Genomic DNA, 543,824 nt, shown 5'->3' with positions numbered 1-543,824 from the left:
AACTGTGACCACCTGAAGCCAGCAGAGAGGCATGAAACAGAATCTTCTTCACAGACCTCAAAAGGAACCAACCCTACCAACACCTTGATTTTGGACATCTAGGCTCCAGACTGTGAGACAATAAATTTCTGTTAAGTCCCCCAGTTGATGGTACTTTACTACAGTGGATGTAGCAAACTCATACAAGGACTTTCATCTCCTTTGCTCCCAGAGGCTGACGCTCTGCTCTGTTCGGAGAATCTGCCATGGTGCAAATCTTGCTGGGAAGCAGAGCCACCCTGCACCTCGCTATAAAAGCTGAAAGCCAAGATTTCCCTCTCCCCAACCCCTGGCAGATGATGCTCCGTTCCAGGGCACTGGGGCTAGAGCACTGGGCAGTTTAGAATGGATTCTTTCGTTGCCTGCAGTGGTGGCTCCTAACCTCCAGTTGTAATGATGCCAGGATGCCACCCAGCATTTGCCAGAAACCTGACCTTGGCCGTACGTCCAGCCATTTGGTTTCACTTGGTTCCTTCCCCTTTTCCAAGCCCAATCCTGCAGACTTCCCATGGATTCTGTAAGCACCTCAGCAAACGAGGACGTCAGTGCAGATCAATAAAAAGCCGAGCATCCCACACACCTTGTCTGGCATTTTCCACCCCCTGCTTGACCATGGCCTGTAAGACATCCTAATCTCAGTGCAAACAAAGGCAAACTCCCCACATTTACCCTCCATCTTTTCTCCAGTAGCCACCAAACTACCTCTGTTCACGGCACCCCTGTGCTCCCCTGACCACCATGAGATAGGTCCCATACAACACACGCTTCCCCTTTTTCCCAGGCTCCCAGCAGCCACCCTCATGTCAGGTCCTCCCACCTGAAACACCACCCCAGCCCACACACTGGTCTGAGCCATTGTCTGCGTCTCAGATTCCCATGCATGCTGGTGGGGGCAGTGAGTCCTGGAGAGAGAGAAAGATCTGATCCTACCCCCAGCATGCATTTCCCCTGCTATTGCTCGTGGCCTCCTCATCTGCTCACCTGCACTCCACTGGAGTCCAGCCCTCCTTCAAAGCCCATCTCTAATACGGATAAAGAGTTTTATATTTTTTCTTCTTGAAACAAGATCTGGCCCTGTCACCCAGGCTGGAGTACAGTGTCACAATCTCGGCTCACTCCAGCCTCAACCTCCTGGGCTCAACCGATCCTCCCACTTCAGCCTCCCAAGCAGCTGAGACCACAGGTGAAGGCCACCGTGTTCTGCTAATCTTTGTATTTTTTTGTAGAGATGGGGTTTTGCCATGTTTCCCAGGCTGGTCTCAAACTCTTGGGCTCAAGCAATCCACCTGCCTTGGCCTCCCAAGGTGCTGGGATTACAGGTGTGAGCTACTATGCCTGGCCAGTTTTATGATCCTTATCAGCCAGAGGTGCTCCTTCCCACCTTCAAATCCCCTTTACGTTCTTGGATGCAACTCAGTGTCTTCCACGTTGCGTTACAGTCATCTACATGCTCATCTGGTTCCTGCTATTCAATTGCCACTATCTATGGGACAGGATTTGCCCTGGACTCCTCTCCAGCTCCACTACCACCACCGTCACTTCTCAGTGATGATCACTCACAGCCCCCTAGCTGATCGTTCAGTAGAAAAGCCCCAGTCAAAAGACTAGACGTGATCCAACCTCCATGACCTCCCTGCCCAGAAGGCCTCCTCCTTGCTCCATCCTTCCCTACTCTCCAGCTTCACTGCTTCCTCCCTATTCGCTGAACACACCGGGCACACTCCTGCCTCAGGGCCTTTGCACAGGGTAAGTCCCTCAGCTTCTTTAAGTTTTTGCCCAAATGTCACCTTCTTGAGGAGGTCAGCCCTGACCTCCTTATTTATAATCTTGCAACCCACCCCACCTCCACCCAGTACCCTTAGTCCTGTTGCCCTGCTTTCTTTCTCTCTGTAGCAAAGATCACCTCCTAGAATAATGAATAATTTTTTATTATGTTTATTGATCATTGTCTGCCTCCCCATCCCCACCTGCCACAAAGTGAGCCCCTCAAGAACAGGAATCTTGATCTGTTATGCTCGCTGTTGTATCCTGGGTGCCTGGTACATGGGAGAGACCCAATAAATATTTGTTACATAAACAAATCTCTGAATTCTGCATACTCCTGACTATGACAGTCACTAGGTTCCCAAATCATGCTACTTTTCTTTTTAAGCCTAGCTGCCTGTTTGCTTGGCTGCTCTTCCCTGGGCTGCCATGGAAACCAACAGCCTCGGGACAGGTTGCTTTTCATGAAGTCAGGCAATATGCATCACACCCCGCAGAACACACGGACCTGCACCATGTCCTCCACAGCCAGAGGACAGGATGCTCCGGCCAGTCAGCTGGACGTGTAGGGGTGCAAATGGCCCTGGGGCCAGCACCACCCCAGCTCAGGCAGTCTCGGGTCCCCATGCAGTGAGCAGTGGAGGCTTCCCAGGAGGACTCACCCCTGACTGATGGATGCCCACACAGACCACACATTCTGTTCTCAGGAGAGGCTCAAGTCAGAATGTTCCCATTGCCACCCACAGGCACTTTCTTTCTATCCCCAATAATAGCAGGTATTTATGGGGCACCTACTATGGATGAGGCACTTTGCATATATTACCTCCAATCCTGGTGGCACTGACAATTCATAGTTATTATGACTTTCACACTTGAGGGAATTGAGGCTCAGGGAGACTAATCAGCTTTGCCTTGGGTCACAGCAAGTCAGTGAAGGAGGTAGATTGGAATCCAGGCACCGAAATGTGTAGCCTCTTCCCACACCATGAGCTCCCACCTGCGCTGCTGTCTGCAGGCTCCTCTGCTGTGATTGTCTCAGACCCTGTGCCTGAAGAAGGGCGGATAGAGAGCAAGTGGTGGGGGCAGAAATCACTGTAGAAACCCAGCGTGTACACATGACATGCATGCACACACACACACACATGCACACACACAGATCAATGACATGGCCCCAGCAACATTGTAACGCCAGAGTAGGTTTCTGAAGGAGGGGGAGCTCTAAGCTCTCTCTGGAGGCCTTTAAAAAATAACAACAAATAAAAGATAATTCCATCTCATTGGAATGACGTAGGTGTGGTCCTGTCTAAAAGCAGAGATCAGCTGACCCCAACAGTCAGCTTTATGACTATGATAAACCATTACTGAGCAGGCAGACTAACTACTCGGAGCATTGCTAAATCTGTTTTTAATAATGTCACCATCCCAGGACCAAACCCTGCCCTGTCGCTGCAATAAAGGTTCATCATTGCTGGAGAAAGAGCACTGGGTCACAGAGGGCAGAGGCGGGGAAGAGGAGACAGCCTGTTTGTTCTCAAGCATGGGGCTTCATGAGTCATAGGCTCGCTCAGGCGGTGGGGGAAGAGCTTGAAGATTTATCTCAGCTGAGGTCTGAAGAATAAAGATGAAAACAATAGCAAGGAGACCATGTCAGAGCAGCAAGGACAACAGCCCTGCTTGAAAACTGCTCAGCAAAGGGACATGGGGGCTTTGTCGGTGTTGGCATGCACACAACTGTGTAACGTGCACACTGCAAACACAGGAAGACACCCCTCAAAGGTGTCTAAGATTGTCACGCAACGTTTGTCTCAGGCTGTCTCCAGAAGTGGACAAGCACCTACTACGTGACTCAGGTGGTGAACATTACATTGAAGTGACATCAAAGGCAAAAACTCTGGTCAGCGCTGGAGAAGCAGAAGGGGCCTGCAGAGGAGAAGAGGGCCTGGCAGCCACCCGCAAGAGTTGCCAAACCAAACGTGGTGACATGAGAAGTGACCAGAGGAGATGAGTGTGAAGGGATCTCAGAAAGCAGTGACACCAGTGTCCAAATGTGAGCATCCTAGGCATTTGGCCACCTGGCCCGGGTCCACAGATCCTACTAGTGTTGACAGCTCTCATCACCTTCTGCACCCACCAGAATCCAGGCCTTTCTGTATCACATGAGAAGGGTGGAGTTCATGCTGGGCAAAAGAATAGTGAGAATGAGCAGGGGACGCCCTGGCTTCTGTGCCTGCATGGGCTCACAGGTAGATAAGAGCCATATCCAGGGGTGCTTCTTGGTGGAAAGATGGGGTTAGCCGGGTCCCACAGCAGTGTCCATGGGCACAGAGGTGACACAGGTGTCCCAGAGATGGGGGGAGATGGTCTCTTTGCTGCCCCTGCACAGAGTCTACACTTTGCCAGCTCCCTGGGAGAAGGCGACTTAGGAGCACCCACATGGGTGCTTCCACAAGGGGCTTCAGCAGCGAGGCCCTGGTAAGGCTGCTCCATATGGCTCTCAGAGAATGGATGTCAGGGATTAGAGAGGCCCAACCTGGCACACCTGCACATCTGAATGCCCACACACTTGCATATCTGCTACCTGCAACCCTTGCCAAGGGCCTACTGTATAAATACACCTGAGACTCCATGGGCAGGGGAAGGGTGGAAGGCCCTGCATGAGCAGATGGGAACTGGAACTTTAGGTCCCTGTCTGCATCTAACAGGAGACATCAGGGTAAACGAGACACAGGCAGAATGTGCTCTGCCACAAAACACTGCTGCCAAGATTCTACATGGCTCCCAGCTCACTGCGAGTAAATGCCCACGTACCACATCTTACCCCCCACCCCGTGACCCCAGCCCCTGCTACTCTGGCACTTGCTCACAGGGCTCCAGCCACAGAGGCCTTTCACCAGCTCTGGAAAACTTCTGGGTGCTCCCACCGCAGGGCTTCTGCATGAACTGCTCCTCTGCCTGGATTCCCTCAGGAATCACAGGACTTTCAGGCCTCACCTCGGTCAGCCTGTCCTCAATGTCACCTGCTCAAAGAGGACTTCCCGGCTCACTCACTAACACGGCAGCCACCCCCTGACACTTGCTCTCCACCTTCTCCTCTTTATTTTTCTTCACAGTATGCTTTGCCAGCAAATATTCAACTTGAGTATATTTTACTTATTTTTTTGTCTATTGTAAGTTCCCCAAGGGCAGAAATTATTAGCTGTTGCTGTCTCTCCAGTGTTTATCATTGTGCCTGATAGCTAGTACTTGCATGCACATTGTTGAATGAATGAATGAATGAATGAATGAACAGGTGGACAAACGAGTGAACGAATGAGAGAAAGGAAGACACACACAGTGCCTGCCCTCAAGGCCTTTGCTCTCTGGTTGAGTATGTCTTTTTGCTTAGAATAACTTAGGAGCAAAATAAGTTCATTGGTCATATAAGATTTAAAAATTTTTTCAGCATTTTCAGCTCTTCTTCCCTCCAGATTCTAGCAGGAAATTATATACCTAACCTGGTTCTTTTTTTTTTTTTTTTTTTTTCCCCCAAAACAATCATGGAAACTGTGACTGAGAATCTGAAGGGTTTCGGGAGGAAACTCATCTGTAGCTTTGTGGTCCTCACCCAAACCAGCCTGGCCTGGGGGCTAGGAAGAATGTTGACAGCAAGCAGAGCCAACCATGCTGACAGTGCCAAGTGCTGGGGCAGGGCCTGAGGAATACAGGCACAGGCAGTGGGGAGCAATGCCAAGGCTGCCGAAGCAGGGGGCAGGCAGGGGGGCACCAACACAGCGCACATACAGCAGCAAGATGACTGTAGCCCACTCTCAGACCACACAGCCCCTGCCTTACTCTGGAAGTGGGCAGTTCGATTCTGGGAGGAGTCTTTATATCTGAAATTCTACTATTGGAGTTCCTGTCTGTCTTAGCTAATGTTGCATGACAAATCACACCAATATTCAGAGATTTACACAATAACTACTGATGATCTCTCATGATTTCTGTAGGTCAGGAATTCAGGGACAGCTTGGCTGGGCAGTTCTAGCTCAAAGTCACTCATTAAGTTGTAGTTGGATGTCAGTTGAGGTTGCAGTCATCTGAAGGCTGGACCGGGACTGGAGGTTCCCCTTCCAAGGTGGCTCACTCATGGCTGGCAGATTGGTGCCTGCTGTTGATCCATGCCTGGTGTCCCTGAGGCCCCTCCACAGGGCTACTTGAGCATCCTCATGGGATGGCAGCTGGCTTCCTGCAGAGCAGCTGATCCAAGGGCCATGTCAGAAGCTGCAATGCCTTTTTGACTTCGCCTTGGAGGTCACCACTTTCACTTCCATCATATTCTATTCATCACACAGGCCAGCCCAGATTCCGTGTGGAAAGGGGCTACACGGGGTGTGAATCCCCAGAAGTGAGGATCACTGGGAAATGTGTGTATGGGGGCCCATTACCACACACTGTCTTTTGTGACATAAAGTCACTGACACAGTTGGGGTGCAAGGGCCTCTAGGAGACGTAGCTGCTAAATCTTATCAATCCAATTCACATCTTATTAGGACTGACTTCATGACACCATCCTTTCCAACTAGGTTTAGCCTCCCTTCCCCCATCCCACTCCAGCCCCCCACCCCTTACCCCGACCCCCACCCCCACCACAGGCAGCAGAGGAAATCAAAGAGGAGAGTGAAATGACATAGCAGTGAGAGTGAGGTGGGGGCTGGGAAGGGAAGTGAGAGGAAAAGCCAAACGAAGGTCTTCTTCCCTCCACACTCAGGACCCCCTGTTGAATTCACCTATTGAATAAATATTAATTGCATCAACAATGTGCTGGGGACCCAGTAGTAACCCAGACCTCCCGCCCAAAATTGATTCTGTATGGCATACGTCCTCATGGAGGTATGTTCTAAGGTCCACCAGGAGCACAGAGGAAGAAGCGCATGAAGTCTATGCTGGGGAAGATTGGGAGGGCTTCACAGAGGAGGTGTCACTCCACACACCCATGAAGTAAAGCTTCCCAGCCCTTGTACAGTCAGAGAGACAGAAAGAGGCTGAATATCTTATTCCTTGTCACAGATAGGAGCATCACAGCCTGATCTTCTGCCCTCAGCGCCCAAACAGCACATCCCACAGACTATCATGTTCGACACAGCTCTCATGCTGTGGCAAGGAGACTGCGTGTGGCAAGGTTGGAGCTGCGTGGCCACCACCGCCATTTACCAACATTAGGCCCAGGACTACGGGCTGGCGGCTTTCTATCCTATCACAAAAATAACCAGGGAGAGAAACCCTGGCAGTATGCTCACCCAACTTCGTCTAGGCAAGCAGCCCTCGCTCACAGGAAATCCTCCCAAAGGCTCAAGTCCAGTCTGTCTGGCTAGATGTTCAAGGCGGTTCCTCTTACCATGAGAATTCTAAGAGTTGTTACACAGTGTTTGTCTTTTTGACCGGCTTATTTCATCTTGACTTACATCCCCCAGGTTCATGCATGTGGCAGCAGGCATTAGAATACCCTTTCTTTTTAAAGCCAAGTAATATTCTATTACATGTATATACCACGTTTTGCTTCTCCATCAATCTGTCAGATGGACACGTGAGTTATTTCACCTGTTGGCTATTGAAAATAATACTGTGAGCATGGGTATACAAATACCTCTTTGAGACTCTGCTTCCAATTCTTTTGAGGGTATACCCAGAAATGGAATTGCTGGATCGGATGATAATTCTGTCTCTACTTTTTTGAAGGACCACCATACTGTTTTCTGTAATCATTATTATATAATAGTTATTAATATTTTAATGATTAGTGAACAGTAGCCATCCTGCAAAGCCCTGTCACTCATTCCAGGTCTTTCTCATCCAATCTCATTGTCTAAGGCAATACCCCAACAGACAGTCTTCATTTGCTGGCACTCAGCGTTGCCATTAACCTTCCCAAATTACGCATATTTCACAGATGAAAATCCTGAGTTGCACTGATGAAAGGGAACTTGCCAAGGGCAACAGAGTGAAATGTCAGAACTCCAGACTTGAATTCAAGCAGCCAAGCTTCTCATCTCCCCCCAGGAGGCGTGTTTCAAAGCCTGGGATGGAACTGGGGCTTGCAGGCCAGGTGTGGTGGCGCAGGCCAGGTGTGGTGGCTCACGCCTGTAATCCCAACACTTTAGGAGGCCGAGGCGGGCGGATCACCTGAAGTCAGGAGCTCAAGACCAGCCTGGCCAACATGGTGAAACCCCATCCCTACTAAAAATACAAAATTACCCAGGCATGGTGGTGGGTGCCTGTAGTCTCAGCTACTTGGGAGGCTGAGGCAGGAGAATTGCCTGAACCTGGGAGGTAGAGGTGGCAGTGAGCCAAGATCATGCCACTGCACTCCAGCCTGGGTGACAGAGCAAGACTCCATCTCAAAAAAAAAAAAAAAAAAAGAATTGTGACTTGGATACCTGTGTCACCTATATCATGTGACTTAAACTCCCTTTGCCTCAGTTTCTTATCTTGAATATGGGTCTAACGATGATGATCTGGAAGTCATTTAAGGATTGAGTTAGGTAACTGCCAGTCGGCCTGGGATGCCATAATTAAATACCACAGGCTGGGTGGCTTAAACAAAAGAAATTTATTTCTCACAGCTCTGGAGGCTGAGAAGTCCAAGATTAAGATCAAGGTGTCGGCAAGGTAGGTTTCATTCTGAGGCCTCTTCCCTTGGCTTGCAGGAGGCCACCATCTGGCTATGTGCTCTCATGACCTTTTCTTTGTGCTTACATTGGGGGTGGGTGACACAGCAAGCTCTCTGGTGTCTTTTCTTATAAAGGCACTAATCCCATCATGAGGGCCCCACCCTCATGATATCATCTAACCCTACTGCCCTCCCAAAGGCCCTACCTCCAAATACAAATACCATCACATTGGGAGCTGGGCTTCCTATGAATTCTTGGGGGCATACTGAGTCTGCAACAGTCCATAACTTACCAGAGGAGTCTCCATGTGCCAGACTATGCTAACTGCTTTACCCCTAGCCCAGGCTCACAGGGCAGCGTTAAGGAGCAGAGCTTTGAGGCTAACAGCACAGGCTCAGAAACCAACTGCCTGACATATGGTAAGTGCTTAACGAACAGTTGCTATTACTTGCTCCACTCTGCACATGAAGAAACTGAGCTTTAAAAACATCAAGAAACTTGCTGGAGGGGTAAGCTGGGCTCCCTGATTCTCGGCTACCTTGGGAGAGCCTTTGGCACAGTTCCTCACACAAGGTAGACACTCTGAGGGGTAAAGCTGGCTGCTGCTGACAGTCATGATGTTTCCTTCTCATTCAAGCAGCTGCCCCTGCTGCTGCTGCCTGGATTCCAAGGGAAGACCCCAGAGGGATAAACCCCTTTCCCCATCTCTCCCCCCCGCAGCCACGCCCACCACCCCTCTTAAATTCTTGTCTCAGCTTCTGATCCTTCCTCGCTCCAGTCAGCCATGGCCCCACTACAAGATGCAGCTTCCTAAACAGCTGATGTGGGGGCTTCTGATGGTACAGGGGACGTCGAATGTCATGGCAGGCAGAGCCGCCAAGGTGTGGCTCCAGCCTCCCTCCCAACCTTTTCACTGACTTCCGGAGTCCGCTGCACCCTGCAGCACTCCCTGGACAACTCCTGGATGCCTTCATGTATGTTCTTCTCAGGTCCAGAGGAGTAAATCCTACCCACTTTCCAAGACCTCCTTTGGAGACTCCTGAATCACTCCCCATTAACTCCACACACCCCGCCGCCCCCCCTCGCCCCGCCCATCTCTGCAGAATTCCCCACTTTCTTCTGGCTTACAGATATTAAAGCACATGTGTTCTCTCTCTTGCCAAACCGCAAGCTCCCTGCAGGCAGAAACTACAAGAACATTGGGGGCTGAGCACCCAGAGAGGTACCAGGCCCACAGGAGTCACTCCATGAATATTGATCAAATTGGGTTGAACTGTTGAAGTGAAATCCAAAACTCCCAGGGAAGCTCATTCTCCCTGAGCAGGACCAGAAATGCCCCAGCAAAAGAATGCCTTTGTCCCCCACACTCACTCTAGATCTCCTGGAGAGAGAGAACGCAAGATCGATCAATGCCAGGGGCTGCCAATCTTTGCTGTTTTTCCCCTTCTTTAAGTCATGTTTATTGATATAATTGGTCCAAATATTTTAATTCCCACACAAATGTGTCACCTCCAGTCTCCACAATGTCAAAATGTCATCAAGTAACCTCCCCAAAGTCGCGTTTAACCTCTGTGGCGGCATCAACACCCACACAGCTGCGGTGCCACAAAGCAGCGGTGAGGCAGTGGGTGTATCATCCCCTCTGCCTGCCTCTCTTGTTTCTATATATATATGCAAAATAGTTATAAGAAATAAAACAATTGTCTCTGGCTCTCAAGCTAAATCTTGCAAAGATTATGTCTCGCTGCTCTCTATGTGAACCGCCCAAGAACTGCTTGCCTCCAGAACTCTATTATCCTCAAAAACAGAGAGAATATTATCATCTCTTCTTTGTTGCCATTGCTTTTGCCTGCTGTTCTTTAAGTTTTCTCCCAAAACATCTTTTTTTTTCAGTCCTAAGCATACAACTTTGCCAATAATGGTGAAAAAAAATCTTCTTTAAGAAATGCAGCCCTTCTCACATGGGGATTATTTTGCATGTGCTTTTTGTTGGACACATCATGTTCTGCAGGCTCCATGTGTCTATGTAGGTCACTGTAATATTTATTACATGTGTTCGGGCATGATTGATAGGTATGTACCCTTGTGTATGCATATGTATGTGGATATGTGTGCATTTGTGGATACGGGCACATATGCACAGGTGTGTGTGGCTTCGTGGCAGAGTTGGATGGCGCCCACCCACTATGCCTGTGCTTCTTATGTTTCTCAGCCCCTCTGGTCTTTATACTGGGGCAGTATGGCTAGTTTTGGCCAATGAATTGTGAACAGAAGTGACTTCTGGCCAGGGCAACTTAGTGCCCACATGCCCTTGTAGTGACAGCTGTCATGAACTAAATGTTTGTGTCCCCTAAGATTCACACACTGAAGCCCTGACCTGCAATGTGATGGTATTTGGAGGTGGGGCCTTTGGAAGGTAATTAGGTGTAGATGAGGTCATGAGGGTAGGGCCCCATGATGAGATTAGTGGGTAGGGCCCATGACGGGATTAGTGCCCTTGTAAGACGAGAAAGAAAGACCAGAGTTTTCTCTCATTCAGTCATGTGAGGACACATGCAACCCAGGAAGAGGGCCCTCACTAGGAATTAAATTTACTGGCACCTTGATCTTGGACTTCTCAGCCTCCAGAACTATGAGAAATAAATGTCTGTTGTTTAAGCCACCCAGTCCATAGTATTTTGTTATAGCAGCTCAAGCGGACTAAACCAGGAGCCTTGGAGACATGCATGCTAGATGAATTAGCATGAAGATGGAAGAAGGTGCCCAACTCACGCAGGCTGTGATGTGAGATAGAACCTCTGAGTGTGTTAAGCCATTGAGATTTCAGGCTTTCTCTTTTGCAGCAACTAGCATTGCCTCATCTATAAAATAATGCAGATAATCTTCCAGGATTACAAAAATAATAATAATAATGTAGACAATACCAAGTACATAGGGTTTTTGTTAGAACTGAATTAGCTAATAACTTAAAAATCATGTGTGCATTCTCCAAGTAGTGTGGGGTAACTGCAGTAAACAACAATGTATTCTATATTTATTTCAAAAGAGCTAGAAGTAAGGACTTGAAATGTTCTCAACACATTGAAATGATAAATACTCGAGGTGATGGATAGCCCAGATACCCCGACTTGATCATTACACATTCTATGCATGTAGCAAAATAGCATATGCATCCCATAAATATGCAAAAATACTATTTATCAATTTTTAAAATTGGACAAGTGCCTAATAAGCACGCTCTACTAGCCTGGCCCTGTGCCAGGTGCTGGGGATACAAGCCCAGGGACCCTGTCCTCATGGACATTTTATTCTTGCAGGGCAGATGTGGAAACTGACCTACATGGTAAATGCACAATTCCGGGAGCAGGAGCATATACAACACCAAGGAGGCAGCGGTTCATTCCGAAGGATTCAGGAAACGCAACACTATAAAAGGGTGGGATGAGCAGCATTTTGAGGAAGAAGTAGAGCTTGCCAGGTTGAATGAGCCAGGGTGCCCCAGGGGAGATGCGGGGAATTGGTTATGAATGGTGGGATGTGTGTAGCAGGGCCCTTTGCTGGTTTTTAGAACCTTCAAGGAAGGCCTGGGATTCTCAGATGCCACATTCTGTTGAGGCTGGGTCACTCCGAGTGGCTCCAGGGATAGGGTGAGGGTCTGGGAAAGTGTGAAGGTGTCATTTACTCTCGGTACAGAAAATGCGAGCTTTCTTTTCTTTTTTAAGGCTATGGCAAAATGCCCTGCTTTCTTCATATTCATCTAGAAGGGAGCGTGTGTGGGGGCGTCTGCCACCGTCCCCCAGGCGAATGTGCGCTCCCAGAGGCAGAAACAGACCTGGTCATGTAGCCCCCTGGGTTTCCTGAGCCGAGGGCCTGGGCTGCGCCTGGAGCCCCTACAAACGCCTGTTGGATGGAAAGGAACACAGGTCTCATGCTGGGCTGCAGTTTGGAACAAACAGAACTGAATGCCCACCCCAGGGTGGCATCCACGTCAGCCCCAGGGCTGCACGGAGGTTTCTCTCCCGGGAAGTCTGCAAGCGCCGGCGCCGGCGCACCGCGCCACCCCGCGGTCACACCTGGGAACTGCACCTTCCCGGACTACACCGGGGAGCCCCGCTCTCCCGCCATTGTCACCCCTTCTGGGGCTGGCATCCTCAGCCGACCTCCTTCCCTCTATAAAGTCTCCGACAATGTCCAGGCACTGCTTCACCACGGTTATTGGGGTCCTGACATCCTAAGCCCCGCTTGTCAGATTATGAGTGGGAGGTGACAATGAGAATTCAAGGCACATGTGAGAGAAAGGGACAAAGACAGGACGTGGTAATCCCTTACTGAAGGGCATGCTGGTAAAGAATGCTGGCAGAGAGGGGTTTGAGCCCAACCCAACCACTCCCTAGCTCGGACCCTGCAGAGCTACTTCACCTCGCCGGGCCTCAGTCTCCCTCTCTATAAAATGGGGATGATAGAACACAGAATCGCTGTATTAAAAGACACAATTCATATAAAATAAGCTAAGGCTCCATGGCTGGCACATAGCAAGTGTTCAACAAATACAAATTCAAAGCACCTATGCTTCTGTTACTCCATCAGAGCCTTGCTTCAGGTTAGTGAGGTGAACATTAATATTTCCATTTTATTGACAAGTACACTGAGGCTCAGAGAGTGGAAGGGACTGGCCCGAGGTCTTTCAGCCAGGGAATGATAGGCTTGAAGCCGTGCCTTTTTGTGCTTGCCAACATTCCAGGAGCCCCCTGAAAGAAGATGCAGAGGGCAGAATGCTGAAGGAAAGCTGGGAAGGTCAAAAGAGAAAAGAGAGAGGAGACACAGTGTTAAGTCCAAGACAGCAAACTGCTCTTTTCCCTTATGGATGTTAGACCCTCTTTCTGGAGGGAAAAAAATGCTTTATTCAAAAAGTTCAGCCAGGCATAGTGGGAGGCTGAGGGCGGGAGAATCCCTTGAGCCCCAGGAGTTGGTGACCAGCCTGGACAACATAGCAAGACCCCCATCTCTACAAACAACAAAAAAAAACTAAAAAACATGGTGAAACCCCATCTCCACTAAAAATACAAAAATTAGCTGAGTGTGGTGGCGCTAGCCTGTAATCCTAGCTATTTGGGAGGCTGAGACATGAGAATTGCATGAACCCAGGAGATAGAGGTTGCAGTGAGCCAAGACTGTGCCACTCCCCTCCAGCTTGGGCAACAGAGTAAGACTCTGTGTCAAGAAAACAAACAAACAAACAACAACAACAAAAAAAACTAAAAAGACAAAAAGTTTGTCCTGAGAAGCACCCAGCACTGTTAGGAGGCCTGGGCTCTGGTCCTGGCCCTGCTACTAAGCAGTGGTGTGACTGGGTGACTTTGGACACATGATACCCCCTCTCTGCGGCTCAGTTTCCTCCTTGACAAAACGACAGAGAGGGTGGGTCAAGACGCCTGCTCCGGGGCCTTTCAGCCACACACTGGTCCCTCCCCATGCTTTTCAGTTGCCCTGTGGGGAAGCTGCCCACTGCCACTCTGTGGACGTCCATGGCCAAGGGGTGTCACCATTTGCCCTCAGAGACCTCCGAGGAGGAAGAAAGGACCCAGAACTGTGCCCCAGGGCGTGACAGATGGAAAGAATAACTCTTAACTCGATCCTATGAACAGGAGATTAGCATTAATCCCCAGTGGGGACTGAATCACTGTGCCCAAAATGCTGCACGCAGGGCCAGGAGCTCGGCAGGCGCAGAGCACGGCGGGCGGGGAGCCCGGCCGTTCACTAGCCAGATTAAAAGAATTCAACCTGCAGAGGCTCCAAAGGCCAACCCAGGGCAGAGCGGGAGGAGAGGTCACTGCTCCCTGCCACCTCTCAGCTGAGAGGAGATCGCCGTGTGGTGTACCCACGCCTTTCTGGGTGCGGGACGGCTGTGTGCCTATGTTTCATTGTTTTGCTTTTGGCTGATGTTTCAGACAACAGCGGGCCAATTGGTAGACGTAAACATGGGCCTTTCATAGCTGCCTAACTAGGCAAAGATGAATGGCTTGGGTGGTGCTCTAGTCGAAAATAACAGCAGCATATCAGGGCAGAATTAAAGAGAGAGAAAAACAAACGAAATAAATCTATCAGGACTCCAGGGCCATCTTTCTGAGGAAAACGTCAGGATGAGAAAGACCGGATTCCTGTGCCAGACCAGGGGTCAAAATCCTTGACACTCTACACATGGCCCTGAAGCAGGGAGTTGTTGCTGTCCTCGAGCTGCCTAAGGACAAGTCGGAGCCTGTGTAGGGAAGACTCAGTCAGCGTCCCTGTCTTCTATTCCTAATGACTGATTAAAGCCGTTGAAAATGTTAAAAGCCATTCCAAATGCCACGCTGGTGGAACAACTGTGTTTTCTTCACACTCAGGGAGATGGAGGCTGAGGAAGCACTGGTGACTATGAGGAAGGGGGTCTCATGCTGGCGTTTGGGGAACCCTAGCTGTCCCTATTCCCAGCTTGACTCTGTGGTCACCACAGTAGGGACAGACACTCCCCTCCAACCACTCCCCAATGCCCTCCAGACTTAGGGGAGGGTCCGCAGATTCTGCTTGGGAGCGCAGTGGAGGCCCAGACCACAGCCACCCCTGCCCCTGGCCTCGGGGTGGAGGGGCAGAGCCAGGCAGCTCTGTGAGTGATGTTGGCCCCATGCTGAAGGCCAGCTTCCCCTTGCCTGCCACTTGCTTTGCCTTGGAGGGTGCCCCTGAGCCAGTGACAAGTGTTTGCGGGAGCCACGCTCTGCCCTGGGTAAGAAGAAATTTCTACCTTTTCTCCCTGCTCCACAAAGAGAGCTCTACAGCCCCTCACAGGCAGAGAACAATTAGCGACTCAAAAAGGAAATGTATGGGATGAGACACTTACTTAGGCTTTGCAGGGGACCCTCCGCTTCAGGAGGACCTTCTAAGGAAGGCTTTCTATTGGTTTGGAGCCTCCGATACGTTCTAACATCTCAGCTTGGTGGGGGTGCCCTTGAGGTCTTCATCCTCTCTCTGCTCACCTGGAAGTGCCCTGTGCTTCCTGGGGCCAGTTAGTGCCCCATCCGGCAGGTTTTTCTCCTCTCATGATGCCCAGCCATGGGACAGGGGGGTGCCTCCAGATGCCCCAGCCAAGGCTTTCAGGGCAAAGGATCAAGGTTACTTTCTCAAAGGTCACTCAGGCTTGTGTGGGGTGACACAGCGGGACAGGAATGACTCCAAGATGCCAAGACCGGAAGAAAACACACTCTGTCCGCCCTCTGCAGTTCCCCCAGGCCTCATCTCTCAACAGCCACACAGAGTCAGGACAGGGTGTCTCAGAAACATCCCCTCCAGTGTCTAGCAGCTGAACGAGGGCGGCAAAATGCCATCCCAGGCTCCACCAGAACTTATATGTCCCTGCAGAAGTGTGATGCCGTGGGAGCCTACAGGGCATGGTGAAATACCCAGAAGTCACGTAAAGGGGCAGCTGCTAGATGTTAGAAGGACAGGTTCCTGGCCAGAATATTCAATCTTCAGCAACCAGAAGCTAGGCCTCACTGTTTAAAAAAAAATAAAAGGAAAGGAAAGAAAGAGAGAAAGGAGGAAAAGGCCTACAATGATCCAGATCTCAATGTTAAAAAAAAAAAAAATTTTTAACTTTTGTGCCCTAATTCATAACACCCAAAAAGAGTGACATTCAAATTTCTGAACAGTCAATTCTAGCAAAAATATCAGAATCTTACAAGTGGAAAAAAAATTCAAAAGATTATCTTTCCTGGTGATTCTCAAACATGATCCCATGAAATCACATTGGGAGCCTAATAAAAATCACAGGTTTCAGGGCCACCCTACAGACCTAGTCGGGCTGGAATCTCTCGGGACTGATGCCAAGATATTCGTGAGTTTAGCAAGCTCCCCAGGTGCTCTGATGATAAAGAGGTTTGGAAACCACTGGTGGCCCACTGCTCCTGAACCTTTCCTGTGCATGCGAACCACCTGGTGATCTTGTTCAAATGCAGATTCTATTCCAGGTCTGAGTGGAGCCTGGGATTCTGCATTTCTGCTGCTGATGCTGCTGGTCCTAAAGCCATACTTGAAGTATCCGGACTGTTCTCCAACCTCCCTCACTTGACTGAGAAACAGATAAACTGAGTAGCAGATATAAGGGAAGCCGAGAGGAGAATTGCTGAGTTAAAAGAGAAAAAAAATGACCTGGGTGGGAGGTGAGCGAAGAGAAAAGAATGACGTGGGTGGGAGCTGAGCCGAAAGGAAGCTGCAAGCTAATTGATCAAGAATGATAGTAATCTCAGCACTTTGGAGGGAGGCCAAGGCAAGAGGATTACTTGAGTTAGGAGTTTGAGACTAGCCTGGGCAACATGGCAAAACCCTGTCTCTACAAAAAATAAAAAAATTAGCCAGGCATAGTGGCTCACGCCTATGGTCCCAGCCACTTGGGAGGCTGACACAGGAAAACTCCTTGAGCCCAGGAGGCGGAGGTTGCAGTAAGCCAAGATTGTGCCACTGCTGCAGCCTGGGTGACAGAGCAAGACCCTCCCCCCAACCCAAAAAAAAAAAAAAAAAGAATGATGGTAAAGCTGGTTTCAAAGCCAGCCCCAGAATCTCCACTTGGGCATTTTCTTACCAGACAACAGTCTTGGGGCTTGTTTCCTAGTGATCATTGCAGGTGTACAATGGGAACTAGAACTCTGCACGGGCCCCTGGGACTGAGAGCTTGCTCTGCAGCTGAACCATAACTGCCCCACTCTTTGGCAAGATCAACTTTAGAGTCTACATGCCAACCTCTGGCATGTGTTCCAGGGTGCTCATCAGGCACTCCCTGACACCCTACCACCCTGTGTATACAAGTGTGCACGTGCACACACACACAGAAATGTGGCTCCAGACACCCCTCCACCCGGTGTATACAGTGTGCACGTGCACATGCTTCAGAAGTTACAACAGGAAATAATCACCCTGTCTTCTGAGGGCCCTGTGCTGGACAGCTATCCCGTCTCTCATTCCCTTGACCCACTTTGTGCTCAGCCCTTGCTGCAGCAACTGGCTGGGCACAGGTGTAGGCCAAGGGCACCTTGCCTTAGCCACCCCTAGTCTTCTGCCCCTGGGGCTTCTTGGCCTGCCTTCCGTGAGATGCTCACTGAGCAGGCCAAGCCATTCTAGCACCTGTGCAAACCTGGCAGAAATGAACAGTCCCTGGAGGAACTGTTCATTTAGGCAATAGGAATGGGAGCTGGTAAATAAAGATTTTCCTCTCCCGGGCCTCATGTAGACAAAGCATTCCGTTCATCAGACTGTCCCCAGAGGGATGGAGCCCCAGTTGCCTCCAACGGTAACCAGCTCACAATGCACACTTGGATTGGCTTTCCTCCTTTCCTGGTTCAATTTTCCAGCCTCCCTAAAATAAACTCCCTACATGAAAGCCATGCCAGGCTCTGTTTTAGAGAAAAACCTGACTAACCCATGCCCTCCAGTGGTAGTGGCTAAATCCTGCAGAACAAGGAAGGAGGAGGCTGCAGACTTCAGAGAGGGCTGGCCCACGGTGACCCAGAACACCAGAGGCTCTCCCTAAAGCCACAGCCCCTGCCTGAGGCTCACTGCAGCTGTGCAGGTTTCTGAGAACAAATTATGTTGAGTCCAAAAAATAATTTAAGGTCCTCTGTGCGACGTTGGAAACAAAAGAAGGAAAGCTAAAGAAACAAGGCTTGTTTAGCCTGGAGAAAAGGTTAAAAACCAACTTCATAAAAATAAATGGGTGCTTCTCAATGTTAGCTGATGTAAGAATGCAGGGAGATAGGACTGACCTGGAGCTGAAGGGCCATTTCACCCGTCGGTATGCTGCCAAAGTGGAGATGGCATCTCCTGGTGAAGTAATGAGCTCCCCATCATTGGAGGCATTCCACTTGTGATGCAGAGGGGTAGACTTACTGGGGATAATGTGGATGGGATTCATTCTTTGGATAAAGCTTTCAAAGTTATTCCTTTTTTTTTTTTTTTTTTTTTTTAAGATGGAGCCTCACTCTGTCACCCAGGCTGGAGTGCAGTGGCACGATCTTGGCTCACTGCAACCTCCGCTTCCCAGGTTCAAGCGATTCTCTTGCCTCAGCCTCCTGAGTAGCAGGGATTACAGGTGTGAGCCACCACGCCCAGCCTAAAGTTATTCCTTTTCTAGGCACCTCTTTAAAAATCACGGATCCTTTTCAAACTAGGATTCTGTTAGTATGAGTCTGCCCCAAAAAGGGGGAATGTCGATTGATAAGTGACCTCACAAACTCCCCCAGTCCAAGGACATTGAATTGTGCTTTTCCGCTGTTTTTTCCTGAGTAGGCTGTTTACTCATGAGGTCTTGGCACCACCTAGTGGGCTCTTTTGTTCATTACAACATGTGCCTGGCCAACGAGTATTAACTGTAAAGTTTAATACATACACCCTTTTTGATTAAAGCATCAATTCAACAAAAATGTATTAAATACAAGTTATGGGTTAAGCATTGTGCTATCACCTGGGGTGCAACATTAATCAAACAAGACATGGTCTCACCTTCATGAGGCTCATATTCTAATGGACTAGACAATAAACATGTAAACAACAAAAGAATTAATTGCTATACATTGTGATGTCAGGAAATAAGCCCATTGTGTGATATAGAGTAATGTAAGCAGGAAGAGGCTATTTTAAGTAGGATTGGCAAGGCCAGTGCGGTGGCTCACATCTATAATCCCAACCCTTTGGGAGCCCCAGGTGGGTGAATTACTTGAGGTCAGGAGTTCAAGACCAGCCCGGGCAACACAGTGAGATGCCTGTCTCTACAAAAAATATAAAAATTAGCAAAGTATGGTGGCGCCTGCCTGTAATTCCAGCTACTCAGGAGGCTGAGGTGGGAGGATCACTTGAACCCGGGAGGTGGAGGCTGCAGTGAGCCAAGATCATGCCACTGCACTCTAGCCTGGGCAACAGAGCGAGACTGTCTCAAAAAAAAAAAAAAATTAGCTGGGTGTAGTGGCATGCATGTGTGGCTCCCAGATACTTAGGAGGCTGAGGCAGGAGGATCACTTGAGCCTGGGAGGTCAAGGCGACAGTAAGCCATGTTCACGCCACTGCACTCCAGCCTGGGAGACCTAGCAAGACACTGTCTCAAAAAACAAAAAATAAAATAAAATAAATGGTGGGCAGAGAAAGCCTCTCCACGTGGACAATCGTGGAGGAGCCAAGAGTTTGGCCATTCAAGGAGCTGAGGCCAGCATGTTCAGAGCCCAGTGGGTTAGCCCAGAGGGGCGCAGTGGGACTGGAGAGAGAAACGAGGGGAGTTCCATGTTTGTAAACATTTCCTCAAGTGAAAGCACACAAATGGTTAGGGTGGGCTCCTCCAGAACAATATCTAATTAAATTTAAATTTTCAAAACATGGGGAGAGGGAAAATGCCTTGACATGAACTTGGCCACGTGCCCAAGTCCAGAGGCCCCTACCAGGGCCATGGGTCACAGCTGTGTGCCCCACTCAAGACAGCTGCATCTGCTCCCCACACCCTGCTTCAGGGTCCCCATTACTGATAAGCTGCATCTTTGATGATTTATTTTGGAACCTCATTCTTAAAGTCTGGAAGAGTGGTTCTCAACCTTGGCTGCAAATCACTTGGGAGCTGTTAAAACCCCCAAAGTCTAGCTCACACCCTTGACCAGTTAAAGCTTCATCCCAGGAGGGTAGGCCCTGGGCACCAGTGCTTTGAAAGCCTGCAGGTGATTCCCATGTGCAGCCAAGGCTGAGAACAGCTGGTCTGGAAGTATACTCACCAAAAGAAAAACAAGAGACCTCATTTGATATTCTCAAGTAGAGAAGGCTACAGAAGTAATGAGGCTGTTTTCTTTTTTCACTACCAGGCCTCTTCCCCAGGTGGAAGCCCTGACTCTGGGCCACCCAGCCCTCGACACTACGCTCTCATTACGTTCCCACCTGGACGCTTCACCATGCAGTCAACAGACCGTGTGAGCTGACTTTGCAGACGTGTACTTTTTCGTAATGGCAAGCAGGCCTGCTACAGGCACAGGAGTTCTTGGGTTTCCATGGCCTTGTTACTCAGTCACACTTCCCCAAGGTGCAGAGGGTCCAAGAGCCAGACCTCCGAAAGCGGCGATTCTCCGCTGAGCGGCACATCACAACGGCCTGGGGAGCTCATAAATACTGATCCTTGGGCCCAACCCAAGATTGATTTCTGGGCTGCGGCTTGGGCTATTGGGTAATTCTAAAATGCAGCCAAAGGCCAGGCACAATGGCTCACACTTGAAACTCAGCACTTTGGGAGGCCGAGGTGGACAGATCACTTGAGGTCAAGAGTTCGAGACCAGCCTGACCAACGTAGTGAAACCCCGTCTCTACTAAAAAATACAAAAGTTAGCCGGGTATGGTGGCGTGTACCTGTAATCCCAGTTACTCGGGAGGCTGAGGCAGAAGAATCGCATGAACCCGGGAGGCAGAGGTTGCAGTGAGCCAAGATCATGACACTGCACTCCAGACTGGGCAGACAGAGTAAGACTGTAGGAGAGAAGAGGAGGGGAGAGGAGGGGAGGGGAGAGGAGAGGAGGGGAGGGGAGGGGAGGGGAGGGGAGGGGAGGGGAGGGGAGGGGAGGGGAGGGGAGGGGAGGGGAGGAGAGGAGAGGGGAAGGGGAGGAGAGGAAAGGAGAGGGGAGGGGAAGGGGAGGAACGGAAAGGAAAGGGGAGGGGAAGGGGAGGAACGGAAAGGAAAGGGGAGGGGAAGGGGAGGAACGGAAAGGAAAGGGGAGGGGAAGGGGAGGGGAAGGGGAGGGAGCCAAGACTGGAAGCTGCTGTTGCCAAAGAAAAGGCAGCGCCTGTATTCCTCTGTGTCCTCAGGAGGCCTATAATAACCAGAACCGCTGTGAAACTGGGGTTGATGCTTGAGTGGCCCACAGTTGCTACAGGCTATGTATTCTCTGCTAAACAGCTCAATCCTGGACCTATCTCTGTGCTTCCCAGGCCTCAGATCAGCTGGCTACGAGTAGGCCAGTTAAGACTATGAGGGAGTCCATATAGCTTGTCAACTCCCGCCCCTCACCTCCCACTGGTTGGGAAGAAAGAGCTCACGCAAGGCATGTGGCCGCCAAGACGGCAATGCTACATTTAGTACATGATGGGTGGTTACATACTAACTTCCCATTTAAGGAAAAAAAAAAAAGGAGTATTATCCTTAAAGCTCTTGCCAGTCAAGCACCAACAAAAAAATTGGCAACGTGCACTTTGCTGCACTTGCATGGTATAGCTCTTTATATAAGCAATGGCTTATGTTATTAACAGAAAACTACCCACATACATCTTAACGTCTAGGATACATAACAGAAGGTAACTAGTTATATTGCATGGTGAAAATCCAGGTGATTTAAATTTTGTTATTGTTGCTCATCTTCATTTTCTAATTGTTTTATGATGAATATGGATGACTGATATGAACAATATTACTAGAGCATAAACACCAAAAGGAATCCATTGTTTCTTACAGAACTCAAGTGCATAGCTGGTCTGTAAGTGTTCAGCTCACAACTCTGCCTTTTTTCTTTTTTTTTTTTTTTTTTTGGAATGGCTCTTGTTACCCAGGCTGGTGTGCAATGGTGCAATCTCGGCTCATTGCAACCTCCGCCTCCCGGGTTCAAGCAATTCTCCTGCCTCAGCCTCTCAAGCAGCTGGGATGGCAGGCATGCGCCACCATGCCTGGCTAAGTTTGTATATTTGGTAGAGACAGGGTTTCACCATGTTGGTCAGGATGCTTCAAGAACCCTAAAAGCATTGCTCCCTCAACAAGAGGACAAGGGCCACATTGCACTTATTTGGTAGCTATGTAGCTCTAGTACAGCATGGCAGGCACTTGGAAGGATCAAGATCAACACGCTAATCAATTCAACTGCCAGAAAGTAAGCCATTCCCCTATCAGTCTTTTTCATAAGGAACATGGATTCTTTACTGCCTCTGCAGAGTCTGTTAGTTTTTCAACGTATCTTCTGTGAAACTAGTGTTCTCTGGACAATAGGTATGCAAAAACCAAAAGTACGTGTGTGGGAGTCTGAAAGACAGATTTCTTTCCTAAAGAGCTTTGCAGAGCTTTGACTCTGCAATTATTCATTGTGAATCACAATAGGAGGATACCATATATAGCTTTTCCCATATTTATTTAGCCATAGAACACTTTTCTCCAGGAACAGCTGCAGGGACTAGTACTCCCAGGAATACATTTTGGGAAATGCTAATCTATCTTTCTGGTGCGCAGCTCTTTGACCTACCACCCACAAGGCAGAGTGGCTGCAAACGTGCCCTGTCCCCTATAATGAGGGCAGGGCAGCAGGCCCTAGGCAGGGCTGTACAGAATGAGGTTAGGTGACCACGCAGCACACTCAGACTTCTGTCATCGAGTGAGCTCAGCCACAAATGAGGTGACTGAGAGCCCAGAAAACAAATAAGGAATGGTCCAATAAATATTCACAACTGAACATCAGGTGACATTTTCATTTATTCTGTTTACAGATGCCACTTAGTTACACTGTTTTTTTTTTTTTTTCAGTCTCATCTGGGTTGGATCCAAAGACATTCAGAGGCATGGTGAGAGGCAAAGCATCAGACATCTCATTGGTGGCAGGTACTTCCTGACTACTGTACCACCTGCCGTATCCTTCCCCACCTCATCACCCCCAAAGCCATTTACTGCCAAACGCTACAGTAAAAACCCAATGCATTTACATAAAATAATGCCTAACTGCATATTTACATTTTTTAGGAAAAAAAATCCCATTTAAGCTCTTCTAGAAAGTTATGGCAGGAAAGGTAAGGACCAAGGCTATGAGCAAGCCATATGTGGAAACTTAAAGTAGATGAGCACTGAGTTTCTCCATACGTGGAAAAAAGCCACACTGAGCCCACTCTTCCTGTGAGGCAAGATGAGACCTTCCTTTTATACCCTGTTGAGAATCTCAGGTGGACAACGTGACTGCATGACTGTTGAAAGGCAGCTTGCCGGCTTAGTTATCACCTTGCAGAGGTAGCTATGCACTACACAGCCACACTGCCCAAAGCGCGCTCCTAAGAACACTGGTCCTACAAAGGGCTCCTTGTAAGAGAACTTTAGGAATCACAAGTATTTAGAAAATACTATACACTATCATTTCCTTCCTAGAGATCCGCAATGCACATTATCACATGGAAGTTTCCAGAAGTTCTTTCATTAAGAAATGCTTAACTTTATTTAACCTAGAGTTTCCATATCAACCTGACCTTGGAATCTCTTATTTTTTTAGGTGACACATATCATAGAACGTACTCTGAGAAATGCTCCTCTATGGCTTTGAGAAAATCTTTGCAGAAACAAAATAATAATAATTTTTTACTTAAAAAAATTAAGTAACTAGTAGGATCAAGTGTTGGTCAACAACAAAGAGATCAAAGAGTCAGGAAGTCCACGTTATAGACCCCCCCTTTCTAATTCCAGCCTAGCACTGACGCCATAAACTGTGCCTGCCTGAAAACAGGCAGAAATCAGTTGTCCATGATTTCTCTCTTTAAGGCTTGAGTTGTTCGGCATGGAAATCACAGTACAGAATTGAATGAGGTCCATCAGGAGCCTATATTTCATGTACAGAGGCCAAGCGTCTTGTCTTGTCTTCTGCTATAACAGTGAAATCATTAAACATCTATTGTTGCTTATCACATAACTATGAGGTTTTTCAAATAGACCTGACAAGCCCTTTGTTTCTAACAAAAACAGGGGATGATAACTCGTAGAGCTTCTCATTATTTTCAGCCACAACTACACAGACCAAGAGATCATAATACAAAGCTTTTGGCCAAATAATTTAAAAGTATTACAGCAAGGACAGGGAAAGATGAAAATCAATGACATTACTGGAATGATGTAAACATTTCATCATCTGCATAATACATAATTTTTTATTCTTGTTTCCAGGGAGTTTCACATGATATTTTAAAGCAGAAGCAGATTCTCCACATGTAGAACTTGGCAGACAATAATAACGTATTATCTATGCCCTGCTGGGATACAAGCACGCATTCACACCTCAATAGCAATCCTCGCAAATCGATACTGGAGAGAGGCGGGAGGCCTCAGTAGCACTAAGCCCCTCTGCGCTGCAGGCTGGCTGGACAGCATATCCAGCAAGCCTGTCAAGCTAACAAACCCCAGGGCTTCTCCACAGCCAACAGCCATGGAAAAATCTCCCTGAGTCACAAAGCCTAGGAGAGTTCTGGAGCAGTGCAACGTCACACGCGGCAGAGGGCCTGACCACAGCCCTAGAGTCAGAGCTTCCTGCCCAGCCACGGGCTCTTCTCCCGCCGGGCCATCAGAAGAGGCACGTCCTGGCTTCTGCCTCTTCTCCCTTTTCTTCTTCTCTTTCTGTTTCAGGATCTTGCTCCTGAATGGGTCACTGTGTTTGGATTCCTGGGGCCCACAGTAATGCCAGTCCTCATGGAGCTGGAGGAAGTCCTCCTTGGCTGGAACACAGATCATGGTGTGAGGCTCGGGGCTGCCCTTGCTGAGCAGGGACAGGCTGACCCAAACCAGGGCCCTGGGGAAGTGGCCCAAGATGGACAGGCAGGCCTCTCTGGTCAATCCTTGCTGGCCTCTGCCAGGAGCTCGCCGGGCTCCTCGACTATCCTCAGGACTGGGCCCACACCAGGCTGACAGTTGCTTCAGTAATTTTCTACTCCTACATGAAGTTGGAGACATACGTTTGAGGATATTTTGTTCCAGAAAAAAATATGCAATCAGAAGATTAGACACTGCTAGACTTAATTTGATTCTTTTATACTATATAAGAATCAAAACTACAATTTTTTAAAAATTAGAAATACACTGTAGTACATTTTAGTACTTATATTTTTCTTTTTATGTGTTTGCCATTCTGAAACTCAGGGACTAAAGATTTAAGAAGCTGAAGGCAGGGAAAACAAGACAGTGAGAGAGAATCTAGGATTGTAATCACAGTGAGGGTGAAAATAAAGAGCCACTAAGATTTCAATGAGTAAAGGAACTGTAAGGGACTGTTACATGTAAAGTAAGAAAGAATGATAGGAAATTATGAGGCTACTATACGGAAAAGTAAGCACAAGGCTAGAGGGATAAGCACTTTTTAAAAATCAAAGCACAGGCCGGGCGCAGTGGCTCACACCTGTAATCCTAGCACTTTGGGAGGCTGAGGTGGGTGGGTCACCTGAGGTCAGGAGTTCGAGACCAGCCTGGCCAACATGGTGAAAATTAGCCAGGCGTGGTGGCATGTACCTGTAGTCCCAGCTACTTGGGAGGCTGAGGCAGGAGAATCACTTGAACCCAGGAGGTAGAGGTTGCAGTGAGCCAAGATCACACCTCTGCACTCCCGCCTGGGCAACAGAGCAAGACTCCATCTCAAAAAAAAAAAAAAAAAAAAAAAATCAGAGCAAAGCACAGAATGCAGGGTCACTGATAAGCAGAACCTGGCCCACACCAATACTGAGAGGAGAACATAGTGTATCCAGTAGCCTCTCTGGCTAGGACTATATTACATCTAATGGGTTGCTGCTCTAACACAAATCCATATAATTCAAAAGGAACTAGAAGAAATCTAATTTGGTGATTTAAAGCAAAGAATCCTTGCTCAAACTGCATAAAATATGTCAGAAAAAAACTGCCTTGGCTTAGATCTATTGATGACAATCTTGTAAATCATTTCATCAATTAGCATCATGCCTTACATCAAATATTATTAAGCTGTTTCCCTGAGCCCTCTATGAAATATAAAAGACTGGCTTTCCCTTCCAGAAAGTCTATAAATTCACTTGGATTTTGCATAAAGAAACAGTGATAACGCTTACATCCTGTAGCCTCTTCAATATTAAAATAAATAATCCAAAATGTACCCAGAAGTCACCGACACTAACCTGAGAACGCAGAGGTGACTCCCTGTGGCAGCAACATGGTTTTCACTGGCCTCCTGGTCTGCGATCCTCTCAGGCCCTGCCGATTCTTGACACCCTGCATCCATTACCTCCTCTGCCTCCCTGGGGTGCTCTATGGATGTGCCCACTTCATCAGATGGCTGATGAGTTTTTTTAGGCATGGGAGCACAAGGCACCTCAGATCTTCTTAGGTCACTCTCCTTACCATTTGGAGATGAAGCTACAGAAGGTTCTTCGTGGGCCTGGCCTCTTGACTCCCAGTCTTGAGTTAACTGCTCCCAGGGACAGCAGAAAGGTGCCAGAGTGCCAAGCTTAACGTAGTTGGGCCGTTTTGCAGGAGGGCGTCTAAGGAAAAACATACAGGAGAACCAATGTTGAACAATTTAGGATTGGAAAACTAAAATAATTATAACCATTATAATGCATCTCTATTTTAAAACACACACACACACACACAAAAGCTTTCCAAGAAACATATGATAAAGAATAATAGGCTGGGCTCAGTGGCTCATGCCTGTAATCCCAGCACTTTAGGAGGCCAAGGCAGGTGATCACCTGAGGTCAGGAGTTCGAGACCAGCCTGGCCAACATGGTGAAAGCTCCACTAAAAATACAAAAATTAGCCAGGCATGGTGGAGGGTGCCTATAATCCCAGCTACTGGGAGACTGAGGCAGACGAATCGCTTAAACCCAGGAGGCAGAGGTTGCAGTGAGCTGAGATCGCACCATTGCACTCCAGCCTGGGCAACAGAGTGAGACTCCGTCTCAGAAAATAATAATAATAGGCCAGGCATGGTGGCTCATGCTTGTAATCCCAGCACTTTGGGAGGCCCAGGCGGATGGATCACGTCACGTCAGGAGTTCGACACCAGCCTGGCCAACATGGTGAAACCCTGTCTCTACTAAAAATACAAAAAAATTAGCTGGGTGTGGTGGCATGTGCCTGTAATCCCAGCTACTAGGGAGGCTGAGGCAGAAGAATCGCTTGAACCCAGGAGGCAGAGGTTGCAGTGAGCCAAGATCATGCCACTGCACTCTATCCTGACAAGAGCGAAACTCCATCTCCAAAAAATAAAAAATAAAATAATAATAATAACCAATTCTACTGGCCAAGCTTTTTTGTTTTCTTTGGTCTTCAATAAACAATGTAGCCCCATGTGGCCACTGAACCACACCAGGGGGTCCATTCCTGAAAGCTACAAGGAACTGGTGCCCCTAGAGTTGTGCCACGATTTTCCTGTACACTTACGAGGTTCTAAGCTCAAGGCTACATGAAGTTTCTGTCTTACTCTTGACCTCTAGTGACCCAGCTATCCTCCACAAAGGTAATAAATATCATTATCAGTTTCTTACATAGCCTTCCAGAAACATTTTATGTACACACAAGCAGATATTACATATTTCTTTATTTTTATTTATTTTTATACAAATAGCAGCATACTAGGTACAGTACTTTTTGCTTAACTTCACTTTTTTCATTTAACAAAATATCTTGATTACTTTATACCAGTACTGAAAGCTCCCTCATTCTTTCTTTTTAATAGGCTGTGTATCTTGTATCTTACTCTACTGAATGAATATGCCCTAATTGATTTAGACAGTCCTCTATTAAAGGACGTTTTGATTGTCTTTAAGCTATTGTTCCTCCAAACAAGGCTGCAATTAATGATCTTGACGGTCACGCTGCCTTCCCCTGCGCCACCATGACTCTTGTCACTCCCAGTGGCTTCAGCATCTGCCTAAGTCATCCTTCCAATAACCCACCAGTCACCTTCCCGCCCTCACTTTGCATGTCTTACTTCACCCCACCTCAAGCACCCACTCCCTGCTCATACCTTAGGTGTGGTCACTGCCAACACCTGCTCCAGCTTCAAACTGCGATGTCAGTATCCTGCTCTCAGAGCCATGCCTCCTGTTTTCCACCCACTTACCCTCCCACAACAATGCCCCAACCATCCTTTTACACTAGCACCTCCCTGCGGCTCGCAGCAGCCGCCTCGCTCTTCATCAGCCTAGATGGCTCACACCACCGTCCCTCCCCTACAAACACCCCCACTCCCTCCACTGGAAAGCTGACCTGGGCGCAGCCAACTCTCCAATGACCCCATGCCAGCCCGAGTGGCAGAGCACAGCAGAGGAAGAACTCATGATGGTTCTTAACGGTCTTCCTTTATAAACACAAATCTCAAGTAGGCGCCCTCTACATCTTACAGATCCCATGTTTCTCCTCTCAGTTCCGTCTTCCACTCTCCCAGAAACTGCTTACAATTCCTCTCTCCTCAAATCTCCAACAGCCTCTCTCCCCTTCTTACTGCTGGCTGATAGCTGTGCCTCTTTTTTCATGAAGACAGTCACAATCAGGAGTGTGCTACTTAATCCCCCCACTGCAGAATCTAACCTAGCTAAATAAATCCATGTTCAGATGTCGGTGGCAGTCTAACAGCCTTATATTAATTTTTCTGAGGAAGGAGAACTAGCCAACTTAAGAATTACAGAAAGAAAGTGGTTTGGAAAATAGGATTAAGAGCCAGGGCGGGGCGCGGTGACTCACACCTCTAATCCCAGCACTTTGGGAGGCCGAGACAGGCAGATCACAAGGTCAAGAGATCGAGACCATCCTGGCCAACATGGTGAAACCTGATTTCTACTAAAAATACAAAAATTAGCTGGGCATGGTGGCGGGCACCTGTAATCCTAGCTACTCAGCAGGCTGAAGCAAAACAATCGCTTGAACCTGGGAGGTGGAGGTTGCAATGAGCCGAGATCACGCCACTGCACTCCAGCCTGGCGACAGAGCAAGACTCTGTCTCAAAAAAAAAAAAAAAAAAGAGTCAGAACTGTGTGTAAATCTAGTTGGAAGATAGCCAAAGAAATAAAAGATTAAACTGTATCAGTGGCAGTCTAACAGTCTTATATTCAGAAGAACTGAACTCAATCCCAACAGATGCTGCCTCCTCCACGTGCGCCCTGAATCCCACCCCTTCTTCCTTGTCCAAGGACTTCGCTCTTACATTTTAGCTTCCCTCCCCTCTCCTGGGTACCCCCAACCAGCCTAGAAACTTGTGCCTCCATCAAGAACATAAGCTACATGGCCAGGTATAGTGGCTCATTCCTGTAATCCCAGCATTTTGGGAGGCTGGGATGGGAGGACTGCTTGAGGCCAGGAGTTCAAGACCAGCCTGGGCAACAAAGCGAGACGCTGTCTCTACAAAAAATTTAAAAATTAGCTAGGAGTTGTGGTGCACACCTACAGTCCCAGCTACTCAGGAAGCTGAGATGGGAGGATTGCTTGAGCCCAGGAGTTGGAGGCTGCAGTAAGCTATGATCGCACCACTGCACTCCAGCCTGGGTGACAGAGCGAGACCCTGTCTCAAAAAATAAAAGAAGAATATAAGCTCCATGAAGGCAGAGACAGACTTGTCTGCCTTGTCCCTGCTGTCACCCCACTGCCTACAATGGTGTTTGACACACAGTAGGCTCTAAAGAAATGTATGTTAAATGAAGGAATAAATGAGACAAATATATAAAGATGCACACAGGAAGATGTTCACAGAAACACACAGCAAAAAGTCAGAAATAACCTCAAAAGCCACTGATAAATTACAGGACATCCACACTGCAATTGCATGTGACCATTCAAAGTGACATTTTGAACAAAGCTGGCAGGCTGACTCACAAGCCAAATGTGGCCTGCTGTCTGTTTTTGTATGACCCATGAGCTAAGAATGGTTTCTACGTTTTTAAATGGTTGAAAAAGCAAAAGAATAATATTTCATGACACATGAAAATTATAGGAAATTCAAATCCGAGTGTCCATATATAAAGCACGATTGGAACACAGCCGTGCTCGTTCTCTTACGTGTCATCTGCAGCTGCTTTGGAGCCACAGTGGCAGAGTCGAGTAGTTGCCATGGAGACCGAGGGCTCCATAAAGTCAAAAATATTTATCATCTGGCCCTCTACCAAAAAAGTTTGTCAATACTTGGTTTACAGTCATATTTTTTGATATGGTAAAACCATACATATCATATTGTTAAACGAAAAAGACAGGTTTCAAAATAATGTATGTAATACCATTCTTTAAAAAAAATGTATATCTATGGAAAATTTGCATGCATAAAAAGCTCTGAAGAGTAAGAAATAAGTATTATTTTTAATTATTATTTAATAAACAGATAGAAGCCTCTCAACTACATACTATGGGAGGCACAAGGATGTATAACCTGTGATTGCTGCCCTCAAAGAGCTGGTAAGCTAGCAATCCAGGAATACATCACTAGTCACTCATTCATCCACCACTCAGCAAATAGTTTGAAATGCAGGCACAGGCCAGGCAGGGTGGCTCACACCTGTAACCCTAGCACTTTGGGAGGCCAAAGGAGGTGGATCACTTGAGCCCAGGAATTCAAGAACACCCTGGGCAACATGGCAAAACCTCATCTCTACAAAAATTAGCCAGGCGTGGTGGCAGGTGCCTATAGTCCCAGCTACTCAGGAGGCTGAGGTGTGAGGATCACCTGGGTCCGGGAGGTGGAGGCTGTGGTCAGCCATGATCATGCCACTGTACTCCAGCCTGGATGACAGAGTGAGATCCTGCCTCAAAAAAAAAAAAAAAAAAAAAAAGCAAGCTAGGCAGACTGCCTGTCTCTACAGTTATGGTTGCAGCAATGAACAAGAAATCACAATTCTGCCCTCATGAAGCTCACCATCAAGGAACTACAATATTCAACCAGTCATTCATCAGACAACAAATAAAGGTTATTAAGACCTACTGTGCACCAGGCACTGGCTAGACACTGCAAATGCCACAATAAAGAGAGACAGCTTCTGTGCTTCTGGGAGCCTACAATTTAGGGGGCAACAAATTCCCAATGTTAGAATATACTTTGCAATATAAAGGAAATCATGACCCTCATCGGCCACACTTCCAGTGAAAAAAGAAAAGTCTAAATGGATAGGTACTAAGATATAAAAACAGTGCTTGGCCAGGCGCAGTGGCTCACACCTATAATCCTGGCACTTTGGGAGGCCAAGGCCGGTGGATCTATGGAAAATTGGTATCGAGACCAGCCTGGGCAACATGGTGAAACCACGTCTCTACAGAAAATACAGAAGTTAGCCAGGCACAATGGCACATGCCTTTACTCTCAGCTACACGGGTGAGGTGAAAGAATCGCTTGAGCCCAGGAGGCAGAGGTTTCAGTGAGCCAAGATCATGCCACTGAACTACAGCCTGGGCAACAGAGCAAGAACACCATCTCAAAAAACAAACAAACAGTACTTATCTCTCTGGATGGCAGGACTATACCAATTTATCTTTTTATATATTTTCATAGTTTAATTAAATTTTGATAACTATATATTACTTCTATAATAAGTTTTAAAAACACAATTTCCATTTTGGAGGGAGAGACGGGTTGGTAGTAGAAATCTATTAACAAGTGTCTGAGACTCATGTCCAAGTTTAAGTGTACATCATTATTGATAGAAATAAATAACAAACAGAAGGATTTATAACCAAAATGGGCCTACAAAAGCCAAATAGATATAAGACAATCTCCTCACTTAAGTAATATCTTCTTAATTATTTCTCAGTAATGTTGAACTCACTGAAAAGTCTATGAAATTACCAAAGCCATCCTAATGTTTGGGATACCAATATAAGCAGGCACTTCTCTTTTCCTTAATACATTATCAAACTAGAGAAGCCAGTTTCTTACCTTTTGTACTTTTCAAGAAGATTCTTAGCTTGCTCTTCTGCAAACAGCATCCCGGCAGGGCAGTCTGGAAAATCGCCTGGGACATTAGGCGACCTCTTATACTGAGAATGCACTGCAGACTCTTTCAACCCTCCGACTCTCACACCTCGATAAATCTAAAAGAAATGTCAAAAAGATACTGTCAGTCTACCAACTTAAAGTGAATTGCTTAATGTTTATATGGGGGAAAATGGGAACAACCTAAATGCCCCTCAAAAGGAGAATGGATAGAAATACACACAATGGATTACCATGCAATAGTAAAAATGAATGAAATCGAGCTTCGTCATGCTTCATTAACCAATATGGAAAAGAATCTCAATGCCAAGTGAATACAGCAAGTTGCAAAATCATATATACGGTAAGGTATATACTTTAAAAACATGTCAAGTCTAAATAGTTATTTTATTGTGGGATACAAACATACTTTAATAAAGCTATAAAAACATGCATGGTAGTAGCAAACACTGAAATCAGCAGTGATTATTTTAAAAGGAGGGAGGGAAATGAAACTGGAGAGAGGTACACAGAGTGCATCAATGCATCTGTAATGTTATATTTCTTAAGCCGGATGGCGGGTAAATGGCACACAGGCATTCAGTATATCAGCATCTATTCTTTTTTGTATGCTTGAAAGCACCTCATAGTAAAAAATTAAGTAGGATTATTTTTAAATATTCCTACTCCTGAATGATTAACTGGATGTCCCTTGCACTAGGCATGCTAAAAATTAATTACCGGCATCAATCTAAAAGTCTCACATGCCTTTTACACTCTCTAGAATCGAAGTAATATTTATTTATTTATTTACTTATTTATTTTATTTATTTTTTTTTATTTATTTTTTTTTTTTGAGACAGAGTCTCGCTCTGTCGCCCAGGCTGGAGTGCAGTGGTATGATCTCAGCTCACTGAAATTCCGCCTCCCAGGTTCAAGGGATTCTTATGCCTCAGCCTCCCAAGGAATTGGGATTACAGGTACACACCACCACACCCAGCTAGTTTTTGTATTTTTAGTAGAGATGGGGTTTCACCATGTTGGCCAAGCTGGCCTCAAACTTCTGACCTTAAGTGATCTGCCCACCTCAGCCTCCCAAAGTGCTGGGATTATAGGAGTGAGCCACCACACCCAGCCTTCAAAGTAATATTTGAAATAACCAGGGAAAAAAAGACACATTCAATTCTAATAAAATTTTTAGCTGCAGTTGATAAATAGGAGTATATGGTTAGAGTTAACATTTCAAAAACAAAAAAAAAGTATTCTATCCATCTGTAAAAGTTAAGTCCTTTGCTTTTAAACTTATAACAAATTTCTTCAAATCAAATACCTCAACATTTTTGTTGCCACTACTATTCGAATATCAGGCCACTTTAAAAACCTCAACAACTGACGGTATGTCAGCACAGGTCTTATAATGAGAACCTGGCTCCAGGGACTATATGTATGAAGTATCTTGTATCCAGGACTACAGCTCTAAGGGCAGAAATATACCACTCAATTCCTCCTAAGTTGTACATAAAGTCTGGAACATTTTGAGTACTTAGCATTTATTAGGAATGTATTTTAAATATTGCAACTGTTAGAATCAAAAAGTAACTTACAAATGGAATCCAGAATGCCATGCCCCAGCCCTTTGGGAGTAGGACATCCCAGCCACTTCCCCAGCCTAGTCGATCTTCACCAGTCACTTTTCCTGGCTGCTGAATCAAAAGTATAGGTATCTTGGATTCATGGGGACCTAAAATAAGCTGTGACCCAGGCACCAGCAATTCACTCCTCATCCGGTTTAAATCCTAAAGTGGAAGAAAATAATTCAAGACAAATAGCCCTAGTCTTCTGGGAGATCCTCCTGGGTCTCCCTATAAGCAGCTTTAGAAAGTTTAATGCTCTTTTAAAAAAGCAAGAGAAAAACGTTCTAAATAAATAAATGTGAGCCATTTTAAGTATAAGGTATTCCTCCTACAGATATTTTCCTCTATACAAGTGCTTAGGCAGAAATGCGAAATTATCTTATATCATTCATTATCAGTATTCATTCTGCTGATCTCTTATATCAAGATTAATCTTGTATGTTGATATTCTGTCCTTACATTGATTTTGATTAAGATTTGGTGTCATGAAGTAAAAAAGATATAAACAATTAAGTGACACCTTCTCAAGGATGGGCAACTAGAGAAATGCACTGGCTCTTGAGAAAATTGCTCATCAGATCTTAAAGAATTAAATAGAAGATGTTTAAAATTATTGTTAAGGGGAATGTAGGGGGTGGATAACATCCTTTCAGACTTTTCTTGGAGCTGTAAAAAGAGATTAACAGGTAGGTAAGAGGGCTATCACTGTTTAGAAAAACTATGCAAGAGACTGCCTCCAGGCCATAGTCTAACTGCTACCTCATGAACGCTCTTCAAGCCAGGTCCAATCCTGATTCTTCTTTTCCACTTTCGGAGTTTCCACTACCATCTATGTGTTAGTAATTCCAAACTATATCTCTTTAGCCCCGACTTTTCCTCCCGGGATCAAAACCTGTCTCCTGGACCTCTGCTCTTGGGAAGTCCCACAACCCCTCAAGCTCAAGATTGAACTCATCACCCTTCCCACTGTATTTGCTCTCTTCCTATATTCCTCACCTAGCTGAATGACACCACAATTCACACACTCCATTCATTCAGCCATTCAAATATTTACTGAGCACTTCTATGTGCCACACACTTTTCTAGAACCTGGAAATACATCACTGAGCAAGTAAGACATGGTTCTGGCTCTCTTTTAGCTGAAATTCTAAATCCAAGCTAGAATATCAGGACCTAATCGACACACCTCCTCCTTTCTTACCTCCTATCTTCCAACCAGCCACCAAGCCTTGTCAATTTCACCTTCCAGGAATATGCGTTAAACATCACCCTCTCCACTCTAGCCACACTGCCACAATTCAGGCCCCCATTATGTCATACCTAGAATATTTCAAGGGTTTTTTTAAGGCCATCCAACCCACAGTCTCTCTCCAGCTTCCTCACCCCACATCTCCAACCCCACACTGCTGCCAGAGTGAAATCTCATCATGTCACAGCCAACCTTAAAACCTTCAAGGGTGTCCCACATCTCCAGTCCAAATCCTGAAAAGGCTTCAAGGTCTTTCATGCTGTAGCCCCATTTGTGTCTTCAGCTTCCTCTCTCACCCCATTCCTGATTCCTAGCTCCTGATCCACTTGTAGAGTCTTCCTGGTTTTTGCCTGGGCTCCTGCACATGCTTTTCTTACTTCCTGCAATCTTATCTTCACTGAAACCTTGACCCTGCCCCCAAGAAGTCTGGTGACTTCTGGCTCCCATCTGAGAGTCAGTTCAAATGCCTGCTCTTCCATCAGGAGGCTGGCCTCATTTTTCTCATCTGAGCTCAGTACCCCTTCTAGAGGTTTCCTGAGTGCCCTGTACTTCTTTGACCACATCTAAGTCATCTATCCCAGCATCTTACACAATGTCTGGCCCTGGAAGGTCCCCAGTCATAGTAAAATTAAAGACAGAGAACATCTAAGGGAAAAGAAAACAATAAAAGAAAAACATATTTCAACCATGAGATCATCATTTCAAGAAAAAGTCCTTGTATTAACATTTTCTAGAGATTATTCTTACTTTATCTCTAAGAACAGAAAAAAATCACAGTATGTATCTTTATTCTTAGATTCTTATCCTTGGATAATAGACAAGATCCTTATCTTATTCTTAGATCCCTATCCTTATGCTTAGATTATCCCTAAGAACAGAAGAAAATCACAGTACATATCATGAGTCAGGGATCAACAACTTGTTTGAAAACAAAAGAAAGTCTATGGAATTCTATGAAGTATGAATAACTTTTTATGGTCTCTAGAATGATATATTTAACCTGTCATTCATGACTTTACCAATAACCCTTACACTATTAGTTACCTGATCCGAGATTTTATTCTCTGTGACACTCTTACAGATATCTTGGTTCCAGATAAAGCTATGCGTACATTCCACAGGCACACCCTCCAGAAGCAGCTGTCTAACTTTCTCATTATCTAAGAGGGAAAAGAAATAGCCTTCAAACCACATCCTTCAGATCAATGAAGTCAAACTCCAAACATTGGCAATAGGCCTTTTGTTACAAAACAATATTTCACAGGCATTTACTTAACTTAGAAGAATTTACTTGACAAGAAATTAAGTTATTCTTATAGTCGGTTTTACAGTCTATGACATAGCAAAGGGTCCCAAGCAGTTTTCTTTGGTATTGATTTTTCAGTATAAGATGCAAATATCACAATATTAAATTGCCTCCAAATAACTGTCTAATTCCACATGCAAGATAATCAAATTCTAGGAGCCACGGCAAAGGCAAATAATACGGCACATTAAGCCAGGCATGGTGGTGCACACCTGTAATTCCAGCCACTTGGGAGGCTAAGGGGGGAGGGTGACTTAAGCCCAGGAGTTTAAGTCCAGCCTGGGCAACATAGCAAGACCCCATCTCTAAATAATAATATGCCATATTATAAATACATGTCATATTTCAACTACTGGCTTCAGGGCTTTGTGTATCATTCCTCATCCAATGGTGGTGAGCCAACAGATATCATCATCTTCTCTTCTGTCCATTATTTTAAGTCTCTGATAACCTACTTATATTGAACTATTTATTCGTTTCTGTAAAATGTATTTTTTCATCCTTTTTTTTTCTTTGAGACAGAGTCTTGCTCTGTCGCCCAGGCTGGAGTGCAGTGGCGCAATCTTGGTTCACTGCAACCTTCGCCTCCCAGGTTCATGTAATTCTCCTGCCTCAGCCTCCCAAGTAGCTGGGATTACAGATGCATGCCACCATGCCTGGCTAATTTTGGTATTTTTAGTAGAGACAGTATTTCACCGTGTTGGCTAGGCTGGTCTTAAACTCGTGACCTCAAGTGATCCACCTGCCTCGGCCTCCCAAAGTGCTGGGATTATAGGTGTGAGCCACCGTGCCCAGCCTCATCCCTTTAAAATAAACATATTTTCAGTGATACATAGTGTTTTATCCCTTTAAATAAGCTGTACCGTGCTAGAAAGTACTCAAGCAGGAAGGGGAACAAACTTTATCAGTGACAAACTTCTATATTGATAGAAGGAACTTCCTACATGCAGTCATTTAATCCCCAGGGAAAAACATCTCCCAAATCTTATTTTGTTGAACTGAAGAATTTTCATTAGAAAAAAAGACAATTTGTGAGTTTGCGTTATGGTTCTAAACTGTCCACACAGAAACATCACTCAAAGGCACATACCTGCCTGCTGGGTCTGATGGCTAGGAAAGAATAAGTTGGAAGCAATTGGGCCATAGTGTGACAGATTTTAGGGGAGAACGAAGTTAGAAAAAATTAAGTTGATGAAAAGATCTGAGATTAAAACTGTTTAAAAGCCACAACAGGCCAGGTGCAACGGCTCATGTCTATAATCCTGGGACTTTGGGAAGCCAAGGCAGGCAGATTGCTTCAGCTCAGGAGTTCAAGACCAGCCTGGGCAACATGGCGAAACCCTGTCTCTACAGGAAAATACAAAAATTAGCTGGGTGTGGTGGTGTGTGCCTGTCGTCCCAGCTACTTGAGAGGCTGAGGTAGGAGGATGGCTTGAGCCCAGGAGGTGGAAGCTGCAGTGAGCTGAGATCGCGCCACTCCACTCCAGCCTGGGTGACAGAGCCAGACCCTGTCTCAAAAAAATAAAGTAAAATAAAAAATTTTTAAAAGCCACAGCAGCTTCATTACACTGCTCTTCCTCACAGAGATAACCACCATCAGATCCTCAAGCCACAGTGCTGTGTGCTGCAAGTTCACATGGCCTGTCTAGGGGCAGTCAAGCTCCACTTCCAACAGCCTGGGTACCCAGAGCGCTTTCCTGTGGAGCACTGCCACGGATTTCGGGAACATGATTGGGATTTTAGTCAGACTAAGCTGCAGACAAAAGAGATAGTTGATACTTACAGTGTAAAGATACAGGAAAGTACTACCTCATCTTCAAATATTCTAAAAGATAATAATAGATAGGTCTGGCAAAAGTGGCTCATGCCTGTAATCCTAGCACTTTGGGAGGCTGAGATGGGCGGATCACTTGAGCCTAGGAGTTTGAGACCAGCCTAGGCAATTTAGTGAGACCCTGTCTCTACAAAAAGTTAAAAATTAGCCAGGCATAGTGGTATGTGCCTGTAATCCCAGCTATATGGGGGGCTGCGGTGGGAGGATCGCTTGAGCCCGGGAGTTCAAGGCTGCAGTGAGCCATGATTGCGCCACTGCACTCGGGTCTGGGCAACAGAGTGAGACTCTGTCTCAAAAATAAATAAAATAATATTAATAATAATAGATAAAACAAAGTAGACAGTATGTCCAAAGGAGTATTATTGAGCTAAAAAGAAATGTGCTATTGAGCCATGAGAAGACACAGAGGAAATTTTTGGTTTTTTTTTAGATGGAGTCTTGCTCAACTGTTGCCCAGACTGGAGTGTGGTGGTGCAATCTCAGCTCAATGCAGCCTCTGCCTCCCAGGTTCAAGCTATTCTCCTGCCTTGGCCTCCCGAGTAGCTGGGATTATAGGCACCCACCACCATGCCAAGCTAATTTTTTTTTTTTTTTTAGTAGAGACAGGGTTTCACCCTGTTAGCCAAGCTGGTCTCGAACTCCTGACCACAGGTGATCTGCCCACCTTGGCCTCCCAAAGTGCTGGGATTACAGGCGTGAGCCACCATGCCTGGCCTACATAGAGGAAATTTAAGTGCATATTACTAAGTGAAAGAAGCCTATCTGAAAAGGCTATGTATTGTATGATTCCAATTATATAATATTCTAAAAAACACAAAACTATGGAGGTAGTAAAAAGATCAATGGTTATCGGAAGTTAGGGGGAAAAGCGGGATGAATAGGCAGAGCACAGAGGATTTGGGGGGCAGTGAATCTATTCTGTATGATGCTATTATGGTGAGTATGTCATTACACCTTTGCCAAAATCGATAAGAATATATATACCACCAAGAGTGGACCCTAATACAAACTTAGAGTATATATACCACCAAGAGTGAACCCTAATACAAACTAAGGACTTCAGGTGATAATGATGTGTTAATGTCGGTTCATGGACTGTAACAAACGTACCACTCTAGTAAGGACATAGACTGTGTGGTGGCGGTGCATGGAAGGGGATGGAGGTTCATGGGATCTCGGTACTTTATGCTCAATTTTGCTGTGAATCTAAAGCTGCGCTAAAAAATAATAAAGTCTATTTACAACAAAGTGGAGTACGTCTGAAGGCTAAGGGGAAGGCCCTTTTAGGTCAATAGTCTTTACTGGGAAGAGAAAAAGAATATCCCCAGCTGAGTCAGCACACACATCAGTGTGCCTAGAATGACTGCCACTTCTGAATGTAATTCTAAGTCCTTCCCCCAGACTCAAAGCATGTTTTCTTTCATACACAGACAAAAGTTCTTGAATTGATTATATTAACTCCAGAATGTGACTTGAAGACTGAAGGGAGGAGCTTGCTTTCTCCTTTCTTAAATGTATTTAAAGATCACCAAATGTTAAATTAAACTTTCTTTTAATGAGTTTTACTCAGAGAAGCAAAGGTAACCAGTAAAAGGCTTTCTCATTTGGAAATCAAATAAAACCAAAGTTACAGCCTTCAGATTAAACTATTTTAAATAAAATATGTAAAACAGTTCAAAGGGCCCAGGGGAAGCAGAGAACATGGCTGCTAACTGGGCACTGCTCAAGTCCGCTGCAGATCAGTGCTCTCAAAGTGCTTGCAAGAGCTATAAAATATAAAGGGATGACCTCTACCTATCACTCTAAAGGCAGCTGTCCTCCTTCCATGTTTTGGGTAGTATGGGAAAGTCATACTACCAAAGAGTGTTTAAAGGGAAAGATCATAAGCCCACGAGCACAATGTAAATTCAGTATTTCCTAAAGGAAATTGATCTCTCACAGATAAGAACTAATCAAAATAATCCATCAAAGCAAATTGGCAAATACTAAGGATAGCAAATAAAACAGCTAGTACGGCGGAAACTATATTTTTAAACCTCATCTAGAAAGCCAGTTACCTATATAGTGAAATACTGTGTTAATAAAGTTGAAAAGATTTGCAAAAACACATTATTAATATTTAATTCAAATTCTAGAACCAGCTATCAAGCAAACTTTTTCAAAGCATCTAAGAATATGCATTATCACTTCAGGTTCTTCATGTACCTTCCCTTTTAAAAGCTCTCTAGCTGGGAATGGTGGCTCACACCTGTAATCCCAGCACTTTGGGAGGCCGAGGCAGAAGGATTGCTTGACTTCAGGTGTCAAATTAAATCACGTTTTTCAAGATAGACTTTAATTTTCCTTGAGCTGATTCATATTAAAACAAAAGCCTTAGAGAGGATTTAATAATCACCTCATTCCAAAAAAGGATTTGAGGTAGCAAGAGAAACTAAGTAGAGTTTATAGCTTCAAGGCAATTATAATAGTCAACATTTAATGGTGTAGTAAATGCTGCAACTTTTACGTTGCACCAGACCACATTCGTAGTAAAAAAGAAAAGAAAGAGGTAATGACTCATTGAGTAAAGTCTTAGGCTTCATAATTAACTAACTTACCTATATATCTTCAAACTCCTCTCTCATCCAATCCACCTTTTATGTGAAGTTCTGACAGAGTAATTTATTGCCCCCTCAATAAGCTATCTAACTACATTAAAAAAAAAATTCTGGGCCAGGCGTGGTGGTTCATGCCTGTAATCCCAGCACTTTGGGAGGCTGAAGTGGGTGGATCACCTGAGGTCAGGAGTTTGAGATCAGCCTGGCCAACATGGTGAAACCCCATCTCTACCAAAAATACAAAAAAAAAAAAAAAAATTAGCCAGGCGTTGTGGTGGATGCCTGTAATTTCAGCTACTCAGGAGGCTGAGGCAGGCAAATCACTTGAACCCAGGAGGTGGAGGTTGCAGTGATGACGCCGTTGCACTCCAGCCTGGGTGACAAAAGCGAGACTCCATCTCAAAAAAAAAAAAATTCTGAAGTCGTTACAACACAAACCTGTACTTTATCTCCAAAGACTCACATGGTAATTTTAATTATTCTTCCAATTAATCATGTTTAAATGATAGTAAATACAATGAGACATTATCAAAATTGCTGCCAATCTCATATCAGAACAAAATTTTAGCCAGCCCCTTACCCACCTCCTGTGCCACCCCAGCCAAACAACTTTCTCAGGCCTCTAGCACTACTTAGTCTAAACCAAGACATCTTATACTTCAGCACCTGGGATGGCCTTGCCAGGATTCGAACCTGGATCATCTGTATGGTCAGACAGAGGCTTCCACTGAGCACAAGACCAGCTTCGGGTGCAGATCCCTTCCTCACAATTAAAATTCTGAAACGCCAGACATTTTCAGAGAACGTAGTTTGCAGAGAGACAGGTTTTACTAGATACTAAAAAAAGAGAACTCGGAAAATAAAATGAACATAAGTATCAGGCTACGTGTTTTACTGCTAAAAGACACTTCCACACATACCATTTCCTTAGATCATAATCAGTTTGTAAAGTGGGCAGGTAAGGAGACTGCCCTAATTTTTTACAGATGAAGTTACTGGAGAGGTGTCAGAGAAAGAACTCTTCTTCTAATAACACTGCACTGCTTGAAATAGTAAGGAAAACCTGGGATGTTTTTAGAACTTTACCTTGGCATTTTTCTGGATTGGGCAAAGCTTTGGACTTCTTTTGGGGCAAATTTATTCGAGGATCCCCAACTGTCAGTCCCAGAATAGTACCTGCCGGAATTTCTGCTGGTGATGTTATTCCTTTAACAACAACAAAAAGAAGTTTACAGAAAGTCATTCATAATACATCTGTATTTGCTTGTATTTTTAAATCTTTCAGATTTCCTAATGAAACGTTTTTCTTGGACTAATAACTTAAAAACATGTATTCCCTCTCTTCCCATTGATACTTTTAGAGAATAAGTTAACATTCATAAAGAATGAGGTTTCTTGCAAAAAACATGAGGCCAACATAAAAAAAGGTTCTTTTATGAAATGAACACATATGCTTCTATCAGTGATAACTACAGCAGCTATGAGCAAAAATGCAGTTGTGTGCAGGTAAGCATAGAGTTTAGGTCAGTACCTGGTGTATGCATTTATCTCCACTATCAGAATGCCAGTTACTTAGAATATGAACATATCATTTGTTTGTTGTTTCATAACCAGGCATGAATATAGTGTTTATTCACTGAGTTCAGTCCCTCTCTTACTTGGTTCTCTTGCTGTGTCACAATAGCAGCAGGTGAAAAAGCAATACTACATGTTGGAGGCCCAACTGCAAAAGGCTCTTTTGGCCCCCTTCCCTCCCCAACACAACCCAGTCTTCCCTTTGTATACCTCCCAACAACTCGAAAATGGCTTCTTGTCTGCAATGAAGGGAAACGCTGTCAGGTTTCTTACAGGTTTCTATCCACCAGCGGTGAGGTGTCTCCTCTGTGTCCTCTCCCACCTGAAAAATAACAACTACTATTCACTGGACGAACAATGAATCTACCTTCATAATTTTGTCATGGTTGTGATATCAGCCCCCACTCTTTCTTCTTCTATGTGTGGAAATGTATGTGTTATGGGGTGAACCAGGGAAGTTGCCACTATACTTAACATAGTAATTAATACTAGACTAACTACTCTTTGAATTAGCAGCAAGGATATAGTATTACACTTCTCTCAAGATTTCACATATGAGGAAAATCATCTATGGTTTTCATAGACTAACTCACTAAGATACTTCACACTCAAAGTCTCTCCAGAGCGCAGTACCAACAAAGGAGGCCTCGCTCCTCTCTTTTTTTTTTGACACAGTCTCACTGTCACTGAGGCTGGAGTGCAATGGCCCGTCATGGCTCACTGCAGCCTCAATCCCCCAGGCTCAAGTGATCCTCCCACTTCAGCCTCTCAAGTGGCTGGGAGATGGAACTACAGTCACACGCCACCATGCCCAGCTAATTTTTTTTAACTTATTTTTTGTAGATATATGGTCTCACTATGGTGCCCAGGCTGGTCTTGAATTCCTGGGCTGAAGCAATCAACCCACCTCAGCCTCCCAAAGAGCTGGGATTTCAGGTGTGAGCCACCACGCCTGGTCCTCTTCCACTAGCGCTAACTTCATCATCTCCAATGTAAGCAATAAAATGTTCCTCACCAAAGGAAAATCAAACCAGTACCTTTTGAAGAACTTTCCAGATAAAAGATATACTACTACTACAGTATTCCTAGAAATGTATATTTTTTCACGTGGAACTAGGAATCGAGGAAGATTTCAAAAAGCCCTTCAAGTATCACATGCATGGCAAGAAGGGAATCTATAGCCACAACTCATGCTGAAGTTCATTGAAGTAGGATGTGCACTTACGGATCCTAAAGAAGCAATCATGGCCGGGTGCAGTGGCTCACGCCTGTAATGCCAGCATTTTGGTAGGCCGAGGCAGGCGGGTCACTTGAGGCCAGGAGTTCGAGACAAGCCTGGCCAACATGGTGAAACCGCTACTAAAAATACAAAAAACATTAGCTGGGTGTGTTGGCTGGCACCTGTAATTCCAGCTACTCAGGAGGCTGAGGTATGAGAATTGCTTGAACCTGAGAGGTGGAGGTTGCAGTGAGCTGAGATTGTGCCACTGCACTCCGGCCTGGGTGACAGAGTGAGGCTCTGTCTCAAACAAACAAACAAAAAAAAAGCAATCATAACAAAGGTACCATTTACTCACAGAAACTCAGGTAGCACAGCTTAGTGGTTTACAGTACAGGCTCTGGAACCAAACTTCATAGGTTCAAATCTTTGCTCCACAACTTATTAGCTACTACAGGGCACCCTCTCTGTGCCAGACATTGTGCTAAGCACTGGGGAGAGAGTAAAAAACAGGACCAACTCTATCCTCACCCTTATGAAGCTCACAGTCTCATGAGAGACATGGACATTACATAAATACACAAATCTATATATATAAATTGAGGAAATTTGCAAGATGCTGTCTCTGAAAACAACAGGAGGGATCTAGTTTAACTTGGGGGATCAGGAAAGGATGCTAGAGGGAAATGCTAGAGACTGAAATCTGAAGAATGAGGAAGGTTCAGCAAAGTAAAGAGTGGTGGAGGCAGAATGCTCAGTAGTTGGAAGGAAAAAACAGGTGCAAAGGCTCTAAGGGAGACAAGAACTGACATTCCAGAACCTGAAAGAAGGTCAGGGTGGCTGAAGTGTAGAAGGTGAGGAGAAATGAGGCCTCAGAGTCAAGAAGGCACAAGATTACATGGGTCACATTGAGCACTTTGGATTTTATCTTAATTACAATGAGAAGCTATTCAAAAACTTTTCATCAGGAAGCAACAAGAGGTGAATAAATTATCAAAAAATCACTCTGCCTCTTGTGTGGAGAATGGGCTGAAAAGGAGGAAGGATGGAGGAAACTTAAGGTTCCCTCTAGAATCCTTTCCTGATCCCCCAATTGTTCAGGCAAGAGACAACACTGGTTGAGAGTAGAGCAGAAGCAGTGAAGATGGAGAAAAGTAGCTTTTGTATTTTAAAGCATCTTTCTTCTAAAAACTCAGAATCTGTTCAGCTCTATCATTATATTTGACCACGTCAAGTCAGTGAGAGGCACAGGTATTGAAAAGTTAATTGCACTAAGACCAGAAAACGAACAGGATCTGAACCCAGGGTGCAGATTCCTAATCTAGTCTCTATGCTAGCCACTTGCCAATAGAGCTACTCAAATTTAATTTTTAGTTAATTAAAGTTAAGTAAAGGTACAAATTCAGTTCCTCAGTCACTCTAGCCACAATTCAAGTATTCAACTGCCACATGTGGCTAATGGCTGTTGTATTGGACAGCACAAAGGAACATCATCCTCACAGAAAGCTCTACTGGAAGTGCTGCCCTAGACATACTGCTCTTAACCTTTTTAGGGATTCTAGACCCCTAAAACTAGCCCCAGAAAACCAGCCAGGTGCGGTGACTCATGTCTGCAATCCTAGCATTTTGGGAGGCCAAGGTGGGCGGATCACCTGAGGTCAGGAGTTCGAGACCAGCCTGTCCAACATGGTGAAACCCTGTCTCTACTAGCTGGGCCTGGTGGTGTGCACCTATAGTCTCAGCTACTCGGGGGGCTGAGGCAGGAGAATCGCTTGAACCCAGGAGGCAGAGGGTGCAGTGAACCAAGATCGCACCACTGCACTCCAGCCTGGGCGACAGAATGAGACTCCATCTCAGAAAAAAAAAAAAGAAAAGAAAACCTACATGGCACAAGCACACATCACAAAATCTGGCACACAATTTCAGGGATTTTAGAGACTCCCTACCTATGAAGCAGAAGTGAAGACCCTCTACAAGACTCACAGAGGCAAGAGCAGTCTGTATTTAAGTAAGAACAGTCAGTTTACTGATCATATCCACTTAGTTGTGGTCTTCTAGGAGAAGTGAAAGATAAAATCTTTGATAATAAGCATAATAAGTAGGGAAATAAACATCTAAAAGCCATGGCCCAAAATGTTACCAAATTATATATTAGGTTTCACAAATTTGACAGGAAAAACATGATTACAATAAAACACTACAGTCACTTTTACTCTTACAGTGTGGACAGAAGCAGCTTTTATTGCTTCAGTTAGGATGGAGTGGGAAAGTGGCCCAATCAGCCGGAATCTGTTCATCTCCATCGTCAAATCGCTGAAAAAGAAAGAACATCTTAAAACGGAAACTTTCATCACACAACATCTGTGCCACTGACAAAAACGGAGCAGGTCTTCACTGAAAATATTCAGTAGGTTCAAAGCAAATTCAACTCATACCTGATTATAATGCCTGTGGTTGGAGAGATCCAAGAGTATGGTAGACATGGATCTCTAGTTCCATCACCGATAATTTTTTTAATTGGTTTAGCATTTTCTCCATCGTCTTTCCTTTTTCTTTTCTTGCCAATTTTCTCGTCAGGCAATTCAGTTTGGCTTTTTTCTTGGGATGGTGTTGGAAGTGGGTCAGCGATGCAGACAGCTGATTTGATGGGTTCCACACACTGGCACGCTGCTTTTATTTCCTCTAAGATATCCTAAAAATATATTTAAACATTCACTTTAAAATCTTGAAATTTAAATATACTATGACAAATTTAGTTGGGTTATTGTTTTTTTTAATCTCTTTAAAAATTAACATTTTTGGCCAGGCACGGTGGCTCATACCTGTAATCCCAGCACTTTGGGAGGCCGAGGTGGGCAGATCACCTGAGATCAGGAGTTCGAGACCAGCCTGACCAACCGGCAAAACTCCATCTCTACTAAAAAATACAAAAAATAGTTGGGTGGCAGTCACCTGTAATCTCAGCTACTCAGGAGGCTAAGGCAGGAGAATCACTTGAACCTGGGAGGCAGAGGCTGTAGTGAGCTGAGATCGTGCCATCACACTCCAGCCCAGGCAACAGAGCAAGACTCCGTCTCAAAAAAAAAAAAAAAAAAAAAAAAATTCACATTTTTATCCCCTCACAAATTAACTTAAATTAAATTTATCATCAAAAAGCTTTTTACGGCCAGGTGTGGTGGCTCACGTCTGTAATCTCAGCACTTTGGGAAGCTGAGGCAGGAGGATGGCTTCAGCCCAGGAGTTTGAGACCACCCTGGGCAACATAGGGAGATCTTGTTCCTACACAAAATAAAAAAATTACTAGCTGGACATGGTGGCGCACCCCTGTAGTCTAAGCTACTCGGGAGGCTGAGGTAGGAGGATCATTTGAGCCTGGGAAGTAGAGGCTGCAGTGGGCTATGACTGCACCACTGCACTCAAGTCTCAATGACAGAGCAAAACCCTCTCGAAAAAAAAAGTTTTTTTAATTTAATTTTAATCTTTGAAAAAAGCTTTTTTGGGTGTTCTGAGTAGTGTATGCCACTTTAAACAAAAAAAAAATTTTGAAATTGAAAATTTCAAATGGGTTAATTAGGGCTGGGGTTAGGGGTAGGGTTAGTCAAATATTATGAAAACAACATGATCACTCTGACTACATTTTTTTTAAGTAGTGAGTATGCTAAAGAAGGGAAGCTAAGCTAAATTCAGTGTGAAAAATCATTAGAATTACTCAAAAATAGCTTTTCATTATCGAATAGCACCTAGATACTAGTGAACCACTTCAGTCATGGCAGAAACATTAGTTCAAATTCAACATTTCAAATAATTAGCATAAGGCTGGTTTTTATCTCTACTTCTGCTTATGACTTACTAAAAATATGAGATGTCAAGATTAGTTTTTTTTTTTTCGAGACAGGGTCTCACTGTCACCCAGGCTGGAGTGCAATAGCATGATTTCATCTCACTGCAACTCTGCCTCCTGGGCTCAAAGTGATCCTCCCGCCTCAGCCTCCCAAGTAGCTGAGACTACAGGCGCATGCCACCAATCCTAGCTAATTTTTGTCTTTTTTGCAGAGACGGGGTTTCACCATGTTGCTCAGCCTAGTCTCAAACTCTTGGATTCAAGCGATCCAATTGCTTCAGCCTCCCAAAGTGGTGGGATTACAGGCATGAGAAACCATGCCCCACCCTGACTTCATTACATTTGATAAACAAGTTCCAGGGATATAATGCACAGCATGGGTGGTGATGGATGTGTTATTTGATTGTGGTATACAACATGCATATCAAATCATCATATTATATACTTTGAATATATTTGCTTTTTGTCAATTAGACATTTTTAAATACAAATTTTTAAAGTTTTTTAAAAATTCACTTCATTCAATATTCATAGAGCCCCCCTATATACAAATATCAGACTATCAGACAAACCTTTACACTATTTACATTTCTACAGTATTGACTTCCAGCAGTAATTAAAAACGCAGTTTCAGAATGACGGGAGATAACCTGAAGGATTATACCTGTTTAAGGGTTGGATGCAGCCAGATCCACAGCTGCCTGCTCTCAGAAGGGTCACCGGGGGTCCTCTGGGACTTCCAGATAAACGTAACAGGCCCAAGCATTTCTCTGGGATATTTATTCACCCGATAAAGCACAAGGCTCCCTTGGCGCTTTCCAGACAAGCAGTGAACTGCTGCAAATGTCAGCCCTGACATCAACAAAAGCAAAATTCCATAATTCTGGGTATTGAGACTGCAGTCCTATTTCCTGATAACCACACTGTCATTTACTGTCTGCCTCCATGAGAGGTGAAGTTTTGGTTGTGAGGATTGCTCAGATCAAAGCCTGGCACACAATAAGTTCTCAACAAATATGTGTTAAATGAATAATGAGAGCTTCAAGTTTCTTTCTGTCAAGTTCACTCCACCAGAAAAATGACTCTATCACTTTACACTTGATAATGTTAGAAATTATTTAAAAGCCAACCCAACTGTTTTTAAGTTAATATTTTCAGTGGGAATGATTAGTGTCTCACACACTTTTCTATATGTTTGAATTCCAAAATGCTTACAGTAGACACTTCTTTATGAAATGAATAAATATACATAGACTAAAACAGAACTCAGCTTTAAAACAAGTTTACCTGTGTCTATGCTACACATTCCAGAAAGCGCCTTTAGTATTTCTTCCTCCTTGCCTTTCAACTCCAAACAACAGTAATAGGATAAATCCTGCACAAAGCGGGAGACACAATTAAGTACTTAGGAATTTACACAGGCAAAACTGCTAAGAAGCCAAAAGCCATTGCACAAAACCTTTAGAGGCCTAAGACACAAAACAAATTGCTAAAGCTATATTCTCATAAGTCAAAATCTAAACCTTCTCCTGCCCGATGGTTTAGGGGAAAAAATATCTAAACCTGTCCATTCCTGTTACCTTAACAAATATTTTTAAACCAATCAGAACCAAAATAAAAATGAATCTCCATTTAAAATGTAAGTTACGGTATCCTACTTTTTAGACAATCTATGTTTTATCCCATATTCATAGACAGGTTCTACGGAGGGTACATAACTGTTGCCTCTAAGTAAAGAACCATTCACCCCCAAAGTCTACCTAAGGTAAGAAACCAGAGTAAAATAACCAAAACAGTAATGAATTCTGCAAAATTATGCTCAGGTTGCTCAATTTGGTTAGCTAATTCAGGACCTCAAGATTACTTAACACCTAGAGATACAATACTGCAATTAATCCATCCCATATTTCTCCCATACTCAGTCTTCACCATGATATGCAACTTTAAGCACAGTACAAAGAAAGTAAAAGTAATAACATACAATTTCAAGTAAGATGAAGAGAGATCAGACTAAGCTAATGAAATCAATGTTAAAAGTTTCAATAGTTATAGTATCCATAATAATAATTATAATAATAGTTCTAACAGTTTGTTTTGTTTTTGAGACAGGGTCTCACTCTGTTGCCAATGCTAGAGTACAGAGGCGCAATCACAGCTCACAGAAGTCTCAACTTCCTGGGCTCAAGCAATCCTCCTGCCTCAGCCTCCCAAGTAGCTGGGACTACAGGCACGAGCCACCACACCCAGCTTTTTTTTTTTTTTTTTGCAGAGACAGAGTCTCACTATGTTGCCCAAACTGGTCTTGAACCCCAGGGCTCAAGCAATCCTCCTGCCTCAGCCTCCCAAGTAGCTGGGACTACAGGCAAGAGCCACCACACCCAGCCTTTTTTTTTTTTTTTTTTGCAGAGACAGAGTCTCACTATGTTGCCCAGACTGGTCTTGAACCCCAGGGCTCAAGCAATCCTCCTGCCTCAGCCTCCCAAAGTGCTGTGATTCTAAGCATGAGCTGCCATGCCTGGCCTATAATAGTTAATAGTCATTGAAGGGTTACTGAGTGCCAGCAATGAGTTAACTCCTTACATGAACAGTCATTTAGTCTTCCTGACAACTGGATGTACCCAGTATGGTTATCTTATCTGACAGACAAGGACACTGTGACACGGAGATTGTTACTCGAACAAAGACACAGTCATTAAGTGGAGAAGCCAGCATTCTAATCAGGTTCGGTGACCCACCAAACCAACCCTTCTGCTATAGCATCTTTAAGCAATTTCAGTGCACTCAGTAACTAGAACTAAAAGGGAAATTATAGCTATGATTCTGACAACACATGTCAATCAATATGATCACTCACACAAAGAAATCTTCCCATCCAGTGACTAGCTCTCAGCTGTCAGTGGCCAGAGGAACCTCACCCAAACAAGTGACAGCAGAGAATAATGGTTCAGAGTGTGGAACCCTGGAGTCAGGCAACTGGGCTCAAATCTGAACCTCAACACTCATTGGCCATACGATCATGGGTAAACTACCTAACCTCTCTGTACCTCAGTTTCCCCGTCTGTAAAATGGAAATAATGGTAACTCCTTACCTCATACTATTCTGAGGATTAAACGAGTAAACACATGCAAACCATTTAAAACAGGGTAGGGCATATATTAAGCACTCACTAATATTTGTTATTATTAGCTATTAGTTTTATTACTTAGGGCTGATCAAATTTTAGAGAAAATATCTGATAACTTCAGCAAAAATTATGCCCAAAATGAAAAGTAACTCGTTGGCAGAGGACAGTGGAAAATGCACAAGCCAGGGGAATCAGCCACCCAAGTGCTATGTAGGCCACCAACAAGTTGTGTGAGCCCGGGCAAGTCACTTCATCTCTCCAGAACCCAGCTTCCTCAATGTGAATGAGGAACTTGACTATTATCTATGATTTCTGCTGCTGAGTTCTCAAATCAAAGACTCCTAAAAGGTCCTCTTATTCACTTCACACTCATTAGAATGACTGTGATCAAATAAATAAATAAAGTAACAAGTACTGAAAAGGATGAGGAGAAATTGGAACCCTTGTGTATTGCTGGTGGGAATGTAAAATGATACAGTTGCTATGGAAAACGGTAAGGCAGCACTTCAAAAAATTAAACATAAAATTAACATAGAATCATCATATGATCCAGCAATTACACTTCTGGGGATATATTCAAAACGACTGAAAGCAGGGACTGTAACCATATTTGCATATCCATGTTCACAGCAGCATTATTTACAATAGCCAAAAGGTGGAAGTAAGCCAAATGTCCACTGACAGACAAATGAATAATCAAGATACGGTATATACCTACAATGGAATATATCTTCAGCCTTAAAAGGGAAGGGAATTCTGACACATGCTACAACACGGATGAATTTTAAGACATTATGCTAAATGAAATAAGCCAGTCACAAAAAGACAAATATTGTATGATTTCACCCCTATGAAGCACCTATAGGATCAAATTATTGGATAGACAATAGAATGGTGGCTGCCAGGGGCTGAAGGAATGGGGAGTTAGTGTTTAATGAGTCGAGAGTTTCAGTTTGGAAGGATAAAAAAGTTCTGGAGATGGATGGTGGTACTGATTACACAATGTAAACGTACTTAATGCCAAAGAACTATACACTTAAAATGGTCAAATGGTTTTGCTATGTATATTTGACCACAATTTTTTTAAAAGATTCTTGTATTGCTTATTCTACCACATTACTCTCAAGGACACCAATAGTAATGGCTTTCAAAATTTGGCCAAGGCCATTCTGCCACTGAAAGATAGGCCCTTCTGCAAAGAACAAATGTCTAAGTACATATTGGAAGAAATAGAAAGCAACTGAATTAGCTTCTGAGAGGAGGGAGCAATCAGATAAAGACTATTAAGAGGCTCTAACATAATCTGTCCTCTCAAAGCGTTTAAAATTTAAAACATCCTTCCCAGCATCCCACTGACCCATAAACACCTAGACCAGCATTCTGAACCCTGTTCAGGGTACACAGTTGATTCTCAAATATCTGTTATTGATGAATGACTGTTAGATTAGTCTATAGTGAATAAAACTTGACATGATCAACAAGACCTGCACGACCTGGTTCCTACTCTTTTCTCTAGGCTAACCTTGCCCTGCTGTTGCCTTGTTCTCCTTCTCTTCTTCTCTGTCACACACAATTGATTCCAGTTCTTCACTCTCACCTGGCTTCCTTCTGCCTTCCCCCTCTCCCATCTTATCTCTTATCCTGAGAGCTCAGCTCAAACAGCACTTCTGGGGGATGCCTTCCAGTCAGGTTAGAAATGCTCATCATACTGTATGCTTTTCCCTTACAACCACATATCTGGTAAATCGTTTGATTAATGTCAGTCACCCCCCTAACTTTAGGCTGCCTGATCTCCAGCATCTGGCAAAGGACCCGGGCTTCATGCTCAGGAATCATTTTTAAAATGAATAACCACATAAACGGGGCTTGGCACACCATAAACTATTCTAAAGGCCTCCATGGAAAAGGATCAAACAAAAATAACAAAAAAGTCCACTGGAAAAGCTCACCTGCAGGAGGCACCGGTTCGTCATGGCTCGATAGCAGGCTCTGTGGCTCTTGACTGTTGGCCTCTCCCCAAGGCAGTAGCCCCACTTCTTGACCATATGAAACCGCTTGGCGTGCCAGATGTGAGTTTCTAACCAAATGTTCTTCTTTTGTCTACGGTTAAATTCTAGCGTCCGGTTCATGTGACATCTTCGAGCTTTATGGCATTTATTTTTTGAATGTTCTTTTTTCTGATGTACGGCTTTCTCCGCCTATAGTTTCAGGTAGAGGGACATATCCCAGTTTGTAAGAATCTCAAAACAGAGTTAACGGTCAGGAATGCAAACAAATAACTTTAGATTAAGTGGAATATTTTATAGGTCCCATTAGTTTGCTTAAATTGTTAACTTAGTTTCTTCAATATAAGTAGAGAAGGAAGACAATGGAAAGAGTGAATGTTTTAGAGCTAGGAGACCTAGGAAGGAGGCACAGTTCCATCACTCACTAACTAGGCAAGTTTCATGGAATATGAAGATCAGAATACTTATAAAATGTTCAACACAGTAACACAAGCTTAATATGGCTATTAGTATTAGAGGGCAAGAAAGAAGAAATCAAATGCTAGCTTCTTGTTGTCATTTTAACCTGTAGAATTGTAACTAAAACCAAAAACTTAAGACCAAAAATAATACAAGTGAGGAAAACCCATACATTTCATCTCAGTTAAGCTACAGACATACACATGCTGAATGCTATCACTGGGAAACAGATTTTATATTAAATCTAGAAAGTATAAAATTCCTTGTTAGTTTTCCCTCTTGAACTCAAACCCCACCACCAGCATAGCAATGGTACATAGAAGGCTGCTCAATAAATAGGTTTTAAACCAATTAATAAAGACATGGGCTTAATCTTAGAATGTTCAAGTCTAGAATTCTGGTGAAGCCAAAACACAATTAGACTTGTACAAAAATTAAAACCCAGTTCAAGTTTTCAACTTCGAAAAAGTCAGAAAGCAAATGCTAAGCATTGACATTGCTTTTTTTTAACCTTCCTACCCCAAGCTGGCCACACCCCAGAAACACAGATCCAAAACCACTTGGTAAGAGGGTCAGAGTTTTCTTTTAACATCTGGGAAGCGAACATCAACTATTCAACACCCTTACAAGAGAGGAGTATCAAATGCTATATTTCAAAGCACCCATAATAGCCAAATGCCTGTGAATTTGGCTTGGAGGGAAGAAGTTTGGATAATGATTAAATCAAATATATGCAAAACAAAAACAAAAACCATAAGGGTGTTGTTTTCTGAGTTTTTTTTTTCTTTTTAGACAAGGTCTCACTGTCGCCCAGGCTGGAGTACAGTAGCGTAATCACAGCTCATTGCAGCCTCAACCTCCCCTGGCTCAGGGGACCCTCCCATCTCAGTTTCCAAGTAGCTGGGACTACAGGCACACATGTACCACCACGCCCAGCTAATTTGGGGATTTTTTTGTAGAGACAAGGTTTCGCCATATTGCCCAGGCTGGTCTTGAACTCCTGGGCTCAAGCAATCTGACCACCTCAGCCTCTCAAAGTGCTGGGATTACAGGCGTGAGCCACCATGCCCAGCCTTGGTTTTCATTTTTAATAAATTCTATTAGGTCAATACTTCTCAATTTCTTCTAGGAGCTACTAATCTAAACATTTACACTAAGTGGAACTCCTACCTCTTTCTGGGCAATCTCCTGTAACCGTCTGGGAAGGCGTTTGACGTTGTGGCTCATGGCTCTTCGTCGCATGTGCCGTGGCAGAGTCTGAAAAACCAGTGAATTCGAAGACTTCTGGGTCACAGCTTTTAACATAGCACTGATTTCAGCAGCTCGTGCTTGAGCAAAAGTAGAAGCTGTTGAAGGAGATGACAAAGTCATTAAACACCAATCTTGAATTAACATTGGAGAATAAACAGGCTGCTGGGGAAACTTAACTGAATTCCTCCACCAAGAAGGCGTAAAGAGAGACCAGAAAGCATATCTAAGGTATAGGTACAAGGTACAAGGAATACAGGGTTTAATTGTGGTAGTGTGGATGGGGATCATAGGGTGAAGAACAGAAGAGGCTGGAAAGGGCCTGGAGACAGGCCCTTTAAATAAAGGTTTGGTTGCCATTTGTGTGTACTCAATTTTCCATCCTTGGAGAATGCTGTGCTGAGTGTGGATGGCATATTTAAAACAAGAGGGGCACGGGGGCTAAGACAAAGAGGAATAGTTCACAAAGACTTGTAAGAAGACGAGGAAGAGACAGGGAGAGAAACTGAAGAAGGGAGAGCCATCAAGCCCAAGGAAGCTCTGGCCAAAGTCCAGGCTAGAGGCGAGAAGGGTCTAAAGTAGGAGGAGAGGAGAGGTAGGGGAGGCAGAGCCAGGACCACAAGGAGGGCAGTTTGTTGCTGCACTAGACACGAGAGTTCAAAATACAAGCAAACTGCACCTCTTTATGAGTACCCACCAGTTATATACTTGGGGATCTCCTGAGACGTGCCCTCAGGACCTGCTTTCCATCCTCCCTTTTTTCTAAACATCCCTTTGGAGGAAGACTGCTCATTCACTTCAGGGTCAGGCACAGAATGGGGGTTGACTCTGGTTGGCCGCTGTCGTGAAGTTCCAGGATGAGGCTCTAGTATATTTTCAAAAAGAAACATGTCACCTTTATCAGAGATAAAAATTATAGTGGAGAACTAATATTTGTTGGGTGGCAACATTGACCATGTTTTTAATCCTATAGTCACCCTGTAAGGTGCCTATTACTACTTATTTTTAAAGAGGAATCTTATATAGGAAGGTGAATTAACTTGCTCAAGGTCACAAAGCTAGTAGGTAGCACACAAGGTAATCATGTCAGGATGACATATAAAGGACCTTGGATATAACAGATACAGGTGAAATTTTCTCCTATAAACAGTGCAACATGAATTTCAAATCTAAGCTCCCTGCTATGGTCTGAATGCTTATGTCCCCCAAAATTCCAGTGTTGAAATCCTAACCCCCGAGGTGATGGTATTAGGAGGTGGGGCCTTTAGGAGGCGATTAGGTCATGAGGGTAGAGTCTTCATGAATGAGATTGGTATCCTTATAAAGGAGTGCTCACAGAGACCCTCGCTCCTTCCACCATGTGAGAACCAGTAAAAAGGTGCTGTATATGAACCAGAAGGCAGGCCCACACCAGTCACCAAACCTGCCCGCTCCTTCATCTTGGACTTTTCAGCCCCCAGAACTGTGAGAAATACATTTGTTATTTATAAGCTACCCGGTAAGATACAGGTTGTGTATCCCTCATCTGAAATAACTGGGACCAGAACTGTATCAAATTCCAATTTTTTTGGATGTTGGAATATTCGTATATATATAAAATGAGGTATCTTGAGGATAGAACACAAATCTAAAGACAAAATTCAATTACGTTTCTTTCACCTTATCATACACAGCCTGAAGGTAATTTTATACAATATTTTTAATAATTTGTGCATGAAACTTTTTGCACATTGTATACTTGAACCATCAGAAAGCAAAGGTGCCACTATCTCAGCCACCCTGTGGACAATCTGTGGTTGGCTGGCATCAGCATCCTTCCTGACTCTGAATCTATATGCTACTGATAAGCAATCACTTTCCTAAACTTACTCACATGTAAGTATTTAACAGTAAAAATTACATGTATTTTATTTGTCTTTGTGGGTGTGCTTACGTGGTGAAATCTGGGAGTGCTTGGAAATATTTATATCACAGCTGAAGGGGGCTGGGAACATCTTTTTTCCCATGGGAATGCTGAATAAACTGTGTGTTATATGCCTTCATTCTGACTGTGACCCATCACATGAGGTCGGATGTGCAATTTTCCACCTGTCATGTCATGTCAGCACTCAAAAAGTTTTGGATTTTGGAGCATTTTAGACTTCAGATTTTTGGATTAGGAATGCTCAACCTGTATTTTGTTACAGCAGCCCAAACGACACTCCCTTAATACTATAATCCACATGATTGTGTACAGTCTTTTATCCTAATTCTCTGCCACACTCAAATTGAGAGCCACTATACTAAATAAATAACTAAAAGCAAAGTTCCAGGATGGATGTGGTGGCTCACACCTCTAATTCCAGAACTTTGAGAGGCCAAGGTGGGCGGATCACTTGAGTCCAGGAGTTTGAGACTAACTGGTCAACGTGGCAAAACCCTGTCTCTACCAAAAAAAAAAAAAAATTTGCTGGGCATAATGGCACATGCTTGTAGCCCCAGTTACTCAGGAAGCTGAGGTGGGAGGATCACCTGAGCCCAGGAGGTCAAGGTTGAAGTGAGCCACGATTGTGCCATTACCCTTCAGCATGGGTGACAGAGTGGGACCCTGTCTTAAAAATTTAAAAAGCAAAATTTCCAGCCAGGCACAGTAGCTCACATCTGTAATCCCAGCACTTTGGGAGGCCAAGGTGGGTGGATTGCCTGAGCTCAGGAGTTCAAGACCAGCCTGGGCAACATGGTAAAACCCCATCTCTACTAAATACAAAAAATTAGCTGGGTGTGGCAGCATGTGACTGTAGTCCCAGCTACTCGGGAGGCTGAGGCAGGATAATTGCTTGAACCCGGGAGGCAGAGGTTGCAGTGGGCCAAGATCGCACCACTGCACTCCAGCCCAGGCAACAGAGCAAGACTCCGTCTCCAAAAAAAAGGCAACATTTCCATACAAGTGTCTGGGCATTATGACTATAAGACAACATTAAATATCTGTCTGTGGCAGGGTACAGTGGCTCACGCCTGTAATCCCAGCACTTTGGGAGGCCGAAGCAGGTGGATCACTTGAGGTTAGGAGTTTGACACCAGCCTGGCCAATATGGTGAAACCCTGTCTCTACTAAAAATACAAAAATTAGCCAAGAGTGGCGGCACACGCCTGTAGTCTCAGCTACTCAGGAGGCTGAGGCAGGAGAATCGCTTGAACCCAGGAGGTGGAGGTTGCAGTGAGCCGAGATCGCACCATTGCACTCCAGCCTGGGTGACAGAGCAAGACTCTGCCTCAAAAAAAAAAAAAAAAAAAAAAAAAAAAACTGTCTGTAAATTAAGGGAGAGATCAGTAAAGAATTTTATAGTGTTTCTGCTTATTTCAATTGTGGTGTTAATTATTAAGCCACTATAAATCTTAGAACATTGTGAGGCTTAAATGAGATAAAAAAATGTGAAAGCCTTATCATATGGCATGGTAGGCATCAACTGTAGGATCTGAATCTAGACCTTATGAACTTGACTCTAAAATTTACTTAATCAGACCCAATGCAGTTTTTTAAAGCATTCCAAACAAGTTCTTGGACACTTGCTTTTGCTGTCTTCCCAAATTAGCACTTTCTACCGCTGCCCTAATGAACAACTGTGATCTTCCTATCACTTCATAAGGTTCTAAAATCAGCACACCAGTGAAATACAGATATGATGACTATACTGCACTTCTCTTAGGAAACACAGAAGTATAATAATCATTGATGTTAAGGTAGAAATAAAATATACCAGCTCTAAAATATGCATAGCCAATTTTCATTATTTATAGTAGTCATGTTTCACACATCCCTGAATTATGTCAATGAATTAGTGAATACTGAACCATTCCTCCTAGTGGGGATACATATATATCTTCATCTCACATAGATTATAATCTTTTTTTTTTTCCTTTTTTTCTGGGACAGTCTGTCACCCAGGCTGGAGTGCAGTGGCACGATCTTGGCTCACTGCAACCTCCACCTCCCGGTTCAAGCAATTCTCCTGCCTCAGCCTCCCAAGTGGCAGGGACTACAGGCACGCACCACCATGTCTGGCTAATTTTTGTATTTCTAGTAGAGACGGAGTTTCGCCATGTTGGCCACTCTGGTCTCGAACTCCTGACTTCAGGTGATCCGCCCGCCTCAGCCTCTGAAAGTGCTGGGATTACAGGTGTGAGCCACCGCCCCTGGCCATATTATAATCTTAAATCCAAAAAACAACTCCTCCTGGTAGAGTCTATTTCCTTTATTTTACAAAAGAGAAAATGAAGTCTAGAAATGCTAAGTGACCTGCATGAGGCTGCCCCAGGGCTGAGATTCAAACCCCAGTAGAGCTGGAGCTTCCTGCACTGTACTGCCCTGCCCTTATACTGCCTCCATCCTCTGCCCATTTCTGCGTAAAAGCTGGGAAGCTCGGCTGGGAACGTAAACACAGGGCAACTCAAATTTTTCCTGCTCTATGTATGTCCACAAATGATAGCCAAAGCTTCATGGGTATTAATATTGGGGTTACAAATAAGCTTTGGCAAGTAGGCAAACTTGCAAATAGGAAATTCAAAAATAATAAGGGTCTACTGTATCTGTTTTTAATTCAGCTCATTTACTATTTAGATAATGACTATCAAAAGAGCTGACAAAAGCAATTTGATCAAAATGGGAGTGGAGAGAGCATCATGTGTATCTTTTTTTTTTTTTTGAGACACAGTCTCACTCTGTCTTCAGGCTGGAGTGCAGTGTCATGATCTCAGCTCACTGTAACCTCCACCTCCCAGGTTCAAGCGATTCTCCTGCCTCAGCCTCCCAAGTAGCTGGGACTACAGGCACGCGCCACCACACCCAGTTAATTTTTGTATTTTTAGTAGAGATGGGGTTTCACCATGTTGGCCAGGATGGTCTTGATCTCTTGACCTCATGAACCGCCTGCTTCAGCCTCCCAAAGTGCTGGGATTACAGGCGTGAGCCACCATGCCTGGTCTCTTATGTGTATTTTACCTTGTTTTTGAGCTTGGAAAGGTTTTTCACCTCCACTGTGGTGCTTTACACCTCTGTCAGCCACAAAGCCAGAGGACAGAGTCACATTGGTGGGCTGGTTTCTCATTTTCTTGGCGTGTTTTCTTTCTTTTGCATTTGACATTTCTGGAAAGGAAGTAATACATTTAATACAGGGAAAGGAAACTTCCACTCAAAAATAAAAATAAATTTAATGAGTAAATATTCATGTGATTCAAAATAAGTCTATTGATGGAAGAGACCCTATTAGTACACTGCAGTTTGCACTGTCAAATAATTAAATCATATACAACTGCTGATACCACATAAAGTCTGTTAGAAGAATGAAAAATGAGATAAGATTGCTACGGATGATAAAAAAATTAATTAGTTCAAATACTTTATCTTGATTCTTAGATGAAATAAGAGCCACCTGAATCAATGAAATACAGAACACCCTATTCCAAAAGGAGAAACTCTATTAAAAACAACACAAATTACTGACGCTTTCATTTCTGCTACTCAGATGATGCCAGCTATATATTTAATTTATAATAGCAATAGATAATAATTTCAATTTGAAGCAAGATAAAGGACAAAAACAGTGGGACCCCGACTGATTTACCAGTCAGTAGTTCCCAGCTCTCAAACTCAACATCCCCTATTTTTACTGATTCAGTTTGAAGCAGCTGTTCTCTATTTTTAAATGAAATGAATGTTATAACCTATTAGACACATATCAAGACATACTCTACAATAGATGCCCTAAATGTAACATAAAGGAGACCTAAGAAGTAATTTTAATAAAATAATATGTATTTCTGTATGTAACTATTTCACCACAACTACACTAGATGATATTATGAATAGATTTTGAATCCAGGGAATAATAACATCCACAAAGGCACCAGCACAGGCATTGGCACAATCCATAAAGCTGGATGGTCCTGGAAGCCCTTCAACCCCAAGGTACCAGTGATTAACTCTTTCATTGCTAACTGCAGGAAATCCGAAGGGCCCTATACATGGACACACTAGGAAGTAGGGCAGCTCAGAGCAGCTGGTATTTACCAAGCTGTTCTCAAAGCAGTTCAGTATTTTAATACCAGTCTTAACTTCTACCTATACATAAAATTACCATGAATTCAACAGCTACGAAGGCAAAGCAGCACAGGTGTGTTGTACCAGTGCCTCGAAGAGAAGGTAGCAATGCCACTAATGACGTAATTTTCCAAATTGGTCAACACTCCTTAGTAAACTACCCCACCCCCGCCACCCTGCCAAAAAAAGTACAAACTTGCTTTGATTTACTGCATTACTGGAAAATGCAGTGCATATTAAAACTGTGTAACCAGGCCAGGTGCGGTGGCTCATGCCTATAATCCCAGGAGTTAGGGAGGCTGAGGCAGGCAGATCACTTGAGGTCAGGAGTCTGAAACCAACCTGGCCACCATGGCGAAACCCCACCTCTACTAGAAATACAAAAATTAGTTGGGTGGGCCGGGTGTGGTGGCTCACGCCTGTAATCCCAGCGCTTTGGGAGGCTGAGGTGGGCGGATCATGAGGTCAGGAGATCGAGACCATCTTGGCTAACATGGTGAAACCCCATCTCTACTAAAAAAATACAAAAAAATTAGCCAGGCATGGTGGTGGGCGCCTGTAGTCCCAGCTACTCAGGAGGCTGAGGCAGGAGAATGGTGTGAACCCAGGAGGTGGAGCTTACAGTGAGCCCAGATCGTGCCACTGCACTCCAGCCTGGGCAACAGAGCAAGACTCCATCTCAAAAAAAAAAAAAAAAAAAATTAGTTGGGTGCAGTGGCGCGCACCTGTAGTCCCAGCTACTCGGGAGGCTGCGACAGAAGAATCGCTTGAACCCAGGAGGTGGAGGTTGCACTGAGCCGAGATGATCACACCACTGCACTCCAAGTTGGGCAATAGAGCGAGTCTCCATCTCAAAAAAAAAAAAAAAAAAAACCCGTGTAACCAATAATTTTATATAAATTAGGTACTGGGCTACTGTGGGGCTTTTCTGCACATAGCAGGCTAACATCCCTGGTCCCTGCCCAATAAATGCCAGCAATGTTAGCCCAATTATGCCAACCAAAACACCTGCACAAACTTCCAAAATGCCAGCCACATCAGAATTTGCCCACTTCCACTGAGAGCCACTAAATTACCCCCCATTCACTTACTTCCTTTTCCAATGCAAGACCTCACACAAAATTAAGACTTGCCTATATGGTATAGTGTTTAAGGGCTTTCACTATGGAGTTTGAAAGATGTGGGTTCAAATTCCTTCTTTACACTTTTTAGTTACATAATCTTAGGAAAATTACTTTCTCACTTTCAGCCTCAGCCTCTTCCTCTACAAGTTGCTGTGAGAATTAAACATTATATACAGGCCAGGTGGGATGGCTTATGCCTGTAATCCCAGCACTATGGGAGGCCAAGGCGAGTGGATCACTTGAGGCCAGGAGTTCAAGACCAGCCTGGCAAACATGGTGAAATCCCATCTCTACTAAAAAATACAAAAATGAGGCCGGGCGCGGTGGCTCACGCCTCTAATCCCAGCACTTTGGAAGGCCGAGGCGGGAGGATCACAAGGTCAGGAGATCAAGACCATCCTGGCTAACACAGTGAAACCCCGTCTCTACTAAAAATACAAAAAATTAGCCGGGCGTGATGGCAGGCGCCTGTAGTCCCAGCTACTCGGGAGGCTGAGGCAGGAGAATGGCGTGAACCCGGGAGGCGGAGCTTGCAGTGATCCGAGATCGCGCCACTGCACTCCAGCCTGGGCGACGGAGCAAGACTCCGTCTCAAAAAAAAAAAAAATACAAAAATGAGCCACGTGTGATGGCATGCGCTTGTAATCCCAGCTGCTCGGGAGGCTGAGGCACGAGAATCCTTTGAACCCAGGAGGCGGAGGTTGTGGTGAGCCGAGATCACGCCACTGCACTCCAGCCTGGGCGACAGTGAGACTCTGTCTCAAAATAAAAAAATGAACAAACATATACATACTGGATATGGTTTTGGCTTTGCAACATGCATATACACAACTCACTTAGCATGGGGCTTTATGCTAACTAAATGCTCAGTTTATGGTAGCTATTATTCTTAAATAATAAATGAAATAGCAGGGATTGATGCCATTTCACTGTCTCACTCCACTAATTTCAACTAAATGAAAGACAGCTATATCTACACGCAAAAACATTTTTCAAATTAAACAGTATGAAGGAAGTAAATGGAGTTCTGCAGAACTGGCTGGCTAGTGAAGCACATGATTCAGATCGGTCTGCATTAAAAGCCATTCCAAATATTTTACAAAACAACTTAGTTAACCTACTGTTAGCTGCTTGAATCAGAACTCACCAGCAAGACTAGACAAGAACACCATAGGAATTCTAGCTCCCCTCAGTATTAGAATGGTCCAAGAAAAGGTTGGTGCTGGAGGATTAGGATAACCTTGGGAACATCCCTGAGCTTTGGGTCCAGACTAAAATATGAGGAAATCAAACTGGCAGTGGTCCTCTAACAGCAGAAGGGAATGAATATACGATGCATCTTTATGAAGTCTGAGGATTTAATTTAAAAGTTTCCAGAGGCCTGGTGTGGTGGTTCACACCTATAATCCCAGCACTTTGGGAGGCCAAGGCGGGAGGATTGCTTGAGCTCAGGAGAAACCAACCTGAGCAACATAGTGAGAACTCATCCCTACCAAGAAATCAAAAAATAAGCTAGGCATAGTTATGAGCTTGTGGTCCCACCTACTCGGGAGGCTGAAGTGGGAAGATCGCTTGAGACAGGGAGGTCAAGGCTGCAGTGAGTGAGCCTTGATCACATTACTGCACTCCAGCCTGGGTGACAGAGCAAGACCCTGTCTCAAAAAAAAAAAGTTTCCAGAAGGAATCTTAACTCTTACCTTCACCTTCAAGTCAGTTTTGTCAAACTTTAATAAGCACTAAATATGTGCTGCCTTTATAAAAATATTTCCCCCAAATCTTCAAATAAAATGGATACGTTATGTTTTCTGATACAGCTTAGTATCCTCTGGGCAGACACAACCTTTGGTGTTAGTTAGTTCCCAGTATGAGAACCTGGGAACTAACTAGATGATGTCTATTTTCTTCCAGATCTAAAAAGTTGCTGATTCAGACTTAATATAAAATCTGCCTTAAGAATAAAGGTACCTTGTTTCACAAGAAACATTTTACACAAGTTGAATCATTTGTAATGCTCCAAGATAGCTTCTTATTTAAAAACTTAAATGGTGAATTATTTTGTAAATAAAAATATGTCTTAATTATCTAGTTTAATCAGATTTAATAAACTTTTGGGCACCTACTATGTGCCCAATAGTTTCAGGCTGTGTATAATTCCAAAGTAGAATAAGAATTTTGTCATCTTAGGCAGCATTGAGAACTTGATGTGGCAGGCACTATTCTACATGACTTATTCATTTAATTCTCACTACTCTGTGGTCACTAGTATTATTCTCATCTTATAAATGAAGAAATCGAAGCACAGAGATTTTATATACCAGTCCAAGGCTACTAAGCTTGTGATTGTGCTGAGATTCAAACCAGGCAGTCTGACTCTATCCACTATTCTTTTTTTTTTTTCCGCCCCTTCCCTCTCCAATCCACTATTCTTGAAACACACAACGATTAGAAAATAGGACCTCATATAATAAAATACTAAATTATGCGGTACAGCACAATAGGAAACAGGACAAGGGAAAGAAAAAAAAATGAGGCCAGGTATGATGGTTACACCTGTAATCCCTGCACTTTGGGAGGCTGAGGTGGGAGAATTGCTTGAGCCCAGGAGTTGGAGACCAGCCTGGCCAATATGAAAAAGCCCCGTCTCCACAGAAAATACAAAAATTAGCCGGGCGTGCTTGTGTGCACCTGTAATCCCAACTACTTGAGATGCTCAGGCTGGAGGATTGCTTCAGCCCAGGAGGTCAAGGTTTCAGTGAGCCAAGATCATGCCACTGTATTCCAGCCGGGGTGACACAGTGAGATCCTGTCTTGAAAGAAAGAAAACAAAGAAAAAGAAAAGGAAAGGAAGGAAGGAAGAAAAAGAAAAAAATGTGAATTGGTAGGAAAAGTCAAAGAGAAAACAGAATTTCAGTTAGCTGGAATTTGCACAGATAAGGAAGAAAGAGTATTCAGGAATCTACAGTGTGAATACAGGAGGACTCTAGTGGGAAAAGGGAGTAGATGACAATGAAACTTGAATAGGCAAGGGGAGGCCAGACTGAAAGGTCTTTTATTCCAGGCCCCAAACCAATGAAAAAGATCAGAAGGTTCCTGAGCCGGAAGTAGGAAGGCCAAAACCTTAGCAGTATGTAGGACAAAATGAGAGGGAATAAAGCAGATTTTCTTGCATTATCTTTAGGAAGCAGGGAAAGCAGAGATTTTATTATTTTTTTTTTAACTGTTGCATTCCTCCTAGCATCTAGCAGAGTGCCTTACACAAAGTAGGGACTCATATATCTGTGAGTGCCCGCATAAATGAAGAAACGAAGCGTACTTACAATGCAAATATTAACAGGATAAGAAATATTTAGCCAAGTACCATCCCTTCTGACACAGCAGAATACTTACAAGGGATCTGGGCCATTCCAGATCACTATCTTTCTTTCTGAAATGATAGGGCTCTGTTCAGACAGTGACCTTGTAAAGCCCGAGGAGCACCCTAGAGAAGGGAACACAGGAGGAGCAGGAAAGGGAACACGGGAGGACCAACGCCCAGATCTCAGCGTGGTCGCCAGAATGACCCATATTAGTCCTTTGGGGTTGCAGAAGAGGGGATGCAAGCCCATTCCCAGGACGGCCTCCACCCGGCGGGGCAATGAAGGGAAATGACTGACGTAGGGGGCTCCAGCGCAGGGGCCGAAGGAGATGCGACACCAGGGAGAGGGGCCCCGGGCACAGGCAGCAAGGAAAGAGGTCAGCGGAGTCTGAGAGAGAAAAGATGAAGACGGGAGACGGGCGCCGGGAGGGGGGGCCGCCGCATACAGTCCCCCCGACACTCGCAGCCTGGAAGGCACCAGCCCCTCACGACCAACCTGCCAGACGCTGTGAGGAATCCCCGGATCAGAATGACAAGCCTCCGCGACAGTACCCACCGAGCCAAAGCGCCCGGAGAGCGTGCTGGAGAGCGCATGCGCCAGACCGGGCGCTTCCTCCACGTGGCCTGGAGCGTCGCCGAAACTACAGTCCCCAGAATGCCGCGCGAGCCCGCCCCCAGCGGGAGCTGTGGGGCAGAGGCGCTGCTGTGGTTGGTCAGTCCAGTAAGAAGCCAGCAGGGCTGGTGCTGGGGCTTCTTCTCCTGAAGGGACTGCAAGAGGGAAGGCTTAGCCATGTCGTCCTTGATCAGAAGGGTGATCAGCACCGCGAAAGCCCCAGGGGCCATTGGACCCTACAGGTAACGTGGCTGGTGGAAGCTGTGTCGGACCCAGGGCGTGCGGGTTCGGGGATTCGGGGTTGGGGCCACTCCGGGCCGGAGCCCCAGCTAACACGCAAGGAAATTGAGCCTGGAAAGTGAGCAACGCGCCCGAAGACCCACAGAGAGGTGGGAGCCACGATGGGACCAGGAACCTGCACTCCATGGGACTTTGCTCGTTCTGGGGCTGCCTCGCTGCGGAGCACAGCCTGCCAGAAAGCTCTCCCCAGTTAGAAGCCTTCAGACCCTGTGTTTTGTTTTGGGGGAGGGGGTCGTTTTTGTTTTCTTGGTAACAGCTTTATTGAGATATAATTCACGTACCGTAAGATTCACCCCCTTTAACATGTACAATTCAGTGGTTTTGACCATACTCACAGAGTTGTGCAGCCATCACCACTTTCTTCAGAACATTTTCATCACCCCAAAAATAAATCCCATCCCCATTAGCATTCACTCCCCATTCTCCTCTCCCCCGGCCCCTGACAATCTACTTGCATCTTCATGGATTTGCTTGTTGTGGACATTTCCTATAAATTGAATCATAAAACATGCAGTCCTTTATGACCAACTTCTTTCATTAGCTTCATACTTGGTCTGCCTCTCTCTCAGCTGAAAAGAGCCCCATCAGCAGCTCCCTCCTTTAAACCTACTGCTGTGAGAAAACGCACTGAGATGTGGCAGAACAGGAATTATTATAGAAAACTTGGAAATAAATAAAATGCAGTAGAAGTGAGAGGGCAAGTGGGGTAGGGAGTAAAGGAGAAAAAAGACAAATTGATTTTAACTTGGGGTGGAAGAGGAAAAAGAAGATTTAGGAAGGTTCCGTGTGAGAGGTAGTCCTTTGGTTTTGAAGGTTGGTTTTGTCATTTATAGTAGTGTTGTAAAGTTTGATTTTTAAATTAATTTATTAAGGATTTCAACAGGAAGTCATTGAGTGAAGGGCATGGAGGTAGAAGTCAGGTAGAGGGAATGGCTTGAGTGAGGGCATGGAGGTAGAAGAATGCATTGTATAAAGATTTTGGGGAGAAAGTTTTCATAATTCAAGTGCTACTTCTATCTTTTTTGTTTGTTTGCCAAATCTGTATATCACTTATAACTTACTTAACCTATTTCTTTGAGATGGGTCACTTCATTTTATTTAACAAGTTAATTGAAAAAGGAAACTTTACAACAGTACACTAAATAGAAAACAATTCAATAGAAAGTAATAGTAAAAAATAAACTCAATTAAAAAAGGTATTATTAAATTTTAGCTAGATATTGCAGTTGGCTCAAAACCTGAGGCCTGCTCTCTCTTTGTTAAGAGTGATGTTTCTTTAGCCGGATACTGTGGTTCACGCCTGTAATCCCAGCACTGTGGGAGGCCAAGGTAAGAGGATTGCTTGAGGTCAGGAGTTCAAGACCAGCCTGGGCAACATAGTGAGACCCCCATCTCTATTTAAAAAAAAAAAGTTTAATTAAAAACTTTCAAGTGATGTTTTAATTTGTTTTCTAAAGATGATTTTTTTTCTCCTTAATGTAATCAAACGGGGTAGAGTCATCATTGCTAACATTTACTGATGCTTACTCAGCAGCATCGGGCACTATCCTTTTTTTTTTTTTTTTGGAGGCAGAGTCTCACTCTGTTGCCCAGGCTAGAGTGCAGTGGTGCAATCTTAGCTCACTGCAACCTCCACCCCACAGATTCAAGTGATTCTCATGTCTCAGCCTCCCAAGTAGCTGGGATTACAGGCAGGTGCCACCACACCTGGCTAATTTTTGTATTTTTAGTAAAGACAGGGTTTCACTGTGTTGGTCAGGCTGGTATTGAACTCCTGACCTAAAGCGATCCACCTACCTCGGCTTCCCAAAGTACTCGGATTACAGGTGTCAGCCACCACGCCTGGCCAGCACCAGGCACTGTTCTAAGTTATTTATGTGCATGGTTATATTATAGTCCCTATTTTTCAGATGAAGAAACTGATGTGTGCAAAATTAAATAATTTGCCAAAAGTTACACCACTAAAAAGTGATGTAACAAAATTTGAATTTAGGAAATGGGTACTAGAGCCTAGTCTTAATCATTTACTTTGTTGTCCCTGGTGTAGATTGAAAAAAAAAATTGGAAAAGGAATCATTTTCTTACTATGTTTTACTGTGTATGACTGACTCCTTTGAGAAATACTGATTAAGAGTTGGACTTTGGATTTGAATTTTTGTTTTGCCTCTTTTTAATTATGTGATCTTGCAGAGTGACTTAACCTCTCTTAGTTTGCTTCTTTGTCTTCTCAATGGGCATAAATAATACCACTTGATAAGATTATTATGGGAATTAAATAAAAGTGACCAATAAAAATTAGATTTTGGCCAGGCACAGTGGTTCACACCTGTAATCCCAGCACTTTGGGAGGCCGAGGCAGGTGGATCACAAGCTCAGGAGTTCAAGACCAGCCTGGCCAAGATGGTGAAACCCCGTCTCTACTAAAAATAACAAAAAAAAAAAAAAAATTAGCTGGGCATAGTGGCGTATGCCTGTAATCTCAGCTACTCGGGAGGCTGAGGCAGTGAATTGCTTGAACCTGGAAGGCAGAGGTTGCGGTGAGCCAAGATCGCACCACTGCACTCCAGCCTGGGCTAGAGAGCGAGACTCTCAAAAAAAAAAAAAAAAGATTTTAGCAGAGTACAGGTTGTGGTGGTTTCCAATACTAAATGGAAGAATATAAACTTTATTTTGTATATAATAAGGAACAATCGAATGTGGTTTTTTTCTTGTGGTTGTTGTGGTTGTGTGTTTGTATGTGTGTATATTGAGACAGTGTTTCACTGTGTCACCCAGGCTGGAGCCGGGATCACAGCTTACTGCCGCCTCAACCTCCCGGGCTCAAGCCATCCTCCCACCTCAGCTTCCCAAGTAGCTGGGGCTACAGGCTCAGGCCACCATGCCCAGATAATTTTTGTATTTTTTATAGAGCTGGGGTTTTACCATGTTGCCCAGGCTAAATGTTTTTAAGCAGGGTGGAACATGATCAGATCTTTTAAAAAGAATTCTGATAGAAATTTGGAGGTAAAGAAAGTGAGAATAGTTAGGGGATATTATAAGTAAAAATTTGTGATTTTTTTTCTCCTTCTGCCCTAATGTCTTCCTCTCAATCACACAGTGGTAGCATTTAGAAAAACACCTTTACCTCCAAACAAGAGGGACACAACCAAATCAAAGTGATTATTAGAGACACTTTGTCCTGGAGCCTGCTAAAGAGCATACCCCTTCCTTGACCTATTTAGAGATACTCTGTGGACTTTGTTCAAGAAAGAAAGCATAACAGTAATGTTCCTGGTTGACTTGAAGGTAGGTGGGAGTCAACTGTCTTTATAAAGCTGAAAGCTAAAAAGAGGGGAATCATCATATGAATATGCCAGTATGACAAGAAAAAAAAGCCACCAGCCAGCTTCATGGTGTGGAGACTTCCAGGACATTGTGCCTCTTGTGCACTAGGTGACTAGAAATGGTGCTTATTTTCAATAGTTAATGTTTAAGGAAAAAAACAGACTGCAACTAACTACTTATATTCTGATAAAGTTAATTGGACATGTTTTAGGAACCTTTTGGGAACAAGAGTTTTTGTGCGTGGAGTGTGTAGTGAGTACAGTTTTTGAAAATCCTGGGTCCTCTCCAGGAAGAATTCAAATGTGTTGAACTTTCAGTCCCTGGCATTGGGATGGATGGGGTGTTGTCACTAATTAGCCAATCAGCTCAGCACATTTCAGGAATACTTCCAGACAGAACCTTGAAAGAGTTCAACATTGCATTGCTTTGCATTGCGCGTTTTGCACACCGTCCTCATAATTATAAATTTTTGAAGCGGTAGCCCGTGTGGTATAGACTATGATGTGAGAATTATTAGAATGCTTTTGAAAGTGTGATTACCCTTTAACCTGGTAGTAGAACAGTGCACTTTTAAATTTTCTGAAGTCCAACCACTTGTCTTTGGATAATAGGATTCTTATGCTCAGAAAGTGTCAACTAGCCAATTCTTATGAACAAACCTCTTTAGATCTATAAGAGATAACTCACATAGCTCAGATGGTCTCAGCTCCAGTGCTTGCTTTTTATATTTTGAAAATAAAAGAGTTTCTTTTTACTATCATGAAGTTTCTGATAAATAATAATGCATATGGTCTTAAAGTGTGTTTCAGATATGGGGAAATCTGAAGGCACTTTGCACAGGACCTAGGGCAGACGGCCTAATTCTACACAGGACAGTTAATAAAAAACAGTGTTACTGATGGTATTATTTAACCTGAGAAAAGATTACAAATTAACAAACTCAGTAGTTATCTATTTGTGGGCCAGTATGAAAGCCAGATAGTTGAGAAGACTTTCTAGACTTTCTGAATCATGTTACCAAGTTTAAACATACCTCCTTAGCTCTCTCCAAAGCATTTGCTATAAGTTGACAGGTCCTGCTAAAAAGAGATTCACTGACAACCAAAATTGTTTATGCTACTAAGTGGTTAAAGAGCAAAACATCAGCAAGTAGTTATAGTGTGCCTACTGTATGCAAGGAATCACCTACACCCTACACAGCTACAGAGACATGGTAAGACATTACCCCGACCTCAAGGAGTTTAGAGTCTAAGATACCTTTGGAGACAGGATAATAACATGATGAGTTACAACACAAGGCAGGATCCTGTACATAGTATAAGGAAGATACAACCAAAGCACTCCTGGGATCCAGGGGAAAGAAACGCTTAGTTACTTAGAGAAAGAGTGTGTGTGTGTGTGTGTGTGTGTGTGTGTGTGTGTGTGTGTGTGTGTGTGTGTATGTGTTTAGTGTAGTTTTATTTATGATAACAAAATATCGGAAGCCATGGTGACTCATTAAATAAAGTACATCCATATTGTAAAACATATGTAGCTGTTAAAAAAAATGAGGAAGCACTCTACATATACTTATGGAAAGATCTTCATGATACTCTGTTGAGTGAAAAAAACAAAGTATACAAGAATGTTTAATATACCATATTTTATGTAAAAGAAGAGAGAAAATATATATTTGTTTTGGTTATCTGTTCATTAAAGAAACTGGATGAATACATAAAGAAGAACAATGGTTCTGGGCTGGGAACTGAGCAAATAGGGAACAAGAATGGAAGAAAGACTTTTCGCTGCAATTCTTTGTATATTTTCTGGATTTTTGAACCATATGAACTCCTATTCAAAAATAAATTATAAAGGAAAAAAAAAGATGTAGTCCAGAAGACCAGGAAAACTTCATGAAATAAAAGAGGAAAGTTTGGAGCATGTTGGAAAATGGAAGAATAGGGAACTAAAAGAAGATGATTAAAATGAGACTATCTTAAATTTATAAATAAGCATAGAAATTTTAAAACAAATTTCACTTTTTTTTTTTTTTTTGACACAGAGTCTTGCCCTGTTGCCCAGGCTGGAGTACAGTAACGTGATCTTGGCTTACTACAACCTCCACCTCCCAGGTTCAAGTGATTCTCATGCCTCAGCCTCCCAAGTAGCTAGAATTACAGGTGTGCGCCACCACTGGCTAATTTTTGTGGTTTTTAGTAGAGACGGGATTTCCCCATGTTGGCAAGGCTGGCCTTGAACTCCTGGCCTCAAGTGATCTGCCCGCCTCAGCCTCCCAAAGTGCTGGGATTATAGGCATGAGCCGCCATGCCCTGCCACATTTCACTTCTAAATTAAAATTAAAGGCTTCTTTCTTCAACATCTTAAAAAAACAGATAGGCTTTCTTCATCCCAAAATTAATATCATTCCTATAAAAAGTAGACTTGTTTGGCTTTTTTTCTGGTATCAATGTATTGTATTCTTTTTCCTGTGATTTTATCCTACTTCTGAAATTTAGCATCCTCATAACAGAAAAAGTCAGTTACAGAAGTAAGCACTTTGCAGAAATGAAGTTGTATTAGTTCGTTTCCACACTGCTATAAAGATACAACCCAAGTATTTATAAAGAAAAGAGGCTTAATTGACTCACTGTTCCGCATGGCTGGGGAGGCCTCAAGAAACTTACAATAATGGCGGAAGGGGAAGAGGCACATCGTATATGATGGCAAGCAAGAGAGAGTGTGCATGTGTAGGAGGAACTGTCAGACACTTATAAAACTGTTAGATCGTGTGAGAACTCACTATCACGAGAACAGCATGGGGGCAGCTGCCCCCATGGTCCAGTCACCTCCCACCAGGTCCTACTCTCAACATGTGGGGATTATGGGCATTACAATTCCAGATGAGGTTTGGGCAAGGACACAGCCAAGCCATATCAGAAGTGGACCCTCAAAAGTATATCCTTAATTGATCCTCCAGTAAGCAGTGACTAATCTTGTCTGAGGATGACTACTTATGTTTTTAAAAGTGCTCTTGAAATTGCATTTTTTTGCTTTACAGCTATATTGAGGTATTAGTTACTTATAAAAGTTACCCATTTTAATGGCTGGGTGTGGTGGCCCACGACTGTAATCCCAGCACTTTGGGAAGCCGAGGCAGGCGGATCATCTGAGGTCAGGAGTTCAAGACCAGCCTGGCCAACATGGCAAAACCCCATCTCTACTAAAAATGCAAAAATTAGCTGGGCGTGGTGGCTCACACCTGTAATCCCAGCTACTTGGGAGGCTGAGGCAGGAGAATTGTTTGAACCCGGGAGGTGGAGGTTGCAGTGAGCCAAGATTGTGCCACTGCACTCCAGCCTGGGTGACAGAGTGAGACTCCATCTCAAAAAAACAAGTTACCCATTTTAATTAAGTGTAGTGTTCCATGAGTTTTAGTAAATGTATAGAATCATGCATCCACTATAATAGTCAAATTTTAGAATATTTCTATCACTCCCAAAAAATTCCCTTGCACCCATTTATGATCACCCCTGGCCCTAGACAACAATTAATCATCTGCTGCTGCTATTGTCTTTTCTAAGGTTTCATTTAAGTGAAATAAGACAATATATAGTCCTTTGTTGGATCTATCAGTGGGTGCATGTGTGTGCGTCTTGCTTTTTTGCTATAAATAATGCTATTCTGAACATTCACGTAAAGTCTTTGGACATATGTTTTCATTTCTCTTGGATAGTTGCCTAGGAAAGAAATTGCTGAGTTGAGGCTCAAGCCTGTAATCCCAGCACTTTGGGAGGCCAAGGCAAGAGGATCACTTGAGTCCAGGAGTTTGAGACCAGCCTAGGCAACATAGCAAGACCTCATCTCTACAAAAAATAAAAATAAGTAAATAATAAAATAAAAAATTAGCCAGGCATGGTGGTGCACACCTTTAGTCCCAGCTACTTAGGAGGCTGAGATGGGAGGATCACTTGGGCCTGGGAGGTCAAGGCTTCAGTGAGCCAACATCCTACCACTGCACTTCAGCCTGGGTGACAGAGCAAGACCCTGTCTCTAAAAGAAGAGTTTGCTGGGTTGTATGTTAAATATATGTTTAAATTTTTTAATAAACTGCCAAACTATTTTCTAAAGTGGCTGTACCATTTTGCATTACTACCGACAATGTATGAGGGTTGCTCCCCATCATTGCCAATGCTTGCTTTATCAGTGATGTCTTCGTGTGTGGTTTTGCTTTGCATTTCTCTAATGACTACTAATGTTGAGCAAATTTAATGTACTCTAACTCTTTGTATATTTTCTTTTGTGAAGTATCATTTGCTCATATTTTATTGGGTTTGTCTTCACATTATTGACTTTTAAGAGTTCTTCTTATATTCTGGATATAGGTACTTTATTAGGTATATGTTTTGCAAATATTTTTCTCCCAATCTATGACTTGCCTTTTCTTCCCCCGACCCCTTTTTTTATTTTGGGTCTCTGTTACCCAGTGCCACTGAGGCTGGAGCGCAGTGGTATACTCATGGCTCACTTCAGCCTTCAACTCCTGGGCTCAAGCAATTCAATCACCCTAGCCTCCTGAGTAGCTGGGACTACGGGTGTGCGTCACCATACTTGGCTGTTTTTTATTGTTTTTAGTAGAGACTGAGTGGTTGCCCAGGCTGATCTCAAACTCCTGGTCCCAAGCGATCCTTCTGCTTCACCCTCCCAAAGCACTAGGATTACAGCACCCAGCCCCTTTTCATTTTCTTAAAGATATCTTTGATAAACAAAAGTTTTCAATTTTCATGAAGTCCAATGTATCTTTTTTTTTTACAATTTATACTTCTCTGTCCTATCAAAAAAGTCTTCTAGCATTGAATTTTATGTTTTATACTTACATAAATACACTAGCTTTCTGTTTATTGCAGTCAAGCTGTATTAGTCGACAGGACCATTTACATTTCAGGACAGATAGGCATGGACCCTTCAAGTGGACAGCTTGTGTCAGGAGGGGTAGCAGAAGAAGCTAAACAAGTAAGTTATTTTCCACATTTGAGGTTCCCTTTTCTACTACCTTTTTAATGTTGAAGAGTATTAAGAATCCACTTGCCTGATTTGTTTTATAGAGATTAACAGATAAATGTTTTTTAAACTACTTACTGCTTGATTTAACATAGTTTTTGATCTAAGAGTTGGAAATTTGATGGATCATGAATCATCTAACAACCAAAAGAGAGTCCACCTCCTTAACACTAAGGTGACCTTAAACCTGAATCATTGACGTCAGATGACATGTTGCCACTTCCACATGGATTGGGAAATTTTCTTCTCAGGGCCACTGACCTGCCCCTCTTCAAAAAAAAAAAAAAAAATTACCACCACAGAAGTAAAAAGTCAACATTTTTAAAAATAAGAATGGGGAATATAATTTTAATCCAATAAATATAATTAAACCATAATTTAGGCCAGGCACGATGTGGCTCACACCTGTAATCCTAGCACTTTGGGAGGCCGAGGCTGGCAGATCACTTGAGGTCAGGAGTTCAAGACTAGCCTGGACAACATGGTGAAACCCCATCTCTACTAAAAATACAAAAATTAGTCGGGGGAGGCGAGGCACAATGGCTCACACCTGTAATCCCAGCACTTTGGGAGGCCGAGGCGGGCAGATCACCTGAGGTCAGGAATTCAAGACCAGCCTGGCCAACATGGTGAAACCCCGTCTCTACTGAAAATACAAAAATTAGCCAGGTGTGGTGGCATGTGCCTGTAGTCCCAGCTACTCAGGAAGCTAAGGCATGAGAATCGTTTGAACCCGGAAGGCGGAGGTTGCAGTGAGCTGAGATCGTGCTACTCCACTCTAGCCTGGGCGACAGAGTGAGACCCTGTCTCAAAAAAAAATAGAAAATAAAAAGTAACCCAGTCAGGTGGCACATGCCTGTAGTCCCAGTTACTCAGGAGGCTGATGCAGAAGAATCGCTTAAACCTGGGAGGTGGAAGTTGCAGGAAGCCAAGATCGCGCCACTGCACTCCAGCCTGGGACACAGAGCAAGACACTGTCTCAAAAAATAAAATAAAATAAAACAATAAACTATAATTTACTGCATTTACTGAGTCATATAATGCTGAAAGTTTGTTTTGTTTTGTTTTGTTTCTTGAGACAGCCTTGCTCTGTCGCCCAGGCTGGAGTGCAATGTCGTGATCTCAGCTCACTGCAACCTCGGTCTTCCGGGTTCAAGCAATTCTCTTGCCTCAGCCTCCCAAGTAACTGGGACTACAGGCACGTGCCACCACACGTGGCTTATTTTTTGTATTTTTAGTAGAGACGGGGTTTTACCGTGTTAGCCAGGATGGTCTCGATCTCCTGACCTCATGATCCACCCACCTCAGCCTCCCAAAGTGCTAAGATTACAGGCATGAGCCTCCACACCCGGCCTAGCTGAAAGATTTTTAAAAACCTAAATATCCACTCATAAAGAACTGGTTGAATAAATTATGCTAGATCAATACAACTAAAGTAATGTGGAAAGATCTCCGAGGTAAATTGTTCCATGGTAATAAAACCAAGATGCAGAACAACATGCACAGTATGCTACCATGTGTGCTTGTGTGTTTAAAAATATGTAACATAAGCATTGACTGTACCTAGAAGGATATACAATAAATTAGGAACAGTGGTTACCTCTGAGGAGGGAAACTTGGGAGAGGGAGAGAGGGTGAGAGATATCTTTACACAGTATATGCTTTTTTAATAGCTTTTGAGTTTTTTGTTGTTGTTGTTGCCATATCCATGTATTACCTATTTAGAAGATTATTTTAAAAGACACAAGAATATAATGAAATATTACATTGTGACCAGCAAAGTGGGAAGAGTGAATCCAAAAAAAGATAAATGTTTTTCCAGAAGCCAGTGTCTCCAACTGTTACATAATTTACTAATGTTTTTTGAGAAAAAGGAAAAAGAACCCTTTGAAGTCAAATATTGCTTTAAAAGAAAACATGTTTTAATGCTTACTAGCTCGTCCTTATCCTTGACATGATATCGAATGAAGAACACCAGAAATTATTTCTGTGGACATTGGCTGAACAATTAACACATTTTAGCACTGAAGAAGGAACTTCAACCTAGTCTTTTTACGCACAAAAGGAGACAACCTTTTCACCATATTTCAGAAAGACTCATTCTATTAAAGGAAAGCCAAGAAACACACTTGTAAGCGAGTAGGGCGGATTTTTCTGCAACATAAGCTATTTAAGGAGGTATTAGTAAAAGATGATTAATTGAATTTAATTAAAGCTTTAAATCTAACATCAGTGACTTAGGCCTTTCTTGGCTTGGTTCACAGGCTCTTAAAAACATGGGTGAAATTCTGAAAGCTGCAGGCTGTGACTTCACTAACGGTGAGCAATTTGATATTATTTCACATTTCTTTTTGATATTTCTTTGGTCTTTTTGAAAAATATATGGCATCCAGTAAGATACCATGCCGTATCTTTGTTGCTATTTAAAAGTTGTTTTAAATAGCAACTGTTGTACTTCACTTCTTTGGTCCCATTTCAGTCCCATTTTAATCAAGACAGTCTCAGATTCATACACTCTTTTTCTAAGTAATGTTTTGGGTCAGACCAAATAACTAAACCTAATGACAATGTTTATATCTTCTAGTGGTGAAAACAACTGTTCTTCTGGCTGACATAAATGACTTCAATACTGTCAATGAAATCTACAAACAGTGTAAGTAATTTGGCTTTATTCCTATTTTCCATTTTTAAAAAGAAATAAATCTGGTCACATTAATGAATGTGCATTATGAATTAAGAGTGGTAGGAGATGCTAAAAAAATGGTCATAGATCTTAAAAGAATTAATAATCTGATTGGAAATATGTTGTATACCCCCCATGAAAAAGTTCTAAGACATTTCTATTGCATTCCCTAAAACAATATACTGAAACCCTACATATCCATTTTTCAAAAGCTTAATTTCATTAAATCCTTCTCAGGCTTTTTAAACTCTCCTAAAAAGTTTTTTATGCATAGATTTTATTTACTGTTGCTGTATGGTGCAGCCACCATCTTTATCCTGGCTCTCTCAGACTCATTAGTTAGTTACTTAATATTTCTATGCCTTGGTTTTTCTCATATGCAAAATGGAGATAATATACTCCTACCTTATAGGGTTGTTGGAATGATTAAGTGAGTCAGTACAACATGTAAAGCACTTAGATGCTGGTGTGTTATAAGCACTGAGTAAATGTTAGCTATTATTAACATTGATGTCATAGTAGGGAAAATTGGTGTCCCCAACACCTAGTGGGATGAGGCAAAGGTATAACTTGGAAAAAGCATCGTTACTTATTCTCTCCTGAAGAAATTACTAGAAAAGACCAAAGTTGGCAGAGGAAGTACTTGCCAAAATTTCTGGAGATGGGCACTTGTTCCCTATTTAGATAAATAGTTTATAAATATCACTTTAAAAAAAAACTCCATTCACATTAAACAAGATCAAAATGTTAGGGTATGTATTTCTTTTCTTTTCTTTTTTTTTTTTTTTTTTTTTTTTTGCCAGAAAGCTAAGAGATTTTAAAAAGTATTAACTATCATAGGAATCATCTGGCAAAATATTTTATCAAACAAATCTGATAGTGAGCCTCTTTTTTTTTTTTTTTTTTTTTTGAGGCGGAGTCTCGCTCTGTCGCCCAGGCTGGAGTGCAGTGGCGCGATCTCGGCTCACTGCAAGCTCCGCCTCCTGGGTTCACGCCATTCTCGTGCCTCAGCCTCCCGAGTAGCTGGGACTACAGGCACCCACCACCACGCCCGGCTAATTTTTAGTATTTTTAGTAGAGACGGGGTTTCACCGTGTTAGCCAGGATGGTCTCGATCTCCTGACCTCGTGATCCACCCGCCTCGGCCTCCCAAAGTGCTGGGATTACAGGCGTGAGCCACCGCGCCCGGCCTGAGCCTCTTTTTTAAAATATTGCTTAAGGCCAGGAGCAGTGGCTCACACCTATAATCCCAGCACTTTGAGAGGCTGAGGTGGGTGGATCACTTGACATTAGGAGTTTGAGACCAGTCTGGCCAACATGGTGAAGCCCCGTCTCTACTAAAAATACGAAAATGAGCCGGGCATGGTGGTGCACGCCTGTAATCCCAGCTACTCGGGAGGCTGAGGCAGGAGAATCTCTAAAACATGGGAGACAGAGGTTGCAGTAAGCTGAGATCGCACCACTTCACTCCAGCCTTGGGCGATAGAGCGAGACTCTGTTTCAAAAAAATAAAAATAAATGTTGCTTATATCTAAGAACTGACTAGTATATGAAATATTTGCCAGATTATTAATTGTAGATATTGAATAACAATAGAATATCTGAAAACTAAAATAAAAATTTTCACTTGATCTTTATTTTTTCAACTCTTCTCTATTAAAAAAAATGAAATTCTTTTAAATTCAGATTTCAAGAGTAATTTTCCTGCTAGAGCTGCTTACCAAGTTGCTGCTTTACCCAAAGTAAGTACACTTTAAATGACTAATGTACACAGTTTTCAGTTTCTACATTGTTTTCCTTCTATAAGTAAACTAAGCACTGTGAAAGGAAGCTTAAAAGAAGTAGCCTGGGCAGGGTGGCTTACCCCTGTAATCCCAGTGCTTTGAGAGGCCAACACAGGAGGATCGCTTGAGGCCAGGAGTTCTAGACCAGCCTGGGCAACATAGCAAGACAGCCATCCCTACAAAAACAATTTAAAATTAGCCATGCATGGTGGTGGTGCACACCTATAGTCCCAGCTACTTGGTAGGCTGAGGTGGGAGGAACACTTGAACCCAGGAGTTCAAGGCTGCAGTGAGCTATAATCAAACCACTGTGCTGCAGCCTGGGTAACAGTGTGACCTTGTCTCTAAAAAAAAAAAAAATAGAAAAGAAATAGACCCTGCTTCCCCAGGGACTTAAAGTCTGAAAGGAAATGTCCCGTATTACATGCATGAAAAAAAAATTAAGAAACCTTTTAAGACAGCACATGAACATAGAATCAGAATCAAAATACTTAAATTGTGAGAAAAGGCCAGGCGCGGTGGCTCACGCCTGTAATCCCAGCGCTTTCGGAGGCCGAGGCGGGCGGATCACGAGGTCAGAAGATCGAGACCATCCTGGCTCACATGGTGAAACCCCGTCTCTACTAAAAATACAAAAAAAAATTAGCCGGGTGTGGTGGCGGACGCCTGTAGTCCCAGCTACTCGGGAGGCTGAGGCAGGAGAATGGCATGAACCCGGGAGGCAGAGCTTGCAGTGAGCCGAAATCACGCCACTGCACTCCAGCCTGGGCGACAGAGCGAGACTCCATCACAAAAAAAAAAAAAAAAATTGTGAGAAAAAATAAAATAGCAGCTGTACTGTTGTAGTGTTACTTAGGGGACTATAAATTTGAGCCAGGTTTGTTTGTGAGTTCTGCAGTAAAAATTTCACCTGGATATTGTACAATTAAAAATCTAAGCCTTCCACTAGAAAAATAATCTCTAAACCAGGGGCACACATATTTCTCACCATTTTGATTTTGCTACTTTTAACTCAAAGCTTAGCAGCACAATATTCCTGCCTATAAAAAAGCAGCTCTTACTGACTTCCACTTGCAGTTTCTACTAAAGAAAATTTATGTTTTAAGAGTGTCATTTGTATTGCTTTAATTAGTTGTTACTTGGAATGATCATTATCAAACCTATTAAGGTACTGGGTGTAGTAGAAAGAGCTCTGAACTTGGAATCACGAGACAAGGGTTCAGCCTCTGCTATCTAGCTTGTGACTTGGGATGACTTAATTACTCCTTCTACACTTCAGCATATCATTCTGTGAATTGAGGGGAAAATACGTCTCTAATAGGGCTTCTGTGAGAATCACATAAGCTAATATAGTATATGAATATACCTAGCATGGTAACCTGGTCTGTTATAGGTTCTTGGTGAATATTTCCTTCTCCTTTCCTTCCTTGAGAAGTTTAATGTTAAAAATGTTACATTGCTGTTGGTTGCATGTTTTTAGTAGGTATTATAGAGTTTGCAATTTGTACAAAATGATTACAACAAATTCTTTCATTTTCCTAACAGGGCAGCCGAATTGAAATTGAAGCAGTAGCTGTCCAAGGACCACTGACAACAGCATCACTATAAGTGGGCCCAGTGCTGTGTAGTCTGGAATTGTTAACATTTTAATTTTTACAACTGATGTAACATCTTAATTAACCTTTTAATTTTCACAATTGATGACAATGTGAGTTTGATGAAAATATCTGAAGCTATTATGGAAATACCATGTAATAGGGAGAGTTGAACATGAAGAGTAGAGAAGGAATCCAGTTACTTTTTTAAATTACACCTGTGTGCACCTGTATTACTGAATATAGGAAAGAGATACCCATTACATAGTTACTCAGTAAATAAAAGAGAAATACCAGGTAGGAAAGAAGAGTTATTATTCCTGAGAAATAATCAAGAACATATTTAATTCAAACTAATGATGTGAACTATTTAGTTTTGATGTCAGTTATGTGATTCTGCTTTTACTTGAGTAAAATTAAAGTGTTTAAATTTGAGGTCAAGGAGAAGATAGTGGAACAAAATGTTATATAGATAATATTTTTCTAATGGAAATAAAATAGGCAGATTTCCTTTGGTGTGATTTTGTTCACTTATTTCTTAACAGTTTATACATTAAAATGTATTGCCTAGTGGGGGCAGGTAAAGTTAAAATCTCCAACTATTTCATTTTTCAAAGCCTACTTCTGACTTCATACACTTTTTTTTGTTTTTGAGACAGAGTCTCGCTGTGTCTCCCAGGCTGGAGTGCAGTGGCGCGATCTCGGCTCACTGCATGCTCCGCCTCCCGGGTTCACGCCATTCTCCTGCCTCAACCTCCTGAGTAGCTGGGACTACAGGCGCCCGCCACCACGCCCGGCTAATTTTTTTTATATATTTTTAGTAGAGACAGAGTTTCACCGAGTTAGCCAGAACGGTCTCGATCTCCTGACCTCATGATCCGCCTGCCTTGGCCTCCCAAAGTGCTGGGATTACAGCTGTGAGCCACCGTGCCCAGCTGACTTCATACACTTTTATACAGTTTATTTTTTTCAACAGTTTTGGCCAGCTGTTACATGAAACCTCATTTAAACTTTCTAGTCTTCAGCAGTTTTGGCCATTTACAGTGTTGCAGAATTTGCATGTAAATTTTCACATTTGTAGACATCTTTTTAATCTCTGCTATATCTGTCCCCCCTTTTCATCAATGATATGATTTATTTGGGCTTCTTTTTTTTTTCTTTATCTGTCTTTGCCAGAAGTTTATTAATTTTATTAATCTTTTTAAAGAACCACTTTTTGGCTTTGTTGATCCTTTCTATTACATCTTTCTTTTCTTTATCATTATTTCTGTTCTTATATTTATTATTTTCTCCAGCTCATTGATAAGTCATTTTTTTCTACTTTTAATATTAAGAGTCTTTTATTAGTAAGTTACAGAAACCCAACTCAAACTAGTATTAAGTGGAGAAAAGAGATAAATGCATAGGCTTAGGTCACAGAGGCCAGAGTACAGCTGGCTTTAGGCACATGTAGCCCAGAAACCTCATGGCTCCATCTGTCTCTTGGGGGAAGATGCTGCAGACCCCAGATACAGGCTATGAGTGCACTAACCCCAGCAGAAAGATAACCATTTCCTGATCCCTCTGGCAGAAGAATCTCAGGGAAGCCTCTGGTCCAGCTCAGCTTAAGTTCCCGTTCCTAAGCCAAAGCCAGGAAACTAGACACCCTGGCCAGGTTGGGTCTAGGGGGAATACTTGTATATACATCATGACTTCAAAATCAAACTCTAGAATGAAAGAGCTGGAAATAAGATGCTGGTACCCACGTTAATTAATTTGTTAGTGGCTGGGTCTTTGGCTTGGAGTCTTTTTTTCCACACTGAAGGAGAATCACTAGAATTTGTTAAATTTTTGTGGGGGAGTGGGGAACATTGCATGTTGGTCTTTTTATTTTTTTTATTTTCTGAGATGCTCTCACTCTGTCACCCAGGCTGGAGTGCAGTAGCACAATGATGTCTCATGGTAGCCTCAATCTCCTGGCTGAAGCATTCCTCCCACTTCAGCCTCCTGAGTAGCTGGGATTACAGACACATACCACCACACCTGACTAATATTTTTATGTTTTTGTAAAGACAGGGTCTCATTATATTGCCCAGGTTAGTCTTGAACTCCTGGCCTCAAGCAGTCCTCCCACCTCAGCCTCCCAAGATTAATTTAAAGTCTGCTTTTTTTTCTGAAGAACACAACAAATCAAATGAAATGGTTTCTGTAAAACAATTCAGATAAAAAATACAGCCAGATAAACTTTTTAACACTTTATTAGTTCTAATAACATATTTATTCAATCAAAATTATAAATGTTGACCCAGCAGTATGAATAATTTCATTAAAATTTTGGCCATAATTTCCCATAAAGCCAATTATTTTTAGTTATAAGGAAATTGTCATGATTACATAAGAAAAAAGAGCATTTGTTACCAACAAATACTTATAGAATGACAAACTTGTACTAGACTTAGGGGAGGAGAATGAAGTGTGAACTAACTTTCCTATCCTCAGAAGAGCTTACAATTTTTCTCACTTCTGCCATGTGTTTAGCAATTGGAAAGCATGAAAAATAACTCCCAATAAAGGATTCCATTTCAGTGAATTATTCATCTGGCATAAATCATAAATTGTGGTCAGCTAAGTGCTAATGTACTTAGGCAGAGTTGCTTACTCTGCAGCACTAATCAATGTTTATGAATATAGCAAGAATTACTGGAACATTCTCTATGACCTATTATCTCCAATGGATTAAGTGCTGACTCACTGACTCAACGGACTCAAAATTCTATTGATAGTTGTGCTTTGACTAACTTGTTATTGCAACAAGTTTTGCAATTAAAAAAATAATCCCTCATGTACATCAACATACTAACAGTGATCATCTTTGATGAATTATGGGTAATATTTCATCTTTTAAAGTTTATATTTTCTGAAGTTTCTACAGTGAACATGTATTGTTTTATACTAAGAAAAAAGTAATTATTTTAATAACATCCTTCTTTTGTAATTATTGCCTAAAATAGTCATTCTGTTACATATAAGTACCTAGGCAGAAAGTGTTATTTCTATCCCCGCCAAGAACACCAAAAAAATGTTGTTTAGAAACTCTTATATCCAGAAACTTGAAGATAATCTATACTGATCCACTAAATAACTGCTATCTGAAATCACTATTACTTTGTTCTCCACTGAACTGCTAAGGGTGTGGTGGTGGTTGGAAAAGTCACTATTGGGCCTTGTGACTTCCTAGTGAGGTGCTGGGCCCCAAACCCTCTCTCCAACCCAAAGCTACTCTACAACAGTACAGCTGCCATGGAAAGCCTCTTCTCTTGTCATTGAACGACTCTTTTTTTTTTTTTGAAATGGAGTCTCACCCTGTCGCCCAGGCTGGAGTGCAGTGGCGCATCTCAGCTCACTCCAACCTCCGCCTCCTGGGTTCAAACGATTCTCCTGCCTCAGCCTCCCGATACAGGTGCCCGACATCACACCCAGCTAATTTTTGTATTTTTAGTAGAGACGGGGTTTCACCATGTTAGCCAGGCTGGTCTGGAACTCCCGACCTCGTGATCTGCCTGCCTCAGCCTCCCAAAGTGCTGGGATTACAGGCATGAGCCACCGCGCCCAGCCAAAATGACTCTTTTAAAAGTGTTTAGAGGCTGTAATCCCAGCTACTCAGGAGGCTGAGGCAGGAGAATCGCTTGAACCCGGGAGGCGGAGGTTGCAGTGAGCTGAGATCGCACCACTGCACTCCAGCCTAGGTGACAAGGGTGAAACTCCATCTCAAAAAAAGAATCAGAGCTGGGTGTGGTGGCTCATGCCTGTAATCCCAGCACTTTGGGAGGCCAAGGCGGGCGGATCACCTGAAGTTGGGAGTCCGAGACTAGCCTGGCCAACTTGGTGAGACCCCGTCTCTACTAAAAATACAAAAATTAGGTGGGTGTAGTGGCGTGCACCTGTAGTCCCAGCTACTCAGGAGGCTGAGGCAGGAGAATGACTTGAACCCAGGCGGCAGAAGTTGCAGCGAGCCGAGATCACGCCACGGCACTCCAGCCTGGGTGACAGAGTGGGACTCTGTCTAAAAAAAAAAAAAAAGTGTTTAGAATCACACAAATCAATTCAATATAACATGCATCATTTTAAATTTATGTGATAGTATGAATCGCCATACTTACTTTTATTAAGAAATTTTAAGGCCAGGCATGGTGTCTTATGCCCTGTAACCCTGGCACTTTGGGAGGCTGAGGCAGGCAGATCACTCGAGCTCAGGATTTCGAGACCAGCCTGGCCAACATGGTGAAACCCCTCTCTACTAAAAATACAAAAATTAATCGGGCCTGGTGGTACATGCCTGTAGTCCCAGCTACTTGGGAGGCTGAGGCAGGAGAATGGCTTGAACTCACTGAGTGAAGGTTGCAGTGAGCCGAGATCATGCCATTGCACTCCAGCCTGGGAGATAGAGCAAGACTCTGTCTCAAAAAAAAAAAAAAAAAAAAAAGAAATTTTAGAAATGTCTATATTCTATGAGAAAACAAAATGAGGCAGATCTCAAAACAAAATTGGTATCCCCAGTTGGTTTCTCAGAAATCTTTTTCTGGAAATTAGTGAGGTTTGCAGACCTCTGTCCGCAGTGGTGGATGGAAGTAGCATGTTTATTAATTTCAGTGGCACATTATTAAACTGAAGGAGTATTTTAGAATAATATAGGTTGGCCTTTCTTCTACCTTTGGGAGTTATTAAACCCTGGCTTTGATGTCCAGAGACCTCTTTCATTAGGCACAAGAATAATGATATGGTTGTTAACTTTTAACAACTCAAATGTTCCCCAATAAATGTGCTGAGTGGTGGTACTGACCAGTAAAGGAAAAAGCCTGCAATTTGCCTGTACATGGATTACTAATGCCAACTTTTGTTGATACTAAAAGGAACTGGAAGAGAAATTCCATACTTGTCAGCTGCTCTCTGAAATTACACCGATTCTGCGTAGGCAATTAAAGCCTTGAGATTATAACCAAACACTCATAAGTTTATAAACTCTGGACAGGTGAAAAGCTGACGTAGTTTTAGATGTAATGACATCTTATAAGCAAATGCTTTCAACATTTCAAACATGGCATGCCTTGCTATCTGGTGTGGGAAGAAAGAAGAAGGGAAGGGTCATTCTCCTTTTACCTTACAAATGTGTGTGGGCAAATGAATGGCTTTATGATGTCCACATCGCTGGCCTTTGTGAAAGAGAATTCGGAATTGGATCACCAAACTATCTTCATAAAAATAGGATACTCAGCCGGGTGCAGGGGTTCAGCCTGTAATCCCAGCACTTTGGGAGGCCAAGGCAGGAGAATTGCTTAAGCTCAGGAGTTCAAGACCAGCCTGGCCAACATAGTAAGACCCTGTCTCTACTAAAAATGCAAACATTAGCCAGGCATGGTGGCGCCTGCCTGTAATCCCAGCTACTCAGGAGGCTGAAGCAGGAGAATCACTTGAAACTGGGAGGCAGAGGTTGCAGTGACCAGAGCACACCACCGCACTCCAGCCTGGATGGCCAAAAAAAAAAAAAAAAGATATTTGCCATCTCTAACAAGCTATTGTATTTGCCAAAAGAGTACAATGTAAACCCTACTAGGATTATTTGACCATGACCATCCAACATTCTTTGATTAGTTAAATGTGGAAAGAAACATTTTCTTAATTAAGCAATTCTTAATTCAAGGCCCAATGTGGAATAAACCATTTGTTCAGAGTGGTGTGGGTGTTTTGACTGCTCAAAATATGGTAAGAGCTTTTACTCCACAGTCTAAATGGAAAAAGCAGTAAGGTAATATAACAGGTTGACCGCACATTTCTTCTTTTAAAAAAATAAATAAATAAAATAATTTATTTATTTATTTATTTAGAGACAGGGTCTCCCTATATTGCCCAGGCTGGTCCCGAACCCATGGGCTCAAGTGATTTTCCTGACTTGGCATCCCAAAGGGCTGGGATTACAGCTATGGGCCACCACACCCAGCCATTGACTACACATTTCTACCCTGTGGGTGCGTCAGGGGGTTGGCAGTTCTGGCCAAGAATTTGAGTCTGGTCTGGGTATTTTCTAGATTTGCAAACTGGCACCCACTGCTGGTAAATGCAAATGTTCACTCCCAAGAATGAGAGTTGGGAAATTTGTTCATTTCCATCCCAGTTAGGTACATCAGGTACAGAAATAATGAAGTTATCTTAATTAAAAGAACACAACTGGACTACAAAGTGGTTGCACAGCACCCCAGGGATAGAAAAATCCAGCCCTGCTGGCAGTTTCTCTATGAACAACTCAAGCCTTTTGTCCATCTTGTGCATTTTGAATCCGAGGGCAAAACCGGTAATCTTTCATGGTCTGGGGACCTATGATCAGAATACATTTTGCTCTGTTAAGACTCAGTCTTAGGCAAAAGGAAAAATTTCTAACATAGGAAAGGATAAAGCAGTGGTTTTACATGCAGTCTTCACAGTACAGGGGCTATGTAAATTGTCATTTGTGTTTTAAAATGTGGATATGTAGACTGAGCGTGGTGGCTCATGCCTGTAATTCTAACACTTTGGGAGACCCAGGCAGAAGGATCATATGAGGCCAAGAATTTGAGACCAGCATAGACAACATAGCAAGACCCCATCTATAAAAAAGTCAAAATGTAGATATGTAAATATACACTTATATTTTAGCGTATACATATAGCCTGGTATATACATATACCTTTTTTTCTGGAAGTATACACAAGAAATATTATTTTTTCATGGAAGGACTAAAGGATACGGGAAGGAAACTTCACTACCTATTTTATACCCTTCTATATTTCACTTTTACCATAGATATTTATTACTTTTTAAAATTAACAGGTTATTTTGATGGAATATTTAAATTTTGGAATGTTCAGATATTGTGAAATATTTAAATTTTCCTTATAGGTTTTTAATGTTAAAACTGAATATTATCTAAAAGAATAAAAAAAGTTTCCAAACGTGTTTTAGTTACCACATTAAAGGATAAAGACAAAAGTAGAGAAAGTACCAGAAATTTTTACAAATTTCCAAAATTTTATGAAAATAAAAGATTTGAGTCTCAGCCTCCTGAGTAGCTGGGACTACAGGCACATGCCATCATGCCCAGCTAATTTTTTATATTTTTTGTAGAGATGGGGTCTCACCATGTTGCCCAGGCTGGTCTTGAACTCCTGGACTCAAGAGATCCACTGCCTTGGCCTCCCAAAGTGCTGGGATTACAGGCGTGAGCCACCATGCCCAGCCAAATTTATATTTTATATGTATTATTTTTTAATGAATTAAGTATAAATGGGACTCCTTGGTATTTGTTATTCATTTACTGATTCAACAAATATTTATCAAGTACGTACCACATTCCATTAAAGGAGCTAAATGCCTGAATTCAAAAATACATAAAACACAGTGCTTGCCTTCAATGCAATCACAATCCAGTGCCTTTACTTTGCAGAAAGGATGATGTCCTCTCCTCAGGGAACTCCTTTTATTGTCTTCCTCGGCACTTTACAGTCAGAACATAAATTAATATTAAAATCAGAATCAAGAGAATATGTTTTTCCCTGTATCCTATATTCTTATAATTAATTATAGGCCATCCTAGTAGTTATTTTAATGTAGAAGCTAAAGTAAGAGACTAGTTAGGCCAGGTGGCTCACGCCTGTAGTCCCAGCACTTTGGGAGACTGAGACAGGTGAATTGCTTGAGCTCAAGAGTTCGAGACCAGCCTGGGCAACATGGTGAAACCCTGTCTCTACTAAAAATACAAAAATTAGCCCGGCATGGTGGCACATGCCTGTAGTCCCAGCTACTCAGGAGAGGTGAGGTGGGAGGATTGCTTGAGCCCAGGAAGTCAAGTTTGCAGTCAGCCATGATCACACCACTACACTGCAGCCTGGGCGACAACGCAAGACCCTGTCTCAAAAAATAAAAAATAAAAATAAAGAGACTAGTTAATTCATCTGAGCAGTTACCTTAAAAATACATATTTACTTAGGAAATAGTAGAAATTTTTTTAAAAAAGAAAAATACCTATTTACAAACAAGATAAATAAACAAAATGTTTCCAGAATTCTATTCTGATACTCAAACACACAAGGCACTCACTGGTAGGCAAGTTAGCTATTATTTTTATTATTCACATACAATCATTTGCCAAAATCCCTTGCCAACTTCAGAAGAATTCTCAAAAACTGACTCTGTGGTGCATCACTAAAGAAATGTCATAAATGCTTCTAAAATCTTGATTTCTTAGCCTTTTTCCATCACTAAAGCCTACCATTAAATTGCAGTCATCTAAAAAAGAATAGAGTGGCCAGGTGCAATGGCTCACACCTGTAATCCCAGCACTTTGGGAGACGGATCACAAGGTCAGGAGTTCAAGACCTGCCTGGCCAGCATAGTGAATTCCCATCTGTACTAAAAATACAAAAATTATCTGGGCATGGTAGTGAGCACCTGTAATCCTAGCTACTCGGGAGGCTAAGGCAGGAGAATTGTTTGATCCCAGGAGGCAGAGGTTGCAGTGAGCCGAGATCGCACCACTGCACGCTAGCCTAGGTGACAAAGCAAGACTCCATGTCCAAAAAAAAAAGAAAAAAAGAGTAGAGCCCAGGAATAGACTCTACATAAGCAACAATCTAGGTTTTAATCCTTGCTGTTTATTGTCTCCAAAATACATTTAAAAGTGAATTAATTAAAAATACTTTTAATGTTATTCAAAAGGATAACACCAATTGAAAAACCTCATGTGAGTATAAAATCAACAGCTGATTTGAAATGGCACATGGAAAATGTGTAGCCTTTCATCATGAAAAATGTCTAACCTTGTGATAGCACCAGAGTTGCAATCCTTTGCAAAGGATTCTGTTAACGTATTTAATATTCCATGATAAATAAGGATCTGTGGTAGTTGACAAGCTTAAAGGAGAGCAAGTGTGTAGATGACATACTTCCTAAGGTTCTTATCAGCTCTGAATTCTATAACAAGACAGAAATATTTAGTATAGTTCATCCTATTATTTTTGCTGTTGTTCATTCTCATTCCATCATGATTATAATTGTGTGACTTTATTATTGTGAGTTCTCTAAAATTTGCTAACTCCTTTCTCTAGCCACTTGTACCTAAAGGTTTACACTTTCTTTTTAGGGTCTCATTTTCTATACTGAATGGCCCCATGGCCACAATGAAGAAAGTCACCCTCACACTCTTAAATAATCACATCATTTTTATTGGTTTGGTTTTTATACTTTTAAATGTATAACCATTCTAAGTAGCTAAGAAAACTGTTCATGGCTTAGCAGTTTTGCAGAACAATATAATCAAGAACACAGAAACATCCTTCTCATGGTTCCAACAGTCTCTCTGTAACCACACTCCTTACAGAAAACATGTAAATGTAGAAAGATAAGATACATAACCACAAGCTTCACTACCATTTTTGTCTCCTCTATGATAACACACTGTGTCGGTTCACTCTTCTATCTATGTGGCTGCTGAAAGGTCCACCACTTCTCCTGTTTCTTCTTCTTTGGTTTCAGCCCCTTCACTCACTTTCTCATTCTCCATCTCTGTTTCCACCTTTTCCCCTGTCTCACCTGGAAAAGTAACCAAAGGAGATACTAAGAAACATTTATTTAGAATTAACATAAATTATCCCACAGTTTGTCTCCAATGGGGGCAGTTCTTGATCTTCAGGTCTAAGTAGTAAGTTTCTCTGGGGGTATCAAGAAAAGTAATCATCTCAGCTGGGCACAGTGGCTCACACCTGTAATCCAACACATTGGGAGGCCAAGGAAGGCAGATTGCCTGAGGTCAGGAGTTCAGGAGCCTAGCCCAAAGTAATGAAACCCCGTCTCCACTAAAAATACAAAAATCAGCTAGGCATGGTGACACAAGCCTGTAATCCCAGCTACTCGGGAGGCTGAGGCAAGAGAATCACTTGAAGCCGGGAGGCAGAAGTTGCAGTGAGCTGAGATCACGCCACTGCACTCCAGTCTGGGCGACAGAACGAGACTCTGTCTCAAAAAAAAAAAAAAAAAAAAAAAGGAAAAGAAAAGTAATCATCTCGATTCTTTCAGAGCCTCTGAATGGCTGAAATGTCGAGTCAATTAACATCTCGAGTCTTGGCATACTCTTATGAAAGAAATGCTCTCTATAAAATCAGGATGCAAAATTACCAAAGAAATGGTGGTAGAACAGATTATAATAGAAAGTTCACGGCCAGGTGTGATGGTTCCCACCTGTAATCCCAATGCTTTGGCAAGCTGAGGCAAGAGGATCACTTGAGGCCAGGAGTTCAAGACCAGCCTGGGCAACAAGACCTCCTGTCTTTATAAAATATTTTTCAAAAATTAGCTGGACAGCTGGGCGTGGTGGCTCACGCCTATAATCCCAGCAATTTGGAAAGCTGAGGCAGGCAGATTGCTTGAGCCTAGGGTCTGAGACCAGCCTGGCCAACATGGTAAAACCTTGTTTCTACAAAAAATACAAAAATTAACCAGGGATGGTGGCGCCCAGCTACTCAGGAGGCCGAGGAGGGAGAATGGATTGAGCTGGGAGGCAGAAGTTACAATGAGCTAAGAATACCACTGCACTCCAGCCTGAGTAACAGAGCAAGACTCTGTCTCAAAAGTAATAATTTTTTAAAAGAAAAAAAAATTAGCCAGGCATGGTGGCACATTCCTGTAGTCCTAGCTACTTGAGAGCTGGGGCAAGAGGATCCCTTCAGTCCAGGAGTTGGAGATTATAGTGAGCTGTGATTGCATCACTGCACTCCAGCTTGAAGATCTTGTCTCGAAAGGAAGGAAGGAAGGAATGAAGGAAGGAAGGAAGGAAGGAAGGAAGGGGAGAGAGAGAGAGAAGAAAAAGAAAGAAAAAAGAAAGAAAGAAAGAAGAAAGAAAGAAAGGAAGAAAGAAGAAAGAAAGAAGAAAGAAAGAAAGAAAGAAAGAAAGAAAGAAAGAAAGAAAGAAAGAAAGAAAGAAAGAAAGAAAGGAAAGAAAGAAAGAAAGAAAGAAAAAGTCTAATTTGTATCTAAATCAAAGGGTGGTCCAGGGGTGCCCCTAAACATGTCTGGCTTGGCCATTATGTGTTTAAAAACAATCGTTAAACATTTACAGACAGCCAACACTAACAAGTCTGGACATTGCAGACACAACCCTGTTTCCCTGAGAAGTTGGCTTTGGCAACATTGGCCCTAGTTCCATGGCTGGAGCTGTGCACAGCTTCCTCTTTTGACAAGGCTGTGCTCTCCTGTTTGCCAAGGTCCCCTGGGCTCCCACAGTATGACATGTGTCCTTCACCTCACTCATTTTCAGTATCCTAGGCCTAAAGACTTTTGAGTTTGCCAATCCTGATGTAAAAACTACCTGCTTTTATTTGCCTCTCCCAAGTTTTTCCCAGGGCCCTTCTTATACATTCTTAGGAAAGCAGTTCCCACAACAGACTATGGTGATGCACGCACATCCTGCCTTCCCACACTAGACAGTGAGCCCCTTGAGGACAGAGACTATCTCTTCCTCAGTCTGCATCTCAGCACCTAGCATATGTTTAGGCATGCCAAAAAATGCTGAGTTAATAAATGAAAGAATTGGCCAGACGTGGTGGCTCATGCCTGTAATCCCGGCACTTTGGGAGGCCGAGGCGGGTGGATCATGAGGTCAGGAGCTGGAGACCAGCCTGGCCAATGTGGTGAAACCCTATCTCTACTAAAAATACAAAAACTAGCCGGGCATGGTGGTGTGCGCCTGTAGTCCCAGCTACTCGGGAGGCTGAGGCGGGAGAATCGCTTGAACGCAGAAGGTGGAGGTTGCAGTGAGCCGAGATCACGCCACTGCACTCCAGCCTGGGCGACAGAGCAAGACTCCACCTCAAAAAATAAATAAATAAATAAAATAAAATAAATGAAAGAATTTAAAAAAACCAGATGAATGATTATAATGAATGCTTCACTTAAGTATACTGAACTGTGAAGCTAAAATTTACCAAAATGTAAATCATACCCCAGAAGAAAATATTTTTTTAAATTATAACACCAATAAAGAACACTGTAAACATCATTTGTTTTATGCTGGTAAAATACATTTAAAATTTTAAAACACCATATGCTAAGACATAGTACATTTTCTCTGGTCTTCTCATACAGATTTTAAAACTGCAGAAGAACAAGAGCAGACTGACAGTCATTTTCTTTTTCCTTTTTTCTTTCTTTTTTTTTTTTTTTTTTTCTGGAGAACGAGGTCTCACTATGTTGCCCAGGCAGGTCATGAACTGCTGGGCTCAAGCTACCCTCCCACCTCTGCCTCCTGAAGTGCTGGGATTACAGGTGTGAGCCACTGCACCCTGTCCTGACAGTCATTTTCTAAGATAAGCTTCACAAAGATGAAAATAACATTCTAAGATCCATTATGTATATATCATTTCATTGGAAGGTGAATTCCTCCAGTAATCATCTATTCACCTTTACTTTGGATCCTGATTTCATACATGGAGCCTGATGAAGTGTCAACTTGGAAAAATTCAGAAAGTTTCACATGTTGCCTTCAATGTTAGATACTATTTAAACACTAGGTTAAAATTTTGGACAGAGATGATGTTTCGGAAAAGTTTTGCTGACAAACTGAGCATTAATAGAATGCCTCTTTCCCAGGCATAGAAGCCTTTTTGGTTTGGTCAAACGAACTTCAACCACCTGAAAGTGACTTCAGGGACTGTGTGTCAGTCACCCCATCCCACTCCCCAGAGCTGGTCTCCTATGGAGCACATCTAAACATCCAGGTTTGCCAGCATAACTTTTACCTTCAATGCGTTGGTCCTCTTCATTAGTATGGATGTTCCTGATCATTTCCACATATGCTCCTGCCTCTACATTTCGTGCTGGATGCTCCATGCTTGCAACTATTCCTTCAGGTTGAATCTGCTCCATGTTTCCTGGACCTTTAGGAGTTTTATGGAGTAGATCATTCATAACAGGGTTTTCCACAAGCTGACTTCTGTCCAATACTTCTGGTGTTACATTCTCTTTGGGAATTCTTTCTAGAAGCTGGGGCTGCTCCTCTTTTCCCAATGTTGCCTGAAGTTGCTGCTCTTCAGCTGTTTCCACAAACTGACTTCCTTCCAATATTTCTGGAGATTCATTCTCTTTGGAAATTGTTTCTAGAAGCGGGGCCTGCTCATCCTTTTCCACTGTGCCCTGAGGTTGTAGCTCTCCAGCTGTTTGCAGAGTCAGAACGTTCTCAGTTGTTCCTAGAGGCTTCATCTCTGTAGCAGTTTGTGGATTCTCAGTGACCTCCACTGCTCTGAGAGAGTCCTTCTCTACTGCTGCCTGCAAAGGCTGACCCTTGGCTTCCGGTCCTAAAGGCTGAGCTTCAGCATTTCCTTTTAGAGACTCGGCCTCTGTCCCTGCTCCTGCATCTTTCTTCTTTCCTTCTGCTGCTGGGGCATCCTCTTTGCCACCTGGTTGAGGCGGCCCAGATTCCTCCAGTCCCTCTCCAGGCTGAGTCTTTTCTGTGGACCCTGATTGGTCTGTGGCATCCCTTCCAGGGGCTACGTCCTTGGCCAGGGGCTGTTCTTGGAGGGGTTTAACACCATTAGCTGTAGGCTCTGCTGAAACCTTGAGCTTTTGTAAGGGAGGACGGCTTTCCCTTTGTACATTGCCATCAACAGTAGATTCTCTTCCCAGTGCATGTGGCTTTGGTTGGGCAAAGCAGGACTCACTTTCTTCTGCAGTTGAAAAATGCTCATTTGAAGTTACTTTTGGTTATTCATTTGAAAAATAAAAAGAAAAGAGAAAACACAAATTATTGTTTAGTTTTATCTTGAAAAGTGAATTGACATCACAAAGTAGATTTAACAGTTCAAGACAGTTCCAAATATATCTGAGTACAGAAAGGCCATACCATGACCCTAACACTCTCCAAGTCAAATCCCTTTATTGTCTTCAGCTCAAACATTTCATCTTAAGCGCTGAAGTCCTCCAAAACCACAGTTTTCTCCTGTTTGCTCCTCGTGCATCTTTTCATGGCTCCTGTCCCAGATACTAACTGAGCTTACTCTGTTTCTCTCTTCTTTTCCTTGTCTCACACTTTCTCCTCTTGAGACTTAGAAGGTTTCCTTTTTAAAAAAATTTTTTCCATTTTTGTTTTGGCAGGGAGGGCAATAGAAGATTCCCAAACTTAGAAGGTTTCATGATGCGAGGTCCTTGGGCTGCTAGAGAGGTCTTACTTTCCTTCTAACACAGAAAAGCCCCCAGCAAATGGAAAAGGGACTGTGGCAGAGAAGCCCTAATAGATAAAGGCTAAGATGTCTGGGAAGGGAAGTAGCAGAGACAGTTCAGCCTGAGTTTCATGTCATTTGGGGGGCACAGTGGGAAAAGAAATCAACAGAAAGCAGGGAAACATGCATTTTACTTCTGGCCATTGTTCCAACTGTATGAGCTTGGAAACTTAGCTCCCAATGATCTTGTCTCTAAAACAGCAGTGAATCTCTCTTCTCTCCTTCATATTGATCTCAGAGTTGCATGAGGCATGATAGTTTAAAAGATGCAAAAGTGCTTTGGATAGTTTAAGATAAGCAATATGTTTAAGATTGGCAATATGTTAATACTCTTTGACCCAGCAGTTCTACTTCTGGAAATTTTTGTTGTTGTTGTTTTACTTCCTGAAAATTTATTCTAAAAGCATAAACCTTATGAAGATGCTTTGGGAGAGAATATATATATATATAATCCCAATATTCTTCCATTTTTTTTATTTTTGTTTTACTTTTCTATTTAGAGACAGGATCTCACTATGTTGCCCAGGCTGATCTTGAACTCCTGGGCTCAAGTGATCCTCCTGCTGCAGCTTCCGAAAGTCCTAGGATTTATAGGCATGAGCCACCACACCCACACCACATTGTTCTTTATAGCAGCAAAAGCTAGAAAACAACTTAAAAGTCTAATAAGTTCAAGAACACATAAATATTCCATGGTATGGAATATTATTATACCATGAAAAAGATGATTATGAAGACCATATGCTAAAATAAGAAAATAATTATCATACAATAAGTTTAGAAATCACTCATGATTAGGTTGATCAAATAAAGTAATGCATATAAAGTACTTATTAACCCAAAGTCTACTGTGTGATTAAGTGCTCAACAAGTTAGCTATCAATTTTATATAAAGTATGATTATGGCAATATTGAAAGAAAGGCAGGGAGGGGAGGGAGGGCAAAAGGGGGAAAACAAATCACAAATGATGGGGGAGGAAAACTGGAAGAAAATAAGTCAAAAGTTAAAGTGGGTCTCTAGGGGATCTTTTTCTTCTTTTTTCCCCCAAAGATTGTTTTTCTTCTTTTCTTTTTTCCCAAAGATTGTTTTTCTTCTTTTCTTTTTTCCCACTAAGTTACCATCCACCTCAGTCATATGTGCATGCAGTTTAAAGAGTTATCTGCTTATCTAGTGTAAGCTAAAAACAAGTAATACTCAGGTCTCCTCTCCCATTTTGCCTTCTAAAAAAGAAATATTTGCCTATAGAAGCAAATATTTTAATTCTTTTAGCTGTTTTGGAGGAATTTTTTTTTCTATGTTGCTAAATGAATTGTGCTTCAGGATTTTTCAGTGTGGACCTTTCAATTAACTTTTTTTATTTTTTAAATAGAGATGTGGTCCCATGTGGTTCGAGTTGCCCAGGCTGATCTCAAACTCCTGGGCTCAAGTGATCCACCTGCCTTGACTTCCCAGAGTGCTGGGATTATAGGCGTTAAGCCACCACTCCCGTCTCAATTAACTTTTACTATGGAAGATAAAAACTTAGCTCTTTTCCTATTCTCCTTGACCACCAGCCACTCTCTCCAATTACACATTCACATTTCCTTTTTTTTTTTTTTTTGAGACGGAGTCTTGCTCTGTCGCCCAGGTTGGAGTGTAGTGGCGCGATCTCGGCTCACTGCAAGCTCCGCCACCCGGGTTCACACCATTCTCCTGCCTCAGCCTCCCGAGTAGCTGGGACTACAGGCACCCACCACCACGCCCGGCTAATTTCTTTGTATTTTTAGTAGAGATGGGGTTTCACCATGTTAGCCAGGATGGTCTCGATCTCATGACCTCGTGATCCACCTGCCTCGGCCTCCCAAAGTGCTGGGATTACAGGCGTGAGCCACCGCACCCGGCCCACATTTCCTTTCAGTTCAGTGATTATATATTAATTATTTAAAATACTAATGTTGTAATTTGGATTATATCAATATCCAAATGTATGTCTGTATAATGACTGTGTCTCTATGAAGAACTGAGCCATATATTAAGCTATTACAATTTTTTATTTTTCCCTGAGTTAATAATTATCATACTTTTTCATTTCCTAGGAGTTCACGTATTATCATTTATTCAACTCACTGCCATTTTTCTCTCTTTTGAACACACATATTCATATCAAACAGCCTATCAATTTAATCTTCATGAAGATGAAGGACTTACTGAGGTACCAAGCCACCAGCTCCAGAGCATTTTAAGGATCCTGCGGTATCAGGGGTGGTTCTCAGTTTTCTCTACTGCTAATCAAATTAAGCTTTCCTTGGTATGTTAAGTGAGTTATCACATGCCTGTCTGCTTCCTAAACTCCAATATTGTTCTATTATTGTCTTTTTTTCTGTTCTTCCTATCTCTGTGTGTTTAAACTATTTTTAAAATCTCTTTACTGTCATTTTAGTGGTTTTTCAGGAAGGCACAAAATTAGATCCATATCTTCAATCTACCACCTTCACCAACACCTCCGAAGATGCTTTAATGATTATTTATAATGAAAAAAAGAAAACTTTCCAAATGAAAACATGGGTTGTACAAAAGCAGTTTACGTACAAAGATGAAAACTACAGGCTCTGCTCTCTGGTACCACAGGTGAAGCCATCAGAAGCAGTAATCTAACAAAAACAATCCCATGCGATAAACGCTGTGTGACCCCTGTGTGCACAGAGTGGCAAGAAGTCACACATGAGTTGAGTGTGCTGAGATAGTTTGCGAGCCCCAGGAGAATACACGGGGAAGCCTGGAGGACTCAGAAAAGGATAGTGCGGCTGGAGGCTGGCGCAGAAGCCAGGTCATGGAGGGCCCTGCAGGTGGTGCTAAAGAGTTTAGATTTTATCTTCGAAGCACGAAGAACAAGAATTTCTAGCAGGACTTTTTTAAAAAGTTAAATAAATATACATGCACCATATAGCTCAGCCATTTAACTTATAGGTATTTTCCCAAGAGAAAAGAAACCACATGTCCATACATTTATACACAAATGTTCATAGCATCTTTATTTGTAACAGCCCAAACCCGGAAACAACCCAAGTGTCCATCAACAGGTGAATAGGTCAAAAAATCTGTGGAACGGCCGGGAGCGGTGGCTCACGCCTGTAATCCCAGCACTTTGGGAGGCCGAAGTGGGCGGATCACGAGGTCGGGAGATCGAGACCATCCTGGCTAACACGGTGAAACCCCGTTCTCTACTAAAAATACAAAAAAAAATTAGCAGGGCGTGGTGGTGGGCGCCTGTAGTCCCAGCTACTCGGGAGGCTGAGGCAGGAGAACGGGGTGAAACTGGGAGGCGGAGCTTGCAGTGAGCCGAGATCGCGTCACTGCACTCCAGCCTGGGCGACAGAGTAAGACTCCGTCTCAAAAAAAAAAAAAAAAAAAAGGCTGTGGAACGTTCACACCAGGGAATACGACCCAGTAATAAAAAAGAAATGAACAATTGATAAGTGCAACAACATGGATGATTTTCAGAATAATTATGCTGAGTAAAAGAAGACAAAAAGATTACATAGCATATGATTCCATTTATATAAACTCTAGAAAATACCAACTTATCTACAGTGACAGAAAGCAGAACGGTGGCTCTGTGGAGACTGGGATTGGGTAGACAGGAGGGAGATTTCAAAGGGGCACAATCTTGATTGTGCTGATGCTCCTATGGTGTACAGATAAACCAGAGTTTACTAAAATGTACACTATAAATATGTACAGTTTATTGTATGTGAATTATACCTCCAAAAAACTGATCATTTTTGAAATATAAAAATAAAAGATAACTAAAAAAAAGAATTGTGAGCAGAGAAATGAATCAATCCAATCTGGATTTTAAAAACCTCCCAGCTGGGTGCGGTGGCTCACGCCTGTAATCCCAGCACTTTGGGAGGCTGAGGCGGGTGAATCACCTGAGGTCCGGAGTTCGAGACCAGCCTGGCCAACATGGTGAAACCCAGTCTCTACTAAAAATACAAAAATTAGCCGGGCGTGGTTGCATGCACCTGTAATCCCAGCTACTTGGGAGGCTGAGGCAGGAGAAAATTGAACCCGGGCGGCAGAAGTTGCAGCGAGCCAAGATCGCGCCATTGCACTCCAGCCTGGGGGACAAGAGCGAGACTTCGACTCAAAAACAAACAAACAAACAAAATACTCCCGCTGCAGAATGAATTAGAGGCAGGCAACACAGAAGTCAATGTGTCCAGTGACACAGGGCAAATAGGACTCAGAAATGAGAAGTAAAAATGACTGGACATAATGACAGTTCAGGGGCTGAAAAGAGGGACAGGGAGGGTCTAGAGAAACACTGGTTCATAGCTCTGATGCTGGAGATAGAAAATATAAGATAGGCTGGGCACAGCATGCCTGTAATTCCAGCACTTTGGGAGGCTAAGGCAGGAGGATCACTTGAGGCCAGGAGTTCAAGACCACCCTAGGAAATATAGCAAGACCTGATCTCTACAAAAAAAAAAAAAAAAAATTAAAATTAGCTGAACATGGTGGTGTGAACCTGTAATACCAGTTACTTAGAAGGCTGATGGGGGAGGATCACTTGAGCCCAGGAGTTTGAGGCTGCAGTGAGCTGTGATCGTGCCACTGCACTCAGCCTGGGCAAGGGAGTGAGACCCTGTCTCTAAAAATATGTGTTCTAGGGATGGGGAGAGGGATAGATGGATTTAGGGCAGTGAGAGACACATGAATTGCTCAGGCTGGGGCATGGTATCTTGGAGATGGTTGTAGATTGTACATCCTGGTGGCAAATCCGGGAGGCTGTTGGACGTATAAATCTCGGCTGGAAATATATGTAACAGCCTGGAGCTGACCTCTCTATCTTATTAACAAATTTGCGTTTTGAGAAAGGGGTAGTTTTACATAGAGGTTCCTGTGAGGAAGGGAAATGAGGAGGGTAGTGGTGTGTGTGTGTGTGTGTGTGTGTGCATGTGTGTCAATATCTGCATCCCCACCCTGCCTCAGAGACTAGGTGTGAATCCTCCCGCAGAGAGGGAATAGAACTGGAAGTAGAGAAGCAGAACTCAAGAAAAACCTGATGAGACTTAGGGCTCAATTAGAATTGAGGGGAGGGCTATTTTTCACCTCCCCCTCCTGCCTCATCATGAATGAAGCCTTCAAATTAATTGCAAGTAAGGCGGCTTAATCAAGGTGATTTTTCAGGTCTAAAAAGAAATTCATCCTGAGAAAACAATGCATTTAGATATCACACAAATGATGGTCTGGTGATAATTGCCTTAGGGAATAAACCAGGAAATGTGTTAATGTACCAATCACAGATGTCTGCCAAATTATATTTTCTGGTAAAATAGTTATTACAGTGATTAGTATTGTCGGTTAAATGAGACAAACCATTTTCATCCACCTGTGCCAATCATGAGGACATTCGAAAGGCATCATTCTCCTAGAGCAAAAATTGTGCAGAAAAAAAATGTGCCGACACACCCAAAACACAGTCACACAATTTTACATTCTGAAAAACATATTATGCTATCAGTCTAAGTTTTCTCCCACAATAAAAAGCTTTGCGAAAGTTTGAGAAAATTGATTTCTCCACAAATGGTGTCATAAGTGTCCAAGTGATCCGTCAATTTTTGCCATAGCTATAATATTTATACCCATGATCACAATATCCATTCACTTTCATTCTTTTATTGTTGTTGTTGAGACGGGGTCTCAAACCGTCACCAAGGCTGGACTGCAATGGCATGACCATAGCTTACTGCAGCCTCAACCTCTCAGGTTCAAGTGATCCTGCCACCTTAGCTTCCCAAGTAGCTGGGACTACAGACATGTGCCACCACGCCAGGCTAAGTGTTAAATATTTTTAGAAACAGGGTCTCTCTATGTTGCCCAGGCCGATCCATTTTCATTCTTTTTTTTTTTTTTTTTTTTTTTTTTTTGAGATGGAGTTTTGCTCTTACTGCCCAGGCTGGAGTGCAATGGTGTGATCTTGGCTCACTGCAATCTCTGCCTCCCAGGTTCAAGCGATTCCCCTGCCTCAGCCTCCTGAGTAGCTGGGACTATAGGCATGCGCCACCACACCCGGCTAATTTTGTATTTTTAGGAGAGATGGGGTTTCTCCATGTTGGTCAGGCTGGTCTCGAACTCCCGACCTCAGGTGATCCACCCACCTCCACCTCCTGAAGTGTTGGGATTACAGGCATGAGCCACCGCGCCCGGCCAGTTCTTATATGACTTTCCCAATTTTACTGGTACACTGGAAGTAGGCAAGTGTCCACAGCGTATACTTTTATAAAACACAACCTGAAAATAGTCAACCAAGTTGGGCAACTTTACAAAAGAATGTCATTGTCTTTTAATATTTTTTTTGTGGTAGCCCAAAGGACATATAATACCTTTAAAATGACCATACACACACAAAATAGGAAAATGCTAGAAGGGCAGGGCCACATTTACTTTGTAATTTATATTGATTAATTGCACTCTAAATTTTGAAATGGCTGTATTTCAGAGGCAGTAGCTCTCAAGGAATAGCTCAGAAGTTCTTTTTCCTATGTGATAGAAGAGACAAATCTGCTCTAAGAGGACAGACACCTTATGACCTTGAAAAGGACACCTATAGACCTATAGTACAGTGGAATTTTTTTTTTTTTTTTAGATGAAGTTTCATTCTTGTTGCCCAGGCTGGAGTGCAATGGTGCAATCTCAGCTCACTGCAACCTCCGCCTCCTGGGTACAAGCAATTCTCCTGCCTCAGCCTCCTGAGTAGCTGGGATTACAGGCATGCACCACCACGCCTGGCTAATTTTGTATTTTTCGTAGAGATGGGGTTTCTCCACGTTGGTCAGGCTGGTCTCGAGCTCCCGACCTCACGTGATCTGCTCGCCTCGGCCTCCCAAAGTGCTGGGATTACAGGCGTAAGCCACAGCGCCCGGCCAGTGTAGTGGATTATAACTCCAGTTCCTGCACTTACTAGCCTCTCTCTGCCTCAGTTTCATCACCTGTAAAGTGGGAATAGTGTTATTACTGAACCAGGGAACTGACATGAGGATTACATGAGATAATACTCAGGAAGAACTAGTACAGAGACTAACACCCACTAATCTTGTCAATCTTAGCATCACTATTGTTATACCTCCCATAGTGGCCCAAACAAGGGTGAAATTAGGTGCACAGTGTCTGGGTGTGGTGGCTCACATTTGTAATCCCAGCACTGTGGGAGGCCAAGGCAGGTGGATCACTTGAGCCCAGAAATTCAAGACCTGCCTGGACAACATGGCGAAACCTGTCTCTACCAAAAAATTTAAAAATTAGCTGGGTATGGTGGTGCAGGCCTGTAGTTCCAGCTACTCAGGAGGCCGAGATGGGAGGATAGCTTGAGCCCAGGATCACAGTGAGCCATGATTGTGCCACTGCACTCCAGCCTGGGAGACAGAGCAAGACCCTGTTTCAAGAAAAAAGAAAAAAAAAAGAGAGAGAGAGAGAGAAAGAAATTATGATGTACAAACAGAAAAGTAAGGTGATTTCATTCATTCCAATATTGGTACATTTCTGTGATAGAAGAAAGATTAGGCTGGGCACAGTGGCTCACGCCTGTAATCCCAGCACTTTGGGAGGCCGAGGCGGGCAAATCACTTGAAGTCAGGAATTCGACCAGCCTGGCCAACATGGTGAAACCCCATCTCTTCTAAAAAAATTAAAAAATTAGCTGGCCATGGTGGCGAGTGCCTGTAATCTCAGCTACTCGGAAGACTGAGGCTAGAGAATTGCCTAAACCTGGGAGGCAGAAGTTGTAGTGAGCCAAGATCATGCCAGTGCACTCCAGCCTGGGCAACAGAGGAAGAAGGAGAAGGAGAGGGAGGGGGAGGGGGGACGGGAGGGGGAGAAGAAGAAGAAGAAGGAGAAGGAGAAGAAGGTGAAGGAGAAGAAGGAGAAGGAGAAGAAGAAATGAAAGATTGGAAAACAAATAGTTGTTTTGAACCATCTCTCAGAGAACACAATAAAGTCTACAATTACCACTCAAACTTCCTTTCTGGCTCCAGATAACATAACCCTCAGCTTATTCTTACTCTTGCGCTGCTGAAGGAAGTTCATTTTTCTCCCTCCCTTCCCTCTAGCCTAAAGCAGAGCATGGAGACTGTTCTAGCACTGGGTGTGAATCTTGACTCCGCCATTTACTTACCTGTGCAATCTGGACAAGTTAGTTCCTAACCTCTCTGGATCTCAGTTTCCTTATCTGTAACATGTGGGTATTGTTTGCCTTTCAGGCTTGTTAGAATTGACAGAGTGGATAATGTGTGTAATTTGCCCAGCAAGGTATCTGACATGAAAAGGTAGCCACACTAAACAGGGACACAGCGCACAGCTGTACAAGCTTCTCACTGCACGGGGCAGAACTGCAGCCTTGGTGCATCTGCAAGGGTGCATGTGTTGTTGGTGGGGAAGGCCTCTTTGTAATTGTACAAAGTTCCCTTGAGTACCAGGAGTGACCTGTCAATAAACTATAGCTAAATTAGCAACAGAAAAGCTAACTTGCAACATTAAAGGGCTTAGATACACAGTCTCCTAAACACTATGAAGTTGTCAGTGTTGACCTACAAAGTTGTATTGTTATCATGGTACAGTTTAAAACATGATTATTGATAAATAATGGAAAAGTAGGCCGGGCACGGTGGCTCACCGGGTAATCCCAGCACTTTGGGAGGCTAAGGCAGGTGGATCACCCGAGGTCAGGAGTTCGAGACCAGACTGGCCAACATGGTGAAACCCCGTCTCTACTAAAAATACAAAAAATTAGCTGGGCTGGTGGTGGATGCTTGTAATCCCAGCTACTCGGGAGGCCGAGGCAGGAGAATCACTTGAACCCAGGAGGCGGAGGTTGCAGTGAGCCAAGATTGCGCCACTGCACTCCAGCCTGAGCAACAAGAGCGAGACTTCATCTCAAAATAAATAAATACATAAATAAAAGTACTTATAATGTTATCAATGATTTAACTAAACTTGATTGGTGTTAATAAAGGCCATTCATAAATTATATATAAATAAATGTTTCATTCTGTTTGCTGGCTTTGATTTCACTCATTCATCACATTTTCATCAAGTGCATACTACAGGCAAGATCTGGGTGGGCACAGGGGTTCTAGCAGGTAACAAGATTTGGATTAGCTGGGCATGGTAGCATGCACCTGTAGTCCCTGCTACTCAGGAGGCTGACGCGGGAGGATTGCTTAAGCCCCAGAGGTCAAGGATGCAGTGAGCCATGATTGCGCCACCGCATTCCAGCCTGGGCAACAGACAGCGACCCTGTCTCAAAAAAAAAAAAAAAAAAAAGGGAAAAAAAAAAGAGGAAAATGTGGTCCCTGGTATCCTAGGGTTTACTGTCTTCGGGGAAATTCAAATAGCTACTCCCTTCATTAAGCACAACTTGGTGGCTACACATTACCTCTTACCCAAGTATTTCTATACACTCTGTCCGTATGATTTTGTGAATCCTCACCATACTTCTCAAAGTAGAAAAAGGTACTACATCATTTCTTCTAGCAGGCTAACTTGAAAAGCAATGAGATATATTTTTGTCCACAAACAGGAGACATTCTATGCCTAATCTACGTTATTATATGATAAATATTGTAGACAGATGCGTTGTTTTCACATCTGAATTTGTTTAAAGATGTGTCTGTTTTCTGAACTCCACATTTCATCAAATCATACACTGCTCTGAGCCTAATCCTTTGGTGCTCATTATCTCCCTTGATTCTGTTGTAAATTGATCCATGCACAAATTCATTGTGACAGCTGAACTAACAGAACCCTTGTTGCAAGCACCGTTGTGATAGGCACACAAAGAAACTAAATACCAGGCAACATTACAGAAGGGATTAGAACTAGAGCTAACATACCTGAAATTCACATTATGGTGGAAGCTTTTCAACTCAGTTCATTACCCTAATCGGAAATGAAAAGTTTCTACCCAATAAAAAGAAAATCTTGTCAATATTTCCTATGACTATGCCATATCAGACATCCTAAAGACTTCACTGGCCTGTCTGCTGGGTTTTTGAGTGAATTTGTAAGGAAGGGGGTCCTGGTGTTTTTCCTTGCTGTCATCATTTCTAGGTTCCTGGAGCTTTTGAGGTTTTGGAACCAAGAATGTAGCACGAGTCAACCCCAGAGGAGTAGTCCACTCATCTTCCTTCTCATTTTCTTACTTTGCTTTTGCCTTAATTCCATTCTATCCTTCATCCATCCATCCAATCAACATTTGTGGAGCAGCATTATTCTAGATGTTTTTTCCCTTTTCCCACATCAAAGCATGTATGAACACTCTTCTGTGCCACAGCACAAATGCTAATCCCAAAGTGTGCATTCCATCAGCTGGTAGATGCTAACAGGGCACTCATTTTGAAGAAAGGTGAACTTAGGCTATATTCCATGTAACTGACATATAAAATTATCAACCAAAAAATTATTTGAGGGTAAATAAGAATCAGTCAGACCACTTTTCTTTTTTAAGAAAAGCACCTGAATTTACATATCTAGAATTTGTTTTGATCATCACAAAGTAAATGCGATGAAGTTGGATGATAAACTTAATGTTGAAATTTAAATATAGAGAAACAAGAATAGGCTAGGTATGGTGACTCACGCCTGTAATCCCAATACTTTGGCAGGCTGAGGTGGGAGGATTGCTTGAGCCCAGGAGTTTGAGATGAGCCTGGGCAACATAGTGAGACCTCATCTCTACAGAAAGAAAAAGAGACAGAGAGAGAGAAAGAGAAACAAGAACATAATTAGTAATTAGAAAGGTACTCTTGGAACAATTGTTGAACTCACATGGAGATGTGGACGCCTGCCTAGGGGAGAGGCTGAACTTTAAGAGCTACAGAGGCAAGTCTGTCATCAAACCATGACAAAGAGTTGTTTCCTTCAGATATACTTTTCCAATTTTATTTTCTTTAATTTCTTTTAGATTCCTATAAGATAAACTCTTATTTCAAAAACATGATAGCACAAAACATCACTTTAGAAATTATTGACAGCATTCATCACTGAAAAAAGAGAGTTTCATTGATGGATGGTCATTATTAGCACAAGGGAATCCAACATTTGCATAGAAATCCAGTCTATAAAATCAAAGCCATCTCACTGAACAAGGAAAGGAGACAGGAAGGAAGATGATGTCTGTCTCTGTATATATAATGACATTTCACCAACCCAAACAGGACTTGCCACCATGCTTCTCTGGGAAGGGGAACAGTGGTTGACATTCACTGAGGCACTGAGCCTGGAGCTTTGTGTGGATTATCTCATTCAATCTTTCCAACAACTCCGTAAGATAGGACTATTGTTATCCCCATTATATAGTTGAGGAAGTTATAGCATCTTTTTTTTTTTTTGATAGAGACAGGGCCTCGCTATGTAGCCCAGGCTGGTCTCAAACTCCTGGCCTCAAGCGATCGTCCTGCATTGGCCTTTTAAAGTGCTGGGATTACAGGCATGAGCCACCATACCTGGGCATTATAGCATCTTTATCTAAGAGGGGCACACAGCTAGTGAGTGGCACAGCTTAGGCTTAACCCCAAGGAAGTTTGATTCCACTTTGAAGATTCAGCTGCTTTTAAAAGCAAATTGCGGTCCCAGAGCCTGCACCATCAGCATGACCTGGGAATTTTTTTTTTTTTCAATGCTGAATCTTGGGCTCCACCCCAGAATCTTAACCAGATTCTTCTGTATTTTAACAAGATCCCCAGATGATTAGGTTACCTATGGAGTCACCAGGGAAGGCATACAGGAGCTACTTGGAGAGACTGAACTGGATTGAACAATCCTATATGAATATACAGGATTGCTGGATGGGGATGTCCTTCATTCTCCACAGAGGTTGCTGCCTATCTTAATGTGGTCTCTGTCCTCACACTAACATGCCATCGTCAGCATAAGAGATAATATAAGGATATTGATTTAGCCATGAATCAAAGGCCTGAGCTGGTTTAAGTGAGCTCCATGCTGGGGAGTGAGATTTTTTCCCAAGCTTCCTTCACTTCACAGAATTAGCTGGGTTTGCTAAGCCTCTGCCTTGGCTAGATCATGAGGAAAAAAAAAAAAGGCCTTCTAATTTCTCTTCTGAAATTAAGGTTAATACGGCTGGGCACGGTGGCTCATGCCTGTAATCCCAGCACTTTGGGAGGCCAAGGTGGGCGAATCACTTGAGGTCAGAAGTTCGAGACCAGCCTGGCCAACATAGTGAAATCCCGTCTGTACAAAAAATACAAAAATTATCTGAGCATGGTGGCAGGTGCCTGAAATCCCAGCTACTCAGGAGGCTGAGGCAGGAGAATCACTTGAACTCAGGAGGCAGAAGCTGCAGTGAGCTGAGATCGCGCTATTGCACTCCAGCCTGGGTGACAGAGAGAGAGACTCCATCTCACAAAAAGGGTTAATGCTTGCTCTGCTTTGCACTCTAAGAGGGGCGGATAGACCCACCTCACTAATGTGATGTGGCTGCTTGCCAGGTTCGGTCACTGTGTCTATGTTTCACTCTGTCTGAGTACAGAGTACAAAGGCCCATGGTCAAAAGCAGGTGTCTGTGGCCAGGCACGGTGGCTCACATCTGTAATCCAAGCACTTTGGATGGGTGAATACCTTGAGCCCAGGAGACAAGCCTGGGCAACATAGCAACACCCTGTCTCAAAAAAAAAAAAAAAAAAAAAAAAGGCAGGTGTGCTTGAGATGGCAGTTAGCAGTTAGCAACTGTGTGGCAGGGATGGAAGACTGAAATTTTACAACAGAGCAGTCCTATTCACACCAGACATTTGGGCCTCAAGCGTGGGGGCTCTGTGCACCCTGAAAGCCACTGGCACCAGAGACAGCACTGGGGAGACCCAGGAGGAGAAAGATCTAAGGTCTTTCCGCTGACTGATTGCTGCCGCCACTCTCTCGGGTTAGGCACCTACATGCAATTCAGATGACTTCAGTTCCATGCTTAGGAAACATAATAGATCACATTAAGCAAAGGGGGGATTTTCTTTTCCAGAATGAAAAGCCACTTGTAACAAAGCACAGGTTGTCCACTCACAACCTGATACACCTTTGAGGCCACCATTAAGCCTCCTGGTGTAAACATTTGAAAACTGAATTGAACGAGCTTCTTCATAAAGCAAAGCATAAGAAAAAGCTGCAACTTAGGAAGTAGGTTTGACCAAGAATCATGAACATAATTAAACTGGAAGATTTCAATAAGATTAGAACAGAAAATAAAAATCTGCCTTTTCGCCCATCATCAAACTTCAGAGTCTCCAGGAGGAATATTAGAGAAGTTTAGGGGGCAGTGAGAAGTCAAGTCAACCACATGTACCTTTGAGATGATGTGATGAGAAGGGCAATTTATCTCGTGGTCTTCCTCCCAAAAACCCATAACTCCAGTGTCATCATGAGAAAAATACCAGACAAATTCCAGTTGAGGAATCTTCCACAAAATACCTAACCAGTGCTCCTCAAAACTGTCAGAGTCATCAAAAACAAGGACAATCTGAGAAACTCTTAGCCAAGGGGAGCTGAAGGAGGCATGATGACTACATGCAATGTGGGATTCTGGATGAGACGCTGGAAGTGAAACAGGACATTAGAGAAAAACTAAGAACGTCTGACTAAAGCATGGACTTCAGTTAGTAATCATGTAACAGATTTGGTTCATTAATTGTGACAAACATATCCTACTAACATAAGATGTTAAAAAAGAGGAAAGTGAGTGTGCAATATGTGAGAACTCTCTGTACCAACTTCATAATTTTTCTGTAAATCTAAAACTATTCTAAAATAAAATTTATTTTTAAAAATTATAGCAGGGAGGCCAAGGCAGGAGGATCACTTGAGGCCAGCAGTTTGAGACCAGCCTGGGTAACATAGTGAGACCTTGTCTTTACGAAAAATAAAAATATTAGCTGGGTATGGTGGTGCACAGCTGTAGTCTCAGCTACTCAGGAGGCAGAGGCAGGAGGATCACTTGAATCCAGGAGGTTGAGGCTGTACTCAGCCTGGGTGACAGAGTGAGACCCTGTCTCAAAAAAAAAAATAAAAAAGTAAATTAAAATAAAAAATAGAAAAATTATAGCAGCAAAAATATAAGAGCAAGTAATCTAGCTAAATAAGAAGACCTGGTAGCCTTAGAAAAACTGTCTCATAAACTGTAGCCATTCGCATACCACTTTTATGATTTTTGAATATTTCTTTACCATTTGTGCTATTATTGACTTAATATTTTTGTCACCATTTTTCTTTAAATAAATTTACTTTTTTAAAAAGTGAGGAAGGCCAGGTGAGGTGGCTCACACCTATAATCCCAGCACTTTGGGAGGCTGAGGCAGGCGGATACCTTGAGTCCAGGAATTAGGGACCAGGTTGGGCAACATGGCAAAATGTCAACTCTCCAAAAAACAAAAAAAAATTAGCCAGGTGTGGTGGTGCATGCCTATAGTCCCAGCTGCTGGGCTAAGGTGGGAGGTCAAGGCTGCAGTGAGTTGTGATGGCGCCACTGCATTCCAGCCTGGGTGACAGAGTGAGACCCTGTCGCTTAAAAAAAAAAAAAAAAGAAAAAGAGAGAAAAATTTAAAAAGTGAGGAAATCAACAAACTCAGGGATCTAGAACTTGATTTTAAACAAACACAAAAAGCTGGGTGCAGTGGCTCACACTTGTAATCCCAACACTTTGGGAGGCCGAGGTGGATGGATCACCTGAGGTCAGGAGTTCGAGGCCAGCCTGACCAACATGGTAAAACCCTGTCTCTACTAAGTATACAAAAATTAGCCGGGCGTGGTGGCACACGTCTGTAATCCCAGCTACTCCGGACGGTGATGCAGGAGAATCACTTGAACCCGGGAGAAGGAGGTTGCAGTAAGCCAAGATCACAGCACTGCACTCCAGCCTGGGCGACACAGCAAAACTCTGCCTCAAAAAAAAAAAAAAAAATTATATATATATATATATAGAGAGGGGGGGGGGGGGTCTCACTATGTTGGTTAGGCTGGTCTTGAACTCCTGGCCTAAAGAGCAAGCTTCCTGCCTCAGTCTCCCAAAGTGCTGAGATTACAGGCATGAGTCACTGTTCCTGGCCTAGACTATATTCTCAGTGCATTATATGTATTAACTTATTTATTCCTCAGCTCTATGAAGTACTATTGTTGATCCTATTTTGTAGATGAAGCAGCATGGAGAGGGTCAGTACCTGGCTCAAAGTCACACAACTAATAACTGATCCTGAACGACAATTTGAACCCAGTCTAACTCCAGGCCCACATTCTTAATCAGCACTCTATACTGTCTTTCGGTTGAAATGAAATGTTGAACTTCATACCCATACATTAATGCAAGGTGTACAGGTAACCAGAACCTCCCATAACATCTAGTCTACAGGTGCTATACCTTTAGATTAAGTACTAAGTAAAGGAAATTAGCAAAAAAGAAACTCTGTGGTTTATATCAGAGTCTTGAGAAAATGGGAAGAGGCAGAAACAGGCACACACACAAAAATCACCTTACAGAAAAAAAATAAAAGACAAAAGGTTCATTATAATTATCATTAACAGTGAGGAAAAGAAATAAGCAAAGAGAATGTTTTAGGGAGAACATTTCAACAAAAGTCCTTGCTGGGGTGGCTGAAGGCAGATGTTATCTCTAAGCAAAAGAAACTACTAGTGAAAATGACAGAGTAGCTGGAATGCACATCCCAACACTTCCTTTTTAATTTTAATTTTAATTTAATTTTTTTTTTAGATGGAGTGTCACTCTGTCACCCAGGCTGCAGTGCAGTGGCACAACCTCGGTTCACTGCAACCTCTACCTCCCAGGTTCAAGTGATTCTCCTGCCTCAGCCCCTGAGTAGCTGGGACAACAAGCGCACGCCACCATGCCCAGCTAATTTATTTTGTATTTTTAGTAGAGATGGGGTTTCACCATGTTGGCCAAGCTGGTCTCCAACTCCTGACCTCAGGTGATCCTCCTGCCTTGGCCTCCCAAAGTGCTGTGATCACAGGCATGAGCCACTGCACCCAGCCACCAACACTTCCTGATCCTTTTCAATGTCATGACATACATAGAATATGATATTTGTGCATCACACTTCAACAAATGGAGGAAGCTGCTTCCAGATGGCTCAGGCTGTCAGGATCCCACCTGGCTGCCCTAAAGGCTAGGAGAAATGCTGGCATGGCTATAAACCATTCTCACAGGCTGGGAAACTCTGATATAAACAACTTAGGAAGTACTAAATCATGCACACCAGCATTGACTGTCTTATTTCACCCACCTTCATAACGTTTAATTCCTAGGGGGTTTTAGCTGCTAAAAACCATGTGGGGCTGGGCACGGTAGTTCATGCCTGTAATCCCAGCACTTTGGGAGGCTGACTGAGGTATTAGGGTTGCTTGAAGCCCGGAGTTTGAGACCAGCTTGGGCAGCATAGTGAGAACCAGTCTCTACCAAAAAAAATAAAATAAAACTTAAAAAATAAAAACAATGCGGATTGTTGTTTTTTTCAATCTTCATCCTTAAAGGACAAAGCTCAGACACCCTTGATTATATACAATGAATGAACTTGAGAGCCCGAAGGCAATTCCCAAGAAGTGGTTCAAGGACTGTGAAAAACAGCAATAGCCCTGAGATGGGTGAAGAAGCTTCTGAAGTCATTACAGGACTTTCAAGACATAAACACACCTGGAGAGCTATAGTCTGGCATTTTGCTTTAAAAAAAAATTACAGTGGGGCACAGTGGGTCATGCCTGTAATCCCAGCACCTTAGGAGGCTGAGGTGGAAGGATAATTTGGGTCCAGGAGTCCAAGCTGCCGTGAGCTATGATTGCACCATTGCACTCCAGCCTGGGCAACAGAGCAAGACACTGTCTCTAAAAAAGAAAAAAAAATTACCTAGTACTACTCACACACACTCTAGGATTAGAAGCCTCGTCAAGTTTTTATCAGCTTTGGTGAGACTTTCATTAACCCCCACACGTATTCAGGGTTTCTTTCAACTTGATATTGTAAAACATTAACATAGAAGGGAAACTGTACACATGAGCTGGTTGTGGGGCCACCTTACAGAAGCATGATTTTTTCTTTTTTTTTGAGAGGGAGTTTTGCTCTTGTCACCCAAGCTGGAGTGCAATGGCGTGATCTCTGCCCACTGCAACCTCCGCCTCCCAGGTTCAAGAAATTTGCCTGCTTCAGCTTCCCGAGTAGCTGGGATTACAGGTCCTAGCTACCACCAGCTGCCACCACGTCCAGCAAATTTTTGTATTTTTAGTAGAGACGGGGTTTCACCATGTTGGCCAGGCTGGTCTTGAACTCCTGACCTCAGGTGATCCACCCGCCTCGGCCTCCCAAAGTGCTGGGATTACAGGCGTGAGCCACTGCACTCAGCCCAGAAGCATGATTTAATGGTAGACAATCAAGCGTTGTTTTACAGTGCTAACCTTTTCCTGCATAGCTAGGAGGCTCTATACACAACCCGACACTCTCTTTCCAAGCCCATCTTGGCCAATATTACCTTTCAGTTTCTGGTATTCATTAGGTTCTGATTCCTCCTCTGCTTTTCTGAGTAATACTCTTACCTCCCTGAATCCCCGTCTCTGTCAATCACCCATTCACCCATCCATCTACTCAACAGTTATTGCTTGCCTTTTTTCTTTTCTTTCGTTCTCTTTTCTTTTTCTTTTCTTTTTTTTTTTTTTTTGAGATGGAGTTTCGCTCTTGTTGCCCAGGCTGGAGCGTGCAATGGCGCGATCTTGGCTCACTGTAACCTCCACCTCCCGGGTTCAAGTGATTCTCCTGCCTCAGCCTCCAGAGTAGCTGGGATTACAGGCATGAGCGTACCTGTAAAAAATTAGCCACCACACCTGGCTAATTTTTTGTATTTTTAGTAGAGATGGGGTTTCTCCATGTTGGTCAGGCTGGTCTCGAACTCCCGACCTCAGGTGATCTGCCCACCTTAGCCTCCCAAAGTGCTGGGATTACAGGTGTAAGCCACTGTGCCCGGCCTCTTTTTTCTTTTCTTCAGAGAGAAGTCTCACTGTGTTGCCCAGGCTGGAGTACAGTGGTGCTTGACCTCCTGATTCTCCCACTTCAGCCTCCCAAGTAGCTGGGATTACAGGCTCGAGCGTCCACACTCAGCTGATTGCATATGTTCTATGTGTAAGGCCACACTACAAGTTTCTTGCAGAACTAGGACCAGATCCCAGATGGAACTGGAAGTTGTGAAAGAACAGGGGCTTTGGAGTCACACACATTAGCCATGTGCCCCAGGTCCATCCACCCATCTAGTAAGTAGGCTTACTAGACCTACTAGCTCTGAGACCAGGGCAAGTGACTTATCTGTATTAAGCTTCGTTTTCTAGCTGTATTTGGTGCAATTAATGTTTGTGTTTTAAGGCTATTGTGAGGATTAAATAAGATCACAAACTAAAGCACCTGAAACCAAGTGCATGCTCCCTCCTTATCTCCTGACTTCTGTCCCATGTGTATGTTTCGATGTGGCTGCACAAATGTCTGAAAGTTTTCCATTTTAGAAAAAGATTTACTTTATTGTTAATGACAGTGTAAACTGCTTCAAGTCTTACAGAACACATTTAGGCAGTTATCTATCAAAATTTTCAGTGCGTACACCCTTTGACCTAGTAATGCCACTCCTGGGAAACTGTCCTACAGATATACTTGCACACATTCAAAATGATGTAGGCACAAAGGAATTCATGGCAGTCTTGTCTGCAACAGGAAAAGACTGTAAACAAATTAAATGTCCCTCAATAGGGGGACTGGTTAAATAAATCAAGGAACAGATTATTATGCAGGTATAAAAAAGGAGAAAGAAGTTCTCTGCATATAAATGTGGAAAAATCTCCATAGTGTTAGGTGAAAAAAACAAAGTGAGGAACAGTGGGTATAGTACACTACATTTTATAAATAAAGATGAGAGAAGGAAATAATATTTGCAATGCATAAATGAACTTCGAAAGAACATATAAAAAAAACCCCTAAAATAATAAGTGTGTATTCACAGGTGTGATTCAAACTAAATAGATGATGAGGATGGGGTGGAAGGTATACTTTTCAGACCTGCCTTTTCCAAATATTCTCACATTTTTGAACCATGTATGTAGTTTTTTTATTCCATTTCAATTAGCCATATGCAATCGCCAGGCCTATCACAAAGACATACCAAATGCTATTTAAGTGCCAGGCTCCAGAAATGACACAAAGGCACACATTTGAAAGAAAAAAAAATCCCATTTATATAATTTCTATATGCAAGAAAAGCCTATACAAATTAATGTTAATGATGTTTGTTCTTCAATTCAAAAGGAAAACTTTTGTCTAGTTAGGACCAGATGACCTAACTAGATGTCACAGTGTGAAATATTGGGTGAAAACTGAAGGTATGACTGCAGTACAAAGAACAATTCACATAACTGTGAAATTCAAGCTTCATCTGATTGCCTAGGCCGCATGGACAGCAAGCAGCTAGTGAAAGTTCAGGTTAGAACAAACAAATGATTATAGCTGTCAGTGGAAATGTACACATTAACCTAGCAATGAACTTGTCAATAATTACCACCTATTTACTTTGTCCATGTTTGGTGCTTGGGCTGTAACACATTGGAAAGAAGTCTGCCAAAACAGATCCCATTTATATTAGGAAAGATTCGAGCAGTGATTATCCATGTTAGCAGAGGGCTAGGAACACTGGGAGGAGGGTTTGGATGTGAACGTCTAGACACCTTCAGGCACATTAAGGTCTGTGGAGTCAATAAAACCTTTGTGTTCAGATTGCATCAGATCCTCAGGACACTCAAAACAACAGAAATTGTCCTAATATTTTAAACTTGCTTCCAAAAACACAAGAAATTCCAAACTCTATCTGTCTAATTATCCTTTGGAAATAAAAGTCTCTTTCCTCACACATTTCAGGGCACGTCATAAAAATCGATGTGTGACTACCACATATTAGGCACTGTTCTACGCTGTGAGGAGCACTGAATAATTGTTAACAATCAGAGTCTTCACCTCTGTTCTCCCAAACACACACACCTATCTGGTCAGTCATCTTGGGAGGTGATAGGAAGCAGCTCTGTGAGATTCAGTGTCTAATGGGTCAGGGCAAATGTCCCCACATAATCAGTAGAATAGATTATTCCTGTGCAACCTAATGTCTACCTACTAGTAGCTGCTGTCTGATATAAATTTATAACATAGGCTGGGCACAGTGGCTCATACCTGTAATCCCAACACTTTGGGAGGCCGAGGTGGGAGGATCACTTGAGCTTGGAAGTTCAAGACCAGCCTGGGCAACATAGCAAGACCCTGTCTCAATTTTTTAAATAAAAAATAAAATAAATATATAATATTTGTATAACACATTATACTATATAACTTATTTAGGGATTAGACTAATATTTAGAATCATAATAAGGGATTATTCTATCCCTAAATAATATATATAGTATAGGCCATGTGTGGTGGCTCACGCCTATAATCCCAGTACTTTGGGAGGCTGAGGCCGGTGGATCATCTGAGGGCGGGAGTTCGACCAACATGGAGAAACCCTGTCTCTACTAAAAATACAAAATTAGCTGAGTGTGGTGGCGCATGCCTGTAATCCCAGCTACTCGGGAGGCTGAGGCAGTAGAATCACTTGAACCCGGGAGGCCGAGGTTGCAGTGAGCCGAGATCATGCCATTGCACTCCAGCCTGGGCAACAAGAGCGAAACGCCGTCTCAAAAAAAAAAAGATACATAGTATAATTTGTTGATTGGATTGTATTGATTTCATTGTTTTTAGATAGTGGGTGACCACACACCTAATGGGCATCCAGAGTGATCTGAGGCAAAAAGAGATTTAAATCTAGTTAGCAGAAGCTGGTTTAAACATATAGTTTCTTTTTTTTTTTTAATTGAGTCTCACTCTGTTGCCCAGACTGAAGTGCAATGGCTCAATCATACTTCACTGCAGCCTTGAACTCCTGGGCTCAAGCAATCCTCTCACCTCAGCCTCCTGAGTAGCTGGGACTACTGGCCTGTACCACCAAGAGTTACATTCCCTGAAATACATGTTTTAATTTTTTTACAAAAATTTTTAGATACAGGGTCTTACTATGTTTCCCAGGCTGGCCTTGAACTCCTGGCCTCAAGCAATCCTCTCACATCAGCCTCCAGAGCCATTGGGATTATAAGCATGAGCCACTGTGCCCAACAAAGCATATGAGTTCAAAGCCCAGCTCTGATTCTTAGAAGCTCTGTGACCTTGGATAAATTATTTACTCTTATCTGTAAAAAACAGGACAACCATAATATTTAGTCATAACATTGTTATAAGGATTAAATGAAGTAATTCATTCAACAAATAATTACTGAGGACCTATTATATGCCAAGCGTTGTTAGGCACTGAGAGTACAGTGAATAAATGCATGTACCAGACATGTAATAAACTTGAACTGTTTTTGTCTAAAAGTATGAACACACAAGCTTGGGGTTGTATATAGGATTTAAAGAAGTTGCAAGCTGCAGAAACAGGAATGAATTATTTATCAGGCCTAAGATCATGAAGCTGAAATGTTGATGAACACAGAATAGTATCTAATTACAAGAGAGTATTGTTTGATCGAGGGTTAGAAGCAAATTGACCTGTTGATTGATTCAATGTGTGTGTTGAGCAATTTATGCCGCATATTAGGTTAATTTTCTAAGGGCTAGAACTGGTTGTCAGGCATTTTAACATCTCTTCCATAACAACACCTATGAAAACTCAGAACAGCAATGAAAGCAAGAATAAAAAATGGAAGAGTGTAACTCACTTGGAATAGTTATTAATATTGATGATAAAATATTTTTAAGGATAAAGTTATTCATTATTTTCTGAGAGGATTAAAAACTGCATTCCACCTATTGAATACTTTTGCCCCAAAGTTACATTCCCTGAAATACATGTTTTAATCAGTTTAAAACTATGTAATGGCGACTCAGAACTCTGCTTGTTAAACCAGGATGCTACTCCTAGGATAACTGAAGCACAGCATGGGGTAGAGAAGTCAGAATAATAAAATGTACCTTCCTGAAGCATCTGTTTTTCCTCGGCTTTTCATATTGAAACCCACAAAAATCTATCATAGAACAGAATGTGAAACTCTACTTAATTTCATAACATAAAACATGAAACATCGAAACATCGGAGAAACTCCTTGCTCTGTCCTCTTGTTGCAGGTATGGAAGCTCTGGGTTCTTCAGGAGAAAAGTTAGTGAGCATTGTGCATTAGAAATGAATTTTTCCATCTTTTCACATTGTTGTCAGTGAGAAGGGGTTTACTTTTATAATGCTTTTAATTTTTTGTTTACTTCCTGACTTGTCATTGCTTTCCGTTATCTATGGAAACTAGAAATAAATTCTCATACATCACAACAATAACAGCAACACAACATATTTCTGACTAGGACACAGCGGCTGAGCTTTGAAAAGCATTCCTCACCATCTGGTGCGCTCTACCAACAACATCAGAGGAAGACATTTCTGTTACTGCAATAACACAAGGTGCTAAGAGAAAATCTGTGAAAACGAATTCACTCCAGTACAAAATCCCCGCTAAAGTTCGCCTTGCAGAAGACTGTAAACTAGCTTGACGGAGTTTGCTTAACCTCCATAGCATTGTCCAAAATGTTAGCCATTCAAAATCTAAGAAAAGTGAGTCGGCTGTAAAACCGTGTCATTCTCTAATTCATGTAACTGGGTTTATACTTTTCACAGTACTTATCACTGTCAGAAACGATCTTAGCCAATTGTTTCACGTATTTCTTTTCTGTCTCCTCTACCCTCAATCTCTACAAACAGGGTCACTTGTGTCTCCAGCATCTAGCCAAGCACTGGGGTATTATATAGCAGATGCTCAAAATGTCCTTGTTGAGTTTCTTCAGCAAGAGTCAGTGATGACCACTTTTGATCACACATACTTCTCAACTGATACTTAAGCCAAAGATAGGGGAAAGTGTGTCTGACCTATTCAGAGTGCAGGGACCCATTTGATGGAGTGAATGCTCCTCTGGATTCTCCGCATCTTTTGCCATCTTTGATGCTGAAACGCTAATGGGACGGTAAATGGGGAAAAGTCTTTTTTGTTGTTGTTTTAGTAGAGACGGGGGAGCGGAAGATCTCGCTTTGTTACTCAGGTTTTTCTCGAACTTCTGGTCTCAAGAGATCGTCCCGCCTCAGTCTCCCAAAGTGCTGAGATTGCAGTCGTCAGCCACTGCCCCCAGCCTTGGGAGAAGGCCTTGATAGGACATTTCTCCTGTGTTTAAGGCAATGCCGAGGCTAACCGCCTTAGGGCTTCAACACCAACTCCCCGAGATCCCATCAGCGGACAGGGTGAGTCCAGCGCCCGGCCTCGGGCCCCGCGCTTCTCGCAGCGAGCGCCGCGGAGCGCACCAGGGCCGCCGCACCCGCGGTCACAGCAGCGCCGCTCCAGATTTGGGAGGAAATCGCGCTTTGTCCCGGGTTCTGCTCGCATCCTCCGGGACGAGGCCCGGCTCCTGCCAGGCGGAGTGGCCACGGGACACACCCTTTGGACCTCCCGGGGAGTTAGCCCACCCGAGTCCCCAGCCCGGGCGCTGGCGGCGCCGGTACCCTGCTCACCGCTGGGGAACCTGCTGCTGTCGCCGGCCTTGTTGAGGGCGCTGCTGGAGCAGCCCATTGCGGGGAGCGCAGACACCTGTCTCAGCCCTGCGCGGGTGTCGGCCCGGAACCGGGATCCGAAGGCAACCGCACCAGTAGCCGCGGAAGTTTCTCCAGCTCTGCAGCCCGGCTCCCTTGGGCGTAGAGCGCAAGCGCGCAGCGGGACTAATGGTAGGGGGTGCGCACCTGGAGGAGGAAGGGAGCTGGCAGGAGGTGGAAGGAGCCTGGGAGCGCAAAGCGGAAGAGAGCGGGAGGGCCAGGAGGCAGAGGAGGGCAGGGAAGAGTAGAGCCCAGGAGACAGGAGGGGAGACGGTGGAGGGTATGGCACAGTAAGAGAGGAAAAGCCCCTAAAGCAGGGATAGGGAGGATGTCAGGGGGCGAGGGCGAAGCGCTGGGAGGTATCATCTGACTCATCACTAAATAGCCAGGGAGGCGAGGCGGCCTTGGGACTAGGGGCTATTGATTGGTAGACTAGATGTGCGATGACAGTCGTATTTTCTTACATAACTACAATTACCACAAGGAAGTTTAACTTTGATACAGTACGATTTAATCCACCCTCCATGTTCCGTTTTTGCCAATTGTCCAATCCAGGACTGCAGGTTGCATTTAATTGTGTCTCTCTTTAGTTTGCTTTAATCTGAAGTAGTTCCTCCAGTCTTGCTTTGTCGTTATGACTTTGACATTTATTAAGAGAATAGATCTTTTTTTTTTTTTGGAAACCGAGTCTCTCTCTGTTGCCCAGGCTGGAGTGCAGTGGCGCAATCTCGGCTCACTGCAACCTCTGCCTCCCAGGTTCAAGCGATTCTCCAGCCTCAGCCTCCGGAGCAGCTGGGATTACAGGCGCCTGCCACCGTGCCCAGCTAATTTTTGTAATTTTAGTAGAGACGGGGTTTCACCATATTGGTCAGGCTGGTTTCGAACTCCTGACCTCAGGTGATCCACCCGCTTCGGCCTCTCAAAGTGCTGGGATTACAGGCATGAGCCACTGCGCTCGGCCTTTTTTTTTTTTTTTTTTTTTTTTTTTTCCGGAGATAGAGTCTCACTGTGTCACCAAGACTGGAGTGTAGTGGCGAGATCTCAGCTCACTGCAACCTCCACCTCCCTGGTTCAAGAAACTCTCCCTGCTTCAGCCTCCTGAGTAGCTGGGATTACAGGCATGCGCCACCACGTCTGGCTATTTTTTGTATTTTTTAGTAGAGATGGCGTTTCACCATGTTGGCCAGGCTGGTCTTGAACTCCTGATCTCAGGTGATCCGCCCGTGTGGGACTCCCAAAGTGCTGGGATTACACGTGTCAGCCACCGCACCCGGTGAGAACAGGCTTTTTTTTATTATTATTATTTGAGACACGGTTTCACTCTTGTTGCCCAGGCTGGAGTGCAATGGCACAATCTCAGCTCACCACAACCTTCGCCTCCTGGGTTCAAGCAATTCTCCTGCCTCAGCCTCCTGAGTAGCTGGGATTACATGCATGCGCCACCACACCCTGCTAATCTTGTATTTTTAGTAGAAATAGGGTTTCTCCATGTTGGTAACGCTGGTCTCGAACTCCCGACCTCAGGTGATCCGCCTGCGTCAGCCTCCCAAAGTGCTGGGATTACAGGCATGAGCCATCGCGCCTGGCCAGTCCTTTTTTTAGAGAGAAAGAGGCCGGGCGCGGTGGCTCATGCCTGTAATTCCAGCACTTTGGGAGGCTGAGGCAGGAGAATCTCTTGAACCCGGGAGGTGCAGTTTGCAGTGAGCCGAGCCTGCCCTCCAGCCTGGGTGACAGAGCAAGATTCCATCCAAAAAAATTTTTTTTATAGAGACAGGAGTGTTGCCATGTTGCCCAGGCTGGTCTTGAACTCCTTACCTCAGGGGATCCTCTTCCCTTTGCCTCCCCAAAGTGCTGGGATTACAGGCATGAGACACTGTGCCTGTGATTTTCTAATTACATTATTCCTTCTATATTGATTAGCTGCCATTCTACTACGAAGTAAGGAAGTGCTTTTCCTTCCCCCCATTTATTCACTTACATCAGTGAGCACTCATGAAGTCTCACACTATCCAATGTAGTATGTTACCATCTGTGAGAGTTTGCTAGGGGTGCTGTAACAAAGTACCACAGACTGGATGGCTTGAAGTACAGACATGTATTTCCTCATAGTTCTTGAGATTAGAAGTCAAAGATCAAGATGTCAGCAGAACTGGTTTCTTCTGAGGGCTTGTCTTCTTGGCTGGTAGATGGCCATCTTCTCCATGTCTTCACTTGATCTCCCCCTTGTGCTTGTCTGTGTCCTAATCTCCCCCTCTTATAAGAACACCAGTCATATTGGATTAGGGCCCATATAACCTCATTTTACCTTAATTACCCATTTAAAGGCTATATTTCCAAATACTGTACAGTCACATTCGTAGGTTCTGGGGGTTAGGATTTCAGCATATAAGTGTCCAAGAAGACAATTCAGCCCATAATAACATCATTTTAAAATATTTCAGACAGAGTCTCACTCTGTCACCCAGGCTGGGGTGCAGTGGTGCAATCATAGCTCACAGCAGCCGTAAGCTCCTGAGCTCAAGCAATCCTCCAGCCTCAGCCTCCTGAGTAGCTAGGATTGTAGGCATGTGCCACCATGCCTGGGTAATTAAAAAAAATTTTTTTAAATAAAGATGGGGTCTTGCTATGTTGTCCAGGCTGGTCTCAAATTCTTGGACTCAAGTGATTCTCCTGCCTTGACCTCTAAAAGCTGGGATTACAACACCATAATTATTTACTTTGATGCTCAAATTGCCTAAAATTTGCCATATTTGTCTATACGGCTCATTAGATACACAGCCCTGGGCTTTACTATATGTTTAGAGGTCCCTCCCTTCCTTCTTTTTTTTCTTCCCTTCCTCCCTCTCTCCTTCTTTCTCCTCCTGTTCCTCTCCTTTTTTTACTTTTTCTGTCTTCCTCTCCCTCTCTCCCCTATAATTCAGGCCTGAAAAATCTTGGCCATCCAGCAATTGAATCACTAATCCCTTTGAATGCAGGGAGACTGGGTACCTTTGAAGAAGTGTCCTTCATAACAATACCAATATGTACAGTGATTCTACCTTCTAGCCTTCCACCAAGGGTTATTGTGCCTCAAGGAAAGAGAAATATGTTGAAAGTGGCTAATGATTTGGCCATATGGTTACAGACGTGGAAGGAACAAGATTACAGGATTGGCACAAGGAGTTTAGGGGAAAGGAATTAGATGGACCGTTCAGAATGAGTCTAGATTTGGGGAGTATTTGTGTCTTATGTAAATGCTTACAAAAGGCCCTGTATTAGTCAGCTTGGACTTCCATAACTAAATTCCATAGACTGGGTGGCTTAAACAACAGAAGTTTATTTCTCACAGTTCTGGAGGCTGGGAAGTCCAAGATCAAGATGGGGGTCAGTTCAGTTCCTGATGAGGCCCCTTCTCCTGGCTTTGCAGACAGCCACCTTCTGGCTCTGTTCTCACATGGAAGATCTCTTTTTTTTTTTTTTTTTTTTTTTTTTTTTTTTGAGACAGAGCCTCCCTCTGTTACCCAGGCTGGAGTGCAGTGGCACGATCTCGGCTCACTGCAATCTTCACCTCCAGGGTTCAAGTGATTCTCTTGCCTCAGCTTCCCGAGTGGCTGGGATTACAGGTGTGGGCCACCATGTCCAGCTAATTTTTGTATTTTAGTAGAGACAGGGTTTCACCATGTTGGCCAGGCTGGTCTTGAACTCCTGGCCTCAGGTGATCTACCTGCCTCAGCCTCCCAAAGTGCTGGGATTACAAACATGAGCCACCACGCCTGGCCTCTCTCTCTCTTTCTTATACTTATTCTCTTACACTTATTAGGCCACAGTCCTATTGACTTAGGGTCGGACCCTTATGACCTCATTTAACCTTAGTTACCTCCTAAAAACCCAGTCACATTGGGGTTAGGACTCCAATATATGAATTCGGGTTGCGGGCGGGGGGACACAATTCAGTTCACGGCAGGCTTCTACTTCTGATGGCGCATTTTAAAATTAAAATCACATTTCATTTTATTAGATAGTGAAATTTCTAAAAACTCCATTCTTCCCAAAAGAGAAATGCAATAACCTCACAGATTAAATATCAATATGTAATTTAAAATTCTCTGAATCTTAATACTTTCATGTTAAACCAGGGCTTATTGAGCCCAGTTAAGTTCCCCACTTTTCCCCGTCAATTATCTTTTAGGAGTTCCCTGGGATCTCTCACTTTTCCTTAAGGGTAATTTGTCAGCCAAGCCATGGTATCTTCTATTTTCTTCAGAAGAAGCATTTTATAATTAGGCGAACAACCATCATTCTGGGCTCAACACCATGCTCTTCCTCTTACCAAGGTTTACCTGGCTAAGTGCCTAATTTGCCAGCAGCAGCAAGAAGCTAAAATGGTACCATACTTTGAGAGGACAGCAGATGATCTTTACTGTAATGGACACTGCATTAGATTTGCTTTTCCTGCCTATCATGCCTCTGCCAGCGTCACCCAATATTGTGCATACCACCAAGATGGTACATTCAGTACAGTTGTCCCTTCATATTTGCAGGCTCCACATCTACCGATTCAACCAACTGCGGATCAAAATAATTCAGAAAAAAAAAATGAAAATAACAATACAACAATAAAAAATACAAATAAAAAATACAGTATAACAACCATTTGGATAGCATTTACATTATATTAGGTATTATAAGTAATCTAGAGATGATTTAAAGTACACAGGAGAGTGTGCATAAAATATATACAAATACCACACCATTTTACGTAAGGGACTTGTGCATTCATGGATTTTGGTATCCTAGGGGAGGGGGCCTTGGAACCAATCCCCCACAGATACTGATGGACAACCGTACTGTATCTTATCAAGGAACTCATTTTATTGTGAGTAAGGTATTGTGAGACAAGTAAGGCAATAGGTTAATTTCTGTGTGATTTACTGGTCTTTCCATTTACTTCATCACCCAGAAGCAGCCAAACATATACAATGGTGGAATAGCACATTGAACATTTGGCCAGGGCCGGGCGCGGTGGCTCACGCCTGTAATCCCAGCACTTTGGGAGGCAGAGGCGGGCGGATCACCGGAGGTCAGAAGTTGGAGACCAGCCTGCCTAACATGGTGAAACCCTGTCTCTACTAAAAATACAAAAAATTAGCTGAGCGTGGTGCTGCACACCTGTAATCCCAGCTACTCAGGAGGCTGAGGCAGGATAATCGCTTGAACCCGGAAGGTGGAGGTTGCAGTGAGCCAAGATCGCGCCATTGCACTCCAGCCTGGGTAATAAGAGTGAAACTCCATCTCAAAAAAAAAAAAAAAAAATTGGCCAAGTGTGGTGGCTCATGACTGTAATCCCAGTACTTTGGGAGGTTGAGGCAGACAGATCACTTGAGGCCAGGAGTTCGAGACCACCCTGGCCAACATGGCGAGACCCCATCTCTACTAAAAATACAAAAATTAGCCAGGAGTGGTGGTACATGTCTGTAATCCCAGCTACTCAGAAGGCTGAGGCAGTAGAATCGCTTGAACCTGGGAGGCAGAGGTTGCAGTGAGCCGAGATCACGCCACTGCACTCCAGCCTGGGTGACATAGCGAGACTCTGTCAAAAAAACAACACTCAATTATAGTACCAGACAAGGTAAGACTGAGGTGCCACCCTGCAGTTTGCATGGTGTGCTCTGAATCAGTGACTAATAACTTGTGCTGCTTCTCTCATGACCTGTATATGCAGATCTGGCTTCTTGTTCATTTGTGTTTTTGTTTGTTTGTTTGTTTTGGTTTTGGTTTTGTCTGTTTTTGTTTTTGAAACAGGATCTGGCTCTGTTACCCAGGCTGGAGCACAGTGGCGCAATCTCGGCTGACTCAACCTCCACCTCCCGGGCTCAAGCCATCCTCCCACTTCAGCCTCCCAAGTAGCTAAGACTACAGGCATGCCATCATGCCTGGCTAACTTTTGTATTTTTTTTTTGTAGAGACGAGGTTTCACCATGTTGCCCAGGCTGGTCTCAAACTACTCCTGAGCTCACGTGATCCTCCATCCTAGGCCTCTCAAAGTGCTAGGATTACAGGCATGAGCCACTGTGCCTGTTGAACTACAAAGTAAATTTCCTTTCTGCTTAGTTGAGCTACTTTGTTTCTGCTGCTTACAAGTCTCCAAACTAATACACACACTTATACCACCTCTCCTTTTCCTGACTGCTTTCTCAACAATTACCTGTCCTGTCTTATTCCTTTAGTCTTATTTGATGACTAGCTTAATACCAGGTCATAACTGATACTGTGATTAAAATTTGGCCAGGCACGGTGGCTCACGCCTGTAATCCCAGTACTTTGGGAGGCTGAGGCAGGTGGGTCACGAGGTCAGGAGATCGAGACCATCCTGGATAACACGGTGAAACCCCGTCTGTACTAAAAATACAAAAAAAATCAGCCGGGCATGGTGGCGGATGCCTGTAGTCCCAGCTACTTGGGAGGATGAGGCAGGAGAATGGCGTGAACCCAGGAGGCGGAGCTTGTAATGAGCCGAGATCACGCCACTGCACTCTAGCCTGGGCAACAGAGTGAGACTCCGTCTCAAAAAAAAAAAAATTATTATTATTATTATTTTTGAGACAGGGTCTCACTCCTGTTGCCCAGGCTGGAGTGCAGTGGCATGATCACAGCTCACCTCAGCCTCGACTTCCCGGGCTCAGGTGATTCTCCCACCTCAGCATCCTGAGTAGCTGGGACTACAAGCACAGGCCACCTCACCTGGCTAAGTTTTTGTATTTTTAATAGAGATGGAGTTTTGCCATCTTGCCCAGGCTAGTTTTGAACTCCTGGGCTCAAGTGATCCATCTGCCCTGGCCTCCCAAAGTGCTGGGATTACAGGCGTGAGCCACCTAGCCTGGCCTGATACTGTGATTTTTATAGCTGAAAATATCTCAGACAGTAATTCATAAATCTTTTCAGCTCCAAGAACTCCTTTTATCATTTTTCTTCCACATACTTATGTTTTCATTTTATCACAAAATTGCATTTATATTTCTCCATTAAGTAATCAGTGATATTTTCTGATCAGCATGACATGCAGTGTTACATTAATATTATTCTGATTAAAAGAAAAAAACATGTGATGTCTTAGCTTGTGCTTCCTGGCTTTATTAAGGACAAAAGTACATTGTAGACTTTTCAAATCATTGCAAATGATACGTAAAACTTCAAACTTTTGTGGACGGAGACACACAGGAATATCAGTTATATTAAAATTTCAAAAACTGACTCTAAGAAATGTAAATCAACCAAAAGACCAGCCTTTTTAGATACCATTTTACTTTCCAGAAGTGTCACTTCTCCACAGTAAAATAGTGAATAAAGTACTGTGAGCTCTCTGTACCCCAGAATATAAAAAGCATATGCTTCCTTGGATTAAAAAACATTTTAGAAAAAAATGGGAGAAAGCATTATCTGGCCTATTTTTAACCAAGTCCAGCAGGATATGTAGAGTGTGAAGGCCAGAAAACAAAACTGTTAAGAGTCTAGAGCACTCCTAGTCTGAACAGAAAGAAATATTGAAGAAATATTTCAGATTCCGTATTATTGTGGAGGCAGAAATGGTAGAGATGAATAGGTAACCTTCATTCCCTCTTGTCCCCTATTCAGAATTCTGAATAGGTGTATATATGTTTTAATGTTTTGTGGGTTTTGTTTGTTTGTTTTTGAGATAGGGTCTTGCTTTGTTGCCTAGGCTGCAGTGCAGTGGCACGATCATGGCTCACTGCAGCCTTGACCTCCCGTGCTCAAGCGATCCTCCCACCTCAGCCTTCAGCATAGCTGAGACCACAGGCACATGCCAGCCACCATGCCTGGGTAATTAAAAAGAATTTTTTTTTTTTAATAGAGACGGAGTCTCACTACGTTGCCTAAGCTGGTCTCAAAATCCTAGGCTCAAGTGATCCTCCCACTTTGGCCTCCCAAAGTGCTAGGATTACAGGCATGAGCCACCGTGCCCAGCCTATGTATGTTTTAGTTAGCTGTAAGGCCAAGAGCTTTCACTGAGTTTACAAGGTCCTCTCACTTGGATTCATTGTCCTTCCCTCTCTTGATCTTTGAGAGCATGTTTAATATCCAGGATGACTGGTAAGAATATGAAGGTTGAGTTAGGCAAATTAAGTTCCAAATCACTAATAGGCTGCTTCCTAATCTGAACACTAAATATTAGATGACAGTGAATATGATAGTTTTCACTGCTTGACAATAAGTAGATGGGCCAATACAAATCAGATGAACTTGTTAGCACTTGCTCCAAGAGCAAATGCAGCCTTGTCACTTTTAATTCTCCTAGCAAGTAAAAGCCAGAAGCACAATAATTTCAGGTGCATACAGAGTTCTCAGAAACTTGGAGCAGCCATTTTGGTGAAGGAAAACCAAAGGAGGGCCTTGTGTTAATTCTGTCCAACATTTGCCTGTTGGTATTCTTTCAAAGTCATTCTGAAATGCTAGACTAGCATCAGAAAAAATAACATCTGGATGGCAAAGTCCTTTCTTAAAACATACACATTTCCCAACTTTTTGGTATGAAGGTTTTTAAATTTACAAAAAGTTGAACAGTAAAATGAGCACTCATATTCCCTCCACCTAAATTCAACAATTAACATTTTGCTGCATTTGTTCTACCTGCCTATCTACATAAATTTTTATTTGAACTGCTTGAAAATAAATGGAAGAAATCATGATATTTCACCCAAATATGTCAATGTACATCTCTTTAGAATAAGGGTATTCTCTATATGACTTAAAAGTAGTTATGTTTTATAATAGTAATCTTCTTATAGTCTGCACGCCAGATTCAGCCGCTGCCTGATTTTGTGAATAAAGTTTTATTGGAACACATTCGTGCCCATTCCTTTACATATTGTCTATGGCTGCTTTTGTGCTACAGCTGCAGAACTGAGTAGTCACAGAGACCATATGGACCTAAAGACCTAAAATATTTACTATTTTGTTCTCAACAAAAAGTTTGCCAGCCCCTGCTCTAATAAGTATGTATGTGGAAATATTTACAAAATATTCATGAACCAAAGAAATTTGGCTGTCTTTTTTGCATTGCAAGTGTTTCTCCCTCTAGAGTATAGGTTTTGTTCTGTTGTGATTAACTGCAGAAGGTATGTGTGGGTTGCGGTGGTGTGGTGGTAGGAGTGAGATTGAGGAATATCCACTGCCTGGTTTTCCTGTACAGGGCCCTGTGATCGGCGCTATAATATTTACTGTGATCCTCACAACAATACTATGAGGTACACATCTTTCTTTTATCCAGTTTTTTTGTTTGCTTTTGAGACAGAGTCTCACTCTGTTGCCCAGGCTGGAGTGCAGTGGCACGATCTCAGCTCACTACAGTCTCTGCTTCCTGGGTTCAAGCGATTCTCCTGCCTCAGCCTCCTGAGTAGCTGGGATTACAGGCGCATGCCAGCATGCCCGGCTAATATTTGTATTTTTAGTAGAGATGGGGGTTTCACCATGTTGGTCAGGCTGGTCTCGAACTCCTGATTTCAAGTGATCCACCCACCTCTGCCTCCCAAAGAGCTGGGATTACAGGCATGAGCGACTGCACCTGGCCTATCCTATTTTATCCAGTTTTATTGATGAAGACACTGGGGCTTACAGAGATTCTTTTTTTTTTTTTTTTTTTGAGATAGAGTCTCACTCTGTCACCCAGGATGGAGTGCAGCAGCATGATCTCACCTCACTGCAACCTCCGTCTCCCGGGTTTGAGCAATTCTCCTGCCTCAGACTCCCAAGTAGCTGGGATTACAAGCGTGCACAACCATGCCCGGCTAATTTTTGTGTTTTTGGTAGAGACTGGGTTTCACCATGCTGGCCAAGCTGGTCTTGAACTCTTGACCTTAGGTGATCCACCAACCTCGGCCTCCCAAAGCGCTGGGATTACAGGTGTGAGCCACCGCACCTGGCAGCAGAGATTTTAAAAATTGCTCAAAGCCATGCAGGTATGAAAGAGAAATGTTAACCAGGCACAGTGGGTCACGCTTGTAATCCCAGAACTGTGGGAGGCTGAGGCAGGAGGACTGCTTCAGGAAGAGTTCAAAACCAGCCTGGGCAACAAAATAAGAACTCCATCTTTAAAAAAAAAAAAAAAAAAAAGAGAGAGAGAGAGACAGAAAGAGAAACCAAGGCCCCAAGTCTGTCTCCAAAGAGAGGTAGAGTGGATTCAGTTAAGATTCCCTAGGAGGCATTCCCATTTTGTGGTCATGATTCAGACACAAAATGAGTGCTTTGGGCTTCACTGGTTTCCAGTACAAAATCATGGTAAGATCCTTGGGAGAAAGCAACTAAGTCCTTTCTTTAAAGTATAATGAGGACACATAGTATCTTAGTCTTTTCCTGCTGCTTTAACAGAACACTTGAGACTGGTTAATTTATAAACAGAAATTTATTGGCTCACAGTTCTGGAGGCTGGGAAGCTCAATATCCAGGTGCCAGCAGGTTTGGTGATTCTTATTCTAAGATGGTGCCTGGAATGCGGCATCCTCTGCAGGTATGAATACTTCATCTTCACAAGGCAGAAGGGCAAAAGAGACAATGAACCTTCTCATGGCCCTTTTTATGGCATTAATCCATTCATCAGGGCTCTGCCCTCATGACTTAATTATCTCTTAAAGGCTCCACCTGCTAACACTCGCATTGGGGGATTAGGTTTCAACCTATAAATTTTGGAAGGAACACAAATATTCAAACCATAGCACATAATTGGGGCGGGATACTTGGTATCATATAAAGAAAAGTGCCTCAGAAAAGTCACCTCATGTACTTTAATCATTTATTCTCTAAAACAGGGACAGCAACTATCCTGATTACTTTGGAGGAAAGTGAATATTTAAAAGCTTTGTGGCCAGTCACAGTGGCTGACACCTGTAATCCCAGCACTTTGGGAGGCCAAGGCAGGCAGATCACTTGAAGTCAGGAGTTTGACAGCAGCCTAACCAACATGGTGAAACCCCAACTCCGCCAAAAAATACAAAAATTAGCCGGGCATGGTGTCGGGTGCTTGTAGTCTCAGCTACTAGGGAGGCTGAGGTGGGAGAATCACTTGAACCCGGGAGGCGGAGGCTGCAGTGAGTGAAGATCACTGCCACTGTACTCCAGCCTGGGTGACAGAGCAAGGCCCTGTCTCAAAAAAGAAAAAAAAAAAAAAAAAAAAAAAAGCTTTGTGCTCCTTTCTCTCCTCTCCTTCTATCTCCTCCCCTAAATTAATAAATAAAAACTTTGGCACAGCAGCTCACATCTATAACCCTAGTACTTTGGGAGGTTTAAGCAGGAGGTTCAATTGGGGCCAGGAGTTCAAGACCAGCCTGGGCAATATGGTGAGCTCTCATCTCTAGAAATAATTTAAAAGTTAACTGGGCATGGTGGCATGTACTTGTGGTCCCAGCTACTCTGGAGACTGATGCAGGAGAATTGCTTGAGCCTAGGAGGTCAGGGTTGCTGTGACTGTGCCACTGCACTCCAGCCTGGATGACAGTGAGACTTGGTCTCAAAAAATAAATAAAACAAATGCTTTGAGGCAAGTTCTTGTAATCCCAGCAGTTTGGGAGGCCAAGATGGGAAGATCGCTTGAGCCTGGGAGTTCAAGACCAGCTTGGGCAATATGGTGAAACCTGTCTCTATAATAAATAAATATATATGAGAGATAAATATATATATAAGCTAGGCATGACAGCACACACCTGTAGTCCCAGCTACTCAGAACCTGAGGTGGGAAGATCCCTTGAGCCAGGGAGGTTGTTGCAGTGAACCGTGACTGTGCCACTGTACTCCAGCCTGGGTGACAGAGCAAGACCCTGTCTCAAAAAAAAAAAAAAAATAGAAAAAAAGGGGAAAAAAAAAAAAGGCTGGGCGTGGTGGCTCACGCCTGTAATCCCAGCACTTTGGGAGGCTGAGGCGGGTGGATCACGCGGTCAGGAGCTCGAGGCCAGCCTGGCCAACATGGCAAAAAATTGTCTCTATTAAAAATACAAAAAATTAGCTGGGCGTGGTGGCGGGTGCCTGTAATCCCAGCTACTTGGGAGGCTGAGGCAAGAGAATTGCTTGAACCCGGGAGGTGGAGGTTGCAGTGAGCCAAGATTGCACCATTGTACTCCAGCCTGGGTGACAGAGCAAGACTGTCTCAAAAAAAAAAAGCTTTGAAGGTAGAACACCCCTCCCCCTCTCCGTCTCCCACTTTCCACGGTCTCCCTCTGATGCCGAGCGGAGGCTGGTCTGTACTGCCGCCATCTCGGCTCACTGCAACCTCCCTGCCTGATTCTCCTGCCTCAGTCTGCGGAGTGCCTGGGATTGCAGGCGCGCGCCTCCACGCCTGACTGGTTTTTGTATTTGTTGGTGGAGACGGGGTTTCGCCGTGTTGGCCGGGCTGGTCTCCAGCTCCTGACCGCGAGTGATCTGCCCGCCTAGGCCTCCCAAGGTGCCAGGATTGCAGACGGAGTCTTGCTCACTCAGTGCTCAATGTTGCCCAGGCTGGAGTGCAGTGGCGTGATCTTGGCTCGCTACAACCTCCACCTCCCAGCCACCTGGCTTGGCCTCCCAAAGTGCCGAGACTGCAGCCTCTGCCCGGCCGCCACCCCATCTAGGAAGTGAGGAGCGTCTCTGCCTGGCCGCCCATTGTCTGGGATGTGGGGAGCGCCTCTGCCCCGCTGCCCCGTCTGGGATGTGAGGAGCGCCTCTGCCTGGCCGCGACCCCATCTGGGAACTGAGGAGCGTCTCTGCCCGGCCGCCACCCCGTCTGGGAGGTGAGGAGCGTCTCTGCCCGGCCGCCCGTCTGAGAAGTGAGGAGCTCCTCCGCCCGGCAGCCGCCCCGTCCGGGAGGTGCGGGGCAGCCCCCGCCTGGCCAGCCCCCCCGACCGGGAGGTGGGGGGCAGCCCCCGCCCGGCAGCCGCCCTGTCCGGGAGGTGGGGGGCGCCTCTGCCTGGCCGCCCCATCAGGGAAGTGAGGAGCCCCTCTGCCCAGCTGCTACCCCGTCTGGGAGGTGTACCCAACAGCTCATTGAGAACGGGCCATGGTGATGACGGCGGTTTTGTCAAATAGAAAAGGGGAAAATGTGGGGAAAAGAAAGAGAGATCAGATTGTTACTGTGTCTGTGTAGAAAGAAGTAGACATAGGAGACTCCATTTTGTTCTGTACTAAGAAAAATTCTTCTGCCTTGGGATGCTGTTAATCTATAACCTTACCCCCAACCCCGAGCTCTCTGAAACATGTGCTGTGTTCACTCAGGGTTAAATGGATTAAGGGCGGTGCAAGATGTGCTTTGTTAAACAGATGCTTGAAGGCAGCATACTCGTTAAGAGTCATCACCACTCCCTAATCTCAAGTACCCAGGGACACAAATACTGCGGAAGGTGGCAGGGTCCTCTGCCTAGGAAAACCAGGGACCTTTGTTCACATGTTTATCTGCTGACCTTCCCTCCGCTGTTGTCCTATGACCCTGCCAAGTCCCCCTCTCCAAGAAACACCCAAGAATGATCAATAAATACTAAAAAAAAATTTAAAAAATTAAAAAAAAAAGAAAGTAGAACACTCAATACAACGGATCATTACTGTTTATACCTCTATCTAAGCAGGCATGTCTCAGAACCAATTTGGCTATCTCATTCTTTAGGTCTCTAATTCTCAAATTTTAGTAATTATAATAATCATCTAGGATGACTGTTAAACTCAGATTCCCAGGACCCACACCCAGAGATTTCTTCCATAGGCCTAGGTGGGGTCCAGGAGTTTGAATCATTGATTTTGATGCAGGTGATCTGAGAGCCAGACTTTGAGAAGTACTACATTGAGGTGTAATTGATGTTTCATGAGACATTTATTGTAAAAGAACACTTTATTATTAATATTAAAAAGGAAGTTTTTATGTAACAATAATTAATGCTTACTGTAAAATAATTCAAGCAGTACTAAATAAACCTAAAGAAAAAGTAAAGGTCCCTTCCTCATCGCTCACTCTTCTCATCTCTCTCTGTTTTGATATCTGACTTTTCCAGACTTTTTTCTATGCCTATACAAATATATAGTTTTCTAGACTTTTTTCTATGCCTATACAAATATATAGTCATTCATCACTTAATGACAAGGATTCATTCTGAAAACTACATTGTTAGGCAATTTCATTGTTGTTTGAACATCAGAGTGTACTTGCACAAACCTAGATGGTATAGCCTACTACACACCTAGGCTATATGGTATAGCCTGTTGCTCCTAGGCTACAAATCTGTACAGCATGTTACTGTGCCTGTAGACAACAGTAACACAGTGGTATTTGTGTATCTAAACACAGAAGAGGTACAGTAAAAATAATGTATTATAATCTTATGGGACCACTGTTGTATATGTGGTCCATGACTGACCAAAACATTATGCAGTGCATGACTGTATATTAAGAATGATGAGCATTTGATGTTTCTAATTTTTTGCTGTTATAAATAATGCTGCCCAGGCACGGTGGCTCACGCCTGTAATCCCAGCAGTTTGGGAGGCCAAGGCGGGTGGATTGCTTGGGCCCAGGAGTTTGAGACCAGCCTGGCCAACATGGCGAAACCCTGTCTCTACTAAAAATGCAAAAATTAGCTGGGCAGGAGAATCACTTGAACCCAGGAAGCGGAGGTTGCAGTGAGCCGAGATCATGCCACACCACTCCAGCCTGGGCAACAGGGGGAGATTAGATCTCAAAAAATGAATAAATAAAGCTGAAATAAATACTCTTGTTCCCATGTCTTTCAGCAACTCTGTGACTGCTTCTGTAGGATAAATTCCTAAAAGTTGAATCACTGGGCCAAAAGACTCAAATAGCACAGAAGGGAATATAATTAAAAAGTGCTTCTCTACCTCCTTCCAACCTCCAATCCCATTTTCCTGAGGAAGCCACTGTCATCTTGTATATCCTCATACGAAATGCTTATATAGGTATGTTCTTTCTGTTTTGACACACTGTCAATCTGTCCTTCAAGAGCGCCTTTTTCTTAACCTATTTTATACCTAACTTTAATTTTCCTGGTGGCTATTTAATTTTTTTTTTTTTTGAGATGGAGTCTTGCTCTGTTGCCCAGGCTGGAGTGCAAGTGGTGCGATCTCGGCTCAATGAGAGATCCGCCTCCCGGGTTCACACCATTCTCCTGCCTCAGCCTCCCAAGTTGCTGGGACTACAGGCGCCCGCCAACACGCCTGGCAAATTTTTTTGTATTTTTAGTAGAGACGGGGTTTCACCATGTTAGCCAGGATGGTCTTGATCTCCTGGCCTCGTGATCTGCCTGTCTCATCCTCCCAAAGTGCTGGGATTACAGGCGTGAGCCACCGTGCCTGGCCGTGGTGGCTATTTAATTTTAGAGCCTTCACTGTTTTCAGGTCCCAATGGCATCACTGATCAACATACCTCTTCCGTTCAGAGAGCTTCTCCCAAAGGCTATTCAGTAATGGACAAGGAATCTCCAGGGATTTAAATAAATTTCTGGGAAAAGGTTAGAAAAGGCAGCAAAATTTGAGCATAAAATTTCTTATAATTCCACTCTAAAGCAAACTTACACTTGTAACATTTAAAGCTTTAATGTTCCACTTTTCTTTTGTATTCTTTTTTTCTCCTTCCGTCTCATGAATGCTACATTCCAGCCAAATTGTAACCACTCTTGTCTCCTTTTAGCTTTTTTTTTTTTTTTTTTTTTTCATGAATTTGTGTGTCATCACTGCACGGGGTCATGCTAACTTCTCTGCATCGTTCTAATTTTCAGTATATGTGCTGCTGAAGCGAGCACCTTTTAGCTTTGCTTCTGCTCTTCTGACTAGAATGCATCCCCTCCTTGATTTCAGTTAATCCTGCAAAGTGCTTGACTTCAAATCTCAGCTTACCTGTCTAACCTTTACTAAATAATTTAACAACTTTTGTCTCTAATCTTAGCCCTTGTAAAATAAGGATAACAATGCCTATGAGGTTATTGTAACCATGAGTTAAGGTTTGTGAAAAGTACATGAAAGTCTATACAAAACTAATTATTCCTATATTAGTCTCCTTTAAGGCCTAGCTAGATAGTAGGCTCTTTAAGAACAGTCACCATGGCTTTGTATATTCTTAGTGCCTGGAGTGAGGATGAATTCATCATATATATTTGTTAAATAAACACATTATGCTATTTGCTTATACCTTCCTTCAGACAATAGACAGCAAGGTTTCTGAAGGAATCTTATATGACCAGGGGCTTAAGACACGTGATGGCACATGGTACTGTTTGTGGAATGAATGAACATTTAACATCTGTTAACGACGACTTCATATGGCAGTTAGAGTTGTACTAATTGTCTTTATAGGTCTTGCCTTCTCAACGTGACTATTAGCCTCCTGAAGGTAGGGCGTAGTTCTTTGCATATCAAATGTCTAAGAAAAATGTTTGATGACAAAGGAAAAAAAAGATTCATGTCTGAATGTCTAATGTGAATGGCAGACTCTAAACATTTCCAAATGGTACGTGGGGTGAATTGTAATAGAAAATGCTCTTGAGGATTCAACTTTTTTTTTTTTTGAAACAGAGTCTCGCTCTGTCACCCAGGTTGGAGGCAGTGGCGCGATCTCGGCTCATTGCAAGCTCCGGGCCCAGGTTCACGCCATTCTCTCGCCTCAGCCTCCCGAGTAGCTGGGACTACAGCCGCCCGCCACCATGCCCAGCTAATTTTTTTGTATTTTTAGTGGAGATGGGGTTTCACCGTGTTAGCCAGGATGGTCTCGATCTCCTGACCTCGCGATCCGCCCGCCTCGGCCTCCCAAAGTGCTGGGATTACAGGCGTGAGCCACCGCGCCCGGCCTGAGGATTCAACTTTTATAATAGGATGACAACCACAAATGAAATGTGGATCAGGAAAAAAAAATAACACAGGATTAAAAGGCTGACTGGTGTTTCAACCTTTACTCTATCAGGTAGCAGCACCACAACTTCTCCAGGTCTCAGTTTCTTGAAGTCAGAGAACTAGTTATCTGTTAGTTCTAAAATTAGTAAAAAACAAAAAGAGTTTGTTTATACAACTAGAGTAATAGAGGAAGGCAGATATCTGGATTTGCAGTGTTAAGTAATTTATGACTAAATATTAAAGCAAGTACTATGATAATCTAATTCAACTTGGTTAATTTCTCATCAAAGAGGGGCACACACTTGAATGTTATTTTTATTTTATTATTATTTTAAAATATATTTTATTTCATTATTAATTATAATAATTAATAGTATAATAATTAAAGTATAATAGTAATTATACTATTTTTTGAGACGGAGTCTCACTCTGTCACCAGGCTGGAGTGCAGTGACGTGATCTCTGCTCACTGCAACCTCCACCTCCTGGGTTCAAGTGATTCTCCTGCCTCACCCTCCCAAGTAGCTGGGACTACAGGCACGTGCCACCAAGCCCAGCTAATTTTTGTATTTTTAATAGACACAGGGTTTCACCATGTTGGCCAAGATGGTCTCGATCTTTTGACCTCGTGATACTCCCGCCTCGGCCTCCCAAAGTGTTGGGATTACAGGCGTGCGCCACCGCGCCCGGCCTTATTACTTTTTTTGAGAGGGAGTCTAGCTTTGTCGCCCAGGCTGGAGTGCAGTGGCCCGATCTCAGCTCACTGCTACCTTTGCCTCCCAGGTTCAAGCGATTCTCCTGCTTCAGCCTCCCAAGTAGTTGGGATTGCAGGCAGGAGCCACCACACCTGGCTACTTTTTGTATTTTCAGTAGAGGCGGGGTTTTAGTTGGGATTGCAGGCAGGAGCCACCACACCTGGCTACTTTTTGTATTTTTAGTAGAGGCGGGGTTTCACCATGTTGACCAGACTGGTCTCGAACTCCTGACTTCAGGTGATCCGCTCACCTCGGACTTCCAAAATGTTGGGACTACAGGCGTGAGCCACCGCATTCGGCCTGAATCAACTTTAATTGTGAAGAGACCTAAGTTACCTGGGCTCTGGTCCTAGCTCTGACAATAGCCCTAGATATGTAAAATGGACAATAAAAAGGTTACTATCTCATGGGACTTTTGTGAGTATTAAATAAATATATGTAAATGATTCCTGGTACAGCACACGTTTTTTGGTGAGGCTTAATTAAGGAGGGGAAGAGGTTTCCCTCATATAGCTTACCCACTGGTCTGATTGATTAGGTGGGGATTTTCAGCGCCTAATATCTAAAGTGGTCTGTCTCTGGACATTTATACCAAGATCCAACGTTAACAGCAAAAATACTTTTAAAAAATTAGACCTGTTTATCGCGCTCTCAGTGCAAACTCGGCTCACAAGTTCACGCTAACACAGTCACAAAAGGCCAGTTTTGGGAAACTCGAGCAGGGCGCCACCGTTCTCCAGGGGACAGGTAACTTGGGTGACCGCAGGGGTGAGGACACAGATGCTTCTACCAAGCGGAGAGTAAATGCGGGTGCTGCGGCGCATCGGAGTCACCCACAAGGCTCTCCAAGAGCCGCGCCTCAGGGCAAAGATGAATTCAGCGCCATTGAGACCGTGGTCGCAGCCGCCGCAGCCTCTTCTCATCGACCCTCCCACCTCACCTTCAGTCGGCTTTTCGAACTCCCTCCGGGTTCTAAGCGCCTCGATTAGTTAGATCGCAGCTCGCAGCAGAACAGCAACACACCGCCGCGAGGCTTAAAGGCCCGCAGAGGGGGAAGCGAACACCCCCGCCGTCATTCTTTTTTTTCCTTCTTTGAGACAGAGTCTCACTCGGTCGCCCAGGCTGAGTGCAGTGGCGCGATCATGGCTCACTGCAGCCTCGACCTACCGAGCTCAAGCGACTCTCCCGCCTCAGCCTCAGGCGTAGCTGGGAGTAGCTAGGACTACTGGAGCGCGCCACCACGCCCGGCTAATTTCTTTTTTATTTCTTTTTTATTTTTTTGTAGAGACAGGGGTGGTCTATGTTGTCCAGGCTGGCCTTGAGCTGGACGCAACAGATCTTCCCGCCTCAACCTCCGAAAGTGCTGGGATTAAAGGTATGAGCAGCCGCGTACGGCCCCCGCAGCCATTCTAGCTAGCTGTACCAATAGCAACCGGCAGCTGCTCTCCGCTTTCGCTCCGCCCCTTCTGCTAGCGATCTGTTTCCACTTCCGGTCCCGCAGTTCCGGCTCTGCCGTGAAGAGCTTTGCATTGTGGGAAGTCTTTCCTTTCTCGTTCCCCGGCCATCTTAGCGGCTGCTGTTGGTGAGTGGGCTCCTACCGACCGAGGTTTAGGCAGCGCGGGGAGCTTTGCGGGTTGCCATTTGTAACTCCGGATCCTAAACTTCCTGTCCTGTTCTCTGTCTCTTCTAGGTTGGGGGCCGTCCCGCACCTAAGGCAGGAAGATGGTGGCCGCAAAGAAGACGGTGAGTGAGGCGGGCCAGGCCCGGAAGACGATTCACGTGGAGAGATGTCTCGGCCAGGGCGGGCAGATGTGAGCCCACGGGGGTGACAGCATGCCTGCTGGCATTTGGAGGGCCCCAGAAGGAATCCCAGTGGCCTTGGGGTCCTCGACTTTGGAAGTTTAAGGGGCTCGGCTTCAAAAAGCTGGGTCCAGTTTTGAGGCGGTTGCAGGCGAGGCCCTTAGGTCCGTATTTAATGTTTGCTTTGTAGAAAAAGTCGCTGGAGTCGATCAACTCTAGGCTCCAACTCGTTATGAAAAGTGGGAAGTACGTCCTGGGGTACAAGCAGACTCTGAAGATGATCAGACAAGGCAAAGCGAAATTGGTCATTCTTGCTAACAACTGCCCAGCTTTGAGGTAATCGAAGAAACTGAACGGGCTTCGCCTACCGCGAATTCATCGTGAACGAATATACAGGAGTGTAAACTTGTAATCTGAGTACCATGAACTCGAACACTTGCAGGATAATTACGGTAGCGATTGTGGTGTTTGGCCCTTCATTCCCTTCTCCCCCACCCACCCCCGAATCATGTGCTCCCCTTCTGTGAGCTTATTTTTGGAGGAGAAATGTGTGTGTGGCAGGAGTGAAAACAGAACATCGAGGTTTAATGGAAACACAGACACATTATTTGTTTTTTCCATGTATTTTGTGTCCTGCTTTTTTGGTTCTTTTAGCTTTGAGGTGCTTTAATGATGCTTCATTGTGTGAACTTGTTTTAGTGTCAAAAAAACTAGGTAAAAGTTGAGGCTGGGCTATGGAGTTGCAGGCTATCATAGAATCACCTAGTTTAGCCCACTAAATCAGTTCTGAGTCAAGATTTATGCTTGACTCACTGTTTTGAAATTGAACTTAGGGGGTGTTGTAAATAAGCCAAACAAACTTGGACCTTGCAGAGTATAAGCTATGTGAGCAAATTTTCTGTGGTGATGCATAAGCTGCTTACAGCATTTTATATAGGGTGTCTATAGTTACTGTCAAAGCCTGGAGGGCCCTTTCTGTCTCGTCCCATGGGTTGGGCTTTTCTCTAACCATTCTTTGAAACTTTCTTTAAAGCCTGTCTTCTATAGTAGTGCTTCTGAAACATGACTGTGCAAAGGAGTCACATGGGTGATGTTAAAATGCAAGTTCTGATTTCATTGGATTTGGGATGGGGCCCGAGGCGCCGTTTATTATTTTATTTTATTTTTTTTAAGACAGAGTTTTGCTCTTGTCACCCTGGCTGGAGTGCAATGGCACAATCTAAGCTCACTGCAACCTCCGCCTCCCAGGTTCAAGCAATTCTGCCTCACCCTCCCGAGTAGCTGGGATTACAGGCACCTGCCACCATGCCTGGCTAATTTTTGTATTTTTAGTAGAGATGGGGTTTCGCCATGCTGGCCAGGCTGGTCTCGGACTCCTGACCTTAGGTGATCCACCCACCTCGGCCTCCCAAACTGCTGAGATTACAGGTGTGAGCTACCCTGCCCGGCTTGAGGTGATTTTTAAATAATACATTGTAGCACTACTGCTGGTATGTGGATCCACATAATTGAGTGGCAAGATAGTATAGGACTCCTTTCCGATTCGTAAAACCATCAGTATCTACTAAATTGACGCTGAAATTTTGTATTTTTAGTAGAGACAAGGTTTCACCATGTTGGCCAGGCTGGTCTGACGCTCCTGACTTCAAGTGATCCGGCCTCCCCAAGTGCTGGGATTACACGCCTGAGGCCAGAAATTTTAACTCTAAAACGGTATCACTTCCCATCTGGAATTCTGGGCACTGAGGGGATAGTGATAGAAATGGCTTATCTTTTAAAGGTTTAGATTCTGGATCCTCCACTTACTATTCTGTGGCTCAGTTTCATTAGATTAAAAAAAAAAAAAAAAGAATAGGGCTGTGTGCCGTGGCTCACACCTGTAATCCCAGCACTTTGGGAAGCTGAGGCGGGCGGATCCCTTCAGGTCAGGAGTTCGAGACCAGCCTGGCCAACATGGTGAAACCCCGTCTACCAAAAATATAAAAAATTAGCTGGGTGTGGTGGTGCACGCCTGTAATCCCAGCTACTTGAGAGGCTGAGGCAGGAGAATCACTTGAACTCGGGAGGTGGAAGTTGCAGTGAGCTGAGATCGTGCCACTGCACGATCTGCCTGAGCGACAGAATGAGATTCCATCTCAAAAAAAAAAAAAGAGTACATAATACCTACTTTAGAGATTGTCATGGAAATATAAAGTATGTGGTCCTTACTAATGCTAAATAATGCTTTGCTTTCGTTTATTTGCATCTTACCCTCTTCCGTGAGTATTGATACTGTCTTAAACATAGTAGGGGTTGAGTAGATATTTGCTGGTTGCGCCTTCACTTGCAAGGGATACATACAAATGTTGGTTTGTATTGGATAATGAATATGATGTTTTTAAGAGTAATATGTGATTTTGTTACTTTTTGAAGGCCTTAACAACATTAACACTAGTAAAAGAAGTAGTAACATTTAGTCTGTCAGTCACTTGGTATCGCATTTATTTATTTGCCCTTTTTGGTTCCCAAAGGAAATCTGAAATAGAGTACTATGCTATGTTGGCTAAAACTGGTGTCCATCACTACAGTGGCAATAATATTGAACTGGGCACAGCATGCGGAAAATACTACAGAGTGTGCACACTGGCTATCATTGATCCAGGTATGCTTTTTAAATCATAAAGTCTTTTTTTTTTTTTTTTGCCTTTCTAATGTAATGCCTGGACAAGTATTTCTTACTACGCAAATGTCTTTGGTTCCTAAATTCAGATAGAATATGGATCTAGCAAGGCATATCGTGTAGTTGTATTTTGTAGATAATTGGTAATGAATGCCAATACATTATAATTGGCTTTATTATAAGTTAAAATTTTTACTGTCAGATAATGAATTTCATTTGATGAAGTACCTATGAAATAATGACATAGATTTGGTAAAAGGTGAAATTATAAGGAGAGAATAATCTGGCAAAACAGAAGAAAGTAATTCTTGCTTCTTGAGAACAGACATGTAAAATTAGCTTGAGTAAAAAAAAAAGTGCCGAAAAATCTACATCATTCTGTTTTCCAATTGTGAATCTTTGATTCATAGAATACTGCGAATATTCTCGCTGTTCTGATTTTGTAATAGTCAGGACAGGCTAAACATTCGCTATATTAAGACCATGCATGTGTCCCCAAACCTAGTTCTTTCCCTAGGTCTGGTTTTATAAATGCTGGTGATAAACCAATTTTATTATATGATCATTTTATGTGATTATATAATGGCTGCGATTCTAGGTTATCTTTGGTCAACCTTAAGAAAAATGACAGTACAGCTAATGTGATAACTTTTGCAAAAAGTCACTGCTAATTTGGAGACCATTGTCTACAGAAGGGATAACCAAAGGTAGAGAAATTTTATGGTACCAGTTGCTATTAAATGAATTGTAAAATTACTGTTTTTTTTTTTTATTTTTTAGGTGACTCTGACATCATTAGAAGCATGCCAGAACAGACTGGTGAAAAGTAAACCTTTTCACCTACAAAATTTCACCTGCAAACCTTAAACCTGCAAAATTTTCCTGTAATAAAATTTCCTTGTTTTAAAAATATTGTATCTATTTCAGTATTTTTCTCTATTTTTGTTTCAATACAATTTCCTGAAGGTTGGATTAGACAGGATGAGGCAGATGTGGTGGCAAGACTTTTCAGTAAAGAGTTACACATCCTGGGCCGGGCGTGGTGGCCCACGCCTGTGATTCCAGCCCTTTGGGAGGCCGAGGCGGGCAGATCATGAGGTCGGGAGATCGAGACCATCCTGGCTAACGCAGTGAAACCCCATCTCTACTAAAAGTACAAAAAAAATTAGCCGGGCGTGGTGGCGGGCGCTTGTAGTCCCAGCTACAGAGCTTGCAATGAGCCGAGATCGTGCCACTGCACTCCAGCCTGGGCGACAGAGCAAGACTCCATCTCAGAAAAAAAAAAAAAAAAAAGAGTTACACATCCTGATTTCTGTTCTCCAGGGTTTTTTTTTGTTGTTGTTCTTTTTTTTGGAGACAGTCTTGCTCTGTCGCCCAGCTTGGAGTGCAGTGGTGCAATCTTGGCTCACTGTAGCCTCCGCCTCCCCGGTTCAAGCGATTCTCCTGCCTCAGCCTCCTGAGTAACAGAGACTACAGGTGCGCACCACCATGCCTGGCTAATTTTTTTTTTTTTTTTTTGTATTTTTAGTAGAGACGGAGTTTCACCATGTTGGCCAGGATGGTCACGATCTCCTGATCTCGTGATCCCCTGGCCTCAGCCTCTCAAAGTGCTGGGGTTACAGGCGTGAGCCACTGCTCCTGGCCCAGTTTTTGTAAAGGGAGTGCACTGGGTTCCTTTCTAGTACTAGATGTTTAGAAAGCTCAAGTTTTGTAATTCCATTCTCAGGACATTGTTTGCATTTTATATTCTAGTATGCTTAGGAGGCAACAAGGTTAAATACCCAGAATTGCAATTTACCAAATCTGAGTAGCTAAAAAAGATTAACTGAAATGTTTCCCCATCCAAAATGCTGTCATAGGTTAAGAAAAGTTTTACTTTAATGAATAATCTTTCCTAAGTTAAGTGGTTGGTGCACTTGGACGATTTCTGAGTAATCCCAGATCATCAATAGTTAAGTCCATGTTTGCCCAAGTATGTTTTATATCATACACCTAAAAGATGTACTGTGAAGTACGTTAAGTATTCACATTTCTGGAAACTACTGCATCCCCCAAGAGTATGTCCCAGGGAATCCTCCATATGTTCATATCTTTTGGAACATTTGAAAGAATTAATTTGAGGGGAAATAATGATTTAGTTAGATACTAATTTACAGAGTTGAATGGTGCTAGTAAGGTATGCCCTATGTAGTCAGCTGGGCTTTGAGGGAGGGAGGCCACAGAAGTGTCAGAAAAGACAATGTCTTGGATTTTAGACTCAATCTCCTTGCTCCTTTTCTCCCTCCCCTCTTTCAGGCAAGTTTTGATGGTAGATGAGTGAGACAGTAAATGAGGATGCCTTCTAAATAGTATGCAGAAAATCAAGCATTTACTGCACTTGGAGTCGGAGGACCCCAGCTCTTAATAGCTATATAACAGCCCTGGGTGGGTCATGTTCCCAATTTGATAGTCGGGGGTTAGGAGTTTTTTTCAAGGGAATAGCTCATGATTTTAGTTTGTGTCCGAAGTTAATCTGAGGTTGTGGATATATTAATACTTTGGAGAGTCTGGTTTTTAATGGTTTTACCAGTTCATTTACTCAGTATTTCTCAATTTGGGAGCACTACTGACATTGTGTAATGGGACAGTTCTTTGTTGTGGAGGGCTGTGGATTCTGAAGGTATTTTTCATTCTTGGTTTTCCTTCCATGTCATTGTAATCACCCCCAAATGTCACCACATTTTTAAACTAGCTTCTCTCCTGGTTAAGAGTCACTGAATATATGAAAGATTTTAAGTGTTCTAAGGTGTTCATGTTTACATATCCAGAGACCCGTGTGGCCAAAGTGATATAAAATATTTGAATCTTTGATAAGAATTACTTGGTCTGACTACTGGTCTCTAATAGTGTTAGTTTGTTTCCATAGTTCAAAATGTTTCAATCTCATGGTTAAGGTAGTTTGTGTGCTTATCTACTTGGTCAGTTTTTCCCACAAGTCCCAAATAGTGACTTTTCACACTATTTGGGTTAGTTTTTCCTCCAGGTTGACTAGCTCGAATTTAATTTCTCAGGGGGTGGTGACCTAAAGAATACAATATTGCAGATGTTGGTGTACCCTTTCTTTGCGTGGTTTCTGTTGTGGTTTTTTGGCTGCAGGCATTTTGGTATGATGGTTTTTTAGAAAATTTATGATTTCTAGGGCCGTCTATGTAGTTGATGATATGCTATATTTGGTTTTTGCCTTTTCATTATATGTTCTTTTTGTGCAGTCACAACTATCTTTCAGCAAGAAAGTTCAGAGAGACAAAAAGTTTAAAGCTAGTAGACAGGAAACATTCCTTACTCATTCTGGCCTATGTTACCTTTGATTAAGTGCTGTTAAACTGCTGTCAGAGAGAAAGTGACACTGGCCAGGAAGATCTGGGAAAGTGTAAGGTGACATTTAAAATGTTCTTTTCTGATTATAATGAAAGCAGTGTGTTTGGGTAGCTCTAATATTCAGGGGATTGTAGGAAATTGCAGCCAATTGGATTTACTCCATACCTCTACTGAACTCTTAGATATGGAAATAGAAATCTCAAAGAAGAGGTTGGATATTGTAGAGTGTGTTAAGAATTGCGGTTGGTATGGGATGGTGGCAGGAGCAAAAGGAATGTAGAGAAGAAACCAAATTTTAGGCTGATTATGAATATAACTATTAATAGTTGGGTCGTCTGGAAGATAATATTATAATCTGTGTCATGGAAAAGTTTTCCATCCCCTGTCTTCCAACTACCAACTACTCCTTAGACTTGCTGCTCCCTTCACCTGCAGTGGAATCTGGTTTCCTTCCCCTGCTCCTCCCTTTTCTGGGCTTACTTGTGCTTGTTCTGAGGGTAAGCCTAGCACCCAGTCTAAAACAGGTGCTTCTGAGTTACCTTAGAACCTTTTTTTATGGCATTGATTACCTCTCTCTAAGGTGCTACAGGACAGGGACTCAAGGTATTCAACTTTGTGTCACTTATCAAAAATTAGAGTGGATAATGACTACTAGGGCTTAAACATTTACTTAATTCTCTTATTGATACACTTGGGACTTTCTAGTTCAGAATTTTGTTAATAGTAGTTCTTAAATTTCTTATGCATTTACCATTATTTAATTTACTACTGCGTGTTTGCTTCAAAAGATAGTTTAGGGGTGGGAATCTACCAGATTACTTTTCTCAGGTCAGCAAAGAATTTATTCTGTCTTTTCATTTGCTCAACATACACTTAGCTCAGCACCATCTTTGTGTCCAATACTCTTGGCTGCTAAAGAGTAAAAATATAATAGTTAATACTGAGCATTTAAAATGTTTTAGGGTCCAGCACTGTGGTTTATGCCTGTAATCTCAGCACTTCTGGAGGCTGAGGCAGGAGGATCACTTAAGGCCAGGAGTTTGAGACCAGCCTGGGCAACGTAATGAGACCCCATCTCTACAAAAAAAGTTAAAAACATTAGCCCGTTGTGGTGGCACAGGCCTATGGTGCCAGCTACTCAGGTGGCTGAGGCAGGAGGATTGCTTGAACCCAAGAGGTTGAGGTTACAGTGAGCTATCGTGGTGCCACTGCACTCTAGCCTGGATGACAGAGCAAGACCCTGTCTCTAAAAATAAATTGGGAGGCTGAGGCTGACTGAGCACCTGAGGTCAGGAGTTCAAGACCAGCCTGACCACATGGTGAAGCCCCTCCTCTACTAAAAATGCAAAAGTTAGCCGGGCGTGGTGGCAGTTGCCTGTAATCCCAGCTACTTGGAGGCTGAGGCAGGAGAATTGCTTGAACCCAGGAGGCGGAGGTTGCAGTGAGCCAAGGTCATGCCACTGCACTCTAGCCTGGGTGAAAGAGCGAGACTCCATCTCAAAAAATAAATAATAAAAGTTTTAGGTACCTTACAAAATAGTGTATATGTTAACTCGTTTAATCCTCTGACCACTCAATATTATTATTAGCCTTATTTTGCAGATTAAATCCAATAAGTGATGAAAATGGAATGCAGAACTCTTACACTGAGATTTACCAGTGGCAAAAACAAGCAAAATGGAGAAATAATATTTTAGACAATCTTCAAGTTAAATATCTTGGATTAATCTGTAGATTGTAATGCATTGGTTGGAGGCTTTTTTTTTTTTGCCATGAGGTTTTTCTTCCCCCAGGAGAAATGTGTTTAATAGCTAAAAATATATATATATATATATTCTCATGGCAGAGAGATAAAATGTTAGGTTGAAAGGTATTTAATTGCTAAAAAGGAGGAGGCAGTCTTTTGAGCCGCTAGGTGGAGCCTGAACACAACAGAGAGTAAAGTAGAATTGAGCCACCTTGGCAGCAATGCCAGAACTGATAGTTATGCACCTCATAATGACGTTTGGTCAGTGATGGACTGCATATACAACAGTGATCCCATAAGATTATAATAAGGCTGAAAAATTCCTTTTCTGTGTTTAGATACAACACTTACCGTTGTTTTACAGTTGTCTACCGTATTCAGTAACATGATGTACAGGTTTGTAGTCTAGGGGCAATGGGGTATATAACAGCCTCGGTGTGTAGTGGGGTACCCATTTAGGTTTTTCTTTTATTTATTTATTTATTTATTTATTTATTTTTTGAGATGGAGTCTCACTCTGTCCCCAGGCTGGAGTGCAGTGGCCCGATCTTGGCTCACTGCAAGCTCTGCCTCCCGGGTTCATGCCATTCTCCTGCCTCAACCTCCCGAGTAACTAGGACTACAGGTGCCCGCCACCACACCCGGCTAATTTTTTTGTATTTTTAGTAGAGACGGGGTTTCACCGTGACATTTTTTATTTTGTTTTTTTAATTTTCAGGAATGGTATGCTAAACATTTTGTCATCCTTTTTAAAGTCATCTTTGTTTTGAGTTTGACCATTTATTTGTATAGATGTAGCACATTCCTGTACATGCGGTGTTGTATTTCTGTGGTATGGATTACACCAGAGTTTATCAGTTCCCCTTCTGATGATGTTTAAGTTGTTCCTTATTTTTTGCTTTTACAAAGTCTAGTAACATTTTTATGCAGGTCTCTTTGTATGTATGGGCTGAAATCAACTGAGTCCAGTTGCTAGATTTACAGGGTTGTGTGCATTTTCAGTTTTATGAGATGTCAACAGACTTACTCTACAAAGAGTGCCATTTGCATTCTTACTACAAGAACCTCACATTTCCACATCCTTACCAACACTTGTTAAAAAATATACTCATTTTTGCTAAGCTGATAGGTGAAAAATGGTATTGTTTTAACCTGCATTTTCCTGATTACTAATGAGATTCAGCATTTTTTTCATAGGCATATTGGCCATTTCTCATACATACATATCTTCCATTTAAAGTTAAACTAAGAATTTTTGCACTGAATACCATTCTCTGAAGTGGTGAATTTTAATATTGTATAAAAAATCCAACTTGTTCCACAAGTACATATGTCCTATGATTTTATGCATACATCCATATACATATATCAAGGTAAAGTCCAATACAAAAAAACAGCATTTCCTATGGCCAGTGTTCTACAGAAGTATGACTGTGCAAACTTTATCGTATAGTCAAATGAGATTGCACACTAAGGCAGGATGAGGCAGAAGCAAGTTGTGTCCACAGTATATTACAAAATACCTTGCATAGCTTATTCATTCTCACCTGGTAAATTCATCTTAGAATTCTGAAGGATTTTTTTCCTAGATAAATTTATACAAGTTAGTGTATACTTCTTGTCTTTGTTCTGTGGCAAACCAGCTTTCTCAGTACTGATTGTTTTACTTCACAACATTATTGATTTAACAATAGCCTGAGCTTTGGGGCTCTGCACTGTGTTCATTGTAATCCTTGATACAATGACTACAAATGTGTCACGATTTCTAATCTTCATCTGTATCTCAGGCGATTTTCCAGGGCTTCCATTCTCTGTGTCATTTCTTCTAGTAAATCTCAAATTAAGGAAGATGAAGAATTATCTATTTTTATTTACATTTAAATAAACTTGATTTATCCACGTAAAATTTTGGCTTCTGAAATATAAAAGGTTTTGGGTTTTTTTCCCATTTCTGTCAAGTATGTTAAAACCCTGACTTGTAAATTTGTAGAACTCATTTAACATATTCTGTCAAGACAAATATTTTGGGTTTTTTTTTTTTTTTAACATCATCAAAGCCAGATGGCTCAGTGTGAATTTGTCTTTTTAATTTTAATTTTATTTATTTTTGTTTTTTTTCTCTTTTTTTGAGACAGAGTTTCTCTCTTGTTGCCCAGGTTGGAGTGCAATGGCGCGATCTTGGCTCACTGCAATCTCCGCCTCCTGGGTTCAAGCGATTCTCCTGCCTCAGCCTCCCGAGTAGCTGGGATTACAGGCATGCGCCACCACGCCCGGCTAATTTTGTATTTTTAGTAGAGGTGGGGTTTCTCCATGTTGGCCAGGCTGGTCTCGAACTCCCCACCTCAGGTGATCTGCCTGCCTCGGCCTCCCAAAGTGCTGGGATTACAGACGTGAGCCACCGTGCCCGGCCTTATTTTATTTATTATTTTTTAAGAGACAAGGCCTCACTATGTTGCCCAGGCTGATCTCGAACTCCTGAGCTCAAGCAAGGCCACCTCGGCCTCCCAAAGTGCTAGGATTACAGGTGTGAGCCACAGCACCCAGCTGCAGTCTTTTTTTTTTTTTTAATTGTGATTCCACTTCCACCCTTAATGCTTGTAAATTAGTTTGCCATAGCACACTTCTAGGAGCCAGAATTGATAATGTTGGGAATCTGGTGAAGAGAAGACAATGAAAGAATTCGGCCTTGGAAAGTAAGATATGAAGTCAGAAGCAAAGGGCGATAGGGAGTTTTCACCATGATGCTACTACATAAGGCCACAGTTTTGAGGAATTCTGACCTATGTAAAAATATGTCTTCTTTAGTCTCTTGTGAGTAGAACTTTGGGGTGGGACAGGCAAGCGAGAGGAAAAGGGCATTAGAATAGGTATTGGTCTTCCCTGTAAGCTCCTCAGTACCCTCTATCTGCCCTCTTGAGGGCAGAATGAGAGCCCATATTCGTCAATTAACTACTCAGAAAGATTATTTCATTTTACTTAAGGGAGCGTATTTCCAGCTTTCAGAAATGGAATTGCCCTATGCTGTTGTTCCTTATTACATAAGCCCATTGGCACAGAGATAGTTCAGAATTAAGCCATTTCCCTATAGACTAGTTGATGCACTTGAGATATCAGCCAGCTTTAGTACGCTTACTGTAATTTTAAGTTTAGAGCACTTGGCAGGGTGTTCAATATGTAAAAGCACTGAATCCTCTTTTCTTTATTACCCCCAAGCATTCCTTTTATTTGTAATATTGTTTGAATGAATCACTGGATCCTGCTGTTCCCTTGGTGGAGTGTTTGATTTTTTAGAGTGCCGATAGAGAAGATCTCTGCTGCCAAGGGAAAAAAAAGAAAAAACCACCCCTGTCCTCCAGAAACTAAACACACTGAATCTATATGTGGCTGTGGTGTTCCTTGGGGCTAAAGGAAAAGTTTGGAGTACTGAGTTTGAAACCTCTTCATTCTACAACATTCTTTGTCTATTCTTACCGTACCTTTGATGCACTTCAGACCTCATCGTGTCCTACACACCTTCCTAGCAGAGAGGGAGTTAGGCCAGTGTCTCTTTTTTCCTTACTTTGTATGCTGACCGACAGGCCTTATTGCTAAGCCCCCGAGAACAGCCAATGGCAACTAAGTGCTTGACTGCTGCTAATAAGCTTGGCTTGCCCTTGCCTCTCAAACACCTGTGAGGCTGCTTTTTAAAGCAAAAAGCCTTTCCTGGAGTTCACTGTTCTTTGTGACTTCATGGGATTGACTTCAGTTGATAAAACCTACATGGAGTGTGTGAAGTTTTGATAATATTCTTTGCATTCCATACAGAAGCATAATACAAGAAAAGGATATAGCGCTGTGTTAATTTTCTTACTTCTTCGTTTGCAAGGTTCTGGAACATTATAAGGTTTTCACATTTGCATTGATCGTGTTTTTCTTCCAAAGGGCTTCCTGAGAAAGCAGATGGAAAGTGTTCACCTCTAGAATCCACCAGACTTCCCAGACGCATAATAATAGGAATGAATCAGCATATGGAGGAAACCATAATGAAAGACATGTTCCACTTTTTCCATGCAGCCAGATCCAGTAAATACCAGGAAAGCGCTGTATATGCTTCCAACACTGGAAGTGGCCCTTACTGTGGATTACTGAGGAACACTACTTGAGTTTCTTTTAGTTTATGTTTTAGTTCTCATTTTACTTAAATTCTTTCTTCTCTTTTCCTCTATACTATTTCCTACTTCCTTCTTTCCTTTCCTCCTTAAAGCTAAGGTTGTTGGCAAGCTGAAAGGCTGAGATCAAGTTATCTTATAGTAATATTTTACTTGGAATTACCTGAAGGTTTTGTTGAATGGGAAAGCTTTTGTGTAGACCGTAAAAGATTGTCTTCTTCAAACAGATATCTGTGTTGCACTGCAAAATTAGAACAGGAAAGTAGGTCTTGGATATTTATGGTGACTGGCTCAGATTCTGTAAAGAGAAAGAAAACTGCAATCAAACCTGCTTAACGCTTTTGGTTATAAAACAGCCATCAGCAGAGTAAGGTACTTGGTATTCCTAGCACTTGGTACAGAGCTTTACTTTGGGACATACTGAAGCAAAAAGACTGTTACCTTCAGTGGAGTAAACATCTTTGTTAAAAAAACAAAAAACAAACAACAACAAAAAAAAAAAAACAAAAACAGCCTGGCACAGTGGCTCATGTCTGTAATCCCAGCACTTTGGGAGGCCAAGTTGGGTGGATCACTTGAGGTCAGGAGTTCAAGACCAGCCTGGCCAACATGGTAAAACCCCGTCTCTACTAAAAATACAAAAATTAGCTGGGCATGGCGGTGGGTGCCTGTAATTCCAGCTACTCGGGAGGCTGGGGCAGAGGAATCACTTGAGCCCAGGAGGTGGAGGTTGCAGTGAGCTGAAATCGTACCACTGCACTCCAGCCTGGGCAACAGAATGAAACTGTCTCAAAAAACAACAACAACAAAAACAAAAACAAAAAAACACTGTCACCTGAAACGATGCTAGTTACCAAATATGGCTTAATGTAAGAGTAAATGTTAACTATCTTTTTGAGGGGAAAAAAGGCCTTCATTATCATAATTTGAACATACTTACATTCACTTCTTTACAACTTTTATCTGGAGGGAAACCATGGTTCCCTCCACCAAAATTTCTAAAAACACTGCCTTAAAAACTGTACCTGTTGGCTGTTGGACCCTTTTTGGCAGTTCCCCTGCTGGAGAGTCCTGTCTTCCATCGGAGTCTTCTAGAGCTGAGCAGAAAAAGATGACCAAAAGAAGTGATGGTTGTCCACAGGCATGTGTGTGTTCTTCAGGAAGCTGGTCCCAGACCACCTCCTTACCTACCTGCCATAACCTAAGGTTTTTTAGTTTTCTTTGGTAACACCAAAGATTCAAAAAAGCAGTTGGTTACCATGATACTTATGACCACTCTAGGGCAATTCTCTCTCGTAAGAGAAGCTTGGACCCCTTAAGTACATCTTAAGAATGCTCCCAAAAATGTCATGTCTAGAAAGTAGGGCAGAAAAAAAGGTGAAGTTGTTGAGGGATTTTAGTTGCAGTGGCAGCAGCTCCACTTGAGGCATTTTAACTTGCATGAAACAATCAAGAGGCAAAACATTCTCTACTCACAGAAATCTGAAAGGCCTTCCCTCCCTGTTACCCCTCATCTCAAGAGTTCTTTCCCTAGAGGGGTAAGACACAGCACTTAGACAGGGATCTAACTGGTGAACCGGGGACATGAGTACACGGAAAAATAGGCAGAACTGCTATCTGTAAGCATATCTGGCACAGTTAGTAAACTTGAGAAAAGTATGCGTAACAAAATCTGAAGTCTAAAGGGCAGTCTGATATTCTGTAAACTAGTAGTCCATGCAGAAAGGCATTAATTTTAACAGTGGGCTTGGAAGAACTAGGTACGTCCCTTTCCACTCCAATTATAGGTATATTCTGAAATTGTACTTCAGCTCTCCTGATTTATATAATGATTGATTTTTAGTTAAATGATCATTTCTCTAGGGTGTTTGTGAGGATGAAGCATGCTGGTGTGTCAAAACACTTATTATACTGCTTGGCACAGAGCAAGGGCTCAAACAATGGTAGCTATTTTTTCTTTCCCACCTCCCCTGTTTCCCCCACCTTTTTTTTTTTTTTCTTTTTTTGAGACAGGGTCTTGCTTTGTCACCCAGGTTGGAGTGCAGTGGCGCAATCATGGCTCACTGAAGCCGTGACCTCCAGGGCTCAAACGATCCTCCCCCCTCAGTCTCCCAAGTAGCTGAGACTACAGGTGTGTGCCATCATGCCTAGCTAATTGTTAAATTTTTTTTCAGAGACAGGGTTTCACTTTGTTGCCCAAACTGGTCTCGAACTCCTGGGCTCGAGCAATCCTCCCACCGCAGCCTCCCAAAATGGTTGGGTTACAGGTGGGAACCATGGTGCCCAGCCCTTCTTTTTGTACTGTTTCTAGGCATTGCTGGCCCTGCCCATGAAGGAGACACTTTTTTTTGGTTGAGAATTTATCACTAAAGGTTCATGTTGGCCGGACACGGTGGCTCACGCCTGTAATCCCAGCACTTTGGGAGGCTATGGTGGCTGGATCACTTGAGGTCAGGAGTTCGAGACCAGCCTGGCCAACATGGTGAAACCTCATCTCTACTAAAAATCCAAAAATTAGCTGGGTGTGGTGGTGGGTGCCTGTAATCCCAGCTTCTCGGGAGGCTGAAGCATGAGAATCACTTGAACCCAGGAGGCGGAGGTTGTAGTGAGCTGAGATTGTGCCACTGCACTCCACAGCCTGGATGACAGAGTGAGACTCCATCTCAAAAAACAAACAAAAAAAAGAGTTCATGCTGCCTTGTTTGCTAAGGTCTTCGGCGTAAGCTATAGTACCTTCACAGATGCCTTTCTTGAGTTTTTCACTTATCTCATCCATTGTGCTGAAGTCTTCGGCATAGAAGAGATGCTTGTTTGTGGGCTCAGAGGCAATCTCTTGTAGTTCCTCCTCAATGGCTTTTCCTACCCCAACGGCATACATAGTGATACCTAGGGTGCAGGAAAAATTAAGAGCAAGTTAGTTAGAGTTGTGTCCCCAGGGGCTGGAAGTTGTGTGTACTGCACCCAAAGCCAGTTAGATGTTAAGTGGTATGATTTGAAGGGTCCATGCCAACCTTCCTTTTTATTTTTCTACCATTTTTATTTTGGTCCTATGAACAAAAGGGAGGGATCCAAGAGAGAAGTGAGGCATCTGGGAGATGCTGGGGAACTAAACTACTAACCTGTTGCTCAGCCCTGGGCTGGGCCATTTAACAAATCTGCAACTTCCCCCTGAATTAGCCTTCTGGATTCATAGAAATGAGCCCTATTTTATGGCTTGCTAAATGGGAATCTCTTCTGGAAGAATTCTAAGAATCAAGTCAATTTATGACCTAATAACCTAGTTTCTACTCAAAGCTACAGGGTAGGAAACGTAAGTGACCTGAGGCCAAGTGAATCTGCTTTTTGCCCACTTCTGTTAAGATGACACAACTTTGTGAGGAAGTGCTAAGCTGAAAAGGATAATCTGCAGACCACTGGAAACCCCTAAAGTCAGGAAAAAGAACAAACCCAAGATCAGCCTTAAATTTCAACAGGGATATGTGTTTGCTTTAAAAGCTTTTCTTACGTCAATCCTTAGACTCCCTTCCCCTATATACTCTTCATTTGAAAGTAAAACACAATAAGAATATGTTCTGCTGGAGTCCAAACATTTTTCAGCACTGATAACTTATTCTAGCTAATTTATTAGACTAGATTCTTAAAAATGTACTTAAAAATGGCTCTTCAAGACAAAGGGCAAGAGTTATGATGCCTTGTTCTGAGTCTGTGTAAGGTCACTAACCAAGTTCAGCATATTTGTCCGGGAGCCCAGTGATTTTATGCACGACTTCCTAAAAAGGATAACTACTATTTTAAGATTCTGTTTGCTATACATAAGACTAGTTAAATTCATAAGAGGATGTCACCTCATATAAATCTTGTTGATTCAAGAATCAAATAAACATCAGTTTCTGCTACCACCTGTCTTTGTGTGATGTGTAGAGACATTTGAGTGGAGCAAAGGGTAAGGTAGATTAGTCTCAGTGAGATGAAAGGGCTAACCACTGTCTCTGGAGACCAAGATGCTTCCCCTAATTCTTTTTAAGAATGCAGACTAGGGGGCCTATGAGTTTGACATGAGCTCTAGCAGTCTAGGCTAGCGTGAACAGCCAGTTTTACAATCTATCCAGATGATTCAGGACAGGACACTTTGTGGCTACCACTCTTGGGCTAGAAAAAGAGGAAGGTATGCAGTATCAGTAAAATGACCTCCTTCACAAAGACAGCGAGTGAATGTCGATGTGAACCAGCCTTTCTGTGAGGAGGAATGGAGTTCACCAATGGGACTGCCAGTACTCTCACTTCTTTCTTCATTCACTCAGCAAGTAGTTGTCACACATCTACTGTGTGCCAGGCCTGATCTAGGCACTGGGTCCATAAAGTCTTAGATGAGGCCTTGATCTGTGCATACCTTGTTTCCTCTTACAGGACTTGCTAAAGCAGTGTGTCCTCAACAAGTACTTTAAGAAGGCAGTTTTCAGCTGGGCACAGTGGCTCACGCCTATAATCCTAGCACTTTGGGAGGCTGAGGTGGGCGGATCATGAGGTCAGGAGATCGAGACCATCCTGGCTAACACGGTGAAACCCCATCTCCACTAAAAATACAAAAAAATTAGCTGGGTGTGGTAGCGGGCGCCTGTAGTCCCCACTACTCAGGAGGCTGAGGCAGGAGAATAGCGTGAACCTGGGAGGCGGAGCTTGCAGTGAGCTGAGATCGCGCCACTGCACTCCAGCCTAGGTGACAGACAAGCCTCCATCTCAAAAAAAAAAAAAAAAGCAGTTTTCAAGCAAACTACTTCACAACCTCAAGTTTTCTTATCTCCCTCAAAGAATCTAGAAACTTCACCATAAACTGTCTCTACCAATTATCCTAGCTTTTGGGTTTCCTTTAGCCAAGGGTCATACTCCTCGAGCACGCTTCACATCTGTACAACTGAAGTAACCCTCAGGTCAGGAAAACCTCAGAGAAGAGGCTGGGCTTTACTGAGCAACAAGAGCTTAGAGTCATAATCTGTTCCATCATTTGATTTTCGGAAAAGCTAACTTTGCCTCCTGGAAACACAAGAGTATTATCCACCCTAGGGGCTATTGCATTTTCAGAATGTTCGCTTGAAGTATCGGTTAAAAAATACAAGAATAAATATACACAGTAAAAGTTCCCATCAGAAACAATTTAACAAAGTCTTCAGTTGATTCTAGAGCAAGCCGACCAGTGTTTCGGAACTATTGTGTATATCTAGGTGATTCTTACACTGGAGATCACACACTGGCTAGTAAATCACAGTGAGAGGATACCTGCCTGTGGTCAGCTTAGCCTAACCTTCTAGTAGCCAGACTCCTTCCTGAGCACTTTATTTAACTCCTGTGGGGTCCTGTTAAGGCTTCTAGGTGGCAGGGTAGTAAAGATGTATAATGGCAGTTGCCAGGAGGCCTTTCTGTACACTCAAAGAAGCTTACCCTTATGGCCAGCTGAGACCACTGAGTGAGTTTAAGAAACCTGAACCTTGAGTGGTGTAAACCGCACCTCCACCCCATATTACCATTGGCCTTGGCTTTACTGGCCCACTCGGAGACGTCATCCTGAGCCCGTCCGTCGGTGAACACAATGGCTGCTCTGGGCACCCTTGTGGAAAGGGGCCTGGCCCCTTCTCCTTGGGTAAAACTTCTCTCAAACATGTGTTTCAGGGCCAGCCCAGTCATAGAGCCCTTTCCCATGTATTTCATGTGGGCCACGGCTTTTTTCATGTCTTTGGCTGAGTTGAAGTTTCTCAGGGTGAACTCTGTGCGGACCTGTGTGGAATACTGGAGCAGCCCCACTCGAGCGGCTTTGGGGGAAATTGTCAAGGAATCTATAATTCCAGTGACAAACTGCTTCACGACCTCAAAATTCTCTTCTCCAAGACTCTTGGATCCATCGATCACAAAGACCAGGTCAATTGGGCCTTCAGTGCATTCTATAAGAACAAAAGGAAAGTTGACATAGTTGAATAAAAAATCATTTATGCACAAGAGTAGAATAAAATGATGCTTCAATTGGAGGCATAACCACTTTGGGGAACCAGTTTTGTTCTTTAGATAATACACAGGACAGATGAGTTGTTGGGAGGGCCACAAGCAACAATAATTTTCACATATACTTTTATGGTTGGCTTGTCATATTGATAAAAATAGTATTTTTCACAAGCAAAATGGCAGATATACAATTGTCTAGGAAACCAAGTCTACATTGTACCCTGGAACACTGACAGGTCTGGGAGGAGCTGGGTGTAGAGTACACTGAAGGGTCTAACAATACCCAAAAGGCTCCTAGAATTTTACTCTAGGAGGGTGACATCACCCTAGTGCTGGCATTCTGACAGTCAATGGAGAAAGAGATTTCTTCAGCTCAGCCATCACCTCTGCCGGGGAGCCTTCCTAGTAACTCAGCTTGTATTGCTTTCTATATACCCCTAACACTACTAATTTATTCAACCAAAAATTTATTGAGGACCTGCTTTGTACAAGGCCATGGGCATAGCAGGATTGCAATAGTGACCAAGACACAATCCCTAACACCAAGTTGCATACAATCTAATGTACTCTATATAGTGTTCCACATTGTACAATAATTATTTAATGATGTGTTTCCTCCTCCAGTCTGTGAGTTCCTCCTCAGCAGGGACTGTGTTTCATTCATTTTTGTGCCCCACCCCCCAATACTTGGCACAAAAAAAGTGTTCAGTAAATGTGTGGTGACAAAGTGAATGAGGTGATGTTCATTGGGTAGCACACCTGTAAGTACCCTACTGACCTATTAAAGCTTACAAAATAATTAGCCTTAGTGCAGTGGCTCACACCTATAATCCCCAGTGCTTTGGGAGGCTGAGGCAGGAGGATGGCTTGAGCACAGAAGTTCAAGAACACCCTGGGTGACAGAGTGACTGTCTTTCTTAAAAAAGGAAAAATTAGCTGGGCATGGTAGTGCATGCCTGTAGCCCTAGCTACTTGGGAGGCTGAGGCAGAAGGATTACCGGAGCCCAAGAATTATAGGTTGCAGTGAGCTATGATTGTGCCGCTGCACTCCAGTCTGGGTGACAGAGCAAGACCCTGCATCTCTCCGTAAAAAAAAAACAAAATTAAAAAAATAATTATCACCATAAATTCTTTACATGGAAGCTTTTCAGGCATTTTTTTTTTTTTTTTTTTTTGAGATTGAGTCTTGCTCTGTCACCCAGGCTGAAGTGCAATGGTGTGATCTTGGCTCACTGCAACCTCCACTTCCTGGGTTCAAGTGATTCTCCTGCCTCAGCCTCCCAAGTAGCCGGGATTACAGGCACACGCTACCATGCCTGGCTAGTTTTTTGTATTTTTAGTAGAGACGGGGTTTTGCCATGTTGGCTAGGCTGGTCTTGAACTCCTGACCTCAGGCGATTCACCCACCTTGGCCTCCCAAAGTGCTGGGATTACAGGCATGAGCCACTGTACCTGGTCTCAGGCAACTATTAATAGATGGTCGATAGTAAGCAGAAATAAAAGCTTTATGTTAAGCAATTTGGGTGTGGAGAGGCTTTTTGTTATTTAGGACTGCAAAAGAAAAATGGACAGATCCAAAATGGATTATCTCACTTCTTCTTCTTTTTTGAGACAGAGTCTTGCTGTGTCGCCCAGGCTGGAGTACAATGGCGTGATCTTTGGCTTACTGCAACTTCTGCCTCCCAGGTTCAAGCGATTCTCCTGCCTCAGCCTCCCAAGTAGCTGGGATTACAGGCACATGCCACCATGCCTGGCTAATTTTTGTATTTTTAGTAGAGACGGGGTTTCACCATCTTGGCCAAGCTGATTTCGAACTCCTGACCTTGTGATCCACCCACCTCGGCCTCCAAAATGTTGGAATTACAGGCGTGAGCCACCGCGCTGGGCCAGATGATTTCATTTCAAACAATCCACAATCTGTGATAAACATTCTGTTTTATATATCAAGCAGCTGTCTAATCTTTCAAAGGCACAACAATATAAGCATGTAGAGACACACACATGCAAAACTATTTCTATGCCTGGCCAGTATAACATGCTTAACGTCATAGTGTGTGTGTGGTGTGTGTGTGTGTGTGTGCGCGCGCGCGCACGCTTGAGTGCGCACATGTTGGGGGATTGGGTTCTTCTGTTTCTCCATTAAGTGCTTTTCCTCATCACTCAACCTATCGATCTTTTATTAGTGAAAGAGGAAAAGGCCAACTCAAAGCTTCATTTACATTCATAGTCTGTTCCTGAGTGAACCAAAAAAAGACGCAGGCAGCATGCATGTGGCTCTTCAGCAGATTTCAAAAATACTGAAATAATTTTCCAGCAGTGAGTCTGTTTTCTCCTCCTTTCTGTACACATTTTTCTTACAGAACAAAACGAGCACTTGCAACCCCCACACACAGAATGGCGTCCAGAAGGCTTCTCCAGGAAACACAAAACAAGGTAGAGTGGAAGAGCATCAGGGAGAGCAGGGCCCAGGTATTTGCTTTCAGACACAGGAAGGACAGCCCCACTTGTTAGCTATTTTTTTGCCAGAGGTTAATCCCCACTTTTCTTGGGCATTTTCTTTTTGGTAGTTAAGTTGATAAGACTGGAATGGAGCTGTGACTTGCTTTCAGAACGTAATTTTCAGAAAGTTCTAGAACTTCAGGCATGGATAAGCCCTTTAAAGATCATCTACTCCAGGCCTGCTGTTGCTTACATCCTCTTTACAGCATCCTCACCCAGTGACCATTCGGCCTGGGCCTCAATGCCTCTCCTGATGAGGAATTTGTCACCTTACCACGAAAGCCCCATCTTTGGACACCTCTGCTGTTGATGATTACAATAGTGATCATTTTGTTTGTTTGTTGTTGTTGTTGTTGTTTGAGATGGCATCTCGCTCTCTCGCCCAGGCTGGAGTGCAGTGGTGCGATCTTGGCTCACTGCTGCCTCCACCTCCTGGGTTCAAGTGATTCTCCTGCCTCAGCCTCCCAAGTAGCTAGAGCCACAGGCACAGGCTACCATACCTGGCCACTTTTTGTATTTTTAGTAGAGACAGGGTTTCTCCATGTTGGCCAGGCTCGTCTTGAACTCCTGACCTCAGGTGATCCGCCCGCTTCGGCCTCTCAAGGTGCTGGGATTAAAGGCATGAGCCACCGCACCTGGCCTGTCTGTTGTTTTTTAAATTTAATTTTATTTTAAGTTCTAGGATACATCTGCAGGACGTGCAGGTTTGTTACATAGGCAAATGTGTGCCATGGTGGTTTGCCGCACCTATCAGCCCATCACTTAGGTATTAAGCCCAGCATGCATTAGCTTTTTATCTTGATGTTCTCACTCCCCTGACTACCCCCAACAGGCCCCAGTGTGTGTTGTTCCCCTCCCTGTGTCCATGTGTTCTCATTGTTCAGCTCCCACTTATAACTAAGAACATGCAGTGTTTGGTTTTCTGTTTCTGTGTTAGTTTGCTGAGGATAATGGTTTCCAGTTCCATCCATGTCCCTGCAAAGGACATGACCTCATTTCTTTTTACGGCTGCATAGTATTCCATGGTGTATATATATCACATTTTCTTTATCCAGTCTATCATTGATGGGCATTTTGGGTTGATTCCATGTCTTTGCTATTGTGAATCGTAATAGTGATCATTTTTTGAGCACTTAGTGTGTGTGAGCACTGGGCTCAACACCTTTATTTATTTTTTATTAAAAAAATTTTTTTTGAGACAGGGTCTTGCTGTGTCACCCAGGCTAGAGTGAAGTGGCACAATCACAACTCACTGTAGCCTCAACCTCCTGCACTCAGGTGATCCTCCCACCTCAGCCTCCCTAGTAGCTGGGACCACAGCCGCGTACCACCACAACCAGCTAATTTTTCTAATTTTTGTAGAGACAGGGTTTCACCATGTTGCCCAGGCTGGTCTTGAACTCCTGAGCTCAAGCAGTCCTCCCACCACAGCTTCCCAAGGTGCTGGGATTACAGGTGTGAGCCACAACACCCGGCTGTTCAGCACCTTTGGATACACGATCTAATGTATTCCTTGTGATGGCTTTGTGAGTTATTATCCTTATTTTATAGATGGGGAAACTGGGACTCAAAGAGTTTATATAATTTTTGTTTGTTTATTTGTTTTTTTGAGACAGAGCCTTGTTCTGTCACCCTGGCTGGAGTGCAGTGGCACGATCTCGGCCCACTGCAACTTCCATCTCCTGGCCTCAGCCTCTCAAGTAGCTGGGATTATAGGTGCATGCCACCACACCCAGCTAATTTTTGTATTTTATTTATTTTATTTATTTATTTTTTTTGAGACGGAGTCTTCCTCTGTTGCCCAGGCTGGAGAGCAGTGGAGAAATCTCAGCTCACTGCAACCTCCGCCTCCCAGGTTCAAGCAATTCTCCTGCCTCAGCCTCTTGAGTAGCTGGGATTATAGATGCGTGCCACCACGCCTGGCTAATTTTTATATTTTTAGTAGAGACAGAGTTTTGTCATGTTGGCCAGGCTGGTCTCGAACTCCTGATCTCAGGTGATCTGCCCGTCTTGGCCTCCCAAAGTGCTGGGATTACAGGCGTTAGCCACAGTGCCCGGCCGAGGTTAAATAATTTGACCAAGGTCACACGGGTAGTATGAATCAGGGTTCAAATCCAGATCTGTCTGAGCTGAAGCTTATGCTCTGAACTAATTAGGCATGCAGCTTCCCTGGTAGAAAGCTGCTTTGTCCTTGTGCTAAGCTGTAGCTTCTCCAAGTGTCCTTTCTTTCCAGGGGAGGGTGGGGTGGGGTGGGGGTATCATACAAATCATGAGTGAGATTACAGTCACATTGGTATTTGGTACCTCAAAATTTTTTTCTACAAAGATCCCCAGTTTCCTAATTTTTTTCTGCTAACATAATACTGAACTTCCTCACAAGATCATGCTGCTTAATTCTTTCTAAATCGTGTTTATCTTATTTTTTTCTAAAAAATAATACATGCATTTGGAACAAAACTTAAATATTAGAAAAAGGGTGTGTGTATGTGTGTGTGTGTGTGTATAAGGGTATACACATTAGATATGTATATAATGGTACACACACACACACATATATAGAGAAAGAGAGACTGTATGTTAGAGTGTTTTACAAAATATATCGATGGTAACATACTATAAAAAACATTCAGCACCATGCTTTTTTCTCTTAAAATATCTTGGGGATACATCCAGAGCTACTTGTTGTTTTAACAGCTGCATCATGTTTTATTACATAGATGTGCCTTAATTTATTCAGCCAGGCTCATGGGTGATCATTTAGCTTGTTTCCAGTTTTTTGCTGCTACAAATAGTGCTGTATAAAATATCCTTGTATACATGGCTTTGTAAACATGCATGTATCTGTAAGATAAACTTCTAGAACTGGATTGATAACATTGCCAAATTGCCCTCTGAAAGGTTGTACCAATTCAGACACCCACTGATCCATTTATAATTCCCTACTACAATATACCTTTGCCAACATAAGGAATCAAACTTTTTGATCTCTGGTAACTAATAGGTTAACTAATAGGTTAAAAAAAGGTATCACAGCTTTACTCTCTTACTAGATATTTTCCTTTGTTTTTCTTTTATGGCTTTTAAATTTCATGTCATGTTTAGAAAGATCTTCTCTACTCTCAGATTAAAAAATAATTCTCTCAAGACTCCTTTTGCTCTTTTGTGGTTTTTTTTTTTTTATGTTTAAACTGTTGATCCATCTCTTTTTTCCTAAAGTACCATGCCCAGAACTGAATGTAATTCTCCAGCACAGAGCAGAGCACAGCTCTCTCCACCTCCCTCATGCAGACATTGCTGTTCAGCCTACCATCACCCTAGCCTCTTGGCTGATAATGAATTTACTGTCAATTAAAACTGAAAGTGTTTTCACAGGTGCTGCAGTTAAGCCCTCTCTTCCCCATTCTGTATTTGTGCATATGCATTTATATTTATGGGAGAAGCAGAGGTGAGGGATTTGTTGCCTGAAAATACTCCAAAAAGCAGTTGCTCCAAAACAAAATTAAAGCAGAGAGCCAAGTTCAGATCACTTACTCTTGCACCGTCTTCCGTCCTCAGCTAGAACAAATCCCTCTGAGCATTTGCAGATGTAGGAATTCCCATTATTAACACAAATGTGTTCGCAGCCATGGTGGGTTGATTTGCAGACATCCTTCCCTGAGGAAAATGTAGGGAGTTGAACAATCCCATCAGTGTAGAAATGAGGTGAATTGAATAGTCATGTGAGTAGAGATTGTGGAAGTAATCTCTTTTAAAGAAAATACACCTCTCTTCAAACCTCCTTCATAATGTCTTTTGCAGTCTCATACTCAGGATAGGGAAAAAGCTCCTCTCAGAAAGCTCCAGCTCCCATGAGTCTGAATGGTACGATGGGTGATTAGGTGTCCTTGACTTACTATCCTATTATTAGATGTACTTTAGCTTCTAATTTCTTTTGCCACAGACATCCCAAACACTCCAGTTCAGATTATCTAATGAACATTTCTCATGTGTGAGGTAATTTAAACTCTTCGAAGTACTTACAGCCCTTTAACCCTCACAACACCCTGTGAGACAAGGAAGACAGGGATAATTATTCTCAAGGTATCAATGAAGAATTAGATCCTCAGAGAGCTTCACTGCTGCCCACGGTCATCTGGCAGGTTGATAAGACAGCTGTCTCCCGAGTGCTCCTCCATAGCATGAGAGCCTATGGCTCTTTCCTGTCATTACCCCTTAAAAGGAGAGGCTTCACACGAAATTGGAATCAGTGAGAACACATCCCTCTAGGAAGCAGGAATGGTGAAATCTGATTTAGGATCAAATTCCAGAGGTAGAAGTTGTACCTTGTGTACAATTTACTGAGCAATAAATGTGTTGAGTGAATAAACAGTATGTGTGTGAGTGTGCAGATGTTTGCAGAAAGAAAAGCATGAGGGCTGGGCATGGTGGTTCACACCTGTAATCTCAACACTTTGGGAGGCCGAGGCAGGCAGATCTCTTGAGCTCAGGTGTTCAAGACCAGCCTGGGCAACATGGTGAAACCATGTCTCTACAAAAAATACAAAAATTAACCGGGTGTGGTGGTGCACGCTTGTAGTCCCAGCTACTCAGGAGGCTGAGGTGGGAAGATTGCTTGAGCCCAGGTGGTAGAGATTACAGTGAGCTAAGATAGTGCCACTGCACTCCAGCCTGGGTGACAGAGTGAGACCCTGTCTCAAAACAAAAACAAACAAAAAGAAAAGCATGAACAAGCAGTGCAGACAGGCACAATGGGCAGAATTATAGACAAAATCTCCGCAAGAGGGCCACTGCAGTGTGAAGCTGAACATGCAGTTGTGAGGGGAATCCCTGCAGAGTTAGGCCAGGGTACCACAGGCATCCTAGGCGTCAGTCGTTCACACAGAACTTCTTGCTAAAGGTAGGAGTCCCTCTTCCTGGAGGAAGAAGCGAGGTATTGAGATCCCTCCAACCCAGCCTTGTTGGCTTGTGGAATATCCCCAGTTATCTCAAAGGAGTCTGTGAGGAAATTCCCAAAAATCAACCTCAAAGCAACTGAACTTATTTTGACTTAATTGAAAAAGGGTTATTTTGCCCACTGGGGCAAAGTGTCACAAAAGCAAGTAGACTTTGTCAACCACCCCTCCCCCCAAAATAGGGAATTACCAGCTCAGAATCTCATGGTGGGGAAAAATCCCTGCTCTGTACTCTCCTAATGCTCACCTCACTGAGCTCGTGTGACATCCCTCTGTTCCTTTGGGTACTGTGAAGGTTAATTTGATGTGTCACTTTGGCTAGGCTATAGTGTCCAGTTGTTTGGTCAAACACCAGTCTAAATGATGCTGTGAGCTAATTTTTGATGCAATTAACATTTAATCAGTAGACTTTGAGTGAAGCAGATCAGATCACCCTCTATAATGTAGATGGGCCTCATCCAATCACTTGAAGGCCTAAAGAGAAAAAGACTGAGGTCCTCAGAGGAAAAGGGAATTCTGCATCCAGACTGCCTTCAGACTTGGGCTGCAGCATCATCTCTTGCCTGGGTCTCCAGGCTGCCCTACAGATTTAGAACTTGCCAGCCCCTGACAATTGTGTGAGCCAATCCCTTAAAATCAACCAATCTTTTCCTCTCTCACCATATGTGTGTGTGTGTGTGTGTATATGTCCATTTTTCCTGTGGAGATGATATATTAATAGAAGATAGAAACAGACCATAGTATACATATATACATCACACACATATATATGTGTGTATATATATATATATCTTCTATGATATATATAAATAGAAGATAGAACAGACCATAGAAGACATATATATATATTATATATATATGTCTTCTATTATATTTATATATAATAGAAGATGAAGATATACATAGAAAAGGTCTGTTTCTCTGGAGAACTCTGGGGAATACACCTTCTAACGAAACTCTCAGAGCCTGTTCTGGGTGACCTATAGAAGCAAATGATAAAAATAATAGAAAAAACCCACAGGAAATCCCTCTGATATGGTTTGGCTGTGTCCCACCCAAATGTCATCTTGAATTGTAGTTCCCACAATTCCCACGTTTTGTGGGAGGCACCTGGTGGGAGGTAATTGAATCATGGGGACGGGGCTTTCCTGTGCTATTCTGATTGTGAATAAGTCTTCACAAGATCTGATGGTTTTATAAAGGGGGTTTCCCTGCACAAGTTCTCTTCTCTTGTCTGCCACCATGTGAGACGTGCCCGTCACCTTCTGCCATGATTGTGAGGCCTCTCCAGCCAAGTGGAACTGTGAGTCCATCAAACCTCTTTCTTTTGTAAATTGCCCAGTCTCGAGTATGTCTTTATCGGCAGTGTGAAAATGGACGAATACACCCTTTCACCCTTTGCCCTTACTTTTACGGTCTGCCAAGAGGAGAAAGCTCTGTAATTAACCTTCAATCCTTGTAGTGATTGCTGGCAGAGGTTCTAATTCAGTCCAGTGACTAGCACTGTGTGAGTTTCTGGGCACCCACACAGCTACTGTGGAAAGGGCTGACGGCTGGCAGAAAATGAAGAGAAGCAAAGAACCCAAAACTCAGGCCTTGACTGAGAAATTCCCGAAAAAGCAAGGGGCTACTGAACTGATCTCTAGCTAAACACTTTCAGAGCACCCAAGGCAGGAACTGACACTTGTGACAGTGGTAATAAAGGAGGACTTTAAGGATTAAATGAACTTCTCTAACTGTCTGAGTCCACAGAGGGAAAAGTTCTTCTCCACCTCGAGGCTACTTACTTCGGCAGCGTTTCCCATCCTCAGCGAGCCGGAATCCCTCCAAGCACTCGCACGTGTATGAGTCGTCACTGTTCACACAGATGTGTTCACAGCCATGGTCTATAGCTTGGCAGACATCTTTCCCTGAAGACAGGAGAGCAAGTTACAACAATTTCAACAACATACATTTCACATGGACTTCACCTTGGAGGACCCATCCACTGGAGTCAGCTACTGGATTCTATCTGCCACCTGAGCTCAGTGGTCCATGGGGCAGGAAGTTACAATTGAAAACAAAGTTTAGCGGCTCTAATTTGGGCTAACCCTTCAAACTGTTTCACTGTCTTCACCATCATCGTTCACCAGCACTACTTTAGTGTTAAAATGCAGTCCATCATCAACTTTCTGTAGACATAGTTTCTAATATCAGAATGGAAACACTGTTGATATGATTCCTTAGGAGATTAAACCTCAATTTAGATTAGCAGCACTGAAATCTAACTTTGGCTTTGTGCCTAACATAGTGTATGACTTAGGAGAATCACTTAACTTCTTGGAGTCTTAGCTGTGCTGTCCAAAAAATGAGAGAGTAATTATTCCAGTTACCCATCTTTTCTTCCAAAAGTGTCAACATGAGTTGCTCTTTATAAAGTGCTTTGAGATGTTGAGAAAAAGATAACTGATACGGATGGAAACCAGGGTCACACACTCCCCTTTGATTATTCAGAGATGTGTCTTGAGATTTACACCAGCAATTCACTCTAAGGCTGCTTGTCCTGGGCTGGCTGGCTGCAGCCCCATCTAAGAGGCTTTGCCTTCTGAAAGGCAAAACTAGCTTCATCACAAGGTGCCCTTTGGGAGGGATTTGTGCTACCAGAAATAACAACAACAACATTATTAAAGATAAATAAGCAGAGAGGCTTAGAGAAGTTAGGCAACTTTCCCAGCTAATAAATGGCAGAGACAGAAGTTGACTGAATCTTGGATTTCTGACTGTCCATCTTTCCACTAGAGTATACTGCCAAACCACTGTTTCTTGCCACAGAGCATATAAATGAAGAACTTCAGTAGTAGCTCTGGCATTGACTTTTTTTGTTTGTCCATTTTTTAATAGACTTTATTATTTAGGACAGTTTTAGATTTACACAAAAATTGAGAAGATAGCGCAAAGATTGCAATATACCCCACACCTAGTTTTCCCTATTATTAACAACTCACATGAGTATGGTCCATTTGTTATTATTGATAAACCCATACTGATACATGATTATTAACTAAAGTCTATATTTTATTGACATTTACTTATTTTTTCCCTAATGTCCATTTTCTCTTTCAGGGTCCTATCCAGGACACTACATTACATTTTGCTGTGTGGCACTGACTTCTGAGAGGAACTGATATATACAGAGATAAGGATAGTGATTTCACACAGTGGTCTGGCATAGTAGTAGGAGCCAGCTCCAGTACAAACTTACTTCTGCAGGTTTTTCCATCTTCACGGAGTATATAACCTTCAAAGCACTGGCACACAAACGAATCTTCACTGCTTACACATGAATGTTCACAACCGTGGTCCCCCAGAGCACACGAGTCCAATTCTGAGAATCAAATGGGAATTAGAGAAACAGAAGAAGAAAATGACTCATATATTAGTGGCTTATTAAATCATAAAAGACATTTCAGACACTTTGAATTAAAACAGTGCCTTATCCTACAGTACACATTTCAGAATATAAAGCATGTCTATGAGCAAAAATTCTTTTTTGAGAAAGGGTCTCACTCTGTCATCCAGGCTGGAGTGTGGTGGCGTGATCTCAACTCACTGCAGCCTCTGCCTCCTTGGCTCAAGTGATCCTCCCATCTCAGCCTCCCAGATAGCTGGGACTATAAGCGTGCACCACCACACCAGGCTAATTTTTTGTGGAGACGGGATTTCACCATGTTGCCCAGGCTGGTCTCGAATTCCTGGGCTCAAGCAATCCACCGACCTCGGACTCCCAAAGTGAGCAAAAATTCTTAATATATACATGGCACATAAAAATCAAACAATATAAATCATCTCCACAAGAAAAATGAACAAAAAACATGAGAATACAAGTTACAGAATGAGAGATAAATTACTTATAAATATTAGAAAATAAGATTAACCTAATTGGCTATTATGTAACTATAATATCAACTTATTTACATATCTACTTATGTACGTATGTATACATCACACTTAGGTAACCAATTCATTCATGTATTCAGTCAGTTCACAAATATTTTGTGAGTCCCTGTAATGAGCCAGGCACTGTTTTAGACTCTGGGGATATAGCAATGAACGAAACAAAGTTTCTGCTTTTGTGAAGCTTACATTTGGCAGCAGGTGTCAGGAGAAGAGGGATTCGTGGAAAACAGACAAATATGTGATATGTCATGTGGGAAAAAGTGCTATGGAGGAAGAGCAGGATAGAAGGATGGAGAGTAACTACTGGGCTGGAGAGTAGGGAGGGCTTGTTATATTATATGGTGTGTCAGATACGGTGACACTGAGCAAGAGCCCTGCAGAAAGACAGGAAGTGAGTGGTGGTGTCTGGGAAAGAGCATTATCAGCAAGAAAGAACAGCATTTGCAAACTGCAGCAACGGGAGCTGCTTGGTTGGTGTGTTTCAGGAAAGGCAAGGAGACCACTGTGACTGGAGCATCCGGGAGCCTGGCAGGGGATGAGGCCAGCAAGGTTGGCTGGGGCAGACCATGTGGGGTTCACAGTGGGGGTCAGATCTGAAAGAGAAGGGCAGTCACTGCAGTGTTTTGAGCAGTGGAGTGGCATGATATGGGTTTGTTTTTAAAGGATCGCTCTGCACAGAATGGAGCTTGGACACCTGGGAGCAGCCCTGTGCAAAGATCTTGGTGGCCCAGACCAGGCTGGTGAGAAGTGGTCAGACTGGCTGTATTTTAAGGTAGAATCTATAAAATTTGCTCATGGATTAATACAAAGAGCCCATATGGATAGGACAGAAGAGTCAAGGAAGACTCCCAGGTTGCTGGACTGAGCAACTGAAGGATGGCATTGCCATCTTACAGGGCTGGGTGGCTTCTGGGGGACTAGAAGGTTTGTGAACCTGTGAAAGCCAGGCTGTTACTTTAAAAGCTTAATACTGAGGATAGGTGAGTGGTGACTTTTTATAAGAACCATACATATTTCTGAAAGTTAACTCAATCCTTTCAGATTGAGTAGAATTTCTAAAATGGACATGAATCGGAATTATTAAATAAAGGCCCCAAAGCACATAATGACCTTTATAATCAGGCACAAACCACACACTTTTTTTGGTAAAGCATCTTTGCAGTATCTCTCTGGAGAGGACTTCTCAGAACCACCTTTGGGTTAGTTAAGGCAGCTGTTGTTATTCTCACTCACCAGCTAGGGAAACTAAGGGTTGGGAAGGCTAATGGCTTGTCAAGACCAATTGTTAACAAGAAAAAGAACCAGACAAAAATTGTAATCTTATAAATAAATCCCCGTATTTTCTGACTATACTACATTGCTATATTCTACAGCAAGCTTTCAAATGTGAAGGGAATTTCTTTGGGGAGAAGCACTGCCAAAATCTTTGAAGAATGGGAAAAGGTTGATAACTGCAATTACAGCTGCAGAGGAGGCTCAAAGCCGAGTTGGACCCTCCTGTTTGCCCTGAGCATGACTTGCTTTTCTCGGCAAATTCTAGACTCACTATTAATGCAGAACATTTCCTGATGGTTTGGGATAGTTCCTCACGTGGTGTAAGAGTGGAAAGTAGAGTTGAGTGATCCATAATATAGACAATTGGATGGCCATGGAGGTGAGGTGTTTTTTCCCCCTACCGTGAATTTATAATAATACTACTACTCCATTTTCCATGGTAATAAAATAGCTATAGATCTTTCATGTCAACCTTGTCAAGCCATAATCCAGACAGACCCCTAAGTCCTTCCTTCCTGGAGCTTCCCTTGTGCCCAGTCCTGTCCTCCTAGCTTCAGCTAAGGCTCTTTTTTTTCTTTTCTTGAGACACAGGCTTGCTCTGTCGCCCAGGCTGGAGTGCAGTGGTGTCATCGCAGTTCACTGCAGCCTTGGCTCTTGGGCTCATGTGATCCTCCCACCTTAGCCTCCTGAGTAGCTGGGACTACAGGTGCATGCCACCATGCTTAGCTAATTTTCATATTTTTTGTTGAGATGGGGTCCCACTATGTTGCCCAGGCTGGTCTTAAATTTCTGGCCTCAAGTGATCCTCCCGCTTCAGACTCCCAAAGTGCTGGGATTACAGGCATGAGCCACCACACCTTATCTGCAATGGATATTCTTGTGCATGTAGTTTTATGTACAATGTGAAGGCATACCTGAAAGTTACACATCCAGAAGCAGAATTGCCTAGGTAAAGGGTATGAATACTTAAAGGCGGATAAATATTTCCAAGTCATCCTCCAAAGAGATTATTTCAATCTCTACTCTCACCAACAATGTAAGACAGTCTCTGTTTCTATTTCTGATTCAGGGTTTCTGGGATGCTGCCTGGGCCTTTAGACTTTTTCCAAGCCCCATAGATGATTTCAACGAATCATCAGAGGTGAGATGTTGGCAGTGGCCATAATGCCTGGCACCTAACAGATCCCTAGGAAAGACCTGTTGAACAAAAGGAAACATTTCCTCAGTTTGCTATTCTGAAAATTGAGGGTAATTAGATCCACCTCACAGGGGTTTTGTGCAGATGTTTTAAATAAGAACCCCATGGGATGTGTGGATGTTTGTGGCCAGCTAGGCTTCCCACTCTCTCCCACACACCCACCTTGCAAAATGCACGATTCACATTTGTTCAGCAAAATGTCCAGTTTCTGCCCTTCAGGGATGTTCTGGGCCACTTATAAATTCAAAGAACCATGGATGGGAAATTAGAGAATGCCAAAGGTGGATGATAGTTAACCTCCTGACCATAGGCGCTAGCTTTCTATCCACCAAATCTGGAAACCAACTTGGAGTCAGTTTCTACCCAGGGCAAAGATACTCCCCTATAGGAAAATGCTTCAGTGGTCCCCTAACAGGCAAAGAGAGCCACCACCCCTGACTCAGTACCACTGGATGTCTTCAGCCTGGGAGACTATGGTGGGCACCACAGTAAGTCCATTCATTCAGCAAGTGTTTACGGAGCACTTATCTGAGCCAGGCAATATCCTTGTTTGGGGGCTGGAAGTTCAACTCATTGGATATGAACTAGTCCAACCCCTTCATTAAAGACGAGAAAACTGATGGTCAGAGGGGAAGTGACTTTCCCAATGTCCCTGAACCTTCAGAGGTGACTGGTCTTAGCTGTCCTGGGGGCAGAGATGGGACTATATTCAAATAGACCTCCGTGTCCCTGGTCCAGCTGCACATCCACGGATCATCCTAGCTTAAGAGAGTGTGCTGAGGCAGCCTGGCAGATTCTCAGAAGACAAACTAGACAAAAATCATTTTCTCAAGAGAGGCCGGCCAGGAAGTCTCTGAAGGCTATAGGTGGGTGATGTGTCCCACTGGCGTCCCCAGGCTCGTCTCTCACCCACCGCCTCCCTCTCGCATTCAGTACCCCGTACTCAGAGCACAGAACTTCCTGCAGTTCGCTCTCTGGCCCCTAGGGAAGCATTTCCCCTCCATCTCTGGCTGGCTCACTGTACTCGCTCTCTGGGTGTGGGATTAAACATCTTTCTCTAGACTAGGGGAGGCTCCCACGGCCCCCTCCTCTGGGTGTTGGATTAAACTTCTCTTTCTCTAGACTAGGGGGTGCTCCCACGGCTCCATCCTTCTCACATCACCACTCTCACCATATGGAATGGACGCTGTCTCTGCTATCCTTCTTCCCCGAGAAGCTTTAAACACTGTCAGGGCACAAACCGAATCTGCATCAACCCCAGAGATCCCCAGCACCCCGCACAATGCAGGTACACAGTAAATATTTGTAGAGAACGAGGGTAAAGGAACCAAGCGCTTAAGGAAGTACCTAGATTCAAACCCAGAGAGGAGAGTAAAGACAGACTCCATTAGGAGCCATCACTTAAGTGAAATAGGTGGGAGGATGTAAGAAATCTCAAGAGGGAGAAAGAAAACATTTTTCCTCTCAAAGAAGGAGTCTCCTCCTTTTACACATAAGGACCCGGGCCTACGTGTTTAATTAAACCCTCATCGTGAATGGATTCTGCAGCGTGTGCTCAGGATGATTAGAAGTTTTAGGATGTAGCACGGGTCTTTAGGGTCCCTGTCTAGCAGCCCTGCACGCTGACACAGGTGAGTCACGTAAGTCTGTGGCGCAGCAACTGTGGGGCAATGTGTTCTGTGGACTTGCACCTCTGCCGTGATGACGGACAGCAATCCTGCATCTGGGGCTCCACATAAGACGTTGTTAAAACCAACCCCAACCCCAGGGAGAGAAAGCCACAGTGGCCATCTGCCAAGACAGTAACCAGAAGCCGACAGATAGAATTACACTGCTTCCTGGCTTTTCTCGTAATAAAACTAGCAGCAGCCAATCCTTTGCTAACTTAATATAGGCTTTTTCTCAGACAAACCAAGAAGCAGCTGAACTGAGATGTGCTTTTCCAGGGCATCTCACACTGGGCAAAAGATCCTAAAATCAGGGGACTCGGCTCTGGTCCTGGCTCTGCCACTGACTCCCCGACCAGGGCCAGCTTGGAGGCATCACTTTCCTCCATGTGTCCATTTCCCACAAAATAAGGGAAAATCTCTACCTCCCTTCTGTTGCATCAAGCCTGTAATGTGAATACATGAGAGTGAGGGTGGTCTCCTCCTCCTACTCCCTGCTACAGACTGTTTCCCCCAAAATTCACATCTGAATCCCTAACCCTGATGTGAGGGTATTCAGAGGTGGAGTCTTTGGGAGGTAATTAGGTTTAGATGGGGTTGTGAGGGCAGGATCCTGACCTGATAGGATTAGTGTTCTTATAAGAAGAGACACCAGAGAACTTGCCTGCACTCTTTTGCTCTCTCACCCCCTACAACCCATGCAATATGAGGACACAGCTGGGTGCTGGCTGTCTGCAAACCAAGAAGAGGGCCCTCACCAGAACCCCGCCATGCCAGCACCTGGATCCTGGACTTCCAGCCTCCAGAACTGTGAGAAATAAATTTCTGTGGTTAAGAAACAACATTCAGTCTATGGTATTTTGTGATGGGAGCCCGAGTAGACTAAGACACTCCCCTAGCCTTGCCTAGGCCTGCCTCAGCCCTGGAAGGCCAAGCTCAGGGCCTCAGGCAGCCTAACAGGCCCTCACAGATCTGCCTGTGGTAGTTGGACTGGGAGTATCACCAGCAGAGATCCCCCAGTGCCCTAGGATGACGGCTCTGATCCCCGTTGGTGTCCTCCGCTTGCAGAAGGGAGGGTCCCTCATAGGACAGCCCTTGGACTCCTGAGTCCAGCCCCCTTCCAGAGTTGTGCATCTCTGGGGCCCCTCCAAGGAGAGCAGGCCTGGCCCTGGGAGATGGGTTTCCAGGCAGCAATACCAGGAGCTACCTTCTGAGTCTCCTCAGTGCAGGGGGTTCTGATGCTGGGAGGGGAGAGAGGAAGAGGAATCCCTTAGGGATCACGGCAGTCCACAAGTTCACATAGCACTGCAACAGCAGTCTCCCTGAACCACACAGTGGCCTTGAAAGGCAGCAACGACCATTCTCAGTTTAGAGATGAGCAGTCAGACCCCAAGAGGGCCAATTCCCTTGCCTAGGGTAGAAGCGACACGATTTAAACCCAGTCTTTGGGCTTCCAGTTCAGTACTCTTTCTGCTCTGCCACACTGTTTCTCAGACATGTGCACAGAGAGCCCCAGGGTGAGGCTGGGCAGGAGAGCTCTGCAGAGAGGCCCCAGCAGAGCCTGGGGTGGGAGGAGGAGAGGAGGTTACCCATGGGGGTGACATTGGGATGGGCTGGAAGGCACCAGGCCTGTTCAGAGAATAGGGAACTTGCCACTTTGGCTAAAGAACAGGAGGCGGCTTCAGGGAGGGCCTGGGGTGAGGCTAAAGAAGTGGAAGAGGGGGTTCTGCACTCTGCCAAATCAAGGAGTGCAATGGAAATTTATTCTGGGAGACAGTGGAGAGCCACTGAAGGTTATCAAGTGGGGAGCGGACCCTGTGCCAGGGGCCGTGGGGCAAAAAGACAGGTGGCCTCTGTCCATTCACGCTCCCAGTCATTTCATGTTGGCCTCTGACCTCCAACCTCCAGGAGCTTGCAGGCCAGTGGGCAGTGTGGTCCATGCACATCAGGCCTATAGAGTCTTTCTTGGTGCTGGGATGCCCTTGCACAAGGTCAATCTCAGGGAAACGTCTAGAGAGGGAAGGAGTCTGCTCAGCTGCAGCTGGTAAAACAGATCGTCCCATCCCCTCCCCGACCCCCCACACCCTGAGTCTGTGCATCTAACTGCCCGAGGCAAAAAGGCCTCTGGGGAAAATCTGGGAAAGCAGAGCTTGGGGTCAGGGGGCTGGAGGAAGGGAGGGGACATCGCTCCAGAGGCCAGAGAACCCAAGGTGCCTGAAGAGGTAGGGGCACAGCAGTGCCCATTTCATCCCAGGGCCCCTGGAACCCCTCCACGCTTTAGAGAACTTTCCAGAAGGTGAGTGACACATTCTTAAGACCACTTGCTATCAAAGCTCTAAGTGGAGGCTGCCTCTATAAAGAGCCAAGGACACTCTTATCTGCTGAGCCAGGCCTGACTGCCCCCCAAAAGGCTTTACCAAATAGGTGCAGTCATGTCGTCTGGCCCTTTGTCATCGGGAATAGAGCTGGGGAACATACATCCCAACCCCCAGTTAGCTGTGGCCACACTGAAAACCTAGCCCATTATTACAGGACAGGACAGTCAGAATGAATCATTCTGGGACAGGCAGAAAGTCTTCAATTAGGGGAATAGCTCAATGCATATGTATCAGCTGGTGGGTGAAATGCCTCTCTACTATACGGTTCCTGAGGACAATTCTCACTTATCTGACTATCTCACAAGTTCTCATCTAGACACAACCACATATAAATAACAAAATTCACTATTCATTGCATTGTTGGACATTTACTCATGTAGATGGTTCCACTGTGCCATTGGTTAGAAACCCACTTTAAATGAGAAAATGGGCAACACTTAAAAGTGGCCAGGTCAAAATCCAGATGTGGACCTGGGCAGGGGAGAGGAAGGGGCACCTGATTCAAAGGAGATGGAGCTGCATTTATTTAGAAGGGCTCATGAGAATTTCGTAGGGTCCTACAACCATCTTGTAGTCAGTTCTTGATTATTACAGGAACGAGGTGGACAGAAGAATGACTCCTCTTATTCTCAGAATAATCTAAAATGATGGAGAATTAAACAAACCAACAAACCCCTTACATCTGGCTTTGGCATGCTGTCAATGTCGATGCAATTCAACACACCCACCCTCTTTCTGCATCCCCTGTGCCCAATCCCTCCCTGAGCTGGCTGCAGCAGCAGTCTGGGAGGCAGCTGGGCAGGGAGCCACCGAAAGCTATAACATGGATAACCCATTTGCTGAGATCCAAGGATCTGTCCCAAACTGGAAATATTTTCTCACAGGCAGCATAGAGAGGCACGCCCAGCTGTGCAGCCAGCTCATCTGCCTAGATGAATAGATGATATAAAAAGTGGATAAATTAGGTTGTGCCTACAATTATACCAGTGGTCAGGGAACTTGGCCCTATAACCAGAAAGACCAGCAGGCTGGGGAAGATAAATTGTGGTCCTTTTCTTTCATTTCTGATCCCTTCTCTCAAAATGACTATATTTCAATTCTTTATCTTGGTCCACTTCGAAGCAGGATTGCAGGGCAACAAACACACCAGCATTCTTCAGTAAAGGAGAGAAGGAGGTCTGGGAGCAATTTTTTTTTTTTAATTGAGACAGGATTTGGGACCAGCTGCAAGGAAATATGTACCCAGGACACATCACTGCCAGCCTCACCATGTGCTGTGAGATCACCGGGATCAGAAAGCAGGGCAAAGCGTTTCTCAGGAACATCCTCTTCTCCCAGGACTGACTTTGGAATCACAGCCAGCAGAGTTTGAACCCACCACTTACTAGCTGGTGACCTTAGGCTCTTTACTTAATCTGAGCTACAGTTTTTCCTCATCTGTCCCCTGAATGCAACAGCATGTGTGCTTTGCACAGTGCCCAGCATGCAGCCAGCAGTCAGTGAGGGGTCCACATTATTATTACTCATGTGCCACACTAGCTGGCTGGGGGTAGAGCAGAGAGAGCTGAGGACTAGGGCTCTGTCCAGCTTCAGAATGACAGGGAGGTGGAAACAGCAAAAAGCCACTTCAGGGCACGGGGGAAGGAAGATTGAGGGGAGTTGGTGAAGCAGCCACCGAGGCTCAATGGCTAAGAGATGCTGTCACACACATTCATGCAGGCCCAGCAAAGCCTGGAGACAGGACACACAGGCACATATACATGTCGGCAGCGCACCCACACCAGCACCCACGGAACGCCTGTGCAGGTCCTGCTTGTCCTTCAGACACTTACTTGCACACGTCTTCCCATCGCTGCGGAGCACATGTCCCTCAGGACACAGACAGGCAAAGGATCTGTCCATGTTGACGCAGGAGTATTCACAACCATGGTCACTCAGCAGGCAGTAATCCACCCCTGCAAAACCAAAAGCCAGGCAGCCCTTTATCAGTGAGACCTCTGGGCGACAGTGATTGGATCAAGTGACCGTCATGCTCACCCCGCCCTCCCTCGAAGGCATGCAGTCCCAGTGGACATCCTCACTATCTCCTGGAGCAGAGCAAGGGGCAGGGGAGGGGTGCCCAAGTATGACCTCTGCCCTCTGCAGTCACATAGGTTTCACTCCTGGTGCAAACCTTCCCCTACGAGAGGAGCGCGGAGGGACTCACGGGAGCAGGTCTTGAGGTCCTCATTGATGAGGAAGCCTTCTGAGCACTGGCAGACGAAGGAATCCTCCGTGTTCAGACACAGCTGCTCACAGCCATGGTCCTGCTGTGCACAGTGGTCCACTCCTGCATTTTCACACACGCGAAAGCATAGAGGAGCCGAGGAGGCAATACCCCACCAGCAACCAAGATTCAAAAACAAAACCGGAGGCATAACAAGCCACAGGGAAGGTGTCATTCTACCCCACACCACTGATCCCTCTAGAAAAACAGCCTGGCTTGTTGGTTTTCTTTCCCTTTTCACCCAGGCTGGAGTGCAGTGGCGAGATCTCGGCTCACTGCAACCTCCACCTCCTGGATTCAAGCGATTCTCCTGCCCCAGCCTCCAGAGTAGCTAGCTGGGGTTACAGGTGCCTGACACCATGCCCAGCCTTCTTTCCCATTTCTTTCTTTGAAGAGTAAAGCATACAACCCCAATGGCTGGGGAATGCTGTCCCTGGTGTTGACGACAGCAGCACTCTGCCAGGGCCATGGCGCACAGAATCCACAGTCTCAGGGCACCTCTGAGAGCAGGTGCAATTCCCATTTCACAGAGAGGAAAGTGAGGCTCAGGAAGGTCAAGATCAAAGCCACACAGCTAATAGAGTAGTGCTTAGAATGCAGGTTCTGGCATCAAACTACCTGGGTTCAAATCACACCTCTGCCACTTCCTAGCTATGGATGCTGGGCAGTCCCACGGCCTCTTTGCCATCGTTTCCTGACTTGTGAATGTGGATGTTGATGGTTGCTTTCTTATAGGAATAGGGTGAGAATAAGAGGGGTTGATTATGTAAAGCGCTCAGAACAGTAGCTAGCATACAGCAACCACTTAATGAACACATTATTATTATCAAGTAGTGCTGAGTAAGAATTAGTCATATAGTTTCATTTCTAATTGAAAATGAAAAAGAGTTGTCATTCTCAATGAAATCAGTTTCTATTTTTTTTACCCCCATTATCAGGACATCCAGATTAAAAAACAAACCAAAGCCTGGGACTGCATGTGTGGCCTATCCTGGCATCCGAATGCTGCACAGCTGGTCCTCCGGGCAGCAAGTGCCGAAGGCTAATGAACACACAGCTGTGGTGAACAGCTCCCACTAACAGCCCTGCAGGCTGCTTCCCAGGTTTCCCTTATGGAGAAAATGCACCTCCAGAGACTGGACAGACACTGGAGGCCTGGTGCAGGTCTGCCAAGTGGGCCTCTTGACTCCCGCAGAGCCTGGGACCAGTGCCTTCCAGAACATTCCACTGGTGGATGCATCTCCTGCGAACACTTGCTGGATCTTGGGAGCTACATGCCTGTGTTCACATCCTAGTGTTGCCATTTGTTAGTCACAGGACCCCAGGACAGTGACTTAATCCCTTTGTGTCACAGTTTGCCCTTGTTTAAATAGCGACAAGAATGTGGGTGCCCAGTAGGGCGGCTGTGAGGATGCATGGAGTTTATGCATGGGAAGTGCTCAGGGCATTGCCTGCACAGAGTGAGCACCTCAGAATTGCTTGCTGTCTTTATGGCCTGGGCTCCCTGATTCCTCTGAGAAAGCAGAAGCCTGTGGCTTTCTCTAAGGACTGCGAGACAGAAACAGCTTGGTTTGTATTTCTTAGAGTTGACTAGATCCCAGAGAGAAGGGAGGGTCCCGATCTCTTGTGGTCCGTTCTTAGAGCTCTTCTGGTCCCCGGAGGCATGCTGGGAGGGGCAGTCAAGCCATGTCCCTGGTGATCTGCATGGGCTCAGCCAGGTCAGGACCACCTGCCCTGGGAAAATTGCCAGGGCCATCAGCTGGCAGACCTGACACTCCAGGAAACAGGCAGGATACACACAGATCCATGGTCACCAGGGCATCTCCTGTTGAATGGGAGACCCGCTCCCCGCTGGCCTCTCAAAAGGACTCAGAGACATGCAGAGGCAACGTATAGCAGGCACTGACTTTGGCACCACTTTCCAGTTCAAAAGCCCTTTGGCCTCTGAGATCAGTCCTTAGAAAGCCTTTACCGAGGCACTTTGTTCTCTCTGGACACTAGAGGAGCCACGCTTTCCTGAGGACTGCCCTGGACCTCTTATTTCATCTGGGAAACTTCCCTGCTGGCAGTGTGGAGCCCAGGGCTCAACAGCTGCACTGTCCTCACTCACAATCTATCTCTATCTCCAAAGGGGAGCAGATGTGGGGCTTGCTGAGTGGAAAGGCACATAAAGGGCCCCTTCTGCATAGGCCATGTCATGGAGATGGGCCCCCTCTCCCGCATGCCAAGGGCATAGGGTCCATCACCACACTCAGGCGCTCCTATCCTGCTGGCCAGGACCCGTGGAGATGGTGCCTCATAAAAAACCATGGAGCCGCCCAGCTGGCAGAGCCTGCAAGTTCCCATACATTTACATCACCCAGTGGAGCTTTGTTGTGGCTCTGACACAAGAAAATTAAGACAAGCCTTCTCAGAAAATCCCATGTTTCTTGATTCTGCCCTCAGATCAGCCTCTGCAGCCCATTGCTTTCCAAGGTCTGTCCCCTCCGGCCTCTTGTCCCAGTCTGGCGCCAGGCACTGGCCCCTCTCACAGGCTCCATGATAGGAACTGTTCTCCTTGATTGGAAGTTTACCCTGTGCCAGGCACCAGGCTAACATATCAAAATGGCTATTTCTCCCTATAAAAACCCTGTGGGAATAATATGACTATTAGTTTTGCTTTTTGTCATAGATGGGAAATCAAAGCATGGAGAAGTTAAATAACTTGCCCAAGTTCACACACATCTAGTAGGTGGGAGAGGTTGGATTTGAAATTAGGCCTGTCTGACCTAGTAAATACGCTCAACAGCAAATACTAATATTAGTTAACATTTATTGAGTGTTTATGCCTAGCAGCGCTGTTCTAAGTATTTTACTCCTATTCTTTTTTTTTTTTTTTTGAGATGAAGTTTTGCTTTGTTGCCCAGGTTGGAGTGCAATGGCGCAATCTCGGCTCACTGCACCTCTGCCTCCTAGGTTCGAGTAATTCTCCTGCTTCAGCCTCCCGAGTAGCTGGGATTACAGGCACCCACCACCACACCCAGCTAATTTTTTGTATTTCTAGTAGAGATAGGGTTTCACCATGTTGGCCAGGCTGGTCTTGAACTCCTGACCTCAGGTGATCTGCCCGCCTTGGCCTCCCTGTGCTGGGATTACAGGCGTGAGCCACCGCGCCCGGCCTATTCCTATTAATTCTTTTAATCCTTGCAACCCAAGTTGGCTAGGCCGATAGTATTAATAGTCACATTCTATGGGTGATGAAACTGAGGATAAGGAAGGATACACCGGACAGACCATCAGGAAACCCGGTGGGCTCCAGAAATAACTGGTTGCTAGTGAACCCGCCCATGCCCGTGAGTGGACCCCATTCTCCATCAGCACCCCACCCCTAGGGTACACTCACGGCTGCAGGTTTTGCCATTGGGGTCCAGAGTGTAGCCACGGTGGCAGCGGCAGTAGTAGCTCTCCTCCGTGTTGACGCACTCATGCTCACAGCCCGGTTTGTTCAGTGCACAGTAGTTGATCCCTGAGGGGAAGAAAGGCAGACCTTCCTTCAGACTCTGGACCTCTCCCAGGGCTGATGGCAGCCCCTCGGGGCTCCCATGAGCCCCCATGGAGAGGGCTGGTGGGTGCTGCCTGCTGAGGCAAGCTGGGACAGATCATTCATTCGTTTGTCTGCCAGCCAAGTGCCAGGCCTTGAGCTAGATTCAGAGATTTAATGACGACTGAGATGGAGGCCCTGCCTCAATGGGTTCAGGCTCTGGTGAGGAGTCAGACAAGGACAGCAACTAAAAGACAATGCAGAGCACAGAGCAGGGGCCTCACTGAGTCCTGGGGTGAGAGGGTCTTCCAAGAAGAGATAAGGCCAACAGGAGGCCCCAGGGAGGAGGAGGAGTTCCATAGGTAAGGGAGCTCAACAGGAAGGAGAACATGAGGACTCGAGGACAGCAAACACAAACACCTGAGGGTGAGGAGACAAAAAACACAAGTGCTTGGGGATGAGGGAACAGTGAACACAAATGCCCGGGGATGAGGGGACAGTGAACACAAACGCCCGGGGATGAGGCGACAGTGAACACAAACGCCCCGGGATGAGGGGACAGTGAACACAAACGCCCAGGGATGAGGCGACAGTGAACACAAACGCCCCGGGATGAGGGGACAGTGAACACAAACGCCCCGGGATGAGGGGACAGTGAACACAAACACCCGGGGATGAGGCGACAGTGAACACAAACGCCCCGGGATGAGGGGACAGTGAACACAAACGCCCCGGGATGAGGGGACAGTGAACACAAACGCCCAGGGATGAGAGGACAGTGAACACAAATGCCCGGGGATGAGGGGACAGTGAACACAAACGCCCAGGGATGAGGGGACAGTGAACACAAATGCCTGGGGATGAGGGCGAGGGGCATGCCTGGGGAGCTGTGAGGAGCTGAGTATGGCTGGAGTGTGAGGAGAGAGATGAGGCTGGGAGGCAGAGGGAGCTGGCCCACCTGAGCACGACTGGTCGTGCGGGCTTTGCAAGCCCCAGGATGGATCAGTGAAGGCTCTAAACAGGTGACTAGAGGTGAGAATGTTGGTGGAGGTGACAAGGCCAGGGTTATGTCTTGAAGAAGACTTTGCAGTAGAGGTGGAAAGGCAGGCAAACTTCACTAAATCTTCAGGAAACCAGGTGAGCTACAGGACACAGAGAAAATAGCTCCTGCTCTCCAAGAGCTTGTTTAAAAGAGGGCCTGGCACCTGAAGTATACCTGTGGATTCTCCAGCATTTTCCCTCTTTGATGGCCAAAGAGCAAGCCAAGGCTCAGTTGAGCTGAGCTGAACTGAGTCAGTGGCCAAAGAGCTGAGAGCTGGGGTGAGAGCCACACTCCCCAGCCTACCTCCTTCCAAGAAAGATGGAAAAGCTAAGAAAATCCAGTATCTCTCTCAGGTTAACCTGATCACCTGGGCTCAAAGCATGTAGAGAGCTTCTGTCTACAGTGACATCTGACAGTGACATTGGATGGCACAAGGCAGAATAAACAAAAGGTGATCTTGCAAAATATCCAGCTGTTTAGGGACGCAGGGGTTGGCAGTTTCATGAAGAAGGATCTAAATGCTTCGCCTTGCTCTGTTGAGACCACGCTGGCATAGTATCATGGGACTGGAGGAGGCGTATCTCTGATGCTGCCCCAGGCTACTGCAATTCTGTCCTATGGTAAGGTCACTCTATCCATGCTGTGTTTCTGCCAGCAGATGGAAACTGTGTCATAACCAGGAGCCAATAAGCAATTCCTTTCCTGGTAGAAAATGCTAAAGCCATAAGACCCCACACATAGCAGGCTCCAGGGGAGATAGAGAACTGGAAAAGGACACAAAATGAGCTTGTGGAGAGGCTTTATGAGACTGGTGTTGCGGGAAAAGGTCACCACCGACCTCACTGGCTGGGCTGGATCAGTTTAACTGCACAGCATTGTTCTTTTTCTGGGGATGTGGCAGACACTGTTGGTTGTCTTGCCAATAACCATTACCCCATGACCCCCAAGCATGAGTCATGGCTGGTCTAAGCCAGCGTGGCAACCATGTTCTTCTTTGTCAGTCATTGGTCAAGGGGTGGGAATATGCCCTAGTTCTGACCAATGAAACATAAGAAGCTTACTGGGGGCCCTCAAGAAAGATTTTTCTTCCTGAAAAGACAAAGGTGGCCAGGCACAGTGGCTCATGCCTGTAATCCCAGCACTTTGGAAGGCCAAGGTGGGCAGATCACTTGAGGCCAGGAGTTCAAGACCAGCCTGGCTAACATGGTGAAACCCCACCTCTGCTAAAAACAAACAAACAAAAAAACAAAATTAGCTGGGCATGGTGGCATGCGTCTGCAACCCCAGCTACTTGGGAGCCTGAGGCATGAGAATCGCTTGAACCCAGGAGGCAGAGGTTGCAGTGAGCTGAGATTGTGCCACTGCACTCCAGCCTGGGCAACAGAGTGAGACTCTGTCTCAAAAAAAAAGAAAGACAAAGGTGTATAAAGAGAAATGCTTTTCTCTGCTCTCTGTCCTTTCTGCCTTTGAGTCTTGTAGTGTAAGGATATGATGCTGGGAGCTGCAGCAACCATCCTGTAACCAAGAGGTGACAAGGATGAAAATGTAAATGCAACATACTTTGCCAGAATAGAAAGACAGAAAGAGTCTGGGTTCTTGATAATATCACTGAGTCACTGAGCCATCCATAGGACCAACCACCTTTGGACTTATTGGGTAAAAAATAAAAGTCCTTCTGACTTAAAACACCATTAATTGGATTTCCTGTTTTGTGTGAACAAAAAGCACCATAACTGATACAGGGGAAATGATCTGAAATCATAAAGTAATGAATAGATTTTATTTTTACCATGTATCTGCCCAAAAGTTATTTGACGAAGCTCACATCCACAAATCACTTAAAGATATGACACATCACCCTCTTGTCTCAGTAGCTCCTTGCTGCACTGGCTAACCTCTATCTTCCTTCACGGTCAGCTCAACGTCATTTTGTCACCTTTTGTGACCTCCCAGATGAAGTCAGTTCTTTCTACAGGACCTCTCTTTCGTAGCATTCATCACAATGGTTATGTAGTATGTTTTGTATCTGTGATGCTTCAAAGTCTGTTTCTTTCTCTAGACTGAGTTCCACGAGCAGGGACCATGCCATCTTTATTTTTCTCACTATTAGTGGCAGTCTGATAGTAACATTAGTGATGATAATCATAGCATCATAGCTGCTGCCATTTCTTAAATACCTGGTAAATGCCAGATGCTGTGCCAACCACTTTACAAACATAACTTCATTTGACCCTGCAAGATATGTGTGATTGTTAACCGTATTTCTTTTTTTTTTTTTTTTGAGACAGAGTCTCGCTCTGTCACCCAGGCTGGAGTGCAGTGGCGTGATCTTGGCTCACTGCAAGCTCCGCCTCCCAGGTTCACGCCATTATCCTGCCTCAGCCTCCTGAGTAGTTGGGACTACAGGCGCCCGCCACCAAGCCCGGCTAATTTTTTAATATTTTTTAGTAGAGACGGGGTTTCACCATGTTAGCCAGGATGGTCTCGATCTCCTGACCTCGTGATCCGCCCGCCTCAGCCTCCCAAAGTGCTGGGATTACAGGCGTGAGCTACCACGCCCAGGAAGATTTTTTTTTAAAGAATGATTTACACATGAGATAATTCAACTGAAAACCATTTAGATTCTTAAAGAGGTTATCACCCAGCAATCTGGCAGGCAGCTATTCAAATACCACCCTTTTCGGCTGGGCGTGGTGGCTCATGCCTGTAATCCCAGCACTTTGGGAGACTGAGGAGGGAGAATCACTTGAGTCCAGGAGTTTGAGACCAGCCTGGACAACATGGTGAAACCCCGTCTCTACTAAAAATACAAAAACTAGTCAGGCATGATGGTGCACGCCTGTAGTCCCAGCTACTAGGGAGGCCGAAGTGAGACAATCACCTGAGCCTGGGAGACAGAGGTTGTAGTGAGCCAAGATTGCTCCACTGCACTCCAGCCTGAGCAATAGAATGAGATTCTGTCTGAAAAAAAAAAAAGCAAAAAAAAAAACCTTCTCCAAATGGTTCTTTTTAGCAGATGTTTAACGGTGGCTCTTTGCCTTCTCACCACCCTTTTGTCATATTTCCTCATGTGTGTGCTTCTTAGATATTCACTCACTCACTTATTCATTCACTAAATATTTATTGAGGACCTACTGTGCATCCTATATCTGGTACCATGATAGGTGCTCTGACATGGCACCCACAGGATGGACACAACTTAATCTGGTAAGGCCCAGAGTGTCCACTAAAGCTCTGTGAGGTCAGATGACAGGACTGTCAGAAAACAAATCAAACGATCTTTCTGAGTGCTAACTTGTGAAAGAGTTGGAGCCCTGAGGAGGTAAGACTGAAACCATGAAAGATCAGCGACCCCAGGTAGTACATTTTGATACCAGCTGAGTGCACAGATAGTAAGTTTCAAAAAAACTGGAGAGGCAACAGGGTGTTAAGGCAGGAAGTCCTGTTCCTACAGTTTAGGAAATCCAGGTCCTGAGAAGTAGAAAGTAGCTGCTCAGGGTCACATAACCAACATGAGTGACATTGCCAAGCCTGGACGTCACGTCTCTTGGCTCAGTCGAACCCGTGGGCTTCACACCAATTTTTGAGAGCACTCATCATGGTACCAGAATCAGGGATCCTGGAGCTCAGCACAGGGGATGAACCCACATCTGATTTGGCCCTAGGGCTCTTCCTGGGCAGGCAGGGCAGTCGCAGTTTCTGTGCTTTGCACTACTGCCTTAATAATTCATGCCTTAAACTGATGATAGCACTCTCCATGAGGAGAAATTGTGCCCAGATGAGGAGCAAGAACAAATCCTGGCCAAGAATCTTTTCTTCAGTAGGATTCTGCCTTGATCTTTTTTCCCCCAGTTTAATTTCGATGACATCAAATTCCTTTAAAAATAGATTTCATATTAGATTTGAAAATTACCCACATCCATCAACCTCCTATTAAACATAAATGGCTGTATCCTGGGCTGAAGATTTGTAATGCTCAGATCACTCAAGAGACCTCAGGCTTCTAATAACGGACTCCAGATTTTTAAACCCAATTTCTTGGCTTCCCTCATCCACATAATGCTCCAGAGAGACAGTGAGCACTCGCTTCCGTTTACAGCTGTCTGCCCTAATGGACTGAGTGCAAGCATGAAGTCAGGGGCCGCTCCTGCAGGCGACCTCAGGAGTCAGGGTTGGGTTCACAGCAAAGACAATGGAAAATGTAACGATGAGGCGGGACGTTGGGCGAGGGCTGATGAGGACACTGGCCTTTAGGAACAAATTTCATTTTTCTTGGATGAAAAAGTAAGGAGCCTGGCTAAAGAGGTGCTATACCCACTGAATATACATGGATGAGCATTAGGGACTCTGGTCGGGGCCACAGATTGCTTGCAAACAGGCCCACCTGGGGACCAATCTGTAGCGCTCAGACCACTCCAAAATGGTCACTCCGTCTCTACTCCCTCTTCCATTCTCAGTCTTCTCCTTCCCATGATAATGATGCCTGCATTGCTTTGGACCTTCTCTTATTCCAAGTGCCTCTCCAGGAAGGGTGTGGAGGAAGTAGCAGAAATTAAGGGACTCAGATGGTTGGTAAGAGATGCAGAACGTCAAGAAAATGTCCTCCGCCCATGGCCCCAAGCCTAACTTGTTTCCTTTTCCCCCTCCATTAGTAACACATGAGGAAGCTTGCAATGAGCATCTGAGCTGAACCAGATCTAATCACCGCCCACTGAAGAGCTTTGGGTCTGCAAATATGAGTCCACCTGGGAGTGATTTCCCCTGGGTGCAGCCAGTCCCTCACACACCCACTCCTAGCAAAAGGTGTAAATAGCACAGAGGAGTGGCCAGACCAGAAAAGTTGGCCCTCTGACCTATTGCAGGCATGTGTGGTCTTATGAAAAATAGCTTATCTAATTGTTTTCACGTTCTGAATGCTCTCCATTAAAATTTTCATTTAATGCTTGAATGTGTCCAGGGTTTGTACCCTCACAAGGCAGTGGGAATAGTTTTATAAGAGAGGCTCCGTTTCAAAATCCGGGATTTGCAACCATCTGCCACTATACACAGTTTAACACTTGCTAGAATGAGTATGAAAGTTAATTTGTGCTATGAGCAGAATGTGACTCATCTGGATTCAGTTAAATAGCTCATGGTGCTTTTCAAAAAAGATATATGTGAAACCTTTCAAAACGCAGTCTTGCCAGGCAGAACACTGCTGTACACACCATCAGGAAGAAATGGGTGAAGGAGCATACAGAAAATTACATCCCTCAATGGAAGCTCCAGAGAGTTCTACGAATGACATTGTCAGCAGACCCCAAACAATTCAGTGTGCATAAGTGTGGACTAACTAGGGAAAGACTTTCTGAAAAAAAATTCACAACTTGCATGCCTAAAAAAGGCTATCTTTCTAACAAGATTGAAGAATTAAAAAAAAAATAGCCTCAATTTCTCCAGGATGATACATTGTAGAAAGATTCACTTACTCATTCCCATTCAGCAAACATTGTGCACATCTATGAGTACCAAGCACTCTTTGAGCTTTTGAGAATTCAGCAGCGAGAAAAAGATAATCGTCTCTGTCCTTGTGGGCCGTCCATTCTAGCAGTCTCTCAGGAATGGTTTGTCTTAAACAGGTGCCCTCTGGAGCCCGTGCTCAGATCCCCAATCATGCCCCTTGATGTGCTAGATGACAGGCATTTGAGGCACTCAGCACATCCACAATATCATCCCGCTGACACCCTGTACCCCTTGAATATTGCTGGGATGTCCTAGAGTCTCATTTTTCTTCTTCTTTCCTATCAAAGGGAATAAAGCTGCAATGTCCTCCCTCTTAGCATCCATCAAGTGTCTTATCTTGTAGGAGTAGAAGAAACCAACTCCTTCTACCTCTCATCTCTGGGCCCATTCTTTTCTTTTTCCAAGACCCCAATGCTATGGGAATAAGGGGGAGGGAGACTGCACCTGCATTTCACACAGGTGGGAGCTTCAGCTTGGGTCCACTTGGCTAATTGAATCTAATGGCCAGACCTATTCAATATCTAAAAATCATCCACATAATAGGATCTAGTGAGCCAAAAAGTAAAATAAAGGGGAGAATAATGTTAATAGACACAATGCTGAATACAAGCACATCTTGCTTAAGATTTGCACGGAAAGGAAAACTAACTAGAGGAGCATTTAGCAGAACAAGCCCTTCTCCAACTCCCACTGTAACTTACTTCTGCAGGTTTTCTTATCTGGATTCAGGGTAAAGCCTTTCAGGCAGTGGCAGGAATAGGAATCATCTGTGTTAACACACTCGTGCTGACATCCGTGATTAGATGAGGCACAGTAGTCTATCTCTGGCAAGAAGGAAAAATCACAAGAATGGCAAACCAATCAATAAAGCTAGCATAGGAAAACCAGGGATTTCCAGTCTTCATTTTCCCAAACAGGTAAAATCCCACACCTCAAAGAGTCACACAATGAAGGGGTCTCCCAATAAAGCTACTTCCATGTTTAGAGATATGGCCTCTCCTAAGAGAAACTTCTTCTCCTTCTTTCCTTCTCCTTCTTCCTTCCTCTTCCCTCTTTCCCCTCCTCCCCCTTCTCCTTCCTCTTTCCCTTCCCCCTCTTCCCTCTTCCCCTCTTCCTCCCTCCTCCTCTTCTTTCCCTCTTTCTTTTCTTTTCTTTCTTTCTTTCCTTCCTTCCTCTCTCTCCCTTCCTTCCTTCCTTTCTTCCTTTCTTCCTTCCTTCCTTCCTTTCTGTCTTTCTTTCTTTCTTTTCTTTCTTTCTTCCTTTCCTTCTTCTTCTTCTATTATTATTATTATTATACCTAGACTCTTCTGCTAGGCAAAGACAAACTTCCTGACATATTACGAAATGTTTATGCAACAAACAAATTTGTGAACATGCTTTCCTTGTCTTGATTCATGTAAGAGCCACTAAAATGAAGATGGGGTATTTGCCAGACTGCAGGCTGAGAATGGTTTAGCTGAGTGTTTTATCGAATTTAAGCAATTAAAACAATTAAACGTTCCCAAAGCCAAACTCCAAACCACTTAAACCCATCAAACAATGAGCCAAACAATAAGACACAAAATCATAACCTGGGAAAAATAAGGCCTAGGAGTGAAAGGCATAAATACTCTGAGTTCAAAACACCTCCTGGTTACCTCATTGGGCTCAGCTGCACATAAATAGGATTTTTTACCTCAAGATTCACAGAGAATGTGATCTCTAGGGATACACTAATTTAAACCAAAATATTTTTTTTAAAAGTATTTCATGAAATTTGTCATAATGAAATTTTACTTGTGTATTTTTATTTTTGTTTTTCTGTTTTTGTTCTTTATTTTTTCTTTTTTTTTGTATTTTTTGTATAAGTATTTTTAAATATGGAAAGAAACTTTTATTGCAGAATCTGAGCAAAATATTTTCCCATAGTGGAACTTGGACACATTGTTTAAAATTGCTTGAAATAAATGACCACTGATGGAATCTTAAAAGGAGTCTTTGTTTTGATGAGGGTTTTTATTATTTTAAGGAACATTTGAACTGCATAAATAATCTTCCTAATAAATAATTTGGTATAAATGAGAGTTCCCAGTCCATACCAGAGGAAACAAACTGAGTAAGGGAAAGATATACAATATTTTCGAAAGGAAAAAATGTTGAGTAAGATGCCAATATTTCCCAATTTAAACTTACGGAAATGTTAAGCAAAATATACAATAATGTCCAATTTCAAAAATGGACTGAGTAGTATAATAAATCCATGTACATATCACCCAGCTTCAGGAGAATCAATCTATGGCTGCTTGGCTTTCAGCAATGTCCCCACTCTCTATAGGAAGATCCCACATTACTTTGAAGCAAACCCCAGACATTGTATTGTTATTATTATTATTATTATTATTATTGTCTGTTTTGAGACAGAGTCTCGCTCCATTGCCCAGGCTGAAGCGCAATGTCGCAATCTAGGCTCACTGCAACCTCCACCTCCCAGGTTCAAGCAATTCTCCTGCTTCAGCCTCCTGAGTAGCTGGAATTACCGGTGCATGCCACCATGCCTGAGTAATTTTTTTTTTTTTTTTTTGAGATGGAATCTCACTCTAACACCCAGGCTGGAGTGCAGTGGCGCAATCTTGGCTCACTGCAACCTCTGCCGCCCAGGTCCAGGCAATCCTCCTGCCTCAGCCTCCCAAGTAGTTGGGATTACAGGTGCCTGCCACCATGCCCGGCTAATTTTTGTATTTTTAGTGGAGATGGGGTTTCACCATCTTGGCCAGGCTGGTCTTGAACTCCTGATCTCGTGATCCACCTGCCTCGGCCTTCCGAAGTGCTGGGATTACAGGAGTGAGCCACCACACCTGGCCCAGACATTGTATTATTTTGTCCATAAATGCTTCATAATGTAGCTTTAAAACACTGGGAGTCTTTATAAACAATATAACTGTAATACCATAGTCATATATAAAGGCATTTAAAAAATCTTTTTCTTTGAAAACAATTTCAAGCTTACAAAAAGTTACAAACATAAAAATAAAACAAGAAACACTTAAATACTCTTTACCCAGATTCACCTTTGTTAACATTTTACCCCATTCCTGTGATTACTTGGTCATCTCTCTGACCTATGTGAGGGTACATTACATACATTCTGGTCCTTTCCCTTAAAAACAGTCTGTGTTTCCTAAGAGGAGGGATATTCTCTTACATAACTGCAGTATGGTTATAAATTTCATAAGTTTACATTGATACAATACTTATATTTAATCTACCATCCATATTCTAATTTTGTCAGTTGACTTAATTATGTTCTTCATAGCATTTTTCACCTTCCAGTACAGGATCTAGCCTAGGGTCAGAGATTGTATTTCATTTTCATATCTGCTTAGTCTCCCTTAATCTAGAACCATGCTGCCTAATATGTCTATTTAAATTAAAATTGATTAAAATGAAATAACAATAAAAATTCAGCCAGGGGTGGTGGCTCATGCTTGTAATCCCAATGCTTTGTGAAGCTGAGGCTGGAGGATTGCTTGAACCCAGAAATTTGAGACCAGCCTGAGCAACATAGCAAGACCCCATTTCTGAAAAAAGAAGTTTTTTTTTTTTTTGAGATGGAGTCTCGCTCTGCTGCCCAGGGTGGAGTGCAGTGGCACGATCTCAGCTCACTGCAATCTCCGCCTCCCGGGTTCAAGCAATTCTCCTGCCTCAGCCTCCCAAGTAGCTGGAACTATAGGCGCACACCACCACACACAGCTAATTTTTTATAATTTAGTAGAGACGGGGTTTCACCGTGTTGCCCAGGCTGTTCTCGAACTCCTGAACTCAGGCAATCCACCCGCCTCGGCCTCCCAAAGTGCTAGGATTACAGGCGTGAGCCACTGCGCTCAGCAGAAAAAGAATTTTTTTAAGTTAGCTGAGCAAGGTGGCACCTGCCTGTAGTCCCAGCTACTAGGGAGGCTGAGGCCAGGAGATCTCATGAGCCCAGGAGTTGGTGATTGCAGTGAGCTATGAGCTATGACTGTACCACTGCAGTCCAGCCTGGGCAACAAAGCAAGAGCCTGTCTCTAACAAACAAAACAAAACGAAACAAAAATTCAGTTACTGGGTTGCATTGGCTGTATCTCAAGTGCTCAGTGGCCACGTGTGGCTCCTGACTACTGTATTGTATGATGCAAACAGAGAATTTCCATCAACCAGAGTGTCCCATAGGATAGTGATGGGCCAGAACATTTCCACAGCCTCTCTTGGTGTTTTATGACATAGAAATTTTGGAATAATACAGTCTCTTCTACTTGTTTTTAGTTTTTTTGGGGTATAATTGACAAAAACCAAACTGCACATACTCAAGAAAAACAATCTGATGCATTTTGCATATGTATCCTGCCATGAAACCATCGCCACAATCAAAATAATGAGCATACGCATTACTCTCAAAACTTTCCTGTCTCTTGCTAATTCATTCTTCCCCACTCTCTCCAGTCCCAAATAACCATTTACCTTCTATCCAGATAAATCAGTTTGCATTTTCTAGAATTTTATTTTTTATCTTCTTTTTTTATCTCCCCAGGGAACTTTAAATAAACGTAATCATATAGTATGTATTCTTTTTTGTCTGGTTTCTTTCATTCAGCATAATTATTTTGAGATTCATCCATATTCATATGTGTGTCAATAGTTTGTTCCTTTTTATTGCAGAGTAGTATTTCACTATGTGATTATACCACAATTTGTTTATCCATTCACTTGCTGAAGGGCTGGTTACCTGTTTCCAGTTTGGGGCTATCACAAATAAAGCAGCTATGAACACTAATGCACAAGTTTTTGTGTGGACATATGCTTTCATTCCTTTTGCATAATGGATGAGTCATATGGGACATGTATGCTTAACTGCTTAAACATTCCCACCAGCAATTTATGAGAGTTCCAGTTGCTCCATATCCTCATCATCACTTGGTAATTTTAGTCATTCTAGTGGGTATGATTATCTCAATATGACTTCACTTTGTATCTACCTAATGACTAATGTTGTTGAATATATTTTCATATGCTTCTTCGCCATCTCCATATATTCTTTGGCTTATTGAGTGACTTGTCTTTTTTTTTTTTTTTTTTTTTTTTTTTTTTGACAGAGTCTTGCTCTGTCACCCAGGCTGGAATGCAGTGGTGCAATCTCAGCTCACTGAAACCTCTGCCTCCTGGGTTCAAGCAATTCCCCTGCCTCAGCTTCCCAAGTAGCTGGGATTACAGGCACCTGCCACCATGCCTGGCTAATGTTCATATTTTTAGTAGAGACAAGCTTTCACCATGTTGGCCAGGCTTGTCTCAAACTCCTGACCTCAAGTGATCCACCTGCTTTGGTCTCCCATTGTGCTGGGATTACAAGCATGAGCCACCGTGCCCAGCCTGAAAAGGTATTTTTTAAATTTCATATTTTGATGGTCCATTGTAAGTATATAAAACTAACTTATTTTTGTATATTGATCTTGTGTCCTGCAACCTTGATAAAGTCACTTGCTATTAATAGTTCTAGTAGCTTTTTTATAGATTCCTTTGGATTTTCTACACAGGTGATCATGTTATCTGTTAATAAAGATGGTGTTTTTTTTAACAATCTAGGTACCATTTATTGATCTTTCTCTGTCTTATTGCACTGGCTAGAACTTCCAGTACAATATTAAATAGAAGTGGTGTGAGTGGACATTCTGTTTTATTCCTGATCTGATAAAGAAAGCATTGTCTTTCACTATTAAGTATGATGTTAGCTGATAGTTTTTTCACTGATGCACTTTATCAGATTGAGGCAGTTACCTTCATTCCGTTGTTTTTTTTTTTTTGTTTTTTGGTTTTTTTTTTTTTTTTGAGATGGAGTCTTGCTCTGTTGCCCAGGCTGGAGTGCAGTGGCACGATCTTGGCTCACTGCAAGCTCTGCCTCCCAGGTTCACGCCATTCTCCTGCCTCAGCCTCCCGAGTAGCTGGGACTACAGGTGCCTGCCACCATGCCCAGCTAATTTTTTCTATTTTTAGGAGAGACGGGGTTTCACCGTGTTAGCCAGGATGGTCTCAATCTCCTGACCTCACGATCCGCCCGCCTCGGCCTCCCAAAGTACTGGGATTACAGGCGTGAGCCATCACGCCTGGCCACCTTCATTCCTAATTTGCTGAAAGTTTATTTAAAGAAAAAATGAATGTCAGATCTTATCCAATGCTTTTTCTGCATCTATTGAGATGGCTCATATGGTTTTGACTTTTTAATATGTTAACATTATGAATTACATTGATTGAGTTTTGAATGTTAAGCCAACTTTGAATTCCTGGAATAAATCCCACTTGGTCGTGATGTATTGTACTTTTTAATATATTGTTAAATTTGATTGCTAGAAACTGTTTAAATAACTTTTGCAGGTATTTCATGAGAAATATTTGTGTATAGTTTTCTTTTTTTATGTCTTTCTTTTCTGGTTTGGGTATCAGGGTACTGATAGCCTCATAGGATGAGTTGAAAATTGTTCTTTCTTCTTCAATCTTTTGGAATAATTTGTGTAGAATTAGTATTAGTTTTTCCTCAAATTTTTGGTAGAATTCACCAGTTAAGCCAACTAGGTTTGAAGTCTTCTCTGTGGGAAGGTTTTAAAGTGCAAATTCCATTTCTTTTAATAGATAGAGATCTATTCAGACTATATTCTTTTGTCTTTGGTCGGTGGGGGGAGAGAGTCTCACTCTGTTGCCCAGGTTGGAGTGCAGTGGTGTGATCATGGCTTACTGAAGCCTCAACCTCCTGGGCTGCTCAAGCAACCCTCCTGCCTCAGCCTTTCGAGTAGCTGGGACTACAGGCACTTGCCACCATGCCCAGTTAATTTATTTTTTGTAGAGATGGGGTCTTGCTATGTTACTCAGGCTGATCTAGAACTCCTGGCCTCAAGCAATCCTCCCACCTAAGCCTCCCAAAGTTCTGGAATTACAGGTATGAGCCACCATGCCCAGCCTCTATTTATTCTTGGGTAAACTTTAGTAGTTTGTGTCTTTCAAGGAATTTGTCCATTTCATCTAAGTTGTCATAGTTATTGGCATAAACTTGTTTATGATTTTTCTGTATATATATATATGTATGTGTGTATACATATGTGTGTGTGTGTGTATATACATATATATATATATATATATATTTTTTTTTTTTTTTTTTTGGTGGAGATGGGCTCTATGCTGCCCAGGCTGGTCTTTAACTCCTTGCCTCAAGTGATCCTCCTGCTTTGGCCTCCCACAGTGTTCAGATTACAGGCATGATCCACCATGCTTGGTCTGTATTATCCTTCAAAGTTTGTAGGATATGTATTGATGTCCACTTTCTCATTCCTGATATTAGTAATTTGTGTCTTCTCTCTTTTTTCTTCCTTGACTAGTCTGGTTAGACATTTATCAATTTTATTAATCTTCTAAAAAAAACACATTTTGGTTTTTACCAATTATCTCTATTGATTTATGTCTTCTATTCCTTTTATTTTAGCTCAGATCCTTATTATTCCCTCTCTCTTGAATGTCTAATATACGAAGACATGTTAACTTCCGTGTTCATTCATTCATTCAGTAAATATTCTCTGAGCATTTACCATGGGGCAGGCACTAGGATCAGTGTTGAACAAAGAGGCACAGTCCCTTGCTTCATGAAATTTGTAAGAGTCCCTTACAATCACTTATACTGGAAAATATTCGTTAATCAAATAATAACACCAATAAACATACATTTATAAATTAGATATATATAATTGGATAATTTTATGAAGAACAGGTATTAAAGACATGATAAAAAAGCAAGAAGAAGAAATTTTCTCCTAGAAAATCAGCAACATTTTTAAAAATTGCTCCCTTAAGAAACACTTTTTTTTCCTTCAACTTTTATTTTAAGTTCTAGGGTATATGTGCAGGATGTGCAGGTTTGTTAGGTAAATGTGTGCCATGTTGGTTTGCTGCACAGATCAGCGCATCACCCAGGTATTAAGCCCAGCATCCATTAGCTATTCTTCTGGATGCTTTCCCTCTCCCCACTCCTGGCTACAGGCCCCGGTGTGTTGTTCCCTATCATGTGTCCATGTGTTAAGATGAAATGGACAAATTCCTTTTACACTGCTGGTGGGAATGTAAACTAGTACAACAACTATGGAAAGCAATGTAGAGATTCCTTAAAGAACTAAAAGTAGGCCAGGCGCAGTGGCTCACGCCTGTAATCCCAGCACTTTGAGAGGCCGAGGCAGGCGGATCACAAGTTCAGGAGATCGAGACCATCCTGGCTAACACGATGAAACCCTGTCTCTACTAAAAATACCAAAAAAAAAAAAAAAAAAAAATTAGCCGGGCGTGGTGGCGGGCGCCTGTAGTCCCAGCCACTCGGGAGGCTGAGGCAGGAGAATGGCGTGAACCCTGGAGGTGGAGCTTGCAGTGAGCCGAGATCGCGCCACTGCACTCCAGCCTGGGCGGCAGAGCGGGACTTCGCCTCAAAAAAAAAAACTAAAAGTAGACCTACTATTTGATCCAGCAATCCCACTACTGAGTATCTACCCAGAGGAAATTAAGTCATTATATGAAAAAGATACTTGCACACGCATGTTTATAGCAATACAATTTGCAATTGCAAAAATATGGAACCAGTCCCAATGCCCATCAATCAACAAGTGGATAAAGAAAATACAGTGTCTATATACACCATGGAATACTACTCAGCCATAAAAAGGAACAAAAGAATGGCATTTGCAGCAACCTAGATGGAGTTGGAGACCATTATTCTAAGTGAAGTAACTCAGGAATGGAAAACCAAATATCCCACTTCTCACTTTTAAATGGGAGCTAAGCTATGAGGATGCAAAGGCATAAGAATGATACAATGGACTTGGGGTGGGAGGGTGGTGAGGGATAAAAGACTACACACTGGGTACTATGTATCCTGCTCAGGTGATGGTTGCACCAAAAATCTCAGAATCACCACTAAAGAACTTGTCCATGTAACCAAACACCACCTGTTCCCCAAAAACCTATTGAAATCATAAATAATTTAATTTAATTTAAAAATAAAAAATGCCCCCTTAAACACTGATGGTAAAGTATAAATCAGTAAAATGTTTTTGGAAAATAATTTTGAATATGTATCAAAAGACTTAAAATGTTAATTGCCTTTGACTCAATAAATTTCCTTTTTTGTTGTGTTCCTAAGAAAATGATCAGAAAAAAAGATTCAAGCATAAGAATGTTTATCACAATATTATCTGAGCAGCCAAAAAAACCTGAACACATTCTGACATATACATATAATAGAATTTTACACAGACATTAAAATGTTTTTGATAACGTTTAAGTGACATGTCAAAATGCTTATGATTTATTATTATACTGCATGATCTCAACTCTATAAAAATAAATCCATACACATACATTAAAAAAAGACTGGAGAGAAATGTTCCAAATTGGCATAAACAATGTTTACCAGCTAGGTGCAGTAGTGTGCGCCTATAATCTCAACACTTGGGAGACCAAGGCAGAAGGACTGTTCGAGCTCAGGAGATCAAGACCAGCCTGGGCAACATGGTGAGAAACCCATCTCAAAAAGCAAAACACACACAAAAACAGTGGTTTTCTCTGGGCGGTAGTATCACAGATCATTTTATTTCATAGAATTTCACTTCTATAGGAACCAGTTTCCCTCAATGAACCTGTATTACTTTTGTAATCAGAAAAATACTAAAAATAAATGTACACATTTGTACTTTGTGAAACTAGTTGCCATGGAAAACGGCCCAAATAATATACAAAAAAGAACAATGTGGGAAGTGTCCTGTGATTTGGAGAAGAACATAATCAGGGAACATTGCTAAAAACAATATATATATATAGCTTCAGGTGTGCATATCTGCTACAGTTTGGATGTTTGCTCCCATAAACTTCATGTTAAAATTTAATCTACAGTGTTGGAGGTGGGGCTTAATGGGAGGTGTTTGGGTCATGGTGGGGAATCCCTAATGAATAGCTTGGTGCTGTCCTCACAGTAATGAGTACGTTTGCTCTGTTAGTTCTCATGAGAGCTGGTTGTTAAAAAGAGCCTGGCACCGCCTCATCCTTTCTCTCTTGCTTCCTCTCTCACCATGTGATCTCTGCACAGGTCGGCTCCACATCACCTCCCGCTGTGAGTGGAAGCAGCCTTAGGCTTTCACTAGATGCCCAATCTTCCCGCCAGCAGAATCATGAGCCAAATAAACCTTATTTTCTTTATAAATTACCCAGTCTCAGGTGTTCCTTTATAGCAACACAAATGGACTGAAACATATCCATTTTGTACTGGTGTTGTGTGATAGTATCACAGATCACTTTATTTCACAGAATTTCATTTCTACCTCTGCCTCAAAGGTTTCCTCCTTCTCTCACTGCCTTCAAATCTTTAATCAAAGACTAGTATTACTTTGCTGTTGAGACCTGTAGTATTCTCTTATCCTGCTCCAATAGAATGTAGGCTCCATAAGGACAGATATTGGTGGGGGTTTTTTTGGTCTGTTTAATATATTACTGCATGCCCAGTGTCTACAATCATATCTGACACATAGTAGATACTCAACAAATATTTGTGGAATGAATAAAAGGTTATTGGTATTACTCTTACTGGAGTGTGTTTTTGAGAGTTTAGATACATACACATTGCACACCATGAAGAAACACGGGGACACTATGAATGGAAGATAGCTCTCATCCCTCCATAAGGCTTCTTCCCAGCAAGCTGTTTAAAAACCTCCTTCTAGGAGGATCTCAGTTCAACAATTAGCATCCTGTGGTTACAGACATTTGGCCAGTTACAAACCAACCAATCATTCATTGAGCACAAATTCCTCCACACACAAATTGGTCAAATGCCTATTAAAATTTAGATGGTCACTACTACATTTTCCATGCCTGGCTAGTCTACTAAATGAAATAAAGTTACTCTGATATGACTCATTCTTAGTGGCCACAAAGAATGCAAGTAGCCAAATTTGTTTTGTTCATTTCTAAGAGCAAGGAAATAGATATCAGCTCAGTCTAGGGAATCACTTTCTAAGAGTCAGAGCTATACAAAGTGGAATGAACTACCATGGGGTATAGTGAATATCCTGTCAGTGGGGGTATTCAAATGCAGGTTGGATGATGGCACAGTGAGAATATTGTAGGATGGATAGTTGGGCAAGAACTAGGTTGAACTTTAAAGCCTCTTCCAGCTGAAAGTGTTTGATTTATGCACATAGGGAGTCACAAAAGTGGCATATTACAGGCTGTAGGAAGGTAGTGGCACTCAGTATGTTAACTATGCCCTGGCCAAGAAACCTGACAACTGATACTTTGTAGTTCTTCTATTGCTGATTCAGTATAAAATTATTTCCGGAATGGTGGCTCATCCTGTAATCTCAGCACTTTGGGAGGCCAAGCTGGGAGAATCACTTGAGGTCAGGAGGTCTAGTCCAACCTGAGCAACACAGCAGACCCCATCTCTACTTTAAAAAGTTTACTTCCTTCTGTGTTTTGTTTTTAGTGCAAACACAAAAATATTCATTCAGTGCCTTACTCTGTGCAAAGCATTCTTATTTGAAAAATAAGGATGGAAATGTCAACCAAGTTATTACTGGAGACTGAAAAACAATGAGTATAATGACCTCCAAGCACAAAAATAATAAATGGCAACATGCAAAAGATGGTGTCCACAATTGCCTTTATTCATCATTACAGGCATTAGATGATTAAGCATTAGACTCAAAGCCCACAGTCTCCTTGCTACCAAAGACATGAATCCCTGTCCAGCAGACTGAAGTCCTCTATAGATCTTTCTGGTGAAAAGACCCTGGATATCTGAGAGTGTTCTTTCTCATGCTTGGCTCAAGAATAAGGGTTTCAATCTAGATCTCAAAAAGTCTTGCTACCATAGGACCAGCAATTCCACTTCTGGGTATAAAAACCCAGAAGAACTGAAAGCAAGGACTTGAACACTCATGTTTATAGTAGCTTTATTCACAATAGGCAAAAGGTGGAAGGAGCCCAAATGTCCATCAACAGATGGATAAACAAAATGGGGTATATACATATAATTGAATATTATGCAGTCTTAAAAAGGAAGGAAATTCTGATATATACTACAACACAGATAAACCTTGAGGACATTATGCTAAGTGAAATATGTTAGGCAGCAAAGGACAAATACCATATAATCCCACTTACATGAAATGCCGAGAGTGGTGAAATTCACAGACAGAAGGTAGAATGGTGGTTGACAGGGCAGGCAATGGGGAGTTATTGTTCAATGGGCACAGCGTTTCAGTTTGGGATGATGAAATGTTCTGGAGATGGATGGTGAGGATAGTTACAGCTGGGTGGAAATCAGGTGACCCCAGCCAGGGGGTGTGGTCTGGAGAGGCAGGAAGGAGACAGGCCAGGATATGCGTTTTTCACAATGTGAGTGTATTTAATGCCACTGAATGGGTACAGTGGTAAATTTTCTATTATGTATGTTTTATAACAATACCAGAAAAAGAAAAGTCTTGCTAACGTTTTGCAAACTGATGGTACCTGTGTGTTTCCACCTTTCTCCCGTCTAGATTTGGATGGGCTGCTCTAGGGTAAGAAATTGATATAAAGGTGGTGCTTTTTTGAACACCACTCACATATTTCAAATTATAGTACTGGCTCATGAACATAAAGCCCTATTATGTACATTTTTGCTTAATCATAAATTAACCATGCTTGGTTTATTACATTGACTAGTCTACCTTTTTTAGATAATAGTTGCACACTTACTAATTGTATTCGCTTTCAAATATACTTTTGGTTAAAAATATAGGCTGAAATTTGAGAAACTGAGTTTCTTTTATTTTTTGCAAGTTTATAAGAAGTAGAATTTAAAAAAAAAAAAATCTTTCAACATCACAGCAGTAACCAGGCCGACTTGGCTGGAAGCTGGGGGGGAGGCCTTGGTACTCACTAACAGGGTGGCTGCTTCAGTTCTGAGCTTCTGCCTCTATCCTGTTTCTGTAATTTTAACTGGTCTCTATTTCTCAGTTCTTGTCCCCGCCACAGATCTGGAGCACTCCTGAGTGTTTCATTCTTACGACTGGGCTTTTGCCTTATTTTCTACTCTTAGCTTTCCAAGTACTCTGTCTCCTTTCTTCCTCTTGTCTCCCTCCTCGCGGGTCTGGCTCTTGCCCACCCCAAGCATGGTGGGAAGAGGGCTCTTCTAAGGGATGTACTGCCCTGAGGCTGCCTGCACGAACCCTCCAGTCTCCCAGCACTCTTCCCTGCCCACGCATTGGGGCGGCCCACTTCTGGATCTTGATTCTGACAACTGCACTGCTGGGCTCGCTGCCTAGCTGGTGAGACCTCACAGCTGGATCAGCCCCTCCCGTGGCTCCTAGCCAAACCTCCCCTCCCAGTCCCACTATGCTGCGGTATCTACTTCCAGGGTCTGATTCCAGGGCTCCAACACCCTCCTTGCCTGCACCACCCTGGGCTGGGGATCTGGGACAGGAGGCATGCTGAGCCACAGGGTGGGGAAGATGGTGCCACTCTGGGAACTAGGGCTGGTGCTGGGGTAGAAATCAGGTGACCCCAGACAGTGTGTGCAGTCTGGAGAGGCAGGTAGGAGACTGGCTAGGATATGTGTTTTTCTCCAGTCCTTACCCCTGCAAGGCAGCATCTCACCTGTTCTGGTCTAACTGGTCTCCTTCCTCTAACTCCTGCTGTGGTCCTGGCTGCATCACACTGTAGGCCCTTGGTCACATAACTCCTGGCACCATGACTCAGCTACTCAGTGTGGCTATGGCTAAGGTCCCTCACCAGCTTGCAGTGGAAATCTTGAATGTTTTTTGCACCTTTAAATGTAGCCCAGGCACGTGGTATATGCACAGTAAATACTCATTTTTTTTAGAGTTTTGGAGGCCAGGTGTGGTGGCTCATGATGACCATAATCCCAGCACTTTGGGAGGCTGAGGTGGGAGGATTGCTTGAGCCCAGGAGTTGGAAGCTGCAATGAGCTGGGATTGCACCACTGCATTCCAGCATGGGTGACAGAGCAAGATCCTATTTCTAAAAAACATAATGAGAATAAATAAAGTCTTTGAAACCCACACCATCCCTTTTTAGCCTTTTTCTTTTTTTTTTAAGACAAGGTCTTACTGTGTCATCCAGGCTGGAGTGCAGTGGTGCCATCATGACTCACTACAGCCCCAACCTCCCAGACCCAACTAGTGATCTTCCCACCTGAGCCTCCCAAGTAGCTGGGAGTACAGACACTTGTCACCATACCTGGCTAATTAAAAAAAAAAAAGTTTTCGTAGAAATAGGGTCCCTCCATATTACCAGGGCTGGTCTCAAACTCCTGGGCTCAAGTAATCCTCCTGCTTCTCTTCCCAAAGTGCTGGGATTACAGGCGTGAGCCACTGTGCCCAGCCTCATTTAGTCTTCAAGATTATGCTATGGCCGGGTGCTGTGGCTCATGCCTGTATTCCCAGCACTTTGGGAGGCTGAGGTGGGTGGATCACTTGAGGTCAGGGATTCGACACCAGCCTGGCTAATATGGTGAAACACCACTGCTATCAAAAAATACCAAAAAAACTAGCTGGGTGTGGTGGTGCGAGCCTGTAGTCTCAGCCACTTGGGAGGCTGAGGTGGGGGAATCACTTGAACCCGGGAGGTGGAGGTTGCAGTGAGCCGAGATCACATCACTGCTCTCCAGCCTGGGTGACAGAGTAAGACCCAGTGTCAAAAAAAAAAAAAAAAAAAAAAAAAAAGGAAAGGATAATGCTATGCAGTAGGCAGTATTATCATCCTGTACTGTAACTGAGGAAACTGAGGCATAAGTAACTTGCCCAAGATCACCAAGAGAAAAAGCAGAGAAGCTGGGATTAGAACCAAGGCCGGCTGCTGGCAGCCCACGGCCTCCTCTTTGATGAGGAACACTGACTCATCAGCCCAACAACCACAACTCCCCAACCACGACGACAGCACAGGCTGCTATTTTACAGTTCAGAATATTCAGAAGGGAAGGGAGACCACGAACACAGCAGCCCACTCATTCATTTACTTACTCTTTCAATAAACAAAACAAATAAACCACTGTATATGCCAGTCATGCACGGGGCATGGAGAGTACAGTTCTCTGCCTGGTTCACATCTTCAACTTCTTTCCTTCTCCTGGAACCCCCACCTCACCCTTTTCTGCCTAGTGAATGACAGCTCCACCTCCAAGACTCAGCCACAGTTATCTTCTCCATTAAGGACCTTGCCGTACTCATTTCTATTGGCACATGGTTGGGGCTCCAGAAATGTATGCTTTTGACCTAATGTGTCCCTTATAGTTCCATACATCACCCACACCTCCAGCTCTGGTGTTTGTAAGCTGCTGATATTTAGGTATTGAAGAGTAGGAAGTAAGTTTATGTTGAAAAAGGTTTTGTGCAGATGTATCCTGTTTTACATAGTGAATACATTTTAGAAAGGTTGTAGGTACATGAACTTTTTATGAATTAAAATCCTGTTTTCTCACTGATGCATGTCTCTGAGGTGCCTTACCCTATTCTAGATTGTTATTAAAGTCCACTTTTTATAAATGCTTGGCCCTAATACTTAACAAGCAAGCTTTTCTCAAGTGATCCTCCCTATAGAAGGATAATAATCCACACACAATCCCTTAAGTCTCCTGATGTACCTTTATATTTAATAGAACACTTTTGGAATCTTTTTGCAACTAGTTATTATCTTTTTTGCAAAACTAATGATCATCTTTATCAAATTTTATGTTCAAATTTTGGGAGCTGAAATTAATTCTGATTTTTATGTATATAGTTAAAATCAAATTGAACTAAATAGCTCAAACAAAACATGAGCAGTTCTTTGCAAACTGCGGTCCACCAGAAGAAATCACTTATGATTCTTTTTGGCTCAGCGATTTTCTTGTGTGGAGTCAGAGCTAAAGCCCACAAGCCACAAAGCTTCAGTGAAAACATCTCAAGCCCTGTTAGTGCTGATGGGCACAGTCAGGCTGAGTTAGCAGGAAGTAAGTTGCTCGGATTGTCAGCATGCTCAGCAGATGCTGAAGGAACAGTCCTACACATGGTGCCTTCATCATATTCCTTGAATAGTGATGTTGAGATACAGTGGTCTATGGTCTTAAGCCAAGTCATGAAAGTCCTGACAGAGGAGGAATGGGGCAAAAGGTATTAGACCCCCATGACATAATTATATTGCTAATCTATACTTGAGAGAGTTCCATGGTCACAGTCACCACAGCAATAACAGCAAATGTTTCTCTGTGTGTGCATGTGTGTGTAACTTACTTGTGCACGTTTTTTTATCTGGGTTAAGAGCAAATCCTTCATGGCACTGGCAAAGGTAGGAGCCATCAGCATTTACACACTCATGTTCACATCCGTGGTTTTCTGAGGCACAGTAGTCCACAGCTGGAGAGAATAAAACACATTCAGAATTAGAAATGCAAACAGAGGAAAAGGGAATGGTAGGATGAGGGCATACTGATAACAGATATTAATTAGGTTTAATATTATTGCCCCCAAAAAGAGTAGGATAAACAGTTATGAACCCAAGGTCTCTGCCCCCTTCAAAAAAAATCAGGAGTCTATATCAGGCAATTCATATAGGAAGATATAGGAAGTAAACTAAAGAACATGTGAACAAGGCCGGGCGCGGTGGCTCACGCCTGTAATCCCAGCACTTTGGGAGGCCGAGGCGGGTGGATCACGAGGTCAGGAGATCGAGACCATCCTGGCTAACACGGTGAAACCCCGTCTCTACTAAAAAATACAAAAAATTAGCCGGGCGTGGTGGCGGGCGCCTGTAGTCCCAGCTACGCGGGAGGCTGAGGCAGGAGAATGGCGTGAACCCGGGAGGCGGAGCTTGCAGTGAGCCGAGATCGCGCCACTGCACTCCAGCCTGGGCGACAGAGCGAGACTCCGTCTCAAAAAAAAAAAAAAAAAAAAAAAAAAAAAGAACATGTGAACAATTGTATTTAAAAGTTAAAGAATTGCAAATCAAAATCATCACAAGGTGCACTTACACCTAGTAAACTGGCAAAAATAAGATGAGATAAAACCCAGTGGTAGAAAGGCAGCAGCGTTATTAATGGTAGGGGCATTATAAATTGAGAAAGATCCTTTTGGAAGGCAATTTGACAATGTTCACCCTGGACATGAAACCCAAAGAAATAGCTAGGAAAAGGGTGAAATTATATACAATAAACTATTAATAGCATTGTTTACAACAACAACAAAAAATCCTAGAAAATAAGATGAACATTGAATAAGGGTAAATGGTTTAACAATGTATGAGAAAATACACTGGCTGATTTTTCATTAGTTCCACAAATATGTGTTCCTGTGTTCCACAAATATTTCATTTGTTTCATTAGTTCCACAAATATGTGTTCATTACACAAATATGTGTAATGAACAAAAATGTATTCATTAGTTCCTGAGTACCTACTATGGGCCAGGTCCTGTTTTAGGAGCTAGGGATAGAACAAGTAAGAAAATAATCCAAAATTCCAGCCCCCAAGGAGCGTATATTTGGATAATGATGCTGGGAGTGGGGAACAGATAAGAAGTAAAATAAGTAAATAGCATAGTCTATTAGGAGATAAAGAAAATTCTGGAGAAAAACAAAACAATGAATAGGAGTAGGGTCAGTGGGGGAGTGGGTAGCAGGTGGGATGTAATAGAGGTGGTCAGGAAAGGCCTCTCTGAGAAGGTGGGTGGTTAGGAAGAGTGTTGACTAAAATACAAGCCATGAGGATATCTGGGAGAGGGTATCTTGGGCAAAACAAACAGCAAGTGCGAAGGCCAGGAGGTGGGACTCTGCCTGGTGGGCTGGAGGATCAGCAAAGAGGCCAGGGTGGCTGGAGGAGGGAGAGAGGTGGGAGATGAGAAGGGGGCAGTCAGGAGGGACCCATGGGCCATGCAAGGACCTCAGCTTTTAGTCTGAATGAGTTGGGAGTCACTGCAGGGTTCTGGACCCATGAGTCAAGAATAGACTGACAGGGCAAATCTGAGAGTAGAAAACCAGTAAGAAGGTGACTCCAGTAATCCCAGGGAGGAAGGGTGGAGGCTTAAACCAGGATGTCGCAGGGGATGAGGGGGAGTGGTGTTCTGGAAGTTATGGGTTGAATTATGTCCCCTAAAAAGACATGTTGGAGTCCTAAACCCTGGTACCTACGAATGTGGCCTTATTTGGAAATAGGGTCTTTGCAGAAGTAACCAAGTTAAAATGTGCTTATTGGGGTAGTGTGCTCTGATTCAATATGACTGGTGTTCTTATAAGAATAGATCTGTCCCTACAACCCAAACACTTTCCAGCAGGTCCCACCTCCAACACTGGGAATCAAATTTCTTGTCTTTTTTTTTTTTTTTTTTTTTGAGACAGGGTCTCACTTTGTCACCCAGGCTGGAGTGCAGTGGCACCACCTCTGCTCACTGCAGCCTCAACCTCCTGGGTTCAAGTGATCCTCCTGCCTCAGCCATCCAAGTAGCTGGGACTACAGGTGCGCGCCACCACATCTGGCTAATTTTTATATTTTTAGTAGGAATGGGGTTTCACCATGTGGGCCAGGCTGGCCTCAACCTTCTGAGCTCAAGAGATCCACCCGCCTCAGCCTCCTCCCAAAGTGCTGGGATTACAGGCATGAGCCACCGCGCCTGGCCACAGAGGTCAAATTTCAACACGAGACTTGGTGAAGCCAAACAAACCATATCCAAACCACAGCATAGCTCTAGCAAACTAATACACCTGGTAAATACTGAAGGTGGGGCTAACAGGATTCCTGTTGGATTAGAGGTGAAATGAGAAAAAGAGAGTGCACCTAGGGTCAACTCTGGGGTTGACAGAGCAAGACCCTGTCTCAAAAAAAAAAAAGTTTTTGGAAATCCCAGCTACTTGGGAGACTGAGGCAGGGCAATCATTTGAGCTCAGGAGCTTAAGACCAGTCCCTTTTCAAAAAAAAGTACTCCCTACAATGTTTTAGGATTATATTAATATCAAAAGTGTGTAAATAATAACAAGGAAATAGAATCTACAAAAGTAATACATATGTAAAATTTTAAAAAGCAAAACCATGCATGGAGAAGATAATGACATATTTAGCATAGCAATAAAAAGATGCAAAGGGACACTGAAGATTTGTAAAGGGTAATAACCCGTGTTACGTTTATTCTTTTGCTTCAAAGCTTCACTAAGTTTCAGTCTAGACCAGGCATGGTGGCTCACGCCTGTAATCCCAGCACTTTGGGAGGCTGAGGAGGGTGGATCACCGGAGGTCAGGAGTTCGAGACCAGCCTCGCCAACATGGCGAAACCCTGTCTCTACTAAAAATACAAAAAATAGCTGGGCATGGTGGCAGGTGCCTGTAATCCCAGCTACTCGGAAGGCTGAGGCAGGGAGAACTGCTTGAACCTGGGAGCCGAGATTGCACCACTACACTCCAGCCCAGGCAACAGAGCAAGACTCTGTCTCAAAAAAAAAAAAAAAAAAAAAAAAGTTTCAGTCTAAATATTGTTTTTGTAACTTCAGCTCCCTAAAGAGTTCTAGTAGAACCTAGTATTTGCAGGTTTAATTCACAAGCCATTATGTTGGGGATAGGGCATTCACGTCATCTCAGGATCTCAACGTCATTGGATATCAGCTGGTTGCTAGAGTTGAGTCATAACATAAAGACTGAGCTAGCACCACATCCTTCTAATAGTTCATTTCTCATTTCTCAAGAACCAAGGGATCATTAAAAGAATCAATGGTGACACTGGGAACATTGAGATTGAGGAAGGCTAAACCCTGGCACATGGTCCAGTCTGTTTGTCACAGGAGTTGGCCATGCCAGAGCCTTCATGGGCCCGTTTTAGCAGTCAACAATCCCCAGCTTCAACTTCCTCATGCTGGGCTTGATTCACCATGATGAAAATCTCCCAATCCTGGATATGGGTGCCTGCCATCAGTCAGCCAGTCCTATCTATGGCCACCCACTTCTTAGTATCCCCTACAAAGAGAGGAGCTGCTGATCTGACTTCCAACTTGCAGGACATTGATGGTGCTGCAACAATGAGTGGTCAGGTGTCTATACCTAAAAGTCAGAAACTCACACTCTACCTTTTCTCTTGAATGTCCTCTCTTACACCATGGGGTATAATCTGAGCCCGGCCATTTCTGCCCCTCAGAGGCATATCCCATAATTATGCTGGCCCTGTAATTTAGACTAATGTAATAATTTAGAGAGGTATTGAAGGCTTGGCTTAGGCTTTGAATCTAAGCCACATACTCCAAACTTTCCCCTTTTCCAGAATGTTATAGAATAGAGTATCCAAATTGGCTCGGGTGTTTTAAGAAAAAAGTTGTACTAAGATGCTCTTTTAACTGATCACTCCTTAAGCAACTCCTGATCAAGCAATGCTTTCATTCCCTCTGACCATATGAATCCTGATAACCCAGGGCATGCTACACACTCAAGGCAGTTAGAACACCTGTGTTTTAAAACACCTGTACACGCCTCACATTGGCTGGGTTGTATGCTGATAAAGCAGCCTTGGTGGAACACATGGGCTCTAGGACCCCTGTGTACTTCTTCCATTGACTGAGATGTATTCTTATAAACATTGGTTCTCAAAGTGTGGTCTGTGAACCAACTGCATCAACCATCACTTGAGAACTTGTCAGTAATGCCCATTCTCAGGCTCTATCCCAGACCTACTGATCAGAAGTTCTGGGAGTGGGACCCAGGAATATGTGTTTTAGCAAGCCCTCCAGGTGATTCTGAGGCATGCTAAAACTTGAGAGCCATTGTTAGAGTCAAGGTTGCTTTTGTTTCCAAACCTGTATATGTCATTTGTACATGTTATTGTAAGTAATTCAAATATTATAAAAACTGGGTTGGGGCCGGACGCAGTGGCTCAAGCCTCTAATCCCAGCACTTTGGGAGGCCAAGGCAGGCGGATCACAAGGTCAGGAGTTCAAGACCAGCCTGGCCAACATGGTGAAACCCCATCTGTACTAAAAATATAAAAAGTAGCTGGGCGTGGTGGCAGGCACCTGTAATCTCAATTACTCAGGAGACTGAAGCAGGAGAATCATTTGAATCTGGGAGGTGGAGGTTGCAGTGAGCCAATTTCGTGCCACTGCATTCCAGCCTGGGCGACAGTGCGAGACTACATCTCAAAAACAAAACAAAACAAAAAAACAAACAAAAAAAAAACCGTGGCTCACATCTGTAATCCCAGTGCTTTGGGAGGCCAAGGTGGGTGGATCACTTGAGTCTAAGAGCTCAAGACCAGCCTGGCCAACATGGTGAAACCCCATCTCTACTAAAAATACAAAAATTAGCCAGGTATGATGGTGGGCACCTGTTGTCGCATTTACTCTGGAGGCTGAGGTCGGAGGATTGCTTGAGCCCAGGAGGTGGAGGTTGCAGTGAGCTGAGATTGTGCCACTGCACTCCAGCCTGGGCAACAAGCGAAATTCTGTCTCAAAATAAATAAATAAATAAAATAAAAACCAACAAAATATAAGCACTAAAAGAAACTGAGTTTTTAAAAATAAAAATTTTGTTGAAAGCTTTGGAAAAAATTAAAGCAATTTGCTAACCAAAATTGCTATAGAACCAGGCATGGATGAAACAAATGTAAAACATTGGGAAATTTCCCATTAAAATTTACAAGAGTTCTGCTATTAGACTGCTTTACAGATGTCTTGAAATCCTTGTTCCAATTTAAAGAAACAAAAACTAAAAAATCATAGACAACACATTATGGGTATGGTTTATGCAAAAAAGATTTTTATATAATCCCAGCACTTTGGGAGGCCGAGGCAGGCAGACTGCTTGAGCCCAGGGGTTCGAGACCAGCCTGGGATACATAGCAAGACCCCATCTCTACAAAAAATACAAAAATAAGCTGGGCATGGTGGCATGCACCTGTGGTCCAAGCTACTCAGGAGGCTGAGGTGGGAGGATTGCTTGAGTTTGGGAGATTGAGGCTGCAGTGAACCAAGATCATGCCACCGCACTCCAATCTGGGCAACAGAATTATACCGTCTCAAAAAAAAAAAAAAAAAAAAAAGATTTGTAAATATCATACTTTTTTCTTCAACTTAAAATTAGTATTTTTTAAAAGCATAAAAGTGATTTTTACTAAGTATGCATTTATGTGTTTTAAATAAAAGTAAAATGACTAAGGTGGGTTTGCATATGTAGTTTTTTAGGATTCCCCTCTCTGAATGATGTTTTCCATTTATCAGCTAACCACAGGCCCAATTCATGGGATAAGAGAGCTTCTCTGGATCTTGACTCTCATAATGTTTTTGTTCTTTGTGTACACAGCTCTCTGGGGAACTAAGGGGGAGGATGTGATTGGCAAGGCAGGATTCACGCATTCCTAGGTCCCAAGTCTCCAGTCTGTAAAACTCCAAGGTGTCAAATCCCATCTCAATTTGAAATCCACCCACTGACACACTGCTAGGCTTCTGGAGATGGCAGATGAGGCCATCAGTGCAGTGGTTAAACATGGAAGAACCCACTGCCAGGCATGTGAATCTAACAGTTTTTTAAGGCCAAGAGAGTTCTAGGGCGTTCAGCTCTAATGTTATTTGCCAAGTGGTTTGGGTTGTTTGCGTAACTTTCTTGGTTGCAAAATTGTACTCATAAAAAGAGAGGTCAAGATTAGGGAGGCAGATGTATGGAGGTGACCTCTTGTATAACTCAATGATGGCTCTATTGTTCCAAGTTCTCATCTACTTCAACAAAATCTGTTCTCAGTCATTTATGCCTAAAATGTCTACATTCTTGTTTACAAATGGAAAGAGTAATTCCCCAGCTGTAGCTCTTTAGCCCTCCAGATCACAAGTGCTAAGATCCCAGAGTCAGAAGTCAGTCTTGCCACATTCATTCTCTGCCCAACATGTGAGAAATCACTCCACTGTCTCTAAGAATAAATGATACCTTGCTGCAGGTAATAAAACCCTAAAATCAATGATTTCCGTTTTATAACCTGGTCCAATTCTAACGTTTTCTCAGCAGGACTCCATCTGCAAAGGAATGGCATTAGCAGAAATAGTATATTTTAGAGAGGAGCATTTGGAGTTTAAAGTTTGCTGATAACAAAGTAAGAAAAACCAAATTTGTCATTTAGAGAAATGGTAGAACCAATTTACTTGCTGAGCATACATTAGACACACACACACAGAGTCAGACTCACAAAACCTCTCTTCTCCAAGGCATAACTGGAATTCCAAATGCAGGACTTAAAACCCAGAGAAAATTTCTTTTCTTTTCTTTTCTTTTTTTTTTTGAGACAGGGTCTCATTCTGTCGCCCAGGCTCTAATGCAGTGGCACGATCACGGCTCACTGCAACCTCAGCCCTCCCAGACTCAAGCCATCCTCCCACCTCAGCCTCCCAAGTAGCTGGGACTACATGCACGTGCCACCATGCCTGGCTAATTTCTTTATATATTTTTGGTAGAGACGGGGTTGGTCCATTAGCTGGGGGTGGTGGCACATACCTCCTTGGGCTCAATCAATTCTCCCACCTCAGCCTCCTGAATAGCTGGGACTACATGTGTGTGCTACCACCCCCAGCTAATTTTTGTTATTTTTGTAGCGACAGGTTTTCACCATGTTGACCAGGCTGGTCTCGAACTCCTGAGCTCAGGAGATCTGCCCGCCTCGGCCTCTCGAAGTGCTGGGATTACAGGCTTGAGCCACCATGCCTGGCCTGACTTTTTTTTTTAATAAGCAAAAATGACTTTATAATTTAAAAACCAGTCAATGGGGAAAATATTTTTTACAAAACATGAATGCATGAGATTGCAATCAACCTCAGTCAGTGCTTCAAGAAAATGTATTTCAAGTCCACTCTGTGAAAGATGAAAAGTGCAAGTGGTTTTGCCCTCAAGGGTTTACAATCTGCCTGGGTAGATAAGATGCAAACAGGACCAAAGTTACCCCAAAATAAAAGACAGTTTGTAAACACCAGGTGAGTAAGTACAGCAGAAAATTCATGTTCAGAAATCTAGATAAATGGTCTTTGAAAAGTAGTTTTGGATGGCAATGAACATGACTTTAGTGGCAGCTGATGGATTATAAATTCAGGGACTCCACTAAAGCAGACGAGGTTCTTAGTCAGCAATCCACCATTGAATATGGAATAAATTCAGGACTCTCAATGATGAAATGAGCTGTCAGGGAGTTGGAACTCTGGTGCTGGAATTGAACGTTCCACTTACTCAAATGTGTGGAAATCTATAAAAAATGCTGAGTCCATGACTAAGAACTGAACTTTCATGCAGGTCACAGTAATAATTCAGGGATGAATCAAAGTGAAACCGGCCCAGTTGTCCCACAGAACTGATGTTTATGGTTTATTTTGAATAAACATAGAAATTTACCTTTCCAGTCTTGAAACTTGAGAAAGTTACATTTGTTTTATCTGAGAACCCTTCTCAAGAACCAAACCATCAGGCCTCTCTGACAGTATCAAGGGGCTGAAACTTACCAGATCACTGCATCTGCACAATGACATGCCAGACCCCTCCCCATTTATGACTGCCTAACCAACCACCTGCTGAGTGTTGACCAACTCCTCTTCCATACTCCTCCCTAATTCCTGTTTTCCCCCATATGTTTACATTTATTCCCTGCTATATAAACCCCTAATTTTTATTTTATTTATTTTATTTTATTCTGAGGCAGGGTCTCACTCTGTCACCCAGGCTGGAATGCAGTAGTGCAATCATGGCTCACTGCAGCCTCAACCTCCCAGACTCAAGCAATCTTCCCTCCTGAGTAGCTGGGACTACAGGTGTTGGCCACCACACCCAGCTGATTTTTTTTTATTCTTTGTAGAGACAGGAGTCTTACTATGTTGTCTAGGCTGGTCTCAAACTCCTGGTCTCAAGTGATCCTCCCACCTTGGCCTCTCAAAGTGCTGGGATTACATGCATAAGCCACCACATCCAGCCTAAATCCCTAATTTTAGTCAGTCAGGGAGATGGATTTGAGACTGATCTCCCATCTTCTTGGCTATAGCACCTGACTGAAGCCTTCTTTCCTGGCAATACTTGTTGTCTCAGTGATTGGTTTTCTGTGCAACAAGCAATAGGACCTAGACTGAACCCCTAATGTTTTGGTAACAAAAGAAGTACTTTTCATAGCAGTGGCTATGAAAGTGTTGAAACTGAAAACCTACTGCAGAAATTCACTAGTAGCTGTGAGGTAGGAGGCAGGACTTGACTCCAGAGGCGGGGCTGAGACATCGGACCTGATTGAGAACTAGCTAAAACAGGGCTGGGGTGAAAGCAGCCTTCAATCAGACTTCAATCAGTATACCATGTCAATTTACTGTTGCTATGGCAACACCTGGGAGTTACCATCCCTTACTATCATTGGGCAATGACCCAACGATTACTACCCCTTCTCTAGAAATTTCTGCATAAACCTCCCCTTAACGTGCATGCAATTGAAAGTGGGTATAAATATGACTGCAAAACTGCCTAAGCTGCTATTCTCTGCCTACAGGGTAGCCCTGCTCTGCAAGAGCAGTCATGGAGCTATAACACTGCCTCTTCAATAAAGCTGTTTTGTTCTACCTCTGGCTTGCCCTTGAATTCTTCCCTGGGCAAAGCCAAGAACCCAGGTAGGCTAAGCTCCACTTTGGGATTTGCCTGCCCTGCATCAGCTGGACATGCTTAACTTCTACCAAATTTCTTTAAATAAATAGTTTGAACCTGCTGCCCACACTTTCTTGTCACCCACTCCCTGCCTCTTGAAATCTGCCCTTTACCCATGCCCCCTTTGCCATTATCAATGGCCTCCTGGTCTCCTTTGTGCTCCTCAAGCCTAGCAAAGTCCCTGGCAGAGTTCTGAAATGTTTGCAGAGGTGAATCTGTGACTCAAGTTGATGGCTTTTTCTCTAAGTCCTGTTACCTTTGGCCATGCTGAAGCATGACATTAATATTGACCTGGCCAAGAAATTATCTTCCTATCATGTTCCATGATTCTTCTCTCTCTCCCCCAGCCTTAAGCTACTTCTTCATGAATATTTTTCCTGCCCCTACTTCCTGCTCCCTACATGTGGCTGCAATCCAAGGCTCAGTCCTTCACTCTCTTCTCACTCCATACTTCACTATATACAGGAAATTATGATAATAGTAGGTGTTGTAATAATAATGCTAAGTTCTTAGAGTATATTGGGAATGTCACTCACTATCTTATTTAATCCCATAAAACCTTACAATGTATATATTATTATTCTACATTATGGGTGAGGAAAATAAGCTCAGAAATTAGACTTAAAGATATGTGCTTAGTGATATGGTCTGGATGTTTGTGCCCTCCAAATCTCACACTGAAATGTGATCCCCATGTTACAGGTGGACCCTGGTTGGAAGTATTGGATCACAGGGACAGATCCCCCATAAATGGCTTAGCACCACCCCCTAGGTGATCAGTGAGTTCTTGCTCAGTTAGTTCACATGAGACCTGGTTGTTTAAAAGTGTGGCACCTCCCCACCTCCCAACTCTCACTCTTGTCCTTGTCATGTGACACACTTGCTCCCCCTTTGGCTTTTGCCTTGATTGTAAACTTTCTGAGGCCCTCACCAGAAGCAGAGGCCAATGCCATGCTTCTTGTACAGCCTGCAGAACTGTGAGCCAATTAAACTCTTTCTTTTTAAAATAAATTACCCAGTCTCAGGTACTCCTTTAGAGCAATGCAAGCAGCCTAACACAGAAAACTGGTACTGAGAGTGGGGTGTTGCTATTAACACACTTGAAAGTATGGAAGCAGCTTTGGAACTGGGCAATGGGCAGAGGTCAGATGAGTTTGGAGGGCTTAGAAGAAGACAGGAAGATGAGGGAAAGTTTGGAACTTCTTAGAGACTTGTTAAGTGGTTGTGACCAAAATGCTAATAGATATGGACAGCAAAGGCCAGGCTGATGAGATCTCAGATAGAAATGAAGAATTTATTGGGAACTGGAGTAAAGGTCACCAATTCTATGCCTTAGCAAAGATCTTAGCTGGGTTGTGCTCATGCCCTAGGGATCTGTGGAAGTTTGAATTTAAGAGTGATGACCTAAGGTAGCTATCTGATGGAAGAAATTTCTAAACAGCAAAGCATTCAAGCCTATGATCAGATACTGGAGCAAAGAAATAAAGTTGGAACTTATATGTAAAAGGGAAGCAGAATGTACAAGTTTGGAAAATTTGCAGCCTAGCCATGTGGCAGAGAAAGAAAAAGCATTTTCAGGACAGGAATACAAGCAGGCTGTGGAGCAACCACTTGCTAGAGAGATTAGCGTAACTAAAAGGGAGCCAAGTGCAAATCTCCAAGACATGGGAAAAAGGCCTCAAAGGCATTTCAGAGATCTTCTAGGCAGCACCCCCTCCCCATCAAAGGCCCAGAGGCCTAGGGGAAAAAAATGATTTGGGGGGCCAGGTCCAGGGCACTACTGCCCTGTGTAGCCTCAGCACACTGCTCCTCACATCCAGGCTGCTCCAGCTCCAGCCATGGCTCACAGGGCCACAGGTACAGCTTGGGCTGCTGCTCCAGAGAGTACAAGCCACCATAAACCTTAGTGGCTACGATGTGGTGTTAAGTCTGCAGGCACACAGAATGCAGGCATGAAAGAGGCTTGGCAGCTTCTCCCTAGACTTCAGAGTATGTCTTGGAAAGCCTGGACGTCCAGGCAGAAGCCTGCTGCAGGGGCGAAGCCTCATAGAGAGACTCTACTAGGTCAGTGCCAAAGGGAAATGTAGGGTTGGAACTCTCATACAGAGTCCCTACTGGGGCACTGCCTAGTGGAGCTGTGGGAAGGGGGCCACCACCCTCCAGACCTGAGAATGGTAGAGCCACTGGCAGTTTGCAAACTTAGCATGCAAAAGCCATGGGCACCCAACAACCTGTGAGGACAGCCTTGGGGGCTATACCCTGCAACCACAGGGGCGGAGCCAACCAAGACCTTGGGGGCCCACCCCTTGCACCTGTGTGCCTTGGATGCAGGACATGGAGTCAAAGGAGATTGTTTTGGAGTTTTAAAATGTAATGGCTGCCCTGCTGGGTTTCAAAGTCGTATGGTCCTATTGCCCTTTGTTTTGGCCAATTTCTCCCTTTTGAAATGAGAATATTTACCCAGTGCCTATAACACCTTGTACCTTGGAAGTAAAAACTTTTTCTTTTTTTTTTTTTAAATCTCACAGGCTCATAGGTGGAAGGAACTCATCTCCAGATGAGACTTCAGACTTTGGAGTTTGAGACTTTTGAGTTAAGCCTGGAACAAGTTAAGACTTTGGGGAACTATTGCAAAGGCACGATTGTATTTTGAAATGTGAGAAGGACATGAAATATGGGGGGCCAGGAGTGGAATAATATGGTTTGGATGCTTATTGCCTCCAAATCTGATGTTGAAAAGTGATTCCCAATGTTGGAGGTGGGGCTTAGTGGGAGGTATTGCATCATAGCTGTGGATCTCTCATTAATGGCTTAGTGTTATCATCTTGGTGATGAGTGATTTCTCGCTCAGTTAGTTCATGTGAGATTTGGTTGGTCTTAAAAGAGTGTGTCACCTCCCCCTACCTCTTGCTCCTGCTCTCACCATGTGACATGCCTGCTCCCCCTTCACCTTCTACCATGACTGGAAGTTTCCTGAGGCCCTCACCAGAAGCAGATGGTGGTGTCATGCTTCCTATACAGCCTGCAGAATCATGAGCCAATTAAACCTTTTCTTTTAGCTAATCTCAGGTATTCCTTTATAGCAACGCAAATGGCCTAACACACCTAGCAAGTAGCAGAGTTGGGATTTCAGCTCAGGTAGCACTGTTTTAAAGGTCTAGATGCCCTCAAAACAAATCAACTGACACATAAATATTTAAAATAGAAAATAACTGGAAGTTAAGAAATAAACTATGCTGCTTCCTGACTACAGCATTGATTCTACTCTCTCTGTCATGTTAATGCTGAGTTTTCTGCTTCCTCTTGACGTGTCCTTGTGGTGTCTAACCTGAATTCAAAATTCACCTTGTCAGTGACTACTAATTATCACCCCAACATTTTTTTTTTTTTTGAGACAAGGTCTTACTCTGTTGCCCAGGCTAGAGTGCAGCGGCACTATCATGGCTCACTATAGTCTCAACATCCTGGGCTCAAGCAATCCTCCCACCCCTCCCACCTCAGCCTCTGGAGTAGCTGGGACTTCAGGTGTGCACCACCATATCCAGCTAATTTCTTAATTTTTTTGTAGATATAGGGTCTCGCTTTGTTGCCCAGGCCTGTCTAGAACTCCTGGTCTCAAGCAATCCTCCCACCTTGGCCTCACAAAGTCCTAGGTTTACAGGCATGAGCCACCACGCTTGGCCTTATCTTTTTGAAAATCGATTCCATCACTCTTCCATCACTGTTGCCATCACTCTCACAGCCATGGAAGCTCAAGATCATGGAGTCTTTTTAAATTTTATTCATTTATTTTTTTTTTTGAGACAAGGTCTTGCTGTGTCGCCCAGGCTGGAGTACAGTGGTGTGAACATGACTCTCTGCAGCCTTGAATGATCTCCTGGGCTCAAGCAATCCTCCCACCTCAGCCTCCCAAGTAGCTGTGACCACCAGCATGTGTACCAACATGCTTGGCTAATATTTTTGTTTTGTTTTTGAGACAGAGTTTTGCTCTTGTTGCCCAGGCTGGAGTGCAATGGTGCGATCTCAGCTCACTGCAACCTCTGCCTCCCAGGTTCAAGCGATTCTCCTGCCTCAGCCTCTGGAGTAGCTGGGACTACAGGTGACTGCCACCACGCCCGACTAATTTTGTATTTTTTTTTAGTAGAGACGGAGTTTCATCATGTTGGCCAGGCTGGTCACAAACTCCTGACCTCGGGTGATCTGCCTGCCTCAGCCTCCCAAAGTGCTGGGATGACAGGCATGAGCCACCACATCCGGCCATGTCCAACTAATTTTTTTATTTTTTGGTAGAGATGGGGGTCTCACTATGTTGCCCAGGTTAGTCTTGAACACCTGGGCTCAAGCAATCCTCCTACTTTGGCCTCCCAAAGTACTAGGATTATAGACATGAGCCACAGTACCTGGCCTAGAGTCACTGTTGGCTTCTCCTTGTTCCCTTTATGTACAGCACCTTCTTTCATTCCTTACTGTCTCCCTCTCCTTTCCTACAGTTGCACCTCAAATCCTGGCTGGTTCCTGTCCTCTCTCACCTGATAACTGCTACAATCTCCTATCTGGTCTTCCCACTTCTTGCCATCCTTCTCCTGGAATACACCCTGCAGTTCCCCATGAGGTTGAGTTTCCTAAAAATGAAGCTTTGCATTTGTCACCCAAATATAAACCCTTCGGTGGCTCTTTTTCAGAGATAAAATCTAGGCTTTACGTCTGATTTTCAAAGCCCTGAACAATCCAGTTCCTTCTGCTGTCTTCAACTTCATCTCCTACTTCATGTATACAGGAATTCTCTGCTGAACTTAACAGTTTAAGTCAAATTGGACAGCCTTAATTAGGGTGATTATGTAATTTATCATCCAAACTGGAACCCCTTTCAAAGTGAAAGGATGTGCCATCAAGAAATGAAGCCAGCTGGGTAAGAAATGGGGTCGGTCGGGCACAGTGGCTCATGTCTATAATCCCTGCACTTTAGGAGGCCGAGGCAGGTAGACTACTTGAGCTCAGGAGTTCAATATCTGCCTGGGCAACATAGCAAGACCCAATCTCTACCAAAAATACAAAAAATTAGCCAGACGTGTGGTATGCACCTGTGGTCCCAGCTACTTGGGAGTCTGAGGTGGGAGGATCATGTGAGCCTGGGGGACAGAGGTTGCAGTGAGCCGAGGTCGCGCCACTGTACTCCAGTCTGGGTGACAGAGTGAGACCCTGTCTAAAAATAAAAAGAAATGGCATCAGGCGAGGTGGCTCATACCTGTACTCCCAACACTTTGGGAGGCGAAGGCAGGAGGATCACTTGAGCCCGAGAGATTGAGACCAGCCTAGACAATGTACAGAGACCCTGTCTCTACAAAAAATAAATTAGCTGGACACAGTGGTGCACACACGTGGTCCCAGCTACTCAGGAGGCTGAGGTGGGAGTATCGCTTGAGCCCAGGAGGTCGAGGCTGCAAAGCTGTGATCATGGCCTGGGCAACAGAGCAAGACTCAATCTCAAAAAAAAGAAAAAAAAAAAAAGAATTGGGCCAACAGGGCATAAACTGGGATTGTCCTGTATTAACTGGGAGGCATGATCACTCTGTTCTTAATGTTCCCTGGCCATCTACACACAGGCCACCCCAGATCAGCTACTAATGGAGTATGTCCAGAGTTCTCACCAGCCTCTCCTCTAAATTTCCTGCTCTAAGTCTGGTACCTGGAGTCTCCATCTTTGATAAGCGCCTTCTGGCCCTCAGGTTAGGCCACCTGGTTAGCTTTCAGTTTGGCCTTTTCACTGTAACAGTCTCTCTCTGACCTACCAGCTCCCAGGAGCTGGCCCTGCCACTCCTAGGCCAGACTTAGCCCTAATGCTTGAAGAGCATTGCCACCTCCACAGTCACTGCCCTTCATCTCTCCCCCTGCCTTGGACATTTGTCCAATTGCCACCCTTCCTTCCACACTCAGATCTTCCAGCCTAGCCATTAGGATGTCTCTCTCTGACCTTCTGTGGCCAATATTTTCTCTATCATTTGCGTTGTACTCACCATAGCCCTATTGAGCAGCAACTAACCTTGTAGGATTTTGTTTGGAGTCCCTAAGAAAGGCTACTGGCAACAAAAGTACTGCCTGCTTAATCATCTCACTCCCAGCCTCTAACAGATCGAGTGCTTAGTGAACCGCTGTAAAGGGCATTGGGGAAAAGGTGGTAAGGCTGGTGATGCTAGGATCACCTGACGGAGGAGACCTGGGTTGCAATGGGATGCAGTCTCTCCCATTTTCCCACTCTTTGGATTGGATCCCCACTGAGTAAATGCAGACATTCTTATATGCAATCAAGCAGCCGCAGAGAAACGCCCATCTCCGATAAACAGCACGCCAAAGCTCTCTGGCAATGACAGCATCTACCCTCTCACGCTTGTAGCTCTTCAATAAATGTCAAATCCCAAAAGTTACAGCAAAATCCTCAGAGATACAAAGGTTCTCTACTACACACGGACAAGCAGGTAATTATTTGGAAACACTCAGAGAAATGGGTTTTTCAGTGGCCTCCAGTTTCCCATGGGCCAAGGTGGGCTTCCTGCCCCATCTACTCCCTGTGACCAATGCAAGCCCTGTGTTCTACTGTCCCTCCCCTTATCCTAATCAACCAATTACCCTCATCCTGTTTCCTGAAGCTCCTCCACCAGCCTAACTCACAATGGCTTGATTTCCTCCTGACCAAACAGCACTCAGAGTTTCTACCCATTTAACAAATAGTAGAGGGGAAAAAGCAGGTTATAAAACAAAATAGACAGTGTGACCTCATTTTGTTAAATCTTTACAAAATGTTTTTTGTTTATTTGTTTGTTTGTTTGAGATGAGTCTCGCTCTGTCACCCAGGCTGGAGTGCAGTGGCAAAATCTCGGCTCACTGCAAAATCCGCCTCCCAGGTTCAAGTGATTCTTCTTCCTCACCCTCCCAACTAGCTGAAGATACAGGGGCACACTATCAGGCCCAGCTAATTTTTGTATTTTTAGTAGAGACCGGGTTTCGCCATATTGGCCAGGTTGGTCTCAAACTCCTGACCTCAAGTGATCTGCCCGCCTCGGCCTCCCATAGTGCTGGGATTACAGACGTGAGCCATCGCACCTGTCCAACAAAATGTTTTAAAGTAGATATTTATATGGAGAAAGTCTGGTAGAAAATACAATAACCTATTAATAGTGATTTTTCTCATCTGTTTAAGTTTCTCTATGAATGGGTATTACTTGCATAATAAAAATTAATGAAGCAAAAATAACCATGGGTATATATGCTGGCTTCTTTTTTGCTAGTGGTAGTGGGTGTGGAACCCTGCCACTCTATCATGGCCACTACCAGCAGATTAAGAAGAAAAACAACCCTAAGGCCCAGGAGACCAGCTGCATTTGTGGCCCTTTGATGAAAGTCAGAGGCAGAGGTTGCCTTCATTCCTATCAGTGTGTAAAAACAAACCCACGATACTCTCATCACTCACCTGCCAATTGCAGGCTACCACCTAACTTTTGTTTTGTTGTTGTTTTGTTTTGTTTTGTTTTGCCTTCCATATCCCTAGCTAAGAATTAAGGTGTGCTGGAAAATGCAAATTCTATGTGCAAAAATATAAGCATACCCTGTTTGTGAGAAGCAAAATAAAATAGGGTCCTGAAAACAATAGAACACGGAAGACAAAATGCAGGATTTAGCAGAAAATTCACATTCCAGTTTTGATGTCAGTCAAGTTCTTTTCCTTCTAGATTTTCTGCCTCATAAGTATTCAGTTCAGTTTATGAAACACCTACTATCCACCAGGCACTGTTTGTTGGTATAAGGAGGAATGAGACCATGTTAAGTTGCAAAGGCTTTGCAGATAAACAGGGGGGATGTCTGCAGCATCAAGCACTGCCCTTGAGCCTTATTACCTGGGCTTGTGTTTGAGGGTTTGAGGCTACTGCTAGTTTCCTCTGACCACGCCGTCTAATTACGCTGAGCCCATATGGCTGGGCTCTTCCACCTGGCAGTCACTTTGGCCTGTCACTGAGCTATAGGTGACATTAGGGAGGAAGGCTGCCCGTTGTCTTTGAGGTGTCACTCAGCAACCCACCCAAGTAAATTTCATGTATAACACCTGAGCTATGTATAAGTCAGGCCATTCCAAACATATCCTCCAAAGTTGAAGAAAATCCACCCGATCCTTTTCAAGAGATGCAGTAACACACAGTTATATTTGCATGGATTATCATAAGTGTTCCTTTTACTGGAGACCCAGAATGAGAAAACGCTGACCTCAGCCATAAATGAAGCCTTTAAAGTTCAAATTCTGCCTAACAACTACACCAAACAACTGAGCACTTTGTGGAAACCCAAAGGTGAGGAAACAAATATGTGGGAGGTACATGTGAGTCTCCCCTCCTCCTCACCATGCTTAACTTGTCCTTCCCTACCAAGCCCAGCTGGAGGGATACTCACCCACACACCTCTTCCCATCCTCAGCCAGGGCGTAGCCACTGTAGCACTGGCAGACGAAGGAGCCCGGCACATTCACACAGAGCTGCTCACAGTTGTGGTCCTCCATGGCACACAGATCCTGGACTGAGGCAAAGTCACAACGTTAGAACACAACGTCAGGCACACCTGAGAATGCTCCCAGCCCAGGGTGAGGCAACAAGGAACTCCAGAGCCCTCACCAAAGTAACTTTTAAAAACATTGTAAGGTTTGATACGTGATCATAGTAGAAAATTTGGAAAACATAAAAAAATAGATAAAAGAAAATTCACCTGTAATCCCCCCATCTGTAATCCTACTACCCAGAGGCAACCACTGTTAACATTTTGGTGAGTTTTCTTTCCAGGTGAGTTTCTGCATGTATATAAAAACACATTTTTCAGCCATGCGCGGTGGCTCACGCCTGTAATCCCAGCACTATGGGAGGCCGAGGTGGGCGGATCACTTGAGGTCAGGAGTTGGAGACCAGCCTGGCCAACATGGTGAAACCTCATCTCTACTAAAAATATAAAAATTAGCTGAGTGTGGTGGTGTGTGCTTGTAATCCCAGCTACTCAGGAGGCTGAGGCAGGAGAATCGCTTGAACTCAGGAGGCGGAGGTTGCAGTGAGCCAAGATCGTGCCCTTGCACTCCAGCCTGGACGACAGAGCGAGTCTCTGTCTCAAAATAAATAAATAACATAAAAAAACACATTTTTCAAAGTTGGAATTACTTTGAAATACATTAAATAATTTTTTTGAGACAGAATCTCGCTCTGTTGCTGGTATAAGAAGGAATGAGACAAAGCTCTTTGAAAACCCTCTTTGTGCTCTATGTATTCATTCTAATAACAAACGAGGAAAATGGAGAAGCCAAAAGAGGTTAGGTAGAGGTAACAAACATTGCCAGGGAGAAATAGATACATGACTATTCGTGGTCTTATTTTGGTCAAATATTTATTACATGTCCACTAAGTGCTAAGCTCTGGCTGTTTATTCACATGCAATGTAGGAATGGACTTGCAGTATGCATCTACTGCAACAGAACTAAGAATATGTTGGTGGATGAAAAGATTAAAGGCATCTTCCATCCATCACTGACTCAGTCTCTAACACTATTTCCCAGCAAGGAGAACAGCTTGGATACCATGAAACAGCTAGCTGTACCACTGATTTTACCATTAAAACTGGAGATAATCAGAGAGCATTAAAGGGGTTGAACATACTAAAGAGAATTTTCTCTGGTTAAAAGCTATCACTGGCCGGGCGCGGTAGTTCACACCTGTAATCCCAACACTTTGGGAGGCCAAGGCGGGCGGATCATCTAAGGTCAGAAGTTCGAGACCAGCCTGACCAACATGGTGAAACCCCGTCTCTACTAAAAATACAAAAATTAGCTTGGCGTGGTGGCACGCGCCTGTAATCCCAGCTACTCACAAGATGGGAGGCTGAGGCAGGAGAATGGCTTGAACCCGGGAGGTGGAGGTTGCAGTGAGCCGAGATCGCACCATTGCACTCCAGCCTGGGCAACAGAACAAGACTGTCTCAAACAAAAAAAAAGCTATCACTACAACAGGTATGATTTAAAAAAACTTAATTACCTAGAAAGCTTGATTAATTCCTGAATCCAATGGCTACATTTTCATATCATCTTCTAGATCTTTGAGTTTCATAGTTTATTATGCTTTTACATAAATATAAAATATCAAATTGATTTTTAAAAAGATAAAAGCTGATTTGATTCAACATCTCTATTAAATGCATTAAACAATTTTAAACATTAAAACTTACATCGTCGCATTTTAAAAACGCTTAGGTCTAAGAGTCTACAAATAAGAATTCTGGTTTTAAACTCCTAAAAGAAGTTTCACTCCCAAATCAATAAAGTAGATGGAAAAAAAAGCCTTATAGACACAGATTCTTTTACCTCTCACCAGTAAGTTTATATCTCACATTTCCAATTGGGAACTCCAACCAGAAATTCCAATGTAGATTTCCAGTGGATTCAGATGTAAGGAAAACACCCATAACCGGAAGAAAACTTCAGCTAATACAAAAATCGTAGTGAGTAATCAAAGAATGACAAAACCTAAATGAGCTAGGCCAGAGATATAAGAAATGTCTGAATCATACGATATTCATTCATCTACTCAATAAATACGGTTTGAGCGCATACTATGTCCTGAGCATTGGGGATATCATGGTGAACAAAACAGACAAGGGGTTTCTGCTGTCACACAGCTTGTATTCTACTAGGAGTTAATAACATGAACCTTTAGGAAGAGTATTTTCAGCCAAAAGAACAGTGAATGCAAAGGTCCTGAAGAACAAACTGATCCTATTTGAGGGACAGAAAGGCCAGAGTGGTTGTTAGATGCCACCTAAATAACTAACATGCAAGGTAGGACATGATAAGAATCCCTAAGAGAAGTGCCAAGAAAACTATGGCAGTTCAGAATTGGGACAGATTACTGCAAGTCTAGCAAGGACTGGGAAAGGCTGGCAGGTATGGAGAAAGAGAAACAGCACTCCAGGCTTGGGACACGTGAGTAAACAGAAGAGGGAAGCAGGAGAGGCGTGGCAGCTGAATTCTGCTCTGGAAATTCCAGGGGAAGTAGCAGAAGAGAGGATGGGAAAGACCATTGACACCAGAGGCAGAGGGATCTCTGCACACAGGCTGCATAGGCTGAACTCCAATCAGCGGGCAATGGGGACCACTCAAGGGAAAAACTTTAAAAAGGGAGACCAGCAATTTCACCCAAGTTGTGCTTCGGAAGGATAAGTCTGGCGGCACCACAGATCCTCTCAGGTCTGGGAAAATTCAAGCACCTCTAGCAAAGTTCAGTGAAAAGCATTGCTTTCTTGGGAACAGCAGTAGGTTTCTGAGTTCCGGGCTGAAGTAGCTTTGGGTTGCCTGAATGGTGATGAGAAAATTAACCTCTTGCTATGAGGACCTTTAAACATTGTTTACACTTTTGGCCTCACCCATTGGCTGTCAGCCCACCCCTGCACTTTTCACTCCTGGCATGAATCATAATGTTAACTACGTATGTGTTTATAGAGCGATGGATGTACTGTGTCTCTCTTACTAGACTCTAAGCTCCCTAAGTGGGTGGGCAGTGTCCCTGCATGAAGTCCTGATGGCTGGGAGGTGACGCTCCAGCATGCTGGAACCAGCTCTGGAAGGGTGGCAGCAGCTTCTCCACCTGGGTCCTCCCAATCTCTACTGCAGATGCTGCCTTGCCCCTATCAGGGGTCTGGCAGGAACCCTACCTACCATGGTTACCAAGTAGTGGTGTGAATACAGGTGATTTTTCATTCTTTTATTTATAATTGTCTGATTTCAAATTTTCTAACAGGAACTTTTATAATAATGGAGGAAGACAAAAAAATCAACCTGTTACAAAAGAACCCTTTTGAAAGTACCATTTCAAAAGCAATGAACCAGGACCTTGAAGGAACAATCTTTTTTTCTAAAAGGCTTCCCTGCACAGGGTAGATAGAGAAAGGCAAGGATATGCTTGTTCCTTTCAGGACAGACTGGGATATCCGCAGAAGAGTCTGTGAGTAACTGCAAGCTCCCATCTACAGAAGCAGCAGGGACCTTTGAAAATCTTGATGCCAAGGTACTCCCCACCACAATTAAATCAGACTGGCAGGGGGTGGGATTTGGGCAGTGGTGTTTGTCAAAGCTCCCAGGTAGCCCCAGTGTGCAGCCAGGCTGAATGTCATTGAACCTAACAGGTAAAAAGTCCCCACAATCCTCCCTGGGGAAGGTGCCCAGATCCAGGAGTCAGTCTCCCCCTTTAATGATGAGACCCTACGGTTCAGCTTTCCTCTTCTAAACAAATCTGAGTGATTGTTGTCCTTGCTCCCCTCTCCAAGAGGCTAAAAGAACCCCAAACACCTATGTGCGGGTGCAAGATTACTGCTTGCATCCCAGAACTGTCCCACAAACAGCAAGCTTGCCAGTTGGCTTCATGCAGATTGTCCTTTCTTACTGTTTTTAGAATTGTTGGGGATTTATGGCCACGAGCGATTTGTACCGACCCAAGGGAAACCATTCAGGGATTAATCTAATTAAACAAAGACAAAGGAATAAATACAGACTGGGTTCTGACAAAACAACTTTGCTGTTTTTCTGGCAGTGGCCGTTTCCTTTTGAAACAAATACAGATGTTTTTGGATGATTCCTTATGCTTTTGAAAAACAGCCCTTCTTTCTCTCTGAGGCCAGGAGGATTTCACTGAAGGATGAGAAGCACTGTGTCCAGAGCTCCCACTGCCCCGGCACAGCCTTCCACCTTCTCCACCTGGTGACCCCCATGAATGGCTCGCGACCCCAGTCAAATGTCACCTCCTGTGGGAAGCCTCCTTCAAGTTGGCTGGACTTAAGGCTTCTTCCCCTGGGCCCCCACAGCACTATAGACATGGCTCCGCTCTAGCATTTTGGCACTGATCCCATGGTATTGGAAGGACTTGATCACGGCTGTCTGCCCCATTATAAGCGGGTCAGTTTTGACTCTCCAGAGTCTAGCACAGTGTCCTAGCACATGTATTTGGTCTCCATAAGAGTTCATTTGCTGAATGAACAATGAAAAAGGCCCAGATGCCCTGCCTCCCAGGAGGAATGGCCCTAAAGTCCTAAGAATACCCTCCTCCATTAGATGTGGGGTCCTCAGAAGATGACTGAGATGGGAAGAAAATTCTCTCCAAGTCTCTCTGCCTCTCCTCATCCCCAGCAAGAGGTATTCACACACCAGAAGAGGGCTCAGAGTGAGGTAGGAGGCAGGACTCAACTCCAGAGGCAGGGCTTAACTCCAGAGGCAGGGCTTGGACACAGGATCAAATTGAGGGCTGGGGCAGAAGCAGCTTTCCATAAGGCACGCCCACCAGTGTGACATGTCAGTTTACCATTGCCATGGCAACACCTGGGAGTTACCACCCCCTCCGTGTCAATGACCTGACAAACCAAGAGCTACTATCCCTTCCCTAGAAATTCCTGCATAAACTGCCTCTTAATCTGCATGCAGTTAAAAGTGGGTATAGGCCACTGGGATCACACCTGTAATCCCAGCATTTTCGGAGACCGAGGCAGGTGGATCATGTGAGGTCAAGAGTTCAAGACCAGCCTGGCCAACATGGTGAAACCCCATCTCTATTAAAAATACAAAATTAGCCAGATGTGGTGGCAGGTGCCTGTAATCCCAGTTACTTGGGAGGCTGAGGCAGGAGAATCACTTGAACCTAGGAGGCAGATGTTGCAGTGAGCTGAGATCGCGCCACTGCACTCCAGCCTGGGAAACTCCATCTCAAAAAAAAAAAGTGGGTATAAATATGACTGTAAAACTGCCCTGAGCTACTACCTACTCTCTGCCTATAAGGATAGCCCTGCTCTGCAGGAGCAGTCACGGAGGCGTAACACTGCCGGGGCTGTAACACCGTCTCTTCAATAAAGCTGTTTACTTCTACCTCTGCTTGCCCTTGAATTCTCTCCTGGATAAAGCCAAGAACCCTCATGGGCTAAGCCCCACTTTGGGGCTCACTTGTCCTGCATCAAGAACACAATGACATCTCAGAGCCAGCCCCCAGCTATGGACACCAGAAAAGCTGTCATGACAGTTAGGGAACCTGTGTGCCCTGCTATCCACTGCGTCCCGGTATCTAGCACAGTGCCTGGCACTTTGTCCTTGCTCAACAAGTACTTGTTGAATGGATGAATGAACTCATGCTCATGTGACACAAGCACAGGGTTGTCAGGTGTTCCTAACTCATCTCTCTTACCTACTCTTGTAAGCTCTGTGAAGGACAGAGCCATCTCTCTAAGTCTTGGTGTTCCTTATGGTGCCTGTATAATGCCATGCACTTCACACAGTGGGTGCTTAGTAGCCATCTATTGTTGACTTGACAGCCTCCCTTGCTGGGCAGCCTAGAGCACTGTCTCAATTAATAAATGTCACTGGGCAGAAATGGGACAGCTGGGGATGATTCTGAAGTATTCTTTAATTTGTCTTTAGCAAAGATGAATTTTTAGAATAGCTAACTTTTACCCTGGGGTCGAAGATGGGAACAGAAACTTGAAAGTCATGGGATTCCTCCCTCTCCTGTACCCCTCAGACCCAGTCAATCCTGGATTTACTTCTCTTCATCTCCCCTGCCACCATGGAGCCACTATCATCTCTTGGCTGAACAGCCATGGCAACCTCTTAACTGGTTTTCCTGTATTCATCCCAGCCTAGCATTCTCCTGTAGCCAGAGTAATCTGCTCCTGCCTCTCTTCTGCTTAAAACCCTTAATGGCTTATCACTGCTTTAGGATGGAGTCCAAAAACTCTAATGTGATGGTCAAGGGGGCTACAAGACCCACCCCTTCACCTCTCCAGTCTTATCTCAAGCCTCCTCTTATTTTCTCTGCTCCATTTACATGGCCCTCTCCATTTTCAAATCAAGCTTCTTCGTGTCTTGGGACCTTTGCAAAGGTCATTCCTTCTGCCTAGAATGCTCAAGCCTCTTCCTGACCTCCTTTTCCCCTACCTAACTCTCATACCTCCTTTAGTACTCACCTGAAAGTCTGCTTTCTCAGGAAGCTCTGACCTACCACTAGGGGTGAAGTCCTCCCTCAGAGTTTCCATTTGTAATCCTCATCACAATTATAATTTAATGCTTAATTTGCAACTAATTATTTCATGTCTATTTCACCTGCCACATAGGGCAGCCACAGTGCTTGTCTTGCTCAGCATGCTAGTTCAAATATCTAGCATCTGCCATGTGGCTGATTTGTGGATGACTGAATTAATAAATCTATTCAACGATGAAATGGTTCAGAGTGCTGGGAAAACAACAGCGAATCAGTGGACAATAACAGAAAAATTCCTACCCTTATAGAGCTGATGGTCCAGTGAGGGGCCAGTCATGTGCTAGAGGCAGCTCGTACTGACTCACACAATGATGTGCATCTCTTCCCACAGCTGCATTCAAAGAGGCCAAGTTGGTAGCTTGAAATGTCCATGGTGGGAGTATTTACACCATGGAAATAGGCAAATCTACAAATCAGAGCTTTTGTCTCCTGGAGACCTGATTGTTAAACATTTAGCAGCACATCCCTGATAGAAGATTGACAGTAAACAAAGCAAATAGGTAAAAATCTGTGATACGTTATAAGCAGGAAAGGGGAGTTGAGAGTCGTGAGAGAGCAGGCTTCCATTTTTAACAGTGTGAACTGGTGAACTGAAAAGATAATTTTGACCTTCTCCAAATTTTTATTTGGACCTGAAAGAGGTGACATGAAAAATGAGGAAGGGAGCCACCACTTGGGGAGGACAGGATGTCAGTTATGTCTCATCAGAAAGGGTAGGGGTGAGGCAGGCAGGTGAAAAGAATATCAACTTTGGAGCCAGACTTGGCCCCAGCTGGGTAACGACTTCAAGTAAGGGACTTTTGAGAGATTCAATTTTCATAAAAAGGTTAAATATCTTATTTGTAGGGTTGAGTGAGATAATCTAGATGGGCAAAGCACCTGTCTCACAGAAGATATTTTTATTTTATTTATTTATTTTTAATCTTTTTGAGACAAGGTCTGGCTCTGTCACCCAGGCTAGAGTGCAATGGCACAATCTAGGCTCACTGCAACCTCTGCTTCCTGAGTTCAAGCAATCCTTCCACCTCAGCCTCCTGAGTAGCTGGGACTAAAGGTACGCACCACCATACCCAGCTAACTTTTTTTTTTTTTTTTTTTTTTTTTGGTGAGATGGAGATTTACTCTTGTTGCCCAGGCTGGAGTGCAATGGTGCTATCTTGGCTCACCGCATCCTCCGCCTCCTAGGTTCAAGCGATTCTCATGCCTCAGTACTCATGCCGAGTAGCTGGGATTACAGGCATGTGCCACCATGCCCGGCTAATTTTGTATTTTAAGTAGAGACAGGGTTTCACCGTGTTGCCCAGGCTGATCTCGAACTCCTGACCTCAGGTGATCTGCCCGCCTCGGCCTCCCAAAGTGCTGGGATTACAGGCGTGAGCCACCGCGCCCAGCAAAATACCAGCTAACTTTTGTATTATTTGTAGAGACAGGGTTTCACCATGTTGGACAGGCTGGTCTTGAACTCATGAGCTCAAGCGATCTACCCGCCTTGGCCTCCCAAAGTGCAGGGCTGACAGTAAGTATTCAACAAATGTTAGCATCCTTCTCCTTTCCTAAATCAAGGGGGAAAAGAAAAGTGTTAGTGGCGCATACCTATTTAAGCATGGGAGAGAGTTGAACTTCAACCAAATTTTGCTTACATCCCAATTCTAATAGTTTCACTTTATTGGGTACCTATAAAAGCTGCAAACATGGGCCGGCACAATGGGTCACACCTATACTCCCAGCACTTTGGGAGGCCAACGCAGGAGGATCAAGACCAGCCTGGGCAACAGAACGACATCTTGTCTCTACAGAAAATTAAAAAATTAGCCAGGCACAGTGGCACACGCCTGTAGTCCCAGCTACTAGGGAGGCTGAGGTAGGAAGATCATTTCAGCCAGGGAGTTCCAGGTCGCAGTAAGCTATGATTGCGCCACTGCACTCCAGCCTGGGAGAGAGAGCGAGATCCTGTCTCAAAAAAAAAAAAACAAAACAAAACCCTACAAACATGAATATTAGATCCTAACGTTCTAAAATTTATCTCTGGCCAAGTTTGGTTTTTGAGTTCTATGCTAAATTGAAGTGACACAGCAAAGTAGGTAATTTGGAATTTCATAACAAAAAGACCTGGCCAAATTTGAGATACACCTTGCCAGGGGGCAACCATTAGCATGTATCTGACAGTCAGCAAAATCTGCTCGCTTCTTTCAGTGCCTGGAGAATTTTAAGAGGGATAACTCAGTCTTCCCAGGTGAAACTAATTAGTGAAGATTTGCTGCCAAGAGCCCCAAAGCTGTGCTCAAACCCAACCACAGTTTCCCCAGAGGCTCCCATGCACCCTAGATGTAAGTGCCTTCCTTTAGAAACCCTGGCGCCTGCATCTCAGTCCAGAGAACTTGGAAACTTTCATCTGCTTACACCGGAAGGAGGCAGAACTGAGGGGGGAGCACGGAACATGGGGCAAAGGCTATGGCCATCATCCAGGGCTACATCAACGAAAGGGTTTCACCAACGTTTCAGAATTTTAGACTAGCTGCACTGCACGCTGTTGACACCCATGACAGTTTAATCTCGTCTTTGGAGTTAAAGTAAATGAACACCTTTAGAAGACACCCTCTACTTTTTATAGCTCTTGCTGTTATTTAACCTGAGATGCAGAAATCAGAAATTGTTTATCACAGCAAGAGAGAAGGAGAAATGGGTTATTAGGGCTGCCATTTCACTCAACTGGGTAAACGATGGGGTCTCTGCCCACTCCCACAGGAAAGCTTGCTATGAGTTAGGGCTCCACAAATGCAGGCAAAACCCAAGCTTGCATTTTCGAGACCATGCCCTCTCTTTCATCATGTCTGAAAGCACTCATCTTATTTTGACAACTGCAGTTTGGATTTGAAGTCTTCCAATGGTAAATGAGTCATCAGCCTCGTGCTTCTACACTGAAAGAAACAAAACGAACCCAGTGTCACTGAGAAAATTATCCTTTCAGGCAAACTCCAGCTGTGCCTAGTCTCCTCCTTTCCCACAGCAGTTGAATTTTTTTTCAATCAATTCTCCTGTTCACTAACAAGATTTTGGTTTTCCTCGGGGAAGGGAAAAGGAGGAAGGGGGGAATCTCTTGAAACAAAGTTTTAAAATACAGTGAAATCTGAGTGAATGAGGTTGACAAAAATAATAAATAAACAAACAAGAATAATGTCCTACTCCTGTAGAGTGCTTTTCAATTTCCAAACCATTGTCACATTATGTTCTTAATATAAACCCCCTTTTGAGTGAGTGGATGCTCCCCGGGAGAGATCTTATTTAAAACATCTAAGTCAGTAGTCCTTAAACTGCAGCGTACATCGACATTCCCTGGAGGGCTTGGGAAAACCGACACTCCTGGGCCCCAGTTCCAGAGGTCCTGATTCAGTGGGTCTAGGGTAAGCCTGGGAACCCGCATTTCTAGTAAGTTCCGGGCAAAGCTGATATTGTTTTCCGGGGGGACCACACTTTGAGAACCACTTGCCTGGGTCCTCATAAAAACAGCCAAGCGGAGGAAAAGCTGTGCAAGGTTCAAGCTCATGTTCCCCTGATATGTACATTTTTTTCATAATTGGCATTTCTCCACTCACATTTAGTCAGCTCAGTTCTCCCATGGGGCTCTACTCACCCCAGATTCCTTCTTTTGTAGAAAATCCTGTGCCCTGGCACAGCCAGAGGGTGAGCAAACTGCACAAAATGATCCCTAAGCTCCCAGACCCAGGCCTGACAGCCAGGGTCAAGGGGAAGCTGGATGACGGCATTTAGCAAGCCCACTGCTTCGGCTCACAGCAGCTCAGCCACAGCTCAGGTGGCTGCTATTGATTGTCAGTGAAGGCAGCTGCTTTGCGTGTGTGTGCGTGCGTGCGGCCTGCTCACCCTTCTAGCTTTGACCCACGCTCTGACTGTGGGCTGCCCCAAAGCTCACATCCTGACCTTCACTTTCCACACCCGCTTTCTCCCTCCAAGATTTCATCTATTTTCAGGGTCAATGACCACCACCAAACACATACTGCCCAGGCCTTTTCCTTGAACTGGAATTCTCCATCTCCAGCTGCATCCAACCACGTGTGTGGGCTCTCTCTTGGATGCATCCGTTTGCCCTGAAAACTAGATTTCCTCTCTGCAGTTATCCATCAGTCTTAATTACTCTGAACCCACCAGCCATCACCTATCTGATGTCATAAACTCCTCCCTGGGGCTGGGATGGTTGCCGTGGTCTCCTACTTAATTCTGCGGGCATAAGAAACATACACTGAATTCACTGGACTGATTAGAATTGTTCTCTGATTCCATCTTTTATATTCTGCTCTCTGTGTGGGGGGTAAAAGGGAAGCCAAGATCTGAATGTTTCTTGGGTTCCTAATATGTAAGAAAAATACGCCATAAGAGTATCAGGCCCATAGAGGGGAATCCACAGGTATTGAATGAATGAGCGGATGAGTGAAGGCATCCCTGCCCCACTCTCTACCTCTAATCCAGCACATACATTATTGCCAGCCCCAATTTACTAAAATGACCTGGTTTTGCCCTTGACACCCTGTGTTCAATTCCCCTACTCAACAAAGGACACTGTTGGAACTTAGCTTGAGAATAAAATTGCTCCATACTTTATCCCTGCTTACATTCCTTCTCTCATCCTCCACTGATGCCACAAACAAACTATTCCAGAAAGGCAGTCTGGTCCAGCACCACTACTTACTTCCGAAACCTTATTCTGATTAATGAATGTCAGCTTTATTGAGTGACAACTGGCATACAATAAACTGTACATACTTCAAGTGTACAGTTTGATAAATCGGGCTTATCAATATATCATCACCACAATCAAGATAATGAGCATAGTCATCACCCCCCCCCAAGTTTCCTGATGCTGCTTTGTAATCCCTCTCCCTGCTGCTCCCCACTCCTTGGCCCCAAGCACCCACTAATCTGCTCTCTGTCATTACTGAGTAGGCACCATTTCCAAAAATTTTATACAAATGGAACCACGTGGTATGTTCTGTTTTTTTGGGGTCTGGTTTCTTTCATTCAGCATAGTGATTTGGAGATGCATCCAGGCTACTGCATGTGTCAATAGTGCATTCTTTTCACTGCAGAGGAGTATTATACAGGATGCGTGTATTGCAATGTATCACCCATTCATCTGTTAATCAACATGTGAGTTGTTTTCAGTTTGGGGCTATTACAAGTAAAGCTGATGTGAACATTTGTGTTCAAATCTTTTTTTAGACATAAACTTTTATTTCTTTTGAGTAAACACTTAAAAGTGGAACGGCTGGGTCACATGATAGGTAAATATCTGACTTTGTAAGAAACCACTAAGCTGTTTTCCAGAGTGGCTGAACCATTTTACATGACCACTGGTGATGTATGAGCATTCCAGTTCCCAATTTTGCGAACACATGGTATAGTCAATCTTTTAAAATTTATCCACTCTGGTCAGGCACAGTGGCTCAAGACTGTAATCCCAGCACTTTGGGAGGCTGAGGTGGGCAGATGATCTGAGTTCAGGAGTTCAAGACCAGCCTGGTCAGCATGGTGAAACCCCATCTCTACTAGTAAATACAAAAAAAAAATTAGCCAGGCTTGGTGGTGCGTGCCTATAGATCCAGCTACTTGGAGGTTGAGGCAGAGGAATTGCTTGACCCAGGAAGCAGAGGTTGCAGTGAGCTGAGATCACGCCACTGCACTCCAGCCTGGGCGACAGAGCAAGACTCTGTCTCAAAAAAAAAAAAAAAAAAAATCCATTCTAGTGGAGGTATAGTGATATCTCCTGTCTGATAACATTGAGCATCTCTTCATGTGCTTCTTCACTACCCATATGTCTTCCATGGTTTAGTGTCTGTTCAAATATTTTGCCCATTTTTATGGTGGTGTTTGTCTTCTTGGTACTGAATACTTGGTACTTGGTACTGAGCTAAGAATTCCTTATATTCTAAAGTCCTTTGTTGGACATATGTTTTGCAAATGTTTTATTCCAATCTGTGGCTTGCCTTTTCATTTTAGTAGCAGAGTACTGAAGAGCAAATGTTTTCATTGTGATTAAATATATTGATTTTTTTCTTTTATGTTTTGTAGCTTTTTTGTGTACTATTTAAGAAATCTTTGCCAACCTGAGGTCATCAAGATTTTTCTTCTACCATTTCATCATGGTATTTAATAGTGTCTGCTCTTGCATTTAGGCTTAGAATACATTTTCAATTAATTTTTATACATGTTATGAGGTAAAGACAAGATCTATGTTCCTTTTGTTTGTTTGCTTGCTTTTTTGCACATGGCAATTCAATTGCTGCAACACCATTTGTTGAAGACATTATTGTTTCCTCATTGAATTGCCTTCCCACTCCGTCAAAAAATCATTTCACCACATACATATGGGTTATTTCTCGATTCTGTTCTGTTCCATTGCTCTATATGTTCATCTTTATACCAATGCCACACTGTCTTGATTACTGTTGTTTTATACTTAGTCTTGAAATCAGGTAGTTTAAACAAAATTTAAAGACGAACTTTATTTTTTTCAAAGCTTTGTTTAATGTGCATGATTCACAGATTCCATATTTGTGAATCTGCCTACTTGCTAAAATTTGCTTGTAACCCCAAGTCAATACCCATGACACTTTCTCAGCCATTCATGGACATACACAGAGTGGCAAAAAATTTGAGTCACCCAGGACACATATTCCCAGGTAAGGTCAAACAAGGCAATGTTCTGTCTTCTTATTTCAGCTCTCATCCCATAAACAAGCATCCTTTCTGTGGTCTATGCAGTGCCACATTTTTTGCCTTTTTGTACTTCTTGTTGGTGATTTTGCTGTTGAAAATGGCCCCCAAGAGTAATGCTGATCTGCTGTCTATTGTTCCTAAGTACTTCGTTCAAAATATGAACAATAGCTTTCAATGTTAATGAATTAACAGTATATACTCAAAAACGTGTGTTTAAACAGAACATCAAACAAGTTTATGTATTGATTCATGAATGTTGTGATTGGAAGCTCTCAGGAACCCAACTCTGTATTTCATCTAGGAGCAATGATTCAGAATTTGCAATTTAGTGTTTATGGATATTTTATAGATCATAACTACTGGGAATAATGAGAACTGACTGGGTTTGACTATTCTAGTTTTTTTGCATGTTCATATATATTTTAAAATCAGTCATCGATTTCTAAAAAAATAGGTCTGCTAGGATTTTGAAGGGGATTGCTTTGAATCTATGGATCAATTTGGAAAGAAATGACATCTTGGCCATATTAAGTCTTCCAATCCATGATAGGGTATATCTCTCCATTTATTTAGGTTTTTTTTAATTAATCTCAGAAATCTTTTATATTTTTCAATGTGTAAATCATACACATCTTTAAAATTTATCCCTAATTTACATATTTTTGATGCCATTATACCTGGTATTTTAAAATCTCAATTTCTGACTTTTGTTGCCAGTGTACAGAAATACAATGAAGTAATTTTTTAAGTATATTGACTTTTTATCTTGCAACATTGCTAAACTCATTTATTAGTTTTAGTGGCTTTTTGTTGTTGTTGTTGTTTTGAGACGGAGTCTCGCTCTGTTGCTGGAGTGCAGTGGTGCAATCTTGGCTCACAACCTACACCTCTCAGGTTCAAGTGATTCTCCTGCCTCAGCCTCCTGAGTAATTGGGACTACAGGCATGCACCACCACACCAGGGTAATTTTTGTATTTTTAGTAGAGACAGGGTTTTGCCATGTTAGGTAGGTTGGTCTCAAACTCCTGACCTCAGGTGATACGCCCAACTCAGCCTCCCAAAGTGCTAGGATTGCAGGCATGAGCCACCACACCTCGCCACTATGATTAATTATATTGATTGATTTTTGAATGTTAAACCAAACTTGCATTCTTGGAATAAACTCCATTTGGTCTTGATGTATTGTTCTTTCTATATATTGTTGAATTCTATTTGCTAAATTTTTAAGAATTTTCACATCTAAATTCACAAAGAATGTTGGTTATAGTTATCTCTCTCTAATAATTCAGTGGTTTTTCTGGGTCATGCTCCTTGTTTAAACTCTAACATAAATCTATTAAATCACTTATGTAGCTTGGGAAAAATAATGTTGGGAACATTTCCAAAGAATGAAAGCAGTAAAATGCATTTGGTATCGTTCTTGAGAGAAGAAAAAAAAATTTAAGCTGGATAAGAAAGTCTACATTTTCTGCCAAATGGAGTTTTCTAAATGCTGCATTATCATCAGCTTCCAGATAGATTAAATGTTCCAGAAGAAAGGGAAAATTCCTTATTTTGAAAGTATATCAAGAAAAAGAAACAAGATAAAGTTCTTTCTTAGTAGGACAGGAATTCTGGGAAGGGGAAGGATAAGGGGAAATAGCATGTGAAGACGGGCACACTTCATGAGGTTTTCTTTCCCCCCATTTTTTTTAAATGGGAAAAGGAAGGAACATAAAATTCCATTGTTCTAGTATTATGCTGATGCTCTTGCATATATCTCATATAATGGCATTTGATAGGGAAGACTTTTTGAAAGGCAGAAGGAATCCACAATGTTGAGGTTCAGTATGTTCAAAATTGCCCATATAGACACAACTTGGAAGATAAAATTCTACATCTTGATCTTAGCCAAAAGGCCAAGAAGTGATGGAAGCTAAAATTCTTTAATGCATTTGATCTAGTCTTCGAATGGAAAGGCCCTTTTTAGACAACTAATATCCACCCAGAAGAGGGTTACCTGGATAGTGAAGAGACCCAAAACTAGGTCATCAAAAGATGTGTTTTTCCCCTGAAGAAGAGAAAATTGATAGGAATGGGGTCAGTGTGTGGGAATAACACTCTACAATAATTGAAGGGCTTTCTCTATTTATTTGGATAAGGAAATAACTTTTTGGTATATGGCTTCAGATACCAGAAATAGGATAAAAGTGGAAATTATAGACAAGTAGGATTTCAGCTCAACCGCTGATCTAAGCTGTCTGAATATGGGATTCGGGTATTTTGTAATAACCTGATTCTGTAAGAACCATCACCCCTCTGGGACACTGGGAGGGGACAGAATTCTGAAGTTCCATAAGAGAGGAAGCCAGAAGTCTAATAGCCAAGGTCCATCACCATTCAAAGAATGTGTGGATCAACTGTGTCTGCTTTCCCTCTCCACACAAATTACAAATATACAATGGTGGGGAGATATATATATATATATATTTTTTTTTCTATAGTGTGTATGTGTGTGTGTATTTGAAGGCGGTTGCTGAAGAGGCCCTCCCACTATTATTTTGTGTGATGACAGTACCACAGCAATTAGCAGTGGACTTGGGGAAGTAACAATCTGTTGAATGTTAGTGCTGAATTAGTTCTAAGTCTCCCCTGGATTAGTGGGCTGAGGAACCTATCTGTCTTCCCGGCTTGGAGAAGGTTTTCTGATTGAAGGGTTGTCCTACTGCCATGTGGGGGTCCTCTAGGGTCATGGGACAGTCTCAAATGATGGCCAAGAGCGAGGACATAACAGGATTTGGATTCTGGTTTGATCACATTGCTAGCCATGTGAGCTTGGGTAAATCGTCTAAACTTTTTGTTCCTTATTTTGCTTATCTGTAAAATGAGAGTGATAAAACCCACTTTAAGAGCTCATTGTGAGAATTAAATGAGACAGCAGATATAAAACACTCAGGAAAGCTCCTGGCACATGGTAAACACCTAACAAGTGGCTATAGTTAGGCTTGACCTCATGTGTTGCACACTGAGGTGGACGTGGATTGCAGTCACTTTTGGTTGCAATTACCCTGGTTGTTTATTTGATTCACTCCCATGCAAAAATGTGAGCTCCAAAAAAGAAAGAATATTGCTGTGTTATTCACTATTTTATTTTCAGTACTTTGCATGCTGTCTGGCACATTTTTATGCTCAAAAACAATTGTTAAATGAAAAAATAAATGAACCAATCAATGATTGTATGGAAGAATGAATGGCAAGCACTTCTTAGAGAGTAAGAGGTGCTTTGGGGAGGAGGTGTCACCCACATGGCTTTTCATCTGGGAGATTATCCAGCTACGCCCAGGACACGGAAATTAAGTGGAAACAGCTTCCAGAAGTGGAGTACATGCCTCCTCTCCAGGCCCATTGTGAGTTTCTCTCAGTGTTGGCAGGCACAGGTCCCTGCTCATCAGCAGGGGTCAGTAGATGGCACAGCCTTCACTTGGCACAGCTTTTAACTGTCCCCTAGACCAAAAACAGGGCCTAACAAGGACATAATCAGTGAGACAGGTATTGATTTGTTACCACCTGTCCCATCTTATGGGTGAGGAAACTGAGAGTCAAGGAGTTTAAATAACCAGCTCAGAGTGAGACAGCCATAGTTGGTAAGTGATAAGGTCGGGTTCAAGCCCAGATCTGCAGACAGTGAAGGCCTTGTTCTTCCACCAAGGCCCCTGGTACACCAATTTGGGGAAAGCAAAAGAGTTATTAGTATTATCCCCTTCTGAAAGAGAGACAGCTATTCTTTATCACTGCACATTTATTAAGCTAAGTCTGGCTGAAGGTTAAGATGGTTTAACTGCTTCAGGGTGACTGCAGAGCTGGGTCAGACGGGACAGCAGAGCTCTGCTAAGCCCTTCCCTGGGACCCCTCACTGCCTGAGGCCAGTGAATCTCAAAGTGTGGCAGTCATTTGTCGGTTCATTGAAAATCCAGACCTGTTAACTCTGCATCTCTGCGGGTGAGCCCAGGAGTCAGTTTCCTGGCTCATTCTTAGTCACTGAAGTTTGAGAAACCCTGCCCTGAGCTCCTAGCCCTCCTCCGCCTGGGCCTCCCTGCCCCTCCCTCTGGTCAGTCTGTCTGAAGTCCAGGCAGGGTCTGCTTCATATTCTCCTGTGGCACATCCCTAGGCAGGAGGAATCCAAGGCCAGAGCAGTACTTGAGATCTGGGGGACATCAGGGCCTGTGGCAGGACCAGGCAGGGGTCTGGCAAACCCTGCTGTGTGGGGGAAGGCCTTGCTCATAAAATTAGGGAAAGAACACTTTATTTTTTATTTGCTGGTGTCAGAATTCCTCTGGCTTGGCTAGGCCAGCCCACGGAAAATAAATATCAGCAGATTCCCAGATCCCAGTCACTCAGTGGGACATGAGACAAGGAGAGGAATTCCTTGTGCTCCTAAGAACAGAAGGGCGCCAGGCACAGTGGCTCACTCCTGTAAATCTCAGCACTTCAGGGGTTGAGGCAGATGGAGCACTTGAGCTCAGGAGTTCGAGAGCAGCCTGGGCAACCTCATCTCTACAAAAATTAGCCAGGCATGGTGGCATGCAGCTGTGGTCCCTGATACTCAGGAGGCTGAGGTGGGAGGACTGCTTGAACCTGGAAGGTTGAGGCTACAGTGAGGCATAATTGTGCCACTGCACTACAGCCTGGGCGACAGAGCAAGACCCTGTCTTAAAAAAACAAAGGAAAAGAAGAAGAAGGAGGAGGAGGAGGAGGAGAAGGAGAAGGAGAAGGAGACAGAGAAGGAGAAGGAGAAAGGGCAGGAAGGGAGTGGGCAAGATGGTGGGAGGCTGAGATGGGCCAGAGAAGCATCCGGGCCAGAGGGGAGGATGCCTGAAGAGGAGGAAGGGTGCCTCCAGAGGGTGGTTGTGGGGAGCTAGAACACCTGAAGAGGTGGAGGTGTCTAGAGGGGGGTGTCTAAAGAGATCTCTAGGTTGTTTGCCGAGCAGTGTGTGAGATGACCTTTCTTTCCCGGCTCCCCCAGTTCTTTAGGAAACTCTATGAAACCCATGAGTATTTGGTGGGAGTGAGTTTTTGTTATGGATTTTGAGGAAGCATCAGATCTTCAACTGGAAGATAAGGATGATTCAGGCTGCACTCAACTTGGGATCCTGGGGTCTGAGAGGAGCCTAAGAACACATACCGCCCACCCCACCCCTGCGATTCAGAGTCCAGAGGGCTTTGGGTTTCCACAGGCCACACAGAACCGGAGGGTCAAGTAGATGTTACCTAATCTTGAGGGGCAGGGAGAACTCCAGCCAACCACTCAACCCCAAAACTGAAAAACGGTGAGAAGAAACATGAAAAAGGTGGTTGGCCTCTATAAATGTGACACTAATTACAGCCATTTGTGCAAACTGCTTTCCATTAATGCTTAATTGCTTGCCATGAGGTATAACAACAATTATACATTGCAGCAATGACACATTGCAACAATTACACATGGCAACAGTTATGCACTGCACGAACTAAGTGTCAGATTAGCTGAGTTTTATTTGCTTCCATGTGGGCTGGTCTTCCTCATGACTTGTTTTTGGTAGCCTGGTCATCTGTAGGTTAACTCAGTGGCTTTATCCATAACTTTAAAAAGTAAGGACACGGTACTCAGTGTACGAGTAATTCTGTCCTTTAAGGGGTAGACTACCTCGTGCTGGCTCAAATATCAGTATACTGTCTAGTCTTTGGCACTTAGCCAAAAAAGAGAATGCGAGTTCTAATATCTTACATCTGTTTACCCCCTTTTTAAAATCTAGGACACCTATAAAGTGTCCCACACCAAAGCAACTGGGTCCCTGCACCCCTCTAAAACAGAACTTGAATAATCACTCCCAGCCGAGGTTAACAACTCTTCCTAAATCCACACTTTATAGAAGATAATAAAATATGGAAACAGTTCCTTAGGGTACAGTTAATAAAGACAGTGGATGAAAAGGCTCTTCAGTAGTCCCTGCTAAAGAACAAGCTTGGAAGTAAAGGAGACCAGTTCATACATCCAAAGAGGCTATTTCTGAGATGGTGCTTCTACCTATCTTTCCAACTCTTCCTGATGGCCTACTGTGTGCCCAGCTCTGGACTAGGCACTGTGATGGGGTCAACAGAAAATACCAAACTTTATTTCTGTCCCCAAGGGATAATAACTGGGGTGGGTGAGGCATCACAGATGAATAAAATGAGCCCAGATAAAAGAAGGGAGAGGATAAGGGGAGAGGATGAGGGAATAGGAAGAAACCACAAATACATCAGCAAAGCAATCTTACTTCTGCAAGTCGTCTGATCCGAGTTGAGAATGTAGCCTTGTTTGCACCTGCAGACGTATGAGCCAGGGATGTTGATGCAGAAGTGGGCACAGTTATGCTCCAGGGTGCTGCACATGTGGGCCGCTGAAAGGGAAGACACAGGAAGGTAAGTCAACAGTGACGCCCTTTCTCACTCCATTCCAGCCAGCAAGCATTTATTCAGTGCCTACTCTCTCCTCTGGGCAGGACTCAGAGAAATAAGCTGCAGTCCCTACCCTCAAGGGGGCTCACAGTCCAAGGTGGACAAGACAGGGCCAGATAAAGGGCCATGGAAAATCAAAGAGAAACAGTGTTAGGCTGAACTATATGAAATTGCTGATACTTGATTGGTTTTGATCTACAAAAAAAAGCAAGAAATTTCCAATTCAACTTAATAATACCCATGTGGTGGGCTGGGGAATCAGAAAAGTTTGCCAGCATCAGAGGGGACTTTGACTTAAGTGTGGATTTTTAGGAAGCAGCAATGGGGCTGGAGGAAAAGCTATTAAATACGCAAGAATGTGTTAAAGAACCAACAGTTTCTCAAAATCATGTTTCAAGAGTAACGTAAATTTTTAATAGGCAAAAGTATACACACAATTTTGGAGTAAAAAATGCACTCACACGTTTCATGTTTCTGTAATCTTTATGTCTCAATTTAAGATACCTATTTAGCATCTTTTCTTTTCTTTCTTTTTTTTTTTTTTTTTTTTTTTGAGACAAGGTCTTGCTCTGTCTCCCAGGCTGGAGAGCAGTGGCACAATCATGGCTCACTGCAGCCTCAAACTCCTGGGCTCAAGCCATCCTCCCACCTCAGCTTCCTGAGTAGCTGGGACTACGGGCGTGTGCCACCATGCCCGGCTAATTTTTAAAATTTTTTTTGTAGAGACAGGGTTTCACTATGTTGCCCAGGCTGGTCTCAAACTCCTGGGCTCAAGCAATCCTCCCAATTTGGCCTCCCAAAGTGCTGGGATTACAGGCATAAGCCACCACGCCTGCCCTCTGCATTTAGTTCCTGAAGTACCTCAGCTTTCTGGTACATTGGTTCCTGCATAAGTCTGTCTGTAGCTCATAAAAATTCTCTTTTTTTAATGTCCTAATTTATGACTTTACTCAATGTAACTTGATTGTATTTAAAATTAACAAGCAACAGTACAAACATAACAAGTTACACAAGTGTTCTCATAAACAAAAAAGATATCTATATGTAGAAATATATTTTTATGAAGCTAAAATAAAAGGAGCTCTCAAAAGCTTAGAACAATTCCATTAATCCAGCGCTTATGAAAACTCAGCTGTGATTAAATCCATCTGAAGTTTATGTCTCTTTACATTGGAGTAAGAAATATGGTGGGCAATAAATGAACTAGGGAAGTAAAGCTGTTTCATTTCACAACAATACAATTTAGAATGTACTGTTCTGAGTTTGATTGTCTGTGTTTTGGTTCCTGTTAGGATACAAATAACACTAGGAAGGTTTGTAGATCCAATCAGTCATTTTTACTTCAGGGTGAAATAAACAGCTTTTTTTGTGACCTTGTACAAGTTTCTTTTATTGTTATCATTATTTTTAAATAAAATAGAAGTTTTCTCATTTTTAAAAATAGAGATGATGTCTTACTATGTTGCCCAGGCTGGTCTCAAACTCCTGAGCTGAAGCGATTCTCCTACATCAGCCTCCCAAAGTGTTAGGATCACAGACATGAGCCACCACACCCAGCCCTTTGTGCAATTTTCTTAACTTCTTTATAAGACATGAGGATAAAAATAGCACCTACCTCATAAGAACCTCAAAAAGGTTAAATTAATGGAGATGGTAGAGTGTTGAGAATAGTGCCTGGGGAATGCTGAAGATACCTGCTAACCATTTTATAGCAAAGGAGAATTATGGTGGCATTTCGTCTTATTTTACATCTGTAGGTTCATCCTATATATACTGACCTTCATCTCAGTTTTCACTCAACGTTAATCACAGATTCTATCAATGTTGATACATGTACTGTATTTCATGGAATCTAAAATGCACCCCAGTTTCAGAGATGTCAAACTGTGAAGACATGTTCAGTTGATCCTCATTCTTCACAGATTCCATATTTGTGAATTTGCCTACTCACTAAAATGTATTTGTAAGCCCAAACCAATACTCACAGCGTTTTCACGGTCACTAGTGGACATGCTCAGAGTGCATGAGCACTCAATTTAAAATATCTCTAAATTTAGTTTATTTTGTGAGACAGGTTCTTGCTCTGTCACCTAGGCTGGAGTACAGTGGCACAGTCACAGCTTGCTGCAGCCTCAATCTCCGGGGCTCAAGTGATCCTCCTGCCTCAGCCTCCGCCTCCCAAGTAGCTGAGACTACAAAAAAATGTGTTGCCTGGTGCAGATGTTCTCAGCTGAGGTTGAACAAGGAGCCACTCTGCCTTCTTTTTCAGCTTTCATTCTGTGAACAAGTATCCTTTTCACAGTCTACTTAGCACCATGGTTTTTTTGTTTGTTTGTTTTTTCATTTCTGTGCTTTCTGTAAGTGATTTTGCTGTTTAAAATGGTGATGCGCTGGCTAGTGTTCCTCAGTGCAGAAAGGCTGCGATGTGCCTTACAGGGAAAATATGTGTTAGGTAAGTTTCATTCAGTCAGGAGTTACCGTTGGCTGTGGGTCTGATGTTAATGAATCAATGGTATATATCAAATAAGATGTTTTCGGCCAGGCATGGTGGCTCACACCTGTAATCTCAGCACTTTGGGAGGCCAAGGTGGGTGGATCACGTGAGGTCAGGAGTTTAAGACCAGCCTGGCCAACATGGTGAAACCCTGTCTCTACTAAAAAAAAATACAAAAAGCAGTCAGGAATGGTGGTAGGTGCCTGTAATCCCAGCTACTCGGGAGGCTGAGGCAGGAGAATTGCTTGAAACCGGGAGGCAGAGGTTGCAGTGAGCTGAGATTGTGCCACTGCAGACACAGCGAGACTCTGTCTCAAAAAATAAACAAACAAAAAAAATAAGATGTTTTTAAACAGAAACACACATAAAACAAGGCTATGTATTGATTAGTTGACAAAAAATATTGTCACCAGAGGATTGCAGGAACCTAACCCTATATTCCATCAGGAATATATGGAGCAATGGTTTAGTATTCTCTAACTCAGTGTTTGCAGTGACTTTATAAAACATAATTATTGTGAATAATGAAAACTAGCTGTATTTTAGATTTAAAGATTTAATCAAAACCTTAGATCTAGTTTATCCCTCCCAATTGATTTATCCATTGGTCATATGACTTTCCTCATTTTATTTGGCCATTTCCCCATTGGTCAGCATTTGGATGGTTTCCAAGTTTTCACTTTCACAGTGTTGTGATGAACATTCCTGAACATGTCTCCTTGAATTCATGTACGATGGTTTCTGTAGGACTGGGTCTCACTTTAAACAGATATGGCCTGATTGCCTTCCAAGACAGCTCATGTCAGCAACGATGGTCCTAACGATTCCCATCCCCTCAAAACTTCAGTACTTGGTGTTATCAAACTTCAAGTTTTGACAATCGTATGGTGAGGGGTAATCATTATCCCACTTTTAATTTGCATTTGCTTTGCATCCTGAAAGACTCTCTTCTTTTCCTGGACTGCTGGAGTCAAATTACCCACGGGCAGAGGACATTTCTAAGGCACTCACAGCATGTCACTGTCTCTCTCCATAATTAAGGAAGTGTAGTGTGTAGGCAACCAACTACACGGCAGTCACCCACTGCCATGAGTGGGAGGCCCAAGTGATGTACCTGGTGCCTGTCTTCTTGGTGAGACCCTAACAGACAAAATAAGAAGACAGGAGATGTGAGGCAGAGAAAATATCTGGCGGGCAGCAGGCAGCATCGTGGGGAGAGGATGACTACTGGAAATAGACCGCCTGAAGGCTCAGCTTCGCCACTCCCTATGACCTTGTGCAAATGACTTGGTTTCTCTGAACTCCACTTTCTTCACCTATCAAATGCGGAAATTAGGCCAGGCATGGTGGCTCATGCCTGTAATACCAGCACTTTGGGAGGCTGAGGTGAGCAGATCACTTGAGTCCAGGAGTTTGAGACCAGCCTGGCCAACATGGCAAAATCCCATCTCTACTAAAAACATAAAAATAAGCTAGGCATGGTGGTGGGCTCAGCTACTTGGGAGGCTGAGGCAGGAGAATTGCTTGAAACCGGGAGGCAGAGGTTGCAGTGAGCTGAGGTCGCGCCACTGCACTCCAGCCTGGGTGACAGAGAGTGACTCCATCTCAAAAAAAAAAAAAAAAAAAAAAGTTAGTGGGGAGGGGGAATTAAAAGAACTATTGCATTGGGTTTCAGAGTGACAGCTTGTTACTAAGGCTTATTTTGGCCATGTGCCATAAGAGAAACTGGAACTAAAAGATTATAACTTGGTGTAATGGAAAAGGCACTGGATTGGGAGCTAGAAGACTGTGCTCTAGTTCCCCTCTACCTCGAACAAGTGAGGGAAGTTCTGGGAAATCAGGTAGCTCTTGTAGGCTATTTCTTTACCTGTAGAGTAAAGGCATGGACAGCCTCTAGGGACCTCAGTACAGACACCTATTATTTAATCTGGTACCTGGTTTTTCTAGAAACTGCCCTTCCTTCTCACTCCAGACACCTTGCATCGGGGAGCTGCCGTGGTGGTCTGAGGTAGTCCCACTCCTGGCCACTGTTGGTTGGTACAGGGTTTGACAATCAGAGTCCTTTACTGGCATTTAGGAACCAGAACTGAATAAAAGGAGGCTCAAACTGAGAACAAGTGAGCCTCAGGGGCTGGTGGGGCCATGCTTCCTGACTGTGGACTGGAGAAGGAGAGGAGTGGAGGGGAGATGCAGTGAAAGCAGGACCCTCACAACTGCCATCCTTATTTCCATGGATAATATAATGCACTCCCCCAACTTTTAGAAAAAAATGGAATTCCTGACACTTTCAACCAAAAGAATCTCAAACACCTTCACTAAACTAGAATAAAACTTTCCCATCTGTAGAATGCTGTGGGTGAGTGCTGAGTGACTTTCAGAGCATCCAGGCCTCATGCCTTGCCCTCTGTGGGATGGGCCTTTGCGGTGAGAGCCAAGGGGAGACCACAGCCTTGCCTCCTCCACTGGCCTGCTGGAAACAGTCCTATGAGCCTCATTTATCAGAAGGCCCTCTGGGTTTACACTCAGCCAAGGCCTTGTGTTCAGCGGGGAGGAATAACTAATCAGCAGCCTAAGTCATTGGTGGGATTGGATTTGTTGACTAGGAAATAAGAACAGTCTTTTTTTAATGATTGTATGAATGACTAAAGGAGTGGTCAGTGTAGGGAGGTGGGCTGGAGGTCTTGTATTACTGGGCACAGTAGACTCAACGTTTGTGAAGTCAGTCCAGCCTCCCCACTTCACATCAGGACCTCAAAGGGGTGCCATCAGTGTAGACTGCCCAGGCCAGTTCGTGAAGGGTGTGTCCTAGGAATACTATTAGGGCCTTAAATTGTGCCTGGCCTGGGTGGGGTGGGGCTATTAGGGTAGGAACAGCCTGGCTCCCTGCTCCAAAATACCAGATGAGGCTGATAAAGTCAGCACCTAGAGGTTAATTAAAAGCAGTCTCGCCCAGGTGGCAAGAATCACCAGAACACTCGGGACAGCGTTTTCAGCCCATAGATTCCATGTTTTCTCTTACTGGGTGGCAAAAATGGCAGACTCCAGGATGTGTGGGTTTTGGTCATCTTGTAGACAGGACCTCAATTCACAGGGCACCTGGCCTCTCCCTGGTGGTCTCAAGGGTGGCCTGAGAATGCAACCTCAGGATTCCCCTTGCTGTGGCTGGTATGGGAAGTCCCTGCCTGCAAGTATAAAGCCTCCACTGTGCTCAAGATTGTACAGCCAGACAGCCAAAGAGAAAAAGCCAGGACTCTCACCCAGCGAGGTCTGGCTCCAGAGTCTAATCAATTCCTCACTGTATGATAAAGGTCCTGCCTGGATCATACCCAGACACCACCCGTCCCAATCTGCAGATGCAGCACTGATTTTCAGTTCTGCCTGCAGAATGCCTAGGCTCACGTCTCAACTCTACCACTTACAGGCCAGGCACAGTGGCTCATGTCTGTAGTCCCAGCACTTTGGGAGGCAGAGGCAGGAGAGCTGCTTGAGCCCAGGAGTTCAAGACCAGCCTAGGCAACATAGTAAGACATTGTTTCTTTTTAAAAAAATAAAAAAATAAAAATTATTCAGTCATGGTGGCGCACACCTGTAGTCCAAGCTGGGATGGAACTTTGAGGCGGCAGTGAGCTATGATGTCCAGCCATCATCATCATGATGAAGCTATGACATCATGCCACTGCACTCTAGCCTGGGTGACAGAGTGAGACCCTATCTCAAAAAACAAAATAGAACAAACAAATAAAAACAAAAAAACAAGCTCCAGCACTTACAGGTTTGTGACCTTGGACAAGTTATTTAACCTCTTTGGTTCTCAATTTCCTCTTCCATAAAATGGGAACTATAAGAGCATCTACTTGACAGGTTTGTTGTGTGAATAAAGTGAGTTAACATACACTAATAGCCTGAAACAACACATGCATACATTAATATCAAGAAATGTTAGTGATTATTAGTATCACCTCATCTTTAAAGCTCTCCTGGAGCCCCCAGGCAGACCCTGACAATTTCCAGTTCTGTAAAATAGGGATAATAGAGCCAGGTATAGTGACATGTAGTCCCAGCTACTTGGGAGGCTGATGTGAGAGGGTTGCTTGAGCCCAGGAGTTCGAGGCCAGCCTGGACAACATAGTGAGACCTTATCTCTTAGAAAGAAAAAAAAAAAAGATAATGATAGTACCTATCTCAAACGGCTATTTTAAGTATTAAATGGAATACTGTATTTGAAAGTACCTAGCACAGGACAAGATTAGCTATTATTGGGGTACAGTTTGTGAAAGGAAAATAAAATCTCAGGATCCCAAATCACTATGCCAAAAGGAAAAAAATTAAGCTAAAAGCTGAGTAATGCAAGAAACTGCCTTTGCTTTTGTTCCTAAGCAGATAGCTACAGATAAAAGGTTAAATATCTGCATAAGTAGCTACTCTATGTTCACCTTATCTTATGTAAAGTGTTGATTTACTGAGCACTAGAGGAATACATAATTGACTGTTCCCCTACCTGCTCCTTTTCTCTTGCAACATGTGGATTCAGTAACGTGACCATGCCCTCCCTCTCTCCCTTTTAAATACTGAAGCCCTCAAAATCATCTTTGGAAAAAGGCACAGACCAGAGATTGTTCCTGTGATTTTGTGTTCCTTTTCTCCAGGCATGTCCTTAACCTTGGCAAAATAAACTTTTACATTGATTGGGACTTGTCTCAGATACTTTTTGGTTTACAGGTTCAACGAATGTTTAAGGAACAAATGAGACTTCCCAAACCTCAGAGATGTCATCTGCAACTTGGAAAATGCTCACCATTTTTGTCTGATCATTTGAGTGCAGATCAAAACTGAGGCCGTCTGCCTAGCCCATCGGTCCTCAGTGTATTTGATTGTAATAATACATAACACAGTGCACACTGAATAGGGCTCTACCATTTACAACACCTGTTCACTCATCTACTTTCTGCGTATAAAATCCCCATTTTACAGATGAGGCAACTGAGGCTCAGAGAGCACAAAGGATTTGCTCAAGTTTGTACAACTAGAGTCAGCTCCTCTTCCTCCTACGAAGGCTGCCTTCAGAGTTTCACCTATTTTAGGTGAATGCCAATTGCAAAGTAGGTTTACCTGGCCAGGCTGGACTGTGGAGGTGGCCACCAGAAAATGGTTTACCTTAAAAGAGGAATTTGTAATTCCCAACATGCAGAGGAGTGAAATGAGCAAGAGGTTTGGAATTAGCATCCAACTATCTCTTGGCTATTTGTTTTTCAGGTGATTCACTTAGCAAGTTCCTTAACCTGTAAAAAGAGAGTGGCAAGAGTGTGCTGCCTGCCTCCTGGGGCTTTCTGCGATAACATAAGGGAAAGTGCTTTATAAATGTTAGTTACTACAGTCTTTACCGTGCAGTTGATAAAGAGGCCCTGGGGCCTCTTCAACCTTTCAAGACGGCTGCTGAGTCTGCTGAGCAAAGCCGGGCAGTGCAGTGCAGTGAGAGACAGCAGCCCTGTCTCCTGCAGAGTGGATGGGGGGACTCACAGGGGATTCATTTCTCAGGCACAGGAACAAGTGGGATAACGCTAATGTTTTCTTAGAGCTTCCAGATTATAACAAAGAAGATGAAGGGAGGAAAAGTCCAAACTGCCTTTTCATTTTGCTGCCTTGCCATAAAGCACACAGAGATGGTTTTTCCACAGACAAGTCCACATTGGTATATCCTATTCGACACCAGGATTGCGGGGGCAGGGGGAGGGGGGCGGTCAGTCCCATTGTGTAGCTCCTCAGCCTTATCATGTTATCTTTCCATTTTCTGATAAATACAGAAGGCTTATAAAAAGAACCCCTCCATTAAAATTTTCCAACACAAATGAATAAACTGTCAAAATGGTTACAGAACCAATTTCCCTTTTAATATTTTCAGGAAAGGGGAAACATAAATTCTGCAGAAGTCATTTAAAGTCATAAACCTTGAAAATGTTTGCAGTGTGTTCTGCTGATTGAAGTGTTCCAGCTGACTTAGACCACAACACACCACAACAACACAGCCTCTGCAGTGCCAGGGAAATGGCACTTCTGAACACTTTCCAGGTGGCATTGCAAGGAAAAAGGTTCTTTTTTTCTTCATGGCATTCATTTCTTAAGTAAATCTTTTGATTCTGGAGTCAAGAACAAATGAGATCTCTGTGCTTTTTGAAGTTAGTTCTCAGCAGGGGATTTTGTTTAATACACATCAAAAGCACATTGTTCTTCCCTGGGGCCTATATCTTAGAGGTCTAGAATATGTCACATTCTGAGAACCCCCTCCTGGGTGCCCTCTCCTGGGGAGTTGGTGCTGAGTCTGGCTCTAAAGCTCATTCTCCACTCTGCTCTAGGAAAAGATATTTTACATTTTACAAATAGATATTTACATATAGATAATTTACAAATAGATATTTAAAAATAGATTATTTCCTTTTATTTCCCCACCAAAGATTCATGGTAGCTGGAGGGGACAGGGACCACTGGGAATGGACAAGTCAGGGTGGGACATTGTTTACCAAATCAGGATGCGAGTTTCCTGGATTGGGCGGCTGGCCCCCTGCCCACCCGGAGGAGGAAGGAACAAAAAGGCAGCCGCCGAGGCAGGAAACTGGGGAGAATGCAGGCTGACCTGCTGAGAAGAGTGGGGGCAGCAGCAGGAGTAGAGATAACTGGAAAGTGCGTGGGAAGGAAGGGAGAGAGAAGCCCTGTGGAAAAGAGGGTTAGAAAGCAAAAGAGGGAAGAAAGCTTCCAACACAGAAGAATGCAGCTCAGGGGCTCCGAGAGGCATCTTCCTGCAGAAAGAGTTGGCAGGTGAGGAGTGGCCCCTACAATCTTACCAGGTGGGGAGCTGCCAGGACCCCTTTGTATACGCTGGACCTCTTTGTCAGCTGAGAAAACATCCCCTGCCAGCACCACCATGGGGCAAAAATGCCTTGGTATTCCACACCATCCAAGGAGAGATTATGTTACTTTTTCTGCCCTTCCATTCCTATCCATACTCCAACTCATGAATTCCAACTTAGGGAATTCCAGGGCAGCTCCATGTGCTGAAGAAAAACTCTGTCTATCTACTCTTCCTCATTCTGTGGTTTGGGCTTACGTGTCCCTTCCCCAGGGCAATCTCCCTGAGCATCCAGGCCTAGATAAGGTCCTGGGGTTGCACACTCCTTCATGTCCTAAATTCTTCCTCCATTACACTGTGACAACTATAGTTACTTATTTGTATAATTATATATTTAATGTCTGTCTTAGCTGGGTGCTCATGCCTGTAATCCCAGCACTTTGGGAGGTTGAGGCAGGAGGATCGCTTGAAGCCAGGAGTTTCAGATCAGCCTGGGCAACATGGCGAAACCTTGTCTCTACAAATAGTTAAAAAATAAGCCAGGCATGGTGGTACACACCTGTAGTCCCAGCTACTCATGAGGCTAAGGCAAGAGGATCACCTAAGCCCAGGAGTTTGAGGTTACAGTGAGCTGTGATCATGCCACTGCACTACAGCCTGGGTGACAGAGCATGACCCTGTCTCTAAAAGATAAACAAATAAAAATATGTGTCCCTTGGCCAAAGTGTAAGCCCCTGGAGCACGTTGTGTTTATCTTGGCCTTTGCTGAAAACCTATTGCCAGCACAGTACCTGGGACATAGTAACACAGAATGAACACTTGAAGATGAATGAATGAATTCTAGTGGTTCCTCTAGAAGAGTGACAAAGGAGCAGGACTTACTGCACAGCTTCTTCTGGAACACGGAGGTCAGCGTCTCAATCTGGCTGAAATTGGCCACAAGGAAGACATGGTCCTCATGGGGCTCACTCCCAATGGACTTCAAGGTGTTGAAGTCTACCTGGCCCACACCAATGGCAAAGATTAGGATGCCCGTGTCCCGTGCCTTAGCAGCCACCTCGGCCACGGAGTCCTGAGGTCTCCCATCCGTCACGATCATTATGACCCGTGGCACATTCTCCCTCAGGGGCCGGGCCCCCTCTGCTTCTGAGAATGCGATGTTCAGGGCATACTGGATGGCCAGCCCCGTCATGGTGCCCGTGGACAGATGCCGCATCCTCTTGACAGCACGCTCCACCTCGGACTTCCTCTTGAAGGTCTTGAGGGAGAACTCATTCTTGACAGTGCTGCCATATTGGAGCAGGCCCACTCGGGTGACATCAGGACCAATGTCCAAGAATTGCAAGATGTCCACGATGAACTCCTTGACCTTTGCATAGTCATGGGTGTTGACACTGCGGGAGCTGTCAATGATGAAAACCAGGTCTGCCCGCTTGTTCTCACAGGAACTCTCTGGGGAAAGAGGAGAGGTCAAATACATTAGAAGAGAGGCCAGGTGTGGTGGCTCACACCTGTAATCCCAGCACTTTGGAAGGTGGGTGGATCACCTGAGGTCAGGAATTCAAGACCAGCCTGGTCAACACTGTAAAACCCTGTCTCTACTAAAAATACAAAAATTAGCCGGGTGTGGTGGCGGCACCTGTATTCCCAGCTACTCGAGAGGCTGAGGCAGGAGAATCACTTGAACCCAGCAAGCACAGGTTGCAGTGAGCCAAGAGAGTGCCATTGAACTCCAGCCTGGGCAGCAAGAGTGAGACTGCATTAAAAAAATAAAAATAAGAATAAAAACATGAAAAGAGAGTTAAGGACCCAGGGCAGACTGGCTATTGTTGGAAATCCTGGGGCTGATGATCACCTTTGAAACCTCCTTCATCAATTTTCCTCCCCGCTCATGAAAGTTATAAGGGTATATTTGTGCATGGCTGGAAGATCATGACTACTGGCTATAATCAGATAGCAATCCTTTTTACAAGATAAATGAATATATTAGTTTCTAGAAAGTTGCCAATGCAGTTTTTATGTAACCAAACACCTGATCAGGGTCAAAATTATTTTATTCTTTACTGCATGACACATAAGCTTGGCTGGGCACTGCAGAGAATATAACAGAAGCTTAGGACAAGGTCCAAAGTTAAGGAGCTTCCAATCTACCTGGGGAGAATTAACTAATAAAACCATGAAAGAATAACTGGCGTGAAAACTGTGTCGTCCTGACAATAGCTGCTAAGAGAATAGGGATATGAATGGGCTGGGGTCAAGGAGATGAGACGTGAGCTGACCTTATAGATGCATGGTGTTTAGATTAGAGAGAAGGAGCACATGGAGTGGATCACATGAACCAAAGCCCAAGACGGAATGAATGTGGTGGGTAACAGAATAAGTGATGAGACCTTGTAGTAGAGGGTATACTAGGAGTTGCAGGCAGGAATTAGTTGGACAGATGGCCTGAAGCCAGTTTAAAAAGACCTTTCCTTTCAGACTGAGAAATATGTACATGATGCCACCAGTGTGGGGCATCTTAGCATCATATTATGTAACTCACCTCTCCCATAGGGAAGTTACATAATGAAAAGTCAACAGAGTCTGGCAGTGGTTTGCAAGATGGATGGTATACACAATTTCCGGACTAATCTCATTGAGAAGGTGACTCAGATCTAATCCTAGGACAGTAGTGGAAATGGAGAAAAGGGGACCTGACTAAGAAATATTTCAACAAAGGACACAGTTAAATTGGAAAAAGGCAAATGTTAAGTCCCTTACCACCATGACTACCATAATTATACCTTAAGCTTCTAAGCAAGAAGACTGTAAAGGTTTGAGTCCATAGACAAACTCATCCCTTTTGTGTTTCTAGTACGAGGATGATATTGGATGAGATGAGAGGCCTCCAGCTTCAGTGGGTGGAGGCTGGGCATTCCTGTTGGGAGTTTCTCGGATATTCTGAGCTACTGCCTTTCACCAGGGTGAGTCCCTCCTCCCCCATTCTCTACTCCCTTCCCGGACTTTGCAGCTGAATCAGGATTTGAAAGGGATTAGAAAAGGGATCCCAAATGCTTGCCCTAAATCCTAATCACCACAGCTGCAAGAAAGAGAGAGAAAGCCAAAATGAAACAGTAAAGCTAGTCATAAAAATGAGAAGTGGGAAAGGCCCGTGAAGTCATCCTGTCCAGGCCAGCTTGCCAGGCTGTGACTCGTCCCTGAGTGCCTGCACACACACCTCATCCTTGCCGCCTCACAAGTCTAATGATTTTAGGGGAGGAGGCACCCACAAACACCAGTAGCCTGGCAAGAAACCAACCTTCTGACATACCCATGCATAACCCTGAGGGCTGGGTGAGTCCGGGGTGAGTGTCTCAAAACAGAGGCCCCAGAAAGTGAGCCTTTGAGGGTTCAGCGATAAGATCTATATGAAACCTAACATTTCCAGAGCACTTTGTCACTTGGTGTGATTTGATTTTCAGAACAAGTTTTTGAGAAAGGATCAAGAAGCATCATACCCATTGCATAGATGAGAACATGGGAGCACTGAGAGTTTGAAATCTTTCATAATTTAGAAAAAGAAAAAAATATACAGAGGTGCAACCAATATCCACCTCGTTGGGCAGCTGTAAGAATTTAAGGAAATGATATAATGAAGGATCCAGCACTTGGGAACTCCCGACGTGTGCCGGCTGCATGTACAGGCTCTCCCCACCCCTCCATCAGCCCTCACTCGTGTCCAGCCCCAGGCTGGGTAGGGGCAGGGTTACAGCTATGGCTGTGTGGTTGGTGCTGCACACAGGCACCTGCTCAAGGAGGTGAGAGGAACTGAAATCCAGCCAAGCCCTGAGCCCCAGGGGCTGAGTCCACCCTAAGAGGCACCTTAAGGGGGGTGCTTTTCAGCCAGGTGCAGTGGCTCACGCCTGTAATCCCAGCACTTTGGGAGGCCGAGGCGGGAGGATCACAAGGTCAGGAGATTGAGACCATCTTGGCTAACATGGTGAAGCCCCATCTCTACTAAAAATACAAAAAAATTAGTCAGGCATGGTGGCACGCACCTGTAGTCCCAGCTACTTGGGAGGCTGAGGCGGGAGAATCACTTGAACCCAGGAGGCGGAGGTTGCAGTGAGCTGAGATGGCGCCACTGCACTCCAGCCCAGGTGACAGTGCAAGACTCCATCTCAGAAAAAAAAAAAAAAAGGCAGGAGTGCTTTTCTAATTTTCATGAAGGCTCCTGTGGTTTAGCATACAGCCCTGGGTTGGGCCAGTAGATGATGGATCTGCAGATCCCAGGAAGGAGGACAAGGGGGAGCATTCCCAAGACTCAGGCAGGCCCTCTCCAAGAGCCACACCTGCCCGACCCTTCATGTCTGAACTTACTGCAGGGAGAATGTGACCCAATAATCTTTACCTGCTGAGAAGAGGGGCCAGGCTTAGACCCTGCCATGGAGGAGGATATTAATTAAGGCACCTTTGAAGGGAGGGAAATTCACACAAGACTCGCACTCTGAGAACTCTCTTCCTTTGGAGATCTTTGGAAGTAGCAGAGCCTCCTTGGATTGGGCCTTTATTATGGGTCTTAGTCATGGTGTCAATATCTATCCAAGCATCACAATCAATTTAAAGGGAAGCCTGGAAGTTCCATGGAGAATTGTGTGCTAAACTGGATTCTTTCCCTTCAAAACAAATGGGTAGTTTCCACAACACCTGCACATGTACAAAAACACCACAAAGGTTCAAAATGTTGTTGGAGGTTCCAAGAAAGCTGTAATTCTGAGTTGAAAACACCAAGTCCTGGCAGCCCAAGTAACTGAATTTTCTTCAAAATGTGTCCTTGGGTCCCTTGAGGGCTCAGAACCACAGTCTCATAGCTTGTCCCTGAAAGGGCTAGTTCAATGGTTCTCAAACTCAAGTGTGCATCTCAACTCTGTAGAGGACTTGTTAAAAACTAAGACCAGGCCAAACGCACAGTGGCTCATGCCTGTAATCCCAGCACTTTGGGAGGCCGAGGCAGGCGGATCACCTGAGGTTGTGAGTTCAAGACCAGCCTGACCAACATGGAGAAACCCCATCTCTACTAAAAAAAAAAAATAATAATAATAATACAAAATTAGCTGGGTGTGGTGGTGCATGCCCATAATCCCAGCTATTCAGGAGGCTGAGGCAGGAGAATCGCTTGAACCTGGGAGCTGGAGGTTGCTGTGAGCCAAGATCATGCCATTGCGCTCCATCCAGCCTGGGCAACAAGAGTGGAACTCCATCTCAAAAACAAAAACAAAAACAAAACAAAACAGAACAAAACTAAGACCAGTGCACCACAACCCCAGAGCTTCTGATTCTGTAGGTTTCCATTTCTAACAAGTTCCCTGGTGAAGTCAATATTACTGGTCTAGGGACACACACAGGTCAAAGAAATAGAGAGCTCTCTGGAGAAAAGAAGTTCTATAAAGTCTTGACCTTGCTATCTCACTGGGAATTCCCCAAGGTTAGGAAACTAGTCTCATTTATCTTTGTAGGCATGCAGTTGGAAACACAGAAAGTCTTCATTCAACATCTGTGGAATTAAATGGAATTCTGGTGGAAGCAAGTCTTCAGGTGAAAGAGATTGAATCAGCGCAGTTAGTACAAAAAGATGATGACAAGCACGAAGCCAAAATGTTCTAGAGGAGATGTGGTCCTGCTAATGGAGTCATAGATTCTAGGACCCAAATCTTTGCCATTTTATGAGGGACCATAACCACTTCTGAAGTTTGATTCATGGAATCACAGACTAGTAGAATCTTAGAGGCCGAGGGGTCCCAACAGAGTCCAAGTCACTCATTTTACAGTAAGGAAAACTGAGGCCCAGAGAGTTGACTCTATCTCTGCAAGGCCCTCATGGCTCACCATGGTCAGATCTGATGCCCTTTCCATCGTCTCATGGCAGGCACCCTTAGGAAATTATCAGTACAGCCTGCATTATGATAGGAGCTTTGCAAATACCTGGGAACACTCTAAAACATTTGCTGTGAAAAGCTTCACAGTTTCTCCACATGGGAACTGTTGAGAGATGTTTCCAGGAAATGGATTTCCTTGGTGTGTGTTCTTCTTATGCTGACAACTGGTTCTGATGAAGGACATCCTGTCTCCTTGGCCTGGGAGAAGAACATACAATGATCTTCCTTCTGGCCTCTCATGACAGGGTTTTCAGCCACAGTTGGAGGACAGTTTGTGGGCCCATAATAAAACGTCATCCCTCTAACCATAAAGTGATGATCTGGACTCTGTTAACAGCTCTTCCAGTACTGTCAGCTTGACTCCAAAGTCCATGTATTGGGCAAATGAGTGTCTTTTACTCTTCCAGAGAAAGGGAACTGAGCCAGGACAATTTTAAGCAACATTCCTACTCCAGCAGAATGACAATGTGCAATGTCAGAACTACTTCCTCCTCTCAAGATTGCAGCCTTGTCACTAATCAGCCTCTCTCCCGTTCTGGCTAAATTCAATCATGGCCGTGTAATCATACTGTAAATATTTGGTGCCATCTGCATGGGGAAGTTAGGACACATTTGGAGAAGGAATGAATATGAATCTCCATGACAAGGGTAAAATCATTTCATCTGGAGACCAAAGGGGGCTCTGAAATCCTAAGTGAAACAGTATTAGAGTCCTATGATCCCATGCAAGCCCAGCCTCTGCCACTTTCTGTCCAAATGATCTTGAGCTTCTCCTTAACCTGTGTGACCCTCAGTCTCTTCCTCTGCAAAATAGGGATAATAATACCTTACAATACTGTTGTGAGACTCAAAAGAGAAAATAATCGTAATTTATAGCTAATATTTACTGAGCACTTAATTAGTGCCAGGCCTTGTTCTGAATGGTTTACAGGTGTTGGCTTGTTTATTCTTCACACACACCTTAGAAAGTAGGAAAGAACACACCTTAGAAAGTAGGTGTTGTTACTGTTCTTTAATAGATGAGGACAGTGAGTCTAGAGAGGTTAGATAACTTGCTTGAGTTCTCCTATCTAGTATAAAAGTGAACTAAATATGGCCTGAGAATGACTCCATGCTTCTATATTTCAGTCTTTGTGGAAAAACTGCAACCAAGCTTAATAAGTAGACAAGATTGAAAACCTAACTTAGGAGTATGCACCTGTAACAATAGCTGAGTCTTGGCCAATCCCAGCAGCCGTACTTCAACCATTCATACACTACTGAGTGTTCAAACTGTGTTCAAATAAGACAAATGCCAGCCTGTAGCCAATCCACCCGCTGTGTACCTCACTTTTGATTTCTGTACATCATTTCCCTTTTTTTGTCTAAAAATCTTCCACCACGTGGCTGTACTGGAGTCTCTGTGAATCTGCTGTGATTCTGGGTGCTGCCCGATTCACAAATTGTTCATTGCTCAGTTAAACTTCTTTAAATTTAATTTGGTTGAGTTTTTTCTTTTATCACTAGGAAGTAGAGGAGCTGGGATCTGAACCCATCGTGATGGCTCCGTAGTCTGCACTCTTAACCACCAAGCTATACTCATGATGAATATGAAATGATTTTGTCCTTTTAGATCTGCCATTTCCAGAATACTCAAGATGCACCAGGGCTGGATTGGCTCTCTGGGGTCAGTTCTTTCCTTGCCTGGACTCAGGGCCTGAAAGCTATGGCCCAAACTTGCCTACCTCCTGCGAAGTGCTGAAAAAAAAAAAAACACTTAAAAATATGATGAAAACAGATGCTTGCCTCCCTGGATAGCAGCAGCCCAGTAAGTCAAGCCACTGATGGTTCCCATTCTTACTCCTCGACAAGCGCTTACGGAGAGTTCAGTACGGTCAAGGGCCGGGGGAGAATGAAGGATGGGACAGGTGTGACAGAAAGAGAGAGGTCACCGATCTTTGAGGGGCTGTGGGGAATAGAAGGACTACAGTCTGGACAGTAGTCAAATACCCAGGAAAATTGATTTCAGAAAATGTGATGCTCCATATCAATTCCCAGCAAAGTTCCCACGAGCAGATGGTTTGTGGGCACTTAACAAGAGAACCGTGAAAAATGTAATAATACAAGTGAAAAAAAAGCTGTAACAGTTTCTAGGACAGTGGAAGAGTGAAGGGATTAGGGAACTACAGTATGATTTCCAGGCCACATTAAAGGCCTACTTAAAGGCTGCAATTATGAAATTTACATGAGACCAATCCAGGTGGTTGCATGTTTTGCTACAGCCACATTCAGCTACACAGATATGGGGGGAAGGCTGGTAAAAGTTGAATTTAACAAGGGTTATCATGTAGCCAAACGAGAATGATGAATCAGGAAAGGTGCAAAGGTAGTTGACAGTGACTATAGTGATTCCCTATGGAATTAAAGCTGGGGAAGCAGGAAATAGAGGAATTGAGGTGAAAGACAGTGAAAAAATAGCAGGATCAATTAACTGGAAGTCCAGATAAGGTCACAGAATTGTTGGAGTTGGAATACTAGTACAGGTAAGCTGGGAAGATAGGACGTTTAAACTGAGATTATGGCAGGATTAAAGTTACTGTAATTATAGGGTCAAGATAAGAGAAGAAGGTGGCTGAAATCTAGCTGGGAGCAGTAGCTCATGCCTGTAATCCCCGCACTTTGGGAGGCCAAGGCGGTTGGATCACTTGAGGTTAGGAGTTTGAGATCAGCCTGGCCAATATGGTGAAACTCCGTCTCTACTAAAAATACAAATATTAGCCAGGCGTGGTGGCAGGCGCCTGTTATCCCAGCTACTTGGGAGGCTGAGGCCGGAGAATCGCTTGAACCTGGGAGGCTAGACGTAGCAGTGAGCCGAGATTGTGCCACTATACTCCAATCTGGGCAACAAAGCAAGGCTCCGTCTCAAAAAAAAGAGAGACAGAGAGAGAGAGAGAGAGAGAGAGAAGTGAGTGGCTGAGATCTGGTGGAAGACAAGAATATTGGAGAAAAGAATCTCAAAGCTATTAAAGGATGATTCATGATTCATGTGGATCTTGAAATCACCAACAATTATGACAAAGGTAATGCTGGACAGAGTAGCAGTAAGCCAAGAGCTAAAATTGTTCTTAGAACTAGGAATAACCAGAGGATTTTAAAAATTACCTAAGGGTGACCCAAAACACTATGAAGCATGATTAAAAACATGATCAAAATTTCCTAAAGGGACAGAGAAAAAACTAGCTCACCAAGAGTTTCAAAGGGACACTGGGGAGAAAAATTAAAGCTGTTTTATGATGAGAGAAGAACAGAGAGAGAGACAGCAAGCCATGATCATAATGAGCTAGCAGGAGTTTAAGAAAGAAAAAAAAAAGGGCATGCAAAATGTACGTTTTATTGCTAGATGGAACAGACCAAGAGGATCCACGGAACTCTGTAGTATGGATCTCAGCAAGGCAAATGACTGACCCTAATAAGGTAGATTCCCTGTATGCAGAACAATTAGGTAGAACTCCTAGGTTGTGAGCCAGTCATTCAACATACCTATTGTATGCCAGGGCCTGGGAATACAAAGGAAGGAAAAGACTCCTGACTGTGAAAAGGACACAAATAATAATGGGATACAATGAAGCAGGCAGACCAAAAAGATACAGTGTGCTGTTGTTGATAAATATAAACAGATCAAGCCAGTCTGGAAGGAGGTCTCTAATGATACGTGCTGAGAGAGAGAAAGACAGTGAGGGAGTGGTTGACTACCTTTTGGTAGAGGAGAGAGGGAATGGTTGACTGTCTCAGGCTCTAAGGCAAGCTTAACAATGCCATTTTTTTCAGTCCCTGGCAGACATTGTTAATCAATTCTGGCCCTGTCCCCCTCAGCCTGGATCCTTTCAACATGGCACTTTGAGTACCAATAAACAATCTGTCAGAACTGGCACATGAAATAGAATCCTTCTACCAACCTGGTCTTAGAGCCTGGTGCTCTGCAACAAAGATTGAAGTACTCAATTTTACCCATGTCTGAAAAAATGAATAAAGGTAAACTAGCTAATCATATGAGACACCGTCTGACTATAAAGGCTAACATTCTTTTTCAGTGAGAAATAAGGGCAGGCAGACAAGGCTGGCTAGTGAAGGGTCAGCACATGAGCTTCCAGGTAAAACCGCATTCATGACGGAGGGCTGCCAGGTGGGCATGGGGTCAGAGCAAAACAAATAGAAAGATTGTAAGAGATATTTCTCATAAAACCGTGAAAGCGGTATGGATCCTCCACTATAAGAATATAAAACTAGCACATCAGAATACGAGGAAATTGCATCCGATAAGCCAGCAGTCCCCAACCTTTTTGGTACCAGGGACTGGTTTAATGGAAGACAAATGTTCCAGGGATAGAGTGGGGAAGAGGGGGACTGTTTCACCTCAGATCATCAGGCATTAGTTAGATTTTCATAAGGAGTGTGCAACCTAGATCCCTTGCATGCACAATTCACAATAGGGTTTGCGCTTGTGTGAGAACGGAATGTCGCCACTCATCTCACAGGAGGTGGAGCTCAGGTGGTAATGCTCACCTGCCATTCATTTCCTGCTGTGCGGCCTGGTTCCTAACAGGCCACGGACTGAGATCGGTCCACAGCATGGGGCTTGGGAACCCCGGCTGTACGCATTTTATTTATGAGACTTGAACTACATGGGCTTGTCAAAGAGAGACAGAGAGACAGATGGACTGAGAGCAAAGACGACCGTGCGACACAGCACTGGGATCCCACCCACCACTGTGCTCCCTCAGGGGCATGTCCACAGACACCTGAGATGCGGCCCCTGAGCCTCCTCAGGTGCTTCTGTCCCTGTGTGCCTCCAGACTGTGACCAGCTCTCAGTGCTTAAGGGTAATTGAAAGGCTACTTCAGATGTAATTTAGACTATATTTGTTTTTTTTACCACAGTGCAACTTCCCCTGCAGTCCCCTGCATTTAGGGCACTTGATTAAGGCACCATGGTCCTTGTCCAGGAAATAATCAATTCTCCCCTCTCCAATTCCCTTATTAGTCAGTCGCCAGCTGCGGCATCACATGAGGCCTGACACTGTAGAATGCAGTTGATGAGCTAGGGCTTTCTTTGACTCAGTCGTGCTCTATTCACATTTTCTGAAAAAACCGCTGGGGAATATTCTGAAAACTTGCTTCTACTATATTAGGGAGACACCCTGGATTACTTAATGGGTCTAAGACATATTGTGAACTCATTAGCAAATCATTTCCCACTTGGTAACATTTTCCAAACATTTTTGCAAATTCTGGAGGCATTTATGGTTCTCCCTACACCACTGCATACGATGCTGGGAGGAACTGTTAATAAGCTGAGTAACACAGACAGGCCCAGAAAGGGTTTCTGAGGGATGGAATAATGAGTAGAAACTAGTAAGATGAAGTGTAGTTGGTAAAAATGTCAAGCCCTGCACGTAGGGCTCGAAATCAACTGCATAAACCAAAGGAAGGGAGACAGCTGGTCCCATGATAAAATATGGAGCCAGGATGGCAAGTCCAAGCCTTGCATGTCACCCCCATGTCCCCAGCCCTGGCATCTGTGACCGACACCCCTAATCAGTCCTGGTCTCAGAATCAAAGTCCAACCACAGGATTCCTCTTGACACAGCACCCCAATTTCCCATCACCCATAGACTGGAGGGAGCTTATGAAAATAAACTGATTTGTCTTCCAGATGTCACTTTCCAATTACTCCCAATCACTCCGCCTCCCAGGCTCAAGTGATCCTCCCAACTTAGCCTCCGGAGTAGCTGGGACTACAGGCACACACCACCACACCACCTTATGCCCCAGTCATCTCATCAATGGCTTTCCCAGAGAGAGACTCTCCTGACAAAAATGGACCTTAATCTTCCCCTTTCTACCAGAACTTTCCCATGAATGAATATTTTAGTGAGTTTCATTGATCTGAGTCCCAAGAACCAGAAATGACAGCTTTAAACTCCTAGTATCGGGCTGGGTGCAGTGGCTCATGCCTGTGATCTCAGCACTTTGGGAGGCTGAGGTGGGCAGATCACCTGAGGTCAGGAGTTCAAGACCAGCCTGGCCAATATGGCAAAACCCCATCTCTACTAAAAATGCAAAAATTAGCCAGGCATGGTGGCGTGCCCCTCTAATCCCAGCTACTCAGGAGGCTGAGGCAGGAGAATTGCTTGAACATGGAAAGCAGAGGTTGCAGTGAGTCGAGATCACGCCACTGCACTACAGCCTGGGCAACAGAGCAAAACTCTGTCTCATAAATACATACATACATACATACATAAACTCCCAGTCTCCATGAGTCTTGGGGAGCTACTCCATCAAAGCAATTTCTTCAAAAGCCACCATCCCAAGGGTCACTAATAGCAAGGTTGCTGATGTTCAGGGGAGAATGAACTCATGAACTCAGCCTTCTCCACCAGCCACCACTCCCTGCCCTATACCTTATACCCCAACAATGTCACACTGCCTGTCTGTAGTCCCTACACAGCGCCCTCTCTGCTAGGCATGCCCTCTGCTCCCTGTTCAGCTTAAGACTCAGCCCTGTGGTCGCCTACTTTGAAAACCTTTCCTTAATGGGCCATTCTCCACTGGCCTCAATGGCCTTCCTCTGAGCCCCAACACTCCCTGCTTACCTCTGAGCGTCTTCCACCAGTATCTCACACATGCAGCTACCTGGCCACAAGCAGTATCTTCTATGAATCCCTAGTACCTGGCCTAGTGCCAGGCACCTGGCTGCCTGTCTGGGTCCTTGCTTATTCCCTTTGGTGTGTACATGAGCTTCCAGGTAAAGCTTGTGGGTGGGGGGTTGGGAGGGCAGGGAAGAGAAAGATTGCAGATACCCGGCCATGAGCTGGAATGGGCTGGGAATGCTGGTCAGCAGAGACACAATAAAGAACAGGTTGCAGCTGGGATCCTCGACAGCTCGATAACATCAGAAAGAGGTGGGGACAGCTGGGCATCGTGGCTCATGCCTGTAATCCCAGCACTTTGGGAGGCCGAGGTGGGTGGATCACTTGAGGTCAAGAGTTCGAGACCAGCCTGGCCAACATAGTGAAACCCTGCCTCTACTAAAAACACAAAAATTAGCAGGCATGGTGGCGGGCGCCTGTAATCCCAGCTACTCGGGAGGCTGAGGCAGGAGAATCGCTTGAACTTGAGAGGCAGAGGCTGCAGCGAGCTGCGATCGCACCACTGCACTCCAGCTGTACCCTAGACCCAGGGAATCAGAATCTCTGGGATTAAGGCCCAGGAATCTGCATTTGTAATTGCTACAAGTGATTCTTAAGCACAACAAATCTGAGAACTCTGCCTCTAGGGATATGTGAGCCTGAGAGACCATCTGCCAAGGGTCTAGAAAAGAAGATAGTGGCAGGGCACCCCATTCTGATGTCCTGCCATCTTCTTCCCCCAAACCAGGAGTGGCCTTGAAAATATGGCAATCATACAGCCTGGAGTCTCTTTTGTCTCCTGATGCAAATATTCTGTTCCATTGTCAGATCATGCGCATGACAGATCATGTGCATTCAATTAGGTTCAGAAAATAAAGAAGATAGGCACTGTTACCCTCCACTTGTAGATGAGGAAGCTGAGGCTCAGAGAGGTTAAGTGACAAGTGCACAGTCAGGGGATTAATGAGTGGTGGCAGAAGAGGGATTTAAACCCCAAGTTGGTCTGACTCTAATACCTGCATTTTTAGCCACTGCTCCCAGTAGGTGGCCAAGAGTGAAGAGCCCTCTTACCCTCCCCATCACCAGATAACACATTGACTGGCAGCTGAGCCTCGAATGTGACCCAGGAGATAAAGCTCAACTCAAGACACAGTCGCCTAAGTGCAAATCTCCCCACTTCACCCTCTGCCCAGGCCAGTGCCCTGGGAGGCATCGCTCAGGCCCCAGTGATTCATCTGCTGCACCTACCGGAGTTCAAATGTGCCTTCTCAGCACCAGGTCGTGATGACAGTAAGCCCAATGAGTAACTTAATGTGCAGTGATGTCGCCCCACAAATACTTATGGTATTTACTGGCCTGCAAGTCCCATCAATCTATAAGCCACCTTTGAGGTCATAACTTGGACTTATTCATCTTTCATCAACGCCTGGCTCAGGGCTGGCACATAGAAGGCACTGTACTGAAGGCACCACAGGCAAAATACAATGGTTAGTGCTGTATCGTCAGGCCCTGGCCTCAAGAAGCTCACAGTGCAGGGGTCATTGAGACAAGTATAGAGGCGACTGTAGAGCTAGGCAGGGTAAGAGAAATTATTATTCGATAGGCACAATCTATGTTTAACCAGAACAGCCTAACTCCAGATCACACTGAACGGTCGCTAGAGATTCTTCTTTTTTAAAAATTAGTATTTTTAAAACTTTCTAAAAACTTTTTCCTTTTTTTGAGACTGGGTCTCAAAAAAAGCCTCACCCAGGCTAGAGTGCAGTGGCGCAGTCTCAGCTCACTACAACCTCCGCCTCCCAGGCTCAAGTGATCCTCCCAACTTAGCCTCCAGAGTAGCTGAGACTACAGGCACACACCACCACACCCGACTAATTTTTTGTATTTTTGAAAGAGACAGGGTTTCGCCATGTTGCCCAGGCTGGTCTCAAACTCCTGAGCTCAGATAATCCACCAGCTTCAGTCTCCCAAAGTGCTGGGATTACAGGTGTGAGCCACCATGCCCGGCCTAGAGATTCTACTTCTGAATAAGTGGGGATGAACCCAATAAAGATATATAGAGAATACACTCTACTCCTTGACCAACTACTGAGGATAAAAGTAACAATGTACACCCAGATGGAGGTGATTTCCAGGGTCTTCCCCCACATACACCCTGCTTTGAATGCCTGGTTGCAGAAGAAGAAAAGTAGCAGATGGCTTGGGAAAAGGAAGTTGGGGTAGCCAGGCTCCCTGTCCTGCCGGAGTGGGCGCAGTCTTATCCCTGCTCTGTATATTTTCTCTCATGGACCCACTTGTCCCAAAGAACTGGGTAGCAAGCAGCTGATGCCATTCAAGATGCCAGGCACTGTGTGCTTCTCCCAAGAATGCTCGACATACAGGCTGAATGTCAACCTTCATTCTGACAAGTTCTTCCCGAGCAGAGCCGAAGTTCACAAACAAAAGCTGAAATTTCAGAATTGCCAAATTTGCTCTGCGTACCCTTGAACAAGCTACTACCAAGAAGGGCATTTGCAGAGCAGAGACAGGTGAGTGTGCGGGCAGAGAAAGATGCTTTCGGGATGGATTCCATCTGCCCATGGAGATAGAATCCATCCTGGGAAGTTTGTATGCAAAATATGCTTGGCAATGCCATGGTAAGATTTTGTTGTTGTTTTATGAAGGTGCTGGGGAATGGGTGTGCATCTTTGGGTAGCAATGATGCTCCCTAAAGCATCATTGGGTAGCAATGATGCTCCCTAAAGCATCATTGGGTAGCAATGATGCTCCCTAAAGCATCATTGGGTAGCAATGATGCTCCCTAAAGAGACTCCAGCCAGTAGGGCCCTGAGGGATTATGGGTTCACACCAGCTCAAATTTCAGTTGTCCCTGCTGACTGTCATAAATTCCTCTAGGAACACAGCCCTCTCAGGCCCTCAGGAAGTGTGCACCAACGAGCCAGCAAAATGGAAAGGAAAAAAAAGGAAAGGAAAAACACGCCACATCACACCAGTCTCCTCTAGTAAATGTTGCATGAGCTGAAAGAAAAGAGACGTCATATGAGGTTCAACAACTGTGGTTTCCAGACCCTGGACAATTTTCTTTGTGAGGGAGCCAAAATGAAAGCTGCCCCAGTTTAGTCCTGGAGGAAGAAGTTTCCAATGAATTGAATTTCCTTGCAACGTAAAGTAGTTTGCTCAAGTCTCACCAAAAAATGCCCCTCACGTCCTCTCTCGGAGTTTGCTATACAAACAGTCTTTTTCTTAATTGATAAAGAGAAGTACAAATAAGCTGTGAAATAGTGGTTTTTATAAGTGGGAGCTAAATGACAGGAACACACGGACACATAGAGGGGAACAACACACACTGGGGCCCATCAGAGGGTGGGAGGAGGGAGAGGATCAGGAAAAATAACTAATGGGTAATAGATTTAATACCTGGGTGATGAAATGATCTGTACAACCAGCCCCTGTGACACCTGAGTTTACCTACATAACAAACCTGCACATGTACCCCTGAACTTAAAATTAAAGTTAAAATTAAAAACAATAGTCAGGTCAGGCACAGTGGCTCATGCCTATAATCTCAGCACTTTGGGAGACCAAGGTGGGCAGATCACGTGAGGCCAGGAGTTCGAGACCAGCCTGGCCAACATGGCGAAACCCCGTCTCTACTAAAAATACAAAAATCAGCCAGGTGTTGTAGCGCGTGCCTGCAATTCCAGCTACTTGGGACGCTGAGGCATGAGAATTGCTTAAACCCAGGAGGTGGAGGTTGCAGTGAGCCGAGATTGCGCCACTACACTCCAGCCTGGGTAACTGAGTGAGACTCTGTCTCAAAAAATAAAATAAAATAAAATAAAATAAAAACCATAGCCAGTGATATTAAAACATTTTCTTTTAAAAAATGAGCTGACTGAATACATACAAAATAATTTTGATATTCTCTATCAAACCCCCCACTATCTTTCTTCCTTTCTCAAATTGAGAAATGACATGTATCTTAAAGTTGTAATACACACACACACACACACACACACAGACACACAACCATCCCTCAATACAAGAGAGTGCAGAAAGCACCAGGAAACAAAACAGGTAATTTCTGCTCTCTGCAAAGTAAAAAGCAGCATAGGAAGGTTTTAAAAAGCAAGCTGGCATTTGACCCACAGGGGTACTTTAAATGAATAAATTGTTTCATCTGCTTTCTGAGAATTCAGCAAGTGAAAGCCAGAGCAGAGCAGAGACCTGTGAATAAATAGCAACACAGGGCTGGGCTGCAAGAGAGGAGAGGAAGGAGGTGGAGGCCCCAAAACACAGCGCCTCAGGGCCTTTCCCTGGAAGGAGGAGGGGAGGAGGTGTAGGTACACAAGGAGGAAGGGGCCAGTTAGATAACAGGGCACAAGGTTCCACATCCCTGTGCCAGCAAAGGCAAAGTTTGTCTTCGGAGACAATTCTATCATCATTTTGGTTTGGTTGAATTGTACAAACATTGCAGGAATCCCCTCTTTGTGCTAGGTGCTAGGGATAGACTATGAGAACCAGTCTCAGCCTGGGAGGAGCTTACAACCTTGTAGAGAAGACAGATTCATTAAGATTCATAAAAAACATGAGCAGGCCAGGCATGATGGCTCACACCTATAGTCCCAGCACTTTGGGTGGCTAAGGCAGGAGGACTGCCTGAGCCCAGCAGTTAGAGACCAGCCTGGGCAACACGGTGATACATCACTACAAAAAAAGAGTTTTTTAATAAGCCAAGCATGATGGTGTGTGCCTGTAGTCCCAGTTACTTGGGAGGCTGAGGCGGGAGGATCGCTTGAGCCCAAGAGGTCAAGGTTGCCGTGAGCTATGATTACACCACTGCACTTTATCCTGGGCAACAGAGAGAGATTCTGTCTCTAAAAACAAAAAACAAAACAACAACAAAAAAGGACGAGTGACTAGATCCTGGAGTAGATCACCAGTCCCAAGATAGGGGGTGGGGGAAGATCCCTGGACAAGGTGATGAGTATTATAATAGGATGATGTTATTATAAGGTGAGCAGGTGTTGACCAGGCAACAAGTTGGGGTGTGCATTTAGGTAAAAGGGCAGCGTATGCAAAAGCTGGAGGCCAGAACAGAGTGGGATGCACATGCACCCAGGTAACCACAGGTGATGTGGCAAGGCTGGGTCCTAAAGGACAAGTTGGGGAAGACAGGGCCATGTGGGTGGACGGCATGTGCCTCCTGCATAAGAAGTCTGGACTTCAGGCAGGGCACAGTGGCTCACACATGTAATCTCAGCACTTTGGGAGGCTGAGGCAAGAGGATCACTTGAGCTCAGGAGTTTGAGACCCCGTCTCTACAATAGATCAAAAAAAAAAAAAGTAGCCGGGTGTAATGGTGCAGGCCTGTAGTCCTCGCTACATGGGAGGCTGAAGCAGAAGGACTGCTTGAGCCCTGGAGGGTGAGGATGCAGTAAGCCATTATTGTGCCACTGCTCTCCAGCTTGGGCCACAGAGCAAGACCCTGTTCCCAAAAAAAAAAAAAAAAAGGTCTGGATTTCATTAGGACAAAAGAGGAGCACTGAAGGGTTTTAGATGTGCCCTTCCTATTTTAGGCTTATTCTAAGGGTTCCTGACAGCCCAGACTTCAGTCTTCTCCATCTATGGCCCAGCCCAAAGCCAATCTCTCCAGGCCTGCCCCCCAACCCTGCTTCCCCTCCCATCCAAGCTCCCAGCCTACTCTTGGGTGTAAATTAATGTTTCCTTATGTATATACTAATAGAGAAGGCACCAGAGAGAATGTTAAGGCCACTCCTTTGTCTCTGGGAGTTGAGTTTCTGCTCCTCTGTTATCTAACCCTGGACTTAATCCCAAAGGACTTTCAGGTGGTGGAGCAAATAGTTTAGGTCAACGATGGGCCCTTTCAACTCATCTCTATTTGGTGTTCAACTCCTCTACCTATTTAATCCAAATTTCAAATGAAATAAATATCAGGCTGAGCAAGGTGGCCCATGCCTGTAATCCCAGCACTTTAGAAGGCCAAGGCGGGCGGATCAGCTGAGGTCAGGAGTTCAAGGCCAGCCTGGCCAACGTGGCAAAACCCCATCTCTACTAAAAATACAAACATCAGCCGGGCGTGGTGGCACGTGCCTGTAGTTCCAGCTACTTGGTAGACTAAGGCAGGAGAATTGCTTGAACCCGGGAGGCAGAGGTTGCAGTGAGCCAAGATTGTACCACTGCAATCCAGCCTGGGTGACACAGCGAGACTCCATCTCAAAAAAAAAAAAAACAAAATGGCAGGGTGCAGTGGCATATACCTGTAATCCTAGCACTCTGAGAGGCCGAGGAAGGCAGATCACCTGAGGTCAGGAGTTCAAGACCAGCCTGGCCAACATGGCGAAACCCCGTCTCTACTAAAAATACAAAATTTAGCTGGGTGTGGTGGTGTGCACCTGTAATCCCAGCTACTTGGGAGGCTGAGGCAAGAGAATCACTTGAACCCGGGAGGCAGAGGCTGCAGTGAGCCAAGATCATGCCACTGCACTCCAACCTAGGCAACAAAGCAAGACTCCACCTCAAAAAAAAAAAAATCGATTGCTTTCCATGTCCATTGGCACTTGGCATGAACTCCCACCTCTCCCCATGAGTCTTCCAGTGTTGCAGAAGCTAAAAGGACAAAACAAATATTTCCCAGACTATCTTTCAGGCAGCTAGGGTTCTGGGTAAGAATTGGGGAACCCCAATTCAATATATTCACAAAGGATGAAGTGGGGTGGATGGTGGCTCTGCCAGCAAGCAAGGTTTTAGAAAGCCAGTTAGTTGCGGCAGCCAGGCTTCATGTTCTGGTGTCTGCTCAGCAGCTGTACAGATGTCAGTTCTGGTGGCAGCAGCATCCTGATCCCAGTGAGGTGCTCTTGCGTGGTGGTCCCTGGGCTCCCACTCCTCCAGCCCTTCCAACAACTATATAACCGAATTCCCTGTGTTATATCTTTTTCTTCCTGAAACACCTAGAGAGCTCTGTTTCCTGCACTGGCCCTGGTGGCTCCGTCAGCCTTAGCATATCTGCCTCTGTCACCCTCAGCATCTTGGCCTCTTTGATGCCTCACTCACGTATCACCCCCACTCTCTACTGAGGTCGGCAAACAGGGTGGAACAGAAAAGGCAACCAGGCATGCTCAGTCCTCCTCACAAAGCTGACCCGAAGGCCTAGTCACCCAAGGTTGGGGAAAGCAGAGCTGCCCCTCCTCCCCACCCCTACGTCTCTGCAGGCCCACCCTCATCTTCTGCAGAGACTCCCCTAGACACAGACTTGTACTCATCCTCCAATTTGCTTGGAAACTCTGTACACTTTCATACAATGCTTCATTTCCTCCATTCTTACTTGGCAGAAGTCGTAACTCCCTAAACACACTGGGACAGTATATTACACAAAAGGAAAACTATTGAGCCAACGATTTGTTTCCTCAGCGCTCTCAGCGCTTCAATGCCCGGCTCCAGCTGCTCTTGCTGACTCCGTTAAGCTTAACGCCCTATGTTAGGGTTGCTATGGAAGCCAGAAATAACATTTCAGGAATCTCTCACAGGCTTGGTGACTTGGTTTCTAGGCTCTTCTGCAAATAGTCTTTCTTGTAGATGATCATTAAGATGAAGACAAGTTAAAAAGACAGCAGTTTTAATGAAGTGGAATGGTATTTATTCAAGACCCGATAATAGAAAAGCATTTAGGGTCTGCAAATTTGAAGGTTGAAAAAGGACTTGAAAGACTGGATTCAATTTCCCTGTTACATAAAGGGAGAAGCAGGTCGTGCAGTGTAACGGGGCAGCAGCCTCCTGCACATGTCTCCCACACCACACTCATTCTCCACCCTGGGCAAGTGGCTTTATCCCTCTCTCCTTCAGTTTCCTCTTCTGCAAGATGGGGACAATAATTGTACCTGCCTCATAGGGTTGTCATGAGGATAAAATGAGCAAATATGTGTACTTAGAATAGTGCCTGGCGCAAAGTAAGAGTCAAATAAGCCTTTATTGTTGTTATTATTATTCCCACCTAGTGCTGCACTAAGGGTTATATGGAAGCAATGTGGCATAGCAGAGAAAGCACCAGACTGGGAGTCCAGAGACCTGTGTTCCAGTCCCCACTCTGCTACCAGCTAGGTGACACTGGCCGCATAACTTTATTTTTTATTTTATTTTATTTTATTTTTTTGAGACGGAGTCTCACTCTGTCACCAGGCTGGAGTACAGTGGTGTGATCTCGGCTCACTATAACCTCCGCCTCCCAAGTTCAAGAGATTCTCCTTCCTCAGCCTCCCGAGTAGCTGGGACTACAGGCACACGCTACCATGCCCAGCTATTTTTTGCATTTTTAGTAGAGACGGGGCTTCACCATGTTGGCCAGGATGGTCTCGATATCTTGACCTCGTGATCCACCTGCCTCGGCCTCCCAAAGTGCTGGGATTACAGGTGTGAGCCACGGCACCCGGACCATAACTTTATTTTATTTTATTTTGGCTATGGAATTTTCTATCTCTAGTTTTTATTCTCCCCTGTAAAATGAGAGGGTTGGACTAAATGAAGTGTCTTAGTTCTTTTTCAGCCCCAGTGTGCTATGGCTCTAAATAAACTAAGTTAATTAGTTCACACATGTAATCCCAGCACTTTGGAGGCTGAGGCGGGCAGATCACTGGAGGTCAGGAGTTCGAGAGCAGCCTGGCCAATATGGTGAGACCCCGTCTCTACCAAAAATACAAAAAAAAATTAGCTGGGCCTGGTGGCGCATGCCTGTAATACCAGCTACTCTGGAGGCTGAGGCAGGAGAATTGCTTGAAGGCGGGAGGTGGAGGTTGCAGTGAGCCAAGGTCACTCCCTTGCACTCCAGCATGGGCAACAGAGCTAGACTCCATCTCAAAAAATAAAAAATAAATAAATTAATTAAGTTAAATAGAGATGTTCCTTGACCTTTACAAATGGTTATATCCATATCCATAATGATAGCTACTATTTTATTGAGCCGTGGTTATATATCAATATAATGCTAAATGTTGTACACACACTAACTCATTACTCCTCATAGCAACCCACTGTCCCCATTTTACTAGAGGGAAAACTGAGGCTCAGAGAAGTTAGGGTAATTTATTTGCCCAAGGTCACACAGTTAGTAACTGGTGGAGCCATTATTTGAATCTAGGGACTCTAACTCTAGAATTCATACTCTTCATGATTTTGCTACAGGAAACAACCAATGTACACACAACTATACAAGAGTACAACCTGCATGCCTTTATATTACGTGAAAGTTCCCTTGCTAAAACTGTAGGGTGCTCTGTAAGCTGTCTCTATACATTGCCAGCAACCTGGTACTGTTCAAGAAAGCTTTAGGACATTTGCCACAAAATAAAATAATCCTTAGTGTTTGTTACACTCCAGAGATTACTCAACCCTACCACCATCCCTCCCCTGGATGATCGCATTAGCCTCCTAAGCACTGCTTGCCTTTGCCTCTCTGCAGACTATTCCCAATCCAGCAGAAGTGATTCTTTAAAAACCAAATCAGCCGGGCATGGTGGCTCACACCTGTAATCCCAGCACTCTGGGGGGCCAAGGCAGGTGGATCACCTGAGGTCAGGAGTTCGAGACCAGCCAACATGGCAAAACCCCGTCTCTACCAAAAAATACAAAAATTAGCCGGGTGTGGTGGCACGCCCCTGTAGTCCCAGCTACTGGGGAGGCTGAGGTGGGAAAATCGCTTGAACCTGGGAGGCGGAGGTTGCAGTGAGCTGAGATTGCACCACTGCACTCCAGCCTGGGCAACAGAGCAAGACCCCATCTCAAAAAAAAAAATAGTCGCCTGTAATCCCAGCACTTTGGGAGGCCGAGGTGGGCAGATCACGAGGTCAGGAGATCAAGACTGTCCTGGCTAACACGGTGAAACCCCATCTCTACTAAAAATACAAAAAATTAGCCAGGCATGGTTGCAGGCACCTGTAGTCCCAGCTACTCAGGAGGCTGAGGCAGGAGAATGGCCTGAACCCAGGAGGCGGAGCTTGCAGTGAGCCGAGATCGCACCACTGCACTCCAGCCTGGGTGACAGAGCGAGACTTCGTCTCAAAAAAAAAAAAAAAAAAAGTGAAATCATGTAATTCCCTTACCAGTGGCTCCCATCTCTCTCAGAGAAAATCCTAAGCTGTTTCAATGGCCCCACTAAAGGCCCCCTTGTTACTTCTCTGATCTCATCTCCTACCGTGGTCCCCTCACTCACTCGGCAAGAGCCACACTGGCCTCCCTGCTGTACTGAACAATTCATGCATACTCCTGCCTGCTGTTCTCTCTGCCTGCAACATTATTCTGGTGCCTCATCCTGTCACTGCCTTCAGGTATGTGAAGAAGAGTCACCTTCTCATTGAGGCCTTCCCCTGACTCATCTAAAGATTCCCCAGCCCCATCCTTTGAGCTGGAGCAGGGAAAAAGAAAAGAAAAATAAAACAAAAGAAAAAACGTCCCTGGCCCCATGGTATGCTAAATGAAAGAAACCAGGCACAGAATGACAAATATTGCATGACCTCACTTATATGTGGAATCTAAAAAAGCCAAACTCATAGAAAGAGAGAGCAGACTGGCTCATATGACAAATTCTACAGAGAATTGATTCTAAGACTGATACTTTATTTAAAGTTGAAAGAGGCTGGGCATGGTGCCTCACACCTATAATCCCAGCAATTTGGGAGGCCAAGGTAGGTGGATTGCTTGAGTTGAGGAGTTTGAGACCAGCCTGGGCAACCCCATCTCTACCACAAGAAATACAAAAAATTAGCTGGGCATGGTGGTGCACACCTGTGGCCCCAGCTACTTGGGAGACTGAGATGGGAGGATCACTTGAGCATGGGAGGCAGAGGCTGCAGTAAGCCAAGATCAGGGCACTGCCCTCCAGCCTGGGCAACAGAGTGAGACCCTGTCTCAAAAAAAAAAAGGGGGGTGGGGAGGGGCTGGTGCAGGCATGGTGGCTTACACCTGTAATCCCAACACTTTGGGAGGCCAAGGCCGGTGGATCACCTGAGGTCAGGAGTTCAAGACTGGCCTGGCCAACATGGCAAAACCCTGTCTCTACTAAAAACACAAAATTAGCCAGGCACGGTGGTGCACCTATAGTCCCAGCTACTTGGGAGACTGGGGCAGGAAAATCACTTGAAACCAGGAGGCGGAGGTTGCAGTGAGCCAAGATTGCACCACCACACTCCAGTCTGGGTGGCAGAGTGAAACTCTGCCTCAAAAAAAAAGGTTGAAAGAGAAAAACTGCTATTTTATCTTTAAGTCAGTACAGTAGATGGTCAAATAGGTAAATAAAAGATAAAAGTTAATAAAACTGTTAGTAAATGTCATCTCACTCATTCATTCAGTATACAGTTCCTGAGAAGCTACTCCACCAGATATTTTAGGCCCAGAGATGAGAAGCTCTGATTCCTAGGTTTTCTTTGGTTTTCTTTGAGATGGGCTCTCACCATGTTGCCCAGGCTGGTCTGGAACTCCTGGGCTCAAGCAATCCTCCCACTTCAGCCTCCCAAAGTTCTGGGATTACAGGCATGGGCCATCGTAACTGGCTTAATTCCTAGTTGTAAAGATCTCATAGTAGAGTCATACTTTGCAACTTACAAAGTGACTTTTTTTTTTTTTTGAGGTAGAGTTTCGCTCTTGTTGCCCAGGCTGGAATGCAACGGCACAATCTTGGCTTGCTGCAACCTCCACCTCCCGGGTTCAAGAGATTCTCCTGCCTCAGCCAACTACCCAATTATCTATGAACTTAGCCATAGCAATCCCCCTGTGAGCAGGCACAGTGATTACAGGCTTTCGCTTTAAAACCAAAAACTCCTTGGCCCATCTTTTACCACAAGGTACCTCCCGAGTAGCTGGGGTTACAGGCACCTGCCACCATGCCCAGCTAATTTTTTGTATTTTTAGTAGAGACAAGGTTTCACCAGATTGGTCAGGCTGGTCTCAAACTCCTCGCCTCAGGTGATCCACCTGCCTCAGCCTCCCCAAGTGCTGGGATTATAGGCGTCAAAGTGACTTTTAATAATGAATTTTAAAATCAACAATAACAGCACTAATGAAATGCTTCCTCTGTGCCAGGCTCTGTGCCAAGCCCTCTATGTGTATTGTCTTATTCCATCCTCATAACCACTCTATGAGGGAGGTATCATTATTATCCTCATTTCACAAACAAGACAACTGAACTTCAGGGTGGTTAAGTTACTTATTCACGGTTGCACAGTGGAGAGCTAGAATTAAAAATCATTAAAAGTCAGCTATAGGCTGGGCACCATGGCTCACGCCTGTAATCCCAGCACTTTGGGAGGCCGAGGCGGGTGGATCACGAGGTCAGGAGATCGAGACCATCCTGGCTAACACAGTGAAACCCCATCTCTACTAAAAATACAAAAAAAAAAAAAAAAAAAAAATTAGCCAGCTGTGGTGGCAGGCGCCTGTAGTCCCAGCTACTTGGGAGGCTGAGGCAGGAGAATGGCATGAACCTGGGAAGTGGAGCTTGCAGTGAGCCGAGATTGCGCCACTGCACTCCAGCCTGGAGGAAAGAGCGAGATTCCGTCTCAAAAAAAAAAAAAAAAAAAAGTGAGCTATGACGACTGGGCATGGTGGCTCACTTCTGTAATCCCAGCAGTTTAAGGGGCCGAGGCAGGCAGATCACCTAAGGTCAGGAGATCGAGATCAGCCTGGCCAATATGGTGAAACCCCGTCTCTACCAAAAATACAAAAATTAGTTGGGCGTGGTGGCAGGCTCCTATTATCCCAGCTACTCGGGAGGCTGAGGCAAGAGAATCACTTGAACCCAGGAGATGGAGGTTGCAGTGAGCCGAGATTGCACCACTGCACTCCAGCCTGGGCGACAGAGCAAGACTCTGTCTCAAAAAAAAAAAAAGTCAGCTATGGTTATTTTAAAAACCAAGCTGACAAGTGTGGAAAGGTTCAGGAGCCAAGGCTGACGGAGCTCAGTAAGAAAATGGGCAATGAGACTCAAGAGGCTATCTGAACCTGCCTCTGCAGAAATAGAGGGTCCCCACAAAGAAACGAGAGATCAAGACACCTATTCTGTAATTAAATGAAACATACACAGGGTTATTTCTCCCTCCTGAACTTTATACCTATAAACCAAATTGTCCGTTGATGTCCCCGTAAGTGTCCCCCAAACACTCCAACTGAATATGGAGTTTGATCTGCACACAGGCATTCAGTGAATGTTTGTAGGCTGGATAAGGATTTAGCAGCTGTGGTGGTGCATGGTAGTTCTACATTGCAGTGATTCGCAAACAGGGATTAATTATGTCTATCTAGTCTGTGTCTGGTGCTGGCCTCAGCTTCAGTAGCTGGTTGGTCAATGGCTTAGCTCCAGCTCTGACTCAGTTCTGACCACTGGCTAGGGTGGATCATGTACATGAGAACAGACCATCTGGTAGGAGGGAAAAGGGCTCCTTTGAGACCCAGGAAACTTAGTTCTAATGCCTGGGCTGCTGCTAGTCCATCACCTCACCTTGGACATGTGACAATATCTCTGAGCTCTTGAGTTCCCTCATCCTAGCTTCCTACCCTTTATTTGTATCAGGGACCCCCATGGCAGTCTGGAGAAGCCCATGAGTCCTTCTCAGAAAAAAGTTTTTACATGCCTAAAATAAAATGCAACACCCACTAGGATGGTAATTAATATTTTTTTGATGAAAATAACAAGTATTGGTGAGGATGTGGAGAAATTGGAACCCTCGTGTACTGCTGGTGGGAATGTAACATGCTGCAGCCACTGTTAAACACAGTTTAGCAGTTCCTAGAAAGTTAAACATAGAATTACCATATTTCCCAGCAATTCTACTCCTTAGTATATATCCAAAATAATTGAAAGCAGGAACTCAAGAAGATACTTGTGTGCTAATGTTCATAGCAGCCTTATTCACAATAGCTCAAAGGTGGCCAGGCACAGTGGCTCACGCCTATAATCCCAGCATTTTGAGAGGCCATGGCAGGTGGATTGCTTGAGCCCAGGAGTTCAAGACCAGCCTGGGCAACATGATGAAACCCTGTCTCTACTTAAAATACAAAAAATTAGCCAGGCATGGTGTGTGCCTGTAGTCTCAACTACTTGGGAGGCTGAGGTGGAAAGATCACCTGAGCCAGGGAAGTCGAGGTTGCAGTGAGCCCAGATCACACCACTGCTCTGCAGCCTGGGTGATAGGAATGAGACCCTGTCTCAAAAAAACAAAACAAAACAAAAAAACCCACAGTAGTCCAAAGGTGAAAACAACCTGTGGCCGTTGACAGGTGAATGGAGTAAAATGTAGTGTATTTTTGAACCACAAAAAGAATGAAGTTCTGATACATGCTACAACATGGATGAACCTTGAAAACACTAAGCTAAATGAAAAAAGCTAACAACCAAAGGATAAATATGATAGAATTTCATTTGTATGAGGTATTTAGGCAAATTCATAGAGAAAAAAGTAGAATAGAAGTTACTGGGGGGTGGAGAAGGGAAGAATGAGGAGTTATTGCTTAATTAGGTACAGAGTTTCTATTTGGGATGATGAAAAGCTCTGGAAATAGTGGTGATGGTTACACAACATTGTAAATTTTCTCAATACCATCAAACATGTACTATAAACGGTTAAAATAGTCAATTTTATCTTATGTATATTTTATCACAATAAACAAGTAAATGAATGCAAAGGATTAGAAAGGAGGCCAATTATTTGAACTGCAGTTATCAAAATATTTTAAAAAACAAATTTGGTATACAGTAACATGTACTTTTAAAAACAACATGTCAAGATCAAGAGGCAGGTCTAATAACTAGTGTAATTTTGAAGTAGTGATGAGTGTAAACAATATTTTGAGTTATCTCTGACGGCTACAATGTGCCGTGAAAATATCTGTGATTGCTACTGGAGACACAGTACTGCTACTACTCTGGTGTTTGTTGCTTGCAACCATAATAGAAGGAAATGCTAAATTGCACTTAGAGTTTAGTGAAAAATAATGTAATTTTGTTCTCATCCAAATTATGGAGCCACTGAAGTCTACCCAAGAGCACTTTGAGGGTCCATGGATCCCAGGTTAAGAATTTCTCAATGAGATGATCTCTAAACTCTCTTCTAATTAAAATGGTGTGATCTAGGAGTGGCTTCTGATTTCATCTATATTATAGATAAACTGGTATGTCTGATTGGCCTTTCCTTATCTATAAATTGAGACTCATTATAAAATCTACATTTCAAGGACTTTGAGAAGACAAAAGAGATAAGGCAAGCAATAGGTGTGTTGAAAAACTGTAAGGCTTTTTTACATATGAGAGATATTATCAGAGAAACTCAAGAGTCAATCCAGACTCCTCTCCCTGCAGCACACACACCCATCCCCCAGGTCTCAATGTTTCTTTAGAATTTTTCCTAAGAACTTTGTGACCTACAGAAACAAAGCACTGGGCACCTTTGATTAAAGAATCACATGTCCCCTATTAAAACACAGCTCAGTATTATGAACTGTCATCTATGCCAACAGATTTGAAAATGTAGACAAATGGCTAACATTCAAGGAAAATATCAATTACTAAAATAGACTCAAAAGAAATAGAAAAGTCAAATAGACTAATGGCTTTTAAAGAAATTAAATTAGTTTCAAACATATTTCCCCTACAGAAGGGATTCAACCCAGATGGTGTTATGAGCAAATTTGCCAGCTCTTTAAGGAATAGCTAATACCTACTTTACAAAAACAACTTATTTTCATGAAGCTAACTTAACTTTGATACCAAAACCAGAGAGTGCAAAAAATGAAAATTAGAGGGAATACCTGCCAGTTTAATTTACGAATCTAAATACAAAAACAGATTAGCAAAATAATTCTAGTAAGGTATTAAAAAGTACATTATGATCAAGTAAAGTTTACCTCAATAATGCAAGGATTGGTTCAACATTAGAAAATCTATCCATATAATCCATTGCATTATCAAACCAAAGTAGGAAGAGTTCATTATCATGCTACTACATGAAGGGAAAACATTTGATAAGACATAGCTCTGAACCTACAAGGATGGATCAAGTGGTCCTATCTCCATCCCCTTGGGTTTCACTTACTCTTTGGAGCCTCCTAGTCAACCACACTCTGAAGCCTGAGGGTACAGGGTACCTCCTCTAATATTCTGACCCCAAAATAGACCCAAAACCCCTCTTTTGCTAGCTGACACAGGCTGGATGTTTTTCCAATCTTTGCTCCAGTGACTCTCTACACAGCAGCATCTGCCAACTTCCCAGTTCCCGCCTAGGATATTTGGCATCTACAGGGCAAAGACCAGGAGAGGAAGAGTCCTTCCTACACTCACCTAGGCATCTCCATTTCATTCCAGTTTCCATTTGTCCACCCATCCAGCAAATATTTGCTAAGCATTTATCATGTGCAGACAAAAACAAAAACAAAAAAAAACAAAAAAACCCTGCCTTCCTAGAGCTTAGATTCTACTGGTACCCTTCCAATATCTGTGAGGAAGAGCCCTTCCACGTGGAACTGACACAAAATATGATCTTGTCATTCAGGTACTCCACAGAGAAACTTATCTTTACCCTGGCATTATAACCACACCCAAGTGCAATAGATATAGTGTTCCTATGCCACGAATTCCAAAGGTACAGGAAAGGGTGGGTGAAGGCGTGCATGTGTGTGTTCCATGGAGCACCACCTGCACCCCTCAGAGCAGATGCAAGTCTATGTTGATTACTGTACATGGTGCAATAAGCAGGGTTGTCAGAAAATGGCTGGACAGCAAGCTTGCTGGCATCTGAGGCTTTCCTTTCTCCCAGCAGGACTGACTACCCTAAACTCAACTTCTCATGGGCCGTGTCTTCCCTCTGCTAGCATGGGGACTATAACATCCCAGGAGTCTCACAGTCCCTGGGTACTGACGTTCCTAGACAACTCCTGCAAACAGCTGGGTCCCCAAACCCAGCATCTGCACCAAGAAGGCTGGGCATTCCTCCACAGACAAGACTGCTTTCTTAAGCTGCCTAAAAACAGGAGACTCCTGTGTTGAGGGGAGTGGGTAACGAGCCTTTTACTGCAATGTAGACCCACACCATGGGCCCAGCAGTGCCCTGGCCCTGGCACTTCTGAGAAGTTGGAGGCATCAGGCAGACAAGGGAGACAGGAGAGGTAAGGCAAGGGATGGGTGCTTTGAAAAACTGTGAAGATCTTCTACAAAAGCCAGGTGTTATTGGAGAAACCCAAGAGGCAATAGAGACTCCTCTCCCGGCAACACACACCCATCCCCCAGGTCTCAGTGTTTCTTCAGAATTTTTGCTAAGAGCTTTGTGATCTATGAGAATAAAACACTGGGAACTTTTTGCTTTTTTTCTTTGTTGTTGTTTTTTTTCTTTTTTTTTTTTTTTTTGAGACGGAGTTTCATTCTTGTTGCCTGGGCTGGAGTGCAATGGTGCAATCTCGGCTCACTGCAACCTCCACCTCCTGGGTTCAAGCGATTCTCCTGCCTCAGCCTCCCAAGTAGCTGGGATTACAGGTGCCCGCCACCACACCCAGCTAATTTTTTGTATTTTTAGTAGAGACGGGGTTTCACCACGTTGGCCAGACTGGTCTCAGACTCCTGACCTCAAGTGATCTGCCCACCACGGCCTCCCAAAGTGCTGGGATTACAGGTGTGAGCCACCACACCCAGCCTAACACTGGGTACTTTTTGTTAAAAAAAAAAAAAAAAACAAATACATGTCCCCTGGCCAGGCACAGTGGCTCATATCTGTAATCCCAGCACTTTGGGAGGCTGAGGCAGGAGGATTGCTTGAGCCCAGGAGTTCGAGACCAGCCTGGGCAACATAGTGGGACCCTATTTTTTATAAACATGTATTTATAAAATACATTTTCCCTATTAAAACGTAACTCAGTATTATGAGCTGTAATTTATAACAACAGATTTGAAAATGTAGACAAATGAGAAAACTTTTCAGAAAGATATCAATGACCAAAATAGACTTAAGAAGAAATGAAAAACCTGAATGCACAAATGGATTTTGAAGATATTTAATTTGTTGTCAAATATATCCCCTCTACAAAAGGCATCAAGCCCAGATGGTTTTATGAGTGAGTTTTCCATCTCTTTAAGGACTTATTTTGCTGATCCTATGCACCCATGGTGCCTGAGGCCATGGAATTTGTACCAAACCCTAAAGCCTGACTGGTGGTGAGCCAGATGTGACCCTGGCCTGACCCTGCAGTATCCTTGGCACCCAAAGCAAAGCCTTGTACACTGTAGCTTCTTAATACATATTTGTTGAATGGATGAATCAATGATTACCCAAGCAAATTATGAAACAAAATAGTATATCAGGGCCGGGTGCAGTGGCTCACGCCTGTAATCACAGCACTTTGGGAGGTCAAGGTGGGTGGATCACCTGAGTTCAGGAGTTCAAGACCAGCCTGGCCAATATGGCGAAACCCCATCTCTACTAAACATACAAAAAGTAGCCTGGTGTGGTGGTGCGTGCCTGTAATCCCAGCTATTCAGCAGGCTGAGGCAGCAGAATCGCTGGAACCCAAAAGGCGGAGGTTACAGTGAACCCAGAACACACCACTGCACTCCAGCCCAGGCAACAGAGCAAGACTCCATCTCAAAAAGAAAAAAAAAAGTGTATCAGAATCAAACCATTTTGGCATAGTTAAAAAGCTCCATAAAATTGATGGTTTTCCTATTCTTCTTCACTTTGGAGACAAATTCAGCTTTAACTGGAAGAGGAGAATGGAGAGGCCTGCTTCGGTCAGTGGTGGGACAATCACATGGAACAGGCCACATCTGGGTGCAAACAGATGAACGGTACCTAGGAGAGGAGGATGCTTCCCCAGTGACCCCACCAAGTCCCAAAGATTTAAGGATTCCTCATCTTTCACTGGGCCTGGCACAGACCTTGGAATAAAAGGGTTCTCAGTATATCTTTTTTTTGGGGGGCAGGGACAGAGTCTCGCTCTGTTGCCCAGGCTGGAGTGCAGTGGCGCTATCTCGGCTCACTGCAAGCTCCACCTTCTGGGTTCACGCCATTCTCCTGCCTCAGCCTCCAGAGTAGGTGGGACTACAGGTGTCCGCCACCACACCCGTCTAATTTTTTGTATTTTTAGTAGAGACGGAGTTTCACCGTGTTAGCCAGGACGGTCTCAATCTCCTGACCTCGTGATCCGCCCACCTCGGCCTCCCAAAGTGCTGGGATTACAGGCGTGAGTCACCACGCCCGGCTGGTTCTCAGTATATCTTTATTCAATAAATGGATCAAGTAGGCTGGAACAAGTGAGCCCCAGTGTCAGGGCTGGAGGATTAAGAGCTGGAGATGGAAAGCAGCCCTTCCCAGCCTTTGCTAAGTCTGAGCCCTCCTGGAAGAAATTCCTCTGCAGTTTACTTAATGGTCCACCCTGACTTTAAGGGCCTCTGGGGCTCATCCCCCACGGGACTTCTCATGGCGCAATGACCCACAGTATACATAATCCATCATGCCTTTCTAAAGGCCCCTCCGGGCTCTGAACTCAGGTTGTCCGAAGCATCCATTCATCTTGTTTCTCCCGAAGACCCTGCCTGTGCCCCAGCTCTTGGTCCATCTGGCCAACCAGCCTTCCTCTTTGATGTTCTTACTCATTGGCTGGCTGTATAATAACTTCCTCCTCCCCCATGTCTAGCCCCATGGTCTTCTGAGCAGCCAAAATATACACATTGTCCTCCTTTCATCTTTCCCTATAAATCAGCCTCCCCTGGATATACTGAAACAGGACTGAGTTAGTCGTTCTAATTCTTGGCTTTTGAAAAACCTTACTTGGACTTGGTTTCACATCCTGGTTAGATTGCACTCCTGTCCCATCTTCAGCCCTAGGATTCCAGCTGCACAGCCCACTGCGCTTGCTGGAGCTGCTTTAATGACTCTGAAATATGCCATGATAAAGTAATAAGTGACCCACTGCTCAAGTCTTTGAACATGCTTCCCCAGCGTTTCTCATATCACCCTGAAGTGGGAACATAAAGTGAATCAGAAAGGAAAAAGAGGCTATTTAGAAACATGTTGAAAGATGACACACTGTCCTCCACAAACTGGGAAAGTGAAAAGCAAAGCAGCTTGTCATGGGCTGACTTCTGTCCCTCTCCCTGCCCGCGATTCATATGTTGAAGTCCTCACCCCCAGGCCTTCAGGAGGTAACCGGATTTGGAGTTAGGGTCTTCAAAGATGTGATTAAGTTAAAATGAGGTTATTAGGGCGAGTCTAATTCAATGTGACTGGTGTCCTTATAAGAAGAGGAAGTCTGGACACTCACAGGTACAGAGGGAAAAGACCACGTGGAGACACAGGGAGAAGACAGCCACCTATGAGCCAAGGAGAGAGGGCTCAGAAGAAACCAACACAGCCGACACCTTGAGCTCAGACGTCTAGCTCCAGAACTGTGAGACAATACATTTCTGTTGTTTAACCACCCAGTTTGTGGTATATTGTTATAGCAGCCCTAGGAAACTAATATACAACTCAAATTTCTAGAACATATATATATTTATTGAGGAAGAGTCCGTTAATTTACTTTTCCTATAGGCATTTATGGAATACCTGCTGTGTACCAGGCACCTTGCTCAGCTGTGCTGGTACAATGACGAACTACACAGACAATTAAGCAGGCAATTGCTGTACAGGCTAAGTGCAGTTTTGGGGACATACAGCACTCCATGGGAATGCAATAGTTGGGGTATTAAATCCCAACCTAGAAGATTAGAAGCGCTTCCACTGAGACCTGAAAGATGAGTCCAATTCAATTGGATAAAACAGAGTGGGTGGGGTTATAGAAAAGAGTTCAAGAAGGCGGGGTGTGGTGGTTTATGCCTGTAATCCTAACACTTTGGGAGGCCACAGCAGGAGGATCGCTTGAGCTCAGAAGTTCGAGAACAGCCTGGCCAACATGGTGAAACCCTGTCTTTACAAAAAAATATGAAAAAAAAAAAATTGCTGGATATGGTGGTGCGTGCTTGTAATCCCAGCTACTTGGGAGGTTGAGATAGGAGGATCACCTGGGCCTGGAGGTCGAGGCTGCAGTGAGCCATGATCGCACCACTGCACTGCAGCCTGGGTGATAAAAGAGTTTAAGTAGAGAAAACAGCAAGTTCGCTTCTTGAATTCTACCTCTGGCTGCTCAGTGTTGAATGACCTTGTATGAGACATTTAAGGGATAATAGTACATGCAGAGGGAAGTGTGAGCTGCCTACCACAGTGCCTGGCACATGGTGGCTTGTCATCACTACTATTTTTTTTTTTTTTTTTTTTGAGAAGGAGTTTCACTCTTGTTGCCCAGGCTGGAGTGTAGTGGTGTGATCTCAGCTCACTGCAACCTCCGCCTCCCAGGTTCAAGTAATTTTCCTGCCTCGGCCTCCCGAGTAGCTGGGATTACAGGTGCCCACCACCACACCTGGCTAATTTTTTGTATTTTTAGTAGACACAGGGTTTCACCATGTTGGCCAGGCTGGTCTCGAACTCCTGACCTCAGGTGTGTCACCCACCTTGGCCTCCCCAAGTGCTGGGATTACAGGCATGAGCCACCACACCCGGCCGTCATCACGACTATTGTTATCATTATTAGCATTAGATAGAGAGACAAAGGACAGGACTGGCTCCCTAGGGGTAAGGTGGTACACCTTGTCTCCTAAAAGCACCAGCCAGCAAAGAAAAGAAAGGTGACGGTCACTCACGGAAGGGATAATCCCTCACCTCTACTCCCTGACACACACATGAGTTGCAGGTGCAAAATACATGGGCAAGCTGAGGAGAGAACATCCTGGAACTGAAGAAGGGAATGAGGAAGGGGGGTACTGGACAGGGAAAGATCAAGGAAGTTTATAGAAAAGGAAAGCGATAAAGAAAGAGTTTCACACAAAGGAGAAAGGGAGAAAGAAGGGGAGAGAGAGGATCTGTAGGAGAAAAAAATCAGGTTATATATTCATTGCCTAGAAAAGCTTTTAACTTTATGGCTTATTGGAGGTCAGACGCTGTGCTTTTTGGATTCTTCCAGCGTTAATCACAAGATAGGAATGAAGAATTTTACTTCATACAGTTTATAAAAATCTATATTAAACAGAGCATAGGCACAGAGGATGAATTTGATAGGGAACAGCAGGTCTGTGCTGAGGGCGGCCATGACAGCACCTCCATGGGGTCCATGTTTCCAGCTGTCATTGTACTGCCCAAGATGCACTGCAGCTGAGCACTGAAAAAGAGGCAGTTTTACTTCAAAGGTTTAAAAAAAAAAAACCTTTGCTATATTTAAAACAATTTGATAAGCTCAATGCATCAACCTTCATTTGTATAATCTATTCTGATGATAAAGACACATGCCAGCTACTTAGTTCTTTAGATGTGTATTGCTAACTGCTGTGCTGTAAGAGGCTGGCTCCCATGTAGGCTTGAAACCCACCTTTTGCCAATTCCCTATAAGGCTGGACAATGCTAGCAGCTTATTTGTAAAGCTTCAGAAGGGCTGGACCTAGATTACAGTTAGTTTATACTCTGCAGCTGCAATTCTCTGCAGATGTTACTCATCTTGTATTGTCTTTCCGGCTCATGCCCCACAGCATCTTCTTCTAGTATCTTTTCCTCCTGCCCATTCCCACCCAACCTTGTAGGTTTCTCTACAGTAATAGTTCTCAAACTGAGGTTTCCAGGAATACCACTTATCAGGCTCCAACCCAGACCTACTGAATCAGACACTTTGAGCACAGGGCCCAGTAATCTGTGTTCTAACAAGCCTTCCAGGAGCTTTTGATGCACAATGAAGTTTAAGAACCCCTGCTTCACTGCCTAATCCCACTGCCCAGCCCTGCCATATTGCCTGATCCCACTGCCTAGCCCTGTTGTGTTGCCTGATCACACTGCCCAGCCCTGTCGTGTTGCCAGATCCCACTGCCCAGCCCTACTGTGTTGCCTGATCCCACTGCCCAGCCCTGTCATGTTGCCAGATCCCACTGCCCAGCCCTACTGTGTTGCCTGATCCCACTGCCCAGCCTTGCTGTGTTACCTGATCCCACTGCCCAGCCCTACTGTGTTGCCTGATCCCACTGCCCAGCCTTGCTGTGTTACCTGATCCCTCTGCCCAGCCCTGTTATGTTGCCTGATCCCACTGCCCAGCCCTGCTGTGTTACCTGATCCCACTGCCTAGCCCTGTTGTGTTGCCTGATCCCACTGCCTAGCCCTGCATTATCTGATCCCACTGCCTAACCTTGCTGTGTTGCCTGATCCCCTGCCCAGCCCACTGTTCTGCCTGAACCCACTGCCCAGCCCTGCTGTGTTACCTGATCCCACAGCCCCATCCCTGTTGTCCTGTCTGATCCTACTGACCACCCTGTGTCTCAAAACTTCTCCTTCCTTGGCTTCCAGAATATGGTTCCTCCTTGGCTTTCCTACCTGGACAAGTGAGGGAAAGCTGCGGATTTCATCAGGGTTCCCACATAGAAGGGATGTCAGGGGAATTGGTGACATCACCACATCTTAGATGAGACCTGAGAGATCATTGACTTCACCTTCCTTCTTTTAGAGATGAATGAACTGAGGTCCAGGAGAAGAAAATAACCTCCTGCTAAGAAGGTTAATCAAGATTGAAATCATTCAAATAAGGATGAAATCAGCCTTCTGCATGTCTAATTCACTTACTTGTTCAATACACACTGAGCCCTGGGCAGGACCACAGCCAGGGCTGGAGGTCAGTACAACCCAGGTGTGACCGGCTGCAGCAGCACCTCCAAATACAGATGGGCAGGGCATTCTATGGTCTACACAAAAACTCTGGGTCAAGGAGCAAGCAGGGGCTAAAATAGTACATTCAAGAGTACCCGTGTCTTTCTCTTTGCTCCAACGCATATCTGCCCCTAAGCCATGCATCCTTTCCATAAAGGGGCTGGGGGTTGAGCACCTTTTCTGTCTAGGTTTGCAGAAGTCTTGACAAATTTGCCAAAACTGCTTAACCTAGCTGAGCCTCAGCTTCCTTGTCTGAAAATAGAATATAACAATAATTACCCTACAGTGTTTGCTCCTGCTATGGATTAGGTGAGATAACATGTCCCAACCCACAGCAGGGGCTCAGTAAATGAGAGTTGCCTTTCATAGGTGCTATGAGAAATGAAAAATATTCAGTCCCTATCTTGAAGAGACAGTCTAGTAGTAAAATGAGACAAGTGCAAAAATAGCTAAAATGTGAATCCCTCTGAGGTAATTATCACTATTACCCCTTGGAATGTAAGGCAGAGAGGGTTGGCACTTTGGCAGAGGACCTGCAATGTGTGTGGTCCCTCAATGGAGGTCTTGCCTGGAGAGGGAGGAGGCGGCATTTGACCTGGCCCTGGATGAGAATGGGTCTTGTCTGGGGAAGGATATTCCAGGTAGAAGGAAGAGAATGGACAAAGCTCTGGAAAGCTCAGGGAAGGAGACAAAAGTTTTAATCATGGCAAAATGGCTTCAGGAAAGTTAAGACTAGTGGCTTCCACGGGTTGGTCGGAGAGCCAGAGCCTCTCATGGCTTCTGGCATCTGCTTTCCGTCCTTCACAGAGGAGGCCAATAAAAGTCAATTAAAGGTATTATTTTGGGATGTAGAAATCCATTGAGTGGCAGCTAAGCCTTAAAAATGTAGGTTGGAGCCAGACACGGTGGCTCACGCCTGTAATTCCAGCATTTTGTGAGGCCTAGGTGGGCAGATCACATGAGGTCAGGAATTTGAGACCAACCTGGCCAACATGGTGAAACCCCGTCTCTACTAAAAATACAAAAATTAGCCGGGCGTGGTGGCGGGCGCCTGCAATCTCAGGTACTCGGGAGGCCAAGGCAGAAGAATTGCTTGAACCCGGGAGGCAGAGGTTGCAGTGAGCCAAGATCACGCCACTGCACTCCAGCCTGGGTGACAGAGCAAGACTCTGTCTCAAAAAAAAAAGGGGGGGTTAATAAATATCAACCTAGGTAAAAATTTCCATTAGCAACACAGAGCAGGCCATGCTTACATTTAATTCTCCAGGCAGCCAACAACTTCACATTGCTCACTTAGGAGGTTTCAGCTCATTATATGAAATGTATTGCAATTTTATGAATATTTTGATGTCAGGTTTAGAGATACATGCAAAAATGAAAATAAGTGTCTCTTAATACACTGTGATTCCCCAAGAGCAGAATTTGGGGCTGTGTAAGGTGAATTCTGCCAGGAGGAATGGTTCACACTTATAATCCCAACACTTTGGGAGGCCAAGGCAGGAGGATTGCATAAGGCCAAGAATTTGAAACCAGTCTGTGCAACATAGTAAGACCCTGTCTCTGCAAAAAAATTAAACAATTAGCTGGGCGTGGTAGTGCATGACTGTAGTCCCAGTTAGTTGGGAAGCTGACTTGGGAGGATCGCTTGAGCTCAGGCTGCAGTGAGCTATGATAGTGCCACTGCACTCCAGCCTGGGCAACAGAATAAGATCCTGTCTAAAAAAAAAAAAAAAAAAAAAAAGATCAATTCTTAGATTTTCTTCATTAGTTTTTAAGTAGTAAATTAACTGTTATGAGTAAACTTTACTAAATGCTGTGGTGTCTACCCTGGAACACCTCTGGAATTCTTCCAGCAGTGTGTGTGGTGGGGTGTGGGGTGGGAGGGAGCTCAGGCCCTACCATCCCCTGACCAGACTGCAGGGCCAACTTCCTTTTAAATCTTTGTCTCCCACTTCTAGAATTGATGCCATATTGCCACAAAATTCTCTCTTAAAACACAAACATAACTTCTGAGTGTGTAGTATTGATCCAAAGGAGAGTCTATAATAGGAAAAGAAAAGGCTTTCAAGTTTAGTTAGCAGAAATAAAATGAGCCAGTTTGGTAAATTTAGAAAAGAATGCATATGTCAACAAGACCTCATAAGACAGACCACCACCAGAGACCGCAAGCTGGCTGACTGTAGAGTAGCTTGTGGAGTGGAGGGAATCAAGAATACACTGGGGGCCGGGTGCGGCGGCTCACGCCAGTAATCCCAGTACTTTGGGAGGCCGAGGCAGGCGGATCACAAGGTCAAGAGATCGAGACTATCCTGGCCAACATGGTGAAACCCTGTCTACTAAAAATACAAAAATTAACCGGGCATGGTGGCAGGCACCTGTAATCCCAGCTACTCTGGAGGCTGAGGCAGGAGAATCACTTGAACCTGGGAGGCGGAGGTTGCAGTGAGCCGACATCCCACCACTGCACTCCAGCCTGGTGACACAGCGAGACTCTATCTTAAATAAATAAATAAATAAATAAGAATACTCTGGGAGTTTGGGCAAGGAGGGTTAAGGTTTCCAAAAAGGCTGATATACCCCACTGGTTGTTCTGGAGACAGGTCCACCTCCTCATAGGAAAGTGGGGTAACAAAGAGGAAAAGTGTGCACAAACGAAGCAGGCGGCCATTAGCAGTGGGGCAGCATGCCTTCCAGTTAGCGCCCCCTTGAGGAGGGCCTAGGGAGGCGTGTGGAAGGGGATGGATGCCACTGATAAGGCTGGTCAAGGGGAAGAATCCAAGTCCAAAGGGTTCTGGGTACAGCACAGTCAGATTCTCCGACTCTGCCTGCCAGCGTTGTGGCCTGGAGGGGTCTTTGGGCTAGAGCAGGTGCTCGTTCCTTCTCCTGTTGCAGCCTGCTATTTACATCCCTGCTCTTTGCCACAACCCAGGAAGGTCAAGTCTGTCCAGAGAGTACAGTGGGTGCAAAGACAAAGCGACACCCACTGTTGACTGCTTAAAGCCCTCCACAGCTCCTACCCCTGCAAAATGAAGCTCAAAACTCCTTCCTTGGAGCCCTCGAGGTCCTAAATTATTGCTGGCTTATCTCCAGCTCAGACCACCTGTCTGGCAGACCCAGCGCCACGTCAGAGCCCCACTCCACGCTCCATCCTCATGCCTCTGCCACCTGCTGTCCCACAGGGCTCTCCGTGGGCAGGACCTTCACTGGGAACAATTCTCTTAAACCAGCCATTCTCAAGTGTGGTTTGGGGAATTCTAGGGGTCCCTGAGGCCTTTTCAGAGGATCCATGAGGTCAGAACTATTTCCATAATAACATGAATGTTTGCCTTTCATACTCTCATTCTCTTGTGGGTATATAGAGAACAAAAAGTTTATTGATCTGATTTTAGATTTCACATTGCAACTAAACTTTAAGAAACTACTCTTTGTCAAGTTTTGGTGTAGTTTCAAAGAACATTCACAATTATATGAAAAGGCTATTTACATGCTCTTCCCTTTTCCAACTATATATCCATGCATTTTCATATAATCTAACGAAAACATTTCATGACAGATTGAATGGTCAAGAAATGACAATCTAGCTGTCTTCTACGAAGCCAGACCGTTACAAGATTTGCAAAACTGAAAAACGGTGCTACTCTTCTTTTTTTTTGAGACAGGGTCTCACTCTGTCACCCAGGCTGGAGTGCAGTGGCACCATCACGGCTCACTCATGCAGCCTCGATCTCTGGGGTTCAAGTGATCCTGCAGCCTAAGCATTTCAATTAGCTGGGACTATAGGTGTGTACCACCACACCTGGCTAATTTTTTTTTTCTTTCTTTTATTTTTTTGAGACAGTTTCACTCTTGTCACCCAGGCTGAAGTGCAGTGGTGTGATCTTGGCTCACTGCAACCTCCGCCTCCCGGGTTCAAGTGATTCTCCTGCCTCAGCCTCCGGAGTAGCTGGGATTACAGGTGCACACCACCAAACCAGGCTAATTTTTGTATTTTTAGTAGAGACAGTTTTTCACCATGTTGGCCAGGCTGGTCTCAAACTCCTGCCCTCAAGTGATCTGCCCACCTCGGCCTCCCAAAGTGCTGGGATTACAGGTGTGAGCCACCGTGCACGGCCTAATTTTTTTATTTTTGTAGAGACAAGGTATCCCTATGTTGCCCAGACTGGTCTCAAACTCCTGGGCTCAAGTGATCCTTCCACCTCGGCCTCCCAAAGTACTGGAATTACAGGCATGAGCCACTGCACCTGGCCAGGAAATATAGTTTTTTATACATATATAGTTTGTTAACACATTCTGATTTTATTATTGTTATTATTAAATTTCTGATCAGGTAGATACCAATAGATCTAACCCACATAAACAAAGCTCCCTTGATTGTCCTCAGGATTCTTAAAAAACAAACAAACAAAAGTTATTTGGGATCCTTAATAATTTTTGGCTGGGCACAGTGGCTCACGCCTAGAATCCCAGCACTTTGGGAGACTGAGGTGGGGAGGATCGCTTGAGCCCAGGAGTTCGAGATCAGCCTGGACAACATGGCGAAACCCTGTCTCTACAAAAAATGCAAAAATTAGCCAGGCGTAGTGTCATGTGCCTGTAGTCCCAGCTACTTGAGATGCTGAGGTTGGAGGATTGCTTAAGCACAAGAGGTCAAGGCTGCAGCGAGCCATGATCATGCCACTGCACTCCAGCCTGGGAGACAGTGAGACCCTGTCTCAAAATAAAATAAAATAAAATAAAATAAAAATAATTTTTAGCGTAAAAGGAAGTATCCTGAGACCAAAGCTTGAGAACCACTGCCTTACACTAAGCCTGCTCAGCAGGCAGAGTTGAGCTATAATGTAGCTATGCCTCTACTTTTGCACACTGATTCTACCAAATTAATGATCTTTTCACATGCCTGTCTCTTCCACTACCCTGTGCACCTCCTGATGGTGTCTATTCATCTTAAACACTACCCCCGCACCCCCAACCAGCATCTGGCACAGAGTAGAAATTCCAGATAAATGAATGAGGTAAGAGATAAGCCCATGTGGACAGACATCACAGGCTGCCGAGTGAACAGCCCACAGATGTTCACAGGATGGTGGATATATACATGCGTTATTTTTTCAAACTGACTCAAGTTGTTACTGAGACTCTGACCTGAATTTAAACACAAAAGATAAACATTTTTAAAACCCAGAAAGTTCAAAAAAAATTAACCTAAAAAACAATTCTGCTGTTTCTACTCTGTTAAACTTTCAGGAACATACTTGCAAGCAAATAACCAGTAAAATCCATCATGCCAGTGGATGCCATAACTTCAGCCAAAATGATTTGCCATTAAAAAGTGAAATGTGGCCTGGGCCATATTCTGAACAAATAGTCCAAGAGCCAAGAGAAGCAAACATGCATAAAATACAAAACACTACATTATTCTAAGAATGAAGAGAAGGTCATACCCTCCGGGCAAGGACTACCAATGAGCATGCTTTTCCATTTTTGTTCCCCATCAAAATGAGAAAAAAAAAAGCAGATTGCACTTGAGAATCCAGGCCACAGCTATAATGTTTCCCTTCTGGTTTCATGATTGTCACTCCACTATTTTCTTTTTTTTTTTTTTTAAGACAGAGTCTCACTCTGTCACCCAGGCTAGAGTGCAGTGGCACGATCTTGGCTCACTGCAACCTCCACTTCCTGGGTTCAAGCGATTCTCCTGCCTCAGCCTCCCGAGTAGCTGGGATTACAGGCACCCGCCACCATACCCAGCTAATTTTTGTATTTTTAGTAGAGACAGGGTTTCACCATGTTGGTCAGGCTGGTCTCGAACTCCTGACCTTGTGATCCGCCCACCTCGGCCTCCCAAAGTGCTGGGATTACAGGTGTGAGCCACCATGTCCGGCCCACTCCACCATTTTCATAAGCCAAGCAGCCCTCCAGCGTATCTGGGAGCAGCCACTTGCACAGCTCACGGAGTGAAAACACCCATGCCCACTTCCAGTCTTGGGGTGGGAAAGATAGGTTGTGCCCCATCCTCCTCTTTGTCTCTGACACATTCTCTTGAAAAATGAGAAGAAGGAATCAATGCTGGATGCAGGGTTGGTGCCTTTAGCAAAATGGGCTTCTAGGCAAAGGAGGACGACAGTGAATGCTGACAACCAGGGAAGGTGGGGGTGATGTGGTCTGTGTGTGTGTATCAGAGGGAGGAAGGGAGGGAGAGAGAGACTTGGAGCCTAGAGAAGCAGTGTGCTTTTCCAGGCAAGTGTGTGGCGGCTTTTCCTGAGACCAGCCCCATCAGAAACCCAACTGGGCAGTTACTGCTGGTGATCCAGAAATCAGGTATCTTGGCCATGCGTAGTGGCTCATGTCTGTAATCCCAGCACTTTGGGAGGTCGAGATGGCAGATCACTTGAGGCCAAGAGTTTGAGACCAGCCTGGCCAACATGGCGAAACCCCATCTCTACTAAAAATACAAAAATTAGCTGAGCGTGGTGTTGTGCCCCTGTCAACCCAGCTACTCAAGAGGCTGTGGTGGGAGATGTGCTTGAACCCAGGAGGCGGAGGTTGCAATGAGCCAAGATTGTGTGCATCATCAGTTTTATATATATATATATAGATGGAGAGAGAGAGAGAGAGATGTTGTTTATCATCTTGGAATTTCTTTTTTAAGACGTTTCAGTTAACATACTAAACACTTCCCACTCCTTTTCACATTTGCAAAAGTGTTGTTTACATCACTATGGAAACAAGGACTTTCAGGAACCTGGAAGACCTATCACTGGGGTCCTCATTTAGTTAACATCGATAAAGATTCTGACCTCTGAAAACAGGGCTCTTTAGGTCCCTGTGGTCCCTGATTGTAATTTCGGACACCACTGAGGCTACCAGGTCACTGGGCAGTTCTCTTAGTAGCCTTTGCAGGGGGTCAGATTCGAGTGGCTGGCCAACAAGGTATAAATGTCAAATACAGTTTCAAAGAACTTAATAGAATGACAGTTGTGGTAAAGCTTTTACTTACTGAGTACCTAGAATGTATGTATATTACCTCATTTATTCCTCACAGAAATGTTCCAAGGTTGGCATTCACACTTCCATTTTACAGATGATAAAACTGAGCCTCAGGGAAGTTATATCACCTATGTTATATCACATCTATAGCCTCAGGGAGGTTATATCACATCTGGAAAGTAGCAGAGGCAGGACTTGAACCCAGGTCAATGCCAAAACTCATTCTCTTGGCACTGCCCAACCTTCCCATAATCTCCACATGCCAGGCTTACCAAGGCCCTTGTTTAGAATCAGCTGATTTACATGTTTTCCGTGTGTTTTCATGACATTTCCTTTTTCTAGGAAACATGTTCACTGGATCAGATGAATAGACCCCTGGCATTTTCCATTCCTAATACCTCGATTCAGCTCACAATGTCCCCACCTCTCTTCTGGCCCAGCTCTTACTTCCCTGCTGCCATGCAGGGAAGCATTATTAACAGATCTAGCTGGGCAAACCCAATAAAAAATTTTCATAACACCTTTGCCCAGATAGGTCCAACAACAAGGACATTTTCAGATGAGAAATCTTGCCCTGAATATTGGAGAAAAGCCATAAGCCTCAGATTCAATTAAAGGCTTCAAAGAAAAGTTTATTTTGAAAACTCATGTGCAACCACGTCCTCAACTCCGGATGCATTCACCACCAGTGAGGACCCCAGGCCCAGCACATCCAACAAGGACCCAGGGAAAGGAAAGCTTCTCAAACAGTCACCAATCCCTGTCCCTGAGCCCTCCCCAAACCACCCCCACCTGCCCACTTTTGGGGGTGAGCACCACCACTCACCCAGAAGGGCGGTCTGCGGGTGGGTCCGAGCGTGTCTGCCTCTAGAGATGGACCTCCCACGTGACCGCTCCCTGGCCTCGGCAGGGAGGAGGAGGATCTGTCCGAGGATCAGCAGAAAGCAGCCTGCGAGCATCTTTTCCATTTTCAAGGCGAGCAAGAGGGGCAAGGCTGTGACAAACACAACACAAGAAGAGGGCAGGGTGAGATTTCCGGGTCTCCCTGAACTCCAGGAGCTGCAGGCCCGCTGCCCCGCCTTTTCAGAGTTCAAACAGGCCACTTGCACTCAAAATGCCGTTTGTGTGTTTGGCCTTTGAGAGCTTAAGTAGCCCCCGTTGGTAGGCTCTTCTTGGACACTCCGAGCAGGGCATGCATAGTTGGAATTTTTCATCACTTTAATCACTGTAAGACTGAATGGAAAACTTGAGAAAAATCTATCCTGAAGTTTCTTATCAGTTAAGTTCATTATCAATTACTCATAGTCACATTTTTACATTTTGGATTTGAACAAAAAAAAGCTATTACATATCTGAGAGTTCCAAGTAACAATATTTGTTCAGTCTAATAATAGTAGATGGCACCAATTAGTTTATATAAATTATACATATAAAATTCATGTGTAGTTGACATAAAGTAGCATCACATATCCAGCCTCCCAGCCTCCCTGTCTCCCACATACATTTATTACAAGAGTGTTGGCACAGTGGTTATGGGCTTGGACTCTGGTACTAGACTGAGGCCATGTGCCAGGCCCTATTCTAAATTCTTTACCTATATTAACTTGCTCCATTACCTAATATTATTCCCACATTCCCATAAGGCTCAGGAAGGGTCAGTGGCCTGCCCAAGGTCACACACAGTTAGCAAGTGTCAGAGCCAGAATTCAAACCCAGGGTCAAGTCTAGGTGCCATGGCTCATGTCTGCAATCCTAGTGCTTTAGGAGGCCTAGACAGAAGGATTGCTTGATGCCAGAAGTTTGAAACCAGCCTGGTCCACACAGCAAGGCCTCGTTTCTACAAAAAAAAAATTTAAATTTATTTAAAAAGTTAAAAAAGTCCAGGTGTGGTGGCTCACACCTGTAATCCCACCACTTTGGGAGGCCAAGGTGGGCACATCACTTGAGGCCAAGAGTTTGAGACCAGCCTGGCCAACACGGCGAAACCCAATCTCTACTAAAAATACAAAAATTAGCCAGGTGTGGTGGCTCGTGCCTGCAGTCCCAGCTACTCGGGAGGCTGAGGCACAAGAATCACTTGAACCCAGGACTGCAGTGAGCAGAGACTGCACCACTACACTCCAGCCTGGGTGACAGAGCGAGACCCTATCTCAAAAAAAAAAAAAGTAAAACAAATTCAAACCCAGGACTAGCAGGTCAATTTTCCAATGCATTGATTAGTAGAAAACTGAAGGAAAATCCCCAGAAATCAAGTCATGAAATGCCATAGTTCTTTCTTTGTCAGAGGCAGGGACAGGGCAGGGGTGAGGCAGGGACCATGTTTCAAAACTTAAAAAAAAACCTCACTATTTCAGCGAACTGTTTGTTCAGCAAATTGCTTCCAGGAATTGACCTGGGAATGGACCTGGGCCTGTCAACCTTCAGAGTCCAGTTTTTCACACTTGCTGTATTGAACTAGCTCACTCTTTTTAATATAATTTTACTATGCATTAAGATTATATTAAAAATAGTGAATGTTTATTCAGCATCTCCTATGTGCCAGGCACTGGGCCAAGTGCCTTCAACGTATTAAGTGATTTAATTTATAGAGTATCTCAGAGAAGTAACTTGCCCAAGGTTACATCGCTCATAAGAGGTGAAGTTCCAGAACCCACTAGCTCAGTGGTCCCCAATCTTTTTGGCATCAGGGACCAATATCGTGGAAGACAATTTTTCCACAGACCCAGCTGTGGGGGTGGTTTTGGGATGATTCAAGTGCATTACATTTATTGTGCACTTTATTTCTATTATTATTACATTGCAATATATAATGAAATAATTATACAGCTCAACATAATGTAGGAATCAGTGGGAGCCCTGAGCTTGTTTTCCTGCAACTAGATGTTCTCATCTGGGGGTGACGGGAGACAGTGACAGATCATCAGGCATTAGATTCTCATAAGGAGTGTGCAGTTCACGATAGGGTTCATGTTCCTATGAGAATCTAATGCCTTAATTTGTGCAGCAGCAATTTAAAAAAAAGAATCTAATGGATCTAACGGTGCTGGTGATCTGACAGGAGGCAGAGCTCAGGTGGTAACGCAGGCGATGGGGAGCGGCTGTAAATACAGATGAAGCTGAGCTTGCCCACTGCTCACCTCCTGCTGTGCGGCCTGGTTCCTAACAGACCATGGACTAATTCCAGGGGTGTTGGGGACCCCTGCACTAGCTCATTACAAATAACTACTCTCCTCACCCCCCTTTTTAAACCATTTAAACTCTTTTTTTGAGACAGGGTCTCACTCTCTCACCCAGGCTAGAATGCAGTGGTGTGATCATGGCTCACGGCAGCCTCAACCTCCCAGGCTCGAGGGATCCCCCCACTTCAGCCTCCCAAGTAGCTGGGACTACAGGTGTGAGCCAACACATCCAGCCTATTTAAACTCTTTACTAATTAGATTGGTCCCTTTTCATAGCTTTAACTCTGAGATTCCTTCTGAACAAAGGAAGAAAACTTAGAACATCTTGTCCCTTTCTCAAATCCTAAACTTACTATTTACTTTCAAGCTGCCTTGCTATTTATCATCTCAGGGTTTTTGTTAGTGGTGGGAGGACAGGGTCTCACTCTGTCATCTAGGCTGGAGTGCAGCGGCACAATAACTCACTGCCTCTTTGAACTCCTGAACTCCAGTGATCCTCCCACCCAAGCCTCCCGAGTAGCTGGGACTACAGGTGTGCACCATCATGCCCTCACCTTATTTTATAAAACACTATTCAGTGTGTTACATCATTTATATGTGATTTATGATTTTATTGCTATTCCCCTTTCTCCAAACCGAGCAGATAAAAAGTCCAGGCTTATTTGTTTCAAAATGTATACAATATGCTCTCAAAGCCCACTTCCACTCTGAGGCATATGCACTCAACACTTGGAATATGATGTGGTGTGTGATCATTTCCAAAAAACAAACATCATTGCATGTGGTTTGGGTTTACTGTGGATTTCAAGAAATGTTTGTATTTTCAAGTCACCATTGCTAACCAAAAGGCACTGAGAATAGGTGAAGAGTGAGGAGTTAAAAATAAACAAAGCAAAATAATGCTAGCTGTCCAACCCTGAGCAGGTTACTTACCCTCTCTTGACCTCAGTTTCCTCATCTTTAAAATGGAGATAACAGTAGACCTAATTGTTATACAGAATAAATCGGTTCATATGTAGATATATTTAAAGCACTTCAAACACTGCCTGGCACATAGAAAGTGCTGAATTTAAGTGTTAGCTATTCCTTGTTGTTGTTGTTGTTGTTGTTGTTATTTGGAGACAGTGTCTCGCTGTCGCCCAGGCAGGAGTACAGTGGCACGATCTTGGCTCACTGCAACCTCCGCCTCCTGGGTTCAAGCAATTCTCATGCCTCAGCCGCCCCAGTAGCTGGGACTACCAGTGCGCCACACCATGCCCAGCTAATTTTTTGTATTTTAGTAGAGGTGGGGTTTCATCATGTTGCCCAGGCTGGTCTTGAACTCCTCACTCACCTCAGCTTCCCAAAGTGCTAGGATTACAGGCATGAGCCACCACACTCGGCCTGTTGTTGCTGTTATTATTTTTGGTATTATTCTGTAATCAAACCAATCAATAGTATACACTGTTGGCGGGTGCAGTGGCCTCACACCTGTAATCCCAGCACTTTGGAGGCTAAGGTGGGTGTATCACCTGAGGTCAGGAGTTCAAGGCCAGCCTCATCAACATGGAGAAATCCCGTCTCTACTAAAACTACAAAATTAGCTGGGCATGGTGGTGCATGCCTGTAATCCCAGCTACTTGGGAGGCTGAGGCAGGAGAATTTATTAAACCCGGAAGGTGAAGGCTGCAATGAGCCAAGATTGCACCATTGCACTCCAACCTGGGCAAAAAGAGCAAAAGCAAAACTCCATCTCAGAAAAAAAAAAAAGAAAGTATACACTGCTAATTTTGTCATATTAAGCCACTTAATGTATATTAGACAGATTTTATGCTTACTTATGTATATTATCCTAATAATGACATACAAACCCATAATTGTTAAATACACATTAGTATCTAAAAATATTTAAAACTTTCTTTTTATCAAAATGTAATGGCAAAAGGCAGGGGTGCAGTGGCTCATGCCCATAATCCCAGCACTTTGGGAGGCTAAGGCAGGGCAACATGGCAAAACCCTGTCTCTATAAAAAATACAAAAATTAGGCCAGGGACGGTGGCTCACGCCTGTAATCCCAGCACTTTGGGAAGCTGAGGTGGGCAGATCATGAGGTCAGGAGATCGAGACCATCCTGGTTAACACGGTGAAACCCCGTCTCTACTAAAAATACAAAAAATTAGCCGGGCATGGTGGCGGGCACCTGTAGTCCCAGCTACTCAGGAGGCTGAGGCAGGAGAATGGTGTGAACCCCGGAGGCGGAGCTTGCAGTGAGCCGAGATCATGCCACCGCACTCCAGCCTGGGGACAGAGCGAGACTCCGTCTCAAAAAAAAAAAAAAAAAATTAGCTGGGAAGGTTGGCACACACCTGCAGTCCCAGCTACTTGGGAGGCTGAGACTGGAGGATTGCTTGAGCCCGAGAGGTCGAGGTGGCAGTGAGCCATAATCACACCACTGTACTCCAGCCTGGGTAACAGAATGAGACTCTGTCTCAAAACAAACAAACAAAGTGCAATGGCACGACAAGTTACAGACTAGTAGAAAATATTTGTAAAATATGTATCTGATCGATTATTTCTATCCAGACTATATACACTTTTTTTTTTTTTTGAGACAGAGTCTCACTCTGTCACCCAGGCTGGAGTGCAATCGCGCAATCTTGGCTCACTGCAACCTCCGCCTCCTGGGTTCAAGCGATTCTCCTGCCTCAGCCTCCTGAGTAGCTGGGACTACAGGCTAATTTTTGTATTTTTAGTAGAGATGGGGTTTCACTATGTCGGCCAGGCCAGTCTCGAACTCCTGATGTCGGGCAATCTGCCTGCCTTGGCCTCTCAGAGTGCTAGGATTACAAGCGTGAGCCACAGCGCCTGGCCGGGACTATGTAAACTCTTATCACTCAATTAGAAGAGGATAAACCCACTTCAGAATGTGCAAAAGATTTGAATAGTCACATCACCAAAGAAGATACACGGATGAAAAATAAACATATGAAAACACGTTCAACATCTTTAGTCATTAGAAAAATACAAATTAAAAGCACAATAAGACGCCACAACAAATCTGCTGGAATAGATAAAATTGAAAAGGGTATAATAGTGACCTAGGAATATGAAAAAATTAAAAAACAATTTTTAAAAGACTGACATAACCAAGTGTTGGTGAAGATGTGAAGAAACTGGAACCTTGGCTCGGCACGGTGGTGCATACTCGGAATCCCAGAACTTTGGTAGGTCAAGGTGAGCAGGTCATGTTGCCCAGGAGACCAGCCTGGGCAACATGGCGAAATCCCATCGCTACAAAACATACAAAAATTAGCCAGGCATGGTGGCACAAAGGAAGAAAACTTAGAACAGCTACTCGAGGGCGGGCCTGAGGTGGGAGAATCGCTTGAGCCCAGGAGGTCGAAGCTGCAGTGAGCCATGATCACTGCCACTGCACTCCAGCCTGGGTGACAGAGCAAGACCCTGCCTCAAAAAAAAGAAAAAAAGAAAATCTTACAGTGACTTGAAAACTAACATGAAATCTTCTAAAGTTCCTTTAAGTAGAAATATTTTTAATATAAAATATTTTTAAAGAAAGTAAATTAAAAATAATAAATTAAAAAAGGAATTATGATGTTAACTGTGGGCTTGTAAAAAAGACAAATAATAAGGGTCAGGCATGGTGGCTCACTCCTGTAATCCCAGCACTTTGGGAAGCTGAGGCGGGCAGATCACCTGAGGTCAGAAGTTTGAGACCAGCCTGGCCAACATTGTGAAACCCCGTCTCTACTAAAAATACAAAAAAATTAGCCAGGCATGGTGGCACACGCCTGTAATCCCAGCTACTTGGGAGGCTGAGGCAGGAGAATTGCTTGAACCCGGGAGGCAGAGATTGCAGTGAGCCAAGATCACACCATTGCACTCCAGCCTGGGCAACAACAGAGTGAGACTCTGTCTCAAAAAAAAAAAAAAAAAAAAAAAAGATAAGTAATAAAGGAATGGGAAAAGGATACTATATAGATGCCAACATAAAATCAGTGTGGCAATATCAGTACCAGACAAGATAGATTTTTTCCTAAAAACTGCAATGGCAGTGAAACAAGAAAAAAATAAGTCAGTGCATGTATCCATCTCAATGGTTGTTTCTCAGTTTGGCATTTACAGCTGTCAGCATTTGAAGATCAGGACCCATTTCTAACTGGAAAATGGAATGATATTTGAGAACAGTTCCTTTCATTTTTGGGCATCTGAGAAGAATTGTTGTGCTGAGAAATAGAGAGGTTAATTCAGTCTGAACAGATTCCATGAAGCATTTGGGAACATGGAAAGAATATTTTAAAATAATACAACGGCTTTGACTTTTGTTTTAGCAATTTTTCTCTTCTCCATGGGACAATGAGTCTTTTCATTTAACTTCACCAAGGGGGTGGGGGAAGAGAGAGAAGGAGATTATTCTGTCTTAACTACGGGTTCTTCTAAGCATCACTGTTGCAAGTAAATCCACAGGTGAATAGAATTCCCTCCAGAGCCAGAACTGTATGGTGTGGGCCTTGAGACCAGAGGCCTGGTTCTGCACACCTGCATGACCTTACCTAGGTAACAACTCTCTGGGCTTTAACTAGTCATCCATAAAATAAGAGGCATGGCCTGGGAGCCAAGTTTCTCAATCTAAACCAGACCATTGGCAAGATCCTGCTATCCTGAAGAAGGTGGCAAGATCCCCTCTCCAGTGGTAACCCCACCTCCAGACAAAAAGAGAAAGGGGACAGGACACTAATATTTATTAAGTGTCTGGATGGGACAGCCAGTGAACTGGGCATTTTGCACAGTATCATCTCATTTGATCCCCACAGTCATTCTGTGAGGTGGATGAGTTCCAAATTTTATGGATGGAACACTAAGATTTTTGGGTGGAAAGACCTCTCCAAGGCCTCAGAACTTGTTAACTGGCAGAGAGAAGATTCTACCCTGGCACCTCTCAGGCAGTCAGTCTACTTGTTAAGAATAAGATTTTCAGGCCGGGCATGGTGGCTCATGCCTGTAATCCCAGCACTTTGGGAGACCAAGAAGGATGCATCACTTGAGGTCAGGAGTTCAAGACCAGCCTGGACAGCATGGTGAAATCCCATTGTAGCAGGATTTTTTAAGGAATCAGAGAGACCAATGGGGTTGAGGAGGATATTTATTATTTAGGTGCACCAGCCCAGTCGGATTAACGTCCAAAGGACTAAGCCCTGAACAAAGAGTTAAGTTACCTTTTAAGCATTTCGTGGGGTGGGGGGAGATCTGTGCAGGGGGAAGCATATTACAGCAAGAAACAAAGACAATAATTCAATTAATTGAGAGACATGCATTACATCATTTCTTACTTTCCAAGGAAAAACATGTTTTATGACTTGAGTTTATCTGTCTAGTGACCTTGCAGCTGCACAGCTAGAGAAACAGGGTCTTCACAATGCCTGGGAAAGGAGGAGAGATAAGGCTCACTAGCCACAGAAAAACAGGCAGTTAATTTTTAAAGGACTCCAGCTCTTTCTCTTTCTCAGGGGGAACTGAGTTTTCTTATATACAACTGAGCTTCTGCTTACACATATTCTTTAATTTCTTTTAAGTCCTGTTCCACCATCTCTACTAAAAATACAAAAATTAGCCAGGCACGGTGGTGCACACCTGTAATTCAGCTACTCGGGAGGCTGAGGCAGGAGAATCATTTGAACGTGAGAGGCAGAGGCTGCAGTGAGCTGAGATGGCGCCATTGCACTCCAGCCTGGGTGACAATGCAAGACTTGGTCTCAAAAAAAAAAAAAAAAAAGAAAGATTTTTCTAATGATAAATTCTTAGACATCAGGCTCAATAGTTTTGCCAAAGATCTCTTTGTCAGCATACCAGGAAGGCACACCAACTGTTCTATGAGTTCACAGAGAATCATACAATACTGGAGCTGCGTGAATTTCAGGCTGTACCTTCCTGTCTTCCACCTAATCCTGGAATCCCTAGCAAATGGGAAGACAACCTCTGGCTAGGATTCAAGGCCATCCACAATCTTCAGGCAGCTCTAAATGTTAGACCTTAGTTCTCCGCGATGTTGACCTGATGCTGTCTGTAACTTCCACCCAGTGGTGCAGGCCTGCTTGCCAATTCAGCCTGTCCAGACACAAAGTCATCTTTTCCTCAAATCCTTTCATGGTCATGCTAACCCCATCTGCCCAGCCATCCAGGCCAGAAATTTGGGAGCCAGCTTCCACGTGTCCTCTGTATCCTCAACACATTTGTGAGTGGATAAATTCTGCTGTTCCCACCTCTGCACAGCTCCCCTGTCCAGGCCTCCTGACGGTTCCCACTGCTGCAGCGAATGTTCTACCCTCACCCTTTCTCAACCAGACTCCCAGGAGCCTCAGAACTGCCTTCCCTGCCTTGGGTCCCTCATCTACTGGCCCTTCCCTTGTTATTTTGAATCTGCCTTTGGCCTCACTGTGCAATGTTAACATTCAAGGCCCTCCTTGACTGACCACTGCCTACCTCTCTGACCAAGGTGGCCCCCACATCCACCCCAGCCTCCCCATTAGGGCTTGAAGAACTCAGACTCTTGTCATAGCGGGGCGCCTCCATCCATGCCGGTCCCTCGCCCTGAAATTTCTACATTCTACATTCATCGAAATTGCATTCAGTCCTCAAGCCTCAGCTCACATGTCACTCATGCTGTAAAATATTCTCTCGGTTTTCTAATGAGAACTGACTGCTTCATAGACCCCTGACAATGGGTTTGTTGTCTGCTGCAGCATGCACCTTGTCACCTCTGTTTGCTTCTTGTGCTAGGTACCAAATTGTGTGAATAAATTTAAAATTATTAATTTGAACAAACATATTTATTGATCTTTCATTAATTAACAAAATATTAGTTGAAGCAAAATGGCCCTGGTTCTGCATCCAAAAAGTACCAAAGTCAAGTCCATGTCTTCCTCTACGTACTATGTTTGCCTGAATGTAGGCGACTGTAATAGGAGGATAACGTCTTCCTTCTTCTTCTTTTTTTTTTGAGATGGAGTTTCGCTCTTGTTGCCCAGGCTAGAGTGTAGTGGCATGATCTCGGCTCACTGCAACCTCCACCTCCTAGGTTCAAGTGACTCTCCTGCCTCAGCCTCCCAAGTAGCTGGGATTACAGGCACCCGCCACCATGCCCAGCTAATTTTTTGTATTTTTAGTAAAGATGGGGTTTCACCATGTTGGCTAGGCTGGTCTTGAACTCCTGACCTCAAGTGATTCCCCCGCCTTGCTCTCCCAAAGTTCTGGGATTATAAGCATGAGCGACCATGCCCGGACTTCTTCTTCTTTTTTTTTTTTTTTTTTGAGACAGAGTCTTGCATTGCTGCCCAGGTTGGAGTTGCACAATAATGGCTCATTGTAGCCTTGACCTCCTGGGCTCAAGCAATCCTCCTGCCTCAGCCTCCCCAGTAACTGAGACTACACCAGTACCACCACGTTTTTGTATTTTTTGTAGAGATGGGGTTTTGCCATGTTGTCCAGCTGGTCGTGAGCTCCTGGGCTCAATGATCCTCCAGCCTTGGCCTCCCAAGTGCTGGGATTACAGGTGTGAGGCACTGTGCCTGGCTCCTATTTTTCCTGATTGGAAGACCCCACATACAATTTCTTGGTCAACTTGAATATTTTAAAGGATATAGATGAAATATCAAGTATCTACTTATAATAATGTATCAGTTAAGTCACAAATACATATTTAAAACATTTTAAGTTATAAAATAATGTGTTAATTTAGAAAAACTGCTTTTTTCATTTTATAAATGTTCCATAACTTTTTTTTTCCATAAAACAATGTTTTCAAATGCCTTACCTGCCTCTCTAACATCGGTTTTGGTTTTTTTTGTTTTTGTTTTTTGGTTTAGTACTCAGCAGTCATCCCGAAATCCTGGGTGAGACTGCATGGAAATGGAAGCTATGCATGCTAAAAGCAACCAGGCACAGGGCATGGGGCCTTACCCCACACACACTTTGGACACTCACTGTCTCCAGACTTCTTGAACACAAGACAGAAATAAACTTCTTTCTTTAACCCACTGTCATTTCATTTTTTCTGTAACTTGCAGCTGAACTTAATCCTAACCAGTAGACTGTTTTTAAGTCTCTCCTAATGAATGCATTTGGCACCAGTGCTAAATACAATCTTCCCTTCCTGAATTTCTGCAGGTTGAATTGCATTTATGACAACTGAGATATGGGTAGGTAGTCACTCCCTTTCAAAATGAAGTAGGCCAGGAGCAGAAGCTCATGCCTGTAATCCCAGCACTTCGGGAGGCTGAGGTGGGAGAAGCACTTGAGCCCAGGAATTTGAGACCAGTCTAGGCAATATAGTGAGACTTCATCTCTACAAAAAAAAAAAATTTTTTTTTTGAGACTGAGTTTCACTCTTGTTGCTCAGGCTGGAATGCAATGGCGCGACCTCGACTCACTGCAACCTCCGCCTCCCGGGTTCAAGCGATTCTCCTGCCCCAGCCTCCAGAGTAGCTGGGATTACAGGCATGCACCACCATGCCCGGCTAATTTTGTATTTTTAGTAGAGACAGGGTTTCTCCATGTTGGTCAGGCTGGTCTCAAACTCCCAACCTCAGATGATCCGCCCACCTCGGCCTCCCAAAGTGCTAGGATTACGGGCATAAGCCACTGTGCCTGGCCCCCCAAAAAAATTTTTTTTTAATTAGCTGAACATGGTGGTACACACTTATAGTCCCAGCTACTCGGGAGGCTGAGGTGGGAGGATTGCTTGATCACCAGGAGGTTGAAGCTGCAGTGAACTATGATCATGCCACTGTGCTTCAGCCTGGGTGACAGACAGAGACCTTATCTCAAAAAAAAAAAAAAAAAGAAATGTGACTGGAAACAATCTCAACAGCCCTTAACAACAGTACAGAAAAACTGTGGTGTGGCCATATAATGGGATATTACGCAGCAATAAAAAAGAATTAATTACGGCATATGATAACATGAGAAATTTACAAATATAACATTGAACAAAATAACATTCAAAAATGGACAAAATGTATCTACAATCATAGGAATCAGGACTGTGGTTAGACTTGGCTTGTTAGTGCACAGAAAGAGCCTGAGCGGGGATTCTGGGTGCTGGCAATGTTCTATTTATTGATCAAAATGCTGGTTACACATGGGTTTATGTCATGAAAACTAATCCAGCTGCTTCCTTGATTAGTGTACTTTTTTGTATGTATACGTCAATAAGAAGTTTGTAGGCCAGGCGCAGTGGCTTAAGCCTGTAATGCTAGCACTTTGGGAGGCTGAGGCGAGCAGATTTCTTGAGCTCAGGAGTTCAAGACCAGCCTGGTCAATATTGTGAGACCCTGTCTCTACAAAAAATACATAAATTGTCCAGGCGCGGTGGCTCATGCTTGTAATCCCAGCACTTTGGGAGGCCAAGGCAGGCAGATCACCTGAGGTCGGGAGTTCAAGACCAGCCTGACCAACATGGAGAAATCCCAACTCTACTAAAAATACAAAATTAGCTGGGCATGGTGGTGCATGCCTGTAATCCCAGCTACTCGGGAGGCTGAGGCAGGAGAATCACTTGAACCTGGGAGGCGGAGGTTGCAGTGAGCCGAGATTGCGCCATTGCACTCCAGCCTGGGTGACAAGAGTGAAACTCCATCTCAGAAAATAAAAAAAATAAATACAATAATTAGCCAAGCATGGTGGCACATGCCTGTAGTCTCAGCTACTCGGGAGGCTGAGGTGGGAGGTTGGCTAGAGCCAGGAGATTGCAGTGAGCTAGGATCACGCCACTGCACTCCAGCCTGGGCGACAGTCAGACCATGTCTCAAAAGAAAAAAAGAGAAGTTTGCTTAAAAAGGAGGCAAATACTCGGCCGGGCGCAGTGGCTCACGCCTGTAATCCCAGCACTTTGGGAGGCTGAGGCGGGTGGATCATGAGGTCAGGAGATCGAGACCATCCTGGCTAACACGGTGAAACCCCATCTCTACTAAAAATACAAAAAATTAGCCGGTCAGGGTGGCGGGTGCCTGTAGCCCCAGCTACTCGGGAGGCTGAGGCAGGAGAATGGTGTGAACCTGGGAGGTGGAGCTTGCAGTGAGCCGAGATCGAGCCACTGCACTCCAGCCTGGGCGACAGAGTGAGACTCCACCTCAAAAAAAAAAAAAACCAGGCAAATACTCTACACAGATCTAGAGAGCAAAATAAAAATAAAAAATAAAGTAAGATAAAGCAGACAAAATTAACCTATGGTGATAGAAGGTAAAATAGTAGTTGCCTTAGGGGAAGATGATAATTTATTTGGGGTCCAAAGGGGGCTATGGGTGCAGATCTTGGGGGCAGTTACATGACAGTGGAGAGTGCTCACTTGTAAAACTCCATTGAGATTTCCCTCATGATTTGTGCACCTTTTTATATGTTCCTCTGATTTAAAAGAAAAAAATTAACTTAACAAATAAAGTGTGCAGTTCCAGGCTCTATTGCCCTCAGGTCCTTCCACCAACAAAGGGACTGAGAGACCTGAGAGCTGCGGCAGAAATTTTGAAGAGTTTAACAGCTGTTCTCTCTTGAGCGGGCCATTGTGCACATTCTGGAAGGGGGTGGTTATTAAGAATGAGGCAGCCCAGGCGGACACTATTTGGAACTCCTTCTCAGGTCCTGTGGCAGGCAGAATAATTGCCCTCCAAAGATGTCTACATCATAATTCCCAGGAGCTGGGAATATGTGATGTTAGATGGCAAAGGGAATTAAGGTTGCTAATCGGATGACCTTAAAAAAGGGGAGATGATCCTGGATTATCTAGGTGGGCCAATGTAATCACGAGCGTCCTCAGAAGTAGAAGAGGGGCCAGGGGCGGTGGCTTATGCCTGTAATCCCAGCATTTTGGGAGGTCTAGGCGGACAGATCACAAGGTCAAAAGTTCGAGACCAGCCTGACTAACATGGTGAAACCCCATCTCTACTAAAAATAGAAAAATTAACCAGGCATGGTGGCTCGCGCCTGTAATCCAGCACTTTGGGAAACCAAGGCAGGAGGATTGCTTGAGCCCAGGAGTCGAAGATCAGCCTGGGCAACATAGAGAGACCCTGTCTCTACAAAAAATGAAAATTAAAAAAAAATTTAGCCAGACATGGTGGCACATCCTTGTAGTCCCAGCTACTTGGGAGCCTAAATAAGATGGTCACTTAAACCCTGCAGACTGAGGCTTCAGTGAGCTGTGATCGCACCACTGCATGACAGCCCAGGCGACAGAGCAAAACCTTGTCTCAAACAAAAAAAAAAAACAAAAAAAGAAGAAGAAGAAGAGGAAGGCAGAAGAGAGATCTGAGGTGTGGCAGTGAGAGAAGGATGCAGCCTGACATTGCTGGCTTTGAAGATGGAAGCAAACCGAGCAATGTGTGCAGCCTCTGGAAGTTGGAAAAGGCAGGGGAACAAATTCTCCCTGCTGACACCTGGATTTTTAGCCCCATGAGAACCATTTCAGAATTGTGGCCTCCAGAACTGTAAGATAATAAATCTATGTTTTAAGTCACTAAGTTTGTGCTAACTTGTTACAGCAGCAATAGGAAACTAGTACAGACACCGTCTGGGAATCTCAGGGAGGTCAAACGTCACTAGAGTGATTTGCTTCACAGAGATCTTGCTCTGGACATGAGGGCATTTTTTCTATTTCACTAGAAATGGAAGAGGAGAAGCAGCTAGAAAAGTCAACAAATGCTGTTGATGGGGCAACAGTGACTGTTCTAAGGGCCAAAGTTGAGGGTTACTGGCCAGGCGTGGTGCCTCACGCCTATAATCTCAGTACTTTGAGAGGCTGAGGCAAGAGGATCACTTGAACTCAGGAGTTCGAGACCAGCCTGGACAACATGGCGAGACCCTGTCTCTGTAAAAAAAAGTTTTTACAAAAATCTAAAAAAGAAACAAATTTGAGGGTTACTCAAGGGCAGGGAGAAAGCCCAAAAAGGACAGGAAGGAGCCATTTCTGAACTGAGTTTCAAGAAGCCCTGGGCTGACAAACAGAGATTTCATCCATAGCCTTGACCCCTCTGGTCTTGAGCTTTTGGTCTTTAAGACATGTGAAAACAGCCAAGCATGGTGGCTCACACCTGTAAACTCAGCACTTTGGGGGGCTGAGTCAGGTGGATCATGAGGTCAAGAGTTTGAGACCAGCCTGGCCAACATGGTGAAACCCTGTCTCTACTAAACATACAAAAATTAGCCGGGCATGGTGTTGCAACTTGGGAGGCTGAGGTAGGAGGATCACCTGAACCTGGGAGGCAGAGGTTGCAGTGAGCAGAGACTGTGCCACTGCACTCTAGCCTGGGCAACACAGAGAAACTCTGTCTGGGGAAAAAAAAAAAAAAAGAAAAAAAGAGATGTGAAAACAAACTCACCTAACTGGGAGGGTACAGGGAGAAGCCCTAAACAGAAGTGAGCTAAAACTCTTTGATTTAGATCATTTTCTCTAATACTCTAATATTTCTTTCTTTTTTCTAAATAGTTTTTCTTACCATCATGCCCAATCTAATACTCTAATATTTCTGGCAGAGAGAATAATATGTCAAAGATGTCTATGGCCTAATCCCCAGACTGTGTTGCCTTACATGGCAAAAGGGACTTTGGGCCGGGTGCGGTTGGCTCACGCCTGTGATCCCAGGACTTTGGGAGGCCAAAGTGGGCAGATCACCTAAGGTTAGGAGTTCGAAACCAGCGTGGCCAACATGGTGAAACCCCATCTCTACTAAAAATATAAAAAATTAGCCAGGCGTGGTAGCTCATGGCTGTAATCCCATCTATTTGGGAGGCTGAAGCAGGAGAACACTTGAACCTGGGAGGCGGAGGCTACAGTGAGCCGAGATCACGCCACTGCACTCTAGCCTGGGCGATAGAACGAGACTCTGTCTTGAAAAAAAAAAACGGGGGGACTTTGGAGATGTGATTAACTTAGGAATTATGAGATGCAGTGATCAGCCCAGATTTTCTAGGTATGGTTTTGTAAGAGGGAGACAGGAGAGTCAGGATGGGGAGGAGGGTCGGAAGATGCTGTTACTGGCTTTGAGGATGGAAGAAGGAACCAAGAGCCAAGAAATGCAGTCAGGTTTTAGAAGTCAGAAAATGAAAGACATTTTCCCAAGAGCCTACAAAAGGAAACACAGAGCCCTGCTGACACCTTGATTTTAGCTCTATGAAACCCATTTCAGAGTTCTGAACTTCAGAACTGCAAGATAACAACTTTGGGTTGTTTTAAGCCACTATGTTTGTGAAATGTGTTATAGCAGCAATAGGCAACTAATACAACAACATAAAATAACTACAGGGTATCCCCATGGGCAGTGAGCCCCACTTTCCATAAGTAGATAAAGGTTCCTCTGACAGTACTTTTAGAATAACTTTCCAAAAATGTTAGCTGATCCACCTGCTAAGCCGCTGATTTTTACATGCAGGTATTTTGTGAAATTTTTCATTTCAGTTGACTCACTTTGAGTACTGTACACCCTTCACACACTGTTGGATAAATTCACATCAATTATTTCATTTAACCCTTACTTACAACAACCCTATGACATAGTATCACGCCCATTTGACAGATGATATAAACCAAGGCTCAGACAATAATAGTAAGTATAGCTAACAAATATTGAGCATTTATTCTGAGCTAGGCACTGAACACCTGTTAACTAATTTAATTCTCCCAAAAAATCCAGTCTTCATTTACAGATGAAGAAACAGATGTCAGGCACAGAGAGTCTAAGTAACTTTCCAAAATCTTTGCAGGTATAAGGGGCTGGAACTGCAACCCAGGTCTTTCGGGTGCCAAGAGCAGTGTGCTTTGGGTTGTACCCCAACTCCATCTCATCCATGTCAAAGCCACTGTCATAGTCATTAACACCAATTACTGGTAACAGCCCAGCCCTGCCATTCCATCTGAGCCCCCTTCAGGCAGTATTGGCTGTCTGCCGAGCCACATGGCAGGGTTCAAGGATGGCCTCATGGGCTGAAGCTCCAAGTGGCAAGTGGTCCCTTGGAAGGACCTCCCTGGCACCATTCACTAGCAACAGCAATGACATTCCCCATTCTCCCCTTGGCATATGCTCAGCCTCCCTCTTTCCCTGGCCCTCCTGAGTTATCTTGCCATATGCTTTAAACAGGGGAGTCCTCCATAGCTTCCCTAGAAGATGGGGAATCCCTGGAAGGGACACTCCTGCATGTGCTATAGATCAGAGGGCAGCGAGTGCCAGGGGCAGCACTAGAGGCTCTCTGCCAACTTGACTGGTCTTAAACCACTCACCTCTCCTACTGCTTGCCCAGCCTCATACCCAACACCTTGCTCAGGCCAGTGTCACACCTGTCACACCCTCTTCGGCCTGCTTTTCCTGAGGCCTAAGCCGGTCTCTCCCCCTTTTAGTCTCCCCACCTCACTCCTTGCCCTCTCTTAGGTGCCAGTCAGAACTGTTTCTAAATAAACTGTAGAATTATTTCTCCAGAACCTCCAATGGCTCTCTTATTTCAAAGAGCAAACATCTCTCCTTTTCTTTAAATCTCAGGCCACACTTTTAACTACCTTTTGCTAAACAAGGACATATGGCACTCACTGATAAGAGCTTAGGGCATGACAGCTGCTCGAGGGTGTTTCAGATTTGGACTCTGCTCTGACACCTCCAACAAGCAAGCTTAGGCCTTGGTGGCCCTGGGTTGCCTGGGAACAAGAAACCCCAGAGCCCCGATTTATAGAAGACAGTGTCCTGGTAACTTGGGGGCCTGAGATTGAATTCTATTGGCAGAAATAAAAGTAAAAAGTGTGGACAGATAGGCAAATGCAAGGTGAAGAGCCGTAAGTATCTCATTCTCCACAGAGGATTCTAAGCGCCAAGTTTCAGGGACTGAGAGGAAACATTCCAGGTCATAAACCCATGCTGGTATTTTGACATGGTTTTATGAGGTTGTCCCTTTGGGAGCAAGCAGGGAGAACTGCGCCCGTGTGGACTCCTGCATGGAACTACCAGTTGAATACACGTGGCTTATCTGCCACCCTCACGTACCCATGGAGAGCCTCTCTTTCTGAACTGGGGAAGAGGTACATTCACTGCTCATAGCAGCTCCTTGCTATTTCTGCAAAGACAAGCCATGGAACTCACCTAATCTTAGAATGCTCCTGGAAATGTTCTAAGGACTTTACTTGCCATATCTTTTTTTTTTTCTTTTGAGACGGAGTTTAGCTCTTGTTGCCCAGGCTGGAGTGCAATGGCACCATCTCCGCTCACTGCAATCTCTGCCTCCTGGGTTCAACCGATTCTCCTGCCTCAACCTCCCGAGTAGCTGGGATTACAGGCATGCGCCACCAAGTCCGGCTAATTTTGTATTTTTAGTAGAGACGGGATTTCTCCATGTTGGTCAGGCTGTCTCGAACTCCCGACCTCAGGTGATCCGCCCGCCCCGGCTTCCCAAAGTGCTGGGATGACAGCCCTGAGCCACCGTGCCCAGCCGCCATATCTCATTTAATCCTCACAGCTCTGTGGGTATTACCATCCTCATTAGACAGATGAGGAAACTGAGGCATACTTGGGTACCTTCAAGTTATCAACCCTGTAAACTTCACAGCTGGGGTTGAAACCCAAGCAGGCTGACCCCAGTCTCTGCTCTCGACCACGGGTCCCTGAAGTCTCTTGACTGCCCCATTCCTTAAAGGCCGATTTTAAGTGTGCTTGGTGCAGATGCATTGTGGCTTCCTGATTTATGACAAATTGAAACTTGGTCAATTGGGTTTGTTCAGGGTAGGCGCGAGTGTCCCTGAGGAGAGCACTTTCCTGTGCCCCCAGTCCTGGAGACCCTACCAGGGACAGTCCCCATTTCTCTGTCCTCTCCCCGAACGGCTCCAAATTGTTCTGGGGTTTCTAGCAACTACCACAAAACGCCTTCCCCTTTCTCTCCCTCTTCCACAATATAGGGAAGCTGGAGGTTTAGCTGCCATAGAGACCCAAGAACAAAATCCAGATGACACGGGCATGAAAATACCAGGTTCCGAAGAGGGAAGAGGGAGCCATCGGCTGTCCGTGGAATAGGAATCACCCTGCATACCCGCTCAACAGGTCTCCCTTTCCCTGGGTCGCGGTGGCCGGGGTCTGGGCGTCCCCGCTGCGGGCCACAGCGCCCCCACCGGGCACTCCGGGGCGGCTGCGGCGCGGCTTGTCCTGCGCAGGGAGCGCGCCCAGCTCTCCCGGCCGAGGGGTCTGGCAGCGCCGCCCTCCCTCTCCCGCTGTCCTCGGAGGGGTCGAAGGCGCCGGGGCCCCGGGGCGCTGGGGGCTGCAGTGCGGGCCTGGGGAGGGCGCCTGCGCGTCGGGCAGCCCAGGCTCGGTATTCTGTCGGTGGGTCAGTCCGCCTGCACTTCGAGGCCGCCCGGCCGCGCAGAGCCGGGGGAAAGCGCGCCGCGCTCACCTGCAGCCGCCGGCGCCTGGGAAGCGAGGCAGGGGCGCAGCCACCCGGGTCTTCCTCGTCGGCCTCTTCGCCTCGCGGAGGGCCGCGGCTCTCCTCGGGGATCGCTCGTGGGAGGCGAGGACGGAGCCCCAGCTTCTGCCTCTGCCTCTGCCTCTGTCTCCGCCGCCGCCGCTTGCTCCAAGTCCCATCCCAGAGCGCTCCCTTCGCTCGCTGGCTGCCTGGGAGGCGCTGGGCAAGGGCGGGTGGGCGGGCGGCTGGGGAGGCGTTGCCGCGGCGGGGGTGGGGAGCGGGCCGGGCGGAAGGAGGGGTGTCCTCTTTGGGGATGGGGAAGGCGCGGAGAGGGAGCGGCGGCGAGGGCGGCCCCACCCTGTGGGCAGCCCCGGGAGCTGGGCACTCTGACGGCGCTCCCTGCCTACTGCCACCTGGCTCCACTCTGTCCGTGCCTGAGCCCAGGCGGGCATCAGACTCCAGGGATCCGGAGCCGCAGGCACAGAACACAGGCAGCTTTAGGGGCCTGTCGGGGTGGGAGTGCGGGGAGGGGTCTTCTGGGGGAAAGGAGACATGGCAGGAATCTTACATCTAGAACTTGGGGTCATGACCTGCGGGACGCACCCACTGACGCGGGGATGGAGAAAAAAGTGGTGAGAATTGGGCTAATTGATGACAAGCGCCAAGAGCTGTCTTGCCAGTGCCCAGAGCACCCCACCAGTGCCAGTTCATATTAACAGAGCGTCCACTGGCTGGGGACCAGGCCCCGGGGTGGGGAGGAGGTAAAGATGCCAGGATGGAGAGGAGACAAAATTCCTACCCCGAGGGAGCAGGGAAAGTCTAGTTCAGACAAGACTTTTGAAATTATGAGCAGAGACATTTGCAACTTTGCAAAATGGAGGAACCTCACCTTGGATGTCCCCATGGAGCCTTGGAGGGATGCAGAAGACAGGATTGGCCAGCGACAGTCAAAGTGGCCGGCACCCCACTCTACCAGCTCCCCAGTTCCTGGAGGCTGGGGTGAGTGGATGTATAACAGACCAGGACATCTCCTATAAAGCTCCAAAATTCTGTTCCCAAACCACTAGCCAACGCACACAGTTCAGGTTTTGTGGTTTTTTTGTTTTGTTTTGTTTTGTTTTTTTTGAGACGGAGTCGCCCAGGCTGGAGTGCAGTGGCGCGATCTTGGCTTACTGCAAGCTCTGCCTCCCGGATTCACGCCATTCTCCTGCCTCAGAGTAGCTGGGACTACAGGCTCCCGCCACCACGGCCGGCTAATTTTTTTTTGTATTTTTAGTAGAGACGGGGTTTCACCGTGTTAGCAGGATGGTGTCGATCTCCTGACCTCGTGATCCGCCCGCCTCGGCCTCCCAAAGTGCTGGGATTACAGGCGTGAGCCACTGCGCCCGGCCCCAGTTCAGGTTTTAACAAGCTACCAGCAGAGGCAGCAGCACTAACTAGTTTCAAAACCTCTGGATGTGCCACAGTCTGATAATTTGGTGCTTTGGGCGGACTTTGTTTTGTAATTAACCATCACTCCTATTTGATGATAGAGTTGATTTCTGAAATATGAATAAACGCCAAAATCAGTTCTTCAGAAAAGCTCCAGGAGGGGTAATTAAAATTCCAGCCATGAAGCAAGGGGTTAACATACTCGAGCCATCAGGCAAGTCAATGATACCTTAATACCAAGAAAGAATTGTGGATTCCTGTTCCTTTACCCAGTACCTTAGGCCCACTGGGCACTCTTGGCTGCCTGCTCTGATCAGAAATAGTTTTTTTGTTATGTCTTTGGGAGGAGGTAGGTGGAGGTCAGAAAGCAGAGGAAAGTCTTCAGGAAATGTTTGGTCTCTGAAGTCTTGGATCCCATAGAAGAAAATTCTTCCTGAGTCTGGGCCAGTGAAAATCCCCTAGGAACTTGGGAAGTTGAGCTACAGTTTATGGAAACTTAAATTTAAAATGTGTTGACTTATTCCAAGACACCAGTGTGATCCAGTAATTTACCAGGAAAACAATAACAATCCCCAAACCCTTCCAAATTGTAAGGAAATTGTAATTTAGTAACTGATTCCAGTGACTCTGGTGTATGCCAATTAAAATGGGTGTTTTCCCCCCAGGGAGTTCTTTTGGAATTCTTCAGAATAGTTAATCTATGTACAAATTACACTTGGGGCCAAGTCAAATAGGTCAAATGAGTTGTTCTACCTTGTGGGATGATCTTCAGGTCTGCCAGAAAAAAATGAAGGAAAAGCAAGTTCAATGTCCTGAAATATAAAGTCAGAACAAACAATGAAATGATTTCTGGGTTACCTTCAGGATGAATTGCAAGTTGATAATTAAGACTACAGATTAGGAAAAGGCCAAAATTGCCTTTTCTGCTAGAGGTCCTGCCATGTGCTAGATGTACAGAGAACCTTATTCAGAAGTGTGGGGTTAAGATTTTTAGTTCTGGGACTGGGCGATGGCTCACACCTGTAATCCCAGCACTTTGGGAGGCTGAAGCGAACGGATCACTTGAGGTCAGGAGTTCTAGACCAGCCTGGTCAACATGGTGAAACCCCGTCTCTACTAAAAATACAAAAGGTAGCCGGGTGTGGTAGTGGGCGCCTATAATCCCAGCTACTCAGGAGGCTATAATCCCAGCAACTCAGGAGAATCGCTTGAACCTGGGAGGCGGAGGTTGCAGTGAGCTGAGATTGTGCCACTGCACTCCAGCCTGGGCAACAAAGCTAGAGTCCATCTCAAAAAATAAAAATTAAAATTAAGAATAATAATAATAATAATACAAAAATTAGCTGGGTGTAGTGGCACACGCCTGTAATCTCAGCTACTCGGGAGCCTGAGGCTGGAGAATCACTTAAACATGGGAGGCAGAAGTCGCAATGAGCCGAGGTTGCACCACTGCACTCCAGACTGGGTGACAGAGTGAGACTCTGTCCCAAAAAAAAAAAAAAAAAAAGATTTTCAGTTCTTATGTGGGCACTCATGTCAGCAGACAAAAATGAAGTATGTATTATCTGAGAACTCCTAAGAGCTCACAAGTTAACTGGAATTGGTATCTGTTTAAACTAATCACAACCTGAGTAGCTATACTTGGGACCAACTCTCAGTTCTCGATCTCCACGTAGTCTATTGTGGAGTAAGGATTTGGGTCAGGGGAGTCATTTGACCCAGGCCTCACACTCGTGAACAGCCTCGAATATAGACTTTAAACATAAGCATCCCTTTGCTCCTTGTAAACATTAGAACTTTTTGTTTTGCATTAGAATCCTTCTTACTTGAGACCTAGCTATCTGGCCTAGAGGGCAGATTGAAATGAGACTGTCAAATCCAAAGGGAACCAGAGTACAGTATAAGGAAACTGAAGAACAGACAGGTTGCCTCACGGACCTATAAACCTAAAATAAAGCTCTACTGAATGCATGAGGAGACATGTAAAATTGCAATGTCATCTCACGTGCACTGTTTCCCTAGGTGACAGACAGTGTTTGAGTCCTATGTAAACTATTAGAGCTCCTCCCTGTCTCCCTCAAGTAGAAGGCCAGGAGAGGAAACATCTTCATATCCGGCCAGCTGCCCATTTGTTGGAGCTGGAGATGCAGGGTTAAGGGAATGTTTCAAGGTAGTGGATGAGCTTGGACTCCAGCCCAGGGAGGGGAACCCTGTAGGCAGGGCAGTGCTCCCTTTGGGATACCCCATCTACATGGACAGTTGGGTCCATGTCCAGAGGGTTCCTTTGAGGACAGGCTGACTGATGGCACCATTGTCCCAGGTGACATAATTTCTTTTTTTTCTTTTTGGCATATGAACATTTATTACTACAGTGTTTTCACCATTAAAATTTATGATCTTGGTCTTTCCTTCTTGCCTTTGTATAGGGCCAAAAGAAAGACACAGGCTACTTTGACAACCTGAAAGCGAACTCCAGAAATATCACCAACAGCATGACTTTTTGACTAAATCCAGCAACCAGAACTTTATGGTTTTCCTCAATAAGGTTCAAGCAACCATCACTGAGTACAAAGGCTGTGATTTTCTTGCCATCCTTGATCCACTGGACCCTGACACTCTTCCTAATGGCAGAATTTGGCTTTTTGGCTTCAACTCCTACTTTTCCCAGCACAATTCCTTTTGCATGAGAAGCACCTCCAAAAGGGTTGGCCTTCAGGGCTGTGCCCAAATGGGCTTTCTTGTACTGTTTATCATGCCACTTCTGATCTTGTTGGTGACTACAGAGCCTCCTAGCAGTACGAGGTCCACGACACTTGCCCATCCTGCCAGTGCTACGGGCCTGAGCAAAAGAGAGAAGCAGCTGTCCCAGGTGAAGTAATTTCTAAATAAACATATTCCATCTTGGAAAGACAGGATGAAAATGATCAGGAAAAAACTACAGCAAGTTGAAAATTTGTTCAAGAAAACAATACTCATTTCAAAGGGGACTCAAATGTTTTTATGTGATTTTGACTTGGACCATGAGCTCCTCAGGACAGGGACTGGGCCTTTTGCTTATTTATAGATCTTGCCCTATGCCATGCTGTAGAAGGGACTGGGTTACACCGGCTCTAACCAGGATTTTAGAGCCTTGTAGTTTTGTGGAATCAGATTGATGCAGCTTCCTATCAAGGATGAAATAAGGCCTGGCACAGTGGCTCATGCCTGTCATGTCAGCCCTTTAGGAGACCTAGGCAGGAGGATCACTTGAGCTCAGGAATTTGAGACCAACCTGAGCAACACAGTGAGACCCCATCTCTGCAAAAAATTTAAAAATTAGCTGGATTAATTTTTTAAAAATTTAAAAATTAGCCTCCCAGCAATTTGGGAGGCTGAGATGGGAGGATCACTTGAGCTGGGGAGGTCGAGGCTGCCATGAGCTGTGATTGCACCACTGCACTCCAGACTCCAGCCTAAGCAACAGAGCAAGACCCCGTCTCAGATTTTAAAAAAGAGAGAGATAATAGGCAGTCGCAGTTGGCTGTAGTCTCAGCTACTTGAGAAGCTGAGACAGGAGGATCCCTTGAGCCCAGGAGTGTGAGCCTGGCTTGGGCAACACAGCAAGACCCCATCTCTACCAAAAAAAAAAAATTAATGTTAAAGAATGAGATAATAAAGCGGGGAGCCTTAATGCATAGGCAATAGTGAGTACAAATATGATTTGTTTTCTTAGATACTGACAAGGCTGAAACACCGCCTGTCTACCTGCAGACTAGGTTTCACTTTGGAAATGGAGGATGGACCTGCTATTTATGGTAGCATTGCTCAGCAACACAGATTGCTGCTGCTTTCATTCCTAAACCTAGAAATTGGCACAAAGTGGTTGGCTATTGGAGCCGATAGCCTCATCCTTGTGACATTCAACTAACTACCTTCTCTCAAGGATATTAATGAGTCTATGTCTGCATGGGATGCCTGGTGTTAACTCAGTTTGCCAGACACTTGGGCAATGTCTATGTGCATCTATTCTATAAAATCCCCCAGCACGCTGGCAGAGCTCAATAAATGGGGATTCAAGAATAACAAAAATAGGCCAAGTGTGGTGGCTCACGCCTGTAATCCCAGTACTTTAGGAGGCCGAGGTGGGTGAATCACTTGAGGTCAGGAGTTCGAGACCAGCCTGGCCAACATGGTAAAACCCTGTCTCTATTAACAATACAAAATTAGCCTGGCGTGGCGGCACAAGCCAGCAGTCCCAGCTACTCAGGAGGCTGAGGCAGGAGAATCACTTGAGCCTGGAAGGCAGAGGTTGCAATGAGTCAAGATCGTGTCATTGCATTCCAACCTGGGCGACCGAGTGAGACTCCGTCTCAAAATAAAGAAAAAAAAAAAAAGAAAAGAAAAGAAATTCAGCAAATGAAATGCAAGCTCTATACTCTAAAAGCTGCAAACATTATTGAAAGAAATTACAGAAGATCTAAACAAATGGAAAGACATTCCATATTCATGGACTGGAAGACTTAATAAAATGGCAGTATCCCCAAATTGATCTACAGATTCAACATAATTCCTATTGCAATCACAGAGGCTTCCTTGCAGAAACAGACAGGTTGATGCTAATAGCCAAAATAATCTTGAAAGAAAAAGAACAAAGTCTGAAGGCTGGGTGCAGTGACTCATACCTGTAATCTCAGTGCTTTGGAAGGTTGAGGTGGAAGGATTGCTTGAGGCCAGCAGTTAGAGACCAGCCTGGGCAATATAACAAGACCCCTGTCTCTACAAAACATTAAAAAAAAATTAGCCAGGCATGGTGGCGCATGTCTGTAATCCCAGTTACTCAGAGAGGCTGAGGTGGGAGGATCACTTGAGCCAAGGAGTTTGAGGCTGCCGTGAGCCGTGATCGTGCCACTCTCCCCTGGGTGACAGTGTGAGACAGTATCTGAAGAAAAAAAAATTCATTTCCACTGCAGAAATTGCCTGCAGTGGGAATTTCTGTGCTTGAGTCTACGGTACCTGCCACAGGGGAATTTACATTGCTTTTACTATTGGAATTTTGTGATCTTCTTATAAAGGATTAAAGACAAACAAGGTTTATCATGTATGGTCTTACAGGGATTTCATTTAAATCTGAAGTGACCAGGAAGTAGGTGAACAGGTCACTATCTTTAAGTTGCATAGTAGCTGTTGAGAATTCCCCCCCATTTATCCAAGGTCTCAGGGTTCCACCAAGGTCTTAGATTTGGTCGTTTATTGCTTTAACAACGATTTACTAGGAAAGGGAAAAGAGAAAGCTCCTAAGAGGAGACACATCTAGCAATTTAATTTTGTATTCAGATTCCTACTGAATTAAGCTCATGTGAATGGGACTTGATCACAAGAATAGTAAGAACTAAGAATGCTGGTTTCCTTTTGATTTCAAATTTAGGCAGACTATTAGGTAGCCTCTCATCTTAGTGGGACTTTAATCTTTCTTCGGAAAGCAATCCTTTTATTACTGTGTTGCTGTTATCACCTTTACAACTTTCTTCTAGAAGTCGACACTCCCCTAAAAGCCCCCCAGCCCAGTACACACTACTCCAGCTGTGGCTTTGGCAGGGTTGCTGGAGCAGTGACCTTCCCGCGGTCTCCTTGCATCATCTATAGGAATGAATGAATTCTTTTCTTTTTCTTTTTTTTTTTTTTTTTGCTTTTCTTTTTTCTTTCTTTTCCTTTTCTTTCTTTTCTTTTCTTTTTTTTTCTTTTTTTGAGACAGGGTCTCACTCTGCTGTCCAGGCTAGAGTGCAGTGGTATTATGATGACTCACTGCAGCGTCAACCTTTCAGGCTCAGGTGATTCTCCCACCTCAGCCACCCGAGTAGCTGGGACCACAAGCATGTGCCACCACGACTGGCTAATTTTTGTATGTTTAGTAGAGACAGGGTTTTGCCATGTTGGCCAGGCTGGTCTTGAACTCCTGGCCTCAAATGATCTGCCCACCTCGGCCTCCCAAAGTGCTGGGATCATAGGCGTGAGCCACCACGCCCGGTGGAATGGAATTTTTTTCTAGTAGGCTCTTCTGAATTGTCTCTGTGGAACTTGAGCTCCACTGAGTTGCTTTTAAAAATTTGTTGCAGTCACTGGGATGGGATTACAGCTGGCTTTAATTTTCCTTATGTGCTTATTTTATTTTATTCTAGTAAATATGTTTTGAGTTCCTTCTATCTGCCAGACATGTGCCATACACGAACAGAGCAATAAGTAACACACAGACTCTCTATGAGTTTATAATCTACTGGGGGACTATCGACAAGAAAAGCAGTAACCATAGAGCAGAAGATATACCTTGATTGGGGATGCTGAGGATGCCATGGAAGAACATAAAATGAATGCCACCCAGGGCCAGGCGCGGTGGCTCACACCTGTAATCCCAGCACTTTGGGAGGCCAAGGGGGTTGGATCACTTGAGGCCAGGAGTTCAAGACCAGCCTGGCCAACATGGCAAAACCCCATCTCTACTAAAAATTCAAAAATTAGCTGAGCGTGGTGGTGCACACCTGTGGTCCCAGCTACTCAGGAGGCTGAGGTGGGAGGATCACTTGAACCGGGGAGGCGGAGGTTGCAGTGAGCTGAGATTGTGCCACTGCACTCCAACCTGGGCGACAGAGCAAGAGACTCCATCTCAAAAAAAAAAAAAAATATGCCACTCAGATTAGTAGGCCATAGGCTTCTAGAAGGAAGTCATTTTCAGATGGAGACCAAAAGGATGAGTTATTGGCTTTATTTTCTGTTCCTTCTTGCAATCCATTACTTATGTAATTTTATTGAAACCTACGAGTTTGCAATGTGTCTTGATGCCCAGCTCATATCTGGATTTTGTATTAAGAAGTTTAAGGAAGTTTAACTCTCAGGGACACAGATGATACAATGCATTAACTTCAACAGAGAAAAAAAAAAAAAAGCTTACACTCCCATGGGAATTGACTACTCTTTTCTGTCTCTATTGGATAGGTGTGAAAATAGACAGCGATACTGGCTTTCTGGGGCAGGGGCAGGGACAATTCCTCAAAAGGAAATTGCTCCCTTAAAAACAACCACTCTAAAAGGCCCACCTCTGTTGATCCCTCTTCCTGCCTGAATACATTCTTTATAACAATGAAAAGCTGATATTTGCATAGCATTTTCCGGTCTAATTAAATGGGAAACTGACAGCTTTACTTACGTAACACGAACTTCAAGTTGAAGATCCACCCCAAGTTTACAGTTTACACAGCTTTGCACAACCTGCTTTCCTTCTTGGGATGTATTAATTCAAATTAGTAGAAATTGATGATTGTTAAGAAGCAAGAAGTTATATGTACAGAATTCTGAAATTCTAGATGTCTCAAAGAAATGCATTACCTACTTTGATGTATTCAATCTGCATTCAAGTCCTCTGCCACTTACTATATGACTTTGGCCCAGTTATTTACCTCTAAAACCCTCGGTTTCCTCACCTGTAAAATGGTGATAGAGTTAATAATATATCTAAGCATGTCTGCATACAGGAAGGGCTCAGTAAATGGTAAATGTTATGCTACCTCATAAAAGGGTAGAAGCCACAGGGAAAGAAAGAGGGGCGAAGTGAAGAGGACCTGTGATCTTAAGTCAGGAAGACGGGAATGATGGGGAGGGCACCAGCGGAGACACATTAAATCAACAGGAGGAGATCTGGGGGAAAGGGAGGACAATTTTCCATTTTGGACACCATGAATATGAAATGTCAACAGGTCGTCAAGATAGAGAAGACTGGGATTTAGAGCTGCTATTATTATTTACTGAAGGCAACTAAATGTAGGAAAGGTAAATTTAATAAAGACCTACAGTTAAAAACAAGTCAAGGAACACCCTGTGAAGTAAAATAGAGAAAAAGAGTAATTTGAAATACATTCCTTGGCCAGGTATGGTGGCTCATGCCTATAATCCCAACAGGCCGAGGCAGAGGATCACTTGAGCCAAGGAGTTCAAGATCAGCCTGGGCAATTTAGCAAGATCCTGTCTCTGAATTAAAAAAAAAAAACAAAACAGAAAAGAAATACATTCCTTTAGTTAAAATGAATAAAATGGATATCACACAAAGGCCACTACACTGGGTGCAAGGGGTGTCCCTGCCACATGAGACAACACGGTCCTTTATGCTGTTGCTGGTCACAGACAGCAGACCCATTGCTCCTTGTCTTCGCAGAGCCAGGGCTTTCCTTAGGCACAGGAGAAGACTCTTCTGCCCCTGAATAGGCTTAGCTTGGACATCCCCATCTAGGAGCCCAGAAATTGGAATGTGTCACTTGGACAGCAGGGGCTGAGACACCGCAGCCCAGACCTGTGACTAGTAAGTAGCAGCCAAGATGATGCCACACTCAATCCTAGCCTTTCCTTAGAGAAACGCAGCTCCAACCCTCATTGCTGGTGAACTATGTGCATCCTACCTTAATCACAGTTCCTCACAAAACTATCTTTGCTCTATTGAAGAAATATACCTGCTACATGTTGACATACATCAAGGGATATATAATTTTTATTTCCTGGGTTAAGAGGTTTCCATCTTAATAAAAATTGTGTTTACACTATTAATGATTAAAAAAAAAAAAAAAAAAGGCCGGGCTCACTGTAATCCCAGCACTTTGGGAGGCCAAGGCAGGTGGATCATGAGGTCAAGAGATCAAGACCATCCTGGCCAACATACTGAAGCTTCGTCTCTACTAAAAATACAAAAATTAGCTGGGCGTTGTGGCGCATGCCTGTACTCCCAGCTACTCGGGGGGCTGAGACAGGAGAATTGCTTGAACCTGGGAGGCAGAGGTTGCAGTGAGCTGAGATCATGCCACTGCACGCCAGCCTGGAGACACAGCAGACTCCGGCTCAAAAAAACAAACAAACAAAACAAACTGTATCTACTTCTGCTGCTCCTGGTTTGGTGTAGACCTGATACCTCTTTTGTGAAACAGCAGCTGAGGAGATGCTGGCCATGGCCAACGAAAAGCCCAAGGAAAGAGTCAAGACAGGGCCGGGCATGGTGGCTCACGCCTGTAATTCCAGCACTTTGGGAGGCCAAGGCAGACGGATCATCTGACATCAGCAGTTCGAGACCAGACTGGCCAGCATGGTGAAACCCCGTCTCTACTAAAAATACAAAAATTAGCCAGGTGTGATAGCAGGTGCCTGTAATCCCAGCTACTCAGGAAGCTGAGGCAGGAGAATCGCTTGAACCTGGGAGGTGGAGGTTGCAGTGAGCCGAGATTGTGCCATTGCACTCCAGCCTGGGTGACAGGGCAAGACTCTGTCTCAAAAAAAAAAAAAAAAAAAAACCACTGCACTTGGCCTGTGGTGCAGTTTAAGAGGCATACACCACTTAGTAAACTAGGCCAGGTGCGGTTTCTCATGCTTATAATCCCAGCACTTTGGGAGGCCAAAGTGGGCAGTTCGCTTGAGGCCAGGAGTTCGAGACAAGCCTGGCCAACATGGCGAAACCCTGTCTCTACTAAAAATACAAAAATTAGCCGGGCGTGGTGGCGCGTGTCTGTAATCCCAGCTACTCGGAAGGCTGAGGCACGAGAATCGCCTAAACCTGGGAGGCGGAGGTTGCAATGAGCTGAGATCATGCCACTGCATTCCATCCTGGGTGATAGAGAGAGAATCTGTCTCAAAACAAACAAACAAACAAACAAAACCCCAAAAAACAGAAAACAAAAAGGAAAGAGGCATACACCTTAGTAAACTAATGGGAGCCTATTGTGAAGGACAGGGTTTGTCAATGAGGCAGATCAGACTCCAATTTGATAGGTACCAGTGAAACAGACACACTTGCACAGTTGGAAAAGGAGGATGAAGATACAATTGATGTGTTGCAGCAGCAGACAGGAGGTGTCTACTGGAAAGGGAACCTGCTTCTTTACTCCAGAACTCTGTTCTTAGAGACCAAGATTATATTCCCAATTAGGAAACTGCAATGTGGTTCCACCACATCCTGACTACTACAGTATAGGTTTCTCTATTCCTTCATTTCCCCCTTCCCCATTCCTTTACTGTACATGAAGTAATTGCTACGTGTGCACAAGCACGTTCATTTTTTTCTTTTTGAGACAGGGTCTCACTCTGTCACCCAGGCTGGAGTGCAATGGCACAATCTTAGCTCACTGCAACCTCCACCTCCAAGGCTCAAGCAATTCTCCCAGCTCAGGCTCCTGAGTAGCTGGGACTAAAGGCTGCCCACCATAACCGGCTAAATTTTTTTGTGCTTTTTGTAGAGACAAGGTTTCATCATATTGCCTAAGCTAGTCTCGAACTCCCAAGCTCAAGTGATCCACCCACCTCCCCAAAGTGCGGGCATTATGGGCCTGAGACACCAAGACCCACCTGTTGCGTTTTTTAAAAACTAAACAGCCGCTATGTTTTGATTGACATCAAGTGGAAATGGGATGGGGAAAAATATTGTTTCTGTGAAAATACCCTTTCTCCACTGTGGCATGCTCATTCAACTCTTTATATTCCTGCAAGTTATTTTGTTCTTGTTTAAACAACAAAAACACAAAAATCCTGCATACCTTGTTCAACTGGAGAATTTTAATTATAAAACCAATGACAATTTTATAACTTTCTTGTATGTAGCTGTTACATGTAGGGCAATCTGTCTTTAAGTAGGGATAAATTACTCTAAAAAAAGAATCCTAGATAGTTTTCGTTTTCCCTTCAAGCCAAGCATCTTGTTTAAATAAACTTTTTTGTTGTTGTTGTTGTTTTTAAAGCCTAAGTTTTAGATAGAAAACAAAACTTGAGTCTGTTGTGCTGTTTTAAGCCAAATTCTTCATTCTACAGCAGCAGCTGCTCTTGCTGGTAAGGGTCACATAGATGGGTATATGGTGCTAAGACTACCTTTTTCTGGGTTGGCCAACCGACAGCTTCTCGCCTGCTGTCTTGGTACTCTAGTTAGCAGAAGGCCTGCATGGGCTTCTGGGCAGAAGGTTGCAGATCTGGCTGGTTTCCATACACTATGAGCCATTTAGCAGAAAACTTGGCCAGTGTGCAGAAACACTTTAAGTGATTCCATGGGTGTGGAGACATCCTTGTAATGCCTTCTTTTTCCTTCCCCTTTAAAACATGTATCTGAGCTGCCAAACGCCCCTTTTATATGGGCCATGGGCACTATTTTTGGTGTTTGTTAGGCCTGAAGGGGGAGCCTTGAAAAGCCTTAGCCTGCACTTTCTGCTGGCAGTTCTTTTGCATGAGTTGCTCTTTCAACACCTTGGCAAAGGCACCTGCTCTGTCCCCTCCAGAACTCGACTGCCCACACGACCAGCACCAATGCAGTTTAATGATATTTAAGTCAGTTTCCAGACTGGCTGTAAAACCTAAACACATCTATAAAAAACAAAGACAGAAAGTACATGTTTCTATAGTCTCATTAGTTTTCCTCCGTCACAAAAAAATGCTCACTTCGCACAGCAAGATTTTCCTCAAACGATGAATACTTCAAATACAATACATCCCTCTATGGAGAAAACTTTAATGGTTACAGTTTATACAGATGGTCTATTGAGATCATTAATAATCAGTATTGTTGGTTAATGAACTGAGGGTAGAGGAAAGACAAATGGAATGAGATGTGGTTTGGTTAAGCAGTCAAACTACACAAATATGTTTAGGGCTAGAGTAAAAAATAGGAAGGGGGCGGAAAGGCTTGGAAAGGCTTGGAGTAGGAGAAATTTCTTTCTTCCTTTTCCTTCCCTCTCTCCCTTTTCTTTCTCTTTCTTCTTTTCTTCTTTCCCCCCTCCTCCTCTCCTCCCCCTCCCCCTCTCTCTCTCTCATAAAAAAGGGGGAGGGGGCAAAAAGGCTCAGAGTAGGGGAAGTTTATTTCCCTCCCTCCCTCCCTCCCTCCTTTCCTTTCCTATTTTTCGAGCCCAGGCTGGAGTGAAGTGGCACAATCTTGGCTCACTGCAACCTCAACCTCCCTGGCTGAAGTGATTCTCATGCCTCAGCCTCCCCAGTAGCTGGGATTGCAGGTGCGTGCCACCACGCCCAGCTAATTTTTCTATTTTTAGTAGAGACAGGTTTCACCACGTTGGCCAGGCTGGTCTCAAACTCCTGACCTCAAATGATTCGCCTACCTCGGCCTCCTAAAGTGCTGAGATTACAGGTGTGAGTCACCGTGCCCGGCCATTTCTTGCATTCTTGAGGATGAAAGGAAGAGGGCAGGAACAAGGATATCAGACTCTGGAGGAGCTGCCGCAAGTAGTATTCATGTAGGAAGAGGGTGCAGGAAGGAGAGGGACTATTGGCCTTAAGCCTCTTTTACATAACTTGGCATCCTGGAAATCTGACTAGCTTGTTCAACGGAAGCTGTTTCTAGGGTGGACAGACCACAATTTAAGTCAAAGGGTGTGTATGTTTTCCTCTTCCTTCTACCCCAGCAAACAGACTTGAAAAACTGCAGGAATAACTGCTTGTTTCTCTGTGGACAACAAAATAGGAGAAAGCGGCTAGATATCAAAATGGATTTGAAATACATTGAAAAGTGAGGCATTTATCTGGATTAGCAATGAGACAAAAAGATACAGTGAACTGCTAAGGCACGTAATGTGCTCTGCTAGGTCATTTTAATCCAACATCACAACCTTCCCATAGTGGAGACAAGAAGGGAACAATTTCTTACTTTGCAGAAGTAAATATGGAGGCAACTCTTGACCTTAGCCTGGGTTATGCAACAAGTCAGGAAAAGCCAGCATCACCAGCACTATATGGGATCTCTGAGAACGAAGGGATATCTCAAGAGTCTGTGATGCTATTTGAGTGCTGCATGAACGAGATCAGCAGTCTTGTTTTCTCTCCAAGAACCCTATGACTCTCAAAATCAGCACTTCCTTCCATTTGACCATGCATCATTTTTTTTTTTTTTCCTGAGATGGAGTCTGGCTCTGTTGCCCAAGCTGGAGTGCAGTGGTGCAATCTCAGCTCACTGCAACCTCTACCTCCTGGGCTCAAATTATTCTCCTGCCTCAGCCTCCCAAGTAGCTGAGATTACAGGTGTGCACCACCATGCCCAGATAATTTTTGTGTCTTTAGTAGAAATGGGCTTTTCCCATGCTGGCCAGCTGGGCTGGTCTCGAACGCCTGACCTCAGATGATCCACCCACTTTGGCCTCCCAAAGTGTTGGGATTATAGGCATGAGCCACTGTGCCTGGCCTGACCATGTATCATTTTTCATACTGCAAAAATGATTAGGCAAAGAGCTATAAAATCATGGGGAACAACAGGCAATTAACTGTGATTTCCTATGTCCCTTCCCCAGGGATCATGAAACTATCTGACAGGGCTTTTCCATTCTTTTTGTTTCAAGACAGTGTCTCAGTCTGTCCTTCAGGCTGAAGTGCAAGTAGCATGATCACGGCCACAGTTCACTGCAGCCTCAACCTCCTGGGCTCAAGTTATCCTCCCATCTCAGCCTCCTGACTAGCTGGGACTACAGGCACATGCCATCGTGCCCAGCTAATTTTTAAATTTTGCAGAGATGAAGTCTCACTACGTTGCCCAGGCTGGTCTCTAACTTCTGAGCTCAAGCGATCCTCCTGTCTCCTTCTTCCAAGGTGCTGGGATTATAGGCATGAGCCACTGCCCCTGGTGCCCTCTCCATTTCTAGTAACCCATGTGTTTAACTTTGTGTCAATCTTCTAGACAAAGCTTCAAGAAACAGAATTAGTTAGGTAGAGTTTATAAAGAATGCCAATGAGATACACCAAAAGAAATAACTGATTCTTTGGGATAAAAATCCCCCTTCCTTCCTCTCTTAATCACCCTTGGAATGTAGCAAAAATCTCAACTGCTTATTAAAAGTACACGATGGACATAAAGCAACCATATGCAAAACAACTGAATGCATGGTTAGGAATGTTGGAAGCTCAAGTCTGTTTGTCCCCCATTCCTCTTGGCCTAAGACGCTGATTTTATCAGGACTGGGATATTAAAAACACTGTGTGTAAAACAAGCCATAAAGCCTACTCCTGCTCTCCGTGCAATGCTGGCAAGTCTCAAAGTCGCCACAGGTGCAGGTTGGGATGGGAGGCACCAAGGAAACATGCCCCTGATTCAGTGCCTCCGCTTAGCTGTAACAACATGTTAATCAGAACTGCCTGGCATCTTCCTGAACAAGACTTTCAATAGGGGCCAGTATGCTTCGCTTCATCCGGAAGTTTTCTCAGGCATCTTCAAAGATGCTGAAGTACTCTTTCCCAGTGGGACTAAGAACCAGCAGAACAAATATACTTTCTCTCAAGATGTCTCTCCAAAACTTTTCCCCATTTCCAAGGCCTTGGCTTTCCTCATCATTTCCAGTGCATATGAGCAAGACACAGTGCTATCATACATCCCCCTGCAGCTTTAAAAAGAAGCAGAAGCAAGCACTTCCAGCCAGGCCACCAAGCACCATCACTTACCTAACTGACAGCCCAAAGCCAGCATTATATGTAACTCTGGCAGGACTAATCCCCTTCGTTGCTCCACCACTGGTCATGCTGATGACAAAAACTTATATTCCCATATTAGCTTTTACTCAGATGGCTTATGGAGCCAGTTTCCATCTTTCTTGGGTGGGATCAGATGGGGTTTTGCTCTACCAGAAGGTAGTCCAGCCAAATCGGACTACCTTAATTTAGCTAGCAGTACAGCTCCTCTTTTCTTTTCATGGTTTGCCTTCTTATTTCTGAAAGACTTAGTGAAGCCACAGTCACAGTAATGATGGGTATGCGGGTAGCATTCCACCTTCAACTTTTTCTCTTACCACATTATCCCAACTGGTTTAAAGCCCTGAAGATAGTAGTCACTTTACTGGCCACTTTTTCATTTATAATCACTTTAGTAGTTAAAAATAGTTTTCCAGAAAAAGGACATAAGAGACCTGGTCAAGTATAAAAAATCTAAAAATACACTGTAGATAACATTTGTATGCCGGCTACACCTTTTTCTACTTCTGTTTGGCTTTTTTCCCCCACACCAATGGTAATTTATTCTCCAGATTGTTCTTCATTTCTAGAAATTGTTATTTCATAGTAATTACTTGAGCAAAAGCTTGAAAATCCCTGACAAGTACTTTTCATCTCATAGTGTATTAGTTTTCACTCAGTCATTTTATGAATAATATAGTTATCCACTTAAACATTTCAATATTTTAACCGTCTTGAAAATTAAAATATTAAAAATCCCCCCCACCCGACTCCCCCCACCCCAAAAAAAAAGCCTACTCATTAGGCTGAACTGGGTGCATCTGTCTGGCCATATGTGGAGGGAAAGGTCCTCAGACACAATCAGCACAAAGTCACAAGGTCATCTTGGATGTGGGCAAACCTCATTTTAATTGCAAAAGACTTAATTTACAGCACATTCAATAATGAACCAACAGGAGAGTTGCTGACTTTGTAACATATGAATATATAAAAATCCCTTGCAATTCAGGTAGTCAAGGTAAAAAGCGCATACAAGGAAGGCAATCCTCATTTTTCTGAAAATGTTTACATTTTAAAAGGTGACTAGACATACATACTTGGAAGTTCAAGGCAGTAGGATGTAGCTTGCAGGGAAAGGAAAACCCTTTTCCATGTTGTTAGGCAAAAGTGTATCAAATATATCCCAATTCCACTTGATAAAGTCAGTTGGATGACCTCCTTGGACCAATCTAGGGCAGAACACTTAGTAAAAGCGGGCCCTGGGTGGGGATGTGAATCCAGGAGAAGAGGGGCACCAGATCCCATGCAGCGCCAAACACATCCGTTCCACCCTCTAACACATATGAGGCACGTCACCCCATGTCCCTGGACACAAGATCCACAAGAACAGTCAGCAGATGGTCACTGCTCCCACAGCCTGGTGCTTTCTAATGGTCTTAATTCAGGCCATGGAGAAAATCCTTTACCACCAAACACAAACTGTCATTGAACTTCAGTCATAAAGGATGTTGTGGGGGAAATTCTTGTAACACATACATAAGGACTTCTATTTACCTAATTAGAACAATGATTATACAATTGACATTCCTGTTTCCATAAGGTTTTGTTCTCTATGCTGGAATGGCTGAAGAAAAAGTTGTCTATTTTTGGTTTTATTTTACATTTTCAAAAGAGAGGGAACAGAGAGAAAAATGCCCAACTTTGGGGCCCAGCAGGTACAAAAGCAGACTTCTAGGTCCATCAGATTTGGGGGAAGTTTCAATACCTAGGGAAGGTTAGTGAAGCCCGTCATATCCCCAATCGTACAGGAAGAATTCTACAGTTAATCTATCACAGTGTTCTAGCAAAGCATATGTTGAAAACCACAGTTTTCAATCTAACATCTAAATTTTAAAAAGTAGCATTTCAGCAACAAACAAGCTCAGAGAGGCTCATGGCAAAAGTGAAATAACAGAACTATTGCTCAGATGTCTGCAAAGTCAAGCTGCTGCCCTCAGCTCCGCCCACTTGAAGGCTTAGGCAGACACGTAAGGTGGCGGTGGCTCCTTGGCAGCACCATTCACAGTGGCATCATCATATGGGGGTAGCAGCACCTGAGAAGAAAGAGGGACGGCAAGAGTTAGTGTTTGAAGAGCAATACGTTCCCCGAGGTTTAGCTTTTACTGAACTTTTATGCAACTGAACATGTTCCACAACTTGTACCAAGTTCAATTTTCTAGCAAGTGGATACACTTCATTAAAAGACTTTTTGAATCCTTAAAGGAGCAAATGGAGAGCGACTCTCAAGCCCTGAGTTTTTCTAACCCTGTCCATGTGTAGCTGGATGGCCAGAGGTCGGTGACTCTAGAAGAAATGGTGATGGCTCTGAAGAGGAAAAAAGACCCCTAGGTGAGTGTGTCCATGTGCACACACAAATAGGGCAGGCACTTGATTGACTACAGTAACCACTCATGGTGAGAACTGCAAAGTGCAGTGAAAACGCCAAGCTTTTGGTATCGGCCTGGATTCAAAGCCTGGGTCAGTCACATTTTATCAGCATAGCCTTGGGTAAGTTACTTAACATCAGTTTCCATGTCTATGAAATAAGGATACCTCAGAGTTGGTGGTCTATACACTGGCTGATTTCGGCTTTCTTGGAGTAGAAAATGGAATACAGAATAGTTACATCACCCTTCATTCAGTAAACTAACATTTATTATGCATCTAGTATGTAATAGTCATTGTGAGTATAAGATAATTGAGACAAAAGACAGTCCCTGCCCTTTAGGAGTTCAGAGATGAGAAGACAAAATAAAACCTCACCCACCTCAAGTGATTTGTGGAAAGGGAAAGACTATTCACAAGCAAAACCACACTTGGTTAGATTTTCTATCAGGGATATCACTTATGCTTAAAGTGGTATTCATCAATTTTGTTAATTTTCATTTATCTGTCCCTTTAGCTCCTACTAGAACAACACTAAAATTTTGTTAAGTTTTTGTCACATTGCACACACACACACACACACACACACACACACACCCCTCCTCTCCAGCTCTACACACTTCATTACTTCTCTCCTCCCAGTCTTGGAGCTCCTGTGGGGCTGAAGCCAGGTCTCACTTCCTCGAGGGTGGGACAGTGCCTATCTGACAGCAGGAACTCAGATGTTTGCGGAGTGACGGAGGTGCCATTTAGGCCGGCCCCCGAAAAGCCTGTATGGTTCCTTCAGCCACCTAGGCAGAGGGCACCTGTACTGGCTAGGGTCCAATCAGAACACAGAAGCCACACAGTGATGTGAATACAGTTTAATGAAGAATTATTAACAGGAGACTGAGGAACCGGGAACTGACTAATGGGGGGAAAAGAGCACTAACGGATACGAAGATTGAAGTACGGCACTCAGGGACGGAACAAGCTAGAACAGAGGTCCCCAAGGCTGGGCTGAGACACGGCTACGGAGGGTGTGGCTGAAGCCCATTGGACAGTGGAGAAGCTTCCGGCTGAACCAGGTAGAGGCCAGTGTGCACAGAATCACCTGCGGGAAGCCGTTCCCGGGAGCCGCGGCCCGCTCTGGAAACCGCCTGAGAGGCGCTGCCACCGCTGTCTCCGCTCGCACTGGGCCCTGGGGAGCACTGCCAGCAAGATCTGAACACTGCAGAAACACACAGGAACCGGGGGCGGGCAGGCGGGCGGGCGGGCAGGCAGGGGGGTGGAGGAGGGGGGGGGGTGGCGGCTTTCCTCCTCCAGTGCCCCCTACTGGCCTGGCTGAACAGGGTCAGGAGGTGAAGGAGGAGTATCTGCAAGGCCCAGCCCATGTCAAGCTAAATGGGACTCTGGAGCTGTGATGCAAGAAGCCGATAACTGGCCAGCAACACACAGGCAAAGGCAATGCGCCAGAGTCGCGCCCGCCAGCTCCCCGGCCTTTGTTCCTGAAAGAGGTAGTGATCTTTGCCTATGTGCTAAATACTTTATATGTCAGGTATTAACCAAGATACAGAGTCTGGGGCAAATGTTCAGCGTTGCCCACGTGGAAAAGGAATGGAGTAGGCAAGATACACTCAGTACAGAACACATGCCTGAGGCAAGGAAGCACAGCAGGAAACTAAGTCCAACAAACCAGCACCCACTGAGCACCTAGGTGTCCACTCAGTCACAGCGACTTGAACCTGAAAACATGTCACTGTCTGTTCAGGGGCCTGCAATCTAGCAGAAGGCAGACACAGGTAAAACTCAACATGAGCAATGTGTGGATGCAGACAAGTTAGGAAAGAACAGACAAGGACAACCAATTTAGGCTGGGGAGTCAAGGAAGGCCTCTCAGTAGGATGACCAGGTGTGCAGTAAAGAGGATGACATTCCAGTAGGGAGTTAAGAGGGAAGCAGGCCACAGGGCACTTTCTGGGAACTGCAAGGTGTTTGCTACAGTGAACACTGAAGGGAGAATGTTGCAGAGATGAAGTTGGAAAGATAGGCACAGGTCAGCACATGAAGAGAGCCTCATGGTTGACCTTGACAAGTTCTAGCCAGTATCTAACAACAGCATCTCCACTAGCAATTCCAAAAGTGTCAGCTTGAGCTGCGGGAAGAAAAAAGTATTCTCTAAAACAAAGCAACAGCTGTCTTCTCTGCGTGTGCATATTTGACTTTAGGACTGAGCCCCCAGTGCACATACGTGTGTGTGCATTAGATACAGCAACTTATAACAAGTGGAAACAGCTGTGACCAGCACCAGAAATATTAATTTTAGCAAGACTGAGCTTCAACACAATGCCCCACCACTGCATTAAACAATTAACTGATTCATATACTTATCTTTAGATAAATTATCCTAAAACACAGTAGAGTTACTTAAATGTTTAAAACTTAGAGATGGGGTCTTGCCACATTGCCCAGGCTGGTGTAGAACTCTTGGCCTCAAGTGATCCTCCCACTTCAGCCTCCCAAAGTGTTGGGATTACAAGCATGAGCCACTGTGCCCGACCTGTAGAGCTACTTAAAAGGTAAAAATCAGTTATCACACCCACCATTTTTTTTCTGAGCAAAACACAATATTCAAATCAAAATCTCCAAAATGTTCACAGAAGATTAACATAAAATATTCTTGAAAAAAAAAATGGTGCTGCAAATCTGCCTTTTGTCAAAATAAAACTTTCACATTACATTTGGCGATCTGTCACTATTTCTTGTTATTCATCTTCAAACTCGTTTTAAAGTTTCATTTTAAATCAACATTTTAAATCTTTTGTTTTGTTTTGTTTTGTTTTGAGACAGAGTCTTGCTCTGTCACCCAGACTGGAGTGCAGTGGCGCGATCTCGGCTGTGTGCAACCTCCACCTCCTGGGTTCAAGCGATTCTCCTGCCTCAGCCTCCCAAGTAGCTGGGATTACAGACATGTGCCACTACACCCGGCTAATTTTTAGTTTTAGTAGTGATGGGGTTTTGCCACGTTGGCCAGGCTGGTCCAGAACTTCTGCCCTCAGGTGATCCGACTGCCTCAGCCTCCCAAAGTACAGGGATTATAGGTGTGAGCCACCATGCCCAGCCAGTACTTTAATATCTTGATAGTCTTTTCTTTCAAATATTCTATTGCCTTGGACCCTTAATCCAAAGCTTAAGATGCCTGGAGAAGAATTTCTCCTTTCATTAAAGTTTCTGACACCCTCCCTTGTTTTCACTTTTCCTTCAACACATACTAAATACTGATTGCAAAATATTCGCCAGATGACGCCTTTGGACTACTTTCAAAGGTTCTCCACATGGGACTAGTTTTATATCCTTGGAGGGGCAGCATCATCTTTGTATCTAAGTGATGTTGATATTATTGGAAGGGCTGGTGAAGGAAGCATTGCCACAGTTTCTACTGCAGTATATTCACTACAAACACTTGCTATTTTTCTTTTATACAAGGATCAGTCAAGTATACTAAAATCTGAGAAAATAACTATAGGAGATCAATGAACATGGGATGTGCCCATTAAGATGCCATAGAACAAAACTGGTGACAACTCTATTATTTTGACATTTGTGGAAGCTGGTGTTAGTTAAAACCACTCTTTTTGTTTTAAAAACTTAACCATTCACAATGAATGACCAAAAATAATCTCTGAGAACTAAGAATATAGGTCATGTCCTATTTCTGAAGTCACTTCCTGACAAGCAGCAGCTACTCAAGGAGCACCTAGATAAACATACTCAAGAGTTTAAAACTGCAACCACAGACTGCTTTAGGTCAAGCAATGCTTAATACAACCAAATTCTAATCTAAGTTCAGTTTCTTGCAGTTGGTTTTAACATGAGTTCAGCTACGGAATGGTTGGATGACAGTGGAACTCTCTTCCACACAAAAGGAAAAATCCCTCTTGCTAATGACCTCAGAAGTTCATTAGGAAGACTGCTCTCTATCTATATATAATGTCTCTTCTATTGAAGTTGTCATGCTAGGTGACAGCCTACATAACATGTGGGAAAGAAACTCATCATTCATTTCAATTCTACTTAACAAAGATTCAGAGTGTTACCAGAGGTAACTTCATTCTTCTCAGCTACATCAACATATAGAACAGTTAGGGGGAGAAATAAATCAAAGGTTGCAAAATCTGACATCCTAGAATAAAAGTGATTCCAACTAGGCAAAAATCCACAAGACATTAATAATTTGGGGAAACTGGCTGGGTACAGTAGCTCATGCCTATAATCCCAACAGTCTGGGAAGTTGAGTGAGGTGGGTCTATGTTTGAACCCATGAGTTCCAGACTACCCTGGGCAAAATAGCAAGACTCCATCTCTATTTAAATTTTAAGATATTTGTGGGAAAAACGAATGCACTCCATCAAATAATAATAAATAACAAAATGCTCAGGAGGGAAGAACTATTTATTGGTAAAAATAGAAAATATTTAGGCCTGACACGGTGGCTCACGCCTGTAATTCCAGTACTCTGGGAGACTGAGGTGGGCGGATCACCTGAGGTCGAGAGTTCAAGACCAGCCTGACTAACATGGAGAAACCCCGTTTCTACTAAAAATACAAAGTTAGCTGGGCGTGGTGGCACATGCCTGTAATCCCAGCTACTCGGGAGGCTGACGCAGTAGGATTGCTTGAACCCGGGAGGCGGTGGCTGTGGTGAGCTGAGATCGCGCCATTGCACTCCAGCCTGGGCAACAAGAGCGAAACTCCGTCTCAAAAAAAAAAAAAAAAAAAAAAAAAAAAAAAAAAAAAATTGGATACTCTGGTTAGAACTGAACTTTTACTGTAATATTAGTTAAGTCACTATAGGCTTATTTAGAATTCTACTGTTGCTAGCATTACATTTCCCAAAATATGAAGTATAAATTACACAAGGGTCTTCAGACATTCATAAAAATATATCACAAAACGTTAAAAGATATGATTGTATTGGTGCGGTGGCTCACACCTGTAACTCCAACACTTTTGGAAGCCAAAGCAGGAGGATTGCTTGACCTCAGGAGTTCCAGAACAGTGTGGACAACATAGCAAGACCCTGTCTCTACAAAAAATACAAAAATTAGCCTTAGGAGGCTAAGGTGGGAAGACTGTTTGAGCCCAAGGAGTTGAGGCTGCAGTGAAACACGATCGTACCACTGCACTCCAACCTGGGTGACAGAGCAAGACCCTGTCGAAGGGAAGGGGAGGGGAGGGGAGGGGGAAAAGGAAAAGGAAGGAAAAGAGAAAAGAAAGAAAAAAAAAAGATATGCTGATTGTGATCATGGGTTCTTGGGGATCCACAAAGGGACTGCAAGGATCTACCAGTCCCCTGAAATTGCAGGCCAAATTTTCCATCTATGTGTTTATTTTCCTGGGGAGGGTGTCTAGAGCTTCCATGAGACCCTCAAAGAACCATCCTTGGAGATTTTGAGGTCTAACACTGGGTGTGGGGGCAGTATAAAGCACAAGGTAATTGCACTATAAGTCTGTTCATGGTCCTAAGAAGGGTGAGGTAAAGCTATAAGGAAATCAATGCCCAGATGACAACTGTGTGGCCCCTTGTCTGGCCTGGAACGGGGTGAGGAGAAGTCTCAGGAAAGAGAACTGACGAAGTGTCTTATAGAATCAAGCCTTTGGAAAATAGCATTATTAATAGTTAATATTAATAAACTGACAGGTTTGATAGCCACTTAGAAAAGCCTGGGACTAGGTAAAAGGTTAAAAAAAAAAAATCTTAGGATCAAAAAAAACAAAGCAAGTGTTAGTTTGGGAAAATCAAGAGCTGTATGAGAAAGGGAATGTACACTACAGAACTCTGCACTGAACAATATCATATATTCGCAAAGGCAAAGTAAACACTAGTTGATGATGCAGGCAAAACGTGATGAAACTACAAGAGGAGGATAAAGCAGCGGAGAAAATGGAAGAGTGAGAGTTACATCCTATTCAAAAGGCATCTCACATTGATCATCAGCAACTAGCAAAGCAGACTATTACTTTTAAATATGACGGTAAGTACAGAAGAAATGAGTGAAAGAGTTGAGGGTGCTTTCTGCTGGGGTGAAAAAGTGGAGGATGGGGGAGGGAGTGACGGGACGATTAAAAAACCTTTTGATTCTATGATTTTTAGGGATGTGTGTGCAATATGGTGTTAAAAGCAACATTTTAAAAATAAAAAGATAATCATGGCAGTCAAAATGGAAAGAGGAAGTCAGTCATCATGGGGAAGCTTTCAGCCTGAGGATGTGGGCAGGCAAAGACTACCCATTCCTTCGGCCTTCCCAGCTGGCAGGTGAGTTGCAAGCTTTTACCTATGAGCTTCTGCAAGGGCCTGGGAAACAACCCAACTTGTCAAAGAGGCGACTTTCAACACAAGGAAGTAGGGCCTGAACATGTGCAGTATAGACACTAAGTAAAGCAAGGGGGAGTACCATGCTGTTTGAAGTCATTGCCTTGGAGCTGACATGTTTTCATACAGAAAAGTCTTCCAGTCTTGTGAAACCCCACCTCCACAATGAGACGTAATCTAGAAGTACCCAAAACCCCAACGGAAACTACAGAACTAGGATGCAAGCTGTTTCAGGATGGTGGGAACATGTTAATACCGATGAATTCCACAAGCATGAGCTCACTGCTGAACTTCTTTGCTTGTGAAATGAGTTCTAGCATTAGAACAGCATTGGCGGGATGCAGAAGCTCACATTTGTAATCCCAGCACTTTGGGAGGCCAAGGCAGGCAGATCGTTTAAGCCCAGGAGTTCAGGACCAGCCTAGGCAACATAGCAAGACCCCATCTCAACAACAACAAAAAAGAAAAATTAGCTGGGTGTGGTGGTACGTGCATGTAATCCCAGCTACTTGGGAGACTGGGGTAGGAGGATCACTTGAGCCCTGGAGGGTTGAGGCTGCAATGAGCCATGATCATGCCACTGCACTCCAGCCAGTATGACAGAGACCCCCCCTTCTCCCCACCCTGCTCCCCCCACCCCCAAAAATCATCACGCAAAATAAGACAACTGAGTGTTAAAATCACCCAGAAATAAGGCAAAATGGAAATTTATTGGGTTATAAGGTTTTTATTTCTACATATACGCAGATAGACAAAAAGGGAAAGAGGAGAAGATGTCAGTTTCTTTTCTGGTAGTAAACTAAAATAGGAATTTATAGAATGGATCTTTGTATAAATGACAGCAGGTAATACTCTATATAAATAACAGCTTCAGCTACTATTCTTCAAGACTTTAGCAACTGTTTTGTAAGCAAATGATTTATTTATTTATTTATTTATTTATTTATTTGAGATGGAGTTTCGCTCTTGTTGCCCCAGGCTGGAGTGCAATGCTGCAATCTTGGCTCATGCAACCTCTGTCTCCTGGGTTCAAGGCATTCTCCTGCCTCGGCCTCCCAAGTAGCTGGGATTACATGTGCCTGCCACCACAGCTGGCTAATTTTTGTATTTCTAGTAGAGACAGAGTTTCACCATGTTGGCCAGGCTGGTCTCTCAAACTCTTGACCTCAGGTGACCTGCTCGCTTCAGCCTCCCAAAACGCTGGGATTACAGGTGTGAGCCACTGTGCCTGGCCAGCAAATGATTTATTTATTTTCCACTATAGTTTGTTAAATATAAGTTTTGGGTTTTTGTTGTTGTGTTGTTTTGTTTTTTGTGGGTTTGAGACGGAGTCTCAGTCCAGTGGCGCAATCTTGGCTCAGTGCAATCTCTGCCCTGCCCAGGATCAAGTGATTCCCCTGCCTCAGCCTCCTGAGTAGCTGGGACTACAGGCACACACCACCACAGCCAGCTAATTTTTTGTATTTTAGTAGAGACGGGGTTTCACCATGTTGGCCAGGATGGTCTCGGATGGCCCGGCCAAATGTAAATTTTAATTTAGATATTACGTAAGGGCAGGCGTGGTGGCTCATGCCTGTAATCCTAACACTTTGGGAGGCAGAGCCGGGAGAATTGCTTGAGGTCAAAAGGTAGAGACCAGCCTGGCCAAGATAGTGAAACCTTGTCTCTAAATATGAAATATAAAATTTAGCCAAGTGTGATGGCATATGCCTGTAGTCCCAGCTACTGAGGAGGCTGAGGCATGGGAATTGCTTGAACCTAGGAGGTGGAGGTTGCAGTAAGCCAAGTTTGCACCACCACACTCCAGCCTGGGTGAGAGCGTGAGACTCTGTCTTTAAAAAAAAAAAAAAGATAATATAAGGGAGCACTAAAACTTCTGCAGGAAAAAGATATCCTTACAAAAACCCCAAAGATTAGGCCGGGCGCGGTGGCTCACGCCTGTAATCCCAGCACTTTGGGAGGCTGAGGCGGGCAGATCACAAGGTCAGGAGATTGAGACCATCCTGGCCAATATGGTGAAACTCCGTCTCTACTAAAAATACAAAAATTAGCTAGGCGTGGTGGTGGGCGCCTGTAGTCCCAACTACTCTGGAGGCTGAGGCAGGAGAAACGCTTGAACCCAAGAGGCGGAGCTTGTAGTGAGCTGAGATCGCGCCAGTGCACTCCAGCCTGAGCAACAGAGCAAGACTCTGTCTCAAAAACAAAAACAAAAACAACAACAAAAAAACAAAGATTAGGTACTCCTGTTTGCCGGCCCTCTTGCAGGAGGGAATAGTTCAATTCAGATCTATTCAAGCCAAAAGCAGGGGCTACTGAACAATCTGGAATGTTTCAGATAGCTGTCCTACAGTTGCCTAGAAAACTCAGCCTAAATTTCTAGTAAGGCTGGGGTTGGTAAACTATGTGGGCCAAATAGGGCCTGTCACCATTTTATTGTATGGCCTGGGAGCTAAGAAGTTTTTAAATGTCATTTCATGGTTGAAGGAAAAAAAAATTCAAAAGAAAAACGTTTTGCGACATGTGAAAATCATATGAAATTCAAAATTCAGTGTCCGTAAGTAAAGCTTTATCAGGACCTAGCCACATTCATTCACATATACTGTCTACAGCTGCTTTCCAGCTTCATCAGAAAGTCAAATACTTGCGATAGAGACTATATGGCCCCCAAAACCTGAAATATAAGTTTGCCTTTGCTGGCAGTAAGGAAAAGCGCTGCCCTTAATTGTAACCTTGGAAGATGTGATGTCAGATGAGAAAGTACAGTCTCCAAGCAGTCTCATTATTTAAGGGCACTTAAGTCTTCCAAAGGTCCATTCCAATTAATCCCAAGTAGCCAAAATATGTTTTCTTTTCCACCATGTAAAACCCCCAATCACCTATAATGCATCTTGTTTAAAATGTGCAGTGTTTACATCAAATATTTATCTTAAATTGGTCACGCCACATTTGCCTGTTTTGATGTGAGATTCCTTTACTTAAGCCAAACAGGGAAGGGGAGACAAGTGAATTATGAACCTCTGTGAGTAACTGGAATAACCATTTGGGCATTTGGGATCGAATAATCAGAAATACAAAGTCTGGGCTTATCTTTAAGATATCTGGTCGCAGTGGCTCACGCCTGTAATCCCAGCACTTTGGGAGGCCAAGGCAGGTGGATCACCCGAGGTCAGAAGTTCAAGACCAGCCTAGCCAACATGGTGAAACCCCACCTCTACTAAAACTACAAAAATTAGGTGGGTGTGATGGCAGGCGCCTGTAATCCCAGCTACTCGGGAGGCTGAGGCAGGAGAATCACTTGAACCCAGGAGGTGGAGGTTGCAGTGAGCCAAGATCGTGCCATTGCACTCCAGCCTGGGTGACAAGAGTGAAACTCCATCTCAAAAAAAAGAGAAAGATATCTAGAATAATTTTTCCAAACTTTTTAAATGCCCCACCTATGATATATACTATAAGTAAACACAGACACACAACTCTGTACCTTTTATTCTAAAGTATACATTTTCGTACATCTTAACATCTCAGAATTTTGGCTGTGCTGCCCCGTCTGGGAAGTGAGGAGCGCCTCTGCTCGGCCGCCCAACTGTCTGGGAAGTGAGGAGCGCCTCTGCCCAGCCACCCTGACTGGGAAGTGAGGAGCGCCTCTGCCCAGCCGCCGCCCCATCTGGGATGTAAGGAGCGCCTCTACCCAGCTCCCCACTGTCTGGGAAGTGAGGAGCACCTCTGCCTGGCCACCAACTGTCTGGAAGTGATGAGGGCCTCCGCCCGGCTGCCACCCCATCTGGGATGTGAGGAGCGCCTCTGCCCAGCTACCCACTGTCTGGGAAGTGAGGAGCGCCTCTGCCCGGCCGCCCCACTGTCTGGGAAGTGAGGAGCACCTCTGCCCGGCCGCTGTGCAACCTTCTAAGTGTGAAGTGACAGCCTTGTGTGTGATCTTTTCTGTCTTCCCCAAGTTTGCATTTTCAACATTAAAGATTACTTTTTAATTTTAAAAAATAATAATAATTTTGGCTGTGCCTTGTAACTGACAGTATCTCACAGTAAGAGGTACCTAAAATAATAGTGCTATTGACAAGTGATAACATCTTGTCTTCAATGAACCTAAGACATCGGGAGATGAGAATATAAACACATTTTTGGGAGTTCTAATGAGAAACTCTCCTCTCACCTAGAGCAAGGAATTGTTTCCAAAGGCAAACAAGATAGAGGTAGATTTTTATCCTCAATTTACTGCAAAACTACTCTGTTTTCTTCACTTCATAATAGGAGGGAGCCATTATTATCCTTAATTCTCAGCAAAGGAGCTATCTGAATTATTCGATACAGATTGTACTCAAAATACAGAATTCACACTGCAAATATTTTCAGTTGGGTCCAAAAATTATAAAATACCAATACAGTGGCCCAAACTGAAAGTTAAAATGGTTCTACACACTTAAGTATAATAGTTAACTAAATATTGGATATTTAAATATTGAGGAAATGAAATAAGCAGTGTGCTATCACCTCGGTAATCCTATCAAAGGCATCTCAGCAGCTGCCTCTGCATGTTCCTGAAGCCTGAACGTGCTACGCCACCTACTGTACACATCTCCTTCACGACAACAACCGTTCCAGGGGGATCCAATCCCACCATGCCCAGCTGCTGCCACAGAACATGGGCTGGAAAAGGAGGTATGCAGGGACTGCTCATGACCTTGGATTTCAGACTCCCATTTCACCTGCCTCCCCTACTCCACATCCTTCCCTGCCACCTCCCTTGCAATAATGGAAAGGGAAATACATTCCCAGAAACCTTTCCTAAAATGTAAAAATATAAAATTCCTTGCCTTATTTGTCCCTAGAGTAAAATCAATATGGACTCTGAGGCACGTTATTAAATAAGTTGTGTGTGTGTTTTATAGTAAAATGGTTCACAACGAAAACTAGGTTTGTTTGAAGCTTTAAAAACTTTAGGTTTCAAACATCCATGTGTTGATCTGACTGCTCTAGATATCCTCTCAAACACACTCTGAGATCCCCCAGATGTAGAGCCTCCTAACGTTTACAAGTGCTCATGTAGTCTTCTCGAATGTTGCTCTGGGATGAAACAACTGGAAAGTTATATGGCTCGGAGATAATTTCCAGCAGACCAGGACATTTAAAATTTTATTGTTGGTGGCCGGGCGCAGTGGTTCACGCCTGTAATCCCAGCACTTTGGGAGGCCGAGGCAGGCGGATCACCTGAGGTCAGGAGTTCGAGATCAGCCTGGGCAACATGGTGAAACCCCGTCTCTACTAAAAATACAAAATTAGCCAGGCATGGTAACACATGCCTGTAATCCCAGCTACTCGGGAAGCTGAGGCAGGAGAATCACTTGAACTGGGAGGTGGAGGATGCAGTGAGCTGAGATCGCGCCATTGCACTCCAGCCTGGGCAACAAGAGTAAAACTCCATCTCACCAAAAACAAAACAAAACAAAAAAAATTGTTGGAAGAATATTATGCAGAAGGAAAGAAATAGGAGCCGAGTTAATGTCACATACTGTCAGCCTGAACCTCAGAATTACAGCCAAGGAAAAGGTTTTGGGAGAAAAATCTCAGGAGCATGTAGTCCAATCTCACCCACGATGCTTTGATATTGGAACCAACAGGTAAGTCTATCTGAAGCTGTATGCGCATATGACAACATCGGGAGAATGCAGGGACTGGGGTATGGGAAGCAGGACTGTGTAGCACAACTATATAGATAAGCAGCTGCCCTGGTATGCAAAATTTACTTTTAACCTTTCTTTTTCTTCCACCCCTTTTCTGAGTTACTCATCCCTCCCTTCCACTGTGTGAAAAGGTAAAAACTAGCAAACGAACAACAAACCAGAAAATCCCACTGCTTTTAAAGTTTCTGACTGTACTCGAGAAGAACTGTCTGAATGAAAAAGTGTCCACATGTTTCACTCCTCATCCTGGGCAATACAGCCAGACACGGTGATGAGAACACTCGGCCCCAGCTGCAGTCCCAACTGGACAACAGTTAGGAGGAGGTGAGTGGGTCAGAACAGCCTGCAGCCAGGCTGATCAGGTTGTAGTCCCCCTCCTGCCACTCGACTAGCAGGGTGACCTCGGGAAGTTACCCTCTTGGTGCCTCAGTTTCCTCTTTTGCAACACAGGAATTAATAGGACCTAGTAGGTGAAGGACTCTTGTGTGATTGAGTTAATCTATGTAAAGCACTCGGCACAAGGCCTGATGGGCAGCAACTGCCACATGTCTGTGGAGAAACCTATGATACAAACACAAGAGTAGGGAGGTCTAAGAGATGCAGAGAGGAGTACAGCATCAATGCAGTCACTCAACCCTCACTGGATGGAACTGGTGGGCACACTGTTGAGGAAATGAGGGCATCAAAAGATGGCTGGGCCAGATGACGTTCAAGGTGTTACCCTACCCTGCAAGTGCGTGATTGTATATGTTAAGTGACAGTCACACACAAGAGAGCTCCTGTCATTCCAGTTCCCTCAATGATCTGCTATTAACTACCTCTGACAGCTCTCCCATCTGCCTGCCTCACTCCCGGCACTCCTGCCCTGGGCCAGACCTTCACTGCCTCTAACCCTGCCTCTGGAAACAGTCTCTTAGTGCTCTCTCAGCTTATTTGCAATTTTACCAAATCTATTCCATATCAACCTGTCACTTTAGTTTTGGGCTTTTAAAATCAAAAGAAAAGAAAATGCTTGGAGAGATTATATAAATTACTAAATTATAAGGGAAAAGTGATACCTAAAATTGAGATATTAGTAATAAGATCTCTCTTCTAAACTTAGTAGACAAGAAGCTTGAAAGCCAATAATGACAGGCTAGAGTTTCAAACTCTTCCAGTCCAATTCCTGAAGAATCTTCTGTCTCTCCCCTTCTACCCTCACCGTCCCCTGGGCCCTCTGGTTCATTTACGCAGATGACAGTGGTAAAAACTGTTTCGTTGTGAGCTGCTTTTAATGTACCTGAATTTGGTGCGTACAGGACTGAAAAGGATGCTAAATTAATAGCCAACCTAGTAACTACGCTTAGGCAAAGCCTTCTTCAAACCATTTTGGAAAGTTAATTATGACTTTTATGAAGGGAAAAAAAAAACAGAACTCATTATGCAGTCAAAAACTTGTTTCTAACCATATCCAAACTATACTCGGAAGTAATAACCTGCTTTTAAAAGTGGCAGGAGCACTTCGGGTGGCCGAGGCAGGTGGATCACCTGAGGTCAGGAGTTTCAGACCAGCCTGGCCAACGTGGTGAAATCCTGTCTCTAATAAACATACAAAAATTAGCCAGGCATAGTGGCATGTGCCTGTAGTCCCAGCTACTCAGGAGGCTGAGACAGGAGAATAACGTGAACCCGGGAAGCAGAGGCTGCAGTGAGCCAAGATCATGCCCACGCACTCCACAGCCCGGGTGACAGAGACTCTGTCTCCAAAAAAAAAAAAAAAAAGTGGCAGGAGGAAAAACATCAAATTTTTCATGCACAATTTTTGAAAGTCATTACAACCACTACTAAATCTGACTCCACTCCCATTCCCCCTTAGTCAGGCAATACCTGTTTTGTGGCTTTCTGACAACCCAAGGTCAGCCTTAATTAATCTCAGGTGCCTCAAAGAGAATTTACTGAGAAAAGGACACTGAGAAGATAATCTGGCCTTTGCCCCAGTCATCACTCACCTTATATGTGTATATATATATATTTTTTTCTCTTTATATTTATTTTCTGAAACCAAAGAAGCCACACTCACCTTTCTTCAATTGCGTTTTTCAAGCAGTTAGATGCAAAACAAGGCCCCTACATAGCAAAATACTTTTTGAAGTTAAAACAATAAGTTTGCATATAATGTTAATCTGGATAAGAGCCTACAATATGACATGGCATAATAAATACTATGGAGTTAAAAATGTTCCTGTTTTTCCCTAAATAGGAATTTTCCTACATTAGCCAAGACTATGATTCTTTTATCTGCAATCAGAATTCTTATATACCATTTTGGCTAAATATCAACCTCACTGCTTTTTGAGTGCCACAATTCCAGAGGAATCAGGTTCCCTACATTTAGATTTAACATAATACTGGCTCTTATCACCATCCGGGCCTTTATTAGTATTAGTAAACGAGGTCACATAGGTTTAAGAAATACTTTTTAAAACCTTAATTTATGGCCGGGCACAGTAGCTCACGCCTGTAATCCCAGCACTTTGGGAGGCCAAGGCAGGTGGTCACCTGAGGTCAGGAGTTCGACACCAGCCTGATCAATATGGTGAAACCCTGTCTCTACTGAAAATACAAAAATTAGCCAGGCATGGTGGCATGTGCCTGTAGTCCCAGCTACTCAGGAGGCTAAGGGAGGAGAATCCCTTGAACCCAGGGGGTGGAGGTTGCAGTGAGCTGATGTATCACTCCTATGTATTCCAGCCTGACAGAGCGAGACTCAAAAAACAAAACAAAACAAAACAAAACTTAATTTGAATAAAGCTTAATGTGAAAGAAACCTATTACCATAATCTACATCGGCAGTCCCTGGTTTCATGGAAGACAACTTTGCTAAGGGGTTGATGGGGGGGTGAGGGGGGTGTGTGATGATGGTTTCGGGATGAAACTCTTCCACCCCAGATCAAGCATTAGATTCTCAAAAGGAGCATGCAGCCTAGATCCGTTGCATGTGCAGTTCACAGTAGGGTCTGTGCTCCTATGAAAATGTAATGCTGTTGCTAATCTGATAAGTGGTGCTCAGGTTGTAATGCTTGCTTGCCCGCTGCTCACCTCCTGCTGTGCGGCCCGGGGCTTGGGGACCCCTGATCTACAGGATTTGTATTTAAATCTTTTCCTCTTATGACCAAATTTTGGCAGCAGTGGAGAGTGTGGTATTACACAATATACACCCACCATGTGATTTTCATAACACTGCCCTAAAAGAAAGGGGGCTCCAAGGCACCACCAGCGGGCCCGCCCAAGGGAGCTGCAGACTCAAAAAAGGGCACCTTGTTATATTTTAAATTTTCAAGGAAAATGTGCCAGCACTTGTTAGATACTGCCCCAATGACCACTATTAAGTCATTTGGACATGACTACTCAATAAAATCAACAGTTATGTTACTTATTTCAATGGCCTAAGGGTGCTGGGGGTGGGATGACTCTAAAGCATTATAAACAGAGTTTGTGACCTTCTGCGTTAGGCATTCCTTTCAAAGTATGTGGTTTGGTTTAGCTGGGAAACTGGAGGAGAGATTAACCCAGGGAATGATCTCCAATATCTAGTAACTCTTCTCTATCCTCCCTCTGAGAAGAATTTTGGGAAAGAGCACATCTGGATAATAATATGTATACTGTTTTACAGAAGAGGAGGAAAAACCACATTTATTTTCTACCAGCAAGAGCCCCCAGTATCTTTCCACAGAGGTCAACCTGAAACTATTCAGCCTGGGAGAAAAGCTATCTGGCCTAGTATCTGGAAGTAAGTGAAAGCAAGACATGACATGTTATTATGTAAATGTGGAGTCCCAACAAAGATGTGAACAAAAGAGAAACATACATTATTACACATGGTGAAGTTCTTAACACAGCTATGGAGACCAGGGAAAATGACAGATCTAGATCATTCCAACCCCCATTAGAGTCTCAGAGGGAGGCTTCAGTAACTGGTTTTCTTAATTGATAATGGTAACATTAACTCCTTTAGTTCTAAACAATCTTTAAACATGCAGAGCCCTGCTTTAAAAAGCAGAAACCAAAACAAAAAGCCTGTCCTCTAACCCCAGAAATCCAGATTATGGTCTCCAGATTTCATTTCCTACAAAACATAGGCAGGGCTGCCTGAAGAAATGGCTCATTCCACATTTGGGGCAAGAAATGTACAAGATGAGCCTAGAGCATCTTGTCATACCAGACAATAAGAAAGCAATCAAAGACTACTAGGGTGGTCTCAGTGGCTCACACCTGTAGTTCCAGCTACTCAGGAGGCTGAGGCAGGAGGATTGCTTAAGTTTGAGGCCCAGGTGCATGATCACACCACTGCACTCCAGCCAGGGTAAAAGAATGAGACCCTGTCTCTTCAAACACACACACATACACACATACACACACACAACCAGGGACATGTCAAAAGACTCAGAAACCAACTTGAAGAGACTCCAAGTGGCCAAAGATAGCACAACTTGAGCATTAATTATATTAACTATAATATATCAGCTGTTCAGAGAAAGTTTATTTTTCCTCTTTGAAAGACTGAAAACAGGTACGGAGTAACAAATTTAATTTAGGCGTACTTATAAACTTTATCAAAATGATTGTACTTTTCAACATAACATTAATAGCGCTCCCTTTTTTATTTTTTAAAGAGTCTTGCTGTGTCACCTAGGCTGGAGTGCAGTGGCACAATCATAGCTCACTGCAGCTTCCAGCTAAGTCCCAGGCTCAAGCAATCTTCCCACCTCAGCCTCCCAAGTAGCTAGAACTACAGGCACATGACACCTGGATTTTTTTTTTTTTTTTTTTTTTCTGTAGAGACAGGGGTCTCGCTATGTTGACCAGACTGGTCTCAAACTCCTGGCCTCCAGTGATCCTCCCAAAGCACTAGAATTACAGGCGTGAGCCACTGCGAGTTTTCATCGGTTCATTTATTACTTTAAAACAACCTTACTGGTCACCACTAGAGAATGAGGAATGAGTTCATTATTTTGAAAACTGACAAAGAGAACAAAACCACGTATATTTATCCATGTCACAAATACAATGGGTAGCCAAATAGTACATGAGGGAAAGCTTCTCTTTATACAAATATTCTAACTAATAAATGAAGTAGGAATTATAGATCATATTGCAACCCTAATAATCAATAAATCTAGGTATTAAGTATCAATGGTTCTTGACTTCCAAAAAGATGGTTAACCAGACATTATCTGCTTCCTAATGGAAGAAAAAATCGTCACCTATGAAGTAGTCTTGCAAAACAAACAGGCAAATCTGAACACAAAAAGCCTCTAGATCCAAATAATTCGCTGGTAATGCAGAAGACTACATGAGAGGCATGCAATCAGAATCATCTAGACTGTGGGACAACCCAATTTCTTCAACAAAAAATTATAAAGACAAACTACATATTGACCCATATATCCTGTTTCAAATGAAGTGCTAGAAAATTATCCCTTTATGACACAATTGGAAACCTGAGCACTTACTGGATATTTTATGGGATTAGAAACTTATTATTTTAGGTAAAATAATAACTCTTTAAAAAATAACAATTAAAAAATAACAATACCATTTTGTTATTGAGTGATTAATTGATTGAGATGGAGTTTCGCTGCTATTTCCTGGGCTGGAATGCAATGGCGCAATCTCAGCTCACTGCAACCTCCGCCTCCCAGGTTCAAGCGAACCTCCCAGGTTCAAGCGATTCTCCTGCCCCAGCCTCCCAAGTAGCTGGGATTACAGGCATGTGTCACCACACCTGGCTAACTTTTCTATTTTTAGGAGTAACAGGTTTTCACCATGTTGGCCAGGCTGGTCTCAAACTCCTGACCTCAAGTGATCCACCCACCTCGGCCTCCCAAAGTGCTGGGATTACAGGTGTGAGCCACTGCGCCTGGCCCCATTTTGTTTTTGTAAATATCTTTTAACAAAATATTGTCAGAGAAGGTCAGGAGCGGTGGCTCACACCTGTAATCCCAGCACTTTGGGAGGCAGAGATGGGTGGATCACTTGAGCTCAGGAGTTCGAGACCAGCCTGGCCAACATGGTGAAACCCCTTCGCTACTAAAAACACAAAAAATCAGCCAGGCGTGGCGGTGCGCACCTGTAATCCCAGCTACTCAGAAGGCTGCGGCAGGAGAATCGCTTGAACCTGGGAGGCAGAGGTTGCAGTGAGCCGAGATCACGCCAGTGCACTCCAGCCTTGATGACAGAGCAAGACTCTGTCTCAAAAAAATAAAATAAAATAAAAATAAACTAAAATAAAATAAAATTAAAATAAATAAAAAATATTGTCAGAAAGCTGAGACTTCAACTGGTGGTCTACCCTGATACTTCGGAGTGGATTATATCAATACAACTATGTTAAGAGAAAAGATAAATCTACCTTTTCCAGGAATATAATTCTTTCAGAAGAAAATTTTAAAAAATGGCTCATTGGGATCTGTGGGAAAATAGTAACATTATCAGTACCTCAGTTTCCTCAACTTAAAAATGGCAAGTTGTTACAAAATGACAGAGAATGACCAACCACTACCAAGCAATTTCCCGGCATGTATGTCAACACACCAGGAAACAAACGCAGCTGGCATTCGACCATGGCCCCCAAATGTAGCTACCACAAACTACTGCCCACCTGGTAGCCCTTCTGAAGAAAAGAGGCACACTGTTAGAAGAGGTGGGAACGTGCAGTTGAAAAGTGTAGCTATTTTGATAAATTTTATAACTAAGCCTAAATAAACAAACCTGTTATTCCATACCTTTGTGTCTTTCAAAGGGGAAAAATAGAAGTTTTCTCCAAAAAGCTAGTAGGATGCATTTTGGGGACTTACTCATGGTTCTTAAATTCTCTAAGCACCCTAATTTCTATAAAATTTCTACTGGAAAAAAACAACTAAAAGTATATTTGTTTTGGGGAAAGCTCTCTAGCTGTGTTTTTCCTCTGCTCTCATACCACAACAATCAAAGCAGAAGGCTCCTGTGACCAAAGGCGTGGGGGTTTCTCCCACCAACAAGCAGCAGGCACCAGCTGGGTCTAATAAAGGCTCTCCTTAAAACTGCCCTCCTTACAGCCAAAGCCAGAGTAATCCACTGCAAAGGGCACCAAAAAACATCTGACCCCATTGCCCAAGGAAACGTCTGCGCCGACAAAACAGCAAAAGAGGCAGCCTCAGCGCCTGCACACGTTCCAGTCTCCGCTCCAGACAGCCAATACTTCTCTTTCTCATCTATCACTCCCTCCCACCTATTCTTCTTCTGAAAACCTGTTCTACCAGTCCTTTCCAACTCAAGGCAAGTGGTTCTTAGACCACGGAAAATTCCTTCTCCCTGCCTCACAAGCCCACTCTACCCTTTCTTCCTTTCATGACCACTTCCATGTAGGATACAAATCCCTCACCTGTCTCTTAGAACCCCTCATTTCTTTCCCATTATGGAAATACATTCTCAAAACAAGCACATCTCACTGTTCTATCTGCCACTCTACTACTCCCCAAGGCTTCCTAAAACCCCTCCCTTTCCCACACACCAAGCCTGAGGATTTACCCCCACACAAGATTGGCAAATAGATTTCACACCTATGTTCCGAGTCTGTAAATTCAAACACCTCCTAGTCTGGGTTGATACCTTTACCAGATGGGTTGAAGCCTTTCCTACAGGGACAGAAAAAGCCACTGCAGTCATTTCTTGCCTAACTGACATAATTCCTCGATTTGATCTTCCTACCTCCGTACAATCTGGTAACAGTCCAGCCTTCATTAGTCAGATCACCCAAGCAGTTTCCCAAGCCCTCAGTATTCAATGGAATCTCCATGACCCTTATCATCCTCAATCTTCAGGAAAAGTAGAAAAGGCCAACAGTCTTTTAAAAACACATCTTACCAAACTCACCCTCCAACTCAAAAAAGACTGGACAATTCTTCTACCCTTTGCTCTCCTCCGAATTCGAGCCACCCCTCAAGAACCCACAGGGTATAGCCCCTTTGATCTCCTATATGGCCGCACATTTTTACATGGGCCCAACCTCATTCCAGACACCAGCCCTCTTGGTAACTATCTTCCAGTCCTTCAACAAGCTAGACATGAAATCCGCTGAACTGCCAATTTCCTTTTACCCACTCCAGATACCCAGCCGTATAAAGACATCCTAGCCCGACGGTCAGTTCTTGTTAAGAACTAACCCCTCAAACTCTATAACCTCAGTGGACAGGACCCTACCAGGTCGTTTACAGCACTCCAACCACGGTCCGTCTACAGAACCTTCCCCACTGGGTTCATCGCTCCAGGATAAAACTGTGCCCATCTGACCACCAGCCTAACTCCTCTACCTCCTTCTGGAAGTTGCAAGTACTCTCCCCCACTTCTCTTAAACGTACTCGCATTCCTGAAAAAGAACAATAGCCCTTTGTATCTTTCATTTACAATAGGCCTTTACATAGTCACCCCACTATTTAATGTCTACCTAGGTCCCTAATCACCATTCTCGCCTACTTCTAAATGCCCTGCTTTTGTCTACATTGCCGGCTCACGCTTTTCCTCTGGACCATTGTAACTGACATCTCCTGGTCTTACCCTCAAGGTGCCACCCTTAACTCTCTCCTAGAGTGGATAGGTGACCTTGTGTGGCAAGGCACTCTCCAATTCTTCCACCTCGATGAAGTTCTTTTCTACTCACTTTGGGTCTCGCTCCCGTTCTCCTGCTACCCTCTACCCCTCCCTAATTATCTCCAACATACCATCAACCTCACCCACCCACTCTCTCCTCACCGTCTCTAATCCTTTCTTAGCAAAAAATTGTTGGCTATGCATTTCCCTCTCTTCCTCCTACTACACAGCTGTCCCTGCCCCACTAGCTGACTAGGCAACCTCCCCTATCTCCTTACACCTCCAAACCTCTTTCAGTGACCCCCACACCTTTACCCTCCCGAACATCTTCTTCACTTTCTGGAAAATTCAGCAGGGGCTGGGCGCAGTGGCTCGTGCCTGTAATCCCAGCACATTAGGAGGCCGAGGCAGGTGGATCACGAGGTCAGGAGTTCAAGACCAGCCTGGCCAACATGGTGAAACCCCATCTCTACCAAAAATACAAAAATTAGCTGGGCATGGTGGTGCGTGCCTATAATCCCAGCTACTCAGGAGGCTGAGGCAGGAGAATTGCTTGAACCAGGACCTGGGAGGCAGAGGCAACAGTGAGCGAGGTCGTGCCACTGCATTCCAGCTTGGGCTACAGAGCAAGACTCTGTCTCAAAAAAAAAAAAAAGAAGAAAGAAAAGAAAAATTCAGCAAAAACTCCCCCAATATCTCATACTAACAGGCTGCTGCTCTTCTCCCTACCTACCTATGAGGTCTATCTCCCTACATCAATTCCACACCCCCTGTTCTTGGACACCTCGCTACACAGACAACTATCCCCATTGCTGCTCCCTTATGCATCTCCCAACAATTACCTACTGGAATTCCCTTAGGTAACCTCACGTCTTCCTTATGTTCCTTTACTCTTCACCTCCAAAGCTCCAACACTCACATCAACCAGCAAATTGGAGCATTCCAGTCCCACTCTCATCACTAACAGTCTTTAAAACATTGGTAGCAACTTTTGTCTAGAAAGACGCTTACCGCTCACTTGCTCCATCCTTGGCTACCCTCCCCCGTTCAACAGATTCCCCTCCAAGTCCTTCTTCTTGCCTGCTTATACCTAGTCTTATAAATAACAGTGAATGGCTACTTGTAGATACCAAGTGCTTTCTTATACACCATGAAAATAGAACCTCTCCCTCCACGCAGCTCCCCTACCAAACCCCGCTACAACCTCTAACAGCTGCTACCCTTGCTGGATCCCTAGGGGTCTGGGTGCAGGACCCCACTTCCAGAACACACTCTTACCTTTTTACTCTGCATTTCCAGTTCTGCCTGCCTCAAGGACTCTTTTTCCTCTGCAGCTCTTCCACCTACATGTGCCTCCCTGCTAACCGGACAGGCACCTGCACTTTAAATCTTCCTTACTCCCAAAACCCAGTTTGCAAACGGAAGCAAGCAACTCCCCATTCCCCTTATAACTCCAACAAGACAAAAAAGAGTCATTCGATGAATTCCCTTGCTTATAGGATTAGGGGTTTCCACTGCTGCAATCGGAACAGGAGTAGCAGGCCTTGCAACTTCTATCACCACATTTCGCAGTCTCTCCAATGACTTCTCCGCTAGCCTTACCAATATAACTGAAACACTTTCTGTCCTCCAATCCCAAGTCGATTCCTTAGCCGCAGTTGTCCTCCAAAATCGCCGAGGCCTCAAACTGCTTACTGCTGAAAAAGGAGGACTCTGCCTATTCTTAAATGAAGAATGCTGCTTTTACGTAAATCAATCAGGCCTTGTATACGACAATATCAAAAAACTTAAAGACACAGCTCAAAAACTCACTAATCAGGCAGATAGTTATACTGGACCTACTTGGCCATTCTCTAGCTTAGCTTCATGGCTCCTCCCACTAACAGGCCCTTTAGCACTCATCCTTCTCCTTGTCTTATTCGGACCTTGTCTTTTCAGGCTAATCTCTCGGTTCATACAAAACAGCATCCAAGCTATTACTAATCACTAAATTCGACATATGCTCCTTTTAACAACTCGACAATGTCACCCCCTGCCCCAGGGTCTCCCTTCAATTTAACCTTTCTCTCTCACTTTAGGTACCCATGCCACCCCTAATCCCGCTTGAAGCAGCCCTGAGAAAAATCTCCCATCATCCCTCCATACCACCCCCAAAATTTACACCATAAATTTTCGCCATACTTCACTACTCTTTCTCATTTTTGTTTTTCCATTATTAATATAAAAAGACGGGAATGTGAGGTCTTCTGAGAAAGCTGCACCATGGTCAAGCCACTGTAACCTCTGTGACCCACACGTACACATCCAGAAGGCCTCCTGGAGCCAGAAAGTCTAGGACAACAGGAAAACCACAAAAGAAGAAAAACAGCTAGCTGCCGTCTTAGCTTATTAGCCAACCTTGCAACATTCTACCATTGTAACAGACTCTACCCTAACTGATCGATCAACCTTGTGACATTGTGCCCTGTGACCCTTCCCGCCTGTGACCCCTTCCCCTGCCCGCAATAAACGGCCCCTAACTGTAACTTTCCACTGCTTACCCCTAACCTATAAAACTAGCTCCAATCCCACCACCCTTCGCTGACTCTCTTTTTCGGACTCAGCCTGCTCACACCTGAGTGAATAAACAGCCTTGTTGCTCACACTTAGCATTTTCAGGTTGTCTCTTCACTTAGATGCGCACATAATACTATCTACCTGGAAACAGTGTCAGATCCCACAGGTTAAGGGCTCAATCCCCAAAAGTGTCCCCTCCCCACTCCAACACTCTGCAAGTCTGGGCCTCAGGAGCTTCTGACCAACCAGCCTTCAAGTTGAGGTTCACATAACATTTTGGACTCAGAAACACTTACTGAGGTTTACTGGCTTATTATAAGGATACAAGGGATACAGATGAAGAGATTCATAGATATGGGGGAAGGAACATGGAGCTTCCAAGCCCTTCCTGGGTGTACCACCCTCAAGGAACCTCCAGGAGTTCAGCTATCCCTAAGGAAGCTTCAGCATTCCTAAGGACGGTCAGCATTCCTTCCCTCAGGGTACGAGGCTGGACCCTCTTTAGGGAAGGTCTTAAGACCCACAGTTAGAAAGGAAGGGGGAAGATAAGAATCCTGCCTTAGTGCAGGAGTAAGTCAGAGATTCCCTAAGACCTGACACACCTAGGGTAATAACCAAAGACTAACAATGGCTATGAAGAGTTAAGAGCCAGGAACTGTGGATGAAAACCTATGTATCGCCTCCTCTTTCATAACACAACCATATCAAAACAAGCACATGCAATATGGGCATTATTCTCTGCTCTGAGATACTTCTAAAAGATGGTGGCTTTATAAGCCCTATGTGCCATGAAATTTACAAAGAGGTTCTGATGTATCTTGTGTAACAACTTCATTGGTTCTTCAAACTTAAAAATCTCAAACCTTGCTTACATTTTTCATTAGTTCAGTAGAACACTAATTATGGACTTTTTATTTGTTTTAAGAAAAAGAAAAAATTTATAGATGGCTAAACACTCAACAACTTGCCTTCTGCAAAAGTTAATGGGTAAAACAGGCCGGGCACAGTGGCTCACATCTGTAATCCTGGCACTTTGGGAGGCCAAGGCAGATGGATCACCTGAAGTCAGGAGTTTGAGACCAATCTGGCCAACATGGCAACACCCTATCTCTACTGAAAATACAAAAATTAGCCAGGCGTGGTGGTGGGCACCTATAATCCCAGCTACTCAGCAGGCTGAGGCAGGAGAATCACTTGAACCCAGGGGGTGGAGGCTGCAGTGAGACGAGATCACACCACTTCATTCCAGCCTGGGCGAACTCAAAAAACAAATAAACAAAAAAAGTTAATGGGTAAAACAAATGAAAAAATACCCAACAACTCAGAGAAAAGGAAAAAAATTCTTAAGCCAGTAATTTTATCAAAATCACAAAAATTTTGAGTAGATATTTCTTTCAAAGAGAGTTACAGACCCAGGAGTGATATTTTAAAGGGGTTGAGCAGAACACGTGATTACTGTAATCAATACACAGAATTCTGCAGACTCCCAAAACAAGCCTCCTCAGCACCTGGGTATGCCAGGTTTTGTGCATCTGGTCACGGCTGTCTATTAAACCACTGCTCATGCATATTTGATTGAACTCAAGAAATGTGTGGTGAGCATTTAGGAACACTGTCAGTGTATAACATGCTTTAGCTATCACACAGAGTTCTCAGTAATACAGTAGCCTACACCCATATATTTAATACAAAGTCTGTAATTGTTTTAGTCTCATTTTATACACAAGAAAGTAAAGTAAGGAACAGGCTGGATTATTTCGGTAAGGTCAGAGTGAGCAAGTCACCAGAAAAAAACAAGCAAACTAAAAAACCAAAAACACAAAACTCTACTCTAGTATAAATTTGACCTCCTACCATTTATGTGTTCCTTTCACCTGTCCAGTCCAATCCTATCCGTTTTGACCCACCCATCCTGTCCCATGCCACACAGTTACATGTCATCCATCCCCATCGTTTTCACTAACCATGCATGGAGCACTTCCTGGTACTGCGCATTACATCAGGCAGTGACGACGGAGGCACCATGAGGAGTTATACCTTCATCTTACCATGAGCCAGGAAATTTCAAGATAATTTACATAAAGTGCATATGTTTTCATGGACTCTTCCAGTGAAGACATGTTTTCAAAAATCTTTTATGACAGGTTTGCAATTTTAAAGTATGAGCAACTAGTAGCAGAATAGAGATCATCTAAATTATTTTACTAAGAATACATAAATAAGATAAATTATAAAGACATAGTAACTTTGCAGTTCTTTTTTACCTACCTGTAAACATCGCATCTTGGTTTAACTTCACATATAAAGTGAGTTAATATAATGTCATACAATGCAGAAGCGATATCTAGAATTATATACCATGGTTTAACAATGCAGGTTTAAGATAAATAATTACAGTAAGGTACATATATTATCTATCTGTAATACATTTTAAAATAAACCAGAGTTGAGCCATCTACACTTTAATATCCTGTAAGAAAAACAAAATACATTTAACTTCATAGTTAAATGAGTATTTTGATAACTAAGATGAATCTTTTGATAACTAAGCAGCTCATGAGTATGTTTCAGTAACAATAAAAATGTAGCAAACACTAGAAACATTTAAAGATCAGCATACAGTAAAGGTGTGGGCGAGATCTCTACCATAAGTGACATCATACCTACCGTAGTATCATTGCTGGTAACATAAACCAGGACATCAGAGGAGTTCCTACCATTGATGTATCGGTAGCAGTTCCAAACACAGCTAATCAAGTAACCCTGAAAATGAGGAGTGATTATCAGATTTTTAATTTTCAAACTGCAGGTAATTTAGAATACCACACAGATAAAGCCATATTATAAAACTTCTATTGACATAAGCAATAAATGCACATATTATAACAGCTCTACTAAACCAAAAGTCCCTGAAAGTACAAATGTTGGGTATAGTAACTTCTTGGCACAATGTGCTACTGGAGCCGTATTCTATTACACCAGTGGGGGTATGGGGGTGGTACTGGGGGAAGGTGGGAGAGGGGAGGGGTTGAGAGTTGAATGAGAAATTTCTAAGAATAAGTGTCTGGAAAGAACAAGCACACAATTAACATTTATCGCTCCTGAATTCACAGAACAATCGAATGTATTAACTCATTTATCGCCACAGTTTAACTGCTTCTCTGGAAATTTTTCTTCTATATGATTATCTGTGATTTTATTACACAAGTCAATTTTTTAAAAAATTTCATAGCATATAAATTTATCTCACAGTCAATAAAATTCACTAAAACATTTCCCCTTTATTAACGAAATACCCGACGACGATACTTAAAATTAATGTCCAACATAAATACTGCTTAGAAATGAAACATGAGTTCACGGGAGATGTTTAAGCTATGAACTCTGTACTTTCATTCCGTCATGTGTAATTGGATTAGAACTAAAGGATTTCAAAATCCCTTAACATTAAAATTCTTTGATTAAAAGAAGTTTAAACACATAGAGAAACTAGATTGCTAAAATCCAGGAAATACGTTGCTTATGAGAATGTAAAATGGTTGCAGCCACTCTGGAAAAGTCCGGCAGTTCGAAAGGTTAAACAGAGTTACAACAAGACCCAGCAATTCCACTCCTAGGTATTCTACATATAGTATATATATAATATATACCAAATAAAATGAAAATATACATCCACACAAAAACTTGAATGTTCAGAGCAGCATTATTCATAATAGCCAAAAAGTAGAAGCAACCCAAATGTCCCTCAACTGATGAATGGATAGACAAAATGTGGCACCATCCATACAATGTGGTATTAACAACAATAAAAATAATGGGGCGGGGCCGGGCAAGGTGGCTCACGTCTGTAATTCTAACACTTTGGGAGGCTGAGGCTGGTGGATTGCCTGAGTTCAGGAGTTTAGAGAACAGCCTGGGCAACACAGTGAAACTCCATCTCTACTAAAATACAAAAACATTAGCTGGGTGTGGCGGCGTGCGCCTGTAGTCCCAGCTACTCAGGAGGCTGAGGCGGGAGAATTGCTTGAACCCGGGAGGTGGCAGTTGCAGTGAGCCAAGATCGTGCCACTGCATTCCACCATGGGTGACAGAGCGAGACTCCATCTCCAAAAATAAATAAATAAATAAATAAATAATAATGGGACTGGGCACAATGACTCACACCTGTAATCCCAGCACTTTGGGAGGCCGAGGTGGGTGGATCACTTGAACCCAAGAGTTTGAGACCAGCCTGGCCAACGCAGTGAAACCCCGTCTCCACTAAAAATACAAAAATTAGCCGGGCATTGGGATGCATGCCTGTAATCCCAGCTACGTAGGAGGCTGAGGCAGGAGAATCAAGTGAACCTGGGAGGTGGAGGTTGCAGTGAGCCAAGATTGCGCCACTGCACTCCAGTCTGGGTGACAAGAGTGAGACTCCGTCTCAAAAAAAAAAAAAACCCATATTCTATGATGATTGTATTCGTATGGAATGCCCAGAATAGGCATTCTCAAGGGCCTTTGCAAGGCCACATGCATTCACCTACTACACACTCCAGAAGGGGAAAAACCTCGACCTGCTGTCTTGAAAAGCCCAGGTACTTCTTTCATTGACCTTATTTCTTATTCACACTTCTGCAATATTGAATTAGAACTATTTAGTGGGCTGGGCATGGTGGCTCACGCCTGTAATCCCAATACTTTGGGAGGCCGAGGTGGGCAGATCACAAAGTCAGGAGATAGAGACCATCCTGGCTAACAACAATGAAACCCTGTCTCTAGTAAAAATACAAAAAACTAGCCCGGCGTGGTGGCAGGCGCCTGTAGTCCCAACTACTCGGGAGGCTGAGGCAGGAGAATTGCTTGAACCCGGGAAGTGGAGGTTGCAGTGAGCCGGGATCACACCACTGCACTCCAGCCTGGGTGACAGAGTGACACTCTTGTCTCAAAAAAAATAAATTAAAAAAAAATAACTAAAAGAGTACGACTAAATGCTTAAGGGGATGGACACCCGATTTTCTATGATGTGATTATTCTGCACTGTATCAAAATATCTCACATACCCCATAAATATATATGCTTGGTATGTACCCACAAAAATTTTTTTAAAAATTAAGTGCATTCAAAAATATCTTTTAATGTCTGTATTAATATATCAATGAGTACTATATTTTATTCTGCTATGGTTTTGCTAATTTAGATCATATGACTAGTAATGATGAACATGGTTGTGCCTTAATAAATAAATAAATAAATAAATAAAATAAAATAAAATAGAAGTCAGACTGACAGAAGCTAACCCTAGGTCCTCTGACTCAAAATGTGATGTGGGCATTTCAAATAAGTACAAGTGAAAATGTTTAAAAGATTTAAAAAGTCTTTTTAAAGATAATTGTGAGGTCCTAGCTTCGCGTTTCTGGTAATGGCAGAGTTAGCTTGGTCAGACTAACCTTCCTGCAGGTAAGATTTATAAAATCTAGAAAAATTACTCACACACACAAACTTTAAGTCATGGGAGACTGACCAAAAACAAGCAGAAGTCAAAAGGGGAGTCTACCCTTCAAAGACGAACTACAATGAGTGAGATGTGAGTCTGTGGTCTTTCACCAGGGGGCACTGCCAGCCCTGCCTGCAGCCTGGATGGTAGGCAGCCCTAGCCTCACAGGCTTGGAGGTCAGAGGACAACACGTGGGGCCAAATACCAGCCAAGAAACTGGAGCGGAGGAGCTGGAGCTGCAAGGCAGTAAGGCCCAACATCCATGTGTAAAATTCACTCCCATCCTTGACTGCTGAATGACACATGAAATCATGGTGTTTTATGATGGAAATTTAGACTCAATTCATTTTCTTTCATTATTTATTTATTTATTTTTATTTTTATTTTTTTATTTATGTTGGCAGAAGAGCTGAGGCAGGGCTTCTGACATAAGGTAAAAGAGTCTTGGAACATGTCCTGGGTCCAGGGTCTATAACCCCTTGTGGCCTATGGAACACCAAGCTCTGTGCCAAAGGGTGGAAGGCTGCCCTGCCGCACTACAATCTAAGCCCAGAGCATAAAACCCCTTGCAGCTTGGAGAGAACCCAGGGCTCAGGGCATAAAACCCCTTGTAGCCTGTGGAATATATCCAGACTCGCTGGCCCCTTGCTCCTTGCTCTCCCAAGATCACAAATTGATTGTATCTCGAATTAGAAGAACCTGTTCTCCCTTATCTCAAGTAGCAGAGCATATGCGAAACCGTCACGGCTACGCTTGATGCACCACTACCTTTCTATCCTCACGTCCTCACCTGTCCACCCCCACATCCACATGTCCTCACTACCTGCTTCTTTGTTTGATTACCAATAAATAGTGTGGACTCCCAGAGCTCAGGGCCTTCGCAGCCTCCAAACTGGCACTGGACCCCTGGACCCACTCTATGTACTCCTGTCTCATCTCATTCCTCTGACTCCGCCGGACTTCGCAACCCCCACGACCTGGTGTTGGGTCTGATCACCCCAACATTTCACTATTTTTTTTTGAGATGGAGTCGCCCAGGCTGGAGTGCAGTAGCTCGATCTCATCTCACTGCAAGCTCTGCCTCCTGGGTTCATGCCATTCTCCTGCCTCAGCCTCCCAAGTAGCTGGGACTACAGGCGCCCGCCACCATGCCCAACTAATTTTTTGTATTTTTAGTAGAGACAGGGTTTCACCATGTTAGCCAGGATGGTCTCGATCTCCTGATCTCGTGATCCACCCGTCTTGGCCTCCCAAAGTGCTGGGATTACAGGCATGAGCCACCACACCTGGCCTTATTTATTTTTTAAGAGACAGTGTCCCCAGCCAGGTGCAGTGACTTATGCCTGTAATCCCAGCACTTTGGGAGGCCGAGGCAGGCAAATCACCTGAGGTCAGAAGTTTGACACCAGCATGGCCAACATGGTGAAACCCGTCTCTACGAAAATACAAAAATTAGCTGGGTGTGGTAGCAGGTGCCTGTAGTCCCAGCTACTCGTGAGACTGAGGCAGGAGAATTGCTTGAACCTAGGAGGCAGAGGTTGCAGTGAGCTGAGATCACACCTCTGCACTCCAGCCTGGGTGACAGAGTGAGACTCTGTCTCAACAACAACAACAACAAGACGGGGTCTCACTCTGTCACCCAGGCTGAAGTACAGCGCTGCTATCACAGCACACTACAGCCTCACACTCCCAGCTCAAACAATCTTCTCACTTCAGCCTCCCAAAGTGTTGGGATCACAGGTGTGAGCCATTTCACCTGGCCAACTGGTTTCCAACGAACCACTTTCTTTCTACTCCTTTTCATCACAGTACCTATATGAATTTTCTGCCTCAATGCAGCTTTCCCAAGTTTACTGAGGCATGATTTTTGAAGAATGACGTAATTTTATCCCAAAATTAAGACAATGAAAGGCATTGAGATTCAAAAATTCAAAGTATGCTGGGTGCAGTGGCTCACACCTGTAATCCCAAAACTTTGGGAAACCAAGGCAGGAGGCAGCCTAGACTACAGGCAGAGACCCTACCTCAAAAAAAAAAAAAGAAAAAGAAAAAGAAATAAGAAAAAAGTTGAAAGCATAAAGAGCCATGAGAGTTTTCTACCCATTAGTAGCTCATAAGCACAAGTTATAATGATGGTTTTATAAACAGATTGACCAAGATGAAAAAGAATTTGCAGTAATTGATTGATAAGGGTGAGGCACTGCTGCAGGAAGTAGAAGTCATTTAACTTTGGGGGGCATCAATTTGACAACCTATCAAAGGCTTTCCAACCATGAACACCCTGATTTTAAGAAATTTACCTTGAAGCCGGGTGCAGTGGCTCATGCCTGTAATCCCAGCTTTGGGAGGCCGAGGTGGGCAGATCATGAGGTCAGGAGATCGAGACCATCCTGGCTAACACATTGAAACCCCATCTCTACTAAAAGTACAAAAAAATTTGCTGGGCATGGTGGCGGGCGTCTGTGGTCCCACCTACTGGGGAGGCTGAGCCAAGAGAATGGCGTGAAGCCAGGAGGCGAAGCTTGCAGTAAGCCGAGGTTGCGCCACTGCACTCCAACCTGGGCGACAGAGCGAGACTCCATCTCAAAAAAAAAAAAAGGAAATTTATCTTGAGATAAATGCATAAATGTAAGGATGTACTTAAATATATTCACTGCAGCCCTACTAAGTGAAAAAGTAAAAAATGTCTCAATGCTCAACAAGTAATTTATTAAATAATGATATTCATATAATGGATTGAGATAGAACAATATTCAGAAAATATTACACTTTTAGCAAAAAATTACAAAAGAATATCCATTACACAGACCTTGTAACAGACGTTGCAATATTATATACTATGTAATGTATAACATTATGTTAACTTATCTCTGTCCAAATATATTTTGGACTCCTTGATCAAACTGTGGAATTGTGATTAGTGTTTACCTCTAATATAGACAGCATAAAGAATTGTAATCTTGGGAAATCAAAAAGCAATTTGGATGTCCAAAGAAAGACAATAAACTGACCAAAGTTTGTTTACTTATTTGGCATTCAGGAATACACTTAATATTTTTAGACTATAAGTAAAATCTTCATGCTTACCTTAAAAGTCAAGATAATGCTAATAAACAGAAGAATAATAAGGACCAAACAGGTAGGATTCACTGACATGACATCATCTCTGTAGGGAAAATTAGGAGGCTGCAAAAGAAAAGGGCCTCATTAGCAAATCTCATTAATCATTCCAGACAGTATTCCTTGGGCACCAATTCAGACATGCTTATCAGAAAGCAACTGATTAAAGCAGACAGCTATTATTTAGAACGAATACAAAATTTCTAGCCTGACTCTGCCCTCTTACCATATAAAAGAAGTCAGTGATCTGTATCCAGGGACATTTTGTATATCCAGGGATCTCTGAAATTTGTATTCTCTGCAAGTTCTGAACCATTCCTTTTTTTTTTTTTTTTTTTTTGAGACGGAGTTTCTCTCTGTCGCCCAGCTCAGCTACTTGGGAGGCTGGGGTGAGCAAATCACTTGAGCCCTGGTGGTGGAGGTTGCAGTGAGCGAGATCATGCCACTGCACTCCAGCCGCCCGGGCGACAGAGCCAGACCATGTCTCAAAAGTTCTGAACCATTCTAAAGGGCGTATGCAGGGCAAGGGACAGAAACCTACTAAAATGAGGTCTTCTTTGCAAAGAGCATTTTTGTTGATGGTACTTCTCCCAAGACAGCATATTATCTTATACTAGCAAGTACTTCCAGGGTGGGGGAAAATAATCAAGCACTACCATCCACAATGCTTAACAACCAGGTCAAAGGGAACCTTTTCAGGAGGATCAAAGTCTGCTACTATGGTTAGAGGGAGTTGCCGGACTTTCCCCACAAAACACTCACACAGCATTGATCAACGCCTACATCACTGGCCTAGGCAAGTGAATGGGAAGGCAGCCTACTGTGCTATCTCATCTTTTATCTCTTCTTCACTATTCAACACTATGTGTTTGGATTCCTCACGAGCAATATTCCAAAACAAAGTTGTTTCCAATGTTGAGGAAGAACATGGAGAAGGCCCATGACTCATGGGCTTGGCTCCTGCTTACCAGGGTGAACACCACCTAATGGTTTTCAGTCTCCTTTCACTTGGGACAAAATATCTAAGAAATAAAATCGTCATTCTTTGTGATCAGATCATGCAACTTTACTCTTTTATTAATAAAATAACTTGGCCAAGCACAGTGGCTCATGCCTGTAATTTCAGCACTTCGGGAGGCTGAGGCAGGCAGATTGCTTGAGTGCAGGTGTTTGAGACCAGCCTGGACAACATAGTCAAACCCCATCTCTACTAAAAATACAAATTTAGCCAGGCATGGTGGTGCATGTCTGTAGTCCAAACTACTTGGGAGGCTAAGGTGGGAGGATCACTTGAGGCTGGGCATGGTGGCTCACGCCTGTAATCTCAGCACTTTGGCAGGCCAAGGTGGGCGGATCACCTGAGGTCAGGAGTTCAAGACCAGCCTGGTCAACATAGCAAAACCCCACCTCTACTAAAAAAAAATACAAAAATTAGCCAGGCATGGTAGTGGGCGCCTGTATTCCTAGCACTCTGGGAGGCCGATGAGGGTGGATCCCCTGAGGCTAAATGTTTGAGACCAGCCTGGAAAAGATGGTGAAACCCCATCTCTACTAAAAATACAAAAAATTAGCCAGGCTTGGTAGCGGGTGCCTGTAATCCCAGCTACTCGGGAGACTGAGGCAGGAGAATGGCTTGAACCCAGGGAGGCGGAGGTTGCAGTGAGCCGAGATCACAACACTGCACTCCAGCCTAGGTGATAGAGTGAGAGACTGTCTCAAAAAAAAAAAAAAAAAAAAAAGTAAAGTTGGCCTGGTATAGTGAGTCACATCTATAATGCCAGCACTTTGGGAGGCCAAGGCTGGAGGATCACTTGAGTCTAGGAGTTTGAGACAAGCCTGGCCAACATGGTGAAACCCCATCTCTACATAAGATACAAAAAGAAAAATTAGGTGGGCATGGTGGTGCATGCCTGCAGTGCCAGCTACTCAAGAGGTTGAGATGGGAGATCACGGGAGCCTGGGAGGTCAACGCTGCAGCAAGCCATAATCACACCACTGCACTCCAGCCTGGGTGACAGAGACCCTGTCCCAAAAATAAATAAAGTTATTCCAACCTCATGGCCATTATAAGCTTCTTAATACCCTGCCACCAATATTCACTCATATGGTCACAAAGGACATTTAACCATAAACTAGTCCCAAAATGATGCTTGAGAAAGGGATTCTATGGTCAAACAAATTTGGGAGCTAGTATACAGCAGTGTTCCACCTTCTTTCCACTTTCTTTTGATTTTTCTTTTTTTTTAGATGAGACCTCACTCTATTGCCCAGGCTGGAGTGCAGTGGCGTGATCTTGGCTCACTGCAGCCTCCACCTCCCATGTTCAAGCAATTCTCCTGCCTCAGCCTCCCGAGTAGCTAGGGTCGCAGGCGTGTGCCACCTCTCCCAGCTAATTATTTTGTTTGTTTTTGAGCAAAGTCCCACTTTCAACACACTAGCAAAGGCAAAAAGCTATCCTTTGTTGATAACTGAGAAAACTACATTTTACCAAATAAGACTATTAGTAACTGGACTATAATTTAGGTAGGCACATCAACCACCACCATCACTGCCACCAATCATAACCCCGGCCCTCAAAACTTTCTTATCAGGCCAGGCACAGTGGCTCACACCCATAATCCCAGCACTTTGGGAGGCCAAGATGGGTGGATCACCTGAGGTCAGGAGTTCGAGACCAGCCTGACCAACACGGTGAAACCCCATCTCTACTAAAAATACAAAATTAGCCAGGTATGTTGGTACATGCCTATAATCCCAGCTAGCTGGGAGGCTGAGACCCTGGAGGCAGAGGTTGCAGTGAGCCGAGATCGCATCACTGCACTCCAGCCTGGGTGACGAGAGTAAGACTCCACCTCAAAAAAAAAAAAAAAAAAAAAAAAAAAAAGAAATTTCTTATCAGTAACTCAGCTGCAAGCTAAAAATCCTGAAATTAATGTCTGTGTATCTCTATACATCCCTTACTTAACCAGCTTCCCTAATGAAAAAAATTAATGAAAAGGAGCAGTAAGAGGTCCACGTACCAGTTGCCGTATGTATTCCTGAATGGAGTTTGGATAAATAAGCACAGTGATTGCAACCAACATGTTCAGGGCAAAGTCAAAGATCTGGTAACAGAAGAATGGGATGATCCAGGCTGCGCGTTGCTAAACAGGACAGAAAATAGAAAGTTAATGTGTTCAATATTATAAAACAATATTTTGTTAAATTCAAAGAAGTATTTTATTAATCTGAAAGGAAATGGAAAAATTGGAATTCATTAACCCAGGTCATGGTGGAAACCAGTATGCCAAATATAATCAGTCAACAAATAAGCTTCAGTGAACATTTCCAGGACTGGCTGTGTGTGGTGTCTCACACCTGTAATCCCAGCATTTTGCATTTTGGGAGGCTGAGGTGGGTGGATCACTTAAGGTCAGGAGTTCGAGACTAGCCTGCCCAACATGGTGAAATCACATCTCTACTAAAAAATACAAAAATCAGCAAGGTGTGGTGGCACACACCTGTAGTCCCAGCTACTCTGGAGGCTGAGGTGGGAGAATCACTTGAACTTGGGGGGCGGAGATTGCAGTGAGCTAAGATCACACCACTCTACTCCAGCCTGTGTGACAGAGTGAGACCCCGTCTTCCCAAAAAAAAAAAAAAAAAAAATTTCCAATATAATATTGGTTTTCCTAGTACCACATAATACAAACGAGAGATTTAAACAGAGATTCTTAACAGAAAACTGGAAAGTCACTTCTCACTATAGACAGCAGCACAGATTACACATGTAAGAGACCAAGGAAAAGGCCAGCATCTTACTGCAAGCTGCTTACCTTGTACGCTCCGTAAGTAGCCATAGCACATATCAGGATCATGAGAAGAGAAATCGCAATGGCAATGCACATGTCTGCCAAAAGATTAAAAAGAATTTTTTTAAAAAAGACAATCAGTAGTGGATCCACTGAATACTTTCAGTCTCTTCTCAAAGGCATTTTGTAAATAAACTAGTATAAAGTTAGTAAAAACTTTATACTAAGAGATTATTTCAAAATAGAAAAAGGGATATTGGTTTACAGATATTTTTAATGTTTGTTCTTCTGGTCCACTGGATTATATAAATAATGAATTAGGTATTACTTTATAGATATATAGGTGTCTAACTTCTATTTTATAAACTCATGTGTGCCTCAAAGCTCTAATGAAAGTCTTCACAGCTTCCGATCTTATTTAAAATAAAAACTCCAGCCAGGTGCGGTGGCTCACGCCTGTAATCCCAACATTTTGGGAGGCCGAGGAGGGCGGATCACGAGGTCAGGAGATTGAGACCATCCTGGCTAACACAGTGAAACCCCATCTCTACTAAAAATACAAAAAATTAGCCGGGCGTGGTGGTGGGCACCTGCTGACCCAGCTACTTGGGAGGCTGAGGCAGAAGAATGGCATGAACCTGGGAGACAGAGCTTGCAGTGAGCTGAGATTGCGCCACTGCACTCCGGTCTGGGCGATAGAGCGAGACTCCATCTCAAAAAAATAAATAAATAAAAATAAAACCTTCATTTCTTATCAAGGCCTTGATGTTCCTCTTTATTCCAGAGCAGTCTACTTCTCTAATCTCGCCTCACCTTGTCCCACTCTCTTGCTTGCTCTAAGACAGCCATATCATCTGGTTCATTCTATTTTATTTTTTTTCTTTTTTCTTTTTATTTTTTTGAGACAGAGTCTCACTCTGTCGCCCAGGCTGGAATGCAGTGGGACAACATTGGCTCAATGCAAATTCCGCATCCCAGGCTCAAACAAGTCTCCCACCTCACCCCCTAAGTACCTGAGACTACAGGTGTGCTCCACCATGCCAATTTTTATATTTTTAGTAGAGATGGGGGTTTCACCATGTTGGCCAGGCTGGTCTTGAACTCCTGACTTCAAATGATCTGCCAGCCTCGGCCTCCCAAAGTTCTGGGATTACAGGCGTGAGCCACCATGCCCGGCCTTCAACTTCTTTTTTCCTTTAGTCAATCTCTGGTAAATAAGGGGTCTTGTTTGGTCTCCCAATCTGGAGTTGCAGTGGTGTGATCATGGCTCATTGCAGCTTCAATTGCCTGGGCATTGTCACTATGGGATTACAGGCATAAGTCATCGCACCCGGACAAAAATATCTTAAACCAACTTGGCAGGTACACAACTGCTTGTAGCACCATTATTTGCTACAGGTAATAAATATTTTATAAATATTCTTTTATACCTACTCAATATTTAATAAGAAATAATTTTATAAAAATGAACCCCCAACTATTGGTTTTTTTAAACTGCTTTTCCTAGATCTGGCAGAACAAATTATTGTCAATGAGAAAAATAATATTGGTTTTCATTGTACATGCAACTTCTCTAAAAGCTTTGCATTTTTTTGACAGAGATCTAGAGGGGAAAACATAATCTGCATACTAAATCTCTACTAAATTGCAAATCACATCCTGATTTCAAAAACATTAAAATGTAAACAACAACAATAAAATGCATTGGAGGAGCAGCCGGTGAGCACGTTAAGAGCATGAAAGGAGGAATACTGGACACCAGAGCTGATCTAACTCCTTCTTAGCCAGTGGCAAACAGGACCTCAACAGATCCAGGGGATTCTGTAGGCTTAATGCATCTGGAGTGTCAACTTGACTGGACTGAAGGATGCAAAGTATTGTTCCTGGGTGTGCCTGTGAGGGCGTTGCCAAAGGAGATGAACATTTCAGTCAGTGGACTGGGAGACGAAGACCCACCCTCAATCTGTATGGGTACCATCTAACCAGCTGCCAGCCTGGCTAGAATAAAGCAGGAAGGAGAAGATGAAGAGCAGACTTGCTGAGTCTTCCGGCTTCCATCTTTCTCCCGTGCTGGATGCTTCTTGCCCTCGAACATCAGACACCAGAATCTTCCGCTTTTGGACTCCTGGACTTACACCAGTGGTTTTCCAGGGGCTCTCCGGCCTTTGGCCACAAACTGAAGGCTGCACTGTCAGCTTCCCTACTTTTGAGGTTTTGGGACTTGGACTGATCCATCACTGGCTTCCTTGCTCCTCAACTTGCAGATGGCCTATCATGGGACTTTATCTTGTGATCATATAAGTCAACCCTCCTTAATAAACTTCCTTAAATATATCCCATTAGTTCTGTCCCTCTAGGGAACCCTGACTAATATAACATCCTAAGATTTCAGTAAGACATTAGCAGAGCTTTTTATAGTATTCTTGTAGGCAAAGTAGGGAAATGTACACAGTTTGGTTAGGTGGAACATCAAGGTAAGTAGTGGAGTGGCTCTACCAGCTGGCTTCTGGTGCTGTTCCAAATCCATTCTTCAACGCCCTGTTCTCTGCCACAGGCAGTGATTTGTTTGGGCTATCAACATACAGCTCTTTTGCCCTCCGCCCTCTGGTGAGGGAATGAGATCACAAGGAGGGAAGTAGAGTGAGGGTGCCTCCCACTCTGAGGTTGTCTTGGGTTGGTGGTAGTCCTAGTCCAAATGTCACTGCTCCTCACAGAGGTTAAATCTAGGTGACTCATTCCCAACTCCAATAACCATGGCTTTCCATCCATTCTTCAATTCTAGAGAAGAATAGTAAAATGGCTAGCCTAGATGATCCAAGTGACTTCACCAACTCTAGTGGTCTTCTCATACATACAAAGGCGTACTTTTGCAAAAAGTCTCCTTGAAAATAAACATTTAGGACAGGTGCAGTCGTTCATGCCTGTAATCCCAGCGCTCTGGGAGGCCAAGGCAGGTGGATCACTTGAGGTCAGGAGTTCAAGAACAGACTGTCCAACATGGTGAAACCCTGTCTCTACTAAAAACACAAAAGGTGGTGCATGCCTGTAATCCCAGCTACTCGGGAGGCCAAGGCAGGAGAATCACTTGAACCTGGGAGGTGGAGGTTGCAGTGAGCCAAGATAGCAGCACTGTACTCCAGCCTGGGTGACAGAGTAAGACTCCAACTCAAAAAAAAAAAAAAAAAAAAAAAATCCAAATAATTAATTTACTTATCCTTTAAAAAAAAGTCAAGATGTAGAGTATGCTACTTTTTTTGAAAGGATGGGAGGGCAGATTGATGAAAATAAGGAGCCAGGCCGGGCGCAGTGGCTCACTCCTGCAATCCCAGGACTTTTGGAGGCCAAGGTGGATGGATCGCTTGAGCCCAGGAGTTCAAGACCAACTTGGGCAACATGGCAAAACCCCGTCTCTACTAAAAATACAAAAATTAGCCAGGCATGGTGGTACGCACCTATGGTCCCAGCTACTCAGGAGACTGAGGTGGGAGAACTGCTTGAGCCCATGAGGCAGAGGTTGCAGTGAGCCGAGATTGTGCCACTGTACTCCAGCCTGGGCGACAGAGCAAGACCCTGTCTCAAAAGATAAAATACAAAAGTAAAGAAAATAAAGGGCCAGGATGGTTCCCCTGGCTCAGCTTCCCCTGCTGCTGTAGTTCTATTTCCTCAAGGCTGTCAGGATCTTTATGCACAAGCCGGCAAGCTGTGCAGACTGCCAAGTTAGTCTGGGGTATGTGAAGAGGGCAGGTAGGCAGCCAAGGGCCCTTTCCAAATGCCAGAGCGAGATGAGCCTTAGTTTGTGATGCTGAGAGCCATCAGGAAAGGCAGCCCTCCTCAGGTTCATCATTCTTTTTTGTTGCTGTTTCCTATTTCTCAGCCTTCATTATCAAAACTTCAAAACATGCACATACATATATAAGCATACACACAGTACAGTTAATTCTCATCACCCATTTTGCTTATATCATTTCATCTCTGATTGCTTCATTTTTGCCCATTCTGCCATTGGAAATCTGGATTGTTTCCAACTTTTGGCTATCATAAATAAAGCTACTATGACCATTTTTATACATGGCTGATGACAGATTTATGAAGCACCTGTTTCCCTAGGGTATATATCTAGGACTGAGTTGTGTAGCACTCACTCCTGGAGTGTACATATATCAAGGAGTGGAATGCAGGGCCATAGGGTAGATGTATATTTAGCTTTAGTTTTCCAAAGTGGTTGGCGTGATTTACATTCCCAGCCATGATTTGAGAGTTCCAGCTGTTTGGCATCGATACCAATAGGTGGTATTGTTAACTGCGTTAATGCTGGTCATTTTGAAGGGGCACGGTAATTTACTACTGTAGCCGTAATTTGCAATTCCCTATAACTTGCAATGTGGAGAATATTCTCTTATGGATATCTTCTTTTGTGAGGTGTCTGTCTTTCTCTTATCAATTTCACTCAGAACCATTTATTGAAAAGACCATCCTTTCTCCAATAAATGTAGTGGTGTCTTTAGCCTAAATCAGGTGACTGTATATATAAGTAGCCATCATTTCTTGACAACTTATCTGGCCATTTCTTTCTTCAGGCTAAATTTGTCTGCCCAGTGAAGAAAGTAAGTTTGACCAGAAAGACAAATCTACCACAAAATTAATTAGAAATATGGATGAACTCCTGTTTCATATTATGCATAGTACAGACACTTGATGTTACAATTCTTTGCCAAACAAAATTTCACAAATAAAATTCCATGAAGTCTACTTCTACTCAGGGCTATGAGTGTGTAACACAATATGCCACACATACATGCTTTTCAAACATTACTCTTTGAGCTTCTCAGTGGACTGAACTACCTGTGCTTTAACTTTTTATTCTGATGTCATTTTAGACATATAGGAAAGTTACAAACACAGCAGAATTCACGTATACCCTTCACCCTGCTTCCCCTATTAACAATTTACCTAGCTGTAGCATAACTACCAAAACCAGGAAATTAACATTGGTACAACACTGTTAATTAAACTGTACAACTAATTTGAATTTTACCTGTTCCCCTTCAATGTCCTTTTTCTTTTCCAGAATCTAATCCAGGATCCCACAGTGCATTTAATTGTGTCTCCTCCAATCTATGCCAGTTCCACATTCTTTCCCAGTATAGTCAATTTTTATAACACTGAAAAAATTGAGGGCGGGTAGGGTGGCTCATGCCTGTAATCCTAGCACTTTGGGACGTCGAGAATGACAAATTGCTTGAGCTCAGGAGTTTGAGACCAGCCTGGGCAACATGACAAAACCCCATCTCTACAAAAAATTAACCAGGCATGGTGGCTCATGCCTCTAGTTACAGCTACTTGGGAGGCTAAGGTGGGAGAATCGCTTGAGCCCAAGAGGTAGGGATTGCAGTAAGCCCAGATTGTGTGCGACACTGCACTCCAGCCTGGTGACAGAGTGGGACCCAGCCTCAAAAATAAATTTTTAAACTCATTTTCTTATATTTTCTGTCTTTATTCCAGTAGATTCTCCTATATGCCTCATTTCAATATAAATAGGAATTTAGCTTTCTTCTACCAGATCATGGAAAGGATCACCTGCAAAAGTGAGAAAGAGTTCTGCTCTGTCTGGCTGGACGAAATCTTCAGATAGCTGTCACCAATGTAAAAAGATATCAAGATAAAATTGTTATATTAATTTTCGTAATTTTTTAATTTGAGACAGGGTCTGGCTCTGTCACCCAGGCTGGAGTGCAGTGACACAATCTTGGCTCACTGCAACCTCTGCCACCCAAGCTCAAGTGATCCTCCCACCTCAGCCTTCCAAGTAGCTGGGATTACAGGTATGCACCATCACACCCGACTAATTTTTATATTTTTAGTTGAGACAGGGTTTTGCTGTGTTGCCCAGGCTGATCTCGAACTCCTGAGCTCAAGCAATCCACCCACTTCGGCCTCCCAAAGTGCTGGGATTACATATGTGAGCTACCGCACCTGGTCTAACATTTCTTACTCTGTCTATTCTGAATAACCCCATTATACTCATATGAATTCTTCCAGAAAAAATATTTAATTAATGTTAAATTCATGTCACTCTGCTTTCTTTCCCCTCAGATTAAAGCTACACAATTCCAGTAGCGGGATTCCTTTTCTAAGGCAATCGAGGTTAGGAAAAGAAGTTGTAAATGATAATGCTATGGTTCTATCTGGATCTGGTAGCAACACTGCATGCCTTATTCTAATCACCAGAGATTAAGCTGGGTAATAACTATCTGACATGATAGGCTTAATTTAGCTACCCTGAAAGGCTTGCTGGTACTTAAGACTTTAAAATAGTAATTGTTTTATAATGTCCTGGATGTTAATTCCAGTGCCTTTGTGGTTTCTCTCCTATTTTATATATTTGAAAGGATTGAATGAATAGTTTGTAATTACTTTCTTTTTTTTTTTTTTTTATTGATCATTCTTGGGTGTTTCTTGCAGAGGGGGATTTGGCAGGGTCATAGGACAGTAGTGGAGAGAAGGTCAGCAGACAAACAAGTGAACAAAGGTCTCTGGTTTTCCTAGGCAGAGTGTTTGTGTCCCTGGGTACTTGAGATTAGGGAGTGGTGATGACTCTTAACAAGCATGCTGCCTTCAAGCATCTGTTTAGCAAAGCACATCTTGCACCGCCTTTAATCCATTTAACCCTGAGTGGACACAGCACATGTTTCAGAGAGCACAGGGTTGGGGGTAAGGTCATAGATCAACAGGATCCCAAGACAGAAGAATTTTTCTTAGTACAGAACAAAATGGAAAGTCTCCCTTGTCTACTTCTTTCTACACAGACACAGCAACCTTCCGATTTCTCAATCTTTTCCCCACCTTGCCCCCTTTTCTATTCCACAAAACCGCCATTGTCATCATGGCCCGTTCTCAATGAGCTGTTGGGTACACCTCCTAGACGGGGGTGGTGGCCGGGCAGAGGGGCTCCTCACTTCCCAGTGGGGGCGGCCGGGCAGAGGCGCCCCTCACCTCCCGGACAGGGCGGCTGGCCGGGCAGGGGGCTGACCCCCCCAACTCCCTCCCGGACGGGGCGGCTGGCCTGGCGGGGGCTGACCCCCACCTCCCTCCCAGACGGGGTGGCTGCCGGGCGGAGACGCTCCTCACTTCCCAGACGGGGTGGCAGCCGGGCGGAGGGGCTCCTCACTTCTCAGATGGGGCGGTTGCCAGGCGGAGGGGCGGAGGGGCTCCTCACTTCTCAGACGGGGCAGTTGCCAGGCGGAGGGGCTCCTCACTTCTCAGACAGGGCAGCCGGGCAGAGACGCTCCTCACCTCCCAGACGGGGTCGCGGCCGGGCCGAGGCGCTCCTCACATCCCAGACGGGGCGGCGGGGCAGAGGCGCTCCCCACATCTCAGACGGTGGGCTGCCGGGCAGAGACGCTCCTCACTTCCTAGATGGGATGGCGGCCAGGAAGAGGCGCTCCTCACTTCCCAGGTGGGATGGCGGCCGGGCAGAGACGCTCCTCACTTTCCAGACTGGGCAGCCAGGCAGAGGGGCTCCTCACATCCCAGACGATGGGCGGCCAGGCAGAGACGCTCCTCACTTCCCAGATGGGGTGGCAGCCGGGCAGAGGCTGCAATCTCCGCACTTTGGGGGGCCAAGGCAGGCGGCTGGGAGGTGGAGGTTGTAGCCAGCCGAGATCACGCCACTGCACTCCAGCCTGGGCGCCATTGAGCACTGAGTTAACGAGACTCCGTCTGCAATCCCGGCACCTCGGGAGGCCGAGGCTGGCGGATCACTCGCGGTTAGGAACTGGAGACCAGCCCGGCCAACACAGCAAACCCCGTCTCCACCAAAAAAATTCGAAAACCAGTCAGGCGTGGCGGCGCACGCCTGCAATCGCAGGCACTGGGCAGGCTGAGGCAGGAGAATCAGGCAGGGAGGTTGCAGTGAGCCGAGATGGCAGCAGCACAGTTCAGCTTTGGCTCTGCATGAGAGGGAGACCGTGGAGAGGGGAGAGGGAGAGGGAGACCGTGGAGAGGGGAGAGGGAGAGGGAGACCGTGGAGAGGGGAGAGGGAGAGGGAGACCGTGGAGAGGGGAGAGGGAGAGGGAGACCGTGGAGAGGGGAGAGGGAGAGGGAGACCGTGGAGAGGGGAGAGGGAGAGGGAGACCGGGGAGAGGGGAGAGGGACTTTCTTTTTTTTTTTTTTTCTGAGATGCAGTCTTGCTCTGTCGCCCAGGCTGGAGTGTAGTGGCATGATCTCGGCTCACTGCAGCCTCTGCCTCCCGGGTTAAAGCGATTCTCCTGCCTCAGCCTCCCAAGTAGCTGGGACCACAGGCACATGCCACCACACCTGGCTACTTTTTTTGTATTTTTAGTAGAGACAGGGTTTTGCCATGTTGGCCAGGCTGGTCTTGAACTCCTGGTCTCAAGTGATCCACCCACCACCACCCCCAGCCTCCCAAAGTGCTAGGATTACAGGTGTGAGCCACCGCACCCAGTCTGTAATTACTTTCTATCATTTAAATCACGTGGTTATAAAGGTACAGAAAAGTGGATATTCACCTGAATCTGTTTTTTTAAACTTCTTTTATATGTATTTTGGTCTCCTTTAATAAATAAGCTCATAGGCCAAAGGTTATTGGACACAGCTTTCCATATTTAACTCATGTGTGGACAGGATTAGTAATCCTTGAGATGGATTATTTATTTTATTTTATTTTAATTTTGAAACGTAGTCTCACTCTGTCACCCAGGCTAGAGTGCAATGGCGCGATCTCGGCTCACTGCAAACTCCCCCCTCCCAGGTTCAAGCAATTCTCCTGCCTCAGCCTCCTGAGTAGCTGGGATTACCAGGTGTCTATCATGCCCAGCTAATTTTTGTGTTTTTAGTAGAGATGGGGTTTTGCCATGTTGGACAGGCTGGTCTCGCAACTCCTGACCTCAGGTGATCTGCCTGCCTTGGCCTCCCAAAGTGCTGGAATTACAGGCATGAGCCACTGAGACCAGCCTGAATAATCAATTACTTCAAATTGTGCTTGAAAATTATGAAAATTGGCCAGTTGTGGTGGCTCATGCCTATAATCCCAGCACTTTGGGAGGCCAAGGTAGGTGGACCAGTTGAGCTCAAGAGTTCCAGACCAGCCTGCGCAACATGGCGAAACCCCATCTCTACAAAACACACAAAAATCAGCCATGTGATGGCACATGCCTATAATCCCAGCTAATCAGGATCTCAAATCCCAGGATAATATAATGCCAACTTTTCCTTTTTTTTTTTTTTTTTTTTTTAGTTATCTCTGCAGTAACTTTAATGCCCCAACTTCTTAATCCATGTTATGAAACAACAGTGGTGGAAGATGATGGCTAGAAAGCATCTCTTGGTTCTCTGTTTACTTCACTACCAGTTAGTTACTCTCTCATTCTTCCTCCTGGCCTCTTACAGTTGGAGCTCCTTCAGGGCTCAGTTCTGGGCCCCGTTGCCTTTTCTTTTTACTCTTTCCCTAACAGAAATTCAGTTTTTAGGCTGATATCCTCAAATCTATAATCTCAGTCCAAATATTTCCTCTGGGCCACAGACTCCCATGCCTGACCTTTGTAGCCTCTCCACTTTAAGATGGTTCACATGTTCCAGCCATAACAATCTAGATAATAGTAGCTGAAACAGCAAAAGGTACTGAGCACTTCCTATGGGCCAGGCCCCATTCTAAGCATGTTTTACGCACTAACTCATTTAATCCTCACAACAACTCTGAGGCAAGTAGATTTTAGTAGAGATGGTGTTTTGCCACGTTGGCCAGGCTGGTCTTGAACTCCTGATCTCAAGTGATCCCCACCACCCTCCCAGGCTCCCAAAATGCTGGGATTACAGGTGTGAGCCACCGTGGCCAGTCTGTAATTACTTTCTATCATTTAAATCATGTGGTTATAAAGTCACTCCTATCTTGCAGAGGGGGAAATTGAGGCACACAATGATAAGTCACTAGCTCAAGTTTAGCATCTTCAACACACTGCAGTGTCAGAACTCAAACTGACCTCTTCTGGCTTCGGAGCCTACACTCCTGTATTAGTCTGCTTTCATGCTGCTGATAAAGACATATCCGAGACTGGGAAGAAAAAGAGGTTTAACTGGACTTACAGTTCCACATGGCTGGGGAGGCCTCAGAATCATGGCAAAGGGTGAAAGGGACTTCTTACATGGCGGTGACAAGAGAGAATGAAGAAAAAGCAAAAGTGACCTGTTGCCCAGGCTGAAGTGCACTGGCGCGCTCTCGGCTCACTGCAACCTCCGCCGCCTGGGGTTCAAGCAATTCTCCTGCCTCAGCCTCCCAAGTAGCTGGGATTACAGGCACCCACCAACACACTGGGCTAATTTTTCTATTTTTAGTAGAGATGAGGTATTGTCACCTTGGCCAGGCTGGTCTCGAACTCCTGGCCTCAGCTGATCTGCCAGCCTCGGTCTCAATCTCATGAGACTTACTATCACAAGAATAGCAAGGGAAAGAGCAGCTCCCACAATTCAATTACCTCCCCCTGGGTCCCTCCCACAATACAGGGGAATTCTGGGAGATACAATTCGAGATTTGGGTGGGGACACAGCCAAACCATATCAATTCCAAACAACTGTGCTCAGCTAGTTACTGAAATTAAAGTCTATTTTTCTCCCCCAGGTCTGTTCCCACCTCCTGACTCCGGACTTTCTCAGCTCAGTTAAGATGCAGGTCATCTCCTAAAACTGGAAAGCAGAAGTCATCTTTGATTCCTCCGTCTCCTTCGCTGCCCAAAACAGCAAGTTGCCAAATCCTTCCCTGTTCTCTATCCCCAGTGCAGCCTAGGTGGTATCCCCAATACCACTCTCCCAGGCTCTGTGCTCACACACCCAGTACCCTACTCAGCAGCAAAAGGGATCTTAAATGCATATATCAGTTCATGCATTTAGTTAAAACCACTGAACAGCTTTTTCTTACTTGGAGAAACAAAGAGCCCTCACCATGTCTTTCGAATGCTTCCGATCTCTAAAACTGCATGTTGAGCCACTCTCTCCCCTTACTTTGCTCCAACACTTTTTAAGAAAAACTCATTTGAAGTTCTCCGAAGCCAATGAGAAATAAATCTGTACTATCTTCTGCTGGAGATTATGCACAGCACTACTCCTCTCCTTTGGCATGGACTTGGCATAATGATTATAAAATGATGAGGCTGCAGTGATCTTCAAGCTGGGAGCCTAGCTTCCTCCCTGCTTACCCCACATCCACATCCCTGTACATATTTCCATTCACTGGGAAAAGGCCCTAAATTCCCCCAAATAATCTGCAACATCATTTCTAGAATGGAAAAGGATCACTCCTAGAATAAAAATAAATACTGAAACATAATAGAAGACACAAGGAGATAAGCACAAGCCTTTTCACCTTCCTTCCTGGCATTTATACCTCTTCCTCTCAAAAAAGGCCAAAAGGCCCAGGGTAGAAAGTCTATGATAATGCAATCATTTTTAAATGGGTAAGTTAACATAAGATGAAAATAGATCTTATTTAGACTCTTGCACCTAGAAAACAGAATGTTAGACGCACACAAATATTCGTTGATTTGCAATGACAAGTTATATATCAGCTCAAATGAACTCACGAGTCTATATTTGTAATTTAATAGGAAGTGCTGGCAGTCAGATTCCCTGCCCTTGAAAATACCCAAATATCTACTACTTACTGGCATCATCCATGAACTCAAAGTCACCTCCCAGTTCAGAACTTGAAAAGTGATACTGATCCGGATCAGCCAGGGCACTCAATAAAATCAACAGTACCACAGCATTGATGATCTGCAACAAGAAAAAAAAAAAAAAAGAATTTAAGTAACCCCAGGATGCAATCCTTATAATAGAAAATTACACTGACCACATGGAGTCAGGCTGGCCACAGGCAACTTCTTCAGTGGCTTGACTCTCAACACTAAGCCCCACCCATCGAGGGAGGAGATAAACATTCCCAAGGCAGAAATGCTGCCAGCCCATTCAGCTGCAGCCAAGTGCACAAGGCTTGGAGTGAAGACAACAGCAGGATTTTACCTCATTCCCCCTGGCCCAGGCACCACAGAGCAGTGAACAGCACACACAAACACAGGCATCAGCCCTGGCGCCAGTGGTTGAAAAAGCACAAAAACTTTCCAGTGAGTCAGCTACACTCTAGAGCTAAAGGTAAGCAACCCAAGTTATCTCAGTTAATCAAACATTTTACAGGTTCAAACTAGTGGAGCTCTGAGAGCTTTGAAGCCATCTAGGAAGCAGTTTCAGAGAATGAATGCAAAGCTACATAGTGGATCCAGGATCATCCTTCTGCAACAACCCTTTCCAGGCCAGGCCAGGCCAGTAGTCCTGTCTTCTGAGTACTGCCCTTGGCTACTTTAAACTCAGCTCTTCTAAATGAAAATCACCTTCTTTAACATCTCCCACTTCTGCCCTCCTTATTTGTTCTCTAACTTAAAAAATGGCCTCGCTATTAATAATTAATGAAAAACATTCAGGCACTATGCTAAGTGCTTTATGTGGAATCTCTCTTAAGCCCTGCAATAACCTAACGAAGTGGGTACTGAATTATTCCCATGTTATACATAGCAAACTGAGGCTCAGAGGTTAAAAAACACTGCCCAGGAACAAACAACTACCAAGCTGTAGAGATGGGATTTGAATCCAGGAATTTAGGTTCCAAAACCTAACCTCTACAAGTCTCCTGTCCATATATGAAACTTGATCATCTGAGTTTACCATCTTTATCCTGCACACTCAACCAACTGCAAAATCCTGATCATTCTACCTCTTCATTTCTATTTCCTTTATTCTTCCTGTCACTGCTGGACAATACACACACATATTAACTTTGATGGGGCTGGGGTAGCAAGGATTGCAGAGTTTAAGTGAGGCACCAGCTAAGACTGGGTTGTTGTCTGCTGAGAGACAAGGTGTCTATATTGCCCAGGCTGGCCTCAAACTCCTGGGCTCAAGCAATCCTCCCACCTCTGCCTCCCAAGTAGCTGGGCCTACAGGTGCGCATCATTGGGCCAGGCCAAGACTGGCTTGTTACTTCTTTACTATTCTAAGTTCAGAAACTTATGGCACAGTTCTATGTTTTACTCTTCTCAAATGGAGTGAAGATACACAGAGAAAAGCCTCCTACTAACTAATGGCATATCCTACCACAAAAATCATATTTGGGTTGAACACAGTGGCTCATGTCTGTAATCCCAGCACTTTGGGAGGCTGAGGTGGGAAGATCAGTTGAGCCCAGGAGTTCAAGACAAGCCTGGACAACACAGTGAGACCCCATCTCAACAAACAAGAAAATGAGCCACGCACAGTGGCGCACGCCTGTAGTCCCAGCTCCTCAGGAGGCTGAGGTGGAAGGATCGCCTGAGCCCAGGAGTTTGAGGCTACAGTGAGCTGATGTGCCACTGCACTCCAACCTGAGCAACATAGTAAGACCTTCCCTCAAAACCAAATAAACAAAAATCCACATACTTGGAAATACCTGTTTAAAGGAAGTATAAATGTTTTACAGAACATCCATTCAAGAGTTTATTTTTGGCCCGGCACAGTGGCTCACACCTGTAATCCCACCACTTTGGGAAGCCGAGGTGGGTGGATTACTTGAGATTAGGAGTTCGAGACCAGCCTGGCCAACATGGTGAAACCCTATTTCTTAAAATGCAAATTAGTTGGGCGTGGTGGTGGATGCCTGTAATCCCAGCTATTCAGGAGGCTGAGGCAGGAGAATCACTTCAACCAGGGAGGCAGAGGTTCCAGTGAGCTGAGATCGTGCCACTGCCCTCCAGCCTGGGTGAAAGAGTGAGACCCTGTCTCAGGGGAAGAAAAAAAAAGAAAAAAAAAAGTTCATTTTTAAATGACAATCCCAATTGGTTATTTCAGGATTATTGTAGGATTCGAAGTAACTTCTTTTTTTTTCTTTTTTTTTTGAGACGGAGTCTCACTCTGTCACCCAGGCTGGAGTGTAGTGGCACAATCTCGGCTCACTCCAACCGCCACCTGCCAGGTTCAAGCGATTCTCATGCCTCAGCCTCTCGAGTAGCTGGGATTACAGGTGCCTGCCACCACACCCGGCTAATTTTTGTATTTTTAGTAGAGATGGGGTTTCACCGTCTTGGTCAGGCTGGTCTTGAACTCCTGACCTCGTGATCCACCCGCCTCGGCCTCCCAAAGTGCTAGGATTATAGGCGTGAGGCACCGCGCCTGGCTGGAATAACTTTTTTTCTTCCTGTATTTTCCAAATTGTCAAATAAAAGCTGATTGCTTTCTGAAAAAAAATTGTAATAATGAGAAGAGCCACTTCCCAGAGTATACATATACATATAACTAATTTAAACAGATACTACAAGCATGTGTTTAACCAAACATCTGAACTGTACAAAGAATATATAGTGAAAAGTTACCTTCTCCGTCAAAGGCATCTGAACCAAAGCGACTCCATTATGAACAGGGGCTTGGTAAAATGTGGCTAAGACCCACTGGGCTGCACTTCCAGGAGGTTAGGCCTTCTAAGTCACAGGATGAGATAGGAGGTCAGCGCAAGGTACAGGTCACAAAGACCATGCCGATAAAACAGGTGATGGTAAAGAAGCCGGCCAAAACCCATCAAAACCAAGATGGTGACAAAAGTGAGCTCTGGCTGTCCTCACTTCTCATTATGCACTAGTTATAATACATTAGCATGCATGCTAAAAGACACTCCCACCAGCGCCATGACAATTTACAAATGCCATGGCAACGTCAGGTAGTTACCCTATATGGCCTGAAAAGGGGAGGAACTCTCATTTCCGGGAATTGCCCACCCCTTTCCTGGAAAATGCATGAATAATCCACCCCTTGTTTAGCATATAATGAATAAATAATTATAGTATTATCAGTCGAGCAGTCCAAGCTACTGCTCTGCCTATGGAGTAACCATTCTTTTGTTTCTTTACTTAATAAACTTACATTCACTTTACTCTATGGACTCAATCTGAATTATTTCTTGCACGAGGTCCAAGAACCCTCTCTTGGGGTCTGGATCCCCTTTCCAGTAACATCTCCACAGCAATTATTATAACAGTATCTTGTTTCTCTCCAAAGATCCAAGAAATTTCATAGCACATTTTAAACAGTGTGATTAACAAAGCTATCTGAAGAAAACTTTCTGTTACAACTCCAAGGCTTAAAGGAGCCACAGGCCAGTCCCACAACTGGCATTAAGATGTATGGCACAGATGTTATTTGATAAACTGTCAAGTTTTCTTGGCATTTCAATCCCTCTATACTTTTTTTTTTTTGAGACGGAGTCTCGCACTGTCGCCCAGGCTGGAGTGCAGTGGCGCAAGCTCGGCTCACCGCAACCTCCACCACCCAGGTTCAAGTGATTCTCCCGCCTCAGTAGGAGCCTGTAGCTGCGATTACAGACACCTGCCACCACACCTGGCTAATTTTTTGTATTTTTATTAGAGACAGCGTTTCACCATATTGGCCAGGCTGGTCTCAAGTGATCCGCCCGCCTCAGACTCCCAAAGTGCTGGGATTACAGGTGTGAGCCACTGCACCCAACTCTTCTATACTCTTATTTTTGAGAAAAGGTATGTGGAAAATTGTGGACTGAAATAAGATCAAACGAAATAAGAGGAATGTGCTTTGAAAAATTATGAAGAGCTGGGCATGGTGGCCTGTAATCCTAGCACTTTAGGAGGCCGAGGCAGATGGATCACCTGAGGTCAGGAGTTTGAGACCAGTTTGGCCAACGTGGTGAAACCCCATCTCTGCTAAAAATAGAAAAATTAGCTGGACATGTTAGCGTGTGCCTGTAATCCCAGCTACTCCGGAGGCCAAGGCAGGAGAATCACTTGAACCCGGCGGGGGACGGAGATGGCAGTGAGCTAAGATGGCACCATTGCACTCCAGCCTGGGCAACAAGAGCGAAACTCCATCTCAAAAAAAAAAAAAAAAAAGTATGAAGAACCACACAAGGGCAATGTACTCCATTACTGTTATCATAATAGGGTAGAGTTTTAAAGCTGAAATGAAAAAACATAAATTTGGGATTCATGGGCAAAAAGCTTTAGAGGAGGGAGCAGAGGTAAGGAGCTGGTCAGAGAAGATGGAAAGGTGAGGAAGTCGTACAGTGTGAATCTGGGGTCCTGTAGGGCTACTTACGGAGTTTTTTTTTGTTTTTTTTTAATTAGAGATGGGGTGTGTCACTATGTTGCCCAGACTGGTCTTGAACTCTCAGGCTCAAGTGATCCTCCTGCCCCGGCCTCCCGAAGTCCTGGGATTAAATGCGCGAGCCACCACCTGACTTTGTATTTTATTGTGAGTGTAACAAGAAGTCAACGGGGCTGGGCACAGTGGCTCATGCCTGTAATCCTAGCACTTTGGGAGGCCAAGGCGGGCAGATCACCAGAAGTCAGGAGTTTAAGATGAGCCTGACCAACATGAAGAAACCCTGTCTCCACCAAAAATACAAAATTAGCCGGGCATGGTGGTGCATGCCTGTAATCCCAGCTACTCCGGAAGCTGAGGCAGGAGAATGGCTTGAACCCGGGAGGCGGAGGTTACGGTGAGCCGAGATTGCGTCACTGCACTCTAGCCTGGGCAACAAGAGCGAAAACTCCACCTCCAAACAACAACAAAAAAAGAGGTCAAGGGGTAATATTACAGAAGGGAAGAATGTCATCTGGCCAGAGTTCAAATGAGTGAATATACATAAAATATCTAGACCGGTGACTGGCATACAATAGCCACTCAAATTAGTTATCTTACCTCTTCACACCTTAACAAGAACCATGTTAAAAGCTCTTGGTTACTAGTTTTCTAGATCTTCTAAAGCCAGTGTTAACGCACCTGCTTTACGCCTGTGCTTTCCTGCACTCTCAGTCCCTAGGGACCTGTCAACTCTTAATCCGCTTATTATTCCCCCGTGGAGTCTACTGATCATATATAGCTACTAATTGCCTACAACACATATTTGCTAAGTGCTTAGGAAGAACTCCCCAGGACTCAGAGCATGAAGTTAAATATATCATGTACCCAAAAAACAAAAAGCATAAAGCAATGAATGTGACAAGAGCTCAGAGAAAGAATCATGGAAGTTAAGGAGAGTTACAGTCAGGGGTTGCAGGGACCTGCAACAGAGATGGGAGCATTTGAACAGGAACTCGAAAGATGAAGATTTGGAGCCTGAGAGGTGTGGAAAAGAACAATTCCAAGTATGAGCAATGCCACTGAGACAAAGACATCTCCTCAAGACAGCAAGTTCAATGTGGCTGGAACGCCAGGGTCAGGGGGTATAAAAGGAAATGTTAGAGGATAGAACCAAAAATGTAGGATGGGGCCAGGTGGTGAAGAGGCCTCGAAACTAGGATAGGAATTCTAATAGTTAATGAAAATGCCATAAGGTTTTGAGGAAGGATATGACATGATCAGAGCTATGTTGTTAGAAAGAACAAACTGGCAGAAGTGGGAAGGCTAAATTAGAGGCAGGAATCCAATCTGGTGTCAAATAAAAATTATAGGCGGCCATTGTTGCAGACTGAGCTCCTGCACAATAGGGCCTCAACATACTAGACTACAAACCAAAATGCAGTCACCATGCTCAGGTTCAGATAACCTGAAGTCACCTGATGCTAACCATCAGTTATTTTTGTATTGTTCTGTCTTCCTGCCCCTGCCTCACAAGAAAAGTCCCTTTGAAACGACTCATCTGCTTTTAGTTCTTTGTTTCTGGTTTCTTCAGCCCATTTCTCTCTAAAAAGCCAAGCTCCTCTGCTTAGCTCACAGGATACTCTATTTTATGAGATGAAGTGTTGCCCAATTCTAGAAAGCCAATTAAGATCTTTAAACTAAATTGTTGTAATTTTTGTCCTTTGACCCTGGAAACACCTACAATAGTCTGGCTAAGAAGTAATAGGGCATTTCATCTCCAATTCTCATGACAACCCTGTGAGATGGTCTTCTTCCATGTTAGGTGGTGAGGTTTAGTGACTTTATCTTAGGGCCTATGTGTGGGAGAGCCAAGGTTGGAACCCCAAGACCTTTCCACATGGAGGCAGAATTACTAGAGATACAGTAACTGACTACAAGCAAAGAACACGGAAAAAGAAGCAAAAAGACCTAAGACTTCAAGCCTGGTGACAGGATGTATCTTGTCATTATTAGAAATGGAAAAGGTCAGTGGAAGGACTATGACGACGTCGATTTTAGATACACTGTGCTGAAAGTACTGCAGGATGTCCAAATAATCCTATTTTTAGCTTATCCATCTGGCCTCTAACCCTCCTCTTTGTACTTGCCCTGTGGTATTCATGTGTGCCCTGTTTTTCTGTTTGCTACTGGAGTTCTGACAGCCTGATGCTGTCAGATACTTACATGCCTTTCTGCCCTCTCCTGCTCCATCTCTGTAACACATCACATGGTATCTGACAACAGAGTCCTGGCTGCTGGCTCAGTGTGTCCTTCTTACTCCAGAGTGGGTCCTGGGTCCTAAACCTGCCAGTGTCATAAATGCTGTAGTAACTATTATCACCCACTCTACCTCTAGCCCTGTGTTCTTTCTCTCGGGGGACCAAGTCTCCGTCCAGGTGCCCTGGTTCTTCACGAGGCCGTCCAGATAGAGGGGACACAGATAAAACAAAGATATGACAGGTAAGCTCACTACACATCACAAATGACTCACCACTGTGGCTTTTAATCAGTGTGGAATTTTCCTAATATAAGAAGGTCTGTGAACCACCACGTATCTACTGTATTATTATTATATAAAACCTCAATTGTTGGATGGGAATCTGGCACACCATGAATGATGTGAATAGAAAATGGGGAGCCATGAGGACTTATGTCTGTGCAAAGGGGTTGGGGATAGGATTAGCCATGGTAGCTACTAAACCCAGACAGATAGAAAAGGTCAAACATGAGTCAAAGCCCCAGCAACACTGGGTAAGAATGTCCTGAAAGAGCGAAAATGGCAATCACTCAATCATCCATTCTAACCAAGAATAAAACATCACCACAAATGAGAACCAAGACGACGCTCAGGCTTGCCAGGAGCAGAATACATAATGCCCACAGTTGATCTAAATGCAAAAGAGGGGACACACTTATGCTCTAATTCAGTTAATGCTCACTTATATTTGGGCTTTCATTGTCTGTTTTTTTATGTCATGAGCAAACTGTTCCTGTTCTATTTACAAACTGATCCTGTGATGTCACATATTTTTCCTTGTTCTTAACAATGATTACTTCCACATGTAAATAAATCCAACTTCTGTCCAATTTCTAAAGTGCTGTTAGGCCCCTGAATATGTTCCAGGAATTCAAAGTGCTTTTCACCCATAAGTCATCTATCAGATCCCAAATAAGAGACTTGCAGCTTGAATCTAAACAACTGAAAATGTAATTGTCAGCTCTCCTTTTTAAAAGCCTCAATAAAAAAAAATCCTTATGAACATTCAAACCCACTGATACAGTAATTAAACAACGATCAGAAATTTACACAGGTTGTATCCAAAAATGATCACTGCAGACTTACGTATAATAGTGAAAACTTGAAACAAAAGTAGAATGACTGAATATTAAAGCCAAGTAACAGAATCCTATACAAGCATTAAAATCTTATTTTTTTTTAATGTTAATGATGAGAAAATGTTCACAGAATCACAGTAAATGAAAAGCACAGTATTAAAAAGTTGTAATTCCAGCCGGGCGCGGTGGCTCACTCCTGTAATCCCAGCACTTTGGGAGGACGAGGCAGGCGGAGCACCTGAGGTCGGGAGTTCGAGACCAGCCTAACCAACAAGGAGAAACCTCGTCTCTACCAAAATAGAAAATTAGCTGTGCGTAGTGGCGCATGCCTGTAATCCCAGCTACTCGGAAGGCTGAGGCAGGAGAATCGCTTCAACCTGGGAAGCAGAGGTTTCAGTGAGCCGAGGTCGCACCGTTGCACTCCAGCCTGCGCAATAAGAACAAAACTTCATCTCAAAAAAAAAAAAAAAAGTTGTAATTCCAATTTTATTATTTATATCTAGTTTTTTATTTGAGACAGGATCTCACTATATTACTCGACCTGGTCTCAAACTCCTGGGCTCAAGCGATGCTCCCACAGAAGCCTCCCAAAGTGCTGGGATCACAAGCATGAGCCATTGTACCCGGCCATTTCTTTTATTTATTTATTTATTGAGATAGAGTCTCACTCTGTCACGCAAGCTGGAGTGCAATGGCACAATCTCAGCTCACTGCAACCTCTGCCTTCCTGGGTTCAAGCGAATCTCCTGCCTCAGCCTCCCGAGTAGCTGGGATTACAAGTGCCTGCTACCACATCCAGCTAATTTTTGTATTTTTAGTAGAGAAGGTGTTTTACCATGTTGGCCAGACTGGTCTCGAACTCCTGACCTCAGGTGATCTGCCCACCACAGCCTCCCAAAGTGCTGGGATTACAGGAATGAGTCACTGCGCCTGGACGTGCCCAGACATTTCTATCTGTAATGTGCTCACATGTATAAATCATAGGTAAAAAGCACTACAACATACAATGATTATAAACTAGGTCCTAGATTTGCCAGTAACTTATATCTTTATCACACTCCTTTTTTCCCCCAAATTGTCTAATGTAAGCATAATGTAAGCATAAAATAACAACTAACATGCTAAGACAATGATCAATAATAAACAAATCTGTCCAGGCATTCAAGTCAAACCTGGAAATAGATATAACAAGGGAGAAACATCAGAGTGAAATAATATTAATTCAAGGATCCGGACAAGCACAGTGGCTCATACCTGTAATCCCAACACTTAAGGAAGCCCAGGCAGGATGACTGCTTGAGTCCAGGAGATCAGCCTGGACAACACAGTAAGACTCCATCTCCATAAAAATTAGACTCATGAATAATCCACTCATTGTTTAGCATATAATCAAGAAATAACTGGCTGGTGCTTGTAATCCCAGCACTTTGGGAGCTCGAGGCAGGTAGATCACTTGAGGTCAGGAATCGGAGACCAGCCTGGCCAACACGGTGATTCCCCATCTCTACCAAAACACACAAAAACTAGGCAGATAGGGTGGCGCATGCCTGTAGTCCCAGCTACTGGGGGGCCAAGGCAAGAGGATCGCTTGAGCCCGGGAGGTTGAGGCTGCGGTAAGCTAAGACTGCGCCTCTGCACTCCAGCCTGGGCAACAAAGGTGAGTGGGGAAAACAGCAAATAAATCAAGAAGAGGTGTGATTGGAAATGAACTAAGCTAAGGTCCTTGCATTGTCTAGGAAGAGATCAAAAGTACCAATTAGTGTTAGACCTTTTTTTTTTTTTTTTTTTTTTTTAAAGACAGAGTCTCACTCTGTTGCTGAGGCTGGAGTGCAGTGGGGCAATCTCGGCCTCTGGGGTTCAAGCAATTCTCCCACCTCAGCCTCCAGGGTAGCTGGGACTACAGGCAAGTGCCACCACACTCAGCTAATTTTTCTATTTTTAGTAGAGACAGGGTTTCACCATGTTGGCCAGGCTGGTCTCAAACTCCTGACCTCAAGCGATCCACCCACCTCAGCCCCCCAAGATGCTGGGATTACAGGTGTGAGCCACCACGCCCAGCCAGTGTTAGACTTTCTTAAAAGTCAAAGATATATAAACTCTATGGCAAACCATTAATAGAACAGTCTTGAGTGATAAGATACAGGGGTCTTCGCTTAGTGATAGCTGAGCTGTTTATATTTTACGTCCTTTTACGTAAACGTACAATAATCAGTAAAAATGATTCACAATTTAAAAAATAGGCCAGGTGTGGGTGGCTTACTCCTGTAATCCCAGCAATTTTTGACAGGCTGAAGAGTAAGGATCCACTGAGCCCAGGAGTTCAAGACTAGCCTGGGCAACATAATGAGACCCTGTCTCTACAAATAATAATAATTAGCCAGGTGTGGTGGTAGGCACCTGTGGTCCCAGCTACTCTGGAGGCTGACGCAGGTAGATTGCCTAAGCTCAGGAGGTTGCGGCTCCAGTGAGCTATGATCATGCTACCACACTGCACTCTGAGTGACAAAGTGAGATTCTGTCTCAAAAAATAATAATAAATAAACATTATAATCTGATTTGCTGTTTTCTGATACTTGGCTAATTTCTATATTCCAGTATTTGGAAATTTTTTCTAAAAGTTATTAATGGGGCTGGGCATGGCAGCTCACGCCTGTAATCCCAGCACTTTGGGAGGCTGAGGCAGGTGGATCACCTGAGGTCAGGAGTTTGAGACCAACCTGGACAACATGGTCAAACCTTGTCTCTTAAAAATACAAAAATTAGCCGGGCATGGTGGCGGGTGCCTGTAATCCCAGCTACTCAAGAGGCTGAGGCAGGAGAATCGCTTGAACATGGGAGGTGGAGGTTGCAGTGAGCCAAGATCACGCCATTGCACTCCAGCCTGGGTGACAGAGCGAGACTCCATCTCAAAATAAATAAATAAAATTAAAATAAAATAAAAGCTATTAATGGCAGGTATGCCTCTCATTTGGATTCAATTTCAATGGGCAAATCAAAGGGAAGTTTGAATCAGACTCTCACTACGGTCCTGTTCTGATATTAAAATAAACTTCTTCCCATGCTTGTTATTTCAATTCAAATAAATATGGTAAATATATTCTGCGGGGAAATTAGATTTATTGTAAAATCCTATTTGCCTAAGAAATTCACTAAATTAGTTCACCTACTATGTGCCCAACATTCTGATTGAAACTGGGTTGTACAAAAATGATTAAGACATGGTCCCAAGCTGGTCATGGTGGTTCACGCTTGCAATCCCAGCACTTTCGGAGGCTGAGGTGGGAGGACTGCTAGAGGCCAAAAGTTCAAGATGAGCTAATTTTTATATTTATTAAAAAATTTTAAATTAGCTAGGTTTGGGCTAGGTGCAGTGGCTCACACCTGTAATCCCACCACTTTGGGAGGCCAAGGCGGGCGGTTCACCTGAGCTCAGGAGTTCAAGATCAGCCTGGCTAACATGGTGAAACCTCATCTCTGCTAAAAATACAAAAATTAGCCAGGCGTGATGGCAGGCGCTGGTAATCCCAGCTACTTGGGAGGCTGAGGCAGGAGAACTGTTTGAACCCAGAAGGCAGAGGCTGCAGTGAGGCGAGACTGCACCATTGCACTCCAGTCTGGGCAACAGAGCAAGATTCTGTCAAAAAAAAAAAAAAAAAACAATTAGCTAGGTTTGGTGGTGTATGCTTGCAGTCCTAGCTACTTGGGAGGCTGGGCTGAGAGTTAATGCTTGAGCCCATGAGTTCAAGGCTGCAGTGAGCTATGATGGTGCCACTGCTCCCCAGCCTGGGCGACAGAGCAAGAACCCCAACTCTTAACCCTTGTCCCATTAGTCCCAAGAATACTTGCCAGCAGCCCTAGCAGCTGCAGCGTTTATTCTGTGATAAGTTTGCCACAAAAATCTTGCTTTTATTATTATTTTCACATTCCTCTAGTATATCAATTTGGGAAACGATAGACATTCTGTTTACAGCATTCAGTTTTAATGGTGGTATTTCCATGTACAAAATATACTAATTCTCTATCGCTGAAGTGTCAAATCCTACAAAACAGCATTCCTATGGATGATGTTGACATCACTCTTGAACAGCTGTTGGCCGAAGATTCATTTGAACAATCCGATTTTTCTGAAATAGACAATACTGATATTCTGTTTAGAAATAATTCCAAGAACAATTTTTATTTTATTTTACAATGAAAATCACTCAGATTTGCTTCAGCCTCATAGGGTGTTTATACAAAATTAAATGAGTGCTGGGGGCGAGCTAAACCTTTTTTTTTCTGAACAGAAAAATAGTTTAAAAAAAAGACATGGTCCCTGTGCCCAACATTAGTCCAGTGGAAGAAACATACATCAACAGCCAAGTAAAATGTAGAATAAATGCTATAACATTCATTAACTCATTCATTCAGTTATTCAAAAATTAATCTATTATGCCACAAATATATGCCAGGCACAATGCTAAGCATCACATATATATTATGGCAAAGCCCTCAAGGCAGCCTATTATCTAGTGGGGAAAATAATAAATTGGATGTTCTATTCAGAGTGAACACAAATTCTGTTACCTTATCAACAACAGTATTTTTCATTCCAGAGTTTCCAGTTATTATTTTCAAATCTGTCGTATCTTTTGTATGATTTCTGAGGTGACACTATTAACACCAGAAAGTAACAGACCTAAACATCCTGAGAGAGAAAAGTTATAGCACAAACAATTTTAGGGTATCAGATTAAGTGACTAATTGACTGTTATGCTGGGCGCAATGGCTCACGCCTGTAATCCCAGCACTTTGGAAGGCTGAGGAGGGCGGATCACTTGAGGTCAGGAGTTCGAAACCAGCCTGGCCAACATGGTGAAATCCTGTCTCTACTAAAAATACAAAACAGCCACGTGTGGTGCCAGGAGCCTGTAATCCCAGCTACTTGGGAGGCTGAGACAGAAGAATCACTTGGACCTGGGAGGCAGAGGTTGCAGTGAGCCGAGATCGTGCCACTGCAATGCAGCCTGCGCTACAGAGTGAGACTTAGTCTCAAAAAAGGAAAAAAATAAAAAATAAAAAAAAAAATTGACTGTTAGGCTAGGCATGGCGGCTCACACCTGTAATCCCAGCACTTTGGGAGGCCAAGGGAGGTGGATCATTTGAACTCAGGAGTTTGAGACCAGCCTGAACAACATGGTGAAACCCATATCTACAAAAAATACAAATAATTAGCTGGTCGTGGTGGCTCGCACCTGTAGTCCCAGCTGCTTGGGGAGCTGGGGTGGCAAGGACCTGGAGCCCAGGAGGCCAAGGATGTAGTGAGCGGAGATGGTGCCACTGCACTCCAGCCTGGGTGACAAACTGTGATCTTGTATCAAAAAAAATAAAAATAAAAAAGAACCAACTGTTAAGAAAAACTCTAAGGCACACAAGCAGGAAAATGAGCCACTCTTGGCAATCCTTGGAGTTGGATTGTAATGGCTGCCATGTTGTAAGTTGCTGAACTTCTAAGTCAAAGGATGGTCTCTTTGGTTATAGACTCTGAGGGAAAAAGTTTAAGGAGTAAAATGGATGTTGTATCTTTTATTAGAGCCTCATTTCAACAGATACAATTTTTTAATATATTATGGAAGTTTTTCCCCCCAAATTCAACCAGGTCTTTCTGATTCACCAGTTTAGTCAACAGTACCATCCTTTCAGGACGTCTTCCTCATAGGTGATGAACTAAACTAAGAAACCACCATCTCCATATGCACCATTTTATATTATAAAAACAGTGCTGCCTCCCTATCAAGTCTGATCATTACTACACCATTCTACAGATGAGAACTCAGACTTCAGGGAAATATGCACATACCATGTTCATAAAATACAGTTGCATAAAGTTTTCAACTGACATTCAGTTGTTGGTGCTTTGATTACAAATGCCATATACGCTCTTACCAGTAACCCAGGTTCCTCCCAAGAAGCCACCACACCCCATTCACAGGCCCTGGCCAACTCTGCTAAACCAATCCCTGGCAGCAAGCTCAAAATTCCTTTCAAGGGAGTGCTCCAGACAGCACTCCCAATCTGACAAGGGGCTAGCGTGCAAAACGATTTGCCACACCAGCAGAAGCAATCCCAATTTCTCTGAGTGAACTTCAGTCAGTTCTGGTGTTCATTCTCAGGCTAAGACACCATTATGTACTCAAAGAACACAGGGTGCACATAATTAACAAGAAGGATGTCTAGACAATGGACAGAAGGCAAAGGATGGCCCCCAGAAGAGGCAAAGACCTACTGGGAGACATGGAGGGACAGGGTGTGGAGGCAGAAAATGACTGTGCTCCCTTTCATGTCTTAAAGAACATTTTAAATATTTGAATATGAAGAAAGAGGCCCAGCCCAGAGCCTAGTTCAGGATGGACAATGGAGACCTAAACTCTGTGCACAAAAAAGTATCAGCCAGGCATGGTGGCTCATGCCTGTAATCCCAGCACTTTGGGAGGCCGAGGCAAGTGGCTCGCTTGAACCCAGAAGCTCGAGACCAGACTGGGCAAACAAGCAAGACCCTGTTTCTACAAACAATAATTTGTAAAAATAGCTGGGTGTGGTGTGTGCCTGTGGTCCCAGCTACTTGGGAGGCTGAGGTGGGAAAACTACTTGAGCTGAAAGGTCCGAGGTTGCAATGAGGCGTGATTGCACCACTGCACTCCAACCTGGGAAATAAAGTGAGACCCCTGTCTCAAAAAAACAGAAAGCTAGGACAGGCTCAGTGGCACACACCTGTAATCCCAGCTACTCGGGAAGTTGAGACACGAGAACTGCTTGAACCCAGGAGGCGGAAGTTGCAGTGAGCCAAGACTGTGCCACTGCACTCCAGCCTGGGCAATAGAGCCAGACTTTGTCTCAAAACACAAAACCAGCTGGGCGCAGTGGCTCACGCCCACAGTCCAACACTTTGAGAAGCTGAGGCGGGCAGATAACTTGAGATCAGGAGTTTGAGACTACCCTGGCCAACGTGGTGAAACCCCATTTCCACTAAAAATACAAAAATTAAGGCCAGGCGCGGTGGCTCATGCCTGGATCCCAGCACTTTAGGAGAGTGAGGCGGGCAGATCACAAGGTCGGGAGTTCGAGACCAGCCTGGCCAACATAGTGAAACTCCATCTCTACTAAAAATACAAAAATTAGCCAGGCGTGGTGGTATGTGCCTGTAGTCCCAGCTACTCAGGAAGCTGAGGCAGGAGAATCGCTTGAACCCAGGAGGTGGAGGTTGCAGTGAGCCAGGATCACGCCACTGTACTCCAGCCTGGCGACAGAGTGAGACTCTGTCTAAAAAAAAAAAAAAAAAAAAAAAAAAAAAAAAAAAAATTTGTACAACCACTATGGAGAACAGTTTGGAGGTTCCTCAAAAAACTAAAAACAGAGCTATCATACAATGCAGCAATCCCACACCTAGGTATATACTCAAAAGAAAGGAAATAAGCTTATCAAAAAAAAATAGCTGCACTCCCATTTTATTGCAGCACTATTCACAATAGCCAAGATTTGTAAGCAACCTAAATGTCTGTCAACAGGCGAATGGATAAAGAAAATGTGGTACATATACAGAATGGAGTACTATTCAGCCATAATGAGATCTTGTCATTTGCAACAACATGGATGGAACTGGAGGTCATTATGTAAAGTGAAATACGCCAGGCACAGGAAACCAAACTTTGCATGTTTTCACATATTTGTGGGAGCTAAAACTTTAAACCATTGAACTCATGGAGCTAGAGAGTAGAAGGATGGTTACCAGAGGCTGGGAAGGGTAGTGGGGAGTGACGAGGCAGAAGGTTAATGGGTACAAAAAGGTGGAAAGAGGGCCGGGCAAGGTGGCTCATGCCTGTAATCCCAGCACTTTGGGAGGCCAAGGCAGGCAGATCACCTGAGGTCAGGAGTTCGAGACCAGCCTGACCAACATGGAGAAATCCCATCTCTACTAAAAATACAAAAAAAATTAGCCAGGTGTGATGGTGCATGAGTGTAATCCCAGCTACTTGGGAGGCTGAGGCAGAAGAATTGCTTGAACCCGGGAGGCAGGGGTTGCGATGAGCCGAGATCACACCATTGCACTCCAGCCTGGACAATAAGACCGAATCTCCGTCTCTCAAAAAAAAAAAAAAAAATTAGCCAGGTATGGTAGGGTATGTCAGGTTCCACCTACTTCAGAGGCTGAGGAGGGAGGATCATTTGAGCCTAGGATGTCAAGGCTGCAGTGAGTCATGGTCACACCACTGCGCTCCAGCCTGGGCAAGAGAGACTCTACCTCAAAAAAACAGGCCAGGCGTGGTGGCTCACACTTGTAATCCCAGCACTTCGGGAGGCCAAGGTGGGCGGATCACCTAAAGTAGGGATTCAAGACCAGCCTGGCCAACATGGTGAAACCCCATCTCTACTAAAAATACAAAAAATTAGCCGGGCGTGGTGGCACTTGCCTGTAATCCCAGCTACTTGGGAGGCTGAGGCAGGACAATCGCTTGAACCTGGGAGGCGGAGGTTGCAGTAAGTCGAGATCACACCACTGCACTCCAGCCTGGGCAACAAGAGCAAAACTCCGTCTCAAAATAAATAAATAAATAAATAAATAAAGAGTGAGCACCAAATGAAGATGTTTTCCAAAAAAATGGCTGTCAGGGCCGGGCGCTGTAGCTCACGCCTGTAATCCCAGCACTTTGGGAGGCTAAGGCGGGCGGATCACGAGGTCAGGAGTTCGAGACCAACCTGGTCAACATGGTGAAACCCCGTCTGTACTAAAAATACAAAAAATTAGCCGGACGTGGTGACAGACACCCGTAGTCTCAGCTACTCAGGAAGCTGAGGCAGAAGATTCACTTGAACCCAGGAGGTGGAGGTTGCAGTGAGCCAAGCTCCACCTGGGTTGCACTCCAACCTGGGCAACAGAGCCAGACTTCATCTCAAAAAAAAAAACATGGCTGTCAGAAGTTGCAGCCAACAGACCCTTAACAAAGGAAATTTTAGAATATATATTCCATACAAAGGAATAATGATCCTAGACAGCAGATCTGAGGTGCAAAAGAAAATGATGGGCTGTGTACTTTGGGTGTTAAAATATTCGTTTTTGACCAGGCATGGTGGCTCATGCCTGTTAACCTCAGCACTTCTGGGAGGCCAAGGCAGGTGATCACTTGAGGTCAGGAGTTGGAGACCAGCCTGGTCAACATAGTGAAACCTCATCTCTACTAAAAATAGAAAATTAGTTCTCTCTTCCTTTCTCCACCATCGTGGTGTGTGCCTGACTCCGCTTCTTGCCATGTCTTCTCACAAGACTTTCAGGATTGTTTCCTGGCCAAGAAACAAAAGCAAAAATGTCCCATTCCCCAGTGGATTCAGATTAACAACTGGTAATAAAATCAGGTACAACTCCAAAAGGAGACACTGGAGAAGAAGCTAGCTGGATCTATAAGGAATTGCACACAAGATGACACATATTTACACTGTGTCAAGGTCATGACCATCTTCCCACAGCAAGCTGAAAATGGCGCCACCATCTGGACAGTTGGACGTTTTATTGGGAATATATTTTTTCTCTGAATCGTTATGAATGTGTTGGTTGGCTGGGTTCGGTCATAAATATATGAGACCTTTTATTTTAAAAAAGAAATACAAAAATTAGCTGGGCATGTTGGCAGGTGCCTATAATCTCAGCTACTTGGGAGGTTGGTGCAGGAGAATCACTTGAACCTGGGAGGAAGAGGTTGCAGTGAGCCAAGATCATGCCAGTGCGCTCTCCAGCCTGGGCAACAAAGTGAGACTCTGTCTTAAAAAATAAATAAATAAATAAATCATTTTTAAGTAAGAATTATAGTGGTTACAAAAAGAAAAAAGGAGTAATGGAGAAAGAGGGATGCAAACATGCGGGTAATTCTAAACAAACATTAATTGTAAATCGATGTGTTTGGGAACTTAGAAAAGGACACTAAAATACAAGAGAGAAACGACTGGAGTTAAAGGACTTGTATTCTTTAAAAGAAAGACAAAGATATTATTAACCCCAGACTTTAATAAGTTAGGTGTATCTGTTAAAAGAAATAGGCCAAGCGCAATGTTTCATGCCTGTAATCCCAGCACTTTGGGAGGCCGAGGCGGATGGATCATGAGGTCAGGAGATTGAGACCATCCTGGCTAACATGGTGAAACCCCGTCTCTACTAAAAATACAAAAATTAGCTGGGCCTGGTGGCGGGTGCCTGTAGTCCCAGCTACTCGGGAGGCTGAGGCAGGAGAATGGCGTGAACCTGGGAGGCGGAGCTTGCAGTGAGCCGAGATTGCACCACTGCACTCCAGCCTGGGCAACAGAGCCAGACTCGGTCTCAAAAAAAAAAAAAAGAAAGAAACATCTCCTAGCCTCCCTCACAGCTAAGTCACATGTCTTGTTTTTGGTTACTGGGATGTAAGTGAAAGTGATGTGTGCATTTTCCATTTCACATCCTTAAAAAAATAAAGCTGCTTGTCCTCCAGATACCCCTTTCTCCCTTACAGCAGGCCACGACACAAACATGGTGCTGGTAATGTCTCCACCATGAAGACAAACATAAAGGAGGCAGCCTCCTTAGAACCCAGAGAAGGAATCCATGCACAATATTTGGGATGGTGGAGCTACACCCCCACCCCCCAGCCTTGGTCTCTGGATGGCCTCAAGGAACAATGTTGGCCAACACTCCCTGAATTGTTAACAGGAAAGAAATAAACTTCTACCTTCCTGCAGTTTTGCGTTTTTTTGTTATAGCAACTTTATCTATAGCATAACTGGCTCACCTTCAGTTTTGCAACCCCCAGGCCCACTACTGTTAGTCAACACAAATCTAAGTACCTACTATATGCTAAGGGTTACTACTTCACCATCTCTGCACCATGGAACCAACTGGCTGTGTAATTTTAGTAGCTCAAGGTTAATGGTTTTTTTTTTTCTTGAGACGGGAGTCTCGCTCTGTTGCCCAGGCTGGAGTGTAGCGGCACGATCTCAGCTCACCACAACCTCCGCCTCCCAGGTTCACGTGATTCTCCTGCCTCAGCCTCTGAAGTAGTTGGGACTACAGGCACGTGCCATCATGCCTATTTTTTTGTATTTTTAGTAGAGATGGAGTTTCACTATGTTGGTCAGGCTGGTCTCGAACTCGGAACCTCATGATTTGCCCGCCTCGGCCTCCCAAAGTGCTGGGATTACAGGCGTGAGCCACCACACCCGGCCTTGTTTTTTTTTTTTTAAGTTCAATGTTATGTTTACTAATAATTTGAAATTACATTTCCTCAAGCATTTTTTTTTAACCTCCCACATATTTTCCTGAGAAACAATTTCCCTTGGAAGCTGCAACTGCAAAGAGGCAACTCTAAACTCTTAAAACGTTAGGAGCAACTGAAGAAGTGTGGTCTTTGTTTGCTTTTTACTTTCTGTCAAGCACAATGAGTTAACCAATAACTCAACAACTCTCATTCAGTCTCCAAAAGCTCTACTAAGAGTCTCAAGAACTGGGAGGAGGAAAAGGAGAGTTGCTAGGGCTCACACATTATTTCCACTAGCATTCCTTTGACCAATGACAAATCAGCCCAAAAGGTGGTGGGGCAGAATGGGACAACTGTGGCCTCTTCCTTCAGGGCCAAGATTCAAAGTTAAATTGACAAAACAAATATATTACTCATTCAAACATAATACACATTGTACGACAAAACTCATGTTAACTTAATACTTTATGCTAAGTTACTGAGAAAAGAACTTTTATCTGAGGAATGCAAGTCTTTATTATCAGGCCCAGAGAGACATTAAAACGATACAGCAATCACTTTCTACTCCCCCTCCCTTTTGAGCTATGTCTTCAATGTTGAAACTGATTGCTATTGCCACAAGCAGCTGCAAATTAACCTAATAATGCATAGCTCAACAATGGATAGCCAATCACGAACCAATGTTGTTTCTGTAAATCAAGGACAATTCCTGACAAACAACTTTGTATCAGTACACTCCCTGTTCCCCCTTTCAGTCTTTAAAAATGCACTTATAACTGCTGCTAATCTGTGTGTATAGTCAGGGCAACGTCAGTCTATATTCTGGGGTTGCAATCCTCAAGCCTGGCCCAAATAAACTCTCTACTTACATTAATTTTGCCTCAGCTTCTTCCTTTTAGGTCGACATTACATATATTTAAAGTGAATCCGAGAGTGATTGGCATTAATAAACAGTTTTGATAGCAATCTTTATTTATTGGCCACCTTGTCTGTAAAACATTCTAATGAACATTTACCATAAAAGTGTGATAAGAGGCTCAGGCCTGCAATCCCAGCACTTTGGGAGGCGGGCGGATCACCTGAGGTCAAGAGTTCTAGACCAGCCTGGTCAACATGGTGAAACCCCATCTCCACTAAATTAAGCCAGACATGGTGGCCTGCGCCTGTAATCCCATGTACTCGGGAGGCTGAGGCAAGACAAGGGCTTGAACCCGGGAGGTGGAGGTTGCAGGGAACCGAGATGGCGCCACTGCACTCCATCATGGGTGACAGAATGAAACTGTCTCAAAAAAAAAAAAAAAAAAGTGTGATAAAAGCTTAAAAAGATATTGAATACCACTGAAATCTCCACCAACCAATGTTCTATAGAACTGCCCTTGATCCTTTATTAGATGAGGGGAAACCTGTACTTTAAAAATCCAATGTCCTTCCCTATCTAAATCTATTCAATTCCTTAAATCAGATGGAGAAAACCTAGGTAGCAAGAGAGACTTGTATCACTCATTAACTGGTAAAAATTCCTATCCATCTTATTCATACCACTAAGAGCTGATACCCGCTATAGTTTGTATCTAGAGAGCTATATATAACATACTGCCTGGTTTTGCAGCCATCTGAAACAGTCTGCCATTTTAATCTAACTTAAAAACTGCTTTCATTGGCCAGGCGTGGTGGCTCATGCCTGTAATCCCAACACTTTGGGAGGCTGAGGTGGGCAGATCACGAAGTCAAGAGATCGAGATCATCCTGGCTACCACGTTGAAACCCCGTCTCTACTAAAAATAAAAAAATCAGCTGGGTGTGGTGGTGGGCGCCTGTAGTCCCAGCTACTCGGGAGGCTGAGGCAGGAGAATGGCTTGAACCCGGGAGGCAGAGCTTGCAGTGAGCGGAGATCCCGCCACTGCACTCCAGCCTGGGTGACAGAGCGAGACTCTGTCTCAAAAAAAAAAAAAAAAAAAAGTCCGGGAGGTGAGGGGCGCCTCTGCCTGGCCGCCCCTACTGGGAAGTGAGGAGCCCCCCGCCCGGCCAGCCGCCCCGTCCGGGAGGGAGGTGGGGGGGGTCAGCCCCCCGCCCGGCCAGCCGCCCCGTCCGGGAGGGAGGTGGGGGGGTCAGCACCCCGCCCGGCCAGCCGCCCCGACCGGGAGGTGAGGGGCGCCTCTGCCCGGCTGCCCCTACTGGGAAGTGAGGAGCCCCTCTGCCCGGCCAGCCGCCCCGTCCGGGAGGGAGGTGGGGGGGTCAGCCCCCCGCCCGGCCAGCCACCCCGTCCGGGAGGTGAGGGGCGCCTCTGCCCGGCCGCCCCTACTGGGAAGTGAGGAGCCCCTCTGCCCGGCCACCACCCCGTCTGGGAGGTGTACCCAACAGCTCATTGAGAACGGGCCATGATGACAATGGCGGTTTTGTGGAATAGAAAGGGGAGAAAGGTGGGGAAAAGATTGGGAAATCGGATGGTTGCCGTGTCTGTGTAGAAAGAGGTAGACATGGGAGACTTCATTTTGTTCTGTACTAAGAAAAATTCTTCTGCCTTGGGATCCTGTTGATCTGTGACCTTACCCCCAACCCTGTGCTCTCTGAAACATGTGCTGTATCCACTCAGGGTTGAATGGATTAAGGGCGGTGCAAGATGTGCTTTGTTAACCAGATGCTTGAAGGCAGCATGCTCGTTAAGAGTCATCACCACTCCCTAATCTCAAGTACCCAGGGACACAAACACTGCGGAGGGCCGCAAGGTCCTCTGCCTAGGAAAACCAGAGAACTTTGTTCACTTGTTTATCTGCTGACCTTCCCTCCACTATTGTCCTGTGACCCTGCCAAATCCCCCTCTGCAAGAAACACCCAAGAATGATCAATAAAAAATAAATTAAAAAAAAAACAACAACAACCAAAAAAAACTGCTTTCATCATATCGCTCCTGTTCATAATTCTTCAGTGGTTCCCCACTGCCTACAGAATAAAATCCAAACTCTTTAGCCTACTATTTAGTCTTTTACAATCTAACATAGTGGGGAAAACACCAGGCAGTAAAGATGACACAATTGCCACAAATCGGTCCGTTATTCTATCCTGGAATTATGGGCCAAGTCACAGAATCTGACAGTTGGAAAGAAGCTATTAATCTTAAAAGAACATATCACCACCTATCATGCGTGACCCAGGGTTGCTTTGAGGTCTAAATCAGAACAAATGTGAATGCCCACTGAAAGCTATCAATCACTCTACAAATACAGGATGTTGGTCTTACTATCCTGTACTCAGACAAATCAATAGTTGTTGAACTTCTCAGAATACAAAGAAAATCTATCAGGCTTGTGAAGGGGTGAAGAAAATTCTCTCCCTTCTACAACTTCTGAAGGTTTGATCATTTGAGCCTAATAAACAAACTGATAATAGATCAACAGCAAGAAAAGGCATACAAATGTATTACATGCACACGCATACATGGGAGTCATAGAAATAAGAAAACTCAAAGGAAGGGCCAGATGGTTTAAGTTTTAATGCCATTCTGAAGTTACAGAAAGAATAGGGGTTTAGATCACGGCAAAACAGGTTATGGGAGGGAGGGACGGAAAGGCCTGGCTAGGGAAGGTGGTCTTGTTATGCAAATGACACCCCACAGGTAGAAGGCTTGAGAAAAGATACTTGGTAGCCTGTGGTAGGTATGTGGTAAACTTCTCTATTAGACCTTCAAAGGTGTCAGACTCTCAATCTCTCTGTTAATCTTTCCAAGGTCTGAACATGGGGGATGGGGTGGGGAGGTGTGCTCAGAGAAAGCCTGGCTGTTTATTTCACTAATGCAGATTTTCCCTAAAGATGCAAATCTCCACAAACAGCAGCTTTTCAGAGCTATTCTTGTTTGCAGTTTCTCTAACACTATCTTGAAATATACCAAAGAGGTATATTTTGGGTGAGATATTCTGGTTTCCTTTACTTGAGTAAACAAGGAAACTGTGAGTTTCTATGTGAACAAGTGGATTCTTTGAAAGACCAGGTCTGCACTTGTATCCCAGAACTTAAAGTATAATTTAAAAACAAAAGAAAAAGAAAGAAAGAAAATTAAAAAGAAAGACCAGGTCATAAAGCCAATGAAGCAGCTACTCTGACCTCTTTCACCCTTTATAATCTGATATATGGCTAACTACCCTGTGAACAGTGTCTGGCACAGAGGCATTTGGTATGTATTTGCTGTGTCTAAGTTCCTAAAAAATAACTGAACAAGGATATTTAAAAAAAAAAAAAAAAAAAAGGCCGGGCGCGGTGGCTCACACTTGTAATCCCAACACTTTGGGAGGCCAAGGTGGGCGGATCACCTGAGGTCGGGAGTTTGAGACCAGCTTGACTAACATGGAGAAACCCAGTCTCTACTAAAAAATAAATAAATAAATAAAATACAAAATTAGCCAGGTATGGTGGTGCATGCCTGCAATCCCAGCTACTCTGGAGGCTGAAGCAGGAGAATCACTTGAACCCAGGAGGCGGAGGCTGCAGTGAGCCGAGACTGCACCACTGCACTCCAGCCTGGGCAACAAGAGCGAGACTCCGTCTCAGAAAAAAAAAAAAAGGCTGGGGACGGTGGCTCACGCCCGTAATCCCAGCATTTTGGGAGGCCGAAGCAGGTGGATCAGGAGGTCAGGAGTTCGAGACAAGCCTGACCAACATGGTGAAACCCCGTCTCTACTAAAAATAAAAAATTAGCCAGGGATGGTGGCGCATGCCTGTAGTCCCAGCTACTCAGGAGACTGAGGCAGGAGAATCGCTTGAACCTGGGAGGCAGACGTTGCAGTGAGCTGAGACTGCGCCACTGCACTCCAGCCTGGACAACAGAGTGAGGCTCTGTCTCAAAAAAAAAAAAGCCTGGAGTGGTGTGGAGTGGTGGTGTGAGCCTGTAGTCCCAGCTACTTGGGAGGCTGAAATGGCAAGGCTGCTTGAGCCAGGGAAGACAAGGCTGCATTGAGCCACTCCAGCCTGGGCAATAGAGTGAGACCTTGTCACAAAAAAAAAAAAAAAAAAAGCTGGGCATGGTGGCTCAGGCCTGTAATCCCAGCACTTTGGGAGGCTGAGGGGAGCAGATCACCAGAGGTCGGGAGGAGTTCGAGACCAGCCTGACCAACATGGAGAAATCCTGTTATCTACTAAAAATACAAAATTAAACAGGTGTGGTGGCGCATGCCTGTAATCCCAGCTACTAGGGAGGCTGAGGCAGGAGAATTGCTTGAACCTGGGAGTCGGAGGTTGCGGTGAGCCGAGATCGCACCATTGCACTCCAGCCTGGGCAACAAGAGCAAAACTCTGTCTCAAAAAAAAAAAAAAAAAGTCCCCAAAGTCTTGTGCAAGAATGTTCAGTGCAGCTTTATTTATAATAGCCCCAAATTGGAAATAACCCAAATGTCCAATATCCGGCAAATGGATAAACAAATTGTGGTATATCAATACAATAAAAACAATACTCAGCAATAAAAAGCAACACTCCAAGAACATGAATGAATCTAAAAGAAGTTATGCTAAGTGAAAGAAGCTAGATGCAGAAGGGTACACACAGCATAATTCCATTTTAGATGAATAAGCAAAACTTACCTACAGTGATTGGGGATATGGCAGGGAATAACTGGGAAACAGCACAAGGGAACTTGCTGGAAGTTTGGAAATGTTCTCAAGGAATGTGGGTTACATTACAGAGGCATTTGTCAACTCAATAAACTACATTTAACTGTGAATTTTGCCGGGCACGGTGGCTCATGCCTGTAATCCCAGCACTGTGGAAGGCCGAGTCGGGCGGATCACCTGAGGTCAGGAGTTCAAGACCAGCCTGGCCAACATAATGAAACCCTGTCTCTACTAGGAAAACAAAAATTAGCCAAGCGCAGTGGTGGGTGCCTGTAATACCAGCTACTTGGGAGGCTGAGGCAGGAATCACTTGAACCCAGGAGGCGGAGGTTGCAGTGAGCTGAGATTGCACCACTGCACTTCGGCCTGAGCAATAAGAGCAAAACTCCTCAAAAAAAAAAAAAAAAAAAAAAGGCCGGGCGCAGTGGCTCACGCCTGCAATCTCAGCACTTTGGGAGGCCAAGGCGGATGGATCACAAGTTCAGGAGTTCAAGACCAGCCTGAACAACATGGGGAAACCCCATCTCTACTAAAAATACAAAAATTAGCCCGGAGCTCACCTGTAATCCCAGCTACTCAGGAGACTGAGGCAGGAGAATCGCTTGAACCCAGGAGACGGAGGTTGTGGTGAGCCAAGATCACACCACTGCACTCCAGCCTGGGCGTCAGAGCGAGACTTGGTCTCAAGAAAAAAAAACTGTAGTACATAAATCACAACTCAATAAAAGAAAAAAAAAGAGACAAAAAATGATCTCTAAATACCTGAAGTCTCCCAAAGTTAGCTTGACCCAGAATTTTAAAAATAGTAATAATAATAATAAATACCTGAAGTCAATATACTTTATTTCAGGACTGAAGGAAAACTTTTATTATTCCAAGACAAAACCAAAACACATGCACAACTTTTAAAAGTAAAACAGTGGAAACAGAACAGATTAAAACATCACTCAGATCATAAACCAACCATGGGATTTTAAGCTCTCAAGTAAATCACCAAAGTTCTCTAAGCCTCAGTTTTCTCATCTGTAAAATGGGAATAAGAAAATCTACCTCCCTCTTAACTTTCTTTCGCTCTCCCTCTCCCTCTCCCTCTCCCTCTCCCTCTCCCCTCTTTCCACGGTCTCCCTCTGATGCCGAGCCGAAGCTGGACGGTACTGCTGCCATCTCAGCTCACTGCAACCTCCCTGCCTGATTCTCCTGCCTCAGCCTGCCGAGTGCCTGCGATTGCAGGCGCGCACCGCCCCGCCTGACTGGTTTTCGTATATTTTTGGTGGAGACGGGGTTTCGCTGTGTTGGCTGGGCTGGTCTCCAGCTCCTAACCGCGAGTGATCTGCCAGCCTCGGCCTCCCGAGGTGCCGGGATTGCAGACAGAGTCTGGTTAACTCAGTGCTCAATGGTGCCCAGGCTGGAGTGCAGTGGCGTGATCTCGGCCCGCTACAACCACCTCCCAGCCGCCTGCCTTGGCCTCCCAAAGTGCCGAGATTGCAGCCTCTGCCCGGCTGCCGCCCCGTCTGGGAAGTGAGGAGCGTCTCCGCCTGGCCGCCGATCGTCCGGGATGTGAGGAGCCCCTCTGCCTGGCTGCCCAGTCTGGAAAGTGAGGAGCGTCTCTGCCCGGCCGCCATCCCATCTAGGAAACAAGGAGCGCCTCTTCCCAGCCGCCATCACATCTGGGAAGTGAGGAGCCTCTCTGCCCGGCCGCCCATCGTCTGAGATGTGGGGAGCACCTCTGCCCTGCCGCCCAGTCCGGGATGTGAGGAGCGTCTCTGCCCGGCCGCCCCGTCTGAGAAGTGAGGAGACCCTCTGCCTGGCAACCGCCCCGTCTGAGAAGTGAGGAGCCCCTCCGCCCAGCAGCCACCCCGTCTGGGAAGTGAGGAGCGTCTCCGCCCGGCAGCCACCTCGTCCGGGAGGGAGGTGGAGGGATCAGCCCCCCGCCCGGCCAGCCACCCTGTCCGGGAGGTGAGGGGCGCCTCTGCCCGGCCACCCCTACTGGGAAGTGAGGAGCCCCTCTGCCCGGCCAGCCGCTCCGTCCGGGAGGGAGGTGGGGGGGTCAGCCCCCCGCCCGGCCAGCCAACCCGTCCAGGAGGGAGGTGGGGGGGGTCAGTCCCCCGCCCGGCCAGCCGCCCCGTCCGGGAGGGAGGTGGGGGGGGTCAGCCCCCCGCCCGGCCAGCCGCCCCGTCCAGGAGGGAGGTGGGGGGGTTAGCCCACCGCCCAGCCTGCCGCCCTGTCCGGGAGGGAGGTGGGGGTTCGGCCCCCCGCCTGGCCGTCCACCCGGTCCGAGAGGTGAGGGGCGCCTCTGCCCGGCCGCCCCTACTGGGAAGTGAGGAGCCCCTCTGCCCGGCCAGCCGCTCTGTCCGGGAGGGAGGTGGGGGGGTCAGCCCCCCGCCCGGCCAGCCACCCCGTCCGGGAGGTGAGGGGCACCTCTGCCCTGCCGCCCCTACTGGGAAGTGAGGAGCCCCCCCGCCCGGCCAGCCACCCCGTCCCGGAGGGAGGTGGGGGGGTCAGCCCCCCGCCAAGCAAGCCGCCCCGTCCGGGAGGTGAGGGGCGCCTCTGCCCGGCCGCCCCTACTGGGAAGTGAGGAGCCCCTCAGCCCGGCCAGCCGCCCTGTCCGGGAGGGAGGTGGGGGGGTCAGCCCACCGCCCAGCCTGCCACCCTGTCCGGGAGGGAGGTGGGGGGTCAGCCCCCCGCCTGGCCAGCCGCCCCGTCCGGGAGGGAGGTGGGGGGTCAGCCCCCCGCCTGGCCAGCCGCCCCGTCCGGGAGGGAGGTGGGGGGGTCAGCCCACTGCCCAGCCTGCCGCCCTGTCCGGGAGGGAGGTGGGGGTTCGGCCCCCCACCTGGCCAGCCGCCCCATCCGGGAGGTGAGGGGCGCCTCTGCCCGGCCGCCCCTACTGGGAAGTGAGGAGCCCCTCTGCCCGGCCAGCCGCCCCGACCAGGAGGGAGGTGGGGGGGGTCAGCCCCCTGCCCGGCCAGCCGCCCCGTCCGGGAGGTGAGGGGCATCTCTGCCCGGCCGCCCCTACTGGGAGGTGGGGAGCCCCTCTGCCCGGCCACCACCCCGGCTTGGAGGTGTACCCAACAGCTCATTGAGAACGGGTCATGATGACAATGGCGGTTTTGTGGAATGGAAAGGGGGGAAAGGTGGGGAAAAGATTGAGAAATCGGATGGTTGCCGTGTCTGTGTAGAAAGAGGTAGACATGGGAGACTTTTCATTTTGTTCTGTACTAAGAAGAAATTCTTCTGCCTTGGGATCCTGTTGATCTGTGACCCTACCCCCAACCCTGTGCTCTCTGAAACATGTGCTGTATCCACTCAGGGTTGAATGGATTAAGGGCGGTGCAAGATGTGCTTTGTTAAACAGATGCTTGAAGGCAGCATGCTCGTTAAGAGCCATCACCACTCCCTAATCTCAAGTACCCAGGGACACAAACACTGCGGAAGGCCGCAGGGTCCTCTGCCTAGGGAAACCAGAGAACTTTGTTCACTTGCTTATCTGCTGACCTTCCCTCCACTATTGTCCTGTAACCCTACCAAATCCCCCTCTGCGAGAAACACCCAAGAATGATCAATAAAAAAAAAAAAAAAAAAAAAGAAAATCTACCTCACCAGGAATATGTAAAAATTAACCTTATGCAAAGTATCTAGTAAAGTACATGACACTTGGAGCCTTAGTAAACGGTATTGGTAGGAATCAACAATAAGAAAACATATAAAAAAGATCCACTTTACCTATCTTGCAAAACAGGAAATTACTTAAATGAGCCCTTATTGTGGACTCTTGCTTTTTGTTTTATTTATTTATTTATTTATTTATTTATTTTGAGACAGAGTTTCGCTTTTGTTGCCCAAGCTGGAGTGCAATGGCACGATCTCAGCTCACTGCAACCTCCGCCTCCTGGGTTCAAATGATTCTTCTCTCAGCTTCCCAAGTAGCTGGGATTACAGGCGCATGCCACCACGACCGAATAATTTTTGTATTTTTATTAGAGACGGGATCTTGCCATGTTGCCCAGGCTGGTCTAGAACTCCTGACCTCAAGTGATCCGCCTACCTCGGCCGCCCAAAGTGCTTACAGGCGTGAGCCTCTGCACCAGGCCTCTCTTTTTTTCTTTTTTTGAGACAGAGTCTCACTGTCACCCAGGCTAGAGTGCAGTGGCACAATCTTGGCTCACTGCAACCTATGCCTCCCAGGTTCAAGCAATTCTCCTGCCTCAGTCTCCCAAGTAGCTGGGATTATAGGCCTACACCACCGCACCTGTCTAATTTGTACTTTTAGTAGAGATGGGGTTTTACCACACTGGCCATGGTTGGTCAGGCTGGTCTCGAACTCCTGACCTCCGATGATCTGCCCGCCTCAGCCTCCCAAAATGCTGGGATTACAAGCGTGAGCCACCGCACTTGGCCTCTGTTAAGAGACAGTGCTCACTCTGGTTGCCCAGGCTGGAGTGTAGGGGTGCAATCACAGGTCACTGCAGCTTCGAACTCCTGGGACTCAAGCTGGGACTACAGGTGTGAGCCACCACACCTGGCTAATTTTTAACTCTCCACTTTCTGATAATTGACTCCATTCCATCCAGATGGCTGGCTGAGAGAAAGGGTTAGGACAAACCAGGGAAGGTGCCTCGTTTTACAGTGGTCCTGCTCCCTAGCCACACAAACTCTCTTAAAAAAGTTCAAGAAAATCAAAGTTTTGGACAACCAAATTGTTGTAACCGAGCAACTTATAGAGAAACCACATTCTGAGACGAATTCAGGAGTCCTTTATTAGCCGGCGACCCAGAGACGGCTCAAAATTCTCTTGGCCCTGAAGAAGGGGCTAGATTTTCTTTTATATTTTTGTTTAGAAAGGGGAGGGGGAGAGTCTAGTTAAAACAAAGTAGGCAAAAAGTTAAAAGGACAAATGGTTACAGAAAAGTAAACAGTTCCAGGTGCAGGGGCTTTAAATCTATCACAAGGTGATAGACGCGGGGCTTTGGGTGTTATCAACCGGACACAAACGTGGGGGCTCTGGGTACTATTAACCGGGCGAATTCCTGGGAACCGCGGATATAGCTTGCCACAGTATCTTATCAGTTAATTGCATTCTTGGATGTGCTGGGAGTCAGCTTGCACAAGTTAAGTCCTTGAGGAAGCGGGTGGGTAAGGGGCTGCAAGTGAAGGAGCCAAGATGGAGTCTTGTCTGGCTCTTAGCTAAGGGAGAGTCAATTCTGGTTAAAACAAGGTAGGGTATCACAAAATTATATTCAAAGGTCTGAGTGAAACTCACTACTTTAAAAAAGAAAAGAAAAGAAAAAGGCTTACATTGCCTTGTGAAATGCAAAAGACTATTTATAAAGATTACCAGTACTTAAGCCAGGTTTCCCAGAAATAGGGTTTACCTAAAGCAACATTTTTATTCACATCTGCTAGAAAGCTTTCTAATTACCTTTCAAAAGGCCATTTATTTCCAAACGCTAAGACAAACACACCAATAACTACTTTCCACAGAGAGTGTGCTCAAACAGTAGACAAAGCATGCTGAGTACTCTCCTTTTATCACACCTACACTGTCTGGTTGGATTACAGCCAACAACAGGGCTCAAGTAGGATTTATCTTTCCTGTGGATCACGTAGTACATTTGCCTAATGCAATGCCCTAGATTTTACAAATTACGTTCTCTGATGTACTTGCAAGTCGGCAGATGTGAACATTTTCAAGGAAGGCAGACACTTGTATAAAACAGGCTGTCTTGATCATCAATAAAAGCACCAACTATTTTGAGCCACCTACTATCCTTTTGCTATAATTTTCAATTTCAGTAAAGAATTTCTTGGCTTTTACCAAAGTCGAAGTTTAGCTAATATGCTGATGTTCCATCTGTATTTACACTGCACAGTAAGAACCCACACACGCTAAATATCTGTTTGAAATATTTTCAAGCCAAAAATTTATATTGTGTGGCCATGATAGGCACTGACTAACGGAAACTTGAAACTATAAATAGCACAGTGAATACCATATGCCTGGGGTGAAATGTTTTGCTTAAAATGGTACGAGGAAGGGGTTCACAGACAAAAAGTCCATATTCTACCCAAAAATGGGCCCAATAAACAAACCACACACACACCCCCCAACTCATTAAAGAGATAAGAATTTTTCTCGGCTGGGCGCGGTGGCTCACTCACGCCTGTAATCTCAGCACTTTGGGAGGCCAAGGAGGGCGAATCACGAGGTCAGGAGTTCGAGACCAGCCTGGGCATGGTGAAACCCTGTCTCTACTAAAAATACAAAAAATTAGCTGGGCGTAGTGGCGGGCGCCTGCAATCCCAGCTACTCGGGAAGCTGAGGAAGGAGAATCGCTTGAACCTGGGAGGCGAAGGCTGCAGTGAGCAGAGATCATGCCGTTGCACTCCAGCCCGGGCCACAGAGTGAGGATGTCTCAAAAAAAAAAAAAAAAAAAACTCTCACTGAAAAAAGTTATATATGCTATTTGTCTACCATTTTCAGAGCATTTTCTCGCGATGCAGTGGTATTCACTGCAAAGCAACTCTGGTCTAACTCTCCATCATGATGTCACAAAACCCAAAATGCAGCGGAATCCGACTCAGTGCTGGTGCAGTCTAGGGGTGCCACCAACCAACGCAGGGCAGGTGCGGGCAAGACTCCATCAGGTTTCCTCACTAGCTCTGAAAATCACTGCTCCTCATACAAAAAAAGACTTCAAAAGTTCCAACCAGGAAAAAAAATGCCAGATTTGCCCGCTGAGTCTGTCAAGAAAAGGTCCGAAGACCAACAGTCCACGGGCAGGAAAAACGTGGGTGGAAAATGGCTTCCCCGGGCAGATGGAAAAGCAGTAAATCACACTCACATCCCTTCCTGGAGTAAGGGCTTTAAAACATGGGTGGGGGGGGGGACCCATTCACAAGAGGATGCCAAGAACTCCCAACCACTTCAACTCGGGATCCGAACGTGCGACGGCGTGAAAGCGCAGGCCACCCTAGCGGAGACGCGGCCAGGGAGAACGAGCATTGACAAATCCGCAACCCTGACCACAGAGCTGCAAAATATGCGCCGTCACCTCCGCGACCGCTCCGTCCGCAGCCGTCGAAACACAAAGCCCCCGGGCTTTAAGAAGAAAGGAAACACGTGCTCGGCAGATAAGCTCAGTTTGTCTGCCCCGGTGCGCCCTACGCGAGGCCGCGGGGCTGCGCGGAGGCTGGAGATCGGCGACCCACACCACCTGGGCGCCAAGGGTCGAGTGCGGCCCTCCGCCCCGCGCCCCTGGCCTCCCCCATCGCCCCAAACTCCTGGCCTCCCCCTGTCGGCGCTGGCCCAGCCGGGGGAAGTGCGGACGCGGCACCCGGAGAATTAAGTTTCTAATAATACAACTTTAGGCGGATGAGCGCAAGCCTCACCCCACCGCGAGGCCGGGCCAGAAGCCCAGCTAGGGGCGCGGAAGCAACGCGGGGTCCCGGGCCGGGCGCGCCGTGCTCACCAGATACCAGACGCCGAGCAGGATGGTGCCGGTGCGGACATGGCAGCACAAGCAGCAGCTGTTGGAGTAGAACCGCGTCCAGGGCGCGACCATCTTCATCGCTCCGGGCGCAGTGGCGCGAGCGCGCGCGCAAATTTTCAGGAGCGTTGACCGCCTCGCCTGGAGCCCGCCGCGCAGCTGCTACCGGCTCCTCCGCCGCTCCGGCTCCCGGCCCGCTCGCCCGTGCGCCCGCGGACCTGCCTCCTCGATACCCCGAGAGCTCCGAGCTTCTCCCGGGTCGGTACCCTTCGCTCCGAAGGCGACGGCTGCAGCGGCGGGGACGGGGAAGGGGCGGGGCGGACTCGGCCATGTGACCCGAGTCCGTGACGTCATCGCGGGCTCCAGCCAGCTGCTGGAGCTCCGAGCCCCAGGTGAGTAAATCCATCAGCGTGCACCCTCCGCCAGTCCCCTAGTCGGCCCTGAGTGGAGGTCCGGGCCTTCCTTCTTTCATCTGGCCGTTCGTGTAACTCCATTCAAGGGTCGAGATTCTTTTAGTCTAGTTCCTTGCGATTTTCTTCCCTTCTACTTCTTTTTTTTTTTTTTTGAGACAGAGTCTCGCTCTTGTCGCCCAGGCTGGAGTGCAATGGCGCGATCTCGGCTCACTGCAACCTCCGCCTCTCGGGTTCAAGCGATTCTCCTGCCCAACTTCCGGAGTAGCTGGGATTACAGGCGCCTGCCACCACACCCGGCTAATTTTTTGTATTTTTAGTAGAGACGGGGTTTCACCATGTTGGTCAGGCTGGTCTGGAACTCCTGACGTCGAATGATCCACCCGCCTCAGCCTCCCAAAGTGCTGGGATTACAGGCGTGAGCCACCGCACCCGGCCCGCTTCTACTTCTATCTTGCAGGTAATCGATACAGCTCCTATCACTCTTATCTTGCACGAGAGGAAGGAAAACTGCGCGGTGCTATTCCAGTCAATTGCAGTACTTTGAACCACCACCGAGAGCAATTTGTCTCCGCTTCACAGCTCAATTACTGTGGTAGTAATCTTTTCCCAGAAAATAGGATGTGTGTCAAGGACATTCTCGCTGTGCTTCCGGTAGTTTTTTTTTTTTTTTTTTTTTTGAGACAGGGTCTTGCTCTGTCACCCAGGCTGGAGTGCAGTGGTGCGATCTCGGCTCACTACAAGCTCCACCTCCCGGGTTCACGCCATTCTCCTGCCTCAGCCTCCCTAGTAGCTGGGACTACAGGCGCCCGCCACCACGCCTGGCTAATTTGTTGTATTTTTAGTAGAGACGGGGTTTCACCGTGTTAGCCAGGATGGTCTCGATCTTCTGACCTCGTGATCCGCCCGCCTCAGCCTCCCACAGTGCTGGGATTACAGGCGTGAGCCACAACGCCTGGCACAGCATTTTTAATCATGAGTGCAGCTCTAAAGATTCAGTCCCAGCCTGGGCAACATGGCGAAACCCTGGCTCTACAAAAAATACCAAAATTGGCTGGGCGCGGTGGCTCACGCCTGTAATCCCAGTGAGAGACAAGAGTAGCGGATTTCCTGGGGCGACTAAGAATTCCTAAACCAACCTGGGGAAGGGGACCGCACCCACCCTTAAACATGGGGCTTGTAACTCAGCTCACACTTGACCAATCAGGTAGTAAAAAGGGCTCACTAAAACACCAATTAAGCTAAAAGCAAGAGGTAAAGAAATAGTCAAATCATCTATCATCTGAGAGCACAGGGGGAGGGACAATGATTGGGATATAAACCCCAGGCATTCCAGCCGGGAGTGGGCAACCCCCTTTGGGTCCCCGCCCACTGTATGGCAGCTGTTTTCACTCTATTAAATCTTGCAGCTGCACACTCTTCCACCTGGAGCTGAGCTTTCGCTCACCGTCCACCACTGCTGTTCGCCGCTGTTGCAGACCCGCCGTTGACTTCCACCCCTCTGGATCCGGCAGGGTGTCCCCTGCGTTTCTGATCCAGCGAGGTGCCCATTGCCGCTCCTGTTTGGGCTAGAGGCTCGCCATTGTTCCTGTGCAGCTAAGTTCCCGGGTTGGTCCTAATAGAGCTGAACACTAGTCGCTGGGTTCCATGGTTCTCTTCCGTGACCCACGACTTCTAAAAGAGCTATAACACTCACTGCATGGCCCAAGGTCCCATTCCTTGAAATCCGTGAGGCCAAGAACCCCAGGTCAGAGAACAAAAGGCTTGCTGCCATCCTGGGAGCAGCCGCCACCATCTTGGGAGTGGCCCACCACCATCTTGGGAGCTCTAAGAACAAAGACCCACCAGTAACACCAGCACTTTGGGAGGCCAAGGCGGGGGGATCACCTGAGGTCAGGAGTTTGAGACCAGCCTGACCAACATGGAGAAACCCCATCTCTACTAAAAATACAAATAAAATTAACTGGGCGTGGTGGTGCATGCCTGTAATTCCAGCTACTGGGAAGGCTGAGGCAGAAGAATCACTTGAACCTGGGAGGCAGAGGTTGCGGTGAGCCTAGATCGCGCCATTGCACTCCAGCCTGGGCAACAAGAGCGAAACTCCGTCTCAAAAAACAAAAACAAGACAAAATTAGCCGGGCTTGGTGGCACGTGCCTGTGGTCCCAGCTACTCCAGGGGCTGCGGCGGGAGAATCACCTGAGCCGGGGAGTTCGAGGCTGCAGTGATCCATGTTTGTGCCACTACACTCCAGCCTGGGCGACGGCAGTGAGACACTTCTCAAAACAAAAAAGAGAAACAGTCATCCAACCAGTTACACAAGGCCTCTGCAAGACACAACACAGTGTTAGAGATAGTGAAAGATAGTTCTATGCTTTGGAGGAGTTTATTTCCTCCCAATTCGTGTTTTGTCTAGAAGCACCGTTGTCTGCGGTTAGCCCACGGACTACTGTCAAAGCCAAGAATCTGAGATAGGTTAGATTATTAGCACGGGTGAAAGTTTTATTTCAGACATGGAGTAAAAAAAAAAATTGATTCGATCTAAATTTCCTAAGATGAGGCTAAATAGGAAGAAAGATACTGTTAAAACTATTCAATTACAGAACTGATTAGTTTTACGAGTCTTTAAAGCTGCAACTTTCTTACTATGTAGCTTTATCCTGGAACCAAGAGCCATCCCTACCATGTCAAGTGTAGGCCCTTAATTAGAAATGATAAGTAACATTATTTGGGGAGTTAATCAGAAAACCAAACAAAAAGCTCCGTTTTTGTTTTGTGTTTTCTTTCTTTCTTTCTTTTGATGGAATTTCAGTCTTGTTGCCCAGGCTGCAGTGCAATGGCGCGATCTGGGCTCACCACGACCTCCGCCTCCCGGGGGTCAAGCAATTCTCCTGACTCAGCCTCCTGAGTAGCTGGGATTACAGGCATGCGCCACCATGCCCGGCTAACTTTGTATTTTTAGCAGAGACGGGGTTTCTCCATGTTGGTCAGGCTGGTCTCAAACTCCTGACCTCAGGTGATTCGCCGGCCTTTCCCTCCCAAAGTGCTGGGATTACAGGCATGAACCACCTTGCCCAGCCTTGTTTTGTGTTTTCACTACAAAATTCTGGTTTCTTCAAGTTGAATAATGAAGAACAACAACAAAAATTCTGGTTCCTTTCACATTAGAGATCATTTTCTCTGTGGGATCTTCCATTTAAAATTTAATTATGCCCACAACCACTTTTTAAAAATATATATGTATATACTAGTCAAGTGCAGTAGTGACAACAGGGAAAAGAGTAGAACAAGGAGTTCCATCTGTAACTGACCATGAACAATCAATTGAGATAACTCACTACCTTCAGACAATCAGCCATTTTTTTTGAGACGGTGTCTCGCACTGTCGCTGGGCTGGAGTGCAGTGGCACCATCTCGGCTCACTGCAACCTCCACCTCCCGGGTTCAAGCGATTCTCCTGCCTCAGCCTCCCAAGTAGCTGGGATTACAGGTGCCCATCAGCACGCCCAACTAATTTTTTGTATTTTTAGTAGAGATGGGATTTCACCATGTTGGCCAGGCTGATCTCAAACCCCTGACCTCGGGTGATCTGCCTGCCTTGGCCTCCCAAAGTGCTGGGATTACAAGTGTGTGCCACTGCGCCTGGCCCACAGCCACTTTTAATATAGGACAAGCATTTGTGCTCTGAGAAAGAATAGAGACATGTGATCAGAATAGGAAATGGTATCTTGAATGAGACTTTTTCAACAATTAAACTCCCAGCAAGCTCCCGTAGTTACCTTTCCTTTTTCCCTCCACACCAGAATTTCATATTCATTAGGCAAATCAATCATTGATTCAAGGGAATTTTATATTTTAGAAATCTTACTGTTCAAGATCTGAACTTACAGACAGTTGCCAAATTTCTCTAGATAAGAAAATAAAGAATAGAGGGAACCTAACTGGATAACAAAAAAAAAAAGGAGAGAGAAAAATGCCATTGCAGTTAAAGGTTATTAAATAAAGCTTAGTGTCAATCTCTTTGGAGTTGTATTTGTTTGGGTGCAAGAGAGTATGGGAATTGGCTTCAAAAGAACAAATGAAGTTATGCAAAGTTATGACTAAGGAAATTATGACAAGTGAAAGACATCAGATCTAACTAACTCTATCTTGCCTCTAATCTCTGAACTCTCCTTGTCCATTACTGGGCATAACCCCAACTAGCCTTAGGAAGGAATTTAGTTTATAATTTAAATAATAGCCCCTCCTCAAAGCTAAACTGTCCTTGTGAAATGAATAAAAGGCCACCAGCCACCAAGTTAGAATGAGAGGGGCTGGAATTCTAAATATTACCAGCCGTTATCCCAGAGGTTGTAAGATTCGCAACTTCCACAATTATTCTTTTTTTTTTTAAGTTTTAGGGTACATGTGCACAGTGTGCCGGTTAGTTACATATGTATACATGTGCCATGCTGGTGTGCTGCACCCATTAACTCATCATTTAGCATTAGGTATATCTCCTAATGCTATCCCTCCCCCCTCCCCCCACCCCACAACAGTCCCCAGAGTGTGATGTTCCCCTTCCTGTGTCCATGTGTTCTTATTGTTCGATTCCCACCTATGAGTGAGAACATGCAGTGTTTGGTTTTTTGTCCTTGCGATAGTTTACTGAGAATGATGATTTCCAATTTCATCCATGTCCCTACAAAGGACATGAACTCATCATTTTTTATGGCTGCATAGTATTCCATGGTGTATGTGTGCCACATTTTCTTAATGCAGTCTATCGTTGTTGTACATTTGGGTTGGTTCCAAGTCTTTGCTATTGTGAATAGTGCTGCAATAAACATAGGTGTGCATGTGTCTTTATAGCAGCATGATTTATAGTCCTTTGGGTATATACCCAGTAATGGGATGGCTGGGTCAAATGGTATTTCTAGTTCTAGATCCCTGAGGAATCGCCACACCGACTTCCACAATGGTTGAACTAGTTTACAGTCCCACCAACAGTGTAAAAGTGTTCCTATTTCTCCACATCCTCTCCAGCACCTGTTGTTTCCTGACTTTTTAATGATCGCCATTCTAACTGGTGTGAAATGGTATCTCATTGTGGTTTTGATTTGCATTTCTCTGATGGCCAGTGAAGAAATGCAGAGAAATCACAATTATTCTTAAAGGTAACACAAGCATTGAGAACCTAAGATCTGTCTTTTGAGATGTCTTTTCAGGTTTTTGCATTTCTAACAACTGGATGGCCCCACCTGGACCTGCCAACCAGTTCTGTGCCCCCCACCCAGGAACTGACTCAGCATAAGAGAACATCTTCCACTCCCTCTGATTTCATTCCCGAGCCAGCCAATCAGCACTCCTGATTCACTGGGCCCCCCCCTCCCTACCCACCAAATTATTCTTTAAAACCCTGATCAAGGCCGGGCACGGTGGCTCACGCCTGTAATCCCAGCACTTTGGGAGGTTGAGGCGGTGGATCACCCAAGGTCAGAAGTTTGAGACCAATCTAACCAGCATGGCAAAACCCTGTCTCTACTAAAAATACAAAAATTAGCCTGGCGTGGTGACAGGCGCCTGTAATCCTGGCTGATTGGGAGGCTTAGACATGAGAATAGGGAGGCTGAGCCATGAGAATAGCTTGAACCCGGGAAGCGAAGGTTGCAGTGAGCCCAGATCCCACCACTGCACTCCAGCCTGGGGAACAGAGCAGGACTCTGCCTAAAAACAAAAACAAACAAACAAAAACAAACCCTGACCTTCCACTGGCCTCCCGCACAACCGGCTCTGCATGAATTATTTTTTATTGCAATTCCCGTGTCTTGATAAATCGGCTCTGACTAGGCAGCGGGCAAGGTGAACCCCTTGGGCGGTTACACAGAGGCTTCCCAAGGAACTTAGTCACAGCTGGGTTATTCTTTTCATTTTCTTTTGTGGGGGGGAGCAGTATTATTTTCAAACAACCACATATTTAACTGGCATACTGATTGCAGTAGTAGAGTTACTTAGAAAAGTCATCTGGTTGGCCAGGTGCGGTGGCTCACACCTGTAATCCCAGCACTTTGGGAGGCAGAGGTGGGCAATCATGAGGTTAGGAGATCAAGACCATCCTGGCCAACATGGTGAAACCCCGTCTCTACCAAAAATACAAAAAAAAAATAGCTGGGCATGGCAGCGCGTGCCTGTAGTCCCAGCTACAGGTGACAGAGTGAGACTCTCTCAAAAAAAAAAAAAAAAAAACTGGTTTTAGGCCGGGCACAGTGGCTCACGCCTGTAATCCCAACACTTTGGGAGGCCAAGGCAGGCGGATCACCTGAGGTCTGGAGTTAGAGACCAGCATTACCAACATGGAGAAACTCCATCTCTACTAAAAAAAAAATACAAAAAATTAGCTGGGCATGGTGGCACATACCTGTAATCCCAGCTACTTGGGAGGCTGAGGCAGGAAAATCGCTTGAACCCGGGAGGCAGAGGTTGCAATGAGCTGAGATCGAGCCATTGCACTCCAGCCTGGGCAACAAGAGTGAAACTCCATCTCAAAAAAAAAAGAAAAGTCACCTTGTTTTCTGTTTGTTTGTTTGTTTGCTTGCTTGTTTGTTTTGAGAAGGAGTCTTGCTCTGTCGCCAGGCTGGAGTGCAGTGGCGAGCAATCTCTGCTCATTGCAACCTCCGTCTCCCAGGTTCAAGTGATTCCTCCCAGGTTCAATGATTCCGCCTCAGCCTCCCGAGTGGCTGGGATTACAGGCGCACGCCACCACACCCAGCTGATTTTTGTATTTTTAGTAGAGACAGGGTTTTACCATGTTGGCCAGGATGGTCTGGATACCTTGACGTCATGATCTGCCCGCCTTGGCCTCCCAAAGTGCTGGGATCACAAGTGTGAGCCACCATGCCCAGCCTGTTTGTTTTAAGAGACAGGGTCTCACTATGTTGCCTAGGCTGCTCTCAACCTCCTGCCCTCAAGTGATCCGATCCTCCTGCCTCAGCTTCCCAAAGTCTTAGGATTATAGACATGAGCCGCTCTGCCTGGCACCACACTGCTCCTTTTCTGCCAGAACTAAGGATGACAGCCCTCATAACCTTGGTCAGGTTTCTTACAGTTCACTTGCACCTCCTCCCTCATTCTTCACTGGTGCCTTCCTTACGAGATTTTAAACACTTCTCACTTTTAGGACTTTAGGACTTGCAGCCTCTTTGTCACCCAGGATCGTCTTTTTTTTTTTTTTCTTGGAGACAGGGTCTCCCTGTGTCTCCCAGGCTGGAGTGCAGTGGCGCGATCTCGGCTCACTGCAACCTCCGTCTCCTGGGTTCAAGCAATTTTTCTGCCTCAGCCCCCCAAGTAGCAGGGATTACAAGTGTGTGCCACCACGCCCAGCTAATTTTTTGTATTTTTAATAGAGACGGGGCCATGCACAGTGGCTCATGCCTGTAATCCTAGCACTTTGGGAGGCTGAGGCAGGCAGATCACCTGAGGTGGGGAGTTTGAGACCAGCCTGACCAACATGGAGACACCCGTCTCTACTAAAAATACAAAAAAATTAGCCAGGCATAGTAGTGCATGCCTGTAATCCCAGCTACTTGGGAGACTGAGGCGGGAGAATTGCTGGAACCTGGGAGATGGAGGTTGCAGTGAGCTGAGATCGTGCCACTGCACTCCAGCCTGGGCAATAGAGCGGGACTCTGTTTCAGAAAAAAAAAAAAAAAATAGAGACGGGGTTTTGCTCTGTTGGCAAGGCTGGTCTTGAACTCCTGGCCTCAAGTGATCCTCCCACCTCAGCCTCCCAAAGTGCCTGAAGTCACCATGCCCAGCCTCCCTCATCTTCTTCTTATACTGTAATTTTTCTCTCTCCTTAACCTTTTTCTGAGTTCAGCTATTTCCCAGTTATTTGTTGGGGAACATTTTTTCTTTTTCTTTTCTTTTTTTTTTTTTTTTTGAGACTGAGTCTCACTCTGTTGCCCAGGCTGGAGTGCAATGGTGTGATCTTGGCTCACTGCAGCCTCTGCCTCCTGGGTTCAAGTGATTCTCATGCCTCAGCCTCCCCAGTAGCTGAGATTACAGGTGCCTGCCACCACACCTGGCTAATTTTTATATTTTTAGTAGAGACGGGGTTTCACCATGTTGCCCAGGTTGGTCTTGAACCCCTGATTTCAGGTGATCCACCCGCCTTGACCTACCAAAGTGCTGGGATTACAGGCATGAGCCACCGTGCCTGGCTGGGGAACATTTTTTCTTTCCACTAGATAAAGCCCCTCTTTCTTTTTCAAATCTCTTCTTCTCTATGGCCAATTGCATTTCAGTCTCTCTGTTAGAAATTCAAATTACCCAATATTAATTTGAGTGCCTACTATGGATAAAACATAAAGACATAAAGTCCAGAAAGATTAGTAACATTTTGTTCCTGCTCTCAAAGCAGACCACTGAGGCTGGACCCAGTGGCTCAGACCTACAATCCCAGCACTTTCAGGGGCCAAGATGAGAAGATTGCTTGAGCCCAGGAGTTCAACACCAGCCTGGGCAACAAAGCAAACCCTGTCTGTACAAAAAATTTAAAAATTAGCCAGGCATGCTGGCGCATGCCTGTGGTCCCATCTACTCAAGAGGCTAAGGCAGGGGGTATCACTTGAGCCCAAGAGGTCAAGGTTACAGTGAGCTGTGATCATGCCACTGTACTCCAGCCTGGATGACAGAGTGAGACCATCTCAAAAAAAAAAAAGTGGACCATCTAGCCTAATGGCACAAGTCACTGTGATATAAGTCAGCATGTATGCTGTATATCATTAAAAATAAAAAATAAATAAAGTCAGCATGTATGCTGTATATCATTAAAAATAAAAAATAAAGGCAGGGATTACAAGTGTGTGCCACCACGCTCAGCTAATTTTTTGTATTTTTAATAGAGACGGGGCCAGGCACAGTGGCTCATGCTCAGGCTGGGTGAGGTGGCTCACACCTGTAATCCCAGCACTTTGGAAGGCCGGGGCAGGGGGATCACCTGAGGTCGGGAGTTTGAGACTAGCCTGACCAACATAGAGAAACCCTGTCTCTACTAAAAATACAAAATTAGCTGCTTGTGGTGGCGCATGCCTGTAATCCCAGCTACTCAGGAAGCTGAGGCAGGAGAATCACTTGAACTGGGGAGGCGGAGGTTGCGGTGAGCTGAGGTCGCACCATTGCACTCCAGGGTAGGCAACAAGAGCGAAATTCCATCTAAAAAAATTAAAAAGTTAAAAAAACAAAACAAAACAAAACAAAAAAAATGCTAGGAAAGCAGGAAGAGATTAATTACAATTGTAGGGAGTTCGCATTTTAGTTAGTTGGGTCTTGTGAAGGGTGAATAGACCACAAAAGGTGAAGGAAGAGACATGCTTCAGGAATTGGATTGGACCAGAAGGTCCTTTGGGGGTGGGAAGGTTTCATCTGAACTACCTCCATAACCTGGGCGAGCGTCTATCTCAAGAGAGACCTCAGGACCCCTCTAATGGCTGAGAAATTCAGAGCTACATGTAGGTAGTTTTCCTGCAAAGGAAAACCTAGATGTGTTAGAAAAGAAATTCATGTACCTATGCACATGGTGCTGTTGAATGTGTGGTTTGTTTGTTTGTTTGTTTGTTTGAGACAGAGTCTCACTCTGTCACCCAGGCTGGAGTGCAGTGGTGCAATCTCGGCTCACTGCAACCTTTGCCTCCCAGGTTCAAGCGATTCTCCCACCTCAGCCTCCTGAGTAGCTGAGATAACAGGCGTGCGCCACCATGCCCCACTAATTTTGGTATTTTCTGTAGAGCCAGCGTTTCGCCATGTTGCCCAGGCTTGTCCTGAACTCCTGGGTTCAGGCAATCTGTTCACCTCGGCCTCCCAAAGTGCTGGGATTGTAGGAGTGAGCCACTGCACTGTCTTAGTTTGGGGTAGATCAGAGAGGGCCTCCCAGAGGTGGTGACATCTAAGTTCACACTTACAGAATAAGATGGAATTGGCCAGGTAAAGAGAAGCAGAGGACTACCCAGGGCAGGATGGAAACAGGACACACATGGGATGGGCAGCTGGCAGGCCTGCAAGGTTACGAACAGCAAGGAGCACAGTAACTGAGGGTTCACATTGGAAAGAAAAAGGGACAGAGCTGAGAGAGGTGAGGTAAGGGGTGTCAGTGTGTGTGGGGGTAGGTAACAGAAGGTAAAAGTCTTTTCTTTTCTTCTTTTCTTTTTTTTTTTTTTTGAGACAGAGTCTCGCTGTGTTGCCCAGGCTGGAGTGCAGTGGCGTGATCTCGGCTCACTGCAACCTCCACCTCCTGGGCTCAAGCAATTCTCTGCCTCAGCCTCCTGAGTAGCTGGGATTACAGGCATGTGCCACCACACCCAGCTAATTTTTGTATTTTTAGTAGAGATGAGGTTTCACCATGTTGGTCAGGCTGATCTCGAACTCCTGACCTTGTGATTTGCCTGCCTTGGCCTCCCAAAGTCCTGGGATTACAGGCGTGAGCTACTGCACCCGGCCCTGTTTGGAGTATATTTCCTGAGGAAAGTGGGGAGCTACAGAACTACTGGAGGTTTCATAACTAAAACCCACATGACTTGATGATAAACTCATGTCACAGGAGGCTTAAGGTACGTACCAAAGAGATAGGCAGGATTGGCCACATAATTTGTGGGATCCAGTGCAAAAGGAAATTTTGAGGCCTATTTTTGAAAAAGTATTAAGAATTTCAAGATGGCAACAGTAGGACATTCAATGAAGCATGCAGTCCTTCTAAGCACAAGTCTCTAGCAAGTTCTACTGTCCAGGTCCCACTGCTCAGGTTCCACTGCTCTGGTCACACATCCAGATTACCCAGATCACAGTGCCCAGGTCCCACTGCTCAAGTCACTCTGCCTAGGTCACATTGCCCAGCTCACACCACCCAGATCACACTGCTCAGGTCACACATCCAGGTCACACATCCAGATTACCCAGGTCCCACTGCTCAGTTCCCACTGCCCAGGTCACATTGCCCAGCTCACACCACTCAGATCACACTGCTCAGGTCACACATTCAGATTATCCGGGTCCCAGTGCTCAGGTCCCACTGCCCAGGTCACACTGCCCAGATCACACTGCTCAGTTCCCACTGCCCAGATCACACTGCTCAAGTCACATGTCCAGGTCACTTTGCCCAGGTCCCACTGCTCAGGTCACACTGCCCATGAAGCTGGCCCTGGAGATAGGCTTCATATCTCTGTTAGAACTTAAAATTAAAACTAAACAGAATATATATATATATATTTGAGACATGGTCTGGCTCTGTTGCCCAGGCTGGAGTACAGTGGTGCAATCACAGCCACTACAACCTCTGCCTACTGGGCTCAAGTAATTCTCTCACCTCAGCCTCCAGAGTATCTGGGACTACAAACACGTGCCACCATGCCTGGCAAATTTTTGTGAGTTTTTTGATAGAGACAGGGTTTCACCATGTTTCCCAGGCTGGTTGGTAAACAAGAGAAAATTTTGTGAGCTCTCTCATTTTTGTCAGAACACAAGGAACTGCTTCCCGGAGGCCATGATAATTGTGAGTTTCATAGGAGTGAGAGGAGGAAAATAAGTAGTATGCCAGATGATTCATTAAAGAATCTGGCCCTTGTCCAGGGTCAGGCTGTGAAGGTCAGAATGTGGAGCTGGCTCTGCTCTTGAATTGCAGCCAAGGAGGAAGTCGAGAATTATGATTGATACGCTCTCGGAGATCCATGTAATTAATCACATATTTATTAAAGCACATTTGGGGTTTGGCCAGGTTCTGGACTGGGGTTGTGAGACAGAGTACATTAAGACACAATCCCTGCCTCCAAGAAACTCAAAATAACAACTTTCCCAGAAAGGGGTCCCAATCCAGAACCCAAGAGAGAGTTTTTGGATCTCACACAAGAAAGAATTCAAGGCAAGTCCATAAAGTAAAGTGAAAGAGAGTTTATTAAGAAAGTAAAGGAGGGCCAGGCGCCGTGGCTCATGCCTATAATCCCAGCACTTTGGGAGGCCAAAGCGGGCGGATCATTTGAGGCCAGGAGTTGGAGAACAGTCTGGCTAACATGGTGAAACCCAGTCTCTACAAAAAAAATAGCCGGGTGTGGTGGCGTATGCCTGTAATCCCAGCTACTCAGGAGGCTGAGGCAGAAGAATCGCTTGAACACAGGAGGCAGAGGTTGCATTGAACCGAGATGGATGAGAGACTCTGTTTCCCCACCCCCCCCCCACGAAAAAAGGAAGAAAATAAAGGAATAAAGAATGGCTACTCTATGGACAGAGTGGTGGCATGACTGCTCCACTAAGGATACTTATAGTTATTTCTTGATTATATGCTAAACAAGGGGTGGATTATTCATGAGTTTTCCAGGAAAGGGGTGGACAATTCCTGGAACCGAAGGTTCCTCCCCCCCATTTTAGACCATATACGGTAACTTCCTGACATGGCCATGGCTTTGGAAACTGTCATGGTGCTGGTGGGAGTGTCTTTTAGCATGTTAACATATTATGATTAGCGTATGAGGAGCAGTGAGGACGACCAGAGGTCACTTTTGTCGCCATCTTGGTTTTGATGGGATTTGGCTGCCTTCTTTACTGCAAACTATTTTATTAGCAAGGTCTTTATGACCTGCACCTTGTCCTGACCTCCTATCTCATCCAGTGACTCAGAATGCCTAGCCTCCAGGGAATGCAGCCCAGTAAGTCTCAGCCTCATTTTACCTAGCCCCTATTCAAGATGGAGTCACTGTGGTTCCAACGCCTCTGACAATAAGAGAGACAAAGATGGGCAGATGCAGTCATTAGTGGTAGATCTATGCAGCTAACAGTAAAAACAAACAAACAAAAAACAGTATTCTGATTAATGGTGATATTATTGTTGTAACCGAGGGAGTTATAGAGAGAACGCCACACTCTGAGACTAATTCAGGAATCCTTTATTGCTGGCGACTGAGAGACGGCTAGAGCTTGAAATTCTCTCGGCCCCGAAGAAGGGGCTACATTTCTTTTTATACTTTGGTCTGATTAGGGGAGGGGGAGTCTAGCTGAAGCAGTTTTTTTACAGAAGCAGAACAGGCAAAAAGTTAAAAGATATATGGTTACAGAAACAGTTACAGGAAAATAAACAGTCCCAGGTGCGGGGGCTTAAATTATCACAAAGTGATAAACGCAGGGGCTTTGGGTGCCATCAACCGAGCACGTTCCCAGGAGCTGCTGGTACAGCTTGCCTCAGTATCTTACCAGTAAGCGCATTCTTGGATGTGCTTGGAGTCAGCTTGCACCAGTTATGTCCTTAAGGGAGGGGGACAAGGGACTGCAAGCAAAGAAACCAAAATGGAGTCTGTCCAGCTCTCTCAGCTAAGAGAGAGTCAATCAGGTTAAAACAAGGTAGGGTATCACATTATGGCATCGATATAGTTTATCAATGTTTAAGATTTGGAATGCAATCAAGTGTCATCTTGACCAAGTTTTGAAGCCATGGCTAAAAATTCTTAATTCCCATCACAGGCAGTTTGCTAAGGCCTCACCCCAACTATTTCCCTTATCAGGCGGTAACACCCCTGGCTTACAATATGCACAGATTCAGGGCCAGAGCCCCCAGGTACTTTTTGCTCAGGAATGGCCCTTTCTTGTTTGGTCACAGAATTATCAAAATACCCAAACTCCAGGAAGCCCTAAAACCTCCTTTGCATTACAGAAGCCACCTCAGACACTTCCAGCTTGCTGTTAGTCTTCCTGGTGCAGCTCCCGTGTGGTCCTCTGTGGCAGCCTTCTCTCCTTTGGAGAAGTAAGTAACAGAGTTCTGCCTTTCACCCAGCCCAGCATCACTGTCCTGTCTCACCAACGGAAGCCTCTTCAGGCTTTTCTGAAGATCGTGTCAAAGGTGGAGAAGGAAGGTCCTGCTCCTCCCAAAGCCCAGGTTAAGGCAAAGGCTTTGGGTGGAGAAGGAAGGTCCTGCTCCTCCCAAAGCCCAGGTTAAGGCAAAGGCTTTGAAGGCGAAGAAGGCAGTGCTGAAAGGCATCCACAGCCACAGGGAAAAAGAAGATCCTCAAGTCACCCAGCTTCTAGCAGCCCAAGACCCTGCAGCTCCTGAGGCAGCCCAAGTCTCCTCGGCAGAGCTTGACCACTGCACCATCAGCATGTTCTGCGGGCCCCCTTAGTCAGCCAAGAAGATGGAAGACAACAGCACACTTGTGTTCATTGTGGGGGTTAAAGCCTGTGTTGCAGCTCAGAAAACAATACCCCCAGCCTGCGCGGTGGCTCAAACCTGTAATCCCAGCTCTTTGGGAGGCCCAGGCAGGCAGATCGCTTAAGCTCAGGAGTTCAAGACCTGCCTGGGCAATATAGTAAGACCCCCATTTCTACAAAAAATATAAATTAAAAAAAAAAAATTAGCCAATATAGTGTCACACTCCTGTAGGCCCAGCTACTCAGGAGGCTGAGGCAAGAGAATTGCTTGAGCCCAGGAGGTCAAGGCTGCAGTGAGCCACAAATGCACCACTGCACTCCAGCCCTGACCCTGTCTTAAAAAAAAACAAAAAGTCAGCCAAATATGGGTAGCTTCTACATAATGTGTTCCTGGAAATAAATATGAAACCAGAATGTCCACAAGTTGACACCGTAGAGTTTCTGTTCCCAGAGAGCTTAAAAATCTTTCTAATTACATCCGAATTTTTTTTTTTTTTTTTTTTTTTTTTGAGACAGAGTCTCGCTCTGTTGCCCAAGCTGGAGTGCAGTAGCACGATCTCGGCTCGCTGCAACCTCCATCTCCCGGGTTCAAGCAATTCTCCTGCCTCAGCCTCCAGGAGTAGCTGGGACTACTGGCGCATGCCACCACGCCTGGCTAATTTTTATATTTTTAGTAGAGTCGGGGTTTCACCATGTTGGCCAGGCTGCTCTTGAACTCCTGACCTCAGGTGATCTGCTGGCCTCGGCCTCCCGAAGTCCTGGGATTACAGGCGTGAGCCACTGCTCCTGACCTGTTTTTTTTGTTTTGTTTTGTTTTGACACAGGATCTTATTCTGTTGCTCAAGCTGGAATGCAGTGATGTGATCACGGCTCACTGCAGCCTTCACCTCCTGTGCTCAAGTGATCCTCCTGCCTCAGGCTCCTGAATAGCCTGAACAACAGGCACGCACCTTGGGTACTACAAGTTTCTTTCTTTTTTTTTTTTTTGAGATGGAGTTCCGCTCTTGTTACCCAGGCTGGAGTGCAATGGCTCAATCTCAGCTCACCGCAACCTCCACCTCCTAGGTTCAAGTGATTCTGCTGCGTCAGCCTCCCAAGTGGCTGAGATTACAGGCATGTGCCACTATGCCCGGCTAATTTTGTAGTTTCAACATGGTTTCTCCATGTTGGTGAGGCTGGTCTTGAACTCCCGACCTCAGATGATCTGCCTGCCTCGGCCTCCCAAAGTTCGGGGATTACAGGCGTGAGCCACTATGCCCAGTCTGGTGTTTTTGTTTTTGTTTTTTGACACAGGATCTTATTCTGTTGCCCAGGCTGGAATGCAGTGGTGGGATCACAGCTCACTGCAGCCTCCACCATCTTGGGCTTAAGTGATCCTCCTGCCTCAGGCTCCTGAATAGCTGGAACAACAGGCACTCACCGTGGCTACTACAAGTTTCTTTCTTTCTTTCTTTTATTTTTTTAAAGATGAAGTCTCTCTGTTATCCCCCAGGCTGGAGTGCAATGGTACCACCTCAGCTCACTGCAACCTCTGCCTCCCGGGTTCAAGCGATTCTCCTGCCTCAGCCTCCCGAGTAGCTAGGATTACAGGTGCATACCACAATGCCCGGCTAATTTTTGTATTTTAAGTAGAGGTGGGGTTTCACCGTGTTGGTCAGGCTGGTCTCGAACTCCTGACCTCAGGTGATCCACCCGCCTCAGCCTCCCAAAGTGCTGGGATTACAGGTGTGAGCCACCGCGCCTGGCCTTTTTTTACCTTTTTTTTTTTTTTAAGACAAGTTTCTTAATTTGCTTCCTTCACAACTGAGCAGAGTCCATTAGCTTAGACTGCCTGGGGAAACTCTGATTGAGACAGATACAGCCTCTGGCATGTCCAAGGAATCGTCTTATGTGTTTTAAGTTTATGAGACCTATGTTTTTGTTTTTTTTTTTGAGACGGAGTCTCGCTGTATCGCGCAGGCTGGAGTGCAGTGGCACGATCTCGGCTCACTGCGACCTCCGCCTCCTGGGTTCAACAGATTCTCCCGCCTCAGCCTACTGAGCAGCTGGGATTACAGACGTGCATCACCACGCTTGGCTAATTTTTGTATTTTTAGTAGAGATGGGGTTTCACCATGTTGGCCAGGCTGGTCTCAAACTCCTGACCTCAGGTATCCACCCTCCTTGGCCTCCCAAAGTGCTGGGATTACAGTCGTGAGCCACTGCGCCCGGCCTATGAGACCTATGTTTCTTATGACTATGACTCATATCAGCACTTTAATTTTCCATTTTCCACCCATGGTTATAAATTAATAAGGGCTAAAATGCAATGAAATATTTAAAGGCTTGTACAAATAGTCCTTAAGAGGGCAATGCTGCTGAAATTGGCAGTATCAGCAGGTAAGATGGTTGATATGAGAATAGTTGTCAGCTGAGAGATGAAAGTTCAAATTCAGCAGAAGTAATGTTCCTGAAGACTGTGTGGTAGATTGCATTACTAATCAAGTTCACCAAATAATCTGGCTGCCTCTCTGTGGTGCCTCTGAAAAATGTTGAGAATAATATAATTAACAATATTTTTTATTCCATTACTCAGATTTCATCACATCCTAAGATTTTGCCATTTTTGGTTCATAGTCTTTTTTTTTTTTTTTTTTTTTTTTTTTTATGAGATGGAGTCTTACTCTGTCGCCCAGGCTGGAGTTCAGTGACTCAATCCGGGCTCACTGCAACCTCCATCTCCCAGATTCAAGCGATTCTTCTGCCTCAGGCTCCCGAGTAGCTGGGATTACAGGCACGTGCCACCATGCCTGTAATCACAATTTGTTATATCAACATATAAATGTCAGACAATCATTGGAAATGCCAGCCAGTCAGAGGAGGGAATTGAGGGAAAGACAGGACAATATTTGGTGGCTACATTCTGGGTTTGTTGTTGTTGTTGTTTTTGAGATGGAGTCTCACTCTGTTGCCCAGGCTGGAGTGTAGTGGCATGATCTTGGCTCACTGCAACCTCCGCCTCCCAGGTTCAGGTGATTCTCCTGCCTCAGCCTCTGGAGTAGTTGGGATCACAGGTGCATGCCATCACTCCTGGTTAATTTTTTTTTTTTTTTTGAGACGGAGTCTCGCTCTGTCGCCCAGGCTGGAGTGCAGTGGCGCGATCTCGGCTCACTGCAAGCTCCGCCTCCCGGGTTCACGCCATTCTTCTGCCTCGGCCTCCTGAGTGGCTGGGACTACAGGCGCCCGCCACAATGCCCGGCTAATTTTTTTTTTTTTTTTTTTTTTTGGTATTTTTTTAGTAGAGATGGGGTTTCACCGTGTTAGCCAGGATGGTCTCAATTTCCTGACCTCATGATCCGCCCGCCTTGGCCTCCCAAAGTGCTGGGATTACAGGTGTGAGTCACTGCGCCCGGCCATGCCTGGTTAATTTTTTTGGTATTTGTATTATTTATTTATTTATTTATTTTTGAGATGGAGTCTCACTCTGTCGCCCAGGCAGGAGTATAGTGATGTGATCTTGGCTCCCTGCAACCTCCGGCTCCCAGGTTCAAGCGATTCTCCTGCCTCAGCTTCCCAAGTAACTGGGATTACAGGCTTGTGCCACCACGCCCAGCTAATTTTTGTATTTTTTTTTAGTAAAGACAGGGTTTTGCCATGTTGGCCTGGCTGGTCTTGAACCCTTGGCCTCAAGTGATCCACCCATATCAGCCTCCCGAAGTGCTGGGATTATAGGCCACCATGAGCCACCGTGCTCTGCCCTCACCTATTTTTGAAGGCAAGCAGGTTTCCCCACTGTAAAGATGCTCTTTTGATCCTCCCTTACTATATACAGTGCTCTTTGAAGGAAGTGACTTTGGGGAGCCCACACCTAAGGAGTGAGGAGTTGTGCTTCCCCTCCTTGAGGACAAAGTATCTACATTAATTATTTGAAATTTTTCTTCATGGGGGATTTGCCTCTTCACCCGCATTTATTTAGTTTTTATTCAATCCTTTATTTGTATGAGTAAGGACCTCTGGATGTTAACATAGTTCCAGTTCCTTTTTTGTTTTTGAGACTGGGTCTGGAGTACAGTGCTGTGATCTTGGCTCACTGCACTCTCAACCTCTTGGACTCAAGTATTCCCCCCACCTCAGCCTCTTAAGTAGCTGGGGCCATACGGGGGGCCACCAAGCCAGACTAATTTTTGTATTTTTTGTTAAGACGGTTTTCACTATATTGCCCAGGCTGGTCTTGAACTCCTGAGCTCAAGCAATCCTCCAACCTCAGCATCCCAAAGTGCTGGGATTACAAGTGTGAGCCACTGAGCCCTTTGTTTAAAAAAAGTTTTTTTTTGTTTTAAAATTAAGACAAGCTCTCTCTCTGTCACCTAGGCTAAAATGCAGGGTGCAATCACAGCTCACCGTAACCTCAAACTGCTGGGCTCAAGTGATCCTCTCCCAGCCAAGTTCATTTTTAAAAGTGCAAACATTTCCCCATGGGGAAAACAGGAAAGGCTGCCAAACATTTCCATAAACAAAGTGCCCTCAGCCTTGTTTCAAGCACATCCCAGGAATGTGTTAAATCCTCTGTGTAGCAAGGGACTTGGCACAAGTAAGGAGGGATTGCTTCTTGTAATCTAAAATGACTGACTAGATTAAAATACCCTTGTGAATATTTCTCCTGGTATATCCTTAAACTAATCCCACATTTCAAGAAGGAAACAAAATTTAAATGCATTCTTTGTTTCTTATTGTTATTTAAATGAGCCCATTCAAAAAACAGACAGAAAACCTCCCTTAGACAATAAAAACAACAACAACACCACACACAAACAACAATACTCATGGATGATTTAGTCCCAGAGAGAGAGGAGAGAGCAGGGTGTGGTGGCTTATGCCTGTAATCCTATCATTTTGGGAGGCCGAGGCAGGCAGATCACTTGAGTCAGGAGTTTGAAAACCAGCCTGGCCAACATGGTGAAACCCCGTCTATACCAAAAAAAATTAGGCCGGTCCTGGTGGCTCACACCTGTAATCCCAGCACTTTGGGAGGCTGAGGTGGGTGGATCACCTGAGGTCAGGGGTTTGAGACCAGCCTGACCAACATGGAGAAACCCTGTCTCTACTAAAAAATACAAATTAGCTGGGTGTGGTGGTGCATGCCTGTAATCCCAGGTACTCAGGAGGCTGAGGCAGGAGAATCGCTTGAACCTGGGAGGCAGAGGTTGCAGTGAGCCAAGATTGTGCCATTGCACTCCAGCCTGGGCAACAAGAGTGAAACTCTGTCTCAAAAAAAGAAAGAAGGAAACTAGCCAGGCGTGGTGGCGGGTGCCTGTAATCCCAGCTACTTGGGAGGCTGAGGCAGGAGAATCGCTTGAACCTGGGAGGTGGAGGTTGCAGTGAGCCGAGATCACACTGCCACTCCAGCTTGGGTGACAGAGCGAGACTCAGTTTCAAAAAAAAAAAAGGGGGAGAGGGAGGAGAGGCAGTGAACGTGTTCTCGCACCTTACCACCTTCCTGGAGCCCTCAATTTCCCTGCAGACCTTACCAAGTACTTAGGCAAGTTTCACCTGCAAGGGAAGCTCTTGGTTGTCAAGGTGATCCCAGCAGGCAGCAACCTGCTTTCAGAAAACCATAAAGCTAAGTAACGGTGATGGGATACAGTCACCAACCATATCCTGACTTCCTGAGGTCTTCAAGCTCCACGTGATTGCCCAACTCCCTTTTCATGCCACAACCTGCAACACCTCGGGATCATTCTTCTCACACTTCCAATAGTTGCCTATGGACTTGGCACTGATAGAGAGCTGGTCCTCCCCTCCAAAGGCCGTCTTCCTTACTGGCTTTAGAAGGTAATACTATGTAACGCTGTAGCTCTGCCACTAGTTACCTGTGTACCTGTGGGCAAGTTGCTTCACCTCTCTTGCCTCAATTTCTCAAGTGTAAAATGAAGACACTAGTTCTAGTTGGCTCCAAGCTCTCTCTGGCCTGAAATTTCATGACCATGTTAAATCTTTCAAGGTTGAGATAATACTGTTTCCCAATACTGTGCAAACATAACACTGGATAAAACAGATTGTTGGCTGGGCATGGTGGCTCACACCTGTAATCCCGGCACTTTGGGAGACCGAGGTGGGCAGATCACTTGAGGTCAGGAGTTCGAGGCTAGCTTGGCCAACATGGCGAAACCCTGTCTCTACTTTTTTTTTTTTTTTTTTTTTGAGACAGAGTCTTGCTCTGTCACCCAGGCTGGAGTATAGTGGCGTGATCTGAGCTCACGGCAACTTCTGCCTCCTAGATTCAAAAGATTCTCCTGCCTCAGCCTCCGGAGTAGCTGGGATTACAGGTGCATGCCACCATGCCCGGCTAATTTTTGTATTTTTTTAGTAGAGGTGGGATTTCAACATGTTGGCCAGGCTAGTCTGGAATTCCTGACCTTGTGATCTGCGCACCTTAGCCTCCCAAAATGCTGGGGTTACAGGAGTGAGCCACCACACCCAGCTGAAACGCTGTCTCTACTAAAAAAAAAAAAAAATACAAAAAAAAAAAATACAGAAATTGGGCCAGGCAAGGTGGCTACTCAGGAGGCTGAGGCAGGGGAATCGCTTGAAACTGGGAGGCAGAGATTGCAGTGAGCTGAGATCTCGTTATTGCACTCCGGCCTGGTGACAGAGCAAGACTCCCTCTCAAAAAACAAACAAACAAACAAAAAATTAGCTGGGCCTGGTGGCAGGCGCCTATAATCCCAGCTACTTGGGAGGCTGAGGCAGAAGAATCGCTTAAACTTGGGAGGTGGAGGTTGCAGTGAGCCAAGATCACGTGACTGCACTCCAGCCTGGGTAACAGAGTGAGACTGTGTCTCAAACAAACAAACAAAACAAAAATAGGTCACAAAAACTAGTTTTATATCCCCCAAATAGACATTGTCGATCAAAGTTTAAATCAACTCTAGTTTGAAAATTAATGTAGGAATCCGAAGCTCAAATTTTTCTTTCAAAACGGAGCAAGATCTCCATGAATTGTGTTCCTCTCACCCTCTGGCTTTGCTCGTTTTTTGCTTTGCCTCCTCTTGACCTTCTGTCCTCCTTACAACTCTTTATAGGGTTATGGCTGCTCCCTGATCTAACTTCTACATCTTGCTTTCCTGATTGGATTGGCAGCTTAAGTATAGTCTGTAATATTCACTAATTGACTTTGCATGATTTGGATGTTTATCATTGGGTCCCCTCTTCTTCTGATTTTTTTTTTTTTCATGACGGAGTCTGGCTCTATTGCCCAGCTGGAGTATAGTGGTGGTGCAATCTCAGCTCACTGCAACCTCTGCCTTCCAGGTTCAAAAAATTATCCTGCCTCAATCTCCCAAGTAGCTGAGATTACAGGTGTGTACCACCATGCCCGGCTAATTTTTGTATTTTTAATAGAGATGGGGTTTCACCATGTTGGCCAGGCTAGTCTCAAACTCCTGACTTCAGGTGATTCACCTGCCTTGGCCTCCCAAAGTGCTGGGATTAGAGGTGTGAGCCACCGTGCCCGGAATACATGGTCTTCTTTCTGATTCAGTCCCTGCTGTCCTTCCTGGCTTCATCACTCAGCATCATCTTCCTCCTCCCACGCTGCCTGATTCCCCCAGCCAACGGCACCGCAGGGAGCAGCTGCAGTGAATTCCAGACCTTGCACACTTTCCATCCCCAGGCCTCCTGTGCTCACGCTGGTCCCTCTAACCTGTACACTTTTCTCCGCCTCTTTGATTTGTCTGCCAAGGTCTCACCTTTGATGTGAAGTCCTTTGCCAAGTCTTCTCTAACTTCCCTTGAGTTAGGTGCTGGTATCCCTTAGGGAAATTTTTGACTACTCATAACAGAGAAGTGACAACTGTGGCTTAACAAGATAGAAACTGAATTTCTCATGTTAAATGAATGTGGAAACAGAGAGTCCAGCGTGGTATGACAGCTTGACAGTCATGACAGTCCTGGCTCCTTTTCTTCTTCTTTCATATCTGGGCACCGACCTCCTCCTTCTTCTTCTCCTCCTTCCTTCTTCCTTCTTCTTCTTTTTTAAAATTTTATTTATTTATTTTAAAGAATACAGAGGCTGGGCGCGGTGGCTCATGCTTGTAATCCCAGCACTTTGGGAGGCTGAGGTGGGTGGATCACCTGAGGTCATCTGTACTAAAAATACAGGCGCCTGTAATCCCAGCTACTTGGGAGGCTGAGGCAGGAGAATCGCTTGAACCCAGGAGGCGGAGGTTGCAGTGAGCTGAGATCGTGCCACTGTACTCCAGCCTGGGCAACAAGAGCGAAACTCCGTCTCAAAAAAAAAAAAAAAAAGAATAGCGAGAGTCTCACCATGTTGCCCAGGCTGGTCTCAAACTCCTGACCTCAGGTGATCTGCCCACCTCGGCCTCCCCAAGTGTTGGGATTATAGGCCTGAGCCACCGTGCCCGGCCCAAGCACAGACTTCTGTTCTGTGTGTCACCTCATGGTCCAGGCTGACTGCATCCACTCTCACCTCCACATCACAGGCAGAGGGAGTTAGAGCCCTTCCCATATGGCCATCATCCCAAGTCTGCAGCATCCAGCCATAACTAGACTCCTCCTCCCAACTGGCTCTAGAAGAGGCTAGCAGCCTTCAATGTTAACCCAAATAAGTCAGGGTTCCCTTGTGATGACCCTAATGTTCACTATCTTGGCATCCTACCTTCTTTATCCTGGCATTTATCCTCTTTCCCCAGAGTTACCTTCTTACCCCTCTAAGAGCAAGTCAGTAAAAAGATTGGTTTGTCATGTTTCCTTGTTGACTGTTGTATCCCTGCACCTAACACAGTGGCTTGAACACAGCAGGTACTCAATACTGGAAAAGGAAAGGGTAGCTTTTTGGCCTTCAAGTTAGGAACAGAGGCAACACAACAGGTTAGATCAAGCACATCTCTTTTTTTTTCTTGAGGCAAGGTCTTGCTCTGTTGCCCAGGCTAGAGTGCAGTGGCATGATCTCAGCTTATTGCAGCATCAACCTCCCGGGCTCAAGCAATACTCCCACCTCAGCCTCCCAAGTAGCTGGGACTACAGGCTTGTGCCACCACCTTCTGCTAATTAAAAAAAAAAAAGAAAAAAAAATCGTAGCGCGGTGTGGTGACTGGTGCCTGTAATTCCAGCACTTTGAGAGTACAACGCAGAAGGATCACATGAGCCTAGGAGTTCAAGACCAGTTTGGGCAACACAAGAAGACCCCATCACTACAAAAAGTACAAAACGTAGCCAGGCATGGTGGCGTGTACTTGTAGTACCAACTACTCAGGAGGCTGAGGTGGGAGAGTTGCTTGAGCTGGGGAAGTGGAGGCTGCAGTGATTGGTGATTTTGCCACAGCACTCCAGCCTGGGAGACAGAGCAAGACCCTGTCTTGAAAATAAAAGAATATATTGGCCGGGCGCGGTGGCTCACACCTGTAATCCCAGCACTTTGGGAGGCTGAGGCAGGCAGATTACCTGAGGTCAGGAGTTCGAGACCAGCCTGACCAACATGGAGAAACCTCGTCTCTACTAAAAATACAAAATTAGCTGGGCGTGGTGGCGCATGCCTGTAAGCCCAGCTACTTGGGAGGCTGAGGCAGGAGAATCACTTGAACCCGGGAGGCAGAGGTTGTGGTGAGTTGAGATCGCGCTGCTGCACTCCAGCCCGGGCAACAGAGCGAAACTCTGTCTCAAATAAATAAATAAATAAACAAACCATATATTAAAAAATAAAAAAAAATTTTTTTTGTAGAGCCAAGGTCTCACTATATTGCCCAGGCTGGTCTCAAACTCCTGACCTCAAGAGATCCTCCCACTTTGGCCTCCCAAACTGCTGAGATTGCAGGTGTGAGCCACCATGACAAGCCAAGCACACCTTCTTTATAAAATGGGCAACACATTTGGCATGGATCTATTTATTTATGTTCTCATTTTTTTTTTTTTTTTTTTTTTTTTTTTGAGATGGAGTCTTGCTCTATCAGCTAGGCGGGAGTGCAGTGGCACGATCTCAGCTCACTGCAACCTCCATCTCCTGGGTTCAAGCAATTCTCCTGCCTCAGCCTCTCGAGTAGCTGGGATTACAGGTGTGTGCCACCATGCCCAGCTAATTTTTGTATTTTTAGTAGAGACGGAGTTTCACCATGTTGGCCAGGCTGGTCTTGAACTCCTGACCTCAGGTAATCCGCCTGCCTCGGCTTTCGAAAATGCTGGGATTACAGGTGTGAGCCACCATGCCTGGCCTATGTTCTCATTAAATAATTTTTTTTTTTTTTTGAGATGGAGTTTTGCTTTTGTTGCCTAGGCTGGAATGCAATGGTGCAATCTCAGCTCACTGCAACCTCCGCCTCCTGGTAGTTTAAGTGATTCTCCTGCCTCAGCTTCCTGAGTAGCTGGGATTACAGGCATGTACTACCATGCCCGGCTAATTTTTGTATTTTTAGTAGAGACAGGGTTTCACCATGTTGGTCAGGCTGGTGCTGAACTCCTGACCTCAAGTGATCGGTCCGCCTCAGTATCCCAAAGTGCTGGGATTACATGTGTGAGCCATTGGGGCCCAGCCAAATAAATATTTTTTTAGTACCTAAATCAGGCTAGTTATAGGTGCCAGAGATACAGTGGTAAACTGAAATGGCAGGCTATTTTATACAGTACTATGTTTGGAATAAATTCCTGGCAGCAGATCTAAGCCTTGTTGAGTTCACCTTCCTTTTTCCTTCAGAGAAGCTTTAATTTTGTGCTTTTTACAGTAACTATTCAATAAATCTCAATTGAGACACTGGTTGAAATAAGGACAGAGTGAGCGATTTTAAATGTCCTCATTACCATCCCAATTTCCTCTTTAAAAATGTCACTTGGCCATTCTTCCCTTTTAAGTTTTATAGCCCCAAGGAAATGAACAATTGGCTAATAAATGTTGGATATAAATTCTAATTCCCTTTCCGGGAATGTAGCTTTGTAACATTCTATACTACTTTCCTTTGAACTCTGCATGTTGTAGAAATTTATGCAAAAGAGGCTTTCAGAGCCAGCTGAGATACACAGCATCACGTAGAGTTATCTTTCCTAGTCACAAGTTTGCAGCATTAAAAGTCTGGTGTAACATGAAGACCCAGCTACCATCATGAATTTCTGTAAAGATTCTTCAAAAGACATATTTCCCTAAGCTTGATATCTGAGAAAATAAGTTCATTTCCAGGCCGGGCATGATGGCTCACGCCTGTAATCCCAGCACTTCGGGAGGCCGAGGCGGGTGGATCACAAGGTCAGGAGTTCGAGACCAGCCTGGCCAAGATGGTGAAACTCCATCTCTACTAAAAATACAAAAATTAGCCGGGCATGATGGCGGACGCCTGTAATCCCAGCTACTTGGGAGACTGAGGCAGGGAATTGCTTGAACCCAGGAGGAGGAGGTTGCAGTGAGCCAAGATTGTTCCACTGCACTCCAGCCTGGGCGACAGAGTAAGACTCCATTTCAAAAACAAAACAAAAAAAATTAATAAATTAGCCAGGAGTGGTAACAAACTCCTGTAATCATTCCAGCTACTTAGGAGGCTGAGGCAGAGAATATCTTGAACTCGGGAGGTGGAGGTTGCAGTGAGCCCAGATCTCGCCCGCTGCATTCCAGCCTGGGTGACAGGGAGAGATTCCATCTCAAAAAAAAAAAAAAAAAAAAAAAAAAAAAGTTCATTTCGAATTAGAGATAGGAATAAAAATAATATTTTTCTTTTTTTTAATCACACACTTTTTTGTTTGTTTTGAGACGGAGTCTCGCTCTGTTGCCCAGGCTGGAGCGCAGTGGTGCCATCTCGGCTCACCGCAACCTCCGCCTCCCGGGTTCAAGGGATTCTCCCTCAGCCTCCCAAGTAGCTGGGATTACAGGCTCACGCCACCACACCCAGCTAAATTTTGTATTTGTGTTGGTCAGCCTGGTGGTCTCCAACTGCTAGGGTCAGGTGATCCACCCGCCTTAGCCTCCCAAAGTGCTGGGATTACAGGCATAAGCCACCGTGCCGGGCCTTTTTTATGATGCTGTAGTTTGTCCCCGCACAAACTCATGTTGAAATTTGATCCCCAGTTGGAGGTGGGGTCTAATGGGAGGTGTTTGGGTCTTGGGAGCAAATTCCTCTTTTTTTCGTTTATTTTTTTTTCTTTTATTTAGTTTTCCAGATCCCTCTTGACTAGATTAACACCCTGGATGAGGGTGGGTGAGTGAGTTCTCGCCGTTACTGGTTCCCACGAGAGCTGGCTGTGGAAAACAGCCTGGTGCCTCCCCGCCGCTCTTTCTTGCTTTCTCTTTTGCCAGGCAGTCTCTGCGCATGCTGGCTCCCCTTCACCTTCCCCCATGAGTGGAAGTAGCCTCAGGCCCTCACTAGAAGCTGAGCAGAGACTGGTGCCATGCTTCTTGTACAACCTGCAGAACTGTGAGCCAAAAAACCTCTTTTCTTTTATTTACTTTTTTTTTTTTTTTTTTTTTTGAGACAGGGTCTCACTCTATTGCCCAGGCTGGAGTGCAGTGGCACAATCATGGCTCACTGCAGCCTCGACATCCCAGACTCAAGTGATCCTCCCACCTCAGCCTCCCAAGTAGCTGGTACTACAGGGGCACACCACCACACCAGGCTAATTTTTTGTACTTTTTTTTTTTTAGAGATGGGGTCTCCCCATGTTGCCCAGGACGGACTCAAACTCCAGAGCTCAAGTGATCCACCTACCTTGGCCTTCCAAAGTGCTGGGATTACAGGCGTGAGCCCCTGCTCCTGGGCTTGGACTGGACTATTAATTATGGAAAGTTAATGGGAAATGAAAAAAAAGAAAAAAGAAAAGAAGTAAAGAAAGAGAAGTCCAGTCCTGTTTATAACTCCCGAGTAAACCCTCCCGCAGCATTGGCCAGGATTGTGGCGTGGGCATGGGCGGGGGTGCGCTTGCTCTGCCCTTCCATTTTTCTCCCTATTCCATCTTAGAGCATGTGTGTGGGGAGGGTTAGGAGGGAGCCCTGGGATCCACCACAGGGACTCCTGCGCTTCTGTACTCCAGTTTCTCTGATGTGTTAGGATACCCAGGCGGGAGAGTCTTTTTTCTAACTTGAAGGTTATTTTCTTCTTGGATGTCGTGATGGCTAATTTCATGTGTCAACTTGGCCAGGCTGTGGGACTCAGTTGTTCGGTCAGACATCAGTCTAGGTGTCAGAGGCACGTGAACCAGAGCAACTTCATCTTGAATAGGAGCTGGGTAAAATGAGGCTGAGACCTACTGGGCTGCATTCCCAGACGGTTAAGGCATTCTAAGTCACAGGATGAGACAGGAGGTTGGCACAAAATACAGGTCATAAAGACCTTGCTGATAAAACGGGTTGCAGTAAAGAAGCCGGCCCAAACCCATCAAAATCAAGATGGCCAAGAGAGTGACCTCTGGTCGTCCTCACTGCACCATGATGGTTTACAAATGCCATGGCAATGTCAGGCAGTTACCAAATATGGTCTAGAAAGGGGAGGCATGAATCATCCACCCCTTGTTTAGCATATCAAGAAATAACCATAAAAATGGGCAACCAGCAGCTGTCGGGGCTGCTCTGTCTATGGAGTAGCCATTCTTTGTATTTATTGATTGATTGATTGATTGATTGATTAAGAGCTGGTTTTGCTCTTGTTGCCCAGGCTGGAGTGCAACAGCGCGATCTCGGCTTACGGCGACCTCCACCTCCCGGTTTCAAGCAGTTCTCCTGCCTCAGCCTCCGGAGTAGCTGGGATTACAGGAATGTGCCACCACGCCCAGCTAATTTTGTATTTTTAGTAGAGACGAAGTTTCTGCATGTTGGTCAGGCTGGTCTCAAACTCCCGACCTCAGGTGATCTGCCCACCTTGGCCTCTCAAAGTGCTGGGATTACAGGCGTGAGCCACTGCGCCCAGCCAATTCTTTATTCCTTTTCTTTCCTAATAACTTGCTTTCACTTTACTCTATGGACTCACCCTGAATTTCTTGCGTGAGATCCAAAAACCTTCTCTTGGAGTCTGGATCTAGACCCCCTTTCCTGTAACATACATGTTGCTGTGAAGGGTTTTTTTGTTTTGTTTCATTTTGTGACAGTGTCTCACTCTGTCGCCTAGGCTGGAGTACAGTGGCACAATCTTGACTCACTGCAACCTCCGCCGCTCAAACTCAAGTGATCCTTCCCCCTCACCCTTCTGAGTAGCTGAGACTACAGGCACGCACCACCACACCCGGCTAATTTTTTTGTATTTTTAGTAGAGATGAGGTTTCACCTTGTTTCCCAGGCAGGTCTCAAATTCTTGAGTTCAAGTGATCTGCCCACCTTGGCCCCCCCAAAGTGCTGGGATTACAGACATGAGCCACCGTGCATGGCCAACAACATTCTGCTCTTGTGACTCCCTTCCCATCTCCCCAGCCCAGTCTTTCCGGGTAGGGGTTGGGAATTGACAAGATGGGAGGGCATGGACCAGGATGATGCTCCAGTGGTGGTATTTCTCTTTAGAATGTGGGGTACTTAATGCCCCCTTTTTCCTCAGCTGAAGGCCTCAGTTGCAGAGCAAGGGGAAAACTCAACTCAACATCTGTACAAGTTTCCAGGATGCTACTAGGCATCCCTTGAACAGATAGTTCCAAATCCAAATGTATTTGGAAACAACTAAATGAAATAAATGCTTTTCTTTGATGCAGGCCTTCTCTAAAATGCAAATTTGCTGATGTGAAGGGTAAACTCATGTGAGAGGAAATGGTTCACTGGCATTCTTTGACTCTGGAGCACAGTTTTGAGACAAGTAATACAAATGCCCAAAAATGTGTCGTGGAATACAGGGTTGAAAAATGTTGAGTTAGAAAGACGGCTGGGATTCTGGTTCTATTCCTTGCCACCTTCCAGCTGCACAGCCTCTCTGGGATTTGGGACTATGAAATGGGGCTAAAACTTAACTTCCTGAGCTTTTGTGAGCATCTCAGATAATACTCATAAAACATCTACTATAGATATTCCATAAATGATAGCTATTCATTGAAAAAATCTGAGGTTCATAGACATAGAATCTAACCCTTAGTCGTGGCACTGTCAGTAAGTACATTTCCCCAGTGGCTTTTTTTTTTAGTTATTATTATTATTTTTTTGGAGACAAGGTCTCATTCTGATGCCTGGGTTAGAGTGCAGTGGTTCAATCATGGCTCACTGCAGCCTCAGCCTTTCAGGCTCAGGTGATCCTCCCACCTCAACCTCCGAGTAGTTGGGACTACAGGCTCGTGCCACCATGCCTGGCTAATTTTTGTATTTTTGTAGAGATGGGGTCTCCCTATGTTGCCAGGCTGGTCTCAGGTGATCTGTCTGCCTTGGCCTCCCAAAGTGTTGGGATTACAGGTGTGAGCCACTGTGCCTGACCTATAATTTTCAAGAATACAATATATTAGTTTAGCGCAGTGGCTTGTGCCTGTAATTCCAACACTTTGGGAGGCTGAGGCAGAAGGATTGCCTGAGCCCAGGAATTCAAGACTAGCTTGGGCAACATGGGGAGACCCTGTCTTTACAAATTTATTTATTTATTTATTTTTTGAGATGGAGTCTCACCCTGTCGCCCAGGCTGGAGTGCAATGGCATGATCTCAGCTCACTGCAACCTCCACTTCCCAGGCTCAAGCGATTCTCCTGCCTCAGCCTCCCGAGTTGCTGGGATTACAGGCATGCGCCACCACGCCCAGCTAATTTTTTTTATCTTTAGTAGAGACGGGGTTTCACCATGTTGGCCAGGCTGGTCTCAAACTCCTGACCTCGTGATCCACCCATCTTGGCCTCCCAAAGTGTTGTGATTACAGGTGTGAGCTACCATGCCCAGCCTACAAAAATTTAAAAAATAAATTAGTCAGGCATGGTGGCATGTGCCTGTGGTCCCAGCCACTTGGGAGGCTGAGGTGGGAGGATCACTTGAGCCCAGGAGGTCGAGGCAGCAGTGAGCAGTAATCATGCTACTGCACTCCAACCTGGGTGACAGAGCAAGACACTGTCTCAACTAATAATAATAATAAAAATAATACAATATATTGTTATTAGCCATTGTCACCATGTTATATAATAGATCTCTTAAACTTGTTCTTTCTGTTTAGCTGAAAGTTTGCATCCTTGTAGTAACATCTCCCCATCCCTCCCCGACAAAAAGTTTATTATTATTATTTTGAGACGGAGTCTCCCTCTGTTGCCCAGGCTGGAGTGCAGTGGCGTGATCTCAGTTCACAGCAACCTTCATCTCCTGGGTTAAAGCAATTATCCTACTGCAGCCTCCTGAGTAGCTGGGATTACAGGCATGCACCACCACACCCGGCTAATTTTTTTTGTACTTTTAGTAGAGACGGGGTTTCACCCCATTGGTCAGGCTGGTCTTGAACTGCTGACCTCAGGTAATCCACCTGCCTCGGCTTCCCAAAGTGCTGAGATTACAGGCGTGAGCCACCGTGCCCAGCCCAAAAAACGTTTATTTAAAAAAAATTTTTTTTTTTTTGAGATGGAGTTTTGCTCTTGTTGCCCAGGCTGGAGTGCAACGATGCAATCTCTGCTCACTGCAACCTCCGTATCCCGGGTTCAAGTGATTCTCCTGCCTCAGCCTCCTAAGTAGCTGGGATTACAGGTGCCCGCCACCACGCCTGGCTAATTTTGTATTTTTAGTAGAGACGGGGTTTCTTCATGTTTGTCAGGTTGGTCTCAAACTCCTGACCTCAGGTGATCCGCCCGCCTCAGCCTCCCAAAGTGCTGGGATCACAGGCGTGAGCCACCGCTCTCGGCCAAAAAAAAGTTTATTTTTTCAAAAAGGCTTTGCTTTGGCCAGCCATGGTGGCTCACATCTGTAATCCCAGCACTTTGGGAGGCTGAGACAGGCGGATCACTTGAGGTCAGGAGTTCGAGACCAACTCAGCCAACATAGTAAAACTCTGTCTCTACTAAATATACAAAATTTAGCTGGGCTTGGTGGCGGGCACCTGTAATCTCAGCTACTTGGGAGGCTGAGGCAGGAGAATTGCTTGAATCCAGGAGGTAGAGGTCGCAGTGAGCCGAAATCACACTACTGCACTCCAGCCTGGGGAACAGACTCTTGTGTTTTGTTTTTTTTTGTTTTTTTTAAAAAAAGTCCGGGCGCAGCGGCTCATGCCTGTAATCCCAACACTTTAGGAGGCCAAGGTGGGTGGATCACTTCAGGTCAGGAGTTTGAGACCAGCCTGACCAACATGGTGAAACTCTGTCTCTACTAAAAGTATTAAAAATTAGTCAGGTGTTTTGGCGGGTGCCTGTAATCCCAGCTACTTCGGAGGCTGAGGCAGGAGAATCACTGAACCGGGGAGGCAGAGGTTGCAGTGAGCCAAGATCATGCTGTTGCACTCCAGCCTGAGCAACAAGAGCGAGACTCTGTTTCAAGGAAAAAAAAAAGGCTTTGCTTTTAGTTGAAGATACTACATGGCAAGCAGTTCTTTATACTTGATAGATGATTATAGAGCAAATAAAAGTTTTCATTGACTCCTGCTGGAAAATGGCAAACATTGCAAAATAGGACTGCAGGCTTCCAGAAAGATTTTTTTTGACTTGTTTTTTTTTGAGAAGGTCTCACTCCATTGCCCAGGCTGGAGTGCAGTGGTGAGATCACAGCTCACTGCAGCCTCGACCTCCTGGGGCTCAGGTGATCCCTCCAGCCCCAGGCCCTCTGAGCAGCTAGGGACTACAGGTGCGCACTACCACACCAGGCTAAGTTTTTGTATTCTTTGTGGAGAGGGTTCTCCACATGTCCTGGCTGGCCTTGAACTCCTGGTCTCAAGTGATGTGCTCACCTCGGCCTCCCAAAATGCTGGGGATTACAGGCATGAGCACCGCGCCCAGCCCCAGAAACTTTAAAATCACTTCTGTTATCCAGAAAACAATTTGGTATCAGCATCCTCCAGAAATCAGTGCGAGGATTGGTGCAGCATAAAATGAAAATAACCTAGGTAAATTCTCGATAAATTCTAAAAATGAACTTTCAATTAACTTTCTTGTTTCTTAAGCTCAGAATTGAGTTCTATGCTAATGCAAGTATCAAATTTACATGTATACCTGAAAATTTGCACATAGGCCAATTTCTGTTTGGACATTAACAAATATTGCCGTAACACTTAAAACCCAACAAATAGCTCTTCCATTCCCACTAGTTGAAAGGCACTGCAGAACACTGTGGTGCTGCGGAAAGATGACAGACCCCGCCTTAAGGAATTTACAGAGTACACTGAGCAAAGTAGGGCAGCGTTACTGCCCTACTATGGAGTACAATAGATATCTTTGGAGAGGAGCTGATGCAGGCAGGGCTGTGCAGAGGGGCAGGAGCCTCTGAGTGTGTGTATGTCTGTGTGTGTGTCTACACGTAGAAGAGTTAGGAATGAAGACTGGAGATCAAGGGAATTGTCCAGGAGGAGATGGTATTTAAGTTGGATCTTAAAGTGATTGCCTATGTGGCTCTTTAAATTTAGATTTATTGGGCCGGGCGTGGTGGCTCACACCTGTAATCCCAGCACTTTGGGAGGCCGAGGTGGGCGGATCACCTGAGGTCGGGAGTTTCAGACCAGCCTGACCAATGTGGAGAAACCCCGTCTCTACTAAAAATACAAAATTAGCTGGGCGTGGTGGCACATACCCGTAATCCCAGCTACTGGGAGGCTGAAGCAGGAGAATCTCTTAAATCCAGGAGGCAGAGGTTGTGGTGAGCCGAGATCACATGATTGCACTCCAGCCTGAGCGACAAAGTGAGATTCCATCTCAAAAAAAAAAAAAAAAAAAAAAAAAAATTTAGGCCGGACGCAGTGGCTCATGCCTGTAATCCCAGCACTTTGGGAGGCCAAGGTGGGCGGGTCATGAGGTCAGGAGATCGAGACCACCCTGGGTAACACGGTGAAACCCTGTATCTACTAAAACTACAAAAAATTAGCCAGGCGTGCCGGGCGCGGTGGCTCACGCCTGTAATCCCAGCACTGTGGGAGGCTGAGGTGGGCTGATCATCTGAGGTCAGGAGTTGAAGACCAGCCTGACCAACATGGTGAAACTCCACCTTTACTAAAAATACAAAATTAGCCGGGTGTGGTGGTGCATGCCTGTAATCCCAGCTCCTCGAGTGCCTGTGGCAGGAGATTTGCTTGAACCCGCGAGGCAGAGGTTGCAGTGAGCCAAGATCGCACCATTGCACTCCACCCTGGGCAACAAGAACGAAACTCCACTTTAAAAAAAAAGGAAAAAAAAAAATTAGCCGGGCGTGGTGGCGGGCGCCTGTAGTCCCAGCTACTCGGGAGGCTGAGGCAGGAGAATGGCATGAACCCGGGAGGTGGAGCTTGCAGTGAGCCGAGATCGTGCCACTGCACTCCAGCCTGGGCGACAGAGTGAGACTCTGTCTCCAAAAAAAAAAAAAAAAAATTTACACTTTATTTATTTATTTATTGAGAGACAGAGCTTCACTCTTGTCGCCTGGGCTGGAGTGCAATGGTGCCATCTTGGCTCACCTCAAACTCCACCTCCTGGGTTCAAGTGATTCTCCTGCCTCAGCCTCCTGAGTAGGTGAGGTTACAGGCATGCACCACCATGCCCAGCTAATTTTTATATTTTTAGTAGAGATGGGGGGGGGGTTTCCTCCATGTTGGTCAGGCTGGTCTCGAACTCCTGACCTCAGGTGATTCACCTGCCTCGGCCTCCCAAAGTGCTGGGATTACAGGTGTGAGCCACCGTGCCCAGCCTAGATTTATTATATTTAAAGAATGGCTAGAAAATAAGAGGAAAGAGAAAATATATGTATTTTTTTTTTATATGGAATTTCGCTCTTGTTGCCCAGCCTGGAGTGCAATGGCTCAATCTCGGCTCACTGCAATCTCTGTCTCTTTGGTTCAAGCGATTTTTGTGCCTCAGCCTCCAGAGTAGCTGGGATTACAGGTGCCCATCACAACACCCAGCTAATTTTGTATTTTTAGTAGAGACAGGGTTTCGCCATGTTGGTCAGGCTGATCTCGAACTCCTGGCCTCAAGTGATCTACCCACCTTGGCTTCCCAAAATGCTGGGATTACAGGTGTGAGCCACTGCGCCCAGCCAAGAGAAAATAATTTTTTTAAAAAAAATTAAATACAATACAATATAATACAATTAAATTAAATTATAAATTTGCTGGGCCTGGTGGTTCATACCTACAGTCTCAGCTCTTTGGGAGGTGGGAGGATTGCTTGAACCCAGGAGTTTGATACCAACCTGGGCACCATCTCTACAAAAAAGAAAAACTTAGCCAAGTGTTGTGGCACACACTTGTGGTCCCAGGATCTCAGGAGGCTGAGGTGGGAGGATCAATTAAGCCCAGGAGGTTGAGGCTACAGTGAGCCTTGTTTGTGCCACTGCACTCCAGCCTGGGTGGCAGTGTAAGACCTCATCTGTAAAACAAAACAAAACAAGAGAAAAACAAAACAAAACAAGATAAAAACAAAACAAAACAAAAAAACTATCCTAAATAAAGTAGGCCAGCACGGTGGTTCACGCCTGTTAATCCCAGCACTTTGGGAGGCGAGGGGGGCGCAGATCACTGGAGGTCAGGAGTTCGAGACCAGCCGGGCCAACATAGCAAAACCCCATTTCAACAAAAAATACCAAAAAAAAGAAAAATCAGGCCGGGCGCAGTGGCTCACACCTGTAATCCCAGCACTTTGGGAGGCTGAGGTGGGCGGATCACCTGAGGTCAGGAGTTTGAGACCAGCCTGGCCAACATGGTGAAACCCCGTCTCTACTAAAAATACAAAAATTAGCCGGGTGTGGTGGCAGGTGCCTGTAATCCCAGCTACTGGGGAGGCTGAGGCAGGAGAATCGCTTGAACCCGGGAGGCGGAGGTTACAGTGGGCTGAGATTACGCCATTGCACTCCAGCCTGGGGTACGAGAGCGAGAGTTTGTCTCAAAAAACAAAAAACAAAAAACAAAAAACAACAACAAAAAGAAACATTTAAAAAAGAGAGAAAGAGAGGAAGACATATTTATTGTATTCTGTTTGATAGATTTTTGAATTTTGAAGCACATCCATTGCCAACTCAAAGGATTAAGTTAAAATATGCATACATGATAATAAGAGACATGAAGAGAGTCGTATTTGATATAGTTTGATTCTGAACTGTCCTTCATTGCGCATTTCTAGAGTGTTACTGATCTCAACCCATTGATCTGTGTAAATTCTATCTCCCGTCCCGTCTCTCTCGTTCTTTTTCTTTTCTTTTTTTTTTTTTTCTTTTGAGACGGAGACTCACTCCGTTGCCCGGGCTGGAGTGCAGTGGCGTGATCTCGGCTCACTGCAACCTCCGCCTCCCAGGTTCAAGTGATTCTCCTGCCTCGGCCTCCCGAGTAGGTGGGACTACAGGCGCCCGCCACCAAGCCTGGCTAATGTTTGTATTTTTAGTAGAGAGGACGTTTCACCATATTGGCCAGGCTGGTCTCCAACTCCTGACCTCATGATCCGCCAGCCTGGGCCTCCCAAAGTGCTGGGATTATAGGCATCAGCCACTGCGCCCAGCCTCTATCTCCCTTCTTATTTTGCTGTTAGAGTAAATCCATGAGATTTAGTCCAGAGTATTTCCTACCTGAATGATTGCCAGTGTTTAGCCTGGTAATAGTGCAGAACTCTTTTTATTTTTTAATTGACAAAGCTCTGATCCGTGGTAGCAAGGAAAGAGTTTATTGGGGCTAAATTAAGCAAAAGTAAGTTAATTTCTTTCTTTCTTTTCTTTTTTTCTTTTTTTTTTTTTTTGAGACGGAGTCTCGCTCTTGTTCCCCAGGCTGAAGTGCAATGGCGTAATCTCGGGTCACTGCAACCTCCATCTCCCAGGTTCAAGCGAGTCTCCTGCCTCAGCCTCCCGAGTAGCTGGGATTACAGGCGTGTGCCACCACGCCTGGCTAATTTTTTGTATTAGTAGAGATGGGGTTTCTCCACGTTGGTCAGGCTGGTCTGGAACTCCCGACCCTCAGGTGATCCACCCCTCTCAGCCTCCCAAAGTGCTGGAATTACAGGCATGAGCCACAGCGCCTGGCCCTAATTTCTTTTAAATACAAAATGAGGTCTGGGCATGCTGGCTCATGCCTGTAACCCCAGCACATTAGGAGGCTGAGTGGGTGGATAACTGGAGGTCAGAAGTTGGAGACCAGCCTGGCCAACATGGCAAAACCCCATCTCTACCAAAAAATACAAAAATTAGCCAGGCATGGTAGCAGACACCTTTGGTCCCAGCTACTTGGGAGGCTGAGACATGAGAATCGCTTGAACCTGGGAGGCGGAGCTTGCAGTGAGCTGAGATCATGCCACTGCACTCCAGCCTGGGTAACAGAGCGAGACTGTCTCAAAAAAAAAAAAAAAAAAAAAAGGGTATACTCCGTAGTGTGTTAGCTTCCTCAACCCTGGGAAGCTACCTAACCTCGTAGTTTCCTCATCTGTAAAATGGGAATAATAGTAACACCTCACTGAGTTGTTGTATGGATAGAAGTGTAATATAATATATGACATAATATAATGGAAACCTTACACTAGTTCTGTGCAATTATTATTTACAAATCAGAAGTAATTTATTTAAATACAACAAGTAAAATCCTTCTATTTTGGTAAACAACTTAAAAGTGTTCTTTGAGCGTTATATTTCAGATGCATGTTTAGTCCAGTCACCAGGAGAGGAAAGAGGGAGGGAGAGAAAAGAGAACATGAATTTGGGGGCTGGGGAAATGGAGACAGAGATTAGAATAAGAGAAAAGGAAAGACACACAGGACAGCAATAAACAGAGAGAGACAAAGAGACATAAAGGTACAAGGAGGTAGAGAGAAAGAGATCCTCAGAGAGAAAAACACAGGCAAATATTCACAGGTAGTATACAGGGAGCAGGCAGGGGCATCTGCACGTGGCCATACAGCGATTGGGAGAGTGAAAAGAGCTCTGAACTCGGGGACAGGGGACGTGGCTTTAAATACAGTTTCTGCCACTTGTCAGCTGTGCAACTTAAATTGGTGCTCAATCTCTAGCTTGCATTTTTCTTATTTGAAAAATGGTAGGTAGTAAGGGGATGGGGAGGTGGAGAGAATGGCCCATGTTCAAGTCGCCACCTTGTGGTGGTTTCAGATTTCTCCTTAAGGTTTCTCCTTTCTCCTTTCTCCTTCTCCTCCCCCTCCTCCCCCTCCCCCTCCTCCCCCTCCCTTCTCCTCCTCCCCCTCCCCCTCCCCCTTTCCTTCACCCTCCCTCTCCCCCTCCCTCTCCTCGTCCTCCTTCTCCTCCTCTTTTGAGACGGAGTCTCGCTCTGTCGCCCAGTCTCCCTCCGTTGCCCAGGCCGGAGTGCAGTAGCATGATCGCGGTTCACTGCAACCTCCGCCTCCTGGGTTCAAGCGATTCTTCTGCCTCAGCCTCCCCAGTAGCTGGGACTACAGGCGCGCGCCACCAAACCTGGCTAATTTTTGTATTTTTAGTAGAGACAGGGTTTCACCATATTGTCCAGGCTGGTCTGGAACTCCTGACTTCGTGATCCACCTGTCTCGGCCTCCCAAAGTGCTGGGATTACAGGTGTGAGCCACTGAACCTGGTTCTTTCTTCTTCTTCTTCTTCTTCTTCTTCTTCTTCTTCTTCTTCTTCTTCTTCTTCTTCTTCTTCTTCTTCTTCTTCTTCTTCTTCTTCTTCCTCTTCCTCTTCCTCTTCTTCTTCTTCTTCTTCTTCTTTTTTTAATGAGACGGAGTCTTGCTCTGTGCTCAGGCTGGAGTACAGCGGCGCAATCTCGGCTCACTGCAACCTTCGCCTCCTCGGTTCAAGTGATCCTCCTGCCTCGGCCTCTGGAGTAGCTGGGATTACAGGTCACCACACTGGGCTAATTTTGTATTTTTAGTAGAGACAGGGTGTGGAGGAAAAGTTAAATATTAAATTTGAACTAAAAAGAACATGGACACAAAAAATGGTCACCAAGTCCCGGAACAGGTTGCGTGAGCCCCTTGAGGCATTCATCGAGCAATGTTTCAGAGAAATCTCTATTTCAATCCATTCCTATATATTAGTTATTGACAAACAACAGACAATCGCAAAAACAGTTGACCTTTTTGTGTTCCTTGAGCCCAATCATGAAGGGCCCTCGTGACTGGACCTCATGCCAAACAACTTGTTACAAAAAGGGCTAGGGTCCCAGACCTTGCTAAAGCTTCATGAGACCTCTCCTCATTTGGAGAGACATGTACACAGACAGGTGGCCGACTCTGGAGCCCACGCTATTGCTTCCCGATGTGATGAATCCTCCACAGTCTGGAGGCATATATATATATGTATGTGTGTGTGTGTGTATATATATATATAGTGTCTTATATATTATAATGTGTCTTTTATATATATATAGTGTCTTTTATATATATATATAGTGTCTTATATATATATAGTGTCTTATATATATATATAGTGTCTTATATATATATATAGTGTCTTATATATATATATATATAGAGAGAGAGAGAGAGAGAGAGAGTGTGTCTTTTCTTTCCTCTTGCACATTTCCTGCACAGAACACAGGGTTTCACCATGTTGGCCAGGCTGGTCTCGAACTCCTCACCTCGTGATCTGCCTGCCTTGGCCTTCCAAAGTGCTGGGATTATAGGTATGAACCATGCCCGGCCTATTACCTTTTATTTTCTTTCTTTCCTTTTCTTTTTGAGTCCTGGTCTTGCTTTGTTGCCCAGGCTGGAGTGCACTGGGGGTGATCATAGCTCACTGCAGCCTTGACCTCTGAGGTTCAAGCAATCCTTCTGCCTCAGCCTCCCGAGTAGCAGTGACCACAGGCCTGTGCCACCATGCCTGACTCATTTTTTATTTTATTTTATTATTATTATGGTAGGTACGGAGTCTCCCTATGTTGGCCAGGCTGGTCTTGAACTCCTGGGCTCAAGTGATCCACCTGCCTCTGCCTCCCAAAGTGTTTGGATTTCAGGTGTGAGCCACTGCGCTGACCTGTTACTTTTAATTTTTTTTTTTTTTTTCTGAGACAGAGTCTCACTCTTGTTGACCAGGCTGGAGTGCAATGGCACGATCTCGGCTCACTGCAACCTCTACCTCCCAGATTTAAGTGATGACCCTGCCTCAGCCTTGAAAGTAGCTGGGAGTACGGGCATGTGCCACCACACCCGGTTGATTTGTATTTTAGTAGAGATGGAGTTTCTCCATGTTGGCCAGGCTGGTCTTGAACTCCTGGCCTCAGGTGATCCACCCGCCTGGGCCTCCCAAAGCACTGGGATAATAGGTGTGAGCCACTGTGTCCAGCCTTACTTTTAATTTTTAAAATGGTAGCTGATTAGGCCAGGCACGTTGGCTCACGCCTGTAATCCCAGCATTTTGGGAGGCTGAGGCATGCAGATCACCTGAGGCCAGGAGTTCAAGACCAGCCTGGCCAACACGGTGAAACCCCATCTCTACTAAAAATACAAAAATTAGCCGAGTGTGGTGGTGGGTGCCTGTAATCCCAGTTACTCGAGAGGCTGAGGCAGGAGAATCGTTTGAACCCCGGAGGTGGAGGTTGCAGTGAGCTGAGATCTTGCAATTGTACTCCAGCCTGGGTGACAGCCGAGACTCCATCTTAACAAAACAAAACAAAAAAAAAAAAGGGTAGCTGATTGCACTCCCAAGGGATTGTAGTAATTTATCCTGCCACTTGCAGTGAATGAATACACGTTCTCTGTATGCCTATTAGCAGCTGGAGTTACAGCTTTTTTTTTTTTAGAAACTCTTGCCAGTCTGATGGGCATGAAGTGATAGCTGGCTCATTCTAACTTTAATTTGTATTTTCTTGGTACTAGTAAGTTTAAACATTTAAAAATATGTTTGATGAACATTTTGTATTGTTTATTCTTGGACTGCTTATTCTCATCTGCTTATTTTTCTCGTGTTGTTTCCCCTTTGTCAGTTATCTTTATGTATTCTAGAAAGTATTAGCTTGTAATCTATCAAAGGTGTTGCACATTCTATTTTATTTATTTTATTTTATGTTATTTACTTACTTATTTTTTGAGACAGAGTCTTAGTCTGTCACCCAGGCTGGAGAGCAATGGAGTGCCTGGCCTCTAATGTTTTCAAAATAAAACATTTTAAAAGTTTATAAAAATTGCTGGGCATGGCCGGGCGTGGTGGCTCACATCTTAATCCCAGCACTTTGGGAGGCTGAGGAGGGCAGATCATGAGGTCAGGTGTCCAAGACCAGTCTGACCAACATGGTGAAACCCCGTCTCTACTAAAAATACAAAAATTAGCTGGGTGTGGTAGTGCATGCCTGTAATCCCAGCTACTCAGGAGGCTGAGGCAGGAGAATTGCTTGAACCCGGGAGGCAGAGGTTGCAGTAAGCTGAGATCGTGCCACTGCACTCCAGCCTGGGAGACAGAGTGAGACTCTGTCTCCAAAAAAAAAAAAAAAAAAAAAAAAAATTGCCAGGCACGGTGGCTCACGCCTGTTATCCCAGCACTTTGGGAGGTCAAGGTGAGTGGATCACATGAGGCCAGGAGTTTGAGACCAGCCTGGCCAACATGGTGAAACCCCATCTCTACTAAAATACAAAAATTAGTCAGGTGTTGGTGGCTGGCACCTGTAATCTCAGCTACTCAGGAAGCTGAGGCAGGAGAATCCCCTTGAACCCAGGAGGTGGAAGTTGCAGTGAGCCGAGGTTGCGCCACTGCACTGCAGCCTGGGTGACAGAGCGAGACTTCTTCTCAAATAATAATAATAATTTAAAAATTGTATACAGTTAAATATGGCCATCTTTTCTTTTCCTTTTTTTTTTTTTTTTTGAGACAGTCTTGCTCTGTCACCCAGGCTGGAGTGCAGTGGCATGATCTCGGCTCACCGCAACCTCCGCCTCCTGGGTTCAAGTGATTCTCGTGCCTCAGCCTCCTGAGTGGCTGGGACTGCAGGCACACCCCACCACGTCTGGCTAATGTTTTTATTTTTTGTAGAGACAGGGTTTTGCATGTTGCCCAGGCTGGTCTCAAACTCCCGACCTCGTGATCTGGCCGCCTTGGCCTCCCAAAGTGCTGGGATCACAGGCGTGAGCTACCGCACCTGGCCCATCTTTTCTTTTTCTTTTTTTCCTTTTTTTTTTTTTTTTTGAGATAGAGTCTCACTCTGTTGCCCAGGCTGGAGTGTAATGGTGAGATTTAGGCTCACTGCAACCTCTGCCTCCCAGGTTCAAGCGATTCTTCTGCCTCAGCCTCCCGAGTAGCTGGGGTTACAGGCGCCTGCCACTATGCCCAGCTAATTTTTTGTATTTTTAGTAGAGGCGTAGTTTCATGTTGGCCAGGCTGGTCTCGAACTCCTGACCTCGTGATTTGCCTGCCTAGGCCTCCCAAAGTGCTGGGATTACAGGCGTAAGCCACCGCGCCCGGCCCCATCTTTTCTTTCCTTTTTTTTTTTTTTTTTTGAGACAGAGTCTCGCTCTGTCGCCCAGGCTGGAGTGCAGTGGCGTGATCTCGGCTCACTGCAAGCTCCGCCTCCCAGGTTCACGCCATTCTCCTGCCTCAGCCTCCCGAGTAGCTGGGACTACAGGCCCCTGCCACCGCACCCAGCTAATTTTTTGTATTTTTAGTAGAGACGGGGTTTCACCGTGGTCTCGATCTCCTGACCTCGTGATCCGCCCGCCATCCTGGCTAACACAGTGAAACCCCGTCTCTACTAAAAAATACAAAAAATTAGCTGGGCGTGGTGGCACTCACCTGTAGTCCCAGCTACTCGGGAGGCTGAGGCAGGAGAATCGCCTGAACCCGGGAGGTGGAGCTTGCAGTGAGCCGAGGTTGCGCCACAGCACTCCAGCCTGGGCGACAGAGCGAGACTCTAGCTCAAAAAAAAAAAAGCATCTCCTTCAAGTTTAACAGAACTTAAGTGTTATGAAAAAATATCTATCTTCCTGATCCTTAGGTTATACATATAGCTCCCTGTATTATCTTTAAAGTTTTTTTCCTAATATGTATTATAGGGTCCCAGATTTATTTACTTCCAAATAAGTAGTGCCAGTACCATCTATTAAGTAAGTCACTAATTGGTTTAATTACTTCTCAACTAAAACACTACTTAAGTTGTATACAAAATTCCCATCTATTTCTGGGTTCCATACTCTGGTTCTCCTGACCAATTTGACTATCCCTTTTGTTAAGAATTTGTTAGATTCCATTGGTAGAGTGCACGTTAATTGGGTTTTAGCTGTTCAATAAATATATCTTTTTTATTTTTATTTTTATTTTTGAGATGGAGTCTCGCTCTGTTGCCAGGCTGGAGTGCAGTGGCGTGATCTCAGCTCACTCATTTGAGATACAGATAAGGGTCACCCAGCTTCACTTAACTGTGAAAGTAAGGTAATCGGCCAGGCGCGGTGGCTCACGCCTGTAATCCTAGCACCTTGGGAGGCCGAGGTGGGCGGATCACGAGGTCAGGAGGTCAGGAGATGCCCAGGCTGGAGTGCAGTGGTGTGATCTCGGCTCACTGCAACCTCCACCTCCCGGGTTCAAGTGATTTTCCTGCCTCAGCCTCCTGAATAGCTGGGATTACAGGCGTGTGCCACAACACCCAGCTAATTTTTGTATTTTTAGTAGAGACGGGGTTTCACCATGTTGGCCAGGATGGTCTCATCTCTTAACCTCATGATCAGTCCGCTTCAGCTTCCCAAAGTGCTGGGATTATAGGCGTGAGCCACCGTGCCCAGCTCAATTAGTATATCTTGAATATCCCTTCCATTTGGAGTTCCCCAAATTCATTCTGTCTCCCTCGCTGCTTGACACAGACATGGGTATGACCTAGCCTCTAAGAAAGACTAAGAAAAGAGCAAGGACAGGGTGTACGCCTGAGCAGAATCTAGTTTGGCAAGCATGGTGGAGTGGCATCCAACTATTCATCATCATCAGCAGCAGCAGCAGGGATGGAGCTGGTGGCATTCAGTCCCAAGCATCCTCAGGAGCTGATGGGTGGATTGTCTTTGCTAGAGCAGCCTCTAAAATGGCTAGGTGTTATTCTTGCTCTCTCCCTCTTTTCTTTTTTTTTTTTTGAGATGGAGTCTCGCTCTGTCTCCCAGGCTGGAGTGCAATGGCATGATCTCGGCTCACTGCGACCTCCACCTCCTGGGTTCAAGTGATTCTCCTGCTTCAGCTCCTGAGTAGCTGGGATTACAGGCATATGCCAGACACCTGGCTAATTTTCGTATTTTTAGTAGAGACGGGGTTTCGCCATGTCAGCCAGGCTGGTCTCGAAATCCTGACCTCAGGTGATCCACCTGCCTCGGCCTCCCAAAGTGCTGGGATTACAGGAGTGAGTCACCGCACCTGGTCTTAGGTGTTATTCTTGATGGTGAAAGGGCCTGGATCTCTGGTCCTTCTAGATTCCTTTTCAGCTTGAACTTGCCAGAGCAGATTCTGGGTTTTACAACAAAGAATACTTACTGAGGCAAGCTGTTTTATATTTTATTCTAATATTTTATTCCTAAGTCTAGCCTTCTGCTCCTTCCCACCACTGCCCACTATTTTTTCCTTACTTGATCTTTCTCAGATTGTTTATTTATTTTTGAGACGAAGTCTCGCTCAGCCACCCAGGCTGGAGTGCAGTGGCACCATCTTGGCTCACTGCAACCACTGTCTCCCAGGTTCAAACGACTCTCCCGTCTCAGCCTCCCGAGTAGCTGGGATTACAGGCACCCACCACCATGCCCAGCTAATTTTTGTATTTTAGTAGAGATGGAGTTACACCATGTTGGCCAGGCTGGTCTTGAACTCCTGACCTCAGGTGATCCTCCTGCCTTGATCTCCCAAAGTGCTAGGATTGCAGGTGTGAGCCACCGCTCCTGGCCTAAATTATTTATTTTCATGATCTTTGAGGTATTTTTTAAAAATTCAGGCTGGGCACAGTGGCTTATGCCTGTTAATCTCAGCAGTTTGAGGCTGAGGTGGGCAGATTGCTTGAGCCCAGAAGTTTGGGACCGGCCTGGGCAACAAAGCAAGACCCTGTCTCTGTAAAAGATATAATTATCCAGGTGTGGTGGTGGGTGCTTGTAGTCTCAGCTACTCAGGAGGCTGAGGCAGGAGGATTGCTTGAGCCCAGGAGTTTGAGGCTGCAGTGAGCCGTGACTGTGCCACTGCACTCCAGCCTGGTAGACAGAGGAAGCTCCTGTCTGTTAAAAAAATGGGCCAGAACCAGTGGCTCATGCCTGTAATCTCAACGCTTTGGGAGGCAGAGACACCCGGATTACTTGAGGTCAGGAGTTTGAGACCAGCCTGGCCAACATGGCGAAACCCCGTCTCTACTAAAAATACAAAAAATTAGCCAAGCGTGGTGGCGTGCACCTGTAATCCCAGCTACTCGGGAGGCTGAGGCAGGAGAATCACTTGAACCTGGGAGACAGAGGTCGCAGTGAACCGAGATCGTGTCACTGCACTCCAGCCTGAGCACCTGAGCAACAGAGCGACACTTCATCTCAAAAAAAAAAAAAAAAAAAATTTCTGGTAATCTCACTGTCCCGTTACTAATACCTGCTTGCCATAAGACCTCCTTTGGTGTCTGTCAAGAGTCTCCAGCCCCACAACAAACCTCAGAGGAACCCTCACTCTAAGTGCCTATAGGGCACTTGCTGCTTTTCTGAGTGGGGCAAAGCTGTCTAGAAGTGACATCTATCTTGTGATCTATCCCCCTTCCTCAGGGAAAGGCTGCCATGTAGAGTTGTGCACTATACAAATTGGGGCACCATTCACATTCATAGTCATTGTGCCCCTATGTACTTATTAAAACAATTTCCCAAGGTATCATGAAATGTCTTGAGGGAGGAGTGGCAATGAAGTTGCCATTAAACCTTTCTGAGATCAGGCTAGATGTTTCCTGGGACTGCAAGCCTCTGTTGGTACCAAAAAGGGCCTGTGCCAGGTGAGGCACTTGAGAACAGTCATTTTCACCCAAGCCTTTCCCCCTCTAATCCTGTTACAAGTCAAGCTGGTTCCCAGTATCCCCTTGTAACACTGTATTTCTTGAGTAATGTTATATTTCTTGAGCAGAATGGTGGTTTCAGATGTGTTCGTTTTATTATGCTTTTAAAACTTAGGTACATGTTACATATATTCATTTTAAATGCCTTGATACAAATAAAAAAGGAAAGCACATATATACAAATAAGAATGCCGCTATCATGGGATAACTTTGAACCTGCTTAAAGTTTTCTCAATTAACGTATTCACAAGCTTCAGTACTGTAACTATTAGCTGGCAAATGTCTTACACACTATATACATGTCATGATGCTAAGGTTAGAAATCATTGTCCTGTTAGAGTACTTAGACCAGAACAATAGTAATGCCTTTTTCATGTTTTAAAATATTATATACCAGGGTGATTCTCTTTCAACTTGTTATATAGTCTGTACTTGCAGTATGCGCAGGCAGGCTACTAAGTTTCTCTCAGCCTCTGTCTCTAGAATTTAAAGCAGTCACTGAGTGGCAGAAATTTCTTCTAAAATCTATTATATATAGACTGGGCACAGTGGGTCATGCCTGTAATCCCAGCATTTAGGAGGCTGAGTCAGAAGGATTGCTTGAACCCAGGAATTGGAGATCAGCCTGGGCAACGAGACTCTGTCTCTAGAAAAAAACAAAGAACAAAAAGCAAACTATCATATAGAAGTTGGAACATTATTAGCTGCTACACTAAGTAGCACTGAATAGCCTTCCAAATTTCTGCTCAGCCGGAAGAACACTTGATCTCAAAAATGCTTTGGGGCAGGAGATACACAATATATGTCAACTCTGACAGACACTGTTAGAGGTGCCCATTATCCAATTCTCGTCTTCCTAACAGAATCTCAAAATGTTAATTTGGCCCATGACAACCCAGATAGAATATTACGTCCCATCCAGCTTCATGGCTAGTGGGACCAAGCAACCGTTTGAAATTGAAGTTTATGTATTGTGTGTAACTTCTAGGAAGTGTTCTTGGGGGTGGGGGAGGTAATGCCCTCTACCAGCTGGCTCAAATGCCGATAGGAAGTTTCTAGCTAGAGCAGCTGTCTTCAAGTAAGAACTGAAAGCCACATGTTGGCCAGGTGCGGTGGCTCACACCTGTAACACTAGCACTTTGGGAGGCCAAGGCAGGAGGATCACTTAAGCCCTGGAGTTCAAGGCCAGCCTGGGCAACATAGCAATGACCTCATCTCTACCAAAAAAAAAAAAAAAAAAAAAAATTTAGCCAGGCATGGTGGTGTGTACCTGTAGTCCCAGGTACTCTGGAGGCTGAGGCTAAAGTGGGAGAATATAGCTCGAGCCCGGGAGTTCCAGGCTGAAGTGAGCTAGAAGTGTGCCACTGCACTCCAGCCTGGGCAACAGAGTGAGACCCTATCTCATTAAAAGAAAAAAAAAAGCCACAGGTTGAGAATGGGGAGGAATAATATAGAAAGAACCCGGATCCCTGACCCTGCATAATGTCATATGGGCTCTGGATTGCCTTCCCAAACTTTAATATGAAAGAGAAACAATCTTTTTTTTGTTTTTAATTTTTTTTTTTTTTTTTTTTGTCGAGATGGGGGCCTCACTCTATTGCTCAGGATGGTTTCAAACTCCTGGGCTCAAACAATCCTCCCGCGTTGGTCTCCCAAAGAGCTTGGATTACAGGCATGAGCCACCATGCCCAGCTGAGAAACAAACTTCTATCTTGTACAAGCAATTGCTGTTTGGGGACACAGCCAAACTCATACATACGAACTAATGCATGCCAAGTTTTAGTTTAATTTCCTTAACTGAAAAGGCTGATGCAAATGACATATTGCACCTGGTGGCAGGCAGTTACATCTACTGCTAAAATGACATAAGATAGAAGAAGTTTTCTGTAGAGAACATTGTGTGTCACAAACAGTGACATTTTCCAAAGTGCTTAATTCAATATGACTTCCCAGCGGCAAAGCTTGCACCTATGGTTTTAGGAAAACAACAACAACAAAAAGTTTAGTCTAGCTTAAGATGCAAAATGACTGACAAAGTCCCTCCCCACAAGAGAACTGTAACGAGCAATTTAAACAAATCAAAAATGGTTTGTTTTATTTACAATACTCAATGCATCTTACAAATAACATATTTGCATTCCCTAAGTCTTTTGGAAAGTAATTCCAGTTTGTGCAGTGAGTTTACAGGAAAATCTTAAAGATATCCAGTAGACATCTTAAACCTAAACTCTAAATTTTGAAAGATATTTCACACTATATTAATAGAGGACTGTTTTTAATTAAGAAAAACTAAACTCTGTAAATATTGCCCTCCAGTATCTTTAATGCAAATATAAACCAGATTAGCCTATGAAATAAGACCATTAGATTTGGGTGAATTATTCTGACCTCCCCTCCCCAATAAAATGCATGCATAAAGTAAACATGGTAAATTACATCAATCACATTTTAATCCTTTTTTTTTTTGGACTCTCTCAACTGTTGTTTGCTCAGTTGTCGGTACAGATAGGTAGGATTCCAGTCTGGAGAAACCCCTAAACCACTACACCCTGCCTCAGAGTAGGGAAGAATTTTCAGTATGTATGTGGAGACAGGCTGGATTAGGGAGCCTTTTGAGTGGCTTCTCTAGGATACCTTTCTTGCTAACATGAGCAAGGTTCCCCTCCAGGCCTGATAAAGCCTGAAGAGGTTAGTTATTTCCCTACTAGTTCTGGAAGCATCTTATTCATGCCACCATAGGAGGCTGTCTTCCCCTGCTCCTCCCTGAATCACCACCTAGATTTTAGTGCTTTCTGAGTTGATGATGGAAACCAGTTCCTGTTGAGGTGCCAGAAACTTTTTTTTTTTTTTTTGAGATTGAGTCTCGCTCTTTCATGCTGGAGTGCAGTGGTGCGATCTCGGCTCACTGCAACCTCCACCCCCCGGGTTCAAGCGATTCTCTGCCTCAACCTCCTGAGAAGCTGGGATTACAGGCGCCCACTACCACACCCATCTACTTTTTGCAAATTTTGTAGAGATGGGGTTTCACCATATTGGCCAGGCTGGTCTCAAACTCCTGACCTCAGGTGATCCACCTGCCTCAGCCTCCCAAAGTGCTAGGATTACAGGCGTGAGCCACCGTGCCAGAAACTGTTTTTATGTCACATAAAGATCTATGAAACAAGGTAAAAGGTAATTAAAATACTTTGTGACAAGAGTTTGCACCTCATGCATGTGAAAGAGAATGTAATTAATTTTATCATTTATATAGCTGCCATCTTTTTTTTTTTTTTTTTTTTTTTGAGACGGAGTCTCCTTCTTTTGCCCAGGCTGGAGTGCAGTGGCACGATCTTGGCTTTGCAAACTCCGTCTCCTGGGTTCAAATGATTCTCTGCCTTAGCCTCCTGAGTAGCTGGGATTACAGGAGCCCACCACCACACCCAGCTAATTTTTTTTTTGTATTTTTAGTAAAGATGGGGTTTCACCCTCTTGGCCAGGCTGGTCTTGAACTCCTGACCTCGTGATCCACCTGCCTCGGCCTCCCAAAGTGCTGGGATTACAGACGTGAGCCACTGCACCCGGCCAGCTGCCATCTCTTAAAACAAAATCCAAGTCCTAGCTCTTGAGCCATAAAGAAGAAATAGAGGTATCTCTATACTGGATCCACCTCAACTTAGCAATGCATCTCTGCATCTCCACAATGCCATTCTCCTCAAAACATCTGCTGTCTTTAACATCTGGCATAGGTGGTAGAATGGGGAGATACTAGGCTGCAGAAATAAAATCCAACATTTGACATAGCCAACAGAATTTTGAGATAAAGAAATGGTGAGGTAGAGTTGAGAGAGTTCAATTATATTGTTGAGCACAGACCATTTGGCACATTCTAAAATTAGATTCCCTATCAAATTCTCCTTTGTGGTACCTTTACAAAATGCTGACACCTTAGGAATCCTCCAACACCTATGTAAAGCTAACAGAATAAAGTCATTTGAAGAAACTCATCCTTGGCTCTTTAGCTATTATCTACCCCCATATTGAAGCAAATAAAAAACAATGCTATCCATTTGCTGAATTTATTTAAACAAGTCAATTTAGAAATACCAAGAATTAAACAAAACTTCTGACATGTAAACATACTGCCATGTTCCTGAAACAGATGTTAACACCTGATAAAAGTTAATAATCTCTTGTTAGGAAAGCTGTCCATTAATAAGGCCAGTCTTCAGCAAAACTAAAACCATTTTGTTTGTTTAGCTTTCCTAGTCTGACAACGCAATACTGTTGAACCACAGTCAAATATAATGACAACATTGGATGGATAGATCAGTACCATTGGTTACAGCTGTTAAACAGGTTCGTTCTTGGCGCCACATAAAAACAAGCCAATCACATCGAATAAATCATGGCTTTTTTTTCTTTATCACAATTCACTAAGTGATGTTAATTATGGTCCTTGTCAAACACGTTTGGTAAAGGCTATTTACAGTGTACATGGCTGAGCATGCACTATTTATAGTTACAAAGATACCTGCCAGTTTATTACAATAGAATTACACAGTGCCTGAAAATGGTGAAACATCTCACACATCATTTAAATCAATATAATTTCAAGCAGGAAACGTTCCTTATTTGACCACAATTGCAATAATTACATGAAAATTCTTATAAAAACATGAATCCCCTTCAAGAAATTGATGCATATTCTACGCACTACAGGTTAAGGCAGTAAAAAAATGTATTCCTGATAACTGGAGGTCTTGACAATGTCAATTAAAGCTGTCTGACTCTAGTTTTTCATTCTCCATCATATACCAAAAGTTTGTGAATGATTTCATTTTTAAAGTCAAAAAAGTATTAGTAACTAAGAAGAGTTGAAGCTGGAAAAAAGTAATTGCTAGGGAAGGGAAAAATGTAAATTGGATTTTGCCTGAAAGTTTTCAAATCATAAACAATAGCATTATTTATGAGTCTAAGCCTTAAATGTATAAAACAAATACATATAGTTCACTTTTCTTAATTTAAAATATACTGTACTTTGAACAATTCAAGTAATGTAAGACTATCAAAAATAACTTCATAAGCCATACACAAGTGTCAACTGCATTTTCAGTATTTTAAGAACTTTTTAAAAATTGCAAACTAAACCATGACAGTTTAGTTAAACAAATGATAAATGACTTTTTATTTGCACTTGTGATTTCTTTAATACAAATTGCTACCAACAAATATGTAAAGATATGGCAGGTTATGCATTTGATCAAAGCACTTTGATTTAAGCATAAAACAGATTCAAATGGTACAAGTTCTGTGCATAAGATCCAAGGAATTGCTTACTAATCTGTAGGCAACCCTTTCTAATCAGAATCCTTTATTCCTCGGCTGCAGATGAGATAGGGCACAATCTGTTGTAAACAGGGCACTGTTGTTAAACCAGGATAATATTCTTAAATTAAGATCGTTCTTGTTCTATTAAAAAGACTTTCCCAAGTGTCTTCCATCACTGAGTATATTCTGCTGACCTCTTAATTTCATAAATTAACTTTCTTTTGATTCCATTTTTATGGTGGTTGTGTCCGCAGTTTTGTTTTAAAAATTGGTTTAAATTTATATAAAACTCTGTACATGTTCACAAATTATTGCATAAACAGCATAATCTTCAAGACAGTGTTTGCAAACACATGTCCAATTCAGGAAAAAAAATTTCACGTTTCTCGTCTGGCTTTTTTCTTCTTTTTTATTTGTTTGGGAGATTCCCAGCTAGTTTCAGACTTGGCTAAAAAAGAAAAGGGGGGAAAACGAAGAAAAAAATTAGGAGGATGGGAAATACTGTTACGTCTCAATAATATATATAAAAGTAGTAACTATGAAACAATGTTTTAAAATACTCAAATTTTATGTTTAAGTTTTCAAGCCCTCGTTATATATTTTAAGTTATTCTATGTCTTCTTCCCTCCTTTCCTTTCAATGGTATTATTAGGTTGAACTATATGGAACTGCTGATATTCAACCAGTTTTGACCCCAAAAAACTGTTATTTAATATGGCTCAACTTAACTAATAAAAGAGAAAAATGGGTAAAATGGATACTAAAGGTAGTTGAAGAGAGTAAAGGAGGAAAAAAAGCATAGAATAATTTGTAGCCTCAAGAACATGTGCAGAGAAAAAGGGAGAGGGACCACATAGACAAGCAGGCAGGCATGAAAGTTCTCCCTCTCTGTTCTCAGCAATGTATTCTCTCCTTCAGAGATAGATAGATTGATCATTTATTTATTGAGTCTTGCTCTGTCACCCAGGCTGGAGTGCAATGGCGCAATCTTGGCTCACTACAACCTCCGCCTCCCGTGTTCAAGCGATTCTCCTGCCTCAGCCTCCCGAGTAGCTGTGATTACAGATGTTCGGCAAGCACACCCAGCTAATTTTTGTATTTTTAGTAGAGATGGGGTTTCGCCATGTTGGCCACGCTGGTTGAACTTCTGACCTCAAGTGATCCACCCGCCTCAGCCTCCCAAAGTGCTGGGATTACAGGTGTGAGGCACGGCACCCAGCCTCCTTCAGTTATTTTAACAACTAGGCCTTCACAACTTAAGTAGACAAACGTCCAAAAAATTTAGCATTTTCTTTTTTTGAGACAGAGTCTTGCTCTGTCGCCCAGGTTGGAGTGCAGTGGCATGATCTCGGCTCACTGCAAGCTCCGCCTCCCGGATTCACGCCATTCTCCTGCCTCAGCCTCCCGAGTAGCTGGGACTACAGGTGCCCGCCACCACGCCCGGCTAATTTGTTGTATTTTTAGTAGAGACGGGGTTTCACCATGTTAGCCAGGATGGTCTCGATCTCCTGACCTAGTGATCCGCCTGCCTCAGCCTCTCAAAGTGCTGGGATTACAGGCGTGAGCCACCGCACCCGGCGGAATTTAGCATTTTCAAAGGAAGAAAGGGCTACTCTTATTAATCCATTAGACTTTTTTTTTTTTGAGACGGAGTCTCGCTCTGTTGCCCAGGCTGGAGTGCAGTGGCATGATTTTGGCTCACTGCAAGCTCTGCCTCCCGGGTTCACGCCATTCTCCTGCCTCAGCCTCCCGAGTAGCTGGGACTACAGGCACCCGCCGCCACACCTGGCTAATTTTTTGTATTTTTAGTAGAGACGGGGTTTCACCATGTTAGCCAGGATGGTCTTGATGTCCTGACCTCGTGATCTGCCCGCCTCGGCCTCCCAAAGTGCTGGGATTACAGGCGTGAGCCACTGCGCCTGGCCTCCATTAGACTTTTAAGATCTGAACCTTAACACATGAAAAATGTAAACAGTACAAAGGAACAAAAAATGAGGATTACTTACTCTGTGAAGGAGGCACACTATTTTGCTTGGTATTTGACTTGGATTTATCTGTCTCTTGTAGTATTGGCGGCACTTGGGAAGAGCTCTTGTCAGAATCACTTTTTGATAAGATTACAGATGGCTCGGTAGAAGTAGCAGGTGGAAGAGTCTTGATAGGCTATTTTAGGAAAAAATCATCTCAGGTTTTTTGGTGAAATTTTCAAATAAAGTTTAAATATCACAGTAATACCAAGAGGTGGTTTAGCAGTAATTCAATACTAATATGGTTTCCAGATAAACAATGTAACTCATACCTGCCCTCTAGTGATACAGCCAAATCAATCATCACCTACAACATTTATGAATATATGTTGAGATAAAAATGAACATATGAAATTATAAAATGTCTACTGAATTTCAAATAGAAATGAATAATTCTTCATTAACTTTTTTTTTGAGGTGGAGTCTCGCTCTGTTGCCCAGGATGGAGTGCAGTGGCACAATCTTGGCTCACTGTAACCTCCGCCTCCCGGGTTCAAACGATTCTCCTGCCTCAGCCTCCTGAGTAGCTGGGACTACAGGCGTGTGCCACCATGCCCGGCTAATTTTTTTTGTGTTTTTAGTAGAGACAAGGTTTCACTGTGTTAGCCAGGATGGTCTCGATCTCTTGACTTCGTGATCCGCCTGCCTCAGCCTCCCAAAGTGCTGGGATTACAGGCATGAGCAACCACGCCCGGCCTAACTTTTATATTCTTAAGTTTCATATAAATAAGATGATTTTATGCTTTTCTTTTTTGAGACAGAGTATCGCTCTATGGCCTAGCCTTGAGCGCAGAGGCACAAAACAGCTCACTGCAGCCTTGACCTCCTGGGCTCAAGCAATCCTCCCACTTCAACCTCCTGAGTAGCTGGGATTATAGGCGTGAACCACTGAGACTGGCTGATTTTATACTTGTTAGTGATTCATTGGTTGTTGTCCATTTCCACCAACTCAGAACGCTTCAAAAATTTTTGTGAAAAACAGAAGGAAAATAGCTAACTTCTGAACTACCAGTAGATGACAACTCCTAATCTCCTTCCCAACAGGTAAGAATTTCTCAAATAGCAGCAGCAACAGCTTCTGTTTCCTACAAGCACACTGTGGTTACCAGTACTACTGACTCAAGCAACTGGTAACACTCAGGTACAAATTTTCAGTGTTTTATCCAGTCTGGTAGTGAAATTAGAATGCTTAAGGCAGAGCCTAGATTCTTGAGCCTTAATTCTCTACAGCCTGGAAGCAGAAAGGAGGTAAACTAACTGATTTGCAGGATTACAGGCCTGAGCCACTGCACCTGGTTGCTTATTTATGAGATGGAGTCTCACTTTGTTGCCCAGGCTGGAGTGCAGTGGCGTGATCTTGGCTCACTGCAACCTCCGCCTCCTGGGTTCAAGTGATTCTCCTGCCTCAGCCTCTTGGGTAGCTGGGATTACAGGTGCCTGCCACCACGCCTGGCCAATTTTTGTATTTTTAGTAGAGACAGGGTTTCACCATATTGGCCAGGCTGGTCTCGAACTCCTGACCTTGTGATCCACCCACCTCGGCCTCCCAAAGTGCTGGGATTACAGGAGTGAGCCACCACACCCAGCCCTGAATTTATATGATGTAATTAATTTACCCAATTAGAAATCAGATTTTGTGTCACCAACCTAGGCCTTTTGTAAAATGGTCCCTTCTGCCATACAGATACTTTCCATAGAAGGCACATCATTCAAGAGCCTATAACCAAGTTTTAAACAAATGTTCCATTTTGGGAGGCTGAACCATAGTCATATTATGTACATATATTGGGGGAAAATGAAACCACTCATATTTTCTCTATGTCTAAGCTGTCTATCCCTTGTATGCCTAGATATTTAGCAGGAGAAAATACAGTATAGTGTGGTTCTTGATTTCACTACTGATAGTTATATGACTCTAGGCAAGTTATTCAACTTCTCTAGCTTCATTTATAAAATGCGTCTCACCTTTCTCTTGGGATTGTTTTGAAGACTAAATTAGTCATTATATTTTAAATGCTTAGCACAGTACTTAAAACATTATTTATGATAAAATACTTGAGTCAACAAAACTTTATTATTCTTTTTTTTTTTTTTTGAGACAGTGTCTTGCTCTGTTGCCTAGGCCGGAGTGCAGTGGAGTGATCTCGGCTCACTGCACCCTCCGCCTCTCAGGTTCAAGCGATTCTCCTGCCTCAGCCTCCTAAGTAGCTGGGGTTACAGGCTCCCGTCACCGTGCCCGGCTAATTTTTGTATTTTTAGTAGAGACGGGGTTTCACTATGTTGGCCAGGCTGCTCTTGAACTCCTGACCTCATGACCTGCCCGCCTTGGCCTCTCAAAGTGCTGGGATTACAGGCGTAAGCCACTGCGCCCGGCAACTTTATTATTCTTAAAAATTACCTGGCTATTTTTGACGAGTACTTCGGCTGGATCACTAGTGCTTATGGTCTTCAAGGAAAAAGCTTTTTCCTGTTTTGGACGGGTTTTAGAGGTATTCACTGGAAGCTCTTCTCTAATCTCTTTTTCTAATTCTTCTGTGTCCTATAGAGAAAAATAACCTATTAGATTATATAAAGCATTCATTCTTCATTAATTAAAATCTATGGTGGTGTATGGCTGTAATCCCAGCACTCTGGGAGGCGGAGGTGGGTGAATTGCTTGAGCTCAGGAATTTGAGACCAGCCTGGGCAACATGGTGAAACCCTGTCTCTACAAAAATACAAAAATTAGTCACATATGGTGGTGTATACATGTAGTCCCAGTTACTCAGGAGGCTGAGCAGGGAGGACTACTTGAGCCTGAGAGATGGAGGCTGCAGTGGACTGTGATCACACCACTGTACTCCAGGCTGGGTGACTCTGTCTCAAAAAAAAAAAACCCCAAAACTACAAAACTACAAAAATTAGCCAGGCGTGGTGGTACATGCCTTTAATCCCAGCTACTCGGGAAGAGGTATGAGAATTGCTTGAGCCTGGGAGGTGAAGGTTGCAGTGAGCCGAGATCGCACCATTGCACTCCAGCCTGGGCAACAGAGGAAAACTCTGTCTCAAAAAAAAAAAAAAAAACCACAAAAAACACTTCACTTAACAACTTCAAGGAATAAAATGTTTATACATAAGTTAATTTTCTAGATAAATTAAGCTTACACAGTAGAAAGGGTATAGACAGAAAATTCCAATTTTGGCCATGCCACAGTCTAGCTACAAAATCTCAGGGATAGCTGGGTGCAGGGGCTCACGCCTGTATTCCCAGCACTTTGGGAGGCTGAGGCAGGCAGATCACCTGAGGTCAGGAGTTCGAGACCAGCCTGGCCAACATGGTGAAACCCTGAGTGTAATAAAATACAAAAATTAGCTGGGTGTGGTGGCGCACGCCTGTAATCCCAGCTATTTGGGAGGCTGAGGCATGACAATTACTTGAACCTGGAAGGCGGAGGTTGCAGATCTCGCCACTGCACTCCAGCCTGGGCAACATGGTGAAACCCTATCTCTACTAAAAATACGAAAATTAGGCCGGGTGCGGTGGCTCATGCCTGTAATCCCAGCACTTTGGGAGGCTGAGGTGGGTGGATCACTTAAGGTCAGGAGTTCAAGACCAGTCTGGCCAACATGGTGAAACCCTGTTTCTACTAAAAATACAAAAATTATCTGGTAATGGTGGTACACGCCTGTAATCCCAGCTACTTGGGAGGCTGATACATGATAGTTGCTTGAACCTGGGAGGTGAAGGTTGCAGTGAGCCAAGATTGCGCCACTGCACTCCAGCCTGGGTGACAGAGTGAGACCTTGTCTCAAAAACAAACAAACAAACAATCTCAGGGACAAGTCACTTAGTTTCCCTAAGCCTGTTTCCTCAACTGTAAAGTAAAATTTGCCCTAATAATTTCTAAAAACTCACATAAGCTTTAAGATTTCCATTTTTGGGGGGGGGGGGCATAAAAATTTATTATACATAAAGAATATCACCACTAACAAATGCAGACAGGCTAGGACACCATGGTACAGGGTGGAGGATGGCTAGCTCTTTGGAAAGTGAAAGGTTTGGGTGGCGTGGGCCTCATGCCACTCTGATTAGTCAGGAGACAGGAGGGCACATGCCAAACACCACAGGACATCAGGGCAGCAAGATTTCCATTCTTAGACTTTCAAACTTTTATGAAGTTTCAGCAAAATAATTCTAGAGCACATTATATGCTTAGTAAATTATATGTAAAGTAAACATGAACTAGAATATATTAAATAGAAGGATTACTGTATTTTTCTTTGGCAAATGCATCCATATAAAATGGCCGTTCTTTTTAACAAACGGCTAAGATGATCTTAATGTTCTTCTGACACTGATGTTCTATTTTATGATAGTTATTCAGTATAGTAGTGGGTTTAGACAGTCAAAATTTTCTATATATTTAGGCTGAGCAGGTAGCTTTGGAAGTATGTGGGTGAAGTCTGTAATCTTACAAAGTTTTTCAAAGTTTTGCAATCTTACAAAGTCAGAAGACATCAATTTATTTCCATCCTAAGTTGAACTCAACAGTGAAAGACCCCATCAGCCACACACGAACACCAAAAAGGACTTTGGGTTTGGTGCGGTAGCTTGCATCTGTAATCCCAGCACTTTGGGAGCCAAGGCAGGAGGACTGTTTGAGCCCAGGAGTTTGGGATAGCCTGGGTAACATAGGGAAACTCTGTCTCTACAAAAAAATAAAAAAACTGTAGTCCTAGTTACTTGGGAGGCTGAAGCAGGAGGATCCCTTCAGCCCAGGAGGTCGAGGCTGCAGTGAGCTGTGATGGAGCCACTGCATTCCAGCCTGACCACAGAGTGGAATGTCTCAACAAACAAACAAAACAAAACAAAAAGAGAAAAAACAATATAATTTTTTTTTGAGACAGAGTCTCACTCTGTTGTCCAGGCTGGAGTGTAGTGGCACAATCTTGGCTCACTGCAACCTGCAATTCTCCTGCCTCAACTTCACAAGTAGCTGGGACTACAGGCGCCAGCTACCACGTGCGGCTAATTTTTGTATTTTCAGTAGAGACGGGGTTTCACCATGTTGGCCAGGATAGTCTCAAACTCCTGACCTTGTGATCCACCCGCCTCGGCCTCACAAGTGCTGGGATTACAGGCATGAGCCACCGCACCCGGCCTAACTTTTTTTTTCTTTCTTTTTTTTTTAAGATGGAGTTTCACTCTTGTTGCCCAGGCTGGAGTGCAATGGCATGATCTTGGCTCACCGCAACCTCCGCCTCCCGGGTTCAAGTGATTCTCCTGCCTCAGCCTCCCGAGTAGCTGGGATTACAGGTGCATGCAACCACGCCCGGTTAATGCTGTATTTTTAGTAGAGATGGGGTTTCTCCATGTTGGTCAGGTTGGTCTCGAACTCCCGACCTCAGGTGATCCACCCGCCGTGGCCTCCCAAAGTGCTGGGATTATAGGCGTGAGCCACCGTGCCCAGCCATAACCTTTTATTAATAGGATACATGTGCTATGTACTCAGCATAGAACTTCATGGATATCAAATTCTCAAAACAACCTATGCAATTATGTAACTTGTGCAAGGTAAAAAAAAATGACAGAACAAGATTCAGAATATAGATCTGACTCTAAACCTAGAATACTTATTCATTATATTTTTAAAAACACAGTGAACATTTTAAAAAGGATAATCAGAATACCAAAGAAACAGTCACATGTTAATGACCTTTGCCAATACGTTAAACGTTTCAGAATACATCTATCCTACAAAATTTATTTTAAAAGGAGCTCAACTAATCCACAATCCACTAAATCATTATTAGTAAATACTCAAAGTCAAAGAAATTCAAGAAAAACCTGGCTAAAATGGTTTTCAGGTAGTATTACTAACAAAGGATAGATGTAACATTTCTCATCTACCAGCTCCAGCTAACAAGAAAAGCATACCTATTATAGAGTGTTAGTTTGTTCATATCCACTGATCTTAGCTATGTTACAACCTTAATGCCCATTCATTTTGACTACTGAAAAAGCAAGCAAGTATTGATAATAACCTTGTATCATTTATGAGGGTTTGTGCTTCCCACAATAAAAAATAACTGAATACATATTTCCTTAAAAAGCCATGTAGAAACTTCTTTCAAAAACAGTAAGTGGCTGGGCGTGGTGGCTCACACCTGTAATCCCAGCACTTTGGGAGGCTGAGGCAGGAAGATCACTCGAGGCCAGATCACTTGAGACCAGCCTGGCCAACATGGTGAAATCCCCTCTCTACTAAAAATGCAAAAATTAGCTGGGTGTGGTGGCTCATGCCTGTAATCCCAGCTACTTGGAAGGCTCAGGCAGGAGAATCACTTGAACCTGGGAGAGGGAGGTTACAGTGAGGTGAGACTGTGCCACTGCACTCCAGCCGGGGTGACAGAGTGAGACTCTGTCTCAAAAATAAATAAATAAGGCTGGGCGCGGTGGTTCACGCCTGTAATCCCAGCACTTTGGGAGGCTGAGTTGGGCCGATCACTTGAGACCACATCACTTGAGACCAGCCTGGCTGACATGGCGAAAGCCTGTCTCTACTAAAATACAAAAATTAGCCAGGCGTGGTGGCACATGCCTGTAATCCTAGCTACTTGGGAAGCTGAGGCAGGATAATCGCTTGAACCCGGGAGGCAGAGGCTGCAATGAGCTGAGATTGCACTACTGCACTCCAGCCTGGGCAACAGAACAAGACTCTGTCTCAAATAAAAAAAAAAAAGATAAACAAATAGAACAATAAGTAGGAAAAATTACTATGTGGGCTAACCCTAGAAATTGCGGTTCCCTGTCTCCTACATTTAAACAATTAATTACATAGTTATAGTAAGGAATACAAATATTTTAAGAAGTTGTAATGTAACGGTGCTTTAAAAAAACCTATGCATGTTTCTAATAATCTGATACATCTGAAATTAAAATATCTTTTTTTTTTTTTTTTTTGAGACAGGGTCTTGCTCTGTGACCCAGGCTGGAGTACAGTAGTGTGATTTTTGGCTCACTGCAAGTTCTGCCTCCCGGGCTCAAGTGATCCTCTCACCTCAGCTTCCCGAGTAGCTGGGGCTACAAGCGTATGCCACCGTGACTAGCTAATTTTTGTAGAGACAGGGTTTTGCCATGTTGCCCAGGCTGGTCTCAAGCTCCTGGACTGAAGTGATCCTCCTGCCTTAGCCTTCCAATGTGCTGGGATTACAGGCAGAAGCCATTGTGCCCAGCTTAAAATTTCAACTCTGACTTCATTTTTATTATAATTTACTTTTTTTCCCCCAGATATGAGAGCAAAGAAAAAGAAAGAAAAGGAAATGTATGAGTGATGGAAAGAGAAAATGTCTGTTGAGTAGATGCCAAAAAAGCAGGAAAGGATACTTCTAAGTGAAATAACCAGCAAACTCAAAGTCAAGTGAAAGACTCCACTTGTTATACACATGGTTTTTCTATGTGTGCTAAATGTTACCTTCCAGTTACTCAAAAGGAATTTTTGTATGTGTAAAATACTGTATCTCTTTTCCCATTTCACCATTATATAATAAAAAAATGCATGAATAATTTGGAATTTTACTTATTTTTGAGTTTAGCAACACCTTTAACACGAATTTTTTGAGCAATAACATTTTTATTACAATATAATGTATTGAATATGTAAAACAGTCTATGATTTTTCAAATAAATGATGTCTCATACTGTCTTTTATCTCTATATATTTTTAGCATCTGTACATAATCTTTTCACATTTTAAGCCGGAGGCGCTTAATGAATGCTTGTTGTTCTGACATTTTACCTGTGCAGTAGAGTTATCTTCACCTTGCTTCTTCTTTTTCTTTTTTTTCTTTTTGGATTTCCCAGTTGGAAGAGCTCCCTCTCCCTTTTCTTTATCATCATCTGAGACCTTAGGTTAAAAGCAAAAATATTAAAGAGAACCAAATGGTTATGTGTCCATTATTTAGAAAATTATTATGAAATAATTTCATTCATTAGGTACAGTCTTCATTTCCCAAAATCTAAATAAAAACTAGTAATAAGTAATAAAATGGATCAAGAACTACATATTTAAAAAATAACAAAATACATGGAACCTCATTCTCTCAGTGTGTCTATGTCATCCATCACTCACTACAACCTAAGTAGAGAGCTGTGTAAACTTTAGTGTTTTAAAAACTCACTGAGGCTGGGCACGGTGGTTCATGCCTGTAATCCCAGCACTTTGGGAGGCCGAGGCAGGCGGATCATGAGGTCAGGAGATCGAGACCATCCTGGCTAACACGGTGAAACCCCATCTCTACTAAAAATACAAAAAAATTAGCTGGGCGTGATGGCAAGCGCCTGTAGTCCCAGCTACTCGGGAGGCTAAAGCAGGAGAATGGCGTGAACCCGGGAGGCGGAGCTTGCAGTGAGCCGAAATCACTCCACTGCACTCCAGCCTGAGCAAAAGAGTGAGACTCCGTGTCAAAAATAAATAAATAAATAAAAATAAAAAAATAAAAACTCACTGAATAGGTAATTCTACTTTATTTTGAAGTTCAAATGTAGTGAAATTTGCGTTAAAATTTATTTGACCCTGTTAAGAGAATGAAATAACAAGCTACACAATGGGGGGAATATATTTGCAAGCCATATGGTTCCATCCATGGAACTAGTATCTGTACAATATAATACAAGGAACACTCAAGTTTAAAAAAAAATCCCCTTAGAAAATATGCAAAAGACATGAACAGACATTTCACCCAAGAACATACACAGATGCCAAAGAAACCATGGGAAAAAGCTCAACTCCATTTGCTATTAGGGAAATGCATATTAAAACCACAATGAGTTATCACTATACACCTATCAGAACTGCTAAAATAAAAAACAGTGACAACTGCAAATTTAGGTGAGGATACAGAAAAACCAGTTTCTTAGAATACTAAAATATGCAACTATCATAACACCCAGCGATTGTACATATGGGCATTTATCCTAGAGAAATGAAAGCTTATGTTTAGACAGAGACTTCTGAAAACCTACACATTTAGCAGCTTTATTCATAATAGTCCCAAACTGGAAAGGACACAAATGTCCTTCAATAGGTAAATGGTTAAAGAAACTGAGGTACATCCAGACCATGGAATATCACTCAGCAGTAAAAAGGTACAACTACTGACACATACAACAACCTGGATGAATCTCCAGAGAATTATGTGGAGTGAAAAAAAAAACAAAACAAAACATACCAAGGCCAGGAGCAGTGGCTGAAGCCTGTAATCCCAGCACTTTGGAGGCCAAGGCGGGTGGATCCCCTAAGGTCAGGAGTTCAAGAGCAGCCTGACCACTATGGTGAAACCCTGTCTCTACTAAAAATAAAAAAATTAGCTGGGCCTGGTGGCATGCGCCTGTAATCCCAGCTACTCAGGAGGCTGAGATGGGAGAATTGCTTGAACCTGGGAGGTGGAGGTTGCAGTGAGCCGAGATCATGCCACTGCACTCCAGCCTGGGTAACAGAGCAAGACTCCATCTCAATCAAACGAACAAACAAGAACCATAGCAAAAGGTTATATATAATTCCATTAATAAAACATTCTTGAAACGATAAATGTTCTGTATCTTGACTGCATCAATGCAAACACGCCAGTTGTGAAAAAGTAGTTCCCCCTTATTTGCAGTTTTGCTTTCTGCAGTTTCAGTTACCTGCGGTCAACCTCAGTCTGATATTAAAGTACTTTGAAAGACACAGAAAGTGAGAGAGACCACATTCACATAACTTTTATTACAGTAAATTTGATAACTGTTTTATGATTACTGTTGTTAACCCTTTACTAATTTACAAATTAAACTTTATCAGAGGTTATGTATAGGAAAAAGCATAGTATACCTAGGGTTTGACACTATCTGTGGTTTCAGTCATCCACTGGGAGTCTTGGAATGTATCCCGTGTATAAGTGGAGGTGGGGAGTGGTGGGGATGGCTACTGTGCTTCTGTACAGTATTATGGTTTTTTAACATGTTACCACTGGGGAAAACTGGGTAAAAGGGGTACAGGGGATCACTCTGTTTCATTCCTGCCTTGTTTTTTGTTTTGTTTTTTTCAAGACAGGGTCTCGCTCTGTTGCCCAGGCTGGAGTACAGTGGTGCAATCAAGGCTCACTGCACAGCCTTGACCTCCTGATCCTCTTGCCTTAGCCACCTGAGGAGCTGGGACTACAGGCTGATTTTTCTTTCTTTTTTTTTTTTTTTTTATTAGAGATAGGGTCTTGCTATGTTGTACAGACTAGTCTCAAACACCATGGGCTCAAGTGATCCTCCTACCTTGGTCTCCCAAAGTGCTGGGATTACAGGCGTGAGCCACAGTGCCTGGCCTATATTATTTCTTATAACTGCATTTGAATCTACAATTATCTCAAAATAAAAGGTTTAATTTAAAAAACTGAATTTGAGAGGTCATGTCATTGAAAATAGCATTCTGCAGGACAAAAATATACCTATCAAGTTAGCACTGTTATGTTAGTATTCATAATGATGCAGAGGCCATGCCAATCTTCTCTGTATCTTATCTATCTATCTATCTATTTTTTTGAGATGGAGTCTTGCTCTGTTGCCAAGGCTGGAGTGCAATGGTGCCATCTTGGCTCACTGCAACCTCCACCTCCCAGGTTCAAGCAATTCCCCTGCCTCAGTCTCCCAAGTAGCTAGGATTATAGGTGTGCACCACCATGCCCGGCTAATTTTTCTATTTTTAGTAGAGATGGGGTTTCACCTTGTTGGTCAGGCTGGTCTCGAACTCCTGACCTCAGGTGATCCACTCGCCTCGGCCTCCCAAAGTGCTGGGATTACAGGCGTGAGCCACCGCGCCCGGCCTTATCTATTTTTTTTTTTTGAGATAGTCTCACTCTGTTGCCCAGGCTGGAGTGAAGTGCCTCACTGCAACCTCTGCCTCCCAGTTCAAGCGAGTCTTGTGCCTCAGCCTCCCAAGTAGCTGGGATTACAGGCACACACTGCCACATCCAGCTAAATTTTTTTTTTTTTGTATTTTTAGTAGAGACGGGGTTTCACCAAGTTGGCCAGACTGGTCTCAAACTCCCGACCTCGGGTGATCCGCCCACCTCGGCCTCCCAAAGTACTGGGATTACAAATGTGAGCCACCACGCCTGGCCTCAATTTTAGTGTATGTGCTGCTGAAGTAAGCACTGTAGTTTAACTTTCTATGGAAAAATGCTTTTTGTTTATTCTCACAAATGACAACCTAGATTCCTAGACTATCTTTACAGGAAGAGATGATTCTAGTAACCGCTATTGCTCTGCTCAGCACTATAGTCATTATAATGATTTTGGTGGTCTCACGAACTACCAAACAGTTTACAGAAATTACAAGCAGATGGAAAAACAAAACAAAATCTGGCACAAACTTAGCTAAGAGATTTTCAGTCTAAGCTGGCTGGCTACAAGTTGTGGAGAAACATCCCTAGAAGTTTTCACCACAAGCTGTTTCAAGGTCTTGTAATGATTAAAATGCCATATGAACAGATACATGCCATGAATGATACTCAGGTCACAAGGACTTTCTTCAGTCAGCTTATCACTTCATTATAATCCAATCATACAAGAAATGTAGTTTCCCATGGCAAAATACTATTTTTGTTAATGGGAAGATGCTGAAATCAACTCTACAACTTTTAACTCCCATGAAAGAGTTGAGATTTTGATAAACGTATTTTAAATCTTTAAATAAAAAGGACATTACTGATAAATTTCAAATTCCTTTATACCGCTTCCCAATCCCATTTTCACAGTACCTTCCTAACGGTAACCAAAATTGTGAACAAATTCTGTGTCTATCCAATCCATTTTTCTATAAATTTATTTGTATCCACATATAAAAAGTTACATAAATGACATATTCTATCTTTTTATAACTTGCTCATCATTCACCATGTTGAGTTTCCATTCATAATGCTAACAATGTAGCTTTAGTTCATTTTTAACTTCTAATATGCCATTGTATAAACATATCACATCTTTCCATTCTCCAGCTGATGAACATTTTGATGACAGCTCACTTTTGCTTAGAAATGTAAAAGGTAATCTCTGAATATATTCAGAAAAGAATTCCTATGATGTATGATAAAGTCTTTACTCCATTCATGGGTTCTGTTGTGTTAAATGTCCAACAAACATCTGAACGATCACTATGTATTAAGGTATTATATATTAAGATATTGTACTAAGAAGCCTTTTTGTAGGTCCAATCTAAAACCCCTTTCCCCGCTGTTGACTTTCACATTGCCTGTTAACTGTCCTCCTCTACATTTATTTACCTCTCCTTCTACCATTAGTATTATATCTGGTGGTTTGTTTTTTTTTTTTTTTGAGATGGAGTCTCGCTATGTTGTCCAGGCTGGAGTGCAGTGGCACAACCTTGGCTCACTGTAACCTCTGCCTCCCGAGCTCAAGCAATTCTTTGCCTCAGTCAGCCTCATGAGTAGATGGGATTACAGGTGCCCGCCACCATGCCCAGCTAATGTTTGTATTTTCAGCAGAGACGGGGTTTCACCATCTTGGCCCGGCTGGTCTTGAACTCCTGACCTTGTGATCTACCCACCTTGGCCTCGCAAAGTGGGAGCCACTGTGCCCGGCCTATATCCTGTCTTAAAGACCAATCCTGGCTGGGGGCAGTGGCTCACGCCTGTAATCCTAGCACTCTGGGGGGCCGAGGTGGGCAGATCACTTGAGGTCAGGAGTTTGAGACCAGCCTGGCTAACATGGCAAAAACTCGTCTGTACTAAAAACACAAAAATTAGCTGGGCATGGTGATGCATGCCTGTAATCCCAGCTACTCAGGAGGCTGATGAGGGAGAATCACTTGAACCTGGGAGGTGGAGGTTGCAGAGAGCCGAGATCGTGCCACTGCACTCCAGCCTGGGAGATGGGGAAACTCCATCTCAAAAAAAAAAAAAAAAAAAAAAAAAAGGCCTGGCATGGTGGCTCATGCCTGTAATCCCAGCACTTTGGGAGGCCGAGGCGGGTGGATCACTTGAGGTCAGGAGTTTGAGACCAGCCTGGCTAACATGGCAAAAACCCGTCTCTACTAAAAATACAAAAATTAGCTGGGCATGGTGATGCAAGCCTGTAATCCCAGCTACTCAGGAGGCTGAGGAGGGAGAATCACTTGAACCTGGGAGGGGGAGGTTGCAGAGAGCTGAGATCGTGCCACTGCACTCCAGCCTGGGAGACAGGGCGAAACTCCATCTCAAAAAAAAAAAAAAAGGCCTGGCATGGTGGCTCATGCCTGTAATCCCAGCACTTTGGGAGGCCGAGGCAGGTGGATCACTTGAGGTCAGGAGTTCGAAACCAGCCTGACCAACATGGTGAAACCAACATGGTAAAAGTACAAAAATTAGCCGGGCATGGTGGCGGGTGCCTGTAATCCCAGCTACTGGGAGGCTGAGGCACGAGAATTGCTTGAACTCAGGAGGCGGAGATTGCAGTGAGCTGAGATTGCATCACTGAACTCCAGCCTGAGTGACAGAGCAAAACTCCATCTCAAAAAGAAAAAGAAAAAAAAAAGACCAATCCATCCACTTGTTAAAGGCTTCTTGATCCTCTTCTGGCACCTTACTTTATCAGTCAAATCCTCCCTCTCATTTAACTTTTTCTTTTTTTTTTTCTTTTTTAAGAGATGGGGTCTTGATATGTTCAAACAATCCTCTTGCCTCAGCCTCCTGAATAGCTGGGACTACCAGCTGTATGCCACTGTGTCCAGCCTATGTTTAACTTTTTAGTTTATTCCGGATCCTTTCCCTTTGTATTGACAGACATGCTAAAACAGGGGTTGGCAAATTACAAAGACAGCCCAGAATTAGTTCCTACAAATAAAATTCATTTCCATATCATCTATGGCTACTTGCTATATAATTGACTAGCTGTATCAGAATGTATGGCTTTTTAATAAAGACTGTGCAGGCCAGACACAGTGGCTTACACATGTAATCCCAGCACTTTGAGAGGCTGAGGCAGGAGGGTCACTCGAGGCCAGGAGTTTGAGGACACCATCTCAAAAAAAAAAAAAAAAAAAAAGGCCAGGCATGGTGGCTTACGCCTGTAATCCCAGCACTTTGGGAGGCTGAGGTGAGCGGATCACCTGAGGTCAGGAGTTGGAGACCAGCTTTGCCAACATGGTGAAATCCCGTCTCTACTAAATATACAAAAATTAGCCGGGCATAGTGTCGGGCTAGTAATCCCAGCTACTCAGGAGTCTGAGGTAGGAAAACTGCTTGAACACAGGAAGTAGAGGTTGCAGTGAGCTGAGATCATGCCACTGCACTCCAGCCTGGGCTGCACAACAAGAATCTGTCTCCGAAAAAAAAAAAAAAAAAAGAAAGAAAAAAAGACTGCTGACCCTATACCAAAATCTCCCTATCATTAAAATACAACCCCCCAACCCTAGCAAAACCATTCCTGATACCACGTGTTGCTATTATCCACTATCTCTCCTCCAGTCCTATCAAAACTTGGGTTTGCTGTTTCTGATGCTATTGATTATTGCCTCCCTGAGGCTCTCAATTGGTTTCAGCCTCTGTGACCCAGAATTCTCCTTCAGTTGCTTTATTTTATTTTTATAAATAGAGATGGGGTCTCGCTATGTTGCCCAGGCTGGCCTTGAACTCCTGGGCTCAAGCAATCCTCCCACAGTACCTCCCAAACTGCTGGAATTATAGGCGTGAGCCACCGTGCCCAGCCTGTCTCTTTCATTAACAAATAAACACCCAGGAATCTCTTATACTCACCTTTTGATCATCAGGAATTGGTTCCTGGGACTTTAGAAGTGAAGCTCTTTCTTCGTCTACCCAATTGCCCCACTCTTCTGCTGGTGCATTCCAATCAGAGTTGGGATCAGCAGAAGACAGACCATCTAAAATTTAACAGTGTGAATTAGGCGTCTATCATTTTTGCCATAAATTAAAAGGCAAAAAAAATTCCTTATGTTCAACTAAGCTGTAATTTTAAGTTATTGTTCTGTCTCCCAAGCACATTTTAAGAGCCAGAAAAAAAATAACATGAAGGTAACAATCTTTATTCAATTTCTGCTAAGCATATCATATAATAAATGGAATTTCTAAGAAATTCCAGAAAATTTATTAGCCATTTGATTCCACTCTCTGTGCTTCCTTTGTTATCAGTCTCCTGAATTTCTTTTCTCTATCCATTTTTAACTTTGTCTAGGACCTGGTTGTTTTCTCCCCTGATTATTACAACATTTTTGTAATTGATTTATTGTCTAGGGTTTGGAATTAATTCTTAACAGTAGTACCAAAGTTACAATCCCTACCTGTCATTTTATACTACACCTCTCCTATCCTTATGAGCTTTTCAAAATCAGTTTCTTCAAATTCACCAAGTCATGACAATATTCAACCTCTTATTTTTCTCCCCCTTTTTAAATACTTAACCTGTACTTTCTTTTATTTTTCAGATCATTCAATGTGCTTTTTATCCAATCATTTCAAAAGCATTTGAATAACTTTCAGGGCTTCAATCATCATTTATTATCAAAAATAAATTTTATTCTACACTTCTAGATCCCTTTATTTCACTATAGGAGGCACTGAATTTTTAACTCCTTGAGGAAGCTATCAATGACTTATTCTAAAAGGAGAAACCAGTCTTTGCCTTTAACCAGATTAAATAAGTAGCTCTCAAAGTTAATTCTTCCCTTCTCTCCCTGCACATCATATACTCCTATATATGTTCCTGTAAATCTACTTATAGTCAGGTTTCATTTACAATGGTTTAAGATGACAAAGGTTAGGCTTTATTTCCAAATGGTTAACAAGTTGTCCCAACAATGCTTAAATGAAAAATCCAATCATTTCCCACTAATACCTAATGCTACTCTTATCAAACACTCAATTCTTTCCTTCTTTATTTTTTTCCCCAAGATGGAGTCTTGCTCTGTCGCCCAGGCTGGAGTGCAGTGGCATGATCTCGGCTAACTGGAACCTCTGCCTCCCAGGTTCAAGTGATTCTCCTGCCTCAGCCTCCCGAGTAGCTGGGATTACAGGCATGCACCACCACACCCGGCTAATTTTTGTATTCTTAGTAGAGACAGGGTTTCACAATGTTGGCCAGGCTGGTCTCGAACTCTTGATCTTGTGATCTGCCTGACTCAGCCTCCCAAAGTGCTGGGATTATAGGCGTGAGCCACCACACCAAGCAATACTCAATTCTCTTTTTTTTTTGAGATGGAGTCTCACTCTGTCACCCAGGCTAGAGTGCAGTGGCACGATCTCGGCTCACTGCAACCTCTGCCTCCCGGGTTCAAGCGATTCTCCTGCCTCAGCCTCCCAAATAGCTGGGATTACAGGTGTGCACCACCACACCCGGCTAATTTTTGTATTTTTAGTAGAAACAGGGTTTCACCATGTTGGTCAGGCTGGTCTCGAACTCCTGACCTCTTGATCCACCTGCCTCAGCCTCCCAAAGTGTTGGGATTACAGGCGTGAGCCACTGTGCCCGGCCTTACTCAATTCTTTTATATGCACTTCAGTCTGTTTCTGCAATTTCTATTCTATTCCACTGATCTATTCCTGGGACAGTGCTATACATAACTCTGCAATACATTTTTATATCTAGAAGGACAAATTTGTTTGCATTACTCTTATTTAGTACTCCTATTTGCTTTCTGCTAGTCTTATTTTTCCAGGTGAACTCTATTATTGTTTTTGTTTAACAGGAATATATAATACATTCTTACGAAAGTTTTAAAATCTAGGTTTTGGAAGAATATATAACAATCTGGGAAAACGCTCACAGAAAAAAAAATCATAGACAAAATTGTCTACACCGTATGATCTCAAATTTATGAGAAAGAGACAGAAGAAAATAAAACATTATATGTATATAACATATATATATTTTCTTAGTTTAAGAGACAGGGTCTTATTCTGTCACCCAGGCTGGAGTGCAGTGGTATAATCATAGTTCACTGCAGCCTTAACCTCCTGGGGCTCAAGTGATCCTCCTGCCTCAGCCTCCTGAGCAGCTGGGACCACAGCCACGTGCCACCATGCCTGGCTAATTTTTAAATTTTTTGTAGAGAAGGGGATTCACTATATTGCCCAGGTTGGAATAATAAATATATTTTAATAGTGAAATTACATCTATCCAATCCTTATTAAGCACTTACTGTGTGCTAGAACTTGAGCTAGGTAGGTACTAGAGATAGAAAAATAAGTAAAATAGAATCCTTCTGCACGCGCAGCTTGTAGTCTGTCTATTCAGGGGTGAAGATAGGTAAGCTTAACAAACTATTAAATACAGAGTGACAGATTCTGCCATGGGGGCTGTGGAAACAGAGAAGAGCTAAGCTAGTGGAGGACAGGGAGAGACAACATAAGAATTTATAGCCTAGTGGAGGAAAAACATGGAATAGGTGATTACAAGTGTGAAATGTGTTACAAAAAAGGAAGTTCCTTCCTGTATTTCTAAATTCACCACCATGAGCAAGTATCTGGAGTCAGTATTACATAGTAGCACAGAGGCAAAGAGCATGGGTCTTCATGTCAAACAAATATACATTTGAATATTGTTCTATCACTTAATAACAAGATAATTTTGGTCAAGTTTCTTAATGGGCTCTATTATCAACTTCATAGGATTGCTGAGAGGATTATATGAGATACATGTAAAGCAATTCATGGCAATGCAGTAAGCGCTCAATAAATGGTAGCTACTGTTTTTATTATCACTGATGATATTAAAACCAGTTTCTAATCTATAAGGCATGTACAGTTAAAAATTTATTTCTCACAATTCTGATGAACCTCTCATTAAGATATACTTCATATGTAAGATATACTTCAATCTAGTAGATGTCTGGAACCAACTACTCATCTTATACCAACCATTCATTAATAATACTTTAGGAGGTTCACATACCAAGCTATCACTGGCTTTGCTTAAATCTCACAGATAAGAAACCCAGATTTTGAAAATTGCCGTCCATAAGCCACGTCTCTAAGACTTCTTGCCAGAAAAGAAACTATTAAGCAGAAAAAAGTTTAGGCAATTGAGTGGGCAATATACCAACATGACACCCATTTTCTTAATACATGTGGTAGGAGGTGGAGGTGAAAAATAAAAACCGAGTAAAATGCTTAGTAAAAGTATTTTTTATGACAGGGTCTCGCTCTATTGCCCAGGCTGGAGTGCAGTGGCAAGATCATGGCACACTGTAGCCTAGACTTCTCAGGCTCAAGTGATCCTCCACTTCAGACTCCTGAGTAGCTGGGACTACAGGCATGCGAACCACGCCCAGCTAATTTTTTTTTGTAGAGATGAGGTCTCACTATGCTGCCTAGGCTGGTCTTGAACGCGTGGGCTCAAGAAATCCTTGCACCTTGGCTTCCCAAAGTGCTGGGATTACAAGTGTGAGCCATGGCACCGGCCTGGGTAACTAATTCTTAAGATTCATAAGCCTAATGTACCAAAAAACTTCTTAGACATAGTTCCCTTAAAAATGATTCACAGTATAGTTTGCTCCAATTATAATTTCTTATCGCTAAAGTTTTCCATTAGTCTGCCAATGTCTTTTCAAAGAGCCATACTGGTTTTCTTTTCAAAAGGGTAAGGAATTTGTCTCTTCATTTAATTTGCTTATGGAATAACATTTTGGGTTTAAGTATCTCTTCGCTGGTCTTTATTTGGTTGTCAGCTGTTTCTTGTCAGAACTTAATTCTTTTCAAAGAGCCATACTGGTTTTCTTTTCAAAAGGGTAAGGAATTTGTCTCTCCATTTAATTCACTTATGGAATAATATTTTAGGTTTAAGCATCTCATTGCCGGTCTTTATTTGGTTGTCAGCTGTTTCTTGTCAGAACTTAATTCAATGTAAACTTTAATAACTTTTTAATAAAAGAAAACAATTATGTTAGACATTCTCCAGTGTTAACAACATTGGGTTAGTTAACCACATTGGGTAGACTAATTTTGCCACTAGAAGGATACCAACAGCAGTACTTACTGCATATTTACTATATGAGGCAGTGTTCTAAGAGCTTTATATGTATTAACTCATTTAATCTTCTCAGCCGTACTGTTTGGGAGGAATTGTTATTTTTACAGAGAAGGAAATTGAGGCATAGAATAATCATGTAACCTGCATAAGGGCAAAGGCAGGGAAGTTAAGATTGAAACCCAGGTAGTCTGTCCTGAAAGCTCATGCTCTCAACCACTCCATTATGCTGAAGCGAATTCATTCACCCCTGTGTGCCAAGAAAAAGTTCTATTCAACATCTGACTTTTTACATGGGTTACAATAATGCCGTTCCTTTATGGTCAAGATAGTAATAGATTAATGTATGTCTTCAAATTGGAGGGCCAATATGTTAATTATATCATACTGTAAATGTAAATCTAATGTAATATACTTTGTGGATTTGTAATCTAAAATACTAAATCATTCATTTTAGAAATTCAGAAGTAATAATTAAGTTCACTGAGCACCAAAAATAGAGCTGCATTAAAGATGGTGACACAGAAAATAAAGTTTACAGAGAAAATGTTAAAGAGAAACTCTGGACTTAAAAAGACTGCCAATACAGCATAACAAACCCCAGGAAGATGGTGTTTCTGATACATATTACTTTAAGTATAGAATCCTGTGGATATATGTTTTAAAAATCTTTTATTTTAGCAGCTAATGTTTTTCATATTCAAAGTATCTTAATATGGATAAAATAAAAAGTGTATCTATTCTGTCCAAGCAGGAAAGCCTGGAGACCTGTCCACTCAATTTTCCTCTGCCTCAACCCACAGCAGCCCAAGATACCTTACTGCTATTTTCCTATACTCACTCCTATCATTGTTATAATCATCCTCAATTCTATTCTGCATATAGCTGATAATTCTTCCTAAAGCACAAATATACTGTTTATTTTTTTCCCCAAAAATAGTGCTTTCACATCCTTGTAAAACCTTGGATTTAAATACTTCATACACAGTCAGCCCTGCGTATCCATGGGTTTTCCATTTGTGGGTTCAAAAATATTCAGGAAAAAAAATGAATGAACTGTGTCTGTACTGAATATGTACACACTTTTTCTTGTCATTATTCCCTAAACAATACAGTATAACAACTATTTACACTGTATTAGTTACTACAAGTAATCAAGAGATAATTTAAAATATATGGGAAGACATATGTAGGTTATATGCAAATACTATGCCATTTTATCACAGGAGACTTCAGCACCTGAGGATTTTGTTACCTGAGGGGGGTCCTGGAATCAACCCCCCATGGATACTGAGAGATGACTGTAATTTACAGAGCTTTCATGTTCACCCATTATCTCATTGAAGCCTCACAACAACCTATGAAAACAGATATGACACATTATTTGCTCGATTTTACAGCTCCCAGACAAGTGACAAAGCCCTAACCATATGAGGTACTACTACATTTTAGAGTCGGGACTAAAATTCATATCTACTGTCTAAGCTAGTACTGAAAACCCCCAGCCCCCTAACCTTTAGCCAGCAATTCAAGGCATGCATTTCACAATATGGTCCTCCCTGATCTTTCTCTCCTCATCTCCCCTAATCTGTAAGAACTGTGCTTTAACCACTGTGTCGCCAGCTTACCTTGATGATTACTATCATCACCAAGGCTGTACCAGATAGTGGTTAAGAGCATGAACTCTGGAGCCAGACTAGCAAGGTATGAATACCACCCTCCTCCATTTAACTAACTGTGTGGCCTGGGAAAAGCTAGATAACTTTCCCTTGTCACAGCTTTTTCATCTGGAAAGTGTGGAAACAAAACCTACCACATAGAAATGTTTTAAGCATTAAATGAGATAATAAAATCCAAGACTAAGACCAGTGCCTGGCACATAGTCCAGTGTTTTTATTGTCATTATTATTACCACTGAACACCTATGTATAAAGGCTTGCACTAGGTCCTGAGTGTATGAAAGAGTGCTAGTCCCCATTTTCAGAGAGTTCTTAACTCTACTTGGAGAAGGAAAACATATGCTTAAAAATGGTGGAAAACCCCACAGGGAACATACAACTGCTAACAGTAGAAAACAGTAAATAGTAAAAAAGGATGTGAAATAAAAATTCAGAGAAAGTACATTTTGAGATTTAGGTTTGTGAGGAAAAAAAACTCGTAATTTTTTTTTTTTAAATGAAGATGGCATGAGCTTTCCGAACATACAAACCATATTCTTCCCTTCTAAAATGAGTCTTCCTTTAACTAAACTTCTACTGGCAACTGGGTTAAGAAAGTAGTTTTCTACCAGCACAAAAATGTGTGTATACTTCACAAATACAAAGCCATTTCTGTATATTTAATTCAGTCTATCATACTACCTAGGAGGAGAAACAGACATTCATTTAAAACAAAAAATTTAAAAACTAGAAATACTACAGAGCAACTAGAAGAAAACTTTATGTTTAAATATTGCCTCAATTATGAAAATTCAGTTTTAATTCTACAGGTATTCAATAATCAGGTTTCAAGTAGTACATTTGGTATTAAATTATATTCTTATGACCTTTAAAGGTGAGAAATTAGAATTAAAATTAAAACATAAAGCATGAATTCAGGGTGCTAGAAAGAAAACTCTGAAAAAAATAATTGATAATTTTTAAAAGGACATACTTAACCCAGACCATTCATCATCGATATAGGGTTGATTACGGCTAACATCCCACTGATAATCAGAAGTGGTAGACTGAGAAACTGGCTCAGCAGTAGACCCTTAAATGAAAAACGAATGCAATAAAATTAAAAATGGAATTTCCTAATGATGTTTCATAACAATAGTTCTATACTTTGACACGGAGACTTTATTTGTAAAATTTCTCCTAAAAGGAAAAATTCAGACATTAGAAAAAGAATTAAGTTAAAAGGAAAAGTAGAATTGAGGGTAATTTTAGATTAACTATGATAATCACTTGATCTAATTCAGTGATCAGAAATCTATGTTTTCCCTAGCACCAGTCCATTAGATTTTGTGTTTTGTATTATACACCAACTGGTAAGTTACCTATAAATTTTTTTTTTTTTTTTGAGACAGGATCTCACTCTGTCACCCAGGCTGAAGTGCAGTGGCATGATCGTGGCTCACTGCAGCCTCAACCTCGCAGGCTCAAGAGATCCTCCTACCTCAGCTGGAACCACAGGCTTGTACCACCATGCTGGGCATTTTTTCTTTTTTCTTTTTTTGAGACAAGAGTCTCACTTTGTTGCCCAGGCTGCAGTGTAGTGGCACAGTCTCGGCTCACTGCAATTTCTGCCGCCTCGGCTCAAGCAATTCACCTACCTCAGCCTCCCAAGTAGCTGGGACTACAGGCACACATTACCATACCCAGCTAATTTTTGTATTTTTTGTAGAGATGGGGTTTTACACCATGTTGCCCAGGCTGGTCTTGAACTCCTAGGCTTAAGTGATCCTCCTGCCTCAGCCTCCCAAAGTGCTGGGATTACAGGCATAAGCCACCATGCCTGGTCTCCTGGCTTATTTTTTAAAATTTTTTCGTAGAGATAGGGTCTTCCCTGTGTTGCCCAGGCTGGTCCTGAACTCCTGGTCTACAGGGATCCTCCTCCGCCTCCCAAAGTGCTGGGATTACAGGCATAAACCACTGTGCCCTGCCTACAAATTTCAAGAAGTCAAAAAAAGTTGTTTTTCCCTTCTTCTTAATGGAAAATAAAACACAATAGAAATCTCTGCCATTGATCATTTTAGTCCTGGATGTTTCAGGGCTATGTATCCTCAGAACCTTGAAAGAGGGAACTAGAAAATGTCTGAGTTAGCTAGCATCTTTTGGCTAAGAAACATTAGAGAAATAGGTGGTTATCTAGAGAGGTGAGGCAGAGAGAAACCAAAGAGACAAGAAGAGTTGCAGGAGGTCTAGAGACTAAGTTCAAGTGCATTTAAAGAAAACAAAATATTATCTCATAAGTTTTGTCTGTTTTTGTTTTTTCTCAGGTGAGGGGAGTAGGTTGGGTGAGGGTGGGTTCACATAGTCTTTTAGGAACCTGATGAAAGCTGTGGCAGTCTACTATCCAGAGCTTAACACAAAATTCTGCATATAGTTTTGGGGGCATATGAGTTCACTGATGCCAGGTCAAACCCCTTGCTTTATAGATATAAATTCACTTTAGGGTGTAAATGTAAAGCAGTGGTTTTCCATCAGGCATGCGCACACACACATACACCCCTTCTGAATTGGAATTTACATGTGTACTGGTCCTTAGATGACTCTGATATGTATTTTGGATTCAGAGCCACTGTATAAAGAAATGGTTAGGTAGAAAAGATACTTGGTTAGTATAAAAGTGTTATGTACAATCACGTCCTCCCACGTGAGTCCTTACTACTAATTTATAAATTTCTTCTTGGTTACAGATGATCTTACCAGCAGCATTCCACTAATATATTATCTGCTTGATATACTCTCTCTATATGTATGTTTAATATGTATATTTTAATGTAAACTTTAACAGAGTAACCCTATAAACAGAGTAACCCTATAAAATTCACATGTATTAATATATTAGCTGCTTAGAAGCAGTACTGTAACACTGGTGCTATTCCTTTGGCAGCCCACACGGCTTTCTCTGCATATATGAAGGGAATAGCATGTGTGTTGTACAGAGTCACCAAATGAGGAAGCAATAAACTTGTACCTCTGGAAATGAAATGTAGTCTATGAGACCAGAGTTTAGCAAACTATGACTCACAGACCAAATCCAACCATCCGGTTTTTATATGGTCCATGAGCCAAGAACAGTTTTACATTTTTAAATGGTTAAAAAAAAAATCAGGCCAGGTGCGGTGGCTCACGCCTGTAATCCCAGCACTTTGGGAGGCCAAGGCAGGTGGATCACGAGGTAAAGAGATGCAGACCATCCTGGCTAACACGGTAAAACCCTGTCTCTACTAAAAATAGAACAAATTAGCCGGGTGTGGTGGCACGTGCCTGCAGTACCAGATACATGGGACGCTGAGGCAGGAGAATCGTTTGAACCAGGGAGGCGGAGGTTGCCGTGAGCCGAGATTGCGCCACTGCACTCCAGCCTGGCAACAAAGCGAGACTCCATCTCCAAAAAAAAAAACAAAAAACAAAAAACAAAACAAAAAAAACTGAAATAATAATATTTTGGAACCAGAAAGTCATTTGCTTACTGTCTCAGGTTGCTTTCCTGTTACAACAGCAGTGTTGAGTAACTGCAACAGAGGCTGCATGGCCCACAATGCCTAAAATGTTTACTATCTGTCCCTTTATACAAAAAGTTTGCTGACCCCCTTTCTAGGTTAGTGATTCCAGACACTGCGGAACTACAAAATTAGTAAACTGGGTATACAAAATTAGTAAACTATATATATATAAAAATATATATAAATATATATAAATATATATATAAATATAAATATATAAAAATATATATAAAATATATATATATAAATATATATATAAATATATATATAAATATATATAAATATATATATATAAAAATATATATATAAAAATATAAATATATATATATAAATATATATATAAAAATATATATAAAAATATATATATAAATATATATAAAAATATATATAAATATATATATAAATATAAATATATATAAATATATATAAATATATATAAATATATATATAAATATATATATAAATATATATATAAATATATATATAAATATATATATATAAATATATATATAAATATATATATATAAATATATATATATAAATATATATATAAATATATATAAATATATATATAAATATATATATAAATATATATATAAATATATATATATAAATATATATAAATATATATATATAAATATATATATATAAATATATATATAAATATATATATAAATATATATATATATTTTTTTGAGACAGAGTCTCACTCTGTCACCCAGTCTGGAGTGCAGTGGAGCAATCATGACTCATTGCTCATTGTAGCTTCAACCTCCTGGACTAATGCGATCCTCCCACCACAGCCTCCTGAGTAGCTGGGACCACAGGCAAATACCACCATGCCTGGCTAATTTTTTTTTAACTTTATGTGGTGATGTAGTTGCCCAGGCTGGTCTTGAACTCCTAGGCTCAAGTGATCTTCCCACCTCAGCCTCGCTACGTGCTGGGATTAGAGATGTGAGCCACCACACCTGGCCTCCCATATTTATGTAATATTTGTTAAATACATGTAGTTTCTATATGATTAATAAAACATATATCCATTTAAGTAATGCAGAATTAACAGTAGTTTATTAGTAATCATGTATTTTATAAATCTACAGATACTTATAGTTATTATGTGGGAATCCATAACCTGAAAGGGTTAGTTTTAAACTCATGATGAGTAACGGTGAACAGAAGTAAAATGTCAAATTGTAACTAAAAGTATGGCAGGACTACATTAGCAACAGAAGAATATGAACCTGAATGGAAGGCCTTGCATGTGTATTTGTCTGTGTGCCAATACACTGTCAGTGATCTCAAGCTACAGAATCCTTACTCCCCTAGAGAGGGGAATTAAGCCATTTGCACATAAAAATTTAGGTCTTCTCTTCCTGTTGTAAAGGCCTCTGCCACTTTATAATACCTGCTATTTATATTGATAGCAGTACTTGATGTTGATTAGTTCTTCAAATAACAAGCACTAAAATTAAACAAATGTTTTTGTTAGCTGAACAAAAGACTGTTTTTCACATACCAGAAACAGCAGAGTTAAGTGTGAGAGATGCAAAAGAAGCAGAATTCTGTTCAGAGGTATTCATTCCCCTATCCACACTAGACCAAGCAGCTGTTAAAATAAAAAACATCACTTGGAACCTTCAACTTGCACCAGACTTGAAAGATATGTAAAGATTTAAAACTATGAGACTATTTAAAGATAACCTTAGAAATGAGAACCACTTAATATAGTAATAGCTACTATTTACTGAATATTTATTACGTAGCTGGGCCCCTTACACCAACCACTTCTAATCCTTACAGAAACTTTGCTAGGCAGTTTTGGAGCAATTAAGTGACTTGCTGATAGCTAGAAAACAGCTGAGCCATGAATGCAGCTTAAGTCAATTCCCAAAGCCTATGCTCTTTTCCACTATACCAAGCTGCATTATTATTTATCATAATTAAGCAACTACTTTGGGATAGCACTGAACTTGGTACTTGACTTTCATTACAACAAATCCTCACAATTACGTAAGTATGAGGTTCATACAGGTTAAATAACTAGCCTGAATGTCCATAAAAGCTATCATGTAGAAGAATAGAGATTCATACCTAATAGATCTGTCTGAACCAGTCCCTGTTCACTCCTCTACACCATGCTACTTTCTCAATATTTTCAAGACATTTCTTATTTTAAAGAACGTAAACCTCCATGAGACGAGTCACATCTGTCTCTTTCCAGTGACCCATTACAAATCTAATTTAATATAGTTCCCTTTCATTTTCAATAAAAGTCCTAGTCTAGGCAGGAACTCTAATTTGCTGTTTAATATTATCTGTAACAACATTAAGCAAATACCATCTAATTTATGTCCTAATTATGAAATGCTATATAACTTTTACAAGTAAATTGTAGGCTGGGCGGAGTGGCTCATGCCTCTAAACCCAGCATTTTGGGGGGCCGAGGCGGGCAGATTACGAGGTCAGGAGTTCAAGACCAGCCTGGCCAACATGGTGAGACCCTATTTCTACTAAAAATACAAAAATTAGCTGGGCATGGTGACACATGCCTGTAATCCCAGCTACTCAGGAGGCTGAAGCAGGAGAATTGCTTGAACTGGGACCCGGGAAGTGAGGTTGCAGTGAGCCAAGATTGTGCCACTGCAGTCCAGCCTGGGTGACAGAGCAAGCCTCCATCTTAAAGAAAAAAAAAAAAAACAAAAAAAAGGCAGCAGCAAATTGCAAATTGTAAATATCCCAAAAGGTCACATGGTTCCTAACATTACTCCATAAAATTCAACCATTTCTTTTACCAAATATGAAAGGATGCTTTATAGCACAGAAATTAATGCTTTCTTCTCTGCTAAAAATGAGAGTGGGAATTTAGGGAAGGTCTTTTTTTTTTTCTTTTTGAGAGGGAGTCTCGCTCTGTTGCCCAGGCTGGAGTGCAGTTGCTCGACCTTGGCTCACTGCAATCTCCGCTTCCCAGGTTTAAGCAATTGTCCCGTCTCGGCCTCCCGAGTAGCTGGGATTACAGGCACGTGCCACCATGCCCAGCGATTTTTTTGTATTTTAGTACAGACAAGGTTTCACCATGTTGCCCAGGCTGGTCTTGGAACTCCTGGGCTCAGGCGATCTGCCAGCCTCAGCCCTGCAAAGTGCCAGGATTACAGACATGAGCCACCATGCCCAGGCAAGGGAATGTCTCTTTCAAACAAGTTTTGATACCTCTACACAATTTTTCAATATAATGGCGAGGAAGGGAGAGCAAGCTTAAAAACAATATAATTAAATGATCTGGTGTTTGATTTTTGAGGGTGTTAGCTTTAAAAAAGAGGGGCCAGTGTTGGTGGCTCACACCTGTAATCCCAGCACTTTGGGAGGCTAAGGCAGGTGGATCACCTGAGACTGGGAGTTCGAGACCAGCCTGACCAACATGGAGAAACCCCATCTCTACTAAAAATACAAAATTAGCCAGGCGTGGTGGCGCATGCCTGTAATCCCAGCTACTCAGGAGGCTGAGGCAGGAGAATTGCTTGAACCCGAGAGGCAGCGGTTGTGGTGAGCCGAGATCGTGCCATTGCACTCCGGCCTAGGCAACAAAAGCAAAACTCTGTCTCAAAAAAAAAAAAAAATTCCAGAAAAAGCCTAACAACAAAGGAAGAAATATTTTTCTACTTACATACTAAAACTAAAAAGTTTCTAGTATCTATTGCTCCCTCAAATTAGAGCAGATAAAAATATCTGCCATAAGCACAAGAGAAAAAATCATATGTTTAATGCACAAGAAAGTATAACTAGATTTAAAAAATAAAACAGTAGGCAGATGTGGTGGCCCACATCTGTAATCCCAGCACTGTGAGAAGCTGAGGCAGGTGGATCACTTGAGCCCAAGAGTTTGAGACCAGCCAGGGCAACATGGCAAAACTGTCTCTACAAAAAAATACCAAAATTAGCCAGGTGTGGTGGCACATGCCTGTGGTCCCAGCTACTAAGAAGGCTAAGGCAGGAAGATCTTTTGAGCCCTGGAAGTCGAGGCTGCAGTGAGCAATGATCACACCACTGCACTCCAGCCTGGACAACAGAATACAACCCTGTCTCAAAAAATTAAAAACAAAACAAAACAAAAAAACATGAAGAGCTCATTAGACAAATGGGAAAATAACAAGAACAGACAATTCATAAAAGAAATAGAAATGACCAAGAAACGGCCGGGCATGGTGGCTCACGCCTGTCATCCCAGTACTTTGGGAGGCCAAGATAGGTGAATCATGAGGTCAGGAGTTTGAGACCAGCCTGGCCAACATGGCCTGTCTCTACTAAAAGTACAAAAATTAGCCGGTTGTGGTGACAGGCCCCTGTAATCCCAGCTACTCAGGAGGCTGAGGCAGGAGAATCACTTGAACCTGAGAGGTGGAGGTTGCAGTGAGCTGAGATTGCACTGCACTCCAGCCTGGGCGACAGAGCGAGACTCCGTCTCAAACAAACAAACAAACAAGCAAACAAAAAAAGAAATGACCAAGAAAGTTGTGGAAAACTTTTCAATCTCATTAGTGATTCCAAAAAGTTAACCAAAATAATTTACGTACTTTTTGCTTATCGAATTAGAAAAGGCGAAAAAAAAAATCCGCAACCTTGGTAAGCATATGATAAATGGGCACTTATACTGATGCTTTGAGTATAAATTAGAACAACTCTCTTAGAAAATACTTAGGCACTATGTAGTAGAGCACTACAAACATCCATATTCCCTTTAATCCAATATCACTCACAAGACTCTGTCCTTAAGAAATAACCGCAAAACATGGCCAGGTGTGGTGGCTCACACCTGTAATCCCAGCACTTTGGGAGGCTGGGGTAGGAAGACAACTTGAGGTCAAGAGTTCTAGACCAGTGTGGCCAACATGGTGAAACCCCATCTCTACTAAAAAAATACAAAAATTAGCCAAGTGTGGTGGTGTGCGCCTGTAATCCCAACTGCTTGGGTGACTGAGGCACGAGAAATGCTTGAACCCAGGAGGCAGAGGTTGTAGAGAGCTGAAAGCATGTCACTGCACTCCAGCCTGGGTAACAGAGCGAGACTCCATCTTAAAAACCACAATAAAAAAATCCCAAACAAATATATTCCGTGAAACATTATCTACAACGGTTAAAAAAAGGAAAATTGGCTGGGGGCTGTGGCCTGTAATCCTAACACTTTAGAAGGCCGAGGTGGGCGGATCACTTGAGGTCAGGAGTTTGAAACCAGCCTGGCCAACATGGTGAAACCCCGTCTCCACTAAAAATACAAAAAAAAAATTAGCTGAGTGTGGTGGTGTATGCCTGTAATCCCAGCTACTTGGGAGGCTGAGGCAAGAGAATTGCTTGAACCCAGGAGGCAGAGGGTGTTGTGAGCCGAGATCACGCCATTGCACTCCAGCGTGACAGCAATAGAGTGAGACTCCATCTCAAAAAAAAAAGGAAAATTACTTCTTGAATAATATGGGAATAGTTAAGTAAGTTATGCTATCCTTAAACATTATAGGGCCATTAAATATACTTACAAAAAGTAAGGAAAATGTTTATGTTACAATGTTAAGTGGGGACTAGGGGAGACATAAACATGCATATTCAATTTGAATTACATCAAAAACAAAAATACTAAAGCAAAACTATAGGCCGGGCGCGATGGCGCACGCCTGTAAATCCCAGCACTTTGGGAGGCCGAGGCTGGCAGATCATCTGAGGTCAGGAGTTCACGATCAGCCTGGCCAACATGGCAAAACCCCGTCCCTACTAAAAATAGAAAAATTAGCCAGGTATGGTGACGCCATGTCTATAATCCCAGCTACTCGGGAGGCTAAGGTAGGAGAATCGCTTGAACCCGGGAGGTGGAGGTTGCAGTGAGCTGAGATCGCGCCACTGCACTCCAGCCTGGGAGACAGAGGGAGACTCCATTAAAAAAACAAACAAACAAACAAACAAACAAAAAACAACAAAAAACACTATACACAGTTGCGGGCAGGAAAAAGGAAGGGAGAAGAAATATAAATAACAGCGGTTGTCACTAGGTGGCATTTTGGAATTTTCCTTATCATTTTGCAATTTCCCACATGTAATGTGGATTTCTTTTCTATAATACACACACACACACACACACACACACACACACACACACACAAATTAAGTTGCTTTTAACTTGATAGCTCTCAACAGAAATAAACTTCTCAACTGCTGGTCTTTATATTAAAATCCGGAGAAAAATTTAATTATAAATAGGCACCATGCAGACTGTAAAATATAAGTGGATGTTATCAACTGTACTTCCATTTACTATTTTTATTTAGACTCAACAGAATTGTTGAAATTAATCAAAAAGTCTACCCACACATTACATGTATCACATCACTAAGAATATATAATTACACCAGTTAGCTATGTTGATAATCAAATGTGATAAAGTATGTGAAAGCACTATGTAAAGAGTAAATGATAAATGTTATTTACTTATTTAATTCCCACCTTGCTCTACAAAAAGGATGTGAGATGAGTTAATTATTACTATTATTTCTGCAGAGCAGTACCTATTTTTCTATTCATAGGTTTTTTTTCTATTTCTGAAAAATTAAAAATGTACAAGATTAGTAATTTTAAATAAAGTTAAATTTTTCTAACACTTCTTACCAATGCCAGAAAATATTGAACGGTCACTCCAACTCCTTCCCCAGTCTTTTCCATTTGTATTAGCATCTCCAGTGTCTTGACTCCAGGCAGATGGCTCAGCTTTCCTCTTTCCTGCAGAAGCAGGTGAAACGGAGTTCCACTTCTCCTCACCTGCACTGATCTGTGAGGAGAGTTTTACAGACTTTTCATTCCAGCCTCCTCCATTGACAGTGAGGTTTTCATTCAATCCTGAAGAAACTTAAAGAAAAGAAAATGAATATTAAAAAACAGGTACATGACTTCTTAAAACTGGGATATTTTCACATTTCTATGATTGCTTGACTTATATTTATTACTCACTTCCCCTACTATCCTTTGATCACCAAGGATTGCCTTAATTTAAAAACAGGAGGCTTGAACATAACATATATACTAACAAAGTTGTTCACAGCAGAATAACTTGCTCAAAGGAAGTACAACAGAGCAAAGAGGAAAATGACACATATTCTGAATACTCACCCACTAAGAATATGAAGACATTTCCTTAGTTACATGTTCTTTCCTTAGTTATTTATATATATATTACATTATGTATCAAGCAATGATTCTAAAACCTGGCTGCACATTAAAATTAACTGAAAAATTTATTAACAATAGACTCTGGAGCCTCAGCCCAGACCAATTAAAATCAGAATCTTTGTGGTGGAGCCCAGGTATCATTATGTATGTAGAGTGTATGTATGTACACACATACAAATACACATAGGTGTGTGTATAGATAAGTACATGTTTCTTTTTACATATATGTGTGTACATGTTGTTTTTTAAAGCTTCCTGGATAACTAATGTGTAGCCAGGGTTGAGAATCATGGGCATGAAGGAAGCTGACAGTGCTAAGAACAAGCACTGAAAAGTGTGAAATGAGGCTGGGCGCAGTGGCTCACACCTGTAATCCCAGCACTTTGGGAGGCTGGGGGCAGGCAGATGACCTGAGGTCAGGGGTTCAAGACTAGCCTGGCCAACATGGTGAAACCCTGCCTCTACTAAAAACACAAAATTAGCCAGGCGTAGTTGCAAGTGCCTGTAATCCCAGCTACTCAGGAGGCTGAAGCAGAATTGTTTGAACCCAGGAGGCAGAGGTTGCAGTGAGCCGAGACTGTGCCATTGCACTCCAGCCTGGACAACAAGCAAAACTCTGTCTTTAAAAAAAAAAAAAAAAAAAGCCTGATGCCTGTAATTCCAGCACTTTGGGAGGCTGCGGTGGGTGGATCACCTGAGGTCAGGAGTTCGAGACCAGCCTGGCCAACAAGGTGAAACCCCATCTCTACTAAAAAATACAAAAATTAGCCAGGTATGGTGGTGGGTGCCTGTAATCCCTGCTACTCGGGAGGCTGAGGCAGGAGAATTGCTTGCACCCGGGAGGTGGAGGTTGCAGTGAGCCAAGACCTCGCCATTACACTCCAGCCTGGGCAACAAGGGTGAAATTACATTTCCCAAAAAAAAAAAAAAAAAAAAAGGCCTGAAAGAAGAAGGTGCTTTTTTCATTTCCAATTTTATTTTACTACAACACTTTTGTTTTCAGGTCAGGCATAACACTCTACTTAATTCAATCTTTATCATAAATGAGTAAATAAAACATATTTTCTATTTATAAAGCAATGAAAAACTTTAGACTATAGTCCATTGTGAAATATTTGATACTTGACTGTCAAGGAAGCAGTTAAAACATTATAGGAACTAAAGCTTTTTTTTTTTTTTTTTTAACATACAAGCATCAAGTATTTTATCCGATATATGCTATATTAAACCCAAGCTCAAAAAAAATCTTTCTTCTCTACTGACTTAAGTGACAAGATTCAAAGTTGCATATAAGCGACTACTGAATGTTTTTATATATGGGGGAAAAAGACTAGAACATATCAAAGATCGTTAGAAGTGAGTGTGATTTTTCTTTTTATTTATTTTCCAAAATCTCTGGACTGTGATTATGTTACTTTATTAATTAAAAATCATTTTAAGACTTTTTTCTTTCCTTCTGTGTCATTCATTTGAGGAAAGAGGTATGTATATAAATTTCTATTTTGATGGGCCTTCAATTTAAGTTACATGTAATTTCTCTCACCCTGAAGTGTAGAATCTCCTTTTCCAGATTTAAAGTTGCTAACTTGAACATTTAGATGAGAATCACCTGGTTAAAATAGAAATAAAATTTATTTAATACTAAATAGGGCACTATGCACATTAAATTAGGAGTAACACATAAATTAATTTTTACTTATTATCTATTATAAATTGCTCCTTCAAGTGCTAAATTCTTCCACTGGAAAAAAGTCAATTTTACAACACATTTCACTTGTTGGTAAGGAACTGAGTTTTCTGGTTACCATATTCTTAGTCAACTAAAATGCCAATAAAGAACCTGGAAAACTGCCTATGTACAGACAGAGTTTGCTATTCTACAACAGTTATCAAGATTATTTTAAGTAGGAACTGCAGTATTGGGCTCTGTAATTGGATTCAACTTTGCCACCTCTCAACAACACCCGCTGCCTTTTCAACAATCCTGGAAGCAAACACATCAACTTATGAAGAACTTTGCCAGTATTTGGGACCAGGACTTAGGAAATATGGCAAGAGGTGAGAATACACATTATAACACAAAAATACTATTTCTCTGACACTAAAAAGCATAATGATCACAATGTTTAAAAAAACCAGCATGACATAGGATTGTGCTAGCAAGGATGGCATGCACAAGACAGCGAAAAAGAATCAACAAAAATACTAAAGCATAGCTAATATGTAACAGTGAAAATGGGTAAGTAGAAGTCATTGCTGTACCATGGCAATAAATTCCACCAAGTTATCAAGCAAAAAATAAAAGGTAACAAGGCTAAGAAAATGGTTTGGAAACAACTGAGGTGTGGGGAGGTGGGAAGGTCATTAACAAAAAGACAAGGAAGATACGCCAATGCCTTCCAGCAAATTGAACAGTATCACTTTGCAGACTGGTGTCTCCAGGGTAAAAATGACGGTAATGTAAAGAGTGGGCTACCAAGAAGCCACCAGTATTGGATAGTATGAACATCTGAAATATTAATACTTGAGAGAAAGAACATTAGCTCAATCTTTGAAGTTCTGGTCTAGCTCTATCAAACATCTATAATATTCTCAAAAAGGTGGGGTGATAAGAAATCCAGACACAACCTGCACTCACCAGAACATGCATGATTCATCTTGGAATGAAAGCTCTCAACATGCAAAATGGTGATAAATCATTTCATTTAATAAATGTCTTATCCACTCTAAGGAACAGAGATGCAAGGGAGTTGGGGCAAAGTGATACGCACTAGAAAAGTGGCAACATCATTTTCTCATATGACTCAAGGCAGAAAGGCAAATTTTAATTTAATAGGCCAGTCATTAGGCAATACGTAACAAGTAACATTGCTGGTATTCGGTAAACCGATACATGGTTCACAATACTCTCATGAAGAAGGGTATATCAGCACAATGATGTCAGCATTCAAAATAGTCAGATTTTGACATAATGATATTTTGTACATCCGAATAAAAGGAGTTTGATTTGATGTACCACTGTCTTATGTTCCACTAATATACCTTTATTCTTCTTGGAACCAACAGGAAATGATGCGGTTGTAAGTTGCTCGGTGGTAACTGTGATGGTATTTTCTATCCCAGGGATAGTTGAATCCAATGAACCAGAATCAGTCAGCACCTTATCACGTTTACGCTGCTGTCGTTTCTCTCTGTGACTAATTTTAGTTTCCCAGGCTCCTGACATAGCCCCAGAAAAAAAATGTTATTCAGTAAGGGGAAGACAAAAAAGTTATAGTTTTGGGGGAGAATATGGGGTGGAGCACATAAAATATCATGATAAATTTAGATGTTAAGCTAAAACCAAGAGTGTTGATTATATTAACTCATCCTAAGAATGTGTTCTAATTTCATTATGTTGTTTTAGGCAACTGTTATTATTTATTCTGGTAATTTTTATCAAATCTGTCATCTATGGTTTAGAAAAAGTGATATATATAAGTCATCTTGTCTATCTTTTTTTATCTTGCTAGGTAGAAGTGATAGGAGTATTATATATAATCACTAATAAATGGGTTTATTATGTGGTGATAATAAATGACTTACTAAATAATTTTGTACAAAGTCTTTCAGGAATGGTATATTTAAGAACCACGGGGGAAAAACAAACAAACCATAATTCCAGGAGACAAAGACATGATGAATGACTTTTTAATTGCTCAGAATACCGAGCTTGACTTTAAATTTCAGGGCAGTTCCCTTCAGAAAAAGCACTACTGGATCCTTAACAAAAGCGTTTCCTAACAGTGTCACAGCTCTATATATTAAGGTCTACAGTAATAAAAAAGAAGAGCTAAATACAAAATTAAGTAAAACAAATGCAACTTTTATATAATACACTTTGATAAAAAAGGATTAAAAAATTTTCTACAGTCCTTTCCCTTGCTCAAGTACCTTCATCAACTTCCTTTCCATCATGGCGTGAACTGTTTTGCACTGCTTTAGCATCTGACTTTGATTTCTTCTTATTTTTCTTTGACTGAAAGTAAAATAGAATGTTACTTAATATTTTGTTATGTTTTTGAATAAGTAGGAGTCAGTAAAATACATAATGAAATGTATGATGCTGACAACTAAAAAAACTTAATGTTTGATTTAAAAAACTTAACATATTAAGTGGCAATAATAATCATATGAGGTTACCATTGAGTGAGTGGTTACTATGTGTTAAGTATTCTGTACTCATTTTCTTATTTATTCCTTAAAAGAAACTTGCTGGAGAAGGTATTAGTCCCATTTTAGAGATGAGGAAATGAAAACTTAGAGATGTTAAATATTAACTAAATTGTTACCACATCATATTGTTAGTAAACTAAGTCATAATTAGGAACTAGGTCTGTCTGGCTCCAAAGCCTGTGCCCTTCCACATCATGCTAATATAAGTTACGTCATAAATAAAGTACTGTAATACAGTGTTTTCAAAGCAATAAAATTAAAACCTATTGCAACATGTTCAGATGTAAAATTATGTGGTGATTATCGGTTTTTGGATTGCATAAAGCAGATTGTTGCTATATCCTATGTATAACAAATTAATGAGTCAATTGTACATAGCAGGTAATATTTTGTCAGTTTCAAAGCAATGTGAAAATACCTAGGATTTGTATAGATGTTTAATAATTCAATCCAGATAAAATACCTATACGCATACAAGCTATGGCTGTTTTCGAATGATATTCCAATTCCCTTCTCCTAATACTATTCTATCCTTTCAAAAGCTTGCTAAAAACGAAATAAGCCATAATTTCTGTATTTCAATAAGTGCTTCCAAAAGAGAATTAACGTTTATAAAATAGTATTTTTATACTTTGTATTCACTTATTTAGCTATTTATTGAGATCAGCTATGTATGTATTACTGCACACTTTTTTTTTTTTTTCTGAGATGGAGTCCTGCTCTGTCACCCAGGCTGGAGTGCAGTGGCGTGATCTCGGCTCACTGTAACTTCCACCTCCTGGGTTCAAGCAATTCTCCTGCCTCAGCCTCAGGAGTAGATGGGATTACAGGCACCTGCCACCACGCCTGGCTAATTTTTGTATTTTTAGTAGAGACAGGGCTTCACCATGTTGGCCAGGCTGGTCTCAAACTCCTGACCTTGTGCTCTGCCTGCCGTGGCCTCTCAAAGTACTGCACACTATCTTAAAGGCAGTAAATGAATCTGAGCAAGTGAGTAAGCAATGACAGAAAACTGCTTTTCCTACCAATAAAAAACCTGCATATATTCTCAAGTGACATCTCTTCAAAGTGATTAAAAATTGTCTTTGACAAGAGATTACATTAAAAAAATAAATTTTTTTTTACTGACCTCATAATTGATTTGCATTTGTTCATTTTGCTGCATGTTCTCATTAACATGTATGTTTAATATACTGTTTTATTAGAGTATGTATAATTAATATACTGCTTTATTACATGTACTAAACTAGACTCATATCCACTTAAAAAAAAAAGATATGTGGAGATATCCACATACCATAATATTCACCCTTTTAAAGGTACACAATTCAGTGGTTTTTAGTCTGAAGTTGCGCAACTATCAAAATTATTATTTTTTGGTTTTTTTTGAGATGGAGTCTCGCTCTGTCACCCAGGCTGGACTGCAGTGCCATGATCTCAGCTCACTGCAACCTCTGCCTCCCAGGTTCAAGCGATTCTCCCGCCTCAGCCTCCCGAGTAGCTGGGATTTCAGGTGCCCACCACCACATCTGTATAATTTTTATATTTTTAATAGAGATGGGATTTCACCATGTCAGCCAGGCTGGTCTCGAACTCCTGACCTTAAGTGATCCGCCTTGGCCTCCCAAAGTGTTGGGATTATAGGCGTGAGCCACTGCTCCCAGCCTCAAAATTATTATTTAATCCCCAAAAAGAAACTCTGTAATGATTAGCATTTACTCCCAGCTCCTCTTTTCTCACTGGCAACCATGATTCTACTTTCTGTCTTTGTCTTTACCATAGCCACTCTTAAGTAAAGATGACATACTGAACATCTGTCAACTACAGTTGAGCAGAGGCAGCAAACTTTTTCTGCAAAGGATCAAACAGTAAATATGTTAGGCTTTGCAAGCCACAGGGTTTTGGAGCAACCACAGAACTCTGCTCATATAGCATGAAAGCAGCCACATACAATTTATAAACAAAGGGGTGTGACTATGTTCCAATAAAATTTTATTTACAAAAACAGGCATCTGTCTGGATTTGGGGTGTCAGAGTTTGCTATCCTTGGTCTAGAGCAGTGCTGGCCAACAGAAATATAATGCAAACCACATACATATTTTTAAAAATTTCTAGTAGACACATTTTTAAGTTAAAATAGGTGACAATTTTAACACAACGTATCTATAATACTGTCATTTCAACATGGAACTCATATAAAAAAAGCAACACAATAAGATAGTATGTAAAAGAAAACAAAGTAAGTCTTCGAAATCTGGCATGTATTTTACACTTAACAGCAATCTCAATTTGGACTAGTCGTTTTTTTTTTTGAGAAAGAGTTTCACTCTTGTTGCCCAGGCTGGAGTGCAATGGCGTGATCTCAGATCACCGCAACCTCTGCCTCCTGGGTTCAAGCGATTCTCCTGCCTCAGCCTCCTGAGAAGCTGGGATCACAGGCATGCGCTACCATGCCCGGCTAATTTTGTATTTTTAGTAGAGATGGGGTTTTTCCATGTTGGTCAGAGTGGTCTCAAACTTTCAACCTCAGGTGATCCACCCGCCTCGGCCTCCCAAAGTGCTGGGATTACAGGCGTGACCACAGCGCCCCGCCGGACTAGTCACATTTTAAGTGCTCAATAACCACACGTGGCAAGTGGCCACTATACTGGACAGTGCAGGTCCACAGGAACTAAAGTAGGTATCCCTATTTTACACATAGAAACTGAGGCCATAAAAAGCGTTTAAGATTGCTGAGTGCGGTGGCTCACACCTGTAATCCCAGCAATTTGGAAGGTTGAGGTAGGAGGATCACTTGAGCTCAGGAGTACGAGACCAGCCAGGGCAACATACAGGGAGATTCTCTCTCTTAAAAAAAAAAAAAAAAATCAGTGGGGGTGGCGGCATGCAACTGTGGTTCCAGCTACTTGGGAGGCTGAGGTGGGAGGATCACTCAAGCCTGGGAGGTTGAGGCTGAAGTGAGCTGTGATCATGTCACTGTATTCCAGCCTGGGTAACGGGGTGAGACCCTGTCTCAAAAAAACTCCAAAAAACAAACAAACAAAAAACAAAGAAGAGTGTCTAAGAGGCTGGGCGCGGTGGCTCACGCCTGTAACCCCAGCACTTTGGGAGGCCGAGGCGGGCAGATCATGAGCTTAGGAGATCGAGACCATCCTGGCTAACATGGTGAAACCCCATCTCTACTAAAAATACAAAAAATTAGCCAGGTGTGGTGGCACGTGCCTGTAGTCCCAGCTACTCGGGAGGCTGAGGCAGTAGAATCGCTTAAATCTGGGAGGCGGAGGTTGCAGTGAGCTGAGATCGCTCCACTGCACTCCAGCCTGGGTGACAGAGAGAGACTCCAAATCAAAAAAAAAAAAAAAAAAAAAAAAAAAAGAGTGTCTAAGAGCATCATAGGGTAAAGTGGTGAAACTAGGACTAAATTCCAGTTCTGATCCACTTTACCCTTGCAAATAACCTCTTATTTAGTCTCCCCACATTTAACTCTAAATACAAATTTAATCATACATTAGCTATGTGGCTTTGGGCTAAATCATTCTAAACCCTTTTCCCCACCCGTCATATGGACAAAAATTCCTACTAACCTCATATAAGGTTATTTTAAGAATTAAAACAAAAAGTGAAAAGAGTCTGTTAACTACAAAGTAGTATATATAAATAAGATTTTTTTTTTTAAGAAGGGAGACTTTGAAAAAATAATAGAAATTATGTTTACAAGGAAATATCTGGGGATTTGTAACTAAAAATCTGTAGAAAAAGATTATCTTAGATTAGGCTTAAATATTATTTGATGTTACTACTGCCTTTAAAAGTAATTAACAAAAGGCCAGGTGCGGCGGCTCACGCCTGTAATCCCAGCACTTTGGGAGGCCGAGGCAGGCAGATCACCTGAGGTCAGGAATTTGAAACCAGCCTTGGCCAACATGGTGAAACCCCGTCTCTACTAAAAATAATAAAAATTAGCCAGGCGTGGTGGCGGGCGCCTATAATCCCAGCTACTCGGGAGGCTGAGGCAGGAGAATCGCTTGAACCTGGGAGGCGGAGGTTGCAGTGAGCCAAGACCACACCATTACACTCCAGCCTGGGCAACAGGGCAAGACTCCATCTCAAAAAATATATATAGATATAAAGTAATTAACAAGAACACCCATCCCGATAAGATTAAATAAAATAATAGCTTATGAAAAACTTTAAAATAAATATGTGATATATACTGCTATTTGCCCTGGCCATACTACTGAAGCAAACATCTTACTTCTTAGCAGCTCCACTTTAGCTAAGACTTTTGAAGGAAGCTGGTAGCATAAAGCTCTGGCTTCCTTGTTACCACAGTTCTTTTTTCCCTAACTTGTTGTCAGGCTCCACCACAGAACTGAGTGGATAATTAAACTGGTCTTCTCTTAAATGGTCTTCATACAACCAAGATTTATAAAATAACTACTATGTGTCAGACACTGTTTTAGGAGCCGAGTATACATAACTAAATACAAGTCTTTACTGATAGCAACTGTGCTATAATCTAATAGGAGAATGACACGCAAGTGAGACATTAGGAAAAATTCTTATTGGCTGGGCACGGTGGCTCATGCCTGTAATCCCAGCACCTGGAAGGCTGAGGTGGGCGGATTACCTGAGGTTAGGAGTTTGAGACCAGGCTGGCCAACATAACAAAACCTATCTCTACTAAAAATACAAAAATCAGCCAAGCGTGCTGGTGCATGCCTGTAATCACAGCTACTCGGGAGGCTGAGGCAGAAGAATCACTTGAACCCGGGAGGCGGAGGTTGCAGTGAGCTGAGATCACACCATTGCACTCCAGACTGGGTAACAAGAGCGAAATTCCATCTCAAAAAAAAAAAAAAAAAAAAGAAAAAATTCATATCTTCAAGAGTTTCCTTCCCAATATATCTTATCAATCCAATTAATTTTCATTCTTACTTTAAAAAAAAACCCGCTGCAGATATTTCCTACCTTTTACAAGGTCTAACTTCCTTATATGACATATGATGTCTTCCACAAATTGATCTCAACCTTACATTCCTTTATTCACACATATGAGCATTTGATTCCTACAAGACTGGTATCTCTTTGAACATTCCTGTTTTTAACCGAGCTGCACTGACTGTGGATTTTTTCTCAGAACAAAGTGCTGCAGTGATTTTCTTTGCACCTGAATCATCTGCTCCCCTACCGATGTTCAACGCCTGAAATGGCCTGTACTCACTTTTTTTTTCTGACCCAGCTCACGTTCCACTCCATTTGCTTTATCTCTACCACTGTCCCCCTTTTCCTTTCCCCTAAATACATATAATCTTGCATCTCAAAACATTTAAAACTGACAAAGATTTGGTCATTTGTCACAAACTTCCTTGGGACATTTCCAGTATGGCTATACCTTTCCATGTGTTCAAGTGTTCCCAGTTTTCTAATAATAAGCTTCTTAAAAGCAAGAGAACAAGAGATATTTCATTATATTCTCAACAGAATCTCTACTTCCCTTTATTTGAATGCTTCATGATCAGCACTGATAGAAATACGCTTTTGAGGAAGCCTGTCTAGCATTTGAATTAGCAGGCGTTCAGATACTGCATGAAGCTAACGACCTTTAACCCAAAACCTCTGAAATTATTCAAAACAGACATCACTCAACGTATCAGAAGTCATCTCAAAAAATCTGTATGTTAATTTTCCTATTAGCTTTCATTAAAATTTCACATTATGTCTTCTTTCCATCTCATATACATAATACAGATATTACCAACAAAGTAGGCTACAGTATAGTCCCATTAGAAAAAAATCTTCGTATTATATGTCAAGTACATGTATAGGCATGTGTGCACATGTATGTGCATGTATACATACACACACCATAACACTCCTAAAAGAGGAATGAGTTAAATGACAATGAATACATATTCACTGGGACTACAAACAATATTTGCACGTGGAACAGCAAATGGCTCCATTCTTTTAAATCTAGGTGATGAGCTGGGTGCGGTGGTACATGCTTGTAATCCCAGCACTTTGGAGGGGCTGAGGTGGGCCGACCGATTGAGGCCAGGAGTTTGAGACCAGCCTGGGCAACACGGCAAAACTGTGTCTCTACAAAAAATAAAAAATTAGCTGGGCATGGTGGTGCACACTTGTAGTCCTAGCTACTCGGCAGACTGAGGTGGGAGGATCACTTGAGCCCAGGAGGTCGAGGTTTCAGTGAGCCAAGATTGCACCACTGCACTCCAGCTTGGGCGACAGAGCAAGACCTTGTCTCAAACGAACAACAAAAAAAAAACTAGATGACGAAAAGGCTTTGATAAATAATCATTAGATCCACCATTACAACTTTCTAAAACTGCCAAAGATATATACTGAATAAGACAGATTGATAATTCCTTAGGAAATTATGATGAATAAGTTCCAAAAATTCTAGTATCTTATTAGGAGTTACTCAAAATAAGCAAATAAGCAGTGCCAATACTCAATTGCTAATCAATATGTGGAACATATGGTAACTCACTTAAATACCTGAGTAAATATGCCAGATAAAGGGGTCTGCTATCACTCTTGTAACAGCGGGTTAAATAAGCTTGTTGTTCTCATACTTCCATGGGAAAAAATTGAGCATATACCCCAAAATATTTGTTTATAAATTTTATACACATTCTACTACACTGATAGTGTATACATTTGTAAAATATAACTATTTTTAGTGATAGCAATATCAATGCACATGCTTCATTCTTTCGAATATCTTCTAAATGCATTCATTTTAATATTTGGTATTAAATACTGTTATACTTGAAAAAGTAAGAAGATCAAAATGGAAGACACATGATTGGCCATGCTTACTGAAATATGACACTGATTTTTCAATCTAATTCTCCAACTATGCAAAAGTTTTTGTGAAAATTCAGCCAGTAAATTTTAATCTTTAACATCAATACATTGTTTCTGTATTGAACTGTAGATCAGAAAGTTCTACAGTTTTTGGTACTTTCTACTTTATTATTATTATTACTATTATCATCATCATCATTTTGTTCTTGTTATTACCATGGGTGAGATAATTTTTTTTTTGTATTTTTAACAAGTGAATTCACTAAAAAGACAAAATTTTACATCTGGTTTATAGCTATTACTTACATAGTTCCATTTAAATTCTCAAAGTAACCCTAGGTAAATGCTATTCTATCCATTTTGTAGATGAGAAAAGGGAGGCACAAGTGATTACTAACCAACCCCCAAATCACATCATTAGTCAAGTGTTAGAACTGGAATTGGATCCCATGTACTCGTGCTCTGGAATCTGGGCTGTTTGGCTATTTTTCTGTTAGAAAATTGCTCCCAAGCTGGGCAGATATGAGGATTTTCACATCTAACATACAAATGCTCTTTAATAACAAATCATGCAATGATGTAAGTTTGTCAGAATACACTCTTCATTGCATGAGTTTCTTTCAAAAATTGGCTATTTTCTGACATCTTGTTAAGTAAGCTTTCCTTAAGCGTGAAGGGGCAGATTCAGTATAAATTCTTTGTAAAAGTATCTGGTAAGCAGACAACCATTTATCTTTACAAAAAAGATAAACAGACTTGGAACACTTCATTTTTCATAAAAGAAAAATAGGCCAGTCAAGGTGGCTCATGCCTGTAATCCCGAAATATTGGGAGGCCGAGGTGAGAGGATTGTTTGAGGCCAGGAGCTCGAGACCAGCCTGGGTGACTAAGCAATTCTGTCTCTCTCTCAAAAAAAAAAAAAAAAAAAAAAAAAAAAAAAAAAAAGAAGGAAGGAAGGAAGGAAAGGAAACAGAGAGAGAAAGAGGGAGAAAGGAGAAAAAATGTATGACTTGCTTTTAAAAGTTGTTCAGCTTTATCAAAGTATTTTGCTATAATAGAGTCAATGAATCCTCTTGTAAAATCTTTGCATCATAAAAGATGATTATCACCTTCACCCTTACTGTAATTTGAAGGTCTTCCAATTTGCAATCTGGCATTAATCTCTTTTGTCATCATAGTTTTCTAGAAATAATGTAGTAAATAAATTTCACACATGGTGGTATCTCTCCCTAACTCCCCATTTATTTTTTTAATTCCAGTCAAAGCCGTCCATCAGTGGTTTTTGTTTAGTTTTTCCACAAACATTCAAAAAAGTTAAATAAGTGATTTACTGTTGAGAATATATCTTTGTGGATATCTCTTTAATTGCTCACAAAAGTGGTTCTTCATGTGTTTCATTATTGAAATAGAATCTAGCAAGTACTCCCAAGCTTTAATGTTAGAAACATCTGTACATTATCCCTACCAGGCTGAGTAATTTGCTCTGGTACTAATTTATTTAATATCATTAGCAACATTTTAATGCTGCATCAAACAGTATATGGTAATGAATGAATGCATTTTGATTGTCTGTAATATTGTTTTTTGCTAATTACCACGGCAGAGGAACAAGTGTTTCCCCATAGTATTTCTTTCTCTATTTAAATAAGAAACCCTCAAGAAATGCATCCAGTCATTTATAATTAAATTCAGTAAAATTTTGTCATGTAGAATAATGCATAAATAAATATCTCTAAAAAAAACTAGAAATGCCAGTTTTTACATTCTGAATGCTTAGATATCTTGCTAAATTAGAATAGTTTCAGAATACCATTAGCTAAAATTTCAAGGCACAGTATAATTAGGCAAAGTTTTTATTTTAAATACCAAAAGTATAAACATATTTTTATTTCAAAACCCCTTCTTGATGATTTCACTATCTGGGCCAATTTATATAACATCTGATTAAATCATCACAACTTCATGGTGATGTAGCTGATAAGAGTTCTTACTAGAAATAATAGTGCCCACTTCCTTTTTCTTTTCTTTCTTTCTTTTTTTCTTTTTTTTTTTGAGATGGAGTCTCGCTCTGTCACCCAGGCTAGAGTGCAGTGGCATGATCTCGGCTCACTGCAACCTCCGCCTCCCAGGTTCAAGGAATTCTCCTGCCTCAGCCTCCCGAGTAACTGGGACTACAGGCGCCTGCCACCACGCCCGGCTAATTTTTTATTTTTAGTAGAGACGGGGTTTTACCATCTTGGCCAGGCTGGTCTCGAACTTTTGACCTTGTGATCCACCTGCCTCGGCCTCCCAACGTGCTGGGATTACAGGCATGAGCCACCGCGCCCGGCCTTTTTTTTTTTTTTTTTTTTTGAGACAGGCTTTTACTGTTGCCCAGGCTGGAGTGCAGTGGTGTGATCAAGGCTCACTGCAGCCTTGACCTCCTGGGCTCAAGTGATCCTCCTACCTCAGCTTCCCACGTAGCTGGGACTATAGGCATGCGTCATCATGCCTGGCTATTTTTTTTTTTTTTTTTGAGATAGAGTCTCACTCTGTCGCTCAGGCTGGAGTGCAATGGCACAATCTCAGCTCACTGCAACATCCACCTCGTGGGTTCAAGCAATACTCCTGTCTCAGCCTCCTGAGTAGCTGGGACTACGGGTATGTGCCACCACGCCCAGCTAATTTTTTTGTATTTTTTAGTAGAGACGGGGTTTCACCATGTTAGCCAGGATGGTCTCGATCTCCTGACCTCGTGATCTGTCCACATGGGCCTCCCAAAGTGCTGGGATTACAGGCGTGAGCCACCACACCTGGCCAATTTTTGTATTTTTTGTAGAGACAAGGTTTCACCATGTTGCCCAGGCTGGTTTTTCAAACTCTCGAGCTCAAGCAATTTGCCCACCTCAGCCTCCCAAGTGCTGGGATTACAGGTATGAGCCCCCTTTGCCTGGCCCTGAATGTAATTCTTTTTTTTTTTTTTTTTTTGAGACAGAGTCTTGCTCTGTCACCCAGGCTGGAGTGCAGTGGCACGATCTCGTCTCACTGCAACCTCCACCTCCTGGGTTCAAGCGATCTTGTGCCTCAGCCTCCCGAGTACCTGGGACTACAGGTGCATGCCACCACACCCAACTAATGTTTGTATTTTTAGTAGAGACTGGGTTTCGCCATGTCGGCCAGGCTGGTCTCAAACTCCTGACCTCAGGTGATCTACCCACCTCAGCCTCCCAAAGTGCTGGGATTACAGGTGTGAGCCACTGTGCTCAGCCCTGAATGTAATTCTTACTCAATTTATTAATTCTCTATTCTGGATGTACTGGTCCTTAAAAATTTGGTGAACTGACATCTTTAATATTTACAGCCCTATAAACATCTAAAGATTTTCATGGTAATGCCAGAAGTGATAAAGGAATGAGAGAGCATGAATAAAAGGGAATGCTGGCTGGGCACAACAGCTCACATCTGTAATCTCAACAATTTGGGAGGCCGAAGCAGGTGGATCACTTGAGCCCAGGAGTTCAAGACCAGCCTGGGCAACATGGTGAGACCTCATCTCTACAAAAAATAAAAAATTAGTCGGGTGTGGTGGTGCATGCCTGTAGTCCCAGCTACTTGGGAAGCTGAGGTGGGAGAATCACTTGAGCCCGGGAGGGCAAGGTTGCAGTGAACCTTGGTCATGCCACTGCAGTTCAGCCTAGGTGACAGAGCAAGACTCTGTCTCAAAAAAAAAAAAAAAAAAAAAAAAGAATGCTGAGTATTTTCTTGCTATGATGTTTTGGTCTGCAGACTACTGACTGGTATATAAGGTTTTCAACTACCTCATGGAAAAAAGTGTTCTATTTTCTGAGATTTTTGTTTTTTCTACTTCTATTGTGTCAACATTCTTTCATTTTTGTAATATTAACAATGTTTTTTAAAATGTACTTGATGAAATTAAAATTGCTTTAGAGTCAATTTCATCCACTTTCTGGCCAAATATGGCAAGTTCCTATTTTATATTGCTTCACATTTTGGCACTATTTATTTTTCTCACTTGTCCCAAATATATATACAAACTGGGCATGGTTAAATGGGAAAGCATGGATTATCCAAGAAGCATACTAGTTATATTTCACTATTTTGCCTATACCAGCAGTTCTCCATCTTAGTAACCTTGTGATACAATATCAGGATGAGAGTGTGAAAACTGTCACAAATCTCCTTAAAAGTAGAAAAGTCTGCAATTGATTTCCCCCCTTTTGGTGGGGTTTAACTTAAAGGAGATTCAAGGTTATTCCACTTGGTACTATTGTTATTTTCCTAAATGGAAGAAGTAGGAGAATTGCAGGTGCAGGGAAGTGCCTACAACCTGCACTTTATCTCTATCTCCTTACGTGTTTGATTTTTTTTCTCATTTTTGTTCTTTTCAGAGACAGGGTCTCTGTTGTTCAGGCTGGAGTGCCAGTGACTTGATTACAGCTTGCTATAGTCCCAAACTCTGGGGCTCAAGTGATCCTCCCACCTCAGCCTCCTGAGTAGCTGGGACTACAGGTGCATGCCACCATGCCTGGCTAATTAAAAAAATTTTTTTGATTAACTGATTTTTAAGATAGGGTTTCGCTCTGTTGACCAGGCTGGAGTGCCGTGGTATGATCTTGGTTCACTGCAACCTCCGCCTGTTGGGCTCAAGCAATGCTCCTACCTCAGCCTCCCAAGTAGCTGGGAATACAAGTATGCACCACCATGCCTGGCTAATTTTTATATTTTTGGTAGAGACAGGGTTTTGCCATGTCGCCCAAGCTGGTCTTGAACTCTGGAGCTCAAGCTATCTGCCCGCCTTGGCCTCCCAGAGTGCTGGCATTAAAGGTGTGAGCCACTGCACCTAGCCAATTCCTGTGCCCCCCTTCCCCGCCCCCCCCCCCCCCCCCCCCGCCACCAAGACAGAGTTTTGGTCTTGTTGCCCAGGCTGGAGTGCAACAGTGCGGTCTCAGCTCACTGCAACCTCCACCTCCTGGGTTCAAATGATTCTCCCGCCTCAGCCTCCCAAGTAGCTGGGATTACAGGCGCCAGCCACCATGCCCTGCTAATTTTTTGTATTTTTAGTAGAGACAGGATTTCAGCATGTTGGCCAGGCTGGTCTTGAACTCCTGACTTCAGGTGATCCACCCACCTTGGCCTCCCAAAGTGCTGGGATTACAGGCGTGAACCACCGTGCCTGGCCTAAATTTAAAAAATTTTTTGTACAGGTGGGGTCTCACTATGTTGCCCAGGCTCGTCTTGAACTCCTGGCCTCAAGAGATTCTCCCTTCTTGGCCTCCTGAAGTGCTGGGATCACAGATGTGAGCCACCATGCCTGGCCTAATTGTTTTCTTTCACAGCACTTACCACCAGACAGTAGAGAATATGCTTATATTTTTAGTTGTTTTCCCGACTAAGTTTCACGAGAGTAGGGGCTCTTGTTTTATCAACTGTTGTATTTCTAATGCCTACAGTAGTACCTTGCACGCAGAAGGTATTCAGTTAATTTATGAGTAACCAATGAAAGAGCCTAAAATTAGACTGAATTACATACAGCCGTGTCTACCTAACTCTTATTCGGTCCCTCCACTCAAATAAAACCTCTGAGCTACTATATTTGTATACATGATCCATCATCCAAGTCATTAAATTATTTAAATATGTCTGGAGTGGGCTCATAGGACATAGCACACGGCAAAAGCAACATGGCTCAACTCACAATCCTCAGACATTTACAAGAAATCTCTCTTAAGAACTCCTTTTATCTAGCTTTGAACTTTTCCCCAGATATGGTTCTCACATTCCCAACAAACTAATAAATTAATTTCAGTATGAGATCCCATTCTCGCCTCAATCTAAGCATGTTTAAAACCAAATTTGCCATTTCACCGTTTTTCAATCCCCTCTTGCCACTTCCTGTGTAAGGAAAAACCATGGTATAGTGGAAAAACGACTGACTGGGGCAGAAATCCTGGTTCTGGTCTCCATTTGGCCATTTGCAGTTCAGACAGAAAAGTCTAGAGGGATAAATATGGTTTTCCTGGTATGGTATTCTCTTTTACAGAAAAACAGTTTTGTAGCTTTGTTAACCTTAAAGGGAACCTTGAAAACTAATTCCTTGGGTGGGAACCCAAGAAATCATGAAACTATAAATTCTGTGGCACAAGAGAACCCAAAAGGTTAATAGTCCAAGGCTCAGAGAACATATCAAAGCACTCAGATAAAACATTTAAAGACTCCAAAGGACTACAATGAGAATTTAATAGGTTCAGGAAGGGGGGAAAAAAAGAGCCAGACAGTAAATATTTTAGGCTTTGCAGATCATAAGGCCTCTCCTGTTGAAACTATCCAACTCCACTGCTATAGTAAAAAACTGCCAGTGATAAATAAAGAAGTGTGGCTGTGTTTCCATAAAACTTCATTTACAAAACAGGCAGAGCACTAGATTTGGCCATGGTTTGCCAACCTATGGTTTTAAACTATAGTTTCTAAGATGCATTATGGAAGGAAAATACACATGTGTATAAACTCTTTGGGCATGCAGATATTCTGTTTTGCTAAGAGCTGTTTTAGCTTATACTTGTTTAAATGCATGTTGCCTCAAAATTATTTTGTTTTTGACTTTCTAGACACTGATCTCTCCCAGAGCAATTCTCAAACCTCTGGGTCACATGATACTCTTTTAGATTCTTAAAATGTATTAAGGATGTCATTAAGAGCCATTATTATTATTATTTGAGATGGGGTCTTGCTCTACCACCCGGGCTGGAGGGCAGTGGCACGATCTCGGCTCACTGCAACCTCTGCCTCCTGAGGTTCAAGTGATTCTCGTGCTTCAGCCTCCCAAGTAGCTGGGACTACAGGCACGTACCACCACGCCAAGCTACTTTTTGTATTTTTAGTAGAGATGGGGCTTCTTCATGTTGGCCAGGCTGGTCTTGAACTCCCACCTTGGCCTCCTAAAGTGCTGGGATTACAGGTCTGAGCCACTGTGCCTGGCCAAGAGCCTTTGTTTATGTGGGTTATATCTATCATACAAACTTAAGAAATTGTTTAGATATATTAATTTATAACAAAATAATCATAAATTATACGTTATATAATGATACCTATATATTTTTCAAAACAAAAAAAAATTTTGCGAGAACAGTGGCAGATTTTATATTCTGCAAATATCTTTAATGTCTACCTTAAGACAGCTGGATTCATATATCTGTGTTTGTATTTAATTTACTGCAACACATTATTTTGACTGAGGCACGATATGGTTTGGATCTGTGTCTGAACCCAAATCTCATACTGAAATGTTATCCCCCACCGGGTGCTATGGCTCACGCCTGTAATCCCAGCACTTTGGGAGGCCGAGACACGAGGATCACCTGAGGTCAGGAGCTCAAGACCAGCCTGGCCAACATGGTGAAACCTTGTCTCTACTAAAAATACAAAAAGTTAGCCAGGCGTGGCAGTGGGCGCCTGTAATCCCAGTTACTCGGGGCGCTGAGGCAGGAGAATCACTTGAACCCAGGTGGCGGAGGTTGCAGTGACCCGAGATTGCACCATTGCACTCCAGCCTGGACAACAGAGAGAGCTCATGCTTTACCTTCTGCCATGGGTTGCTCCCAGAGGCCTCCTGAGAAGCAGATGCTGCTATGCTTCCTGTACAGCCTGTGGTACTGTGAGCCAACTGAACCCTCTTTTCTTTATAAATTATCCAGTTTCAGGCATTTATTTTTATTTTTTATTTTATTTTATTTTGAGATGGAGTCTCGCTCTGTCACCAGGCTGCAGTGCAGTGGCACGATCTCAGCTCGCTGCAACCTCCACCTCCTGGGTTAAAGTGATTCTCGTGACTTAGCCTCCCAAGTGGCTGGGATTACAGGCACATGCCACCACACCCAGCTAATTTTCTTTTTGTATTTTTAGTAGAGATGGGGCTTCACCTTGTTGGCCAAGATGGTCTCGATCTCCTGACCTCATGATCCATCCGCCTCAGCCTCCCAAAGTGCTGGAATTACAGGCACGAGCCACCGGGCTGGTCTTTTGTTTTGTTTTTGTTTTTGTTTTTTTTTAGACAGGGTCTCACTCTTCACCCAGGCTAGAGTGCAGTGCCACGATCTCAGCTCACTACAGGCTCCGCCTCCATAGTTCAAGTGATTCTCCCACCTCAGCCTCCCAAATAGCTGGGACTACAGGCGGCGTGCCACCGTGCCTGGCTAATTTTTGTATTTTTAATAGAGACGAGGTTTCGCCATGTTGCCCAAGCTGGTCTCGAACTCCTGGCCTCAAGTGATCCACATGTCTCAGCCTCCTAAAGTGATGGGACTACAGGCATGAGCCACGGCGCCCAGGCACGTACTTCTTTATAGCAGTGAGAGAAAGGGCTAATACAAGGCAAGAAAACCAGGCTACATATACACAGAAACGCAAGTAGAAAAGGGAGTAGTTTTTTTTTTTTTTTTTTGAGATGGAGTCTCCCTCTGTTGATCAGGCTGCAGTGCAGTGGTGCGATCTCTGCTCCACTCCGCCTGCAACCTCCGCCTCCCAGGTTCAAGTGATTCTCCTGCCTCACCCTCCCAAATAGCTGGGATTACAGGCGTGTGCCATCATGCCCAGCTAATTTTGTATTTTCAGTACAGACGGGATTTCACCATGTTGGCCAGGCTGGTCTCGAACTCCTGACCTCAAATGGTCCACCTGCCTCGGCCTCCCAAAGTGCTGGGATTACAGGCATGAGCCACTGTGATTGGCGGGAGTAATATTTTAAGAGCTTCTTCACATAATTCTGGGTCTCACTCCTCCTTGGTATTATACCAGAAATTAGTAGTTGCAGGGGGACTGGGGATAAGTGGCAGAGAGGGGAAAATATTAAGCTACTGCTAATGGACACGAGATTTCTTTTTGGGGTGAGGAAAATGTTCTAAAATTATATATTGTGGTGCCAGGTGCAGTGGCTCATGCCTGTAATCCCAGCAGTTTGGAAGGCTGAGGCAGGTGGATCGCTTGAGGTCAGGAGTTCTAGACCAGCCGGGCTAACATGGTGAAACCCCGTCTCTATTAAATACAAAAATTAGTTGGGTGTGGTGGCAGATGCCTGTAATCCCAGCTACTAGGGAGGCTGAGGCAGGAGAATTGCTTGAACCCAGGGAGGTGGAGGTTGCAGTGAGCGGAGATCGTGCCACTGTACTCCAGCCTGAGAAACAGAGTGAGACTCTGTCTCAAAAAAAAATTAGATTGTGGTGATAGCTGTAAAACTCTGTGAAAACATTTAAATCACACATTTAAAACAAGTAAATTTAATGGCTTATCTCAAAATAAAGCTGTTTAACAAAAGAGAAAGAAAACCAATGTGGCTGGAGTTCAGAGAGGGTAAGAAGTGGGAGATGAGACAAGGCAGGGGGCTTTTAGGTCATGTTTCAGATTGGGGAGTGTTTTCTAAGAGCAATGGGAAGGCATGAAGGGTTTTAGGTAGAGGAAGGAAAAACATTACACCAAAACTCATCACATCATAACTTCATAAAAGTTGTTACATGGCCGGGCGCGGTGGCTCATGCCTGTAAGCCCAGCACTTTGGGAGGCCAAGGTGGGCGGGCCATTTGAGGTCAGGAGTTCGAGACCAGCCTGGCCAACATGGTGAAATCCCATCTCTATTAAAAATACAAAAATTAGCCAGGCGTCATGGTGGGCGCCTGTAATCCCAGCTACTCGGGAGGCTGAGGCAGGAGAATCACTTGAACCTGGGAGGCAGAGGTTGCAGTGAGCCGAGATTGTGCCATTGCACTTCAGCCTGGGTGACAAGAGCTAGACTCTGTCTCAAAAAAAAAAAAAGTTGTTAAATGTGGAATCTGAAATTGCATCAATGAACTTTCCATATTCTATTACATTAAAATCCATTGGTCTATCCTGCAATTTTTTTCCTTTTCTTTCTTTTTTTTTGGCCCATGACACAGCCCTCAGGAGATCCTGGGAACATGTGCCCCTATATTGCAATGTGCATGAATCTTTTATGTAACATGCAAGCACTGGTCCACTGGAAAATTATTTGTTCACTGAGTTATAAAGATCTTCCAAAAATTTTTTTCTTTTTTTTTGAGATGGAGTCTAGCTTTGTTGCCCAGGCTGGAGTATAGTGACGTGATTTGGGTTCACTGCAAGCTCCGCCTCCCGGGTTCATGCCATTCTCCTGCCTCAGCCTCCCGAGTAGCTGGGATTACAGATGCCTGCCACCTCGTCCGGCTAGTTTTTTGTATTTTCAGTAGAGACGGGGTTTCACCGTGTTAGCCAGGATGGTCTTGATCTCCTGACCTCGTGATCCACTGATCTCGGCCTCCCAAAGTGCTGGGATTACAGGTGAGCCACCGCACCTGGCCGTAGATCTTCCAAAATGTTAAAACATTCCATTAAACAACATATATTTTTTAAAATTACATTTGTTAATATACCAACTAATGTCATTAGAAATTCCTTATGTACTGGTAAGTTGTCAAGCTCATGGCAGCAGACACAAATTTTCCAAATTTCTTCCTTTTTTTTTTTTTTTTTTTTAAATATAGAGACAGGGTCTCGCTATGTTGCCCAGGCTAGTCTTGAACTCATGGGCTCAAGCAATCCTGCTGCCTTGGCCTCCCAAAGTGATGGGATTACAGGTGTGAGCTACTGCACCAGCAAATTTTCCAAATTTCTAATTTTCACTTGCCAACAAGTCATGTTATCATTTGCAACAAATACTACCAGCTTCCTTTAAGTGACAAGATAGCCTTGTTCATTTTTGAGAAAATGTCTGCAAATATGCAAATCTGAATAATCATGGCTTGTCTATCAGCCATTCTTTCAAGCAAAAAAAACAGTAATATGAATAAGTGGCTAATTTGGCACACAAGCCATTGCATAAGTGTTTTTCCTCAAGACAATCATCAATCTTCATTTTGCAGCATACTTTATGCATATATTCCATTTCATCACACAGATTAAAAAGCATGTGTTTAAGAACAGATTTAATAAACATTTAATAAAGCTAATAATAATTTTTGCTGCTTCATTAAGGACACTCAAGTGAAACTAGCATTTTTTTTTTAACTGTTGAGTAGATGGCAGTAAAAAATACAATGAGATGCCTGTGATCCCAGCACTCTGGGAGGCCAAGGCAGGTGGACTGCTTTGAGCTCAGGAGTTCAAGAACAGCCTGGGCAACATGGGCAACATGGTAAGACAGCGTCTCTACAGAAAATTAGCTGGGCACATGGTAGTGTGCATCTGCAGTCCCAGCTACTTGGGAGGCTGAGGTAGAAGGATTGCTTCAGCCTGGAGGTGGAGGCTGCAGTGAGCATGACTGTGCCACTGCACTCCAGGCTGGGTAACAGAGTGAGAGTCTCTTCAAACAAAACAAAATGGCAGGGTACGGTGGATCTCACCTATAATCCCAGCACTTTGGGAGGCGGAGGCAGGTGGATCACCTGAGGTCAGGGGTTCAAGACCAGCCTGGCCAACACAGTGAAACCCCGTCTCTACTAAAAATACAAAAATTAGCTGGGGGTAGTGGCAGGTACCTGTAATTCCAGCTACTCACGAGACTGAGGCATGAGAATTGCTTGAACCTGGGAGGCGGAGGCTGCAGTGAGTGACATCGTGCCACTGCACTCCACCCTGGGCGACAGAGTGAGACTGTCTCAAAAACAAAACAAAACAAGAATACAATGAGTGGAAGTTTGGTGCCACTGCCTTGGTTCATGATAAGGAGCCAGCAGTTTTACCTATTATCGCTTTTGCACCATCAGTGTAAGCATCAACATAGTTAAAAAGGAAAATAATGTCTTAATTACTATGAAAATAGTTTTGCCTTCAGGGACCTAATGAAAGGGTCACTAGGGTCCCAATGAAAGGGTCACTAGGGTCCCTTCCTAGGGGTTCACTGACCATGCTTCAAAAACTGCTGCCTTAGAGAAACTGAAGGAGCATTCCTTATCAGCTATGTGTTCCTGGACAATTCACAAAACTCTTTATTGAGCTACGTAAAAGAAATGATAATGTCCTCAGAGTTGTTCATCAGGATTAAGAGATGTGAAAATGTTTTGTACAAATATTTTGTATATTGTGTAGCATCATAAAAATTTAAGACCTTATTAATACTTGTAATAAATGATATCAGGGTTTAGTGGATATCGCTGACGTCATCCTAACAACTTGGTGGTGACAAAAGTTTACACATTTTGTTTCCGTTGTTTCTCTCACTAGCAATCTTTACATTTCTACATTAATTCAGATCTTTTTTTTTTTTTGAGACGGAGTCTCGCTCTGTCGCCCATGCTGGAGTGCAATGGCACAATCGTGGCTCACTGCAAGCTCCGCCTCCCGGGTTCAGGCCATTCTCCTGCCTCAGACTCCTGAGTATCTGGGACTACAGGCGCCCGCCACCACGCCCGGCTAAGTTTTTGTATTTTTAGTAGAGATGGGGTTTCACTGTGTTAGCCAGGATGGCCTCGATCTCCTGACCTCTCGTGATCCGCCCGCCTCTGCCTCTCAAAGTGCTGGATTACAGGCGTGAGCCACCGCGCCCGGCCAGATCTTTACAATCAGAGATGCAAAACTGATTCATTAATCATCAATGTTGCTGCCAGTTGAATATATCTAAGTTTTTATCATATCCCTACCCTATCTTGACCAGTCAAACTTGTCTAAGGCTTCCCCTTATGTCTGAATATGTCCATTTGTTTAATCTAAACAATGTCAGGTTGTGTTCATTTGTTTCTCTTCCCTTCTAAAACTTGTCTCCACATGCCTACTTACTGAAAATACCATTCCTATACTTAAGAGACTAATTAAGTCAATCTTTTCTGGCTACCCAAGTAGGATAACCTTTCTCCTCTGAATATCCAGCACTTAATGCCTTGTATTACTAGATATCTTCTCTTTGCTTGCCTTTCCTTAACTAGCCTGTAATCTGAGGGTAAGTACATCTTACATTTTTATTACCTTTAGCATCTATTAGCACAATGCATTCAGTCTGGTTAATGGTCCTATGTGTACTCTACTAGAGACTAGTACTAATGAAACACTGACTTTCAAACCCAAATAAGGACCTAGAAAACTATGGCAGTTTAATCTGCTTTATAGACCTAAGATCTTGTCATATACAGTTTCTAGGCAAACTTTTATCTACAAGGCTTACTCAAGTGATATAGCAAGGTAATCAATGTCACAGCTTAGGAGTACAATTACTCTACAGACAAAAATTGTACTTCTCAAAGTGCCCAAGATATGGCTCAGAGAGCAAAAACAAAAATATGATAATATATATTAAGGTGCATAAGACCAAAGATGTATTTCTTTATAAGGAAAGGTAGGCCGGGTGTACTGGCTCACGCCTGTAATCCCAGCACTTTAGGAGGCCGAGGCAGGCAGATCACCTGAGGTCAGGAGTTCACGACCAGCCTGGTCAACGTGGTGAAACCCCGTCTCTACTAAAAATACAAAAAATAGCTGGGCGTGGTGGTGCATGCCTATAATCCCAGTGGTTCAGGAGGTTGAGGCAGGAGAATTGTTTGAGCTGGGAGGCGGAGGTTGCAGTGAGCTGAGATTGTGCCATTGCACTCCAGCCCAGGCAACAAGAGTGAAAGAACAAAGAAAGGAAAGAAAAAAAAAGAAAGGAAAGAAGAAAGGAAGGAAAAGAGGAAAGAAGGGAAAGAAAAGAAAGAAAGAAAATAAGTCTAAAAAACACAAACTATTTAAAACACAAAGTGCAATACACACATAGTGCAATACCACAAAAAATTAACTGAGTTACCTAGACCTGACCACATTAAAAAGCATAAATTCAAAATGCAAAACAGGATGTCAAAAACAGAACACCAGCCATGAGTTGTAGCATGTATTATTATTTGAAAAGTCAAACAGAATAGGCAAGAAACCAAAGGTAGAAACTTTGTACTGAAAAAGCAACAGCAACTGAAAGGTGGCACTGTTAAATGATAAAAAGAACTTTTTCGAATCAGAATAAGCTGCATTCAGATCCTAGTCCAGAAACTGCATCCATTTTTTTTTTTTTTTGAGATGGAATCTTATTCTGTCACCCAGGCTGGAGTGCAATGGTACGATCTCAGTTCCCTACAACCTCCACCTCCTGTGTTCAAGTGATTCTCCTGCCTCAGTCTCCCGAGTAGCTGGGACTACAGGCACACACCACCATGCCCAGCTAATTTTTGTATTTTTAGTAGAGACAGGGTTTCACCATATTGACCAGGCTGATCTCAAACTCCCGATCTCAGGTGATCTGCCCGCCTCAGCCTCCCAAAGTGCTGGGATTACAGGCTTGAGCCATTGTGCCCGGCCAACTGTATCAAATTAATTAAATCACAAAATTTTTCTAGGCACTGGAGCCCTTATCTGTAAAATGGGGCTATAACTATCTGCCTGGCAGAGTTTCTGAGAGGATTAGAAATAATATAAGGCAGTAAAAAGTAAAGACTTTGAAGTCAGATAGATTTGGGTTAGAACTGACTATACTTTCAATAGCTCAGGTAACATAAGCCTCAAGTTTCTCATTTGTAAGATGGATATAATACTACCACCTCAGAGCCCTTGTGAAAATAAGGAAATAATATCTATAAATTATTTTTTTAAACAACCATAAAGTCTTTTTTTTTTTTTTTTGAGACAGAGTCTTGCTCTGTCGCCCAGGCTGGAGTGCAGTGGCACGATCTCTGCTCACTGCAAGCTGCGCTTCCTGGATTCACGCCATTCTCCTGCCTCAGCCTCCCTAGTAGCTGGGACTACAGGCGCCAGCTACCACGCCTGGCTAATTTTTTTGTATTTTTAGTAGAGACGGGGTTTCACCATGTTATCCAGGATGGTCTCGATCTCCTGACCTCGTGATCTGCCCGCCTCGGCCTCCCAAAGTGCTGGGATTACAGGCGTGAGCCACCGCGCCCAGCAACAACCATAAAGTCTTAAAAGTATATCTAGTAAGTACTCAATAAGCTGTCCCTACTAGATATGTAAGTATATTTACACATACAAACATACCTCACCTTGCATGGTGCCTGCCATATTATACTTAAGTAAGTAAATGTCAACTATTATAATTATTTCCCACCACAAGACATTTCAAAGTAATGATGATAAACTTTAAACTGTGATTTTATACCCTGTCACATTCAATTTATATAAATTAATCACTAAGAGGTTAATGGTAGTTCCTCAATTACTGCAACTACAAATTTTTCAGGGCAATTCAGGGAGTAGAAGCAGGAGTAAGTATACATTACTCACTAATAGAGAGAAAGCCCAGAAAAAAGAAAACACTAGGTCAGAGATGTGTAAATCTATATTGGGCATATCAACTAGTCACTCTATAAACTCACACTCCTTATGTTACATGCTTACTTGTTAACACAAGTCATTACTTTTCTACCAAAGACAAAGTCAGACATAAATTTAATTATTTCCCAAAACTATCCTTCATTTTAAGCCATTCTACCTGCAGCTGTCTTGGTTCTTCCAATTTCAAAATGTCTTTGAAGAAGTGACTTAGCCACTTCTTCAAAGACATTTTGAAATTGGAAGCATTAAGAAACTGTAGCAACCATTTCTTTCTTTCTTTCTTTTTTTTTTTTTTTTTTTGACAGAGTCTCGCTCTGTCGCCCTGGCTAGAGTGCAGTGGCGCAATCCCTGCTTACTGCAACCTCTGTCTCTTGGGTTCAAGTGATTCTCCTACCTCAGCCTCCCGAGTAGCTGGGATTACAGGTGCATGCCACCACGCCCGGCTAATTTTTGTATTTTTAGTAGAGACAGTGTTTCATCATGTTGGTCAGGGTGGTCTCGAATTCCTGACCTCAGGTGATCCACCTGCCTTGGGCTCCCAAAGTGCTGGGATTACAGGCGTGAGCCACCACACCCAGCCAGCAGCAACCATTTCATACCACTATTCCAAGAAGCTAGAGCTGCTGCACTGTGGTTCCCAGAAACCACTTACCGATCAGTGACTGTCTTGTTTTGTTTTTGTTTGTTTTTTTTTTTCCTGAAAAGGGGCTATGCATAGACAGGATTTTTTTAAAAAGGGGGGAGGGGCTCTGGATGTGGTACCTCACGCCTGTAATCCCAGCACTTTGGGAGGCCGAGGCAGGAGGATCACTTGAGATTAGAAGTTCAAGACTATGTTGTATGGGCAACATAGTGAGACCCCTGTCTCTATATTAAAAAAAAAAAAAGGAAAGGGAGGGTAATTCAATGCACAAAAGGGAACTGAATGAAAAGTCTTTTTCTCACAGTAGAAGGAACCACTGTTAAGAATTTCTTATTCATTTTGCCTACTTCCAAGCTAGATTAAGTCAAGTAAAAATGAGTCGGTTCTAATGCCAAGCAACTGGAAAATTAATAAAATCTCAGGAATGTACCATTTATGTGGTATGATAGATTGTCTTACTTGGAAAATCTCACATCCAAATGAAAGTGCACATCTATATCTTTTTTCTTTTTTTTTTTTTGAGACAGGGTCTCGGGTGCCCAGGCTGGAGTGAATTAGCATAATCTTGGCTCACTGAAACCAATCCTCCCACCTCAGCCTGCTGAGTAGCTAGGACTACAGGTGCGTACCACCACACCTGGCTAATTTTCGTATTTTTTGTAATGACAAAATTTCCCCATGTTGCCCAGGCTGGTCTCAAACTCCTGGGCTCAAGCAATCTACCCACTTCGGCCTACCAAAGTGCTAGGATTACAGGCATGAGCCATAGCACCCAGCCCACATTTTCTTTTGTTAAATGAAGTTAATCTATGTCTAGTAAATAGACAATTATGTTTCCAACACAACAGAAATCTATTTCAACACTAAACACCACTGAACGATTTTGCTAAGGTTTTCATGCTAGATGTGTCTTACTAACAAAGGTAACACAATTCCACAGTTCTGTTTTTGAATAAAAGGTATATATGTTATATATCTGAAAACTTACACAAGATGTTCAAGTTGTGAATGAATTGTTTTTGGTATAATGAATATTTAGTATTGCCACAGCAATGTTTAAAATATTTGGTGATGCAACTTTCCTTTAAAAAAACAAAAACAACTCAGTTAAACTTTTACCACCCATCCACTATGGTTAATTCAGATTTTCTGAGTTTTGTTTAAATGAGGGGTATACATACAATCTTATGAAACAGAAAAGCATCATCCTTATATGTCATTCTATTAAGAGTCTTGCATACAATTTCATATGCTCCCAAACTTACCTTTTCATTTTTCTTGTCAATCTCTGGTGGCTGCTTTGCTGTTACACTTTGAGGTGTTCGAACAGCTTCACCCTCAGCCACTTCAACAGTCCGCCCATTTGGCTGCACAGGCAACAAAAAGTATCATATTATCAAACTGCTTAGCAGATCAATGCAAAGATTTATACGCAGGAAACCATATATACTACAATCAAATCCTACCTCTGTACCTAAATTTAAAAAGTTTTTGTACACCAATGTTATCTAAGAGTTGATAGATTATTATCCCTAGTGTTTATATATATATATATATATAAAATTCATAAGCAAAATTCTGTACCACAAATTTTCTTATCTCACCAAGGTATCAGTCCCTCTAACAAAAATAATGGAATGGAAGCAGTTAAAAGGAGAACAAAACTGTGTTTGCAATTTGACCACCAATTAACTGTGTAATCTCAGAATATTTCACTCACTGTCTCCGAGCCTTATTTCTACATCTATAAAGCGACAGGTATGATCTACTCAAAAGTCAGCAAACTTTTTCTGTAAACAGCCAGATAGAAAATATTTTATTTATAAACATATTCAGGGTGTATGGCAAAATAAAATTCAGAAAAAAATATTTTATTGATTGCCATCAACAGTCCTCAGCAAAAACAAAACAAAACAGAAACTATTTTAGGTTTTATGGGCCATATATCTTTGTTCTTTATTTTTATTTTTTGGCCCATGTCTTTGTTGCAACTACATAATTCCTCCATTGTAGCATAAAAGCAGCCATAGATGATACATAAACAAATGAATGTTAGGCAATCTCTAATGGAACCTCTAATTCTGTAATTTCATGGCTCTACTGTTCTGGGAGTAAGTAGCTTTCCGACCCATTGCCACAGCCTAAAAAAGGCTACAGAAGCTTTCCTGACATTCCTAAAATAAAATGATGGATAGCACTTAGAGATGCTCATGAGTAGACTCAAATCTGTGATTCCCAAATCTGGCTTTTAACCAGAATCATTCTTTTTTTACCTTTTTTTTTGAGACGGAGTTTCGCTCTTGTTGCCCAGGCTGGACTGCCAAGGTGTGATCTCGGCTCACTGCAACCTCTGCCTCCCAGGTTCAAGCGATTCTCCTGCCTCAGCCTCCTGAGTAGCTGGGATTACAGGCGCATGCCACCACGCCCGGCTAATTTTTGTATTTTTAGTAGAGACAGGGTTTCACCATGTTGGTCTGGCTGGTCTTGAACTCCTGACCTCAGGTGATCCACCCATCTCAGCCTCCCAAAGTGCTGGGATTACAGGCGTGAGCCACCGTGCCCAGCCTCTTTTTTACTTTTTAAATAATAATTTCTGAGCCCCATCACCAGACTGAGAAGTTTGGAGAATGGGGCCTAGATATCTGTACTCTAACCGTCTTTCTGGATCCTACAACATCTTTTCACTTATGCATTCCCCTCAAATTCAACATGTTAATAAGTCAATATACTAGTTTCAATGGCTTTATTTTCAGTTCTTACAGAACACACTTTTACCAGCTACCTACTCATTATAGCAGAGCTATACTCAAGAAAACAACACAAAGTGTTCAAAGTTTCTATAATATGACTTAACATGCATTTGTTAACAATGATCAGGGATACAAAGTTGGAAAAGGAGACCATTTATATTCTCAAATTCAATTTGTAGGCTTTACAAAGATCTGTGGCAGAAAATCAAAACAAAAGCTGTCTTTTAGCTGGTTAAATTCCTAATTAACCCAAATATAATCTGCTGGGTCTGAAGCAACTTGCTAAAGTCAGACAGCTAATGCTAAAACCAGGTTTTCTTACTCTTGATTTGGTTTTCTTTCTTCTATGCTGTCTTGCCACTTCTAATGTTGCCTCTTCTAATCCCTCTTCTGTGTATTTATGCATATGGGGGAAGGAAGGAAGAGGGAGGTAGTATGTGGGTAAAGGTAAGAAACCTCAAAATGGAATGTGGACTTAGGGCCGTATCTACATCAGGAATACAAAACTTTGTTTAATTTTACTTTCTAATATCATCATTTTTTTTTGAGATGGAGTCTCGCTCTGTTGCCCAGGCTGGAGTGCAGTGGCACAATCTCAGCTCACTGCAAGCTCTGCCTCCTGGATTCAAGCGATTCTCCTGCCTCAGCCTCCCAAGTAGCTGGGACTACAGATGCCTGCCACCACGCCCAGCTAATTTTTTGTATTTTTAGTAGAGACGGGGTTTCACTGTGTTAGCCAGGATGGTCTTGATCTCCTGACCTCGTGATCCGCCCGCCTCAGCCTCCCAAAGTGCTGGGATTACAGGTGTGAGCCACCACACCCGGCCTCTAATATCATCATCTTATTCTTATATGCTACTTTTAGTTCATGCTATCTTCTCTGGCCAAACTTGCCTTTTCTGATTTTCTTGTGGCCACACTTTTCCATGTAAGACTTATACCAATTGAACAGTCTTGCAGCTTCAGTTCCACAGTCTCCTATCTCTTCAACTGGCAACTCACAAAACTTACATCTGCTAAACTTCATTTAATTAATCCCTTCAGGAAACTCTCCATCATAATCACTTATATACTGCCATATACCACCTTCATTTTACTCATTTACATGACACTGAGTCATTGGGATTTATTTACTAAATACTAGGAAGATTAGAAATTATTCGGTCAAAAACTGTCTTAAAAACTCACCAACAAGTTCAATGCCATTTATGTGAGACCAACTGCAAACAATATTGATGTAGCCTCCCAAATGAAATATGAAACATTCTTTTCTTTCAAACAACACAAAGTCTGAAAGTGACCAACTGCATTCCCACAGATTCAGGAACATTCAGTTCCCATTTCCATAGGCTCTGAAATGATCAGCAAGCCAAAGGTGCTCATACGCTCCTATCGGTGCCAATTTTAGTTCCTTCTTTGCAACATCAATCTACATAATAGCTCTAATCGCAGCTGTTCTCTCTGACCTGTGTAGATCTCCCAATTTTCCACTAAACTCTTAGAATTTATATAGCTTTCATCATCGCTGGGATTCCAGAAGTCATCAGCAACTTCCCACACATGCCTGATGCCATGAAACAATAAGCCTCCTATCCCAAAAGTAAAGTCAATATAATTCTTGGGTTGCTGGAAAAAAGAATACACTAAGGTGATTCTCCTTCATACAGCAGAGCCAATGTGTCCTTTCATTTTGCCAACAGCTGGTCGAGAAGGCCTTGCCCTGGAAAATCACTAATCATACTTAAATTAGCAAATCCCTAAATGGGAGCATATTATATAGATCTACTTACATGAATAGTAACTAATTACAAACCAAAACTTCAAATCCAATGTGTCTACCCTTGTGATTGTCAATATGGGTTTTACATAAAAGTGTTGTTGGTCAGGTGCAGTGGCTCACAGCTGTAATTCCAGCACTTTGGGAGGCCAAGGCAAGAGGATCAGCAAGAGCTCAGAAGTTCGAGACCAGCCCAAGTAACATAGACAGACCCTGTCACTACAAAAAATAATTAAAAAAAATAGCCGGGTGTGGTGGCATGCCCCTGCAGTCCCAGCTACTCGAGGGACTGAGATGGGAGGATCACTTCAGCCTGGGAGGTCAAGGCTGCAGTGAGCTGTGACTGCACCACTGCACTCTAGCCTGGGCAAAAAAGTGAGACCCTGTCTCAAGAAAAGAAAAAAAACACAAAAGAAAAAAAAGGAGTTTTCTCTGATCATGGAACTTTAATCTATATGGTGGCTTTCTACAGATTAGCAATTACATGGGCCTCTCATTGTACCCCAGTTTAAAATTCTCTCAAGAACTTTAAGGTCTTCCCCACCAGGGCCAATCAAAGTTATTTCATATATAGCTTACAATCTATGTTTTAAGTTAGACCAAAGATATCTTTCAAATTTGTTGAAAATCAACCAGTAACAGAAAAATGATAGAATCATTTTATTTTGATGGATAAACTCCTTGTAGACATCACCATGTTTACCTTATTGTTACAATTTTCTTCGACCCCCACACCTGGATCTTTCTTTTTTTAAAATGCATGCACAAAGGAACACTTTGTATGTATGTGCTGGCAGGGGTGGTAGTAAACCAGAATGAGGATATCTATATATCAAGGGAAAATGGAATGGAAGAGGGGGCCACATAGCAGACTAGTCAATCTTCAATTTATTAATTTCATACAATTCCATAACTTTTTTTTTTTTTTTTTGAGACACAGTCTTGCTCTGTCACCCAGGCTGGAGTGTAGTGGCATGACCTTGGCTCACTGCAGCCTCCACCTCCCAGGTTCAAGTGATTCCTGTGTCTCAGCATTAGACAAATGTCATCATGCCTGGCTAATTTTTGTATTTTTAGTAGAGAGCGGGTTCCGCTATGCTGCCCAGGCTGTTCTAGAACTCCTGGCCTCAAGTGACCCGCCTGCCTCAGCCTCCCAAAGTGCTGGGATTACAGGTGTGAGCCACCGCACCTGGCCTCAATTCCTGGTACTCAAGTACCAGGCATCAGGCTAAGGACTGTAGGAACAAGGACATATGAATGGAGATCCTGCCTCAAGGAGTTTTAAAGTTCAGAATAAGAAGTATGCTTAATAGGCCAGGCACGGTGGCTCACGCCTGTAATCCCAGCACTTTGGGAGGCTGAGGCAGGCAGATCATGAGGTCAAGAGATCTAGACCATCCTGGCCAACATGGTGAAACCCCGTCTCTACTAAAAATATAAAAATTAGCCGGGTGTGGTGGCAAGCACCCGTAGTCCCAGACTCGGGAGGCTGAGGCAGGAGAACCACTTGAACCTGGGATGTGGAGGTTGCAGTGAGCCGAGATCGCACCACTGCACCCCAGCCTGGGGACAGAGCAAGTCTCTGTCTCAAAAAAAAAAAAAAAAAAAAAAAAAAGTATGCTTAATAACAGATGTCATTTGAGCACTCTTCACTTGTTAAAACTGATTCCAACTTGCAAAAGAACCTGTATCTGAGGTAAGCATATATAAGGTTTAACACTGACTTCTAAAATGAAATCACATAGAACCCTACTTTCACTTAGTTACGTAAACTGTATTTCTAGCCACAACATGTAAAGATCATGACTCAAATGACCTAGAAACTTCTTAGGTTTAGAAACTAGAAGGGCAGTTTACCAACTTCCCCCAAAAAATGGAATATGAGAAGACTATGGTCTTTGGAGTTTGACAAACCTGGGATTAAGGCTTAACTTCTATATTTAATCACTGTGATTTTAAGCATTTTCCTTGACTTAACCCTTGATTTCATCATTTGTAAATATGAGAAAAATATATATTTTGTCTTACACATTTACATTTGAATTACACCAAGTGACAGAGCATGTGAAAGCATACCTGCTCCAGAAACAGTTTTTCCCTTCTTTTTAAAATTTTTCTTAAATTTTTGGTAGAGATGAGGTCTATGTTGCCCAGGCTGGTCTTGAACTCCTGGGCTCAAGTGATCCTCCCTCTTTGGCCTCCCAAAGTGCTAGGATTACAGGTATAAGCCACTGCACCTGGCCCATCTACCCTTTTCTCTCCAAAGCTATGATGGCCTATGCCCTTTATTCCCACGTTCAAGCATTTGGGCCATTTTTTTATATTAACAAGCTCAGATGAATGTTAAGTCCTGGTGGTCAAAAGCGCCTGGACAGTCATCCATCAGGTCCAATGCTCCAGATGCAAATTCTTTTGGAAAGTTAATGGATTAAAAATAATAAGCAAATATATCCTCTCAGAGGCTTAAAATAGTCCAGGCTTGCACTAGAGGCAGCATTGTAATGCTATCTTTCTTTTTAAAAAACTGCTGTTTTCCAAGAAAATTACATAATAGTCACTCAGTAGAGTGCTATGCAGAACTCTTAACACCTTGAAACAAAGATAAGGCTCAATGCCTGCACTCAAGAAGCTTAGAACCTAGTAAAGGAAGACAGGTATACAATAACATATAGTAAAGTACAAAACAAAAGGTATACTCTCCCTCACACTCTCAAGAGTACAGGTTTTGAAAGCAGGCTGGGAGACCAGGATTGAGATCCCAAATGTGTTTCACCCTGGACAAACACCGGAATTTCATTTTTATTTTTTTCTTTTGAGACAGGGTCTGGCTCTGTTGCCCAGGCTGGAGTGCAGTGGTGTGTGATCTCGGCTCGACTCACTGCAACCTCCGCCTCCCAGGCTCAAGCCATCTTCCCACCTCAGCCTCCCAAGTAGCTGGGACTACAGGCGCACACCACCATGCCTAGTTAATTTTTTGTAGAGACAGGGTTTTGCCATGTTGCCCAGGCTAGTGTCAAACTCCTGAGCTCAAGCAATCCACCTGCCTTGGCCTCCTAAAATGCTGAGATTACAGGTGTGAGCAACTGTGCCTGGCCAGAATCTCAATTTTATTGGCTAAAAGTGATACTGAGCATACAGGAGGCATAGTGTACATATATATATATATAATCCTCATCATAAAAAAGATAAAAGGCAAGAGAGCATTAAGACAAATACCTAATGCATGTGGGGCTTAAAACCTAGATGACAGGTTGATGGGTGCAGCAAATCACCATGGGACATGTATACCTATGTAACAAACCTGCACATTCCGCACATGTATCCCAGAACTTAAAGTATAATTTAAAAAAAAGAAAAAAGATAAAGGCAAGAAATTAGGAAATTCAGAAGAGGCATCATTGTAGTTGATAAGTTAGACTATAAGATAGTCTTAACAATAATAATTTCCAAGTACTTGCTAGACACATTACATGCATTATCTCATTTAATGGACAAGACCTAGTTTTGGTAAGTTTGTTTTAGTTCTGAAACGTTCTTACACAAATTCAAGATGGAACAATTTCTTGTCAGTTTGTTTGAAAGTAAAAACATTTTCCCCTGCCAAATGCTATGCACGCAGCAACTACATAAACTAAACATACAGATAAACCATAGCTTTAGACACAGTTCAACCCCAATTTCAAACTCTTAATAACTGAGAGAACAATCTTACAAATATAACCTATGGTTCAAATTTGCAAAATCTCACTATATACTGAGATATTTCCTTTAGTGGTAAAGATCCCTGTGCTTTCTAAACAGCCAAAAATTCAACTCAGGATTCCAAACTGTCTCCTTGTTGACTACAGCAGGGATGCTCAGGGTTACCTTTATGAGATGGGGAGATGGTAATAACTGTCACATGGCCAAGATATGCCAAAGATGATTTCTGAAAAACTAAATACAAGCATTGGTTTTCAATATTTTACATCTGATGGGTATGATAAGGACTACAAATGATACAGCAAATACACATCTGTATAATTCTTTCTTAGACAGAAGAAAAATGTCTAAGACATTCTGACGGATGCCTTCTGGGAAGCCTGGCATTCCATGGAACAGTCTGAAAACTACTAGCATAGCTGGAGAGAAAAAAAAGTGCATTTTAAAACTGATCAAATAACACCAATTCCTCACTTATATCTCTGAATTTTGCTTGAATAATAATTTAAAAATACTCTCAAGGCTTTTACAGCCTTGAGAAATAGTACACTAACCAATAATGCCAAAGCACAACAAAAATGAATGTTCATAGGGTTTATTGTTGTTCTTGGTATCTAAGATGGGTACAACTACTAAAGGTCTTTTCTGTCAGAACTGTTAAAGGTCTTTTACGTTAGGCCTCCGGCAGAATGAAAAGAAAAGATGAAAAAATCCTGTCACATAACCAAACAAATGGAGCCAAAATTCTGGAGCTTTTGTAAGGTCATTATAATTTTCAGCAGAAACTTCTGACTCGAAATTTTAAAAGCAATAAAGCCCTAACTCACTGGGAAAACTGAATTTGTTCTCTGAATGCAATTTAATGTCCTGGAACATGCCATCGAAACCAGAGAGGTAGAGTGGAAATAACAAAGTTCTTAGACTAGAAATTAGGATATTGTTTTGCCTTTTAAACTCCTTTGCCCTATGACCTTGAATAAGTCAGTTAATTTTTCTGAATCTCAAGATTTCTCTTCTGTAAAATCATGAATATTTGTTTTACTTATAATTTGGATTTTTTTGAGCAAATGATTATTCTTTTTTTTTTTCTTTTTTTGAGACAGAGTCTTGCTCTGTCGCCAGGCTAAGAGTACAGTGGTGCGATCTCGGCTCACTGCAACCTCCGCCTCCCGGGTTCAAGCGATTCCCCTGTCTCAGCCTCCTGAGTAGCTGGGACTATAGGTGCACGCCACCATGCCTGGCTGATTTTTGTATTTTTAGTAGAGATGGGGTTTCACCATGTGGGCCAGGATGGTCTCAATCTCCTGACCTGGTGATCCGCCCGAAGTACTGGGATTACAGGTCTGAACCACCGAGCCTGGCTGATTATTCCCTTAAGAATTAAAACTGACAAAGAGTGACTTAAAGGTAAAAAGAAAACTCTATAGGTGGCAAGTGATATAACTTTTTTAATATTACCAGCAAAACTATTACCTAAGAATAAAAAAACACAATTCTATTGGGAATATATTAAGAGAGAAATTTATTTAACTCAATAACAGATTATCCAATTAACTGTGAGATGTTATTTTAGTCACTTTGTTCAGCTTTTAGTTCAACAAATAATTACCAAAGGCACTTATACGCCAGGCAGTTTGCCACCGGTTTACAATCTGGGGAGGGAGAGAACCCAAAAAAGTAAATGGGTAAGTAAACAAATAATGTACAAACTGTAATAACCACTATGAAGGAAACATCTAAGGGGTTGAGACAGAAAATAGAAAGGGATGTCTATTTCAAATAGGGTGATCAGGAAAGGATTTTCGGGGAAGGTGACTTTTAAGGTGAAAACTAAAGGCTGAGGAGAATAGTGGGGGAAAGATTGTTCCAAAAGTGTTAACAATAGCTCATGTAAAGGCGCTGGGTTGTGAAAGAGTTTGAAGAACTGAACAGCAAATGAAAGGAAACTCACACAAATTCAGCTTAGAATGAAAAGCAGGTGCTGGGCCATACGGGCCATGGAAAGAGATTTAGATTTTAAATGCAAAAGCTACTAAGTGTTGGTTTTAGGCAGCATAGTGATTTGCTTTGAAAAAACTCATTACTAGTGCATTGAGAAAGGACTGGATGCAGTAAAAGGAAGGCTACTGCTGCAGGTTAGGGGAGCTAAGGTGACACTAGAAAAAGTAGTCAGATTGAATATATATTTTGGAGATAAAATTGATGGTACTTTGCTGATGGGTTAGATATAAGGTGAGGAAGATATGAAGAGGTGAGAAAAAGATTAGAATCAAGGATGATTCTTCTATTTTTGGCTTGAATAACTGAATGGATGGTAGAGTAATTTACCACTTACAGAAATAGAGAAGACTGGGAGAAGGCAAGAAATAATAGGTTCTGTTTTGGAGATGTTAAAAGTTTGAGATAATTTTTAAAAAGTTTGAGATACGTATCAGACTCCCAATCAGAGAAATCAAGCATACATGTAGACATGAGGTTCTGGAGATGACAGAACAGTTTAGATACAGATAGGGACTAATATACAGTTGTTCCCCATTATTAATGGATTCTGTATTGGTGAATTTACCTTTTCACTAAAATTTATTTGTTACTCCAAAATCAATACTTGAGGTACTTTCACGGTCATTTCTGGACATGCACATGCACAGAGCTGCAAAGTCACTCTGCAGGCACATTCCCAGCTGAGGTCAAGACTCCACCTTCTTATTTCAGCTCTCATCACCGTAAATAAGTATCCTTTCTGAGGACTATTTAGTGTCACATATTTTGCATTTTTTTGGTGCTTTTTGTTAGTGATTTTGCTGTTTATAATGGTCCCCAACTGTAGTGCTGAAGTGCTGCTGAGCATTCCTAAGCATAAGAAGGCTGTGATATACCTTACAAAGAAAATAATGCATTAGATAAGCTTTGTTCAGGCATGAATTCTAGTGCTATTGGCCGTGAGTTCAATGATATGAATCAATTAAATTAAATGTCTTTAAACAGAAACACTCATAAAACAAGACCATGTATTGTATATGGTATTGGTGAAAATATTGTGACCAGAGGCTTGGACCTAACTTTGCACTTTCCCTAGGAGCACTAGTTTAGTACTTGCTAATTCAGTGGGAACATTATAGAACTTCTGCAGATAAAGAAAATCAACTATGCTGACCTGTTCCAGTACTATTTATAACATACCTTTTATGTGTGTGACCACTAGTAATGCGTTTTGTGCTCCTAATATGGATAATGGGCAGACACTCAGATACTTGCTGAATGACTATTAGAACCAAATGAAATGGTGATATTAGACCATTCTAATCTAAACAATATGGCATAGCCAGGTGTGGTGGTGTGTGCCTGTGGTCCCAGGTACTCGGGGGCTGAGGTGGGAGGATCGCTTGAGCCTGAGACGAGGAGGTTGCAGAGAGCCAAGATCACACCACTGCACTCCAGCGTGGGTGACAGAGTGAGACCCCAGCTCAAAAAATAAATAAATAAAAAATTCTTAAAAAGGCAATTCCATAGTTTCCACTAAACATGAAACATTATGCTAGGTGTTACAATATATAACTCTAGCTGAGGAGCCAGGGAAGGCTTTACAGTTGAAGCAGCACTGCAGCTGGGCCTTGAAGGACAGGTGGAAATTGGTAGAGAGAGGCTGGGCACAGTGACTAACGCTTGTAATTCCAGCACTTTGGGAGGCCTAGGCAGGTGGAGTACTTGAGCTCAGCAGTTCAAGACCAGTCTAGGCAACATAGCAAAACGCCATCTCTACAAAAAATTCAAAAATTAGCTGGGCATGGTGGTGTGCGTCTGTAGTCCCACCTACTCAAGAGGCTGAGGTGGGAGAGTCGCTTGAGCCTGGGAGGTTGAGGTTGCAGTGAGCCAAGATTACGCCACTGCACTCCAGCCTGGTTGACACAGCCAGACCCTGTTTCGAAAAGAAATTTAAAAATAAAAATAAGAAAAGAAACTGGCCGGGCCTGGTGGCTCATGCCTGTAATCCCAGCACTTTGGGAGGCTGAGGCAGGCGGATCACGAGGTCAGGAAATCGAGACCATCCTGGCTAACACGATGAAACCCCATCTCCACTAAAAATACAAAAAATTAGCCGGGCATGGTGGTGGGCGCCTGTAGTCCCAGCTACTCAGGAGGCTGAGGCAGGAGAATGTGTGTGAACCCAGGAGGTGGAGTTTTCAGTGAGCTGAGATCGCACCACTGCACTCCAGCCTGGGCGACAGAGTGACACTCCGTTTCAAAAAGAAAAGAAAAATTGGTAGAGAGATAGAAAGAAGGGTCTTTTAATAGATAAAAATAATGGCCGGGGGCAGTGGCTCATGCCTGTAATCCCAGCACTTTGGGAGGCTGAGGCAGGTGGATTGCCTGAGCTCAGGAGTTTGAGACCATGCGTGGGCAACATGGTGAAACTCCATCTCTACAAAAAATACAAAAATAACCAGGTGTGGTATCGTGCACCTGTAATCCCAGCCACTCGAGGGGCTGAGGTGGGAGGAATGCTTGAGTCTGGGAAGTGGAAGCTGCAGTGAGCTGTGTTCACACCACTGCACTCCAGCCTGGGACAAAGTGAGACTCTGGTCTCCAAAAACAACAACAACAAAAAAAATGAAAATAATCATAAAGAGACACAGAAATCTAGCTAAGCAGAATTATTTCTTGTCTTAGGAGTAATGGTGAGAGACAAGCCTAAGGTAGGGTTAGATCATGAAGAGACTCGAGTGCCATGTCATGAATTTTGCATTTTATTCAACAGGTGATGGGGAAACTACTGAAACGATGTGAACATCAAAGTCACATGATCAGGGTTGGGCTTCAAAAGACTCTACTCACACGAGTGGGTAGAAAAGATTGGCAAAAAAGAAACTGGAAGCAGGAAAACTAGTTAGGATGATGTTAGAACAGTCTAAACAAAAGGTAATAAAGTCCTAAAGTAGGGCAGTGGCAGTGAAACTGGAACAGAAGTAATGACTACAAAAGACACTGAATACTATTAGAATACAGTCATACACTGCTTAATGAGAATACATTCTGAGAAATGCGTCTTTGTGCAAACACCACACAGTATACTGACACAAACCTAAGCTACAAACCTGTACAGCATGTTGCTGTACTGAATACTGTGGCAACTGTAACACAATGGTAAGTGTTTGTGTATCTAAGCATAGAAAAGGTATAGTAAAAATACAATATCATAATCTTATGGGGTCATTATATAGGCAGTGCTTCACCTCACAAAATTACAGCCAGATGAGGCAAACAGCCACTTTCCACTTAAAGAGAAAAAGGGGGCTCACATAGGTATTTACCAGGTATGAATAATAGGAGTAAGCTGTATAAATACTTTTGTTGGACATCTTACTATATTATGCATTCAACAATTATTTTTGAGTACCAAGCACTGTGCAAGGCTATCTGGTAGCAAACAAAAGGAAACACTATTATTTTATTCATTGAGCTTAGAGATATGGCAATTACACTATAGCAAATCTTTATAAACATTCCTACACTAATATGCAAATACCTTGTCCACTAAAATAAATTTTTGAGCTGGGTGAGGTTGCTCATGCCTGTAATCCCAACATTTTGGGAGGCCAAGGCGGGAGGATGGCTTGAGGCCAGGAGTTTGAGGCTGCAGTGAGCTATGAGCTATAACCGCCACTGCACTCCAGCATGGGCAATAGAGCAAGACTGTCTCAAAAAAAAAAAGACAATTTTCTTTGATATTAATCCTGATTATGTGCTTCCAGTTGAAATTCAAAGCCAATTGTTACAGACCAGTTTTCACAGACTTCACTTCAATCTAAGTCATTACTCAGATTAAAAATCAAGTGAAAAAATACTTGAGTGCCCATTTAATACAGATTTTGAGGTAGATGTCATGAAAAATACATATAAGATAATGATTTCCAAAAATGCCAGGAACAGGGGTGGGGGGGAAAAGAAAAAATGCCAAGAACTGAGCCCAGTAAGAAGTGGCCCCCCTCACTTTTAATTAGGGAACAAACTGTAATTCATACTCTAAAAGATCTATGGCATGGTTTTATTAGGGGATAAAAAACAAATTGATAAAATAATTTCAGAAATTGCTTATAAACAGGTTGAGGTAAATACAGATTTAGCCACTATTTACTCTACAAATGAAAAATTTGAAAACAGGAGTCGCAAAATTTGGAGTGATTTAAGAGAAAGCTAAAAATAATGGAACGAAAAGATCAGAGATCAGGAATCTACAAGCTTTTTTTTTTTTTTTTTCTTTTAGAAGACAGAGTCTTGCTGTGTTGCCCAGGCTGGAGTGCAGTCACCTGATCATAGCTCATCACAGCGTCAAACTCCTAGGCTCAAGTGATCCTCCCAACAGTGCCTCCCAAAGTGCTGGGATTACAGGCATAAGCCACTGTGCCTGGCCCAAGCATTTCCACAAGCATTCAAAGTGACTCATTGCAAGTAGCCAGGGATAACACTTTGAAGAATCCTGCAGTGTTTTAACTCAACTAAGATTTTCAATTTGTAAACAAGATACACTGAACAGAGCAAGGTGAAATGCCTTACTCAAGTTTAGAGTTTCCCATTCCTGCCAGGCTGACAGAGTTGTCTTCTTTCAATCCTGGGCCTTTGTTGTTTCTCAGGCCTCTCACATTATCTTGCTCTTACTGCCCTCCCTTCCCCCCCTTTTTTAGACAGGGCCTCGAATTGGCTCACTGCAGCCTCCACCTCCCGGCTCAAGCAATCCTCCAACCTCAGCCTCCAGAATAGCTGGGACTACGGGTGCACACCACCACACTGAGCTAATTTTTAAAATTTTTTGTAGAGGTGAGGTCTCACTATATTGCCCAGGTCGTTCTCGAATTCCTGGGGACTCCTACCCACTTTCAAAGTCAGCTTCTGTGACAAGGCCTTTCATGCCCACCTGGGTCCACATCCAGTGGTATCATTAATTTTTTAAGTATATCTTTTTCCACGACTGAAACAAAAAGCTCCCTGGGGAGAAACTGAGCTTTTACCTTTGTATCCCTGTCACAGAGAGATATGCCCATATTGTATGCCTTTTCACTGCCTTCAATTTGTAAGCAGTATCTTGCTTTTCTTCAATACTTAGCACAGTTAAAGGTATCTAATGAGTACCAAACAGCAGCTTGTACTTCTTTGCCCTGTAAAGCTGCCGTTTTTCTAACTGTGGGTCATGCCTCACAGTCAAATGTGAAATGAATTTAGTGGGTCATGAACATTAAAGAAAAACAGAACAGTTTTTATGTGTGTAATGTAATGTAAAATGTATTTCTTATTGTGGGTTGCAGTCAGAAAAGCTTGAAAGTCACAATTTTGTAAATGTTGGTTAAACTTCTCGAATACATCTTCAATATTTGGTAGATAAGGATACTTCCTCACCCAATTAACATTCAGCCATACAGTCTTCCCATTCTCCACTCCTCAAAGCTAAAGCTAGGTTTACTTATTTACTCCCCACTTCCTTAACTCGAATGAAAATGAGGAGGTAAGTCTTTTAAGTCTACTGAGCATTTTTCACAGTAATGTATAAGCATTCGCCGGAATCTGTATTCCTTCAGATGAGTCATTTGAGTGTTATAACGCATTTCGGATGGGTTCTTGGAGAACCTGTCTCTCTCAACTCAAGTTTATCTGAAATTTCTAGATGTCCCAAATAGGGCTTTGAAATTTTCACAATGTGCTTCATCCACATGGGTTTGTGCCGAATGTGTTTCTTTCAAGATCACCTTCCTTCCTTACCTTGGAGCAAGGTTCTCTATTTTCACCATAACATTACTTTGATAATTGGTAATTCTTGATAGTCTCCACAAATTTTTAAATTATTTATGTTCCAAATCAGTTCTATTTTCTCCTCTCCTAACTTATGGTAGTATTCACATTGACAAAGTTGTGCCTTTTCCAGGTTTCATATGTATCTTGCATCTCTTAATCAGCAGGCAAAACGTGAAGGCCTATCCAGGCCTCATAATGCACTAACTGTGACCTGTCACATCTCTAATCTAGAGATTAGAGTTTGTTACCAACAAAACTCTTGTTAGTTGGAACTCAAACCCCATTTCCTCCAACAACTTTCCTAAAGCCCTCCAATGAAATGTCTCCTACCCTCCAAACCTCATTAACACTCAGTTAAAACCTCTTTAACACCTATCAGTCTATGCAAAATTCTAATTATTTATGAATCTGTCTCCTACACTACTCTCCAACACTGACTCTACGTGTATACCTTGCACTGCCCTCCAAACACCAGAGTGCAAATTTCACATAGTAGGGCCTTCGTACTGGCTTACTGAATTGTACTGAAAAGGTGAAGAGCTTAATTCGGTGGATATAAAAATAGGTTAGGTGCTGTTTCTAACTCTGCATACCCTCCATAGTCCCAATTTGCTCAAATGTAAAATATTTTTAAAAATACATAAAACTATGAAAGATATAATGGGAGAACCATGGGAATGGCAATAAAGAATGTAAACGTAAAACATGAAGGCCTAAGACAGACGTGATGCCCTCTGCAACTTCCACACGTGGCCCAGTAAATCGGTGCCTGAATTCCTCTCTCGGCTTTCACCATTCTGCCCTGTCATCTCCCTTTACTCTATTTCACAAATCCACCACGCCACAGAGTGTGCAATAGACTCGTTCGTTGAACTCGCCTTAGCTCTTTCTCACAGGACCATACACCTCAAAGCGTATTAGGTAACCGACCCCCTCTTGCCTTGCTCCCGTTCCGGCCTCTGTTGGCCACATTTGCCAGAACAAGAATGGGCAACCATTTCCCTTTAACAGTCCCAACTAAAATGGAAGCGCGTCTAGACCTGGACACCTTTAATCCTGTGTAAGCCCCAGAATTTCTAGGTCACCGCACTTCCTCCACTGGCTACTGTCTCAATATGACTTGAGATAGACATCTGTCTTCCGAGCGCAGTCTTTCCACAACTTCCTACCACCACCTTAAGGTCCCATTACGCTCCACATGCAGCCTACTCTGCAGGCCTCAAGGAAGGATGCTGTGCTTATCCTAGCGGTGAAGGTTCCTAAAGATGGCTTGACCTCTGGGCGCCTTTCTGAACGGACCCCCAGACCTCCTAACTTCCTTCCTCGAAACTGGGCTTCCCCACTCGTCCTATACTTCCTGAGTTTCCCCCATTCCCCAAATAACATGACCACCTATCACCTCCTCCTCCACTTGGGAGTGCTGCCTCTCGGCTTTCGACTAAGCACTCTTTTCCTTCCCGGCTGGGGCGCGGCCTCCCCCAAGCTCGAGGGTCTCCACGCCCGCCCTTCGCCCGTTCTCTACTGCCGCTCATCCCATACTCACTTTGGGCTTCTCGGACAGTTTCTTGCGGTTCTTCTTCTTCTGTTCCTCGCTCCGGAGATTCTTCAGCAAGGCCAGGTCGTCGGGGGCCGCGGCCGGCACGGCCGCCGCCTCCTCCCGCTTGCGGGGCGGGCTCCTCCGCTTTTTGCGGGCGCCGGCGCAAGCCGCGGCCCAGCCGTAGCCCAGCAGAAACAGCAGCAGCAGCCCGAGCGCGCCAGTGCCCACCAGGATCACCCAGCCGGGGTACCGTTTCGGCTCCAGCCCCAGGTCGAGGCCCAGCTCGGTGCGCAGAAAGCCTAGGCCGACCGAGAGCATTTCCCGCAGCCGGGCCGAGCCCTCCTCGGCCTGCTGGGCCAGCTCGTCCTGCCAGCTCCGTGCAGCCATCTTCCCTCCCGTCAGAGGGACTCGCAGGATGACGCCGGGGCGCGGAGACGCAGTGGAATAGTCGAGGGAAGCGAGGAAGGGCCGGGCCGGGTAACCTCAGGCCGAGCGCATCGCGGCCGTCCCTCGCGCCGGAGCCAGGGATCGGCCGCTGCCACCGCGGGGAGGGCGGAGGGGTCTCCCAGGTTCCCCGCTGTCAGCCTCACTCCGCCGCCGCCAGGAGACCCGGGAGGCGGGAGGGAGTGCCTCCAGTGGCGGCCGCTAAGCGGCGTCTCGGCGCCAGCGCCAGGCCCCGCTGTCCTCCCTCGGCGGAACAATGGCGGCTTCGGCCGCGATCCACGCCGCGCGCGGGGACGACCGTGGGTCACGTGGGCGCTAGTGGGCGGGGCGTGGGCGTCACGTGGGGGCGGGCGGGGTCGGGTGGGGCAAAGGCGTGGCAGGGAAGGTTGGCGGTGGTCGGTTCGGGCCTGGTTAAGACGCGGCGTTGGGGACCCGTGACTGTAGACCAGAAGCTGGGAGGGGTTAATTGGCGGACGCCTCCGCGGGGTGGCTGGTGGCGCTGAGTTAGGAGACGTGGCGCAACGAATGAGTACAGGGGAGGGGCTCCGTGCAAGGCGGGGGCGGGCGGGGGGCGGGTAGGGCTGCAGCGCTAGGAACCGGGTCACCGGGTCTAGGTCAAAGTCGCCCTGGCAGGTATAGGGCTCTTCATGCCTTTTTCTGGAGTGTTATTGAGGTGGAATCGCTTTTTCTCCCTGGTGGGGCCAGTTGGATCCTTCCAGAATGAGCTCAACGGAGTCTGACGCCGAACACTGTTCTTCCGGGACCTAGGTTTAATTCACAAATTGGGTATTTCTCTCCAGGGTGTTTCTCTCCAGGGCAACTAATACACTGCGTGCCTACCAGTTGCCAGCCTGGCGAGGGCACGTTTGCGTCGTTTGGCTCATTCACTCTTGCTCTCTGTTGTTAGTCCCCAGAATTCAAAAGTTGGAAAGCCCGTGGGCGGCACTATTCTTTTCCTACTAATTTGTAGCTTTAATAACACATAAGGGGAAGCACATTAGATTGTATTTACTTACGGAGGGAGCTTTCTCGTTGCGTTTTATTTTAAGCTTTTCTGCAACACTGCAAAAGGGGTTTGCAAAAATTCCATTTTTATATGCTATGTTGACCATCTCTGGGATGCAGCTATAGAAGGAAACGAACTGCCTTTTCAGATTTTTTTTTTTTTTTTTTTTTTTTTTTTTTTTGAGACGAGTCTCGCTCTGTCGCCCGGGCTGGAGTGCAGTGGCACTATCTCCGCTCACTGCAAGGTCCGCCTCCCGGGTTCAAGCCATTCTCCTGCCTCAGCCTCCCGAGTAGCTGGGACTATAGGCACCCACCACCAAGCCCGGCTAATTTTTTGTATTTTTAGTAGAGACGGGGTTTCACCGTGTTAGCCAGGATGGTCTTGATCTCCTGACCTCGTGATCCGCCCGCCTCAGCCTCCCAAAGTGCTGGGATTACAGGCGTGAGCCACCACGCCAGGCCTTCAGGTTTTAATTATAAGGGAAATGCTTGAAGGCTGCCTTAGGGTTTTAAGATTATATTTTGCTATAAGGAAACTGTATTTTATCGGTGAATGATCATTAGCGTGTAAGCAACTGTCTTAAGTGAACTAAATACAGGCTTTCTCAAGGAATACAGCAGGGGTAATATTAATAACCACCAAATACTAAAAATGTATTTTGACCTATTTTGCAACAGTGTCGTAATGCATATTGTGATTCATGTGTGGAAGGGAGTTTTGTAAATAATAAATAATAAAAGTATACTACTCTTGCCAAGACTTATGATTAAAGACTAAATTAGGAGGCCAAAAACTTAGAAAATGTTATTGGGATCTGCTTTAACTCAAAGTTTCCAAATTCCATTTATATTTGTGAAATAAGATTTCTACACGTGTTTTGGTTCTAGAAATGTGAAGGGTCATGATTTTCCTAAGAAGTTCCACTGACTATTCTGACCATTCTAGATAAACATCTGTGAATTTTTTATTTTTTATTTTTTATTTTTTGAGGTGGAGTCTCGCTCTGTTGCCCGGGCTGTAGTCGCCCTGACTTCGTGATCCGCGTGCATGGGCCTCCCAAAGTGCTGGGATTACAGGCGTGAGCCACCGCTCCCGGCCCACCTGTGAATTTTCAAATTAAACTATTACAATAATGGCTGGTGCGGTGGCTCACGCCTGTAATCCCAGCTACTCAGGTGGCTGAGGCATGAAAATAACTTGAACCCAGAAGGTGGAGGCTGCAGTGAGCTGAGATCGTGCCACTGCACTCCAGCCTGGGTGTCAGAAGGAGATTCTGTCTCAAAACAAAACAAAAAAACCTTCAAATTGAAGTGGTGCCGTATGTAAAGAAGTTAAAATCAAGTCTGGCCTAAAGTGGGAATTCTAATTTCTTGTAAATGACAAAGTTAAGCTGTTGTGTATGAAACCGTTTACCTGCAGCTCTGCACCTGGTTGGAAATAAGGACTGCTTTTTCTGGGAGTGACCCATACAGTGGAATACGACCCAGAAATAAAAAGGAATGAACTATGAATACATGTAACAACATGGATTATGCTGAGTGAAAGAAGCCAGATAAAAAAGAGTACATGGTGTATGATTCCATTTACATAAAACTTGAAAATGCAAACTAGTCTATAGTGACAAAGCAAATCAGTGATTCCTTGGGGATGGGGGTGGAGGGTGGTGGGAGGAAGGAGAAATGGGAGAGAGGGAGGGATTACCAAGGGGTACCAGGAAACCCATGGGTGTGATGGATATGTGCATTATTTTGATTGTGGTAATGGTTTTATGGGTATATATTTCAAAATTTATCAAATTATATAAAGTATTGTTTAATTCGTATCTGTCATACTTGAATAAAGCAGTTCAAAAAAAGATTTTAAAAAGTCATATATAGTTAGAGTGAAGATCTAGCATCTGATAGCACAACAGTGTCTATAGTCAACAATTTATTGTACATTTAAAAATAAAAATATAATTGGGTTGTAACACAAAGGATAAATGCTGAAGTGATGGATACTCCATTTACCTTTATGTGTCTATTATGAATTGTATGCCTGTATCAAAATGTCTCATGTACCCTATAATATATACTTCTACTATGTACCCCAAAAAATTTAAAAATAAAATGACTCATAGGACTCAGATCCTACAAGAGTGAGATGTTCCATTTTCAATGATGAGATTTCAAAGTTTTTGCCAAACTATGATTTTAAAGAACAAGGTTTCTCAACACTATATCCTTGATGTTCATTAACAAAAACTTTTTTTTTTTTTTTGAAATGGAGTTTCACTGTTTTTGCCTAGGCTGGAGTGCAATGGCATGATCTTGGCTCACTGCAACCTCTGCCTCCCAGGTTTGAGCGATTCTCCTGCCTCAGCCTCCCGAGTAACTGGGATTACAGGTGCCCACCACCACGCCCAGCTAATTTTTTGTATTTTTAGTAGAGACGGGATTTCACCATGGCCAGGCTGGTCTTGAACTTCTGACCTCAGGTGATCCGCCTGCCTGGGCCTCCCAGAGTGCTGGGATTATAGGCGTGAGCCACTGCGCCTGGCCACAAAAACATTTTTTAATGAGTTTGCACAATATTCACCTAAAGTATCACTTATAATGGCAAGATATTGTCTGTCTCTGATTTAACATACTTTATTGTATAGTTAGATTATTGACAGGATTTTTTTTTTTGCCATTAAATGCAGTTCTGTCATGAATATGTTTGTAACTAAATCTTTGTGAATATCCATGATTACCTCCTGAGATGGAGTAGTGGTGCTGTGCTATAATTGCCTGAGCCATAGCTCACAATTTGTGAATTAAATACTATCAGTTTGAAAATGTTTGGGGACATGAAGTGCTACTTAATGCCCTTCATTTTATAGATGAGGAAAAGTGAGCTTCAAAGGGTCGAGTGTTATGCCCTAGAGTCTGAGTGACAGAGCCCAAACAGGAACTCAGACCTCCCACTGCACTTGACACTTGATCACTCCTCTTTTTCAGTACACTGTGCAGTCAGTTATTGGGATTAGTGTGCATATTAGTTTGCTGGGGCTGCCATCACAAAATACCACATACTGGGTGATTTAAACAACAGAAGTTTTTTTTCCTCACAGTTCTGGAGCTGGTAGTCCAAGCTACGTGGCAGCCTGGTTGGGTTCTGGTGAGAGCCCTCTTCCTGGTTGCAGAAACAGCTTATGTGATGGCTGGTGAAAGAAAAATGATGGCTTGGGTCTTCACAATGTAGATTCTTGCCATTGTAAACTACCAGGTCACAGAGTTACACACCTAGGAGAATGATTTTATGGTAAAGCAGGGAACTATAGTTGAGTGTGCCAAGAATTTTAAGACACAGTCCGGAAAGGGTTATTCTCAGAATAAAGGAAGAATTAGTAAATAACTAAACTGCCTGCAGAAGTATGCTCAGAATCCTAAGCTAGTTTGTAAATGTGTTGCTGCAAGGGCCAAGATGTTTCCTTTAGGAGATCAGAAGATAAGCTAAGAATCTGTATGGAACTAAAAATTAGATTTTATCAATTGTACCACAAGGGAACATCAGGGTGGGGGCTGGGGGAAGCATGGAGGCTGTGAAAGTGATAACAAAAGTGAAAGTTATGGTATACTCATTCAGTAGAATGCATATGTGGTAAGAATATAAAACCGTGCATGGGAATAATGAACACCAAATTTGAGATAGTGATTATTTCTAGGAAGAGTGGGAGAGAAATGGGATAAGTGAAAAGTATACAAGGGAGCTACAAATATATAATGTTTTATCTCTTAAACTAGGTTAAGAGTTATGAATACACAGGTACTCCTTATCTCTACTTTTTGTATGCCTAAAATACTTTGTAATTAAATTTAAGTGACAAAAATTAAATGACAGCTGAGTGTGGTGGCTCAAGCCTGTAATCCCAGCACTTTGGGAGGCTTAGGCAGGCAGATTGCTTGAGCAGAGGAGTTCAAGACCAGCCTGGGCAACATGGCAAAACCCCGTCTCTATAAAAAGTAGAAAAATTAGCTGGGCATGGTGGTACACTCCTGTTGTCCCAGCTACTTGGAAGGCTGAGGTAGGAGGATCAC

At 43.9% G+C, this 543,824-nt stretch overlaps 8 protein-coding genes, 2 non-coding genes and 1 pseudogene across 19 annotated transcripts; 4 read left to right on the top strand and 7 right to left on the bottom strand.

The window, feature by feature from the left end:
- Positions 1-22,926: 22,926 nt before the first annotated feature.
- On the bottom strand, positions 22,927-65,405 carry POP1 (POP1 homolog, ribonuclease P/MRP subunit). 2 transcript variants are annotated; one of them, XM_004047353.5, is made up of 16 exons: positions 65,276-65,405; positions 59,203-59,346; positions 54,922-55,089; positions 54,147-54,322; positions 52,461-52,709; positions 48,674-48,761; positions 48,051-48,238; positions 45,981-46,237; positions 45,765-45,858; positions 42,537-42,648; positions 41,838-41,957; positions 36,059-36,174; positions 33,736-33,927; positions 32,096-32,250; positions 26,358-26,720; positions 22,927-25,150 (listed from the first exon to the last, which is right to left on the bottom strand). In XM_004047353.5, the coding sequence occupies exons 2-16, from the start codon at positions 59,342-59,344 to the stop codon at positions 24,496-24,498; spliced, it is 3,075 nt and encodes a 1,024-aa protein (XP_004047401.3). In that variant the 5' UTR covers positions 59,345-59,346; positions 65,276-65,405; the 3' UTR covers positions 22,927-24,495. The 2 variants fall into 2 exon arrangements, with proteins under 2 accessions (XP_004047401.3, XP_055204040.1); XM_055348065.2 differs by lacking the exons at positions 48,051-48,238; positions 48,674-48,761 and having other exon boundaries at positions 65,276-65,352.
- A 31-nt stretch (positions 65,406-65,436) lies between these two features.
- On the top strand, positions 65,437-80,625 carry RIDA (reactive intermediate imine deaminase A). The gene is made up of 6 exons (XM_004047352.5): positions 65,437-65,634; positions 73,900-74,005; positions 76,318-76,372; positions 76,638-76,706; positions 78,423-78,478; positions 80,066-80,625. Exons 1-6 carry the CDS (start codon positions 65,570-65,572, stop codon positions 80,126-80,128), a joined length of 414 nt encoding a protein of 137 aa, XP_004047400.1. The 5' UTR covers positions 65,437-65,569; the 3' UTR covers positions 80,129-80,625.
- An 8,699-nt stretch (positions 80,626-89,324) lies between these two features.
- ERICH5 (glutamate rich 5) lies at positions 89,325-118,442 on the bottom strand. 2 transcript variants are annotated; one of them, XM_004047350.5, is made up of 3 exons: positions 118,026-118,442; positions 92,913-93,866; positions 89,325-89,712 (listed from the first exon to the last, which is right to left on the bottom strand). In XM_004047350.5, the coding sequence occupies exons 1-3, from the start codon at positions 118,081-118,083 to the stop codon at positions 89,600-89,602; spliced, it is 1,125 nt and encodes a 374-aa protein (XP_004047398.5). In that variant the 5' UTR covers positions 118,084-118,442; the 3' UTR covers positions 89,325-89,599. The 2 variants fall into 2 exon arrangements, with proteins under 2 accessions (XP_004047398.5, XP_004047399.1); XM_004047351.5 differs by lacking the exon at positions 92,913-93,866.
- A 15,313-nt stretch (positions 118,443-133,755) lies between these two features.
- LOC115935669 (U6 spliceosomal RNA) lies at positions 133,756-133,861 on the bottom strand. Its single transcript, XR_004071289.1, has one exon. It is a non-coding gene; the product is annotated as a U6 spliceosomal RNA (small nuclear RNA).
- Positions 133,862-136,536: 2,675 nt separating this feature from the next.
- RPL30 (ribosomal protein L30) lies at positions 136,537-141,069 on the top strand. Its single transcript, XM_004047341.4, has 5 exons — positions 136,537-137,282; positions 137,391-137,443; positions 137,691-137,836; positions 140,011-140,141; positions 140,940-141,069. The coding sequence occupies exons 2-5, from the start codon at positions 137,423-137,425 to the stop codon at positions 140,987-140,989; spliced, it is 348 nt and encodes a 115-aa protein (XP_004047389.1). The 5' UTR covers positions 136,537-137,282; positions 137,391-137,422; the 3' UTR covers positions 140,990-141,069.
- On the top strand, positions 140,574-140,705 carry LOC115935683 (small nucleolar RNA SNORA72). Its single transcript, XR_004071303.1, has one exon. It is a non-coding gene; the product is annotated as a small nucleolar RNA SNORA72 (small nucleolar RNA).
- Positions 141,070-146,533: 5,464 nt separating the features above from the next.
- On the bottom strand, positions 146,534-312,065 carry MATN2 (matrilin 2). 3 transcript variants are annotated; one of them, XM_004047338.5, is made up of 19 exons: positions 311,830-312,065; positions 293,073-293,240; positions 249,804-250,373; positions 239,406-239,528; positions 219,752-219,874; positions 201,939-202,061; positions 186,339-186,461; positions 178,956-179,078; positions 175,514-175,636; positions 175,140-175,262; positions 166,095-166,217; positions 164,641-164,763; positions 161,433-161,555; positions 154,931-155,344; positions 152,145-152,297; positions 150,437-150,508; positions 149,575-149,709; positions 149,092-149,190; positions 146,534-147,091 (listed from the first exon to the last, which is right to left on the bottom strand). In XM_004047338.5, the coding sequence occupies exons 2-19, from the start codon at positions 293,212-293,214 to the stop codon at positions 147,036-147,038; spliced, it is 2,871 nt and encodes a 956-aa protein (XP_004047386.4). In that variant the 5' UTR covers positions 293,215-293,240; positions 311,830-312,065; the 3' UTR covers positions 146,534-147,035. The 3 variants fall into 3 exon arrangements, with proteins under 3 accessions (XP_004047386.4, XP_004047387.4, XP_055204039.1); XM_004047339.5 differs by having other exon boundaries at positions 149,575-149,652; positions 311,830-312,063; XM_055348064.2 differs by lacking the exon at positions 175,514-175,636 and having other exon boundaries at positions 311,830-311,954.
- A 3,549-nt stretch (positions 312,066-315,614) lies between these two features.
- Positions 315,615-316,132, bottom strand: LOC101132697 (small ribosomal subunit protein uS12-like; annotated as a pseudogene).
- Positions 316,133-327,259: 11,127 nt separating this feature from the next.
- LOC101132327 (transmembrane protein 69) lies at positions 327,260-328,162 on the top strand. The gene is given in 3 exon segments (XM_031013733.3): positions 327,260-327,826; positions 327,829-327,945; positions 327,948-328,162. Coding segments are annotated over 3 exon segments (735 nt in total). The 5' UTR covers positions 327,260-327,423.
- A 416-nt stretch (positions 328,163-328,578) lies between these two features.
- LAPTM4B (lysosomal protein transmembrane 4 beta) lies at positions 328,579-410,070 on the bottom strand. The gene is given in 8 exon segments (XM_019032164.4): positions 328,579-329,786; positions 355,993-356,088; positions 361,889-361,987; positions 364,942-365,064; positions 365,737-365,810; positions 377,385-377,496; positions 409,544-409,935; positions 409,938-410,070. Coding segments are annotated over 8 exon segments (1,092 nt in total). The 5' UTR covers positions 410,056-410,070; the 3' UTR covers positions 328,579-329,708.
- A 49,022-nt stretch (positions 410,071-459,092) lies between these two features.
- MTDH (metadherin) lies at positions 459,093-539,221 on the bottom strand. Of its 6 annotated transcripts, XM_031013678.3 has the most exons (13): positions 538,320-539,220; positions 522,031-522,132; positions 497,719-497,803; positions 496,828-497,004; positions 495,329-495,394; positions 493,228-493,464; positions 488,102-488,191; positions 484,020-484,118; positions 477,143-477,267; positions 470,164-470,271; positions 464,784-464,924; positions 462,365-462,521; positions 459,093-460,806 (listed from the first exon to the last, which is right to left on the bottom strand). In XM_031013678.3, exons 1-13 carry the CDS (start codon positions 538,698-538,700, stop codon positions 460,736-460,738), a joined length of 1,839 nt encoding a protein of 612 aa, XP_030869538.1. In that variant the 5' UTR covers positions 538,701-539,220; the 3' UTR covers positions 459,093-460,735. The 6 variants fall into 6 exon arrangements, with proteins under 6 accessions (XP_030869538.1, XP_004047385.1, XP_055204035.1 ...); XM_004047337.5 differs by lacking the exon at positions 488,102-488,191 and having other exon boundaries at positions 538,320-539,221; XM_055348060.2 differs by lacking the exon at positions 464,784-464,924.
- Positions 539,222-543,824: the final 4,603 nt, after the last annotated feature.

Source organism: Gorilla gorilla, chromosome 7 (genome assembly GCF_029281585.2).
Source record: "Gorilla gorilla gorilla isolate KB3781 chromosome 7, NHGRI_mGorGor1-v2.1_pri, whole genome shotgun sequence".
NCBI classification, from domain to species: domain Eukaryota; kingdom Metazoa; phylum Chordata; class Mammalia; order Primates; family Hominidae; genus Gorilla; species Gorilla gorilla.
Note: the sequence above shows the minus strand (reverse complement) of the source record. Positions and strands in the feature narration are given on the sequence as shown.

Coding starts and splice junctions, on each gene's coding strand:
- POP1 (XM_004047353.5), bottom strand. CDS start 59,344: ATGTCAAATGCAAAAGAAAGAAAACACGCCAAGAAAATGAGAAACCAG. Junction 48,239..48,673: donor AATGTGTAGCATAGACACAG/GTAAACTTGTTT, acceptor TGTTGATGTCAG/GGCTGACATTTGCAGCAGTT. Junction 41,958..42,536: donor CATTTTCGAGTTGTTGGGAG/GTATACAAAGGG, acceptor TTGTTGTTAAAG/GAATAACATCACCAGCAGAA.
- RIDA (XM_004047352.5), top strand. CDS start 65,570: ATGTCGTCCTTGATCAGAAGGGTGATCAGCACCGCGAAAGCCCCAGGG. Junction 65,635..73,899: donor GGGGCCATTGGACCCTACAG/GTAACGTGGCTG, acceptor TGTTTATTGCAG/TCAAGCTGTATTAGTCGACA. Junction 74,006..76,317: donor TAGCAGAAGAAGCTAAACAA/GTAAGTTATTTT, acceptor CTTGGTTCACAG/GCTCTTAAAAACATGGGTGA.
- ERICH5 (XM_004047350.5), bottom strand. CDS start 118,083: ATGGGCTGCTCCAGCAGCGCCCTCAACAAGGCCGGCGACAGCAGCAGG. Junction 93,867..118,025: donor CAGCAGCAGGTTCCCCAGCG/GTGAGCAGGGTA, acceptor AATAACCAAAAG/TAACTTCAAATGAGCATTTT. Junction 89,713..92,912: donor AGAGGACCAACGCATTGAAG/GTAAAAGTTATG, acceptor TTACTTTTCCAG/GTGAGACAGGGGAAAAGGTG.
- RPL30 (XM_004047341.4), top strand. CDS start 137,423: ATGGTGGCCGCAAAGAAGACG. Junction 137,444..137,690: donor TGGTGGCCGCAAAGAAGACG/GTGAGTGAGGCG, acceptor TTTGCTTTGTAG/AAAAAGTCGCTGGAGTCGAT. Junction 140,142..140,939: donor ACTGGCTATCATTGATCCAG/GTATGCTTTTTA, acceptor TTTATTTTTTAG/GTGACTCTGACATCATTAGA.
- MATN2 (XM_004047338.5), bottom strand. CDS start 293,214: ATGGAAAAGATGCTCGCAGGCTGCTTTCTGCTGATCCTCGGACAGATC. Junction 179,079..186,338: donor AGATAAGAAAACCTGCAGAA/GTAAGTTACAGT, acceptor TCTTCCCCTCAG/GGATCAACTACTGTGCACTG. Junction 149,710..150,436: donor AAGGGTCCAACAGCCAACAG/GTACAGTTTTTA, acceptor TTCTCTTTACAG/AATCTGAGCCAGTCACCATA.
- MTDH (XM_031013678.3), bottom strand. CDS start 538,700: ATGGCTGCACGGAGCTGGCAGGACGAGCTGGCCCAGCAGGCCGAGGAG. Junction 497,804..522,030: donor TTGACAAGAAAAATGAAAAG/GTAAGTTTGGGA, acceptor TTTTACTTTCAG/TCAAAGAAAAATAAGAAGAA. Junction 470,272..477,142: donor CAATTCCTGATGATCAAAAG/GTGAGTATAAGA, acceptor TTTTAACCTAAG/GTCTCAGATGATGATAAAGA.